General features: G+C 42.8%; 12 protein-coding genes and 1 pseudogene across 30 annotated transcripts; 4 read left to right on the top strand and 9 right to left on the bottom strand.

Moving 5' to 3' along the window:
• Positions 1-15,746: 15,746 nt before the first annotated feature.
• LOC101268909 (Rem2A) lies at positions 15,747-24,618 on the bottom strand. Of its 3 annotated transcripts, XM_021601280.3 has the most exons (6): positions 24,415-24,612; positions 24,247-24,300; positions 23,219-23,534; positions 22,959-23,032; positions 18,173-18,350; positions 15,747-16,470 (listed from the first exon to the last, which is right to left on the bottom strand). In XM_021601280.3, exons 2-6 carry the CDS (start codon positions 24,298-24,300, stop codon positions 16,178-16,180), a joined length of 915 nt encoding a protein of 304 aa, XP_021456955.3. In that variant the 5' UTR covers positions 24,415-24,612; the 3' UTR covers positions 15,747-16,177.
• A 1,197-nt stretch (positions 24,619-25,815) lies between these two features.
• Positions 25,816-32,126, bottom strand: LOC110524567 (uncharacterized). The gene is made up of 5 exons (XM_090236023.1): positions 31,892-32,126; positions 29,239-30,049; positions 28,789-29,073; positions 27,637-27,855; positions 25,816-27,528 (listed from the first exon to the last, which is right to left on the bottom strand). Exons 2-5 carry the CDS (start codon positions 29,833-29,835, stop codon positions 27,382-27,384), a joined length of 1,248 nt encoding a protein of 415 aa, XP_090092149.1. The 5' UTR covers positions 29,836-30,049; positions 31,892-32,126; the 3' UTR covers positions 25,816-27,381.
• A 12,649-nt stretch (positions 32,127-44,775) lies between these two features.
• On the bottom strand, positions 44,776-81,433 carry LOC110524568 (capping protein, Arp2/3 and myosin-I linker protein 3). Of its 2 annotated transcripts, XM_090236025.1 has the most exons (40): positions 80,822-81,433; positions 78,821-78,915; positions 73,764-73,814; positions 73,604-73,663; positions 73,152-73,273; positions 72,929-73,023; positions 71,645-71,715; positions 71,447-71,520; positions 71,210-71,285; positions 71,019-71,107; positions 70,782-70,876; positions 70,616-70,702; positions 69,897-70,006; positions 69,710-69,787; positions 69,466-69,542; positions 68,850-68,954; positions 68,566-68,635; positions 68,261-68,342; positions 68,005-68,101; positions 67,779-67,833; positions 65,925-66,097; positions 64,743-64,811; positions 64,148-64,241; positions 63,805-63,903; positions 63,542-63,661; positions 63,158-63,271; positions 62,861-63,036; positions 62,614-62,701; positions 62,233-62,352; positions 62,035-62,101; positions 59,695-59,891; positions 56,986-57,065; positions 55,860-56,033; positions 50,450-50,645; positions 46,680-47,409; positions 46,475-46,569; positions 46,220-46,343; positions 46,062-46,133; positions 45,832-45,939; positions 44,776-45,548 (listed from the first exon to the last, which is right to left on the bottom strand). In XM_090236025.1, exons 1-40 carry the CDS (start codon positions 80,877-80,879, stop codon positions 45,508-45,510), a joined length of 4,584 nt encoding a protein of 1,527 aa, XP_090092151.1. In that variant the 5' UTR covers positions 80,880-81,433; the 3' UTR covers positions 44,776-45,507. The 2 variants fall into 2 exon arrangements, with proteins under 2 accessions (XP_090092151.1, XP_090092150.1); XM_090236024.1 differs by lacking the exons at positions 64,148-64,241; positions 65,925-66,097; positions 67,779-67,833; ... (17 more) ...; positions 78,821-78,915; positions 80,822-81,433 and having other exon boundaries at positions 64,743-64,814.
• Positions 81,434-89,502: 8,069 nt separating this feature from the next.
• On the top strand, positions 89,503-90,242 carry LOC149983583 (uncharacterized; annotated as a pseudogene).
• A 2,848-nt stretch (positions 90,243-93,090) lies between these two features.
• On the top strand, positions 93,091-103,737 carry LOC110524571 (uncharacterized). 2 transcript variants are annotated; one of them, XM_021604362.3, is made up of 15 exons: positions 93,139-93,314; positions 93,442-93,533; positions 93,996-94,112; positions 94,332-94,454; positions 96,299-96,373; positions 96,675-96,749; positions 97,502-97,561; positions 97,693-97,890; positions 98,581-99,465; positions 100,316-100,402; positions 100,845-100,981; positions 101,204-101,360; positions 101,731-101,838; positions 102,274-102,402; positions 102,982-103,737. In XM_021604362.3, exons 2-15 carry the CDS (start codon positions 93,467-93,469, stop codon positions 103,098-103,100), a joined length of 2,337 nt encoding a protein of 778 aa, XP_021460037.3. In that variant the 5' UTR covers positions 93,139-93,314; positions 93,442-93,466; the 3' UTR covers positions 103,101-103,737. The 2 variants fall into 2 exon arrangements, with proteins under 2 accessions (XP_021460038.3, XP_021460037.3); XM_021604363.3 differs by lacking the exon at positions 96,299-96,373 and having other exon boundaries at positions 93,091-93,314.
• On the bottom strand, positions 103,146-139,999 carry LOC110524570 (nucleoprotein TPR). 8 transcript variants are annotated; one of them, XM_090236032.1, is made up of 49 exons: positions 139,778-139,999; positions 138,729-138,833; positions 138,462-138,535; positions 136,845-136,941; positions 136,657-136,760; positions 136,363-136,527; positions 136,016-136,189; positions 135,709-135,796; positions 135,452-135,592; positions 135,082-135,188; positions 134,679-134,876; positions 131,165-131,272; positions 130,783-131,009; positions 130,361-130,524; positions 130,015-130,148; positions 129,564-129,712; positions 129,150-129,312; positions 128,867-129,001; positions 128,594-128,734; positions 128,234-128,408; positions 123,205-123,371; positions 122,712-122,864; positions 122,364-122,480; positions 121,896-122,099; positions 121,475-121,662; positions 121,235-121,382; positions 120,889-121,026; positions 120,528-120,659; positions 120,174-120,304; positions 119,701-119,911; positions 119,218-119,364; positions 118,840-119,038; positions 113,268-113,464; positions 113,105-113,175; positions 112,780-112,979; positions 112,240-112,518; positions 111,812-112,056; positions 111,512-111,727; positions 110,417-110,560; positions 109,759-109,852; positions 109,291-109,430; positions 109,112-109,177; positions 108,434-108,522; positions 108,226-108,335; positions 107,885-107,983; positions 105,349-105,505; positions 105,099-105,217; positions 103,805-103,888; positions 103,146-103,480 (listed from the first exon to the last, which is right to left on the bottom strand). In XM_090236032.1, exons 1-49 carry the CDS (start codon positions 139,926-139,928, stop codon positions 103,428-103,430), a joined length of 7,098 nt encoding a protein of 2,365 aa, XP_090092158.1. In that variant the 5' UTR covers positions 139,929-139,999; the 3' UTR covers positions 103,146-103,427. The 8 variants fall into 8 exon arrangements, with proteins under 8 accessions (XP_090092158.1, XP_090092157.1, XP_090092154.1 ...); XM_090236031.1 differs by having other exon boundaries at positions 108,434-108,525; XM_090236028.1 differs by having other exon boundaries at positions 109,094-109,177.
• An 11,337-nt stretch (positions 140,000-151,336) lies between these two features.
• LOC110524572 (SERPINE1 mRNA-binding protein 1) lies at positions 151,337-160,923 on the bottom strand. 2 transcript variants are annotated; one of them, XM_021604366.3, is made up of 9 exons: positions 160,552-160,923; positions 158,956-159,151; positions 155,615-155,758; positions 155,200-155,268; positions 154,917-154,991; positions 154,573-154,744; positions 154,424-154,483; positions 153,178-153,423; positions 151,337-153,023 (listed from the first exon to the last, which is right to left on the bottom strand). In XM_021604366.3, exons 1-9 carry the CDS (start codon positions 160,805-160,807, stop codon positions 152,964-152,966), a joined length of 1,278 nt encoding a protein of 425 aa, XP_021460041.1. In that variant the 5' UTR covers positions 160,808-160,923; the 3' UTR covers positions 151,337-152,963. The 2 variants fall into 2 exon arrangements, with proteins under 2 accessions (XP_021460041.1, XP_021460040.1); XM_021604365.3 differs by having other exon boundaries at positions 155,200-155,271.
• Positions 160,924-168,082: 7,159 nt separating this feature from the next.
• On the bottom strand, positions 168,083-242,411 carry LOC110524573 (discoidin domain-containing receptor 2). Of its 4 annotated transcripts, none has more exons than XM_036978423.2 (17): positions 241,883-242,411; positions 220,314-220,457; positions 190,884-190,986; positions 185,692-185,923; positions 185,348-185,495; positions 185,121-185,223; positions 183,897-184,080; positions 183,171-183,411; positions 182,968-183,039; positions 182,689-182,801; positions 182,249-182,417; positions 181,833-182,071; positions 180,969-181,096; positions 180,566-180,763; positions 180,216-180,450; positions 171,097-171,246; positions 168,083-170,997 (listed from the first exon to the last, which is right to left on the bottom strand). In XM_036978423.2, exons 2-17 carry the CDS (start codon positions 220,393-220,395, stop codon positions 170,866-170,868), a joined length of 2,529 nt encoding a protein of 842 aa, XP_036834318.1. In that variant the 5' UTR covers positions 220,396-220,457; positions 241,883-242,411; the 3' UTR covers positions 168,083-170,865. The 4 variants fall into 4 exon arrangements, with proteins under 4 accessions (XP_036834318.1, XP_036834317.1, XP_036834316.1 ...); XM_036978422.2 differs by having other exon boundaries at positions 182,689-182,825; positions 241,883-242,324; XM_036978421.2 differs by having other exon boundaries at positions 182,249-182,468; positions 241,883-242,170.
• A 2,196-nt stretch (positions 242,412-244,607) lies between these two features.
• LOC110524574 (UDP-N-acetylhexosamine pyrophosphorylase) lies at positions 244,608-285,030 on the bottom strand. Of its 4 annotated transcripts, none has more exons than XM_021604371.3 (11): positions 284,801-285,030; positions 279,747-280,084; positions 273,951-274,155; positions 265,724-265,899; positions 265,472-265,644; positions 252,087-252,280; positions 247,859-247,999; positions 247,130-247,318; positions 246,899-246,940; positions 245,751-245,817; positions 244,608-245,389 (listed from the first exon to the last, which is right to left on the bottom strand). In XM_021604371.3, exons 2-11 carry the CDS (start codon positions 280,027-280,029, stop codon positions 245,297-245,299), a joined length of 1,563 nt encoding a protein of 520 aa, XP_021460046.3. In that variant the 5' UTR covers positions 280,030-280,084; positions 284,801-285,030; the 3' UTR covers positions 244,608-245,296. The 4 variants fall into 4 exon arrangements, with proteins under 4 accessions (XP_021460046.3, XP_021460047.3, XP_090092160.1 ...); XM_021604372.3 differs by lacking the exon at positions 284,801-285,030 and adding an exon at positions 281,356-281,776; XM_090236034.1 differs by lacking the exon at positions 246,899-246,940 and having other exon boundaries at positions 284,801-285,028.
• On the top strand, positions 281,607-301,311 carry LOC110524576 (serine/threonine-protein kinase Kist). The gene is made up of 8 exons (XM_021604374.3): positions 281,607-285,101; positions 288,982-289,301; positions 289,514-289,711; positions 291,376-291,470; positions 291,696-291,772; positions 292,644-292,742; positions 297,194-297,282; positions 297,418-301,311. The coding sequence occupies exons 1-8, from the start codon at positions 284,792-284,794 to the stop codon at positions 297,562-297,564; spliced, it is 1,335 nt and encodes a 444-aa protein (XP_021460049.1). The 5' UTR covers positions 281,607-284,791; the 3' UTR covers positions 297,565-301,311.
• A 9,094-nt stretch (positions 301,312-310,405) lies between these two features.
• On the bottom strand, positions 310,406-476,974 carry LOC110524577 (carboxyl-terminal PDZ ligand of neuronal nitric oxide synthase protein). Its single transcript, XM_036978424.2, has 12 exons — positions 476,184-476,974; positions 475,868-475,939; positions 416,447-416,539; positions 408,103-408,161; positions 379,252-379,360; positions 367,235-367,379; positions 366,277-366,467; positions 350,870-351,031; positions 338,917-339,082; positions 334,150-334,344; positions 318,003-318,348; positions 310,406-317,163 (listed from the first exon to the last, which is right to left on the bottom strand). Exons 1-12 carry the CDS (start codon positions 476,286-476,288, stop codon positions 316,524-316,526), a joined length of 2,283 nt encoding a protein of 760 aa, XP_036834319.2. The 5' UTR covers positions 476,289-476,974; the 3' UTR covers positions 310,406-316,523.
• A 27,579-nt stretch (positions 476,975-504,553) lies between these two features.
• On the top strand, positions 504,554-518,800 carry rgs4 (regulator of G protein signaling 4). Its single transcript, XM_021604376.3, has 5 exons — positions 504,554-504,719; positions 505,084-505,182; positions 512,146-512,207; positions 516,885-517,048; positions 517,522-518,800. Exons 1-5 carry the CDS (start codon positions 504,676-504,678, stop codon positions 517,759-517,761), a joined length of 609 nt encoding a protein of 202 aa, XP_021460051.1. The 5' UTR covers positions 504,554-504,675; the 3' UTR covers positions 517,762-518,800.
• A 37,399-nt stretch (positions 518,801-556,199) lies between these two features.
• LOC110524579 (regulator of G protein signaling 5) lies at positions 556,200-567,320 on the bottom strand. The gene is made up of 5 exons (XM_021604378.3): positions 566,821-567,320; positions 564,231-564,344; positions 563,011-563,072; positions 558,209-558,375; positions 556,200-558,100 (listed from the first exon to the last, which is right to left on the bottom strand). The coding sequence occupies exons 1-5, from the start codon at positions 566,862-566,864 to the stop codon at positions 557,939-557,941; spliced, it is 549 nt and encodes a 182-aa protein (XP_021460053.3). The 5' UTR covers positions 566,865-567,320; the 3' UTR covers positions 556,200-557,938.
• Positions 567,321-576,716: the final 9,396 nt, after the last annotated feature.

The following is a 576,716-nucleotide window of genomic DNA, read 5'->3' on the forward strand; positions in this document are numbered from 1 at the left end:
GTTATTTTGTTGGGGGGGGGGGGGGGGGGGGGGTCTTGTTTCTAATAGTAAATTAAGTACAGAGGAGATTCAGCAACACTTGGAGGACAATGGAATTAAATACAAAAATTGCCAAAAGTATGGCCAAAAGTAGAACCAACGCGGCATTGACCCTTCCCTCATATACATTAAGGAAATACTTCCTACCCATATTTGACTATGGCAATATAATGTATTGTAGTCACGTCTGAAATTATTGGCACCCTTAATAAAGATAGAAAATAAGACTATAAAATAGATAATACAAGTACTGATTTATATACAAATACAAGATACACTTGGGTCCTTTACCAGGCAATTTTCACTGTTCCAGTGGTTTTAATTGTTACCATAGTAGTGGTAAGTGGTATATGACTCTTAATTTTCGGAGTTCTTTGCTTTTCCCCATGGTGATGGATGACAAATGGATTTTACATGTTGATAAGGGAATTTATAAGTTTAAAGGTAATGACTAAAGAATTCCACCCTGAAAAGTAATTATGACATTATGTAAGGTATATAAAGAATAATTAGACAAACGTAACTATTAGTAATTATTAGATTCTGTAACATGTATAATGAATTAGAATGATAAACTTCAGTCTAATAAGGTTTGGTCGAGACAAGTAGAAATGTGTGTGTGTGTGTGACTAAGAAAATAGCGAGAACAATTAAACTGTGTATGACCTGACCTGGCTAGAACTAAGACATTTGACACGTGTTACCTCATTTTTATATCCCAGTGAAACAGAAAGCCATGAAAGGCCACAATATCAAATCAAATGTATTTATATAGCCCTTCGTACATCAGCTGATATCTCAAAGTGCTGTACAGAAACCCAGCCTAAAACCCCAAACAGCAAGCAATGCAGGTGTAGAAGCACGGTGGCTAGGAAAAACTCCCTAGAAAGGCCAAAACCTAGGAAGAAACCTAGAGAGGAACCAGGCTATGTGGGGTGGCCAGTCCTCTTCTGGCTGTGCCGGGTGGAGATTATAACAGAACATGGCCAAGATGTTCAAATGTTCATAAATGACCAGCATGGTCGAATAATAATAAGGCAGAACAGTTTAAACTGGAGCAGCAGCACGGTCAGGTGGACTGGGGACAGCAAGGAGTCATCATGTCAGGTAGTCCTGGGGCATGGTCCTAGGGCTCAGGTCCTCCGAGAGAGAGAAAGGAAGAGAGAAGGAGAGAATTAGAGAACGCACACTTAGATTCACACAGGACACCGAATAGGACAGGAGAAGTACTCCAGATATAACAAACTGACCCTAGCCCCCCGACACAAACTACTGCAGCATAAATACTGGAGGCTGAGACAGGAGGGGTCAGGAGACACTGTGGCCCCATCCGAGGACACCCCCGGACAGGGCCAAACAGGAAGGATAGAACCCCACCCACTTTGCCAAAGCACAGCCCCCACACCACTAGAGGGATATCTTCAACCACCAACTTACCATCCTGAGACAAGGCTGAGTATAGCCCACAAAGTTCCAATACAATACAGTTCCTTAAAACTGAGATTAATTTAAAAAAGTAGAATGTTAATGCAGAGTACATTTTTGTTAATTGTATTTATAAGAATCATTAGGGTTGACAAATAATTTTGACACCTGTTTTTTTTTTTGCTTGTTAAATAAAGCTTTTCTCTGAGCAATTGTTACTATAAAATAATAGAATTTCCCCACAACAAAATTGCATACAAAACGACTATAGCTCTGTTTTTTTTGCTCATCTTTATCATGGGTGCCAATAATTTCAGATGTGACTGTGTGTATGCATGCCGCTACCTCCACATTATGTGTTCAATCTTGACGTAGTTTATCATGTGCTCTTTTATTGCTAATGCTAAGTGTCTCACCCACCATTGTGTCAAACACCAGAGTATAGGCTGGACCTCACTAAACCACAAAAAGTTTACAGCACTGGTATCTATCTGGCAATTCATCAGAAACTTCCGCCATACCGCCCTTCCGAAAAAATGTAGCATCTAGTTCAAGGAATTGGCTACTTTTCAAAATCTCATCTCCATGCACAGACATTGGAAAACCAGTGTTTTGTTTTTACGACCTATGGTCCTGGGGTTTGAGAAGTAAAAAATTATTCTTTAGTTGTTAATTTTCTTGAATTCTAAAGGTACAACCTAGATTCGAGCCAATGTCTTCAGAACTATAGAGGTGGTTTGGAAGTGTGGCTCAGGAGCAATACCTACCTAGACATTCACTTGGTTTATATAGAACAATGGCGCCGGAGTAGATGGCTACCGTTTTATGGCCTCCTAACCAATTGTGCTATGGTGTGTGTTTTTTTCACGTTATTTTGAACATAATGTTTCTGCCACTCTCTTATGACCAAAAAGAGCTTCTGGATATCAGGACAGCGATTACTCACCTCGTACTGGGCAAAGATTTTTCTTTAACGAGTCAGACGCAAAGGATTTATTTCAGACACCCGACAAGGCCCAAATCCCCGTCATTCGCATGAGAAAGAGACAGAGATATCCGCAACGTAGGTCGGGGTGCCTTGTAAGGATCCGACGGCGAATGGGTAATCTGCCTCTACCATCAGTCCTATTAGCCAACGTACAACCATTGGATAATGAAATAGACAAGCTACGATCATGAATATCCTACCAACAGGACATAAAAAACTGTAATATGTTATGTTCCACCGAGTCGTGGCTGAACTACGACATGGATAATATACAACTGCCGATATTTACGATGCATCGGCAAGATAGAACAGCTGCCTCCAGTAAGACAAGGGGTGGCGGTCTTTGTATATTTGAAGGACACACTATTTACCTAGATAGTTTTCATCTATATTTTTTGTAGCTGTCTATTTACCCCAACAAACCGATGCGGTCACTAAGACTGCACTCAATGAGCTGTATAAGGCCATAAGCAAACAAGAAAATGCTCATCCAGTGGCAGTGCTCCAAGTGCCCGGGGACTTAAATGCAGGGAAACTTAAATCCTTTTTTACCTAATTTCTACCAGCATGTTAAATGTGCAACCAGAAGAAAAAAAACTCCAGACCACCTTTACTCCACACACAGAGAAGTGTATAAAGCTCTTCCTCGCCCTCCATTTGGCCAATCTGACCATAATTCTATTCTCCTGATTCCTGCTTACAAGCAAAAACTAAAGCAGGAAGCACCAGTGACTCGTCAATAAATAAGTGGACAGATGACGCAGATGCTAAGCTACAGGACTGTTTTGCTAGCACAGACTGGAATATGTTCCTGGATTCTTCCGATGGCATTGAGGAGTACACCACATCCGTCACTGGCTTCATCAATAAGTGCATCGATGACGTCCCCCCACAGTGACTGTATGTACATACCCCAACCAGAAGCCATGGATTACAGGCAACATCTACACTGAGCTCAAGGGTAGAGCTGCAGCTTTCAAGTAGTGGGACGCTAACCCGGACCCTTATAAGAAATCCCGCAATGCCCTCAGACAAGCCACCAAACAAGCAAAACATCAATACAGGACTAAGATTGAATTGTACTATACCGGCTCCGACGCTCGTAGGATGTGTCAGGGCTTGCAAACTATTACAGACTAGAAAGAGAAGCACAGCCGTGAGCTACCCAGTGACACGAGCCAACCAGACGAGCTAAATTACTTCTATGCCTGCTTCAAGGCAAGCAACACTAAAGCATGCATGAGACCATCAGCTGTGCTGGACGACTGTGTGATCACAGTCTCCATAGCCAATGTGACTAAGACCTTTAAACAGGTCAACATTCACAAGGCCGTAGGGCAAGACAGATTACCAGGACGTGTACTCTGAGCATGCGCTGACCAACTGGCAAGTGACTTTACTGACATTTTCGACTGACATTGTCTCTGACTGAATATGGAATACCAACAGGTTTCAAGCAGACCACCATAGTCCCTGTGCCCAAGAACACTAAGGTAATCTGCCTAAATGACTACCGACCTGTAGCGTTCATGTCTGTAGCATGAAGTGCTTTGAAAGGCTGCTCATGGCTCACATCAACACCATTATCCCAGAAACCCTAGACCCCACTCCAATTTTCATTCCGCCCCAACAGATCCACAGATGATGCGATCTCTATTGCACTCCACACTGCCTTTTCCCACTTGGACAAAAGGAACACCTAACATGAGAATGCTATTCATTGACTACAGCACAGCTTTCAACACCATAGTGCCTTCAAAGCTCATCATCAAGCTAAGGACCCTGGGACTAAACACCTCCCTCTGCAATTGGATCCTGGACTTCTTGACGGGCTGCCCCCAGGTGGTAAGAGTAAGTAACAACACATCTGCCATGCTGATCCTCAACACGGGGGCCCCTCAGGGGTGTGAGCTCAGTCCCCTCCTGTATTCCCTCTTCACCCATGACTGCATGGCCAAGCATGACTCCAACACCATCATTAAATTTGCTGACGACACAACAGTGGCCTGATGCTGTGATGCTTCACAAAATAATTGAACCTTCCTATTCTCATAGCTTCTACAGATTGTAAATTAAAAATGAACATTTTTGCTAAAATAATTATTATATTATTGATTGATTGACTATGGCTTTTCAAACCACCCAGTATTGCTATCTGTAGCGTTAGTTCTAGGCAAATGTTGCAATTCTTCAGCCATTCTTGGACCTGTGACCAAAAATGAGCTACATATGGACAATACCAAAATAAATGATCTAATGACTCCTCACAGCAGAATCTGCAGAGCTGGGAAGATTGTATCCCCCATATATATAACATTCTATTAGTTGCAAGAATTTTGTATAGTAATTTATATTGAAAAATTCGAAGTCTTGAATCCGGCGTTGTTTTGCGTATCAATTCATAAACCATGTGCCATGGGATGGGTACATCGAAAATCTCTTCCCAACTATTTTGCAATTTATATGGCACAGCTGTCAGTTTTTTGGTCCTTACCCAGACTATTTGCATTGTCCCCTACCCCTCTTTTACACTGTGGCTAGACTCTGTTTATTATCTATGCATAGTTTAACTCTACCTACATGTACACTATCGTTCAAAAGTTTGGGGTCACTTAGAAATGTCCTTGTTTTTGAAAGACAATTGTCCATTAAATTGTCCATTAAAATAACATTACATTTATCAGAAATGCAGGGTAGACATTGTGAATGTTGTAAATGACTATTGTAGCTGGAAACGGCAGATTTTTTATGAAAAATCTACATAGGCGTACAGAGGCCCATTATTAACAACCATCACTCCTGTGTTCCAATGGCATGTTGTGTTAGCTAATCCAAGTTCTATTTAATTACATTTGAATTTATTTTTACTCCTTTTCCTCCTCAATTTTGTGGTATCCAAGTGGTAGGTATAGTCTTGTCTCACCGCTAAAACTCCCATACGAACTCGGGAGAGGCGAAGGTCGAGAGCCATGCGACCTCCGAAACACAACAAAACCAAGCTGCACTGCTTCTTGACACAATGCCCACTTAACCCGAAAGCCAGTCGCACAACAAACGCTGATGCTCCAGATACTCAACTAGTCTAAAGAAGGTCAGTTTATTGCTTATTTAATCAGAACAAGAGTTTTCAGCTGTGTTAACATAATTGCAAAAGGGTTTTCTAATGATCAATTAGCCTTTTAAAATGATAAACTTGGATTAGCTAACACAACGTGTCTTTGGAACACAGGAGTGATGGTTGCTGTTTTTTACTTAACACTTATTTTTCTTAAAACTGTATTGTTGGTTAAGAGCTTGTATGTAAGCATGTCACTGTAAGGTCTACTACACCTGTTGTATTCAGCGCATGTGACAAATAACATTTTATTTTATTTGAGATCACCTTCTTCCTCCTTTATTCTTTCTCTCAGATTCTTGAGAAACAGGAAGTTGTGTCATGCCCTGATAAGGATTAAATCGTCTGCTGTTCTTCATCATCATTTGACTCTGTTATGAAAAACAAGTTGTTGCCAAAGTTTCAGAACTTGACTGCTGTACATTAGGGTTACAAATTAAATCTAACTGTCATTAGTTGTTACCTATGTGGGGTGGTCCATTTGAGATAAAACATACATTTGGAAGTTGAAATAATTTTATATTATAAGATGTGAGTGAAATTTGACATTTATCTGAGTTGACTAAGGTTTATGACAACTGAGCAGTTATTTTCAGTTATGTGGGCAGTTGGACAATTACTTTTTTGTCAAGTGACTGCAAGACTTGCAGCATGCACAATGGTTTGATGATAAACTGTTTTTTGGGGGGGGGGTCTTGTTTCTCATATTAAATTAAGTAGAAGGGAGATTCAGCAACACTTGGAGGAAAATGGAATTAAATAAAAAAGAACCAACGCGGCCTTGACCCTTCCCTTATATTACATTGAGAAAAGACTTGTACAAGACACCTTCCTACCCATATTTGACTATGGCAATGCAATGTATTGTAGTCACATCCAAAATTATTGGCACCTTTGATAAAGGTAAGAAAAAAAATACTGTATAAAATAGATAATACAAATACTGATCTTTACACAAAACAAGATAAACTTGCCTGGTAGAGGACCCAAGTCTATCACTGTTTCAGTGGTTTTAATTGTTACCATAGTGTGCAATTGGTATATTTGTCTCTTTTCAGTTCTTTGCCTTTCCCCACGGTGATGGATGACAAATGGATTTTCCATGTTGATAAGGGAATTTATATGTTTAAAGGTAATGACTAAAGAATTCCACCCTGAAACGCAATTATGACATTATGTAACATATATAATGAATAATTAGGATTGATTGGGATTGAAAATTCTCGTGACACATGTGTTACCTCATTTTTAAACCCCAGTGAAACAAGAAGCCAGGAAAGGCCACAGTTCCTTAAACTGAGAATATATTTTTTAAATACGGTGGCAAGAAAAAGTATGTGAACCCTTTTGAATTACCTGAACTTCTGCATAAATTGGTCATACAATTTGATCTTCATCTACAGTAAGTCACAACAATAGACAAACACGGTCTGCTTAAACTAATAACACACAAACAATTATACGTTTTAATGTCTTTATTGAACACACCGTGTAAACATTCACAGTGCAGGGTGGGAAAAGTATGTGAACCCTTGGATTTAATAACTGGTTGACCCTCCTTTGGCAGCAATAACATCAACCAAACATTTTCAGCAGTTGTGATCAAACCTGCACAACGAACGGTCAGAAGGAATTTTGGACCATTCCGCTTTACAAAACTGTTTCAGTTCAGCAATATTCTTGGAATGTCTGGTGTGAACCTCTCTCTTGAGGTCATGCCACAGCATCTCAATTGGGTTGAGGTCAGGACTCTGACTGGGCCACTCCAGAAGGTGTATTTTCTTCTGTTTAAGCCATTCTGTTGTTGATGTACTTATGTGTTTTGGATTGTTGTCCTGTTGCATCACCCAACTTCTGTTGAGCTTCAATTGGCGGACAGATTGCCTTACATTCTCTTGCAAAGTGTCTTGCTTATCTTGGGAATACATTTTTCTGTCGATGATAGCAAGCTGTCCAGGCCCTGAGGTAGCAAAGCAGCTCCAAACCATGATGCTCCTTTCACCATACTCTACAGTTGGGATGAGGTTTTGATGTTGGTGTGCTGTGCCTTTTTTTCTCCAAACATAGTGTTGTGTTTCCAAACAACTCAACTTTAGTTTAATCTGTCCACAGAATATTTTGCCAGTAGCGCTGTCGAACATCCAGATGCTCTTTTGCGAACTTCAGACGTGCAGCAATGTTTTTTTGGACAGCAGTGGCTTCTTCCGTGGTGTCCTCCCATGAACACCATTCTTGCTTAGTGTTTTACGTATCGTAGACTCATCAAAATAGATATTAGCATCTTCCAGAGATTTCTGTAAGTCTTTAGCTGACACTCTAGAATTCTTCTTAACCTCATTGAGCATTCTGCTCTGTGCTCTTGCAGTCATCTTTGCAGGACGGCCACTCCTAGGGAGAGTAACAACAGTGTTGAACTTTCTCCATTTATAGACAATTTGTCTGATGAACATCAAGGCTTTTAGAGATACCTTTGTAACTGTTATAGAAATCCATATGATTTATATGTTTATGAAGGTAAGATAATGACTAAATGATTTATACTTTTAAAGTAATGGTAAAACAATAACTAACAGTATTCCACCCTGTCACTGTATAATGGAGTGAAATGTGTTTGAATCATAAGACAAGAATTCTTGAATGTATGTGAATAGAAAAAGAGGAACTGTCAGCAGACAAGGAACTGTTAGCAGATAAGGAACTGTGGCAGACAACTTGTGACCACTGTGAAACTGATAACAGGGAGAGAGGTCCCCCCACCTAGGGGGGGAGAGAAACCGTTAGTCTTGCAGTAGATTATGTAACATGTTATAGGATACAGTGCCTTGCGAAAGTATTCGGCCCCCTTGAACTTTGCGACCTTTTGCCACATTTCAGGCTTCAAACATAAAGATATAAAACTGTATTTTTTTGTGAAGAATCAACAACAAGTGGGACACAATCATGAAGTGGAACGACATTTATTGGATATTTCAAGCTTTTTTAACAAATCAAAAACTGAAAAATTGGGCATGCAAAATTATTCAGCCCCCTTAAGTTAATACTTTGTAGCGCCACCTTTTGCTGCGATTACAGCTGTAAGTCGCTTGGGGTATGTCTCTATCAGTTTTGCACATCGAGAGACTGAATTTTTTTCCCATTCCTCCTTGCAAAACAGCTCGAGCTCAGTGAGGTTGGATGGAGAGCATTTGTGAACAGCAGTTTTCAGTTCTTTCCACAGATTCTCGATTGGATTCAGGTCTGGACCTTGACTTGGCCATTCTAACACCTGGATATGTTTATTTTTGAACCATTCCATTGTAGATTTTGCTTTATGTTTTGGATCATTGTCTTGTTGGAAGACAAATCTCCGTTCCAGTCTCAGGTCTTTTGCAGACTCCATCAGGTTTTCTTCCAGAATGGTCCTGTATTTGGCTCCATCCATCTTCCCATCAATTTTAACCATCTTCCCTGTCCCTGCTGAAGAAAAGCAGGCCCAAACCATGATGCTGCCACCACCATGTTTGACAGTGGGGATGGTGTGTTCAGGGTCTTGCTTTTACGCCAAACATAACGTTTTGCATTGTTGCCAAAAAGTTCAATTTTGGTTTCATCTGACCAGAGCACCTTCTTCCACATGTTTGGTGTGTCTCCCAGGTGGCTTGTGGCAAACTTTAAATGACACTTTTTATGGATATCTTTAAGAAATGGCTTTCTTCTTGCCACTCTTCCATAAAGGCCAGATTTGTGCAATATACGACTGATTGTTGTCCTATGGACAGAGTCTCCCACCTCAGCTGTAGATCTCTGCAGTTCATCCAGAGTGATCATGGGCTTCTTGGCTGCATCTCTGATCAGTCTTCTCCTTGTATGAGCTGAAAGTTTAGAGGGACGGCCAGGTCTTGGTAGATTTGCAGTGGTCTGATACTCCTTCCATTTTAATATTATCATTTGCACAGTGCTCCTTGGGATGTTTAAAGCTTGGGAAATCTTTTTGTATCCAAATCCGGCTTTAAACTTCTTCACAACAGTATCTCGGACCTGCCTGGTGTGTTCCTTGTTCTTCATGATGCTCTCTGCGCTTTTAACGGACCTCTGAGACTATCACAGTGCAGGTGCATTTATACGGAGACTTGATTACACACAGGTGGATTGTATTTATCATCATTAGTCATTTAGGTCAACATTGGATCATTCAGAGATCCTCACTGAACTTCTGGAGAGAGTTTGCTGCACTGAAAGTAAAGGGGCTGAATAATTTTGCAAGCCCAATTTTTCAGTTTTTGATTTGTTAAAAAAGTTTGAAATATCCAATAAATGTCATTCCACTTCATGATTGTGTCCCACTTGTTGTTGATTCTTCACAAAAAAATACAGTTTTATATCTTTATGTTTGAAGCCTGAAATGTGGCAAAAGGTCGCAAAGTTCAAGGGAGCCGAATACTTTCGAAAGGCACTGTATGATAAGCAATGTATGTGTTGGAGAAAACTTGTAAACAGCATTGACAGTGTTAGAGAGGAGGGGCATTTATATGACCAAATGTGAGGTATAAAAGGCTATGTGCATGGTATGATATTTTAGCTCTCGTGAATAAACATTTTGGCTATTGTAGGCTGGGACTGTCTGTTTCATTCAACCAGTACTTTAATGAAGTTCAGTTTAAGAACATTGAGAACATAATTTTCTTAATGGGCTTCTGTACACCTATGTAGATATTCCATAAACAATCAGCTGCTTCCAGCTACAATAGTTATTTACAACATTAACAATGTCTACACTGTATTTCTGATCAATTTGATGCTATTTTGATGGACAAAAATGTGCTTTTCTTTCAAAAACAAGGACATTTCTAATTGATCTCAAACTTTTCAACAGTAGTGTACATACAGTGGGGAGAACAAGTATTTGATACACTGCTGATTTTGCAGGTTTTCCTACTTACAAAGCATGTAGAGGTCTGTAAACACCCCAACTTCTTCCATTTTCTAATAATTGCGCCAACAAGTTGTTGCCTTCTCGCCAAGCTGCTTGCCTATTGTCCTGTAGCCCATCCCAGCCTTGTGCAGGTCTACAATTTTATCCCTGATGTTCTTACACTACGTCATGGCCATTGTGGAGAGGCTGGAGTCTGTTCGATTGAGTGTGTGGACAGGTGTCTTTTATACAGGTAACGAGTTCAAACAGGTGCAGTTAATACAGGTAATGAGTGGAGAACAGGAGGGCTTCTTAAAGAAAAACTAAAACGTCTGTGAGAGCCGGAATTCTTACTGGTTGGTAGGTGATCAAATACTTATGTCATGCAATAAAATGCCAATTGATAACTTAAAAATCATACAATGTGATTTTCTGGATTTTTGTTTTAGATTCCGCCTCTCACGGTTGAAGTGTACCTATGATAAAAATTACAGACCTCTACATGCTTTGTAAGTAGGAAAACCTGCAAAATCGGCAGTGTATCAAATACTTGTTCTCCCCACTGTATTATCTCAATTACCTCAACTAACCTGTGCCACCGCACATTGACTGTACCGGTAGTCCCTGGATAGAGGCTCGCTACTGTTATTTAATTGCTGCTCTTTATTTATTTTTATTTACACTTATTTATTTATCTATGTTTTTACTTAACACTTATTTTTCTTAAAACTGTATTGTTGGTTAAGAGCTTGTATGTAAGCATGTCACTGTAAGGTCTACTACACCTGTTGTATTCAGCGCATGTGACAAATAACATTTTATTTTATTTGAGATCACCTTCTTCCTCCTTTATTCTTTCTCTCAGATTCTTGAGAAACAGGAAGTTGTGTCATGCCCTGATAAGGATTAAATCGTCTGCTGTTCTTCATCATAATTTGACTCTGTGATGAAAAACAAGTTGTTGCCAAAGTTTCAGAACTTGACTGCTGTACATTAGGGTTACAAATTAAATCTAACTGTCATTAGTTGTTGTTAGTCTTTGCCTAATTATTATTAAACCCAGGGTCTTACAAACCTTGGGGATTGGTCAAATCTTAAATAATTGTTAGTTATTATAATTGGGATTGAAAATTCTCGTGACACGTGTTGCCTCATTTTTATACCCCAGTGAAACAAGAAGCCAAGAAAGGCCACAGTTCCTTAAACTGAGAATAATTTTTTAAAATACGGTGGCAAGAAAAAGTATGTGAACCCTTTTGAATTACCTGAACTTCTGCATAAATTGGTCATACAATTTGATCTGATCTTCATCAGTAAGTCACAACAATAGACAAACACGGTCTGCTTAAACTAATAACACACAAACAATTATACGTTTTAATGTCTTTATTGAACAATGTCTTTACATTCACAGTGTAGGGTGGGAAAAGTATGAGAACCCTTGGATTTAATAACTGGTTGACCCTCCTTTGGCAGCAATAACATCAACCAAACGTTTTCAGCAGTTGTGATCAAACCTGCACAACGGTCAGGAGGAATTTTGGACCATTCCGCTTTACAAAACTGTTTCAGTTCAGCAATATTCTTGGAATGTCTGGTGTGAACCTCTCTCTTGAGGTCATGCCACAGCATCTCAATTGGGTTGAGGTCAGGACTCTGACTGGGCCACTCCAGAAGGTGTATTTTCTTCTGTTGACTCCTGACTCCAAATAGCTTTTGAAGAAATCATTAGCCTAGGGGTTCACATAATTTTTCCAACCTACATTGTGAATGTTTAAATTTTATGTTCAATATAGACAAGAAAAATACAATAATTTGTGTGTTATTAGTTTAAGCTGACTGCATTTGTCTATTGTTGCGACTTAGATGAATATCAGATCAAATGTTATGAGCAATTTATGCAGAAATCAAGATAATTCCAAAGGGTTCACATACTTTTTCTTGCCACTGTAGAATGTTAATGCAGAGTACATTTTATTAAATGTATTTATGATAATCATTAGGGGTGCCAACAATTTTGACACGTATCTTTTTGAAATTAGTTTTTTTAAACTTGTTAAATCCAATGTATTTCTCTGAGCAATTGTTTTACTATAAAATAATTTAATTCCCCACAACAAATTGTATACAAAAGGCCTACAGCTCAGTATTTTTTGCTAAACTTTATCAAGGAGGAAATAATTCCAGATGTGACTGTACAGTGCATTCGGAAAGTACTCAGACCCCTTCACTTTTTCCAATTTTTGTTACGTTACAGCCTTATTCGAAAATTGATTCAATATAAAAAATCATCAATCTACACACAATACCCCATAATGACAAAGAAAAAACAGGTTTGTAGAAGTTTTGCAAATGTATTAAAAATAAAAAACAGAAATACCTTATTTACATAAGTATTCAGACCCTTTGCTATGAGACTTGAAATTGAGCTCAGGTGCATCCTGTTTCCATTGATCATCCTTGAGATGTTTCTACAACTCGATTGGTTTCTACAACTCGATTAATTTGATTGGACATGATTTGAAAAGTCCGACACCTGTCTGTGTAAGGTCCCACAGTTGACAGTGAATGTCAGAGCAAAAACCAAGCCATGAGGATTGTGTCGAGGCACAGATCTGGGGAAAGGTACCAAAACATTTCTGCAGCATTGAAGGTCTCCAAGAACACTGTGGCCTCCATCATTTTTAAATGGAAGAAGTTTGGAATCACTAAGAATCTTCCTAGAACTGGCCGCCCGGCCAAACTGAGCAATTGGGGGAGAAGGGCCTTGGTCAAGGAGGTGACCAACAACCCGATGGTTTCTCTGACATAGCTCCAGAATTCCTCTGTGGAGATTGGAGAACCTTCCAGAAGGACAACCATCTCTGCAGCACTCCACCAATAGGCCTTTATGGAGGAGTGGCCAGACGGAAGCCACTCCTCAGTAAAAGGCACATGATAGACCGCTTGGAGTTTGCCAGAAGGCACATAAAGGACTCTCAGACCATGAGAAACAAGATCCTCTGATCTAATTGAACTCTTTGGCCTGAATGCCAAGTGTCACATTTGGAGGAAACCTGGCACCATCCTACAGTGAAGCATGGTGGTGGCAGCATCATGCTGTGGGGATATTTTTCAGTGACGGTGACTGGGAGACTAGTCAGGATCGAGGGAAAGATGAACGGAGCAAACTACAGAGAGATCCTTGATGAAAATCTGCTCCAGAGTGCTCAGGACCTCAGACTGGGGTGAAGGTTCACCTTCCAAAATGATAACAACTATAAGCACACAGCCAAGACAACATAGAAGCCATGGATTACAAGCAACATCTGCACTGAGCTAAAGGGTAGAGCTGCCGCTTTCAAGGAGCGGGACGCTAACCCGGACCTGTATAAGAAATCCCGCAATGCCCTCAGACGAACCACCAAACCAGCAAAGCATCAATACAGGACTAAGATTGAATTGTACTATACCGGCTCCGACACTCGTAGGATGTGGCAGGGCTTGCAAACTATTACAGACTAGAAAGAGAAGCACAGCCGTGATCTACCCAGTGACACGAGCCAACCAGACGAGCTAAATTACTTCTATGCCTGCTTCGAGGCAAGCAACACTGAAGCATGCATGAGAGCATCAGCTGTGCTGGACGACTGTGTGATCACGCTCTCTGTAGCCAATGTGACTAAGACCTTTAAACAGGTCAACATTCACAAGGCCGCAGGCCAGACAGATTACCAGGACGTGTACTCCGAGTATCCAATTTGCATTCCGCCACAACAGATCCACGGATGGTGCAATAGAAACCCTAGACCCACTCCAATGTGCATTCCACCCCAACAGATCCATGGATGATGCAATAGAAACCCTAGACCCACTCCAATGTGCATTCCACCCCAACAGATCCATGGATGATGCAATAGAAACCCTAGACCCACTCCAATTTGCATTCCACCCCAACAGATCCATGGATGATGCAATCTCTATTGCACTCCACACGGCCTTTTCCCACGGACAAAAGGAACACCTACATGAGAATGCTATTCATTGACTACAGCTCAGCCGACGATGCAGGCGGCTGCCGACTGACTGATCTACAAATCACCTTGCATCAACTACTCATTATTTGTCGATCCGTCAGTGAGTCACAATTTACCCATGATATATTACAGTTTTGATGCTCTCAAACACAACCATTAAGTGTGACACCCCATTCCCTCACTTTTTTCTGATCGGGGAGAGGACACTCTGGACTTCTTATTGTCCATTTTTTTTCAATGGTAAACGGCAGGTTAAGGTTAGGAAGGTTAGCTGAAATGCTAAAAAGTAATTTGTTAATTTGACAAAAGCTGGATCACCATCGTTATCCACCATCTTTGCTTCTGTTTGCCCTGAAAATCAGATGTGGGAACTCCGCTCAGGCATTTATTTTACCCCTGCTTCGTCTTGAGTAGAAAAGGTATTCTAAGACAAAACAGTATGCTGGTTCAGTGTGCTATCTGACCACAGGGGGGAGCCTGTTGCCTGTTTCAGGTATCCAGTATCTAGTATCCACCCCCATTGCTCCCAGCCAGGGGTTTGGAGCCAAGGGAATGAGTCACAAAGAAAATATGATTTCATGCCACCATTTAAAGGTGGTGATTTTTCCAACTCTGTTTCTTCCTGATTACAGAAGTGCTCTCCCATTCTCTTTGATGAAGTCCATGACAATGATATGAAGACCCATGATATACTCTGTTTCTATGCTTGCTCTTCAATAGTGTGGGTGTGAGTGGGATTGAATAGAGAGTGGAACTAAGGGTAGTACAGTGGTGCTGTGTGATACTGATATCTGACAAAGTGCCATCTGGCACTCCTCCTCCCCAAAATAAACACATTCTGAAATGTAATTAATTCTCCTTAAAGTGTACCCTAATTTTATAAGGGAAATGTTGAACACAAAATTCATATGGCACAAAGATTCTCCTTGTCTCCTTGACAACAGTAACCTGGCAATGATCACTCTACATACAATAAATCCTGGCTCCATTCTCCATCGCCTCAATCCTTCTATCTTATGCCTTTTCTAAATGTAGTCTTTCTCTGGCCCTTTCTCTACCCCCTCTCTGTATCCCCATGGATACAAGATTGTCTGGATACTAAAAAAAGCAAGTGAATCGTCAAAATCTGAATCACTGTGAAAACCATGTTATATCAGGGCTGCTACTGTGATTGCTCTCTTGCACTTGCAAAAAGCATAAAATTAAGTTTCTGGGCTTTGAAGTATCACACCACACAGAGATACATAACCAGATAAAAAAGAGTCACTTTCCTTTCTCATGACTTCTCAGAGTATTTTATTTGGCCCTCAATGAAATCACATGGGAATGGAGTTGGAGAATCAGTCAAACTACTGCAGTATGATGCTTAGGGTTGTATTTACAGGGGTTCAACAGCTAATTCTCTATTCTCTATGGTTCTCTACTACAACATTTCTACATGAATCAACCCAGATACGTCGATCGCTCCTTTAATGCCATTCTCTCTTCCTGGTCTTCTCTGCTTCATCCATGTGTCATCCCCATTACTGTATCCTCCTTTCATCACTCACTTTTACATTCACTTTTCTCTTCACCATAATTTACCTCTTTGAACCCCTCTCTCTATTTTGCAATTGCTTACATTCTATTTCCCTCTTGCTCGCTCTCTAGCCACCCCTCTCTCTTTCTATACATCCCTCATTCTATCCTTCCCTCATCCCTGATCACAGGGCTCCCAGGTCATGGCAGGAGCGGGACTTCTGTCTGAAGAACTTGCCCCCGTCTCGTTCCCTCTCGCGGGGGTAGCGAGGGACCAGGCTAGCGAGGAAACGCTTAGCCCGGTGGGTGATGTTCTCCAGGCCGCCAGCCATGACGTGCCCATAGGCCCCTGGGGGCACCGGACTGAGGCCTCTGGCTAACCTCACAGCAGACTCCAGGAGCTCCACTGTGCGGTGGTCCAGAGAGGTTGACATTTCCACATACAGACAGTCAAACAGAGTAGCACTGGTGAAGGCCTCTGAGAGAGAGAGAGAGAGAGAGCGAGAGAGAATAAGCACAGTTGTCAGTGGTAAACGCATTACCCATTTAGGATGAGGGCATTGCGGATGAGATTGGGTACACGGTGATGTGCTGTTGTCACAGGTTCATCCATATTAGTTACATGTTGAAGCACCTCTTATTCTCTTATTGTGCTGTGACTCAGCCCAGCTCCCCTCTGGTTGACCTCAGGAACACTACAATATAAACATCCCTGCCTCTCTGGATTTTTTTTGTCATTACAGACTACTATCCCTAGGACAAACACAAACACATAATTGAATGCATTTATTCAAAAGATGGAAAAAGCACATATTAAAGAGTGCAACACAGAAATCACGGGGAATGAGAAGCCAGATGATGAAAGATGATGAGAAGCAATTGCACAAATTTGTCTTAATTAAAATCTTATTTGTTAGAGAGATAAAATGATCCCTGACAGCAGAGGAAGAGAGAACCAGTATAGTTCATGTTTTTTCTTCTGTGCACGCTCGTTCAGCTATATTATAAAGCGAGAAGGAAGTGAGTTTTCACCCAGTTCCTGTAAAAGTAATTATGCAGAAAGCCTTGCTCTGCTCTCTGCCTCATAATAAGTCAAAGGCCACACGGATCTGAGGTTACACAACACTCATAACATGATCCCAAAAACAGCCAGGCCTGAGGAGCTGCAGTCTGGAGCAACACACATCACATAGACAGGTGGAGGTGAAAGAGAGTTTTGTGTTCATGTGTCTTATAGGTTGTGGTGACCATACAGCCAAGCTCAGGTGATATGTACATCTAGATGAATAGATGAATGCGTATTTTTATTTATTTTTTATTTTATATCACCTTTATTTAACCAGGTAAGCCAGTTGAGAACAAGTTCTGATTTACAACTGCGACCTGGCCAAGATAAAGCAAAGCAGTGCGACAAAAACAACACAGAGTTACACATGGGATAAACAAACATACAGTCAATAACACAATAGAAAAATCTGTATACAGTGTGTGCAGGAGGTAAGGAAATAAATAGGCCAATAGTGACGAAGTAATTACAATTTACACTGGAGTGATATATGTGCAGCGATCAGTAAGCTGCTCTGACAGCTGATGCTTAAAGTTAGTGAAGGAGATATAAGTCTCCAGCTTTAGTGATTTTTGCAATTCATTCCAGTCACTGGCAGCAGAGAACTGGAAGGAAAGGCATCCAAAGGAGGTGTTGGCTTTGGGGATGACCAGTGAAATATACCTGCTGGAGCGTGTGCTACGGGTGGGTGTTGCTATGGTGACCAGTGAGCTGAGATAAGGCGGAGCTTTACCAAGCAAAGATTTATAGATGACCTGGATCCAGTGGGTATGTTCTTAGTATCTCATGCAAAGTTCTCAGCACGCACAGTCCCTTCCTGCCATACTCCCACACTGCACTGCAGCTGAAATGCTGTGCCACTTTCTGTCTATATTCCTATATTTCTCCCGTCACCGCAGTACCCTGCAGAGATACAGCATAAAACTCAGCCTGTCGACACACTGGGTGGAGATGGCAGGCAGAGACAAGGCAATGAGAGAAGAGAGTATCTATAGGAATAGATCATCTGTAGGGAAAGGTATACACTATGGAATACTGCAGGTTAAGGTTGCAGCGACAAAGGGTAACCACTCTATCACTGTGCTGTAACAAAGAGAGGGCCAATCTGCCTCACCTTGAGCGCTGACCTCGCGCGAACGGACCAGGTCACTCTTGTTGCCCACGAGGATGATGGGAGTTTGTGGCTGCGTCTCCCTGAGGAGGAGGCGAAGTTGGGCGGTGCGGTGGAAACTACGCCTGTCCGTGACAGAGAACACCAGGACACACACCTCACACTGCAGAGCAGACAGGTCCTGAGAGAGAGAGGGAGGAAGAGAGATCACCACAACCATACCGCTTGACCTTCCATTTAGTCGTAGGAATTTTTATGAGAATAAACTTGTTTATATGTAATTATATGTCATTTATACCTGGCTCTAACATGGGTTCTGTGTCCTGATCTTGTCCACATTCTGATTATGCCCACATTTTCAGAAATGTGTATACTCATGGTATTAAAACGTGTCTCATATCCATCCACTGTGTCTGCATTGTGACCAGATTTCCTGGTCCCTCCCTTTAAGAAAATTATTTCACTGCTATATTTTCCAAACAATCTTTCATTATTTATTTTAAGACATATTGATGGCATATGTGAAGGGTGCCGCCTGTCAATGATTTTAGAGGGTGGGATAATGATGATTTAAATGTTTTCACTGTCCAGATCGGTCTACACTTGTACATCCAGACACAATGCGTCTGACTACCTCAAGAGGTGGTCAAGAAGATCTGATCACAATCAGATCACAGTGCCTGTTTAATTGTCTACACCTATCAAAAAATGTGAGCACAATCAGAATGTGGACAAGATCATGCCAAAGGACGCATGTTCAAACCAGGTAGAAACTCGGGCTGGGAATTGCCAGGGACCTCATGATACAAAATGATCACGATACTTAGGTGCCGATACTATACGTATTGCTGTTCTCAAGATTCTATAAGTATTGCGATTCGATACTGTAACGGCTGTTGGAAGGAGAGGACCAAGGTGCAGCGTGGTACGTGTTCATACTTTTATTTAAACTGAACACTGAATTAACAAAAATAACAAAGAGAACGAACGAAACGGAAACAGTTCTGTCAGGTGCAGACACAAAAACAGAAAACAACTACCCACAAAAACCCAGTGGGAAAAAGCTACCTAAGTATGATTCTCAATCAGAGACAACGATAGACAGCTGCCTCTGATTGAGAACCACAACTGCCAAACAACAAAGAAATACAAAACATAAAAAATGAACATAGAATGCCCACCCTAGTCACACCCTGGCCTAACCAAAATAGAGAATAAAAGCCTCTCTATGGCCAGGGCGTGACAGATACTGTGATTTTATTCTGATTCGATGTTCTAAACATATTGCTCACCATATGTCCGCTGCAGAGGGACAAAAGAGAGCCATGAGAAAATTAGTTTTGATCAGTCAAGGAAATTAAAGTGCTGAAAAGAAATTGGCTCCCTATTTAAAAAGAAGATGAGAACAACTCATCTTGATTTTTAGTGCAGGTACAGCCAACTAGCGCAAAAATAATATTGAGATATTGTCAAAACAATATATCGTTATAAAGAATATCCCGATATGTAAATAGCTCGGACCCCCCCATTACAATGGGTCTACATAAGTCACCAAGTGAAGAGGTAGAGCGAGGCAGCTCTTCCCTCCCTAAAAATCTTTCTTTATGTGGTTTGTGCCAACATTTTCCCACTGCTGTGCTGAGAGCCTTATAAATGACAGTCAGTAAGAACACGTAATTATAACTCTGGCATGATGAGTGCTCTATGACAGACAGAGTCATATCAAAGAGTGTGTGTACTTGTGTTTTTTCAACATTTCAAACAAACGATTGTTCTGGTGGTATGCAGTGAAAGCCTGCTGCCTGCAGCAGTCAAGAGTGAAAGTGAAGCCCTGTGCTCTTTCATTCTATGATTCCCTGCTGCCTAGAGACAAATTACCATACCACACCAACTGGGAACCACGTCAATTACTGATGACACACACAGAGAATACAATGAGACACACACACAAACACACACACTGGATACCCTTTGAGTGAATCCTTCATAAGTCACTGAAAACGCCTCAGGGACACTGTGTGAGCAAAGCTACATTTGATTTCTAAAATCGGAATTTAAGATTTCACTCTTGAGACTGCATCAAAAGATTAACTCAAACTCTTCTGAACAGATGAGACAGAGCAGCATCACCAAGATCAGTATCTCCTAAAAGACAACCAAAGAACATCAGTGATCCACTTACAGATGTAGGATCTTACTGTTTTTTTCAATCACTGCACATTGTATATTTCCAAAGTTCTTAAGTACAAAACTCTAAACGGATAGCACTTGTAATCCCCCTATCTTATAGAACCTTAGACTGTGCATTCATTGGGGTTTCACACATCTTTCACCCCTGAGTCATTCATGGAAAATCTAAGTTTTCTGTGAAATACCATGAGAACATTTTGCTTAGTCACCAATACTGTACATCAGATAATGATAGGCTCGATTTAGTCATTTTAACTACCATTTAATCCAATAGCAGGAAAGAATATTAGCGGGTAAATATCATTTTCCATACAGTATTTGACTAGAACTTGACATGCACAATTATTTTATCATTTGTATCCAATGGCATGTTGTGAGAATGTTGAGAAATATGTCAGTCTTACAGTTTCATTAACCTTATACAGTACATACAGTACCAGTCAAAAGTTTGAACACACCTACTCATTCACTATTATTATTCTACAAAGTAGAAAATAGTACAAATAAAGAAAAACCCTGGAATGAGTAGGTGTGTCCAAAATTTTGACTAGTACTGTACATAGGGCAAATCATCAGAAATAGGGTATTGTACATCAGTTCACTACTGTAAAAATGTAGCACAGTGTTGTATGCCATTTCTGCCCCATGCATCATTTTAGAAGATCACCTTTTCTACGTGACTTGTAAACTGATACAGAATCGCCTGTCTCTCTGTTTGAAATTCATTAGCTTACAGTGCATCAATGAAATTCATATCAATGAAAGTCAGATAATGATTTGAATGTTGTTATATACAAGTTACAACCCAGGTATTTCAGCAGTGCATTGTATACTGCACTATAATTCCAAATGGTAGCACATAGAGTGACTCTTTCCACTTTGTCCTATTGACGCAGAGTGGCTGATGGAGAATGATTATGTAGTATTTACAGCCACATCCATACATAAATTGATGTAAAATGTATAAGCTAAAATATAGAAATTGACAGTGTTCAGCAGTTAGCAAACTATATATGTTAACTAGGCACTACATGGTTCAGTAGTTATCAGTTTTGAGCAGTTTAATTAAGTGATAGATTATTGTATTGTTAAAAAATGCAGGAAAATCATATAAAAAGTAAAGTGAATATTGAAAAGCAGATACTTAGATTGAAAATGCATCTGAATTGAAGAGGGATTTGGTGCAGTGAACAAGTGACTGTGAATTTATTTGTTGTACTCAGTAAATTGAAATGTGCTTAAAGTTTTGAAACATGAGCCATTTATATGATCTGTTTTGATGTTCATGCTTAGAGTTATGAAAATGTACCACATACTTGTGAAAATTGCACCAAAGTGATAAAAAAAACACTGTAATTTGATCACCCTGTTATTGCAGGAACTCCGAACCTGTAGTGTAATCAAGGTTGAAAAAGGCTTCTAAAGTTTGTAATCATTTGCCCTAACAAAAATGTATCAACCCCTTCAAAAATGTCCATTAATTATAATCCACACAATAATTCACATTTAGCTGATTAAGGTAAACGAAAAGGAAAGATACAACTTCACAAACTCTTGTGATTCCAGACTGGAGACCTCCTACAGAGAGATAATTTTGCAATACCCAACCTCTAGCTGAGTCAGAAAAAGCAAAAGGAAAAAAGTGTCCCCAGTATGTCTGCTCAGTTCCCTCCCTCACCAGTGGTGGAAAAAGTACCCAATTGTCATACTTGAGTAAAAGTAAAGATACCTTAACAGAAAATTACTAAAGTAAAAGTGAAAGTCACTCAGTAAAATATTACTTGAGTAAAAGTCTAAAAGTATTTGGTTTTAAATATACATAAGTATCAAAAGTAAATGTCATTGCAAAAATGTACTTAAGTATCAAAAGTAAAAGTAAAGTATAAATAATTTAAAATTCCTTATATTAAGCAAACCAGATTGTTCATGTTTTTTATTTATTTATGGATAGCCATAGGCATATCCAACACTCAGACATCATTCAGAAACAAAGCATTTGTGTTAAGTGAGTCAGCCGGATCAGAAGCAGTAGAGATTACCAGGGATGTACTCTTGATAAGTGTCTGAATTTGACAATTTCTTACCTGCTAAGCATTCAAAATGTAATGAGTACTTGTGGGTGTCTGGGAAAATGTAAGGAGTAAAAAGTACATCATTTTCTTTTGGAATGTAGTGAAGTAAAGGTAAACATTTTCAAAAATATAAATAGTAAAGTAAAGTACAGATACCCCCAAAAAACTACTTAAGTAGTACTTTAAAGTACTTTTACTTAAATACTTTACACCACTGTCCCTCACACATCCATGAACACATGTGTTTGAAGCACGCTCAGGAGAAACAGAGGTAATCCAGTGGAAAATAACCTGATAATAGGCTTCCTTTCCAGCCAATCACAGACTCCCACAGGGGAATGTCATATTTCCACTGCCTGATCAAAGACAAGGAGATCGGGCAACACTTTATGACTAAACATGAGAAAAACTACACCAAAACCCCCACATTAAAAGTTAACCCATGATTTAAGACAGGGGAGGAGGGTAAAGGAGTGGAAAGAGAAGGCTGGGGTAGAGTGGGGCCACAGAGATGTAGTTTGGCTCACCTGCCTCCAGTTGTCGTAGATAAGGATGGTGCAGTCCTCGTCGTCCACGGTAACAGTACGTACATAGCCCTCTCCTGAGGGAGAGACATAAGCAGGCAAGTTTCAGGTGGGAGATGAGGGGAAGAAGGCTTTTAGCTTATGTTCATTTACAAGACATACACATTGCTGGGATGTTATGCATTGCACATGCTCTACCTGTTAGTATCATAGGCCTATTTTTGTTGAAACACTGTCCAACATCCAAACACCAATCAGTGTACCTTCAGAATCCACAGAAGCAGTTCTATCCAAATCTCCAGCCAAGGCGATAGCAAGGCTTGACTTGCCCACCCCATTTTGCCCCAGCAGGGCAATTCGAAAGGGCCCTTCAGAGGGGGGTCTCCCCTCTGCCGCTGAGGCGATGGTCTCATCCTTCGCCGGGCTGAAACTGATTGGAGGAGGAGAAGGTCCAGCCAACCCTGATGTCCAATCACAATCATCATGGACTGCTTCTTCTCGTCTGAGCTGGTGTTTGATTGGCACAGGGGTACTTCCTCTGCGTAAAGGTGGGGCACTGGACAGAGTCATACTGTCACACTAAAAGAGACAAATAAATAACTATACACATTACATTCACATAAAAACATGGACCAACAAGATTATGACTTTGTGTCCACATTTCCATCAACATTCCACACTCTGTAGCAGTTTTCCACACAGACAGAAATGGTCAATTGTCTAGAAAGCAGGGAAGGTGTTGTGGCGTCAGTGTGCATGCCTGTGCTTCCCAATGAACTACCTTAATCATCTGTCTCCAGGAAGACTTGACACCAATTGGACTGTAATAGGGAGTGTCACTCTCTACCTGACATGTTATCACTTTCAGTGTGATCCTGAAATAGAATGCTCTTACATTACTGTATCCCGCTTTGTATCTATGACCCCCATTGACACCTGCACTGTCCCTGCCTGTCTCCCCCTCTCTATCTCGCCATCTCCCTTTGTATTTTAATCTCTCTTTATCTGTCTGTCTCTCGCTTCACAGACACACACACATTAAGAGATGCCACTCAAGAACTAAATGGTATGCCCATGACAAATTTGATGTTAGTGAAATCTAAAGCTCAAAAATAAATAACTAATCAAAACCCTTCTATTATGTCACCAGCACCTCCCACGTTTTGTCACTCACAGATGACAGATGTCTTGTGAGGCAACCGTTAGACAAACTATGACATATTTGCATCGATATAAACAGTTAAAAAGCTACGTGCTGCCCGGCACATTGTGTTTAAACATCCCCGCCTACCTTAGCCAGTGTTTCCTCGATATTGATAATGTCTATGAGCGCATCTGTCTGCATCTGCAATGTGAAATACACCGGTCAGAAATCGACTACCTACTCCCGAGCGTTTTCCCGCCCTCCCACTCATCTCACTCCCGCGCGCTCTACCTCAAAGCCACATGATGATCTCACCTGGCACAAGACTCGCAGCACCAACAAAGTAAAAACGGTTCTCTCTCTCTCTTTTCCACTTTCTCTCTCTCTCTCTATTTCATGCGCGCTCAGAAACAAACATCACAGGCACAGACTCAGAGGCTACACAGACAACACACTTCTCTCTCCCCCACAGTGTGCTTTCGTACAGTAAGTTAGGTCCTCCTGCAGTGTGTCTTCTGCATTATGACTCACTTACATGACGTGTAAATAAATGATCGTCGCCAGCTTTTTATTTTCTTAGACAAAATTTATTTAGGCTATTGAATGTAAAGCTGCGTTGACTGGATTTTCCCTGTAGAGAAAATGTCATGTGGAGTCCATCTCTATAAAATGTTTGAATGCAGGAGCTACATGGGTCAGATAAAGCATAAATCATCATCTGTTGATAAGATGCTCATTTCACTCCACTAATTTATATTTTGGATGCTGCAGATACTTGGAATAATAGGTGTACATTTCGGCACTAGGGCGCAGCAGAGTACAGTTTTGTCTTCCAGCACCTCTACCATGTATTGCCCTTTAGAGTGTGTGTTTGTGTGTGTGCCCGCGCCTATATACGTGTTTGTGTCTTTGGGCATTCAAAGTACTGTACATGTGTTCATACACGTGTGCGTTTCTGCGGTCACTTTATCCCTTGGGCAGTAACCTCTAACATACTCTCTCGCTCGCTCTCTCTCTTTCTCTCTCACTCTATGTCTGCCTCTCTCCTATTAGGCCTTCTTAGGCTATCTAAATCTTAGCACTGGGTTTCCTGTTGTTGGTGTTTCTTGTCTCTCTCTATCACACTCTCTGTAAATATTATTTTACACTGGGGGGAAAAAGGGAGCAAATTTTCACCTCTGATATTTGCAAGCTGAGATTGTATGAATGTGAATTGATTTAAGCATCTCTGTAAAGTTTGTGTATTTCAGCATATGCCGTGTTGTAAGTGAATGTAAGTGTGAGTGGCTGTGTGTAGCAGCGTGAGTAGGGTGAGTGTTCATGTTACTCTGTGTACGTCCTCTGCACACAATGCTACAATGGACTCCGGCAGTGAGCAGTCAGGGCGCTATTATAGCCCTAATCCTGTCCCTATTATACAGGCCAGAGAGAGCGAGAGCCACAGAGAGGGAGGCAGGGCCGAGGGTGAGGTCATCCCAAACAGAGCTCTGCCGGGGTCACTGCCTCTCTATAGAGGGACACAGAATGACAGAGAGATGGAGGGAGAGAAAAATGGAAGAGGGGATGAGGTAAATAGAACAGGTCTACAGGAGATTGGAAAAGTGGGAGGGACAGAGAAGGGATAGAGAGAGATTACTAGGTGTTTAAAGTACATGTGAAACTGAGACAAAGAGAGAAATTCAGAAAAAGATTGGAAAATTAACAAAACTGCCAAGGTTGATAAAAATATTGTCTTTATTTCATAGGAAACCACACTACAGTAGGAGCATCAACCATGATTGCAATAATGATTGTAGTCATACTATTGAAAATAATCAAAAAAATAATTAAAATGTGGATTTATTCTGCTTGAAAATAAAAGTACACACTAAGCTTGTAGATTAAATTGTAATAAATTGTAAATTGTAATAATAATCGGTACATAAATAAACAATTAATAAATACTGTGAATAAATAAGTGAATAAATAAAACAGATAAATCAATTAATGAACCTACACCTAGCCAAAACAATTAGCTCTAATGTAGCTACCCTGGTAACATTTCATGAGCTGGTCTGTCTTTGAATGTCCACATTTTCTTGCATTTCACCCTACTTTTTAAGAATCCACAGTGTCCAGCTCTGTGGTGCTTGTTGCATTAAGGTTGTCGCTCTCTTACAAAAGTGTTTTCAGCACAACCTAGATTGTATTATAAAAGCTTGAAGACAAAACATAGTAACACAGTCCATTTAGCACTCTGTTGCCTTTTTGGGGGGGATGTTCTTTGTACAGACCAATTTGACGACAACAACTGCAGCAACCACAGTTTCTTGTTTCACATGTTAGAGCCAACTGATTGATTGTGGAAATCCTACAGTACAGGTTGACAGAAGAAGTCTCTTGGAGGTCTGTTCACGAATCACAGATAGCACACTGCAATTATTCTTCATAGTCATTATGACAAAAATTTATGTTATTTTCAACAAGCAAAGTATGGATATGTTTTAATTTGTCTTTTTTTATGTATCTACTTTATACATGAGTGTTTATGTCAATTTTTCATTTAGCACAACCACAGGAATTCTATTAGAAAAAGGATCCTTGTACATTATTTTTCTATGATTATTCATCTTAAAAATGTGATAGTGGGTAACAAGTCTTGGTGAGCAAAAACACCTTGGTAGGCAACTGTGAAATATTTGCTGGCGAGTACAACTGCATGCCATGGACACTTGAAGATCATACACCACTACACATCCAATACCACAGCACTACTCAGACCTTTGAGTTTCCAATGAGCCCAGTCAACCTACACCATCACAGTGTGCATGTCAGGGGCTGGATTCAACCCAACCATTGTTTGGATATCATATTTGGTTGATGAATGCTACGATGGAGTTTGTTCAGTTTGAGGATGACCTGTGACCTTCCATGCCCTGATTTGACCAGTGCAGGATGCATCCTGAAGATGTTTCATTGAGTCTTTGTGCTACTATGAACGTCACTGTGATATCAAAACTGAAGTCTTCACCATTAGTCCGGTTTATGAAGCAATCTAGGGCTCGATTCTAACCCTAAGTTAACAGTCAAGTGCCAGCTCAGCAGGTTGATTTCACAGTCATATATGGCCTAGTTCTAACCCCACTACCTGCCTGACAACCTCCACACACGCACACACACCCCCAACCCTCCCTCCCTTCCTCCCAAAGACTGATTTCCCAGTGCTGGCCTTATTTAGGCTGACCTGCTCATTTATCCCACTCTCATCCGTTAATTTTTATGTCCTCTCCTCTGGGTATGTCCTCAGAGGAAGTAGTCAGGTGGTGGTGAGGGGGGGTTGTTGGCGTGGGTAGGTGGAGCATCGTTTGTGCTGACAAGCTTTTCGTAGCGAGCCTTGTAGGCGTCCCTCTCCCTCAGCACCCGAGATAGCTCACACTGCAGCTGTTCTAACTGAGGAGAGAGACGGACAGGAGAGAGTTATTAGAGCTTTTATTTAGTAGTTGTTGGCAGTGGTGTGTTTTTGTTGTGTGTGTATGTGTGTGTGTGTGTGTATCCTACCTGTTGTGTGAGGACGTGTTTCTCAGACTCCAGTGCGTGGCGGTGCTGCAAGCGTTTGTAGCGACAGGACTGGGCATAGCCTCGATTCTTTAGCGTACGACGTTTCTGCTTGAGACGCACCACCTCATCCTTACTGACGCCACGCAGGTGTCTGTTCAGCTCCCGCACCGATAGGCTCACCAGCTGTTCGTCTGAGAAACGCTCATCTACCCCACCACACTGCACACAGACACAGGGAGAGATGGTTACTTCCGAACGTTGACATGAATTACGGTTATGCAGAATAGATAGGACCTAAAACATTTTGACTGACTTTCAATGTGTGTGTGTGTGTGTGTGTGTTTGTGTGTGTGTGTCTGAGTTGTGCATGTGTGGTTCTGTGCGTGATGTGAGTGTGCCTAGCTTTGTGTGTCAGGGGGCACATTTTGGTATCACATGTCCATAATCTGTCAGATAATCTGACTGATTGAAAGTGACAGTAATCAGGGTTATACACAGCAATAATAGCAGATATTATCATAAGCTCACACTGTGCTCCACATACTGCACAGAGATTCTCTCAGACACCTGGTTGAAGAATGCAGATATAGAACAGTACTGAACATTCCATAAACAATAGCATTACCAGCCCCACACATAGCTCCTTCAACCATAGAACAGCTAGAGGAAAATCAAAATCAAATCAATTCAAAGCCCTGGAGTTATTGATGTGGCCTAGTAAGTATTAGCTTTAACACAGTTCATATATCAATGTTGATGTAGTACAATTGCTTGTATCTATTAAAAGGAGAATTATTGCTCCCTTTATTACATTTACTCCAATATTCTGTACTTGCCTGCAGGACAAACAATGCATTTTTAAACAAGGAATGTCTACAGATAAACTCATTGTCATCTCAGAGTAGAGGCGTGTTTTCTATACTTATAGCAGGTACACGGCATGCACACTTAATCATGTTCTAATGTTCTAATCCCAATCCTTTACAGCATGATCCCTCTATCACATCTCCCTCCCCTCTCCCATATGCTCCTGCTCCATCCAGTACTGGCGCTGTTGTTGCTAGCCTGTTGCTAGCCTTCTCGTTTCTCTTATCTTGGTTATTCTACTATATTTTGTTTCATACTGTCATGCCCCCTGACCATATTAATTACTTGGAGGTGATGATGATGATGATGATGATGGCCATGCATGGGGTGGTGCGGGTGGTGATGATGATTATGATGTGGATGATGGTGATGAAGTCGGTCAGAGGGGCTCTGGGGTTGTGGGTAGGATGCTGAAGAGGGGTTGGTGTTGGGGAGCAATTGAGGGCCAGAGGAGAGGTAGAGGAGTGGACGATGACACATATCCGTCCCATTGGCGCAGGAAATGTCACCTCCACTGTCACTACCCGAATCCCCCAGGTTACTGCTGGAACTCTGGGAAAGCACTGGGAACTGAGAGCGAGAATACACAGTGGAGGATTGGAAAGAGGGAGAGAGAAAAAGAGAAATACAAACATTGATTATAGTCTATCTATGTCATTACGAACCCACTATCAAAAGTGAATAACAACATATCATTTACAGACATCCACAGACAATATTGGCAGTGTTACATACCTGTGAGTTAACAGCTGCTGCAGCTGAGTTCAGTAGAGCCTCCACAGCGTCCTCACAGCCCAGGAAGCTGCCGACCGACCCTCTTTCTCTGTCTCCCCGCTCTGGCCCGCCTCCCAGCAGGGACGCAGGTCCCCCCGCCTCCCCTCCAAACTGCTGCTGCAGCGCTGCGAGCCAGATCAGGTCCTCCAAAGAAGCAGGGTTAGGACCCTGGGCACCCCCATGGGAGGGGCTACCCTCCACGTTCCCCTGAGATCCAGAACTGATGCCAGAAGTGTAGCTGTTTGAGATGGACAGAGGGAAGGAGATGGAGGAGGAGGAGGAAGGGGAGAGGGAGGAAGAGGCTGAGGGAGGTGGGTGGGCATCGCTCAGTGTTGGAGAGGGGGGCAGGGAGTTGTATGGGCTAGAGCTGAGGCTGGTGTATGGACCAGGGGAACTGGAGGGGTCGTGGGGTAGGCTAGACTTGGGGAATGTGCAGGGGGGAGGGAGAGGAGGAGTGTCAGGCTTCACCTCAAACTTAAGGAGGTCAAAGTCATTGAGGTACTCCATCGCCAGTGGACTGGGGGGGAGGGAGGGCATGGGGAGAGAGGGAGATGACATGGCCACGGCTTTGGGAGCAGACTGAGTTTGTCCGTGTGTCAGGGTTGTGTGTTAATTCACCTCTCTGTTTTAGTGCAGCAGCAGTCCATACACAACAACAGGCTTGATGCCTCCCAACACTCAGACAGCCTTGGTGTCCAATAATGGACTGACTGGCGACTGTCCTCTGTGGAGAAAACAGCCTTCCTGTGTCCGTGTGTGTTTCTTCTTGGTCCTGTCAGAGAGAGAGAAAATGGCATAGGTGATCGTTCTCAAAGTTGGTGTAAAGTCATGAAAACAACATCTCTATGTGTTAGGTAGACAGGAACTGAGGTCAAGATAACATCTCTAATGAGGACAGAGAAGAGGAGAGAGAAGAGGACAGGATGTGGGAAACAACACAAGAACAACAATCTGGCCATAGACGGAAGAACCTCTTTACCAGACCTCTCTCTCTCTATGGCTTACAATTTGTCTGAGTATGTACAAGTAATGAACTAGATCCAAAACAATTAGTGCAACTTTCTAGAAAGTAGAGAAATCAGGACTCTCACCCTGTGCACCCAATCAAGTGAATTTACACTTGTGAGGTAGTGTTATTCTCCAGTGTGAGTATGTGTCCAACTGTCTGTTAGTATGTTGAAGTATTAAGTGACTAATCCTCATTCGATCCCCATTGCCCCCCATAGACACACACACACACATTTACACACATGTACACACACACAAATAAACTTGATTTGGATATTCCTACATCGACCTCAACTCACTAATAGCAAATACATTTGTATAGACATTTGTCAGCTTGCATTCTTGTCGTACTATATAATTCAGACTCCTATTATATACCGGTAGTAAGCATGCTGTTATGCAGCAAAGACTGATGTCTGATGTGGCATAATCAAACAAGAGAGATATGTATACCCATATTATACACCTAAATACTTTCGTCAACTTTTTTGATACAATCTGTGACATCATTTGACTGGAATGGTGTGATGTTGAAATAATTGACTATGGGGTGAATTTGGTCATCATCAAGTCCAACTAAACTTTTTTTGCTGTGTGACATTTCAAAGCTATCTGAATTTCAGGGACAAATCAGTAAACAATGCAGTAGGATAGAACTTCTACCCATCTCATAGCTTCAGTATTTTCTTAATGGGATGACATTAATTCATTTGATAACATAACAGGTCAAAGCACATTTCAGTAATTCAAAAAGCATTCACTTTTCATAATCTCCATAACAGAAGAGATTTCCAAGCCTAAATTTCAAAAACTGTTTCAAAGCTAAGGTTTTGACCTAATGAAGACCTGTAACTTTTCTCTGCTGTTTTATTTCTCATGGGTCATTTAATGAAGAAACACTTGTGCAGAGAAGATAATCTAACTGAATATTATATAAATATATATTAATGACAGAAAAACATAGACTTCAAAAACATTATCCAACATTTACTGAACATGTCAAAAGATAATAACCTCAAAGAAAATGCTCAATCTTTCTAGTATTCTTGTTTTTTGTTAGAACACTTTGAAACTTACACTTTGGGCTAATTACCACACAACAATTACATAAACAAACTGAAAATCGATCTGATCATGTACAAGAGCACATTTGGAAACATAGTACTATAGTTTTTCTTGAAAATAAAACATTTGAAATTGGAACAACAACCTCAACATTGGTAGTACAACATCCCAAACTATTTCTACAACAAATACTTAATCAGTATCAGCACCGACTATACTGATGATAATCATCATATTTACTGTAAAATTAATAATAATGACAACCCATGTCAGACAGATGGTTCTACTGGTTCCACACATTAATTGTAGCCCCTGATGTCCACTATGGACCATGACAGAGAGGAAAAACTGTGGGGTGCCACAGAGGCCTCAAGCTGGCTTCAGCCCAGAGTAGGGGGAGAGAGAACCAACAGAAAGACAGAGAGACATGGGGAAAGAGAGAGAAAAAAGTAGAATGACACTAGGAGAGACAAAGGCCTGAAAGAGAGAGGAATGAGAGGGACGGAGAAGAGGAGGTGTAGTTGAAAAAAAAAAATCTTACCGTAGGTCATAGATAGGATGATTGATTTAGATGTCCTCTCACCATTTCCCCCCACAAAAGTGACAATACTGACGGATTTACCGACACACGTTCACAGAGAGAGACAAAAAAGAGAGGGTGTGTGCACATGTGAGTGCATATGACACTCTGTCACTGAGTGTCACTGCCCCTTCTCTTTCTCTCCTCTCTGTAGCAAATCCCTGTCTCCCTCTTCATCACACTCCCCTCTTCTCTCTCACCCCAATATCCCTCTCTAGAGCCATGGCTCTCTGCAATCATGGTTCAAATCTCTCTCTCTCTCTCGCTCTCTCTCTCTCTCTCTCTCTCTCTCTCCTTCTCTCTCTCGCTCATTCTGTCCCCACGACTCCACTATCCCCCACATTTTTTGTCATTGCCAAAAATACTATTAACTCTGTTTAAAATGTAATATTTTTTGCATCAACATACAACCATGCACTTACACCCATCCCCCAAACAAACTCTCCACACACACATGCAAACCCATCAGTAGTCACATGTCAGATCATATTATAAACCATGTTAAGCGTGTGGTGGTAACACCACAAGCAGCGTGCTCATCCGGGCATGTCATGATGTCACCTTATCAATGCTTCATGACATATATTTGCATCCCATTTGCTGCTACAGTGAACTGCGACTGCTACACACATGTTTATGAAGATGGCCATGTTGACAGCTTATCAACAGTGATCTTGTAATAGAAAGACTAAGAGAGACTTCTTAGTGCTTTTACAAAGGTTGTATTGAAACTTGATTGATGGGTTTGTTGGCTCTCTACCTCCACACAGTGGACACTGATTCAGAGGCATTGGGTTTAATGCAGAAGACCAATTTCAGTTGAATGTATCCAGTTGGGCAACTGACTACAGTGCCTTCAGAAAATATTTACACAATATTTTTTTGTGTTAAAGCCTGAATGTAAAATTAAATTTTTTTGTCACTAGCCTGGACTCAATACCCCATAAAAAAATTAAAAGCTGAAATGTCTTGAGTCAATAAATATTCAACTCCTTTGTTATGGCAAGCCTTAATAAGGTAAGGAGTAAACATAATAAGTCACATAATAAGACTCACTCTGTGTGAAATAATAGTGTTTAACATGATTTTTGAATGACTATCTCATCTCTGTATCACACACATATCTGTAAGGTTCCTCAGTCGATCAGTGAATTTCAAACACAGATTCAACCACAATGACCAGGGAGGTTTTCCAATGCCTCGCAAAGAAGGGCACCTATTGTAGATGGGTAAAAAAAAAGCAGACATTGAATATCCTTATGAGTATGGTGAAGTTATTAATTACTAACTCAGTTGCCTGAGAGGGAGGAAACTGCTAAGGGATTTCACCATGATGCCAATGTTGACTTTAAAACAGTTACAGAGTTTAGTGGCTGTGATAGGAGAAAACTGAGGATGGATCAACAACATTGTAATTACTCCTAAATGACAGAGTGAAAAGAAGGATAAAAAATATTCCAAAACATGCATCTTGTTTGCAATAAGGCACTAAAGTAAAACTGCAAAAAATGTGGAAAAGAAATTAACTTTATGTCCTGAATACAAAGCGTGTTTGGGGCAAATCAAACAACACATCACTGAGTACCACTCTTCATATTTTCAAGCATAGTGGTGGCTGCATCATGTTATGGGAATGCTTGTCATCGGCATGGACTAGGGAGTTTTTTAGGATTAAAAGAAACGGATGGAGCTAAGCATGGGCAAAATCATAGAGGAAAACCTGGTTCGGTTTACTTTCCTACAGACACTGGGGGACATACTCACCTTTCAGCAGGACAATAACCTAAAACAAAAGGCCAACTATACACTAGAGTTGCTTACTAATGTCACGTCCTGACCTTAGTTCCTTTGTTATGTTTCTTGTTTAGGTTGGTCAGGGCGTGAGTTGGGGTGGGCATTCTATGTGTTGTTCTAGTTTTGGTTTTCTATTTGTTTGGCCTGTATGGTTCTCAATCAGAGGCAGCTGTCAATCGTTGTCTCTGATTGAGAATCATACTTAGGTAGCCTGTTTTTCCCACTTGATTTGTGGGTAGTTGTTTTCTGTTTTGTGTGTTTGCACCTTACAGGACTGTTTCGTTCACTCTCTTTGTTGTTTTGTTGTTCAGTGTACAGTTGATTTATTAAATATTAACATGGACACATACCACGCTGCGCATTCGTCCGATCTTGACTACTCTTCCTCAGAAGAGGACGAAAACCCTTACAACTAAATGACATTGAATGTTCCTGAGCAGCCTATTTACAGTTTTGACGTTAATCGTCTTGAAAATCTCTGTCTAGCAATCAACAACCAACTTGACAGAGCTTGAAGATGTCACGCCCTGACCTTAGAGATCCTTTTTATGTCTCTATTTTGGTTTGGTCAGGGCGTGAGTTGGGGTGGGAATTCTATGTTTTGTGTTCTATGTTTTCTATTTCTTTGTGGTTGGCCGGGTATGGTTCTCAATCAGGGACAGCTGTCTATCGTTGTCTCTGATTGGGAACCATACTTAGGTACCCTTTTTCCCACCTGTGTTTGTGGGAGGTTGTCTCTGTTTAGAGCACTTTGCTTTTGAGCGTCACAGATTGTTTTTGTAGTGTTTATAAATAAAGAAAATGTACGCTCACCACGCTGTACTTTGGTCCTCTCCTTTGAACAGCCGTGACAGAATCATTTTTTTATGAATAATGTGCAAATATTGTACAATCCAGGCATGCAACACTCTTAGACACTTATCCAGAAATACTCACAGCTGTAATCACTTTCAAATGGGATTCTAACATGTATTGACTCAGGGGTGTGAATATGTATATAAAATAGATATTTCTGTATTTAATTTTCAATACATTGGCAAAAATGTCTAACATGTTTTCACTTTGTCATTATGGGGTATTGTGGGTAGATGGGTGAGATAAAAAAATATATTTAATCAATTTTAAATTCAGGTTGTAACACAACAAAATGTGGAATAAGTCAAGGGGTATGAATACCTTCTGAAGGCCCTGTAAGTATCCCGCTTTCCCCTTTCCCACTTACCGCTACTGAAACACTATGAAGACCTATAAAAAACAAATGCGCAACAATGATGTAATGACAGAAATCAAGAAGATAAATGCATGATAATGTTTCGAAGCGCTACAGTGTCATTTAAGTGAGTCATTCTCATTCAAAATGTAACTTTCTTATTTTGTATCTGATATCTGAGGAAGGGACTAGAAAGCTATTTTGTGGGGCAACTGAATCAAGCGAAATAACACCAATTCACTTCAAATCATTATTTGACTTTACATATTAAATAATAAACTCAAAATTGCTACAGGCACTGGCAAGAGAAATTAAAATATCTGGCCATGGTTCATGTCTCTGTTCTTTGCCTGTCCCCCAAAATTCCAGACCCCATTTCCCCTCACACCCTGTTGTCTCTTGGAGTTAGCCTTTAGAAACAGTATAATCTCTGTTTTTTCACCCCTTTGAAATTCATCAAGCTGAGAAAAGCATAACAAGCACTTTTTAATGATCCCCAAAAGCTAAACTCGTTAATCCGGAGTCTCTTTGTGTCTTAATAACGTCTCGTTAAGGAATCAGTGAGTTAATATTGTCTGCCCAAATCTGATCTGGAGGGTAAACAAAACCAATAACATACCGAGACAGGCACGCACACACAGACAACCACACATACAAAAAAAGACGCACAGACATTTATTTTAATCTAGGCCATGTTATTTAACTCTGTCCAACACAAAACATTTAATTATGTTGTCTATTTATCAATCAGATATTCGACCTTGGGGTGTAAGAACAACACAGTCAAGCAGACAGAGGTACAGCCACCAGAGACCATCCTACTGTTTCTAGAACTGCAAAAACAATTACCCCCCTTTCCTCTACCTCTATATCACTATCTCCTGTCATGTTTCCGGGGTAAAGCTTAAAGTTTAAACCAACTGGGTCTACCGTGAGTCCAAGGGACAAAGAGAGAGAGAGGGAGATATAGAGGAACTTACCTCATACTTCATGCCAAATACATTACCACCCCTAGCGTACACAACAGCTCCAACATCCCTCCTCACCTCACCTCTCATCATTCAGGAGCCACATCTCAAACACTATTTTCATATAATCATCAACATAACTCAGACACCTCACATACTGTATGATACCACAAATCACAATCCCCAAAGCTCACTCTGTTTCAGTCCATATCCAACCTACATGTATCTTTCTCTCCTTTGTAATATCCCTTGTTCTGAGCACTTGCTCCTGAACAGTAATACTTGCATCACCTCTCTGAAATAATACTAGCAGCATTTTTTTAGAGACTACTGTGGCGTTAAAAAATGGATCAGTCTGTCTTCCTAGCTGTTATCCACACGTGTTACTGTAATAATCACTCTATTTGGCATATGCGTTTTTGATTAGTGTAATTTGTGTAATAACAGTTTCACAGCTCCTTGTGTCATGGGGTTGAGCAGAGGGCTTTAGCCTAGGGCAACGATTAGCCACAGAGCCAATGACGCCCAACCCCTCAGCACAGCGCTGACCATACAGTCACCCCGGTTTGTCTACCCTAATACCTTAAAACAGCTCCTGTCCTGGGTCAAAGTGTCAAAAGGATAGTAGAGAAAGAGGGGAATGGAGGAGAGGGACCTGAGCAATGTCCCTCTAAGCTGCGCGGGTGTGCGGCCGTGCACCTCCTCCAAGACTGCCACACAAAAGAAATGTCAGGACACACAGAGACGCATGAGATTGAACTTTACTGAGTTCGCCCTATTACTTTGCACTATACAAATCAACGCTTTTTCTGTGATCGAATGAACATTATATCAGGCTTTTTTCAATGCAACAAACCAAAACAAATCTAACTTTGCAAGATTGAGTCTGTGATTTTGTTGTAGGCAGAGCCAGAGAGCAATGGAGTAGAATTCTATTGTTTAGGGTAGCCCATGAGCCCCGAGTGAATGCGCTTTTCAGATCAGTCCAGATCAGCATGTGCACAGTTGTTGATATTCTTTGCTAGTTAGCGAGTTATTAGCCCTGTTATATATAAGTATAGGTCAACAATAGGGAGTTACTGCTTCCTACAGGAGCACAAAATGTGTAGACCACATTTATTTGAAAAGTCAGTCAGGTAAAAAGCTTATGTTAAGAGGTAGTGTTGTATTTTGAGACAGGCTTGAATATGCAAAGAAGCCAATAGGCAGAGGGGTAGCCAACCTTGTCTAATTCTCAATATGGTAATAATAATTACTTTTATTTAGTAAAGTGGTTTCTTGCATCATAAAACAAAGTACAGTGCAATTTACAGTCTAGGCCAATGATGTTACAGACCAAGTACAAAAAAATATATATTTAATGTCAAGTTCATCATAATGTAAAAAACGTTTTAAAAGTCTCATGCAATGTGGGCCTCCATTGAACACCACATACTGTGGGCTATAGCATAGAAATCGAAAGCTATACTATATATACAAAAGTATGTGGACACCCCTTCAAATTCGTGGATTTGCCTATTTCAGCCACAAATGTTGCTGACAAAAATGTAGCCATGCAATCTCCATAGACAAACACTGGCAGTAGAATGGCCTTACTGAAGAGCTCAGTGACTTTCAACGTGGCACCGTCATAGGATGCCACCTTTCCAACAAGTCAGTTTGTGAACTTTCTGTCCTGCTAGAGTTGCCGGTCAACTGTAAGTGCTGTTATTGTGAAGTGTAAACGAGACCGCCGAGTGCTGAAGCACATAGCACGTAAAAATCGTCTGTTCCCTGTTGCAACACTCACTACCGAGTTCCACACTGCCTCTGGAAGAAACATCAGCACAAGAACTGTCAGCACAAGAACTGTTCGTCGGGAGCTTCATGAAATGGGTTTCCATGGCCGAGCAGCTGCACACAAGCCTAAGATCACCATGCGCAATGAACCCTGACCTCAACCTCACTGAACACCTTTGGGATGAATTGGAACGCCGACTGCAAACCAGGCCTAATCGCCCAACATCAGTGCCCAACCTCACTAATGCTTTTTTGGCTGAATGGAAACAAGTCCCCACAGCAATGTTCCAGCATCTAGTGGCAAGCCTTCACAGAAGAGTGGAGGCTGTTATAGCAGCAAAGGGGGGACCAACTCCATATTAATGCCCATGAATTTGGAATGAGATGTTCGCAGGTGTCAACATACTTTTGATCATGTAGTGTATTTCAATGTGAAAATGTTATGGGATTTGCTCCATTGGTTTTGTTGGTAGGCCTGCATTATGCTCAAATAGCCACAATAGCCTATTGGCTTCTGTCTGAAACTGTAAGGGTATTCTCACAAATGTCAAATTTCCACTCAGTTTGCTCAGTGCTACAAAATATTAGAGGGAACATTGAACATGAGGGATTAAAAGTGCAACATGGCCTTTTTCTAACAGAGCAGGGCACTGACTGAGACAGATGGTGTGACGCTGTGGTCTGGAGGTTCCCTCTAACTCCCTCTGATCCCACAGATACATGTCCTTATCCTGGCTAACTCTGTTACAAGCAGCAGGCTTACACGTCTCACCTCATAAGGGGGCCCCCTCCCTCGCAGGATCTGTCTCCTTCACTCTCTATCTCACCTCCCATGCACCCAGTAAAGCCTGCCGTGCCCCTATTCTTCTGCTTTAGACATGAAAATGACTGATTTTGTCCATCCCTCTCCTACTATATATCCTGTGCCTATAACAATATTAAATAAAACGTTGTACTGTAAAAACACACAAGAAACACAAGTAACCGTCAGGTAAAGAGTCAGATGATGTTCTACTACAAATAATTCATGGTTTCACCCTTTAGTTTTTGCAATTTGTTCTCCTCTTATATTTATTTATTTCCCCAAATCGATCTCCATTATTCACTGTTGCAACAGTTGTTTATCGTTTATCTCCCTCCCTCCCTCCACCCACCCACCCTCCCTCCCTCCCTCCCTCCCTCCCTCCCTCCCTCCCTCCCTCCCTCCCTCCCTCCCTCCCTCTCTCTACCCCTCCCTCCACCCTCCTTCCTCCCCCCTCCCTCCCTCCATCCCCTGTGTGTCTGTGTCTGTCAATCTCCTTATTATTGTAAAAGGGATCTAATCCACCACTTCAACTGTTAAACCCTACTGTATCTAGCCCATTTAAGTCTCCCTCCTTCACTCCCCCACCCCTCCCTCCCCTTTCCTCACAGACATGGTGCATGTTTTGATATCATCTCTCAAAAACAGTAATTGTTTGGCATGAATTTATAAAACTACTATAGTGCAATATTACTGGTAGATTCCACATTTGATTAATCTATTTCACCCCACTTCATGGCCATGAGAGTTACCAATGAAAAAAAACTAGTATAAGTTCTAGTACTATGACTGAGCTGTCTGGCATTGGTTTGTATAGTATGTATATTGTTTGTCTTTGTGTGTGTCTGTGTATGTGTGTCCACTTGTTGAGTATTGTTGTGAGTGGGATTATCAGGCTAGTCAAGGGATTAGAGAGATGATTCTGCTTCTGTAACTGGTGTCAGATTAACAGATACCCGCACTTTAATAAACCATCTGTAATGTAGACAAAGGCTGTCAATGCACCCCCCCCCCCCCCCCCCCCCCCGAAGTGTCTACACCCCACACAGATCAATGGTACTAAGTTATTTACCACATTCCAATGTTAATCACGATCACGGTACGTTTTAATACGTGTTTCCATTAGATGTGTAGGCTCTTAACTTCACTCATTCTAAAACTTCCCTACAATTATTTCCCAAATATCCGTACCTGTTCCATGTCGGGTATTCCTCACAGACTGGGCTATTATGTGCTGCAACTCACCTTGGCCACTTTTTGCCAGGGCAACGACTCTTCATTTTAATTTGGATACTTGCATATAACAGCTGTACCACTAAATCACCATTAGTTCCACCTGAATAGATGAATGACTAAAAAAACAGACACACAAAGAAAAGACAAACAGACAGACAGACAGACAGACAGACAGACAGACAGACAGACAGACAGACAGACAGTTTCAACTGACCTGAGCCCTAGGACCATGGCCCAGGAATACCTGACATGATGACTCCTTGCTGTCCCCAGTCCACCTGACCGTGCTGCTGCTCCAGTTTCAACTGTTCTGCCTTATTATTATTCGACCATGCTGGTCATTTATGAACATTTGAACATCTTGGCCATGTTCTGTTATAATCTCCACCCGGCACAGCCAGAAGAGGACTGGCCACCCCACATAGCCTGGTTCCTCTCTAGGTTTCTTCCTAGGTTTTGGCCTTTCTAGGGAGTTTTTCCTAGCCACCGTGCTTCTACACCTGCATTGCTTGCTGTTTGGGGTTTTAGGCTGGGTTTCTGTACAGCACTTTGAGATATCAGCTGATGTACAAAGGGCTATATAAATAAATTTGATTTGATTTGATTTGATTTGCCAGACAGACAGACAGACAGACAGACAGACAGACAGACAGACAGACAGACAGACAGACAGAAACATGGAGTAGACAGAGATGAGGAGGAAGAAAAGGATGAAGGGATTAAGGTGGTCGATAAATTGGATCCTGTCCCAGACTGAGAGATGACACTAAATCTGTTAATTCTCTCCCCTCACTATTCCTCTTCCCTCCCTCCTCTATCTCTCCACCCTTCCCTTCATCATTCATATTTCCCTCCCATCACTCTTCCACTGGTCTATATTCATGCTACTCTGTAGAGCCTTTCAACACTCAAAATCAAATTTAATACGCACATTATTGTCTTGTAATGCAATGCTAGGGAGATAGTTTTGTTAATTATGTATAGCTATATTTCAATCTTTAAAATACCTTTAAGACAATCACATAATACTCTACAACACTCAACACACAGTTTTGACAAATCGATTGAGAAAAAGTTTTAAACGATAGAAAAGGTCATCTTAAATGCTTGGCACTACATGTGGGGTTGAAGGTAATATTGTATATACACAGAGGGACAGGAACTCAATAGTAATTGCAGAGAATTGTAATAGCAGTATTTAAAGGCTGATAATGATTGTGGTTACCAGTAGTCTTTTCAGCTGAGAAGGCATCAGCTCTGTGTGGAGTGAGTCAACACATGTGTGACCTGTCAGACTCCGACACAGCGGGGGCACGGGCGGCACTCAGACACACTATAATGTCTACTGTAAATTATTGATCACAATTAATCACACACATCAGTCACAGGCTGCCATTTCTCTTTACTATGGGTATATAGAACCCTATTATGAAAAAAACACATTGGTACAAAGTGTAATTTGCTAGAAGCCGAGTGATGGTACACAACTCGGCATGAGGAGGTGACACATTTTTTTCAGTTTCAGGTGGAGCATCTAACAATTGTGCTCATTGCAATTTTAATTGCTTTTTACTGGCAGTTTAAACATAATTAATACATGATAGAATTGGGGAGGGTTTTTCAAACCCAAGTCTTCTCTGCCATTGTTTGGATGTAATACCCAGCTACACTACCACCAAACACAAAGAATCCCTGAGGCCCTCTTGGAGTAACAACACAGTGGAAGTTACAGTGAGCCGTGGGCAGATCTAAAAGAGGCTGCTGTTTGGGCTCTGATGTAGCCCTAAAGGCAGTCATGCCTGTCATTAGGGTGACAGTTCCCATGACAACGGGGTGAACAGCTCACTCCTGACCTTTAGCAGACATGGTTATAATTACATTAAACTGCATCTCGTCATATAATCCCCGAGCTTTCATAAACTGTTCGCCAGGGAACCAATTTAAACCTTTTCATTGACATGTTTCTTATTATTATTGACTACCACTTATCGGTGACAGACACTACACTGTCAGAAATTATTAATGAGGAGCTTGAACCTGAACTAGGTTGCCTTTTTGTTCAAACCCAAAGCTCTTTAATAACAAGCCGTGCCGACACTGCAAAAAGTGAAATCTAAGCATACCTAAATATCTTATATCGAGTGATAATTCATTTAAAATGTGTTTTTTCTACTTTTTTTTTTACCACATACATTGTCTAACGTCTTTGCCAGATAATTTAGCTTATTTTAACCTTAAAAAAATATCCATACAAGTGAATAGGCACAGATAAAAAATAAATGAAGTTTCTCAACAGCACTGAGTTCATCTTCAGAGTCAGATAATTGAATTCCATCTTTCTATGGGCTGTCAAACAAACTCCAGAGTAGAGCACAAAAACAGAAGTTACTTATGAAACCAACTCAGACAGACTGTGTCATACTGAGAGTGCCTGGAGTTTCAGAAAACAACACCCACCACCACGGTGCTCATTAGACAGGATTGTGAGCGGGTGTTTTCTGAGCTAAACTGACCAAGACGCACCTCCAACAACAACACAACAACACATAAAACCTCACATAATCCCCCCCCCAAAATAAAACCAAATACTTATGAATTTCCCGCTGTGTAAACACATTGCAAATAGGCTTGCGATAACTCCTGATAAAGTTGGGTAACTGATATTCAGAGCGTAAATAGCCAAATTGATTAGTCACTGGAATCAGGACTAATAAAGTCAGTGTAATGGCCTGTTTTACAAACGGTGAGCCTACATCATGGATTGGCATTCATACATTTCCATTGCGGGTCTACATGGTAGGCTACACCCCAGCAAGCACGAGCTGACGTCTTTTGGACATCGTTTTTCGGTGTTTTACAAATGGAACGCTTACCAAATAGATGAGCATTCATAAAATGTAATTTCAGGCAACACCTCAGTAAGCACTGACCAAAGCCGAAGCCTTTTGGACGTCTTTTTTTGGTGCAGTTCCAGACTGGCCTTGATTTCCACATGCACAGACATAGTTTTTTTGTCCGGTCCAGACAAAATTGAACCAATTATAAAGGTTACACTTTAAAAAATCTTTAAATGACTTTCTTTCAACTTTCATTCATAACCAAAAATTTGCCTGATTTCAACATCTGGGAAACTACATATTTTCAACGTCTGTAAAATATGTATTTTGAAAATCCAGAAAATTAGTGTTTTCAACTTTAATTCAGAGACGAAAATGAACTTGATTTAAACTTCTGGAAATATATGTATATATATATGTATTTTCCAACGTCCTGAAAAGATGCCTTTTCAACGTCCTGGAAAATATGTATTTTAAACATATGTAAAATATATTTTCACCTTTCATTCAAAACCTAAATTGAACTTAACTTCAACGTCTGGAAAATACGTATTTTCAACGTTATTTTGCTAACTGGGACTGTTCTAGTTTTGCAGGGGGTGCATTTTTTGGTTTCGCCTATGGCGGCAGAACGACAAGGACCTGCCCTGCCCACCACAATATATGATTTGATGGTATACTCCTAGAACTATGGGAGAGCCTGAACCATTTAGAACATTCTAGCCCTACCTAGTCTCTTTTTTGTCTATGGTTGTGTGTGTACAGTAGAGGTACAGATAAAATATTATTCCCCTGCATATGTCAGTGTTTCTGAATACATATCTCTGTATTGGTGTCTATCTAATTTCTACAACATTCTGTGTGTCTGTCCCTTTGTCTATCCTGTTTTTTCACACAGATCCCTCCTCAAGCCATACAGAACAGGGGCTAAAATGGATTAAAGATGTTTAGATGCTGCACAGTGTGCACATTGCTCTGCTTTCATCCCTTTGATTTCCATGCTTCTCCCTTTGCTCTACCTACACATGCTCTCTCCCTTTCCCAGTACTCTGTATGATATGAGATTATCTTGCTTGGTAAAGATAAAATAATAATTATGGGTAGGATTGATACAGGCTTCTCCTGTTATGGATGATGTGTCTTCCCAACAACTGGAAGAGGGAAGTACAAACACACAACAGATACTCTCGAATAGACTCAACATGATCAAGTTATTGTTGGTATCAAACCTGTCCTGATAACCTGCCTTACCCTGGCTGTATTTAATTTGGAACTACAACATTTTTTGGTATAAGTTGTTAGTAATAGAAATGAAGGTAAATGTAGCCTAATACAATACTTCCCTTCGTATTGAGAGATGGTTGAACAGTGAGCCCAGACAGTCAAATTAAGTCAATATGTCCAAGACAGGATATTAAAGTAAGTGTTCATGTCTCTAATCACGATGATTAACTGCCAAGTGCACGAAAGCCAATGATAAAAGAGATCAATATAAGATCCAGTGTCTTTTCTCAGTCGGCTCCCCGCCTGCCCATTCATTCCAACCGCAATATAAGAAGTTAGGCAGGGTGGGAGATTTATGAGAAGCATCTTTTCAAGTTTTAGTGACATTTTATAGAAGCAGCTTATTCATTTCCATATGCATAGCTCGTTAGTGTGTCTCCTGGCATCACAGCGTACTTAGCACACCAGCCCGCCAAAGCCAATATTTGACTCATTCCACCATCTTTAGAAATAAGGCCATGACATGGTTGCTAATGGCAACCAGCAAGACTTCACAGCAGCTCATGTGTTTGGTATTCAATAGGCTGCATTTACACAGGCAGCTCAATTCTGAAATTTTTTCCACTTATTGGCCTTTTGACCAATCACATCAGATCGTTTCACAGCCGATCTTTTTCAGAGCTGTTCCGATTGGTCAAAAGACCAACTAGTGAAAAAAAGATCAGAATTGGGCTGCCTGTGTGAAGGCAGCCTATGAGTCTTTCTGTCACTGAGTGGTCCTCCTCTCATTCGTTGGGGTTGGTCGCCACCTGCTGTTAGAGAGAATTACAGGAGACCTACTGTAGATGCCACTCTGCTGGTTGAGATAATATAACCCAGTGTGGTATTACTGTGGTTAAGGCATAATGAATGCAGCTTGGAAGGTAGAAATAATTTACCTGTTCATTATCCTATTATGAACCAAACCATAAAAAATATAACATTTTCAAGGTGTCTTCCAGTACAGCATTTTTATTCATTCATACAGTATACTCATACATAATCTTTCAATTGAATTGTTCTATAAAATATATGACCTTTCAGTCCATGACAGCAGAACTAGATAGAAATAATCAAGTTTCATTTAATAATAAGCAACAACTCTTTTTTAAGTTTCAAACATGGCAATCAATGTTCACAGCAGTCAAAATGCATAACATTTGAATAAAGTAAAATTCCTTTCTTTAGTCCAGCTTAGCCACATATATATGAATAATACAAAATAAAGTGCAACTCTGAATGATGATAATAACAACGTTCCAATGTTTGGCCCCTTGGCAATATAGCATGACAGTGTTTTGGCAATTCTTTAAGTGCAGACAACAATGAATTTGATGTTCAAAAGTAGAAACTACCATTTTGAATAGCTGCAAAACAGTTCAGCAGGTTTTCATTGAGATGTCAGGAAAACAGACAGTGAAGGCAAGGTACAGACAGAGACAGACTAGTAATAGGCCGTGTGTGTTGCAATAATAATAATGCAGGAGGTAAGTGATGGTTGGCGATGTCCTTATCATTTAGCACTCTCAGCCATTTATCTTCCCCTCCGCCTCTATCTGGGTCCCCTCTCTCTCTAGAGTCTAGATTTTCCTTCCTATCTCCCTCCTCTTCACATGGGACAAAATGCTGCCCAGTTGTCATGGCAACCCTCTGGCTGGTCAGTCTGAAGCAGCTGAATTCCATCGCCATCACAACAGCTTGCTGTTACCAGACGCTAAGTTGACACTGTCTGGAATAGAACCGAACGAGAGACATGCCTGATTAATCTCATAAAACACGATTTGTTAAGATAATTAACAACAACGAAGTCATGTTTGAATTCTATTCCGACCGAAGGTGATTGAATGCGTTGCTTAGTTTTAGTCTGAAACAAAAACGCATGCACACACACACACGCACACACAAACTTAGCTGTATCCCAAGAAATGTAGCTGTTTTTATGCATAATGTATGAGAAGAAACACATACTCACATTTACTCACACACACACATACAGAGAGAAAGACAGATACCAGGATAGTCCAAGGATTTGTTTCTGTTCTGGGGTAGTCTAGGCTTTTTCACAGGGGGTTTGCGATTTGAGGGCTTCTCAAGATTATTAGGGCTATCCCTGTCAGTGCCTGGGGTAAATGAAAACAGGAAATACAAGGTAACAGTCATACAGGGTGTGATCATGAGACACATTAATTCACACACACACACACACTGACAGATAGATAGACAGGCTGATAGACAGGTGTACCTGTGTCACAAGACATAGCCTTTCTGTTCCTCTGGGGTTTCACGGGGGCTTGAGGCCTCACTGTTTCCTCACCTGCACACCATAGACCACAGTCAATTGTACACTGTCATACTCTTTGACTATAATGACAAAATTATATTGGCTTCATTTGTTAATACCTTGGCTGACAGCCCTGTAGGCCAATCCCAGCAATGGCTTTCTGAATGCAGATGGTGCAGGAGGCGGGATCGGCCTTTCATTGGCATACTCGTTTGGAGAAGAAACATAGGATGATGCCTTTGGCTGAAAATAAATGGGGCAAAAAATCAATACAATTATAAATTAATATCTAAACATAACCACACACATATCCACCAGTATACTAATGTATTCACATAAACAAGACAGCCAGAAGAATATGAAAAGACAGACACCTTTTCAGGAATGGGAGGAGGCTGTCCCTCTGCATCTCTGTCTCTCTCTTTCCTTTCCATTCTTCCACCATCCCTCTCTCCGCCTGCTTCCTCCTCTGCACCAGAAGATAAAGATGGAGCAATAATATCACACTCTACAATATTATAAATAATGAAACAGAAGCATTAATTAAATCAACACGTGTGTAAGAGAAGGGTGCAGTACCAGAGCTCTCCTGTAGATGTCGCTGTCTCAGTTTGGACAGATTGGGTTTGCTGCTCTGGGAAGGAGGGTCTGGTTTAGATGCACTCGTAGAAACCCGTCCAGGGGGAACCCCTCCTCCATTCCGCCACCCTTCCACCTGTCCTACAGCAGTGTCTGAGCGCAGGTGTCTGTCCGTCTGTGTGTCAGAGTACTTCTGTCTGTCCATGTTTTTCTGAGAGTCAGTTTCACTTTTAGGTGATGGAGTCCTGTCTGATGGGTAAGGGGGCAGAGGTCTCTGAGCCAGATGTCGTCCCTGGTCTTGTCTGTCAGTCTGTCTGCCTGACTGCCTGCTGTCTATCCACTGTCTGTCTATCTGTATGTCTTTTGGTCGACCCTCTGCCCACGTTCTGTCTGTCTGTTGTCTGCTCACTGTCCACTGTCTATCTTGATCAAACTGTCTGTCAACTGTCCACTGTCTTTCCATGTGTCTATCTGCATGCCTGCTCTCCGTCCAATATCTGTCCATCTGTCTATCTGCCGTTCTTCCCTCTGTCCATGTTTTGTCTGACAGTTTGTCCTCTGGCCAGTGCTGTTCAGCCTGTCTGTCAGCCGGTCTTATTAATGTCCTCTCTCTGACTGTGTGATTCCCCTCTGTCCACTGTCTGTCCACCCATCTGTCCTCTGTCCACTGTCTGTCCACCTGTCTGTCTATATCTGCAGGTTGCTCGTGCTCTGTTTCTAGCTCTGATTGCTGTAAAATAAAAAACACAGAGGAAAGATGGGAAGAGATATTATAATCATGAATTCATCAACCAGTACGAGTTCAAGTTTTAATGTCACATGAACAAGTACAGTGAAATGCCTTTCTTGCAAACTCAAAACCCAACAATGCAATAATCAATAAGACTGTAACAATGAAAAAAAAATCACGAAAAATAAGAATAGGAAATACACAATAAAATAAGTACAGTGCCTTGCGAAAGTATTCGGCCCCCTTGAACTTTGCGACCTTTTGCCACATTTCAGGCTTCAAACATAAAGATATAAAACTGTATTTTTTTGTGAAGAATCAACAACAAGTGGGACACAATCATGAAGTGGAACGACATTTATTGGATATTTCAAACTTTTTTAACAAATCAAAAACTGAAAAATTGGGCGTGCAAAATTATTCAGCCCCTTTACTTTCAGTGCAGCAAACTCTCTCCAGAAGTTCAGTGAGGATCTCTGAATGATCCAATGTTGACCTAAATGACTAATGATGATAAATACAATCCACCTGTGTGTAATCAAGTCTCCGTATAAATGCACCTGCACTGTGATAGTCTCAGAGGTCCGTTAAAAGCGCAGAGAGCATCATGAAGAACAAGGAACACACCAGGCAGGTCCGAGATACTGTTGTGAAGAAGTTTAAAGCCGGATTTGGATACAAAAAGATTTTCCAAGCTTTAAACATCCCAAGGAGCACTGTGCAAGCGACAATATTGAAATGGAAGGAGTATCAGACCACTGCAAATCTACCAAGACCTGGCCGTTCCTCTAAACTTTCAGCTCATACAAGGAGAAGACTGATCAGAGATGCAGCCAAGAGGCCCATGATCACTCTGGATGAACTGCAGAGATCTACAGCTGAGGATGGAGACTCTGTCCATAGGACAACAATCAGTCGTATATTGCACAAATCTGGCCTTTATGGAAGAGTGGCAAGAAGAAAGCCATTTCTTAAAGATATCCATAAAAAGTGTTGTTTAAAGTTTGCCACAAGCCACCTGGGAGACACACCAAACATGTGGAAGAAGGTGCTCTGGTCAGATGAAACCAAAATTGAACTTTTTGGCAACAATGCAAAACGTTATGTTTAGCGTAAAAGCAACACAGCTGAACACACCATCCCCACTGTCAAACATGGTGGTGGCAGCATCATGGTTTGGGCCTGCTTTTCTTCAGCAGGGACAGGGAAGATGGTTAAAATTGATGGGAAGATGGATGGAGCCAAATACAGGACCATTCTGGAAGAAAACCTGATGGAGTCTGCAAAAGACCTGAGACTGGGACGGAGATTTGTCTTCCAACAAGACAATGATCCAAAACATAAAGCAAAATCTACAATGGAATGGTTCAAAAATAAACATATCCAGGTGTTAGAATGGCCAAGTCAAAGTCCAGACCTGAATCCAATTGAGAATCTGTGGAAAGAACTGAAAACTGCTGTTCACAAATGCTCTCCATCCAACCTCACTGAGCTCGAGCTGTTTTGCAAGGAGGAATGGGAAAAAATGTCAGTCTCTCGATGTGCAAAACTGATAGAGACATACCCCAAGCGACTTACAGCTGTAATCCCAGCAAAAGGTGGCGCTACAAAGTATTAACTTAAGGGGGCTGAATAATTTTGCACACCCAATTTTTCAGTTTTTGATTTGTTAAAAAAGTTTGAAATATCCAATAAATGTCGTTCCACTTCATGATTGTGTCCCACTTGTTGTTGATTCTTCACAAAAAAATACAGTTTTATATCTTTATGTTTGAAGCCTGAAATGTGGCAAAAGGTCGCAAAGTTCAAGGGGGCCGAATACTTTCGCAAGGCACTGTATGTAAGTAAGCAAGCATACATGTGCAGGGATACTGGAGTGATGGAAGTAGATATGTATTGGGGGGGGGGTGTGGTGATCAGGCAACAGGATATAAGATAAACAGAGTAGCAGCAGCTTATATGTGAGTGTGTGTGCGGGTGTGTAGAGTCCGTATAACTGTATGTGCATATTATGTGTGAGAGAGCAAACGATGGAGTGAGTGTGTGTTGGATTGACAGTGTATATGGGTGTGTAGGGCCCTGTGAGTGTGCATAGAGGCAGTGTGTTAGTGTGTAGGGCCCTGTGAGTGTGTGTTGGATTGACAGTGTATATGGGTGTGTAGGGCCCTGTGAGTGTGTGTTGGATTGACAGTGTATATAGGTGTGTAGGGCCCTGTGAGTGTGCATAGAGGCAGTGTGATAGTGTGTAGGGCCCTGTGAGTGTGCATAGAGGCAGTGTGTTAGTGTGTAGGGCCCTGTGAGTGTGCATAGAGGCAGTGTGTTAGTGTGTAGGGCCATGCGAGTGTGCATAGAGGCAGTGTGTTAGTGTGTAGGGCCCTGTGAGTGTGCATAGAGGCAGTGTGTTAGTGTGTAGGGCCCTGTGAGTGTGTGTTGGATTGACAGTGTATATGGGTGTGTAGGGCCCTGTGAGTGTGTGTTGGATTGACAGTGTATATAGGTGTGTAGGGCCCTGTGAGTGTGCATAGAGGCAGTGTGATAGTGTGTAGGGCCCTGTGAGTGTGCATAGAGGCAGTGTGTTAGTGTGTAGGGCCCTGTGAGTGTGCATAGAGGCAGTGTGTTAGTGTGTAGGGCCATGTGAGTGTGCATAGAGGCAGTGTGTTAGTGTGTAGGGCCCTGTGAGTGTGCATAGAGGCAGTGTGTTAGTGTGTAGGGCCCTGTGAGTGTGTGTTGGATTGACAGTGTATATGGGTGTGTAGGGCCCTGTGAGTGTGTGTTGGATTGACAGTGTATATAGGTGTGTAGGGCCCTGTGAGTGTGCATAGAGGCAGTGCAAAAATGTAAATAAAAAGTCAATAAAGATACAAGGTTAACTCAGATAGTCAGTGTAGTTATTTTGTTATCTATTTATCAGTCATATTGCTTGGGGATAGAAGCTGTTCAAGAGCCTGTTGGTGTCAGACCTGATGCACCGGTACCTCTTGCCGTGCAGGAGCAATAGGGGGAGTGCTTTGTACCACAAGTGATACAGCATATACTGTACCTGGCTGAGTGAGTAGAAGGGGTGTCTGCTACCTGGCATGCCAGGCTGTGGTGGTATGCTTTGCACTGGCTGCAGGCTCAGGCCCACTGGCTCCTCCAATCTCTGGTCCTCCACATCACCCCCCTCACCAGGAGAGCCTGCCCTGGCAGCAGAAAGAGGGGGCTGCAGCAGTGTGTAGACATTCTCAGTGGCTGTCCTGAGAGAGAGAGAGAGAGAAGAGGACAGTCAGAGAAACAATGACAGAGTCAACCAAGAATTTGCTCTGTGGCCCCTGGATTGTATTTGATTTAGTGTGGACAACAAATGGGCCACTTTTTTCTTTCTAACCCAGCAGGCTATGTCATAATAATGTTGTAATATTGGCAGTGGTGGAAAAAGTACCTCATTTTCATACTTGAGTAAAAGTAAAGATAGCTTAATAGAAAATGAAAGTAAAGTAAAAGTGAAAGTCACCCAGTAAAATCCCACTTGAGTAAAAGTGAAAAAGTATTTGGTTTTAAATGTACTTAAGTATCAAAAGTAAAAGTATAAATCATTTCAAATTCCTTATATTAAGCAAACCAGACATCACGATTGTCTTGTGATGGCAATCACCATTCTGTTGCATCTCATAATCTGAGTGAAAGAAGGGCAACAGCTGTCATCTTCATCTGTGTATACACACTGGTGTCATCTGATGCCCTTACGGGGGGAAAAAAACGAATTTCACATGTGATCTTATGTTTTGTGTTATCACATTAACTTCACATGGTATTTGGTATTTTATTAGGGTCCCCATTAGCTGTTGTGAAAGCTGCAGCTACTCTTCCTGCGGCCCACACAGAACATTACATTTGAGATAATACAGAACATTAACAGACAAGAACATCTCAAGGACAGAACTACATCAAATTAAAAACGGCACACAGCCTATACATCAATCCATACACACAACATATCTAGGTCAAATAGGGGAAAGGAGTTGTGCCGTGAGGTGTTGCTTTATCTGTTTTTTGAAACCAGGTCTGCTGTTTATTTGACCAGTATGAGGAGTTCCACACAATAATGGCTCGATATATTACTGTATGATTTCTGACATTTGTTCTGGACCTGGGGACTATGAAAAGAGCCCTGGTGGCATGTCTGGTGGGGTAAGTGTTTGTGTCAGAGCTGTGTGAAAGTTGACTATGCAAACAATTTGGAATTTAACACATTATTTCTTATAAAAAGAAGAACTAATGCAGTTAGTTTCTCCTCAACTCTTAGCCAAGAGAGACTGGCATGCATAGTATTTATATTAGCCCTCTGATTACAATGAAGAGCAAGACATGCCACTCTGTTCTGGGCCAGCTGCAGCTTAACTAGGTATTTCTTAGCCGCACTTCACCACATGGCTGGACAGTAATCAAGATAAGAGCCTGCAGGACTTGCTTTGTGGAGTGCGGTGTCAAAAAAGCAGAACATACAGTGAGAAGAAAAAGTATGTGAACCCTTTAGAATTACCTGGATTTATGCATAAATTGGTCATAACATTTTATCTGATCTTCATCTAAATCACAACAATAGACAAACACAGTCGGCTTAAACTAATAACACACAAACAATTATAATTTTCCATGTCTTTATTGAACACACTGTGTAAACATTCAACGTGCAGGGTGGGAAAAGTATGTTAACCCTTGGATTTAATAACAGGTTGACCCTCTTTTGGCAGCAATAACCTCAACCAAATGTTTTCAGCAGTTGTGATCAGACCTGCACAACGGTCAGGAGGAATTTTGGACCATTCCTCTTTACAAAACTGTTTCAGTTCCACAATATTATTGGGATGTCTGGTGTGAACCAGGTCATGTCACAGCATCTCAATCGGGTTGAGGTCAGGACTCTGTTCAAGCCGTTCTGTTGTTGATTTACTTCTGTCTTTTGGGTCGTTACCCTGTTGCATCACCTAAATTCTGTTGAGCTTTAATTGGCGGACAGATAGCCTAAAATTCTCCTGCAAAATGTCTTGATAAACTTGGTAAATTATTTTTCCATCGATGATAGCAAGCTGTCCAGGCCCTGAGGCAGCCCCAAACCATAATGCTCCTTCCACCACACTTTACAGTGGGGATGAGGTTTTGATGTTGGTGTGCTGTGCCTTTTTTTCTCCACACATAGTGTTGTGTTCTCCTTCCAAACAACACAACTTTAGTTTCATCTGCTCATTTTGCCAGTTGCGCTGTGGAACAACATCCAGGTACTCTTTTGCAATCTTCAGACATGCAGCAATGTTTTTTTTTGGACAGCAGTGGCTTCTTCCGTGGTGTCCTCCCATGAACAACATTCTTGTTTAGTGTTTTACGTATTGTAGACTCAACAATAGATATTAGCATCTTCCAGAGATTTCTGTAAGTCTTTAGCTGACACTCTAGGATTCTTCTTAACCTCATTGAGCATTCTTCTCTGTGCTCTTGCAGTCATCTTGGCAGGACGGCCACTCCTAGGGAGAGTAGCAACAGTGCTGAAATTTCTCCATTTATAGACAATGTGTCTTACCGTGGACTGACTTTTAGAGATACTTTTGTAACCCTTTTCAGCTTAATGCAAAGCAACTATTCTTAATCTTAGGTCTTCTGAGATCTCTTTTGTTCAAGGCATGGTTCACATCAGGCAATGCTTTTTTTGTGAAAAGCAAACTCAAATTTTGTGAGTGTTTTTTGATGGGGCAGGGCAGCACTAACCAACATCTCCAATCTCGTCTCATTGATTTGACTCCAGGTTAGTTGACTCCCGACTCCAATTAGCTTTTGGAGAAGTCATTAGCCTAGGGGTTCACATACTTTTTCCAACCTACACTGTGAATGTTTAAATGTATTCAATATAGATAAGAAAAATACAATAATTTGTGTGTTATTAGTTTAAGCACACTGTTTGTCTATTGTTGTGAGTTAGACGAAGATCAGATCAGATTTTATGTTAAATGTATGCAGAAATCCAGGTAATTCCAAACGGTTCACATACTTTTTCTTGCCACTGTATATTACAGACAGACCTCTCCCCATCTTCACAACCATTGCATCTATATGACCATGACAGTTTACAATCTAAGGCAAAACCAAGTCTCCTCAACTCTCTTCAACAGCCACACCATTCATTACCAGATTCAGCTGAGGTCTAGAGCTTAAGGAGGGATTTGTACCAAATACAATGCTCTTAGTTTTATAGATGTTCAGGGTCTGTTTATTACTGGCCACCCATTCCAAAACTGACTGTAAGTCCTTGTTAAGTGTTTGTTACCTCATTAGCTGTGGTTGCTGACACTTATATGGTTGAGTCATCAGCATACATGGCCACACAGGCTTTGTTAAATGCCACTGGCATGTCATTGGTAAAAATAGAAAAAAGTAGAGGGCCGAGAGAACTGCCCTGCAGTACACCACACCCTACATGTGAAAATGGGTGTAGTGTTTCAATTTCCTGTGAAATCATGTGATTTTCAACATGTAAAATCATGTGTTTTTTCTGTAAGGGTGTGCTCTCCGGCAGCATGCCCATTCCTCATGTCAACACAGAGCTGCATCCCAGCACTGATTTAGACTAGTAGCACACAGGGCCCACAGAGCATGCACTTAATGCCCATCATTCTAACAGATGGACAGAGAGAGAAAGAGAGAGTGAAAGAGCGATACATTCATAAAGTGGTGGGTGACATGTAATAAAGTGACTGAAGATGATGCAACACTGAAATATAAAGTTGAAGTCGGAAGTTTACATACACCTTAACCAACTACATTTAAACTCAGTTTTTCACAATTCCTGACATTTAATCATAGTAATAATTCCCTGTCTTAGGTCAGTTAGGATTACCACTTTATTTTAAGAATGTGAAATGTCAGAATAATAGTAGAAATAATTATTTATTTAAGCTTTTATTTCTTTCATCACATTCCCAGTGGGTCAGAAGTTTACATACACTCAATTCATATTTGGTAGCATTGCCTTTAAATTGTTTAACTTGGGTGAAACGTTTCTGGTAGCCTTCCACAAGCTTCTCAGAATAAGTTGGGTGAATTTTGGCCCATTCCTCCTGACAGAGCTGGTGTAACTGAGTCAGGTTTGTAGGCCTCCTTGCTAGCACATACTTTTTCAGTTCTGCCCACAAATGTTCTATAGGATTGAGGTCAGGGCTTTGTGATGGCCACTCCAATACCTTGACTTCGTTGTCCTTAAGCCATTTTGCCACAACTTTTGAAGTATGCTTGGGGTCATTGTCCATTTGGAAGACCCATTTGCTCAAATGATGTCTTGAGATGTTGCTTCAATAGATCCACATAATTTTCCTCCCTCATGATGTCATCTATTTTGTGACGTGCACCAGTCCCTCCTGCAGCAAAGCACGACCACAACATGATGCTGCCATCCCGTGCTTCACGGTTGGGATGGTGTTCTTCGGCTTGCAAGCCTCCCCCTTATTCCTCCAAACATAAGGAGGGTCATTATGGCCAAACAGTTCCATTTTTGTTTCATCAGACCAGAGGACATTTCTCCAAAAAGTTTGATCTTAGTCCCCATGTGCAGCTGCAAACCGCAGTCTGGCTTCTTTATGGCGGTTTTGGAACAGTGGCTTCTTCCTTGCTGAGCGGCCTTTCAGGTTATGTCGATATAGGACTCGATTTACTGTGGATATAGATACTTTTGTACCCGTTTCCTCCAGCATCTTCACAAGGTCCTTTGCTGTTGTTCTGGGATTGATTTGCACTTTTTGCACCAAACTACATTAATTTCTAGGAGACAGAACACTTCTCCTTCCTGAGCGGGTATGATGGCTGTGTGGTCCCATGGTGTTTATACTTGATTACTATTGTTTGTACAGATGAACGTGGTACCTTCAGGCATTTGGAAATTTCTCCCAAGGATGAACCAGACTTTTGGAGCTCTAAAAAATGTTTTCTGGGGTCTTGGCTGATTTCTTTTGATTTTCCCATGATGTCAAGCAAGGAGGCACTGGGTTTGAAGGTAGGCCTTGAAATACATCCACAGGTACACCTCCAATTGACTCAAATGATGTCAGTTAGCCTATCTTCTAAAGCCATGACATCCTTTTCTGGAATTTTCCAAGCTGTTTAAAGGCACAGTCAACTTTGTGTATGTAAACTTCTGACCCACTGGAATTGCGATACAGTGAATTATAAGTGAAATAATCTTTCTGTAAACAATTGTTGGTAAAATTACTTGTGTCATGCACAGAGTAGATGTCCTAACCGACTTGCCAAAACTATAGTTTGTTAACAAGACATTTGTGGAGTGGTTGAGAAATGAGTTTTAATGACTCCAACCTAAGTGTAAATAAACTTCAGACTTCAACTGTATATCATACTGTGCAGATTGCACCTGCATATATCATACTACATGGGAGAGTGTGTATGCATGATAATGAGGATTCACAAACCCTGTGGGTGCCATGGCGACAGTGCGACACTCTTCCCCACATCCGTCTCTGCCAGAATCTGGCCCCTGATTGGAGAGCGTTGAGTTGCGGTTCCTACGGAAACCAAAGATGGCCAGCATATTGCGTCTCTTCTTTCGTCTGAGAGAGTGGGCTTTATGAAGAGAGGACAACTGACTGATGTAGGGAAAGAGAGGTGGCGAGGGTAAAGAGAGATGAGGGGAGGGAAACAGGAAAAAGAGAACGGGTAAAGACAAAAAGCAGATGTTATGAGAGACAAACTGACCATAGCTATGCTGTAAAAATACAGTATGTCTATATTTTTTAAGACACATTTCTGTTCAGTTTGTCCCTAGTCAGCACCTGCACTTTTTATTATTCTCTCTATCATCAGACCCCCCAAACACTCTTCGAAAAAAGGTGCCGTCTAGAATCTAAAAGGGTTCTTCAGCTGTCCCCATAGGATAAACATTTGAAGAAGCCTTTTTGGTTCCAGGTAGAACCCTTTTGGTTCCAGATAGAACCCTTTTTGGATTCCATGTAGAGCCCTTTCTATATATGGTTCAACATGAAACCCAAAAGGGTTCTGCCTGGAACCAAAAAAAGGTTTATCCTATGGGGACAGCCGAAAAAGAGCGCATGTTTCTCTGGGCTGCTGCCTCACTGAAACTTAATAACACTTCCCAGCAGCAAGGGATGTTGCTAGGATACCACTCCTGGCACACAATGCTTTATCCAGAGTGCATTACTTTAGAAATATGTTTAACAGTAAATGTAATAATACTAAAAGCATAAACTTAACAAGATGATCTGCTGTGTGGGTGTACTAGCATGGACCAGCATTACTCTGCCAGAATGTGACAGGCGGAGAGGATACTCTCAAACTATTACTAAAGGCAGAGCTCACCTACTGTAAAGTCCTTCTCCTGAAAGTAGTCAATGGACTGATGGAAAGTAGAGCCTATGCTAAATTACTTAGGTTGTAGTTTCTTTGGGGGATTCATGTAATTTAGATCATGCGTATGGTGTGCTGCTATTCACTCCAATTGCCTTTTGGTCATTGGGAGAGCGAGAGAGCGAGAGAGCGAGAGAGAGAGAGAGAGAGAGCGCGAGAGAGAGGGAGATCTACCTATCAGGGAGCACTCTCTTGGTGTAGAAATCTGGGAGTCCATGATCAATAGGGGTAACAGCTCCATTTTCAGGGCAATGCTGGGGACAGAGAAAAACACCCATATTTCAGCTTGACCATACAGATAGATGTAGGATCTTAATTTCACCAGTTTCTCACAGCAGACATTTTTTCTTGCAGCAACATAAAATGTGAATTATTAGGTGGATTATAATTAATGGACATTTTTTTAGGGGTGATACATTTTTTGTAGTTGAAAATCAAATCTGAAATTTAAAAGTGGACAAGCCTTTTTAAACATCAAAGTACTTTTTTGGGGGGTTATGGTTTCATTTTTAAAATGTTCTGTTGGTAATAATACAAATGGATTATACTACATAGCTTTGGAGAGATGACTTAACCCAATTGGAGTAATTCACTTAGTATAGACAACCCTGGACACAATCCAAATCACCCTGATAATAGAGCAGCATGCTGCCACTGCCAGGAGCTGGGAGGCCCCAGTATTTGGGAATATGCGGTGGGAATTAAACAGGAGTCATAAATTAAATTACAACTTTTTGTATTATCATTATGTTAATTACATGAATAATTGCTCTAATGCAGGTATTCCCAAACTGGAGTACATTTTGAACTTTTTCTTTCTTCACATTTTCAAACAGTCCATTTATATTTTCCAACCGAGGCTAAACATTTGGGAGAGTTTTTTTTCTCTCGCCTGAGTAGCCTTGTTTCACTGCCAAAAATAAAATAAAACCATCTCGTGTTCAGCGAAATAACAACACAATGTCATATACAGGTAGCCTAGTCAAATAATTAACATCCAATCACATTAACCTTTACTCTCTCATGGGAATTCCACTAACGGTCTGTATGTAGCCAAACATAGCTGCTGCTCATGTTGGTATCTGCGCAAAAGCCATGACAGGGAGACATAGTGGAGTGGTAACGCGTGTGCAAGCAGTTGCTCCCAATGCCACTTGGGTATACTGCAGAATCCACCGAGAGGCTCTTGCTGCCAAGGGAATGTCTGACAGCTTGAAAGACATTTTGGACACTAAAGTGAATATGGTTAACTTTGTTAAAGCATGGCCCCTGAACTCTTGGGTATTTTCTGCACTATGCAATGATATGGGAAGTGACCATGTAACGCTTTTACAACATACAGAAGTGCGCTGGTTATCAAGAGGCAAAGTATTGACAAGTTTTTTTCAAATTGAGACACGAGCTTAAAGTGTATTACTGACCATAAATTTGCACTCGTCTGACCGCTTGCATGATGACGAGTTTCTCACACAACTGGCCTATCTGGGTGATGTTTTTTTTGAATGATCTGAATCTAGGATTACAGGGACTCTCCGCAACTATATTAAATGTGCGGGACAAAATTGAGGCTATGATTAAGAAGTTGGAGCTCTTCTCTGTCTGCATTAACAAGGACAACACACAGGTCTTTCCATCATTATATGATTTTTTATGTGCAAATGAAGTCAAGCTTACGGACAATGTCAAATGTGATATAGCGAAGCACCTGAGTGAGTTATTACGCAGGTACTTCCCCAAAACGGATTACACAAACAACTGGATTCATTATCCCTTTCATGCCCTACCTCCAGTCCACAAGAGCGCCTCATCAAAATTGCAACAAGTGGTTATGTGAAAATGTAATTTAAAATCAGAAACCACTGTCAGATTTCTGGATAGGGCTGCGCTCAGAGTATACTGCCGTAGCAAATCGAGCTGTTAAGACACTGATGCCCTTTGCAACCACAAATCCATCTGAGAGTGGATTCTCGGCCCTCAGTTGCATAAACTTAATACAGGTACAGACTGTGTGTGGAAAATGATTTAAGACTGAGACTCTTTCCAATACAACCTAACATTGCAGAGTTATGTGCATCCTTTCAAGCACACCCTTCTCATTAACCTGTGGTGAGTTATTCACCAGGTTTCAATTAACAAATAAGGTTTTATATGTAAGATGGTTAAATAAAGATATAATGATAATTTTTTATATTATTATTTGTGCCCTGGTTCTATAAGAGCTCTTTGTCACTTCCCACGAGCCGGGTTGTGACGACAACTCACACTCATTCTTATGTTTAATAAAGTGTGCTGACCCTGGTGCTGGAGGGGGTACACAGCTGGAGGTTGGATGTTTGAAGGGGTACGGGACTATAAACAGTTTGGGAACCACTGCTCTAATGGAATAGAATAGAATATGTGCATGAGCACACACACACACACACACAAGCACATATGAACAGCACAGAGTTAGAAACCTGTATCAATCTGATATCAATCATATCTGGTTTATTTAATAAGAAAATGAAAATGGCCACAAGTTATAAATTATGCATGTATCATAAGGGAATATTATCTTTTTAGTTGTCATTATCTATGCTAATAACATCTCTATCCTGTGTTATTAATATGCAAGTTTCTCTATGTTACTCAGAGTTTTTAAAGTTCACATATCTTTAACTATGTGTTGCCAAATCACTATCTCCTTAAATGTATAATTGAATAGATAATATATCTACATCTTTACGCTTCTGCACACAAATGAGAAATCTAAGTGAATCTATAAGTTATTATAGATCCTGTATTTCCATATTCACAGGCAAGTATTACAAACATTCTGAGCAGTTCAGTAGCAACATTATATACTCCATATGGGGTGAGATGCTGAGGTCAGCTTCCTCTTACTGTGTCAGAGGGGGCATGTCCTGCTCGGTGCCTCCGTGGGGGCCTCGGCCTAACCCGCGTCACATGATGGAGAGGTGCACCTTGGGTAGGGAGCTCAGACAGCCCCTCCCAGGATGTAGAGCGAGAGAGGGCCGAGAAAGAAGAGAAAGAAGAGGACACAGAGGGGGGTGGGGAGGAGCTGGAGTCATCACACTGGCCTGAAAGAGAGAGAGAAAAAATAGGAAGACGAGATAAAAATGGAGAAGGAAGTGAAGGAAGTGGAGAGGGGCTAGAAGTTCCCATAGGAGTCACGTGGCGCTGTCAACAGTGCTTCAAATACATACTGTTAAAAACTACAACAATTAGCAACTGCACTCAAATTCAGTGTATTCGGAAAGTATTCAGACCAGTTCACTTTTTCCACATTTTGTTATGTTACAGCCTTACTCTAAAATGGATAAAAAATCCTTATATCTACACCCAATACCCCATAATGACAAAGCGAAAACAGGTTTTTAGAATGTCTGCAAATATATTACAAATAAAAAACAGAAATACCTTCTTTTACATAAGAATTCAGACCCTTTGACCCTTGATACTCAGAATTGAGCTCAGGTGCATCCTGTTTCCATTGATCATCCTTGAGATGTTTCTATCACTTGGAGTCCACCTGTGGTAAATTAAATTGATTGGACATGATTTGGAAAGGCACACACGTGTATATAAGGTTCCACAGTTGACAGTGCATATCAGAGCAAAAACCAAACCATGAAGTTGAAGGAATTGTCTGTATAGCTCTGAGACAGGATTGTGTTGAGGCACAGATCTGGGAAAGGTAACAGAACATTTCTGCAGAATTGAAGGTCTCCAAGAACACAGTGGGCTCCATCATTCTTAAATGGAAGAAGTTTGGAACCACCAAGACTCTTCCTAGAGCTGGCTGCCCGGCCAAACTGAGCAATCAGGCGGAGAAGGGCCTTGGTCAGGGAGGATGCCACTCCTGAGTTAACGGCACATGACAGCCTGCTTGGCACCTAAAAGAGTCTCAGACCTTGAGAAACAAGATTCTTTGGTCTGATGAAATCAAGATTGAACATTTTGGCCTGAATGCCAAGCGTCATGTCTGGAGGGAACCTGGCCCCATCTCTACGGTGAAGCATGGTGGTGGCAGCATCATGCTGTGGGAATGTTTTTCCATCGGCAGGGACTGGGAGATTAGTCAGGATTGAGGGAAAGATGAATGGAGCAAAGTATGAGATCCTTGATGAAAACCTGCTCCAGAGCGCTCAGGACCTCAGACTGGGGCGAAGGTTCACCTTCCAACAGGACAAGCACACAGCCAAGACAACACAGAAGCGGATTCGGGACTCCGAAGTCTCTGAATGTCCTTGAGTGGCCCAGCCAGAGCCCGGACTTTAACATCTCTGGAGAGACCTGAAAATAACGCTCCCCATCCAACCTGACAGAGCTTGAGAGGATCTTTTTATACATTTCAATACATTTGCCAGAATTTCTTAAAACCTGCTTTCCCTTTGTCATTACGGGATATTGTATGTAGATTGAGGGAAAGCATTTTTTAAATCAATTTTAGAATAAGGCTGTAACGTAAAACAATGTGGAATAAGTCAAGGCATCTGAATACTATCTTAATGCACTGTATGTTGATGCAGGAATGGGCTTAGGCTGGCATGTACACCAGCCAAAAATGGCTCTCTCAGAGAGAGAGAGAGGAAAGGAGAAAGGAGGAGAGGAAAGGAAAGAGGAGGAGAGGAAAGGAGAGAGGAGGAGAAGAAAGGAGAAGAAATGAGAGAGGAGGAGAGGAAATGAGAGAGGGGGAGAGGAAAGGAGAGAGGGGGAGAGGAAAGGAGAGAGGGGGAGAGGAAAGGAGAGAGAGGGAGAGGAAAGGGGAGAGAGGGAGAGGAAAGGGGAGAGAGGGAGAGGAAGGGAGAGAGGAGGAGAGGAAGGGAGAGAGGAGGAGAGGAAGGGAGAGAGGAGGAGAGGAAGGGAGAGAGGAGGAGAGGAAAGGTGAGAGGGGGAGAGGAAAGGAGAGAGAGTGAGAGGAAAGGAGAGAGAGTGAGAGGAAAGGAGAGAGAGGGAGAGGAAAGGGGAGAGAGGGAGAAGAAGGGAGAGAGGAGGAGAGGAAGGGAGAGAGGAGGAGAGGAAAGGTGAGAGGGGGAGAGGAAAGGTGAGAGGGGGAGAGGAAAGGAGAGAGGGGGAGAGGAAAGGAGAGAGGGAAGGAGAGGAAAGGAGAGAGGGAGAGCGGGAGAGCGGGAGAGGAAAACAGACAGTCACTAATGACCTCTAAAAGAGAGCAGGTAGGAAGAGAAGGATAGAGAGATAGTGGTACGGAGGCATACTCACTCAGCCTGGTAGAGACAGGTCGAATACGTCTAGTTCTAGAGCTACGCTTCTTAATGGCAATTGTGTCCTAGAGAAGGCAGAGAAAGACGTAGAAGCAAAAACAAACAAACACATCCCAAACAGACAATCACAAAACACATACGCTCACACATACCATACACACACCCTAAGCAGACAATCCCAACACACAATGCTCACTATACTGGTGCCCATCTCATCATCTGTGAGGTCCAGAGAGTCTCTGTGTCTGTGTGACCTCAGACCTGTTCCTCCGTCACACGTTACCTCCCAGCGCTTCACCTGGGACACCCGCCGCGTCTGGGACAGGGATCAGACAATACACTTCAATAAATGTATTATGAAGTTTGTTATGAATAATACTGCAACACTCATTAATGTGTTCTGACTGGTTTCATAAAGGTTTTATGAATGTTTCTATGAATGATACTGCAAAAGTGTAATGGTGTTATGAATGCCTGTATACCCCTTTCAAGTAAAGTTTTACCAATAATTGTAAGCAAAAGGTGACAAGCCCATACAGATAGACAGAGACACAGACAGATGGCAGCGTGTCTATACCAGAGTCTTGTGAGTGGCGTAGAGCTCCTGCAAGATCTGATCCACGATGGAGTTGGTGAGATAGGAGACCACTGAGAGCTTCACCTCCCTGAGAGAGGGGGAGAGAGACAAAACGTGTGGGGAGGAAAGGGAGAGGGAGGGCAGGGAGGAGGGAGAATAAGTTCACAGATACCCACACTGATTCAATTGAACAAAGAAGGCTGCATTGCTTATCTTCCTCCCTCAGCTCCCCCTCCCTCCCCCTTACTCCAGCGCTCGGTGAATGTCTTGTGCTGCTCTCTCCATCAAGGCTGTGCGGATGGCGGAGCGAGGGATGGAGACGCGCTCCGAGACAGACGAGAGCTGAGGACTTAATCTCTCCGCAGCAGAGGAGGACAGCGGGCACAACTCACGACAGAGAGACACCATGGAATCAACAATCACCTGTCAATCAAACAACCAATTAAACAAACAGATAAACAACTATGTCTATGTTTGAGAAATGGTGAAGGAGTAAGTAAACAGATGATGTTGAATGAGTGATGTACAGTATTGAGCAGTATACCTGTAGTTCCTTGTCAGCTGCTCTGGTCAGTTCCCCTGCCAGTTGGTCCAGTCTCTGTCTGACTGGCCCGTCTACTGACAGCACATGAGCTAGCTCACAGAGAGAGGGGTACAGCTGAGAGGGAGAGAGAGTTCTCATGGAACTTTTGTGTAATGTTTACTGTTAATTTCTTATAGTTTATTTCACTTTTGTTATTATATATTTTACTTGCTTTGGCAATGGAAACATATGTTTCCTATACCAATAAAGCCCCTTAAATTGAAATTGAATTGAGAGAGACAGTTGGGGGGGTCGTATGAATACACAAAGACATACAATTAACACTTTAAACTCACCTACACTCCAGATGTTAGAGAAATGATTCAGGCATGTACACACACTCACCGCACGGGAGTTTCTGGCCTCCTTCAGCACCTGTTTAGCAGCTTGAATCTCCTCCATCTCCCCTACTCCACGCAGCACACACACCTGCTGCTGCACACACACACTCAGACGCTCCATCACCTGGTAAACAGAGAACAGACAAGAAGGAGGAACGTCAGTAAAAGATACAGGTTTACAATACACACATATTGCTCTCGTGATGGCTCAACTCACTCTCTCTCAATCACACACACACATGAATTATATACATATGCTGTATCTACCTGTTCAGCAGTGCTGGTGACCAGGCCCTGGTGCAGCCGTAGAGCCTGTCTCTGAGAGAAGCGCTGAGTCTGGTTGTTCCGCAGCAGAGCACGCTGGATCTGATGATCCCAGATAAAAACCATTCACTCACACTGGCAATATGGTCATGTGTGGTAATCTCAATGAAGCAGTGTAATTTGAATTGGAAAATGCAGGAAAGAGTTGGTGATGGTAGATCCCCAGTAGAGAAAAGAAGCAGGGGAGGAAAGGACAAGGCAGATGAGATGAGAGGATGGTTAACAGAGGAATGGAGGGAGACATTGAGATGGGTGCAGATGAACTCGGGTAGCGTCAGGAGCCCACCTTGGTCAGTGCCTGCTCTGTCCTCTCAGAGGTACTACGGTACGCCTGGCTGATGTCACTGAGGGGGAGGGGCATGTACTGCAAGGTGAAGTTACTGAGAGAAAACCCACCGGCAGAGTTAAAAAGAAAGAGAAGGGGTTTGAGTTAGGAAGGAGACAGAAAGGAAGGAACTAGAAAGAGAGCTGCAGAAAAACAGTTAGAGACCCAAGCCTTAATATCCCCAGTGGACAGAACTCCCAGAATTCCCCCACATTATGCTGGACTATGGACTGTGATAGGATGAGTAATGCTTTGATTATTGCAGCCTAATTAAAGGGGAAATCGAAGCTCTCTGGCTGACCCTCACAAGTCCTTGTTTAGTCCTGTGATGTGTAAAGTAAGCTTGGTTTGCTTCCTGTGTACCGGAGTTTATATATTAGCCAGCTAATTCTGAAAATACTCAGAACAACAGTGAATGTAAATTAGACAGAACTTCAGGTACCACACCTGTGTGTGTGTGTGTGTGTGTGTGTGTGTGTGTGTGTGTGTGTGTGTGTGTGTGTGTGTGTGTGTGTGTGTGTGTGTGTGTGTGTGTTTAAAGCACAAACAGTCTCACTGTTCAAGGGCTCGAGCCACATCCAGGAATCCTGTAGCTGAGGTGTTGTTACGATCCCACGTCACACTCCTGTCAGGACAGTGGAGAAACAGTGTCAAACACAACCATCTAACCAAGTCACTACTGTCAGGACAGTGGAGAACCAGTGTCAAACACAACCATCTAACCAAGTCACTACTGTCAGGACAGGGGATAACCAGTGTCAAACACAACCATCTAACCAAGTCACTACTGTCAGGACAGTGGAGAACCAGTGTCAAACACAACCATCTAACCAAGTCACTACTGTCAGGACAGTGGAGAACCAGTGTCAAACACAACCATCTAACCAAGTCACTACTGTCAGGACAGTGGAGAACCAGTGTCAAACACAACCATCTAACCAAGTCACTACTGTCAGGACAGTGGAGAACCAGTGTCAAACACAACCATCTAACCAAGTCACTACTGTCAGGACAGTGGAGAACCAGTGTCAAACACAACCACAACCATCCAACCAAGTCACTACTGTCAGGACAGGGGATAACCAGTGTCAAACACAACCATCTAACCAAGTCACTACTGTCAGGACAGGGGATAACCAGTGTCAAACACAACCATCTAACCAAGTCACTACTGTCAGGACAGTGGAGAACCAGTGTCAAACACAACCATCTAACCAAGTCACTACTGTCAGGACAGTGGAGAAACAGTGTCAAACACAACCATCTAACCAAGTCACTACTGTCAGGACAGTGGAGAACCAGTGTCAAACACAACCATCTAACCAAGTCACTACTGTCAGGACAGTGGAGAAACAGTGTCAAACACAACCATCTAACCAAGTCACTGCTGTCAGGACAGTGAAGAACCAGTGTCAAACACAACCATCTAACCAAGTCACTACTGTCAGGACAGTGGAGAACCAGTGTCAAACACAACCATCTAACCAAGTCACTACTGTCAGGACAGTGGAGAACCAGTGTCAAACACAACCATCTAACCAAGTCACTGCTGTCAGGACAGTGAAGAACCCGTGTCAAACACAACCACAACCATCCAACCAAGTCACTCCTGTCAGGACAGGGGATAACCCGTGTCAAACACAACCACAACCATCCAACCAAGTCACTCCTGTCAGGACAGGGGATAACCAGTGTCAAACACAACCATACCTTCTATCTTTCCCTCCCTGTTTCTTGCCTGAGTGTGGTGTTGATCTGTAGGGCTTTGCTCAGCATCTTGGCTCCAATGTCCTCCAGGCTGTTCCCACTCAGGTCCACCTTTCGCAGACAGGTGTTGCTGCCCAGAGCGTTTACCAGCACTGTGCCCCGAGAACGCAGCCGCGAGTCAGCCAGTGAGAGGGACTGGAGGGCCTGGGGAGGGACAGGGGAGAGGGGAGAGAGAGGGTGAGGATGGAGAGAGATGGGATAGGGTGGAGAGCAGGGGAGAGGTAAAGCAGAAGAAAAGGGTAGGACAGAACAGAGGACAGAAAAATAAAGGAGAAGGAGATGACAGTGGAGAGAGATGGTTAAATACAGCTAGGAACAGGTGGCAGCAGTGCTGAGGAATTTAGCATTTGTAATAGAGTGATGTGTCAGTTTTGTACACAAAGGTAATAATTCAGAGGGCACAATATGTTACAGCCCACAGTAACAGGGCCATGGAGTGATATACAAATTAATAAAAAATAAAAAACTGAAATTCATTATTTACATAAGTTTTCAGACCCTTTGCTATGAGCCTAGAAATTGAGCTCAGGTGCATCCTGTTTACATTGATCATCCTTGAGATGTTTCTACAACTTCATTGGAGTCCACCTGTGGTAAATTCAATTGATTAGACATGATTTGGAAAGGCACACCTGTCTATACAAGGTTCCACAGTTGACAGTGCATGCCAGAGCAAAAACCAAGCCATGAGGTCGAAGGAATTGTCCATAGAGCTCCGAGACAGGATTACGTCACAGGCACAGATCTGGGAAAGGCTAATAAAAAAATGTCTGCAGCATTGAAGGTCCCCAAGAACACAGTGGCCTCCATCATTCTTAAATGGAAGAAGTTTGTAACCACCAAGACTCTTCCTAGAGCTGGCCGCCCGGCCAAACTTGAGCAATCGGGGGAGAAGGGCCTTGGTCAGGGGGGTAACTAAGAACCCGGTGGTCACTCTGACAGAGCTCTAGAGTTCCTCTGTAGAGATGGGAGAACCTTCCAGAAGGACAACCATCTTTACAGCACTCCACCAATCAGGCCATTATGGTAGAGAGAGGCCAGACGGAAGCCACTCCTCAGTAAAAGGCACATGATAGCCCGCTTGGAGTTCGCCAAAAGTGCTCCAGAGCACTCAGGACCTCAGACTCGGGCGAAGTTTCACCTACAAACAGGTCAACGACCCTAAGCACACAGTCAAGACAAAGCAGGAGTGGCTTCGGGACAAGTCTCTGAATGTTCTTGAGTGGCCCAGCCAGACCCCGGACTTGAACCCGATCCAACATCTCTGAAGAGACCTGAAAATAGCTGTGACGCTCCCCATCCAACCTGACAGAGCTTGAGAGGATCTACAGAGAAGAATGGGAGAACTCAGGTGTGCTAAGCTTGTAGTGTCATACCCAAGAAGCCTCAGGGCTGTAATCACTGCCAAATATGCTTAACAGAGTACTGAGTAAAGGGTCTGAATACTTAAGTAAATGTGATACCGAACAACAAAAAAATATAAATTAGAAAAAGAATTATAAAAAACAGTTTTGCTTTGTCATTATGGGGTAATGTGTGTAGATCGATGAGGAAACATTGTTTTTAAATACATTTTAGACTAAGGATGTATCCTAACCAAAGGTGGAAAAAGTCAAAGGGTCTGAATACTTTCTGAAAGCAAGGTACTCGAAGGGAAACACTATACTGTAGAAAATAACGAGTATTTATGTATGAGAGAATACCATGTACAATACAGTCTGTGTGTGTGGAGAATATCAGTATTTCACAATGAGTTACAATCAGTGAACATTCAAATGTGTATAATGTGTGAATGATGTGTGAATTGTGACGCATTCTCACTCACACATTCCTCCTCCTGTATGAGTTGGACCAGCTTGTGTAGGATTTCATCCAGCACCCTGTACATAGATCCATGGGGAGAGAGGCAGTTCAGGCTACACTCAGCAGGAGCTCTGGCACTAGTCATTTCCTGCTGCTATCGTAATCATCCAAGTCTGCCTGAGGAAAATCAAGCTCTGATGCAAACTGACGCACACACACACACACAGAGTGCCTCTGTAGTACTGCACCTGCTCTTGATGTTGAAGTTCTTGCCCAGATACAGGTGCTTTAGGGAGGTGTGTTTGGAGAGAGCTGGTAGAACTGAGAGAAGGTCTGCATCCAGCCCTGTAAACACAACTACATCAAGCACACACCATCCCCTCATACAAAACAAGCTCAAACAGACAACCCCCTCACACAAAACTAGCTTGAGTGGTGCAGGCTGCCACAGCGGTGCAGAGTATCACACTGTGCCATAGTGGTACAGTCAGTCATTCTGCTCACCGTTGTCTGAGATGTCCAGAGTGGCGATGGAGGAGAGCCTAGGGAACAGCTCCTGGATCACAGAAGCTCCTGCAGATTTCAGCTGAGGCAGGCAGGCAGGCAGGCAGACAGACAGACAGAGTGTGAGCATGTGTGAGAGGAGGACATTCAAAGCACAGGAGACCTTGACATAGTTTTCATCTATAGCTACTGCTCAGTAAGTCCTTATTGGAAACATAAGCAATGAATGCCAGAGAGATAGATATGGTCAATTATATAAAGGCCAGCAGGAATTGAATGTTGTGTACAGAGTGACAGACTTGTACCTCACAGCCACTAATGTCCAGGTGTAGGTCATTGATGTGAGGGTTTGTGGTCAGACCGATGAAGAGAGACCTAAAGAAAGAGAGAGGGAAAAATAAACATAAGGGGAAAAGGTGTTTACAACAAAGACCTTTTAGCTTCTTTCTCTTTCTGGAAATTCACACCTTTTAACATAGTGTCATTTGTCATGGTGACCAGTGTGTGTTGTGCAGCTAGCCTGGTCCCAGTCACTCCAGTGAGATGCAGGTGTGACAGAGAGAGACCAGGGGAGACTAGGGGAACTGACCTCAGGGCCTCAGGGGGCAGCTTCATAGAGGCCAGGCTGACATGGGTGAGACTGAAGGCCGAGCTGAAGAACTGACGGAACAACGGCAGGTTCTCCTTCACTTTCCTGGGAGAGGAGCGAGGTCAGAGTGAGATGAATGAGAGAGGAGAGGAAGAAGTAGAGATGGAGTGGGAGGGAAAGGTGATAGAAGGTGAGTGGTTAATTGTAGATTGTCTGGGTAAATAAGAGACTGGTATGAAGTGGAGAGCGTATTCCGATGGAATGAGACAGAGACAATGGAGCTGGTCAAAGAGGAGGGAGCAAGTGGGGTCAGATGATAAGTCTTATCTATGCAGACAGCTCTAGGAGTTTCAAACCACAGACACAACTACAGAAAGGAACACAATGTTCCAGTGATTCCCACAAAGCTTATTTTTGATTTCACATTGAAGGGAACGACAGAGATAAGACAGATAAGAGTGAAAAGAAAAAGAGAGAGCGAAAGATCAAGCCTGAGGATTTTAAGAATAAAAAGATCCCTTGCTAAAAATTTGCCTTCCATCTTCACGCCGAGCCTTAAAGCATTTTTCTGCCACATCACCCCAAAGAAATAGTTAATCTCAAGGATGTGACTAACCTGTGGGAGAAGGTATTTTTGGAGAGATTCAAGTAGGAGAGATCGGCACAACAACCCCTCAGCAGAGCCCCAAATAGCTATGTGAGAGAAGCGAGAGTTGTGTTGTGCAGTTTTAGTGGGAGAGAGAAAAAGACAGCGGTTGGGGATTATAGAGGAAGAAAAAGACAGAAGTTGCAGATAAACTCTTTAAAATGCTTAATTCTATAAGTGTGCAATCAAATTCTCAGAGACACTAGATTCTCACCAAGTCAACAGAACAGTCAGTGCCAGACAGGTCCAAATGGACCAGACAATTAGGCTGGGACAGGAACAGGCACAGATTCTAAAGAAAGAGAGAGAAAAGATGGTTAATTGAGAAACAAACTCATAAGGCAGTGCATTTACTATACTGTTGGTTTGTTTACAGAGTATGAGTGTATGTGTTTTCTGACCGAGGCATCCTCCCCAGACAGGAACCCAGGGTTCTTGCTCAGGTCCAGGTGCAGCAGAGAGTTAGAATACTCATCACTGGAGCACAGAGTCTGAGACAGAGACACCACACCTGAGACACACAGAGGGGGGAGGGGGAAGCCATGAGGGATGCATTCAGCTAGCAAATGTACACAACAACAAAAAAATCCAGTTTCAGAATATTTTTTGTTATGTGATTCTCATCCGTACCTGTGTGAAGTATAATTCTCAATTCAATATTCAGTATTCCAATTAGAAATATTTTAAAAGCGGGGGAGTAACACGGAGCATTCTGCCTGAAGGATGGTTAACGTGGGGGCATATCATGACTCTTGAAGCTTTGTAGAGTAGACAAAACATTACATTAACACACAGAGATGTTGGTGGGGGAATTACAGGAGGTACAGAGGTTTCTATCACCTCAGCTAGAAAAGTAGCATGCATGCATGGCTTAGTGGCATGTTCAATCAGCTATTGCTGCTTCATCAAACCCAAACACAGTTGGAGGTGTTCATGAACTGATTCTCCAGCTGACTGTTCCTGCTTGCTGAATTACTGCCTTGTATTAACATCTGGGGACACTGGGGTGTAGAGGAGGATGCTTATGCAACATGGAGTAGGACAGGGGGGTGTGGCCTTCTCTAGTAGAGAGATGGAGAGATTGAGCGATGGAAGGATGGAGAGGTGAAGCAGTCTAAACCTTTGGAGTTGAGGAAGGTCTTGGAGAGGTTGAGGAGACGCAGTCCTTTGCTGAGGCGACACACTTGCTGGATGAGGTTAGCCACACCTACACCAGAGGAGGAGAGATGTCACTAAAACAAACATAGTGTGGAAGTCAAACAGGAAGTTAGGCATCTGCTTGGTACCTTGGTTGTCCAGTGTGTTGTGGGCCAGATTCAGAGAGTGGATGACAGAAGCAGGATTCTCTGAGAGCGCAACTGACAGCTTCTGAGGAAAGTCACTGCAACATACACAATATACAGTACACACATTTGGACATAGACACAATGACACACACAAACACTTTTTAGTTTAAGGTTCTAACACACTTATTATAATTTTTTAAAGTATGGGTGAGAGGTGTGAAGCAAGGGAAAACTCACGATTTGAGACCAGCATTCTCCAGAGTGATCTCTTCCAGACTGGAGGACTTACTGAGGGTGTGCAGAACCTGCTCAGTGACCTCTAACCCCTGAAATTAGAAATGATCTAATTTCGTTGCACGCATAATAACTTCTGAATAATATCAATGACCGTTTAAAGCACAAGGGGAGACAGACAGAAGGATACTTACTATGCGTATGTCCTTACAGTATAGTTTGGTGAACCAGGTATTGTACGCCAGTGATGCCACAATAACTGCCAAGTCCCTGTCATAAACACACAACAATTAGTGCACTGAAACAGGTACATTTCATAATACCCTTAATATACATTTATCAACTGGATTTATTAAGGCTGCAGCAGCATCAACTTGACAGAGTCATACCCTCTTTCTTTCTGTCTTTCTTTCCCTCTCCCCTTCTCTCACCTGCTTTCCAGGTGGCTGAAGTCCACTAGATTAAACTCCCTGTTGTCTTGGGAGTGATAGATAGTGTCCACATCCTAGGAACAATATTACCCATGAGTCCACTTGCTATAGTATATGACCCCCTCAATTGAAAGTACAGTGTTGTATATAACTCTCCTGTGCACTCACACACAACCGGCCCACTCCCATTGCACTTACCCACTGCACTTCCTCCTTGCAGCTGATTCCATTATAGTCACACAGGGCAGCGTAGGTCTCCGAAAACCCTCCTGAGACAGAGAGGAAGAAAAATAGCGCATGGTAAGAGAAGTGTTTAAAGAGCACTTGGTTATTTCAGAGAGGGAAAGAGGCAAGAGGGGAAAAGAGAGACAACAAGCAGTGCAATTACTCTACAATGTCTGTGTAGAAATATAGTTATGAACCTAGCTATCTTAAGATGAATCTACTAACTGTGCGTTGCTCTGCATAAGAGTGTCTGCAAAATGACTAAAATGTCAACTGTAAATGTGCTATACACTGCATGTAGTGCAGTGGGTTTCTCTATCCATTTGTCTCAATCAAATTACTCAACAATTTCCTATGACTGTCTATCTATCACCTTCCCGAATCTGCTCATATGCACAGGTACGTGAAGAGACCTTTCAAGGGCCATGTGCTCAAAATGCCCGCACCCCTTCATAATTCATATCTCGAAATGTATAACATTGTTGACCATGGACCTATTTATTTCTGCAACAACACACTCAGTCATCATCACACATAAGCAAGATAAAACAGTGCCTCATGATTGACATCTGGAAAAGAGGGTGGGCTTTCAGCTGATCATTTAGCTAGCTCGATTTATTTGACTGATTGTGATTTATCTTCAATGCTCAAATCAAATAATAAGTTTATAATATAATATTCATAATCTCCTAACTCATATAATATGGCTAGCTAGCTAGTGGCTTGTGTGGATATTTTTGTATATGGTGGTTAGCTAGAGTCTAGACTACCTGTGTTGCTGCTGCCCTGACATACATGCATATCCTGACTGAAGGAGGGATGGAGTTCAGTCAGAGGGTGTTGATGCAGTCGCTCCTGTCTATGTCTTTCTGCCTCTCTCTGCTGAGCGTATCAGCCAACCAGACTGAATAGTGATGATGTAGGCTGAATCAAGTGTTAATCAAGTGTTATGCTACAGTGGCAGTACTGTTGATATTTTAACAAGGTAGCTAGCCACACACACATAACCGCACAGGTAGAGCCCTATCTGTGCACGTGCCTGCTTATGCTCTGTCTGTCTGTCTGTCTGTCTGTCTGTCTGTCTGTCTGTCTGTCTGTCTGTCTGTCTGTCTGTCTGTCTGTCTGTCTGTCTGTCTGTCTGTCTGTCTGTCTGTGTCTGCCTGCCTGTCTGTCTGTCTGCCTGTGTCTGTCTGTCTGCCTGTCTGCCTGTCTGCCTGTATGCCTGTTTATGCCTGCCTTCCTGCCTGTGTCTCTTACCACAGGGCCTCTGGGTTTCCATAGACGTCTCTGAGCTGGGGGAGTGCTTCCTGCTTCCCTCAGAAAGTTCACTGTCTGAATGACAGATGGAGGGACTGAAAGAGAGAGAGAGGACAAAAGGAGGTTTAAGTTAGAAGGGAAAAATTAGCTAACATTAATCATTTGTCTGGGTTTCAACACTGTCTGGTAAAGGAGTCTGTGCTGTCTGAAAATGGACACTTACGCAAACACAGAGTTGTTAAATATTCTGGACAGGGCAAAGTTAACATGGCTGACCACATGACTGAGGTGGTCACGTGACTGTAGCCACAAGGAATAAGTGGACTTGTCCGTGTCTATGACGACCTGCACAGAAACAACATAGTTTCAATGACTGTAGAGTGATACAGGCACCACAGTGATTTTGATGGGATAATGCGGAAATTTGAAATGGATAATTGACAGTTAACTGCAGGAGATATATGATTACAGTAGCTCTACTTACAGGAATGAAGATCCTCATATCTCCATTATGCAAAATAATGAGATTAACTGACTTCAAATAATTACTCAGATGTTGAGATGATTGACACTCCATAATAAATCTGTTTAGACAACTAATCAGTTGTAATGAAGAGGCCACAGGGACAATGCACTAACATGGCCATTCAAAACCCAAAAAATTATGTTATTCACCTGATGCTCTGGGTGACTGTTCATGGCTCGGATCTCCAAGAAGTTAAATGTCACCTCTATCTGCAATGAACGCCACATTTTGAACCTATTTGTTAACATGCTGATAATTATGTTGGTATGGTAAGTGGTAAATACTGTACATACAGATCATGTGGGCTACCTTTGTTGGAACCTTGGCGACCAGGAGATAGAGCCTCCATGTTGTGAGAACCTGAGACAGCCAGAGAAACAGGAACAAATTAAATCCATCCTGAGCAAAGGTTCACTGCACTCAAGACTCGCTAAGGGCATCAGATTCTCTGATGGGTTGCCATGGTAATGGAGAGTGAAATGTGGAGCCCTCTCTGTATTCATCTATTGATCTGGGTAGGAATATTTTTTTACACAACATCATGCTATGGATGGGCTGAGGTGTACACTGGGGAGGATTGCATTCGCAGGCTGTGCATTAAGATGCTCTATAGAAATGATTACGCAATAATAGTTGGGAAGTCATTAAAATAAATCACACACACCCACACACAGATGTCCTGTAAACGTACGCTCACACATGAAATCCCCTTGAGCTACAAACACAATCTCTATGCCCTAGTCTCATGCTCCTTCTGTCCATATGTTTTGGGGAGAATGAAGAAACTTTAGTAAATATTGTTCAAGCACAGTGTAACATTTTCATCAGATAAACATATCTATCAGATGCTCTCTCTCTTCCTCTCTCAGACTCTCGTCCTTCACTCCTGATCATTTCCCTTTCCTCTCTGATGCCCCTTTAAAACAGCTCTCTGAGAAGTAGCTGAGGAGGGATGGAGGAACATTTTCTCCTCTGCATTTCTCTTTGTGACCATCACTCTCATTTGTTCTCTCTCCAGTAACACTACTACACAGTATGCCCTCTTAATGAAAAGCAGTAATTAAATGATGGCTCCCCCTCTCTGTTGCATTTTGAGAGAGAGGTGCTTGACTCTACCCATCAGAGTCAAACACTTGCCAGCAGCCACAACACCCACACCCCCCCACAACATCAAACCCACACAACATCAAACCCACACACACACACACACGACATCAAACCCCCACAACATCATACCCCCAAACACCCACACCCCCCCACGACATCAAACCCACACACACACACAACATCAAACCCACACACACACACACGACATCAAACCCCCACAACATCATACCCCCAAACACCCACACCCCCCCACGACATCAAACCCACACACACACACAACATCAAACCTCCACAACACACCCCCCCACGACATCAAACCCACACACACACACAACATCAAACCTCCACAACACCAACCCCCCCCCCCCCCCCCCCCACAACACCCACCCACACAACATCAAACCCCCACAACACCAAACCCCCCACAACACCCACCCACACACACACACACACACACAACATCAACCCCCCCCCCCCCAAAACGAGGGGTGTGTCTGATGTTAGAGAGAAAAAGAGAGAGAAAGAGAGAAAAGAGAGCAAGAGTCTCCTGCATTTCCAACAAGTCACTTCAAAGACACTGTGTCTGAAGGAGTTGATTAAAACGTGTAGATAGTATCACATTAACGTGATGAGTTGGGGGAGGTATCCTGGGTGTGTGCGTACTGTACCATATGAGTTTATACAAGTAAATCATGCTGGAGAGAAGGGTGAGGAGACAGTCCCCCCAGGAGAGAAGGGTGGGGAGACAGTCCCCCCAGGAGAGAAGGGTGGGGAGACAGTTCCCCCAGGAGAGAAGGGTGGAGAGACAGTTCCCCCAGGAGAGAAGGGTGGGGAGACAGTTCCCCCAGGAGAGAAGGGTGGGGAGACAGTTCCCCCAGGAGAGTCCTTATCAAAGTCTTCCAGATCAAAGGGACATACCACACTTATCTTGGCATATCATTATGCATGTGTCTGTTTTTGGAGCAGAGATGCCTGTCTTTTCGTATTGGACTGATAAGGGGGAGAGGCGACTGTTATACACAAACAAGTACTGGAAGTATCCTGGTTAAATAATTCACAATCAAGGAAACCAAAGCCTCATTTACAGTACATTGACCATGACATGAAATAAAAACAATGGCCATAGCCCCATCCTAAACCTGAACCTGCTTTAAAACATTAAACCTAGCCTAATAGCAAGCAAGCATTTCACGCTTCCCGTTCCCTTGACACCTTAAATCCTAACCCTCTCCTCAGCCTCATCCTATGCCCCACAGAGACTACAATTACAGACTGTTCAGAGTTAAAAAGAAGGAACAGTTTAGCAGAGAGAGATTGGACAGCGGGGACTGAAGAGATAACATAGTCCCGACAGATAGACAGACATACCGAAGACCCTGAACATCAAAGGGTGCACATGCAAAACTCTCCCAACTCGCACCATAATGAATCATTAAGCAGTCATCAAGGGAACGACTCTCTGCCAAGGCCTAGCCTGCACTGCTGGGGGTTCAGCCCATTGCCTCATCAGGGAATTGAGGGGAAAGCTTGTGGTAGTTTTGGGGAGCACAAAAACATGAAAACATTTCAATGCAGTTTTATGTGGAGTTGTTACACTCTTAGAAAAAAGGGTTCCAAAGGGGTTCTGCGGCTGTCCCCATAGGAGAAACCCTTTTGGGTTCCAAGTATAACCATTTGGTTCTACATGGAACCCTAGTTCTACATGGAACCCAAAAGTGTTCTACCTGGAACCAAAAGCTTTTTTTTCAAAGGATTCTTCTATGGGGACAGCCGCTGAACCCTTTTAGGTTCTAGATAGCACCTTTCTTTCTAAAAGTGTTGAGTAGCTTTTGTTATTTGGTCAGTCGGTTTCTTATACTTCTCCCTACTTGCTGTACTCACACAGGTTGTGATCTATTCTAAAAGAGCTCACTGGCCCAGATTTAGTCCTGTGAGCTGACAAGGCTGCAGCTCCACAAATGGAGATTTCACATCTTTGCCCCACATACTCTCTGATGAAAGCACCCAGAATCAAAGGCAGTGGTACGCCGCCCGCGCCCAGCATTGCCTCCACCGCCAGGGTCTCAGAGAGACAGAGCCTCCCCAAGCTGCTGCTATTACAGACCTCTCTGTCCTACATTGTCCCAATTAGAGGTTGACCAATTTTTTCAACTGAATGAACACTTATTTTAAATTAATATAATACATCAATAAAATCAATTTAGCCTAAATAAATAATGAAACATGTTCAATTTGGTTTAAATAATGCAAAAACAAAGTAAAAGTGCAATATGTGCCATGTAAGAAAGCTAACGTTTAAGTTCCTTGCTCAGAACATATGAAAGCTGGTGGTTCCTTTTAACATGAGTCTTCAATATTCCCATGTAAGAAGATTTAGGTTGTAGTTATTATAGGAATTTATAGGACTATTTCTCTCTATACCATTTGTATTTCAGTAACCTTTGACTATTGGATGTTCTTATAGGCACTTTAGTATTGCCAGTGTAACAGTATAGCTTCCGTCCCTCTCCTCGCTCCTACCTGAACTCGAACCAGGAACACATCGACAACAGCCACCCTCGAAGCAGCGTTACCCATAAGGAGCAAGGGGAACAACTACTCCAAGTCTCAGAGCGAGTGACGTTTGAAACGCTATTAGCGCGCACCCCGCTAACTAGCTAGCCATTTCACATCGGTTACACCAGCCTAATCTCGGGAGTTGATAGGCTTGAAGTCATAAACACCTTTAAAGAAAGGTGTAAAAAAAATTACAGATTTCCGATTGTTATGAAAACTTGAAAATCGGCCCAAATTAATCGGCCATTCCGATTAATCAGTCGACCTCTAGTACCAATACAAAGCCCAGGCACAGCCAATGCTTGAAGCATTGCAAAGAGCTGCTGGCAAAACGCACAAAAGTGCTGTTTGAATAAATGCTTATGAGCCTGCTGGTGTCTACTATTGCTCAGTCAGACTGCTCTATCAAATCATAGACTTAATTATAACATAATAACACACAGTGATACGAGCCTTTGGTCATTAATATGGTCGAAACTATCATTTCAAAAACAAAACGTTTATTCTTTCAGTGAAATACGGAACCGTTCGGTATTTTATCTAACAGGTGGCATCCCTAAGTCTAAATATTACTGTTACATTGCACAACCTTCAATGTTATGTCATAATTACGTAAAATTCAGGCAAATTAGTTCGCAAAGAGCCAGGCGGCCCAAACTGTTGCATATACCATGACTCTACGTGCAATGAACGCAAGAGAAATGACACAATTTCACCTGGTTAATATTGCCTGCTAACCTGGATTTCTTTTAGCTAAATATGCAGGTTTAAAAATATATACTTCTGTGTATTGATTTTAAGAAAGGCATTGATGTTTATGGTTAGGTACATGTTAGAGCAACGACAGTCCTTTTTCGCGAATGCGCACCGCAACGATTATATGCAACGCAGGACACGCTAGATAAACTAGTAATATCATCAACCATGTGTAGTTATAACTAGTGATTATGATTGATTGATTGTTTTTTATAAGATAAGTTTAATGCTAGCTACCAACTTACCTTGGCTTCTTACTGCATTCGCGTAACAGGCAGGCTCCTCGTGAGGCAGGTGGTTAGAGCATTGGACTAGTTAACCGTAAGGTTGCACGATTGAATACCCAAGCTGACAAGGTAAAAATCTGTCGTTCTGCCCCTGAACAAGGCAGTTAACCCACTGTTCCTAGGCCGTCATTGAAAATAAGAATGTGTTCTTAAAACTGACTTGCCTAGTTAAATAAAGCTGTATTTTTTTTTTTACGGATTTCCGATTGTTATGAAAACTTTAAATCGGCCCTAATTAATCAGCCATTCCGATGAATCAGTCGACCTCTAGTCCCAATACAAAGCCCAGGCACAGCCAGGGATGGGGAAGCAGAAACCTATCAACTTAATATATTCATGGCATGTCGCCAATCTGGCCACAGCTTGCGCTCAGTATGTAATTGACCATAGCAATTAATTGCACTTCAATACTGCCTATGTTGCATCATTGTCTCTCATAGACCACCCATCAGGTTTCCATCCAATGTGTTATGTAGTATCCATCCACTGTATCAGACTTGTTTTTTGGCGTAGTGAGGGGTGGAATAGTACTGTGTGTGGATGGTCTGGAGAGCTGTTCTATATCAAAAGCTCAACAATCATCTGTGGGAATACCACCCACTCAGTCAGCACATCAATATAGCAACTGCTGTTTTTACCAGTTATTCAAACACTACTCACCAGTATCCTATCCTCTGATTTGCCATTTTTGGTTTCAAGCTTTATGCCACGTATAAACTTGGTTGAGGACTTGTCAATAATCTTCCTGATACTCTCTGTAAATAGAAAAACATCCAAGGTCAGATACACACAGCAAACATTTCACACACACAATCACACAAATCAACCAAGTATACAGCACATCAGAACAGTGAGAGAGACAAGCTTGACCTTCAAGTGGACAGCCCTATCGCCAACCGACTGAAGGCGGACCAACCTTTTCATTTAAAACTGACATACTGGCATTTTATAAACAGGGAGATAATCAGAGGCTGCACAGAAACACGGTCACTGTGTATTTTGTAGAATATGATGCTGCTTCTGGTATCTTAAACTATGCTATTAATTGAGAAAACCTGTGGGTCTCCAAAACCATTGCATTCTTCATTAAAAAGTGAAAGACAGCAATCTTTTCAATGGCAGGCACACAACAATTTCCCCATCAAACTAGGATATGTGAGAGAGGACAGAATGAAGCCATAAAATAGAGAGCATTTTAATAGAATATGGAAACCAGAGATGAAATGCAGTACTTGGTGAGAGTGGATGGAGACAAAACACTTCCTGTTTTTTCTCTCCGTTTTTTCTATTTCTTGTTGTATTTTTTCCATTATCACCTGTTAATTTCCTTGCATTATGCAAACTAAAAGAGCTTCCCTGACATAGAGAGGTACCATCAGAGAGACAGGGGCAAGGCCAGAGAGGAGGACAGGAGGAAAGAGTGACATGGTGAAAGGTATTAGATAATGGATAACAAACCAAGGCACTGAATATACTGTACTTCACCTGTGACTAATGCACTGTCAAATGAACGAATGCTGCTGATTCTTCTGACAGGATAGTTAGAGTAATGTTCTGATTATTAAGATGATGACCTGAACATCATGATGACTGTTTAAACAGAGGCGGTCTTTTGTCTCCATGCAGATGATGACCTTTAGCTGGCAGATGGGAGTGGCTGGCTGGCAGGTGAGTGGATTGAGAGGCAGGGATTCCACTGGAATAATTATCACAGTGTGGTAAATAGAGCCATTAGGAGTAATTAACTCAGAATCTCTCTGCTAATGTGAGCATGTGTGTGTGGTGTAGGTGAGTGAAAGTGTGATTAAGTCTTGATGGTGTAAGTTTGTGAGATGTCAATTCAATGGCAGCCTTGTCATCTGTATAGAACAGTGTTTCCCAACCTTGGTCCTTGAGTATCCCCAACAGTACACCTTTACGCTGTAGCCCTTGATAAACACACCTCATTCAACTCATTGTTGGCTTGATGATTAGTTGACAAGTTGAATCAGGTGTGCTTGTCCAGGGTTACAATACAAATGTGTACTGTTGGGGGTACTCGAGGAGCAGGGTTGGGAAACACTGGTATAAAATAATACTCTGAAAGAGCAGTGTAGGTTAGTGGCCATGTCTGTCTCATTCCATAAAGGAAAGGAAAGCAAAGAATACATACAAATTGTTGCCAAGAAAATGCATACTGCTCCCCCTCTATCTTTCACACACAAACTGCAGACAAAAAAGAGCAAGCTTACTGCCAACACGCTGAGACGGTAACAATTCCTATTCTTAAAAGCTGGCATGAATTTATGAATGCAGATAGCATTATGAGTGAGTAAATCCATGCGTGATGCACACACGATGATTTTCACAACGCCTCTTTTCCTATGGGCTAGAGATTTGACATGATCAGCCGGCTGGGCTTTTATCTTAAGTCCTGAGGAAGCAGGATGTCTTTGCTTTACACAACTTCCTAACTTTTTGATCAAATTAGTGCAATGCACGTGTAGCTTAAAATAAAATAAAAATGGCACAACGCTTGGTGGCAGATACGAAAGCAGTATTTTTCATAAACTTCCAAAGCCTCTGTCCAGTCGCAGACCACCACATACACGGCAATGGTCAAAGACAGAATCGGTGCATCATACATATGACAATAATGGTGATATGAATGGTGATTCCTACCTGTAACATCCCTGCTCACACTGACAAAACAAGAGGCAGTTATCTCTTTAGAAGCCATGTCTCTTCATGTATCACCACCCCTTTCTCTTTTTCAATAGTGACCGGAACGGATTGCTTGTCTCGCAGGCATTCCACCAAGCATCCGACTGCTGAAACCAACCCGCACTGTGAGAAGGAGTATAATAACGTGAGAGAGCGCTCGGCGGTGGAAGAAGGGAAGGTGGAGGGAGATCATTGAAATAATAGGAGACAGTGGGCTAGCATATTTGGTGGACTCCGATATTACTGGAAGCAACCGTGAAACTACTACTATTTGTCAATTGAATTGATCAATATATGATATTGGTCGAAATAGTGGCGACCCCCACACGTTTCAACACAATTCAAAGGCTATGGATGGAAAACTGGTGTGCAAAACATCACACTAGGCTACTTTTCTGTTTTCAGCCAGACTAGGTGCGAGTCAATTGGACTGGCCTACAGTCTGTGGGCAGCTATTGGTAGGTACACAGTATGATATTAATCCTGTTGGCTATTACAAGGTCGACAGGTAGCCTAGCGGTTAGAGAGGGTTGCCACTTCGAATCCCGGGCCTGACAGGAAAAATCTGTCGGTAATGAGCTGGCAACCAGAGGGTTGCTGGGTTCAAATCCTAGATGCTATTGTCGTTATGCCCTTGAACAATGCACTTAACCCCCCACTACAACGTCATATCTTCAACGTTATGTCCACTATAAAAATAAAAAAAAGGCTGGGCAGTTGATCCACAGCTATTCATTTGGTCTCCCATCGAGGGTTTTAACCAAGCCCTGCTTAGCTTTTATATTTGTCCCTTACTCAATGATTACTACCAATGTGCTATCTATCGTGAGAATGATTATTGAGCGATGTCTTAATAACGACATATATTCACTCTTGCTATCGAAGTCATTCCAAAGGGTAGGTTTAAGAGATCAAATTAAATGTAACAGTACTTTATAAGTCATATCATCAGTGATACTATTTAGGCCTATAAAGCATTTGCAAAGCAAGTCATCAGCAGCTAGTTTATATTTAACCCAGGATTCAACAACAAAATTACAGTACATAGTCCCAGGTTTCAAATTTGGGTTGATTTAAAATATAATCTTCAAGTGAATCATTCATATTTTGGATTCAAGTCTCCATTTCAACTAAAAATCTAAGTTAAAGAATAGGACTAAATCCAATCAAACTTTATTTAAAGTGCATTTAAAGTTTGATTAGATTAAGCTCCATTCTTTAACTTAGATTTTTGGTTGAGATAGACATGTGAATCCAACATATCAACTATTAATTTGTAGACAAATTTGGATATTGAATTGTGTTTGGTTTTCAACACAACCAAATATCAACATTTGAAGCAGATGCCGATGAATGTTCTGCTTGGATAGTTTGATCCGTGCCACTGATTTAGTCTGGCTTTAATTCCAGTTTGTCGTTAAACGGGTGTCCTGACTCTCTGTGGTCACTAAAGATCCAATGGCACTTATTTTAAGAGTAGGGGTGTTAACCCTGCTGTCCTGGCTAAATTCCCAATCTGGCCCTCATACAATCACAGTCACCTAATCATCCCCAATTTACGATTGTCTCATTCATCCCCCCTCCTCTCCCCTGTAACTATTCCCCAGGTTGTTGCTGTAACTGAGAATGTGTTCTCAGTCAACTTACCTGGTAAAATAAATCAAATAAAAATATGTTGGATTCAAGTCTCCATCTCAACCAAAAATAAATGTTTTGTATTAGTATTTCTTAGGGTCAACAATGACTTGTACCAATTACAGTGTCTTATGAAATGTTGACTGTTAGGTGAAATGTATATATTGTTTGTTGTGATTCTGTTACGATCTAAAAAATTAATAAAAAGTATTTAAAAAATGTTTTTGTTAAAGAATAGGACTAAAACAAATCAAACTTTAAATACACTTTAAATAAAGTTTGATTTGATTTTTTCCTATTCTTTAACTTTCATTCTTGAGTGAGATGGAAATGTGAATCAAACATACAGTTGAAGTCGGAAGTTTACATACACTTAGGTTGGAGTCATTAAAACTAGTTTTTCAACCAGTAGAAAGAGGAGGAAGGGAAGCGCTACTAAGGTACACAATAGTACATTTTGGTAGACAGAAGGTGCACTTTGGTAAAAGGGGTGAATTGGTCATCAAAAAGAAAGGAGGACCAAGGCACTCTTCATATAATTAATTAAAACGCCTTTATTTGTATGGCATGTTCAACAGAAACAAAGTTTTTAAAAACAACGCGTTTTGGCTGCATGGCCTTTGTCAGGGAGTAAAAAGAAGTAATACAATGTCCTCTTTTGAAATGCTTTTCCAATTAACCCAATTAGAAGAGGGAGTGGTTACACAATTGTTTGGACACAACTAGTAAGCAATACTATACACATTAAAAAGTGAAATACCTTAGCTATGTTATCAAAAAATTCAACTCCAAGCTAGAAGTATCAGAATGCTTAGAAAGGTAGTTATAACCTTAAATATGACTGGGAGAAGTGTCAAGAATAAGAGAGCAATACATTCCATAGTACACTAGAACACAGAAAAACATGAACAACAACAGTCTAAAAATAGCTGAGGGCAATTGAGCAAAATGTCCACTAGATGACAGCAAATGGACCTATCACGACCCTACAGGAAGGGTGAGAAATGCATATCTTCATTTAAACCAGGGAACTTAGTGGCCTGTAGTTTGTAAATCCATATCTTCATTTAAACCAGGGAACTTAGTGGCCTGTAGTTTGTAAATACATATCTTCATTTAAACCAGGGAACTTAGTGGCCTGTAGTTTGTAAATCCATATCTTCATTTAAACCAGGGAACTTAGTGGCCTGTAGTTTGTAAATCCATATCTTCATTTAAACCAGGGAACTTAGTGGCCTGTAGTTTGTAAATCCATATCTTCATTTAAACCAGGGTACTTAGTGGCCTGTAGTTTGTAAATCCATATCTTCATTTAAACCAGGGTACTTAGTGGCCTGTAGTTTGTAAATCCATATCTTCATTTAAACCAGGGTACTTAGTGGCCTGTAGTTTGTAAATCCATATCTTCATTTAAACCAGGGTACTTAGTGGCCTGTAGTTTGTAAATCCATATCTTCATTTAAACCAGGGTACTTAGTGGCCTGTAGTTTGTAAATCCATATCTTCATTTAAACCAGGGTACTTAGTGGCCTGTAGTTTGTAAATCCATATCTTCATTTAAACCAGGGTACTTAGTGGCCTGTAGTTTGTAAATCCATATCTTCATTTAAACCAGGGTACTTAGTGGCCTGTAGTTTGTAAATCCATATCTTAATTTAAACCAGGGTACTTAGTGGCCTGTAGTTTGTAAATCCCAAAACTTTCCCTTTGGTTAACTGTTTAAGACGGTCCCCTTTTCTAATAGAGGCCGGAATATGATCAATACCCATAGCTTGTAGGGAGGGCAGGGTTGCCATGGTGTAGGGACTTGTAGTGCCTTGCCATGGGGTAGTCTTCATTTCCTACCCGTATGGCGTACTTGTGTTCCTCTAAGCGGTCTTGAAGGCGTCTCTTTGTCCGTCCAATGTAGAACACCTTGCACTGTGGACACTCCAATCTATTGATGACATGAGTGGTTTTACAGTTAATTAAATGCTTGACGTAATACTTCATTTTAGAAGCTGTGTCAACAAAATACTTTTTCTGTGCAATATTTCTGCATTGGTTACATTTAAAAGAGCCCTTGGGTTTGTGGTCAAGCCAAGTTGTTCGAGAGTCACCCGGAAGATAACTGAGGACTAATTTGTCATTTAGGGTCGGACATCTCTTAAAGCTCATGACTGGTGGCTCAGGGAAGACTTGGCGTAGTAGCGTATCACTTTAGATGATTCCCCAATTATTTTAATGATTCTTTTAATGTTCTCTGTTTCAGTGCTGTATTTTGTTACAAAATACACTCTCTCCGATGTATCACAAGGCACTCCCCTTCGCAACAAGTTCTCTCTGTCAAGTATTCCAGCCCTTATACCTGCATCTTTCAGGACCTGAACGCTGAAGTCAGAAGTTTACAGACACTTAGGTTGGAGTCATTAAAACTCATTTTTCAACCACTCCACACATTTCATGTTAACAAACTATAGTTTTGGCGAGTCGGTTAGGACATTTACTTTGTGCATGACACAAGTCATTTTTCCAACAATTGTTTAGACAGATGATTTCACTTATAATTCATTGTATCACAATTCCATTGGATTTACATACACTAAGTTGACTGTGCCTTTAAACAGCTTGGAAAATCCCAGAAAAATATGTCATGGCTTTAGAAGCTTCTGATAGGCTAATTGACATAATTTGAGTCAATTGGAGGTGTACCTGTAGATGTATTTCAAGGCCTACCTTCAAACTCAGTGCCTCTTTGCTTGACATCATGGGAAAATCTAAAGAAATCAGCCAAGGCCTCAGAAAAAACATTGTAGACCTCTACAAGTCTGGTTCATCCTTGGGAGCAATTTCCAAACGCCTGAATGTACCACGTTCATGTGTACAAACAATAGCATGCAAGTATAAACACCATGGGACCACGCAGACGTCATACCGCTCAGGAAGGAGACTCGTTCTGTCTCCTAGAGATGAACGTGCCTTCAGCAAAGGACCTTGTGAAGATGCTGGAGGAAACAGGTACAAATGTATCTATATCCACAGTAAACCGAGTCCTATATCGACATAACCTGAAAGGCCGCTCAGCAAGGAAGAAGCCACTGCTCCAAAACCGCTATAAAAAAAGCAAGACTAAGGTTTGCAACTGCACATGGGGGCAAAGATCACACTTTTTGGAGAAATGTTCTCTGGTCTGATGAATCAAAAATATAACTCTTTGACCATGATGACAATTGTTGTGTTTGGAGGAAAAAGGGGGAGGCTTGCAAGCTGAAGAACACCCATCCCAACCATGAATCACGGGGGTGGCAGCATCATGTTGTGCGGGTGCTTTACTGCAGGAGGGACTGGTGCACGTCACAAAATAGATGGCATGAGGAAGGACAATTATGTGGATATATTTAAGCAACATCTCAAGACATCAGTCAGGAAGTTAAAGCTTGGTCGCAAATGGGTCTTCAAAATGGACAATGACCTCAAGCAAACTTCCATAGTTGTGGCAAAATGGCTTAAGAACAACAAAGTCAAGGTATTGGAGTGGCCATCACAAAGCCCTGACCTCAATCCTATAGAAAATTTGTGGGCAGAACCAAAAAAGCGTGTGTGTGCAAGGAGGCCTACAAACCTGATTCAGTTACACCAGCTCTGTCAGGAGGAATGGGCCAAAATTCACCCAGTTTATTGTGGGAAGCTTGTGGAAGGCTACCAGAAATGTTTGACCCAAGTTAAACAATGTAAAGGCAATGCTACCCAATACTAATTGAGTGTATGTAAACTTCTGACCCACTGGGAATGTGATGAAAGAAATAAAAGCTGAAATAAATAATTCTCTCTACTATTATTCTGACATTTCACATTCTTAAAATAAAGTGGTGATCCTAACTGACCTGAGACAGGGAATTTTTACTAGGATTAAATGTCAGGAATTGTGAAAAACTGAGTTTAAATGTATTTGGCTAAGGTGTATGTAAACCTCCGACTTCAACTGTATACATTGTTAATTTGTAGACACTGGAATTTTTGCCAACCAAACACAATTGAATAATTGTTTTGTAATACAGTAAATAGCCTTAAGTTAAGGCTATTTTACAAACTAATGTAAGAGTATTTATTCAACCTTGTAGAAGTGGAAGAAAAATGTTATTTGTAAAAAAAAATGTATGAAAACAAATTTATCTTGATTAGATTAGTATTCAACCCCCTGGTTCAATACATGTTAGAATAACCTTTGGCAGTGATTACAGCTGTCCGTCTTTCAGGTTAAGTCTCTAAGAGCTTTCCTTTCCTGGATTGTGCAACATTTGCCTATAATTTCTTTCAAAATGATTCAAGCTCTTTCAAATTGGTTGTTGACAAGTCAAAATTGTAACTCGGCCACTCCGGAACATTCACAGTCTTCTTGGTAAGCAACTCCAGCGTAGATTTGGCCTTGTGTTTATCCCTGCTTTCTTTTTGTTGGTGTGATTACAAGCATACCCATAACATGATGCAGCCACCACTATGCTTGAAAATATGGAGTGGTACTCAGGTAGCCTAGTGGTTAGAGCGTTAGGCCAGTAATCGAAAGGTATGCTAGATCGAATCCTCGAGCTGACAAGGTAAAAAATCTGTCGTTCTGCCCCTGAACAAGGCAGTTAACCCACTGTTCCTAGGCTGTCATTTTAAATTAGAATTTGTTCTTAACGGACTTGCCTAGTTAAATATATATATATATATTTAAACGTGTTGTATTGGATTTGTCCCTAACATAACACTTTGTATTCAGGACAAAAAAAGTAATGGCATTGACACATTTTTTTGCAGTATTACTTTAGTGTCTTGTTACAAACAGGATGCATGTTTTGGAATATTTGTATTCTGTACCATCTTCCTTCTTTACTCTGTCAATTAGGTTAGTATTATGGAGTAACTACAATGTTGTTGATCCATCCTTAGTTTTCTCCTATCACAGACATTTAACTCTGTAACTGTTTTAGTCACCATTTGCCTCATGGTGAAATCCCTGAGCGGTTTCCGTCCTCTCTGGCAACTGAGTTAGGAAGGACACCTGTATCTTTGTAGTGACTGGGTGTATTGATACACCATCCAAAGTGTAATTAATAATCACCTCCAAAGTGTAATTAATAATCACCATGCTCAAAGGGATATTCAATGTCTGCCACACGGAGTGAGTCCATGCAACGTATTATGTGACTTGTTAAGCAAATTTTTACTCCTGAACTTATTAAGGATTGGCATAACAAAGGGGTTGAAAGTTATTGACTCAAGACATTTCAGCTTTTCATTTTTAATTCATTTTGACATTATGGGGTATTGTGTGTAGGCCATTGACAAAAAAATCTACGTTTTATCCATTTTAAATTCAGCTGTAAGACAACAAAATGTGGAAAAAGTCAAGGGGGCTGTATACTTTCTGAAGGCACTGTAAATGTCTTCTTATGCAATCATAGAAAGCATGCTTGTTTAAGATATCATGCAAAGGTACTGTAGGAGGTCTGTGGCGATCTTCACAATTGCTGTAATAATCTGCTCAAGATCTTGAAAAGCATTGATCACTTGCTCTATGTACTTTTAATGTAATCTCAGCTGCAATCCAGGTCATTTGGTTGTGCTATTAGATGGTGTGATAACACATTAAGTTGTTTTATAAATACCAAAAATCTGACATTGTTTTTCCATTGGAATTTGGTTGTGCGTTGAGATGGATGAAAGCACAGTGATAACACATTGGGAATTCAACAAACTTCTGGCTTTGAGTTGGTGAATAAAGGTTGAACTCTTACTGATCAACATCTCAACCAAATATTACCAAATTTAAATTACGTGATGTGCCCAGTGGGCCGTCCCCTGCTCCATCCTCTCCAACCTGTATGTGTCTTTCGGAGGGGTTGAGATTAAGCAGAAGTCTAAATTTGGTTGGACTGACCTTGTGTACAATGTATCAATAAAGTTATCTCTCTCTCTCTTAGCTAAAAATCTTTAGATCCATCCATATACACTACAGATTGACAAAGCAAGATACAGGTAAGATGTCATTCCTAAGATAGCATGTTTAGGTGGGTTTATTTGAGTGCTATCTGGTCACTAAAGCCCCAGTGCATCTATCTACACTATCTACTCCTGTATTATTCAAGCCCTAAGCTCCATGGCCTTGACTGGAAGTTGATTGGAGTCTTGCTGTGAAGGAAAGGATCAGAAATGGCAGGAAAGGACATGCATTTACATTCATCCTACCCCCATTGGGATGATATCAAATCAAATGTATTTATATAGCCCTTCGTACATCAGCTGATATCTCAAAGTGCTGTACAGAAACCCAGCCTAAAACCCCAAACATCAAGCAATGCAGGTGTAGAAGCACGGTGGCTAGGAAAAACTCCATAGAAAGGCCAAAACCTAGGAAGAAACCTAGAGAGGAACCAGGCTATGTGGGGTGGCCAGTCCTCTTCTGGCTGTGTCGGGTGGAGATTATAACAGAACATGGCCAAGATGTTCAAATGTTCATAAATGACCAGCATGGTCGAATAATAATAAGGCAGAACAGTTGAAACTGGAGCAGCAGCACGGTCAGGTGGACTGGGGACAACAAGGAGTCATCCTGTCAGGTAGTCCTGAGGCATGGTCCTAGGGCTCAGGTCCTCCGAGAGAGAGAAAGAGAGAATTAGAGAGAGCACACTTAAATTCACACAGGACACCGAATAGGACAGGAGAAGTACTCCAGATATAACAAACTGACCCTAGCCCCCCGACACATAAACTACTGCAGCATAAATACTGGAGGCTGAGACTGTATCCATCTACAGTCTAATTAGAGACTGTTTCCCATTCCTCTGTGTTTATACAGTAATTTTGTTACTGTACTAATTCCTCCTGAATAGTAAATAAGTAGAGAAACATCTCCCCAAATAACTTGTGATCTCATTGATCAACGACACATTGTTTTGTTTCAGGTCTAACAGCGTTGATAGTCCAGACTGCAGGGTCTGAAGGTATAACACAGATTCACACATATACCCACACACATACTCATGCACATAGAAATATTACGTTTCCCTCTTTCTCTAGGGTCTCCCAATATCAGAGCGCTTGTGTATGTTTGAACCCCTAGATCAGCCATCTACTTAAGGGAGTCTATGTCCTTAAGATGCAATGTGAAAACAGGTGCTAACTGGTCCTGGACATCGCTGGTTCAGACACACACCTCACAAAGTTATCACCCCAAATGCCTTTTCTGTGGAGACAGTTACTACATCACTGTAGTTGCCAGGGACAACGGCGGTGGGTACTGGTGTCAGGCTGGCTCAACCAAGATCTTACTCAGTAACCCCACCCCCCACCTTCCCTGGCAGTGATCCCCAGCAGCCAACAGCACTTCCAAAGGGAGTGCTTCTCTCTCCAGTGCCCTGCTGTGCCTGAGAGCAACTCCACAGAGAGTAACTCCACAGACTGGACATTGTGGCAGCTCACTGACTTTGGAGTTAGGTCTGGGTGTCAGACACCAGAGGGCACTGTCAGGAAGGAGGTTCCTGGGGCATGCAGCCTCTCCTCTCTACTGTGGGCTGTACTGGTGTGAGAGCGGCAAGTGGGGGGATGCCAAGTGCCTACAGCAATGAAGATTATGCATAACATATCAAATTATCTGCACTAGATGTAGTGGTCTAGTGTCTTTTCTTGTCCTCTCTGTCTCACAGGTTCCATTAACATTCTGGGCCCTGCTCACCCTGTCACTGAGGGAGATGTGATGCCAGTACTAGTTCCGCACACCTAGCCAGACCACCATCTACAAAGATAGAGGTTGTTTCTGTGAAAGTCACAGAGATGACCATAGACAATGTGACCAGTGCAGACACAGGTGTGCTGACCACGACAAGAAAGTGCGGAGCCAAGAGAGCTGTCTGGCTGTGAGAATTAAGACCTAATGGTTGTGAGCGACTGCGGCCCAAATATTTTACTGCCTTCTTACTGCTTGAAATACAGATTAATATACAAAATACATAAAAATAAATAAAAAGTACAAACAACAATCTAATAAAGCAAATAAACAAAACAATTGCAATTCTGTATGAGCAGGTGTTCTATTAATGCCTTGAAGCAAGCATAGGGGACAAATCTATCCAGCTTAAGTGTGCCCTGGAGTTCAGTCCAAGTCTGTGGGGCACAGTAACTATGTACGATCTGCTATCTTAATTTGATCACTCTGTTGTTGCAGATACATCAATTGTAGTGCATTCAAGGTTTAAAACGGCTTCTAAAGTTAGTAATTTCCACTTAAAAATATGACTTGATTTGTTCTAACGAAAAATGTATCAACCCCTACAAAAATGTACATGAATTATAATCCAGATAATAATTCACATTTCCTCTTGCTGCAGGATGTTCCTGCTTTGAGAAGCACGGTCAAATTAAGAAAGTGTTTCTGTCTCAGTTCATTAATTACACTCAACAGCCAAAGAAAACAGCATGCAGGGAGTTGGGAGCAAATGTGTGGTAAATGTCACTAACCTGCCTGTTATTGTGTTCAAGGTCGCATATGTGGTGCACTAGCAGCTGTTTCTACTGCTAAAAAGGTCCACCCCCAGGAGAGGAGCCCCAGACCAACTAACAACAAATGTTCCCACAACTTTAGAGAATGTTCCATTCCTCCTAACAGAGTTGGTGTAACTGAGTCAGGTTTGTAGGCCTCCTTGCTCACGCACGCTTTTTCGGTTTTGCCCACAAATTTTCTATAGGATTGAGGTCAGGGCTTTGTGATGGTCACTCCAATACCTTGACTTTGTTGTCCTTAAGCCATTTTGCCACAACTTTGGAAGTTTGCTTGGGATCATTGTCCATTTGGAATTCCCATTTGCGTCCAAGCTTTAACTTCCTGACTGATGTCTTGAGATGTTGCTTCAATATATCCACATAATTGTCCTTCCTCATGGTACCATCTACTATGTGGAGTGCACCAGTCCCTCCTGCAGCAAAGCACCCCCACAACATGATGCTGCCACCCCCGTGCTTCACTGTTGGGATGGTGTTCTTCGGCTTGCAAGCCTCCCCCTTTTTCCTCCAAACATAACGATGGTCATTATGGCCAAACAGTTCCATTTGTGTTTCATCAGACCAGAGGACATTTCTCCAAAAAGTACAATCTTTGTCCCCATGTGCAGTTGCAAACCTTAGTCTGGCTTTTTGATGGCGGTTTTTGAGCAATGGCTTCTTCCTTGCTGAGCGGCCTTTCAGGTTATGTCGATACAGGACTTGTTTTACTGTGGATATAGATAATTTTGTACCTGTTTCCTCCAGCATATTCACAAGGTCCTTTGCTGTTTTTGTGGGATTGATTTGTACTTTTCGCACCAAAGTACATTCATCTCTAGGAGACAGAACGCGTCTCCTTCCTGAGCGGTATGACGACATTATGATCTTCCTGCTAGGTCACCATGTCTATGTCAATGTCTCATTTAACCTGTAGTGCTACCCTTGGGACCATCTGTTGACAATCTTGATGACTGATACACAGGAGAGTTCTTGCAACGTTTGCATGAAACGTGTCTAGAACATCAATATCTTATATTCTGAGAATATGTTCTGTGTATGTTTGGTGTGACGTTGATGGAATAATCTCCTAACCCTCAGAAAACTGGACACAGGAATATCTTTGCAAGTAAGGTTCCAATAAAACGTGTCTAGAACATTAATATTGAATATCCTGAGAACATGGTAACCACGTTCTGGGTAAGTTCTGTTTGACATTATTAAGGGAATGGCCTCTTGGAAACTGTCCTTGCACATCACTGGAACGTTTTTAAGAAAACATTAGGTAATGTTCTCTGAAGGTATGGGAACATTTGTTGTTAGCTGAGTTTGATGTGATAAGTAACTTGGCTATGCTACTTAAACATTTCAGTGACCGGTCAGCATTGAATCAACATCTGCATTGAATCAGGTAGGCCTAGGTTTTTAGCATTAAGAATAACATTGATCCCATTTGTCATTATGACACATTGTTTTCTTGGCAATGGGGCATGGATATGGTCTGACAGACTTGCCCTGCCTTTCAAAGGCAGTCTCACAGTCAAGTTCACTAAATCACACTTTTATTTATATGTGGCATGAGTAACAACCAGTGACCAGCCTGACCACATAGGCTAAACCACACCAATCATTCTTAGAATAAAAACAAACAGTCTTCTGAGTCCACCAGTCTATTAGTTTCTGGTAAAATATTACCATAATCATTGCATAATCACATAATCATGCAATATCCTAATCAAATTAAATAGGCTACTTCTTCCTGAAAAATACTGGCAAAATATATTTTGGATCTGAACACAAAATATTTATTCAAGCCTCCTTGGTTGAATTTTGAGATGTTATTTCCGAGAACAGAATTTTATTGAATTCAGAAAAATATATAATAACCCTACCCATTTCACATTGCCACCTTAGCCAATATTCATAGGAATGATCTGAAAAGACTAAATAAATAGCATAAGCCTGTCTTGAGTTAATTTAATACCCTTTTGCTGAACTTCTTTTTGGAATCTTGTTTTGAAAGAAAAGGGTACACCAGTCTGTGTGATGTCATCTGACTGGCACAGTAAACACGTGTTGGAGCAGGTCCAACTCTTACTCAAAATGTGCAGGGAGAAATGTGCAGTCTAGGGTTCCCTCCCTTCATTGCGTAGGAGTCTAGCCTGCGAATCACTTGTGGGTTTTAATTGGACCAGATTCTCCAAATTAACGGGAATCCCTGTCAGAGAAGAAACCGGCAGCCTGCCTCTCTCTCAGTCCTTATAAAAGCAGACACAGTGCAGGACTCAGCAGGATTTGAACGGAGGGTCACTCTTTCAAGGTACAGTGAGACCTTTCACTCTCAAGTCATTGTGCATGGGCTATATGATTTATAATGGAATATAAATTAATTGAGTTGTGATGTTCTTTGTTCTCTACTTTCTGTCTGTCTGAATGCTATTGCTCAGGTTGAAACAGAGGACACCTGTGAAGATGACTCCATCAGTTATTTCTGCTCTTCTTCTGCTGGCTTGTGCTCTCCCATTCAATTCTGCTCAGTGTGAGTATTTCTAATCACTAAATATGTAAATTACTTTGATTCGTTTTCTGATGTGTGGTGTTTCTGGGTTTTATTCTAAATTGTTCTAACCTCCGTTAGAGATGATAAGGATGCATGTTGTCACTATGTAAATTACCATGAGCGTACTGAATTTCTTTCTGTAAAAGTATAACAGACTGTATATGCTTTATATACACTGATTTATATTTACTCATTCACAAATGATTAACTAGGAGGGGAAAATAGTTTATTTCTGGCTTTGTAATGTAGGATTCCATCATTATCTTGTCAGTGTGACAAGTGACAAGTCCATGTGACAAAGCCTTATTGTTGGAATGATATTGATGCTGTTGTCATTGCTGGTGACTTGTGACTGTCTTTTTGTGGAAAGATCTCCATGACTGTGTGCTAGACTACTGAATGACACAAAATATTCTTTATGTTGTTGACCTTTCTGTATAGCAAGCTGTAGTGGGAGATGTGGAGGAGAGTATTACAGGGGTTACATGTGCCAGTGTGATTATGACTGTCTCACTCACGAGGAGTGCTGTAAGGACTACGAATCCCAGTGCACCACCAGTAAGGACTTTTCTTATCTATTTATTTGTGGTATCCGAGTGACATTACATTATGATAAACAAGATGTGGATCATAATAACCCATTAGAATGCTTGACATGTTTTTAGATGATATAGACGCACATGGGTGTACAGGTATTAAGCATGGGTTATAACATAACCAGGAGGGGACTGGTGTGATAATGGATGTACTGTATGTCTGACTGTGTCTGTGTACCAGGTGACTCGTGTAAAGGGCGGTGTGGCGAATCCTTTAAGAGAGGCAGGCAGTGTGACTGTGATCCGGACTGCGCTCGCTACAGCAAGTGCTGCCCAGATTACAAGAGCCAGTGTGGTATTGAAGGTTAGTAAAATGTCAAACACACCTAGCATGGTCTTCTGAAGTAAAATTCTACACTGAAACCATGCATGGTTTTTTTGCATGTACGGTACCTTCAGAAAGTATTCATACCCCTTGACTTATTCCATATTTTGTTGCATTACAGCCTGAATTCAAAATGGATTCAATAAATGTATTTTCTCACCCATCTACAAACAATAACCCACAATGACAAAGTGAAAACATGTTTTTAGAAATGTTTGCTAATTTATTGAAATAGAAATATAGAAATCTCTCATTTGCACAAGTATTCACACCCGAGTCAATACTTTGTAGAAGCACCTTTGGCAGTGATTACAGCTGTGAGTCTTTCTGGGTACATCTGTAAGATATTTCCACACCTGAATTGTGCAACATTTGCCCATTATTATTTTCAAAATTCTTCAAGCTCTGTCAAATTGGTTGTTGATCATTGCTAGACCTAAATTGTCAGGTCTTGCCCTCGAATTTTCAAGTAGATTTAAGTCAAACTGTAAATCGGCCACTCAGGAACAGTCACTATCTTCTTAGTAAGTGTACAGTAGATTTGGCCTTGTGGTTTAGGTTATTGTCCTGCTGAAAGGGGAATTCATCTCCCAGTGTCTGGTGGAAAGTAGACTGAACCAGGTTTTCCTCTAGAAATATGCCTGTGCTTAGCTCTATTCCGTTTATTTTTTTATCCTGAAAAACTCCCCAGTCCTGAACTATTACAAGCATACCCATAACATGATGCAGCCACCACTATGCTTGAAAATATGAAGAGTGGTACTCAGTAATGTGTTTAATTGGATTTGCCCGAAACATAACACTTGGTATTCAGGACAAAAAGTGAATTGCTTTGCAACATTGTTTGCAGTATTACTTTAGTGCCTTGTTGCAAACAGGATGCATGTTTTGGAATATTTGTATTCGGTTCAGGCTTCCTTCTTTTCACTCTGTCAATTAGGTTAGTATTATGGAGTAACTACAATGTTGTTGATCCATCCTTAGTTTTCCCCTATCACAGACATTCAACTCTGTAACTGTTTTAAAGTCACCATTGGCCTCATGGTGAAATCCCTGAGCGGTTTCCTTCCTCTCCGGCAACTGAGTTAGGAAGGACACCTGTATCTTTGTAGCGACTGGGTGTATTGATACACCATCTAAAGTGTCATTAATAACTTGACAATGCTCAAAGGGATATTCAATATCTGCTTTAAAAAATTGTTTTACTCATCTACCAATGGGTGTCCTTCTTTGTGAGGCATTGTAAAATCTCCCTGGTCTTTGGGGTTGAATCTGTGTTGGAAATTCACTGTTCCACTGAGGGACCTTACATATAATTGTATGTGTACAGATATGAGGTTGTCATTAAAAAATAATGTTAAATGCTATTAATGTGACTTGTTAAGCACATTTTTACCACTGAACGTATTTAGGCTTGCCATAACAAAGGGGTTGAATACTTATTGATGGAAGATATTTCATTTATTTATATTTTTTATTAATTTGTAAAAAAAATAAATATAATTATACTTTGAATTATGGGGTATTTTGTGTAGACCAGTCACAAAAAATCTAAATTGAATCCATTTTAAATTCAGACTGTAACACAACAAATTGTGGAAAAACTTTTCTGTATTGCATCCACAGGTAAAGATAGTATATAATTTAATGTATGAAATAACATTGTATAAATTATAGTATGACTTACAATGAAAAAGTGGTTCGAGTTAGTTGATTTAAAGATAGGCATGTTGGCACTATGCATGTAAATATGCATGTAAATGTTAAACTCATGCAGTAGCCTGCGTCAGTTCATTTTTTTTATCTTTTAATAATTACTACAGACACCAAACAACCAGGCAGCACAACACCACTGAAGACTAGCTCATGTAATAACGTAAATGATGAAACACCAAAAGGTATAGCTTTTATTTAAAGATAGGCATGCTGGCACTATTCATGCAGTATATTCATATCAATATCAATATGCATGTTAAAATGCAGAAGCCTGTCTGTTCATCTTAATTATTTTCTGTCTTAGTATTTACCACTACAAGCACAAAACCAGCCAGTACAACACCAAAGACTAGCTCATGCAATAACGTAATTGATAACAAACCAAAAGGTATATTTCATTAAGTATTAGATTTGAGAGATATTATAGGAAAGTTGGTTGCTTTTGGATACTCTGACTCATTTAGTACTTGGTTGACACACCAGAGCCAGAGCCTCCCCAGATCCAGCCAAATGAGGAGCCAGAGATGACTCCCAATCCACAGGAGGAACTAAATGAAGGTCAGTATCTTCAGAACAACCTTACTGAGGAGATGGATAACCAACACTTCAGCCCCAAATAAGACTGAAAATTGAATTTTCACAATTATTCACTCAGCCCAACATCTTCCAATGACAAAGTCAAAACATTCCCTGTAATAAGAGAGTAATATTGTCTAATGAAAAACACAGATCTTTTGAACTTTTCCTGACCAGTCAAAAATGGCAGAGTGTGTGATTCCAAGATGTTTTGTATTGGCTGCCTGTCCTGCTGCTGTGACATTCTCTCCAGCTGTGACTTGAGCCGGAGCCCGGAGGCCATGTCTCCTCAGAGGTAGCCAGGAGCTCTGTGTCCGGGCCAGCCCCAACGGCCAAGAGAAACATGGGGAAATAATGTCATTATGAGTGGGCCGTGTGGAGGAGGGCAACAGGCACAGTCTCAATCAAAGAGAGAAGTGAGGAATGGAGAGATGAGGCCAGGATGGATGAGGAGATGGAAGTGTTATATGTGGGTTGCAACCCAAAGGTCGATTCGGGATAAAACAGGGTGTTTTTGGATTGATGCACTCTGGCCAGCCCACTACAGACCCGTTGGCACTGTAGAAGTGTATTCCATCCTGGAATGTCATCAGTATCTGTGGTTTGATTCAAGACATGCCAGGATGAACTAGAAAAATAGGAAAATATCAGAGAGACAGAGTTGTGCAATTACACATGCCACCTATAACTCAGTTATGTTAATAAACAATTACATTCCTTTTCAAATTTGTCAGATGACCAGTTCATGCCATTGGTCACTCCAGAACCAGAACTCCAGGATGAACAGGGAGATGGTGAGATAAACTTTTTTCTCGTTTCTCAACATAGCTACAAATTCACTTTTTATTTAGCCTATGCTGAATTGCTAGTTAGAAGTTGTGTGAATGTGAATTTGACATTCATTTGCCCTTATTCCCTTCCACAGATGTAAAGGGTGAGACCTGGCCAGAACTCCCTGTTCCCTCTCCTGAGGCTGAGCAAGAGGCCATTTTAGAGGGGGACTACACACCCTTCCCTGAGGAATGGGATCCAGAGGCAACACCTGGCCAAGAGGGGACCCCACCAGCAGAGGCCAACCCCTACCTTGCCGAACCAGCCAAGGAGGTTCCCACTGAGACAGCAGGTAAGGGATTCAATGAAATTCAATCTTTATTGTCCCAGTACGGCAATTAATTATGCAGGAGTTTACAAAAATGCATATATACTGTTAGGATCTTATTTTTCAGAGTAAATAACTCACAGACACTAGAGAATCTTAACTTAAGTTTAATTCTGCCAAAGGGTCTTTACAGCTGTAATTCAGACATTCAAACAAACATTTCTCACCATCACAGATGTATATATCCCACTTAAGACACTCCTCCCTCTTATGGTTCCACAGGAAGAGGGTAACAGGATACTAAACCCTTATTACTCCCTTCAGGGGATCTGACCTCACCTCCTGACCTCAACCCCTCCTTCACCTAGTCTACAGATGTCCATCTGCCTCCTCTATAGCAAACCTTTGATCTCCTCCCGTCCATCCCAGGACAATCCACAGCCACTCTGTCTTTCTACAGATCTCACTCCTTAATATACTATGCGTCTGATCTATCATGTCTTTAATATCTCAATGTTCAAAATTTTGAATCCAATACACACCACAGCATTTGGGCACAGTGTGGGAGATGATAGCTGAGCCATATCACACATATCACTATTTCACTGTTCCTGGAAATTGCATTTGACAAGGTGTTTCACAATCTACTTTGAGTCATTTGGAGTCAAATCAAATCTGACACAGACATCAAATCTCATGTTTTTCTAACTCCAGACTCCAGTGTTCCTGAGGGACAGCCTGATTCCAGCAGCAGCCCGTCTGCATTAGACACAACTCCCCCTAGATCCTCCTCTGAGCCCACCCCTGCCTCCCCCCAGCCCTCCGACCAGGTCTTCCCGAGCTCAGAGCCCCAGCCTGGGCCTAGTCCTGCAGAGGACACCCTTGAACTCCTATCTGAAGGACAGGGTGAATTGGACCCTGAGGGTCAGGAGGCAGAATCTGAGAACACACTGCCAAAGGACTCTGAACCCACACCCTCAAACCTAGAGAATGCTGCCACCACACCAGCCTCCGACCCAACCTCTACCGGCCCCACACAGGGTACACCCTCAGGCCCAGAGGATCCGGAGGCTACCCCTGCATCTCTAGACAGCACCACCCCCTCCACCAAGCCTGACCAGGCACCCAGTGCCCCTGAAGGAGCTACCCCAAGCTCAGAGCAGGATAGCTCCAAGGAGAATGCCCCAACAACCACCCCTTCAGACCCACAGGATCCCAATGCGGTCTCTAAGGCACCAGCATCTGATAGTGGTCCCGAAGCTAAACCTGGCAGAGTGGACACCCCAGAAAGTTTTGATGACAGCAGTATCCCCCAGACTGGAGATCTGGCAACGCCACCCACCTCAGATCCTCAGGCCACATCCACAGACCCAACGGGACATGAAGAGGAAGGAGACAAGGCCGCACCAGAGGAGACCACTACAGACCCCATGAAGCTCACTCTCGTCCCCACCATCAAACCCACCCCCAACAAAACCACGGAGAAACCCAAGCCCAGCAAACCCACAGGGAAACCCAAGCCCAGTCCTACACGGTCCAGCACCCTCACTGATATCAACAAAGATCTGGGCACAGACAACCCCAGGGACTACCAAGCAGGTAAGGTTAACCATGTTGGATCTTGCTTTGTCTTACTTTAATACTATTGCAACGAAACAGTCAAAGTGGTAGAGCACCTATTACTGGGCAATGGTAGAGTCACCAGCCGTATTACTGGGCAATGGTAGAGTCACCAGCCGTATTACTGGGCAATGGTACAGTCACCAGCCTTATTACTGTACAATGGTAGAGTCACCAGCCTTATTACTAGGTCGATTTGCCAGCCTATCCTTTCCTTAATCTGTAGCATTGGATTGTATTACTTCTCTTGGATGAAATGAGCTTCCTCTTGCCAAGTGTAGCGGCACTATATTAACTGGTGACAGTCAAAGGTGACAGTTTTCCAATAGCCTAAGAAGACAGTCCAGCACTTTCTGTGGTTTGGAAAAAAGTACTCAGCTCCTTCACAGAGCAAAACAGAAAGAGGTCACATTAAAGCAGCAATCAGCAGTTGAAACAATAACAAAGTGTTTTCACGCCACTGTTTAAGTAAAAAGCTGAGGGATGGGCCTGGAGAAATATAGACTATGGATACAAGGACTGACCAACCCTGATATCAAAATTATAGTTTTAACCATGTTGAGGCTATTTAGTGTTTGTTTACATTTACTTTGTTTACAAAGATTGGAGTAAAACAAGCTTATATTTTGGGTTCTGATAAAATACGACAGCTGAACTCAGCTCATGAACTGTTATATTCTTCAGGAATCAATGGGTACATGTCATTCATTTATAAGTCAAAAAAATTACTGTAGCAACTGCTGATTGCCCCTTTAGCCAATTAACACTTCAAATGGTCCTGGTTCACTTGTTTTTCTTATTAGTCCTCATGTGCTTCCTTTTTCTCCAGATGAACACAATGACACCAACATCTGCAGCGGTCGTCCCGTCGGCGCGGTGACTACGCTGAGGAATGGGACCGTGGTGGTTTTCAGAGGTCAGTGCCAGACCATAACACTTGGTCTAGATACTGTAATTATATAGTCTATGTACCAGACACACCAGATGTTGGGTTTGCATTCCCAGACCGCACCCTGTCTGCCTTTGTGATGTTGTGACTGGACTGTCCTTCAGCTCTTATCCACATTTTGTAGATGTGACACTGTTTTTCAAACCCAAGAGAACCCCAAACATGTAAATGTTTCACATTCATTTACAAGGGTAAAGATGGTTAGCTACAGTAAGACAACCCCTGTATTATAGACTAGAAGATAGATACTAGAGGGTAGGCCATCATTGTAAATAATTTGTTCTTAACTGACTTGCCTAGTTAAATAAAGGTTAAATAAAAAAAATAGGATGAGGATGAAAAGTAATTGAGGACTCGATGCAGATGGACATACCATACCAGTGTTGCTTCCACTGTCCTCCTTCTTTAGGACACTATTTCTGGGTGTTGGACAGCAATAGGGTGCCTGGACCTGCCCGTGGGATCACAGACGTGTGGGGTGTCCCTTCTCCCATCGACACAGTCTTCACCCGCTGCAACTGCCAGGGCAAGACATACTTCTTCAAGGTACACCACCTATGTAACATTAAAACATAAGATACCCAAAGCAAATGGGATAATTTCCATTTTGTCATACAGTATTACTGACTTGAAGTGAAGGGTATCTGTTCAATAGGCCTAGAATGTAACTATCCCAAACATAGTGTTATAATACCTACTTTTATACTACATTAAGTGGAGTTGATAGAGAACAAAATTGTTTATCTATGTGCCTTCTCCCCTCCATAGGGTTCTAACTACTGGAGGTTCGAGAATGGCATGATGGAGCCCGGCTACCCCAAGCTAATCAGGACGGGCTTCGATGGGCTGCAAGGACAGATCACGGCTGCCTTGTCTGTGCCAGAGTACCGCAAGAGGAGAGAGTCGGTCTACTTCTTCAAGAGAGGTGACTGACTGCTGTACACTACTTACCCAGTGGAGGCTGCTGAGGGGAGGACGGCTTATGTCTGGAATGGAGCAAATTAAATGGCATCAAACACATGGAAACCATGTGTTTGTTGTATTTGATACCATTCCACTCCAGCCATTATGAGCCCATCCTCCCCAATTAAGGTGACACCAACCTCCTGTGACTTACACCATAATGTGATAATATTAACTCTGATATAAATACATTAGAATATTTTTTATTGCTAAAGCCAGTGATAATAGATTTACTCATAGGTTTCGGCTGTCTCTGGTAAAGCACAAAAAACAAGCATGCCCATGTCACCCTGAGCTACCACGTCTGATATCTGTATGATTGTCTGTTCCAGGAGGCTTGGTGCAGAAGTATTCCTACCAGTCTGGCATCAGCCCTACATGCGGCAGGAAGGTCCACTACTCTGTTTATACCGTACGCAACCGTGTTGCTAGGCAAGCAGGTAATGAGCTGCCCAACTTGACATTTCAGTCCTTTCACTGAACATTTTATTAGACTGAGGCAGGCAGTGCTGAGAACCTGGAAAACCACTCACGGACAGGTTTTATTTGATCTGAGATCCATTTAGTTCTCTATAAAGACTCAGATGCGGCTCGGAAGGAGGGTAAGAGAAAGAGGAAACGAGGTTCACCGAATGTAAGCAGGTTATTCAGAGAAAACTATCACAATAGTCAGGTTGTGTGGGTGCAGAATCAGATTGTAGTGGAACGTCGCAACAATGTTTTTATTAGAAGTAAACCGACAGATTTAAGAACTACATAATTTCCTCAAACTGGAGTTTGTACTCCAAGACACCTAGACAAATGTTCCAGTTCAAATATCACACTCCTCAAATTACATTTTGTCATTCTCTAAACTGAACGGTCTCTCCTCTCAGTGCCTCTGCTGGGACAGGAGATCAACATCCGTCTGACCTGGAGAGGCTTCCCGTCCACCGTGACCTCCGCCGTGTCCATCCCCACCCACAGGAAACCAGAGGGATACAACTACTACCTCTTCTCACGCTGTAAGTATTTAGCCAAGATACTATTTTTATTACCCAAATTCGAGCCTGTAGCCTGTCTTTGATGAAAAATGGTTTGGTGGAAAACCCTGCACCTGTCAGTCTGCTGTAAAAATCCAGTCCTAGACCTTACACAACGTAATGTCGGACACATCTGAGCCCCATGTGTCTAGGCAGGGTGGGTCAGAGAGGAGGGTGGAGTAGATGGGTCTGCTGGCACAGCTTGGTCCTGACCCTGTCCTAGGAGTTTGTGTCAACAGCAGCCCTTCCTTACTCCATAAGGAGGGAGGTGTTTGTCTAGTCATTGTCATTAAGATACACTAAATTGGGGCTCAGGGTCTGCTGTGGCCAATTAAGAGGCCTCCCACAGGTCATGGTTCATGGTTCATTGTTGGTGGTTCTGTCAGTATCATATTGCTACACAAACTTAAATTCTTGGACATATATGACGTGATTAACATTTTCCTTTGCCAGTTTTATATTTTGCATGGTTCAGTTCAAAACAAGGAAACTCTGCAAATGAGAGACCAAGTGAGCCCATATTTTCCTCAAATTAACCCACCCTCTTCCCGTGTCTTTCAGCCAAATACTACAACGTCAATATGGGAGATGAGCGACCTTTCATAGCAACTCCCCCGGTGAGCTCTGCTCCCCAGAAGAACTCCGCCAAAGACTTTTTCAACTGTCCAAAGGAAGTTTGAGGAGAAACAGCAGGGACATTCAAAAACAGATTCACTGACACACCATTTTCCTAATGGATCTCATACTTTATTAGCATCATTATTCATAAAACCAACACCACAATGTTTTAGCAAGGACTCCACGTAACAAATCAAAAAAAAAGAAGAAAAAGATGATTCATCATAACAATGAAATGATCAGTGATCACCATAACTACAGCAGATACATAATTTAGATTTATGGTAAACGCAGGTGTTCTCTTTGGAACCATGGTGACCAGTCTTGTAGCGGGAATGATGTCTTGTGGAGATGGAAATAATGTTGGGGCAGGAGCTCTGATCGGTTGTTTATCGGGCAAATCTCCTCCCAGTCCCAGTTACACCCCGTGATGGCAACGTCCCTGGTTCCCATCAAACGAGACATATTGGTATGAGACAAAGGTCTGCTTTATTAATGTAAAAACAAATCATTCTGATTCTGTACAGCGCCTGTATAATATATAATGCAAAGATGATGCTAATGTAACAAATCATTCTGATTCTGTACAGCGCCTGTATAATATATAATGCAAAGATGATGCTAATGTAACAAATAATTTTAGACGAAACATTTCTCTTCTGCATTTTTTGACTATTAAAATCGATTTAACATCAACAATGAATCTCGACTTGGTTTTATATGTTGTATTAAGAGCTGTGTACAATATAAATGTCTGTTCACTCACCTCTCCTCATGCGGTTCTCTGTCCAGCGTTGGAGCTGTCGGCTGTGTCCTGGTCTAGAGGGTTTGGGCTGAGTCCTACTAGTGTCTAAAGCAGAGAGACAAAGGGAGCAGTTACACACGGCTCATTCTAACACTACTACAGCCAAAACTGAAAGCAATACGGCCTACTAGTCAGAGACAATGGACCATTTAATTAAACATTCCAAGGAGGTCAGAGCCAAGCTCCTATAAAACCAGTATAAATACTCAAATTTGAGAGGAATCTCACAACTAGAATGTAGACCAAATACAATTCCAACAACCAGTATGAATGGAGGGGTATTGGTAAGGGTATAGAGTAGGCCTGTTGGCTTGGGTAGGGCACACTAAGGTATTGAGGGTTAGCTAGTGGAGGTTAGAGGTTAGAGTACTGCAGACCTGTTCAGTAGGCTACCACAAAGGGAATCTGAACGCTGTTCGCTAGAAGAGTCCGCTGTTTCAGCCTATTGCATTTCTTTGCAGTGCATACATAATTTCAGATTTTCAAAATGTATAAAATCTCAACTCTAGTGCAAAGGCATTTTAGAAGCCTCTATAGCCAATACTGAACACTTGTCCATTTTTCATCGAGCAGTCTTCTAAACCCCCGACTCCATTTAAGGCCAAGATGTTGAGATGTATTTTTTATTATTATTTTGTAATGCTTTTTGTGACGTGGATCATAATTACTGTTAATCAGGTTACATGATCCTCGTAATGTTACGTGGAAAATACAACTAATGGGATGCAGATTTAAACGTATATCACACGCACAAATGCGACCAGTTATTTTTTGTATACGCATTTAATTTCTTTCACTAGCAAACACGAGTGAACTGCTGGCACTTTAGAGCCCACTGAATGTCCATCTTATGTTAGCTTGAAACAATTAGTGTTGACCTTTCCACAACACACGGAGTCGAAAAGGGATTTGTCCATGCGTTTACGTACAGCTGACAGTCGGCAAACTCAGCATCACAACAGCAGACAAGGGGTAGCTATGTCCAATAATGATGTATTAATCTCCATGTCCATTTACACAAACTCCGTACATGTCTGTGTTGCAGCTCGAGAAATCGGGATGTTAGATTTACTCTGGATTTATTTTTTTTGTATAAAAATAAAATAAAAAAACAGTAAAAAACAGGCCCTATTAATTTCTGCTTACTTTTAACGCGGATCTCATACCTGCATACATCGACAGAGAATTGCATAGTTGGCACGCAAAATGTGTGCATGTTGGCGGGTCTGGTACTGTAGAGAGTTGGGGTCAGTACCTGCAGAGCTGGAGGAGAGTTCCTGGCTGGTAGAAGGCAGGCCGCAGTCATCTGAGGCCTGGGTAGGTTCCTCTATCTCCCCCGCCCGAGACATTACAGGTTCCAGAGACACCTCCACACTGGACACAACACACAGGTCATTCACTATGGAAATCACAGTATTATTACTGTTGCGGTTCAAGTTCAGTCAGCTATACAATTTGAAGCTTTACTTTTGATGAATTTCATAGAGTAAGCAAAGTGGTCTCACAGGTCTCCCCCCGGCGCCATGAAGACATCATCCCTCTCGTCCCCAGGACTTGGTCCTTCGCCTACCACCAAGCCTGGGGTTGAGGTGGTTACCATGGGAACAGACTGAGAGGTGTGTTCCGTGCCGTCAGATGGCGGGACCTCTGCAAATATGGACACTGGTGGGAGGGGGAGAGAATTAGCAGACGCTTATCCAGAGTTTGTTGAAATGTCTGTTACTTGAACACAAACATTTATTTGGGATGCAATCTGAGGTGCAGTTAACTCTAATGAACCGAGTCGATTGACGCACTGGTTGCATATAAAAAAATCCCCATCAGTCTGTCAGTTTAAGCTAGAGATCTGTTTTTTTGCATTGGATGCTTCAATGGACTCCATCCACCAGTGTCGCACTTCCGCATCTGCAGTGAAAGGTGGCTAGAGCGGTGTTTGTTAGACCAAGAGGCATCCCGAAAAGTCCACTCACATTAACGTCTATAGCGTCTGGACCATTTGGGCCACAAACGAATGGGACTCCACTCTACGACCCCCACAAGTGTAACAGGTCTCATCTGAAGGTTAACCAATACCGGTTTTAAGAAACAAATCGAAGTATAAAGTAGTTTTGTGCCTACCCCAGAAAAGGGGTTACATACAGTACCAGTCAAAAGTTTGGACGCCTACTCATTCCAGGGCTTTTCTTTATTTGTACTATTTTCTACATTGTAGAATATTAGTGAAGACCTCAACTATGAAGTAACACATGGATTAAATTAGTACCTCAAAAAAGTGTTCGAGTAAATATATTTGAGATTCATCAGTAGCCACCCTTTGCCTTGATGACAACTTTGCACACTTTTGGCATTCTCTCAACCCGCTTCATGAGGTAGTCTGGAATGTATTTCAATTTATACGTGGAATTTAACCCCAAAGGATTTGACAAATGTGATTGGTTTACCATATAACACTGGCCTACGTCTCGACTTATGCTACGCAGAACATCAAATCTCAACGACTGGAAAAGTGTTCAGCGTCACCACATCCTTATGATATACACTACTGTTTAAAAGTTTGGGGCCACTTAGACGCTCCAGATACTCAACTAGTCTAAAGAAGGCAAGTTTTTTTGCTTTTTTAAATCAGCACAACTGTTTTCAGATGTGCTAACATAATTGCAAAAGGGTTTTCTAATGATCAATTAGCCTTTTAAAATGAATAACCTTGGCATAGCTAACACAACGTGCCATTGGAACACAGGAGTGATGGTTGCTGATAATGGGCCTCTGTACACCTATGTAGATATTCCATAAAAACTCTGCAGTTTCCAGCTACAATAGTCTACAATTTATAACATTAACAATGTCTACACTGTATTTCTGATCAATTTTATGTTATTTTAAAATGGACAAAAATAAGTGCTTTTCTTTCAAAAACAAGGACATATCTAAGCGACACCAAACTTTTGAACGGCAGTGTATATATATTCATTGACCACAAGAGACAGGTTGGAATGTGACAAACACTTGACAAATCAACGTCTTACTTTCTAAATTAGTGCAGCTTGAATTCGTTGATTAAATACAGGACATTGTAAACAATAACGGAAGAATTGTGTCATACAAGTATGCTCAATACAAAATAACCAACTCATTGCAGCTCTGCCACAAAAATGGAAAAGGCAATTACTTAAAGGAGAAGGAAATTAAGTTTGTCATCCACCAATAAAAAAAATCATAAATGGCTTAAAATAACTAATATAAATCATAAAATATATCAGTTTCACTAAGGGTCAAGAGGGTTGACAATTATGCTGCATAAAATTCAAGATAGTTGGGAACAGATTTTCCATGTCCATACCATCGGGTTTATGAACTGACATACAATTGAGCATCAATTCATTATTTTCAATTAAAGCCATTATCTAAAATTCTCACTACAAAAACAATGCTCAGTATACGGGGTATTCAACAGTTAGACCGGTGCAGACTGCCATGCGGAAACAGAACAGAGCAGCTCTTTCGGTACTGTCCATCGGTGGCTTGTTTTTGGAGTCAAGTCCAGGAATGCTTATTATGATATAATATCTGGGTGTGGTTGGACCTGCAAACTGTATTGCTGGGGGACTTTAAGGACCAGTCAGTCAACAGGAACATTGTGCACTTAGGTTAAAAAAATAATAATAATAGAAAAAGCAGAAATGTTGCAGATGGGGGCAGATCAAGTCTCTATTGTGACACCATGGGAGAATGGAGGGATGCATTGCAAGAGAAAAATTGTAGAATTATGATTTATTGGGAAAAATGGGTTTATCTGTGTCTATCTGAAGGGTGGAATAAGTATATTGACAAATTCACAGTGTAAATGTCTGAGGTCCTCCAATCATGGGTGAGGGTCGGGATTATTGCATGTTTTGCTTCTCGTTATTTATGTTTTGTTAAAATTAAAAATTAAAAAAATTCAGGACACGATTGTTTGGTTGAAGGACAAAAGGGCCAAAATGCAGTACTGTCCCGCACAATCCAGGAACATGTGGTCACCCTAGTGTGTGTGTACCGTACCTGGGGCAGCCACCTGCAGGGGTGTGGTGGGAACACTGAGGCCCCCAGACTCATCCTCATGACCAGGCAGGAACAAAGGACTATCATACATCCCAAGACCTACAACATACACACACACACACACACACTTGACTTCACCAAAGAGAGATTGACATGGCAAAAGTAAGATCTCTCCTAATCAAATATCTCTAAAAGGTATCTGAGAAAAACAGTGAGAGGAGCATATAACTAACATGTTGATCTCAGTGGTGTGTATGAGGAAAGAGAGAGTGGGTGTGTCTCAATGGTAGGGTATGGAGAAATAGAAAAGAGATGAGGTGTGCCTAAGTACAGTCCAGTACCTCCTTGTGATGCCAGATGTCCCAGGTCAGAGTGGGAGGTGGTGGTCTGGGGCATCAGGTCTTCTGGGGTGCCGAACCTGAACCGGGGTACACCAGCCACCTGGGGAGAACTGGATCATAGAGAGCGAGAAGAGGTTAGAAGTACTATGGGGTTCCTATGGGGACTTTACTAGTGGTGTTTAGCGGCTGATGTGTGTGTGTTTCTCACTGGATAGCTTCTGCAAAGCTGTCAGAGCGGTGTGGCGCCACCAGAGTAGGAGTACTGGGAACCATCCTGTCATCATCGTCAAAAACGTGCTGCTGTAAGAAGGCAGAGGGAGGAAAGAATATTATACTAGATCCTGAGTGGAATTTATTTTTTGGGTCCGATACAGTTTTTTTGGGGGGGGGACAAAACTCACCGATACATCTGCCGATATATTGTTTTACAGCGGGTAAATGAAAGTAATATTTTTACACATCGAATTTTCCTAAATGGCCATACAAAAGAAGAACTGTCCAAGAAGTATTCTTCAAAATGGTGATTTATTACATTGTGACAATGACACATGAGAATGGCCACATTTCAGATTTCCTTATTCCCCCATTTTATTTATTAAATATCGGTACAATTATCGTCCGATACCGATATAGCGCTAAAAGGACAACATCAAACACTGACAACAGAACACATGAGTTGCAGTTTAAAAGGGATAGCGCGAAATGTTCTACATAACCAGATAAACTCGTGTATACCATTTTATATGTCTGAGGGGCAGTTTAAAGGAAGTTGAAGGACGTTTTCACGAGCCATTGCTAACTAGTGTTAGCCAATGCCTGGAAGTCTATGGGAACAGGTAGCATGCTACCTGTTCCCATAGTGACTTACTCCAATATTGTGACTTACTCCGCCGCTGGCCATCCCAGGGGTGAGCTGAGGGACTCTGCCTACCGACTGGCGAAGCATGGGGCGCTGTAAGGCACACACACAACTCGGTACTACACAGATAACCATACCACAAAAACAGCAGTACAATTGTCTTACAGTGTAACTGGCTATATTGAGTCATAAGCACAAACCTGTACCTGAGCAGGGGGTCCCCGTTCCTGGTTGATGTTGAGGCGGGGGGGCAGCGGATGGGGTGCTCTCCGTGGAGACTGGTGCATTCTGGGAGCAGAGCTGGTTGGGTCACTTGAGAAGGCTTCCATACTGCTGCTGCCCTCGACTGACAGAACAGGAGACGACAACTGTGGTTTAGTTTGGCAGAGTTCCTACATCAAAATCCAACACAAACGTAATCTCTCCATACAGACAGACACAGTTACATCATTGTCTGTTGAACTAACAGATACCCCAATAATATTGTAAAATAGGCTCATGTCTATCAGTTTCCGACATGTTGAATCTACTGGCTTGGTTAATCTACCAACAGAGCGACTAAAATGTATCTCTCAATCCAGACAGACACCAACATATTACATCTCTCTGTCACTCAAGTGTCAGATGTCTAACCGACTGTGGAAACAAGTGTGTGACAGTTTCCATCGTCTTACAGCTGTGTGTCTGGGAGTCAGCCGGGCGCTGGGTGGAGTCAGATGCTCCTAGACTCTCCTCTGTCTCCGTGCCTGGGTCTGTCCCATCAGGACCCTGGGAGGGAGGGAGGGAGGCACACACAGTGGGAGAGAGAGAAGACGAGGAAAGAGGGCGGAAGGAGATGTTACAGGATGCTTCCCACGCACTACCTACTGCCCTGCAGTGTTGTGATCATGCTGATCATGATTAATTTCCCTTGTACAGGCATTCCCTTAGAGGTCTAGTAACTTTAAAGCTAGCTAGACGGAGAGGGTGTGCCCCGCTTTCTTCTGCATCCACACCCTGACCACAAAGCCCCCACCCACCCACCCACCCTTCTCCCCTGCCAACCTTCCAGGACCTTCAGTTCCCACACACACCGTCACTCTAGATCACAACACAGACATGAGGTAGCAGAGTGTAGCAAGAGCACTGGTGAGGCACCAATTCGTCACACAGAAAACACAACACAACTTTGGTTACAACATTGCCTGGCTGTAACATCCGAGAGACATGACAGTTGGAAAGAATTAGGGAGTGGGTGCAAGACAGGAAATGAGAGAGAGTGGAATTACAAAACACATGCTGGAAATTACATCGTTAAGTTAGTAACCGCGCATGTGTGTGTGTGGATCTTACCTCTGTGTCGTCGCCTTCATATGCCTCATTGCCATCTCTGCTCCCTTCATTGCTCTCCTCCCCCTCATCCCCCATCCCTCCATCATCTTCATCCTCCTCCTCCTCCTCCTCCTCGTCATCCTCCTCCTCCTCCTCATCATAGTCCTAAAGAGAGGATGTAAAAGGTCTCAATGAACAGTCAAGTTGAATTTCAACATTGAGTATGGGCTGCATATCAACATTTTCATCCCATCAAATAGAGTTCCAGATTTCTAAGTGCCATATACTCTCAGATCATTTTAGGCAAGATTTTTGCTAGGATTTGAGGGAGTTCAATTGACCATTCACTAAGCCCCGTCCCCAAATGTTGGGCAACCAATTACAGAGAGCAAACACCTCAGGCAAGCTCACATTTGAAATGCATGAAAGCCATTGAGGGCATAACAAAAACTGAGTTTTCATCCAAAAACAAATTGTTTAAATGGCTAAACAATTTAACAGTACACCAGGGGTACTTGCTACTGTGATTCTGGAAATGCAGAGCCTGTTGGGAGTATTTTTAGAATACAGAATTATACTTGTGTTATTGTTTGCTAGCTCAGCCGGTAAAGAAGCCTTCACTTTATTGACCACTCAACATTGCTGACGCTAGCTAGCTAAGCTAGCCAGATAATATAACTAGGCTTTTTTCTAAATGTATGTTAGCTAGCTAAGTTATCCATGCTATGAATAGAAATGTCATCTGCTGTCGACATCTGGATAGGATTTGAGAGTGCTTGATAACAACTGACTGCATGCCGACAGTGCATTCAGAGCCATCCAGTGGCTAGCAACACAACAACTTTCATTTTACCAGGTTCCTGTGAAGCAATTGTAATGACAATCCACCATGACACACACGAGAGTCTCCTGATTAGCATGGGGTAGTCAGTTTAATTTCATTGTGTATTAGAAACACACTATGAGATCACTGTGAGGGGATTTCGCCAGTGGTTAGAAGAGGAAATTGGGCTTCCTGGGAAAATGTAACAGTAACCAAGGCTTAGCGAAGGATCAATTAGTGTCTAGCAACTAAAATATTCCAAATCGACAACAGTCGATTCCCTTTGTCCGTACCGGTTCCTCTTCCTCATCCTCCTCCACCTCCTCCTGCTGATCGTCCTCGCTCTCAGAGTCGGTCACTATGACGATGACATCGTGCTGGGGGGGTTCTTCGTTGGCGTCGTACGAAAATGAGATGAACGCGGTCTCAGACAGGAGCAGCTCTACAGGGACAGACTGAGACGCTGCACCCTCTTCAGCCTCCTCTAGTACTGGGTACTCCTCCACCACCTGCTGACACACACACGATTAGACACACAAACCAGACTGAAAGACCATATCAGCCTCTCGAGAGAATGGGTAGTAAACACATACCTGGCTGGTCTCTGGGGCTTCCTGGCTCTCTCCAGGCACCAGTCCCTCTGCACTGCCCTCAGCCAGCACCTCCTCCTGGGCCTCTGGCTCCTCTGGGTCGACTCTCTGGATGATGCGTAGCTTCTTGGGGATGGGGGGTTCAGAGGGGTCCTCCTGGGGGGTGTCTGTGTCAGCCACCATAGAGCTGTCCTGCTCCTCCTCACGAGGTCTCTTGGACATGGAAGATGTTCCTGGGGTGGCTGACACTGGAGAATTGAAAAATACACAACTCTAGCTTAACTTGGTAGATACGCTGTTCATTGAATTTAGAGGACCAGTGGTAATGCAGTGAGAACTTCACTCATTGTCAACCCTTAAGCTTAGTTAGACAACACTACTATACCCCAAATCTATAGAAACTCCTGGTTAGATTTAATCAAGACGCTCACCTGTCCCAAACACGGCTGTTGACGTCGACGGCCTCTCCATTTGCGAACTGGGTGCCGCTTCCATTACTGGGGCCGGGGGCTGCTCCTGATTGGCTGGTTCAGTGTGGGGCAGGCTCTGTTGCTGTGTTGGCTGGACGAAGGCTGTGGTCTGGGTCTGGGTCTGCTGGACCACCAACATTGGGTTGGTGGTCTGAACGTTGGGGCTGGTTGACCGTACTGAACCGCTGGCACTGCCGTAAACAGTCACATGCTCAGGCGGGCCCTCGGATGACTGCATGGCTGGAGGGGTCACAGGTGACAGGGTCAATACTGTTCAGAGATGGAAATACCATGTCTGCGGTCTGATTCTCGATCCTTCCGTCTGAAATGTGCTCGTTCTCCCCCCCATTGATCTCATCTGATTCAAGTAATAAAGTGCACTTCAACTACCAAAACATTTCACAAACAGCCATCCTGCGCTTTAAAAAAGACCAATACTCAAATATTAATTATATAACATTCACATCACACCAACAGTGATATTGGTTCCACAGAACTCACCTTCCTGGTTCTCCACCTGTGTGGTTGGCATGACGGTGGCAGTAGGGGTGGGGGTGGGCACGGTGGCGGGGGTGATCATGGGCCTGATGCTTGCCCGGGGGGTGGGCTTGTTCCCGGGGATGGCAGGGGGCTTGCTGGGGCCTTGAGCACCCAGAGGGGTAGGCTTGATGTTGGCAGTAGGGGGCTCAGAGGTACTGGTGCTATGGGGAAGGGGAAATACAGATGAAAATGTCATTGCACAAGTTACCCAAGTGTAGTGAGTGTGTTTGCGGGGGAGAGAGAGAGAGAGAGAGAGAGAGTGTGTGTGTGTGTGTGAATACTTTACCTGCCCCGGTCTGCAGCTTGGGTGGTCTTCAGTGGTCCTCGCTGCTCTGTGGTCCTCTGCTGTTCCTGAGCCTATAGGTAGGAGAGGAAAAATTAAAAGCAATGCAGGCTAGTCAGGTAAAAAGCACAAGTGCTCTATTGAAATCTATGCCTCCATCGCTCACCTTGCTGGGACCCTGTTCAGGAGGCTCATCCCTCTGCTCTCCGTGTCTCTCCTGCTGTTCCCTCAGGTCCCGCAGCTCCCTCTCCTGGCGGCTCAGACGGCCCTCGTATTGGGACTTCAGAGCACTGACTCTGACCTCCAGCTCCTCCCTCTGCTGTTTCAGCTCCTCATTTTCCTTCTGCAGCTGGTCCTTGGAGCCTGGGGAGGAGGATGGGATAGGGTCAAAAGGTCCCCCCCTTTTTTGCTAACATCTCATGACAGAAAATATCAGAGATCAGCATTCACATACCGTTGCAGACAAATAGATTTGCACCCTTGCACTTTTCTTAAAGCTGCAATATGTAACTTTTTGCGTGACCCGACCAAATTCACAGAAATGTGAGTGCACACTATTTCTATGCGTCTTGTTCTTAAGTTTGACTTTTGTACACCAGATTCAAAAAAATTGAGAAAAAAAGGTGATATTTCACTGCAGTTTAGATGTGACAATGATTCTCTACACTATACATTGCTTGTTTTGTCAAACTGAAATTAGGCAAACTATTCGATACCGGTACCCCTTGTACACTGCTCAAAAAAATAAAGGGAACACTTAAACACAATGTAACTCCAAGTCAATCACACTTCTGTGAAATCAAACTGTCCACTTAGGAAGCAACACTGACACATTTCACATGCTGTTGTGCAAATGGAATAGACAACAGGTGGAAATTATAGGCATTTAGCAAGACACCCGCAATAAAGGCCGCTCAGGCAGTGCAGCTCATCCAGGATGGCACATGAATGTGAGATGTGGCAAGAAGGTTTGCTGTGTCTGTCAGCATAGTGTCCAGAGCATGGAGGCGCTACCAGGAGACAGGCCAGTACATCAGGAGACGTGGAGGAGGCCGTAGGAGGGCAACAACCCAGCATCAGGACCACTACCTCCGCCTTTCTGCAAGGAGGAGCACTGCCAGAGCCCTGCAAAATGACCTCCAGCAGGCCACAAATGTGCATGTGTCTACTCAAACGGTCAGAAACAGACTCCATGAGGGTGGTATGAGGGCCCGACGTCCACAGGTGGGGGTTGTGCTTACAGCCCAACACTGTGCAGGACGTTTGGCATTTGCCAGAGAACACCAAGACAAATTCGCCACTGGCGCCCTGTGCTCTTCACAGATGAAAGCAGGTTCACACTGAGCACGTGACAGACATAACAGTCTGGAGACGCCGTGGAGAACGTTCTGCTGCCTGCAACATCCTCCAGCATGACCAGTTTGGCAGTGGGTCAGTCGTGGTGTGGGGTGGCATTTCTTTGGGGGGGCTGCACAGCCCTCCATGTGTTCGCCAGAGGTAGCCTGACTGCCATTAGGTACCGAGGTAAGATCCTCAGACCCCTTGTGAGACCATATGCTGGTGCGGTTGGCCCTGTGTTCCTCCTAATGCAAGACAATGCTAGACCTCATGTGGCTGGAGTGTGTCAGCAGTTCCTGCAAGAGGAAGGCATTGATGCTATGGACTGGCCCCCTCGTTCCCAGACCTGAATCCAATTGAGCACATCTGGGACATCATGTCTCGCTCCATCCACCAACACCACACCAGCACCACAGACTGTCCAGGAGTTGGCGGATGCTTTAGTCCAGGTCTGGGAGGAGATCCCTCAGGAGACCATCCGCCACCTCATCAGGAGCATGCCCAGGCGTTGTAGGGAGGTCATACAGGCACGTGGAGGCCACACACACTACTGCGCCTCATTTTGACTTGTTTTAAGGACTTTACATCAAAGTTGGATCAGCCTGTAGTGTGGTTTTCCACTTTAATTTTGAGTGTGACTCCAAATCCAGACCGCCATGGGTTGATACATTTGATTTCCATTGATAATGTGTGTGATTTTGTTGTCAGCACATTCAACTATGTAAAGAAAAAAGTATTTAATAAGAATATTTCATTCATTCAGATGTAGGATGTGTTATTTTAGTGTTCCCTTTATTTTTTTGAGCAGTGTACACAGCGGATGCCAACCTAATGACCGAAGGCTCGAATTTCTGTGTGTTATTATGTTATAATTAAGTCTATGATTTGATAGAGCAGTCTGACTGAGCGATGGTAGACAGCAGCAGGCTCGTAAGCACTCATTCAAACAGCACATTCGTGCGTTTGCCAGCAGCTCTACTGTTTATGAATTCAAACCTATCAACTCCCGAGATTAGGCTGGTGTAACGATGCGGTGTGAAATGGCTAGCTAGTTAGTTGGGTACGCGCTAATAGCGTTTCAAACGTTACTCGCTCTGAGACTTGGAGTAGTTGTTCTCCTTGCTCTGCATGGGTAACGCTGCTTCGAGGGTGGCTGTTGTCGATGTGTTCCTGGTTCAAGCCCAGGTAGGAGCGAGGAGAGGGCCGGAAGCTATACTGTTACACTGGCAATACTAAAGTGCCCATAAGAACATCCAATAGTCAAAGGTATATGAAATACAAATGGTAGAGAGAAATAGTCCTATACTTCCTATAATAACAACATCCTAAAAACTTTTTACCTGGGAATAATGAAGACTCATGTTAAAAGGAACCACCAGCTTTCATATGTTCTCATGTTCTGAGCAAGGAACTTAAACGTTAGCTTTCTTACATGGCACATATTGCACGTTTACTTTCTTCTCCAACACTTTGTTTTTGCATTATTTAAACCAAATTGAACATGTTTCATTATTTATTTGAGGCTAAATTGATTTTATTGATGTATTATATTAAGTTAAAATAAGTGTTCATTCAGTATTGTTGTAATTGTCATTATTACAAATACGTTTTAAATTTTTTTTTTTTTTTTAAATCGACCCATTAAATCGGTATCGGCTTTTTTTGTCCTCCAATAATCAATCAATAATTTGTCCTGAAAAATCATAAAAATCGGTCGACCTCTAGTGGCCATGTACGCCACCAACTCAATCATCCCTGGCAGAGTGGTGCGAGGAAAATAACCTCTCCCTCAACAAAACTAAAGGAGCTGATCGTGGACTTCAGGAAACCGCAGAGAACATGCCCCCATCCACATCGACGGGGCCACAATGGAGAAGGTGAAAAGCTTCAAGTTCCTCTGCGTACACATCATTGATCATCTGAAATGGTCCACCCACACAGACCGTGTGGTGAAGGAGCAACTGTGCCTCTTCAACCTCGGAAGGCTGAAGAAATTCAGCTTGGCCCCTAAGACCACCCCAAACTATTACAGATGCACCATTGAGAGCATCCTGTCGGACTGTATCAACGCCTGGTATGGCAACTGTACCGCCTGCAACCGCAGGGCTCTCCAGAGATTAGTGTGGTCTGCCAAAACACATTACCGTGGGCACAGTGCCTGCCCTCCAGGACACCTACATCATCAGATGTCACAGGAAGGCCAAATAGATCATCAAGGACATAAACCTCCCGAGCCACGGCCTGTTCATCCAGCTATCATCCAGAAGGCGAGTTCAGTTCAGGTGCATCAAAGCTGGGACCAAGAGACTGAAAAACAGCTTCCATCAGACTGTTAACTAGCCATCACTAGCTGGCCTCCACTTAGTACACTGCCCTTAGTCATGGTCGCTAGCCAGCTACCACCCAGTTACTCAACCCTGCACCTTAGAGGCTGCTGCCCCATGCACATAGACATGGAACACTGGTCACTTGAATAATGTTTACATACCGTTTCTCTAATTTCATTTGAATATACTGTATTCTAGCCAATGCCACTCCGACATTTTTCATTCTAATATTTATATATTTCTTAATTCCATTCTTTAGATTGTGTATTGTTAGATACTACTGCACTGTAGCATTTTGCTACACCCGCAATATCATCTGCTAAATATATGTATGCGACCAATAAAATGTTATTTGATTTGACGCACAACCTTTGACAAAGACCACGTTTTTGGACACTGGGTTGAACATTGCACTCCAAAACATCTTGATATTCTGCTGATTCCATGTCTTGCACACGTTCAAGGTCCCCAGTACCATAAGCAGCAAAGCAACCACAGCATTATCAAACCTCCTCATGTTTGGTTGTAGGGAGGGGGTTATTATCTTTGAACGCTTCATTTGGTCATTGGTAAACATAGGAAGGCCCGACTGCTGCAGGAGACAAGGAAGCCTGATTCAACTTCTCAAAAACCCACCCAAACAAGCCTAAATCCTGGGGGAAATGTTCTGTGGACCAATATATCAAACTTACAGCTCTTTTGTAATACAGACCACTGCTGTGGGGATATCAATCACCTCTGGTGAGCCATCGGGGACACCGGCCCCCCATGTTAGGGTCCTGTTAACTCAGGCTAGCTTGGCATGCTAGCCTGCGACGGAGGCTCTTCACAGTGAAGAGGGCACAGTGTAGACAGGAGCCAGGGGAGGCTAAAACTTCCTGGAAATGTTGCAGCCCGAGGAAAGCGGAGCACACCGAGTGGGTGTCTTTGGCAGATGTCTTGTTTCCACAGGAGCAGATTCATGTCGGGAGCTTTTCCTCGTTTGGGGTGGGAGATGCTTTTGTCGCCATAGCTTGGATACTATGTTTTTAGCTGTCAGAAAAAAAAACTAGCTCGGTAGGCTAGTCCGATAACCCACTAATCACTAGCTATCTCTGAAGGCAGCATTCGGTGTGATGGCCGGATACCGTTTCCGAAACAGGTCAGAAAATATAGCTCGGGGTGTAGCTGGTAAACTTTTCTTGTTGAAGTAAAACTACCAAAGCTAGCTACCGGTGGCTAGCTTGCTAACGACTAGTCACTGTTTGGATACAGCTAACTTGGTCGTAAATGAGTTACCCGTGTCACAGCTGTACCCATTCCTCCCTCAAATAATTTCCCTCTAACTATGGTGAAGGAAAATTGTCACTACCGCTCAGTCCTGAGTTGTAAGCTTACGTCTGTAAACAGTTTAGCTAGTTCTGGAAAACGCAGTCGTCGTGTCGAGGTAAGCTTTCTGATGAAAAGCGAGAAGAGGTGTTTGAATAACTCAGGTACTGGGTTGGACTTTTTGTAGGGTAGGAGGGACACCCTTCCCAGACTCACACGTCGTCTCGACATCCAGCCAATAATGGCTGGCGTAGTGTAATAAAGGCTGCTGACGAATACGCTGGGGGAATATCCCGTAGGTGAAATACCGAAACTAATACTTGAAAGAAAACAGCAGTTGATGTAGGGCACCTCTCAAAACTGTAAGAATTATAGCAGTTTGCTTCTGAAGAGTGGGCCAAATTGCTAGTGGAAAGGTGCAGCAGGCTCATTTGTCTGCAGTAATCTTGCCCAAAGGCTGTGCAACCAAGTACTAGCTCCAGGGTGCCAATTACTTAAAAAATAAAGACAACTGGAATGGACTAAATAAAAACTCTAAACTTCATTTCACAAAAATAAAATTGGTTATGCAATGCTGAAAATACAATAACAAGGTGTGGAGACCAAAAATGTTTTCAATTTCAACTTATTTTAGAAGAAAAATGGAATCATTTAAGAAAAGTGCAAGTGTGGCAAAATATTTGGCCGCAACTGTATACTTCGATGCAAACCTCAGCCACATTCAAGCTTGAGCCACAGTCAGGTTTGTCTGGCCTGGCCTCTTACCCATAAGCTGGTTGATCCTCTGCTTGGCCCCAACAAAGGCCTTCCTGGTCTTCTCCTCCTTCTCAGCCATCTGCTGTCTGAGGGTGTCCTCCTGGGAGGCCTTCTCCTGCAGCTCCTGTCTCAGCCTGGTCAACTCTGTCTGCAGCCTGGAGGCCTGCTCCTGCGACCCGCGCACCTCCGCCTCACGCTCACCCACCACCTGAGGGGAACACACCAAGGTCTGTGTTGGGAATATGGTTTCATACAACCAGGTACCTTTACCACCCTTTCTGAGCCAGTGTTTATCTTAACCCTCTGCCCAATAGGCATTTACAATTTTGGTGAAAGTCATCCTGGATGTTGCCTGGGAAAAAAGTATAGGGGAAACACTGCTCTGACCTTGTTGAGGTTGTCCACCTGTCCCTCCAGGTCTTTGTTCCGGGTCTCAGCCTGTCCCAGGGAGTCCTTCAGACCCTGGAGCTCCTGGGCTGAGGCCTGCTGGGCCTCCTGCTCCTGGGCTGGGGTGGACGTTGCCTCAAACACCATCTGGAGAGGAGATCAGTCCAACGCTGAATACATTACGGCAGGATTCACACACTGAGAATGTCTATTTAAATCAAGGACATCAGGTTAGACATTGAGTGTTCAACTTGATCCCACCTGGACCAACACATTTGTTATTCAGTGACAACATGAGTAAGGGTATTATTAGTTTAATGAGAAAACAGTTGAGATGAATCTTGTTCTTGAATCTTGGGAGTCTGAGTGAATTCAAGGCTGGGTTTCATGAAACAGCTTAGTTACAAATCAATATATACACATTTTTTTTAAACTTTGCCCTGTGCAAAACCAGAACGGGTACCAGGTGTTTCACCAACTGACCTTGTCATGCTCCACCTTGAGCTCCTCATACTGTGTCTTGTAGCGGCGTCCGATCTTCTTGACCTGAGTGATGGTGCGGAACTTCTCCTGGATGTCCAGGTTCTTGGCCTCCATACTCCTCCTCAGAGCATCCCTGTCAGAGCTCACCTTCCCCAGACCCTCACGCAGCATCTGCACCTGGCTCTGGAGGGACGTCACCAAGCCGCCACTCCTACAGGGAGATCATACATTAATATAAAACATCCCAAAATACTTTTTATAGTACAATCAGCAGATTCTCACTTTGTATGTCTTGCGTTGTTTGCCAATTCATTGTGTAGCATGGTGTTTATACAAAACAGGTTCCTCATTGAATTCAGCTTCCTTACCGTCCTTGGTACCATGTAATAACAGAAAAGTCCAACTGAGCGGTATTCAGTTTTGGATTCCAGGCTATATATTCTGTTCATATTACAGCCTAGGCTAACTCTCACCTGGCCACCTCAGCCTTGAGTCTGCCCGTCTCCTCAGTGAGCTGCTGGATGCGTTTGAGGTGAGCCTCCTTCTCAGAGTGGAGACGCTTGTACTCCTCTGGGTCTGTGTCCTTCTGCTGGCTCACCAGGTGCTAAAGGGACACACAGGAGTTAAACAGAACACATTACGTTTCAAATCCAAAGTCAATAAACAGGCTTTCGGACCTTAGACAAACTGAGTCACAAGGGATCGTACTTTGTGAATGTTTTTATTGTTTTATTTAGGGTGGGGGTATTTGTTTTCTGTCATTGAGTAATATCTCATGGGTATGTTATAATATGATTGGGACAAATTGTGTAAGGAATAACACTAACCTGTGTTCTGGCCTTCCAGCGTTTGATGTCCTCTTCCAGAATCCTCTTCTCTGCTTGCAGCATGCCGCTCTTCTCACTCAGTTCAGCGTTGGACTCCTGCATGGGCATTATGTCCGACTCCAGCTTACGCACCTGACAGACAGGGAGAGAGATATGAAGAAAATGTCAATCAAAACAGAAACATTTAAAATAAAAAAATAATAAAAAGTTGGCCTCTTGCCTAAAACAGCCCCCCCCTCCCGCCAAAAACAGGGACCAAATTCACACAAGGTTTCCAGAGAAAAATTACTTAAGATAGGGTTTTGTTATTATAACCAAAGGTTGGTGCTTTGACACTGAGAAAGTAAACCTGCTGTCTTACTTTAGCCTGTGTCTGCTGGAGCTCCTGCTCCATCCTCTCCTTCTCCTCCCTCAGCATCTTGTTGGTCTCCATCAGGACACTCATGGTCTCAGTCTTCTTCATCAGCTCATCGTGCTTAGCCAGGGTCTTAGCTGTCACCTGGGTTCAGGGGTTAAAGATCATAAGCAGCACTGAGCTATTATCATCTTAAACTGCTCTCTCACCCATACCCTCTTCATTTATGAACAAACCTGTTTTTCCACTCTCAATTGAACGGGCATTTTAGTCTAGGAAAAGGCTTAACCTGGGTCCAGGTAACTACCCTATGAAGCCATAAATCATTGGCTGTCCATAGTGTCCAGCTCACCTGCATTCGCTCTCTCTCAGCACTAAGGCTCTCCTGTAGTTCTCTCAGCTCTCTCTCCAGGTGCTCCACTCTCAGCCTATGGCGAAGACTCTCTCCTTGGGCCACCTCGAATCGAGACTCCGCTATCTCCTTCTCTCGGCGCACAAACCTGCAGCGTGACAGGGAGGGGACAGAGGCTATGATGAGGAAAAAAGGGTGTTGTAGGAGTGAAGTAATTACGTGGGGGGGGGGGGGCATTACCTGAGTATCTCAAGGACCTGGTCCTGAGACTTGCCTTCCTCCGTGAGGGAGATGTTCAGAGGGCTCTCGTTGGCCTGGCGCTGCAGGGTGGCGGCCATCTTGCAGCTCATGGTCTGAATCTGTTCATGGAGGAGGCTGTTCTGCCTCTGCAGCTCTTCAGAACGAGACACCACCTTAGACATCTCCTCCTAACAGAGAGAGTTCATGCACATTACAGCCTTGTGGTGCACACCAACTATGTAAACTGTACAACCCTTGCAAAAGTGAGTGGCAGTTTACAATCTCTAGCTTCCAACAAGTATAAAAATATATTTTACACTATCACCATCTACACTTCTAACCATTTGCCACCAACACCATATCTATTATTCATAATATAAGCATCTCCTTTGATTGCAATCAATCAACTGCAAATACATACCTTGAGGATCCTCTCCTGTTCCTCCCAGGAGACTTTGGCCTCCAGCAGCTGAGCAGATGCTCTCTGGGCCCTCTCCTCCAGCTGCTGTCTGAGTGTGGCTGCCTGCAGGGCCTGGGCTTTGGCTGCCTGGAGGGACTCCACGTCTGCAGCGTGGAGCATCATCTCACGCTCATACTTATCTTGTGCCTCTGACGCCAGCTTGGCCTGGGAGGGGGGAGAAGACCAGCATTATAGACAAGCTTTAGCTGACCTTCTAGCTGGAATGCAATACATAATGTAGTTTATATGGATGTATGAACCAGTATCACAGTTTACATGGTTAGCGACAATCAAGCTAGGCAATGCTCTATACCAAGCATGCGGAAAACAAGGTAACAAATAGCTTTGTCAGATATGCCATATGAAAAGTTGGGACACCACTGCAACAAGATAAGGGCCAATTAGCCACGGCCCACTTCTCCCTCTCACCTGCTCCTGGCTGTCCAGCATGGCCTGCTGTTCCTGGGCTGCTGCCACCACCGCCATCTGTAGAGCCTCCTGGTGGTCCGCCTGCACACTGCTCAGACTCCTCCTCAGCACAGCCACCTGACACACACAGGGATAAGGAAAACAGGAATTTAAATATTAAATGTGTGGAACAATGGGGACCCCGGCATTGCGTGAACCCAGCACTTACGTGCGCAATGGATGTGGTTAAATAATACAGAACGCATCAGCTACCATTTGAGCTATACAGTGTGGAAATGTTTCCTTAATAGTCATAATAAAGCACTGTAAGAGAATAGATGTTTAGCAATGGTCCTCTCTGCATCATACCTGCTGCTCCACAGAGGCCAGGGCTTTCATCTTCTCCTCCTGCAGGCCCTGCTTCTCCTTCTCTGCCTCCAGGAGCTTTTTCTCCAACTGACGGTGCTGCTCCTGGGCTTCCTTCACACGCTCCTCAATGGCAGACCGAGCCTGCTCTGTCACCTAGAGAGACAAGGGAGAGAGTGCCAGAGGGATTTAGGACTGTACCGTTTACGTTAGGGGTCTGAATAAGGCTATGAGGGATATGGTTTGAGGACTAAAGTTGGAAGGTCATGTTTTAGTTTTTTTTTACGTCTCTGCATACATTATGAAGAAGGCAAAGTTTCGTGAGCCAATACTAACAAGCATTAGCGCAATAACTGGAAGTCTACTGGTACGCTAGCATACAGTACAATGGTATCCATGAGTATCCTACTTAGGGGCCAGGGTAGTATCCTACTAAGGGCTTAGGGGCCAGGGTAGTATCCTACTAAGGGCTTAGGGGCCAGGGTGGAGTCCTGACCTGCATTTCCTTGTCCAGGGACTCCTCTAGGCTCTGGGCCATGGCTCTGTACAGCTCCATGCTGGAGGTGGCTGTCCTCAGCTGCTCTGTCAGCTCCTCTGCCCGTGTCTCTGCCTGCTTCAGGCGGCCATGCAGATCCTCAGAGTCCCCTTCTGAAACCTGGAAACCTTGAGGGGTGGGGAGTTAAGAAGTGAGGGGGAAAGATAAGATGAGCTGTTTTACTATAAAAATGTAAATAAGAATGTTCTTAAATGCCTTGCCTAGTTAAAAAAAAAAAGGTTACACACAGACACCCACACCAAAACGTAATTTTGTTGGCATGTACGCATGTCCCCATTACCAGTAAAACATAATCAAAACCTATTTCTTTCACTTGTTGTTTCGTTATTCATTTGTTCAGTCGTTTCATTCTCAACCAGGATTTCTATGGAATGCCGTTTGGGTCTTTACATGTCAAAAAAAGACCTTGTTGACTAATCAGGACCTGTCACAATTTAACGCATTCATTAATGTTTTACGTAGTTATTACACAATCACTCGTATTTCAAAAGTCACAACGATTCATCGATATGTATGCTATGATGTTGTCTCGCGCATCTACCTATTTAAAAAAAAAGCTAGCTAGCTCATGGATGCAAACAATGTTCTTCCCCAAAAACGACAATCTGTTTCAGTAGCTATCCTAGCTAACTAGCTAGGTGTCATTTAAAATAACCCTAATTTATAAGACAGTTCTTATTTGATTAATGGTGGTCCGACTCCTCTATGTGAAGCTAGCCACAATAGGGATTAGCCACAACAGGGGAGTTTGCGGTTAGCCTTCAAAATAAAAGTATGTCATTGACAGTGATGCAAATGAATACAGATAGTAGAATTATGACATAACTGAACAGATCATGCTACACAAGTGTCTCAGGTAGTGCAGCTCATCCAGGATGGCACATCAATGCGAGATGTGGCAAGAAGGTTTGCTGTGTCTGTCAGCGTGGTGTCCAGAGCATGGAGGCCCTACAAGGAGACGGGCCAGTACATCAGGAGACGTGGAGGAGGCCGTAGGAGGGCAACAACCCAGAAGCAGGACCGCCATCTCCACCTGTGTGCAAGGAGGAGCACTGCCAGAGCCCTGCAAAATGACCTCCAGCAGGCCACAAATGTGCATGTGTCTGCTCAAACGGTCAGAAACAGACTCCATGAGGGTGGTATGAGGGCCCGACGTCCACAGGTGGGGGTTGTGCTTACAGCCCAACACCGTGCAGGATGTTTTTAATTTGCCAGAGAACACCAAGATTGGCAAATTCGCCACTGGCGCCCTGTGCTCTTCACAGATGAAAGCAGGTTCACACTGAGCACATGTGACAGACGTGACAGTCTGGAGACGCCGTGGAGAACATTCTGCTGCCTGCAACATCCTCCAGCATGTCCGGTTTGGCGGTGGGTCAGTTGTGGTTTGGGGTGGCATTTCTTTGGGGGGCCGCACAGCCCGCCATGTGCTCGCCAGAGGTAGACTGCCATTAGGTACCGAGGTAAGATCCTCAGACCCCTTGTGAGATCATATGCTGGTGCGGTTGGCCCTGTGTTCCTCCTAATGCAAGACAATGCTAGACCTCATGTGGCTGGAGTGTGTCAGCAGTTCTTGCAAGAGGAAGGCATTGATGCTATGGACTGGCCCGCCCGTTCCCCAGACCTGAATCCAATTGAGCACATCTGGGACATCATGTCTCGCTCCATCCACCAACGCCACGTTGCACCACAGACTGTCCAGGAGTTGGCGGATGCTTTAGTCCAGATCTGGGAGGAGATCCCTCAGGAGACCATCCGCCACCTCATCAGGAGCATGCCCAGGCGTTGTTGGGAGGTCATACAGGCACGTGGAGGCCACACACACTACTGAGCCTCATTTTGACTTGTTTTAAGGACATTACATCAAAGTTGGATCAGCCTGTAGTGTGGTTTTCCACTTTCATTTTGAGTGTGACTCCAAATCCAGACCTCCATGGGTTGATAAATTTGATTTCCATTGATAAGTGTGATTTTGTTGTCAGCACATTCAACTATGTAAAGAAAAAAGTATTTAATAAGAATATTTCATTCATTCAGATCTAGGATGTGTTATTTTAGTGTTCCCTTTATTTTTTTGACCAGTGTATATTCAACCTTATGTTCCCTGTACTCATATATATATATATATATATATATCTGTTTATTATACCTGTTGATACAGGGCTCATGTGAAACTATTCTAAATGAACATTTTCTTTCACAGTGACACTGACTCCGAATGGGAGCCCCTAGTGCCAAGGTGTCCATCCCCCACTGAATCTGGTTCATCCAGCTCCTGCCACAAGTGGGGTTCATCTGCCCAAATGTATTTCTGCAGGCATGGATGTGCTATGGCACCTGGCATCAGCAGCATAATATTGTGTAGAGGACAGAGGGTCTTCCAAATATTGAAAGTATTATTTTGTAAATGTGTATATATATTTTTTTCATGTTTTTTCTCCAATTTTTGGGGGTGTGTTAGAATACCATTTTGGTATTTTGTATATAGTTATTCCATTCAAAATGTATAACTTCACCCAATTTGGCCACTTGGGTTCATTTGGGCTACTTGTGTGGGACACCTGGGTGACTTCATGATAAATGTCATGTAGCACACTCATTTCGGAAGTTATCATTCTGAAACTTTGCACAAGTACTGTTGCCCTCTTATGTTTTTCACTGAAATAGTCCCCATCGTCCTATCTGAATGTTTGTTTTGTCTTGTTCATTTTAAAGATACAACAATAAAAAATTTAAAAATTATGTTTTTTTCATTGTATTATCTAAACCAGATCTATTGTGTTATTCTCCTACATTCAATTCACATTTACACAACTTCAGAGTGTTTTCTTTCAAATGGTACCAAGAATATGCATATCCTTGGTTCTGTGCCTAAGCTCCAGGCAGTTAGATTTGGGTATGTCTATGTCTTCAAGCGGAAATTGAAAAAAGTAGGGGGGCTCTGAGGTTAACGGACTTGCCTTATAATTTTTTAAATAAATATAAATAAATAAATATAAATATATATATATATATATATATATATATATATATATATATATATATATATATATATATATATATATATATATATATATATATATATATATATATATATATATATATATATATATATATATATATATATATATATGCGCACTGTACAGCCTTACCTATGGATTGTGGATCAATGACATGGGGTACCAGTCTACTCAGTGATACACAGAACATTAGCATCATAGCTCTTATTGCGGGACTCTGAAACCACTGTGAATTGAGCCACATTTCTTGTTAACCTGTCTATTGAACACTATTCCTGAGGAAAAACAATACTGTGTGGACGTTTTGGAGTCTGATAACTCTGAGGACGACGTTGGGAAAAAAATATTGGGTATTGAGTAGACTGATACCCAATTTCATTGATCCCCAATCCTTAGGTAAAGCTGTACAGTGCAATATGAATGTCAACACACAATAGGAAGACTGGGGAGGTGACTTCACATTCCAACCTTGTTTAACATTATCTAGTCTAAATATGGCATGATTCCACCAATTGTAACCGTCTGCATCACTTTCAAAGAGGTACTTTTATTTTGAAGGTAACCAGCAAATTATACTATTGTGCCTAATCCTTATTGTGGCTAGCTTCACAAACATAACTTGGTCTGGTCAAGCCTCACTAGCCAGATGAAGCTAGTTGGCTGCTTATAATGTTTGGGCTTTGGGCAACAGGGTTAAGTAGCTGGCTTGCTATTTATTTTCATGAACCGAAGTTAAATTTCAATAGGCGAACAACAATACTAGGATTCAAGGATACAATACAAGGATTCCTAAATCATTGCTAAGAATAACGAAAATGACTGCAGTTTCAACTGGTCATTGTTTTTCCAGGCTGGTTGTACCAAGCTAAAGCTAGCCAGTCCAGAAGTTGCGGTCAAACAAATAATGAATCATTACAAACGCTGTATTCTTAAAAAAATAGTTTGTAGCCGGTGTTTGCAGACTTTTTTTGTATAGCTTTGACAGTGTTACTGATAGCAGTGGTGGGGCTTGGCTTGCACATGCAATTTCAGAACACACATTCTATAATAGATAGAACTGTTTGACGTGTCAAACGAAAATCATATTTAAAAACACATCAAATAGTGTTATTTGCGTCTTTGACACGCAAAGACCCAAACAGCATTCCATAGTATGTTGTGAAGCTAATAGCAATGAAGCTATTACTGTCGTGAAAGCCAACATTACCCACGACAGAGAACGGTTGATTGTCAAGGGCAATGAATTCCATTACCTTGGCGTTAAATGGATTTCGCCTTTGAGCTGTCTCGCTGAAATTTTCTTACTCTTTCAAATGACTGCTCAACTTGTTGACTGCTCGATCCACACAGCAGACATTGTGGGCTAGGTTGGGAATGCTGCGTTGCACGTGTAGCGCAAAATTTTACATGGTGCCATTACGTCATGTACCTACGGTATATAGGTATTCGCGTCAGCATTGACATCGTTTTTCACATCTGCGTTAAACTAGACATCGGGCCAATACCGATTTTGGCATTTTTAGCTAATATCATCCGATTCAGAAATGTTCACCGATATATCGTGCATCCCCCTACTTATTTGATACATTCATGAGTGTTAGACAAAGCAAGGAAATTTAACTTCAAAACATGTTTAATTGGAATGTGCAGCTGTTGTTGATAAGTGATGAATATGCTAGCTTCTGACATGACTGCAAGTCTGACATTTAGCTGGGAAATTTGAAAAATATCAGAGGCTATTTAAAGACAGGATGGCAAACTGGGATTTAAACACTCTTAAAAATAGTAATTGTGTAAGTGGCTGTATTGAAGAAAACTCAGTACTATCCACATTAGAGCCATTCCAACATTCAGGCTACAAGAACTTCTATGGGTGGTTCCGAAACATTCTATGATGTCTCAGAAGGCAGTCAACCTGATGTGATTCTGTACGTTGTATGTACTCTTACCTCTGATGCCCATGGGAGTGGGCGGGGAGCTCAGGGACAGACGACCACCCTCTCCACTGCCCTGCTGCAGCCTGAGAGAGCTCACCTCCAGCTGGGCAGCACTCAGCTGATCCCTGGTCTTCTGGAGCAGGGCCGTCTGGGTCTCCAGCTGCCTCTTGGCATCCATCAGCTGCAACTGGATGGGGAAAGGCGAGGAAGGGTTGATTTTGTGTATGGTATGTGACAAAATACTTGAATTCTGCCTTTTTGAAGCAAGTCTTGGGGAAAAAAGTATAAGTGTTATATTAAAGGAGAAAGAGGGATAGAATCGGTAGAGGTGGGGTTGTAGTTGGACTTGGGATGATCGTTGGTTAGACTTACATCTTGGTTTCTGCTCAGCAGGTGGCGTTGCTCCACCTCGTGCTCCAGTCTCTTCTGCAGCTGGCCGATCTCCCTCTCCTGCTTCTCTATCTGGGCGTTCAGACGCTGCCTGGTGTCTGTCTCGGAGCGCTCCAACGTGGCCTGAATGAGCACACAGGGAGAACAGTTAAAACATGACACGAACGCAGAGAGAACAGTGCCAACCAATTTATGAGTGGTTAGTGTGCGATGTATCAATTGTTTTGAGATTGGTGTGTGTGTGTCTGTAGGTACCTCTATGGTCTTGAGATTGGTGAGCAGCATGTTCTGTCCTCGTTGTTGGGTCTGCATGGTCTCCTTCTCCTGGGTCAGTCTGGACTCCACTAGCTTCAGCATCTCTCTCTCCTTCCTGAGGCTCTCAGCACGACCCTGGAGGAGGAAAACACTCAGCTCAACTGTGGCTTAGAAACTAGATGTAATACATGTATAGAAAGACCACTAACACACACATTACGAGAGTGAGACCAAGTATTGTCTTTTTTTCTAATACAATGAACAAAATACTTGGAACACACACCTCTGCCATGTTTAGTTTCTCCTGGGCAACCCTCAGGTCCTGGGTCATGGTGTGAACAGTCTGCTCACACGTCTGGGCTGCAGCAGCCATCTTCTGTCCCTTCTCCATCAGAGAGGCAATCTCCTTCCTGTAGCCCTTAACATTATCCTGAAGCATCTCATACCTGGGGGGGGGGGGGGGGGGGTGTCACCAGGTAGGATCAGTAAGTTATCGAGCAAACTTTGCAAAAAAATTGTTGTTCCCACATTGAGAAAGACAAAATGTCCAAAACACTTTGGTAAGTGTAACTTACCCACAAATTCCAAGGATTTTTGAAAAACCAGGGAATTTGGGCAAAGTTCACAGAATTTTACAACCCTAATCATGTGCCATTGTGTTGAATAGTGACCTGAAAGTGATGTGCAATTCTCTTACCTCTTGGAGGTAAACTCCAGTTGGGTGGATATCTTGGCATTCTGGAATCTCTGGTCAGACAACTGCTTCTGTAGCTTCTCACTCTGCTCCATCAGGGCCTTGTCACTCTCAGACCTCTCCCTCTTATAGGAAGAGAACACTTCCTGCAACTAATAAACATACCAAACAAGATGTTCCTTTGGATAAGAGTAATGCAACAATTTTGTATAAAACTAATTGAAGGATATTGTTTGTGATCTACCATAACATGGCGGTTTGGTGGAACAAAAAGGACAGAATGTTTGATGTATCAAGCAATGCTGCATATACATGTACACTGATATGCAGACCTCCATTCTCAATGTTAAATGGTAGACATCCACAGAATTCCTGTAGTTAGTAGGTGTATACTGCCCTCTAGTGACTGACTAAGAAAACGTGTAAAACAGCACAGAAGATTGTGGGAGTTCACCTGTCGGAGGGCTGCCTTGGCCTCTACCACCTCGGTTGACTCGGTTGCCATAGTAATGATTCCAGTGGGTGTGGTGGGGGTGGCGGCTGGGGAGCGGCGGGGGGTGCTAGAGAACTCCTCAGCAGCTGCTGCATCTGAGACAAGAGGTCAATATGTAATTAATATATACACATCCCAAAGTTATCCACTGGGGCTGGGACAAAAATTACTTCTTAAAGAACCAAAAGCCTGCACACGGTATATGCTGCTCCAGTACTTTATTCATGCACCCACATATACATTTCTGCTACACTAGCTTCATCAGGCCCTGAAGAAGGAAATGTTTGTGAATTAATCTGAACCCGACCTTGCTGAGGGAAGCTGACTCCGGTGGCCTGGGCCAGCAGCACTCTGTACATATCTCTCTGCCTAACGATGGACTCAGCCAGCTGCATCTGGTGGCCCCGCTGCTCTCGCAGAGCCTCCAGCTCTACCTGGGCCTTCTCCAGACTGCGCTCCAGCTCACTGCACCTGGGGGGGGGGGGGTGGAATGACCTTTACTTATCCACAGACAAACATTTTACTGACACGGGGGAACCTAAGGGGAAGGTGGAGCAGGAGCTACTATCATATTGCTTATGCCAATCCAACAATGTCAGATCCACAAATGTATCTAGTGGGTTGTTTCTGGATAGAGAAAAGGACAGTCGGACACTTATCTTGGGGGCTTGGGTTGAAAGCAAAACATAAATGATCTGCAAAAAATATGGACAATTAAGTATATCACACTTGGTGCCAGTGGTCTCTTCCTCCTCCCTCTCCTGTGCCTCGCTGAGCTCTCGGAGGGCCACCAGGAGGCGCTGGTTCTGCTGCTGGAGCTCCTCCACCCCACGAAACGTCACCAGGTGCTGCGTGATGACCTCTGACGTGCTGCTGATGTCAGCAGAGCTCACCTCCTCGTCGTGGGCTACATGGTTACCACGCGCCTCCTCCAGCTCAATGAGTAGGACACGGATCTGGTGGGGGAGGGGGTGAAAAAGTTATGTCCCAAACCTGTATTCTTGAAACCATCACTTTTTGATCGACATTGTTATTGATTTTCCACACCTAATTCTACGACAATAGCGAGGCTTGCGGGGTTATAAGACAGGATGTTCTGTTTAGGCCCTACCTGCTGCCCCATGTCTGCAAGCTGCACATCAGACCTCTGGTTGTCTCTCTCCAGGACAGAAGAGCGCTTGTTGGCCTCGTCAGTCACCTTCTGCAGACGGTGAACCTCCTGAAACACAGTAACTAGTTATAATTCCACTGAATGGGTTCATAGAAAAGTGCAGTGCAGTTCACGAATACCAACCAAGGCAAGCGGTACCGGAGCATCAAGTCTGACACCAACAGGCTCCTGAAGAGCTTCCATCCCCAAGCCATAAGACTACTAAATAGCTAAAAAAAAAATGTCCACATACACTATCTGCATTGCCCATTCCATTTTATATGCATATTCTACACCCACTTGATTTGCTCATGCACACACAATCATATACGCTGCTGCTACTCCATTTATCATATATCCCGTTACCTTACACCTATACATACAGTTGAAATCGGAAGTTTACATACACCTTAACCAAATACATTTAAACTCAGTTTCACAATTCCTGACATTTAATCAGATTAAAAATTCCCTGTTTTAGGTCAGTTAAGATCACCACTTTATTTTAAGAATGTGAAATGTCAGAATAATATTAGCCTCAAATAAATAATGAAACGTGTTCAATTTGGTTTAAATAATGCAAAAACAGTGTTGGAGAAGAAAGTAAACGTGCAATATGTGCCATGTAAGAAAGCTAACGTTTCAGTTCCTTGCTCAGAACATGAGAACATATGAAAGCTGGTGGTTCCTTTTAACATGAGTCTTCAATATTCCCAGGTAAGAAGTTTTAGGTTGTAGTTATTATAGGACTATTTCTCTCTATACCATTTGTATTTCATATACCTTTGACTATTGGATGTTCTTATTAGGCACTTTAGTATTGCCAGTGTAACAGTATAGCTTCCGGCCCTCTCCTCGCTCCTCCCTGGGCTCGAACCAGGAACACAACGACAACAGCCACCATCGAAGCAGCGTAACCCATGCAGAGCAAGGGGAACAACCACCCAAAGGCTCAGAGCGAGTGATGCTTGAAACACTATTAGCGTGCACTAACTAGCTAGCCATTTTACTTTGGTTACACCAGCCTCATCTCGGGTGTTGATGGGCTTGAAGTCATAAACAGCGCAATGCTTGACGCACAACGAAGAGCTGCTGGCAAAACGCCCGAAAGTGCTGTTTGAATGAATGTTTACACGCCTGCTTCTGCCTACCACCGCTCAGTCAGATACTTGTATGCTCAGTCAGATTATATGCAATGCAGGACATGCTTGATAATATCGAGTAATATCAACAACCATGTGTAGTTAACTAGTGATTATGATTGATTGCTTGTTTTTTATAAGATACGTTTAATTAGCTAGCAACTTACCTCGGCTTACTGCATTCGCGTAACAGCCAGTCTCCTTGTGGAGTGCAACGAGAGAGGCAGGTCGTTATTGCGTTGGACTAGTTAACTGTAAGGTTGCAAGATAGATCCCCCGAGCTGACAAGAAGAAAATTGGTCGTTCTGCCCCTGAACGAGGCTGTTAACCCACCGTTCCTAGGCCGTCATCGAAAATAAAAATGTGTTCTTAACTGACTTTCCTAGTTAAATAAATATTAAATAAAATGTGTAAAAAATACCGATTTCCGATTGTTATGAAAACTTGAAATCGGCCCTAATTAATCGGTCGACCTCTACTTTATATACAGTAACAGTCAAAAGGTTGGACACGCCTACTTATTCAAGGTTTTTTCTTAAAATGTTGAATATTTTCTAATAGTGAATACATCAACACTATGAAATAACATATGGAATTATGTAGTAACCAAAAAAAGTGTATATTACTTTATATATTTCAACAAAGTAGCCACCCTTTGCCTTGTTGACAGCTTTGCACACTTTTGGCAACCTCTCAACCAGCATCATGAGGTAGTAAGCAAAGAAAAATGACAGCCCATCAGTACTTTAAGACATTAAGTCAATACGGAAAATGAAGAACTTTGAACGTTTCAAGTGCAGTCCCAAAAACCATCAAGCGCTTTGATGAAATTGGATCTCATGAGGTCCACCAGAGGAAAGGAAGACCCAGAGTTACCTCCGCTGAAGAGGATAAGTTATTTAGAGTTACCAGCCTCAAATATTGCAGCCCAAATAAATGCTTCAGAGTTCAAGTAACATCAACTGTTCAGAAGAGACTGTGTGAATCGGGCCTTCATGGTCTAAATGCTGCAAAGAAACTACAAGTTTATTTTATTTAACTAAGCAAGTCAGTTAAGAACAAATTCTTATTCACAATGACGGCCTACACTGGCCAAACCCAGATGACGCTGGGCCAATTGTGCGCCGCCCTATGGGACTTCCAATCATGGCCAGTAGTGATATAGCCTGGAGTCGAACCAGGGTTCGAACTACTTAAGGACACCAATAAGAAGAAGAGAATTGCTTGGGTCAAGAAACACGAGCAATGGACTGGTGCAAATCTGTCTTTTGGTCTGCTGATTCCAAATTTGAGATTTTTGGTTCCAATCGCCATGTCTTCGTGAGACGCAGAGTAAGTGAACGGATGATCTCCACATGTATGGTTCCCACCGTGAAGCATGGAGGAAGCGTGATGGTGCTTTGCTGGTGACACTGTCAGTGATTAATTTAGAATTCAAGGCACACAACAAGCATGGCTACCACAGCATTCTGCAGCGACATGTCATCCCATCTGGTTTGCGCTTAGCCTTGGTTGGTATTCGTGTTTTAAGAGGACAATGACCCAAAACACACCTCCAGGCTGTGTAAGGGTTATTTGACCAAGAAGCAGAGTGATGGAGTGCTACATCAGATGACCTGCCCTCCACAATCACCTGACCTCAACCCAATCAAGATTGTTTGGGATGAGTTGGACCGCAGTGAAGGAAAAGCAGCCATCAAATGCTCAGCATGTGTGAAGTCCTTCAACACGGTTGGAAAAGCATTCCAGGTAAAGCTGGTTGAGAGAATGCCAAGTGTGCAAAGCTGTCATCAAGGCAAAGAGTGGCTACTTTGAAGAATCTAAAAAATATTTAGATTTATTTAACACTTTTTTGGTTACTACATGATTCCATGTGTTATTTCATAGTTTATTTCTTCACTATTATTCTATAATGTAGAAAATAATAAAGATAAACCCTTGAATGAGTAGGTGTCCAAACTTTTGACAGGCACTGTATTTTAATTACTTTCTCATGTTCTTATTTTTCGTACTACTTTACTTTTGTTTGATTTTGAAAGAGCAAGCAAGAAAAGGCATTTCACTGTACTAGTGCAGGTGACAAAAAAACTAAAATACATTGCATTGCAGTGCAGTTCACCAATACCATCTCAAATACATTATTTTCACTTACCCTAGACATTCTGGATGATACAGTTTAGTGCAGTTCAAAACCATCCCAAGCCATTGCATTTATCATGAGTTCACTGGATTGGTTTCTAATTATCCTTACATATCCTCAGATGTTTGACTAACAAAAGTCTCTTGGTCCTCTGTATGGCAATAATAAAATACACAAACTAAAACCCACACACCTTAACTGCCTGTTCCAGCTTGGATGAAAGGCTGGCCACAGATTTCTGCATACGCTCATGCTCATCCCTCTGGCGTTTAAGGATGGGACCCTTAGCCTCCACCTCCTGCACTATGTCATCCAAGTACTTATTCACCCGCTTGTTCTCCACACGCTCCAGCTGCAGTGCCTCCTGGGTCTCCACATACGCTGTGTACAACTGGAGAGAAGAGGTCGCTCAAACAGTTATACAGTCCCACCCTCAAACATCAGTACTATGAGCGTAATGTGTTTTAATATAACCGTTTTCTTTGCAAAGTAAATCTCTGTAGATGAATTCTGTAAATGTTAAGTAAATATGTGACGTGAAAATGTGTGACATAGAAGAGTCCTCTGTCACCAAAGCAGTGCAACTGTGGCGTTACCTCAGTCAGCTTCATGCCAGGTTTGACTATCTTGGCAACGGCGACTGCGGTCGGGGACATGGTGGTAATCGTTTCCTCTGAAAGCACTGAGGCTGCACCGGCAGAGCCTGGACACACACAACCATGCACAGGGTCAAAGTTCATCCTCCATCTCAAACTGAGTTCTTCAGAGCATGACCAAAGAAGCCACATCAACCTAACACAAATCAGTCAGTGGACAGTTTATATTAGCCATCGAATGCTCATTCAAATAACATCAAACTTACTGGTAAAGAGGTTAATTCTGAGAGACATCGTCCAAAAATGAAGCAATTTCACAGTCCAGTCAACTGTTCAGTAGAATCAGGCAAGATTGTGTCTAAGACCTGACCTCTGAGCTTGGTGTCGGACAGCAGTTCGTTGGCGTTCTCCAGTTCTTTTTCCAAATTGATTATCCTCTCCTTCAGTGCAGCAGCCTCATTGTCCCGACAGTCATCCATCTCCTGCAACCTCACCTCTAGGGCCTTGTTCGCTGTAGAGAGGAAAGGAGAGGATAATGGTAGCCCACTTGTGACAAGCAAACCAAGTGCCCATGTCTGAAGGTTTTGCATTGAGATGGTGTCTGTGTGGTTTCTCTCTCACTCTCACCCTCTCCAGCATCTTTCAGCAGCTTGTGCAGCTCCTCTACAGCCCCACTCAATTCTTCACTCTTGGACTCAGAGTCTGCAGCAGCTCCCTGGGAAGACAAGGTAAATGGTTGTTGGGAAAGAAACAATGTATTCAATGCTCCACATCATCCACCACAAAAATGTTGCATGCACCTGTTAACTAAAATGTTCCCCAAAAGCTTACTTACAAAAAAAAACCATCAAGGTAGCAATGATGACCACCATTATTAGGGAGCTATGGACTATCCACTGGAATCCAAAACAAATCCAAGACTTGTTCTACATACCTTGTACAAGTTGGAGAGCTTTATGTTGGCATTCAGCTCATTTCTAAACTTCTCCTCCATGCTAGCCTGCTGCTCCTTATCCTCTTTCAGTTTGTTGATTATGTCTTCAGCCTGCTTCTGAAGGCCTTCATTTGAAGTCTTCAAACTGATCACTTGGTCCTGGACTCTGTTCAACTACAAAAAAAAACAACAGACAACTATAATGTTGACAGAGTACTGGGGGAGAAGCCAGTCAGGTAATAGTTTGTTTTTGATATGTGAATGACTCCATACTCAATAGATGAATATGATAACCAGAATGTACAGCTATAAAAAAATATATTTATTTTAAACTGTCGTGTTCTTACCTCATCCTCTTTGTTCTCCAAGCTGCACTTCAGCTCCAGGATCTGGTTGCCCTTCTGGCGTGAAAGAGCCAGCAGCTCCTCACTTTTAGCCTTGAGCTCTGCGTTCAGCCAGGCAGTCTGGCCTCGCAACAGCTCCTTTTCCTGCTCCATACGCTTCTCACGGTACTGAGGGAACCGGCACAACAGCATGGATTACACATGATATATACATGTATTAGATCATTTCAACACCTTCCTTGAGAGGTGGGTCCTATTCAAGTGGCCACGAGCTACAGAGCATTGAAATAGGCTCACCTTGATGTTGACCTCTGAGGATTCAAGCTCATCCAACTTGAGCTGCAGCCCCATCTTTGAGGCATTGACTTCCGCCACTTTGTCATTGAGGCGCTGCAGGTCCTCTGATTAAAAAAATAAATCCAATAATACATTAGATCAAGTGTGTGTCTGTGTGTTTGCATCTCTCCACATAGATTCATCCATACCACTCAGATAGGCCACTTCCTGGGATCTCCTCTCCAATGTACGCACAAGCTCCCGCTTCTCTGCCTCCAGTTCATTTTTGGCTTTACAGAGCTGGGCCTAGAATAAAGATGTTAAAGTCAATGTCAAGCTCAAAAAAGGCTGGGTGATAGGGCCTAAAAAATTATCAATGGTTTTAATGTTCTCTAAATAAGCTTTGTTGTAAAATTAAAAGGTCAAACACAGCATTTCAAAACAGTCAGCAATAAATCTAATGAATTCCAGGCTTTTGAAATTATACATTTTTAAAAATATATATTTTTTACCTTTATTTAACTAGGCAAGTCAGTTTTAAGAACAAATTCTTATTTTCAATGACAGCCTAGGAACAGTGGGTTAACTGCCTTGTTCAGGGGTAGAATAACAGATTTTTAGCTTGTCAGCTCTGGGATTCAATCTTGCAACCTTACAGTTACAGGTCTAACGCTCTAACCACTAGGCTACCTGCCGCCCCATATATGCCTTCCACAACCACAAGACCGAGTAATAATGTAATTATTTTATGAAAATAGTCCAGCCTGCCTTTTCTTTGCAATAATCACTCTTCTGCCTTTCAAGTCTATGAAAATACCCTTTGTTGCAAATGTAACCAGAACCATGAATAATGCACATTCAGTAATAATGACTAACTTCTTGCAGCAAACATAGAAAATTAACACAGGTCTCATAAACAATCCCTTAAGCACAAGACCACATGCAAGTGAGTAGCCAGCTAATCTTTATAGTTCAAGTTTAGCCAACTTGGATCCATTTGCTAGCTAACAAGGCAGAAAAGTTTCATTGTTATGAATACACCCTTCTGTCTATCTCTAACTGTTTGAACAGCATGTTAGCCTGTCCACTTTGTTTAGATATTCAAATCAAGTGGCCTACCTTATTTCTCAGAATGAGAACAAGTTGCCAATTCCATATACAATTATGTGTTATGCTTATTTCACATTAAAAAAAAACAGACTAGACAGCTAGTCGTCTTTGGTTGAAATGCCGCAATGCCATGCGTAACAGAAAAATAACATTAATTTCCAAAGGGTATCATTAGAAAGCTTAAATTCTCTATTACAGTAAAATAATGTCTCAATGTGTTTCGGTGTCAATATGACTAATTATGTTGTATCAAACTGCAAATAGCAAGTTGAAAATGCTTGTCAGAGAGGAAGAAGTTCTCTCTTATCTTTGTTGTTGTGAGTGGCAGGGTCTTGGTCAGGGTGTGTGCAAACAGTGAGAAAGAGACTAACAGAGGTTTCACTCTCACCAAAATAAGCCCAATGTTATTCTATGGATATAAGCTTGCCGCCTTAACAACGACTCCCATTGTTAGGGCGGAGGCATGCGCATCTCGTCATTACATTCAGATCTCTGGTGTAAATGGAAGGTACACACAGCACAGAAGGAGCTTAGGAGACTTGACCAAAAATACATAAGAACATGTGGAGATAAACACTTATAAAAAAACAAAAAGTAGAAGTTGATTCATGTGATAGAGGTATTTGGAATATCGGGCAAAACAAATTTGAATGAATGTTATATATTACCTAGCCCTACACAAAGCGTTAGAGGTGACAAGACCATGAGGTTCTCACCTGTTCAGATGTCAACTTCTCTTGGTTGATTTCATACTCTTTATTCTTTTCTAGTACACTCTTGAGTTCTTCATCTATAGAAAAAATTGCAATTTCATAAAATGGTGGATCGTCATCCCCAATGATGAGATGTACTTGACCCAAGGTCAAACTTGGGTCATGGTCAGTAAATTACAAAGAATCACATACCGGGGTTTACATACTGTACATGTACTGCAGTGGTAAGTAAATAGCCTTTGAGTGGATCAAGAAGCTAGTTCCACTTACCGATCTTGGTGAACTCCTCTCGGAGTTTGTGGTGCTGTTCAGTCTGGGTCACAAACTGTTCCTGACTCTGTTCAAGACGTTGCACTTTCTCAAAGAACTGTTGTTCTACAAGAGTGACAACACATGTTAACGTTGCTGCTATTGTCTCGAAGGCGTAATGATAAATCAGGTAGTTTAATAAAAAGTTATCTGGGAGTATAGAGAAGTTCTTAAACGAACTAGTCATCCACCACGTTGCCAACGTCAGCCAGTAAACTACACAATTTAGACATGGCTGATTAACAATGTTGACAAGCTACCCTAGCTAGCTAACGATTTTTTAATCCATCATATCACTATGCCTTGTGAGATAAACAGTTGTCGATGCAGCCGGGAAAGGCCATCCACGTTCTGCGATAACGAACGTTCAATGTAAAATATTTGTTTAACTAAACCTCATTGTTCAATCTGTGATAAGATTATTATTTTTTTGTAACTAAACCAAGATAGACCACTGCCCGTCGTTTCAAATGGGAACAAATGTGTAATGGTGGGTAGAACAAGCCTGGAGGTGGGCGGAGCCATACAAGAGCAAGCGAGATCCTATTGGCGCTTACTAACACGCATATTTCCGTTAGGGAACGCCTACTCTAAAGTGCAAGTGCGCAAAAACTACTCTTACTAAACAACACAATTTAAAAAGAACACGTTGGCAAAGAGAAAAGTCTACAAAACTTAGTCCACTGTGTTCGTAACATATTATAGTTTTAGGAACAGAACATTGTATGGAGATCAAATGTTTAATCAATGAGCAAATTAGCACAATCTCGGCTAAAATCCATCTCGTTCCATCTTCTCCCACTGCAGGCAACAGGGCTTCCTCTCACTACCATATTTGGTAGTGAGTGGAAACGCCACGCGGATATTTCAAATGTATACATCCGGTGAAAAAACAACGCGACAGATGTATCTGTGATTCTGTCTTTAGCTAGCTACGTAGCCTAGATAACGTTAGCTAGCGAGCTGGTATTGTACACATCATTACAATGACTTATTCGGATATAACTTACCGCTATCGACTCTAAATTGCTCCTGGTGTGACTTGAGGGAATCTATTTCATATTGCAGATCAGAAAATAACTTTTCTAGTTTATTTTGAACAGCTTTTGGTAGCTTCGCTATCTCAGCGCGCTCCAACGCTTGAAGTAGCACTGTAGCCATATTTCAGCCACACCAATTCTGCTCTGAGCAGGCGCATTGATGACTTGTTCGCTCACAACGTGGTGTATGATGGGAAAAGTAATGTTTACTATTTTTTTGTGACTGGGAATGTAACTTTAAAGTCCTGATTGAAAGTGCACTTCAGTCCAGCAAAAGGTCTTATCTGAGTCTTTGAAACCAGCGCTGAATGTTTTCATCTCAGGGTTTAATAACTTTTATTCTCATTAAAAAACAGTTATTATATTACCGGTACAATCGCTAAGTCCAATACAATATAAATCTCCTGTTACAATTCCCCCAGTTTACAGTGACTTTAAGCAAGGAGTTGCTCTTTTTTTATTTCACCTTTATTTAACAAAGGTAAGCAAGTCAAGTTCTCATTTATAATTGCGACCTGGCCAAGATAAAGCAAAGCAGTTCGACACATACAACAACACAGAGTTACACATGGAGTAAAACAAACATACAGTCAATAATACAGTACAAAAATAAGTATATACAATGTGAGCAAGTGAGGTGAGATAATGGAGGTAAAGGCAAAAAAAGGCCATTGTGGCGATGGTGGACACCAAGGAACTTGAAACTCTTGACATGCTCCACTACAGCCCTGTCGATGTTCCTGTAGTCCACGATAATCTCCTTTGTTTTGCTCACATTGAGGGAGAGGTTGTTGTCCTGGCACCACACTACCAGGTCTCCGACCTCCTCCCTATAGGCTGTCTCATTGTTGTTGATGATCAGGCCTACCACTGTTGTGTTCGTCCGGCAAACTTAATGATGGTGTTGGAGTCGTGCTTGGCCACGCAGTCATCGGTAAACAGGGAGTACAGGAGGGGAATGGTATCCAACACGTGTTTGATACCATTCCAGTGACTCGATTCCAGCCATTATTTATCTCTTTTGTGAAAATGTGTCAATTTCAAGATATGAATTCATAGTGCAATTTACATAACTCCCATGGTTTATTTAAGAAATACCTAGGTGTCTGGTTAGACTGTAAACTCTCCTTCCAGACTCACATTAAGCATCTCCAATCCAAAATTAAATTTAAAATCGGCTTCCTATTTTGCAACAAAGCATCCTTCACTTATGCTGCCAAACATACCCTCATAAAACTGACTATCCTACCGATCCTTGACTTCGACGATGTCATTTACAAAATAGCCTTCAACACTCTACACAGCAAATTGGATGCAGTCTATCACAGTGCCATCCGTTTGGTCACCAAAGCCCCATATACTACCCACCACTGCGACCTGTATGCTCTCGTTGGCTGGCCCTCGCTTCATATTCGTCGCCAAACCCACTGGCTCCAGGTCATCTATAAGTCTTTGCTAGGTATAGCAGCACCCACCCGTAGCACGCGCTCCAGCAAGTATATTTCACTGGTCACCCCCAAAGCCAATTCCTCCTTTGGTCGCCTTTCCTTCCAGTTCTATGCTGCCAATGACTGGAACGAATTGAAAAATCACTGAAGTTGGAGACTCATATCTCCCTCACTAACTTTAAGCACCAGATGTCAGAGCAGCTCACAGATCACTGCACCTGTACATAGCCCATTTGTAAATAGCCCATCCAATTACCTCATCCCCATGCTGTTATTTATTTTGCTCCTTTGCACCCGAGTATCTCTACTTCCATATCTATCAATCAAGTGTTTAATTGCTAAATTGTAATTATTTAGCCACTATGGCCTATTTATTGCCTTACCTCTCATATCTTACCTTATTTGCACACACTGTATATACTTTTTCTATTGTGTTATTGACTGTATGTTTGTTTATTCCATGATTAACTCTGTGTTGTTGTTTGTGTCGCACTGGTTTGCTTTATCTTGGCCAGGTCGCAGTTGTAAATGAGAACTTGTTCTCAACTAGCCTACCTGATTAAATAAAGGTGAAATAAATAAAATCACCAACAAACTATCATGGTCCAAACACACCAAGACAGTCATGAAGAAGGCACGACAAATCCTATTCCCCCTCAGGAGACTAAAAAGATTTGTCATGGGTCCCCAGATCCTCAAAAAGTTCTATAGCCGCACCATCGAGAGCATCCTGACCGGTTGCATCACCGCCTGGTATGGCAACTGCTCGGCATCCGACCGTAAGGCGCTACAGGGGGTGGTGCGAACGGCCCAATACATCACTGGGGCCAATCTTCCTGCCATCTAGGACCTATATACTGGGAGGTGTCAGAGGAAGGACCAAAAAATTGTCAAAGACACCAGTCACCCAAGTCTGCTACCGCACAGCAAGCGGTACCGGAGTGCCAAATCTTGGTCCAAAAGGCTCCGGAACAGCTTCTACTCCCAAGCTATAAGACTACTTAACAATCAAATAGCCACCCGGACTATTTACATTGACACTGCTGATACCCGCTGTTTATTATCTATGCATAGTCACTTTACCTCAACTTGCATGCACTACCTCGACTAACCTAAAATATTCACTCAATGCACTCTGGGTTTTAATAAAGTGCAGGACAAGTCATTCCACCAGAATGTGCTATCGGACAGCTAATAGATTGCTTTTTAATAAGAGGAGACATAATCATTGCAATCAGAACATAATATTAACATGTAAATATTATTGGTAACATAATAAATAGCAGAAGAATAACTTCAGATTAAATAATGCTGTAATTGAACATTGAAAAGGCTACAGCCCCTTTAAGTGCTAGCATTGATTTAGTTCCCCTTGTGATTTTCACCAAATATACAAAAGTATATGGACACCCCTTCAAATGAGTGGATTCAGCTATTTCTGCCACACCCGTTGCTGACAGGTGAATAAAATCTAGCACACTGCCATGCAATCTCTATAGGACAAGCAATGGCAGTAGAATGGCCTTACTGAAGAGCTCAGTGACTTTCAAAGTGGCACCGTCATAGGATGCCACCTTTCTAAAAAGTCAGTTCAAATTTCTGCCCTGGTCAACTGTCAGTGCTGTTATTGTGAAGTGGAAATGTCTAGGAGCAACAATGGCTCAGCCACGTACTGGTAGGCCACACAAGCTCACAGAATGGGACCGCAGAGTGCTAAAAAGTCTGTACTCGGTTGTAAAACTCACTACCAAGTTCCAAACTGCCTCTGGAAGCAACGTCAGCACAACAACTGACCTCAACCCCATTGAACACCTTTGGGATTAATTGGAACGCAGACTGCGAGCCAACATCAGTGCCCAACCTCAATAATGTCCTTGTGGCTGGAAGCAATGTTACAACATCTAGTGGAAAGCCTTCCCAGAAGAGTGGAGGCTGTTATAGCTGCAAAGGGGGGGACCAATGCCCATGATTTTGGAATTCGATATTCGACATGCAGGTGCCCATATACTTTTGGCAATGTAGTGTATATCCTCATCATTGACAAGTAATTACAGCTTTCAGGCTTTAACAACAGTATCTTCAACTCATGGCACAGCAGAGAGATCATATTTATTCATGACCTATACTCAAACAATGTTCTTTATGTCTTTTACACATATCTAAGCTACATTTGGTATCCCGCAAAAATTACTATTATTGTTTCTTGCAAGTTGAACTCTATATTTAGAGAGACATTACCTCCAGATGCGTCAATGAGCGGTCCAGCTGATAAACGTTTCCCCAATTCACAGACTCAAAGGGTTTTATCTACTATTTTTGAGTCAATTCATACTTGGGATAGACACAATATAGATAATGTAGTAAGAATCTTGGAGGGACCTTGAGATGGATTGACAAGGAGGAATGGGCAGCATGTACATTTCTACTCATGCAACACCACATTCTGCTGTTCCAGTACAACATTTTACACAGACAACATAGAACCCCATACGTTCTTAATAAGTTTGACCCTCAAAGACCCCCAAAATGTTTAAAATGCAAAACAGGAAGTGGCACATACAGTTGAAGTGGGAAGTTTACATACACCTTAGTCAAATACATTTAAACTCAGTTTTTCACAATTCCTGACATTTAATCATAGTAAAAATTCCCTGTTTTAGGTCAGTTGAACACCTTTCTAAAAAGTCAGTTCACCACTTGATTTTAAGAATGTGAAATGTCAGAAAATAATAGAGAATTATTTATTTCAGCTTTATTTATTTAATCACATTCCCAGTGGGTCAGAAGTTTACATACACTCAATTAGTATTTGGTAGCATTGCCTTTAAATTGTTTAACTTGGGTCAAACGTTTCAGGTAGCGTTCCACAAGCTTCCCACAATAAGTTGGGTGAATTTTGGCCAATTTCTCCTGACAGAGCTGGTGTAACTGAGTCAGGTTTGTAGGCCTCCTTGCTCGCACATGCCTTTTCAGTTCTGCTTGCATATTTTCTATAAGATTGAGGTCAGGGCTTTGTGATGGCCACTCCAATACCTTGACTTTGTTGACCTTAAGACATTTTACCACAACTTTGGAAGTATGCTTGGGGTCATTGTCCATTTGGGAGAACCATTTGTGTCTAAGCTTTAACTTCCTGACTGATATACCCACATAATTTCCCCTTCCTCATGATGCCATCTATTTTGTGAAGTGCACCAGTCCGTACGGCAGCAAAGCACCCCACAACATGATGCTGCCACACCCGTGCTTCACGGTTGGGATGGTGTTCTTCGGCTTGCAAGCCTCCCCCTTTTTCCTCCAAACACAACAATGGTCATTATGGCCAAACAGTCCTATTTTTGTTTCATCAGACCAGAGGACATTTCTCCAAAAAGTACAATCTTTGTCCCCATGTGCAGTTGCAAACCGAACTTTTGATGGCAGTTTTGGAGCAGTGGCTTCTTCCTTGCTGAGCGGCCTTTCAGGTTATGTCGATACAGGACTCGTTTTACTGTGGATATAGATGCTTTTGTATCCGTTTCCTCCAGCATCTTCACAAGGTCCTTTGCTGTTGTTCTGGGAGTGATTTGCACTTTTCACACCAAAATATGTTCATCTCTAGGAGACAGAACGCGTCTCCTTCCAGAGCGGTATGACGGCTGCTATTGTTTGTACAGATGAACGTGGTACCTTCAGGCATTTGGAAATTGCTCCCAAGGATGAACCAGACTTGTGGAGGTCTACAATTTCATTTCTAAGGTATTGGCTGATTTCTTTTAATTTCCCCACGATGTCAAGCAAAAAGGTACTGAGTTTGAAGGTAGGCCTTGAAATACATCCACAGGTACACCTCCAATTGACTCAAATTATGTCAAATAGCCAATCATTAGCTTCTAAAGCCATTACATAAGTTTCTGGAATTTTCCAAGCTGTTTAAAAGGCAGTCAACTTCGTGTATGTAAACTTTTGCCCCACTGTAATTGTGATAATGAATTATAAGTGATATAATCTGTCTGAAAACAATTGTTGGAAAAATTACTTGTGTCAAAGTAGATTGTGCATGACCTACTTGCCAGAACTATAGTTTGTCAACAAGAAATTTGTGGAGTTTTAATAACTCCAACCTAAGTGTATGTAAACTTCCAGCTTCAACTGTACAGTTCCAGTCAAAAGTTTGGACACACTCATTCAAGGCTTTTTATTTTTTTATTATTTCCTACTTTGTAAAATAAAAGTGATGACATCAAACTATGAACTAAGTCATATGGAATCATGTCGTAACCAAAAAAGGGTTCAATCTAAATATATTATTATATTTTTTTTTACCTCTTTTTTTCTCCCCAATTTCATGGTATCCAATTGTTGTAGTAGCTACTAACTCCCGTACGGGCTCGGGAGAGACGAAGGCTGAATGTCATGCGTCCTCCGATACACAACCCAACCAGCCGTACTGCTTCTTAACACAGCGCGCATCCAACTCGGAAGCTAGCCGCACCAATGTGTCGGAGGCTACACCGTGGACCTGGCAACCTTGGCTAGCGCGCACTGCGCCCGGCCCGCCACAGGAGTCGCTGGTGCTCGATGAGACAAGGAGATCCCTACCGACCAATCCCTCCCTAACCCGGACGACGCTAGGCCAATTGTGCGTCGCCCCACGGACCTCCCGGTCGCGGCCGGTTACGACAGGGACTCTGATGGCACAGCTGGCGCTGCAGTACTGCGCCCTTAACCACTGCGCCACCCGGGAGGCCTTCTCTAAATATATTTTAATTTTTTATTTTTCAAAGTTGCCACCCTTTGCCTTGATGACAGCTTTGAACATGCTTGCCATTCTCTCAACCAGCTTCATGAGGTAGTCACCTGGAATGCTTTTCCACCCGTCCTGAAGGAGTTCCCATATATGCGGAGCACCTGTTGGCTGCTTTCCCTTCACTCTGCGGTCCAACTCATCCCAAACCATCTCAATTTGGTTGAGGTCGGTGATTGTGGAGGGCAGGTCATCTGATGCAGCACTCCATCCCTCTCCTTCTTGGTCAAATAGCCCTTACACAGCCTGGAGGTGTGTTTTGGGTCATTATCCTATTATAAAACAAATGATAGTCCCACCAAGCGCAAACCAGATGGGATGGCGTATCGCTGCAGAATGCTATATTAGCCATGCTGGTTAAGTGTGCCTTGAATTCTAAATAATTCACAGACAGTGTTACCAGCAAAGCACCCCCACCTCTATGCTACACTGTGGGCAGCACACCAAAATTCGCAAATTTTACTCATCAGACCAAAGGACAGATTTCCACCGGTCTAAATGTCCATTGCTCGTGTTTGTTGACCCAAGCAAGTCTCTTCTTCTTATTGGTGTCCTTTAGTAGTGGTTTCTTTGCAGCAATTCAACCATGAAGGCCTGATTCACGTAGTCTCCTCTGAACAGTTGATGTTGAGATGTGTCTGTTACTTGAACTCTGTGAAGCATTTATTTGGGCTGCAATCTGAGGTGCCGATTTCCGAGGCTGGTAACTCTAATGAACTTATCCTCTGCAGCAGAGGTAACTCTGGGTCTTCCTTTCCTGTGGCGGTCATCATGAGAGCCAGTTTCATCATAGCGCTTGATGGTATTTGTGACCGCACTTGAAGAAACTTTAAAAGTTCTTGAAATTTTCCATATTGACTCCCCTGCATGTCTTAAAGTAATGATGGACTGTTGTTTCTCTTTGCTTATTTGAGCTGTTCTTGCCATGATATGGACTTGGTATTTTACCAAATAGGGCTAATCTTCTGTATACCACCTCTACCTTGTCACAAAATACCTGATTGGCTCAAAGGCATTAAGGAAAGAAATTCCACAAGTGAATGTTTAACGAGGCACACCTGTTAATTGAAATGCATTCCAGGTGACTACCTCTGCCCTTTGGTCTGATGAGTCCAATGAATGCTCTTCAGGAGGTTTTCATCAAGGATCTCTCTGTACTTTGCTCCGTTATTCTTTCCCTTCATCCAAACTAGTCTCTCAGTGCCTCCCACAGCATGATGCTGCCACCACCATGATGCTGCCACCACCATGCTTCACCGTAGGGATGTTATTGGCCAGTTAATGGGCTGTGTTTGGTTTCCTCCAGACTTGGCATTCATGCCAAATAGTTCAATCTTGGTTTCATCAGGCCAGACAATCTTGTTTCTCAAAGCCTGAGAGTCATTTAAGTGCATTTTGGCAAACTCCAAGCAGGCTGTCATGTGCCTTTTACTGAGGAGTGGCTTCCATCTAACCACTCTACCATAAAGGCCTAATTGGTGGAGTGCTGCAGAGATGGTTGTCCTTCTGGAAGATTTTCCCATCTTCACAGAGGATATTCTGGAGCGCTGTCAGAGTGAGGCCCTTCTCCCCCAATAGCTCAGTTTGTCTGGGCGGCCACCTCTAGGAAAAGTATTGGTGGTTCCAAACTTCTTCCATTTAAGAGTGATGGAGGCCACTGTGTTCTTGGGGACCTTCAATGTTGCAGAAACATTTTGGTACCCTTACCCAGTTCTGTGCCTCAACATAATCCTGTTTCGGAGCTCTATGGACAATTCCTTACACCTCATGGCTTGGTTTTTACTTGGACATGCACTGTCAATCAATCACATTTATTTATAAAGCCCTTCTTACATCAGCTGATGGCACAAAGTGCGGTACAGAAACCCAGCCTAAAACCCCAAACAGCAAGCAATGCAGGAGTAGAAGCAAGGTGGCTAGGAAAAAATACCTAGAAAGGCCAGAACCTAGGAAGAAACCTAGAGAGGAACCAGGCTGAGGGGTGGCCAGTCCTCTTCTGGCTGTGTCGGGTGGTGATTATAACAGAACATGGCCAAGATGTTCAAAGATGACCAGCAGGGTCAAATAATAATAATAATAATAATAATCACAGTGGTTGTCAAGGGTGCAACAGGTCAGCACCTCAGGAGTAAATGTCAGTCAACTGTAGGACATCATATAAACAGGTGTGTGCCTTTCCAAATGATGTCCAATCAATTGAATTTACCACAGGTGGACTCCAATCAGGTTGTAGAAACATCAAGGATGATCAATGGAAACAGGATGCACCCGAGCTCAATTTCAAATATCATAGCAAAGGGTCTGAATAAATCAGCAATCATTTATTTTAACCTGTTTTCACTTTGTCAGTATGGGATATTGTGTGTAGATTGATGATGTAGATCCATTTTAGAATAAGGCTGTAATGTAACAAAATGTGGGAAAAGTGAAGGGGTCTGAATACTTTCCGAATGCATTGTACACGGTTTCTAGGGTTGCCCAACCAGATTCTGGTCATTAATCAAGAAACAAGGTTCTGAACCCTTTTAGACTGATTCTTTTAGAAAATGGAAACTTTTATTAGCAAGAACATGAATGCTATTTAATTGGATTAAGGACAAGCCACTAACGATTTCAGTGGTATGAGATTTTGCCTATGGAAAGACTTAGCGCTGTTGGATGAAAGGAAATGAAAACATTAATACGGAAGTGTGGCAGCCATAAAAGTAAGGACAGGAAGGGGAAACTGTGTTTTTTTGCCGATGTGGAAGCTTATTGCATGGTGTGAGCAGAAAATGTGAGCAGAAAGTTCGGCAACGATGTGGAAACTTCATTTGTATTATTTTCTTCTGTTTTTGTTATTATTATTATTATAGGTTACTTAGAACATTGTTTGACTATAGGCCTATGGTATATGATTATCATTGTTTGACTATAGGCCTATGGTATATGATTATCATTGTTTGACTATAGGCCTATGGTATATGATTATCATTGTTTGACTATAGGCCTATGGTATATGATTATCATTGTTTGACTATAGGCCTATGGTATATGATTATCATTGTTTGACTATAGGCCTATGGTATATGATTATCATTGTTTGACTATAGGCCTATGGTATATGATTATCATTGTTTGACTATAGGCCTATGGTATATGATTATCATTGTTTGACTATAGGCCTATGGTATATGATTATCATTGTTTCTTTCTATGTTGATGTAAAAAATATATTCATGACGGATTCACCACTTGAACAAAGGCTTTTGTCTGATATCTATCAATAATATACATATACGGTAGCGACCCATCATACAGGGCTACAAAAATATATACAGTACCCATCTAAAGTTTGGACACCTACTCATTCCAGGGTTTTTCTAAATTTGTACTATTTTCTACATTGTAGAATAATAGTTAAGACATCAAAATAATGAAATAACATGGAATCATACAGTAACCAAATGTTAAATCAAAATAGATTTTATATTTGAGATTCTTCAAAGTAGCCACCCTTTGCCTTCATGACAGCTTTGCATTATCTCAACCAGCTTAATAAGGTGGAATGCATTTCAATTAACAAGTGTGCCTTGTTAAACTGTGGAATTTCGTAATGTGTTTGAGCCAGTCAGTTGTGTTGTGACAAGGTAGGGGTGGTATTCAGAAGGTAGGCCCATTTGGTAAAAGACCAAGTCCATATTATGGCAAGAACAGCTCAAATAAGCAATTTGTTTCTTCAATGCAGTCACAAAACCTTCAAGCCCTATGATGAAACAGTCCCTCATGAGGACCGCCAAAGGAAAGGAAGACCCAGGTGGTTACCTCTACTGCAGAGGAGAAGTTCATTAGTTATAAGCCTCGGAAATCAGCACCTCACATTGCAGCCCAAATAAATGCTTCACAGTTCAAGTAACAGACAAATCTCAACATCAACTGTTCAGATGAGACTGCGTGAATGAGGCCTTCATGGTCGAATTACTGCGAAGAAACCACTACCAAAAGACACCAATAAGAGACTCGCGTGGGCCAAGAAACACAAGCAATGTACATTAGACCGGTAGAAATCTGTCCTTTGGTCTGATGAGTCCAAATTTGAGATTTTTGGTTCTAACCACCATGTCTTTGTGAGATGCAGAGTAGATGAACGGATGATCTCCACATTCGTGGTTCCCACCGTGAAGCATGGAGGTGATGGGGTGCTTTGCTGGTGACATTCAGTGATTTAGAATTCAAGGCACACTTAATCAGCATGGCTACCACAGCGATACGCCATCCCATCTGGTTTGCACTTAAGAGGGACAATCACTTGTTTATCAACAGGACAATGACCCAACACACCTACAGGCTGTATAAGGACTATTTTAACAGTGAGTGCACGTCAGATGACCTGGCCTCCACAATCACCTGACTTCAACCCAAATGAGATGGTTTGGGATGAGTTGGACCGCAGAATGAAGGAAAAGCAGCCAACAAGTGCTCAGCATAGTGCTCAGTGGGATCTCCTTCCAGGCTGTTGGAAAATAATTTCAGGTGAAGCTGGTTGAGAGAATGCCAAGAGTGTGCAAAGCTGTCATCAAGGCAAAGGGTGGCTATTGATGAATCTCAAATATATTTACTCGAACACTTTTTTGGGTACTAAATTAATCCATGTGTTATTTTATTGTTGAAGTCTTCAAAATTATTCTAAAATGTAGAAAATAGACCCTTAAATGAGTAGGTGTGACCAAAATTGGACTGGTATTTTTATGTAACCATTGCTTAACTAGGCAAGTCAGTTAATAACATTCTTATTTACAATGATGGCCTAGGAACAGTGGGTTAACTGCCTTGTACAGTGGCAGAACAACAGATTTGTATCTTGTCAGTTGGGGGATTCGATCTAGCAACCTTTCAGTTACTGGCCTCAACACTAACCACTAGGCTACCTGCTGTCCCGGTACTGTAGATCTGGAAAAGAAACATCTTAGCTTTCAATTCATACAGCCAAATTACACGGTTAGGGAGCTAAAACCTCTGCTATCAGAATTAAGTGAATCGGCCCCATGTTTAATTTCTTAATTCCACTATACTCAGGAACCAGTGCACCATTAAACTAGCCTGGCTGACGCAACCCACGTGGTACACAGTGAGTCAGGACTTCCAGTTAGGTTTTAGGACTTCATTTTGTATCAGCCAAACTACCATAACACAGCAGTGGGACATACATTTTCAGATTTCACCATGTCGGTGGCAAGCAACCAACTCACAAACTAGCTTCTTGTGTGTGATTCTGTATCGATACATGTGTCGGAATTTAAGTCAACAACGCAAAAATGAATCGACCTTCTTTATTTACCGACAGAGGTCTATAATAGCAGGGTTAGAGTTCACACAGATCTGTAGAGCACTTTGCTGATCCACACACACAACTGTATTTCTTTCAGAGCAATTACGCAGTAGTGCCGCAGTAGGGAACCAGAGGTAAAATCAAAATGGAGGATATTCAACTACCACAGGAAATACTGCAGGAGCAGGTTCACAATTGTATCAGTATACTGGGTCCCGTTCAGCAGGGTGCGATGTACAGTGTTGCAGATAGAAATGCCACAAGTAGAGCTGACATGACTCCTTACTCTACATTTCAGAAGAGCACATCTGTTCTAATTAAGTATATTTATATTTTTAACATTGCATGACACGGTGCCCTGCTGAACACTGCCCTGGAGTGGAGTGTTTAAACAGTGCAAGGCCTGAAGGCTTCCAAATGACCAAGGCCACAGCTCAATAGTCTAAAATTGGCTTCCTCTTCTTTCCTTGGACCTGAACTAATATGTTCAGGTGTGTTTCCAGATCAGTATAGAGGAAACAAGGAGAGGAAGCCACTGTACACCATTGAGACACAGCCCAAGAGTGTGTAAATTAAACAGTACAATGGGACCTATCGATACAGCTCACTAGTCTAAAATTGGCTTCCTCTTCTTTACTTGGACCTGAACTAATATGTTAACTGTGTTTCCAGATCAGTATAGAGGAAACAAAGAGAGGAAGCCATGGTACACCATTGAGACACAGCCCAAGAGGGTGTACATTGTACTGAAACAGTACAATGTTCACTTTTAGGAGTCACACGATCCAATGTCAGTGATACATTTTAAATAATTGAAGTATTCCTTCCCCCTGCAAGTGATCTATTGAGTCATTTGGAAACTTTTCTATACAAAATACCTTTTAATACATAAGTGAATTAGGCTCTACTCTAACAATTTGGGTGTAGGTACAATCACTAGATCAACGATCAAGGCATGTCCTTATCTGCACCATCAGAAATACAATCTCTTACCATGAAAAAGAGCTCTTACCATGAAAAAAAAGTGTACTTTTACAGGCCTACATCAGAGGTCTAGGCCTTACTTTAAAAAAAATATATAATACATAAAACCCCAGAACTAAAGCAGCCCTTAAAATCTCACTGAGTGATGATGCAGAAACTTCTTCAGAAATACCCAGTATGGTAAGAGCTAGTTGGCTTGGGTTCCATCCCTCCACAGCTATGGGACACCACAAGCTAAAATGATAACTCTTCTCATACCTTATATTTGGAAATGCATATTTTCAAGCAGCAATACAAAAAAACTATTCATGAAGAACGCATAATCTCTGAAAAAAATACCGTATGAAAACGTCCCTGCTACCTTGTTTCTAAGTACAAAACCTCCGGAAGTAGCAACAAGTCCTTTTCTTTTTTCTTTGTTTTTTTTCTTTTCCGTATTCCCCCCCCCTTTTTTCCAAAATGGGTAAAATTCAGTCCTCAGATGCGAGTGTCATGAGCGATGACGGTCATCTCCATCATACCATTTTTGCTGAAGGATTCAGAAACATGCGAGCCTTGTAGAGTGGCCTAGGGGTCTGCTTGGGGGGACTGCTAAGGGCTCCTGGGGGCCTATGGGGCAGCCGCTCCATTTTAGGCCAGGGCCGGGAAGGCCTCTGGATCATCCACATTGGGCACAATCACCCCGCTCGGCTGAGAGGAGGGTTAGAGGGTTGGGAAAACAAGAGGAAATGAGATCGATCAGACATATACAGTGAAATGACCTTGTACTTAATCCAAATTCCTTTTAATCTCAAATCCTTTCCACAGCAGCTGTAACAGACTAGTAGTAATTAGTATTCTTTACCTTGTCAGTGCGTCCTCCACGGGTCGGCCTGGTGGGGGCTCCACCATCACGCTCACGGGGCTCCCTGGGCTCACGCTCACGAAACTCTCCACGGAACTCTCCTCTGCCCTCTCCACGCCCTCGGCTCCCCCTGCCGCCACGGGGCCCACCACGACCACGGCTGGGGCGTCCAAGGTCTCCAAAGTTTATCTCCAGCTGGGCTGTGATGTCATTGGCCGGCTTCCGGAAGTGGTGATCGTCCTCAGCCTGAGAGATCGAGGGAAGAAAGAGAACATCATCAATGACAGAACACACATCTGAGCAACATTGTCATCTTATGGCACAGACAGACCAATAGGATTGTTAAGCGTCTGCTGGTTTAAAAGTACTTAGTTGCAAACCAATTCAACATATAGAAATAGGCAAAAATGACAGCCTTCAGTTGCCCACCGGTGGGTAGTCCCTAAAACCACCTAGCCGACAGCAAGCGAACAAACGGCCCCTTACTGTGCACACTGACAATTGTTCTGGCGAGTTCTGCATTAAAGGGATAGTGTAAGATTTTGACAATCAATCTTCTTTATACTTAACCAGACTCGGATGAACTCATGGATACACTTGTAAAGTCACCGCGTGTAAAGTTTCAAATTGAGCGAACAAATGCTAACAATGAAGATGCCAAGGCCCAGCATGACTCGATCACCATTTATGATATTGTTTGGATGGATGACCATCTGTGGGCTATCACAGGGTTCAAGCACACCTTATCTGTGGCTTTCTCTGAGGCTGGATGTTCCCACAAAACCCTGGGAGAAACTGTTGGAGGTGTGAAGACAGATTAAAATAATGTTGCTGTGTCAAATAAATCATCAAATTTGGATTGTTTCAAGAGTTCATAAAGAGCCGAGAATCATTTTTACATGTTTTATTGTACTGTAAGTGGTATAGATTTATTGTTACAGGGAAACTGTTATTTTGTTGCCAGACGGCAGTCAGTTCAGACGGAGTGAAGCAGATGTGCGCTCATATCATTTAGATAAGAGTTGATGATTAGATCCAAGCATGTTAGCTGTTTCTGTGAACTTCAAGTCATTGTGCTAACGCTAGTTAGCAATAGCTTACAAAACAACCAACTTCCTTCCAAATGCTATCTATGAGTTCAGGGGGGTAGACAGAAAAAGAGCCAGAATTGCCAAAATATCACACTCTGCCTTTAATTTTCATGGGGAGAGAGAGTGCGTGCGCTTCTGTCAGATGTGATACTCACCTTAGGGGCAACTGCCTCAGCCTCCACCGCAGCTTCAATAAGAGCATCAGCCTTCTTCTCCTTTATTGGAGAGGGACGAAAACATAGTAGGTCATGTAAAATAAAAAATGGAGGCTAAGTCAGTATTGTGGTTTTGACAGTCTACTCACGTCCTTGGACTTGTGCAGCACGTATCCTTTCTTCCACTGGCTGTCGGCTCCCTCGTTGGCCTTGCGGATGTTGAACTCCACCTTGGTTTTCTCCTTGTCCTGCTGGGCCTTCCATTCATCCAGAGTCATCTCCTTGGGTTCCACTTCCTTAGGTTCACCAACCTCGTTCTCCCTACAACACACAGCAGAAAACAGAACTGTCAGAACACACAACTGGCAGGAAAATATGAGAAATAGGGTGGAGAACCCATCCAGACCGTGCTTTTAAATTCCTGAGAGGGAGTGAACGAATGCACACTAGGCAGAAGAGGGAGAAATGGTTTAAGGCTCAGCCCTCAACTCACTTGTTCTCAGAGTCAGCAGGCCGAGGCTCCTCTCCCTCGGGGGTCTCCTCGGTCACGTTCGATTGGTCGTGCTCGCTGTGGAGAAAAAATAACAAGTTTCTCTCTCATACATTGAGTATGTTGACAGGTGACCAGGACAGTATAGAGACCAGGGGTCTTGGCTCAACACATCAAATTAGTTTACACACAACTGAACAAGGTAACTCAACAACACTTGGTTTGCAGACAGCCTTTGAGAAAGTCGAGAGAAAAAGTGTTGTGCTAGGTCGGCTGTGCTGCTCACCCCATCTCATCCTTGACGGTGCCCCAGTTGTGAGATCCACTTCCTCCACGTTTCTCCTCACCTTTCTGGCTGCTGAAACAACATGGGCTTTAGCGCACAGCTTCACATCAATAGTCTCTCCAGCAAAAAACGTAGTTTATCACATTTTTTAAAAACTAGTTCTTATACTTCAAACAAGTAGTTCTTATGCACCAGTTCTCCAGACAAAGATGAAGCCTAGTGCTGGACTACAAATTCATCTCAATGGATAATGACCCTAAAAATTCTTTTTTTGCCCCTCAATCTGGACAAAAAAAATCTAGTTAGGATAGAGATTCTCCATTGAGCATGCCATTTAGATCCGGAGTAGGAAATCGGCCTAATAATGAGATACGACTAATAATACACAATTCACAACATGACACAGAAGACGTACGATCGATCACTGCCGCTGTGTCTGTCGAATTCACGCTTTCCTCTGGCGTCAAAGCCGTCGCTCCTGCCCATGCCCCGGCCCCTGCCGCCACGGATACCGCCTCGGCTGCCTCCACGTCCTCTCATCTGCCTATCACCAATGGGCCTGGACAGACAAGGAAACCAACCAATCAACAGGCTGCTACAGTTGATGTGTATTCAGTGAGGTGAAACATTGTACATAGAAATGTAACGAATAGAGCAGACATCCTCAGGAACAGACCCCAGTACATAAAGGAAGAAATAACAAACATTAAGTGTTAGAATGAAGACCCCAAAACACAATGTGTGAAAAATAACCAATACTGTGAACTACACTGAAACAGTGTTATGCCATAGTCATACAGATCTTACCTTTCCTTAGGCACTGTTTGAATACTTTCAAAATGCACTCTTAATTCCATCCTTCCTTAGAGTAGAGTCCTGCAGGGATCTGTTTTTTTGGAGCAGCATCCGCCCCGGCCACATAAATTCTGAGCCCCACCCAATATCAGGAAAGAGTTCTCTCTGCAACCCGACTCACCCAGATCGATAGATGGATAGAATTGTTCCGTGAGCCGATCCGTTACCCCGCCATATAACATCAATATATTTAACTGTTTGTGCTCCATGTGTAACTCTGTGTTGTCTGCTCATACTGCTATGCTTTATCTTGGCCAGGTCGCAGTTGCAAATGATAACTTGTTCTCAACTAGCCTACCTGGTTAAATAAAGGTGAAATAAAAAAAAACAACAAAAAAAAAACTCCAGAGTAGTAGGCATAATTATTTTTAATCCCCTTCCCTGCATTAATTCATTTGTCTGCATGTCTATTCAACATTTGGATAAACAGAAACCATACCATGAATTAAGAAAAATATATTTTCATTTTCACAATGCAACAAGTCACTTAAAATACTGAAAGAGCCTTCTAATTAGCCTTCTTAACTGTGATGAAACCCAATAGCTGTCCTAAAACAATACCTTTAGATTAAATATTGTTTAGATGATCAAATAGTTTAGGCCTAATTAAACCATTCCCAGAACCGACTATAGGTTGCAAAAATAGGCTACATTTACTTAGTAGGCTTATCAAACTTAACAGCCGCATTGGTTTACACGTTATATAGCCTATTCTCACGTGAGGAGAGGGAACATGATCCCTGCATGTGGACAAATTAGAATTTTTTGGCACCACACAAATAAGGGACAGTTCCCAGCTCCACACACACTCAAAGCTTGCATGGCTGAAAGCCTTGTCTCAACCCAATAAGCTCCTGGGTTAAAAAAAAGAAGTGTATTATCTTGATTTAAAATGTTTTCAGCCGACAATGTAATTGTTCTGAACCACGACCCGACCCACGTGTTGACAGAATGTTCATTTCACCCACAAGTTGATATTTTTGCGGCTCACCGATAAGGTAGCCATGGGTATCCGACCCGATGCAGGATTCTACCTTAAGAGAAATCACCGTTGAATTGTGAGTATATAACCCCCCGGCTATTCATGATAGATCAGCAACTCTTTATACAACAGAAAAGGCGTATTTGAAATGTATCATAACAGGGTTTTATATGTTTACCGCCACTCTTTACATACACACCCTGCTGTGTGGTTACAGTTTAATATAAGTGGCAAGGCAAAGGTGAAAAACCATCAGTGAAAGTGGCATGACTTTGTAACTTAACAGTAGTGGTGGTGGCGTGGAACCCATAATTAAGGTATGTTTGAGTTACCTCTGACAGCCTGAGGGGGAAAATTCCTGTCAAATAGAGAAGGGGGTCACTTTTGTTTACAATAAACGACTGGTAAGTTTAAATTTTTTAAGCGAGAACAATAGTGTCTTACAGAAGGCCAGTGTGGGTTCTGTCATTTGTATCAGTCATCACTAGAACCGCTAAAGCAGTAATTTGGACTGCCCATGAATTTAAATAAAATTATTACTCTGCCATCATGTCCCCTCCGTACTTGACATTTCCTAAAAGGTTCTACAACACACTGTCGCTAGAATCTTAATATCGCAAACATAACTGGAGTTATAACCAGATTTAGGAGGGTATGTCATTTAAGTTTGTGGGTTTTTCCCCGTTGCCCCTACTTCTCCCGAGCATTGAAGGTGCTGTGCCCAGTTGGGAGAAGAGTGGATGAGCGCAGGGAAGCGAACAATGCATAATTATGTAATCACCAATTGTCAGTGAAAAACAGGGCAGGCCATTCTACTGTATTTATCTACTATTTATAATCTCTAAATGATATGTCCCCTATATTAGTCCACCAAATCACGCAGTCTTATCAGTCCACTCTGGCCTACTTGGAGTACACAGTGAAAGCGTGCGTAATGGACCAAGACGAATGGATGCACATGCTGCGTTAGCGTTGCTACAAAATCTGAATGAAAATGACTCCGACGGCAGGGAAGAAATTAATCATGACATCTCTGATGATTATTATTCTGGGCCTCAACCTGAACCTACACCCTCGAGGCTTAAGCGTAAAAAAGTCTGAACGGTGCACCCTGAGAAGGTGCCCGAGCCACCACCAAATGAAACTGAGACAGGAGAGGACAGCACCGTTTAGATAAAATAAGACTGACAATCTTAGAACAAAATGTCATCAGAAAGCAGACCCTACACAACAAGCAAAAAACAATATCAGCAACGTCTTGTTGTTTATATGACACCATGTAAGCGCTAGCTAACAATTTAGGACTGCTGTCATACTGAGAAAGTTAACATGCTATTATTGCTTTGTGACAATATTCAATATTTATCAATATTTATCAAGCACAAGTATGTTTAGGCTACTGATTATTTAGATTTAGATGTTATTAAAACAAGTTGTTACCTCGTCCCAACTCATAGGCCTTCCGTTTCATAGTTGTAACATAAGACTACGAATAAAATGGATCGAACACTTAAATTTGTGTTGCGTTTTTACATAGAGCCTAAAACACTAAACTAATGAAAATGATATTGTGTTATAAAAAAAACGTATTCTAATGTTACCTAAGACCTGCATAAACCAAATTATTACTTTTTGATAGCATATATGAAATGTATTAATTACAATGTTAGAATGTGGCAGTCAGAATTACTGCTCATTAGCTTGAGGGGGGTCCTCCTCGAGGCCCAGCGGTTTTAGTGTTAAGGACTAATATCAGTTTGTGAAAACAGATGGGTTACTGCTAGGCTGCAACAAAGGTCTGCACCCACAGGGATCTGAGTCGTATTATTGTGGGGGTTAGTACCTCTTCCTTTCACTCCTTTTCAAAACACCCACGTTTGGTGCCAACTGAACACAGCCTTGCTCTACCCAGAACTCACTTCTCCACAGAGAACTCTCCTCCCTCGGCTGGCTTATCTTCTCCGCCGGGGGGCCTCTCGAAACGGCGTGGCGGCCGCCTGTCTGTCCGGGGGGGTCTGTCTGTAGGGGGGCGGCCCTCGCCCTGGCCCTCACGGGGTGGACCCCCAGCCGGGCCCTGACCCTCACGTCTGGGACCCATTCTCCTGGGACCAGGTCCTGGAGTAGGACAGGACAGAGGAGAGTTAGTAATTGATCCCCCAATAAAACAAGTACAATACTCATTTCCTCCAAAGATTCTTTAGCTAAAATAACTCGAACAGGAATTTAATGGAGACTAACTACAGTTAGAACTTTTCTCAAGACCCAACTCCAAAAGAGAGCAGGACTGATGTGCTGAACTGGAGTGTAAGGGCACACTATTAAAATACGGAGAATAAAAAAAAATATTATAAAACAGAGGTTGAGCTTTGTATTATCCACCATGCCAGTACACAGCAGATGAAAACATGCTCTGAGACTGGTCTGACAAGTCCCTCCCACTGTTGACCAAAATAGACTCCCACACCATGCACCACCAGCAGCTGAACGCACGTTGGTGCATGCACCTGTCTCTTCTCTTGGGGTTCCATTTTTTTTTTTTACTTTTGACTGCCGTAACTGGGCTGCTAACAAAATACAGGGGCCTCCTATTTTACACTAACCATGACAATGTATAGGCGAGTAACACTAGTTTACTCACGCAGACGTAAACGACAATTTAATTGTTTGGTCAATATATATCGCCTTCTCTAACCTTGTTCGTTTACCGAATAGCAGAAAAAGCATACTCGTGAAGCTTCTTTATTTGACACTAACACAAAACGCCCATATTCACATTCACAACCGCGCTACGCAAGATGACATCATTCCCTGCCTTGTCGAGAACAATGTGCGCCACTTACCGAGTGACAGTTAGGTGACTGCCGCTGTTGCACAGTCCAAACCTGGGCCACGAGGTTGGTCACGACACGGGTTAATGCAACCAGGTAGCGAAAGACTAGTGAGCTACCTAGCTAGCCAATTCGTAGGTTAACTAGTTAGAAAACAATCCTCAATTTTAACCTAGCACGATTGCTTCACATGTGAAAGTTGGCTTACACCCCGGTGTGAATACACCGTTAGCTAGGTAAACAATTTATGTTGCAAAAAAAATGTATTCGCCAATCGTGCATTTAACAAGTATGCACAAATCAAACACTGGTCAACAGGTAGTTGGTAGCAAGCTAGCAAATGACTTTGGCTAGCTAACGTTGGCTAATTAACTTGCGGCTAACAATCCTGGCTAAACAAGGCCAGAGGCGTTTTAATATTGGCAGCAAAACAAGTTCGCCTGCAAGTTCGTTTTCAGGGGGCACAATAATGTACCACACCTAGTTACACTGTCGTGACTTTTTTGTGCAACGACTGTGATAAGCGTTTCAACTTTAGTTGACAAAGGGAATCATGTCGACCTCATGGAGGCTTTGAAAGCATTGCTAGCTAAGTTAGCTAGCTAACTTAAAGTTAATACTTAACTATCCAGGGCGAACTGCGATTTTGCAGATCAAGAGGACAACTATTGCGGGAAACAGTCTTACCATCTTTCTTCAGAGTCACCGGTGCCAGAGGCTCATCTTTCTTATCTGCAGGGACGACCTTCCTGTCTTTCTGGGACTCCTTTTTCTGGAGCTTGGCAGCTTGCGCCGCGGTCTTAGCGGCACCAGGGACAGGAGCCTCCTTCTTCTTGTTCTCCGCCTCCTTCAACAGCTCGAACGGGTCCGACTCGTCGTCAAATAGTTGGTCGAATCGGTTAGCTATGGCGCAGCCGAAACCTTCTTGCATATGTCCGGGCATGATGGCGCCCCTTCAGCAGGATTTTCCTCCGATTCTACGAGGCTTGGTGCGAACACTTCGCTAGATGTTGCCACAAGATGGCTGGGGAAAGAACCTTCTTCTCTTCCGGCGTGATAGACATCCGGGACAAAAACTTTGGCGCCGGGTGGGGCGTGTAGTTCTTTGATGAGGGAGAGTGTCGGAAAAACATAAGGGGCGGCTCCCTCAAATAAACTACCATACCCACAACGAGGGACGAGTTAATCATTTAGTTTTTCTCCAGTTGACAAACATGAATGCTCATGCTGTCTGTTGTAGTTTTCAATTTGCATTCAAGCATTTACTTTGTATGAGGCTTGTATGGGAGATCTTCCCCACCCTTTCTATACTCTAAATCCACTGTATTTACACACACACACACACACACACACACACACACACACACACACACACACACACACACACACACACACACACACACACACACACACACACCTAATAGCCATATTCATTCTCAAACATTTTGCAACATTGTTGCTCCATAGAATGCCTCCACAGTTCTTTGCAATGTCAATTAGGCCTAGGCCTGACCAAGTCTGACTTACAAATCTAAAACACTGTTCTGGTAGTGACCTGAGACATCTATGCACAACTCAGAACAGTCAATATTTTGCGATCTTTTAAGTATCAGTATATGCTGGTTCGCTAAACTTGCAATAAGATCTGCTAACCATGTGTATATGACCAATACACTTTGATTTGATTTATAGGCCCTAGGGGCTATTGATAATTTCATTGGATATGGGTAGGAATACTGATCAGCAACTTAATGTGAGTGACACAGAAAGTGTGAGGGTCAGCTGGTATACGGACTCCTTTAGATGGGATGCTGCTAGCTAAAAGAGAACCAGGAGTCATGGTCAAACAGGAAAGGTCTGGAAAGATCATTTAAGGGCAGCAGATGGCAGCAATAGAGGAGTCAGAGGAGAAGAGCCAGCCAGCCACTGCCTAACAGATTTGTGTCTTATTATGTCTCTATCTTATTACAAAGAGGATTAATCAGGGTTCGAATTACTATTTGTAGCCTATGGAGGGTATAAACATTTTATTTGTGTGGAGTGGCCTCTGAAGTGCTGAGATTTGGGCCTATATTTATCAAGTGTCTCAGAGTGCTGATCTAGGATCAGGTCATGTCCATAATAATCTGCTTCATTATAAAAGGCAACATTTATCCTAAATCACCACTCCTACTCTAAGACACTTGGTTAATATGGACGCAGACCTAAATAGGTGTATTTTTCCTGCTAGGAGTGCATAAGGCTGATAACCTGATAACTCCTAAAAAATTAAGGTGAGAAATAATTATGTACAACGTTTCTACAGACAAGCTGTCTTCAACAGGGTATAATGACAAACACTGTGAGATGACTCATTTATATAGTGATAACCTCATAACTCGTACCTGATTGTCTGTCAACATTATTATGTACATTGAGAGACATAGTCTAGCCATGTCTATAGTGCAGGAATCAACCAGACTCTGAGAAATGGTACATATTTGACACCACAGATGAAAGGGGTTCGTTCCAGAGAGGGAAGCTCCATTTTACATCCCATTTTTCCTGTCTGCCTAGCGCCCACCCTAGCCATGACTGGTTCTGTTAAAGGTTTGACCTATCCCAGGATGCTGTCCTCTCTGAAATAAGAATATGATGAATCATGGTTTTGAGCCCTGATAGCAATTGCTCATGATCTCCACCGCTCTACAGACGGGACAGTAGTGACTGTCTTTGTCATTGAGCTGCCAGGACATCACATCAGACTGCGCAGAGGGAATGCTCCTCCGAGGCTGGATCAAAGCCATTTACTACCTCTCCAAGTCATTTCTGGCGGGATATCAATGTTTGTCTGGATTTCTATAGCTCTCTATATCATTTTATAGCGGCGATTTATCTGCTTGCTTCAGCCTATTGTTGCTGGTGAGAGAGAGAAGTGTTTGTTTGGTGGAAAGTGTATGCACATTAATTACGCACAACACGATTCACATGAACAATGACATCTGCAGTTACGAAGGCGATGATCGAATCTTACGCTCTCATGGTCTTCGTCATGGGGTCGTTTTTCGTGTATTTCTGCGGCATGGTTTGGGCATTCTGCAACCCAAAACTCAGCGGTGTCGAGGAGGAGATGCTGACAGAGGCTCCGACAGAGGACGACAGCTGCTGGGTGTGCGCCCAGCCACCCCCGGAGCAGATACACTACCACACATGTGCGCACCCCGGCGGGACACCACAGAGGACAGGGGACTGGCTCACACAGACCACATATGTGAACTTTATGGGGGATAGTAGACCTACTGCTGACAGCCTCCTAACAATGGACCGCACAGGATTTGCATGTGGAGACAACAGTCAATCGTGGCGCAATTTGGATTGATTGACACTTTGCATTTATTTAGACAGTGATGCCACGTCATGTGAATATTTCTGTTTTTGTGTAGCCTATGTTGTGAGTAAGCTATGTGCATATTTGCTTTTATTTCAATGTCTGGTGAAACCTTTTTATTGATTGTTATCACAGCACTAAAAAAACAAGCAAGCCAGAGAAACAATTATGTGAAGTGGATCATGCTTTTACAGTAGTAGGCCCTATATGCTGGTTAAAATGAACAAAATCAATACAGTTAGCGTAGGTCTACCACTTTGAATCCACAAAGTCATTCAGGGCATCAGTGGGGCAGACATCATTAATAAAAGTCATATGGTTTATTGGAATGTTATTACATTATTTGATACATTAAATAATACACATACTTTAAAATGTGTTTGTGACAATACATGCAATACAAATACAATACATTAGTAGCAGCAGCAATGAGTGACATGGTGGCAATCAAATTAGAACATAATACCAGCACTCATTGTCTTTGAGGCCTCCCAATGTAGAAAAATAAGGCAAACAGTATTCATCACTTCCATCAATGACATAGTGTCAATCAGATTCGTTTTTTTATCGCCTCAGTCATCTGCAGCACATGATAGGAGTGTCTGTCCATTAGATAGGAGTTCTCTCTTGTCCAGTGTTCCTTCATTCAGGCTACTGTGGAGTTGCTCTCATACCCTTCTATTCCTACTTCAGTTTCCTGTGCACTTTGTCTTCCAGTTGCAGTAGTTTATCATACAAGGCATCTGACATGTCCTGTCAATATCCGTCTGAGAAGGGAACAGAGAGGCGATCAGACACAGCAGGGGACTGATGCTAAACAACTAGCTGATACTGATAGTATGGTCTGGCAAATGGCTTTCTGGAGTGGATTTGACAAGGATAGAAACGCAAGTCATGACACCCAACAGATAGAACAATTACTTAATATTTATTCATTTGTACGGATGCAATGTTAATCTACAGTTACAATCCACCACTTCAAAATTATCTAACGAGTAATATAATCAGGCAAATTAATATCAATACTTGCCAAGCTGATATGACTGAAATTGAGATCTTGCTTGGTTGGTAGATTGGTACTCAAAAATAGTTAGACTGGTACTGTATTTAAAAAACAACAATAGAAATATGTGATGTTAATGTCGCAGATTCAGATAACCTGAGGTTGTTGTGAAAATGGCTTACAACTTTTAATGTGTACAGTATCACACACTTGAATTGACTTGGGTTTGTATAGCTATAGCCTAGCTAGTTAGTTTGGATTAACTGGATATCTGTTGTTTGTACAGCTATAGCCTAACCAGGTATCCAGTCAATCCAAGCTAACTGGCTAGGCTATAGCTATACAAACCACAGATATCCAGTCATGGGTATCTGTGGTTTGTATAGCCTACCTTGTGAGGGTGTGTGTAGTTGTTTCCCGGGCTTGAGGTTAGACTTTGGTTTTTAGCACAAGGATCCAGAATCAGGTGTTTGCATAAACAGCCAGAACTGCACAATTAAAATAGGTATAGATGAATCAAACCCTTAAATCACAGCATTAAAATACAAACAGAGATGAGCGCTAATATTGTGTGCGATATAAATACAGAAAGGTCATCTGTATCAATAGTTCACTGTGAGAGGTAGAAGTGCTATTGGTGCTTGTACACACCAGTGAGGGCATGTTATGTGTGGTCAATTCCAGAGCCTCTGATACATTTTGTGTGTGTGTGTGTTTGTGTGTGTACATACCAGAGCCTCCGCTCCATTTTTACAGAGTCAAGGTGAATATGTTGGTAAAGATTCTAATCTATCAAAATAAGCCAGAGAGATCAGACTCATCATCATGATGAAAGCAATACAGTGCATTCGGAAGTATTCAGACCCCCTCCCCTTTTCCACATTTTGTTACCTTAGAGCCTTATTCTTATTCTAAAATGGATGACATATTTTTCCCATCATCAATCTACACACAATACCCCATAATGACAAAGAGAAATCAGGCTTTTAGACATTTTGCAAATGTATATATATATATATATAAAAAAAACAGAAATACCTTATTTACATAACTATTCAGAACCTTTGCTATGAGACTCAAAATTAAGCTCAGGTGCATCCTTTTTCCATTGATCATCCTTGAGATGTTTCTACAACTTGATTGGAGTCCACCTGTGGTAAATTCAATTGATTAGATATGATTTGGAAATGCACACACCTGTCTATATAAGGTCCCTCAGTTGACAGTGCATGTCAGAGCAAAAACCAAGCCATCGAGCTCCGAGACAGGATTGTGTTGAACCACAGATCTGTGGAAGGGTACCAAAAACTTGCTGCAGCACTGAAGGTCCCCAAGAACACAGTGGCCTCCATCATTCTTAAATGGAAGAAGTTTAGAACCACCAAGACTGTTCCTAGAGCTGGCCACCAGGCCAAACTGAGCAATCGGGGGAGAAGGGCCTTGGTCAGGGAGGTGACCAAGAACCCGATGGTCACTCTGACAGAGCTCCAGAATATCCTCTGTGGAGATGGGAGAACCTTCCAAAAGGACAACCATCTCTGCAGCACTCCACCAATCAGGCCTTTATGGTAGAGTGGCCAGAAGTAAGCCACTCCTCAGTAAAAGACACATGACAGCCCACTTGGAGTTTGCCAAAAGGCACCTAAAGGACTCTCAGACCATGAGAAACAAGATTGTCTGGTCTGATGAAACCAAGATTGAACTCTTTGGCCTGAATGCCAAGTGTCACATCTGGAGGAAACCTGGCACCATCCCTACAGTGAAGCATGGTGGTGGCAGCATCACGCTGTGGGGATGTTTTAAAGTGGCAGGGACAGGAAGACTAGTCAGGAGCGAGGGAAAGATGAACAGAGCAAAGTACAGAGAGATCCTTGAGCTCCAGAGAGCTCAGGACCTCAGACTGGGGCAAAGGTTCACCTTCCAACAGGACAACGACCCTAAGCACACAGCCAAGACAACACAGCAGTGGCATTGGGACAAGTTTCTGAATGTCCTTGAGTGGCTCAGCCAGAGCCCAGACTTGAACCTGATCGAAAATCTTTGGTGAGACCTGAAAATAGCTGTGTAGCGACTCTCCCCATCCAACCTGACAGAGATTGAGAGGATCTGCAGAGAAGAATTGGAGAAGCTCCCCAAATACAGGTGTGCCTGTAATCGCTGCCAACGGTGCTTCAACAAAGTACTGAGTGAAGGGTCTGAATACTTATGTAAATGTGATATTTCAGTTGAAATGTTTTATACATTTGCAAAAATGTATAAATAAACCGTTTTTGCTTTGTCATTATGGGGTATTGTGTGTGGATTGATGAAGGAAAAATATATATTTTTAGCAATTTAAGAATAAGTCTGTAATGTAACAAAATGTGGAAAAAGTTAAGGTCTGAATACTTTCCAAATGCACCATATATCTTGGAAACTGAAAGCATCTTGGAAACTGAAAGCATCTTGGAAACTGAATACATCTTGAAAACTTGAGCGTTGACATGCACAGTTTTGTGGAACAAATGATTTGAGTAAAATTCCCCTTTAACAAATACTATTATCACGCACGTACACACACACACACCAGTCAGAGAATGTGCATGAGCAGGTTCCAGAGGAGGGTGGGGAAAGAGTGCAGGATGCTTTAAGTCAGGTTGGTCATCAATACAGAAGTGATAAGCGACACCACCACAGTCAACTGGGCTCTCCAATACAGAGCCCTGAGGTCAGAAGAACCCGGAGGTAAGCAGAATAGTAGAGGTGACTCTGGAATCAGCAGTGAGCAAAAAAAAAAAATATCCAGGGAAGAGGAGGACAGAACTACTGTCATAGAAACTGTGGTGTTAATTTTTTATGAAGAGTGTTGCTATGAAAAGGCAGTTGGTGAAGGGCAGATGGATCCAGTGTCCTCAATGTCTTTACAAAAACGACTATCTCAGGTGATGTATAAAACGTTCATGAAATAAGATTACATGACCCAAACAGATGTCTTTATGATTATCTATCTATACACTACATGACCAAAAGAATGTGAACACCTGCTCGTTGAACATCTCATTACAAAATCATGGGCATTAACATGGAGTTGGTCCTCGTTTGCCTCTACTCTTTTGGGAAGGTGTGCTGTAAACCTGCAGGAAGGTTTCAGGAAGGTTTCGCTCCAGGAAAAGGGTTGGTTTCACTAGCTACCACAGCCGCAGCCATAGCCACAAAGTCAATGTTGTATATATAAAATCAGCTTTTTGGTCTTAATTTAAGGTCAGGGTTAGGCACAAGGTTAAGGATACGGTTAGGTTTAAAATCACACTTTAAAGAAAATAAATTGTAGAAATAGGCGGGGGGGCTCTGGTAACTAGTGACGACGCTAATCTATTTACAGTAACAGCGCTGTCCACTAGTCTAGCGGAGAAAGAGAAAGTTGCAATAAACGTGTTTCCTTCACCGATACAGTAAAAAAACCAAGACGTGTATATTTACGTGTTCGCTCCGGTAACTAACACGTCCTTGGTAATTATCGCTTGTTTAAATCAATAGAATTATATATAAATACAGCAACAATTTGTCCACAAACTGTAGAGTACGACGACGTTGAAATCAGACTACTGCCCCTTGCTAACACCGCATCCTATGGTATGATTGGGCGACATTCTAGCCCCAGCCAATAGCGTTTAGACTACTGTCAGCCCAGATATAGGAAAATAAGAGTATATAGAGTAGAAAATCCTGTCTTTGTCTGGTTGAGTAGAAAATCCTGTCGAAGTCTGTCACATAGTCATATCCTGAACTCTGTGATTCACATAAACCTATATTCATTGGTCACATGAATGTAGTATTTATTGTAAATCAAAACAACAGACAATGCCTAATTTAGGTGATTTGTTTAATTTCGTCTGTAACAAATTATCTCCATGACAAATCAGACAAAATTCAATGTTTTAATTGATTAAAAAAACAAACATTTGAGTACAAAGATCTTATAAAACTCAACCACTATTTAATTTCCTTGTGCACTGACACACTAATAACCTCTATACAACTTCATTACTATACAATAAGTATGCCCTCATTTGCTTTATAGATGGAAATGTGTAATAATACAATAATAAAGCATTCAAACAAGCTGAAACATTGAGATGCTGTGAACGGGTCCCATTTTGGTCTTAAGGATATATATCAATGCATGCCTCATCCATATTACTGACTATCAAACCATTACTATGGACTACAATATATGTACAAATATACTTCCCACAGGGCAATATATCATCAGTTCGTGGTCAGGAGAGAACCTGAAAATGATAAATGAAATACAGAAATAAAACATTAACTGACTTTTTAAATATTTCCTGTATATAGTACGCTTACTAACTTGATCGTGTAGTTCATAATTCCTATTCTTATTTCTCGTGTTTTTTTTCTATTATACATTGTTATTGAAAGCCCCTTGTTGGGTTTTGAGTTTGCAAGAAAAGCATTTCACTGTGCTTGTGCATGTGACATTAAAACTTGAATAGTGTTTGATTTGGGTCTCAGCCTATAACTGAACAACCTATAAAGATGGCCCATAATGACACCAGAATGTGAATAATAAGGTCCAGGGGCGAAGGTTGCTGAGAAGAAGGAGAAGGCCCCTGAGTAAAGTTGCATCTGTGTGTGATTGTAGGAAGCAGGACATCAAAACTAAGCCTGTAGACCATGAAGACAGGAGACAGGTTGATAACATATTGAAGTCATTTAGGGTTCAAACCTAAAGCTAATGGTGAAAGAATTGCATAATCATAATAGCTACTATAGTAACGGTCTTGTTGTACAACAACTGTCCTTGTGTGCAGTTGAGATTGTCTGAAATCATTCTGACTGATTATCATCCTCACCTTAACTCTATTCAGAAACCCTCTAATCACCGTTCAGCTCTCACTCTCTTTCAACAGAGATACATCATAAACAGTTGTCCTGTTCAGAACAACTGTGCATTTTAACAAGTTCAATACAACACAATGATAGCTTAGAACATTTGTTGTATCAAGGTAGCAAACACACTAACCATTTAAAAAATATTTCTTTCTAGAAGCATCGTTTCCTACAATTCCCTTTCCAAAGACCCATCAGAACTTAGTTAGCACATCCTCTCCCCTCCAGTCTGGATCCTGATTAGCACCATAATCTGCTCAGTGTGGACTGAACATGAACCATGCAGTTTATTTATAATCTGCTCAGTGTGGACTGAACATGAACCATGCAGTTTATTTATAATCTGCTCAGTATGGACTGAACATGGACCAGCACTAATGCAGTTTATTTATAATCTGCTCAGTATGGACTGAACATGGACCAGCACTAATGCAGTTTATTTATAATCTGCTCAGTATGGACTGAACATGGACCATCAGTAATGCAGTTTATTTATAATCTGCTCAGTATGGACTGAACATGGACCAGCACTAATGCAGTTTATTTATAATCTGCTCAGTATGGACTGAACATGGACCAGCACTAATGCAGTTTATTTATAATCTGCTCAGTATGGACTGAACATGGACCAGCACTAATGCAGTTTATTTATAATCTGCTCAGTATGGACTGAACATGGACCATAAGTAATGCAGCTGATCTACGATCTGATTTGGACAGTTATTTGGTCACAAATATGAATGAGAACCAACATTTGTACACCCCACATTCCACAAAGCCTACTGTCATTTTCTGAAACTACTCTCGACTGAGATGTTTAACGAAATACAAAACTGAATCTAGAAAATTGCACAACGTACAACTTTGTACAAATTTTCCCATGCAAAAAGAAGCTGATCAGTACCCAAATATATAAACAGAAAGCAAACTGAAACATAAACAATACATAAATATCAATACAAAATATTACTATTTGAGATTTAACAAGATCTATTGAAGTACATACACACCAATGTCTTTGAGCACTCTTGGTCAAATATCACTGGCAGACAATGTGGCAAAGTGTACTGCCAGAGAGTACTATAGCTGAGATATGGTCGAATGATGGTTATTGCCTGTTATGAATTTGTTCATCACTTGTAACTCTTTACTCAAAGCCAACAGATTAGATATGTTATATCTATATGACACATTGTCAACAGATTCAAAATGGATGATAGTAAGTCAGGATCATGTAAAGAGTCATATAATGCATTGACTACATTACCATTATCCCTGTTAGCTCTAAACAAAGTGTACAAAGAAACGATCAGTGACTGAGATGAATAACCTTGCAAAATAAAAATTAATGTATCAAAATTCTCCAAACTGAACACTGATGGTTTGCTTAATGAAGACATCTGATTTACATTCAAGTAGTATTCTTAAAGAAAACACAATTGAATTCATAGACGTGGCATTACATTACACTGCACTAAACAAGGTGGAAACGTCATACTTATTTCTAGCACCATTTGGAATAAATGACACATTTTCAAAAGGGCAGAACTTTCATTGCTAGATTTCACTTTTACTTCTCTAGCTGAGACAACGGACAGCCATTTGTAATTTTTCTGTGCATCAAAAGTTGAATTGAGTTGACCCTTTGACTTATAGACCGATGCTTAATGTGTTGTTGATGCGTTTCATCCGTCTGTCTGTCTGTGTGTGTGTGTGTGCTGGCCCAGGGGTTCGGGCCCTAAGCTTGGCTTTCCAGCAGCACTCGGTGAATCTCCTGGAAGGAAGGCCTCTCCTTGGTGTTCCTTCTCCAACAACACAGCATGATCTCATACAAAGAGTCAGGACACAGCACTGGCTGGGGCAGGTAGATCTACAACATATAGACAAGACAATCAGGTACAATACAGTAGAACATAGGCAGGTACATCTGCAGCAAAAGAGAGTGAGTCAGTTTGAGTGTGTCTCTCACCTGTCGTTTCTGGTCCCTGAAGAACTCCCCAGTGTTCTCTATGACCTGTTCATCAGTCAGCTGAGAGTAAGGCTGCTCCTTACAGAAGGTCAGGGTCTCCCACAGCGTCACCCCAAACGCCCACACGTCACTGGCTGTGGTGAACTTACCCTGGGAGTGAAGAGGCAGAACAACAGACATTAGGCTACAGAAGTTATTGAGTTTAGATGATTTGTAGGGGCTTAAAAAGGGGATAGTTCCTGTTAACCAAAGCCCTCATTCAAAGGCCCATTACAGTACACATACACTGAGTATACCATAGATTAGGAACACCCCCCCCCCCCCCCCCCCTCCCCTATGCCCTCAGAAACGCCTCAATTTGTCAGAGCATGGACTCTACAATGTGTCAAAAGCATTCTACAGGGATGCTGGCCCATGTTGACTCCAATGCTTCCCACAGTTGTATCAAGTTGGCTGGATGTCCTTTGGGTGGTGGACTATTCTTGATACACACAGGAAACTGTTAAGTGTGAAAAACCCAGAAGCGTTGCAGTTCTTGACACAAACCGGTGCACCTGACACCGACTACCATACCCCGTTCAAAAGCACTCAAATCTTTTGTCTTGCCCATTCACCTTCTGAATGTCACACATACACAATCCATGTCTCAATTGTCTCAAGGCTTAAAATGTCTTCTTCAACCTGTCTCCTCCCTTCATCTACACTGATTGAAGTGGAAAAAACATTATGAACAGACTATGTTTGATCCCACACTTGGGACTCTGACTCTATTGGTTACACAGACTTTTGACCTCCCATCCTATTCTAACCACCTCTTGTCGGGTTAGTATTCATGTTACCTGATGAAATTGCTGTACAATATGAATCTTGTTGCCATCTAATGCACATTCAAAAGTCATAAATCAGCACTGCAGAGCTCTTCCTGTCCTATGCCGTGCCTTGATTCATGTATGGAAATGTGCATGTACACCGTGTGTCAGGTGCGTGAATGAGGACCCAAAAGCGAATTAACAAACAGAGTTTCTTTAATGATGAACACACGTGGGCTCAGATGGACAGGTAGATTCCGACAGGACAGGACAAGGTTGCAGCAAACACGATGATAGTCTGGTTCAGGCATGAGACACACAAACAAGAATCCGACAAAGACAGGAGCAGAAACAGAGAGAGATATAGGGACCTAATCAGAGGGAAAAAGGGAACAGGTGGGAAAAGGGGTGAATGAGGTAGTCAGAGAAGACAAGGAACAGCTGGGGGAAAGAGGGACAGAAACGGTAACCTAGTACGACCAGCAGAGGGAGACAGGGTGAAAGGAAAGGACAGAAACAAGACACAACATGACAATACATGACAGTACCCCCCCACTCACCGAGCGCCTCCTGGCGCACTCGAGGAGGAAACCTGGCGGCAACGGAGGAAATCCTCGATCAACGCACGGTCCAGCACGTCCCGAGAGGGAACCCAACTCCTCTCCTCAGGACCGTACCCCTCCCAATCTACGAGGTACTGGTGACCACGGCCCCGACAAGGATGGGGGGGGGGGGGGGGGAAGACGAGCGGGGGCGCGAAGAACGGGCTTGATACAGGAGACATGGAAGACCGGGTGGACGCGACGAAGGTATCGCGGAAGAAGAAGTCGAACTGCGACAGGATTAATTACCCGAGAAATACGGAACGGACCAATGAACCGCGGGGTCAACTTGCGAGAAGCCGTCTTAAGGGGAAGGTTCTGAGTGGAGAGCCAAACTCTCTGACCGCGACAATATCTAGGACTCTTAGTTCTACGCTTATTAGCAGCCCTCACAGTCTGCGTCCTATAACGGCAAAGTGCAGACCTGACCCTCTTCCAGGTGCGCTCGCAACGTTGGACAAAAGCCTGAGCGGAGGGGACGCTGGACTCGGCGAACTGAGATGAGAACAGCGGAGGCTGGTACCCGAGGCTACTCTGAAAAGGAGATAGCCCGGTCGCAGATGAAGGAAGCGAGTTGTGGGCGTATTCTGCCCAGGGGAGCTGTTCTGACCAAGACGCAGGGTTTCGAAAAGAAAGACTGCGTAAGATGCGACCAATAGTCTGATTGGCCCGTTCTGCTTGACCGTTAGACTGGGGGTGAAAGCCGGAAGAGAGACTGACGGAAGCCCCAATCAAACGGCAAAACTCCCTCCAAAATTGAGACGTGAATTGCGGACCTCTGTCCGAAACGACGTCTGACGGAAGGCCATGAATTCTGAAAACATTCTCGATGATGATTTGTGCCGTCTCTTTAGCAGAAGGAAGCTTAGCAAGGGGAATGAAATGAGCCGCCTTAGAGAACCTATCGACAACCGTAAGAATAACAGTCTTCCCCGCTGACGAAGGCAGTCCGGTGACAAAATCTAAGGCGATGTGAGACCACGGTCGAGAGGGAATGGGAAGCGGCCTGAGACGGCCGGCAGGAGGGGAGTTACCGGACTTAGTCTGCGCGCAGACCGAACAAGCAGCCACGAAACGACGCGTGTCATGCTCCCGGGTGGGCCACCAAAAACGCTGGCGAATGGAAGCAAGCGTACCCCGAACGCCAGGGTGGCCGGCTAACTTGGCAGAGTGAGCCCACTGAAGAACGGCCAGACGAGTAGGAACGGGAACGAAAAGAAGGTTCCTAGGACAAGCGCGCGGCGACGGAGTGTGAGTGAGCGCTTGCTTTACCTGCCTCTCAATTCCCCAGACAGTCAACCCGACAACACGCCCCTCAGGGAGAATCCCCTCGGGGTCAGTGGAGGCTACTGAAGAACTGAAGAGACGAGATAAAGCATCAGGCTTGGTGTTCTTAGAGCCCGGACGATAAGAAATCACGAACTCGAAACGAGCGAAAAACAGCGCCCAACGCGCCTGACGCGCATTAAGTCGTTTGGCAGAACGGATGTACTCAAGGTTCCTATGGTCAGTCCAAACGACAAAAGGAACGGTCGCCCCCTCCAACCACTGTCGCCATTCGCCTAGGGCTAACCGGATGGCGAGCAGTTCGCGGTTTCCCACATCATAGTTACGTTCCGACGGCGACAGGCGATGAGAAAAATACGCGCATGGGTGGACCTTGTCGTCAGAGAGGGAGCGCTGAGAAAGAATGGCTCCCACGCCCACCTCTGACGCGTCAACCTCGACAACGAACTGTCTAGAGACGTCAGGTGTAACAAGGATAGGAGCGGATGTAAAACGATTCTTGAGGAGATCAAAAGCTCCCTGGGCGGAAACGGACCACTTAAAGCACGTCTTGACAGAAGTAAGGGCTGTGAGAGGAGCTGCCACCTGACCGAAATTACGGATGAAACGACGATAGAAGTTCGCGAAGCCGAGAAAGCGCTGCAGCTCGACGCGTGACTTAGGGACGGGCCAATCAATGACAGCTTGGACCTTAGCGGGATCCATCTTAATGCCTTCAGCGGAAATAACAGAACCGAGAAATGTGACGGAGGAGGCATGAAAAGTGCACTTCTCAGCCTTCACAAAAAGACAATTCTCTAAAAGGCGCTGGAGGGCACGTCGAACGTGCTGAACATGAATCTGGAGTGACGGTGAAAAAATCAGGATATCGTCAAGGTAAACGAAAACAAAGATGTTCAGCATGTCTCTCAGGACATCATTGACTAATGCCTGAAAGACAGCTGGAGCGTTAGCGAGGCCGAAAGGAAGAACCCGGTATTCAAAGTGCCCTAACGGAGTGTTAAACGCCGTCTTCCACTCGTCCCCCTCCCTGATGCGCACGAGATGGTAAGCGTTACGAAGGTCCAACTTAGTGAAAAACCTGGCTCCCTGCAGGATCTCGAAGGCTGAAGACATAAGAGGAAGCGGATAACGATTCTTCACTGTTATGTCATTCAGCCCTCGATAATCTATGCAGGGGCGCAGGGACCCGTCCTTCTTCTTAACAAAAAAAAACCCCGCTCCGGCGGGAGAGGAGGAGGGGACTATGGTACCGGCGGCAAGAGCTACAGACAAATAATCTTCGAGAGCCTTACGTTCGGGAGCCGACAGAGAGTATAGTCTACCCCGGGGGGGAGTGGTTCCCGGAAGGAGATCAATACTACAATCATACGACCGGTGTGGAGGAAGAGAGGTGGCCCTGGACCGACTGAACACCGTGCGCAGATCGTGATATTCCTCCGGCACCCCTGTCAAATCACCAGGCTCCTCCTGTGAAGAAGAGACAGAGGAAACAGGAGGGATAGCAGACATTAAACATTTCACATGACAAGAGACGTTCCAGGAGAGGATAGAATTACTAGACCAATTAATGGAAGGATTATGACAAACTAGCCAGGGATGGCCCAAAACAACAGGTGTAAAAGGTGAACGAAAAATTAAAAAAGAAATGGTTTCGCTATGATTACCAGAAACAGTGAGGGTTAAAGGTAGCGTCTCACGCTGAATCCTGGGGAGAGGACTACCATCCAGGGCGAACAAGGCCGTGGACTCCCTTAACTGTCTGAGAGGAATGTCATGTTCCCGAGCCCAGGTCTCGTCCATAAAACAGCCCTCCGCCCCAGAGTCTATTAAGGCACTGCAGGAAGCTGACGAACCGGTCCAGCGTAGATGGACCGACAAGGTAGTGCAGGATCTTGAAGGAGAGACAGGAGTAGTAGCGCTCACCAGTAGCCCTCCGCTTACTGATGAGCTCTGGCTTTTACTGGACATGAAGTGACAAAATGACCAGCAGAACCGCAATAGAGACAGAGGCGGTTGGTGATTCTCCGTTCCCTCTCCTTAGTCGAGATGCGGATACCTCCCAGCTGCATAGGCTCAGCACCCGAGCCGGCAGAGGAAGATGGTAGTGATGCGGAGAGGGGGGCAACGGAGAACGCGAGCTCCTTTCCACGAGCTCGGTGACGAAGATCAACCCGTCGCTCAATGCGAATAGCGAGTTCAATCAAGGAATCCACGCTGGAAGGAACCTCCCGGGAGAGAATCTCATCCTTTACCTCTGCGCGGAGACCCTCCAGAAAACGAGCGAGCAAAGCCGGCTCGTTCCAGCCACTGGAGGCAGCAAGAGTGCGAAACTCAATAGAGTAGTCTGTTATGGATCGATTACCTTGACATAGGGAAGACAGGGCCCTGGAAGCCTCCTCCCCAAAAACAGATCGATCAAAAACCCGTATCATCTCCTCCTTAAAGTCCTGATGCTGGTTAGTACACTCAGCCCTTGCCTCCCAGATTGCCGTGCCCCACTCACGAGCCCGTCCAGTAAGGAGAGATATGACGTAGGCGACACGAGCAGTGCTCCTGGAGTAAGTGTTGGGCTGGAGAGAAAACACAATATCACACTGGGTGAGGAACGAGCGGCATTCAGTGGGCTCCCCAGAGTAACACGGCGGGTTATTGATTCTGGGCTCCGGAGATTCGAAAGCCCTGGAAGTGGCCGGTGGATCGAGGCGGAGATGGTGAACCTGTTCTGTGAGGTTGGAGACTTGGGTGGCCAGGGTCTCAACGGCATGTCGAGCAGCAGACAATTCCTGCTCGTGTCTGCCTAGCATCGCCCTCTGGATCTCGACGGCTGAGTGGAGAGGATCCGAAGTCGCTGGGTCCATTCTTGGTCGGATTCTTCTGTCAGGTGCGTGAATGAGGACCCAAAAGCGAATTAACAAACAGAGTTTCTTTAATGATGAACACACGTGGGCTCAGATGGACAGGTAGATTCCGACAGGACAGGACAAGGTTGCAGCAAACACGATGATAGTCTGGTTCAGGCATGAGACACACAAACAAGAATCCGACAAAGACAGGAGCAGAAACAGAGAGAGATATAGGGACCTAATCAGAGGGAAAAAGGGAACAGGTGGGAAAAGGGGTGAATGAGGTAGTCAGAGAAGACAAGGAACAGCTGGGGGAAAGAGGGACAGAAACGGTAACCTAGTACGACCAGCAGAGGGAGACAGGGTGAAAGGAAAGGACAGAAACAAGACACAACATGACAATACATGACACCGTGGCCCATCTACTGTTGCTAGCCTCAATTCTGACTTGTGGTCTGATATCTGCTTCACTTATTTCTGCTCTCGTAAAAGCCTGGGTTTTCTGCACGTTAACACTAGAAGTTTATTACCTAAAATGTATCATTTGAAAGTGTGGGTTCACAGCTCCAATCAAGATGTGTTGATCATTACGGAGACGTGGTTAAGGAAGAATGTTTTGAATACTGATGTTAACCTTTCTGGTTCAAACCTTTTCCGGCAAGACAGATCTTCCAAAGGTGGGGGAGTGGCAATCTTAACCAAGGATCACCTTCAGTGCTCGGTTGTCTCCACCAAGTCTGTCCCCAAACAATTTGATATGCTGGTTTTAAGCATTAAACTTTCAAATAGCTCTTTGTTGACTGTTGCTGGGTGCTTTCGTCCTCCATCAGCACCAGCCTGTACACTACCTGCCCTAAGCTCTCTCCTGGCCCCTTACACTAAGTCTGAATTTGTCCTGCTAGGTGACCTAAACTGGGACATGCTTAAACCACCTGACCAAGTCCTAAAGCAATGGGACTCCCTAAATCTTTCTTTAATGAGCAAGCGTTCCTTCATGACCTGGCCTCTGTAAATGGGTATAGAATCAGCTTGATCCCCTCTGTTTAAGACACTTGGACCTTCTTTTTAAAAATATTTTCAGCAGTATTATTAACAAACACACCCCCATAAAGAAAATGAGAATTAAAAACAGGTTCAGCCCCTGGTTCGACCGGGATCTTGCAGAGTTACTCCACCTCAAGAATTGCATTTGGCGAAAGGCTCGGCACACACATACTCAGGCTGACTGGCTATCGTTCAGGCAAATGAGAAATAAGTGCACTCAGGCTATCCGGAAGGCCAAAGTTAGTTACTTTAAAGGAGCAGTTCTCTCTCTGTGGGTCTAACCCCAAGAAGTTCTGGAAAACGGTTAAAGACCTGGAGAATAAACCCTCCTCCTCACAGCTGCCCATGTCCCTTAATGTTGATGATGTGGTTGTTACTGACAATAAGCATAAGGCTGAGCTCTTTAATCACCACTGACCACATTAAGTCAGGATTACTATTTGACTCAGCCATGCCTCCTTGCAGGTCCAACATTTCCTCATCTCCCACCCCTTCTAACGCGACTAGCCCCGATGCTGCTCCCTCTTTTTCCCCTGCCCCGCTACAAACTTTTTCCCCACAGGCGGTCACTGAGTCCGATATGCTAAAGGAGCTCCTTAAACTTGACCCCAAAAAAACATCTGGGTCAGATGGTTTAGACCCTTTCTTCTTTAAGGTTGGTGCCCCTGTCATCACCAAGCCTGTCTCTCCTCTCTGGGGAGGTTCCCATTGCTTGGAAGGCAGCCACGTTTCATCCTTTATTTAAAAGGGGGAGATCAAGCTGATCCTACCTGTTATATGCCTAATTCTATTTGCCCGGTTATCAAGTGTTGGAAAAACTTGTCAATAATCAACTAACTCGCTTTCTTGATGTCTATAGTATTCTCTCGGGTATGCAATCTGGTTTCCGCTCAGGTGATGGATGTGTCACTGCAACCTTAAAGGTCCTCAATGATGTCACCATTTCCCTTGAATCTAAGCAATGTTGTGCTGCTATTTTTATTGACTTGGCCAAAGATTTTGATACGGTAGACCATTCCATTCTTGTGGGCCGGCTATGGAGTATTGGGGTCTCCGAGGGGTCTTTGGCCTGGTTTGCTAACTACCTCTCTCAAAGAGTGCAGTGTATAAAGTCAGAACATCTGCTGTCTCAGCCAGTGGCTGTCACCAAGGGAGTACCACAAGGCTCGATCCTAGGCCCTAAGCTCTTCTCAATTTACATCAACAACATAGCTCAGGCACTAGGGAGCTCTCTCATCCATTTATATGCAGATGATACAGTCTTATACTCAGCTGACCCTTCCCCGGATTTTGTGTTAAATGCACTACAACAAAGCTTTCTTAGTGTCCAACAAGTGTTGGACACTAGTGTTCTCTGCCATTGACCTTGTTCTGAACACCTCTAAAACAAAGGTCATGTGGTTTGGTAAGAAGAATGCCCCTCTCCCCACCGGTGTGATTACTACCTCTGAGGGTTTAGAGCTTGAGGTAGTCACTTCACACAAGTACTTGGGAGTATGGCTAGACAGTGCACTGTCCCTCTGTCAGCACATATCAAAGCTGCTGGCTAAAGTTAAATCTAGACTTGATTTCCTCTATCGTAATCGCTCCTCTTTCACCCCAGCTGCCAAACTAATCCTGATTCAGATGACCATCCTAACCATGCTAGATTACGGAGACGTAATTTATAAATCGGCAGGTAAGGGTGCTCTCGTGAGGCTAGATGTTCTTTACCATTCGGCCATCAGATTTGCCACCAATGCTCCTTATAGGACACCTCACTGCACTCTATACTCCTCTGTAAACTGGTCATCTCTGTATACCCGTCTCTGTAGACTCACTGGTCAATGTTTATTTATAAAACCCTCTTAGATAGGGGGAGGCCTGAGATATTTACTGCAGCCCTCATCCTTCACATACAACACCCGTTCTGCCAGTCGCATCCCTGGGTCGCTCCTCTTTTCAGTTCGCTGCAGCTAGCGACTGGAACGAGCTGCAACAAACACTCAAACTCGACAGTTTTATCTCAATCTCTTCATTCAAAGACTCAATCATGGACACTCTTACTGACAGTTGTGGCTGCTTTGCGTGATGTATTGTTGTCTCTACCTTCTTCCCCTTGTGCTGTTGTCTGTGCCAAATAATGCTTGTACCATGTTTTGTGCTGCTACCATGTTGTGTTGCTGCCATGTTGTTGTCATGTTGCTACCATGTTGTTGTCATGTTGCTACCATACTGTGATGTCATGTGTTGCTGCCATGCTATGTTCTTGTCTTTAGGTCTCTTTTCTGTAGTGTTGTGTTGTCTCTTGTCGTGATGTGTGTTTTGTCCTATATTTTTTTAAATGTTTAATCTCAGCCCCCGTCCCTGCAGGAATCTTTTTGCTTTTTGCTAGGCCGTCATTGTAAATAAGAATTTGTTCTTAAATGACTTTTCTAGTTAAATAAAGGTAAAAAAAAAAAAAAAAGTGAACTAAGGTATCCATATTCCATATAAGACCACCAGGGGGCCACCACGTCTCACCAGCTTCTCCCTCCCTCCCTCAGTCCTACCAGCAGTATGCTCTCCCAGGACATCCATCGTATGGGCAGCACGGCCCGACCCTGGATGCGGTAGTAGTCTCCACTGTACAGGTTCCTGCTCATGCCAAAGTCAGCAATCTTGATGGTGTAGTTCTTCCCCACCAGACAGTTCCTCGTAGCCAGGTCTCTGTGGACAAAGTTAAGCGAGGAGAGGTACCTCATCCCTGAGGCAATCTGAGTGGCCATGTAGCGCAGGTCACTGTAGCTGGAGCAGAGGAGAGGCAGAGATGGAGAGAGAGAGAGTCAGCACCAGGAGAGGTGAAGAGATATACAGGATTACACACACACCCCTGCCCCAGCCTCCATCCCCTTTTCCCTACCCGACAGTGGTAACGTTGCTGATGAGTGCTATCTGTCCCTCAGGTTCATGGCGGGACAGGAACTGGTTGAGGTCACCGTTCTCCATGTACTCTGTGATCATGCAGAGGGGGTCGCTGCAGATACACACGGCCAGCAGACGGATGATGTTGGGGTCCTTCAGACGTGACATGATCTTAATCTCCTTCAGGAAGTCATTCCTGATTATAACACATAGGTCAGCGGTTAGAGGTCATTAGGGAGAATGAGAGCTTTGAATGATAAATAGGAATTAATCCCAAAACACACACATAAAATATGTGCTGGAAAAATCACTCAAAACATGTCTACGTTGTCAATACATTTGGGAGCAGCAGAGGCAGACATTCACTGTGTTCTCTAATCAGGAGTGTGCTTCCCCCTCACCTGGCGTTTTTGTTAGCATCTGCTCTGAGCATCTTAACAGCAACCAGTACTGGCTGGTTGTCACTGATGTTGAAGGAGAAATCCTCATCTATAAACTCCTTCATGCCCTCTGCCTCACACAAGTGGACCTGTAGGGAGACGGAACATGGAGACTCTGATCAACGCACTACATCTAGTGGTCACTAACGATGGTTCTAAAGAGCCTGGAGACTCTGATCAACACAAGACATCTAGTGGTCACTAACGATGGTTCTGACGATGGTTCTGAAGAGCCTGGAGACTCTGATCAACACACGACATCTAGTGGTCACTAACGATGGTTCTGACGATGGTTCTGAAGAGCCTGGAGACTCTGATCAACACACGGCATCTAGTGGTCACTAACGATGGTTCTGAAGAGCCTGGAGACTCTGATCAACACACGTCATCTAGTGGTCACTAACGATGGTTCTGAAGAGCCTGGAGACTCTGATCAACACACGACATCTAGTCGTCACTAATGATGGTTCTAACGATGGTTCTGAAGAGCCTGGAGACTCTGATCAACACACGACATCTAGTGGTCACTAACGATGGTTCTGAAGAGCCTGGAGACTCTGATCAACACACGACATCTAGTGTTCACTAATGACGGTTCTAACGATGGTTCTGAAGAGCCTGGAGACTCTGATTAACACACGACATCTAGTGTTCACTAATGATGGTTCTAAAGAGCCACAAAGGTTGTGCAAGCTTTTTCTTCAGCCTAAATCACCAGAATAATCTAATTAATGACCCTGATCAATATTGTGCATAAGAAATGAGTTGAATTAATGTAAATCAAACATGGCATTGATTACTATGTAATGTCCAGAGAGCACAAACCTCTCCAAACTGTCCCTCGCCCAGCTTCTCTTTGAAGGTGAGCAGTTTCCTGGGGAACTCTTCCACTGCCACGTCCTTCCCTGACAGCAGGTCCATGGTTAAAGCAGGGACCGCGTACGTGTTGCCCCCGGTTACGCCCTGCAGGTTGACGATGTCTGCCTCGGCATAGTGAGGGACTCCGTCCTGGGCAACTGTTGCAATGGGAGCCTTGGAGGCTGTCACTGCTGTGCTGGTCAAAACTGATGCCAGAGAAAAAAGTTGAAGGTAGATTCAGCAATATGACATCATCATACACAATGGGGTGACTTCATGCTTCCAGAATGAGCAGACATGATCATTTTTCAACCTCCTTAATTCAACTCTCTCATGTCTTTTCTGGTCATTTAAACTCTGCCTTATGTGTCTGGTCTACTCACCGGCATCCTTGGAGGTGTGGGAGAACTCAGGTAGCATGCGTATGAGTCGTGAGGGTTCCTGGTAGTCAGGGCCCAGGGGGAAGATACGCTCGTAGGTGGAGCTAGACTCCTGCTCGCTGGGTGCTGACGATGATGTCGGGTTGTTGTGGCTGTAGGCGAACGTCTCGCTCTGTAGTGACAGACTAGCAGTTAGTTCATCGTCCAGCATCCGCCGCGAGGCCTAGAATAAAGGATGCTGGGGTAAAGAGACACATCTGACCAGCCTTGATTGATCAACACGTGGTAGTATTTATTTACCCAACTTTTAATCATATTTTACATTTCCGGATTGTAACAAACAGTCACAATAACTAACGTTCACAATTCAGAGAAATGGAGCATCAAAATGCTTTTTTGACTCAGGAAAAACTCATTTGTATGTATGTGTGACCAGGTGGCACCTTCTCCAGCATCTTCTGCCAGACCTGCCTCCAGAGGATGATGACAATGATGGCGACAAGGATAAGAATGATGGCCACCAGGCAGACAATCAGAATTCTGGTGTTGCTGTCATCTATTTTGTGGGTGGGGTCATCCCCTGGGGAGGGGATAGAGGAAGACATAATTTGATTGGATTACATAATTAAAGCAGGAAATGCTTTGCATGAAATGCATTGCTCACGGGTGGGAGTATGTGTTACAGCTTGTGTTTGTGTGATGCATGTGGAGTGGGCACTGACCTGGTTGAGTGCTAGTGGGGGGGCTGCTGCCGGTCTTGGGGGGTGCCAGGGTAGTGTTGTACATGGCTGTGTCTGGAAGAGCAGAGACAGATGTGAATCACAACAAAGAACAGATAATAGTTTACAGATTCATATTGAAAGGGGTGTTCTCTATACATGAGCTGGAGGTGATCTGAGGTGTGTGTACCGGTACACATGTTTACCTGACTGGAAGGTGATTTCGCTAAACATCATCCAGGCTTCAGCAAAGTAGAACTGGCACTTGATTGCACTGGCCATATGATTGGCCAGAGAGATGGTGACGAAGCGGGCGCTGAGATTGACGTCATCCACCACGGGACTAAAGGAAAGGGGCGTGGCCTCCCAGTCAGCCTCAGAACGGAAGTAACACACCACCTGGCGGAATGCCTTGACATGCTTCATGAACATGTTGTTACAGTGCACCTAGAAACAGAGAAAGAGAGAGACAGAAAGAGAGAGGGGAGAGCAAGAGGGGTATTTGTTGTTACAGTGAAACAGGTTATTACAGTCAACCTGCAGGAAAAACGTTTTAGGGCGATGGAAATAGGGTCAAGCTGAAAGATTTGGAAATGCAATGCCTGTTATTTGGGAGGTGGTGAACACTTGAAATACCAGCTGGAGTAGCAAGAAATGGGACTGCCGAGTGGCGCAGCGGTCTAAGGCACTGCATCTCAATGCTAGAGGTGTCACTACAGACCCTGGTTCGATTCCAGTCTGTACCACAACAGGCACAATTGGCCCAGTGTCGTCCGGTTTAGGGTTTGGCTGGGGTAGGCTGTCATTTTAAATACGAATTTGTTCTTAACTGACTTACCTAGTTAAATAAATAAATTTAAATAAAAATAAAAATTAATTTAAATAAAAAAAAAAAGAGGTTGTCTGCCTCCCACCAATCCTTTCACACACACCTTCATGGTGGTGAAATTGCGAGTGCGGTCAAACTCGAACATGATCTCCACGTATCCATTGGGAAAGCTCTCATTAGTCCATCCCACATAGTCGTAACCAGGCCACACATTGTAGACGTGGCTGTGGGTGAAGTCATCTAATCCACACATTCCATCAGTCAGCTGGCCTAGCCCCTCCGTCATACTGGGGATGGAGAAGGAAAAGGAGAGAGGAGATGAAGATAGAGCTCAGTGTTGGAGTATTTTGAGGTAGTCAAAATACAAAGTAAAAATCTCTAGAAAACTTTGTTTCTGTGGTGAACAAGAGAGTCTGTGGCTGAACTATCCTTTTAAGGAGACCTGGCGACATGTAAACAACTACTTGACAACCTTGCTTGGCACACAATAATGACTAGTTTCATGTTTAATTACAAATATTTATTTACAATGCTAAATATTTATTTTGTGAGGAGCAAGGTGGAGAGAAACTATTTCACTATGTGTTTGTTCAACCTCCCTCCACCCACCACTAGGTGGTAGCATCATATTATCCACCACCCTCAATATCTCATCTTGGCTGTGGTATCAAAACAGCCATTTTCTCTTCTTGGATTACTTTAACAGACTCAAACTCAGAGAGCGAGAGGAGAAAGAAAGAGAGAGGGAGAGTGACTTCCTGACTACTATAGCAGAGACAAACTGATGGCAGTGTCATGGAGGATATTGTTCAGCACACAGTGACTCAAACACTAACACAGAACGGAAGGATACCCAAATAGTCATTTATGCTCCCAAGAAGTCAGGTTTAATTCCAAAGACACTTAATCAAACTCTCCCACGCGTTCATGGATCAGAAGCCATCCGTGGGTGTAATTGTTTGTGTGTGTGTGCTCCTAACACTCCATTGCATAACTGCACAGAGAAAAATGACGTATGTGTGTGTGTGTGTGTGCGTGGCATAACCACAGTGATCCATGCCACGGTCTACATCCTGCCAGAACTATGGCAACCAGGCAACAACAGGGCCAGTGTGGAACCAAGGCTCAGAGGTTGGTGAAGGAAAGACAAAAGGAGGAGGAGGAATAACAGAGAATGAGGTTGGATGAACCGAGAGAGGAGGGATATATTGAGAGGCGGAATGAGAAGGAGGAAAAAAACAAGGACAAGGAGAGAAAGGAAAAGAGAAAAGAGGAGCAGCAAGATGACGAGGGAGGACGAGAAGGAAAAGGAGTTATGCACACCTACCTGTAGATGACGGCTCCATCATACACAGAGTCATTGAGGTGGACAGGCTGGCCCTCCAGACTCATCTGTTCTCCTGCTGGGGCGTTGTAGGACACCAGACCATCTGACATAGAGAGAGACTGCATTAGCCCACTGAGCTAAAGCCTAGGCAGCGAGTTTGCCCAACTCTGTCTACCTATGGCTCAGAGCTCCTCCTCATATCCCTTTCTCCTCTCCATCTGTCTTACCAAGCCACTCACAGCCGTAGAGCTCTACCCTCATGCAGACGTTCATGGAGTGGTCTGAGACGGGCATGAACCTCACGAATCGGGCGATGATCGGAGGCTCCAGGTCCTTCAGCACAATGTCATATGCATTCCTGTTTCCCTCTATCACCTACAGCCATGAATCAATCAACCAATTAGCGTAAATAATAAGAAATAAATCACACATTCCAGTTCCCCTTAACCACCGGAGAGTGACGTCACAAATCACCAAAATTACCATTATCAATGTATTAACATTTTTATATCCCTGTCCTCCTTGTCAATCATTAATCATGTAAATCAATAATCAAAAACGGACTGATTACCTGTTTGCCCTGTCTGTTCCTCCAGGAAATCCAGCGGCTGCTGTCACGGCTATATTTAATCTTGTACATCTGGGCGAACTCGTTGCCGATGCCCCCTGCGTGGCGGCCCTGGGTGCCCACCAGGGTGATGAAGTGGAGGGAACGCAGGTCTATCTGGAGGAACTCCTTTAGACTGTCTGGTTCAACCGTTATCTCTGGACACCACGCACCATCACCCTCCTCAAAGTCTAACCTGAGGGTGGGAGATAAAGGGGTGGAGAGGATGGGACAGAAAGGAAGGGGTGAAGAGGGTGGGAGAGAGAGGAGGGGGTGGAGAGGGGAGGAGAGAGGGCAGGAGAGGGAGAGAACATGAATAAAAAGGAGAGTAGAGAGAAAGGGAGGCGGTGAACACAGATAGAGAGAAAGGGAGGAGGGAACAGAGAGAGAGAGATGGAGGGAAAGGGAAGAGAAAAGGGAGAGAGAGGTCAGTGGAAATTGTGGTGGGTGGATGTCAGTTCATACAGTCTGTTAAACAAACACATTTGTCGTAAATTAATGTGAAAGTGTTCATGTAGGGTTGAGCTGGCAGGGGAGAGGGGAGGCTAGCCAGAATAAAACTATGCTGTCCAGAACAGAACCTAGATTACATCAGTCTAAAAATGAGAGCAGGCCACCCATTCTCCAACAAGCACACATGTATATGCAATCACTCTCTCTCTGTTTCTTATTTTTCTCTCTCGCTCTTTCCAGGCTTAACCATGTGTTGTTTACACACAGGGAGCAGAAACTGATACCCAGTAAACTGAAAACACACACACACACAATCTTGAAAACTGTTTGTGAGTGTATATGAATGTGCATGAGTGTTTGTGTGTGTAGTTGTGGGGGAGCCTGCATGTGTCCAGTCCACAATCGAAATTGAGAGGTATTTATAGATGTATATGTGTGTTTGTGTGTGTCATTGGCGGCCGGTGCCACTTAAGATGAGGGAGGATGATAATTGTTGTTATGAGCATGGCCTTATTTCTATTACAGCATAATGGATGACTGTCATTCATATTCCATTCACCCAGATCAATGTAACATCAATAGGTTTAGGCTATTACATGATACTCTAATTTCCCCTATACACATTGTCGTGTCTCTGGCATCATTAAAGTGAAGACTGTTATTTTATCAAATCAATTCTCTGTAATTATTATTACGTGATTAAACTAATCATGTAAATCGAATTAACTACGAAGTTGGGGCACCAAGGAAAATCTTCAGATTAAAATATATAATTTTCCTAATATAATTCTTCAGATATTTTAATATCTGAACAATTAGTCTTCTAATTAATAAATAATTATTTACCTCACGTTAGTCTCATTCCAAACATTGTAAATGGTTGGTTATCTGCACAAACCCAGCCTTTACTATGAATCATCCATACACCAATTGTCTTAATCATTTATTTACTAACTAAGTAAATAATCACAGAAATGCATAAACAAACAAACAGTAGATATGGTTACAAGGAAATGATAGGGGAGGTTGCCTAGTGGGCTAAGCCGATATGACGGCTTGGTGAACAAACGGAAGTGGGTGTGGACTGAGAAGGGCGGGAAAGACAAAAATGAAATGCTAATCCTCTGCACACGAACGCTCACTCATTCGGGAATAATTGCAATCAATATATATTTACGCTCAGTGTGTCATCGTGATCTCTGTTGGAATTGTCCGTCTTTCTTCAGAGTACCATTCAGAAATGTTCTCATAGTATAGATGTTTCGTCAGTTGTCGGTCTTCGCATCCCAGGTTGACATCATTTCTGCAGACTAGTAATTAGTATCTAAGATTTGCTCTTATTCTGTCAGGATCGATAGTCTCAGAGTTGAACCATTTCCTGCGTGTAGCCAATGCTTCACGTGGTATGGTTAGGAATTCAACAACCATTACAACCTTAGCTTAAACTGAGATTTTTGTGGTCTCTACTCAAACCTTTGCCCCCTCAGCTGACTGAGGTATGCACGGTCTGAAGAGGATTTCTTCAGTAGGGGGTTTTATTCATAACAGTAGAAAAGTGCTGTTCTATGACACCAGATCATGTCTGTGCTCACGGGGCAGGCCAATGACTTAGTTAAACTTTAAAGGGAATACAATTATCTTTCATTGAAGGTTTAAAAATCACCTTACATCATTTCACAAATAGTTTCAGCTTTCCTCTTTCATTTTATACAAGAATTAGATGCAAACCATAATTGAGAAAAGTACATATACAGAGATATAGTCATGTCACAGCTTTTTTCCATCTACGTAACATTGCAAAAATCAGAAACTTTCTGTCCAAAAATTATGCAGAAAAATGTATCCATGCTTTTGTCACTTCTAGGTTAGACTACTGCAATGCTCTACTTTCCGGCTACCCGGATAAAGCACTAAATAAACTTCAGTTAGTGCTAAATACGGCTGCTAGAATCCTGACTAGAACCAAAAAAATTGATCATATTACTCCAGTGCTAGCCTCTCTACACTGGCTTCCTGTCAAAGCAAGGGCTGATTTCAAGGTTTTACTGCTAACCTACAAAGCATTACATGGGCTTGCTCCTACCTATCTCTCTGATTTGGTCCTGCCGTACATACCTACATGTACGCTACGGTCACAAGACGCAGGCCTCCTAATTGTCCCTAGAATGTCTAAGCAAACAGCTGGAGGCAGGGCTTTCTCCTATAGAGCTCAATTTTTATGGAACGGTCTGCCGACCCATGTCAGAGACGCAAACTCGGTCTCAACCTTTAAGTCTTTACTGAAGACTCATCTCTTCAGTGGGTCATATGATTGAGTGTAGTCTGGCCCAGGAGTGGGAAGGTGAACGGAAAGGCTCTGGAGCAACGAACCGCCCTTGCTGTCTCTGCCTGGCCGGTTCCCCTCTTTCCACTGGGATTCTCTGCCTCTAACCCTATTACAGTGGCTGAGTCACTGGCTTACTGGGGCTCTCTCATGCCGTCCCTGGAGGGGGTGCGTCACCTGAGTGGGTTGATTCACTGATGTGGTCATCCTGTCTGGGTTGGCGCCCCCCAAATCAAAAACTGAAAAATTGGGCGTGCAAAATTATTCAGCCCCTTTACTTTCAGTGCAGCAAACTCTCTCCAGAAGTTCAGTGAGGATCTCTGAATGATCCAATGTTGACCTAAATGACTAATGATGATAAATACAATCCACCTGTGTGTAATCAAGTCTCTGTATAAATGCACCTGCACTGTGATAGTCTCAGAGGTCCGTTAAAAGCGCAGAGAGCATCATGAAGAACAAGGAACACACCAGGCAGGTCCGAGATACTGTTGTGAAGAAGTTTACAGCCGGATCTGGATACAAAAAGATTTTCCAAGCTTTAAACATCCCAAGGAGCACTGTGCAAGCGATAATATTGAAATGGAAGGAGTATCAGACCACTGCAAATCTACCAAGACCTGGCCGTCCCTCTAAACTTTCAGCTCATACAAGGAGAAGACTGATCAGAGATGCAGCCAAGAGGCCCATGATCACTCTGGATGAACTGCAGAGATCTACAGCTGAGGTGGGAGACTCTGTCCATAGGACAACAATCAGTCGTATATTGCACAAATCTGGCCTTTATGGAAGAGTGGCAAGAAGAAAGCCATTTCTTAAAGATATCCTTAAAAAGTGTTGTTTAAAGTTTGCCACAAGCCACCTGGGAGACACACCAAACATGTGGAAGAAGGTGCTCTGGTCAGATGAAACCAAAATTGAACTTTTTGGCAACAATGCAAAACGTTATGTTTGGCGTAAAAGCAACACAGCTGAACACACCATCCCCACTGTCAAACATGGTGGTGGCAGCATCATGGTTTGGGCCTGCTTTTCTTCAGCAGGGACAGGGAAGATGGTTAAAATTTATGGGAAGATGGATGGAGCCAAATACAGGACCATTCTGGAAGAAAACCTGATGGAGTCTGCAAAAGACCTGAGACTGGGACAGAGATTTGTCTTCCAACAAGACAATGATCCAAAACATAAAGCAAAATCTACAATGGAATGGTTCAAAAATAAACATATCCAGGTGTTAGAATGGCCAAGTCAAAGTCCAGACCTGAATCCAATCGAGAATCTGTGGAAAGAACTGAAAACTGCTGTTCACAAATGCTCTCCATCCAACCTCACTGAGCTCGAGCTGTTTTGCAAGAAGGAATGGAAAAAATGTCAGTCTCTCGATGTGCAAAACTGATAGACATACCCCAAGCGACTTACAGCTGTAATCGCAGCAAAAGGTGGCGCTACAAAGTATTAACTTAAGGGGGCTGAATAATTTTGCACGCCCAATTCTTCAGTTTTTGATTTGTTAAAAAAGTTTGAAATATCCAATAAATGTCGTTCCACTTCATGATTGTGTCCCACTTGTTGTTGATTCTTCACAAAAAAATACAGTTTTATATCTTTATGTTTGAAGCCTGAAATGTGGCAAAAGGTCACAAAGTTCAAGGGGGCCGAATACTTTCGCAAGGCACTGTACCTCTCTTTTTGAGCCAGGTGTTTGAGTAGGCTAAACTAGCTAGCTGCATATGCTAGCTAAATTAAAGTTAAAAAAAATACAACCAAATATAGTTAGCTCTATCTCTCTCTCTTGCTTCTCCTTAATTTAGGAATAAAATAATTTGTTCAAAACTGTTCAACTATTGTCTTCCTCTCTCTTTGAGTCAACTACTCACCACATTTTATGCACTGCACTGCAGTGCTAGCTAGCTTTAGTTGATGCTTTCAGCAATAGATTAATTATCTGATCTTTTGATTGGATGGACAGCATGTCAGTTCATGCAGCAAGAGCTCTGATAGGTTGGAGGACGTCCTCTGGAAGTTTACATAATTACTGTGCAAGTCGATAGAAAGGGGTGAGAACCATGAGCCTCGTAGGTTTTATATTGAGGTCAATGTACCTAGAGGAAGACAGAAGCTAGCTGTCCACCGGCTACACCATGGTGTTACCCTACAGAGTGCTGTTGAGGATACTGTAGACCTTCAATGCAAAACAGTGTGTTTTAATCAGTTATTTGGTGATGTGAATATATTTAGCATAGTCTTATCTAAAAAGGATAACTTTAATGTTTCACTATTTTATTTGTATGAAATTCACTGAGGAGGATGGTACTCCCCTTCCTCCTCTGAGGAGCCTCCACTGTGGGTGTGTGTCCGCGCACATGTGTGTATACAGTACCTGCCGTATCTAGCAGCTGTAGACTCAGACCACTGACTGGAGGCAGAGATGTCTTCATCCTGAATTTGTCCTCCGGACATCCCCAGAGGGTACCGACACACACCTACAACACAACTCAGCTTTTAGTACAAGCATGCATGTGCGCACCCATGCAAATCCACACATATATGCAAAGCATATACAGTTGAAGTCGGAAGTTTACATACACCTTAGCCAAACACATTTAAACTCTGTTTTTCACAAACCCTGACATTTAATCCTAGTAATAATTCCATTTTAGGTCAGTTAGGATCAGCACTTTATTTTAAGAATGTGGAATGTCAGAATAATAGTAGAGAGAAAGAGTTATTTCAGCTTTTATTTCTTTCATCACATTCCCAGTGGGTTCAGAAGCTTACACTCAATTAGTATTTGGTAGCATTGTCTTTAAATTGTTTAACTTGGGTTTCAGGTAGCCTTCCACAAGCTTCCCACAATAGGTTGGGTGAATTTTGGCACATTCCTCCTGACAGAGCTGGTGTAACTGAGTCAGGTTTGTAGGCCTCCTTGCTTGCATATGCTTTTTTAGTTCTGCCCACACATTTTCTATAGGATTGAGGTCAGGGCTTTGTGATGGCCACTCCAATACCTTGACTTTGTTGTCCTTAAGCCATTTTGCCAAAACTTTGGAAGTATGCTTGGGGTCATTGTCCATTTGAAAGACCCATTTGTGACCAAGATTTAACTTCCCGACTGATGTCTTGAGATGTTGCTTCAATCTATCCACATATTTTTCCTTTCCTATTGATGCCATCTATTTTGTGAAGAGCACCAGTCCCTCCTGCAGCAAAGCACCGCCACAACTTGATGCTGCCACCCCCGTCCTTCATGGTTGGGATGGTGTTCTTCGGCTTGCAAGACTCCCCCCTTTTCCTCCAAACATAACGATGGTCATTACGGCCAAACAGTTCTATTTTTGCTTCATCAGACCAGAGGACATTTCTCCAAAAAGTACAATGTTTGTCCCCATGTGCAGTTGATAACCAGTCTGGCTTTTTTATGGCGGTTTTGGAGTAGTAGCTTCTTCCTTGCTGAGCGGCCTTTTAGGTTATGTCGATATAGGACTTGTTTTACTATGGACATAGATACTTTTGTACCCGTTTCCTCCAGCATCTTTACAAGGTCCTTTGCTATTGTTCTTTTCGCACCAAAGTACATTCATCTCTAGGAGACAGAACGCGTCGCCTTCCTGAGCTGTATGACAGCTGCGTGGTCCCATGGTGTTTATACTTGCGTATTATTGTTTGTACAGATGAACGTGGTACCTTCAGGCGCTTGGCAATTGCTCCCAAGGATGAACCAGACATGTGGAGGTCTTCAATTTTTTTTCTGAGGTCTTGGCTGATTTCTTTTGATTTTCCTTTTGATGTCAAGCAAAGATGCACTGAGTTTGAAGGTAGGCCTTGAAATACATCCACAGGTACACCTCCAATTGACTCAAATGATGTCAATCAGAAGCTTATAAAGCCATGTCATTGTTTTCTGGAATTTTCCAAGCTGTTTAAAGGCAAGGCACAGACAACTTATTGTATGTAAACCTCTGACCCACTGGAATTGTGATCAAGTGAATTATACGCAAAATAATTTGTCTGTAAACAATTGTTGGAAAAATTCCTTGTGTCATGCACAAAGTAGATGTCCTAACCTACTTGCCAAAACTATAGATTGTTAACAAGAAACTTGTGGAGTGGTTGAAAAATGAATTTCAATGACTCCAACCTAAGTGTATGTAAACTTCCGACTTCATCTGTAAGCCAGGAATCAACTACTATATTCAGCTGCGGGGCAATTTCTTTGGTCGGGGTGCCAGAACATAATTACAAATAATTTGTTGACTGCAAATTGACCACAAGAAGCCCAAACAGATATAATATTTGATTAAAACATATTAATTTCAAACCTTGCTTACATTTGTATATGATCACGTCTCTATTATGCATGGAAATACTTGGGAACAGATTCCCCAAATGAAAATCACTTGGAGCTAATTTCCTGGTGTTTTTACAGTTTATGTCCAACAATGAAAATGTAACCCCTCCAAAAAACGTTCTTTGGGGAGCCAAATAAAACCACACACAACCAAATTCGGCCCACGAGCCGCAGGTTGGGATCCCTAATATAGGCAATAGCTCAAGAAATATTCAGGTCTGGACCACCTCCGCTACACCAAGTTGTGTGGTAGTAACTTTTACAGGCTGACTACACTGCTCGCATTGCGTGCGCGAGCGTTGCAAAATAAATGTAGAAATCTATATTATTCAATTATTGCACCCACACTGCTCGGGCTCGCCAACGAGCGTCTGCGTTGCCAAGGGCTAAAAGAGAAGTCAGTTCTATTTGTGACGCAGATCACGCTGCAAGTCCTGCCTCTCCCATCTCCTCATTGGTTTATAGAAGCAGGTACCCACGTGCCATCTACTCATTGGTTATACCCACGTGGGTGACTGAAAGACGAACGAGGTCGTGGCGGTAATGCACCTAATTTATGAATGTTGCCAATCGCAATATAAAGTCAAAAAAAGAAAAGGCCTAGGAGGAGAGATGACTAGAAATGATTCGGATGACCATTTTATGTGTGGAATAATTGTCGGAGTAGAGGACCTTGTGTATTTCAACTCAATGTTTATATCCCAGGACAAATTATCTAGTGACAGCAAGCTAGCTAAATTGGACAAATTAGCTAGCAACTGCAAGCTAGCTAGCTAAATTGCAATAAATGTTTAATGCTTTTCGATCTGTCCCCAAATTAATGTAATTGGTTAAGAGTTTGTTTTTGATATTTTAACCTGCGTGTCGTGATCGCGTTTGGTGTGGGGGGGACATAAATACATATATGCACAATGGCGCACGGGCGCTGCCGGTTTGGGTTCTGTGTTACTGGTGGGAGTGCTGAGCTCTCAGACAAACCCATAGTCTGTATTGACCAGGCTTATCTGTCTAATCACAGACATACACCCGCCTACTACTTTCTTCTACAATAAAAAAACGTTTATGTTTTGTCTTGCCTTTTCACCGTCTGAATGGTACACATACACAGTCTCTGTCTCAATTGTCTGAAGGTTTTATAAACATTTTTTAACCTGTCTCCTCCACTGTCTCCCCATATACACTGATTCAAGTGGATTTAACAAGTGGCATCAGTAAGGGATCATAGCTTTCACCTGGTCAGTCTGTCATGAAAAGATCAGGGGTTCTTAATGTTTTGTATACTCAGTGTAGATGGTATCTATTCAATTTTACAAGCCTGAAATAGAATATCCTTTACTTTTGTTGCTGTTTCTAAGAGTAAAAATAAAAGGTGATTTTCCATCAATATAATCCCAGCAGGGCTGAGTGTATATGGAGTATTTATTGAGGTTTATGGTTTAGAATCACTGCTTCAACTGTCTTCTCTACTCAGTAGAAAACTGATGTTAACAATTAACTTGAATACAACCCAACCAATGTCTTAGATGATTTATGCAGAACATTTCAGCAAACTGTATAGATGTCCTGTTTGAGTGTGAGTGTGTGGGTGTACAGTGTGAGTGTACAGTGTGAGTGTGTGGGTGTACAGTGTGAGTGTACAGTGTGTGCGCACAGGGTTGACTGGTCAGTAGGAGAGGCAGAGGAAATGCAAGGGGACACTTGGTGAGAGAGATAGAGTGTTTCTGTAGTGTACAGTATGATGGATGGTCACAGGGAGTAGAGGAGGTGGTGCAGGCCAGGGGGAATCTCCCTTCAGCATGGCCCCTCAGCTCAGCTCTGTCTGAGACACAGGAAAGTCTTTGTGAAACTGCCAGAAACAGCACACAGAACACACAACGCTCAAGGCCCTTTCTGTCCTCCCTCGCTTTTTATCCTTCCTTTCTGTCCTCCCTCTCTCTTACAAATATTTGCTTAAAAGTCAAGATATTGGGAAACCTTGCAGAGTTCATCCTGGCAGTGATGGTGAGATTCAATTCAGAAAGAGATCAGTCCCAAAACAAAAAATTATTCCTGATGTGAGACTGCCTTTTTTCTCCTCTGCAGATCCCTGATCCTGCCTTCCATCCTCCCCCTTTCTTTATCTTCCCCTGACCTCCTCCATCCCTCCCCTCCCTCATGCCCCAACAAACATCAGCCATAATCATCACACACTTCTCATATTTCCAGTCTATTAGTGGTAATCTTGGTAATATAATTGCAATCAAATGTGATAACATCTGCAATTGTATTTGGAAACATTTAATTGGCTCTCCAGGCAGTTCAGATACTCGATCCTGGCCCCCCAGGTTTGGGAAACCCTTCCATAAGTGATTTTACTGCAGTTTACTCACATCTGGTAAAATAATGTTTCAAATAAAACCACACTGCAGATTATAGTATATTTGATAATTTTTCACAGATCTGGTCTCTTTTGCGTGTTGAAAATATTTCCCTAATGAGTGGTGGAGGTTGGGCTAGTTGACCATGGTATTTCACCACTGGTCTGAGTGAACGAAGAGAAACATGAGTCTATTCACATACAGGTGTCTACTGCAAACAGAGGCAGGGAGAAAGAGAACCAGAGAGAGAAAGAGAGAAATAGGGGAAGACGTGTCCTGAATTTGCAGGCATTGATAGTTTATTGATTTCAGACTAAGAGTAACTGAAAAATCACATTATTTACATGTCTTATTACTTAATACTGCGTGAATGAAGCTCATGATATTATTGTCACAGCAGGACACAAATACAACAGAATGAAACTCTGAACAACAACATTATCTGCGATTCACTTGGTGAAAATAAGTAAACTGATCCATAATAAATATAATGTTCCATCAACTACAGCCAGACAGATCCAAATGCTCAGCCCACAGACAAAGGAGTAGAAGGCAGAGAAAGTGTTTGATATTTCCTGGGATGTAGTTGGTGAAAATAAGAGTCATTACCAGTGGCTAAGTCAGACTCCATCCTAAACTAAGGTACACTTCAACTGTGAGAGACGGAATCTAAAACAAAAATCCAGAAAATCACATTGTATGATTTTTAAGTAATTAATTTGCATTTTATTGCATGACATAAGTATTTGATCACCTACCTCCCAGTAAGAATTCCGGCTCTCACAGACCTGTTTTTCTTTAAGAAGCCCCCCTGTTCTCCACTCATTACCTGTATTGACTGCACCTGTTTGAACTCGTTACCTGTATAAAAGACACCTGTCCACACACTCAATCAAACAGACTCCAACCTCTCCACAATGGCCAAGACCAGAGGGTGTTAGGACATCAGGGATAAAATTGTAGACCTGCACAAGGCTGGGATGGGCTACAGGACAATAGGCAAGCAGCTTGGTGAAAAGGCAACAACTGTTGGCACAATTATTAGAAAATGGAAGAAGTTCAAGATGACGGTCAATCAGCCTCGGTCTGGGGCTCCATGCAAGATCTCACCTTGTGGGGCATCAATGATCATGAGGAAGGTGAGGGATCAGCCCAGAACTACACGGCAGGACCTGGTCAATGACCTGAAGAGAGCTGGGACCACAGTCTCAAAGAAAACTATTAGTAACACACTACGCCGTCATGGATTAAAATCCTGCAGTGCACGCAAGGTCCCCCTGCTTAAGCCAGCGCATGTCCAGGCCCATCTGAAGTTTGCTCTGGATGATCCAGAGGAGGAATGGGAGAAGGTCATGTGGTCTGATGAGACAAAAATATAGCTTTTTGGTCTAAACTCCACTCGCCGTGTTTGGAGGAAAAATAAGGATGAGTACAACCCCAAGAACACCATCCCAACCGTGAAGCATGGAGGTGGAAACATCATTCTTTGGGGATGCTTTTCTGCAAAGGGGACAGGACGACTGCACCGTATTGAGGGGAGGATGGATGGGGCCATGTATCGCGAGATCTTGGCCAACAACCTCCTTCCCTCAGTAAGAGCATTGATAATGGGTCGTGGCTGGGTCTTCCAGCATGACAACGACCCGAAACACACAGCCAGGGCAACTAAGGAGTGGCTCCGTAAGAAGCATCTCAAGGTCCTGGAGTGGCCTAGCCAGTCTCCAGACCTGAACCCAATAGAAAATGTTTGGAGGGAGCTGAAAGTCCATATTGCCCAGCTGCAGCCCTGAAGCCTGAAGGATCTGGAGAAGGTCTGTATGGAGGAGTGGGCCAAAATCCTTGCTGCAGTGTGTGCAAACCTGGTCAAGAACTACAGGAAACGTATGATCTCTGTAATTGCAAACAAAGGTTTCTATAACAAATATTAAGTTCTGCTTTTCTGATGTATCAAATACTTATGTCATGTAATAAAATGCAAATTAATGACTTAAAAACCATACAATACACAGCTGAAGTGTACCTATGATAAAAATTACAGACCTCTACATGCTTTGTAAGTAGGAAAACTTGCAAAATCGGCAGTGTATCAAATACTTGTTCTCCTCACTCAATATATAGAGGGGGGGAGAGAGAGAGAGAGAGAGGAGAGGAGAGGAGAGAGAGAGGACCCCTGTAATGTCACCATTGGCTAATACACTCTTACAGGTCACATGCACGCACACAGCATACACACACCGATCCAGCTCCAAGTGGCTTCTTTCCCTCTCTCACCACTTATTTTTTTTCTATGTGCCCTGGCCAGTGAAAGGCAGGCTTGTTCCATCGTGTTTGCTGTCTAACCACAGGCTCCAGGCTCTGATATTATAGTAAATTTAGTTTGTGACCGTCTCGTGTAAACTCTCATAACCTTTCTATTGTATTAATATGAGAGCAATATCGCAGAGGCTCAAGATAGGCTAAAACAACTGGATGACCTGACCTTGGTGGGAGTTGAAGATGTATGTGTGTATGTGTGTGTGTGTGTGTGTGTGTGCGCGCATGTGTGTGCATGCAGATGATCCAGCTATCCCACTGGAGTCTGTGGTTAATGCATTCCAGACATTCTGACAGCAGGAATGTACATGGAAAGGGGCTTGCCATGTGTATTTGCTGGGATTGTTGTTCACCACTTAGAAGTGGTGGAGTGCAGAGTACCAATGGATCGGAACATGGCCAAAGTTACTTTAAATTCATTCAACAAAATGTTCTAAATCCAAAATATGCCCCATTGTGGGACAATCATTTTGAAGACAAGTGAGGGAGAAATCATCATTATTTCAAATGCTCTAGACTAGACAAAGACTTCCTAAACGCAAGAGAATGGATGAGGGAATTGTGTGTCTGTCCAATAAGCTATATCTTTATGTCCTTTGTCACTCAACAAATTTGCTATGAGTCTTGTTGACTCCAGTACAGGTCTTACTGTGTCTAACTACCATTCTGTTGCATGGATGAAGAAAAATAAATATCAGAATGCCGAAAATTTGCATGGCTGCATTTAGTAGCACTGAGAGGCAAGGTGAAGCCAACTTTCCCCTTTTTAAAATCCTTGAACAGTGCTGTTATACCATCTCTGTCTTTCCTATTTCCACTCTGAGTGGGCGACAAGCTTTTTGCTGTAGACTGGGAGCAATATAGAGACTCTGGAATAAGGCTTTAGTAGAGATAGATGGAGGAGAAATAGAGAGGGACTATGAGGCTGGAGTAGAGATGGAGCAAGAGAGAAAAACTGTATAACGCTGGACTATACATCGAGTAATAGAGATAGGTGAAAGCTTGACACTGTCAAGATGATCCACTCTGCTGTATATCTGGTAAACCAGATCAGAGACGTATATCAACTGTCATAACGAGATGTAGAGAGGCCTAAAAACAACCACAGCACCCACCACTGCCCTGTCCCTTTGGAGAGAACACCCTCTTCTTAAAACCTACTCTCTCGCTCAGCCTGCCATTATAGCAACATGCTAGTCTTAAAGATCAGCCACATTGTAGGCTGTAAAATACACACATGAATGGAGAGAAGGGCGTGTCAAGTGTGTGTGTCACTCCACTGAAAAATATGTTAAAGTTGTTATGTATGATCATGAAAGTCCACGAAAACGAATTGTCATTTTGCTGCACCAAGCTACAGATAAATACAAGTTTACAGCATATGAAACATAGCCTCTGTTTACTTTTAGGCGCCCCAGACGAGTTAGTGAAAAATGTTCTGGTGTGTTTGTAGTTTGCCTTGAGCAGGATGTAATTAAACAGCAATGTTAATGTGGAGGACTGACTGTACAATTATCTCCCTCAGAGTATAGACTGCCACGCCACAGCTGTAAAAGACCTCAAAGCACACACGCACGTGCAGACGCGCAAGATCTCGTGTGCACACACACACACTCCTAGGTCATTGCTTGGCCCTGTGCCCTGCTCTTTTATACAATTCTAAACTTATATTTAATGAAAGCAGCTCTATGATGTTGTGACACATACTACAGTCCAAGGTCATTGCATTTCTCAGGACTTGATGATGGCTGTTGCCAAGGTGTTAGTGCTCCATCTCTGCACGCCAAATGTTGCCACTGGGTTTCCTAGTAAAATATAATTGGTCGTCTCATTGACATCACACTTTCCCTCAGTGAACCACCCCTAGAGTGGGAACAGAACAGTGAAGAGACCCATGGACAACAGAACAGTGAAGAGACCCATGAACAACAGAACAGTGAAGAGACCCATGAACAACAGAACAGTGGAGACCCATGGACAACAGATCAGTGGAGAGACCCATGGACAACAGAACAGTGGAGACCCATGGACAACAGAACAGTGAAGAGACCCATGGACAACAGAACAGTGAAGAGACCCATGGACAACAGAACAGTGGAGAGACCCATGGACAACAGAACAGTGGAGACCCATGGACAACAGCACAGTGGAGACCCATGGACAACAGAACAGTGGGAGAGACCCATGGACAACAGAACAGTGGAGACCCATGGACAACAGAACAGTGGAGAACCATGGACAACAGATCAGTGGAGAGACCCATGGACAACAGAACAGTGGAGACCCATGGACAACAGAACAGTGAAGAGACCCATGGACAACAGAACAGTGGAGACCCATGGACAACAGAACAGTGGAGACCCATGGACAACAGAACAGTGGAGAGACCCATGGACAACAGAACAGTGGAGACCCATGGACAACAGCACAGTGGAGACCCATGGACAACAGAACAGTGGGAGAGACCCATGGACAACAGAACAGTGGAGACCCATGGACAACAGAACAGTGTAGACCCATGGACAACAGAACAGTGAAGACCCATGGACAACAGAACAGTGGAGACCCATGGACAACAGAACAGTGGAGAGACCCATGGACAACAGAACAGTGGAGACCCATGGACAACAGCACAGTGGAGACCCATGGACAACAGAACAGTGAAGACCCATGGACAACAGAACAGTGGAGACCCATGGACAACAGAACAGTGGAGAGACCCATGGACAACAGAACAGTGAAGAGACCCATGGACAACAGAACAGTGGAGACCCATGGACAACAGAACAGTGAAGAGACCCATGGACAACAGAACAGTGAAGAGACCCATGGACAACAGAACAGTGGAGAGACCCATGGACAACAGAACAGTGGAGACCCATGGACAACAGAACAGTGAAGAGACCCATGGACAACAGAACAGTGGAGAACCATGGACAACAGATCAGTGGAGAGACCCATGGACAACAGAACAGTGGAGACCCATGGGCAACAGAACAGTGGAGACCCATGGACAACAGAACAGTGGAGAGACCCATGGACAACAGAACAGTGGAGACCCATGGACAACAGCACAGTGGAGACCCATGGACAACAGAACAGTGAAGACCCATGGACAACAGAACAGTGGAGACCCATGGACAACAGAACAGTGGAGAGACCCATGGACAACAGAACAGTGAAGAGACCCATGGACAACAGAACAGTGGAGACCCATGGACAACAGAACAGTGAAGAGACCCATGGACAACAGAACAGTGAAGAGACCCATGGACAACAGAACAGTGGAGAGACCCATGGACAACAGAACAGTGGAGACCCATGGACAACAGAACAGTGAAGAGACCCATGGACAACAGAACAGTGGAGAACCATGGACAACAGATCAGTGGAGAGACCCATGGACAACAGAACAGTGGAGACCCATGGACAACAGAACAGTGAAGACCCATGGACAACAGAACAGTGGAGACCCATGGACAACAGAACAGTGGAGACCCATGGACAACAGAACAGTGGAGAGACCCATGGACAACAGAACAGTGGAGACCCATGGACAACAGCACAGTGGAGACCCATGGACAACAGAACAGTGAAGACCCATGGACAACAGAACAGTGGGAGAGACCCATGGACAACAGAACAGTGGAGACCCATGGACAACAGAACAGTGAAGAGACCCATGGACAACAGAACAGTGGAGACCCATGGACAACAGAACAGTGGAGACCCATGGACAACAGAACAGTGAAGACCCATGGACAACAGAACAGTGGAGACTCATGGACAACAGAACAGTGGAGACCCATGGACAACAGAACAGTGGAGAGACCCATGGACAACAGAACAGTGAAGACCCATGGACAACAGAACAGTGGGAGAGACCCATGGACAACAGAACAGTGGAGACCCATGGACAACAGAACAGTGAAGAGACCCATGGACAACAGAACAGTGGAGACCCATGGACAACAGAACAGTGGAGACCCATGGACAACAGAACAGTGAAGACCCATGGACAACAGAACAGTGGAGACCCATGGACAACAGAACAGTGGAGACCCATGGACAACAGAACAGTGGAGAGACCCATGGACAACAGAACAGTGGAGACCCATGGACAACAGCACAGTGGAGACCCATGGACAACAGAACAGTGGAGAGACCCATGGACAACAGAACAGTGAAGAGACCCATGGACAACAGAACAGTGAAGAGACCCATGGACAACAGAACAGTGAAGAGACCCATGGACAACAGAACAGTGAAGAGACCCATGGACACCACAACAGTGAAGAGACCCATGGACACCACAACAGTGAAGAGACCCATGGACAACACAACAGTGAAGAGACCCATGGACAACACAACAGTGAAGAGACTCATGGACAACACAACAGTGAAGAGACTCATGGACAACACAACAGTGAAGAGACCCATGGACAACAGAACAGTGGAGACCCATGGACAACAGATCAGTGGAGAGACCCATGGACAACAGATCAGTGGAGAGACCCATGGACAACAGAACAGTGGAGACCCATGGACAACAGAACAGTGAAGAGACCCATGGACAACAGAACAGTGAAGAGACCCATGGACAACAGAACAGTGGAGAGACCCATGGACAACAGAACAGTGGAGAGACCCATGGACAACAGAACAGTGGGAGAGACCCATGGACAACAGAACAGTGGAGACCCATGGACAACAGAACAGTGGAGACCCATGGACAACAGAACAGTGAAGAGACCGATGGACAACAGAACAGTGGAGACCGATGGACAACAGAACAGTGGAGACCCATGGACAACAGATCAGTGGAGACCCATGGACAACAGAACAGTGGAGACCCATGGACAACAGAACAGTGGAGACCCATGGACAACAGAACCGTGAAGACCCATGGACAACAGAACAGTGGAGACCCATGGACAACAGAACAGTGGAGAGACCCATGGACAACAGAACAGTGAAGAGACCCATGGACAACAGAACAGTGAAGAGACCCATGGACAACAGAACAGTGAAGAGACCCATGGACAACAGAACAGTGGAGAGACCCATGGACAACAGAACAGTGGAGAGACCCATGGACAACAGAACAGTGAAGACCCATGGACAACAGAACAGTGGAGACCCATGGACAACAGAACAGTGGAGAGACCCATGGACAACAGAACAGTGAAGAGACCCATGGACAACAGAACAGTGGAGACCCATGGACAACAGAACAGTGAAGAGACCCATGGACAACAGAACAGTGAAGAGACCCATGGACAACAGAACAGTGGAGAGACCCATGGACAACAGATCAGTGGAGAGACCCATGGACAACAGAACAGTGGAGACCCATGGACAACAGAACAGTGAAGACCCATGGACAACAGAACAGTGGAGACCCATGGACAACAGAACAGTGGAGACCCATGGACAACAGAACAGTGGAGAGACCCATGGACAACAGAACAGTGGAGACCCATGGACAACAGCACAGTGGAGACCCATGGACAACAGAACAGTGAAGACCCATGGACAACAGAACAGTGGGAGAGACCCATGGACAACAGAACAGTGGAGACCCATGGACAACAGAACAGTGAAGAGACCCATGGACAACAGAACAGTGGAGACCCATGGACAACAGAACAGTGGAGACCCATGGACAACAGAACAGTGAAGACCCATGGACAACAGAACAGTGGAGACTCATGGACAACAGAACAGTGGAGACCCATGGACAACAGAACAGTGGAGAGACCCATGGACAACAGAACAGTGAAGACCCATGGACAACAGAACAGTGGGAGAGACCCATGGACAACAGAACAGTGGAGACCCATGGACAACAGAACAGTGAAGAGACCCATGGACAACAGAACAGTGGAGACCCATGGACAACAGAACAGTGGAGACCCATGGACAACAGAACAGTGAAGACCCATGGACAACAGAACAGTGGAGACCCATGGACAACAGAACAGTGGAGACCCATGGACAACAGAACAGTGGAGAGACCCATGGACAACAGAACAGTGGAGACCCATGGACAACAGCACAGTGGAGACCCATGGACAACAGAACAGTGGAGAGACCCATGGACAACAGAACAGTGAAGAGACCCATGGACAACAGAACAGTGAAGAGACCCATGGACAACAGAACAGTGAAGAGACCCATGGACAACAGAACAGTGAAGAGACCCATGGACACCACAACAGTGAAGAGACCCATGGACACCACAACAGTGAAGAGACCCATGGACAACACAACAGTGAAGAGACCCATGGACAACACAACAGTGAAGAGACTCATGGACAACACAACAGTGAAGAGACTCATGGACAACACAACAGTGAAGAGACCCATGGACAACAGAACAGTGGAGACCCATGGACAACAGATCAGTGGAGAGACCCATGGACAACAGATCAGTGGAGAGACCCATGGACAACAGAACAGTGGAGACCCATGGACAACAGAACAGTGAAGAGACCCATGGACAACAGAACAGTGAAGAGACCCATGGACAACAGAACAGTGGAGAGACCCATGGACAACAGAACAGTGGAGAGACCCATGGACAACAGAACAGTGGGAGAGACCCATGGACAACAGAACAGTGGAGACCCATGGACAACAGAACAGTGGAGACCCATGGACAACAGAACAGTGAAGAGACCGATGGACAACAGAACAGTGGAGACCGATGGACAACAGAACAGTGGAGACCCATGGACAACAGATCAGTGGAGACCCATGGACAACAGAACAGTGGAGACCCATGGACAACAGAACAGTGGAGACCCATGGACAACAGAACCGTGAAGACCCATGGACAACAGAACAGTGGAGACCCATGGACAACAGAACAGTGGAGAGACCCATGGACAACAGAACAGTGAAGAGACCCATGGACAACAGAACAGTGAAGAGACCCATGGACAACAGAACAGTGAAGAGACCCATGGACAACAGAACAGTGGAGAGACCCATGGACAACAGAACAGTGGAGAGACCCATGGACAACAGAACAGTGAAGACCCATGGACAACAGAACAGTGGGAGAGACCCATGGACAACAGAACAGTGGAGAACCATGGACAACAGATCAGTGGAGAGACCCATGGACAACAGAACAGTGGAGACCCATGGACAACAGAACAGTGAAGACCCATGGACAACAGAACAGTGGAGACCCATGGACAACAGAACAGTGGAGACCCATGGACAACAGAACAGTGGAGAGACCCATGGACAACAGAACAGTGGAGACCCATGGACAACAGCACAGTGGAGACCCATGGACAACAGAACAGTGGGAGAGACCCATGGACAACAGCACAGTGGAGACCCATGGACAACAGAACAGTGGGAGAGACCCATGGACAACAGAACAGTGGAGACCCATGGACAACAGAACAGTGAAGAGACCCATGGACAACAGAACAGTGGAGACCCATGGACAAAAGAACAGTGGAGACCCATGGACAACAGAACAGTGGAGACCCATGGACAACAGAACAGTGAAGAGACCCATGGACAACAGAACAGTGAAGAGACCCATGGACAACAGAACAGTGAAGAGACCCATGGACAACAGAACAGTGAAGAGACCCATGGACAACAGAACAGTGAAGAGACCCATGGACACCACAACAGTGAAGAGTCCCATGGACACCACAACAGTGAAGAGACCCATGGACAACACAACAGTGAAGAGACCCATGGACAACACAACAGTGAAGAGACCCATGGACAACTTAACAGTGAAGAGACCCATGGACAACACAACAGTGAAGAGACCCATGGACAACAGAACAGTGGAGACCCATGGACAACAGATCAGTGGAGAGACCCATGGACAACAGAACAGTGGAGACCCATGGACAACAGAACAGTGAAGAGACCCATGGACAACAGAACAGTGGAGACCCATGGACAACAGAACAGTGGAGACCCATGGACAACAGAACAGTGAAGACCCATGGACAACAGAACAGTGGAGACCCATGGACAACAGAACAGTGGAGACCCATGGACAACAGAACAGTGAAGAGACCCATGGACAACAGAACAGTGAAGAGACCCATGGACAACAGAACAGTGAAGAGACCCATGGACACCACAACAGTGAAGAGACCCATGGACACCACAACAGTGAAGAGACCCATGGACAACACAACAGTGAAGAGACCCATGGACAACACAACAGTGAAGAGACCCATGGACAACACAACAGTGAAGAGACCCATGGACAACACAACAGTGAAGAGACCCATGGACAACAGAACAGTGGAGACCCATGGACAACAGATCAGTGGAGAGACCCATGGACAACAGATCAGAGGAGAGACCCATGGACAACAGAACAGTGGAGACCCATGGACAACAGAACAGTGAAGAGACCCATGGACAACAGAACAGTGAAGAGACCCATGGACAACAGAACAGTGAAGAGACCCATGGACAACAGAACAGTGGAGAGACCCATGGACAACAGAACAGTGGAGAGACCCATGGACAACAGAACAGTGGAGAGACCCATGGACAACAGAACAGTGGGAGAGACCCATGGACAACAGAACAGTGGAGACCCATGGACAACAGAACAGTGAAGAGACCCATGGACAACAGAACAGTGAAGAGACCCATGGACAACAGAACAGTGGAGACCCATGGACAACAGAACAGTGGAGACCCATGGACAACAGATCAGTGGAGAGACCCATGGACAACAGAACAGTGGAGACCCATGGACAACAGAACAGTGGAGACCCATGGACAAAAGAACAGTGGAGACCCATGGACATCAGAACAGTGGAGAGACCCATGGACAACAGAACAGTGAAGAGACCCATGGACAACAGCACAGTGGAGACCCATGGACAACAGAACAGTGGAGAGACCCATGGACAACAGAACAGTGAAGAGACCCATGAACAACAGAACAGTGGAGACCCATGGACAACAGAACAGTGAAGAGACCCATGGACAACAGAACAGTGGAGAACCATGGACAACAGAACAGTGGAGAGACCCATGGACAACAGAACAGTGGAGACCCATGGACAACAGAACAGTGGAGACCCATGGACAACAGAACAGTGGAGACTCATGGACAACAGAACAGTGGAGACCCATGGACAACAGAACAGTGGAGAGACCCATGGACAACAGAACAGTGGAGACCCATGGACAACAGCACAGTGGAGACCCATGGACAACAGAACAGTGGGAGAGACCCATGGACAACAGAACAGTGGAGACCCATGGACAACAGAACAGTGAAGACCCATGGACTACAGAACAGTGGAGAGACCCATGGACAACAGAACAGTGGAGACCCATGGACAACAGCACAGTGGAGACCCATGGACAACAGCACAGTGGAGACACATGGACAACAGAACAGTGGAGAGACCCATGGACAACAGAACAGTGGAGACTCATGGACAACAGAACAGTGGAGACCCATGGACAACAGAACAGTGGAGAGACCCATGGACAACAGAACAGTGGAGACCCATGGACAACAGCACAGTGGAGACCCATGGACAACAGAACAGTGGGAGAGACCCATGGACAACAGAACAGTGGAGACCCATGGACAACAGAACAGTGAAGACCCATGGACTACAGAACAGTGGAGAGACCCATGGACAACAGAACAGTGGAGACCCATGGACAACAGCACAGTGGAGACCCATGGACAACAGCACAGTGGAGACACATGGACAACAGAACAGTGGAGAGACCCATGGACAACAGAACAGTGAAGACCCATGGACAACAGAACAGTGGAGACCCATGGACAACAGAACAGTGGAGAGACCCATGGACAACAGAACAGTGGAGAGACCCATGGACAACAGAACAGTGAAGAGACCCATGGACAACAGAACAGTGAAGAGACCCATGGACAACAGAACAGTGAAGAGACCCATGGACAACAGAACAGTGAAGAGACCCATGGACAACAGAACAGTGGAGAGACCCATGGACAACAGAACAGTGGAGAGACCCATGGACAACAGAACAGTGGAGAGACCCATGGACAACAGAACAGTGAAGAGACCCATGGACAACAGAACAGTGAAGAGACCCATGGACAACAGAACAGTGAAGAGACCCATGGACAACAGAACAGTGAAGAGACCCATGGACAACAGAACAGTGAAGAGACCCATGGACAATAGCACAGTGGAGACCCATGGACAACAGAACAGTGGAGAGACCCATGGACAACAGAACAGTGAAGAGACCCATGGACAACAGAACAGTGGAGACCCATGGACAACAGAACAGTGAAGAGACCCATGGACAACAGAACAGTGGAGAACCATGGACAACAGATCAGTGGAGAGACCCATGGACAACAGAACAGTGGAGACCCATGGACAACAGAACAGTGGAGACCCATGGACAACAGAACAGTGGAGACCCATGGACAACAGAACAGTGGAGAGACCCATGGACAACAGAACAGTGGAGACCCATGGACAACAGCACAGTGGAGACCCATGGACAACAGAACAGTGGAGACCCATGGACAACAGAACAGTGGAGACCCATGGACAACAGAACAGTGAAGACCCATGGACAACAGCACAGTGGAGACCCATGGACAACAGAACAGTGGAGAGACCCATGGACAACAGAACAGTGGAGACCCATGGACAACAGCACAGTGGAGACCCATGGACAACAGCACAGTGGAGACCCATGGACAACAGAACAGTGGAGAGACCCATGGACAACAGAACAGTGAAGACCCATGGACAACAGAACAGTGGAGACCCATGGACAACAGAACAGTGGAGAGACCCATGGACAACAGAACAGTGGAGAGACCCATGGACAACAGAACAGTGAAGAGACCCATGGACAACAGAACAGTGAAGAGACCCATGGACAACAGAACAGTGAAGAGACCCATGGACAACAGAACAGTGAAGAGACCCATGGACAACAGAACAGTGAAGAGACCCATGGACAACAGAACAGTGAAGAGACCCATGGACAACAGAACAGTGAAGAGACCCATGGACAACAGAACAGTGAAGAGACCCATGGACAACAGAACAGTGAAGAGACCCATGGACAACAGAACAGTGGAGACCCATGGACAACAGCACAGTGGAGACCCATGGACAACAGAACAGTGGGAGAGACCCATGGACAACAGAACAGTGGAGACCCATGGACAAGAGAACAGTGAAGAGACCCATGGACAACAGAACAGTGGAGACCCATGGACAACAGAACAGTGGAGACCCATGGACAACAGAACAGTGAAGACCCATGGACAACAGAACAGTGGAGACCCATGGACAACAGAACAGTGGAGACCCATGGACAACAGAACAGTGGAGAGACCCATGGACAACAGAACAGTGGAGACCCATGGACAACAGCACAGTGGAGACCCATGGACAACAGAACAGTGGAGAGACCCATGGACAACAGAACAGTGAAGACCCATGGACAACAGAACAGTGGAGACCCATGGACAACAGAACAGTGGAGAGACCCATGGACAACAGAACAGTGGAGAGACCCATGGACAACAGAACAGTGAAGAGACCCATGGACAACAGAACAGTGGAGAGACTCATGGACAACAGAACAGTGAAGAGACCCATGGACAACAGAACAGTGAAGAGACCCATGGACAACAGAACAGTGAAGAGACCCATGGACAACAGAACAGTGAAGAGACCCATGGACAACAGAACAGTGGAGAGACCCATGGACAACAGAACAGTGGAGAGACCCATGGACAACAGAACAGTGAAGACCCATGGACAACAGAACAGTGAAGACCCATGGACAACAGAACAGTGGAGAGACCCATGGACAACAGAACAGTGGAGACCCATGGACAACAGAACAGTGAAGAGACCCATGGACAACAGAACAGTGAAGAGACCCATGGGCAACAGAATAGTGGAGAGACCCATGGACAACAGAACAGTGGAGACCAATGGACAACAGAACAGTGGGAGAGACCCATGGACAACAGAACAGTGGAGACCCATGGACAACAGAACAGTGGAGAGACCCATGGACAACAGAACAGTGGAGACCCATGGACAACAGCACAGTGGAGACCCATGGACAACAGAACAGTGAAGAGAGCCATGGACAACAGAACAGTGGAGACCCATGGACAACAGAACAGTGAAGAGACCCATGGACAACAGAACAGTGAAGAGACCCATGGACAACAGAACAGTGAAGAGACCCATGGACAACAGAATAGTGGAGAGACCCATGGACAACAGAACAGTGGAGAGACCCATGGACAACAGAACAGTGGAGAGACCCATGGACAACAGAACAGTGGAGACCCATGGACAACAGAACAGTGGAGACCAATGGACAACAGAACAGTGGAGACCCATGGACAACAGAACAGTGGAGACCCATGGACAACAGAACAGTGAAGAGACCCATGAACAACAGAACAGTGTAGAGACCCATGAACAACAGAACAGTGGAGACCCATGGACAACAGATCAGTGGAGAGACCCATGGACAACAAAACAGTGGAGACCCATGGACAACAGAACAGTGAAGAGACCCATGAACAACAGAACAGTGGAGACCCATGGACAACAGATCAGTGGAGAGACCCATGGACAACAGAACAGTGAAGATACCCATGGACAACAGAACAGTGAAGATGCCCATGGACAAGAGAACAGTGAAGAGACCCATGGACAACATAACAGTGAAGAGACCCATGGACAACAGAACAGTGGAGACCCATGGACAACAGATCAGTGGAGAGACCCATGGACAACAGAACAGTGGAGACCCATGGACAACAGAACAGTGAAGACCCATGGACAACAGAACAGTGGAGAGACCCATGGACAACAGAACAGTGGAGACACATGGACAACATAACAGTGGAGACCCATGGAAAACATAACAGTGGAGACCCATGGACAACAGAACAGTGGAGAGACCCATGGACAACAGAACAGTGGAGAGACCCATGGACAACAGAACAGTGGAGAGACCCATGGACAACAGAACAGTGGAGAGACCCATGGACAACAGAACAGTGAAGAGACCCATGGACAACAGAACAGTGAAGAGACCCATGGACAACAGAACAGTGGAGAGACAGATGGACAACAGAACAGTGGAGACCCATGGACAACAGCACAGTGGAGACCCATGGACAACAGAACAGTGAAGACCCATGGACAACAGAACAGTGGGAGAGACCCATGGACAACAGAACAGTGGAGACCCATGGACAACAGAACAGTGAAGAGACCCATGGACAACAGAACAGTGAAGAGACCCATGGACAACAGAACAGTGAAGAGACCCATGGACAACAGAACAGTGGAGAGACCCATGGACAACAGAACAGTGGAGACCCATGGACAACAGAACAGTGGAGAGACCCATGGACAACAGAACAGTGAAGAGACCCATGGACAACAGAACAGTGAAGAGACCCATGGACAACAGAACAGTGAAGAGACCCATGGACAACAGAACAGTGAAGAGAACCATGGACAACAGAACAGTGAAGAGACCCATGGACAACAGAACAGTGAAGAGACCCATGGACAACAGATCAGTGGAGAGACCCATGGACAACAAAACAGTGGAGAGACCCATGGACAACAGAACAGTGAAGACCCATGGACAACAGAACAGTGGGAGAGACCCATGGACAACAGAACAGTGGAGACCCATGGACAACAGAACAGTGAAGAGACCCATGGACAACAGAACAGTGGAGAACCATGGACAACAGATCAGTGGAGAGACCCATGGACAACAGAACAGTGGAGACCCATGGACAACAGAACAGTGAAGACCCATGGACAACAGAACAGTTGAGACCCATGGACAACAGAACAGTGGAGACCCATGGACAACAGAACAGTGAAGAGACCCATGGACAACAGAACAGTGGAGAACCATGGACAACAGATCAGTGGAGAGACCCATGAACAACAGAACAGTGGAGACCCATGGACAACAGAACAGTGAAGAGAGCCATGGACATCAGAACAGTGGAGACCCATGGACAACAGAACAGTGAAGAGACCCATGGACAACAGAACAGTGAAGAGACCCATGGACAACAGAACAGTGAAGAGACCCATGGACAACAGAACAGTGAAGAGACCCATGGACATCAGAACAGTGGAGACCCATGGACAACAGAATAGTGGAGAGACCCATGGACAACAGAACAGTGGAGAGACCCATGGACAACAGATCAGTGGAGAGACCCATGGACAACACAACAGTGGAGACCCATGGACAACAGAACAGTGAAGAGACCCATGAACAACAGAACAGTGGAGACCCATGGACAACAGATCAGTGGAGAGACCCATGGACAACAGAACAGTGAAGATACCCATGGACAACAGAACAGTGAAGAGACGCATGGACAACAGAACAGTGAAGAGACCCATGGACAACAGAACAGTGGAGACCCATGGACAACAGATCAGTGGAGAGACCCATGGACAACAGAACAGTGGAGACCCATGGACAACAGAACAGTGAAGACCCATGGACAACAGAACAGTGGAGAGACCCATGGACAACAGAACAGTGGAGACCCATGGACAACATAACAGTGGAGACCCATGGAAAACATAACAGTGGAGACCCATGGACAACAGAACAGTGGATAGACCCATGGACAGCAGAACAGTGGAGACCCATGGACAACAGAACAGTGGAGAGACCCATGAACAGCAGAACAGTGGAGACCCATGGACAACATAACAGTAGAGAGAACCATGGACAACAGAACAGTGGAGACCCATGGACAACAGAACAGTGGAGAGACCCATGGACAGCAGAACAGTGGAGACCCATGGACAACAGAACAGTGGAGAGACCCATGGACAGCAGAACAGTGGAGAGACCCATGGACAGCAGGACAGTGGAGACCCATGGACAACAGAACAGTGGAGAGACCCATGGACAGCAGAACAGTGGAGAGACCCATGGACAACAAAACAGTGGAGAGACCCATGGACAACAGAACAGTGGAGAACCATGGACAACAGATCAGTGGAGAGACCCATGGACAACAGAACAGTGGAGACCCATGGACAACAGAACAGTGAAGACCCATGGACAACAGAACAGTTGAGACCCATGGACAACAGAACAGTGGAGACCCATGGACAACAGAACAGTGAAGAGACCCATGGACAACAGAACAGTGGAGAACCATGGACAACAGATCAGTGGAGAGACCCATGGACAACAGAACAGTGGAGACCCATGGACAACAGAACAGTGAAGAGAGCCATGGACATCAGAACAGTGGAGACCCATGGACAACAGAACAGTGAAGAGACCCATGGACAACAGAACAGTGAAGAGACCCATGGACAACAGAACAGTGAAGAGACCCATGGACAACAGAACAGTGAAGAGACCCATGGACATCAGAACAGTGGAGACCCATGGACAACAGAATAGTGGAGAGACCCATGGACAACAGAACAGTGGAGAGACCCATGGACAACAGATCAGTGGAGAGACCCATGGACAACACAACAGTGGAGACCCATGGACAACAGAACAGTGAAGAGACCCATGAACAACAGAACAGTGGAGACCCATGGACAACAGATCAGTGGAGAGACCCATGGACAACAGAACAGTGGAGACCCATGGACAACAGAACAGTGAAGACCCATGGACAACAGAACAGTGGGAGAGACCCATGGACAACAGAACAGTGGAGACCCATGGACAACAGAACAGTGAAGAGACCCATGGACAACAGAACAGTGGAGAACCATGGACAACAGATCAGTGGAGAGACCCATGGACAACAGAACAGTGGAGACCCATGGACAACAGAACAGTGAAGACCCATGGACAACAGAACAGTTGAGACCCATGGACAACAGAACAGTGGAGACCCATGGACAACAGAACAGTGAAGAGACCCATGGACAACAGAACAGTGGAGAACCATGGACAACAGATCAGTGGAGAGACCCATGGACAACAGAACAGTGGAGACCCATGGACAACAGAACAGTGAAGAGAGCCATGGACATCAGAACAGTGGAGACCCATGGACAACAGAACAGTGAAGAGACCCATGGACAACAGAACAGTGAAGAGACCCATGGACAACAGAACAGTGAAGAGACCCATGGACAACAGAACAGTGAAGAGACCCATGGACATCAGAACAGTGGAGACCCATGGACAACAGAATAGTGGAGAGACCCATGGACAACAGAACAGTGGAGAGACCCATGGACAACAGATCAGTGGAGAGACCCATGGACAACACAACAGTGGAGACCCATGGACAACAGAACAGTGAAGAGACCCATGAACAACAGAACAGTGGAGACCCATGGACAACAGATCAGTGGAGAGACCCATGGACAACAGAACAGTGAAGATACCCATGGACAACAGAACAGTGAAGAGACCCATGGACAACAGAACAGTGAAGAGACCCATGGACAACAGAACAGTGGAGACCCATGGACAACAGATCAGTGGAGAGACCCATGGACAACAGAACAGTGGAGACCCATGGACAACAGAACAGTGAAGACCCATGGACAACAGAACAGTGGAGAGACCCATGGACAACAGAACAGTGGAGACCCATGGACAACATAACAGTGGAGACCCATGGAAAACATAACAGTGGAGACCCATGGACAACAGAACAGTGGATAGACCCATGGACAGCAGAACAGTGGAGACCCATGGACAACAGAACAGTGGAGAGACCCATGAACAGCAGAACAGTGGAGACCCATGGACAACATAACAGTAGAGAGAACCATGGACAACAGAACAGTGGAGACCCATGGACAACAGAACAGTGGAGAGACCCATGGACAGCAGAACAGTGGAGACCCATGGACAACAGAACAGTGGAGAGACCCATGGACAGCAGAACAGTGGAGAGACCCATGGACAGCAGGACAGTGGAGACCCATGGACAACAGAACAGTGAAGAGAGCCATGGACATCAGAACAGTGGAGACCCATGGACAACAGAACAGTGAAGAGACCCATGGACAACAGAACAGTGAAGAGACCCATGGACAACAGAACAGTGAAGAGACCCATGGACAACAGAACAGTGAAGAGACCCATGGACATCAGAACAGTGGAGACCCATGGACAACAGAATAGTGGAGAGACCCATGGACAACAGAACAGTGGAGAGACCCATGGACAACAGATCAGTGGAGAGACCCATGGACAACACAACAGTGGAGACCCATGGACAACAGAACAGTGAAGAGACCCATGAACAACAGAACAGTGGAGACCCATGGACAACAGATCAGTGGAGAGACCCATGGACAACAGAACAGTGAAGATACCCATGGACAACAGAACAGTGAAGAGACCCATGGACAACAGAACAGTGAAGAGACCCATGGACAACAGAACAGTGGAGACCCATGGACAACAGATCAGTGGAGAGACCCATGGACAACAGAACAGTGGAGACCCATGGACAACAGAACAGTGAAGACCCATGGACAACAGAACAGTGGAGAGACCCATGGACAACAGAACAGTGGAGACCCATGGACAACATAACAGTGGAGACCCATGGAAAACATAACAGTGGAGACCCATGGACAACAGAACAGTGGATAGACCCATGGACAGCAGAACAGTGGAGACCCATGGACAACAGAACAGTGGAGAGACCCATGAACAGCAGAACAGTGGAGACCCATGGACAACATAACAGTAGAGAGAACCATGGACAACAGAACAGTGGAGACCCATGGACAACAGAACAGTGGAGAGACCCATGGACAGCAGAACAGTGGAGACCCATGGACAACAGAACAGTGGAGAGACCCATGGACAGCAGAACAGTGGAGAGACCCATGGACAGCAGGACAGTGGAGACCCATGGACAACAGAACAGTGGAGAGACCCATGGACAGCAGAACAGTGGAGAGACCCATGGACAACAAAACAGTGGAGAGACCCATGGACAACAGAACAGTGGAGAACCATGGACAACAGATCAGTGGAGAGACCCATGGACAACAGAACAGTGGAGACCCATGGACAACAGAACAGTGGAGACCCATGGACAACAGAACAGTGAAGACCCATGGACAACAGAACAGTTGAGACCCATGGACAACAGAACAGTGGAGACCCATGGACAACAGAACAGTGAAGAGACCCATGGACAACAGAACAGTGGAGAACCATGGACAACAGATCAGTGGAGAGACCCATGGACAACAGAACAGTGGAGACCCATGGACAACAGAACAGTGAAGAGAGCCATGGACATCAGAACAGTGGAGACCCATGGACAACAGAACAGTGAAGAGACCCATGGACAACAGAACAGTGAAGAGACCCATGGACAACAGAACAGTGAAGAGACCCATGGACAACAGAACAGTGAAGAGACCCATGGACATCAGAACAGTGGAGACCCATGGACAACAGAATAGTGGAGAGACCCATGGACAACAGAACAGTGGAGAGACCCATGGACAACAGATCAGTGGAGAGACCCATGGACAACACAACAGTGGAGACCCATGGACAACAGAACAGTGAAGAGACCCATGAACAACAGAACAGTGGAGACCCATGGACAACAGATCAGTGGAGAGACCCATGGACAACAGAACAGTGAAGATACCCATGGACAACAGAACAGTGAAGAGACCCATGGACAACAGAACAGTGAAGAGACCCATGGACAACAGAACAGTGGAGACCCATGGACAACAGATCAGTGGAGAGACCCATGGACAACAGAACAGTGGAGACCCATGGACAACAGAACAGTGAAGACCCATGGACAACAGAACAGTGGAGAGACCCATGGACAACAGAACAGTGGAGACCCATGGACAACATAACAGTGGAGACCCATGGAAAACATAACAGTGGAGACCCATGGACAACAGAACAGTGGATAGACCCATGGACAGCAGAACAGTGGAGACCCATGGACAACAGAACAGTGGAGAGACCCATGAACAGCAGAACAGTGGAGACCCATGGACAACAGAACAGTAGAGAGAACCATGGACAACATAACAGTGGAGACCCATGGACAACAGAACAGTGGAGAGACCCATGGACAGCAGAACAGTGGAGACCCATGGACAACAGAACAGTGGAGAGACCCATGGACAGCAGAACAGTGGAGAGACCCATGGACAGCAGGACAGTGGAGACCCATGGACAACAGAACAGTGGAGAGACCCATGGACAGCAGAACAGTGGAGAGACCCATGGACAACAAAACAGTGGAGAGACCCATGGACGGCAGAACAGTGGAGAGACCCATGGACAACAGAACAGTGGAGAGACCCATGGACAGCAGAACAGTGGAGAGACCCATGGACAACAAAACAGTGGAGAGACCCATGGACGGCAGAACAGTGGAGAGACCCATGGACGGCAGAACAGTGGAGAGACCCATGGACAACAGATCAGTGGAGAGACCCATGGACAACAGAACAGTGGAGACCCATGGACAACAGAACAGTGAAGACCCATGGACAACAGAACAGTTGAGACCCATGGACAACAGAACAGTGGAGACCCATGGACAACAGAACAGTGAAGAGACCCATGGACAACAGAACAGTGGAGAACCATGGACAACAGATCAGTGGAGAGACCCATGGACAACAGAACAGTGGAGACCCATGGACAACAGAACAGTGAAGAGAGCCATGGACATCAGAACAGTGGAGACCCATGGACAACAGAACAGTGAAGAGACCCATGGACAACAGAACAGTGAAGAGACCCATGGACAACAGAACAGTGAAGAGACCCATGGACAACAGAACAGTGAAGAGACCCATGGACATCAGAACAGTGGAGACCCATGGACAACAGAATAGTGGAGAGACCCATGGACAACAGAACAGTGGAGAGACCCATGGACAACAGATCAGTGGAGAGACCCATGGACAACACAACAGTGGAGACCCATGGACAACAGAACAGTGAAGAGACCCATGAACAACAGAACAGTGGAGACCCATGGACAACAGATCAGTGGAGAGACCCATGGACAACAGAACAGTGAAGATACCCATGGACAACAGAACAGTGAAGAGACCCATGGACAACAGAACAGTGAAGAGACCCATGGACAACAGAACAGTGGAGACCCATGGACAACAGATCAGTGGAGAGACCCATGGACAACAGAACAGTGGAGACCCATGGACAACAGAACAGTGAAGACCCATGGACAACAGAACAGTGGAGAGACCCATGGACAACAGAACAGTGGAGACCCATGGACAACATAACAGTGGAGACCCATGGAAAACATAACAGTGGAGACCCATGGAAAACAGAACAGTGGATAGACCCATGGACAGCAGAACAGTGGAGACCCATGGACAACAGAACAGTGGAGAGACCCATGAACAGCAGAACAGTGGAGACCCATGGACAACAGAACAGTAGAGAGAACCATGGACAACATAACAGTGGAGACCCATGGACAACAGAACAGTGGAGAGACCCATGGACAGCAGAACAGTGGAGACCCATGGACAACACAACAGTGGAGACCCATGGACAACAGAACAGTGAAGAGACCCATGAACAACAGAACAGTGGAGACCCATGGACAACAGATCAGTGGAGAGACCCATGGACAACAGAACAGTGAAGATACCCATGGACAACAGAACAGTGAAGAGACCCATGGACAACAGAACAGTGAAGAGACCCATGGACAACAGAACAGTGGAGACCCATGGACAACAGATCAGTGGAGAGACCCATGGACAACAGAACAGTGGAGACCCATGGACAACAGAACAGTGAAGACCCATGGACAACAGAACAGTGGAGAGACCCATGGACAACAGAACAGTGGAGACCCATGGACAACATAACAGTGGAGACCCATGGAAAACATAACAGTGGAGACCCATGGACAACAGAACAGTGGATAGACCCATGGACAGCAGAACAGTGGAGACCCATGGACAACAGAACAGTGGAGAGACCCATGAACAGCAGAACAGTGGAGACCCATGGACAACAGAACAGTAGAGAGAACCATGGACAACATAACAGTGGAGACCCATGGACAACAGAACAGTGGAGAGACCCATGGACAGCAGAACAGTGGAGACCCATGGACAACAGAACAGTGGAGAGACCCATGGACAGCAGAACAGTGGAGAGACCCATGGACAGCAGGACAGTGGAGACCCATGGACAACAGAACAGTGGAGAGACCCATGGACAGCAGAACAGTGGAGAGACCCATGGACAACAAAACAGTGGAGAGACCCATGGACGGCAGAACAGTGGAGAGACCCATGGACAACAGAACAGTGGAGAGACCCATGGACAGCAGAACAGTGGAGAGACCCATGGACAACAAAACAGTGGAGAGACCCATGGACGGCAGAACAGTGGAGAGACCCATGGACGGCAGAACAGTGGAGAGACCCATGGACGGCAGAACAGTGGAGAGACCCATGGACGGCAGAACAGTGGAGAGACCCATGGAAAGCAGAACAGTGGAGAGACCCATGGACAACAAAACAGTGGAGAGATCCATGGACGGCAGAACAGTGGAGACCCATGGACAGCAGAACAGTGGAGAGACCCATGGACAACAGAACAGTGGAGACCCATGGACAGCAGAACAGTGGAGACTAATGGACAACAGAAAAGTGGAGACCCATGGACAACAGAACAGTGGAGAGACCCATGGACAACAGAACAGTGGAGACCCATGGACAGCAGAACAGTGGAGACCAATGGACAACAGAAAAGTGGAGACCCATGGACAACAGAACAGTGGAGAGACCCATGGACGGCAGAACAGTGGAGAGACCCATGGAAAGCAGAACAGTGGAGAGACCCATGGACAACAAAACAGTGGAGAGACCCATGGACGGCAGAACAGTGGAGACCCATGGACAGCAGAACAGTGGAGAGACCCATGGACAGCAGAACAGTGGAGATACCCATGGACAACAGAACAGTGGAGACCCATGGACAGCAGAACAGTGGAGACCAATGGACAACAGAAAAGTGGAGACCCATGGACAACAGAACAGTGGAGAGACCCATGGACAGCAGAACAGTGGAGACCCATGGACAACAGAACAGTCCCACTCACATCAAAGAGACAGCAGTAGCAGTTAAGGCCTCCAAATGGAAACTGATAAGAGAATTATGTTCTCCAGGTACATAACCCAATTTAATTATATTACTCTCAGTCTGCAAACCAGAATGTGTAAGATCCTGGTCGAATGAAACAGACGGAGGCCCAGCTAAATAGTCAAAAAGGTTTATTCACGGAACGTTCTAAAGTCAAGAATACAAAACATTTATTTTATACTGACTTCCCACGCCCACACACAAACATACACACAAACATACGTACACACATACACACAGACATACACACAAACATGTCCTGCTACGCACACACTGTCTGTCTCACTACCCATCCGACAGAGATAGTGACCTTGTCCTTGACGTACTCCCCTCTCTCTCCCAAATCTCTAGTCAGGTCGGCACCAAGCTCAGACAGTCTGTGTTTAAAATACCATAAAGACATATTGTTTTACCCTAATTCTGACTAGGACTGCACATTTATTGATTATGATTTTATACATTCTAATCAATTCCATACAATAATATGGTTCAGGGCGGAATATTCTATTCATTCAATTAACAGACAATTCTCACCTATCAGAAACACACACACACACACTCTCCATACCATTCCCATGCCAACACTCACCTGGGTTAACCTGTGAGGTGACGTCTCCTAACAGGTAGAGCAGGATGATCAGCGGAAAGTGGCCCCCCCACAGGCACTTCATCCCAAACACACACACACACACACACACACACACACACTTTCACACACAGCGGGTCTTCAAACCTGAAATCAATGAGAAAACAACCGTCAGAATATGTCATACAAGTTTAAGTATTTGGACTGTGGTGAAATGAAACAGAAGTTTTAGGGTCTGTATTTGGATCCATGTGGTATATTCAGGCAGTTGGTGCAGTTTCATGTCTTTCCTCCAGGGAACCAGATCATCTGAGAGGTTCAAGGGAAAGCTGCAGCTTTTACTGGAGGAATGTTTTTCATTTGCTCAATAAAGACAATAATTGCTGTCTGAAAGTGGAATTTCCATTCATTCATTATCTTACCACGAGTGAAGAGTGAAAGCATATTAAAATGGCGGGGATAATTTAACATTACAGTAGCCAGCTCTGAGTAATAAAACTGTACATAAAACTATATCCATACATCTAAATGTAAATACTTTAACATTCTTTAGTAGTTCTCCATCCCCTGGCTGTGTGTGTGTGTGTGTGTGTGTGAAACATTCTTTAGTAGTTCTCCATCCCCTGGCTGTGTGTGTGTGTGTGTGAAACATTCTTTAGTAGTTCTCCATCCCCTGGCTGTGTGTGTAACATTCTTTAGTAGTTCTCCATCCCCTGGCTGTGTGTTGTAACATTCTTTAGTAGTTCTCCATCCCCTGGCTGTGTGTGTGTGTGTGTAACATTCTTTAGTAGTTCTCCATCCCCTGGCTGTGTGTGTGTGTGTTGTAACATTCTTTAGTAGTTCTCCATCCCCTGGCTGTGTGTGTGTGTGTGTAACATTCTTTAGTAGTTCTCCATCCCCTGGCTGTGTGTGTGTGTGTGTAACATTCTTTAGTAGTTCTCCATCCCCTGGCTGTGTGTGTGTGTGTAACATTCTTTAGTAGTTCTCCATCCCCTGGCTGTGTGTGAAACATTCTTTAGTAGTTCTCCATCCCCTGGCTGTGTGTGTGTGTGTGTAACATTCTTTAGTAGTTCTCCATCCCCTGGCTGTGTGTGTGTGTGTGTAACATTCTTTAGTAGTTCTCCATCCCCTGGCTGTGTGTGTGTGTGTGAAACATTCTTTAGTAGTTCTCCATCCCCTGGCTGTGTGTGTGTGTGTGAAACATTCTTTAGTAGTTCTCCATCCCCTGGCTGTGTGTGTGTAACATTCTTTAGTAGTTCTCCATCCCCTGGCTGTGTGTGTGTGTGTGTGTGTGTGTAACATTCTTTAGTAGTTCTCCATCCCCTGGCTGTGTGTGAAACATTCTTTAGTAGTTCTCCATCCCCTGGCTGTGTGTGTGTGTGTGTGAAACATTATTTAGAAGTTCTCCATCCCCTGGCTGTGTGTGTAACATTCTTTAGTAGTTCTCCATCCCCTGGCTGTGTGTGTGTGTGAAACATTCTTTAGTAGTTCTCCATCCCCTGGCTGTGTGTGTGTGTGTGTGTGTGTGTGTGAAACATTCTTTAGTAGTTCTCCATCCCCTGGCTGTGTGTGTGTGTAACATTCTTTAGTAGTTCTCCATCCCCTGGCTGTGTGTGTGTGTGTGTGAAACATTCTTTAGTAGTTCTCCATCCCCTGGCTGTGTGTGAAACATTCTTTAGTAGTTCTCCATCCCCTGGCTGTGTGTGTAACATTCTTTAGTAGTTCTCCATCCCCTGGCTGTGTGTGTAACATTCTTTAGTAGTTCTCCATCCCCTGGCTGTGTGTGTGTGTGTGTGTAACATTCTTTAGTAGTTCTCCATCCCCTGGCTGTGTGTGTAACATTCTTTAGTAATTCTCCATCCCCTGGCTGTGTGTGTGTGTGTAACATTCTTTAGTAGTTCTCCATCCCCTGGCTGTGTGTGTAACATTCTTTAGTAGTTATCCATCCCCTGGCTGTGTGTGTGTGTGTGTAACATTCTTTAGTAGTTCTCCATCCCCTGGCTGTGTGTGAAACATTCTTTAGTAGTTCTCCATCCCCTGGCTGTGTGTGTGTGTGTGAAACATTCTTTAGTAGTTCTCCATCCCCTGGCTGTGTGTGTAACATTCTTTAGTAGTTCTCCATTCCCTGGCTGTGTGTGTAACATTGTTTAGTAGTTCTCCATCCCCTGGCTGTGTGTGTGTGTGAAACATTCTTTAGTAGTTCTCCATCCCCTGGCTGTGTGTGTAACATTCTTTAGTAGTTCTCCATCCCCTGGCTGTGTGTGTGTGTGTGTGAAACATTCTTTAGTAGTTCTCCATCCCCTGGCTGTGTGTGTGTGTGTGTAACATTCTTTAGTAGTTCTCCATCCCCTGGCTGTGTGTGAAACATTCTTTAGTAGTTCTCCATCCCCTGGCTGTGTGTGTGTGAAACATCCTTTAGTAGTTCTCCATCCCCTGGCTGTGTGTGTGTGTGAAACATTCTTTAGTAGTTCTCCATCCCCTGGCTGTGTGTGTAACATTCTTTAGTAGTTCTCCATCCCCTGGCTGTGTGTGAAACATTCTTTAGTAGTTCTCCATCCCCTGGCTGTGTGTGTGTGAAACATCCTTTAGTAGTTCTCCATCCCCTGGCTGTGTGTGTGTGTGAAACATTCTTTAGTAGTTCTCCATCCCCTGGCTGTGTGTGTAACATTCTTTAGTAGTTCTCCATCCCCTGGCTGTGTGTGTGTGTGTGTTGTAACATTCTTTAGTAGTTCTCCATCCCCTGGCTGTGTGTGTGTGTGTGAAACATTCTTTAGTAGTTCTCCATCCCCTGGCTGTGTGTGTGTGTGTGAAACATTCTTTAGTAGTTCTCCATCCCCTGGCTGTGTGTGTGTGTGTGTGAAACATTCTTTAGTAGTTCTCCATCCCCTGGCTGTGTGTGTGTGTGTGTGTGTGTGTGTGTAACATTCTTTAGTAGTTCTCCATCCCCTGGCTGTGTGTGTGTGTGTGTGTGTGTGTGTGTGTGTGTGTGTGTGTGTGTGTGTGTGTGTGTGTGTGTGTGTGTGTGCTAGAGAGGACTTCAGACAGGACGAGGCAGGAATCAATTAAGGCAGCATTTCAGAGAGGGAGACAGAGAGAAACAGAGAAAGACAGAGGGACAGACAGACACAGAGTGAGCGAGAGAGAAAGAAAGAGAGACAGATCGAGGGACAGAGAGAGAGAGAGGGAGAGAGAGAGACACACAGAGAGAGGTCCAGCACGCCTCCTCTCTTCAACAGACCCAAACAGCCAATGGTCTAATCTTCTCTTACCTTAGAGGAAATGTTGATGTCCACTCACAGCGATCTTTTAGTGATTTACTCTGGTCTCATGTGGTTGTCTGACCTACCACTATTAATGATCCAGTAAAAGGTGTGGGGGGAGAGAGTTGGGGTTGCACATGTAAATGCTTTACTGTCATTCTAACTGATTATTACATAATTACAAACAGTCTACGGATGTGGCAATCTCACTGTGTTAATAGCTTCTTATGTAACAAACACTATTTAAAGAAGGAGAACGACTGGAGCAGAATCATTAGTGGTTGTTCTATCTTTGTTAATATAAAAGTGAACATTTCTCTAGTAAGATTGTAATCTTTGGACAGCAATAGTTGGAAGTACCATGTAACAATGTGGAAATGCAATGTCAATACACTGCACCTATGCAACTACCATGGAAATTCATAGGGTTTCGGAACCTTAGGTAAAGTGGCAGTGTGGTTTTGAAGAGAAAGGCAGAGGGGTGAAGAGTGTACTATGGACTGTATAGAGTTAAGCTGGAGAGATCAGAAAGCCAAAGGGGAGGTTCCCTGGTCGTCATCCTAGGCCAAAGGGGCACGTGTGTGTGTGTGTGTTTGTTTGTGTGTGGGACATTTCCGGCTGTTCATCCCTGGCCAAACAACTTTCTATTGGCAGTGCGAGGCTGCGTAGGAGTGGCTTATAGATCAACATGTCAGGGTCAAGCAGCACAGCACTCCTCACAACCACACACACACACATACGCACACATGCACAGGCACACACACACACACAGTCTTGTATAACTGACCTTGTGGGGACACTCAATTCAGTCCCATTCAAAATCCGATTTTCACTACTTCCCTTACTCCAAACCTTACCCTAAACCTTACCCTAAATCTAGCTCCTATCCCTAACACTAATTCTAACCAGAACCCTAAACCCTCTAGAAATAGCATTATAACTTGTGGAGACTAACAAAATGTCCCCAGTTCTTAAAATGTTTTGTTTGTTTACTATACTTGTTGGGACTTCTGGTCTCCACAAGTATAGTTAAACATGACCACCCACCCACCCCCACACACACACTAAACCTCGCTGTGCCCTCTGCAGTAAACATTTACACATACTAACCATCCTCCACACACTCACATAGCTCTACACCCAGAGACCACACTTTCACACTCACACACCCTAGGAACCTCACAATAACCAGGCCACTGCCATATATCAGTGTTAAAACCTGGAGTTTCATACAATATAACAGAGTTGTATTCTGGCTGTGGGATACATATTCAGATCTGCTGCCCAATACCACTGCCAAGAATGAACTCTGATGACACCCGATGTTACAGAACGACTTCTTTATCTATATACAGTTCCTGTAAATCAATAGACATTTATGATATCTTAAATTCCAGAATATAAGGAATCCTGCTTTCATGCAAGTCGTCAGACATTCGGCATACGATTTTTAAACCATCCTTACTTTCACAAATACAATAACATCACTGTAATTGTGTTTTTGTAATCAGCTAATCACAGAACAAAACAGCTGTAAAACTGTACAAACTCTCAACAGCTCCCCTTCACCAACACCCATCAACCTCTGAATGGCCTCATTGTGCATTCACCATCATCAACAAAATCATCTAGTTAGTTTCTCCTTCAGAAGTGCTCCATTTCCTGTTATATCAGATTACAGCCATATCACACTAAGACACTGGCCTCCTTATAAGGGTAAATATATAGGTGTTAATGCTGGGCTTAAACAGTTAATGAAACACAAACAGCTGGTGGCTTGTGTCATGTGTTGGGGAGGGAGAGTCAGAGAGGTATTTACCATGTGGCCAGAGAGAACAGCTCTCATGTATAAAAGTGGACATAGAGTTAGCATGAAAAAAACCCAACAGATTTTCCATTTACCAAGGCCATGTTCTGTGACTTTCAACACCGCACTGTCATAAGATTCCACCTTTCCAACAAGTCAGTTGGTCAAATGTCTGCCCTGCTAGAGCTGCCCCGGTCAACTGTTACTGCTGTTAAGTGCTGTTATTGTGAAGTGGAAACATCTAGGAGCAATAACGGATTGGCAGCAAAGTGGTAGGCCACACAAGCTCACTGAACGAGACCAACAAGTGCTGAAGGGCGTAGCACGTAAAAATGGTCTGTCATCGGATGCGACACTCACTACTGAGTTCCAAACTGCCTCTGGAAGCAACGTCAGCACAAGAACTGTTCTTCAGGAGCTTCATGAAATGGGTTTCCATGGCCGAGCAGCCGTACACAAGTCTAGGATAAAAATGTGCAAAGCCAAGCGTCGGCTGGTGTGGTGTAAAGCTTGCCGCCATTGGACTCTGGAGCAGTGGAAACACGTTCTCTGGAGTGGTGAATCACGCCTCACCATCTGGCAGGACAAATCGGACAAATCTGGGTTTGGTGGATGCCAGGAAAACGCTACCTGCCTGAATGCATAGTGCCAACTGTAAAATTTGGTAGAGGGGGAATAATGGTCTGATAGTGGGACTAAGCGCAAACCAGATGGGATGGCGTATCGCTGCAGAATGCTGTGGTAGCCATACTGGTTAAGTGTGCCTTGAATTCTAAAGAAAGCACTGACAGTGTCACCAGCAAAGCACCCCCACACCATCACACCTCCTTCTCCATGCTTTACAGTGGGAAATACACATTCAGAGATCATCCGTTCACCAACAGCGTGTCTTTCGGTTGGTACCAAAAGGACACATTTTCACCGGTCTAATGTCCATTGCTTGAGTTTCTTGGCACAATCAAGTCTCTTCTTATTATTGGTGCCCTTTAGTAGTGATTTCTTTTCAGCATTTAGACCATGACGGCCTGATTCACACAGTCTCCCCTGAACAGTTGATGTGGAGATGTGTCTGTTTCTTGAACTCTGTGAAGCATTTATTTGGGCTGCAATTTCTGAGGCTGCTAACTCGAATGAACGTATCCTCTACAGTAGAGGTAACTCTGGGTCTTCCATTCATGTGGCAGTCCTCATGAGAGCCAGTTTCATCATAGCACTTGATGGTTTTTGTGATTGCACAAGAAGAAACGTTCAAAGTTCTTGAAATTCTCCATATTGACTGACCCTTCATGTCTTAAATTAATTATGGACTGCAGTTTCTCTTTGCTTATTTGACCTGTTCTTGCCATAATATGGACTTGGTATTTTACCAAATAGGGATATATTCTGTATACCACCCCTACCTTGCAACAACACAACTAATTGTCTCAAACAAATCCACAAATTAACTTAAGGCACACCTCTTAATTGAAATGCATTCCAGGTGACTCCACCCACTCACGAAGCTGGTTGAGAGAATACCAAGAGTGTGCAAAGCTGTCATCAAGTCAAAGGGTGGCTACTTTGAAGAATCTCAAATATAAAATATATTTTGATTTGTGTAACACGTCTTGTTACATGATTCCATATGTGTTATTTCATAGTTTTGATGTCTTCACTATTATTCTACAATGTAGAATACTAGTAAAAATAAAGAAAATCCTTGAATGAGTAGGTGTTCTAAAACTTTTGACCGGTAGTGTAAGTACAGTGGTGGAAAAAATACTCAACTGTCATACTTCAAATTCCTTAAATAAAGCCAACCAGATGGCACGATTGAATTATTTTTAAAAAATGTACCGACTACCAAGGGCACACCAATACTCAAACATAATTTACAAACACATTATTTGTGTTTAGTCAGTTCAGAGGCAGCAGTAATGACAACACGTTATATTGATGTGTGTGTGAATTTGACCAGATTGCTGTTCTGCTTGACCATTCCAAAAGTACTTTTGGGTGTCAGGAAAAATGGATGCGAGTAAAAAGTACATATTTTCTTTAGGAATGTAGTAGAGTAAAAGTTACAAAAAAGTCAAAAATACAAATAGTAAAGTACAGATACGCAGAAAAATGAATTAAGTAGTACTTCAAAAGTACTTTTACTTAGTAAGAGCTGTATTCTCCATCCAGGTAGGTATCTGCATGGAGCGTAGGGCTGTTGTCTCATAACAAGGCTTTGCTATGGTAACATCAGAGCAGGCTCTGACACACAGGACACAGGGTTATGGGCTGTCTCACATTCACCATTATGGAAAACTTCTGCTCATTCTCATTTCATAGCAGCATGGAACACTTATCCACTCACCAGTATCGTTTTAAACTCAAATTCCTTTTTCATGTGAAAAGTTACGATAGTTATCAAGTCCAAATGTAAATGTTTTTGCAATGTCTGTAAAAGTTTGCTGACATGTTAGGAGCTGAGATCAAGCTTTCAGTAATGATCAGTGAGTAACTCCTCTTGACAATGTTTTATTCTGATGCAGCAAACTATTGAGAGTAGTGTTTATACAGTCCAATGGTTGAGCTACTGTTCAGTTTCACTCACCTCTCACTGACAGGCTGTCAGGACTGGAGAGAGAGGGAGGTAGACAGGGAGGGGGGAGAGAAGAAAAAACGAGAGCACAGGTGCATAAGCCCAACCACTCACCTCACTGATTAAAATACTTCCTGACTAAAATGAGACTATTGATCAGACTATTCACCCCCAGCTCTTCAGGGTCCAACTAACTCTATCATTCTGCAGCTATACTAGAGGCCCTATAGACAGCAGAGAGATTTGTTGGATCTTCTGATCTGGAGGTAAATTCAGGGGAGTAGAGGGAGACAGGGGAGGAACAGGAAGAGAGGCGGAGGTAGCTGGACAGAACGGGGTACATGAGGAGGCACAGGGGGAGTTAGGGGCCCTCCTAGGCTAAAGGTGAGGGGCCGGAGTGGGGCAGAGTGGACAGACAGGACCTGTGTCTTGCCATACACTGTCCCTCACATTCCTCCTCACACAGCCTGCTCAAGTAGGCTTGCTGCTAGGGGTCTACTGTCGTGTGTTAGTACACAGCCCGCTCTATGGGGCTGCTGGGGCCAACTATAGGGCTAATTTTACCCAGGAATGGGTTTCATACACTCCTATAGCTCCTGCAGGAATCAACCTAGACTTACTAAGTAGGGTCTCCCCAAAACCAGCTCTCAAAGCCTATATTACTCACTGGGCTCTGGTTGGAGTTGAATGTACCATACTGTGCCTAGTGTGCACATATGCAACCTAAGTTATACAGTTGACTTCTGATACATGCAATGGGCTTGACAGTGTGCACTAAACTGGAGCATGCAGGGAATAGAAGTCATGGGTAGAGGATAGGGTATAGGGTTAGAGGCTGGGGATTGATATTTAACAAAGCAAAGTGAACGGTTGTGCTTTGGTCCACTGCTGTCTGTCCCTCATTACTGCTGTCAAATAAACTGACATCATGAGACAGGGGCAAACTAAATGCTTGATCCTATTTCTGTACTAAATCCTGAAGGGGAATTCAACCTTATGGTCCACCCTACCATATATGTATTAATAACAGATGAAGCTGGGAGTCTCAGAGCATGTCTGTCTGACAAAGTCAAACAGTCAACAGAAAACTCAGATCAAAGTCATCTTTAGAATAACAAACTAATGTCAGACAGCAAAGCACTTCTCAATGCTTTCACGGAGGCCACAAAGGAAAACAATCAGGCTTGAACCGGTCGGAGAGAAGTCAAACAAAGGGGGGAGGGCCATATCTGATACCTCGAGAGTCTGAGGTGTGGAGGTCAAATCACTGATGGGGTTATCAGAGAGAAAGAGTGAGACAGAGAGAGAGATTAAAAACAATTGAGAGACCACAGTTCTTTTTTATGAACTGCCAAATAAAATCCAAACGGGATCCTAAAAAATAAGTACAGATATAATAATTGTCTAAAATGGTTTAACCATTGAAGAGAAAAAGAACACAATATTTATTGACCTCTTAACTATTTTGAAAAAAAATGTCAACACTACATGTGCATTTTTTATGATTTTACTGTGTTACAGTTCATAAGGAAATGACTCAATTGAAGTACATTTATTAGGTCCTAATCTATGGATTTCACATGACTAGACAGGAGCGCAGCCATGGTTGGGCCTGGGAAGGCATAGGGCCCACCCACTGGGGAGCCAGGCCCAGCCAATCAGAAAGAGTTTTTCCCCACAAAAAGGCTTAATTGCAGACAGAAATACTCCTCAGTTTCATCAGCTATCCAGGATGCTGGTCTCAGACAATCCCGCAGTTGGAAGAAGCCGGATGTGGAGGTCCTGGGCTGTCATGGTTACAGGTGGTCTGTGGTTGTAAGGCCAAATTCTCTAAAACAAATTTGGAGGCGGCTTATGGTAGAGAAATTAACACTCAATTCTCTGACAACAGCTCTGGTGGACATTCCTGCAGTCAGCATGCCAATTGCACACTCCGTCAAAACTTGAGACATCTGTGCCATTGTGTTGTGTGACAAACTGCACATTTTAGAGTGGCCTTTTATTGTCCCCAGCACAAGCTGTACCTGTGTAATGATCATGAGGTCTAAATCAGCTTCTTGGTAAATCACACCTGTCAAGTGAATGGATTATCTTGGCAAAGTAGAAATGCTCACTAACAGGGATATAAACACTTTCATGCACAACATTTGAGGGAAATAAGCTTTTTGTGCATATGAAACATTTCTGGGATCTTTTATTTCAGCTCATGAAATATTGGACCAACACTTTACATGTTGCGTTTATATTTTTGTTCAGTATAGTTCTATCTGCCCACAGTTCCCTGTCTTGTGCTCCCAGAGTAATACATTATGTAACTGTCAAAAGGAAAGACTCATAAACTAAAGTTTTCCTTGTATATTTTTCTACCACAGAAGAGTCTACTCTCCCTGTATAAAATATGGATGTATTCCCCTTCAATGGACTCTTTGTTGAAGTGACACATCTGGATAATTAAAGGGACGTGAGACGTGGCAGTGTGTGTGTGTGTGTGTGTGGACTGTGTGTGTAGGCTGGTGGATAATTCCTACTGATGAATAGGCTGATGTGACTGAGAAGTCACACACAGCTGGTCAAAGCACTGCATAAGTATTCCTGTTAAAAACAAATATTTAGACCAATCATGGGAATTAGCAGTAGAATACACAATGGTACAATTTGGTAAGTTGTTTAAGGTTTGGACATTACAATGTGTGTAAAACAAAAATGGCTGTGAAACACCACAGGAACCCTCAATCCCACATCCCCATACAGCTTAACTTCCCATCCACTTCTTCCCAGCTTCACCTCATCCCACCTGCCAGGAAGACAGTGAGACCTCTCCTAGATGTCCCACCAGTCCCAACCACTCCCCAGTACTGGAAGTCCTCAGCCTCCGCCAGCCACCCCCTTTGCCCACCATTATCAGGTTCCCCTTCCTCCCACCCCTCCTCCCCGGACCTAACCCCACCGCTCCCCTGCCACCAGAACCCGACCAGTCAGAAATATTAACTTATCTCACAGGTTCACAGTGGTAAAACCTATGGGATAGAAATATTACTTTGCTTCAAAGCTTTCATGAATGCTTTTACTTTTCATGAATTTTTTATTTTGAAGATTGGATCAGAAATGTTCTCACTATCATCATGCTCTGTCACTCCCTCTTGCTTTTATTTAACTCCAAATGTATGTTCATGTAAAGTGAAGTTAGTGGGTTGAAGTTGTACAGAGCAGCAACTTAGTATGCTGTTCCTAAATATGAAGACCAGAACGTTGCTTCTGGTGCTGGGAAAAAGAACGTTCTGCAAAACTATTGGTTCCCCCCAGGCTCAGAACAGGAAGTGGCCAAGGACAGATACTCCCGTCAGAAAACCACAGACTGGGCTTTGTGGGGCTGGAATTGGGAAATGGTTATTCAGCTACAGATATCATGAACTGGCTGCACTGGACAGAAACTTTTATGTTGACTGTGTGGAGACAGACACATATCAAGACGTGAGCACTGTCAGTGAACTGAAACGGTCTGCTACTACTGATCAAACCGTGCACACTGTATTTAGTACAAGGTGGGACTGAAAAGAGAGGGGATGTGGGTTTTATGCTGTTTGCACAGGGGTTTTGGATGTGCAGAAACAAATCATCTTCTCCTGGAAAGACTTCCTCTCCTTCCCTCGTCCTCTCACGGTCATACAGAGGGCTGATGGTCCTTGCACCATGGGGGAACCGGTAGAGTCAACACACAGAGGTGCCCTGCTCTGGTCCCCTCCTCTGCTCGTCTGCCTTGGTCCCCTGGCCCTCTGACCTGGCCCTCTGACCTGGCTCTACTGTCAGCAGCACTCACATGCTATGCCATGAGCAAGAGGAGTAGTGGAGAGAGGAGAAGGGTAGAGAGAACGACTGGAGAGAGGAGAGTGGCTGTGGAACAAGCCCAGGCTCAGAGTAAAAGTGAACTGCGATGTGAATAACATTTGCTCCAGACTTTTCATGGGGTGATCAGCTCAATAACGGCAAAGGACGACAGCAAAATGGAAGCAAAGTGAAAAATGTTTATGCAACTAAGATCATTTGATGGTGTAGGAACAACTGTTGAATATACTTGTAAGTCTATGCACAGTATTCTGTGCATGGAGGAGAGCTTAATGACAGTAAAGGAAGAGGAATGGAGAGGTTTGATTTACTGTGGAACCAACTGGGCTCTACAGCACAACCTGAGACCATTGAGTAAAGTCTGCAATGTGTGTAATTCTGTCTCTGTGTGTGTGTATGTGTGTGTGTGTGCGCGCGTGCATGCTTGCCTGTGTGTGTAGGGTCTGCCTTCCCTCAGCCCGACTGTGTAGTGCGCCAGGCAGGGTAGTTATCTTTTATAGTGGCCAATTACAGTGAAGTAAAGCTGTACAGACCAATGATAGCAGCATGAAATCACCAGTCAGCCTTGATTAAAGGGGCATCCCTACAACTTACCCATAACCTGCTCTGAAATACACTACCTGTCACTATACACAGCCTGCTTTGAAACACAGTCAACCACTAGGATGTGAGGTCCTGAATGTGCCTAGTTACACATGAACGAGGAGAAGGCTGAATTAATAAATACAGAATAATATAAACTGTGACCCCTTATTGTTTCTCCTTCCGCACCCCCCTCTTCCTCTTGTATTCAGGTTGTGTAAACCAATTTTTTTTTTATACAGAATCTAACCTTTCCTAACCTATCATATGATGTGGCTTCAGGAAGTGATTGTGCATATCGGAGCTGAGATCTTTACCTCTTTCCCTGTACATTAATATACCATAGAGCTTGACTGAAAGATATCTGCCTCTGAAACAGACTGTTAGACAGAGAAGAGAAAAAGCAGAGAGATTATCTGAAAGCTATAATTTACTCCCAACTTCAGTTAGTGTTGAGATCTGGTAGTGATTAATGGGCTAAGAGGGTGACACCCACACACACACACACACACACGACCGGGGGCAAACTACCTGCTCTCCAGGATACCTACAGCACCCGACGTCACAGGAAGGCCAAAAATATCATCAAGGACAACAACCACCCGAGCCAATGCCTGTTCACACCGCTATCATCCAGAAGGCGAGGTCAGTACAGGTGCATCAAAGCTGGGAAAGAGAGACTGAAAAACAGCTTATATCTCAAGGCCATCAAACTGTTAAAAAGCCATCACTAGCCGGCTTCCCCCAAGTTACGTAACCCTGCACCTTGGACGCTGCTGCCCTATATAAATAGACTTGAAATCACTAGCCACTTTAATAAATGGAACACTAGTCACTTCAATAATGTTTACATATCTTGCAGTACCCATCTCAAATGTATATACTGTATCCTATACTATTCTACTGTATCTTATTCTATGCCGCTGACATTGCATGTCCATATATTTGTATATTCTTAATTCCATTCCTTTACTAGATTTGTGTGTATTGGGTATATGTTGTGTAATTGTTATTTCTTACTTGTTAGATATTACTGCACTGTCGGAGCATTATGCTACAACCGCAATAACATCTGCTAAACATGTGTATGTGACCAATAAAATTTGATTTGACACACACACGCAGGCCACACAAGCACACACATGCGTGTACACTGCACACACGCACATGCAAACATACAATTATATCCACAAACTATTCTTCTCTGGAAAACATAAAAATCAAAACATTTGATTAATTCAAGGGTATGAAAGTACAAGCTATGGCTGGTAAGAGCAATGCAACCTGGGCAGACAGGCGGGGCAAATTAACAGAAAGTAAAACAATGCAGAGAGCATTTTATTGGCCATGCGTTCATTAGCTGGAGCTGTGTATGTGTGTGTATGCAGCCATACGCTAGACAAGCTACCATGACCAGCCACATCAGCTTCTGATTACAGCCTCTCTAGTTTCCCCTTAAGCCCATAACATAACATGCCATAGCAGAGATTTCATTTTGATGGGAATGCATGAAATCCTAATCAAATGTAGTTGTTTTTTTATCCAAAACCAGAGCCAGGTGTAGGCATATAAAAAAATAGGCTGTAAAGTTTCAGACTGTGACACAAGCGTGCCACGCATGCACGCCACACACACGAGAGGTGGGAGGGAGAGGAAACACTGGAGAGCACAAGACTCCATTATGTGCATTTATGTGTAATGCTAATGTGTGACACATGGCAGGGAGGGGGAGAAGGGAAGATTATATACAATGATGGCTGGTCCATGTGCTACCTAGGATGAATTCCAAATCAACAACACAATTGTAGGGTTCTGTGTGACACACACTCAAACACTATACACTCTCATTTGGTGTCACTCCCAGCCCTGATACTAGTGACCCTCTCCCTGACTGTCTGGCTGGTAAGACTATCTGGACTGTATTCAGCGTTAATGATACCCAGCTGGGCTTAACGAGACCTGAGAGAGAGAGCGAGAGACTGAGGGGAAGCGTCAGAGAGGAAAAGAGAGAAAGTAGAGAGAGAAAGACAAAGCAAGAAAGAGAGAAAGAGAGAGAGGTTTTAAACTGAACAGTATTGGATGGAGTTTTTAGAGTTAAATGAAGCCCTGTGGAAACTCAACGGTCAGGTCCAATAAGTTATTTTCCATTTCCCCCCATAACAGCAGCAGTCAGTCTGCCGGACCATGGTGCTTAAATCCTCTCAGAGCCCCAGACCCACTCTCACTCTGCCTTTCCCCATCCATCTCAATTCTTTACTACTCAACTAAATCTGTTCATGTCAATATTACCACTTAAAGTACAACTTCTTCTACTTCAATAAATTACCCAACTACTGCTGCTTCAATAAATTACCCAACTACTGCTGCTTCAATAAATTACCCAACTACTGCTGCTTCAATAAATTACCCAACTACTGCTTGCTTCAATAAATTACCCAACTACTGCTGCTTCAATAAATTACCCAACTACTGCTGCTTCAATAAATTACCCAACTACTGCTGCTTCAATAAATTACCCAACTACTGCTTGCTTCAATAAATTACCCAACTACTGCTGCTTCAATACATTACCCAACTACTGCTGCTTCAATAAATTACCCAACTACTGCTGCTTCAATAAATTACCCAACTACTGCTGCTTCAATAAATTACCCAACTACTGCTTGCTTCAATAAATTACCCAACTACTGCTTGCTTCAATAAATTACCCAACTACTGCTGCTTCAATAAATTACCCAACTACTGCTGCTTCAATAAATTACCCAACTACTGCTGCTTCAATAAATTACCCAACTACTGCTGCTTCAATAAATTACACAACTACTGCTGCTTCAATAAATTACCCAACTACTGCTGCTTCAATAAATTACCCAACTACTGCTGCTTCAATAAATTACCCAACTACTGCTGCTTCAATAAATTACCCAACTACTGCTGCTTCAATAAATTACCCAACTACTGCTGCTTCAATAAATTACCCAACTACTGCTGCTTCAATAAATTACACAACTACTGCTGCTTCAATAAATTACACAACTACTGCTGCTTCAATAAATTACCCAACTACTGCTGCTTCAATACATTACCCAACTACTGCTGCTTCAATAAATTACCCAACTACTGCTGCTTCAATAAATTACCCAACTACTGCTGCTTCAATAAATTACACAACTACTGCTGCTTCAATAAATTACACAACTACTGCTTGCAAATGTAACACTACTACTGCTACTACAAATATCTCCATGGTCACACTTTATTTGGATCGTCCCATACAGATGGTCATACTATACAAACAAACTCTCCGTTGATAAGCAACTGGTTTAGAATTAGGGTTAACGTAAAGATTAAGTTTACAGTTAGTGTAAGGGTTAAGTTTAAGGTTAGGATAAAGGTTCATGTTAGGGCTAGGGTTAGTGGAGTTAGTTGAAATGTTGTTGACATTTATTGAACGTCTACTGAACATCTACAAACATCTCCTTGGGACTATCCAAATAATGTGTTACTGCTCCACTTCTACTTCTAAAAACACCACCATAAGTACTGTTCTATTACTACGCAATGTCTGAGTGGTTTCAAGCTATCAAGACATTTCTCCCAAGACACTCCAGTACACTCAGAGACAGTTTGGATCATTATGTTTCCTTGAATATCGTACTGCTTATTCATGATACTCAACAAAATGTTCCATTCTAAAGTAGTAGTCGAGAGAGAGAGAGAGAGAGAGAGAGAGAGGGAGAGGGAGAGAGAGAGCGAGTCGAGATATTTCTCTCTAACGTTTTCCTGTTGTTTTCAGGTTCTTGCCAATCCATCCATCTGTGTGAGGCGTTAAGAGACCAGCTCCGTCTCATCGGTCTTCCCTCTGTTTTTCTCTTTCCTCTCTCTCCATCCACTCAAGGCATTTTCCCACTCAAAGCAAAGTCATTATGTTTTATTCATCTCTTTCTTCACTATGTTCTCATCATGTGGACCTCAAAACTGAACCAGCAAGAGACAAACAACTTCAGCCTAGTTTGCTAAGCATTGATCACGAACCAGTTTAGACCTTTGGGTGGTTGTGATATTCATGTACACTGGTACTTAGAGTAGGACAAGACTGAGTGTGACTGTGCATACTAACCAGTAGTTCACCCTGTCTTTAAATATAACACTTTATTTGTATAGTCCATCTGTAAACGCTCTACAGACTATCAGTAACATTTTAACCAACTATCTACCAACCCTAACCTTAAGCCTTACCCTATCCTCCGCCGAGTCCCCAACAACCGGATGTTCCGGTTCTCAGGGGAAATGGAAATAGAGCCTGTGACACTACTTCTGCTTTTGGACATTAACAAGGGGCTCGTTTGAGTGGTAAGGTGAAAACAAACCGACTGTAGACGAAAGTCGAGGAGTGAAGTCGGGTGTGGTGCATCTGTGACAGCCAAGAGTCGGACACTGATGTGGTTTCCAACAGCAAGGCCCAGTACAACATGGCGGTGTTGACATTGTTTTCAAGTTTGTCTTTGTAATGTAAAGATAAACATGTCTCCAACCCCCATATCACACACTCATGAAGTGAAAATATATGTGTGTACATTGTACAATAAATTGGTGTGAGAGACCATCAAACATCACATTAATTTGATCATATCCATGTATACACGAATTGGGGAAAGTTGGTTCCTTTTTCAGTCACATTTTGGGTCACGTTTGCATGGGTCAAACAAAATCACCTCCAACAATGCAGGCGATGGCAGCAGGATAAGGTTGGTGAAGAGTCATGGCCTTTGATCTGCAGTCAAAACGTCATGGCCTTTGATCACATGATTTATGTAAAGCTCATGCAGTTGACATGTAGGCGCACGCCGGACAATTTTGAAAAAAAAATAAAAAAATTCTTCCCAATTTTATGGTATCCAATTGGTAGTAGTTACAGTCTTGTCTCATCGCTGCAACTCCCGTACATACTCGGGAGAGGCGAAGGTCGAGAGCCATGCATCCTCCAAAACACAACCCAACCAAGCTGCACTGCTTCTTGACACAATGCCCATCCAACGATGCCCATCCAACCCTGAAGCCAGCCGCACCAATGTGTCGGAGGAAACACCGTACACCTGGCGATCGTGTCAGCGTGCACTGCGCCCGGCCCGCCACAAGAGTCGCTAGTGCGCGATGAGACTAGGATATCCCTGCCGGACGACGCTGGGCCAACTGTGCGCCGCCCCATGGGCCTCCAGGTTGCGGCCAGTTGTGACAGAGCCTGGACTTGAACCCAGAATCTCTAGTGGCACAGCTAGCACTGCGATGCAGTGCCTTAGACCTCTGCGCCACTCGGGAGGCCCTATAATGGACAATTTTTATCTCCATAATGCAACACACTTTGAAAAGGCGGTGACCACTGACTTGACAAAAGTGATCCGCTCGAACTCACCCAAGGCGACACTCAACTCCTCCTCCACATTTACTGGATTGGTTGAATAGTGCAGAAGAGAACCTCCCAGACATTTTTTTCCTAATTATTTGTAAGACCAGTATGTAGGGGATCTATACTGAACACAAATATAAACTCCCCAGTGGGTTGGCCTGGCTCCCAAGTGAGTGGGCCTATTCCCTCCCAGCCCCCCCATGACCTATTCCCTCCAAGCCCCCCCCCCATGGCCTATTCCCTCCCAGCCCCCCCATGACCTATTCCCTCCCAGCCCCCCCCCCATGGCCTATTCCCTCCCAGCCCCCCCCATGGCCTATTCCCTTCCAGGCCCCCCCCCCCCCCCCATGACCTATTCCATCCCAGGCCCACCCGCGAAATCCATAGATTAGGGCCTAAGGGCCTAATGAATTTATTTAAAATGACTGTTTTCCTTCTATGAACTGTAACTCAGTCAAATCTTTGAAATTGTTGCATTTATATTTATGCTCAGTATAGTTTCAGTTGTTTATTTTACCCCTGCTAGGTTAGGTTACCTATACCCTAACCCTAGTTTACCTATACCCTAACCCTACTTTACCTATACCCTAACCCTAGTTTACCTATACCCTAACCCTACTTTACCTATACCCTAACCCTACTTTACCTATACCCTAACCCTACTTTACCTATACCCTAACCCTAGTTTACCTATACCCTAACCCTAGTTTACCTATACCCTAACCCTAGTTTACCTATACCCTAACCCTAGTTTACCTATACCCTAACCCTAGTTTAGCGATACCCTAACCCTAGTTTACCTATACCCTAACCCTAACCCTAGTTTACCCATACCCTAACCCTAACACAAGCCCCTAACCCTAAACCTTATTCAAAGGGTGTTTTCACACATGGTCCCTTTCGGCCAATTTTAGTGAACTACGTGTGGTTTGCTTAATTTTTTTGTGCAGTGTGAACACTCAAAAGGAACTACGGACTAGAGGTCGACCGATTAATCGGAATGGCCGATTAATTAGAGCCGATTTCAAGTTTTCATAACAATCGGCAACCGGCATTTTTGGACACCGATATTGGCCGATTACATTTCACTCCACGAGGAGACTGCGTGGCAAGCTGACTACCTGTTATGCGAGTGCAACAAGGAGCCAAGGTAAGGTGCTAGCTAGCATTAAACTTATCTTATAAAAAACAATCAATATTAACATAATCACTAGTTAACTACCCATGGTTGATGATATTACTAGTTTATCTAGCTTGTCCTGAGTTGCATATAATGAATGCGGTGCCTGTTAATTTATCATTGAATCATAGCCTACTTCGCCAAACGGGTGATTTGACAAGCGCATTCAAGAAAAAAGCACTGTTGTTGCACCAATGTGTACCTAATCATAAACATCAATGCCTTTCTTAAAATCCTACACAACTATATATTTTTAAACCTGCATATTTTGTTAATATTGCCTGCTAACATGAATTTATTTTAACTAGGAAAATTGTGTCTTGCATTCTGTGTAAGCAGAGTCAGGGTATATGCAGCAGTCTGAGCCTCCTGGCTAGTTGCGAACTGTGTGAAGACCATTTCTTCCTAACAAAGACCGTAATTAATTTTCCAGAATTGTACATAATTATGACATAACATTGAAGGTTGTGCAATGTGACAGCAATATTTAGACTGATGGATGCCACCTGTTAGATAAAATACAGAACGGTTCCGTATTTCACTGAAAGAATAAACGTTTTGTTTTCAAAATGATAGGTCATTAATATGGTCAAATCTGGAAACTACGGCTTGTATTTCTGTGTGTTATTATATTATAATTAAGTCTATGATTTGATAGAGCAGTCTGACTGAGCGGTGGTAGGCAGCAGCAGGCTCGTAAGCATTCATTCAAACAGCACTTTCGTGCATTTGCCAGCAGCTCTTCGCTGTGCTTCAAGCATTGCGCTGTTTATGACTTAAAGCCTATCAACTCCCGAGATTAGGCTGGCAATATTAAAGTACCTATTAGAACATCCAATGCCCATATGAATAACCCCCATGATGTAACTGGAATGAGATAGATGTTCTTCTTCTTTGTTTTTGTTTTATTATTTCACTGCCATACTGTGTTTGTTCTTGTCTAGCCATCTCAAGAGGACCACAATGGAAATAAGTCCCAGACTATGTGTGTTATCCTCGATGATTTTATTAATGTGCATGTATGGCTTTTAAATTTTATGTGTGCTTGTTTTTTTTTTAATTGTCAAATTAATAAACTAAACTAAAAGGTATATGAAATACAAATGGTATAGAGAGAAATAGTCCTATAATAATATAATAACTACAACCTAAATCTTCTTACCTGGGAATATTGAAGACTCAAGTTAAAGGGAACCACCAGCTTTCATATGTTCTCATGTTCTGAGTACATTTGCTTTTTAAATTTTTTTTTTTTTTAAAAGAGGACTGAGATCAGTTATTTTAAAGAGGAAAATATGTGAAAACACCCTTTAAGCCTAACCCTAACTTTAGCAAGCAGTTTGTTATCAACAGATAGTTTGTTGATAGTATGACCATCTGTAGAGCACCTACAGATGAACTTTCCGGACTATCCAAATAAAATGTGACCCACAATAATACATAGAATACTTTTTCTATGGAATATCCAAACTATCCAAATAAAGTTTGACCCATAAGAGTACATCAAAATGGTACACTATGGAATATGCTGCCAGCGAGGGGCCTGATCTGTATGGGCTCAGTCAGACATGGACCTACGGCAGGCAGGCAAGTACATCTAAGCACTGGGTGCCTCTGCTGTGTTTCGAAAGGAGTTGAAATTACACCCTGACCCTGCTGGTTCAGTAGTGTGTCATTACATCTCTACCTCTGTATCTGGACAGACTCTGAGGCCCCAGGGGGAAGGAGGGAGAGAGGGAGGCAGGGATGGAGAGATAAAGAGAGCGAGGGAGGAGTTGCTAATTGAAATGATATGTCTATTCCTCTGATAACTTAAAGCACATGTTGAGAGCTGGAAGAGAGATGTCAAGGCTGGCTATTACCATCAGTGAGGTCATGAACCTGGCTCAACACACTCTCACATACCCACTCACACCCTGCCAGGAATGGCTAAGGGGTCACACCACATGCCTCACCACCTTGACCTCCTCAGAACAACTGTCCTTTATGACACTGTGGTCATCTACACTAACCTGGTTCAGATGGCTCAGCCCGGCTGGAGTAAGGTGTCGGCAACACCAGACCAGTGACTATTAGATCCTGCATGAGTCATGACTATGTATATATTGATATTTATTTGGGATAAAACTGCCTGCTAAGTGATTGTGTTACGTCCCCACATCAAAATGGCTGAATTTAGCCTCTGTTTGGATTGGATCTGTCACCCACATACCACCTACGTAATACCTATATCCTGCCTGCATGACACAAGAGGACAAGGATAGACACACAAAGATGCATGGTATGTATGATAATACCGAGACAAAATAACGTATCAAGCCAGGAACTCAAGTGGTCTACAGTTGCTCAGCTTTTCCATAACACAGTAAACAAATGTCCAGAAAAACAAAGCACAACAAATTCTCTCTGGGGTTTGAACTCGATGCACGAAAGTGAAAAAGCCTCAAGCTATTTCTGCATTAGTTCCACTGCTGCTTCTCCAGACAATAAAACAAGACTTACAATATTCCTCTATCAATGGGGAAGCACAACATATTTTTGCAGTCAACATTTATAAAGAGATTTTCGTTTTAAATCAAACTAGACACAGTTAATACAGTATGAGTGTAAATGGCCTCTGTGTATAGCAGCTGGATTGCAGCGGTGCTTTGAGTGGATCTGAGATAGGCTGCATCTCATCTCTCTGCTATCCTCTATTCTAGTCTGCCATGTAAACAGTAGCTCTCTCTCACTCAAGAAAAACCGGGATATTGGGTTCAAAACTAGACTATAAACACGCTGAGACACCTAGACTAGTGTGAGGTACTGACACAATTCTAAGAAAGAAAAAGTATCACTATAGCTTCCAGTGGAACCCAAACCCTTCACCCTTGAAACACATTTAAAAAATTGTTATTTTTGAGAAAAAGTTTGAAACGTACTTTTAAAGAGTTTTGCCCTTTCAAACCATTTGTTCAGAGGAAGCGGTGGAGTATTCCAGTGAGTGTCCGTGTCCCCAGTTCTGTCAGAATCCAAGCCTTTTCGATCTTTTCTTCCTCGCTCCGCTCAGTTCCCTCTCATACTCACTGGGCTGATGCAAGACACCCTTGAAAAAAATAATAAAACGGAGCTTGGAGCGGAGGCAGAGAAAGAGGGGAATCACATTCTGAGAATTCTTGGGGGCATGCCAAAGTCCCAGAATTTCACATGCTACAAATAAGGTTTCAATTAAGTCAGAGCCCAGTACCCAATCAGAATGCCTTTTTCTCCTGGAGGAGAAAGTTATTTTGATAGCCTGAGGGAGCGATGAAACCACTTTAATTCACGGCAGCAATAATTCAGAAAGCAAAAAAACGTCAATTCAACGTTGCATTTTCTTGTTGTGTGGAAGAAATTACATTTGATACTGTTGACAAATACAGTGCCTTCAGAAATGGTTCATACCCCTTGAATAATTCCACATTTTGTTGTGTTAAAGCCTGAATTCAAAATGGCTTAAATATGGTCTCACCCATCTACACACAATACCTCATAATGACAAAGTGAAAACATGTTTTTGGAAATGTTTGCACATTTTTTGAAAATTAAATACAGAAATATCTCGTTAACGTAAGTACTCATACCCCTGAGTCAATACTTTGTTGAAGGACCTTTGGCAACAATTAGAGCTGTGAGTCTTTCTGGGATTGTCTCTATGAGCTTTTCAACCCTGGATTGTGCAACATTTGACCATTATTCTATTCAAAATCCTTCAAGCTCTGTCAAAGTGGTTGTTGATCATGGCTAGACAACCATTTTAAGGTCTTGCCATAGATTTTCAGTCAAAACTGTAACTCGGCCACTCAGGAACATTCACTGTCTGTCTTCTTGGTAAGCAACTCCAGTGTAGATTTTGCCTTGTGTTTTAGTGTGAATTAATCTCCCAGTGTCTGGTGAAAAGCTTACTGAACCAGGTTTTCTAGGATCCTGGCTATGCTTAACTACATTCTTTCTTTTTTTATCCTGAAAAACGTTCTAGTGCTGAACGATTACAATCATACCCATAACACAAACAAGCCACCACTATGCTTGAAAATATGGAGAGTGGTACTTAGTAATGTGTTTTATTGGATTTGCCCAAAACATAACACTTTGTATTCAGGACAAAAAATGAATTGCTTTGCCAATTTTTTTGCAGTATTAATTTAGTGCCTTGTTGCAAACAGGATGCACAGGCTTTCTTCTTTTCACGCTGTCAACTAGATTAGTATTGCGGAGTAACTACAATGTTGTTCATCCATCCTCAGTTCTCTCTTATCACAGCCATTAAATTCTAACTGTTGGCCTCATATTGAAATCCCTGAGCAGTTTCCTTCCTCTCCTGCAACTGAGTTAGAAAGGACAACTGTATCTTTGTAGTGACTGGGTGTATCGATACACTATCCAAAGTGTAATTAATAACTTGTTTTACAAAAACATTTTTGACCGATTTACCAATAGGTGACCTTCTTTGCGAGGCATAGGAAAATCTCCCTGGTCTTTGTGGATCAATCGGTGTTGAAATTCACTGCTCGACTGAGGGACCTTACAGATAATTGTATGTGTAGGGTACATAGATGAGGTAGTCATTAAAGTAAAAAACGCTATTATTGCACACAGTGAGTAAATGCAACATGAGACTTGTTAAGCAAACTCATTCATTTATTTAGACTTGCAATAACAAAGGGCTTGAATACTTATTGACTCAAGACATTTCAGCTTTTCATTATTATGGGGTACTGTGTGTAGGCCAGTGAGTACACACTGCAAGTACACAGATACTTACAATTCATGAAGCACTTTTATACATTGATAACACTAGGACCACAGAATGAGCTCACCTTAGTGATGAGTAAGGACAGTCACCACCTGATGACAATATCACCGCCAGTGTTCCATAGCTGATGTGGACTAAAACACCAGACTCAGGAAATAAAAGGGATAATGAGGATTAAGGTGGTAAGGATCAACGTATCAAATAATGATAAGGGGGTGGAATTACCCTTTAAATGCACCCCTTCCTTCATGATGGAAAATCATGGTGTGGCTTAGTGAGGAAAGCATGCTCTACAGTAGTCCAGTTAAGGACAGTCCAGTGTGCTAAAACTCTATCGATGCACATGGTCATGTTTCATATCTGCCTGAAGAAATATAACATTCTACAAAATACATCAAGGTAATTTACCTCAGTAAATTCAGCATTTACACTTTACATTGAGGTATCCTTTATAAGTGTTACGTAAGCATATCCCTCGGTCACTGCAATACCTTCTGTCAGAGATAGAAGCGGGAGTGAGAGCAAATGAAAGGGAAATGAGAAGAAAAAAGGAGAAAGTCAGCAATAGAAAGTGAGAGGATTGTTTGTGTGTGAGAGAGAGACAGACAGAGGGAGAGAGACAGTTAGCAGCCAGAGTAGATTTCCTGAGTGGCTGCAGCAGTAAGTGTAGCATGCTCACTATGGCCCATCTTAAAACACAAACCATGTGCTGCTTGTTGGAAACTCTGATTCAACACACCAGGACTTCTAATGCAAAAGACACACCCATCACACAAAGGACCGACAAATCTACACACAGGGTGCGCACGTGCAGACAACTACGCACACACACCATGCTAACCTTATGTTTAATCAAAGAAGACCCATACCTCTTCAAATTGGATATTTCTTTAATAAAGAAAATGGAAAACAATTCTTATGTGAACAGCGTCATTTGGAAGCCAATCAGGCAGAAGACTAGCAGTAGTGTGCTATGCAACCCAGTTATCATTAAAAACTCTTTCCATGAACCAACATTACATGTTAATAATAAATCAATCATTTATATTAGGTTCATCTGACTACAATTGCTATACCTATCTCTATTTGTATCGGTATGTACAAATCACTTGGTAAAATGCATAGGTGGTAATTTCCATCTACAAGACAGATAAAAAATATTGGACTTAAGCAAAATAAATAGCTTGATCTTCAGACTGCTTCATCCAGCCCCACAAGGCTTCTGTCCTTCATCCTGTGCTGCGGCCACATGCTCCTCAGAAGAAAAAAAAACATTTGGAAAACATTCCAACTGGGGGTTGGATCTCATGGTACTGAGTTATAGTACGAGTTTCCCACTTATAATTCCAATTAAGAAGCTTTTTTTGTTTTGTTTTGGGATGTTGGAAATGCATTGTGTTTAAATTATTTAGGAAAGCAAATGAACGCAGCATTATTGCACGGAAACAAACATCACAGTTTCTTCCAGTTGTAGGGAGGAGGAGAGGGAGTGGAATAGGTCTTTGGCTCATCTCTGGTTTTTGCTCACTCGCTCTCTCTCCCTCCCTCCATTTTCCATCCCTCACAAGCCATTCTTCACCAGTTCGTGGGCTCCACTTTCATCGATGACCAGGGTAGGGCGGAACTCTCGCCCACTCACCAGCTCCTCCAAACCCTGCAACACAACAGGAAGTGACATCAGGCTATTATATCAACAACACTGGTAAAACTGAATTAAGTAACTATAACAGGAATCACTTTTTAATATTTATTTATATTTGAACTGAATTAAGTAACTATAACAGGAATCACTTTTTAATATTTATTTATATTTGAACTGAATTAAGTAACTATAACAGGAATCACTTTTTAATATTTATTTCTATTTGAACTGAATTAAGTAACTATAACAGGAATCACTTTTTAATATTTATTTATATTTGAACTGAATTAAGTAACTATAACAGGAATCACTTTTTAATATTTATTTCTATTTGAACAGGTCCTATTTGAACTGTTAAGTCCCTCCCCCTTACCTCTCCGCCATAGGACACCAGTGGGGAGATCTCACATTTGATTGGCAGGTCTGTTCCATCCTTCAGACTGTGGGGAAAAGAAGAGGAGGAAGGAATGAGAGAAGGAAAGGTTGAGTGCTTTTGTCTTGTGTATGGAGTAAGAAAAGAGGCAGCTGGATGTGTGATTCTCTGCTCCAGCTGTTCTTAGATGATTAGATGTTTGGAGCAAAGCATTAAAGCGTTCACATCAAAGAGACTCCTAGACCTTTTTCCTGGACCCAGATAAACCCTATTCCTGGGCTAAAAAGCACTTTCAGAGATTCCATTTAGTCCAGGAGTAGGCTTCATCTGGGTCCAGGAAGACTAAGTAGGCAGTTTGAAGTGGAAGTGAATGAAGTCTATATTGATTGGGAGAGAGCATATATCATACAGAAAGAGCCATTACACCTTATTGCAATCTAATGACACCACTAAGTAGCATTTATGAACATTTATGAATGTAATAAATATTTTTAAAAGGCTGTTGAATACACTACTTTAAATCATAATCTTTGAACAATGATTTAAATGTATTTAGTGTTGCCGTCACAATCACAGGTAACTGGCCAACATCAGATCTGAAATGGCCCCTCAAAATCAATTGCAAAGCATGCCCAGTGCCCATTACCCATGACCCAGCATGCTCCACATTCCATGGGTTAGTAGCTACTGTCCCAGTTAGCACTAGGGCCTGCACCAATATCTTATGCATCCTTCCTTCCTTCCTTCCCGCCCTCCTTCCTTCCTTGAGATAATCACTGCTCTAGGATGGTTTGATTGGTGAAAGCAACAGGATGATAAACTGGCCTACACTTACCTAATCACATGCAGACCAAGTCAGTGGGCAGGTCAGGTACCCTGTGACCTCACTATGACTTTTGACCAGGGCCCTAGTACAGCTAAACCCCAGGCTGTATCTCAACACACTTGTCCCTTCCTCTCCTTCCCTTCACCCACACTGATAATAAACTGACCAGGTGAAAGTAGGACAGGAGACAGAGGAAGCCAGTATACAGAATTGAGACACAGCCCAGGTGTGTGTGTGACAGTGGGTTACAGTGAGCAACTGTGTGAAAGCCAAAGCCCCGTCACCATGCAGTAACTCAGTCAGTAGCACAGAAAATAGTTACTTCTGGTTGACATCAGCTGTGCCACATCCTGCAGGTCCATCTCTGGAAACATTTAAACATTACACAGGACACACAGGGTTAAGGGGAACCGTGAGAGGGATACTGTGAGAAAAAGTGGGATTGTGGAAAAGGTGTGACAGGGAGACTATATGGTGATGAAAGTGACAAAAGGTGGAGAGATAAATAGAATGTATATTCACCGTGAGTGTGTTTGGTGTGTGTGTCTCTCACCTGGGTATAGCAGGCACACGTGTCCCGTTCTCGTCTATAAAGTGTCCTGCAGCATTGAGGACCCAGCGGTGATGCAGGGACATGAGGGCGTGTTTCACCGTGGTGGGCGTGTCTTTACCGTCCTGGCTGTCGGCGTTCTTCAGGGCAGAAAACTCGTCTTCACGAAGAACCTCATACACCACAAAGGCCCTGAGACACACAAAACACAGTGTGAAAATGCATCTTTTGCGCTACCGTTTCCAAGGTAACCCACCCTTGAACAACAAAACATATTTATCATCTTTATCAAAACAACCTGAGAATAGCAGAGTTCTAAAATAGAGCCACATAGAATTGCATCCTCATTGCAATGAGGAATCCTTTGACTCCATGTAAAGTTCTAAAAGCAGCAACATGACACAGAGGTGATGTCATGAATCAACCGCTGAGAAAGAGACTGGAGCAGCTCGTAAAACCTACATCTTACAGGCCCCAGCAGCCGGAGGAGGAGGGCTGGGCTGGCTCTGGGACAGTGGCTATGGAGCTGGGGTTTGGGCTAGGTGTCTGAGGTCCTGGAACCTGCCAAGGAGATGGGGGATGGAAGCTGGGGCTCCAGAGATCTGGGTGTCAGGACCTGGGTTTTAGTAATGGATGCCTGGCTGTGTCTCCCCCTTCCCTCTCCACAGGTTAAGGGGAAATGCAGCCAGCTCCACACATGCTAAAGTCAGCTGGAAAAATCACTGCACTTACTTGGCAAACTGGAATATGTCAAAGACAAATTTTTCCATTTTAATCCCGTTGGGTTTGTCGGGTTTGATTAGCCGTCCCTGCGTGTCCACATACAGGATTTTCTTCTGGGCCACGTGATGCTGCAGCTGAGGCTCAAACGTCCTGAGAGAGAGTTTCAAGTTTCAATGTCACATGCACAAGTAATGGCTTTTTTTGCGAGCTCTAACGCCAACAGTGCAGTAATTAATAACAATGTAATACAAAAAACAACAAGGTAGAACAAAAACACATGAGAAATAAAAACAAGAACAAGTAAGCGCACGCACACACACACACACACATATATTAAAAGTTAGTTCCTGTACCATATTTACAATGTGCAGGGATACTGGATTGATAAAAGGTAGATCGTATTCATACCCCTTAAATTATTCCACATTTTGTCATGTTAAAGCCTGAATATGAAATGGATTACATTTTTACCCATCTACACACCCCATAACGACAAAGTGAAAACAGGTTTTTTGACAATTTGGAAAATTTATTGAAAATGAAATACAGAAATATCAAATTTACAAAAGTATTCACACCCCTGAGTCTATACATGTTAGAATACATGTTAGAATCACCGGCACCGATTACAGCAGTTTGTCTTTCTGGGTAAGTTGCTAAGAGCTTTGGATACCTGGATTGTACAATATTTAGCCATTCTTTTCCAAATTCTTCAAGCTCTGTCAAATTGGTTGTTTATCATTAATACACAACCATTTTCAAGTCTTGCCATAGATTTTAAAGACGATTTAAGTCAAAACTGTAGGTTGGCCACTTAGGAACATTCACGGTCTTCTTGGTAAGCAACTCCATTTTAGATTTGGCCTTGTGTTTTAGGTTATTGTCCTGTTGAAAGGTGAATTTATCTCCCAGTGTCTGGTGGAAAGCAGAATAATCCAGGTTTTTGCCTGTGCTTAGCTCCACTCCATTTATTTGTTATCATGAAAAACTCCCCAGTCCTTAATGATTACAAGCATACCCATAACATGATGCAACCACCACTATGCTTGAAAATATGGAGAGTGGTAGTGTGTTGTATTGGATTTGCACAAAACACAACATATTAAGGACAGAAATGTAATTGCTTTAACCCTATTTAGTGCCTTGATGAATGTTTTGGAATATTTTTATTCTGTATACAGAATAGGCTCCCTTCTATTCACTCTGTCAACTAGGTTAGTATTGTGCAGTAACTACAATGTTGTTGATCCATCCATCAAGCACTTGCGGTGGTATTATCACTCGAGGGAAGAGAGAGAGATGCAGCACTGGAAATATCCCTGGAGGATTTGAACAAGGATGACGGTATGGGAACTTTGATCAGAGCACTGGATTCTGTATTTCTTAAAGAAGAGAAAGACCGTGCCTACGAGGCATATTCAAACTTTGACAGTGTTACGAGAGATATTTCGGTTGCAATGACGGACTACATCACTGATTTCGAACAGAGGTACAATATGATGCGCAAGTACGACATGGTTCTCCCGGATGCAGTGTTAGCTTTCAAGTTGGCTAGATACTGCCTGTCTAGATGGTAGGGAGAAACAGTTGGCTTTGCATCCATGAAGTCGCCACTAAAAATACTTTTTGATTATTTTTACAATTTTTTAAGTTAAACTGGAACCTTATCGTTGTGTCATTTCGAGTTAACAGGAATTACAGAAAGAGCCCAGGCCAGATGAATAGAAGTCAGAATTGAGGTAAGTAACTGCCGATTTGATGTTCAAAAGTTATTGTCGGTTGTAGGAAATTATAGCAGATACATTCCCTGCAAAATAAAGTAAAAAATAAACAAAATAATCACAAAATAGCAAAATTGGATCGAGCTTCGAGCTTGCAAAACCACGGCCAACCACGGCGGAGAGAGAGAAAGGGGGTAAGAGAAAGACGGGGATGCAGAGAGCGAGAGAGAGCGAGAACAACAAAGACCCCACTGAGAGTACACAGTGGCTGACCACTGACTGACCCAAAAATAAGAAAATCCTTGACTGTACAGACTCTGTGGGCATAGAGTTGCTAATGAGAGAGGCAGACCTGGTTCTCAAGAGAAGACAGGTGCCCACTGTCCACAAAATGAGGTGGAAACTGATCTGCACTTGCTAATCTCCTGCCAAATATATGACCATATTAGAGACCCACAAAGAATTTGAAAACAAATCCAACATTGATAAACTCCCATATCCAGGGCATACAATTAACACCTGCCAAATGCGGGTAGATTTAGGTATTGCAGGTAAGAATGTCTATATTACCAGCCACGTTGGCGGTTGGTCAAGTTGCAGGGCTCTACAGTGCGAGCCCCACATTGAATACAAATAGTAAAAAGTCAAGTATGAGTACATGCTGGGGTTAGAAAAAGGCTGCAGTAGCTGTTTTCAAAGTATTTCTGCTGTTTTGGTTCATAGCTGCTAAATTGCAAAAAGAAATAGAAATCCTAGACTGAACAAAAACGTAAATGCAAAAGTGTTAGTCCCATGTTTCATGAGCTGAAATAAAATATCCCAGAAATGTTCCATACGCACAAAAAAACATTTCTCTCAACTTGTGCACAAATGTGTTTACTTCCCTGTTAGTGAGCATTTCTCATTTGCCGAGATAATCCATCCATCTGACAGGTGGCATATCAAGAAGCTGATTAAAAAGCAAAATCATTCCACAGGTGCAGCTTGTGCTGGGGACAGTAAAAGGCCATCGTAGATTGTTTGGTCGACCGAGATTTCTTTAGTCGAGCAGTAGCAAAAGAATGAAATACAAATATCGTGGTGTACAAGACAGCTGTCTGATTCACATCTGTTTGAGTGGACTAATACATTGTGGAGGCCCTGGGGATGGTACAGTTCATCACTGTAAGACATGTGCTACTGAAATTGTATATGGTTATATTACATAAGAACAATGGTAAAACAAAAGCGCTTTCTCCCGTGTTAGATAGTGATAGCCGTCTACGGTTCGGAAACACATCAGTGCATTGTTGAATTGGCGCCTTTTCCTAGACAATGTTGCTATGTGCATAATAGCAAAGTTAACCAGCACATTGGTCTTGAGAACAATAGAGCGTAGGCAGAAGCAGAATGTGGAGATGAGAAAACTGCCATAGCCTTTTCTACAAAAAGTAAGGAGAGAGGAAATCACAACTTAATTAGGTCTATAATCAATAGCCTAACTGTTAAATGTGCCTGGCTTTATAAATCAATATACTGTATCTACAGAAATAAGACAGATCCTGCTTCTGTTGCCTGTTTGAGTTTTTAATAGCCTACTCATTCCATGAGCATCAAGCCTCACAACGACATGTCAAGTAAACATTTTCACAAATTTGTCTGTTTTAAATTTTTTCTTTGCTGTAATGAAGGCTTTACACTTTTTGTCCCTCAGAATAGCCTCCCTGGTATTATTTATGTAGTGTTGTTTACACGGTTTCAAATTGTCAGAAAAATATTATAATAATAATGCTCCTTTTTCTTGATCTACTTATTGTTATTACTATTATTATGGCACAATCAAATCAATTGCTGTCGGACTCCCGCTAACCATTTGTGTGTTAATTATTTAATCAAACAGTGTGCTTAAAGCATCAGACAAGCTCCGTGAATATGGTTGATTTGATTAAAACACATCAAATGTAAAAATATACACGTTTTAAAATTTTGACCAATTGATTGGTCAAAAGAACAGACGACTCCTGGTCAACTAAGATTTTTTTTAGCCGAGGACAGCCCTACTTTTGTTTAATGATTATTTCACTTGCTTTGGCAATGTAAACATATGTTTCCCATGTCAAATCAAGCCCATTTGAATTGAACTGAAAGGGGGGGATGCAGAGAGAGAGTGAGATCAGGAAATTTGAAACACGCACTTGGTTTTAACTGTTAAAAGTGAAGAGGAAAAAAAAAAAAAAACTTCCAAACTAAACTTCAGCTTTTTCTCCTTTCATTTACTTCACCTTAGATTCTGGATATTCATTAAAGTCACTGCAATGTTTCCAGGGATATATCAGCTGACAGACACTGTTCATTAGAAACCAGCTAGGTCCAAAGCCACTACTAAGCTCTCAGGTTATGAGACTCCCACTAGGCAGGTAATGATCTCAAATACCTGCTTAATGAGGGATACATTCACCATGTAATTACTCACTTACTGTATGGAGGTGTGTGTGGCTGTGTGTTTGCATAAATGTTTGTGTGTGTTTGAGACTCACTGGACGATGTCTCTGAGGAAGGCTAGGGTGAAGAAGTGATTGGCCACGTTTCCTGCATTGAACATCAGCCGTCCGTCCGCGCTGCGCTTCTCAGCCGTAGCCAAGGTGATCTCGCTGTACTCTACCACCTGGTAACGTCCGTCGACCTTACAGACCACGCCCACCGCCTCCGTTGGATTGGTCTTCTCCACCACCTGGAAGTGATGCCACAGGAAGGGATTTAACCTGGGTAAAAACGTCTCAGAAATGTAGATATGGATGGGATTCTTAAAAATAGCATTTGACTCTACATTTGTCTGAATCAGAAATCCAGCCCTTAGCCCATCTGGTTGGTATTCAAAATGACAGAGCTGGGCTTGATGAGGGGGCTAGTATTGGGGCAAGAATCCACATCAACTGTAATGTTTGTCAGTTAATGACACGAGGGTGGGTCCCTGCATTCCTCTGATCCAAGCAAAACCGCCACACCACAGCTCTTAATCTGACACACAACAGGAATGGGTTTACTACAGCTCTCAACTTGGAGTTAAATACACTATATATACACACAAAAGTATGTGGACATCAATGCTCCCTCTAAACTGTGTGGTGCACGGTGCGAGACTGCTGTGCAGAAATACAGTATCCGCCCACGGAGAAGCACGAGATTGAACTTCACTCAACTTTCTAGAGTTTTTCCTGTTCGTTAACAATATCAACATTTCCCTTTACTGTGGCAATTGTGATAGCATCAATGCAATATTAGCTACTTTCAAAGCAACATATGAACACAAAATTAACTATCCAAGACTTATTAGTATGCAAAACAAATTACACAAGACTTAGTTGTCGGCAGAACACATCAGAGTAGGTTTCTATTGCATTGACACGCATGCCTCAGCCCTACTCCACACAGACCGGTGCGGCATAACCAATAAGAGCTGCAGTAGGTTTATATGCAAATAGACCATTGCCATATATGGATCTGTGCCATTTACTTTGAACTGGACTGTGTATACAGCATGATCAGTAGATGAGTAGATGCGCTTGTTTTGAGATCAAAGCGAGAGCTGCATGAAACAACCATGTGTGCACATTCTGTTAATATCCTTTGCTAGTTAGTGAGGAGTGGGGAGTGATTTATTCCTACAAGAGCACAAAACATGTACATTTCTAGAAATCTTTGAAAAGCAAGTCAGGTAAAGATTTGTTTTAGTCTTAAAGGGAGAATTTTGTATTTTGAGACAGGCTTGAATAAGCAAAGTAGCCAATAGACAGAGGTTAGCATAATTTGTCTGATTCTCTGTAATAATAGTATGCGAATAATAATGCATTTCACTTTGTAATGTGTTTTCTTGAATCAAACAACACAGAACATTTTCAGTCACCTCCTTGACTGAAAGACAAGGGGATACACAGGTTAATGTCAAGCCCTGCATTTTTTTTTTAAAGTCTCATGGAATGTAGGCCTACACAAACACTACACTTTGGCCTCGATTGTAAGCTGAACTACAAAACAGCCATTTCCACGTTAAAATGTTATGGGATGCATTTTCTCCCTTGTTTTTGATGGTAGGCCACTCTGGTAGGCTTATATTATGATTAAATAGCCACAGTAGCCTACTTGGACACAGTTAAAACTAACCTAAAGCAGGTACAGCCTCAGTGTTCACAGTAAGCGCACGCTGGAAGTTGCACAGAATATTCACAACTTTCAAGTTTGCGCTCAGCGAACATGAAATTTGCTCAGAACCCCCAAAAATTAGAGGGAACATAAGTGTACACCCCTTCAAATTTGTGGATTAGGCTATTTCAGCCACATCTGTTGCTGACGGGTGTATAAAATCGAGAAAACAGCCATGCAATCTCCATAGCCAAACAAGGCAGTAGAATGGCCTTAATGAAGAGCTCAATGTATTTCAAAGTGTCAGTCATAGAACACCGCCTTTTCAACAAGTCAGATTGTCAAATTTCTGCCCTGCTAAATCTGCCCCGGTCAACTCTAAGTGCTGTTATTGTGAAGAGGAAACTTCTAGGAGCAGTTCTCGGCTCAGCAGCGAAGTGGTAGGCCACACAAGCGCACAGAATGGGACTGCCGAGCGATGAAGCATGTAAAACTCGTCTGTCGATTGCAACACTCACTACCGAGTTCCAAACTGCCTCTGGAAGCAACGTCCGTGCAAGGGCTGTTCGTTAGGAGCTTCAGGAAATTGGTTTCCATGGCCGAGGAGCCGCACGAAAGCCTAAGATCAACATGTGCAATGCCAAGCATCGGATGGAGAGGTGTGAAGCTCGCCGCCATTGGACTATAGAGCGGTGGAAACGGAATCGCTGGAGTGATGAATCAAGCTTCACCACCTGGCAGTCTGGGTTTGGCAGATTCCAGGAGAACGCTACCTGCCCCAATGCATAGTGCCAACTGTAAAGTTTGGTGGAGAAGGAATAATGGTCGGGGGCTGTTTTTCATGGTTCGGGCTAGGCCTCTTAGTCCCAGTGAGGGGAAATCTTAACGCAATGGCATACCATGGCATTCTAGACGATTCTGTGCTTTGTGGCAAGAGTTTGGGGAAGGTCCTTTACTGTTTCAGCATGACAATGACCCTGCGCTCAAAGTGAGGTCCATTCAGAAATGGTTTGTCGACATCGGTGTGGAAGACCTTGACTGGCCTGCACAGAGCCCGGACCTCAACCCTATCGAACACATTTGGGATTAATTGGAATGCCGACTGCGAGCCAGGCCTAATCGCCCAACATCAGTGCCCCACTTCACTAATGCTCGTGGCTGAATGGAAGCCAGTCCCCACAGCAATGTTCCAACATCTAGCGGAAAGCCTTCCCAGAAGAGTGGAGGCGGTTATAGCAGCAAAGGGGGGACCAAATCCATATGAAATGCTCACAACTTTGGAATGAGATGTTTGATGAGCAGTTGTCGACATACCTTTGGCCATGTAGTGCATTTAATTTATTTTTAGGGACATTCTCATGGTCTGTCAAGTGACTGAGAAGAACCCAAGCCAATAACGCAGAACTAAAGCCTGAAATGTCAATTTAACAATCTGCTGAAGGTCTTGCAGAACATTGGTGTGTGTGTGTGTGTGTGTGTGTGTGTTAACTGCTAACTGTTTGTTCCTACAGGAGCAGGCCTGTCAGTAATAACTAACTAAAGGAGATAGGAAGGAGTTTAGGGGGAATACAGAGGGTGAGGGAGGAGTGTCCACTCATGTGAAGAAAGCACACTAATGAAGAGTAATAGCAGCGTCTAGTGTCAAACTGGGACCAGCCAGCCAAAATATTTCTGAGTGTATGCACGCGTGTTCCTGTCCTGAGACAGTGATGAGAGGATGTTAGACGTCACAAAGCTGCCATCAGGAGGAAATGGATGATAGAACAGCTAGCGCCCCATCTCTGCTCGTATTTCCCACGCCTCACCCAAGTCCGAGTCTTACTACTTCTATTCTCTTCACATTACTCATGAACTGGCCTCACGGTGTATGTGTGTGTGCGCGCGTGCATGGTGGGGATGCTGTACTGCTGAATTTGAGCCAGATCTCTCCAACATCAAGGTAAAATAAATACAAAAATACAAAAAGAAAAGTAGTTTAATAGTTAGACTGCCACGCTAGTTAAACAAGTCGTAAAAACGGTTGCTTTCCTGAGAAAAAAGAAGGAGTTACGTTTTGTATTTAACTTGAAAATTAAAAGAGAGCCGCACACTCTAGGAGCTCAGGTGCAAAAATGTAATTACCAACATTTCGACAGCCAAGCTGTCTCCATCAGGGTATAATCAAACACTGCGGGATGACTCGTTTATGTAGTGTCAAAAGACACAGGTGTCTGTAATCATGGCCAAGAGTGGCCTAATATCATTGGTTAATTATCAAATATTAAAATGGCATACAAAGAACAGCATAGAAACAACAAATGGATAGCATACGATCATAAATTCATTTGACAACAAAAGCTTACAAACAATTACAATGGCAAAGTCACAATAAATCACAATAATGGCTTCAGATCAAAGTCTACGTTGAGACGGAAGGGAGCAAGGGTCTAATAAATTACCAAGGTCACCCCCTCTCCTAGGGAGGGTGACGTGTTCGATGCCAATATAACGCAGAGACGAAATTGAGTGGCCTGCCTCCAAGAACGGGGCTGCAACTGGGTAAGTAAAGTTTTTGCACCTAATGGTGCTACGATGCTCTGAGATACGTACATTTAATTCGTTTTGTTTTACCCACATCATTTTTACCACAAGGACAAGTTATAAGATAAATAACTGCCTTAGTGGAGCACGTAATAACACCTTCGATTGGGATCAATTTTCCTGTTTGTGGGTGTTTGAAGGATCTACATTTAGAAGTGCCATTGCATTGAGCACAGCCATTACATTTGTAATTTCCATCCAGTAGGGGCGCAAATAGACGTTGTTCAGGAATATCTTGGGGTGGTAAATCAGAGTGTACCAATTGGTCTCTGAGATTTCTGCCCCGCGAGAATACGACCAAGGGAAGGTCCGAAAACACATTACTGAGACTATCATCGGATTTTAGAATGTGCCAATGTTTGTGAACGATTCCCTTAATTTGTTCAGAGCACTTTGAATAGCAGGTAGTTAGAACACAATAATGTGTATTTTTGAGAGACTGACCTTGAAAAAGGTCATGTCTCGTTTTGCTTTGAATTTTGTCAATGCCCCTCTCCTTGGACTTTCTTTGCGTCTCAGACATATTTCTGTCGAAATCGGATTGTTTTTTGCAAATTATTTTGATTCGACAGAAATAGCTGTAGGGCAAACTATTTTTCAAGGGAAGTGGGTGACAACTATCAGCCCTCAACAAACTGTTACGATCAGTAGGCTTCCTGTAAAGATCAGTGTATAGAACATTATCTTCACACAAGATCAGAATCAAGAAAACTGATTTGACATGTATCAGATTGCATAGTAAATCTCAAATTATCAGAACAGGAGTTAAGAATAGCATGGAACGCCTGGAGCTGTTTTGCATCACCCCTCCATAGAACAAAAATATCATCAATATACCGTTTCCAAATAATGATGTTAGGCAAGAAAACATTTGAGAGGATTGAAAACCCACATACAAATTAGCATAGTTAGGAGCCATGGGGGATCCCATAGCAGTACCCTTCTTCTGAATAAAGAAATAATTTAGAAACATGAAATAGTTGTGTGAGTACGACTTCAACCAATGTTATAATGCAGGCACTGGAAGGTAGTTCATTAGGGTCACGTTGCAGAAGAAAATGTTCCATAGCTTCAATACCGCCCTCGTGTGGAATATTTGTGTATAATGACTCAACATCAAAAGTAACTAACAAGGTATTCTCAGGGAGAGGATCAAGAGATTCAATGATAGAGATCATACTGCTGGTGTTCTTTTCAAAGGAAGGGAGCTGTTCTGCAAGTGGTCTAATAACAAAGTCAACAAAAGTAGATAGAGGGGTCGTTACTGCATCAACGCCCGCTACAATAGGGCACTCTGGAGGTTTTGTAACATTCTTGTGTAATTTCGGCAAAGTATAGAAAGTGGCAATTTTAGGGTGTTGAATAGCCAAAAATCATGTTCTTTTTTGGTTATCTGACCAGAACTTAAATACCCATCTAGGACAGTAAAGATAGTATTCTGAAATTGGGAAGTAGGGTCACTTCTGAGTTTCTTGTAAAAAAGGTGTTGTCAAGCAGCTGTCTATGACACTCATGTACATAAACAGTCCTATCCATGAGTACAACCGACCCACCTTTATCAGCAGGACATATTGGATTGTAAATCAAGCAAAGCTGGTTTTTCATCCTTGGGTAGATTATGGAAAGATTTGGACCCCTGTTTATTCTTAAGGAGATGTCCAACATCTTTTTCCACAAGTCTGCAATATGTCTCGATAGAGTGATTGCGATCGGCTGGAGGTATAAAATAACTCTTGCTTCTAAAAGGAGTCGAAGTATGTGCAGGAGAGCAACCTACTGGTTCAATTGAAGTGTCAGAATTAGGGGAGCTAAAGTATTCCCTTAAACCAAGGGTTCTAAAAAACGTAAACATGTCTACCGTATCATCAAAATCATTGCATTGGGTTGTAGGCACAAAATATAACCCTTTATTAAGCAAAGAGCTGTTGCTGACGGGTGTATAAAATCGAGAAAACAGCCATGCAATCTCCATAGCCAAACAAGGCAGTAGAATGGCCTTAATGAAGAGCTCAATGTATTTCAAAGTGTCAGTCATAGAACACCGCCTTTCCAACAAGTCAGATTGTCAAATTTCTGCCCTGCTAAATCTGCCCCGGTCAACTCTAAGTGCTGTTATTGTGAAGAGGAAACTTCTAGGAGCAGTTCTCGGCTCAGCAGCGAAGTGGTAGGCCACACAAGCGCACAGAATGGGACTGCCGAGCGATGAAGCATGTAAAACTCGTCTGTCGATTGCAACACTCACTACCGAGTTCCAAACTGCCTCTGGAAGCAACGTCCGTGCAAGGGCTGTTCGTTAGGAGCTTCAGGAAATTGGTTTCCATGGCCGAGGAGCCGCACGAAAGCCTAAGATCAACATGTGCAATGCCAAGCATCGGATGGAGAGGTGTGAAGCTCGCCGCCATTGGACTATAGAGCGGTGGAAACGGAATCGCTGGAGTGATGAATCAAGCTTCACCACCTGGTAGTCTGGGTTTGGCAGATTCCAGGAGAACGCTACCTGCCCCAATGCATAGTGCCAACTGTCAACCCTATCGAACACATTTGGGATTAATTGGAATGCCGACTGCGAGCCAGGCCTAATCGCCCAACATCAGTGCCCCACTTCACTAATGCTCGTGGCTGAATGGAAGCCAGTCCCCACAGCAATGTTCCAACATCTAGCGGAAAGCCTTCCCAGAAGAGTGGAGGCGGTTATAGCAGCAAAGGGGGGACCAAATCCATATGAAATGCTCACAACTTTGGAATGAGATGTTTGATGAGCAGTTGTCGACATACCTTTGGCCATGTAGTGCATTTAATTTATTTTTAGGGACATTCTCATGGTCTGTCAAGTGACTGAGAAGAACCCAAGCCAATAACGCAGAACTAAAGCCTAAAATGTAAATTTAACAATCTGCTGAAGGTCTTGCAGAACATTGGTGTGTGTGTGTGTGTGTGTGTTAACTGCTAACTGTTTGTTCCTACAGGAGCAGGCCTGTCAGTAATAACTAACTAAAGGAGATAGGAAGGAGTTTAGGTGGAATACAGAGGGTGAGGGAGGAGTGTCCACTCATGTGAAGAAAGCACACTAATGAAGAGTAATAGCAGCGTCTAGTGTCAAACTGGGACCAGCCAGCCAAAATATTTCTGAGTGTATGCACGCGTGTTCCTGTCCTGAGACAGTGATGAGAGGATGTTAGACGTCACAAAGCTGCCATCAGGAGGAAATGGATGATAGAACAGCTAGCGCCCCATCTCTGCTCGTATTTCCCACGCCTCACCCAAGTCCGAGTCTTACTACTTCTATTCTCTTCACATTACTCATGAACTGGCCTCACGGTGTATGTGTGTGTGCGCGCGTGCATGGTGGGGATGCTGTACTGCTGAATTTGAGCCAGATCTCTCCAACATCAAGGTAAAATAAATACAAAAATACAAAAAGAAAAGTAGTTTAATAGTTAGACTGCCACGCTAGTTAAACAAGTCGTAAAAACGGTTGCTTTCCTGAGAAAAAAGAAGGAGTTACGTTTTGTATTTAACTTGAAAATTAAAAGAGAGCCGCACACTCTAGGAGCTCAGGTGCAAAAATGTAATTACCAACATTTCGACAGCCAAGCTGTCTCCATCAGGGTATAATCAAACACTGCGGGATGACTCGTTTATGTAGTGTCAAAAGACACAGGTGTCTGTAATCATGGCCAAGAGTGGCCTAATATCATTGGTTAATTATCAAATATTAAAATGGCATACAAAGAACAGCATAGAAACAACAAATGGATAGCATACGATCATAAATTCATTTGACAACAAAAGCTTACAAACAATTACAATGGCAAAGTCACAATAAATCACAATAATGGCTTCAGATCAAAGTCTACGTTGAGACGGAAGGGAGCAAGGGTCTAATAAATTACCAAGGTCACCCCCTCTCCTAGGGAGGGTGACGTGTTCGATGCCAATATAACGCAGAGACGAAATTGAGTGGCCTGCCTCCAAGAACGGGGCTGCAACTGGGTAAGTAAAGTTTTTGCACCTAATGGTGCTACGATGCTCTGAGATACGTACATTTAATTCGTTTTGTTTTACCCACATCATTTTTACCACAAGGACAAGTTATAAGATAAATAACTGCCTTAGTGGAGCACGTAATAACACCTTCGATTGGGATCAATTTTCCTGTTTGTGGGTGTTTGAAGGATCTACATTTAGAAGTGCCATTGCATTGAGCACAGCCATTACATTTGTAATTTCCATCCAGTAGGGGCGCAAATAGACGTTGTTCAGGAATATCTTGGGGTGGTAAATCAGAGTGTACCAATTGGTCTCTGAGATTTCTGCCCCGCGAGAATACGACCAAGGGAAGGTCCGAAAACACATTACTGAGACTATCATCGGATTTTAGAATGTGCCAATGTTTGTGAACGATTCCCTTAATTTGTTCAGAGCACTTTGAATAGCAGGTAGTTAGAACACAATAATGTGTATTTTTGAGAGACTGACCTTGAAAAAGGTCATGTCTCGTTTTGCTTTGAATTTTGTCAATGCCCCTCTCCTTGGACTTTCTTTGCGTCTCAGACATATTTCTGTCGAAATCGGATTGTTTTTTGCAAATTATTTTGATTCGACAGAAATAGCTGTAGGGCAAACTATTTTTCAAGGGAAGTGGGTGACAACTATCAGCCCTCAACAAACTGTTACGATCAGTAGGCTTCCTGTAAAGATCAGTGTATAGAACATTATCTTCACACAAGATCAGAATCAAGAAAACTGATTTGACATGTATCAGATTGCATAGTAAATCTCAAATTATCAGAACAGGAGTTAAGAATAGCATGGAACGCCTGGAGCTGTTTTGCATCACCCCTCCATAGAACAAAAATATCATCAATATACCGTTTCCAAATAATGATGTTAGGCAAGAAAACATTTGAGAGGATTGAAAACCCACATACAAATTAGCATAGTTAGGAGCCATGGGGGATCCCATAGCAGTACCCTTCTTCTGAATAAAGAAATAATTTAGAAACATGAAATAGTTGTGTGAGTACGACTTCAACCAATGTTATAATGCAGGCACTGGAAGGTAGTTCATTAGGGTCACGTTGCAGAAGAAAATGTTCCATAGCTTCAATACCGCCCTCGTGTGGAATATTTGTGTATAATGACTCAACATCAAAAGTAACTAACAAGGTATTCTCAGGGAGAGGATCAAGAGATTCAATGATAGAGATCATACTGCTGGTGTTCTTTTCAAAGGAAGGGAGCTGTTCTGCAAGTGGTCTAATAACAAAGTCAACAAAAGTAGATAGAGGGGTCGTTACTGCATCAACGCCCGCTACAATAGGGCACTCTGGAGGTTTTGTAACATTCTTGTGTAATTTCGGCAAAGTATAGAAAGTGGCAATTTTAGGGTGTTGAATAGCCAAAAATCATGTTCTTTTTTGGTTATCTGACCAGAACTTAAATACCCATCTAGGACAGTAAAGATAGTATTCTGAAATTGGGAAGTAGGGTCACTTCTGAGTTTCTTGTAAAAAAGGTGTTGTCAAGCAGCTGTCTATGACACTCATGTACATAAACAGTCCTATCCATGAGTACAACCGACCCACCTTTATCAGCAGGACATATTGGATTGTAAATCAAGCAAAGCTGGTTTTTCATCCTTGGGTAGATTATGGAAAGATTTGGACCCCTGTTTATTCTTAAGGAGATGTCCAACATCTTTTTCCACAAGTCTGCAATATGTCTCGATAGAGTGATTGCGATCGGCTGGAGGTATAAAATAACTCTTGCTTCTAAAAGGAGTCGAAGTATGTGCAGGAGAGCAACCTACTGGTTCAATTGAAGTGTCAGAATTAGGGGAGCTAAAGTATTCCCTTAAACCAAGGGTTCTAAAAAACGTAAACATGTCTACCGTATCATCAAAATCATTGCATTGGGTTGTAGGCACAAAATATAACCCTTTATTAAGCAAAGAGACATGGGCAGGGCTCAATATCTTGCTTGATAAATTAAAGACACTCAGTCCCGTGGGTTCTGGGACCGTGTGAACCGTCTCCTCTGCCTCCGATAGTCGTTTCTTCTTACCCCGTCGGGTGTGGCATCTCGTCGATGCGCGTGCCTGCGGCCACCTCCGCCCTTCCGTCCGTTCAGTCTCTCGTTGAATAAAACAACCACTGGAAGCCGATGAGGCGCTGGTTGTAGAGCGTTGATCAGACGGGGGTGGATCGAAGTAAGCGGCATCCCTCCTGCGTCTGCCATGGAGAGGGGGAGCAGGACCTCCCTTGTCAGGGTTTCTCCAGAAGTAGACTATCCTCGGCCTTGTCTTTTTTGTCTTGGTTGATTTTCTTCGTAGACTTTGATCTGAAGCCATTATTGTGATTGTGACTTTGCCATTGTAATTGTTTGTAAGCTTTTGTAGTCAAATGAATTTATGATCATATGCTATCCATTTGTTGTTTGTATGCCATTTTAATATTTGATAATTAACCAATGATATTAGGCCACTCTTGGCCATGATTACAGACACCTGTGTCTTTTGACACTACATAAACGAGTCATCCCGCAGTGTTTGATTATACCCTGATGGAGACAGCTTGGCTGTCGAAATGTTGGTAATTACATTTTTGCATCTGAGCTCCTAGAGTGTGCGGCTCTCTCTCATTTTGAAGTTTTCTACTCTGCTAGCCAGCACCTCGCCTAAATAGGTGTGCGTTTATTTTTCTTCTAGAAAGTTTCGTATTTAACCACTGTTCCCTGTACATTTTTCTTCCCTCTCAAAAATAGTACACTGTGCCCAAACTCATTGTCTAGAAAAAACATCATATATCAGAGGCGAGTTCAACAAGGCTTCTGTTTGCGGCGAACACGTTGCCAGAGTAACAATTTCAGTTGAACATTTCAAATACCTCATTTTTTGTACGGATTACTGTAGCTTTGTAGCAACAATATTCAAACTGGGAATGACTTAATTATTCCTACTAAATTCATTCTACTAAATGATTGAGGGGTTGGGTTAAATGCGGAAGACACATTTCAGTTGAATGCATTCAGTTGTGCTGGCAACTGACTAGGTATTCGCATTCACTTTCCCTAAAATTTGTAGAAAGTTTACAGTGGCCACTATTTTTAGAGGCAGTTTAGATCCGAAATAGACACCTGCGTTCGCTGCACACTAGCTTCTCAGACTGTTAGCTAACACAAAACAAATGGAATATGTTAACGTTCGTGAACTAGTTCCTTTGTTGAACGCACCTAAGAGGCTTGTGATACTATAGGCTGAGTGGGCCAAGCCTTGTCTGTGTTGGAGGGCTATGTGGTTCCCTCACTGTCCATAATGAGGCAGTAAAACCAGGCCACTCACTTCATATAGTTGCAGCAGTTATTTACACTGAACAAAATATAAAACACAACATGTAAAGTGTTGGTCCCATGTTCCATGAGCTGAAATAAAAATCTCAGAAATGTTCCATACACACAAAAAGCTTATCTAAAATTGTACACAAATTGTTTTACATCCCTGTTAGTGAGCATTTCTGCTTTGCCAAGATAATCCATCCACCTGAAAGGTATGGCATATTAAAAAGCATGACCATTACATAGGTGCACCTTGTGCGTGGGACAGTAAAAGGCCATTTTATAACGTGTAGTTTTGTCACCCAACACAATGCCACATTCTACTAAAGTTGAGGGAGTGTGTAATTGGCATGCTGACTGCAGGAATGTTCACCAGAGCTGTTACCAGAGAATTTAATGTCAGTTTTTCCACCATAAGCTGCCTCCAATGTCGTTTTAGAGAATTTGTCAGTACGTCCAACAGGCCTCACAACTGCAGAACACGTAACCAGGCCAGCCCGGGACCTCCACATCCTGCAGGATCATCTGAGGGGGGGGGGGGTGGGGTGGTGCAGAGGAGTATTTTTGTCTGTAATAAAGCTAATTTGTGGGGAAAAAACTATTCTGATTGGCTGGGCCTGGCTGTCAAGTGGGTGGGCCTTTGCCCTTCAGGGCCACACATGGCTGCACACCTGCCCAGTCATTTGAAATCCCTAGACTTGGGCCTAATGAATTTATTTAAATTGACTGATAACCTTATATGAACTGTAACTCAGTAACATTTTTTAATTGTTGCGCTTATATTTTGTTCAGTATAGGTTTGTGTCCTATATAATCTCAGCCATCAAACTAGAGAGAAATACTTGAAGTAGCAATGAATGCGCATCCCTGGATGTGTTTTAAATGGAATAGTCCATCATATAGTTCCTTACATTGTCTGACTAAAAACTCCACTGTTCAGACCTGAGCTCTCTGCTACTGAAATCCTGAATGATAGCAGACTACACCCCCACCTAGTGGTGAATTAGAAGTGCAGGTCTTTATAGAGGAAGTCGTGCCAGGGCAGTTTTCACTGTTTCAATAAGGGGATTCGGTTAAACTGGCCCAGGTTGCACTGGGCTATGGTCCATCATGTGACCAAGCAAAAGACTGGGGGAGGTGTATCCCACTTAAATGGTACAGTAATCTGAGCTGCTCTGTAATATTGTCAACAAGGTAGCCTGATGCATCGTACAGAAACATTCAACATTTATTTTCCATAAAATATACGTTTGAATTTCTAACTAGTTTTCATTGGGAAGGCAGGCAAAGCATTTTAATCACAAGCAATCACTTTTGCATGTGAAAGTACAGAATCCTACTCATCACTCCACATGCTTAACCTAAGTCACTTTTGTTTGAGTCTACTTCACCATCGGCCAGGGGGGCGCCCGGCTCACACCCAGGAGCAGCCCGTTTCCAAAACAAATGCATTTTTACTAGTTGCAAACTCCGCCTTAATCACAACACACCGTCACTGAACACATAGAACAAAGACTACTTCCTGGTCTGGTATTGTATAACAGGAGATGAATAAGAAGGAAGAAATGAAAATGAATTTAGACCAATCCTTGATCTCCTGGTTGTTCAAAAGTGACCAACCACATTGCTTTCAGTTCAAAGCCTTTGTGAACATTGGCTTAGAGGGAGCAGGGAACAGGAGAGGAAACCAATTTAGGATATACTGAGAAAAGGAAGGAAGTCATTTAAGAGTATTGGATCAGATTTGGTGAGTCACCTTTGGCCCCCAGTTGAGAGAGAGACACAGAAGAGGGCAGAGAGAGACAGCTAGAGAGAGAAAAAAAAAAAAAAAAAACTTCCAGTGAGAAAGAGACGGAGGGCTACTAACCTTAGCCCCACAGTCTCCTCCTTTCTGGACACAGAAGCCAACAAAGGCAGGGTCTGCTACTTTAACCAGGATGTTGTCCACACAGTAGACATGGATGAACTTGACCCCCCTCCGATCCATGTCCTCCACGATCCCCTGGGTACCCAGAGCTCTGTAAAGACCCCCGTTACCATCTGAAACACACACACGAGACCTCTGTTATCATCTAAAATACACAGACATACACGCACTGACACACGTTAGGTTATGTACCTGGGGCCATGGCCAGCTTGTTTTTGCTCTCCAGGATGATCTTGCCATTGTAGTCCATGGCAGGCAGCATGCCCTGCTGGAAGAATATCACGTTGTCTTTGCACAACCCAAAGTAGCTGTGGCGCGAAAAAAACGCTTTAGTTGACTCCATGGTCCTTCCGCTCGTCATGATGTACCTAGGGGGAAATCAGGAGGCACAATTCAGTTCATGATTAATTCATTCACTGGTCATTATGCACAGGGAGAATGGGGTGATACATTGGGTTTGATTCAAGACTAATACAACTCTAAAGACAGTGCTTCAATTGTTTTTTTTTATCAAAAGTTTGACTTTTCACTGTATCAGTGACATAAGTCCCATAAAATAACTTTGCCAGTAAGTTATTCATAATCCACATTGCCAGATTAGGCTAACATTTTCATGACTTTTAACATCTGAATGCTCTGATCTGACAAAAGCTAAAAATACATGGTTGCAATGTGGTTAAAAACCCACAAAAATAGAATGAATAGAAAGGGTATCTCAATTCAAGTCAATGATGGAATAATGGTTGGACTGGCAGACATCTTGAGTGTACCCACACCTAGGTTGAAGGTGAAAGGTTAAGACAATGGGATTCTAATAACGCATAACGCTTTGCAAAAATGGGACCAGCTATGCTAGTTAAAAACAGCGCGGGTAGTTAACAATGCCGCTGATCCCAGATTTGTGAGGACGTTATCGTAACCGGTATATTTTTGACCTAGACCCACGCCAGGAAGTAAAAGCAGGATGTGTACCCTTCAATCTGTATTGTGATTGGTTGAATCAACTCAACTGACATTACTAAAACTACATTACATGAGCCACATCAATTAGCATCATTTGAATTAACATTCTACATTACCATGGCAATCCAGCATCAGTTGATAGACGATTCCAAAAAAGCATGCATATGATTGTATCACAATACAAGGCAGCCATAGCGACTGTACCCATGAGTTTACCAGTCAAATTGGCAGGGTAACACGGAACCCAAACCGGTTGCGCTATCGTGCATAACTTTATTTTGCCCCCCCTATGAAACAGATGTGAAATGGCTAGTGTAAGGAAGTGCTATTTCTTATGCAGGTGACCAGCCTACTGCTATTACATTGCTATAACTGAGACAACGTATTTTCACAGTAAAACATGTTAGGTCCCATACAGGATAGCTCCCACACCCACACACACAGCACACACACATTACACACACTAACTGCCGAGGACACACAGATAAGACATTGGGAGGAAGAGACAGCCTTGACTTGCAGAAACCAGCGCACACACCTAATCTCCTTTCTAGCCGAACATTGTGTGACTGAGGACAGCGCACACACCTAATCTCCTTCTTAGCTGAACATTGTGTGACAAGGAACGGGACGACAAGACTCAGAGGGATGACGGACGGCCCAACAGGACCAACCAGAAGACCAGAACTTCTAGACTCAACCTACTTTCTGTACTGTATATAACATACATGCACTCTGTTATCTGGGCTTCTTTTCTGCTGGTTCCTTAAGAACCGAATGAAATGGGCCCGTATACGTTGTACCAGATATCTTTACTCATAATTAAACTGTCACTTGTCATACAATAGACCACCTTGTCTGAATCGATCCTTGACCGGCTCACCCTCCTACATATCCCATTATCAACACTAGCTAGTTAGCGGTGGTGCGCGCTAATAGTGTTTCAATCGGTGACGTCACTTGCTCTGAGACCTTGAAGTAGTGGTTCCCCTTGCTCTGCAAGGGCCGTGGCTTTTGTGGAGCGATGGGTAACGATGCTTCGTGGGTGACTGTTGTTGATGTGTGCAGAGGCGCCCGGGTATGGGCGAGGGGACGGTCTAAAGTTATACTGTTACACCCACACCAAACGCGATCACGACAGGCAGGTTAAAATATCCAAACAAACTCTGAACCAATGACATTAATTTTGGGACAGGTCGAAAAGCATTAAACATGTATGGCTAGTTAGCTTACACTTGCTAGCTAAGGTTCATTTGTCCTATTTTGCTAGCTTGCTGTTGCTAGCTAATTTGTCCTGGGATATAAACATTTAGTTGTTATTTTACCTGAAATGCACAAGAACCTCTACTCCCGACAATTAATCGACACATAAAACGGCCAACCTAATCGTTTCTAGTCATCTCTCCTCCTTCCAGGCCTTTTCATAGTTTAACTTATATGGTGATCGTGTAACGGATGTGAGACGTCTAGCTTAGTGGGCGCTAAATAGCGTTTCAATCAGTGACGTCACTTGCTCTGAGACCTTGAAGTAGTAGTTCCCCTTGCTCTGCAAGGGCCGCGGCTTTTGTGGAGCGACGCTTCGTAGGCGTCAGTTGTTGATGTGTGCAGAAGGTCCCTGGTTCGCGCCCGGGTATGGGCGAGGGGACGGTTTAAATTTGTACTGTTACATTGGTGCCGTGACCCGGATTACTGGTTGCTGCGGAAAAAAAGGAGGAAGGTCAAAAGGGGGGTGAGTGTAACGGATGTGAAACGGCTAGCTTAGTTAGCGTGGGCGCTAAATAGCGTTTCAATCAGTGACGTCACGCTCTGAGACCTTGAAGTAGTAGTTCCCCTTGCTCTGCAAGGGCCGCGGCTTTTGTGGCGCGATGGGTAACGATGCTTCGAGGGTGACTGTTGATGTGTGCAGAAGGTCCCTAGTTCGCGCCCGGGTATGGGCGAGGGGACGGTCTAAATTTGTACTGTTACATTGATGCTGTTGACCCGGATTACTGGTTGCTGCGGAAAAAAGGAGGAAGGTCAAAAGGGGGTTGAGTGTAACGGATGTGAGACGTCTAGCTTAGTGGGCGCTAAATAGCGTTTCAATCAGTGACGTCACTTGCTCTGAGACCTTGAAGTAGTAGTTCCCCTTGCTCTGCAAGGGCCGCGGCTTTTGTGGAGCGACGCTTCGTAGGCGTCAGTTGTTGATGTGTGCAGAAGGTCCCTGGTTCGCGCCCGGGTATGGGCGAGGGGACGGTTTAAATTTGTACTGTTACATTGGTGCCGTGACCCGGATTACTGGTTGCTGCGGAAAAAAAGGAGGAAGGTCAAAAGGGGGGTGAGTGTAACGGATGTGAAACGGCTAGCTTAGTTAGCGTGGGCGCTAAATAGCGTTTCAATCAGTGACGTCACGCTCTGAGACCTTGAAGTAGTAGTTCCCCTTGCTCTGCAAGGGCCGCGGCTTTTGTGGCGCGATGGGTAACGATGCTTCGAGGGTGACTGTTGATGTGTGCAGAAGGTCCCTAGTTCGCGCCCGGGTATGGGCGAGGGGACGGTCTAAATTTGTACTGTTACATTGATGCTGTTGACCCGGATTACTGGTTGCTGCGGAAAAAAGGAGGAAGGTCAAAAGGGGGTTGAGTGTAACGGATGTGAGACGTCTAGCTTAGTGGGCGCTAAATAGCGTTTCAATCAGTGACGTCACTTGCTCTGAGACCTTGAAGTAGTAGTTCCCCTTGCTCTGCAAGGGCCGCGGCTTTTGTGGAGCGATGGGTAACGACGCTTCGTAGGCGTCAGTTGTTGATGTGTGCAGAAGGTCCCTGGTTCGCGCCCGGGTATGGGCGAGGGGACGGTTTAAATTTGTACTGTTACAATCGCATCTAAACTTTAATTGAATTACCAAAACAGTTCGTCTTTCAATTTTTTTTATTTTTTTTTTTACCTTTAACAAGTCAGTTAAGAACAAATTCTAATTTTCAATGATGGCAGTCATTCTGCCCCTGCCTGTTCAGGGGCAGAACGACAGATTTGTACCTTGCCAGCTCTGGGATTTGAACTTGCAACCTTCCGGTTACTAGTCCAGCACTCTTACCACTAGGCTACCCTGCAGCAGGTATCATATGGGTACCTGCTTCTATAAACCAATGAGGAGATGGGAGAGGCAGGACTTGCAGCGCGATCTGCGTCAGAAATAGGAATGAGTTCTATTTTAGCCCTTGGCAAGCAGACGCTCGTTGGCACGCGCGAGCAGTGTGGGTGCAATAATTGAATAACATGGATTTCTACATTTAATTTGCGATGCTCGCGCACGCAACGTGTCTGGTCAGTATGTTAGAGCATTCAAGCCTGTTCTATTGATGGTTTGCGTCACAATATTGTTTTAAAACAGTTCGTTTCAGGACTGAGCACTCTACTCAATGCACCCACAATGGTCTAAAGTGCAATACTGTGGCTTGAAAACACAGACATTTAAGAAAAAAAATCATTAGTAGGAAAACCTTGTCATCATTTTATGTCGCCAGATTGACTTTAGATGCAGTACAACTTTAGCTAGCTAAGATTAAGGGGAGGCCTCCAGATTTTAGCTAGCTAACGTTAGCATTTGTAGCTATTTTGTACAAACTTTGCTAGCTAATGACATAATTGCCATTTGTCTAAAAGTTTGACATGATGGGAAAGTTGATTCCTACTAAATGTGTCTACTTCACTAATGTCATCGTATTCCCAAGCCCCTATAGTGTAATTTAGACCAAACAGTCCTTAGCCCCCAAGCATCAACATGGCAATGACGTGATGGAGGTGCAACCCATGAATTCATTTTATTTCTATGAACATTAACTGAAATGTCTGTTTATTTCTGGTTTTTAAATAACCAATTTTAAATAACCAATTACCAATTAACAACGTGCTAACTACAATTAACTACAATGACCAGAATCCATTGCTCCCTACTCGGTTCTTGGGGCAAGCCTGTGGGGCCGGTAGAGAGCGATAGAGAAACACTGCTTAGGCATCTTTACCTGACAACTTGATTGAATATTTTATTTAAGTAAATAAGATGGTTATAGCCTAATAAGCTACAGTAATGAGCAGTCACTCACCATCAATTGTTTTATTCTGTGTTGCAGCATTGAACCCACAATGCATTTATTATTGTTTTTTTTCTTCTAAAACTCAATCAAAACCAAACCCAAAAAGCACTAATCCCTCAGCACTAATGAACAACAGTTGATGTTCATCCTCCTCAGTGTATTTCATTAACAAAAAAAACAGTTAAAGTTATACTAAATATAAATCACGTCACCAAATAATTTATTACAACTATTTTGCCATGAAGATCTACAGCTAGCTTCCGTCCTCCTCTGGGTAAATTGATTTCAATACAAAACCTAGGAGGCTCATTGTTCTCACCCTCATTCCAAAGACTTACACTAATTATGACAACTTCCGGAGGACGTCCTCCAACCTATCAGCGCTCTTGCAGCATGAACTGACATGTTGTCCACCCAATCAAAGGATGAGAGAATAAATCTAGTACTGAAAGCATAAGCTACAGCTAGCTAGCACTACAATGCATACAATGTGGTGAGTAGTTGACTCAAAGAGAGCGAAAGACCATAGTTGAACAGTTTTGAAAAAATATTTATTCCAAAATGGAGACGCAAGAGATTATTTTTTAAACTTTCAGTTTCACTTATTTAGCTAGCAAATGCAGCTAGCTAGTTTAGCCTACTTAAAAAGATGGATGCCATGTTAGCAAGCTGGCTATGACTATCTAACAACACTGGAACTCCTCCAATTCAAGGTAGGATTTTGGTTTTAAGAATTTATTGCCACTGGGGCCCACCAGTATAAACTGCTTAATGACCAAAAACTTACCTTGACACTAACGTTACTGCATGATTTTAGCGGGTTTACTAACGCGATAGTTCTATTAGCTATGTTGACTATAACATTACTTTAGCTAATATTGTGACAATGATGTTGGCTGTATGTAACGGTTATGATATGGTTTACCTTTGCAAGGTTTTTCACCTGGTCACATACAGCTGATGTATTGTGCATTGAAGTACACAAACAAAGAAAAAAAGTGAGGAGGAGAGCTCGAGAAGGTATACAATGTGGCTGCTATGAAAGTGAACTGTGTTTAAGCATGATCGGATATGTATTCATTCCGCCAACTCTTGTTGAAAAACGTTTCTTAAAAGAGAAGCAAACAGAACAAAAACGGGGATAAACATAGCTGAATTTGTCCAATAGAAACTCTCATTTGCAACTGTTGGACTAATGATTACACCCTATATCAGCTAGATGCAGGCAAGAGCGTGCAAGCCGGCATTGTATGTGCCACTGTCTCACCTCAAAAACATTTCTCGAACTGTGTGCACATACGTTGGTAACTTTCATTCATAGGCTAGGTTGTAGAAACTTCATGATGGGTATAGGGAACATTCGAGTATCATGTAGTAGCCTAATCATATCAATGTTACATTGAACTGGGTGAATGGAATATGAATGACATGACAATATGCTGTAATAGAAATAATGCCATGCTGATGAGAAAAGAGGAGAAAAAAAGGCCTCATCTTAAACGACACTGACCATCCATGACTAGACAAAACCAGAAGTACTTCCTTATGACTGGAATGAATGTCACCTGGCATCTCATGGTGAGCTATTAGTCCTGACCCCTGACCTTAATTACAGACAGAGCCCAGCCCAACCCTGGACGCCAGCAAGACGTCTCCTTTCGTCAACCCACTTCTGAATCGTCTTAATGACTTCCTTCATCTACTCCACAGGGAATTATAATCCTGCTCCTTTCCGGGATCAAACCACTTCCTTGATAGATTCAGGTGAGCGCCTTCAGAAAGTATTCATACCCCTTATCTTTTTCCACATTTTGTTGTTTCAGCACGAATTTAAAATTGATTCAATTTAGATTTTGTCACTGGCCTACACACACACACAATACCCCATAATGTCAAAGTAGAATTATGGTTTTTGAAATGTTTACAAATTAATAAAAAAATGTAAAGATGAGAGGTTTTTCCAATGCCTCGCAAAGGCACCTATTGGTAGATGGGTAAAAAAATTAAGATCACCATGCTCAAAGGGATATTGAATGTTTGGTTAAGTTATTAATTAATTAATTAGTTATTAATTACACTTGGGATGGTGTATCAATACACCCAGTCACTACAAAGATACAGGTGTCCTTCTTAACTCAGTTGTAGGAGAGTAAGGAAACTGCTCAGGGATTTTACAATGAGGCCAATGGTGACTTTTAAAACAGTTACAGAGTTGAATGGCTGTGATAAGAGAGAACTGAGGATGGATCAACAACATTGTAGTTACTCCGCAATACTAACCTAGTTGACAGAGTGAAATGAGGAAATCCTGTACAGAATTGGGGCGGCAGGGTAGCCACGTACCCGTGATACCTGCTGCAGAGTAGCCTAGTGGTTAAAGTGTTGGACTAGTAACCGAAAGGTTGCAAGTTCAAATCCCCGAGATGACAAGGTACAAATCTGTCGTTCTTCCCCTGAATAGGCAGTTAACCCACTGTTCCTAGGGCGTCATTGAAAATAAGAATTTGTTCTTAACTGACTAGCCTAGTTAAATAAAAAGGTAAAAAATTAAATAAAAAAAATATTCCAAAACAGGCATCCTGTTTGCAGCAAGGCACTAAATACTGCAAAACAGGCAAAAATCCTCACAAAAAACCTGGTCCAGTCTGCTTTCCACCAAATTCACCTTTAAGCAGGACAATAACCTAAAGCCAAATCTACACTGGAGTTGCTTACCACTGGAGTTGGCCAATTTACAGTTTTGACTTAAATCTGCTCAAAAATGTATGGCAAGACCTGAGAATGGTTGTCTTGCAATGATCCACCACCAATTTGGCAGAGCTTGAAGAATTTTGAAAATAATAAATTAGCAAATGTTGCACAATCCAGGTGTGGAAAGCTCTTAGAGACTTACCCAGAAAGACTCAGAGCTGTAATCACTGCCGAAGGGAATTCTAACATGTATCGAATCAGGGGGTTGAATACTTAGCTAATCAAGATAAATTAGTATTTTACAAATATTCGAAATTTCAGTCCACTTTGACCGAGTATTTTGTGTACACAGGTGACAAAAAAATGACAATTAAATCAATTTAATCCCACTGTGTAACAACAAAATGTGGAAAAAGACAATTGGTGTGAATACTTTTTGAAGGCTCCTTATCTAGGTCTATTAAATAAATCAGACAGATGAAACTGGAGAACAGAGGAGGAACATAACTTATTTTTGATACAATAACATTGTATGGCTTGTTTGTGATTTCACAAATGGGGCTAAAACAAAAATGGGCTCCTCAGGACTGGATTGAGAAATAGTGCTTTGTGGTCAGTTTGCTGTGGTGCTGTATGTTCTATACAGTATATCCCCCATAGTGTATCATTATGCCCTTATCTGCCAGTCCCACTCTCACCAGGGGATGCAGCACTTGGCTCCATGTCTCTGTTCTGCCAGCTGTTGCAGCCTCAGTATCCTCTCTGCCTGGATCTGGAACAGGGTCTTGTGGGAAGGCAGGCCCACGTCGTACATGCCTTTAGGGTAGGAAACCCCCAGCCTGGTCCCCTGGCCGCCCGCTAGCAGGAGAACAGCCACGCTGCTCTGGGAGATACACCGCATACCTGGGAGAGACAATAGAACAACAGTTAATGTACAAAACTATCATTTATTTTACATCATGTAAAGATAATAACAAATTCAAATTTCAGAATCTCAATGCGCTTCAAAGGACAAAAAAAACAGATTTAGAAAAACCACATGAGATGGACTGTTATTACAAAGTTCATGGCTTGAATGTTGATCTGAGAGAGAAAGTCCAGAGGTAGGCAGGAAGCGCTGTCTCAAAGGTGTCCCACTCTGTCTTTTCCATAGTAGAACTCAGTCAGTTTAAGTTTGAGCTAAGCCACTGCAGCCCATGTACTTTGTAGTAGGTACAGTTGAAGTCTGAAGTTTACATACACATTAGCCAAATACTCAATACTCAGTTTTTCAAAATTCCTGACATTTAATCAGAGTAAGAATTCCCTGTCTTAGGTCAGTCTGGATCAGGATCACCACTTTATTTTAAGAACGTGAAATGTCAGAATAATAGTAGAGAGAATTATTTATTTCAGCTTTTATTTTTTTCATCACATTCCCAGTGGGTCAGAAATGTACATACACTCAATTAGTATTTGGTAGCATTGCCTTTAAATTGTTTTACTTGGGTCAAATGTTTAGAGTAGCCCTCCACAAGCTTCCCACAATAAGTTGGGTGAATTTTAGCCCATTCCTCCTGACAGAGCTGGTGTAACTGAGTCAGGTTTGTAGGCCTCCTTGCTCACACATGCTTTTTCAGCTCTGCACACACATTTTCTATAGGATTGAGGTCAGGGCTTTGTGATGGCCTCACCAATATCTTGACTTTGTTGTGCTTAAGCCATTTTGCCACAATTTTGGAAGTATGCTTGGGGTCATTGTCCATTTGGAACAATGATGTCTTGAGATGTTGCTTCAATATATCCACATAATTTTCCTTCCTCATGATGTTCTATTTTGTGAAGTGCACCAGTCCCTCCTGCAGCAAAGCACCCCAACAACATGATGCTGCTACCCCCGTGCTTCATGGTTGGGATGGTGTACTTCAGCTTGTAAGCCTCCCCCTTTATCCTCTAAACATAACGATGGTCATTATGGCCAAACAGTTCTATTTTTGTTTAATCAGACCAGAGGACATTTCTCAAAAAAGTATGATCTTAGTCCCCATGTGCAGTTGCAAACCGTAGTCTGGCTTTTTTAATGGAGGTTTTGGAGCAGTGGCTTCTTCCTTGCAGAGCGGCCTTTCAGGTTATGTCGATAGGACTCGTTTTATTGTGGATATAGATACTTTTGTACCTGTTTCCTCCAGCATCTTCACAAGGTCCTTTGCTGTTGTTCTGAGATTGATTGGCACTTTTCACACCAAAGTACGTTCATCTCTAGGAGACAGAACTCGTCTCCTTCCTGAGCGGTATGACGGCTGCGCGGTCCCATGGTGTTCATAATTGCGTACTATTGTTTGTACAGATGAACGTGGTACCTTCAGGCATTTGGAAATTGCTCCCAAGGATAAACCAGACTTGTGGAGGTCCACAATTTTTTCCCCTGAGGTCTTGGCTGATTTTATTTCATTTTCCTATGATGTCAAGCAAAGAGTCATTGAGTTTGAAGGTAGGCCTTGATATGCATCCACAGGTACATCTCAAATTGACTCAAATGATATCAATTAGCCTATCAGAAGCTTCTAAAGCCATGCCATCATTTTCTGGAATTTTCCAAGCTGTTTAAAAAGGCACAGTCAACTTAGTGCATGTAAACTTCTGACCCACTGGAATTGTGATAGTGAATTATAAGTGAAATAATCTGTCTGTAAACAATTGTTGGAAAAATTATGTGTCATGCACAAAGTAGATGTCCTAACCGACTAGCCAAAACTAGTTTGTTAACAAGAAATGTGTGGAGTTGTCGAAAAACGAGTTTTAATGACTCCAACCTAAGTGTATGTAAACTTCCGACTTCAACTGTAGCTAGCTAGCTACTCCTTCACGACAAACAAAATTAAGCACCCACTTGGATGATGCTACGGCAGTTACATGGTGCCAGAAATCACTCCACATTTCAATAATAATTAAAGAGCAGCCTTGTAATTATGCCCTCCCCACGATCCACATCACACCTCTACCACAGAACAACGAGACAGATATTTCACTGGATATATAAATATGAAGCACCCGCTTGATGTTTCCACTCACGAGCAAATACGGTAGTGAAATGAAGCCCACTGACGGGCAGTGATTAGAAGATGCAATGAGATGGATTTTGGCCTACATTGTGCAAATTTTCTCATCGATGAAAATTTGATCTCAGAGTTTTCTGTTCCCAAAACTAGAATATGTTATGAACAGAGTGGCCTATGTTTTATAGCCTTTACCAAATAATTTAAAAATTGCGTTGTTTAGAAGGAGTGCAAAGTCGAATCGAGTTATTGCACACGCGCATTTCACAGAGTAAGCATTCCCTAACGTAAATATGCAGATGTATGCTAGAACGGGCCAATAGGATCTCACTAGGGAGTGCTTGGCTCTGCCCACCTCCTTGCTTGTTCTGCCCCGTGACTCATCTGTTCCCGCTGGAAATGACCGACCACAACCTATCTTTGCCTCATTTGTTACTAGAAATGTGTTAATTTGCCAGTAGAAATGTATTCAACCTGTATTCAACCTGTATTGCCTTGGAAACCAAACAAACAGACCTGCTAGTTTAGCTAACCAAAAAAAAGCTTACCATTTGGAAAATGGAACTCAACAATTTAATAATGGTTTTCAATTCGACTTTTGCTTTCAAAAGCAGCTCGGACATAGAACATGTAAGAATGAACTATGGCCATTGAATTCTACCGTGCAAATACATGGTGCGTTACATGGAACTAATGCACACTCTAGAATGGTTCCTACTGGTGCAGTCATGACGCAAGTGGCACTATGGTGTCAATTCCTCCCACATTTAGTTTGACCAGCTGTTTTCAGCAACTGATATTTGTTTTATTCAGGTTTGCTAGTAACAAATTAATTATTTAGCTTCTAATAATGCAAGCTCCTCGTAATGAACAGTTTTGAGTGTCCTGATGAGAAGGCAAACTTTTCTAGCTATGCAGGGGCAAAAATTGGGCATTATCAGCTCATAGTTATGGATGTATCCAAATTAATATCAATAAAAAACAGCAACTTTTCTGTTATTCTGGCTGTCGTGATTGTGTTAGCTGTAGCTAGCAAGCAAGGGATAAGAACTTTACCAGCGAGTATGGCAACGGAACATAAAGAATGAACGACTGGGTAGCGTCTCTAGCAACCAAAAGATAAGAAAGTAGGAATTTGCTTATAAAAATGTATAGATTTACAAAAAAAAAGTATTTATACCGGTAAATGTGTGCTTTCATTTTGTTTTATTTGGCAATTGTGGTATAAGCGGGATAAATGCCTACATTCTGTACATTACCTTGGAAAAAATGAACTCCGAAAAGGCATAAGGTAATGTACAGAACGTCGCCATTTATCCCTTACATATTAAATATTCATTCTTAAAAAAACACAAGTTAAAAAAAATGCCATAAATTAAAAACATTCACAAAAATGTACAGGAGCCCTCTGCTTAGGCTCCTGCTAGGGAACCATGGCAACTATAGAACTATGAAATATGGTACAAAAAATAGGCCTGTAGCTTATTCAAGCAATATAACTCAAACTAAACGTACTTGTGATGGTTGCCAAAACTCAAGAACACTATGGAATTTTTATGGCTAAAGTATAATCTACCTTGGCAAGGAGTTTTGATAATCATTGCAGGCGAAACAGCAAGATAAACTCAGAATAACCCATAGTTCAATTACAGTCAGTCAATCTCTATCTAAACATACCAGGTCAACAACACCCTTATTATACAGCTCTACTTTATCTTACAATAAACTGTTGCTATGGGAGTCAGTGATTAGCCCACATATACGCACACACCACGTACACACTCAAGGGTCCTAAGTGTAACGGATGTGAAACGCTAGCTTAGCTAGCGGTGGTGCGCGCTAAATAGTGTTTCAATCGGTGATGTCACTTGCTCTGAGACCTTGAAGTAGTGGTGAGAGTTGACTGGGAGGTGCTATTGTAGGCTTTGGCTATCCTGACTCATACATACATCTGGGATGCATGTATCCTTAGCTTGCTGCTGTAGATGCTGGATGACCTCATGAGTGAGGGCACAGTGAGCAGCAGCCCATTTACGTCCCAAGCAGAACCAGAAGCTCTCGCTTTTCTCCTCCTTCATCCCCCAGGCTGGACATCCCTGGCTACAGGTCAGGCCTGATAAACATTTAGAGGTTTTACTCCAAGGAAGTAGTCTATTTCACAAGGCTACGCCAGTTAAATTTCTCAAACAAACTCCATATTTCGTAGATCATGAAGAATGAGAAACTGGACAAGGGAATGGTGTGACTGAATTGATGTTCTCAATAATTCCACAGGGCTGACGTCACTGGTTCAAATGTCAGTCGTGAATCTAATAGCAGTGACGCCCAAAGCAAGTAGCTCAGGGATGTGCGTTTCAACAATACTGTGTAACTCTGGTAGGGCAACATTCGAAACGTAGCGCCTACTTGGTATTGTGTACCGGGGCTTGAGGTGCTCAACCAGTCGACGAATGCCAACATCATCCACGACAGAGAACGATTATCTTGGAGTTAATGGATTTCGCCTTTGAGTTGTCTCGCTGAAAATATTCTTACTCTTTCAAATGACTGCTCGACTTGAACTTGTTTAGTTGTTCGAAATGAGCCTAGTATTTTTCTGCTTTTGTTCTGTGTAGCACTGTATTTTGTGGTGTCATTACATCATCTAACTACGTTATATAGGTATGCACGTCAGCTTTGACATCGATTTTGCACATCAGCTTGTTTTGCTAATATTGGCCGATTCCGTATGCTTACCGATATATCGTGAATATGCTTTATCTTGAAGCCGATATATCGTGCATCTAGTCGTTAGATGGCACTGACGGTGCTTTGTGAAATAAAATCTAGGACCCCACTTAGCCATTTCAACATCACAAGCCATCATGGTTTACCCCCTTTAGCCTAAGGGTTGCCAGGTCACATAACTGTTGCCACAGTCTTGTTTAACCTCAGGATTGGCATTATCTGATCCCAGTAAATCCTCCATGCTGCTGCCTGTCACTGTGCTGTTTGAAGTGGTTTACCAGAGACATGTTAGATGGGTTAGTTTCAGTAGCCCTGCAGCAATGATCATCCCACCACCTGGGAGTGTTGCATAAGGTTTGACCTCAGTTTATGCCCTTGTGTAACTGAGAAGACACACACACACTATATAAATCATATTGCACACCATAAAACTTGATACGATTTCCCCGTCTGCCTGTTTCACTTCCTGGTAGCATATAAAATAATTGAGGTTGTTGTAAATCGGTGGAACTCAATCCCTTGAATGAAATAAGCTCCTGTTTATAAAGCTAAATAGAAACTGCTTCAGGCTTTGCTAAAGCAATGCATCATTATGACTGAGTCACAAAAGTGTCAACTCCAAGCTAAATTAAGATTGGAGTTTTCATGTATTTGACATGCAGTACTTGATCCTGGTCTTGTCCCAACAACTCCCCCCCCAAAAAATGTGAACCCCTGTACCAGCCAACTCACCCTTCTCTTCCCAGTCCTTGAGGCAGTCTCTGTCCCTGGTCACGCTGCCCAACACCTCCCTGGGCACTGGCTCCATGCGGGCATCCATCTTCTCCTGCTTGCTGCTGTGCGACACCTCCATGGCGCTGCGGAAGAACTTGTTGATCTCCTGGAAGTCCATAGCTTCTAAGTCAGAGGTCATCTCAGCTTGCTGCTCGGGGGTCAGCTCGTCCCAGAACTGCACAAGGTGAGACTGGCCGGCTTCAGCTAGCCTTTGGGCCAGTCTGCTTCTGGTGCTCTCCATGACAATGATCACACTGCTGGGTTAGGGCTAAAATAATATCCTCTAGGGAATCTACCTACCACACCCAGAACAGAATAGGAAAGTGTTGTGAGTGTCAGGAATATGTAACTAGCCTCCACAGTCATGACGGTTGACCACATTACTGGGCACAACTCCTCTGACAACTACCACACCCAAAGCAATGGAAACGTATTGTGAGATTCAGTCACACCAGATATAAAAACACTTGTACAGCGTCATTTCAATACACTTGTTCTAAATAATAACATAGATGTTGGTAGCTCTCTGGTTCAACAATGGCCATATTTATGACTACAAAGATTGTACAATGTATTATCTGAATTTTAGTCATACAACAATTTGTCTTGCTGCTTTTTGTTCTATGTTGCTATGTCTGTATGCTAAGTCTTGCTTGTCCTATGTTGCTCTGTCTGTATGCTAAGTCTTGCTTGTCCTATGTTGCTCTGTCTGTATGCTATGACTTGCTTGTCCTATGTTGCTATTCTCTATATTGTAATTGTTTTTAATAACCTGCCCAGGGACTGAGGTTGAAAATGAGCAGCTGGCTAAAACCGGCACTTTTACTGAAACGTTGATTCATGTGCACTGTCCCTGTAAAAATAAAATAAACTCAAACACGTATATCATTGATCTCTGTGGTACCATAATGACACAGGTGTGCCTGTCATGTTTCTTCAAGCAAATCATTAGCTAGGTGACTTCATTAGGTACATATATATGAGGACATTCCAGTAGGGGACTTGTTACAAACTAGATTACATGGCCATCTGACCATTTTCCCAGAAACCGAGCAGTCAAGTTGCCACCCCAATTCTGTCGTAAATGTGTTTTATCTTGAAGCCTAGTCTACTGCAATAAGCAGGCCAGAACCATATCCTCGGGACACCAAGTGGTGTTTACTTATGTTGACACTAAACAGAACATTTCCCGTTAGACAATCCAAGAGATAGGAAGTGTTCTAAAATGCAATAAATACACAAGTCTCTCTTTGATACACCAAATCTATTTCCAGGCAGGATATTTCTGTTACCTAACTAATGTAATACTTCACATTTAACACTATCATATAGAACAATAATTCCGCGGTTATGTTAACTAATAAAAACGGATATTAGCTAGCAACCTAACTAAATGATGACTATCATCATCATACCATTTGTGGTCCTAAACGGCAAGCTAGTGGGCGAATGATGATAATTGAAACCTCGTATTCTACAAACCTGGTTTATATATTTGTGGGGCTAACTATATTATTCGATGTAAATGTAGCTAAGATTATATAAATTTGAGTTAATATAAGCTTACCTTCAACGCTGTGTCTATGAATCAATTTGACCGGACAGCGTCGAACAGCAGATTATTGTATTGGCCACCGTGCCCCCCGCCCCCTCGAGTACACCTCCTACATCGCTTTGACGTGGCACACTAGTCGAATGGGAACGCCCTGCTTACTCTTACATTTTGCCTTTACAGTATTGAAGAAAAAGTCAGCAAACTGAGAAAGATCAGAAAGATTAGATTAACGATAAAGATGAACCATGAACAGACTATGGGAAGTAAAATAGTTATGAGACCATCCAACGAGAAAAATTGCCGTCGTTATAATTATTTGTCATTTTTTAACTGTAGACTGATCCCCTATCTGTAGGGGATAACAACTATCCATCCAATCAGGTACGAGAAGAAGTAGAAACGTGACGTTTGACTTTAATTATGGAGAAGTCTAAATGAGATCCTTGGGACGTAACAACTCTTGATACCCGGTTGAAGTTCACATTTAAAAGTTTAAACCAACTTCTTATTTCGAAAACATCCCATGTGCATCGATATGAGTCAGAAACATTTATTCTACGGTCAAAATTGACTACAAAGTGTAAATAGGATAATTTTGGTCATAAAGTCAGTCTTGTCCAAAACTGAGTTTTGTGAGACTTCTGGTCATGACAGCATTACAATTGGCGAATTCCTTTGCCCAGGTGTTGCTGACGCCTGTCAGATCTTACAACGCATGGAAAGGTATTTTAAGTATCAGCTAACCACATCATATGTTATAGCAATCTGTCAGTCGATGATGTGAATATTACACGTTCAAAACAACTGGGAACTCGAAACTCTAAAATCTCTAACTTCAGTGCGTTCAAGACAACTGGAAAATCGGATTGAACAAGTCATCCAACTCGGAATTCCAAGTCGAACAATTGGGCATCTTTCGAGAACTCTGACTTTCCGACCTGACGATCAGTTGTTTCTAAATTCCATAATTTTACTTTATAGATTAGTGTGTCTTGTTGTATATTGTTAGATATTACTGCACTGTTGGAGCTAGGAACACAAACATTCGCTACACCCGCCATAACATCTGCTAAACATGTGTATGCAACCAATAACATTTGATTTAATTTGTCTCTAAAGCACCAATAACGGATTAGCTGACAACATCACAAACACTTGCAGCACACAAGTAATCGGGCGTGTTCCTCTGCCCAGGTGTGGCTGACGCCTGTTAGATTTTTACAATGTATGGATAGGTATTTTATGTATCAGCAAGTCACACCTGTTAGATAGTGACACAGTCAATGATGTGGGAGCAACCATTGGTTGATGCATGCAGCGTCTGAGCAGTGGAACGTGACCATTATCAGTTCGGAATGCAGCTGCATGTGACCCAATCATAATGTCCATGGTAAATTTGGGTTTACTTTGAATATCCCTATGGGGTTGGTCAGGAACCATTGGTAAATTAGACAATATGTTAAAATTCCAATAGCTCCACATTTCAATTGCTTAACTTCAAACCAACTTTAAATTGTATAAATTCATATACAAATATTGAACGCATTAAATTAGAAAAATAAAAGGTGTGTAAAATGAAAATATTGTCTAATTTATATTGTGCAATTTATTGACAGTCCCTAACTAGCCCCGAAGCTAGGCTATCCAAAGGCAAACCAACTTTTCCACAGTTGCATACCAGCCGGCAGAAGCTACACTAAGCAAAAATATAAACACAACATACAACAATTTAATGCGGTCTGGCCAGAAAAAGCATGACATGCCATACTCCCTTTATCCAGACAGCATCAGAGGGGCGCTGTTTCACTCGCTCGGGTGCGTCTTTCTGTCGGCTCGTGTCTTGGTCCAATAAATTATCAATATTTTATTTGGACTGGTAAAGAGGTACGGTGGGCCAGGCCACGTCTAAGATGTTGGTTGCTTTTATAGGAGACCAGAATTCATATACTTCATGTAACGCCTACAAGAGGACAGCATGGACTTTCAAAAACCATGTGATCAAAGGTAATTTAGTTGACTGTACATTTCTAGTTACAAGCTACAGCCGTTACCTGCATTATGGGAGGCTCCATTGTCAACCAATCATTAGGGAGTTTTTGTTTGACTCACGTGAATGTGATGGAAGACCTGACTGAAACAGGAACCAACTTTGCCGCAATTCATGTAACAGTGGATATGTACAATTGAATATGGTATGAGGCTCTCTCACCGATTGATAGTACAATGTACACACATACGCTAAGTGTAGGAAACATTAGGAATAACTTCCTAATATTGAGTTGCACCACCTTTTACACTCTGAACAGCCTCAATTCGTCAGGCCATGGACTACAAGGTGTTGAAAGCATTCCACAGGGTTGCTGGCCCATGTTGATTCCAATGCTTACAACAGTTGTGTCAAGTTGGCTGGATGTCCTTTGGGTGGTCAACCGTTCTTGATACGTGGGAAACTGTTGAGCATGAAAAACCCAGCAGCATTGCAGTTCTCGACACACTCAAACAGGTGTGCCTGGCACCTACTACCATACTCCATTCAAAGACGCTTACATACTTTGTCTTGCCCATTCACTCTCTGAATGGCATACATGCACAATCCATGTCTCAATTATCTCAAGGCTTAAAAATGATTCTTTAAACTATATCCTCCCCTTCATCTACACTGATTGAAGTGGATTTAACTGTTGATTTCAATAAGGATTATAATTTTCACCTGGTCAGTCTGCCGTTAGAGTTGGTGTTCCTAATGTTTTGTACACAGTGTATATTTAGTTTGTGAGTGTGTGATATGGGGGTTGGAGACATGTTTATTTTTACATTACAAAGACAAACTTGTATAAACAATGTCAACACCGCCATGTTGCACTGAGCCTTGCAGTTGAAAAACCACATCAGTGTCTGACTCCACTCTTCGACTTTTGTCTACAGCAGTTTGCTTTCGCGTGACTACTCAAACGAGCTCAAGGTTAGGGGGTAGGGACGTCCCAATAATACTAACCATTTAATGACGGCTGCTGCTTCCGGGAAGATGGCCGGCTAAACAATGACAAAATATACCATTCTACAAATCAAGAAGGGATCATTTTTCGCTTTTGTAAACTACTTGGATTAACCAAAGTGTTCGGAATAAATGCTTGCATTTAGGTAGTTTATTTGGTGACCGTGTGCATGCATGTTAAATTACTGTTTGAGTTAGCTAAATTAGTTAGCACATGCGAAGTAGCTAACATGTCAGCTATTGGTAGCTAAAGTTGAAACCCGCAACTGACGTATTATTGAGTTCCATGATCGAGAAATGGAGAGGAGACACGTTTACATTGCTGGCTAGTGTCGAAACGTGCGATATTTTTTTATCGGTGTGTCTCGCTGGTCGATTGCCATGTTCCCGCAGCTGCATACAACTGTCTAAAACTTAACTAGCTAGCTAATTTTCCTTGATTCACTCATTTCAATGGCTCACTGTAGTTCATCGGATCCAAGTGGGAAGATACCCCGTCCAGATAGTAGCGCAGTATTGATGGCAGGATCTCCCGGAACCGTTGATCAGGCAATGAAGCCGGTGTTGTTTGAAATATTTGGAGAAATTTGGAACGTCCAGGCCCGACTCGGGCAAGGCGTCTCGGCCTCGGTATACCGGGTGAGCTCGGGAAGGACGAGTACGGCCGCCGTTAAGGAGTTCCTGGCGGACGCTCAGGGCGGAGATTACGGGTACCACAAGGAGAGGTCCGTGCTGGAAGACATCCAAGGACACAAAAACATCGGTACGGAACTTTTTATTGTAATATGGTTGTAACGTTACTGTGCACAATCTATGGAATCACCGAGCTCGTCTTCTAGTGTTCCTGGTCATCGATGAGGTAATCTGAGAATCAAATTATGAATTGCATTACAAAGGGTTTAGCCTCGTACTTGAAATCTGTGTTTTTATCAAGCTAATTGCCTGTCCGCCTTTACAACCAGTCACAAATCTCAATCTAGTCTCTGATCTGTCATAGTGAACTGTTTTTCTGGCAACGCTGGTTTTTAAAGCCTTCATTGGCATGTCGTAAAGCCCTTCTTAGCCACGTCAAACGAACACCTGATGATGATGACCCTGACTGACGCATCGTAATAACCAGAGAACGACCGATATGGATTTTTTTAGCTGATATTTTAGGCTGATATTCAGTATACATAATGCATAGATTTGAAAACCAAACAATACATTTGTTTTTACCAATCTACCTACATAACAACATAAAGGTAATACTTTATTTTGAATGGTAAATCTCTTGATAAAGTGGGTTAATTAAGATGGTATAGGTGTAACCGATGTGAAATGGCTAGCTAGTTAGCGGTGGTGCGCGCTAGCGGCGTTTCAATCGGTGACGTCACTTGCTCTGAGACCTTGAAGTAGTGGTTCCCCTTGCTCTGCAAGGGCCTCTTGTGGAGCGATGGGTAACGATGCTTCGAGGGTGATTGTTGACGTGTGCAGAGCGTCCCTGGTTCGCGCCCAGCTCAGGGCGAGGGGGTGGACGTAAAGTCTATACTGTTACATAGGCATACTCACAATACAGGTGAATGCATATTCAATAGGAGTATGTGCATGCTTTAATATAATACACCAATAAAAGTCAATTTAGCCTCAAATAAATAATGAAACATGTTCAATTTGGTTTAAATAATGCAAAAACAAAGTTTTGGAGAAGTAAAAGTGCAATATGTGCCATGTAAAAAAGCTAACGTTTGAGTTCCTTGCTCAGAACATGAGAACATATGAAAGCTGGTGGTTCCTTTTAACATGAGACTTCAATATTCCAAGATAAGAGGTTTTAGGTTGTAGTTAATATAGTATTTATAGGACTATTTCTCCCTATAACATTTGCATTTCATATACAGTGCCTTGCGAAAGTATTCGGCCCCCTTGAACTTTGCGACCTTTTGCCACATTTCAGGCTTCAAACATAAAGATATAAAACTGTATTTTTTGTGAAGAATCAACAACAAGTGGGACACAATCATGAAGTGGAACAACATTTATTGGATATTTCAAACTTTTTTAACAAATCAAAAACTGAAAAATTGGGCGTGCAAAATGATTCAGCCCCCTTAAGTTAATGCTTTGTAGCGCCACCTTTTGCTGCGATTACAGCTGTAAGTCGCTTGGGGTATGTCTCTATCAGTTTTGCACATCGAGAGACTGAAATGTTTTCCCATTCCTCCTTGCAAAACAGCTCGAGCTCAGTGAGGTTGGATGGAGAGCATTTGTGAACAGCAGTTTTCAGTTCTTTCCACAGATTCTCGATTGGATTCAGGTCTGGACTTTGACTTGGCCATTCTAACACCTGGATATGTTTATTTTTGAACCATTCCATTGTAGATTTTGCTTTATGTTTTGGATCATTGTCTTGTTGGAAGACAAATCTCCGTCCTAGTCTCAGGTCTTTTGCAGACTCCATCAGGTTTTCTTCCAGAATGGTCCTGTATTTGGCTCCATCCATCTTCCCATCAATTTTAACCATCTTCCCTGTCCCTGCTGAAGAAAAGCAGGCCCAAAACATGATGCTGCCACCACCATGTTTGACAGTGGGGATGGTGTGTTCAGCTGTGTTGCTTTTACGCCAAACATAACGTTTTGCATTGTTGCCAAAAAGTTCAATTTTGGTTTCATCTGACCAGAGCACCTTCTTCCACATGTTTGGTGTGCCTCCCAGGTGGCTTGTGGCAAACTTTAAACGACACTTTTTATGGATATCTTTAAGAAATGGCTTTCTTCTTGCCACTCTTCCATAAAGGCCAGATTTGTGCAATATACGACTGATTGTTGTCCTATGGACAGAGTCTCCCACCTCAGCTGTAGATCTCTGCAGTTCATCCAGAGTGATCATGGGCCTCTTGGCTGCATCTCTGATCAGTCTTCTCCTTGTATGAGCTGAAAGTTTAGAGGGACGGCCAGGTCTTGGTAGATTTGCAGTGGTCTGATACTCCTTCCATTTCAATATTATCGCTTGCACAGTGCTCCTTGGGATGTTTAAAGCTTGGGAAATCTTTTTGTATCCAAATCCGGCTTTAAACTTCTTCACAACAGTATCTCGGACCTGCCTGGTGTGTTCCTTGTTCTTCATGATGCTCTCTGCGCTTTTAACGGACCTCTGAGACTATCACAGTGCAGGTGCATTTATACGGAGACTTGATTACACACAGGTGGATTGTATTTATCATCATTAGTCATTTAGGTCAACATTGGATCATTCAGAGATCCTCACTGAACTTCTGGAGAGAGTTTGCTGCACTGAAAGTAAAGGGGCTGAATAATTTCGCACGCCCAATTTTTCAGTTTTTGATTTGTTAAAAAAGTTTGAAATATCCAATAAATGTCGTTCCACTTCATGATTGTGTCCCACTTGTTGTTGATTCTTCACAAAAAAATACAGTTTTATATCTTTATGTTTGAAGCCTGAAATGTGGCAAAAGGCCGCAAAGTTCAAGGGGGCCGAATACTTTCGCAAGGCACTGTACCTTTGACTATTGGATGTTCTTATAGGCACTTCAGTATTGCCAGTGTAACAGTATATCTTCTGTCCCTCTCCTCGCCCCTACCTGGGCTCGAACCAGGAACACATTGACAACAGCCACACTCGAAGCAGTAGTAACGACCCATGCAGAGCAAGGGGAACAACTACTCCAAGTTTCAGAGCGAGTGACGTTTGAAACACTATTAGCGCGCACCCCGCTAACTAGCTAGCCATTTCACATCGGTTACACCAGCCATTAGGCTGATAGTCTTGAAGTCATAAACAGCGCTGTGGTTGCGAAGAGCTGCATGCAAAACACACTAAAGTGCTGTTTGAATGAATGCTTACGAGCCTGCTGCTGCCTACCATCGCTCAGTCAGACTGCTCTATCAAATATCAAATCATAGACTTAATTATAATATAATAACACACAGAAATACCAGCATTTGGTCATTAATATGGTCGAATCCGGAAACTATCATTTCGAAAACAAAACGTTTATTATTTCAGTGAAATACGGAACCATTCGTTATTTTATATAATGGGTGGTATCGCTAAGTCTAAATATTCTTGTTATATTGTACAACCTTCAATGTTATGTCATAATTGCGTAAAATTCTGGCAAATTAGTTTGCAATGAGCCAGGCTGCTCAAACTGTTGCATATACCCTCACTCTGCGTGCAATGAACGCAAGAGAAGTGACACAATTTCACCTGCTTAATATTGCTTGCTAACCTGGATTTCTTTTAGCTAAATATGCAGGTTTAAAAATATATACTTCAGTGTATTGATTTTAAGAAAGACATTGGTGTTTATGATTAGGTACAGTCGTGCAACGATTGTGCTTTTTTCGCAAATGCGCTTTTGTTCAATCATCCCCCAGCGTTGCTTCGATTATATGCAACGCAAGACACGCTAGGTAAACTAGTAATATCATCAACCATGTGTAGTTAACTAGTGATTATGATTGATTGATTGATTGTTTTTTTACAAGGTAAGTTTAATGCTAGCTAGCAACTTACCTTGGCTTCTACTGCATTCGCCTAACAGGCAGTCTCCTTGTGGAGTGCAATGAGAGGCAGTTGGTTAGAGCGTTGGACTAATCTGTGTTTATGCTGACTGTTCCATTCCTGTATGTCTCCATAGTAACGCTATATGGGGTGTTCACCAACCACAGCCATGTGGGTGTGGCCACACGCTGCCTGCTGCTAGAGCTGCTGGATGTTAGTGTGTCTGAGCTGCTGGTTAGTACCCAGGGCCAGGTGGGCAGTGGTGGTGCCCAGCAGCAGGGCCACTCCATGTGGCTGGTGCAGCACTGCGCAAGAGACATCCTGGAGGCCCTGGCCTTCCTCCACCGAGAGGGCTACGTCCACGCAGATCTCAAGCCCCGCAACGTGCTCTGGAGCGCAGACGACGAGTGCTTCAAACTCATCGACTTTGGACTCAGCTTCAAGGAGGGTAACCAGGTGAAGTGGAGTTGAGAACAGGGATTGGTGTGGGCTACATACCTCTAAGGGAGGGTTTTCAAGTTGGTTTTAGCATCTTTGTACGTTGATCAGTTATGCATAAAATTAGTTGACATACAACAAGGAAACAATTATATGGACCAGGCTAAACTTTGGTGTGTGTGGTTTTCTGCCCGTACAATAGTGTCCGTTCTTTCCTTGTGTGCTCCAAGGATGTGAAGTACATCCAGACGGATGGGTACCGTGCGCCGGAGGCTGAGCTTCAGAACTCGCTGGCCCAGGCAGGGCTGGAGGCGGAGGGTAACTCTGGCTGCTCGGCCACTGTGGACCTCTGGAGCCTGGGTATCATCCTGCTGGAGATGTACTCCGGCATCAAACTCAAAGACATTGTCAGGTCACCCAAGTGGAAGGTACGTCCACAGCACGGCACTCCGTCTCTGGGCCTGCATTGCCACTATACTGACTGTGTAGGCTTTTGTTCCACCCCAGCACAAACACACCTATTTAAATGACTGTTCTTTACCACATTATTGTCATATACAATGCAGTGGACTCTGATCCACCTGTAGCTAATAGATCAATATGTTCTTCACATACAGTGCTTTCAGAAAGTATTCAGACCCCTTCACTTTTCCACATTTTCTTACATTACAGCCTTATTCTAAAATTGATTTAAATAGTTTTCACCCCATCAATCTACAAACGTAACCCATAATGACAAAGCAAAAACAGGCACATTTATTAAAAAGGAAAACTGAAATATCACATTTACATTAGTATTCAGACTCTTTGGCAGCGATTACTGCCTTGAGTCTTGGGTATGATTCTACAAGCTTGGCACACCTGTATTTGGGGTGTTTCTCCCATTCTTCTCTGCAGATCTCTCAAGCTCTGTCAGGTTGGATGGGGAGCGTCAATGCACAGCTATTTTCAGGTCTCTCTAGAGATGTTCAATCGGGTTCAAGTCCGGGCTCTGGCTGGGCCACGCAAAGACAAAGCCACTCCTGTGTTGTCTTGGCTGTGTGCTTAGGGTCGTTGTCCTGTTGGAAGGTGAACATTCAACCCAGCCTGAGGTCCTGAGCACTCTGGAGCAGGGTTTCATCAAGGATCTCTCTCTACTTTGCTCCTTTCATCTTTCTCTCAATCCTGACTAGTCTCCCAGCCCTTGAAAAACACCCCCACAGCATGATGCTGCCACTCATGCTTCACCATAGATTTGGTATGTGCCTTTTACTGAGGAGTGGCTTCCATCTGACCACTTTACAATTAAAGCCTGATTGGTGGAGTGCTGAGGAGATGGTTGTCATTCTGGGAGGTTCTCTCATCTCCACAGAGGAACTCTGGAGCTCTTTCAGATTGACCATTGGGTTCTTGGCCACCTCCCTGACCAAGGCCCTTCTCCCCCGATTGCTCAGTTTGACTGGGCGGCCAGCTCTAGGAAGAGTCCTGGTGGTTTCAAACTTCTTCCATTTAAGAATGATGGAGACCACTGTTCTTGGGGACCTTCAATGCTGCAGACATTTTTTGGTACCCTTCCCCTAATTTGTGCCCCAACACTATTCTGTTTGAGCTTTACGGACAATTCCTTCAACCTCATGGCTCGGTTTTTGTTCTGACATGCACTGTCAACTGTGGGGCCTTATATAGATTGGTGTGAGCGTTTCCATATCATGTCCAATCAATTGAATTTACCACAGGTGGACTCCCAAGTTGGAGAAACAGCTCAAGGATGATCAATGGAAACAGGATGTACCTGAGCTCAATTTCAAGTCTCATAGTAAAGGGTCTGAATAATTATGTAAATAAGTTATTTCTGTTAATTTTTTGTAAAAATGTCTAAACCTGTTTTTCCTTCGTCATTATGGGTTATTGTGTGTAGATTGATGAGGAACATTATCTAATCCATTTTAGAATAAAGCTGTAAGGTAACAAAATGTGGAAAAAGTGAATGGGTCTGCACTTTCTGAATGCACTGTACACAGATAAATCATTTAGATAATATACATTTATTAGACAGATATGGGTGTGTTGTCCAACCTGCTGTTATGTTGCCTACTGTTCTTTGCTCCTGCAGGACAACAGTGCAGCGATAGTCGACCATATCTTTGCCAGTAACAGTGTGGTGTGTCCTGCTATCCCTGTCTATCACCTCAGAGACCTGATCAAGAGGTAACAACATTCATTCATTCATTAATTCATTCATTCATTCATTCATATGCATTTTGTTTTAGTTTGTGCATAAATGCAGACATTTGATCCATTGTGGCAAATTGACTTTGCTCCCTTAAACATAAGTTGTCATTTTCAAAATTGTAAACTTATTGAAATGCATGTGATGATTTTCCTGAGAGAGGGGTTCCTAACGTTGACATTATTGTTTGTGTGCACCTGCAGCATGCTTCACAATGACCCCAAGCACAGAGGCACAGCTGAGACGGCCCTGCTTAGCCCTTTCTTCAGTATTCCCTTTGGTAAGTCAGAAACACCAATACAAAGTCCACAGCAGACATTTTGTTGTGTTACAAACTGGATTTTAAATGGATTTAATTGTTTTTCTTTGTCATTGATCTACACAAACTAGTCCATAATGTCAACGTGAGAAAAAAAATCTACAAATGCTTACAAATATAACTAAAATATAGTCGTTGCATAAGTATTCACCCCATTTTGTTTAGGCAAGGCTAAATTAGTTCAGGAGTCAAATTTGGCTTAACAAATCACATAAATGAAATAATAGTGGTTGACAGAATTTTTGAATGACGATCCCTTCCTCTGTCCACATACATACAACATTTGTAAGGTCCCTCAGTCAAGTATTGCATTTAAAGCACAGATTCATCAACAAAGACCCGGGAGCTTTTCGAAAGTCAGGGCAGTGATTAGTTTTGTTTTTCATAAAAATACAAACATTTTTCTAACACGTTTTAAAAAATGTTTTATTTCACCTTTATTTAACCAGGTAGGCTAGTTGAGAACAAGTTCTCATTTGCAACTGCGACCTGGCTTTGACTTTGACATGTATTAGAATTTTGTGTGGATATTTGACAAAAAAAAGTACAAATTAATTTTAATCCCACTTTGTAACCCAATAAAATAAGAAATCCAAGGGGGGTGGTTATGATAGGCACTGTACCTCATGCTCAGCCAGCTCATATGATAGCTTGCATTATAGCATAATCTTATCTCTCTCTGCACCTGATCCCAACCCTTTTTTTCCTCTATGCTTGTACTCTACCTCTTTATGATATGCATATAGAATTTTCATAGTAGGGAGGTTGGGTGGAGCTGTATAAACCATAGAGAAGGCTTCTTAAACCTATTGATTGAAGAAATGTGTGACAGCTCCTCACATAGAAGACTTGGTTCTGCTGCCCTCGCCTGTTCTGCGCCTGCTCAACCTGATTGACGACAGCCACCTACACAATGAGGAGGAGTATGAAGGTAGGGAACAGCCTTCTTCAACCTTCTCCACTGACGATACATTTTAAGAACACATTTCTCCTACAGTTGGTCATTTTGAAGATCGGCAAAAAAATTTTTTTTATTTTTTTTATTTCACCTTTATTTAACCAGGTAGGCTAGTTGAGAACAAGTTCTCATTTGCAACTGCGACCTGGCCAAGATAAAGCATAGCAGTGTGAACAGACAACACAGAGTTACACATGGAGTAAACAATTAACAAGTCAATAACACAGTAGAAAAAAAGGAGAGTCTATATACATTGTGTGCAAAAGGTATGAGGAGGTAGGCGAATAATTACAATTTTGCAGATTAACACTGGAGTGATAAATGATCAGATGGTCATGTACAGGTAGAGATACTGGTGTGCAAAAGAGCAGAAAAGTAAATAAATAAAAACAGTATGGGGATGAGGTAGGTAAAAATGGGTGGGCTATTTACCGATAGACTATGTACAGCTGCAGCGATCGGTTAGCTGCTCAGATAGCAGATGTTTGAAGTTGGTGAGGGAGATAAAAGTCTCCAACTTCAGCGAACTTTGCAATTCGTTCCAGTCACAGGCAGCAGAGAACTGGAACGAAAGGCGGCCAAATGAGGTGTTGGCTTTAGGGATGATCAATGAGATACACCTGCTGGAGCGCGTGTTACAGGTGGGTGTTGCCATCGTGACCAGTGAACTGAGATAAGGCGGAGCTTTACCTAGCATGGACTTGTAGATGACCTGGAGCCAGTGGGTCTGGCGACGAATATGTAGCGAGGGCCAGCCGACTAGAGCATACAGGTCGCAGTGGTGGGTGGTATAAGGTGCTTTAGTGACAAAACGGATGGCACTGTGATAAACTGCATCCAGTTTGCTGAGTAGAGTGTTGGAGGCAATTTTGTAGATGACATCGCCAAAGTCGAGGATCGGTAGGATAGTCAGTTTTACTAGGGTAAGTTTGGCGGCGTGAGTGAAGGAGGCTTTGTTGCGGAATAGAAAGCCGACTCTAGATTTGATTTTCGATTGGAGATGTTTGATATGAGTCTGGAAGGAGAGTTTACAGTCTAGCCAGACACCTAGGTACTTATAGATGTCCACATATTCAAGGTCGGAACCATCCAGGGCTGGTGATGCTAGTCAGGCGTGCGGGTGCAGGCAGCGAACGGTTGAAAAGCATGCATTTGGTTTTACTAGCATTTAAGAGCAGTTGGAGGCCAAGGAAGAAGTGTTGTATGGCATTGAAGCTCGTTTGGAGGTTAGATAGCACAGTGTCCGGGCCGGAAGTATGTAGAATGGTGTCGTCTGCGTAGAGGTGGATCAGGGAATCGCCCGCAGCAAGAGCAACATCATTGATATATACAGAGAAAAGAGTCGGCCCGAGAATTGAACCCTGTGGCACCCCCATAGAGACTGCCAGAGGACCGGACAGCATGCCCTCCGATTTGACACACTGAACTCTGTCTGCAAAGTAGTTGGTGAACCAGGCAAGGCAGTCATCAGAAAAACCGAGGCTACTGAGTCTGCCGATAAGAATATGGTGATTGACAGAGTCGAAAGCCTTGGCAAGGTCGATGAAGACGGCTGCACAGTACTGTCTTTTATCGATGACGGTTATGATATCGTTTAGTACCTTGAGCGTGGCTGAGGTGCACCCGTGACCGGCTCGGAAACCAGATTGCACAGCGGAGAAGGTACGGTGGGATTCGAGATGGTCAGTGACCTGTTTGTTGACTTGGATTTCGAAGACCTTAGATATGCAGAGCAGGATGGATATAGGTCTGTAACAGTTTGGGTCCAGGGTGTCTCCCCCTTTGAAGAGGGGGATGACTGCGGCAGCTTTCCAATCCTTGGGGATCTCAGACGATATGAAAGAGAGGTTGAACAGGCTGGTAATGGGGGTTGCGACAATGGCGGCGGATAGTTTCAGAAATAGGGGGTCCAGATTGTCAAGCCCAGCTGATTTGTACGGGTCCAGGTTTTGCAGCTCTTTCAGAACATCTGCTATCTGGATTTGGGTAAAGGAGAACCTGGCGATGGAAATACACTCGGGCTCGTGGTACCACAAGTCAGTGCCACGAGTCATCGGTGAACTAAACCATATGATGAGGCTATATATAGACTCAGTGATATGACGTTGCTACGAGCAGCAGCAAGACTATGCACTAACAGAGTATCTGTACATGTGGGACCAAAACAGCTGACAAGTTTGTCTGCGCTCTTAGTTGTTGCGGAAGTCTGCACAATTCTGCTGTGCACTTTATGTGTCGCTGACTCTAGCTTTTAAAGGGACACTGCAATATTCTGTCAATTAAGACATTTTTCTACTTACCCAGAGTCAGGTTAACTTGTGGATAAAATGTTTGTCTCTGCATGCAGTATGAAGGAAGTTAGAGGCAGTTTTGCGAGTGTACCGGTAGACTTCCAGTCAGTTAACACTAGTTAGCATTGGCTTGCAAAACTACACTGCCTACAGAAAGTATTCATACCCCTTGACTTATTCCACATTTTGTTGCGTTACAGCCTGAATTCAAAATTTATGAAATAGATTTTTTTTTTTTCTCTCTCACCCATCTACCCCATAATGACAAAGTGAAAACATGTTTTTAGAAATGTTGGCTAATTTATTTAAAATGAAATGCATAAATATCTAATTTACATAAGTATTCATATCCCTGAGTCAATACATGTTAGAATCACCTTTGGCAACGATTACAGTTGTAAGTCTCTAAGAGCATTGCACACCTGGATTGTACAATATTTGCAGTTTTTTATTTTATTCTTCAAGCTCTGTCAAGTTGGTTGTTGATCATTGCTAGACAGCCATTTTCAAGTTTTGCCATAGATCTTCAAGGTGATTTACATTCAAACTGTAATTAGGCCACTCGTGAACATTCAAGGTCGTCTTGGTAAGTGTAACCGATGTGAAATGGCTAGCTAGTTAAGGGTGGTGCGCGCTAATAGTGTTTCAATCGGTGACGTCACTTGCTCTGAGACCTTGAAGTAGTGGTTCCCCTTGCTCTGCAAGGGCCGCGGGCTTTTGTGGAGCGATGGGTAACGATGCTTCATGGGTGTCAGTTGTCTATGTGTGCAGAGGGCCCCTGGTTCGGGCCCGGGTAGGGGCGAGGGGACGGACTAAAGTTAAACTCTTACATAAGCAACTTGTGTAAATATGGCCTTGTGTTTTAGGTTATTGTCCTGCTGAAAGGTACATTTGTCTGCCCGTGTCTGGTGGAAAGCAGACTGAACCAGGTTTTCCTCTAGGATTCTGTCTGTGCTTAACTCTATTCCGTTTCTTTTTATCCTAAATAAAAACTCCCTTGCCGATGACGAGCATACCCATAACATGTTGCAGCCACCACCATGCTTGAAAACATGAGTGGTACTCTGTGATGTGTTATGTTGGATTTGTCCCAAACACAACACTTTGTATTCAGGAAATAAAGTTAATTTCTTTGCCATTTTTCTTTGCAGTTTCACTTTAGCTGCCGCCTTTCAGGACAGGCTGCCGCCTTTTCACTCTGTAATTTAGGTTAGTGTTGTGGAGTAACTACAATGTTGTTGAACCATCCTCAGTGTTCTCCTATTACAGCCATTAAACACCCTCTAACTGTTTTAAAGTCACCATTGTCCTCATGGTGAAATCCCTGAGCGGTTTATTTCCTCTCCGACAACAGAGTTAAAAAGGACACCTGTATCTTTGTAGTGACTGTGGGTATTGCTACACCATCTAAAGTGTAATTAATAACTTCACTATGCTCAAAGGGATATTCAATGTCTGCTTTTTATTTTTACCCATCTACCAATAGGTGCCTTTCTTTGAGAGGTATTAGAAAACCTCTCTGGTCTTTGTGGTTGAATCTATTTGATATTCACTGCTTGACTTCGGGACCTTTCAGATAATTGTATGTGTGGGATACAGAGATGGGGTAGTCATTAAAAAATTATGTTAAACACGTTGATTGCAGACAGTGAGTCTATGCAACTTTATTATGTGACCTGTTAAGCACATTTTTACTTCTGAACATATTTAGGCTTGCCATAACAAAGGGGTTGAATACTTATTGACTCAACCTGAAATGTTGATTTTTAATGACTTAACAATATCATTCCACTTTGACATTGTGTGTAGGCCAGAGACGAAGTCAAACTGGAATACATTTTAAATAGAGGCTGTCACACAGCAACATTTGGAAAAAGTCAACGGGTGTGAATCATTTCTGAAGGCACTGTACATCTAACTTCCTTCATACTGTGAGCAAAAACATTTTTATCTGCTTCTGGGTAAGTAGAAAAATATAATAATTGCCAGAATCGTGCAGTATCCTTTTAAAACATATGATCAGATGCTACATTGTGAATAAAAAAAACACATGGAAATGACACCATTTTTTTTGTGTCAAAAATGCCTCTGAAAATGTGACTTTCGATCAAAATGATACTGTTGTGTTGTCAGACATCTTGGAGGACATGAAGGAGGAGTGCCAGAAGTACGGCTCTGTGGTCTCTCTTCTCATTCCCAAGGAGAACCCAGGCAAAGGACAGGTAAGACACACACTATCCCCATAACCAGGGGTCTATTGTCATTTAAATACTTCCATACAAATTAGAGATTTGTACATATTGTAGATCTGCATTTTTACTGCCTTGTCTTAATCTGTGTGTGTGTGTTTCCCCCAGGTGTTTGTAGAATATGCTAACGCAGGCGACTCCAAAGAGGCCCAGAGACTGCTGACAGGACGGACCTTTGACAGGAAGTTTGTCGTTGCCACATTCTACCCCCTGAGTGCTTACAAGAGAGGCTACTTGTACCAGACCGTGCAGTGAACACACACACGCGCACTGAGAGCTCACACACCGTTAGTTGAAGCGCCTAGGCCCCATTCAGTCAGTCTCTGTCATGGTGTGTATACTTACAGTTGAAGTTGGAAGTTTACATACACTTAGGTTGGAGTCATTAAAACTCATTTTTCAACCACTCCACACATTTCTTGTTAACAAACTATAGTTTTGGCAAGTCAGTTAGGACATCTACTTTGTGCATGACACAAGTAATTTTTCCAACAATTGTTTACAGAGATTATTTCACTTATAATTCACTGTGTCACAATTCCATTGGGTCAGAAGTTTACATGCACTAAGTTGACTGTGCCTTGAAACAGCTTGGAAAATTCCAGAAAGCTTCTGATAGGCTAATTGACATAATTTGAGTCCATTGGATGTGTAGCTGTGGATGTATTTCAAGGCCTACCTTCAAAATCAGTGCCTCTTTGCTTGACATCATGGGAAAATCTAAAGAAATCAGCCAAGACCTCAGAAAAAACATTGTAGACCTCCACAACTCTGGTTCATCCTTGGGAGCAATTTCCAAACGCCTGAAGATACCACGTTCACCTGTACAAACAATAGTACGCAAGTATAAACACCATGGGACCAGCTGTCATACCGCTCAGGAAGGAGATGTGTTCTGTCTCCTAGAGATGAATGTACTTTGGTTCGAAAAGTGCAAATCAATCCCAGAACAACAGCAAAGGACCCTGTGAAGATGCTGGAAGAAACTGGTACAAATGTATCTATATCCACAGTGAAACGAGTCCTATATCGACATAACCTGAAAGGCCGCTCTGCAAGGAAGAAGCCACTGCTCCAAAACCGCCATAAAAAAGCCAGACTACCATTTGCAACTGCACATGGGGACAAAGATAGTACTTTATGGAGAAATGTCCTCTGATCCACTGGGAATGTGATGAAATAAAAGCTGAAATCATTCTCTTTACTATTAATCTGACATTTTACATTCTTAAAATAAAGTGGTGATCCTAACTGACCTAAGACAGGGAATTTTTACTCTGATTAAATGTCAGGAATTGTGAAAAACTGAGTTTAAATGTATTTGGCTAAGGTGTATGTAAACTTCCAACTTCAACTGTATATCAGATCACCACTCTGCTTTCTGCAGCCTCTAGGGCCAGGGTTAACTTAATATGCCCTGTAGCTTTAATTACTGTATGTAGCTACAGTATGGATTATACAAATCTGTCCTTTCACAAATTTCCATATCCTCCTATTGGGATGTATACTGCTGGAGTCTGCTTTTAACATTGATCCAGATTGGTCATATGTTTATCAGAGGGAGATGGCTTGACTCTCAGTAGATGGATAAATCCATACTTTCCCACTCCACACTGGGCTGATGTCAAACCCCGAACAAGAGAATGACTTTATGTCCACCTACCTTTTTATAGAGCACAAAGAGTACAGTACCAAGTGCCCTATGGGTTTCTCTCGTAAACCTAGCAGGCTGTTTAGCTTGGGGCCCTAGTTTTTTTTTCATACTACTTGAATATGTTATCTTTAAGTAATTGAAACCGTTCCTACTGATTGATCTTGGGCCTCTTGTTGAAGGCTGAGCCACAATTTCATCTTATCCAAAGTTACCTTCCTATGACTTATTTTGTTTATGAGATGCTGTTTGTTTTGAGACTTGAATTCTGAAGGTACAACTCAAACATCAGTAGAATCACGTTCTGAGACTAAAAGTCCAACAATTCAACTGTGGCACTTTTCTATGGTACATAAAAAAATATATATACTTTTTTTGTAATTTCTACCATATGTTTTTATATAATAATTTCTACCATATATAGTGTTATTCAATTTTGTCCAAATTGCCACATATACTATGTTTACTCCTAATTGGTTGGGCTGATGTGAATGGAAGTTAAGTTTTCGATACGTTATGAAAGGGATGGGTCATTCCCTAGCTCTGTACAGTACATAGCAACAAGCCTACTGTACGCTCAGAAACCATGAATAGGGTTTTCACAGTTGAATATTTCAGTTGGAGAGCATTACAGCTGTGTCAGTGTTGTAGCCGACTATTCCAGTTTTGTCTGTCTGAGTTTTATAGTCTGCATGACAAATCGATGTGTGAGAACAGCTAGTTTAGGCGTGACTATGGTGAGATTATAGGCTACAAAATTCTTGAATTATTCTATGTCGTGTGTTGAAGATGTTGAAATGAACAACAAATTGTTGCATGCACTGAACTGAAATGTTAGAGGCAGTATTTATTCTGCATTTTTGACTCTCCCCCTTGTTTGTCTGCTGCTCTTATTCAGTCCAATGACCCTGTGAATCTTAGGCGGGGCACAGGGGCTTCTGAATCAGTAGGCCGGCATTGAAACTAGAACGGTTTCAGGCAGGGGGCTAGTGGCATCCTGCCCATCTATATAAATACTGCAGCACCCCTTAGCAGTCATGCTGGAGAAAGGCTTCGTCTTCCTCTCCTATACTATACCTACAGTAGCTGATCTTCCAAAGCTCCGTCCTGCCTGTCCAACCTTTCCAGATGCTTTTATAAGTTGTTTGAAAAGGAGACCATATTAACATGAGCAACAATAACTACTATTTAAAGCACATTATTGTTGATACACTGCGATTTACTCCATTTGTAACTCACACTTCCATTCAACTGGCATCATGCGACAAGTGTGGATGCTGATTGAGACATCGTTGACGACGTCCTGCCTATGTGAAGTACTGACTCTAGGACCTCTGGGTGATGTACCACCAATATGTGAGGTGATCCATCCACTGCCGTAGCTACAATACCTTCTATGTGTTTATAATCTAGAGTCTACCACTATAATGTTCCCATTTAGTATATTTGTTGATGTTTTGGCACACTGCTCCTTCAGTGTGTTATTCAAAATAGATCTCAATGATTCCTTTCCAATCCCCACAACCATTGAGCATGATGGCATTTCTTCATGGACAAATGTTCATGAAGGTTAGAGATTTAAGGTTAGAGATTAGTGTGTGTGTTTACATGTATATTAATTTATAGGTTTGTATGTGGGGAGGCTTCCTGCATCCTCCCAGTTTGTTGATAGGCATTATGTTTCATTCAGGTTTATTAGTTAGTGGAGTTATGCTGTTACAGAACTGCTGTTGTCAGAGATTGCACAAATTGGCGATTTCCTGAACTGAATTGAATCAACCCTGCTTTACAGCACTGATCAAATGAAAGAAAAATCTAAGTCAGCAATGATGTAGACCAATCCCCCGTTGCCATATGGTATTAAAAAAAACCAAAGATGACAGGATTGAAATGAGGTGTTTTATTGTCAATGTTTTGTCTGCTAGGCAATATTGAAGGAGTCTCCAAAGACTACAGCACTGATACCAATGTGTTATATAAATCATTTCCCTTCCCCACTCAAAAGACAATCATGATAGTTTTTTAGCAACATGTCTCCTTTGGGTTTTGTGAAAGCCCGCCTCATTGAGCAGCTGTCAGCCCCCCTGTTACAAAGAACAACTGTCTCCAACAGAATTAAAACTGACTTGAATGTGAATCACTCACACTATCTGATCTGTGTGATCAGGATTACCGAAGGCACATATTATGAGTATAAAACAAGTGTGTGTATGTATGATGGAACAACCGTGTGTGAGAGTCCATGCATTGCCACACAGAAAGAACCCTGTGATTGTAAGTCTGTGATTATATATGTTCGTATTGTTTGCATATCTCAAAATAAAGAAAGGTACTTGACTATGTGTCAACAATATATGTTAGTCCTATATGTCTCTTTTTATGGGCTGGACCAGCTAAATCAATATAGAGTAAAACTACACATGATGTAATAGCATAGTACTGCCACTAGGGATCAGCACAGCTATACTTTACAACAAACTGCTACCACTAATAGATTTTTTTTACTACTTCTGCCACTTTCTTTAATTTAACTAGACCTATTCTTATTTACAATGACGGCCTACCCCGGCCAAACCCTAATCCGGGCGATGCTGGGCCAATTGTACGCCACCCTATGGGGACTCCCAATCAATACCGATTGTGATCCAGCCTGGAATCTAACCAGGGTCTGTAGTGACGCCTCTAGCACTGAGATGCAGTGCCTTAGACTGCTGCGCCACTCGGGAGCCCATTGATCCCCACAGTTGTCTTGCTGCTGGGTAGAACAGACCTCACATCCACACAAATTAATAATCTAACCAGGCCTATTGATCTCTGTTATACTCTGATCGATTGCCCTGCCATGCTGTTTTTACCAAGAAGCAAACAAATAATTGCTTTTCACAACTCTTTTGGGGTGGCAGGAGCTGTGCTGACAGAGAATTATTAAAGGAATAGAAGTCAAGAGAACTCTCTCCCATAGTGGGAAAGCCTGGAGCTCAGGCTAACTTGTCATAGTTAAGTACAAAGCCAGTCAGTATCAAGTGGTTAACACTATGATGCCTTGAATACATATGAACCCATGAAAGATGTAGTGTTGTATCAAGACCAATTTTATTTACAATTGTAGGTATTAAAATACATAGTAGGCCTACATTAGAACTTGGATAGACCTCTCAAACAAGTAAAAACAAACCCAATGAATACAGTGTGAGGAGTCAAGCTATAAGAGCAGACCTCTTGTAGCACTCTGCATTCCACAGCCCCCAACAGCATTGTCCTGCTGCTTCCTGTTACTGTGAATAGTGGGACTTTCAGCCCATTTATGGGCTCTCTGTTTACAGCCTGCCCCATAAAGAGGGCCTTGTCTGACCTGGGCTCAGCCACACTGGGCCCCTGGAGGACAGACCAACGCATGGATGACGGAAGTAAGAGACTTACCCATATTCTCTTTCTCTCGTACAAGTTTGAAGGGTCAAACTTTGGGTCAAACAAAATCCTCTGTCTGCAGTGATTCATGGCTCTCAGCCTGGAGTTGGTCATTGGTCTGCTGATGAAAAGAGGGGTAGAACTAGAACAAGGAATAGTCTGTCCTAGAGGGCCTGTCAGACAGGGATGTAATTAATCACTGTCTGTCGCAGGCATGTTCCCTGGAGAGAGGGGAAGCGAGGGAGATAGAGAAATAAGCTGAGAGCAGGGGAGTGAGGGACCCGCAGGGACCTAGTCCAGAGAGGATCAGCATAGCACCCTCATCATATCTGAGAGGATGGAGGATAGAGTGGGACTACAAACTGACAGACACACACACACACACACACACACACACACACACACACACACACACACACACACACACACACACACACACACACACACACACACACACACACCCTTGCTGAGACGAACATCCATTGAGTGTAATAATAAAATATAGTAAGTTAAATACAAGTAAGTGCTTTACATCATAAAATAAGAGGGTTGTACTAACAAAGAAACAAAAACCATAGGAAGGTTAAATGAAAAATGTAAAGTGTGTCTTCAGCAGGGATTTATAAAGAGTCACTGAATCTGCAAGCTTGATCTCCTCTGGCAGACCATACCAAAGTCCAGGGGCCCTAATGGAAAATACTGGTCTCCTTTGTTTTCAAACTAGATTTTGGAATGGTTGACAGTGCCCTGCCAGAGGATCTCAGGCTGCGTCCTGGTTCATAGGGAGGTTAAAGATCAAGATATAGGATGGGGCTAAATCAAGCCTAGCCTTAAACGTGATTAATACAATTTTAAAATCTATTCTAAAAGTGACTGGTAGCCAGGGTAGCTAAAATAGGTGTGATATAGTTACATTGTCCTGTGCCTGTTAAAAGCCTAGCTGCAGCATTTTGAACTAACTGTAGATGATGGAGGGCTCCTGAGTGGCACAGCTCTCAGTGCTAGAAGCGTCACTACAGACCTTGTTTGATTCCAGGCTGTATCACAACCGGCCGTGATTGGGAGTCCCATAGGCGGTGCACATTTAGCCCAGCGTCGTTTGGGTTAGGGTTTGGCCGTCATTGTAAATAAGAATCTGTTCTTAACTGACTTGCCTAGTTAAATAAAGGTTAAACAAAAAATAAATGGAGTTATTTCTGACTGAGACAGATATACAAACAGTTACAATCTAGTTGTGAGGAAATAAAAGCATGCGTATGTTTCTCCAGATCAGAACTGAAATAAAAGACTTGACCTTAGCAACAGTATACAGTAAAAGCAGGACTGGACAACATTTTGTTCATGCAGCTCGAGATTTAGGTCAGGTTCAAAGAAGACACCAAGATTTCTGGCCTTAGGCTTTACCTTTGTGGACAAATGACCAGCCAGCCACACCAACGTGTCGGAGGAAACACCGTACACCTGGTGACCGTGTCAGCGTGCATGCACCCAGACCCCCACAGGAGTCGCTAGAGCGCGATGGGACAAGGATATCCCTGCCGGCCAAACCCTCCCCTAACCCAGATGACGCTGGGCCAATTGTGCGTCGCCCCATTGATCTCCCAGTCGCAGCCGGCTGTACTCTGAGTTCTATCAAGGTGGGGACCAGATATGACCTCAGATTGTCAGACATCCAACAGTTAGCAAGTCACTTATGAAGGGTAGCTACGCTAGATTGGTCACTGGGTCTGATTGGTAAATAGAGCTGCGTGTCATTAGCATAGTGAAAGTAAATGTTCTGATTGGGGAAGTTCCAAAGTTCTTCCCCAATCAGAACATTTACTTTCACTATGCTAATGACACGCAGCTCTCTAATCAGTTCCAAAACTTGGTTCACATTTTGGTTTTTGCCCTAGCACTACACAGCTGATTCAAATGATCAACTAATCATCAAGGTTTGATCATTTGAATCAGCTGAAACTTTTTTGGGGTTGGGGACCCTTTTTGTGATAGCAAATTGATCAGGGACCCCCCCTCTTAGTCAGAACACAACTCGAGTGAGATAAAAAGAGTTACAGGCAGTTTTACTATGATGTCTGCAGTGCATGGCTGGATGAACCAAGTCTCAGGTCCAGGGAAAGAACATTTAAAAGGCCCACCTCTTGGCATTGGAAAGAAAATGTTGCAGTTTTGAAGCTAATATCCTGGAATTCTACACATTTTGCCATGAGGGAGAGATCACTTTTCAGTTTTCAAGCCCCAGTGCAGTCAAGGTGAATCCAGGTGAAAGCTATGATCCCTTATTGATGTCACTTCTATCAGTGTAGATGAAGGGGGGAGACAGGTTAAAGAATGACTTTTAAGCCTTGAGACAATTAAGACATGGATTGTGTATGTGTGCCATTCAGAGGGTGAATGGGCAAGACTAAAGATTGAAGTGCCTTTTAACATTGTATGGTAGTAGGTGCCAGGTGCACCGGTTTGAGTGTGTCAAGAACTGCAAAGCTGCTGGGTTTTTCACTCAACAGTTTCCCGTGTGTATCAAGAATGGGCCAGCATCTCCGTGGAACGCGTTAGACACCTTGTAGTCCATGCCCTGATGAATTGAGGCTGTTCTGAGGGCAAAAGTTGGTGCAACTTTAACAATATTAGGGGGATGTTCCTAATGTTTTATACACTCAGTGTATATTTCCACACTGAAGTTGGCATAATACTGACAAATTCTGAAAATTATGATAATGCCTTTTTAGTGTAAGAGCTGTTTGAAAAGCCCGCTTGAAATTTCAGCCTGTTTGGGTGGGAAGGAGTTTTGGCCTGCCTGGTGAGTTCCAAACTCTGCCAATAACAGCTACTTTTTCCCTCCCCACTCATACCACTCCCAGACAGTCCTAACAAAATTCTTGCTCATGAAATTGCTATTTTGCTAATAATATATCTTTGTATCTTTTTTGACCATTTTAATTTAAAACAATCACGGTAAGGTACTTCATTGTTACCTAGAAATGATTTTATATTGAGATGAAAATGGCTGCATTTGACCTTTACAGCTTAAATTACAGTGCATTTATGTAAAAAATAGTAATAATAGGAATAGTATTGAGTTTAAAAATGTATAATTGGTGGAATGCTGTGGAATTAAAAATATGTATATATTTTGAGATCTGGCAGCCGACTCCCGTAGTACTTCCACGGACGGCACTTTGAGAACCCTTGCCATAGTGAATAGGCCCTGGGGACGATACTGAACCACCCATGCTCACTGAGAAATGTCTGCCACAAAGATATGACCTGAACCACCCATGCTCACTGAGAAATGTCTGCCACAAAGATATGACCTGAACCACCCATGCTCACTGAGAAATGTCTGCCACAAAGATATGACCTGAACCACCCATGCTCACTGAGAAATGTCTGCCACAAAGATATGACCTGAACCACCCATGCTCACTGAGAAATGTCTGCCACAAAGATATGACCTGAACCACCCATGCTCACTGAGAAATGTCTGCCACAAAGATATGACCTCAACCACCCATGCTCACTGAGAAATGTCTGCCACAAAGATATGACCTGAACCACCCATGCTCACTGAGAAATGTCTGCCACAAAGATATGACCTGAACCACCCATGCTCACTGAGAAATGTCTGCCACAAAGATATGACCTGAACCACCCATGCTCACTGAGAAATGTCTGCCACAAAGATATGACCTGAACCACCCATGCTCACTGAGAAATGTCTGCCACAAAGATATGACCTGAACCACCTAGTGGGAAGCGTCACTGAGAACCAAAATAACTAGAATAGAGCATTGCCCAATAATGTCGCTACCATGGTGTTGTCATGTTGTGTTGCTACCATGCTGTGTTGTCATGTGTTGCTGCCTTGCTATATTGTTGTCTTAGGTCTCTCTTTATGTAGTGTTGTGTTGTCTCTTGTTGTGATATGTGTTTTGTCCTATATTGATATTGTATTTATTTATTTATTTTAATCCCAGGCCCCCGTCTCCGCAGGAGGCCTTTTGGTTGGCCGTCATTGTAAATACGAATTTGTTCTTAACTGACTTGCTTAGTTAAATAAAGGTTAAATAAAAATTTAAAATTTTATTCACCGGCTTCGGCAGCCAATAGAAGGTCATTACTGTCTTTCAATAAAGCCGTTTCCATGCTGTGAACTGAGTGGAAGAACGACTGGAATTTTTCAAATAAGTTGTTCATACTCAAACGAGCCAACAATTGCTTGAAAACAACGTTTCTAAAATCTTGGATAAAAAAGGAAGCTTAGGATAGGTCTAGAATTATTCAGTGAGGAGGGGACTAGAAAGAGATTTTTAAGGAGGTTGGACCAGAGCAGTTTTCAAATAGGCTGGAACAGAGCCAGAGGTCAGGGAACTATTTACTATAGACATAATGTTGGGGATGACAGTAGGCATAACATCTTTTAGTAGTCTAGTGTAGTGTGTATTGGAGTTCAGACTATCCTATCAGAGTGAGAGGAAGGGAGTGAGAGAGAAAGAGGGAGATACAGACAGAAGAAGAGAAAGGATACTCACTAGTGTCTCAGGCAAACTTGTCACCTGTTTTTCTACCTATGTTTAGTGCCATTTAACCTGTGAAGTCTACCTGTCTGCCTGGGCCTGTGTCTGTCTAAATCAAATCAAATCAAATCAAATGTATTTATATAGCCCTTCGTACATCAGTTGATATCTCAAAGTGCTGTACAGAAACCCGGCCTAAAACCCCAAACAGCAAGCAATGCAGGTGTAGAAGCACGGTCTAGTTTGTGTATGAGACCAGGAGCTCCTTTAGACTTTTGACTAGCAGACTTTCTAATCAAATGAGATGCATTCACTCACTCTGATTATTGAGTTCTTCCGACTGACTCCCCACTCTTCCACTGGCTCTATTAAAAGTGTGTGTTTACTCTTGTGTTTTGGCCTGTGGGCTTTTACCTCCTCAACAAACAGAGTCTGCCAGTCTGTTTTAGGAGAGCTAGGAAGGAGTGTAAACAGCCAGCTTGTCATGTGAAAATTCATGACTGTGTGTGTGTAGACACATTGTGTGGTCCTGGTCCAGACCCAATTACTCACACACACACACACACACACACACACACACACACACACACACACACACACACACACACACACACACACACACACACCAGTACCAGAACCAGCTGTTGAATTATGAATGGACTGATGGGACAGAGCTCTATCACAATACTGAAACAGCAGACAGGTCACATTAGGACATAGAGGATGATACTCACACACTGTCACACCCTGGCCATAGTTTGCTTTGTATGTTTCTATGTTTTGTTTGGTCAGGGTGTGATCTGAGTGGGCATTCTATGTTGGATGTCTTGTTTGTCTGTTTCTGTGTTTGGGCCTGATATGGTTCTCAATCAGAGGCAGGTGTTAGTCATTGTCTCTGATTGGGAACCATATTTAGGTAGCCTGTTTTGTGTTGGGTTTTTGTGGGTGATTGTTCCTGTATTTGTGTTTGCACCAGATAGGGCTGTGTTTTTTTTCTTTCTTTCTCCCACATTTCTTGGTTTTGTTAGTCTATTCATGTATAGTTTCTTTATTAAAGAACCATGAATAGTAACCACGCTGGGTTTTGGTCCGCCTCTCCTTCGACACAAGAAAACCGTTACACACACTCAGGCCAGGATTCAATCAAAGGCACATTATAGGCCAGTGCACTGCACTGCAGGCAATTTCCCTGACGTCCGCAGAGATCACATACAAGGTAAACACTGCAGAAGTCGGATGAAGTGTAAAGTACTTTTTAAAGTCAAGTACCATGCACGTGTCTACAACACACATTTGATTGAATCCCCGCGCCAGTCAATACAGTATCTTTGTCAGGACAGTGTTAAATGGGCAGCGCAGTGAAAAACGTGATTATGATATGTCCTCACTATGAGGTCGAAATAACTCTCTGAAAAGTATGATTATAGCAGAGTTTAATTGTGCCCTATTGTTATTTCGTATCAGTGTAACATTCTGTCCTTCAGTTCATAAGGACATCACACTGTGTCACTTGGCTAAGCAGGACTTTTCTAATCCTTCTCATGTTTTTTTGAAGAGGACAACTGATATTTATTGATAAAGAAAATGCAGTGGCTGCCTGCCTGCTGCTGGCTCAAATTAAAGAATAGATTAAATATACAATAAAACAGATGATTAACTTCAGTCAGTGGAATTACCTCCCTCTCACTACAGAAGATGTGTTACAATCAAAAAGCAGATAATACATTAACTTTCATCCTTCTCAGAGGAAGTTATCAAAAAACAAATGTGTTCTCTTCCTCTTCTCTTAGTCTGGTTGATAGATAGGATAGCTAGGTAAACCGGTTTATTCTTTGGTTCACTTCATTATTCCCTTTGAAGGACATAAAATACAATAAAGTCAACAAAGAGAAGATGAACACAGAGGCTTTGAGATGGTTACACCAAATGTATTACGTATTAAGACCTAGATTCCCTTACAGAGAAAAACACTTGAATAAATAAGTGTTTCAATTAGTAATGACGTCTGTATGTCTTGATCTGATTAACTGTTTACATACGTGGGCCTGGATTCAATCAGATCAAGTGTAAAACAGCATTGACCGACATACGCAGGGCAGATGTGTAACTGCGGTATGAGCTGATATATCGGTGAGTGGCTGTTGGTGTGTCACAAACCACTCCCTTCCTTATTAGCTTCTCCCTACTGCGTTAGAAGTTCAAAACAGAGCAAGAAAGTGTAGGCTCTATCCATGTTAGAAATAATGACTCTCAAACATCAAACCATTGATGTTAGGTTAATGCAATGTTTTCATGTTCATTTGGAAGGGGGATTTATGCCTATCAGTCTAATTCGGCTGCATTAACTTCTATGCAGCTACATAGAATTTGTTGGATTATAGTCGGGTGTGGTTTAGTTGCATCTAGTGTATTGTCCGCGATAAGGCAATTTTGTATTATTATTTAACTAGGCAAGTCAGTTAAGAACAAAATCTTATTTATAATCACAGCCTACCCCAGCCAATTGTGCACCACCCTATGGGACTCCCAATCACAGCCAGATGTGATACAGCCTGGATTTGAACCAAGGACTGTAGTGACACCTCTTGTGCTGAAATGCAGTGTTTTAGACTGCTGCACCACTTGGGAGCCCAATGCAATGAGCCACTTGTGGATTTGACAGCTCTAGCCAATGGTTGGAACCGGTTCAGGGAACAGAACCGAAAACTGGAAAATAATGACATTATTTGAAGAACCGAACCCAAACCGAAAACGAAAGTGATCTATACTGTTTCGGAACAGAACAGTATTTTGAACCAGTTAATGTTATATTACGTCCCAGGAATTTTTTTCAGACCCACAAAAATCCCAACAAAGCGCTCTGTCACTGAGAAACTTATTCCAGCATCTGCCTACCAGCTGGAAATCTTTGCCAGTGGGTGTGCGTGTGTGTGTAGACTAATTGCCCCTCTATTTTGCTTCTCGTACTGTAGCCTACTGATGACATTACAAGCGTAATACTGAAATTAGGGAGAGATGTTAAATTAGAGAAGAATGGATACTTTATTTTGCTGGTGGGAAGAGTGGAATGGACCAATTTTATGTTGTTGATTCTAATCAAAACGAAACGGTTGGAGTTTCACCTCCGACAACACCAAAATAACGCTATGCAGATGTCAATCTGATTGAATCTAGTGCCAAGATCTGCATAAAGTGACTGTAAATAAATCACTTAATCTAATTGACATATTAATTAGTGTTGTTACACAGGTCGCACATGGCTGCCAGAGGATGTTAGACCCTCACACATGCATGCACGTATGCACACAGACACACACGCTGGTGCTGCATTCCATTTTTGAGATACACCACCGGATCCTATCAGAAAAGGTATGCAGCATTTGAAGGCAATAGAAAAATGACACAAATGCAATTTATGACACTTTGTGCAAGAGAGGATGTATGCAAATCCATGGACATCAAATGAGGTCTGACAATATTGTAATGGCTATTGGTGGAAGAAGGTGAGGACCAAGGTGCAGCGTGGTACGTGTTCATCTTTTATTAATGGAACTGAACACTGATTAACAAAGAGAACAACCAAAACAGTTCTGTCTGGTGCAGACACAAAAACAGAAAGCAACTACCCACAAAACTCAGGTGGGAAAAGGCTACCTAAGTATGGTTCTCAATCAGAGACAACGATAGACAGCTGCCTCTGATTGAGAACCACACCCGGCCAAACAACAAAGAAATCCAAAACATAGAAAATGAACATAGAATGCCCACCCTAGTCACAACCTGGCCTAACCAAAATAGAGAATAAAAACCTCTCTATGGCCAGGGCGTGACAAATATACATAATTTATTGTAGCCTCTTTATTTTGCTTCTCCATAGAACTTTCAGAGAACAGGGACAGGAGATAGATATTAGGTTCAAGCCAGGGTCCTGATTAGATTTGGTAGTATAGCTTTCACCAGTTCCTCCGCATACAAGAAACATGTGCCAAACAGTACAGCACAGAAAGGGTATACAAGAAAATAAGCCACATTTTGCAATATGTGGGAACCATGGTGTGTGTGAATGGAATGTATTTTTTAGCCCAATAAATCTCCTCTAGCAAAATGCATTAAAAAGGCAGAGCCATAAAAAGACAAAGACAAATGACTGCTCCCTTGAAAACAATCTTAAGATTTGATCAAAGTATTTGGGACTCATTTCAGGAAACTAGGTGTATGTTGTGCATCACTACTTCACAGAAGACGCATTTGAACGTAACCTTTTTTTTAACAAAATGTGTTTTTTGGCATAAATGCCTTCAGGAACATGTCAACTTTCACGTGCCTTAATAATACATTTGTATGCCATCTGTAAATACGAATACAGTTGTTCAATTATGAACAGCCATGATTGGCTGAGATAATGAGATAATGGATGGGCTGGACATGCCAAGAGATGAGTTTGGATTGGTCTGCCATGTAGCACACTTCTGTCTATAACATGAGCTGGTCAGTATGTGTAGGCAATCATTTCTAACGCTGCTTTTTTGAAAGATATCACATAGTAGAATTGCAAAAGTGTTGCTCTCCACTTTCCGGAGGACTGAGTTTTGAAATCAGTGGAATGCCCGATGGAATTAGAATATGATAGCTAAGGATATGGAGAAAATTCAGCCGTTTGATTGTAAATATGCAGAGGGAGTCAAAAACAGAACACACAGAAGGCTGTTGTGTAAAACACCTGTCTCTTGATTACATCTTCAAACTAAGGGAAACCATGGCATCAGTGGCAGAGAGGGAGAAGAGTCCATCCATGTATACGGACGGGTAAGATAGTCTAGTTAGTTACATTTTCAGATTTGATCAGAAAGTCATTTTAATTTCAAGTTAGCTAGCTAACGTTAGCTGACTGGCTCGTTAGCTAACGTTACGTGTATTATCTGTGTGGTAATATTATTAGTATCTCAGAGCCATTTGCATTGCTAGTTATAGCCTATTGTTAGCTAGCTAACATTGAACCTGGTTGGTTAGCTACTTGCAGATTCATGAAGGGTAGTAACGTTATGAGTTGGAATTATAGTTCATTGTTTAGCTAGCTAGCTAGATGTATAAACAAAATACTTTACAATCCAAGTAACCATTTCACAACACCTTCTGTTTCCTGTGCATGTGACAAATAAACGTTTATTTTATATAGTATATATTTACCAGAGACGGTAAAGTGAAGAACATGACCTGCACAAATGTCAAATTAGGCTATAACGTATCCAAGTTCTAAAATGCTCTGGTAGAGTGCTGCTTTTATTTCCTCACACTCACAATCGTAAGCTATTTTTCTGTAATTGGCTTGCTATTAACTTGGAAATAATGATATTGTCGTGAGTTTATTTTCCTGTAATAATGAAGACAAATGAGCTAAAGCGAAGACGTTGTCATCTTTATGATATGGTCATTACTTGAACTGGCTAGCCAGCTAACTTAACATTAGCTAGCTAGCGAACAAGCTAATAAACAAAACAAAACATTATTTAAAAAGTTGCTTTTAGTTCCCTGGTTTGCTAGATTGACATATACTAAATTCATTTTTAAACAGGTGGGTTAATTGGTGTTAAAATACACTAGTTATGCTATTTTGGACCACCAGGCTGCTGATGTCATGCAGCCTGTATTTTTCTGTTTATACTTTTTCATAACAACAATGAGGATATGAACAATGCTGAAGGGCTCTCCAATAGGTTAACCAAAACATTCAAGGGCCATTTTCTCAAAAGTGAGGTTACAAGTTTATCAAGTTTCAAAGCAGAATTACTTTCCCATTGCTCCTTAACTGTAGTGTAAGATATACCATTTTCTAGCTCTGTCTTTACTTTTATCCAATGTAAAAACATAAGACAGACTCGAGCCAGTCGGTCACATTTGCCATGTAATTTCTGCCTCTGCTCTTAATCGTCATTCTGCATGAAGGGAAACATAACATGGGTGATTGCAAAGAAAAATCAAATTATATTTGATGGACGTCTCTAAACTTTCCAGTGTCCTAAATTCAGCAGAACAGGCTGTCACAGTGGCACTTTTGAATGTGACACAAGTTGCCATGGTTATGTGTGAGGGTAAGAAGTAATACAATAGGAGACAGATGTAGGATCTTAATCTGAGCCAGTTTGATACAGCAGGAAAATATTCCTGCAGCAACAGGAAATGTGAAATATTATGTGGATTATAATTACAGTTGCAATATTTTTGGGGGGTACCATACCAAATTCACATAGAAATGTGAGTTACAGATCTGTCATTCTCATTGAAAGCAATCTAGGAAGTGGTAGATCTGTTCAATATGCGTTATTTCTATGCTTCCCATTCTTAAGTTTAGTTTTTAAGTCTTTTACTTTCATTTTGGTAGACCAGCTTCAAACAGCGGAAAATAATCTATTTTTGGTTATTGAAAATGGTACAATAATTCTCTACACTGTACTTGCTTGTTGTTACGTCCGTCGTTCGAATGAGACCAAGGTGCAGCGTGGTAGGCGTACATTTTAAATTTATTAAATGAACACCAACAAAAAAACAAGAAAGATAAACGACACGTTAAGTAATGTAGCGCTCACACAGCAACTAACAAAAAAAAGGTCCCTCAACAAAAATGGCTGCCTAAGTATGATTCCCAATCAGAGACAATGATAGACAGCTGCCTCTGATTGGGAACCATACTCGGCCAAAAACAAAGAAATAGACAACATAGAATGCCCACCCCAGATCACACCCTGACCTAACCAAATAGAGAAATAAAGGTCAGGGCGTGACACTTGTTTTGTCACATAAACTGAAATTTGAATTTTGCAACCAGGAAATGGTGAAGCGATTTCTGCATAGTGCATCTTTAATGTACATTTTTGTAGGGGTTGCTATATTTTTGGTTAGGGCAAATCAAGGCTGACATTTTAAAGTGGAAATTACAAATGTTAGAAGCATTTTTAAACCTCGAAAACATTACAAGTTTGTATTTCCTGCCATGCAGCAACATTTTTCAGCAATAAAAAAAGTGATCAAATTAAGATACTACATATGTATGGCCCGATATAGACAGGAAAGCTTCTGGAAAGAGAGAAGAGCGCTAAGTTCTCTCCGTTTCGTCCATAAGTTACAGGCACAAGGAGTCATATTTCATTTTTTAAAACTTTATATTTTCCAGTAGCAAGAGTAACTATTTCCCCAATGTTAAAAAACAGAGAATCATAAAACAATAAAATCTAAATAAATCAAAAACAACCATTTAAATCACAGATTTGTTGTAACACATGGTGACCCAAATGTATTACAAATAATGAATAGAAAAACTGTTCCAGTGAAAGGTCTTCATCAGAACGGTCCATATCTCTCAAAATACACCACAAAGCTTCTTTCTCTCTCTTACAGTCACACACATCCACATCATTGTTGCTCATTATAGCTTTCCTTCATTCAACAGCGGAGTAGTGAAATTATATTGACCATCTTGTAGAATACAAAACTTAAAACAATAACTACAATTATGAATAAATCAATCATAACAAATCAAATGCACAGTATGTGATATCATTCCATTTCAATCAAATATCTTTACAACTAGCTAAATAGAAACATTTTCTACGATATTTATGACTAAATTGTATTTCAAAATAAATCACTTTCATTCATTTCTTAATAAGATGTGAAACGATTTTCATATACAGAGACGTTATAAAGGTGTAGTAAAAATATTTCCACAAATGTACAGTATTTTCCTTCACATTTCAAGATCTGATATAACTTAAGTGGTCAGCATAGTATTGATACAGATAAGCTATGTGTTGATGCTGTAAAATGTAGCTTTATAAGCAACTGTCCTCTTTAGTGTTCTCATTTAGAAATAACAATATAACGCCAACACCCGTCTAGACTCTACAAACAATGATTGATTCATTTAAAAATATATCAATTATTGCTTTAGTTTACATCATGATTAGGTTGCCTTATCAAACAGATGATCTAATAACACATTGACATACATATAGCCTTTCCAACATCCAATCACACAAATCCATGTTTTTAGTCACAGACGTTTTCAGCCAGGTCCCATGACCCACGGTTTGGAAAACACTCGGTTGATACAATAGGCTAAGAACAATCTGGATGTAAATACTCCCAATGGTATCAAACTTCATGTTGTTGCCTGCAGTCTCCCCCCCCCCCCCCCCCCCCTCTCTCTCTCTCTCTCTCTCTCTCTCTCTCCAGTCTCAGTGTCTGGCTACTACATTCCAGAAATACTGGGTCCAGACTAATATTCTGTGTGCTGACTGACGGAAGCACAGATCCACATACACCCCACCCAGGATAACTAAGCATTGTCTATTAGAGTAGTAGTTCCCCTGACACACTGATCTACGGTCAGTTTTGTGAAACACTGGTTAAAGTCTCATTAATCTCAATCTGTGATAGGAGCATAAAAGGGCTGTGATAGTGGATTCTATCTGTTTGTTCATCTCAGGAAGGAGTGGATGAGAGGGGAAGAGAAGGGGTAGATGAGTACAGTGGTGAGGAGCCTGTAAGTGAGAATAGCAGCCCCAGACAAAACCTCCTTTCTCTGGGAGAGACCTGCCTTACATTCCCCTCATTCTGTCCTACTATGTGTGTTTGTGATATATTTTTTCCAACTTTTTTTGTTGCAGAATGACCATTACTTCTAATCAAATTACAAAATAAAGATGACACATAAAAAGGAAATAAAACAACAGGACTGTGAGTGGCACTACTAAAACAATGACCGTCGATCAACAAACATAAACCAGACACATACACAGGCGAAACAAACCCAATCGCACGTCTCCCACAATACATGTCTCCACTTGAAGGGTGAGAATGAGGATCACAACAGTGGGCGTATAAAAACAGAGAAAGAGCTTGTGGTGTTGAATCATATTAATCAGTGTTTATGTCGTGTTCACTGGCGTACCAGACACCCCCGTAATCCACGCAAGACCTTGCGAGGTGGCCCCGCAAAACTGTGTTATGCTACTGGTTATGTTCACTTTTGTTTTCATATTTAGCGCTGACGGTTTGACATTTTCTGAGGGGCAACAATTATAAAAGATCATAAAAAATACATTCTGTCTCAGCATGAAAGGGTACTATGACATTCCAAATTATTTATTTGAAATCTAGATATCTAGAATCCTTGGGTATAAATCTTCCTTCAGCATTATCTTCTAAGATTAACACTATAAAACATGACTTAAAACAAGGTTATAAAACAATGTTTGGCAGACCAGGAGGTTTTGGTTCTCTTGAAAAGATTCTAAGCCACTGTGGTCTGTCCCTTCATGATGCTAAAATAGATACTCCTTCCCGGTCTGTCTTGTTCTCTCTACCTCTCTCACACATACCCTTCCTTAATACACTCCTCTACCACTATATCCAACTCCCACTCACATACAAACACACAACATCACAATCTATATCCCTGTGCCCTAACCCAAGTCTAGGGTCTAGTCAAAAACATCCTCTCTCCCTCTTATTTTCTCGCACACACAATTTCTGTCTTCTCTCCCTCTGCCAAGTCCTCACCACATCACTGTCTGTGTGTATGTATCCATGTATGTGTGTATGTTTGTATGTATGTGGTGTGTGTGTGTTTATGTGTGTCTCTACTCAAAAGAGAGCAGGTCGGGGTGTTGTTCAAGCTCCTCTGTGTCTGTAACTGATGATCCTCTCATACAGAGGGAGCCATTCTCCATCAGCCCATCCTCACTCACACTCAGACTGATCCTGTATGGAGCCTTCAGAGGGGTGGAGGCCAGCCTCGTGTCCACTCCCGGTGCCTTCTGCCTGGGCTCTGACGTCTTCGACCTGTGGGGGTCCGGGTGGTCCTTATGGATGAGGTCTGGGACAGAGAGCTGGAGCTGAATCTGGGTCTTCTCTGGCTCTCTCCTCTCTTCCGTCTCATCCCCTTCCACTCCATCCATCTTACTACTTCCATTTCTCTCCATCTCCACCACCTCATCCTCCTCTTTCCTCTCGCTGTCCAGAGGGCCAGTCAGTCCGGTGAATCCATCTCTCCCTCCATCATTCTCTCCATCCCTCTCTCCCTGGGGTGGGGTATGCTCCTTGCTAATGAGGGGGGTCTTGTCAGGGGAGGAGAGGGAGTGATCAGGGGTCTCAGGGGGAGTGGTGACGACAGGGTCAGATGAGATCATCATGTCCTGGGTGGTCTTCAGGGCGCGAGGAAGACGCTTCTTACCGGGGGGAGGAGGGTCCAGACGAGGGAAGGAGTCCAGAGAGGTATGACTGGAGGGATAGAGAAGAGAACTGTGTCAATCTTTGTGTGTTTCTGTGTCTGTTTAGTAGACAGGGGAGAGAGAAGATGCACATACTGTACATCCGTTTTAGCTTTGCAGTTTAGCTATGAACAAAGCCTAATACGTTGCCTGAACCTGAAATGAATGACTCATTTGTTCAATCCCCCCCCCCCCCCCCCCCCTCCTCATGCTGTGAGATTGTGTGTGTTTGTTGACTGTGTGTTTATATTATCAGTGGAATATTTCTCTATCTGTCCCCCATAAATGAGCATATTGCCATGGTGATGACTTATCATTGCCATAGTAATAAGAAGTAAGTCACAGCAAAGAATACCAGTCATTTATGACTAGTCTGTCTGTACGTGACTTACCACTCACTGTCGCTGACACACACACACACACACACACACACACACACACACACAATCCATATTTCTCAACACATCAGTGTCCAAACACACATCACGGTTTTACCAATTATATGATGAGGATGTGAGTTCGGCAGCGAGTTCAGTCAAGAGACAGACAGATCAATGATCAGCTACAGTATGTAGACAGACAGCTCATTCTGTCTCTTTAGACAGAGGGAGACCCAGGGCTGCGTGTGTGTGTATGTGTATGGTTTAATCTCTGTCTTCAGTCTAACTAACCCTCCTCTTACTCTGATGAATCATTTAAACATCTTAGACTCTGTGGTTATGATTTTAATATGGAGTGAAAAGTTGCTTTTTGAAATAACTAGCTACAGTTTGACTCAGAATAAAACCAATATTGGAGTGATTCTCCAGAGCACAGTGTCTAAAAGTGTCTGTGTGTATCCCTTCTTACCTATTGGCAGTAGTCCCCAGGGTCATCTCCTCCATATTGCTCCAGACTGCTCCTACGTTCTTGTTGACCTCTGTGACCCCGATGTCTCCTAGAAGACTGGGCTCCTTCCTCCGCAGCAGGTCATTGACCTTTGCCCCCACCACCTTTCCCAGGTTTAGGGCGTTCTTCAGCCTCTGCGGACCTCCAGCGACAGTGGTGGAGGAGGGGGCCTCGGCAGGGCTGCTACCCAGGGCAGGGTTAGCAGTGACCAGGGAGCGACGAGCCGAGGCCTGGGTCAACCTGGAGGCCTGGAGCCCCTGGCCTGGAGCTCTGGAGGCGTTGGAGTTCTCAAACATACTCTGGTCAACTGGAGGGAGAGAGGGAGGGAGAGGGATCGTGTAAGATAAAAGTGAGGCATTTCTAGTTAAATGCAAGGTTTCAGATACATAGAACATTACAGGCACCAATGGAATGGAACAGATATAAATGGAATGTATAGACGACATTAAATCTCATGACCTGGAGCAAAAGAACACTCCTGACATTCCAATACTTACTGCATCTTTTATGCTACATTGCAGAATGTTGCAAAATCAAAAACATGTTTAAGTATGGCTTAGTATTAGAATGAGCAAATGGGGTGCCACAAGGCACAGTGTTACAACCACTCCATATGGATGCAACACATTACACAACCATCAACAAGTCACAATGCAAGCAAGGGGCATGACACATGCACATAGCCACATCCACCAATCACAATGAAGCAGAAAAAGGGACCACAATGCATTACAGGATGGGTAAATGCACAAAGAAGCGGGTTGTTGTCAGTCCACAGTACAATAATAGATTTTCTTACCTCGTGGAGAAAATAATTTCTCAGAAGGCATTAGTAAGACACAACAAGTGCTTAGAATGAATAAAAATTGTATTTGTAAAGCGGGTTCCAAACATTGCGTACAAAGTGTTATATAAATACATTTTAAGTTCTAAGTTAAATCATTTAGCAGATGGTCTTATGCAGAGTGCTTTCTAATAACCTCCAGTACATATGCTAGAGAAAATGTAGAGTTCAGAATACTGAGCACATTCCAATGGAACACAATTTACTGCCTGATTCTTTCTCGCTGATCAGACAATCGCTCCGGAGCCCTAACGGGCTCATCATAGGGACAAATAGGGACTTCACGGCTAAAAAAACGGGTTGGATTGTAACTCTAAACACCACATCTCATCTCTCGACAGATATATGGAAAGAAACAGTGAGAGCAGTGAGACAGCACAGCACAGGTGCCCTTGACTTCACTTTGTGTTGCGGCTGCAATTCAGATGATTTCAAAGACACTGGCAGCTCCAGAGATCTTAGAATATATTAGTGTGTCTTTGGAGAGTGAGCTAATATGAATCAGCAGTGAACGAAGGGTGTTTGAAGGAGGAAGAGAGAGGGAGAGCAGAGATCCAGGTGGTTATTCACACAAACACTGATATCTCTTTTCACTGTTAGAGGCTTGCCAGGGGGATGGATGCTCTGTAGCCTGACTAAAGAAAAGTGCTGTTAGAAAAATTATATTTGATAAAAAAACAAACATGAGCTGGCGCACACCCAGAAAATAGTTTGTGTGGAGGTGCTGACTAACGGCGAATAAACTATAAACTATTAAAATAAAACAGTTGCACACATACAGTGCCTTGCGAAAGTATTCGGCCCCCTTGAACTTTGCGACCTTTTGCCACATTTCAGGCTTCAAACATAAAGATATAAAACTGTATTTTTTTGTGAAGAATCAACAACAAGTGGGACACAATCATGAAGTGGAACGACATTTATTGGATATTTCAAACTTTTTTAACAAATCAAAAACTGAAAAATTGGGCATGCAAAATTATTCAGCCCCTTTACTTTCAGTGCAGCAAACTCTCTCCAGAAGTTCAGTGAGGATCTCTGAATGATCCAATGTTGACCTAAATGACTAATGAGGTTAAAAAGTGTCATTTAAAGTTTGCCACAAGCCACCTGGGAGACACACCAAACATGTGGAAAAAGGTGCTCTGGTCAGATGAAACCAAAATTGAACTTTTTGGCAACAATGCAAAACGTTATGTTTGGCGTAAAAGCAACACAGCTGAACACACCATCCCCACTGTCAAACATGGTGGTGGCAGCATCATGGTTTGGGCCTGCTTTTCTTCAGCAGGGACAGGGAAGATGATTAAAATTGATGGGAAGATGGATGGAGCCAAATACAGGACCATTCTGGAAGAAAACCTGATGGAGTCTGCAAAAGACCTGAGACTGGGACGGAGATTTGTCTTCCAACAAGACAATGATCCAAAACATAAAGCAAAATCTACAATGGAATGGTTCAAAAATAAACATATCCAGGTGTTAGAATGGCCAAGTCAAAGTCCAGACCTGAATCCAATCGAGAATCTGTGGAAAGAACTGAAAACTGCTGTTCACAAATGCTCTCCATCCAACCTCACTGAGCTCGAGCTGTTTTGCAAGGAGGAATGGGAAAAAATGTCAGTCTCTCGATGTGCAAAACTGATAGAGACATACCCCAAGCGACTTACAGCTGTAATCACAGCAAAAGGTGGCGCTACAAAGTATTAACTTAAGGGGGCTGAATAATTTTGCACGCCCAATTTTTCAGTTTTTGATTTGTTAAAAAAGTTTGAAATATCCAATAAATGTCGTTCCACTTCATGATTGTGTCCCACTTGTTGTTGATTCTTCACAAAAAAATACAGTTTTATTTCTTTATGTTTGAAGCCTGAAATGTGGCAAAAGGTCGCAAAGTTCAAGGGGGCCGAATACTTTCGCAAGGCACTGTATAATCTCCCAGCAATTTAATGGTATTTACCAACGTTTCGGCATCACTTCGGCAAAAATGATATATATATATTTTTTTTTACCCCTTTTTCTCCCCAATTTCGTGGTGTCCAATTGTTGTGGTAGCTACTATATTGTCTCATCGCTACAACTCCCGTACGGGCTCGGGTGAGACGAAGGTTGAAAGTCATGCGTCCTCCGATACACAACCCAACCTAGCCGCACTGCTTCTTAACACAGCGCGCATCCAACCCGGAAGCCAGCCGCACCAATGTGTCGGAGGAAACACCGTGCACCTGGCAACCTTGGTTAGCGTGCACTGCGCCCAGCCCGCCACAGGAGTCGCTGGTGCGCGATGAGACAAGGACATCCCTACCGACCAAGCCCTCCCTAACCCGGACAACGCTAGGCCAATTGTGCGTCGCTCCATGGACCTCCCGGTCGGTTACGACAGAGCCTGGGCGCGAACCCAGAGTCTCTTATGGCACAGCTGGCGCTGCAGTACAGCGCCCTTAACCACTGCGCCACCCGGGAGGCGGCAAAAATGATATTTAACAGAAAATCAATCTGTTTATCTCTGTGTGTCTGTGCGCGTGTGTTTGTGTGACAGCTCTCAGCCACTCTTTATGCTAGAAAAGCAGTTCCCACACTTTTCTTAGCTACAATCCCTATCAGAAGGCTGCATAATGATAGAACGAGGATAGTGTTTTAAGTATGGGCCGGCATGATAATAAATAGCACAAACATAGTCAGCTCCATTACACATTAACTCCCCGTGTGAAGACGCTGGAGCTTGTTTGTCTACACCCGAGGCTGAGACTGGCCCTGTACTATAATACATACTGGTGTCCCTCTCCTGTCTCTACCCCCCTCTCTCTTGTTTCCCCCCTCTCTCTTCTTTTCCCTCTCTCAACCCCCCTCCCTCCTGAGGGGTATGTACTACTGGGGTGAATCTGGGGGGAATATATATATATATATATTTTTTTTTACAGCCTACCCTTAGGGATTGTTGCCATGTTAATTCTTAATTAACACAAAAGTTTTGTTTTTTCTGCTCAAGTGCAGAGGTGTCACGTGTGCTCCCTCTCCGGCCTCTAGGTCACCAGGCTGCTCTTTATGGCGCACACCTGTCACCAGCGTTACAATCACCTGAACTCCATCACCTCCTTGATTACCTGCCCTTTACATGTCACTCCCTTTGGTTTCTTCCCCAGTCGTCATTGTTCCTGTTTCATGTTGGTACGCTGTTCGTGTTTCTTGTTTTGTTCATTTATTTCTGAAATGTATTCACTCCATGAACTTGCTTCCCGACTCTCAGCGTACATCGTTACAAGAGGAGAATAAACATATAGGAATGAAGTACAGAAAACATAAAAGAAAGATAATTAAATGAAAAAAAAAGACAATTAAATGAAAGAGACAGAATTCTAGAAAGGCAATCAACTGTTATGATAGTACGGTACAGTGTGGCACAGCAATTTAAGTAGAGGAGTACGGAAAGAGAGAAAGTAAGAAAGGAGACGTTTATTGAGCAAAAGCAAGGTCAGGGACAGAATGAGATGCAGGGTAAGTGCATTTTCACTCCCACACATATACAGTACAGTATACTGGGTTTCTCTTTATACAACAGGCCAGCGAAGGACCTGATGGAATGAAACGTTTTGTACCAGAGAAAAAAGACCCAGGTTAACAGAACAGAGGGAGAAAGGTCACACTATTGAGATGCTCCCACAGCCCAATGAAGCCTTAGTCACAGGAATAGGAAACAAAGTTTAGCCACAACTTTGGAACTTAGAATCATAAGGTCCAGTCTTGTTGGGAGATACTGGAATGCAATGTAACGTTCCAATTGGTTTATTTATAATTTAAAGTTTTATCTCAAGTGTTATTAAAAGTTTTATCTCCTGTCACATAATTGGCTGTATTACTAACATATACCCTTAGAGAGAATGTCCATGACGATAACAACTTCTACAGAGTCAGTCAGAGCCTTATATCAGTCTTACAGGCTGCTGTTTCTTTATGGACTCAACTTTACTCTTCATCTGAAGAAAAACTTTAGACTTTGTTCTCAGCTGTGAGTAACCCACTTCTGTCACAGTGACTACACACACACACACACACACACACACACACACACACACACACACACACACACACAGTGGTGAGACTTGGGCTGTTAGTCAAACAACAGCAGCCTTCCTCACAGAGATGTTATCATAGTTTGAGAAAGGAGGAGAGTAGGAGACAATCACAGGCTGATCACCTGTTACGCGAGTGCAGCAAGGGACCAAGGTAAGTAGCTATCTACCATTAAACTTATCTTATAAAAAACAGTCAATCTTCACATAATCACTAGTTAACTACACATGTTTGGGGATATTACTAGGTTAACTAGCTTGTCCTGCATTGCATATAATCAATGCGGTGCCTGTTAATTTATCATCGAATCACAGCCTACTTCGCCAAATGGGTGATGATTTAACAAAAGCGCGAAAAAAAGCACAATCGTTGCATGAATGTCCCTAATCATAAACATCAATGTCTTTCTTAAAATCAATACACAGAATTATATTTTTTGGGATCTGCATATTTAGTTAAAAGAAATTCATGTTAGCAGGCAATATTAAGTAGGGAAATTGTGTCACTCTCTTGCGTTCAGTGTAAGCAGAGTCAGGGTATACGCAACAGTTTGGGCCGTTGCAAACTAATTTGCCAGAACTTTACATAATTATGACATAACATTGAAGGATGTGCAATGTAACAGAAATATTTAAACTTAGGGTTGCCACTTGTTCGATAAAATACAGAACGGTTCCGTATTTCACTGAAAGAATAAACGTTTTGTTTTCGAAATGATAGTTTCCGTATTTGACCATATTAATGACCAAAGGCTCGTATTTCTGTGTTTATTATATTATAATTAAGTCTATGATTTAATATTTGATAGAGCAGTCTGACAGAGCGGTGGTAGGCAGCAACAGGCTCGTAAGCATTCATTCAAACTTTACTGCGTTTGCCAGCAGCTCTTAGCAATGCTTGAAACACAGAGCTGTTTATGACTTCAAGCCTATCAACTCCTGAGATTAGGCTGTGTGTGTTGTTAGTGCCTGTTAGAACATCCAATAGTCAAAGGTATATGAAATACAAATGGTATAGATAGAAATAGTTGATGCGTCAGATTCCTATAATAACTACAACCTAAAACTTCTTAACTGGGTATATTGAAGAACTGGGAATATTGAACCACCAGCTTTCATATGTTCTGAGCAAGGAACTTAAACGTTAGCTTTTTTACATGGCACATATTGCACTTTTACTTTCTTCTCCAACACTGTGTTTTTGCATTATTTAAACCAAATTGAGCATGATTCATTATTTATTTGAGACTAAATATATTTTATTTATGTATTATATTAAGTTAAACTAAAAGTGTTCATTGTTCATTCAGTATTGTTGTAATTGTCATTATTACAAATATATATATATATATATAAAAATTGGGAATTAATCGGTATCGGCTTTTTTTGGTCCTCGGTATCGGCATTGAAAATCATAATTGGTCGAACCTCTACAACGTACCTTCAGGGCTGAGTGGAGGAGAGTAGGAGACAACGTACCACAGGAATGAGTAGAGGAGAGTAGGAGACAACGTACCACAGGGCTGAGTGGAGGAGAGTAGGAGACAACGTACCACAGGGCTGAGTGGAGGAGAGTAGGAGACAACGTACCACAGGGCTGAGTGAAGGAGAGTAGGAGACAATGTACCACAGGGCTGAGCGAAGGAGAGTAGGAGACAACGTACCACAGGGCTGAGTGGAGGAGAGTAGGAGACAACGTACCACAGGAATGAGTAGAGGAGAGTAGGAGACAACGTACCACAGGGCTGAGTGGAGGAGAGTAGGAGACAACGTACCACAGGAAAGAGTAGAGGAGAGTAGGAGACAACGTACCACAGGACTGAGTGGAGGAGAGTAGGAGACAACGTACCACAGGGCTGAGTGGAGGAGAGTAGGAGACAACGTACCACAGGGCTGAGTGAAGGAGAGTAGGAGACAACGTACCACAGGGCTGAGTGGAGGAGAGTAGGAGACAACGTACCACAGGGCTGAGTGAAGGAGAGTAGGAGAACGTACCACAGGGCTGAGTGGAGGAGAGTAGGAGACAACGTACCACAGGGCTGAGTGAAGGAGAGTAGGAGACAACGTACCACAGGGCTGAGTGAAGGAGAGTAGGAGACAACGCACCACAGGGCTGAGTGAAGGAGAGTAGGAGACAACGTACCACAGGGCTGAGTGAAGGAGAGTAGGAGACAACGTACCACATGGCTGAGTGGAGGAGAGTAGGAGACAACGTACCACAGGGCTGAGTGAAGGAGAGTAGGAGACAATGTACCACAGGGCTGAGTGGAGGAGAGTAGGAGACAACTTACCACAGGGCTGAGTGAAGGAGAGTAGGAGACAACGTACCACAGGGCTAAGTGTATCAGCGTTCTGACAAAGGGAGAGCAGAGAACCTAGCCAAGACCTAACGCTCAACACTTACCGTATAACACCTAGCCAAGCGCACCACGACAAGACCCTTTAATGTGTGTGTGTGTGTGTGTGTGGTGAGAGAAACAGCATTAGGGACTAGTAGACCAACTAGTCTTAAGTGGCCGTGTGGCTATTTAGCTTGTTAGAAAGAGCATCTGTGTGATGACAGATTATCTTGTAATCTACATGAGTGAGGCTTGTCCAAAGAGGGCTAAAAGCATCACAGTGTTTTTTTTTTGAGTCAGATGAACTCATGGATATCATTTTTATATCTCTGCATGCAGTTTGAAGAAAGTTGAAGGTACACTATGTACAAAAGTATGTGGATACCCCTTGAAATTAGTGGATTTGGCTATTTCAGCCACACCTGTTGCTGACAGGTGTATAAAATCTAGCACACAACAATGCGATCTCCATAAACAAACATTATTAGTAGAATGACCTTACTGAAGAGCTCAATGACTTTCAACATGGCCCCGTCATAGGATGCCACCTTTCCAACAAGTCAGTTTGTCAAATTTTTGCCCTGCTAGAGCTGCCCAGCTCAACTGTAAGTGCTTTTATTATTAAGTCGAAACGTCTAGGAGCAACAACGGCTCAGCCGCAAAGTGGTAGGCAACAAAAGCTCACAGAACGGGACCGCCGAGTGCTGAAGCACCGAGTCTGTCCTCAGTTGCAAAACTCACTACCAAGTTGTAAACTGCCACTGGAAGCAACGTCAACACAATAACTGTTCGTCGAGAGCTTCATGAAATGGGTTTTCATGGCTGAGCAACTGCACAAAATCCTAAGATCACCATGCGCAATGCCAAGTGCCGGCTGGAGTGCTGTAAACCTCGCCGCCATTGGACTCTGGAGTGTTTTCTGGAGTGATGAATCATGCTTCACCATCTGGCAGTCTGACAGATTAATCTGGGTTTGGCAGATGCCAGGAGAACGCTACCTGCCCCAATGCATAGTGCCAACCGTAAAGTTTTTGTTGGACGAGGAATAATGGTCTGGAGCTGTTTTTCATGGTTCGGGGCTAAGCCCCTTAGTTCCAGTGAAGGGAAAGCTTAACGCTACAGCATACAATTACATTCTGGACGATTCCGTGCTTACAACTTTGTGCCAACAGTTTGGGAAGGCCCTTTCCTGTTTCAGCATGACAATACCCCGTGCACAAAGCGAGGTCCATATAGAAATGGTTTGTCAAGATCGTGTGGAAGAACTTGACTTGCCTGCACAGAGCCCCAACCTCAAAGCCATTAAACACCTTTAGGATGAATTGGAACGCAGACTGTGAGCCAGGCCTAATCGCCCAACATCAGTGGCAGGCCTCACTAATGCTCTTGTGGTTGAATGGAAGCAAGTCCCCGCAGAAATGTTACTTTTGATCATGTAGTGTAGTTGCTGTCTACAGGAGGAGCTAGCAGCTGCTCCCCTAGACTTCCAGTCATGCGCTAACACTAGAAAACCAATGGCTCCAGAAACTACCTTCAAATTGCATGCAGAGACAAACATGGTATTCATGAGTTCATCTGACTCTTGCCAAAATGTCAAACTGTCCCTCTAAGTCACTGAACGAGACTGAATGCTGGGTAGTAAATTAAATTTAACACGCTCATTTGTGGCGATGAATTAATTTAATTGACTGTTCCAAAGTAAAGTAGTGTCTGCACTAACCGGAGATGAAAATGAAGCACTTCAAATAAAACAGGCTAATTATTTTAGATAAGTTATGTCTAACCCAGAGAGCTAGACTTCCTGTTCCCCTGACCCACAGTACAGTAGCCCAGCCACACACTATGCACACCCAGAGCACAGCTATTGTAGGCCAAACATATATAATTCACACACCCTCGTTTTTTAATATGAATAATTGAAATTAGTGGGTGTTGGGGATGAATAATTTAAGTGCTGTACACTATAGAGCTAGAGGGATACGAGGGGGTCTGTTCATTCTGTAACCTCCCGTTGAGTTGTACACTGTCCTGCTTCCTGTCTCTTGTGGCTTGGACAGGGAGGTCAGAGGTATAAGGTTAGACCTACAGCTACAGCGGCCGATGGGATTATGAGTTCCCCCCCACAGTAAAGTGCTTCTCAATGAGGGGCCAGTGTGTTACTGTGTGTGTTACCCCCCCCCCCCCCCCCCCCCCCCTCTCCCTGTCTTTCTCCCTCCCCAACCCTCTCTCTCGGCCTCTGTCTCTCTACCCAGAATTAGCTCAGTCCATAGGCTGTCTCTCCGTGTGTCTGGATGTATGTGTGTTGTGTTGCATCTCATTGATTCCCACTTGCACAGCCATTTTAAATATTACACTGAGGTTAACTCAAAGGTCTGATCAAGTCCTTCACAAGTTCACCAATAACATCCAATACATACTGTTGTGGTTAGCAGAGATCAACTAGAATGTGTTGGAGATGACAGGAGCGAGTAGAATCAGTGGTTCCCAGAGCATGACAAGCGCCCCCCCCATTTATGGACATGTCTGCACCCAAACAACAGCAGAAAAACCTCAGGAACAATAATTAATATTCTAACCTCCAGATTAATGAACATATCAAATCCTGTTACAGCAACACACTCTCAACAAAGAAACTCTCCTCGAACCCTGTTACAGCAACACACTCTCAACAAAGAAACTCTCCTCGAACCCTGTTACAGCAACACACTCTCAACAAAGAAACTCTCCTCGAACCCTGTTGCAGCAACACACTCTCAACAAAGAAACTCTCCTCGAACCCTGTTACAGCAACACACTCTCAGCAAAGAAACTCTCCTCGAACCCTGTTACAGCAACACACTCTCAACAAAGAAACTCTCCTCGAACCCTGTTACAGCAACACACTCTCAACAAAGAAACTCTCCTTGAACCCTGTTACAGCAACACACTCTCAACAAAGAAACTCTCCTTGAACCCTGTTTCAGCAACACACTCTCAACAAAGAAACTCTCCTCAAACCCTGTTACAGCAACACACTCTCAACAAAGAAACTCTCCTCAAACCCTGTTACAGCAACACACTCTCAACAAAGAAACTCTCCTCAAACCCTGTTACAGCAACACACTCTCAACAAAGAAACTCTCCTCAAACCCTGTTACAGCAACACACTCTCAACAAAGAAACTCTCCTCAAACCCTGTTACAGCAACACACTCTCAACAAAGAAACTCTCCTCAAACCCTGTTACAGCAACACACTCTCAACAAAGAAACTCTCCTCAAACCCTGTTACAGCAACACACTCTCAACAAAGAAACTCTCCTCAAACCCTGTTACAGCAACACACTCTCAACAAAGAAACTCTCCTCAAACCCTGTTACAGCAACACACTCTCAACAAAGAAACTCTCCTCAAACCCTGTTACAGCAACACACTCTCAACAAAGAAACTCTCCTCAAACCCTGTTACAGCAACACACTCTCAACAAAGAAACTCTCCTCAAACCCTGTTACAGCAACACACTCTCAACAAAGAAACTCTCCTCAAACCCTGTTACAGCAACACACTCTCAACAAAGAAACTCTCCTCAAACCCTGTTACAGCAACACACTCTCAACAAAGAAACTCTCCTCAAACCCTGTTACAGCAACACACTCTCAACAAAGAAACTCTCCTCAAACCCTGTTACAGCAACACACTCTCAACAAAGAAACTCTCCTCAAACCCCGCTACAGCAACTCCACTGATATTCCACAAATCCCCGCAGCCCACTGGAGGTCGGGCCCCCCCTCCACAGATAGCATTCAAACACGTCATAAGCATGACAAAAAATGTTTAGAACTACAGGAAAAAATATATAATAATCTCAGTTGTATTGCAAAATGTGTAGAATAGCATGAGATTAGCTATAACATTTCTCTCTACCACATGGCAATACATATACAGTGAGGGAAAAAAGTATTTGATCCCCTGTTGATTTTTCACGTTTGCCCACTGACAAAGAAATGATCAGTCTATAATTTGAATGGTAGGTTTATTTGAACAGTGAGACACAGAATAACAACAAAAAATCCAGAAAAACGCATGTTAAAAATGTTATAAATTGATTTGCATTTTATTGAGGGAAATAAGTACTTTACCCTCTCTTAATCAGAAAGATTTCTGGCTCCCAGGTGTCTTTTATACAGGTAACGAGCTGAGATTAGGAGCACACTCGTAAAGGCAGTGCTCCTAATCTCAGTTTGTTACCTGTATAAAAGACACCTGTCCACAGAAGCAATCAATCAATCAGATTCCAAACTCTCCACCGTGGCCAAGACCAAAGAGCTCTCCAAGGATGTCAGGGACAAGATTGTAGACCTGCACAAGGCTGGAATAGGCTACAAGACCATCGCCAAGCAGCTTGGTGAGAAGGTGACAACATTTGGTGTGATTATTCGCAAATGGAAGAAATATAAAAGAACTGTCAATCTCCCTCGGCCTGGGGCTCCATGCAAGATCTCACCTCGTAGAGTTGCAATGGTCATGAGAACGGTGAGGAATCAGCCCAGAACTACACGGGAGGATCTTGTCAATGATCTCAAGGCAGCTTGGACCATAGTCACCAAGAAAACAATTGGTTACACACTACGCCGTGAAGGACTGAAATCCTGCAGCGCCCGCAAGGTCCCCGTGCTCAAGAAAGCACATATACATGCCCATCTGAAGTTTGACAATGAACATCTGAATGATTCAGAGGACAACTGGGACAACAGAGGACAACAGCTTTTGGCAACAACTCAACTCGCCGTGTTTGGAGGAGGAGGAATGCTGCCTATGACCCCAAGAACACCATCCCCACCGTTAAACATGGAGGTGGAAACATTATGCTTTGGGGGTGTTTTTCTGCTAAGGGGACAGGACAACTTCACCGCATCAAAGGGACGATGGACGGGGCCATGTACCGTCAAATCTTGGGTGAGAACCTCCTTCCCTCAGCCAGGGCATTGAAAATGGGTCGCAGATGGGTATTCCAGCATGACAATGACCCAAAACACACGGCCAAGGCAACAAAGGAGTGGCTCAAGAAGAAGCACATTAAGGTCCTGGAGTGGCCTAGCCAGTCTCCAGACCTTAATCCCATAGAAAATCTGTGGAGGGAGCTTTTTTTTAAACCTTTATTTAACTAGGCAAGTCAGTTAAGAACAAATTCTTAATTACAATGACGGCCTACCCTGGCCAAACCCTAACCCGGGCCAATTGTGCACCACCCTATCGGACACCGAATCACGCCCGGTTGTGATACAGCCTGGAATCGAACCCCTTCCAACAATGAAAGGCTGCACTGCTTTCAGACCCTAGTCTTTGAGCTGACGAGGGAGGACGGCTTATGTACCCTATCACCACAGATAGAGGTGAATAGCTTTTTGTTTTCATGCGTAGGCTCACACACACGCATGTGCGTAAACAAGCACAAATAAACACAAACCCCACACAAACAGACCCACCAGATAACCTCTTTATATGCAGACAAAATGGTTGGGATAAAGCATGCACTGATATTTTCACTCGATTTCAATTATGATGTGAGAAGACGCAGGGAGCTCAGAAGAACATGGTAAACATCTCCTCTGTAAACAGTAAACACCAACAGCAGCAAAATATCAGAACTGAAGAACAAAATCCTGTTAGTCTCATCTTTCTCTCCATCCCTCTCCTCTGTCTCTCCTTCTCTGTCGATCTGTCTCTCTCTCACTCCCTCATCTTTCTCTCAGCGTGGGTTCTTGTTTCTTTTGAGGCTGCAGTGACAGCCTCAGCCTGTTACCTCTGCTACGCTTCTCTGGAAGGTCTTCAATGCTGCCACATAGTGTGTGTGTGTGTGTGTGTGTGTGTGTGTGTGTGTGTGTGTGTGTGTGAGAGAGAGAGTGGCAATGTAAACATTTGTTTTCCATGCTAATAAAGTCCCTTTGAATTTAATTAAGATGGAATCTCTTTCATCATTCCAGAAATAACAAGTTAGTGTCTCTAAACTCCTACACACAGTTAGGACAGATGGGATGGACACCCCATCCGCCTGCCAATAAAACTTCACAGCTGTGTGTGTGTGAGTGTGTGTGTCTATGTGGGTCTATGTGCATGCGTGTGTGCGCTGTCTGGTCAATTCCACAGCAGCTTTCCCATTCTCCCTGGGTGATCCACACTCCATTAACCACAGAGCTGTGAATCTGGGAGCGTGGCTTTAATTAACATTGCCACTAGGCCACTGGGTGTGACAATGACAGTGACGTTGATGACTGTGGTGCTGTTATGTTGGCTGGGTGTGCATGGACAGAGAGACAGGTCTGAACATTTTAAAGTCCGCTCGGTGTCACTGTGACCTCTGGGATCTGCCACCACCCCTGCAGCATCATGTGGCGTTTCCCAGGACCCTGTTATCTCTGCTGTCACTAGGAGAAACCATCATATGTCAGAGGGGTAGGTAGTCAGCAGAACTGTCAATATATACTTTTCTAACCGACTGACTTTGCAAGACTTTCCACAGTGGCAGAGCTGTGTGTGTGTGTGTTTGATAGGGCGTGTGAGTGTGTGTGGCATTTTACACAGTGTATGTACAACTTTAGAAGAGCATCTGTCTAAATATTAAACAAATAATCATTATCAACTCCAGTGATGTGTGTTGTCTGTGTGTGCCTTTGTGTGTTAGTCAGGGTGAGTGATGAGTCTTTATTGGTAGATTAAGTGTTGGGGTGTGACTAGGTTCAAGACTGGGGATCATTGATTCAGGTCTGGAGCCAAACGCTCCTATTAATCATCAACACGTCCTTCAGCAGGAGAGGAGTGCAAAGGAGAGGAGATTGGAGAGGAGAAGAGATGAGGAAAGGAGATGAGCAGAGAGGAAAGGAAAGGAGAAGATAGGAGAGGGGAGCTGGTGTGGATAAGAGGAGAGGAAGAGAGGAAAAGAGGAGGATAAAACGAGTATACATGGGGAGTGTTTATCCCAGAGGGTTGTGTGTGGGTGACTGGAGAGGAGAGAGGAAGAGAGGTGAGGGAGAGGCCAGAGGCTGTTGTGTGGGTGACTGAGGACACTAGAGATTGAGGAAGGTGAACAGCTGGACCCTAGCCTCTAGACCTGGAGGCCTTCTGAGACCATCACCATGCTTCACCAACTAACTACTGGATGAGTACAACCTAGAAACCTTCCTCGCTAATCCACTCAAGGAGATCACAAAAGGGGTTGATTGGAGGTGGTATAACTATTCCCACACACATGAACGCACACACACACACACACACACACACACACACACACCGCACTCTGGGTCAGGTGGGTTATACATACAGGAGAACAGAGACTTCAGAGATCAAAGTTTGATCAAAGGTTGAATTATTTTAAATAACTGTAAACTTCAATTCTCTGCTCTCTACTCTACTGAATCTGATGCAAGAGATGAGCTGAGGATAACTGACTGATGTAAACTGACTTGACCCGCTTTGGGCATTTTACTGTATATGATTACTTCTGTAACCTCTATACTACCCACACACAGTGTTGTCCTATGACCATGCGGTGAATAGGGTTTGATAGGAGGAACATTTGGCAGGTGTTCTTAGTCACTGTTAGTGCACAAGATCTTAAAGGGGAACAGTTTCTGGCGGGCGTTCTAGTCACTGATACGACACAAAGTCCTATAAATGAATTACATTCCTAGAGGTCTGAATAATCCAAGGTTTACATAAATTTGTGCACAAGGTCTTAAAGGGGAACAGTCCACATATGATTCCAAAAAATGGGTTATTCAGAAACAAAAAGAGTTGGAATAATACGTTCTCAACCAACATAATACATATTATAGAGCACCACAATGGCCATGTAGAAAATGTAATGTTCAGATGCAGATATCATCATAATCTTACTAAAAATAGTCTTTGCTTACGAATTGTGGAGAGGGAGAAGAGGCTCCCTCTGTAACAGACACCAACAGTCCTGTACACTTTAGAACACGTGTCAAACTCGTTCCATGGAGGGCCGAGTGTCTGAAGGTGTTCGCTCCTCCCTTGTACTTGATTGATCAATAAGGTCACTGATTAGTTAGGAACTCCCATCACCTGGTTGTCTAGGTCTAAACTGAACACAAATAGAAAGGAAATAATAAACCAGTACACACTCGGCCCTCCATGGAATGACTTTGACACCCATGTTTTAGGGCCTGCACAGTGCCTATACCATTACACTGTGTAGACAGACAGTTTGAGTCATAACCTGTAGACTGGGGTACACACACAGAAGTGCAGTAAAGGAATCTGTTCCGATAATTCTGACAAAAATGTCTGTGAGCAGAGGGAGAGGAGCAGTGGTGGTCAGGTTATTATGGCTGTTCAGATGTTTTCACCTGGTGGGGTGTGTGTGTGTCAATCTGGGTTGAGCAGGGTGGTATGTGCTGGTGTGTGTTTATGAGTGCATGTGTGAATGTGTGTGTGTTGTCGTGCTACACTGCTATCTCATCCCCCAGGCAGTCTGGTGGTCCCTGTCTGTTAAGCACATTTAGTAGACGGAGGGTCTCCTCATCAGACCCCCAGCTGTATATGATATCCCTCTCCTCTCTCTCCTCCCTCTCTTCTCTCTCATGTCTCTCATCCCTCTCATCCCTCTCATCACTATCATCACTATCGTCAGTGTTGGACTCATACTCAGACGCAATGCCAGACTCCCGGAACCTCAGCAGCTCCAGACTGTCAAGCACCTCGTCGCGGGTTGATGACATCACCAAACCTGACCTGTCCTGACCTTTGACCCCATTCTGACCCCTCCGCTGTGGAGGAGTAGGAGGGCGAGGTTCAGGTGTTGGGGGTCCGGGCAGGAAGCGGAAACATTCTAGCTTGAGGAGACACTGATCCCTACCTAGGTGGTTGCCTAGGGGCAGGGAGGAGGAGGAGAGTGGGGCGGCCGTCCCATCCTGGCCCATGCCCATGTTGATGCCCAGCGCTGGCAGGGTGAGGTTGACATGGTCCTGGGGTCGCGGGGTCGTAGGGTCACACAAAACTGGGGGGACGGTGGAACGGAAAGTGATCTCCAACAGACTATCCTGGGAACCCACTGAAGGAGTGAAGGAGGGAAAGAGAAAATAAAAATGTCATTAAAGATAAGCATCCTTCCACACATTGAGCTTACATTCATCTGTTTTACATGGCTAATGCTAACAGGAGCCTCATTCTCATCTACTCCTGGATGTATGAGCAGATTGGGCAACCTGGTCTCAGAGCATTTAGTATTATTCTGTATGTAAAACCGAGCACACCATTTAGTATGATATGTTACATTTAGTATGGTATGTATTACTTTGTAATGTCCACCCATTTCCTATGATATGTTATGCATTTCACATCGTATTATATGTTAAGAAATTGCTAATGTTCGAATTTTCAAAAAGTATGATATGTTACGAATTCTAGTTAGGTGGCTAAAGTTAGCTAAGCTAAGGGTAAGGGTTTAGGTTAGGGTTAAGTCTAGGAGTTAGGTTAAAGAGTTAAGGTTAGAGTTAGGGGAAGGGTTAGCTAAAAGGGTTAAGGTTAGGAAAAGGGGTTAGCTAACATGCTAAGTAGTTGCAAAGTAGAAAAAAGTGGTATGTAGTTGAAAAGTTGCTAATTAGCTAAAATGCTAAAGTTGTCCATGATAAGATTCGAAATCGCGAACCTGTGGGTTACTACACGCTCGTGTTATACACCTACCCATCTGTGTTATATGTTATGTTTCATATGATATGTATTCATTTGTGGATGTCCATTACCCATTTCGTCTGATATATTTTGAATTACAATTCATATTTTTTATTACGAATTTGCAAACGTACAATGTGTTATGAATTTCTAAAATGTATGATATGTTACGAATTCTAGGTAAGTGGCTAGGTGGCTAATGATAGCTAGCTGGCTAATGTTAGCTAGACTAGGGGTTAGGGTTTAGGTTAGGGTTAAGTTTAGGAGTTAGGTTAAAGGGTTACAGTTAGGGTTAAGGTTAGGGTTAGGCCAAAGTATTAGCTAACATGCTAAGTAGTTAGAAAGTAGCAAAAAGTAGTAAGTATTTGAAAAGTTGCTAATTTGCTCAAATGCTAAAGTTGTACGTGATGAAATTCGATCTTGCAAACTATGTGTTGCTAGACGTTCGTGTTATTGGTCCATCCATCCGCGTTGTTAAGATTCGTGTGGTATGTATTCATTTTCCCACCCATCCACCCACCCCGACCAAACGTCTTACTTTTGTCTTATGTAACCATACCAAACGCATTATACAGTATCATACTAATTTGAGTGTTCCAGATGTACGTTTATTATGTTACGTCCAGTCTACGAGACCATGCTGGACTGGGGCATGGTAGGGATTGAGAAACGGTGTCAAACACTATATTAGGAGGAGGTGAGGTGCGGAGTGTGAGCTCAGGAGGAGAGGAGAGGGCTGAGTTGGCTGAGGTGTAGAGCAGGTTGGTCCTTTGAGGTGTAACATGATAAATTATGTATAATGATGCAGCTGAGAAAGGGGTGGTAAAGTAACAGGTTACATGATAACATGCTGGTTGGTCTGTTGGAGTCTATGCTTGGCCAGAGAGCTTAAAGAGGTGTGAAATGGTCTGTGATGAGAGAGAAATGGGAAGAGAGAGTCACCAGGAAGAAAATAAATATGAAAGAGGGGAGGAGTCGATAAACAGGGTTTGATAAGATAAGGAGATGGAGGGAGGAGAGAGAAAAAACGTCTCTATTTCCGTCTGCCGTTAACTTCTTATGGCTGCAGGGGCAGTATTGAGTAGCTTGGATGAAAGGTGCACAGAGGTGCCCAGAGTAAACGGCCTGCTCCTCAGTCATAGTGGCTAATATATGCATATTATTATTAGAATTGGATAGAAAACACTCTGAAGTTTCTAAAACTGTTTGAATTATGTCTGTGAGTATAACAGAACTCATATGGCAGGCAAAAACCTGAGAAGAAATCAAACCAGGAAGTGAGAAATCTGAGGTTGGTCGATTTTCAACTCATCGCCTATGAAAACACAGTAGGATATGGATCAGTTTGCACTTCCTACGGCTTCCACTAGATGTCAACAGTCTGTAGAACCTTGAATGAAGCTTCTTCTGTGATGTGGAGCCGGATGGGAGCTGTTTGAGTCAGTGGTCTGGCAGAGAGCCAGGTCCTGGTCACGCGCATACCACATGATATCTTCCTGCGTTCCGTTCCTCCTCAAGACACAAAGGAATTCTCCGGTTGGAACTTTATTGAAGATTTATGATAAAAACATCCTAATGATTGATTCTGTACTTAGTTTGAAATGTTTCTTCGACCTGTAATATAACTTTTTGAAGTTTTTGTCCAAAGAAAATGTCGACCAGCACCAGCGTTTGGATAGGTTTACCAAACGCGCTAACAAAAGTAGCTAATTGGACATAAATAACGGACATTATCGAACAAATCAAGCATTTATTGTGGACCTGGTTCCTGGGAGTGCATTCTGATGAAGATCATCAAAGGTAAGGGAATATTTATCATGTAATTTCTGGTTTATGTTGACTCCAAAATGGCGGATAATTTTATTATATTTCTGAGCGCCGTCTCAGATTATTGCATGGTTTGCTTTTTCCGTAAAGTTAAAAAAAAAAAAATCTGACACAGCGGTTGCATTAAGGAGAGGTATATCTATAATTCCATGTGTATAACTTGTATTATCATCTCCATTTATGATGAGTATTTCTGTTGAATCGATGTGGCTATGCAAAATCACTGGATGTTTTTGGAACTAGTGAACTTAACGCGCCAATGTAAACTCAGATTTTTTTATATAAATTTGAACCTTATCAAACAAAACATCCATGTATTGTGTAACATCAAGTCCTATGAGTGCCATCTGATGAAGATCATCAAAGTTTAGTGATTAATTTTATCTCTATTTGTGCTTTTTGTGACTCTCTTTGGCTGGAAAAATGGCTGTGTTTTTCTGTGGCTTGGTGGTGACCTAACATAATCGTTTGTGGTGCTTTCGCTGAAAAGCATATTTGAAATCGGACACTGTGGTGGGATTAACAACAATATTACCTTTAAAACGGTATAAGATACATGTATGTTTGAGGAATTGTAATTATGAGATTTCTGTTGTTTTGAATTTGGCGCCCTGCACTTTCACTGGCGGTTCATCTCATCCCGTTAACGGGATTGCAGCCCAAAGAGGTTGCTAGTGTCAAACACACGTTAGTTTGCAATTTTGTCATGTACAAACTGGCACACTGGCATTTTCCAGCCCTAACACCAGGTTCGGCAATTTACCTGTTTTATATCAGCTCGCTTGCGCTCAGATGGGCGGGGTTTAAATATTTGACGTGTGTTCTTAAAAACATGATCCAAAGTGCTAAGTTCAGGAGGCGCTGATGGGGATATTTAAGACGAGTAGCCCAATGTGATTTTGGTACCTGTATACTTCGTACTTAGAAACATAAAAACAAATGTTTTTTCCCCATTTAGTTTTATTTGATTAAAAACCAAAGCATAGCATCCCCTTCTATCAACGTAGTCAAGGGTTTGACTCCTGACAAAGCTTGGAAATATACTGAACAAAAATATAAATGCAGCATGTAAAGTGTTGGTCCCATGTTTCATGAGCTGAAAAATAAAAGATCCCAGAAATGTTTCAGATACCAGAAAGCTTATTTCTCACAAATTTTGTGCACAAATTTGTTTACATCCTTGTTGGTCAGCATTTATCCTTTGCTTAGATAATCCATCCACCTAACAGATGTGGCATATCAAGAAGCTGACTAAACATCATGATCATTACAGAGGTGCACCTTGTGCTCCGGACAATAAAAGGCCACTCTAAAATGTGCAGTTTGCCACAGTTTGCCACCTGCCTCCCAAGTGGGTGTCCCTATACCCTCCCAGGCCCCCCCACAAGGCTTCGCCCCTGCCCAATCATGTGAGATCCATAGATTAGGGCCTAATGTTTCGAATATGATTCCAATTATTTGTTTTCTTTTTAGGCCTTATTAATAATGAATTGAATCTTGCTTATTGACAATGTTTGGCATGTCCATGCTCAGCCATAATGTAATTTACAGTAGGCCTAGCCCCTATATCAGTGGGAATGCTATTGAAACCAGACAATTACTTAGAACAATGTGGACTGCAAATGGGTTCAAGTTAATGTTTTAAGCAAAGATAGGTTTACATTTTGTTATTTTGTTTCTGTAAGCCATTTAACAAACTATAACATACTAACATTGGAGTTGGAGTTGATTCCAAAGGCAATACATAAACGACCGTAAATACACAACTTGAAGCAACCACATATTTTGCCATGGAGCACGTTCTGATTGGCCAGTGAGAGGCCAAGTCTCGACACACCCACAACTTGTTTATTCATCAAAACCCAGCCCTTTCGCACCAACGCCAGCAAGTGCGCCAATAATTGTGATAGTGAAAATAGCAAAAATATTTCTGACACACCCCTGCACTTATAGCCCTACTGCCTGTGCTTAGATTAACCATTGCATTAGGTTTGCTAATATAGAGCCCCAAGACTGTCTCCATGCTTGTGTGTGTGTGTGTGTGTGTGTGTGTGTGTGTGTGTGTGTGTGTGTGTGTGTTTGTGTGTGTGTGTGTGTGTGGTAATGCATCCATGAGTGTACTCACTAGAGCAGGGTCCTGACATTTTGACCTCCAGCTCCTGGATCTGTTTGACCAGTAGGGAGATGTGCTGCAGCAGGTCCTTGTTCTGGAGCAGCAGCTGGTGCACTCTGGCCTGGGCCTCCAGTCTGGCTGTAGCCTCCGCACTCAGTTGGTCCTTCAACAGGTGCACCTAGAGGGAGAGAACACACACATACTGTACGTCTGAGATAAGGACACATTTGGGAGAGAGAGAACACACACGTTCCAATTGGTTTATTTATAATTTAAAGTTTTATCTCAAGTGTTATTAAAAGTTGTATCTCCTGTCACATAATTGGCTGTATTACTAACATATACCCTTAGACAGAATGTCCATGACGATAACAACTTCTACAGAGTCAGTCAGAGCCTTATATCAGTCTTACAGGCTGCTGTTTCTTTATGGACTCAACTTTACTCTTCATCTGAAGAAAAACTTTAGACTTTGTTCTCAGCTGTGAGTAACCCACTTCTGTCACAGTGACTACACACACACACACACACACACACACACACACACACACACACACACACACACACACACACACTGCAGTATGTGCATACACCTGAGAGAGAGAGTACCAACACTCCTGAGATATGCATTTACATAAACAAACACTCAACAGCGACTTCATGCTATTGAGAGTGTCAGTGTGTCTGTCTCACCAAAACCCATAACATGAAGTACAAGACGTGGACTGTCAGACTCCAAGCTCAAGCTCATGCAAACTTAATGCCATGTATGGTCTGTAGCAGGATTAGACCAAAAGAAGAAGAAAGACAGTTTCCATTAAAGGAGCAGCCTGCAGTGGCATTAGTCACTAAATCATTTAAACCAGAGAAGAAGATACCCTATTTCTTCTCTATCCCAGGTTTCAACACCAGGCTCAGGACACAGACAACCCTGGGGATTAATCATGTCTTCTCAGAAACAAGTGGAGAGACACTGATGATGGCCAGAGCAGTAGCTGAGTGATTCCTTCAATATCAAGGGACATGCATGTGCATTAGTCTACAGCGTATTACTAGCCAGAGCTGAGATTCAACCTCTTTTATAAAGCTTCATTCCAATGGGAGGCAGAGTGGCATTGGCTGTAGGGCTGGCACAATTACTCGTGTAACTGCCAATTAAGGATAAAGAAAAATGGTGTGTGTGTGGATCGCGGTTAAGTGCGTTTCCGGTGTAACATGGACTCTATACAACGTGATGAAACTATGTTGCTCCTTGTTAAAACACGCAAGGTGTTCTAGCAAACAAGTCTTTGGTTGCATAGGCAACCCTGCAGCAGCAGCACATGCAGTCAGAAAATGTGAGTCTTTAAAAAAATTTTTACAAAATAATTGCTAATTAAACGATTATAATGGTGACTGGGGTCATTTGGCTGACCAATAACCGTCATCCAAAATAGTCACAGACCTAATTGGATGTGCTGTATATTTCACCACATAAGTTGACCGAGAACAGATTCTCATTTACAGCAACAACCTGGGGAACAGTTACGGAGGAGAGGAATGCGCCAATTGGAAGCTGGGAATGATTAGGTGGCAATGATGGTATGAGGGCCAGATAGGAAATTTAGCCAGGACACCGGGGTTAACACCCCTACTCTTACAATTAGTGTCATGGGATCTTGAGTGACATCCCATCCAATCCAAAAAGACAGCACCCTACACAGGGCAATGTCCCCTATCACTGCTGGGGAATTGGGATCTTTTTTTAGACCAGATAAAAGAGTGCCTCCTACTGGCCCTCCAACACCACCTCCAGCAGCATCTGGTCTCCCATCCAGGGACCAGCCACACCCAATCCTGCTTAGCTCCACGGGCAAGCCTGCAGTGGGATGCAGGGTGGTATGCCGCTGGCATATATTCTGACAAGAGAAGCAATGAAGACTCAGCAAAGAAAAAGGCTCATCGATTTGTGAATGGTTGACAATGAGTGCTACTGTGGTATTTCTAACTTGACATTGAGCGAGCGCTTCTACTTAAAACTTTGTGATGGTTTCTATAGGAACACTTCTGCTGTGGTTTTCTGACTTCAAGGAGCATTATGAATACAAAGGGCTATTTCTGGCTTGGCATACAGCCCATGTCTCTAAAGCACTGCATTCATTTCTCACTTCAAGGAAAATGGAGCATGAATTGAGTCATGAGTCATGCTGTACATTTCAATGAAACATGGTGAAGCCCCAAAATTGCCCTCGCTAGAAGCCTGTGTTTCAGACATAAGGAAGTGGATGGCTGCAAACTTTCTACTTTTAAACTCGGACAAAACAGAGATGCTTGTTCTAGGTCCCAAGAAACAAAGAGATCTTCTGTTGAATCTGACAATTAATCTTGATAGTTGTACAGTCGTCTCAAATAAAACTGTGAATGACCTAAGCGTTACTCTGGACCCTGATCTCTCTTTTGACAAACATATAAGACTGTTTCAAGGACAGCTTTTTTCCATCTAAGTAACATTGCAGAAATCAGAAACTTTCCGTCCAAAAATGATGCAGAAAAATGTATCCATGCTTTTGTCACTTCTAGGTTAGACTACTGCAATGCTCTGCTTTCAGGATAAAGCACTAAATAAACGTCAGTTAGGATTCTAGCATCCGTATTTAGCACTGACTAGAACCAAAACATTTGATCATATTACTCCAGTGCTAGCCTCCCTACACTGGCTTCCTGTTTAGGCAAGGGCTGATTTCAAGGTTTTACTGCTAACCTACAAAGCATTACATGGGCTTGCTCCTACCTATCTTTCCGATTTGGTCCTGCCGTACATACCTACACATACGCTACGGTCACAAGACGCAGGCCTCCTAATTTGCCCTAGAATTTCTAAGCAAACAGCTGGAGGCAGGGCTTTCTCCTATAGAGCTCCATTTTTATGGAATGGTCTGCCTACCCATGTGAGAGACGCAGACTCGGTCTCAACCTTTAAGTCTTTACTGAAGACTCATCTCTTCAGTGGGTCATTTGATTGAGTGTAGTCTGGCCCAGGAGTGTGAAGGTGGGCCAGACTACACTGTGGCACAACCGCAATTCAATGGCTCAGACACGAGACACATGTGGTAGGGACTCCAGACAATCAAGAGTTATAAAGGGAAAGCCAGCCATGTCGTGGACACTGACACCTTGCTCCCAAACAACTTAAACACCTTTTCGCCCATTTCGAGGAAAACAACACAGAGCTGGCAACATAGGCCCCCGTCGCTCACATGGACTGTGTGCTCCTGATCTCCGTGGCAGACGTGAGTAAGACATTCAAGAGTGCTAAGGATCATATCACCTCCACTTTATCAGACACCCTATACCGACTACAATTTGCATACCGTCCCAACAGCTCGACGGACGACGCAATCGCAATTGCACTGCACATTGCCCTTTCTCACAAATATGAGAAAAATACCTACGTGACAATGCTGTTCATCGACTACAGCTCAGCCTTCAACACCATAGTGCCCTCCAAGCTTATTACTAAGCTCAGGGTCCTGGGTCTGAACCCTTCCCTGTGCAACTGGGTCCTAAACTCCTGATGAAGGTAGGCAACAACACCTCCGCCACACTGATCCTCAACGTGGGGGCCCCACAGGGGTGCATGCTCAGCCCCCCTCCTGTACTCCCTGTTCAACCATGACTGCGCGGCAACGCACTTCTCCAACTCAATCATCAAGTTTGCTGATGGCACAACAGTGGTAGACCTGAGTACAGTGGTAGACCTGAGCCATCAGGGAGGAGGTGAGAGCCCTGGCAGAGTGATGCCAGGGAAATAACCTCAATGTCAACAAAACAAAGGAGCTGATCGTGGACTACAGTAGACAGCAGAGAGAGCACACCCCCATCCACATCAACAGAACCGCAGTGGAGAGGGCCAAAAGCATCAAGTTCCTGAAATGGTCCCTTCACGCTGATAGCGTGGTGATGAAGGCGCAACAATACATTTGGCTTGGCTCCTACGACCCTCATGAACTTCTACAGATGCAGCATCGAGAGCATTCTGTCAGGATGTATCACCGCCTGGTACTGCACCTGCCCCGCACGCAACTGCAGGGCTCTTCAGAGGGTGGTGCGTTCAGCCCAAAGCATTATTGAGGGCATACTGCCTGCTCTCCAGGACATCTACAGCACCCGGTGTCACAGGACTGCCAAGATGTTCATCAAGGACCTCAGCCACCCGAGCCACGGCCTGTACACCCCATTATCATCTAGAAAGTGGAGACAGTACAGGTGCATCAAGAGTAGTGCTACAGAGGGTAGTGCGTACGACCCAGTACGTCACTGGGGCCAAGCTTCCTGCAATCCAGGACCTATATATTAGGCGGTGTCAAAGAAAGGCCCAAAAAATTGTCAAAGACCCCAGTTACCCAAGTCAGAGACTGTTCTCTCTGCTACAGCACGGCAAGCAGAATCGGAGCAACAAGTCTAGATCCAAAAGGCTCCTTAACAGCTTCTACCTCCAAGCCATAAGACTGCTGAACAATTCATCAAATGCCCACCCAGACTATTTACATTGACTGACCCCCCCCCCCCCCTTTATTTTTACACTGCTGCAACTCGCTGTTTATTATCTATGCATAGTCACTTTACCCCTACCTACATCTACAAATTACCTTGACTAATCTGTACCTCTGCACATTGACTCGGTATGTGATTTTATTGTGTTACTTTAACAAAAACATTTTTTTTACTTTAGTTTATTTAGTAAATAAACTATTTATTGGACTGCCTTGTTGGTTAAAGGCTTGCAAGTAAGGAAAGGAAAGTAAGTATTCTGCACGTGACAAATAAAAGTTGATTAGATTTTTGATTTATCTCCAGGCCATCAGACTGTTAAACAGTCATCACTAGTCGGCCTCCGCCCAGTACCCTGCCCTGAACCTTAGACACAGTCACTAGCCGGCTACCAGTCACTTTAATAATGTTTACATACTGTTTTAACTACCTTGTACGTATATACTGTATTCTATTCATGACTCATCCTAGATAACTACTGCTTCTGTACACACCTTTTCTGTTCATATACAGTATTTATTGTCTGGACTCTGACATGATCGTTCTGATATTGTCATTATTTTTTTAGTTTAGGATTATGTGTGTATTGTTATTGTATTGCTAGATATTGCTGCACTGTTGGAAACATAAGCATTTCACTGCCATAACACCTGCAAAATATCTGTGTACGCAACCAATAAATGTTGATGTAAGAACTGTAAAGACAAACAGTTGATGGTGATGGAATGGGAAAAACACCTGAAGGACTTTGTGTCTAATAAGAAGCCTCTAAACCATACAGACACAAGATGGAGCCACTCTTCAACCCCACACCCTCCCCTCTTCCCCTTACTGTACACTCCCCTTCGCCCCCTTCACTCTCCTCTCTCCCCCTAGCTCTTCTCATCCTCTCCCCTCTTCCCCATTCCACCCCTGGAAGGTAAAGAGGGTTAAAGACAGATCAGATTCCATCATCACTCCACAGCGACAAATTGGCAGTGATCTAGCCTACATTAGTGCAGGCCATCACCCTCAGAGTTCATCTGTAAATCCAGTCAGTCTAACTATGCGGTCAGGGTAATATACCGCAGTACGACACCTCAAGCACCGCCAGGACACAGCATGCGATATGGGGGCTGAGGTACGTGACTCTGAGGAGAAGACATGCTGTACTGATCAAAGTGTGAAAGATAAACTGAGTTTAGTCCGAAAGGTCTTGGGAGAAGGAAGGTGTCACATTTGTCTAAGACGTGACTTCTGAAGTTCTGTGAGACGCGCTACAAAAACGCTGCTCTGTGGTGATGGGGAACGCAGCCTGAATAATAACACAGAGCACAGAAAGACTAAATTTGTCTCTGTATGAGAGAGACAGAGAGAAAGAGAAAGAAAGAAAGAAAAAGTTAAAGAATTTGTTCTTAACTGACTTGCCTAGTTAAATAAAGGTTAAATAATAATTTAAAAAATAAAGTAATATAGATGGCTCAATAATGACCGACTCTAATGAACTGTAACAGGCTGAAACATAGTTTTAGGGGGGTCCCTCTCAATCAACGACTTAGTGTTGAGGTGATGTTCCTACAAGAACCAGAGGATGTACAACTCTATTACCACCCAGTTCAGGATAATCCTCATGTAGCTTACGCAGCCAGGCAGAGAGAGACAGAGTGTGTGTGTGTGTGTGTGTGTGTGTGTGTGTGTGTGTGTGTGTGTGTGAGAGAGATAGCTTCCAGTAGTGTATGAATTTTAAACTGAACAAAAATATACAGTTGAAGCTGGAAGTTCAAATACACTTTAGCCAAATACATTTAAATTCAGTTTCACAATTCCTGACATTTAATCCTAGTAAAAATTCCCTGTCTCAGGTCAGTCAGGATCACCACCTTATTTTATGAATGTGAAATGTCAGAATAATAGTAGAGAGAATTATTTATTTCAGCTTTTATTTCTTTCATCACATTCCCAGTGGGTCAGAAGTTTACAAACACTCAATTAGTTTTTGGTAGCATTGCCTTTAAATTGTTTGACTTGGGTCAAATGTTTAGAGTAGCCCTCCACAAGCTTCCCACAATAAGTTGGGTGAATTTTGGCCCATTCCTCCTGACAGAGCTGGTGTAACTGAGTCAGGTTTATAGGCTTCCTTGCTCACACACGCTCTGCCCACAAATGTTCTATAGGATTGAGGTCAGGGCTTTGTGATGGCCACTCCAATACCTTGACTTTGTTGTCCTTAAGCCATCTTGCCACAACTTTGGAAGTATGCTTGGGGTCATTGTTCATTTGGAAGACCCATTTGTGACCAAGCTTTAACTTGGTGTTGCTTCAATACATCCACACAATTCTTCCCCTCATGATGCCATCTATTTTGTGAAGTGCACCAGTCCTTCCTGCAGCAAAGCATCCCCACAACATGATGCTGCCACCCGTTCTTCATGGTTGGGATGGTGTACTTCACCCTTTTTCCTCCAAACATAACAATGGTCATTATGGCCAAACAGTTCTATTTTTGTTTCATCAGACCGTACATTTTGGAGAAATATCCTCTGATCTTTGTCCCCATGTGCAGTTGCAAACTGTAATCTGGCTTTTTTATGACGGTTTTGGTGCAGTGGCTTCTTCCTTGCTGAGCGGCCTTTCAGGTTGTGTCGATGTAGGGCTTATTTTACTGTGGATATAGATAATTTTGTTTACCTGTTTCCTCCAGCAAGGTGGAAGGTCCTTTGCTGTTGTTCTGGGATTGATTTGCACTTTTCTCAACAAAGCACATTCATCTCTAGGAGACAGAACGCGTCTCCTTCCTGAGCGGTATGACGGCTGCGTGGTCTCATGGTGTTTATACTTGCGTACTATTGTTTGTACAGGTGAACGTGGTACATTCAGGCGTTTGGAAATTGCTCCCAAGGATGAACCAGACTTGTGTGGGTCTACAATATTTTATCTGAAGTCTTGGCTGATTTCTTTTGATTTTCCCATGATGTCAAGCAAAGAGGCACTAATTTTGAAGGTAGGCCTTGAAATACATCCACAGGTACACCTCCAATTGACTCAAATTATGTCAATTAGCCTATCAGAAGCTTCTAAAGCCATGACATAATATTCTGGAATTTTCCAAGCTGTTTAAAGGCACAGTCAATTTAGTTTATGTAAACTTCTGACCCACTGGAATTTGGATACAGTGAATTAAATATTAAGTGAAATAATCTGTTTGTAAACAATTGTTGGACAAATGACTTGTGTCATGCACAAAGTAATGTCCTAACCAACTTGCCAAAATTATAGTTTGTTAACAAGAAATGTGTGGAGTGGTTGAAAAACTAGTTTTAAGCACACCAACCTAAGTGTTTTTGAATTTTACTGAGTTACAGTTCATATAAGGGAATCAGTCAATTGAAATAAATAAATTAGGCCCTAATCTATGGATTACACGACTGGGAATACAGATATGCATCTGTTGGTCACAGATATCTTAAAAAAAGTAGGGCCTTGCATTATCATACTGAAACATGAGGTGATGGTGGCGGATGAATGGCACGACAATGGGCTTCAGGATCTCGTCACAGTATCTCTGTGCATTCAAATTACCATCGATAACATGCAATTGTGTTCGTTGTCCGTCGTTTATGCCTGCCTATACCATAACCCCACTGCCACCATGGGGAACTCTATTCACAACGCTGGCATTAGTAAATGGCTCACCCACACGACACCATACATGTGGTCTGCATTAATTAACATTAAATGCTCTGGCGACACCTCTGGTGGACATTCCTGCAGTCAGCATGCCATTTGAACGCTCCCTCAAAACTTGACACATCTGTGGCATCCTGTTGTGTGACAAAACTGCACATTTTAGAGGGGCCATTTATTGTTGTCAGCACAAGGTGCTCCTGTGTAATTATCATGCTGGTTTATCAGCTTCTTGATAGGTCACACCTGTCATGTGGAAGGATTTTATAGGCAAAGGAGAAATGACAACCAACAGGGATGTAAACAAATTTGTGAACAAAATCTGCAAGAAATAAGTGTTTTGTGCGTATGGAACATTTCTGGGATCTTTTATTTCCTCTCATAACATATGGGACCAACACTTTACACTTTGCCTTTACATTTTCATTCAGTGTGTAGATTAAATCTCATTAGCCACCAAAACTAAAAAGGTTCTGCTCTGCAGTGTGAGAGTCTCATCAAACACAAGTATTCACACTTCACTGATTATGTTAATGATTCTTCTCTCCTCCACTCCCGCTCTCATCCTTTCCTCTTTTTCTCTCTTTTCAACTCTCAATGATTGTGAGCTTTCATGGAGCAGCTAACTTCAAACTTCTCAGCTATTGTCAGCACTTTGGTTAGAAGTCCTTTCAGTCTCAGAGATTTGGCACTGTCCCAACCTAACTGGGCCGATCGTTATCCAGTCCTGGCCCTCCCTCTGAGGCTAAATGGAAGTGATATACTTGACCCACCTTGACACCTGATTGGCGGAGATAAAATATAATATTTTCTTCCTTACTGTCTGTTGCACAAAGTCAGTCGTGACATCATCACCCTCTCAGGGCGATCAACTGACTGGACTGGCAGACAGGGGTTAGAGGGGTGCTTTCAATCAGGTCCAGCTACCCGGGCACCCTGTCTCACACACACGCAAGAAAGTACAAACACACACACACGCAAGAAAGCACAAACACAGCCACGCACACGCACATACACAGGCCTTCAGAACTAGACTTCCACAAGGCAGTCACGTCTTCCTCTGCTTCACTTATTTTCCAAATGTTGTGTTTTATAATCAGCTTATTATTGTCTTCTTTTTAACCTCAGAGTGGGTTTTTAATTCCCCTTACTCATCAAGTGCCAGTTGAAACTAGCTATGGGCAAAGTCTTAATGCCGCAGGCAGCAGCAGAACTGATGGGTTTATCCATGCCTGTGCAGTGAGCTGGGGTTTGGACAGAGATAAGCAGGATAAGAGCCAAGACTCCTAAGCTCCGTTGGCTGCATCTAATGCGCTGATGGCCCACAAGTGTAAAGACTTACACTTTCAACAGCAAGACAATACAAACAGCAATTAGCCAATAACAACAGGAGGAGGCCGGACTAATCTTTACTTAATAGGCCTACATTGGCTGGAAGGGAGGAGATGAATGGAGGGAGGAAGAGGAGGTTAGAATGTAAATATTGAGGTTGGTTATTCCCCTGTCCCCATCTAGCGTTGAGCTTGAGCTGTGTGAAGTGTGTGTTTGGGTTATTCCCATGTCCATGTCTGGAATTTGTAGAAGGAAAATTCTCTCTTTCAACACCAAAAACACTGTGTCTGTGGTTTGATCTGACGAGGCAGGGCTTTCCTCGGGGAACAACGGCCAAACACGCTGCTGGAGAGATAAATAAACGAACATCACAACATCACAGCCTCAGATGTATGGAACGCCGTTTGGGTCTTTGCGTGTCAAAAAAGATACACCTCAAATAACACTATTAGACACGTCATAAGCTTTTAATTTGACAAGTCAAATAACACAGTTCCATTATAGAATGTTGTGTGCCGAATTTGCAAGCCCAGCACCACCATTACAATCACTGTCAAAGCTGGACATTACCATGTTGGTAATAAGGCATTATTTGTTCGACCGAATGTGAAAACGTCTGTGAGCATTTGAAATTAGATCAGGATCAAACGAGCAGGATCAAAAATGTTTGCAAATATATCTTTGATACAGATGTTATCAGCAACTTTTGGAGTAACTAGCTAGCTTTAGCTTGGTACCTAGCTAGCGCTAATGCAACCAGCCTGAAAACCATGAACAGTAGAAACTGCAGTCATTTTCAATATTCTTAGCAATGATTTAGGAACCCAGGTGTTGGGTTCTGAGAATAGGAAATATACTTATTCATGTCACTGATGGAGTGCTGGGGTTTAGAGGGTCTACACCAGAAGTTACTGGTTATTGGAGGAAGGTATATAGTGTGTGCAACTAAGCTTGGAATGTGTTGAGTGCAGGGAAGCGATTACGTGGGGCAGGCATTGATAAGGGGAGAGAGCCATGGATTGGTGATGGGGGGGGTTGAGGTCGGGTCAGGTCACCTTAAGGGAGAAATATACATTTATGGCCCATATGACTAGTTTCCTGCCTAGCAGTAAAGAACGACGTTTGTACAGATGGGTAGGAGGAGACTCAGCCTATGAGGAAGGGTTAAATATCAGTGTTTGTGTGAAAATATTTTTGTCTGAATGCAGCTGTATTGACCCTCTAGGCAGAATAAACTTGGTTTAAGCTTTCACAATGTCTGTTGAGTGTTTTACTCTGAGAACCTAACACATGTGAGTAAGTATTAGCTAGGTAGCCACTTGTTGTTCTCCTATTGAAATAACTAGCTTTTTCCCCAAAGTCCTCCTCAGGAGTTTTCAGGCTCCAAAACATCCACGTTGTATTGTTTTTCCTCTGGAATAGTGTTCAATACACATAGTAGGTTGACTGGTACAATAAATGTGCCTCAATTCACAGTGGTTTCTGAGTCCTGCAATAAGAGCTACGATGCTAATGTTCTCTGGGTGTCAATGAGTAGACTGATACCCCATGTCATTGATCCACAATCCATAGGTAAGGCTGTACAGTGAAATAAGTATGCCCCCAATGCAATTCTAAAGTCTAATACATCCAGTGTGATTTCAGATTTTTGTCAAATTAATACATTATTGTCTTGTGTGTGTGTGTTCAAGCAGTTTGAGTTAAATAAAGGGAGCTCAGTTGTGAAATTGCGGCCATTGGACTCCAGGGTTGTTGCTAACTCGCTGACAGTGTGTGGGTTTTGTGTTGTGTAAGTGTGCGTGTGTTCATGGAGTTGCGTGTAAATAGAGGGAAAATAGGGGGAGCTTCGCCAACTGGCTGACAGTGTGAACCTGTGTGTGTGTGTGTGTCTGTGTGAGTGAGTGAGTGAGTGAGTGAGTGAGAGTTAATTCCGCACAGATGGAGTGTGAGGGAGTGTATGACCTAAGCGTCCTGACTAGGTCACTGAAAACAATTCTTACTTTATACAATAGTAACCCAACTGTAACCTTTCTATTCTCCTGTATCTACAGTGATACACTGCAAAGGTGACAGTGGTTCAACATGCATGTTGTATTAATCGTGTTTTGTCAATACTGATGTACAGTACATACATTAATCCTCTTTTCTGCTGTGAATAATTGGTCATATGTGTAGTGTGTGTGTGTGTTTGTGTAGAAGAGCTGGTGTTAAGGTCACACAAGGTAAGGTTGACATGATTCATAAAGGTTAATATTAGTAAAGTTAAACAAGATGGTAGCTAGCAGGGAACCACACACAAACACACAGTACACCGGGGACAAGGTTAAAACACCATTTGTTATGGTAATGACCATATCACTGTAGTTCAAACAACAAGACCCACCACAGTACTACAAACACCATCTGTTAACATACACAAACGTGTGTGTCTCAGTCCTACCTGTGCCACGGCTACATGTGTCTGTTGCTGTTGTTGCTGTAGTTGTTGCTGTAGCAGTTGGATCTGGTGGTGGACTGACAGGGGGGTGGTGGGAGGCAGAGTACCCGATGACGCCAGCAGCATCCTGGGGGACGCAAGCAGCAGAGAGGCCTCCTCTGGAACCTGCCATGGAGGAGAGGAGAGGGTTAATGGTGGATTGATAGATTGAGAGAGGGAGACATCAATACAAGGAGAAAGAGGATGGAAGACAAAGAAAGAGACATATTGATGTTCATATTCAGAATGTGTCCTTTGGCAGTGCGAGTGTACATTTCCCCTGGTGATAAGCAGAGCTTGAGGTAAAACAGAGGCATGGCTGAACAGGCCCTAAGAGAAAAGGAAAACTCATGCTCACTCACGCATCCACCCAGACAACCCAATATGTCACTACTGGAATAGCATTCACACAATAATGAATTGAAAAGATGAACAATAGCAGCTTGTATCTGTCAAAGGACTGGAGGACTATATTGTTTTTCCTTGAAGAGCAAATTCAATCTGTCAGTGTGTCAGAGAGAGATAGTTGCATTTGTGTATGTGTGTGTCAGACAAACATAATTGCATTGACTGAGAAGATGCTTTGCTGAGAAGAATTCATAAGATATACTTTATTAGTATAGATAGACGCAAGATAGAAATGTGTCTTCTGCTTTCATCCAACCCCCCCTGATACAAAGACACACATTAGGTTGGAGCACAGGCAAGTCACAGAGCAGCGCCCAATGAGCAATTTTTTTAGGGTGTTAAGCTCCTTGCTCAAGCGAACATCAGCGGTTGGTTGCAACTGAGATATTGATGCCAGCAACCCTCCGGTTGCCAGCTCACTCCCCGCCAGCACTGGGATTCGATCCGGCAATCGCTGGGGTTCAGAGAGAGATTGATTGATAGAGATTGATTAGTGTGGGAAATAAAGAAAGACAACTCAAGGTTTGTACCCCCACTGGGCCAGTGGATGAGTGATGGTGTGTCGCTGTCTGATCTACAGCTTAATGGGAAAATTACCAGACAGGCTGTTTACGCTCATGACTTAATGATGAACAGTGAAACTAGTACGCTGTGTGTGTGTGTGTGTGTATGTGTGTGTGTGTAGATACATGTGTATGTCTGTTTGTGTGTGTGTGTGTATGTGCGTGTAGTGATTTCATCAAGTGAAGTACACATCTTTGTACTGTTTATAATAATAACAAATTATGGTTTCTTTCAGACAGACATTGTCAAAGCGACACTACAACATGATTCACAATACACAGCTTGGTGGAAAATATCTCCTTTAAAGAGACCAGGTCTCCCATATCTGTAACCATGGTGACTAAAACAGTCGTTTCAGAGAGTGGTAGACCTGCCATCTCATCAGAATAATTGCAGTAGTTTGAAGATGAAAAGAATACCTTGGCTGTCAGCTCCAAGACAGACTAGTTTATGTATTTTATCTGCTAAGTACCTTTGCATAGAGAACTGTCAGTGGTATAATGGGAGTAGGAGTAAAGAGGAAAGTGAAGAGGTTAATATAATACATGTGTAATGGTTAGGGGCGCTGGGAAGTAGAGAGAGAGAGAAAACGGCTGTATTGGTCGGAAGAACTACACTGAGACATTACGTTGGTAGAGAATATGAAGGGGAGATGGAGAGAGGGAGAAAGAGAGAGAGAGAGTGATAGGGAGAGAGAGAGATTGAAAGAGAGAGTGAGACAGAAGAGAGAAAAAGAGGGAGAATGGTAAGGAGAGAGACAGAGAGAGAATGGTAGAGAGACAGACACTTCCTGTCAGTTCCCATAAAGGTGTCCATCCATCCCTCTCAGTCAAGCAGAGCTTTGTGACGAGTCATGTACACATATAGTACGATGAGTAGTTGAAAAGCTACACTAACAAAGACACAGTAGAGGTTATTCAATACCCTTGTTGTCAGATATAGCGCCTTTACTCTTTCCTATGAAGAAACAGTCAGTAGATTTGTACTGTATATTTGAAGAAAGCAGATGGGTAGCGAGTGAATTGTTGTTATTCATCGGGATTTCAGGGTGTGTTGACTTGGGGAGAAATGTATTTCGCCTTGGGGAGAAATACATGAAACCTGTGGTTTTTGAACAATGGCCCTCTGGCCTCTGTTGGTTAATAGTGAAATACCAACACATTCAGTCAAAGCACTCTGAACCACACACACTGAGGGCAGCAGAGAGACCAATGTGTTGAATACAACCCAGCTTCATTTTGCCTGAGGCTGTACTATGCACCACAGGCACCAAGAGACAGACAGACACGCACGTACAGACACATTCACCAAGCAGTTCTAACAAGACAACACACTAACAGGCATACTGAATAAAGATTAGATTCTCAAACAGTGTCTGATCCACAGCCTTCCAAGTGTGTTTAACTCAACAGACAGCGAAAACAACAATCCGTATGCAGTGAATGCCAAATGTGTTTACAGCAATCTGGTCCCAATTTGGATGGAAACAGCATTTGCATTTTTTTATTCAGACAAGTAAACAAACGAGGAGAAGAAAATGGGGTCTGAAGTTCGTGTTCTGAGCCGATTTACAACTACAAAACACTTCCCAAATATTTTTTTACATGACAAATGTCTCTAAGTTCACACTTCAATGTCAAAACAATATCAAGGCAATATCTACTAAGAATTCAACATGCTGTAGATGCTACCCACTCTCTCCCTGCTCCCTTCCACCCTATCTGCAGCACATGTAGGGCACTTCTGCCCCATCAAAGGGGAGATCAGATGTCCTGATACGAGACAGTCATGCCCTTCACAGTAGACATTGAAGCAAACTACATGTTCCCTTCCACTCCCTCCTTTCAGAGAACACTGAAGTGCACTCATCTCCTTCCCTTCAGAGGTCGAACTACATGTTCCCTTCCACTCCCTCCTTTCAGAGAACACTGAAGTGCACTCATCTCCTTCCCTTCAGAGGTCAAACTACATGTTCCCTTCCACTCCCTCCTTTCAGAGAACACTGAAGTGCACTCATCTCCTTCCCTTCAGAGGTCAAACTACATGTTCCCTTCCACTCCCTCCTTTCAGAGAACACTGAAGTGCACTCATCTCCTTCCCTTCAGAGGTCGAACTGCATGTTCCATTGCTCCCGAGTGGTACAGCAGTCTAAGGCACTGCATCTCAGTGCTAGAGGTGTCACTACAGACCCTGATTCGATCCCGGGCAATATCACAACCGGTCGTGATAGGGAGTCCCATACGGTGGTACACATTTGGCCCAACGTCGCGACGGTTTGGCCGGGGTAGGCCGTCATTGTAAATAATAATTGGTGCTTAACTGACTTGCCTAGTTAAATAAAGGTTAAAAAAAAAAAAAAAAAAAAAATGTTCCATTCCAAGTCTCCCTCCCTGACTATGGATGTCCTGAGAGCCCTTAAGTGCTATGGCCCTCTGTCTTTCAGTTCACACACACGCACCCGTCAAGGGTCTGGGGCTAGTGTTGTAACAGCAGCTGTGAATAAGGCAGTGTGTGTGTGTGTATGTGTGTGTGTGTGTGTGTGTTTACTCCACCCAGTCCCCTCAGATGTCCTTTGTAGCCGCAGTAATCTGCCCATCCATCTCTCTGCCACCCCATCCACTCAGCAACACAGCCCAACGAAGGGAGGGAGGAGAAGAACGAGAGATGAAGCAATGGACCCCTGAGACAGAGAAGGAAGACTGGCTCCCTGGTCCCTTAGCAGTGATTACACTAGCTGCTCTCTGCTATCTACCATGGATCCACCCACATAACTGTGAGAGAGCTGTGTGAGAGAGAGTGTGTGTGTGAATGCATATGGCAGAGTAGCAGGGGCTAGGGGGTAATGGAGTGGGGCTAGGTAGGATTGGATAAGGGGTTGGGTGAGGGATGCCAGTGGTGTGTGTGTGTGTGTGTGTGATAGGGGATAAGAGAAGCTCATCCACACAGAGCGCTAGGAGCTACAGGCTATTTTGGAACAGGGAGGAACGGGGGAGGAAGTTAACAACAAAGGACCTCTGAAGTGTCACTCCCTCCTGTATCCTGGCAACCATCCAGGACAGGAAGAAACCTCTGGATACAGGAAATATTTTCCAACATGCAAAATAACCATGCCTTGTACCAGTTTAGGCACACTCAGCTCCAGCCATCTATCTCTCTCCCCACAAGTTTGTGACCGACTAGTTTTAAACCTGGTCGCCTGAATGTGTTAGCCTACCGAACTAAAGACTAGTGAAACACGAACCATCAGCACTGTTGCCAACTAACTACAGTTGCTCTCTGGAGGCACAATCTAGACAGGATTGGAAATATCTGTGTGCGCGCGCGTGTAGGGTTGTTGTGATGGAGAGCACCAAGCTGAGAGCCCTGCACGTGGATTGAGAAGGCAGGAGCACAGATTATGTAATACAGCCGAGATGACAGGCAGAGCAGCCCCCCCACCCACACACACACACACACATTTGCTTCACTATCCTTGTGGGGACACAAAAATGTATTGCCATTCAAAATCTAACCCTAACCCCTAATTCTAACCCTAACCCCCTAATTCTAACCCTAACCCCTAATTCTAACCCTAACCCCTAATTCTAACCATAAACCTAACCCTTAAGCCTAAAGTAGCCTTTTTCCTTGTGGGGGCCTGCGAAATGTCCCCACTTGTTTGAATTGTCCTCATTTACTACCCACAAGGATAGAAAAACCAAACCACACACACAATGAAACTCAAACAGTCACTGCCATAATAGGACTATCCTAAGTGCATCGTATTATAGAATTACTGCAGTATCTTTAATCATTTCGTCTGAGTGTACCAAACATTAAGAACACCTTCCTAATATTGAGTTGCACCCCCCTTTTGCCACCAGAACAGCCTCAATTTGTCAGGGCATGGACTCCATAAGGTATCGAAGCATTCCACAGGGATGCTGGCCCATGTTGACTCCAATGCTTCCCACAGTTGTGTCAAAATGGCTGGATGTCATTTGGGTGATGGACCATTCTTGATACACTCTTGAAATGGTCGAGGGTGAAAAACTCAGCATATACAGTGGTGTGATATTCAGGTTTTTATCTGTATTCTGTCCTCATAAATAAAGAACCGTGTCTATCTGTGTCTGTGACATTACTATTGATGACTGATATTAATGGCCTGTTCAGTACGACTAAGCACAGACAGGTCAATGCCTCTAGACCTGGGGTAATGGAGGAAGGGGAGAGTTGTGTGTGTGTGTGCCCGTGCGTGCAGCAGAGGAGTGTATATTCTTAATCTTAATACTAAGGGGTCTCTTCCCTCAGAACTGTCTATGCCTGTGGCCATGTTTATATACGGTAGCTGATACAGTGAGCCTCCAAGGACAGTGTTTCAATGAGCAGGCTCTAGTGTTACTATAGTAAATCTATGCGGCGCAACAGGGAGAGAGAGTTTGTCAGTGAAGAGCTGATCCAATCAGTGAAGACATTATTCATGACAGATGATTTCTATGACAGGATTTGGCAAATGCCAACTATTTGGAGAGGTGAGGCTAAAACAGCATTTTACCGGTTAGCAGCACATTTAAACTTTTGCTACACATATACAGTTTATGTTTCAGTGTTGTGTTTGTGTAGTTAATGGATATCAGGCTAAGTGGTTGTTTTTCTGAAGTTGTTCAGGTTAGACACTGGTGAAAAACACACGACCATCATTTATTCACACATACACACACCACTGAACACTTAACACCTCACCTTCCTGATTCTTCAGTTATGAGGTGAAAACAATAATAGTCTTTGAAAAGTTGGCACTTTGAATTATTTACTGATACAGCGAAGAGAGAGAGCGAAACAGAGAGAGAGTGAGTGAGTAAGAGACTTCACTTGCTTTGGCAATGTTAACATATGTTTCCCATGCCAATAAAGCCCCTTGATTTGAGAGAGAGCATGTTAGAGAGTGAGAGTGAATGTTAGAGAGCGAGAGAGAGAGAGAATGTTAGAGAGCGAGAGCGAGAAAGAGAGAGAGAGAGAGAGAGAGAGAAAGAGAGAGAGAGAGAGAGAAAGAGAGAGAGACAGCAAGCAGTAGCATCCCAATCTCCTGCTGTAGATAGTTTCCGAGGCCATCTGTTGAGCAGTGTAAGCAGTATGCGCCACTAAAACACACTTTTGCTTTCAAACACACCTGCAGGCATCCAAACAGGAGAGGGGAGGATAAGAGTTGAGTAGAAACAGACTGCACGCCTCGAAGCTGTTTGTTCTACAACTCACATCTAGATCACAGCAGAGCAAAGCAGAACAGAGTTCAGGGACACCAGTAGTATAATCTAAACAACCCAACAAAACTGAGTCCAATAGTTCTCAAACTGGACCATGTTGTTTCTCTCTGTCACCCACGCACATTCAACATTTAGATAATAAAGCATTTGACCTTTCCATTGTGTTGATTGGTTTATTTCCAGTTTTGAAGTATACGTTTTCTCAAGATGATTGATGAGAAAAGTTTCATCCAACCCATTGGGTATCTCTCTGCACCCTCATATGCCATGTGTTGAAATACGCAGGCAGACGGATTAAAAGTACATTTTACGGTGCATTCGGGAAAGTATTCAGACCCATTTACTTTTTCCACATTTTGTTCCGTTAAAGCCGTATACTAAAATGTATTTAATTGTTTTTTTTGCTCATCAAACTCAAATCAAATCGTATTTGTCACATGCGCCAAATACAGTGAAATGATTACTTACAAGCCCTTAACCAACAATGCTTTAAGAAGTTAAGAAAAAAAAGATAAAACATTAAAAATAAAAGTAACAAATTATTAAACAGCAGCAGTAAAATTGTCATGCCCTGATCTGTTTCACCTGTTCCTGTGATTGTCTCCACCCCCTCCAGATGTCGCTTATTTATCCCTGTGTTTCCTTTCTCTCTGTGCCAGTTCATCTTGTGTGTTAGACAAGTCAACCAGCTTTCCCGCCTGCCTGATCATCCTGCCTGCCCTGACCTTGATTCTGCCTGCCCTTCGGTACCTTTTGGACTCTGAACTGGTTTTGACCCTTTTGCCTGTCCACGACCATTCTCTTGCCTTACCCTATTGGATTAATAAATATTGTAAGACCTCAACCACCTGTCTCCTGTGTCTGCATCTGGGTTTCGCCTTGTGTCATGATAAAAATAACAATAGGGAGGCTATATACAGGGGGTACCGGTACAGAGTCAATGTCTGGGGGCACCGGTTAGTAGAGGTAATTGAGGTGATATGTACATGTAGGTAGAGTTAAAGTGACTATGCATAGATAATAAACAGAGAGCAGCAGCGTAAAAGAGGGGTCTGGGTATCCCTTTGATTAGCTGTTCAGAAGTCTTATGGCTTGGGGGTAGATGCTGTTTAGAAACCTCTTGGGCCTAGACTTGGTTCTCCGGTACCGCTTGCGTGTGGTAGCAGAGAGAACGGTCCATGACTAGGGTGGCTGGAGTTTTTTAGGGCCTTCTTCTGACACCACCTGGTATAGAGGTCCTGGATGGCAGAAAGCTTGGCCCCGATGATGTACTGGGCCGTACTCACTACCCTTTGTAGTGCCTTGTGGTCAGAGGCTGAGAAGTTGCCATACAAGGCAGTGATGCAACCAGTGCTCTCGATGGTGCAGCTGTAGAACCTTTTGATGATCTGAGGACCCATGCCATATCTTTTCAGTCTCCTGAGGGGGAATAGGCTTTGCCGTGCCCTCTTCATAACTATCTTAGTGTGTTTGGACCACGATAGTTTGTTGGTGATGTGGACACCAAGGAACTTGACACTCAACCTGCTCCACTACAGCCCCGTCGATGAGAATGGGGGCGTGCTCGGTCCTCCTTTTCCTGTAGTCCACAATCATCTCCTTTGCCTTGATCATGTTGAGGGAGAGGTTGTTGTCCTGGCACCACACATCTCATCATTCTTGGTGATCAGGCCTACCACTTTTGTGTCATTGGCAAACTTGATGATGTTGTTGGAGTCATGCCTGGCCATGCAGTCATGAGTGAACAGGGAGTACAGTAGAGGACTGAGCACACACACCTGAGGGGCCCCCATGTTGAGGACCAGCATGGGGGTTGTGTTGTTACCTAACCTTACCACCTGGGGGCAGCCCGGATCCAGTTGCAGAGGGAGGAGTTTAGTCCCTGGGTCCTTAGCTTAGTGATGAGCTTTGAGGGCACTATGTTGTTGAACGCTGAGCTGTAGTCAATGAATAGCATGCTCACATAGGTGTTAATTTTGTCCAGGTGGGAAAGGGCAGTGTGGAGTGCGATTGAGATTGCGTGATCTGTTGGGGTGGAATGCAAATTGGAGTGGGTCTAAGGTTTCTGGGATAATGGTGTTGATGTGAGCCACGACCAGCCTTTCAAAGTACTTCATGGCTACAGACATGAGGGCTACGGGTTGGTAGTCATTTAGGCAGGTTACCTTAGTGTTATTGGGCACAGGGACTATGGTGGTCTGCTTGAAACCTGTTAATATTACATACTCAGCCAGGGACAGGTTGAAAATGTCAGTGAAGACACTTGCCAGTTGGTCAGCAAATGCTCAGAGTACACGTCCTGGTAATCAGTCTGTCCCTGCAGCCTTGTGAATGTTGACCGGTCTTACTCACAGAGAGCGTGATCACACAGTCATCCGGAACAGCTGATGCTCTAATGCATGCTTCAGTGTTGCCTCGAAATGAGAATAGAAGTAATTTAGCTCGTTTGGTAGGCTCGTGTCACTGGGCAGCTTGCGGATGTGCTTCCCTTTGTAGTCTGTAATAGTTTGCAAGCCCTGACACATCCGACGAGTGTTGGAGCCGGTGTAGTACAATTAAATATTAGTCCTGTATTGATGCTTTGCCTGTTTGATGGTTCGTCAGAGGGCATAGCAGGATTTCTTATAAGCTCCCGCTCCTTGAAAGCGGCAGCTCTACCCTTTAGCTCAGTGCGGATGTTGCCTGTAATCCATGGCTTTTGGTTGCGGTATGTACGTATCACTGTCACTGTGGGGATGATGTCATCGATGCACTTATTGATGAAGCCAGTGACTGATGTGGTGTACTCCTCAATGCCATTGGAAGAATCCCAGAAACATATTCCAGTCTGTGCTAGCAAAACAGTCCTGTAGCTTAGCATCTGCTTTATCTGACCACTTTCTTATTGACTGAGTCACTGGTGCTTTCTGCTTTAGTTTTTGCTTGTAAGGAGGAATCAGGAGGATAGAATTGTGGTTATGGTCTCTGTGTGTGGAGTAAAGGTGGTCTAGAGTTTTTTTCCCTCTGGTTGCACATTTAACATGCTGGTAGAAATGAGGTAAAACGAATGAGTTTCCCGGCATTAAAGTCCCCGGCCAATAGGAGCGCCGCCTCTGGATGAGCATTTTCCTGTTTGCTTAAGGCCGTATACAGCTCATTGGGTGCGGTCTTAGTGCCAGGATTGGTTTGGGGTGGTATATAGACAGCTACGAGGAATACAGATGAACATTCTCTTCATAAATAGTGTGGTCTACAGCTTATCATGAGATACTCTACCTCAGGCGAGCAAAACCTTGAGGCTTCCTTAGATTTCATGCTGTTGTTTACAAATATACACAGACCGCCACCCCTTGTCTTACCAGAGGCCGCTGTTCTATCCTGCCGAAAAAAATTAAAACCTGCCAGCTGTACGTTATTCATGTCATTGTTCAGCCACGACTTGGTGAAACATAAGATATTACAGTTTTTAATGTCCCATTGGTAGGATATAGGTGATCGTAGTTTGTCTATTTTATTATCGTTTGACTGTACGTTGCCTAATAAAACCAATGGTAAAGGTAGATTGCCCTCTCGGCGACAGATCCTTACAAGGCCCCTGGACCTTCGTCCTCGATACCGCCATCTCTTTTACATCACTTTTACAAGGCACCTCCATCTCTCATCTCGTCTGAAGTAAATCCTTCCCTTCTGACCCGTTGAAGAGAAAGTATTCTTCAGTACGGGGTGAGTAATCGCTGTCCTTATATCTAGAAGCTCTTTTCGGTCATAAGTCACGGTGGCAGAAACATTATGTACAAAATAAGTTACAAATAACGCGAAAAAACATACACAATAGCACAATGGACTATTGAGTCATTGTTAGTTTTGCACTTAAGACATGACTCTGCCATTGTGCTGTAGCATTTGTGAATTTTGTCTCTTGTGTAATACATTCAATACATTAGTTTATACTGGATTAACAGTATGACCTCCATCTTGTGCCAATATCAGTTATTTTTAAGTCTTGGTTCCAGTAGTTTACAAGAGATTGTCTGTTAGAAAGGCGCTCTGCAAGGTTTTGTATATCTTACCTATCATATGAATATCCTTTTTTGACTCAAATGTAGGTTTCCATTTCACAGAACCTACGGACTGTGCCTTTAGTCCACAACACTAGCCTTGGTGTCTTTCAAGTTGTTCACATGATGTCTTTGGATTGATTTGTGGCTGCGACCAAGGAGCGGTTGGAAGTAAAAGGCTTCGTCAAATGAATGAGACCTGACAGGAGAAAATAGACCTTAAGCTCTTTGGCTCATTTCCTTTCATGAGCTTCCAGAAAACCCACAGTGGATGAAGTACACCCCCTTCCCCCACCCACACACACCTCTACTACCAATGTCACACACTCCCGTCCCAATCCATCTCTGTGTAATCCATCATGTGCGCACACACACACACACACACACACACACACACACACATAAAGGGGGTGAGCAAAGGCCTTTCCTAACCCTCTATTGCTGTAGCGATTTCACACCGTGTTGTTTCCAATCTGATCCATTTTGAACACGCCGCTGACATAACTCTATCTTTAACCATTTGATGCGTACGATTACATATTTGTAATCATTGTTGAGTGGTCCCTGCTGTGTACCATCGCAAATACAGTACCAGTCAAAAGTTTGGACACACCTACTCATTCAAGGGTTTTTATTTTTTACTATTTTCTACACTGTGGAATAATAGTGAAGACATCAACACTATGAAATAACACCTATGGAATCATGTAGTAACCTCCACAATCACTCAACCTCAACCCAATTGAGATGGTTTGGGATGAGTTGGAGCGCAGAGTGAAGGAAAAGCAGCATATTTGAAATCTTTGATGTATTTGTTACAGTGTGTACAAGTACCGGAGCACATGACTTGACAAGTCGTTTACAGTTCTTGACAAATCACAAAGCAAATAAAATGTTATCATCACCTCAAATACAAGCCTACTGCCTAGCCTAACTGTAGCGTGAAAGCTAAACAGGGTTGCCAGATATGGTTGAAACCATTTCAGAGGGGTTTTGGGGGGATTTCAAGTCCATGGAGGATAGAAATGGGGGAAGGTATCTTAGGGTCATACGATGCAGGAAATATTACTATGATGGGGGATTTAACAATAAATGGGGGGCAAACACAGGAGAAGTTGATAAGCTAAATAAAAATACAACTCATGGAAAGGGGGTCTGAGCTGGCAACCCTGAGGTACCATAGTTACAATCTGATGCTGCGTTCAAATCAACTGGGAACTCAGAAATCTACAACTTCCGATTTCAGTATGTTCACGACAACTGGAAACTCTGGAGAAAAAAAAGAGCTCAGACTGGGAAAAATTGTTTTGAAAGGTCATACAACTCAGTCTCTTTCTAGAGCTCCGACTTTCCAACCTAAAGATCACTGACATCATGATTTGACCTCGTATTCTTTTCAGAGTTCCCAGTTGTATTGAAAGCACCATAAGTCAGTCGAGTGAACCATCCCTTCACCTCATTTTGTTATAACATCTTTGGTCTGACAGCCAAAACGCATTGTATTATGTCAACAAACATGGCGCCACACATAGCTGGCAAATAACTTAGCATTAGCTCATCATAATCAGTACAACCTCCAATTTTTTTTTAATATGTGTCCATTACGAGCTAAACAAGAAATTGGAATGCATGATTTGGCACCAGCACTTGAAAAACCTGAATAAAACAGTAAATGCTCCATATATACAGTCGTGGCCAAAAGTTGAGAATGACACAAATATTAGTTTGCTGCTTCATTGTCTTTAGATATTTTGTCAGGTGTTACTATGGAATACTGAAGTATAATTACAAGCATTTCATATGTGTCAAAGGCTTTTATTGACAATTACATGAAGTTGATGTAAAGAGTCAATATTTGCAGTGTTGACCCTTCTTTTTCAAGACCTCTGCAATCCACCCTGGCATGCTGTCAATTAACTTCTGGGCCACATCCTGACTGATGGCAGCCCATTCTTGCAAAATCAATGCTTGGAGTATGTCAGAATTTGTGGGTTTTTGTTTGTACACCCGCCTCTTGAGGATTGACCACACGTTCTCAATGGGATTAAGGTCTGGGGAGTTTCCTGGCCATGGACTCAAAATATTGATGCTTTGTTCCCCGAGCCACTTAGTTATCACTTTTGCCTTATGACAAGGTGCTCCATCATGCTGAAAAAAGGCATTGTTTGTCACCAAACTGTTCCTGGATGGTTGGGAGAAGATGCTCGGAGGACGTGTTGGTACCATTCTTTATTCAAGGCTGTGTTCATGTGAGTGAGCCCACACCCTTGGCTGAGTAGCAACCCCACACATGAATGGTCTCAGGATGCTTTTTTCCGGATGACCCAAACAATGGGAAACGGGATTCATCAGGCAAAATGACTTTACCCCACTCTTCAGCAGTCCAATCCCTGTACCTTTTGCAGAATATCAGTCTCTCCCTGATGTTTTTCCTGGAGAGAAGAGGCTTCTTTGCTGCCCTTCTTGACACCAGGCCATCCTCCAAAGGTCTTCACCTCACTGTGCGTGCAGATGCACTCACACCTGCCTGCTGCCATGCCTGAGCAAGCTCTGTACTGGTGGTGCCTCTATCCCGCAGCTGAATCAACTTCAGGAGACGTCCTGGCGCATGCTGGACTTTCTTGGGCGCCCTGAAGCCTTCTTCACAACAATTGAACCGCTCTCCTTGAAGTTCTTGATGATCCGATAAATGGTTGATTTAGGTGCAATCTTACTGGCAGCAATATCCTTGCCTGTAAATACCCTTTTTGTGCAAAGCAATGATGACGGCACGTGTTTCCTTGCAGGTAACCATGGTTGACAGAGGAAAAACAATGATTCCAAGCACCACCCAACTTTTGAAGCTTGCAGTCTGTTATTTGAACTCAATCCGCATGACAGAGTGATCTCCAGCCTTGTCCTCGTCAACACACACACCTGTGTTAACGAGAGAATCACTGACATGATGTCAGCTGGTCCTTTTGTGGCAGGGCTGAAATGCAATGAAAATGTGTTTTGGGGATTCAGATCATTTGCACGGCAAAGAGGGACTTTGCAATTCATTGCAGTTCATCTGATCACTCTTCATAACATTCTGGAGTATATGCAAATTGCCATCATACAAACTGAGGCAGCACTTTGTGAAAATTAACATTTGTGTCATTCTCAAAACTTTTGGCCACGACTGTACACTATATATACAAAAGTATGTGGACACCACTTAAAATAAATTTGATTTGGCTATTTCAGCCATGCCCATTGCTGACAGGTGTATCAAATCAAGCACACAGCCATGCAATCTCCATAGCCAAACATTGGCAGTAGAATGGCCTTACAGAAGGGCTCAGTGACTTTACAACAAGTCAGTTCATCAAATTTCTGCCCTGCTAAAGCTGCCCCGGTCAACTGTAAGTTCTGTTATTGTGAAGTGTAAACATCTAGGAGCAACAACGGCTCAGCCGCGGAGTGGTAGGCCACACAAGCTCACAGAACGGGAAGTACGTAGCGTGTAAAAATCCTCTGTCCTCGGTTGGCACACTCACTACCGAGTTCCAAACTGCCTCTGTAAGCAACCTCAGCACAATAACTGTTCTTCGGGAGCTTCAAGAAATGGGTTTCCATGGCCGAGCAGTCACACACAAGCCTAAAATCACCATGCGCAATGCCAAGAGTTGCTAGAGTTGCTAGAGTTGGGTAAAGCTCAACTAGAGTTGGGTAAAGCTCGCCGCCATAGGACTCTGGAGCTGTGGAAACGCGTTCCCTGGAGTGATGAATCATGCACCATATGGCAGTCCGACGGACTAATATTGGTTTGGCAGATGCCAGGAAAACGCTACCTTCCCCAATGCATGGTGCCAACCGATTATGATTTTTCAACGCTAATACCAATAATGATTATTGGAGGACCAAAAAAAGCTGATGCTGATTAATCGGACGATTTGTATACATATATTTGTAATAATGACAATTACAACAATACTGAATGAACAATGAACACTAACTTAAAATAATAAGTAAAATAATAAAATCAATTTAGTCTCAAATAAATAATGAATCATGTTCAATTTGGTTTAAATAATTCAAAAACAGTGTTGGAGAAGAAAGTAAAAGTACAATATGTGCCATGTAAAAAAGCTAACGTTTAAGTTCCTTGCTCAGAACATATGAAAGCTGGTGGTTCCTTTTACATGAGTCTTCAATATTCCCAGTTAAGAAGTTTTAGGTTGTAGTTAATATAGTATTTATAGGACTATTTCTCTCTATACCATTTGTATTTCATAGACCTTTGACTATTGGATGTTCTTATAGGCACTATAGTATTGCCAGCCTAATCTCGGGAGTTGATAGGCTTGAAGTCATAAACAGTGCTGTGCTTCAAGCATTGCGAAAAGCTGCTGACAAACGGAGGAAAGTGCGGTTTGAACGAATACTTACGAGCCTGTTGCTGCCTACCACCGCTCAGTCAGACTGCTCTATCAAATATCAAATCATAGACTTAATTATAATAAACACACAGAAATACAAGCCTTAGGTCATTAATATGGTCAAATCCGGAAACTATCATTTCAAAAAACAAAACGTTTATTCTTTCAGTGAAATACGGAACTGCTCTGTATTTTATCAAACGGGTGGCAACCCTAAGTCTAAATATTGCTGTTACATTGCACAACCTTCAATGTTATATCATAATTATGTAAAATTCTGGCAAATTAATTACGGTCTTTGTTAGGAAGAAATGGAGAGAAGTGTTAACTAATGTGTGTGTGGGTTCTCCCTGACTCACAAAAACAGTGTCACAGTACATATCAACCTATACATAGGCCACACAACATTGTTTTCCGCCTCCTCAAGCCATCTTTAGAGAAGCCACAATATATAGTATTCTCTGGTCCAAGAAATCTATAGATTGACCAATTGTATTATATTCCCTGGTGTAAGCAATCAATACAGTAGATAGACCAATGATATTGTATTAACTGGTCTAACAAGCAATTACTGTGTTCTCTCATTCCAGCACTTTGTTAGAATACTCTATTTATGGAACTTTCATCTTGCTTTGCTTGCACCACACTCCTCTCTTTCCCCCTCAAACACGCCCCAACCTCACCCCCCAAAACACATACACACACCCCCATACCTTCTTGTCGTTGTCAATATTGTTGAAGTGTGTGTGGTCAGTCTTGGCGGTAGCATCCACTCCGTCCAGGTCAGTGACGCCGCGGTTAAACTCCTCAACAGTACTGTCCGGTAATGGTAAGGGAGCCTCCTCCGCATCGATGTCTGTCTCCACAGCAACCGCCGACTTCTCCGCTCCTGTTAACTCCCGGGCTGAGTGAACGAACACACCAACACATTGTCAGAAGGAGGGCCAATGGCGTAACAGACTTCGTTGCTAGAAAAAAAGTTGCTACACCACAAGAGGTGGAGAAACATAAAAACATGAGAGGAGGGGAGAGGACTCAGAGGTATTTTGTTGAAAGTTGCTACACCAAAAGATGAGGAAGGATGACAAAAAAAAGAGGGGGCAGGAGGGGAGGAGCTTCATTAAGGTGTTCTCCAGTGGTTCTCTTGTTCTCTCAGCTCTGACAATTAACACTCCAGATAAGCCCATTGGCTGTGCTCAGAGGCTCCTGAGGCTTACACTAGTGGGACAGACAGAGAGAGCTGGGATCAGCTCTCATGTGCGTGTGTGTGTCAAATCAAATTGTATTAGTCACATGCTTCGTAAACAACAGGTGTAGAATTACAGTGAAATGCTGACTTACAGGCTCTTCCCAACAATGCAGAGAGAAACATCGAAAAATAATAGAAAGATAATAACACAAGGAATAAATGTGATGAGTCAAAAGATTTGGTGCAAAGGGGGGTCAATGCAGATGTGTGTGTGTGGGTGTGTTTGTGTGTATGTGTGAGCGTGGGTGCTGTGGGCTCATCTGCCTATAAAAGGACGCAGCAGTCACTAGAGCCAGTCCTCCCACCACTGTTCTGTTCTACAGGCACAGTCTCTCTCTATAGACTGACTCATCTGTGATGCTATCCTCTCAAATGGTCTCTTACACTCAATCAGGAGTGTGTTTGTGTGTGTGTATATTCACCTGAGAGCGTGGACTCCTCGTTGCAGGTCTTGTCATTGTTTGCGTCCTCCTGTCCATCTGCGTTCTGGTGTGTGTGTTGCAAGCTGAGTTTATGACACACCTCGAACGCCTGGCCCACCGTCCGCACGATACGCATGGCCTGGGACTGGAGAGGATAGACGAAGGAGAGGGAGGAGAGGGAGGAGGGGATGGAGGAAAGAGACAGAGGGAGAGAGAGAGAGTGGTTATTCAATGTTCTTTGAGCTACTGTGGATGACTTCTCTCTGTCCTTCAATTAAATATACTGTTCTCGGACCAGAGAAAGAGATAGGGAGAGTAAAGGGGAGAGACAGGCAGAAGAAATCAATAGCATTCCTATTCTTATAAAATAGTTGGAGGACGACTGGGAGGTAATAAGAGGTTGTCAAAGAGTAGCCAAGAACACTTCATCACACCACAATCAGAATGACTGGACAGGATGAGTGTGTGTGTGTGTGTGTGTGTGTGTGTGTGTGTGTGTGTGTGTGTGTGTGTGTGTGTGTGTGTGACAGGTAAAAGGAAATACTCATAGCCTGTTATACATTAAAAAGTATTAGTAAGTTCAAAGTATGTGAGGATCTTAAAACATCTAAGGTTAAAAAGATCATGCATTCAGTATTAGTTGATAGAGATTGATAACATTCATATAATTGTGTTAAAGTAAAAATCCATCAAGCGTACAAAGGGTACGAATTGTGAGAGGAATGTGTAAACGTTATATTGATTACTTTATTTTGTGGTGCCTAATGGAAGGAAAGAATGTTTAAATCTGTGATCTACTAAATGGTCTTAATCTATGAGTCTAAGATCGATTGCTCTGGTCTCCACCCAAGTTCCCGGGGAAATCGCGGTCTTTTCTCATTGCACTAAAAGTTCTCATTGAGAAAACAAGATCGTATCACTCTCATGATTATTTCTCCCCTTTTTCCGGGTACGTTATTGATGAACAAAAAGAGTCATTAAAATGTAATAACTCGCTAGCATGTCAAGAGTGTTTAAGGTGTGTCTTAGTAACATCTTGAGGAAGTTAGAGTTAAGTTTGCAGAGAGCAATATGAGCCCTTTTTTTATATATTTTTTTATTTCAGTTCTCATTTACAATTGCGACCTGGCCAAGATAAAGCAAAGCAGTTCGACACATACAACGACACAGAGTTACACATGGAGTAAAACAAACATACAGTCAATAATACAGTATAAACAAGTCTATATACGATGTGAGCAAATGAGGCGAGATAAGGGAGGTAAAGGCAAAAAAAGGCCATGGTGGCAAAGTAAATACAATATAGCAAGTAAAACACTGGAATGGTACATTTGCAGTGGAAGAATGTGCAAAGTAGAAATAAAAATAATGGGGTGCAAAGGAGCAAAATAAATAAATAAATAAAATAAATACAGTAGGGAAAGAGGTAGTTGTTTGGGCTAAATTATAGGTGGCTATGTACAGGTGCAGTAATCTGTGAGCTGCTCTGACAGTTGGTGCTTAAAGCTAGTGAGGGAGATAAGTGTTTCCAGTTTCAGAGATTTTTGTAGTTCGTTCCAGTCATTGGCAGCAGAGAACTGGAAGGAGAGGCGGCCAAAGAAAGAATAGATTTTGGGGGTGACCAGAGAGATATACCTGCTGGAGCGCGTGCTACAGGTGGGTGATGCTATGGTGACCAGCGAGCTGAGATAAGGGGGGGACTTTACCTAGCAGGGTCTTGTAGATGACATGGAGCCAGTGGGTTTGGCGACGAGTATGAAGCGAGGGCCAGCCTATGAGAGCGTACAGGTCGCAATGGTGGGTAGTATATGGGGCTTTGTTGACAAAACGGATTGCACTGTGATAGACTGCATCCAATTTGTTGAGTAGGGTATTGGAAGCTATTTTGTAAATGACATCCCCGAAGTCGAGGATCGGTAGGATGATCATTTTTACAAGGGTATGTTTGGCAGCATGAGTGAAGGATGCTTTGTTGCGAAATAGGAAGTCAATTCTAGATTTAACTTTGGATTGGAGATGTGGGTCTGGAAGGAGAGTTTACAGTCTAACCAGACACCTAGGTATTTGTAGTTGTCCACGTATTCTAAGTCAGAGCCGTCCAGAGTAGTGATGTTGGACAGGCGGGTAGGTGCAGGCAGCGATCGGTTGAAGAGCATACATTTAGTTTTACTTGCGTTTAAGAGCAATTGGAGGCCATGGAAGGAGAGTTGTATGGCATTGAAGCTTGCCTGGAGGGTTGTTAACACAGTGTCCAAAGAAGGGCCAGAAGTATACAGAATGGTGTCGTCTGCGTAGAGGTGGATCAGAGACTCACCAGCAGCAAGAGCGACATCATTGATGTATACAGAGAAGAGTCGGTCCAAGAATTTAACCCTGTGGCATCCCCATAGAGACTGCCAGAGGTCCGGACAGCAGACTCTCCGATTTGACACACTGAACTCTATCAGAGAAGTAGTTGGTGAACCAGGCGAGGCAATCATTTGAGAAACCAAGGCTGTCGAGTCTGCCGATGAGTATGTGGTGATTGACAGAGTCGAAAGAGTCAGAGTCGAAAGCCTTGGCCAGATCAATGAATACAGCTGCCCTGCTCGGTTGCAGCGAAGAATAGCATCGTACTGAGAGTAGCTGCCATTTTATGTCGATTGTGAATAAACATGTGCGTTGTTAATAAGATATTTTGCGGTGTTATTTGTATAATGGTTTTTCAAACACTTTATTGCCTGTTGATAAATTGAGTTATGGTTTACTGAGTTAAAGCTTTGTGCTTGACAGTTATATTGAAATTAGTATCTGTTTCAGTGAATTACAGTGTATACTGTTGTGACTTGAATAAGCCTTGTACCCTAAAAACTATCTATTTCCTGTAGATCTGTTGTTCTGTAAAACGTGTTACTTTTGTAAAATATTTGCACTAAAAGTTCTCATTGAGAAAACAAGATCGTATCACTCTCGTGATTATTTCTCCCCTTTTTCAGGGGCGTAACATGTGCGTACATGTGTGGTGCATGTGCGTCTGTGGTTCCGTGTGGCTCAGTTGGTAGAGCATGGTGCTTGCAATGCCACGGTTCGATTCCCACGGGGAACCAGTATGAAAATGCATGCACTCACTACCGTAAGTCGCTCTGGATAAGAGCGTCTACTAAATTACATAAATGAACATGATGGATTAGGCCAGGGTTGTCAAACTCATATTGCACCGGGGGCCGCACCTGGTCTTCAAAGAGGTCCGGAGGACCGCGCTGAAAATGTGTTACATTTCCTCACCGTCAAAATGTGCAAATAATAGTCCTCTATCCATAGTCTAGCTTTGTTTTCAGTGGTTATAAGTGAGCTGTACAAAGTCAAGAAACTGTATAATTTTTACACAGTTTTGATTCTTTTTTTTGTCATTTTAAAGTATATTGCGTCCACCCCTGTATGTTTGAGACCCTTAGATTAGACAGAGATGGATTGTGACAAGAGTGTGTGACATTGGTAGCATTGCAGTCTGAACGATTGGCTCTCTATTCGGCCGAGCAGAGAGAGGCAGAGGACATTTCCATTCACACACTGCCTTGCGCTCGCACACACTCCCCACACACACAATTTCATTCACACAGCCTTTTCCTTGCACCAGGATTACATTCACAACCGTGTATAATCAATAGTAGGTACAGCACTAGCATTGTTAGCCTTGTTAGAGTCTATACACAGAAAAAAGATGAGATTAAAGAACCATTTACTAAAAAAGGTTATATACGGTGCATTCGGCAAGTACTCAGACGCCTTGTCTTTTTCCACATTTTGTTACATTACCGCCTTATTCAAAAATGTATTCAATTGTTTTTTCCCCCTCATCAATCTACACACAATACCCCATAATGACAAAGCAAAACAGGTTGAAATTTTTGCAAATGTATTAAAAATAAAAATATAAAATGTGCATAAGTATTCAGACATTTTACTCAGTAATTTGTTGAAGCACCTTTGGCAGCGATTACAGCCTCAAGTCTATGACCCTACAAGCTTGGCACACCTGTATTTGGGGAGTTTCCATTTTTCTCTGCAGATCCTCTCAAACTCTGTCAGGTTGGATTAGGAGCGTCGCTGCACAGCTATTTTCAGGTCTCTTCAGAGATGTTTGATCGGGTTCAAGTCTGGGCTCTGGCTGGGCCACTCAAGGTCATTGAGACTTGCCCCGAAGCCACTCCTGCGTTGTCTTGGATTTGTGTTTAGGTTCGTTGTCCTGTTGGAAGGTGAACCATCGCCCCAGTCTGAGGTCCTGATCGCACTGGAGCAGGTTTTCATCAAGGATCTCTCTGTACTTTGCTCCATTCATCTTACCCTCAATCCTGACTAGTCTCCCAGTCCCTGCTGCTGAAAAACGTCCCCACAGCATGATGTTGCATTTAGGTGCCTTTTGGCAAACTCCAAGCAGGCTGTCATGTGCCTTTAACTGAGGAGTGGCTTCCGTCTGGCCACTCTACCATAGACGCCTTATAGGTGGAGTGCTGCAGAGATGGTTGTCCTTCTGGAAGGTTCTCCCATCCACACAGAGAAACTCTGTAGCTCTGTCAAAGTGGCCATCGGGTTCTTGGTCACCTCCCTGACCAAGGCCCTTCTCCCCCGAGTGCTCAGTTTGGCCGGGCGGACAGCTCTATGAAGAGTCTTGGTGGTTCCAAACTTCTTCCATTTAAGAATGATGGAGGCCACTTTATTCTTTGGGAGCTTCAAAACCACACACATTTTTTGGTACCCTTCCCCAGATCTGTGCCTCGACACAATCCTGTCGCGGAGCTCTACGGACAATTCCTTCGACCTCATGGCTTGGATTTTGCTCTGACATGCACTGTCAACTGTGGGACCTTATAAAGACAGGTGTGTGCCTTTCCAAATCATATCTAATCAATTGGATTTACCACAGATGGAGTCCAATAAAGTTGTAGAAACATCTCAAGGATGATCAATGGAAACAGGATGCACCTGAGCTAAATTTCTAGTCTCATAGCAAAGAGTCTGAATACTGTAAATAAGGTATTTCTGTTTTTTATTTTTAATACATTTGCAAAAATTTCTAAAAACATGTTTTTACTTTGTCATTATGGGATATTGTGTATTGATAATGGAAAACAATAATTTAATCAATTTTAGAATAAGGCTGTAACGTAAGAAAATGAAAATGTATATATACAGTTGAAGTCGGAAGTTTACATACACTTAGGTTGGAGTCATTAAAACTAATTTTTCAACCACTCCACAAATTTCTTGTTAACAAACTATAGTTTTGGCAAGTCAGTTAGGAAATCTACTTTGTGCATGACACAAAGTTATTTCACTTATAATTCACTGTATCACAATTCCAGTGGGTGAGAAGTTTACATTTACTAAGTTGACTGTGCATTTAAACAGCTTGGAAAAGTCCAGAAAAATATGTCATGGCTTTAGAAGCTCCGGATAGGCTAATTGACATCATTTGTCAAAGGTATACAATATTTTTTTTAATGGTTAGAAGGAATACAACCAAAAGTAGGGATGAATATGCAAACCAAAACTTTTTACAGAAAATACTATTTGAAGCTATGTGATGCACCTGTGGATGGATTTCAAGGCCTACCTTCAAACTCAGTGCCTCTTTGCTTGACATCATGGGAAAATCAAAAGAAATCAGCCAAGACCTTAGAAAATAAATGGTAGACCTCCACAAGTCTGGTTCACCCTTGGGAGCAATTTCCAAATGCCTGAAGGTACCATGTTCGTCTGTACAAACAATAGTACGCAAGTATAAACACCACGGGACCATGCAGTCGTCATACCGCTCAGGAAGGAGACGCGTTCTGTCTCCTAGAGATGAACGTAATTTGGTGCGAAAAGTGCAAATCAATCCCAGAACAACAGCAAAAGTACAAAAGTATCTATATCCACAGTAAAACAAGTCCTATATCGACATAACCGGAAAGGCTGCTCAGCAAGGAAAAAGCCACTGCACCAAAACCTCAATAAAACAGCCAGATTACGGTTTGCAACTGCACATGGGGACAAAGAACGTACTTTTTGGATTGATGTCCTCTGGTCTGATGAAACAAAAATATAACAATTTGGCCATAATGACCATTGTTATGTTTGGAAGAAAAAGGGGTAGGCTTGCAAGCCAAAGAACACCATCCCAACCATGAAGAACAGGGGTGGCAGCATCAAGTTGTGGGGGTGCTTTGCTGCAGGAGGGACTGGTGCACTTCACAAAATAGATGGCATCATGAGGGAAAAAATTATGTGGATACATTGAAGCAACATCTCAAGACATCAGTCAGGAAGTTAAATCTTCGTCGCAAATGGGCCTTCCAAATGGACAATGACCCCAAGCATACTTCAAAAGTTGTGGCAAAATGGCTTAAGAACAACAAAGTCAAGGTATTGGAGTGGTCATCACAAAGTCCTGACCTCAATCCTATAGAACATTTTTGGGCAGAACTGAAAAAGCGCGTGCGAGCAAGGAGGCCTACAAACCTGACTCATTTACACCAGCTCTGACAGGAGGAATGGGCCAAAATTCACCCAACGTTTTGTCGGAAGCTTGTGGAGGGCTACTCTAAACGTTTGACCCAAGTAAAACTATTTAAAGGCAATGCTACCAAATACTAATTGAGTGTATGTAAACTTCTGACCCACAGGGAATGTGATGAAAAAAATAAAAGCTGAAATAAATTATTCTCTCTTACTATTATTCTGACATTTCACATTCTTAAAATGACGTGGTGATCCTGACTGACCTAAGAAAGGGAATTTGTACTCTGATTAAATGTCAGGAATTGTGAAAAACTGAGTTTAAATGTATTTCACTAGGGTGTATGTAAACTTCCGCCAACCAACAGTCGGTGTGGCAGGTAGCCTAGTGGTTAGAGTGTTGAATTAGTAACCAGAAGGTTGTAAGATCAAATCCCTGAGTTGACAAGGTAAAACAAAAAGGTTATTTTCCCCTTGAACAAGGCAGTTAACCCAATGTTCCTCAGCCGTCTTTGAAAATAACAATTTGTTCTTAACCTACTTGTCTAGTTAAATAAACATTAAAAATATATATAATAGTTATGTTTTTTTTATGTATAGTTTTTCACAATTCCTGACATTTAGCTTCTTCCTAAATCAAGCATTCACTTGGCAACAGCAGAGAATCCCGTTCTGGATTAAGAGACTTGCTGCCTAATATTTGTTTTGTACAAGCAGCAAACTGAGTAGCATTTTTGAGTTACTTCTACACTTGTATCTATTAGATAAGAAACTGTACAAAATGTTTGCAATGTGCTTAACATTTAGTTAGCATTCTCTATGGGATTTTACATGTATTTGTTAGCATTACTAACCTTTGGATTACAGAGTATCAGTGGGGTTTGAAAACAGAGCCAGTACCGGTATTACAGAATATCCCGGAGAGAATGGAGCAGAAGACACATTTTTGTTGTTCTCTATAACTAATGGACAAAGATGTATTGTATTGAAGTCAGCCAGAGTTGATGTGGGCCACCAGTGCATATTTACAAACTATGCTTGCATATAATGACAATACAGTCCAAAAACCTATGCTGGTATTATTAGTCCATTATTTAATTGTTTATGAAATTATATTCTTAGCTAAAAATGCCATAATAAATGGCAACATTCAGTGTTCTACATGGAACCATTTTGGTTCAGTGAAGAACTTTAAGGGTTACCATATGTGAAGCAAGCGACAGAACCCTTTTTGGTTCTATAAGGATTTTATTTTTTGGAAGAGTGTAGCCCAGATTAAGGACCAGCAGCACTAACATTGTTAGCACCATTTGCCTTGTTAGTCATTAGCCCATATTAAGTACCAGCAGTACTACCATCGTTAGCATTGTTAGAGTTGTAAACCCAGATAAAGGACCAGCAGTAGAACAGCCCCCTAAAGTTAGTGTGTCATAATGACTCTCTCAGTCTCTCTAACTGCCAAGCCTTTGTTCTGGGTCAAGGTGTTTTCCCTCCAATTCAGCCTGCCAATTAACAGCCATTATGGCTCAACAGTTTCTCAGACAGTCATTAAAACAGACGGGGCTGGGGTGCAACTGTGACTGCTCTGAACAATGGCAGGGGGAATGAATAAGAGGATGTCTTTGAAGATGAATTATCAGATTCATTAATTAAAAAAATGTAGCCAGATTGGTGAGTATTTGCATGGTCAAATAATGTTAGCCACCTGCTGGCTCTGTATCCTGGGTGATGGACGCCCAAAGCTATGCCAGGGCCCGTGTCTGAGACTGGCAGAGAGTGGCAACTGGCAATGGATAGGAAGGACACACACAAGTCAGTCTCCCATTAGTCCAGGCCTCTGGTCTCTAATGGGTTCTCCCTGCAGGTCTCCCCCTCGTTTAACTGTCTGTGATGGAGACAGCCTCGTTAATTACACTGCTTTAAACTGTCCACAGGAGGACAGCTTGAGAGGAGGGAGGGATGAATTTATTTGTATTTATTAAAATGTATTTAAAAAGGGAAATCCCATTGAGACCAAGGCCTCTTTTACAAGGGAGCCCTGCAACACAATCATACAAATTCCCAATATTTACAATTCCAATGCAATAAAGCATTTATGAAAAGTAACTTACAAAAGTTATGAAGTCATGAAAAACAAACATTCCTTAATAAAATAAGTAATCAACCAGCTGTCTGAACTGCCCTAGCGGCACCAAAACATCCAACTTTAGAGAGTCCAGGAGAGGGAGGAATGGAGAGAGAGACAATAACAGAAAAGGGGATAGGGATCAGTGTTGCCAACTCATTTTCAGGGGAAGTTGCTAGGGGCCTGTCAATTTGTTGCTAAAAGTAGCTAAATTACATTGTGATGTCATTGCGTGATGCCGTCATTACGTAGAATACACAATAACGTTACTCAAATTGACTGGCCATCTCGGTGAAAAATATGATTTGACATTTGTTTGTTTATTATCACATATTTTTATTTGTAAAAGTAATATAAACACAACACATTTTACATGATCCGATGTTTTTATTTTTAAACACAAGACATTGAATTATTGAACATTTACACATTACCCATTATTGAACAATTACATTTTATTTATTTTCTTTTTGACTAGTAAACCTACACATTCTGAACAATTATAGTTTGAAGCAGAGTATTGGTAGTTAGTTAACATGCTACCTAACTGATCAACAATAGGTACAAGCTAATAACAAGGTATATATGCTATCTTATTGACTAGGCAGCTCTCTCCAGGTTGTTGTGCTGCTTGGCTGGCTAGCTGCTCAATGGTTTCCTCCAGATATTGCCACTGTTCTCGTTGACACTGCAGTGCACACTGCCACCATCAGCTATGTGTCTCCGCCAGTTCCAGAAAGTCCACTCCTTGCATACGTACTGTAAATATGATGAATCATAGATTGGCAAGGAAATCCTCTTCATCTTCACTGTCCAACTGCATTGTCACGGAGCTGGAAACAGCAGTAGAGGATGGAGTGGCCTTAAAGCTGTACGCTGCTGTGGTGCCAAACTGCTGCAAAACTTCACTTGGTAGTTTATGCTGGTAACAGGTATCACCAGACAGCTTACTTCCATACTGCACCAGGAGTATGGATTTGAGAGTGTGCAGTGACATTCAATTTCTTAACCACACTCATTTGGCTGAACAGCCGTTCAACCTCCGCATTTGAGTGTGGCAAGGAGAGGGCAGCGAGTGCAGCTTTGCACAGTTGTTCAAATGGACTTGACCCGGAAGAGTCCGTGTAGTCACACACTTCACTCCAAAACTCGACTGTATTTTCAGTGAATCCCACCTAAACAGAAAAGGTACCCAAGGTATAGAGATGGACGGAGATGTCCATCAATGGAATCCTTCAGGACATCAATTGTTGCCATAGAGTTGACTACTCTGCTGCAAATTGATGTTAAGAAGTGTACCAGATTGTCAAAAAGCTTGACAGCATCCGTTTGCTCTCCCTCAAATGATTTCACTGCAACTTGTAAGTCGGACAGGATTGATTTCAAGAATGTCAGGTAGACATAGTTGGTCTTGCCCATGTACATGGTGTGGAGCACATCCGCCATGTATCAATGCTCACTGGCCTTTGTCAACTCAAAGTGGAGCTTCAATTCTTTCCACTGGCTCAATATACGAGTTACCGCAGGCTCAATCGATAGCCAACGTGTGGCACACACTTTGGTAATCCGCAGGAGTTTCTGGCCACAATTAATGGTGGCATACACTGCTTTGTACGCCTCGTGCCGTTTTGGGGAAATCAAAAACCAGTTGTAGATTTTCCTGATTAAGTACTCAACGCTCCTAGGGATGGTTTCTTTGGATGCTGGACTGACAGTCAATTGTAAAAAATAGCACACACAGCAGATGAGTACCAAATTGGGCAATGCACATTCTTCCTTTAAAATCTTGTGCACCCCGGTCATCACGGACGCATTATCAGTGCCAATACCCTGAAGATTCTCTTTTTTAAGGTTACACTTCTGAAGAAACTCAACTACCGCCTTTGCTATTGATCTGGCATTACGCCGCTCCAATTCAACCAGCCCGAGAAATATGGACACAATGGTTCTTTTTTTAGCACTGAAATACCGAATCACCACACCCAGGTATTTCCAGACACTGACATCAATGGACTCATCCAAAAGGAGACTGAACTTCTCATCCCCCACATCTGATGTTACACTTTTCAGAAAATAAGGAGCCAGTACTCCCCTAATCATTTCTATGCACTTGGTGCATTTGGAAGTTTGTTGCTGCCACAGAATCTGAAAAGGCAGCTTTGCAAGCCATACCTACATGGTTGCATGCTAGCAGCGAACAATGCTCCGCAATGGCCATTGCCATAGTAGCTTCTGCACTTTTGCAGTTCTCCACTTTCTTAACCAACTGTGGTAATGTAGACTGCGTTGTGGGGTTGTACAGTTTTGATTTATTTATATGCTTTGCTGTTGCACAATGTTTTTTGATGTCATACATTTTTGCAAGCATATCTGATTTGAAGTACGCACAGTATGCCCGACAATCATCCCCAATTACTGGCTTCAGCCACAATTTTAATTCAGGTACAGACTCCCACTCTTTTCTGTACAATTTTGATTGAGACATGTTAATTGATGTTGTAAGTTCTGTTCAAGATCAAACAGTCGTGACCAACTACATTCATTGGGTTTATCTCGTTGAACGCATACTACTGCTGCTGCAGTCAGCCAACAATGATTTGCAATTTGCTGAAATTGCTGCTGGCCTGCTGTTGCCTGTGCACGAGCTTAGCACAGGCAACAGCATGGAAATGCGTGCATTTGAATCTGAGTCACTTTTCAAAAGTTGCTAAATGTTCCAAATACATTTTTTTTAAAGTGTCTACATTTGTTGCTAGGTGCTGTTTGAAATACGAAGTTGCCAGGGTTGTCTGAAAAGTTGCTAAATCTAGCAACAAAATTGCTAAGTTGGCATCACTGATAGGGATAGAGAGAGAGAGATATCTTAATGGGCTAACTGGACCAAACGTGGAGAGGTGTGTCTGTGTGCAATGGTAATGGAAATTCTGTAAGGATTTACAGGTTCCCAATCTCAATGTTCTACCATGCTGTTTGACTTGTGGTGTCTGGCCTTTTTCACTGTTGATCTGTGAATTCCTTTAAGAAACAAATAACTTGAAACCAAAAGTACTCCCTATTCTCTCTGTCTCTAATACGAGCAGGTCTTGTAGAGGTAGAATACAGTACAGCCATGGGCCTATAACACTTCATCACTGTTAATATCAGTGTAAAAGCTGTGAGTGTGTGTTGTGTGTGTGTGTGCGCACATGCTTGGCATAGTTGATAGGGGGGGGCAACGAGTGAAAGTGTGTGAGAGCGAATGTGTGTGTGTGTGAGAGGGTAAGATAGAGTGAGTGTAAATGTGTGAATTCCTTTGCTACATTTAGCACACATTACTGGACTTGGCTTAGTAATGTCAATGGGACTGTGGATAACCTTACCCCGCAAGAGAGGCGAGAGAGAGCAAAAGAGAAAGTGTGTTTAGGTTTCTCACCTTCTTCTTGGACTTGAAGACGTTACAACGGAAGATGTTACTCTGTCCGTCTCTGGCGATGTAGCTGAAGATCTTCAGGTCCTGGGAGTCATGAGACACATAGAAGATCCTACAGGACAGAAACAGAGGAAATGGATACACAACCAAAAGTAACCATAGAGGAGGGACACAGGGCTGAACAATAACTCAATCTGTTTGTGTAACTCAACCTCTCACGCAAACATCTGATTAACGCCAATGGATGACAGCTGACTAATTCAAAACAGAACTACTATGCCAAAAATAAGTGTACTATATTGTTTCGTATTGAGACTATAGGCCGTTTACATCATGGCATTTATTTGTTTTATTCAACAAAGCTAGCCCAGTCAAATAATGCCTTTCTCTGCTTAGAGGTTCCTATTAAACTCTGTGTAACATTGACCCGTAACGCTGTCGTGTAAGCTACAATTCAAGCGGAAAATTGTTCTAATTGCTCTTTAAATGCTAGACGTCAATAAGCTCCGAGGTAGGAGACATCACACACACACACACACACACATTATTACACAAGAACACACACACACACTCACACAAACACCCCTAAAAGACAAATCAGAGGTCAGCTACTGCGGTGAGAGAAAATAAACACAACCTTTAATTAAGAACTGTGTGTGTGTGTCACGCCAGGGGCCTAGCTGACGTCCAATGACCTCTTGGTGGCTGCAGTGCGTTATGTCCCTGCCTACTCTACACTATGAGGTTCTTCACACTTACCCTCCCCTACACATACACGGCAGGGTGACCTAGTGGTTAGGGGGCGGCAGGGTAGCCTAGTGGTTAGAGTGTTGGACTAGTAACCGGAACGTTGAAGATTGAATCCCTGAGCTGACAAGGTAAAAATATGTTGTTCTGCAGTTAACCCACTGTGCCTGGGCCGTTATTGAAAGTAAGAATTTGTCTGGTTAAATAAAAATACACTGAGTGTACAAAACATTACTAGAGGTCGAACGATTAATCGTAATGGCCGATTAATTAGGGCCGAGTTCAAGTTTTCATATCAATCGGAAATTGGTATTTTTGGGCGCCGATTTTCCGTTTTTTTAGTTTTATTTTTTACATGTATTTTTATACCTTTTATTTAACTAGGCAAGTCAGTTAAGAACACATTCTTATTTTTAATGACAGCCTAGGAACGGTGGGTTAACTGCCTTGTTCAGGGGCAGAACGACAGATTTTCACCTTGTCAGCTCAGGGGTTCCAATCTTGCAACCGCACAGTTAACTAGTCCAACGCTCTAACCATTGCACTCCACGAGTAGCCTGCCTATTACGCGAATGCAGTAGAAGCCAAGGTAAATTGCTAGCTAGCATTAAACTTATCTTATAAAAAACAATCAATCATAATCACTAGTTATAACTACTAATCCAGTTTAGCAGGCAATATTAACCAGGTGAAATTATGTCATTTCTCTTGCCTTCATTGCACGCAGAGTCAGGGTAGATGCAACAGTTTGGGCCGCCTAGCTCATTGTGAACTAATTTGCCAGAATTTTACGTAATTATGACATACATTGAAGGTTGTGCAATGTAACAAGAATATTAAGACTTAGGGATGCCACCCGTTAGATAAAATACCGAACGGTTCCATATTTCACTGAAATAATAAACGTTTTGTTTTCGAAATGATAGTTTCCGGATTCAATCATATTAATGACCAAAGGCTCGTATTTCTGTGTGTTATAATGTTATAATTAAGTCTGATTTGATAGAGCAGTGACTGAGCAGCAGCAGGCCCGTAATCATTCATTTAAAAAGCAGCTCTTCGCAAACACAGAGCTGTTTATGACTTCAAGCCTATCAGCCTAATGGCTGGTGTAACCAATGTGAAATGGCTAGCTAGTTAGCTGGGTGTGTGCTAATACTGTTTCAAACGTCACTCGCTTTTAGATTTGGAGTAGTTATTCCCCTTGCGCTGCAAGGGCCGCAGCTTTTGTGGAGCGATGGGTAACGATGCTTTGAGTGTGGCTGTTGTCGATGTGTTCCTGGTTCGAGCCCAGGTAGGGGCGAGGAGAGGGACGGAAGCTATACTGTTACACTGGCAATAATATAGTGCCAATAAAAACATCCAATAGTCAAAAGTATATGAAATACAAATGGTATAGAGAGAAATAGTCCTATAAATACTATATTAACTGCAACCTAAAACCTCTTACCTTGGAATATTGAAGTCTCATGTTAAAAGGAACCACCAACTTTCACATGTTCTCATGTTCTGAGCAAGGAACTTAAACGTTAGCTTTTTTACATGGCACATATTTTACATGGCACATATTACTTTCTTCTCCAACACTTTGTTTTTGCATTATTTAAACCAAATTGAACATGTTTCATTATTTATTTGAGGCTAAATTGATTTTATTGATGTTTTATATTAAGTTAAAATAACTGTTAATTCAGTATTGTTGTAATTGTCATTATTACAGATAAAATAAAAAATAAAAATCGGCCGATTAATCGGTATCGGCTTTTTTGGTCCTCCAATAATCGGTATCGTCGTTGAAAAATCATAATCGGTCGACCTCTATTAGGAACACCTTCCTAATATTGACTTGCACCCCATTCTGCCCTCAGAACAGCCTCAATTCATCGGGGCATGGATTCTACAAGGTGTTGAAAGCGTTCCACAGAGATGTCGACCCCCATCCTTCCCACAGTTGTGTCAAGTAGGCTGGATGTCCTTTGGGTGGTGGACCATTGTTGTGTTTGAAAAACCCAGCAGCGCTGCAGTCCTTGACAAACTCAAACCGGTGCACCGGGCACCTAATACAATTCCTCGTTCAAAGGCACTTAAATCTTTTGTCATGCCCATTCACTCTCTGAATGGCACACATACACAATTAATGTCTTAACTTTCTCAAGGCTTACAAATCTTTCTTTAACCTGTCTCCTCCCCTTCATCTACACTGACTGTGGTGGATTTAGAAAGTGACATCAATAAGGGATCATAGCTTTCACCTGGATTCACCTGGTCAGTCTATGTCAGGGAAAGAGCAGGTGTTCCTAATGTTTTGTACACTCAGTGTATTACTGCAATTTAAAACTTGCAAACTTGTCACTTCCCGACCGCTCTCTCCGGAGGTAGACCACAAAACTCTCCTGACAGTTGCTAAGCAGGACAGTGTAAACAGAATTGTCTTGTTGAGCCAACACTCTTTCAGTACATGTTTTTTTTAAATAGCAGAGTAATGTTTTTGAAACAGTTGAAATGTACATACATTTTCCTTATTTTTGAGACTTGGTTTATTGAGTTTTTTACCTGAAACTGTAGAAACAGCCTGTAACATTCTGAAATTGTCGCCGTAGCTTTAAATCTTGACAGTGATTTTTTGTTTTTGCTTCACTGCACTGAGCCACTGATGTCCAGGCAAGATGCAACTCCCCTGGGAATGATCCAACATTTTCAGTCGCAATTTGCTTTATATAACGACTTCCATCATTGTCTTGCATCAGATAGCGTCTCGATTTCTGCTTTGTATCTCGCAAAGAGTAATGGGATAGACCAAAAGTAGTCCTGCTACAATAGGCTGCCATAACATTCAAAAATATTACCTTTTTATTTCTATTTAACCTTTATTTTAACAGGGAAGACATATTGAGACCTAGGTCTCATTTCCAAATAAACCCTTGTATAATACAATATACACTGAACAAAAATATAAATGTAACATGCAACAACTTCAATGATTTTACTGAGTAACAGTTCATATGAGGAAATCAGTCAATTTAAATAAATTCATTAGGCCCTTATCTATGGATTTCACATGACTGGGAATACATATATGCATCTATTTGTCACAGATACTTTAAAAACAGGTAGAGAGAGGCCACTCAGTACCTGGTGTGACCACCATTTGCCTCATGCAGTGTGAAATCCTGTTTCTGAGCTCTACAGACAATTCCTTCCACCTCATCGCTTGGTTTTTGCTCTGACATGCACTGGCAACTGTGGGACCTTATATAGACAGGTGTGTGCCTTTCCAAATAATTTCCAATCAATTGAATTTACCTCAGGTGGACTCCAGTCAAGTTGTAGAAATTTCTCAAGGATGATTAATGGAAACAGGATGCACCTGAGCTTAATTTCGAGTCTCATACTTATGTCTGAATACTTATGTAAATAAGGTATAAAAAATAAATACAAATACAATTATTTCGCTTTGTCATAATGGGTTATTGTGTGTAGATTGATGAGGAAAACAATGAATTGAATCAATTTTAGAACGTAACAAAATGTGGAAAAAGTCAAGGGGTCTGAATACTTTCACTCTATGGTGTCATTTCATGGGCTGTGAATAATACGGAGTGATGCTGGCCTTTTACTCCAAACATTCCATTGGCGCCCGAATCACATCATATGCTCTTACTGCATTGCAGAAAACCTGCTAACCAAACAACAATGCAGGGCATGCTCACTGAATTAATGGGCAACTACACCATTGAAAAAAAAAAGTTTAAGATTTTTCCCAGACCTCAAAAGTCATCCCCTGATGTAGTGTAAGAATTGTTGTGAACACATAAAATCTAATTGTTGTTTTTCTACTAAAAAAGTGTACAAAAAATGGGTAAACCAGACAACAATGGGGGAAATCCGAAACCTGGAAACGGAATTAGGAAGAAAACAGAAGTAGGCAAAACATTGTAATTGATTTTAAAAGGCCCAACGTTTTTTCTGTGCATGACTACACTTTAGAGTGTGTGTCATCCTGCAACACAGCATTTTGGCTATTTTGGCTATATTGACTATGCACCCAAGAGGGAAAGAGGTTGGGCCATCCTAGAAATGTTTTAGTGAAATATAATATATAACATTTAGCAGACTTCCACAGTCATGCGTGAATACATTTTTACGTAAGGGTGGTTCCGGGAATCAAACCCAATATCCTGGCATTGCAATGCTCTACCAAGATGAAGGACAGGGTTATGAATGATTTGTGAAGCCTCAACTTAATATGATTTATAAGGCCTTTATTAAGGGGTGCTTATGCAACCCTTTATAAAGCACAGGTTTATGTCATATTTGACATACTGGGTTATGTCACATTTGACATGGTGGGTGGTTATATGTCACACAGTTATGCCACATTTATGAACCCTTTATAAAGCATGACATACGTTATAGATAATTTGTAACACATAGATAGTGCTTACTGGCTAGCTAGTGGCTACTGTGATATGTATGGTCAATTTGAGCAGTGGACCAAGAATGTTGTGTTGCTAGCCACAATAAAAAGTAAGGCAAGGATGTAATGTGAAAAGTAGAAATCTCCTCAGACTCTCCTTCATCTCTCGTAGTGGGAATAGGGCCTATGCCTCGCCATGCCCATGGTGATGTAGGTAGATGGTGTGGTGATTAGCACAGAGAGTGTGACAAAGACAGAGAGGATACACACACACACACATTTTGAATTGTTTAACAATTTTCTGGTTACTACATGATTCCTTTTGTGTTATTTCATAGTTTTGATGTCTTCAATATTATTCTACAATGTAGAAAATAGTAAAGATAAAGATAAAACCCTTGAATGAGTAGGTGTGTCCAAACTTTTGACCAGTTCTGTATATTTCCACACTATGAGGTTGGATTAATACTGTGCAATTGTGAAAAGGATGATAATGCCCTTTTATTGTAAGAGCAATTTGAAAGAAATTCATGAAATTTCAGCCTGTTTTGGTGGGATGGAGTTTTGGCTTGCCTTGCGACATCACCAGGTAGGTTATAAGTTAATAGACCAATAACAAAGAGAGTTTCAAACCACTCTGCCTGCCAATAACAGCTCATTTTTAGGTTACATATGCATCCCATTAGGCTCATCCAATTAGGCCCCTCAGACCACTCCCAGACAGCTAGTGAAATTCTTGCTTGAGAAATTCCTCTTTGCTAAAGAGCAATTTGTTTCTTTCTGACCATATTAATTTACAAACAATCACAGCAACGTACTTAATTGTTACCCAGAATTGATTTGATATTAAGATTTAAACAGCTGCATTGGACCTTTAAAGATAAAATTGTTCATTATCTGTCTTCTTCAGTTGATCTGATACACATCGATCTCCCACCAAGACACTGGCTTTCATGTAGAGGTGGAGAGGAGAGGGTGGAAAAAGTGCCTGCCCAGAAGCTTTAAGGAAGGTGGGCTAAGACTAAGATTTTATCTGCTGCCAGAAAATGTGAGCTCGCTGTTCTGAGAAATCTCCGGGATCAATTTAAACGACAGACAGATACATGTACATCAACACCAAACAACAGATATATCAACACTGTGCCAAACTCTGCCTCAAAAACCTCTACAGTCTACACACCAATACCAACAGCAGCAGATGGATCTAAATTTAACACCTGTCACCAGACAAAGGAACACTAGATTTGTCTATATAAAGCATAGAAAGACACCAGCCTTACTGTGTGTGTGTGTGTGTGTGTGTGTGTGTGTGTGTGTGTGTGTGTGTGTGTGTATATATGTGTGTGTGTATGTGTGTGTGTTAGATAGGGATGCACTGGAGCCTGACAGGTAAATTAAAACTTGTGTCTCAGTGGGGGGTGTGTCAACAAGAGAGACGGAGGGAGAGATGGTGGGAGGGAAGAGGAGATGGACGGAGAGAGAACATTGGATAGGGTACTCCCCTGTCCACCTAATGAAAGCAGTCATTGTCTTCAACCCCCCCACCCCCCCCCCTACACACCTTAAAAGCATTTAGTAATTAGTTCAAGGCCCTTTTAACTTTTGAAACCTTCTTTGCTCGACCCAGTGCTTTGTAGAGGATGAAAAAAACAAAATTTGCTGAGGCAACATCACTTTTAATACACATACGCACACACGCACGCAGCCACCCACCCACATGCGCAAATACAAACACACACACACACCACTTTTAATACCGTGATAGCCCAGTAGGAGACAGGTTGATATAATGTCACAGTAATTTATGTGATGCGTTTTAGCTTGGCTTTGTTTACTCTGATTAATATCTGCTATGAAATGTGCTGCCGATATATCAGATGCTAAGAGGCCACAGCATTCTGTCATCACACACACACACCCCCACGCATGCTCTGAGAGAAAGAAAGGAGAGAGAGCGAAAGAGAGAGTAAGAAAAATACAGTAAGTTAGTGACGACATTTGATCAAGAGTAGCAGCAGCGTAAAAAGAGGGGTTGGGGGGACACACACTTTGCATATATGATAAACAGAGAGTAGCAGCAGCGTAAAAAGAGGGGTTGGGACACACACACACACGCAATGCAAATAGTCCGGGTAGCCATTTGATTACCTGTTCAGGAGTCTTATGGTTTGGGGGTAAAAACTGTTGAGAAGCCTTTTTGTCCTAGACTTGGCACTCCGGTACTGCTTGTCATGCGGTAGTAGAGAGAACAGTCTCTGACTGGGGTGGCTGGGGTCTTTGACAATTTTTAGGGCCTTCCTCTGACAATGCCTGGTGTAGATGTCCTGGATGGCGGGCAGCTTAGCCCCAGTGATGTACTGGGCCGTACGCACTACCCTCTTTAGTGCCTTGCGGTCAGAGGCTGAGCAATTGCCATACCAGGCAGTGATGCAACTAGTCAGGATGCTCTCGATGTTGCAGCTGTAGAACCATTTGAGGATCGCAGGACCCAGGACCAATACCGTTATATAGTCAAATATGGTACACCGCCCAGTCCTATGTTATAAGATATTATTCCTCAGAGGAAAAGACCTGTAGCCTCGTTACTTTTATAGCCTTGTTACTGTATATAGCCTGTCTTTTTACTGTTGTTTTATTTCTTTACCTACCTATTGTTCACCTAATACCTTTTTTGCACTATTGGTTAGAGCCTGTAAGTAAGCATTTCACTGTAAGGTGAAATACCTGTTGTATTCGGCGCATGTGACAAATAAACTTTGATTTGATTTATTGATGCATGGACCGGTTTGGGTTTTAACTTTACCTTCTATAACGGTATTTTAAAGTTTGGTTTGTTAAATGTGATATGCCGTGTGTAACGTCCATTTTGATAGTTTACACCTACTTGAGTCATCCCTCTCCGTTCTCTCCATGCCGCTTTCCACAAAGACCTAGCCCCACCCCCGTCACTCAAGGAGTGAATTTGTTGTTGCTTGACCACTAGACACTTCTGTTCAGTCTGCAGGGTCAATGCAGCACATGCAACAATGACAACAATGTTGTTTCCACTTTGCTTGTAAATATAAATTCACAAATGTTCTATAAATATACTGTTAGTTTGTGTTTCTTACATTGTTAACAGCTAGTTTGTCTTTTCTTCAAGTTCTTTAAATCGTGTTAGCCACTAATGCTAATCTCTATTTAGCTGGCTAGTTGACATTTTCATTCGTTGTGATGTCAAACACTGTATCCAAAGCGCCCACTATTACTTATCATTTAACTATAGAATTAAAATAAACATTCTATTTCCATGATTCCAACAGTTCATCCAAGTGTTTTGATCTAAATCGCAATTGTGATGTTTGATTAAAAATAAGGCCTACATGGTAGTGTGAAAATTATCTTAAATGAGAGCAGAAAATGCAGGAAATAATTTTTGATTGAAGTTGAATTGAACAATAAAACAATCTGAATGGAGAAAGCCCTGAATTAAATCATTTAGAATGTTAGTGTTGCCACCCTAGGGTGGCGCACTACTCATGAAGTAAAACGTAAAACTTGTATTACTCAATAACATCAAATACAGTCAAATACCATCATGCCGTAAATAAATAGAAAAATACAGTGATGTATTTTGGCTATTTCGCCTAGCCTTACAACAACATCATAAAAGATGAGTGTGAACTAAAGTTGAAGACTGTTGTTTTAGCTTTGTTTCCGTCTCTTTTGTCCCCTGTGAAGATAAGAGGTGAAAGTACATAAATATGTGGAGTACATCTGGCCATGGAGTCCAAGTGTCAGCCCAAAATCTGACTCCATACGCTGTCAGCGTAAGCGTCAACTATATATTATCGATTGATGGTACGTTGGCTAATAGGACCGATGGTAAAGGTAGATTACCCTCACGGACAAGGCAACCGGACCGCCGTCAAAGATACCCCTGTCTTTTCCTCCTGCGAATGACGATGATGTGGGCCTTGTCGGGTGTCTGGAGTAAATCCTTCCCGTCCGACTCGTTGAAGAAGAAGCAGAATTCCTCCAGTACGGGGTGAGTAATCGCTGCCCTAATATCAAGAAGCTCTTTTCGGTCATAAGACAGTGGCAGAAACTAAATGTACAAAATCAGTTACAAATAGCGCCCAAAAACATACACAATAGCACGATTGGTTACGGCCATCTCCATCGGCGCTATTATTGAGCATAGAACCGGCGTATTAGGATTGAATTATAGTCCTGTATTGACGCTTTGCCTGATTGATGGCTCATCTGAGGTTATAGCGGGATTTCTTATAAGCGTCCGGATTAGTTTACCACTCCTTGAAAGCGGTAGCTCTAGCCTTTAGCTCATTGCGGCTGTCGCCTGTAATTCATGGCTTCTGGTAGGGGTATGTACGTACGTACGGTCACTGTGGGGACGACGTCGTCAATGCACTTATAATGAAGCCGGTGACTGATGTTGTAAACTCCTCAAATTATAGGATGAATCCCGGAACATATTCCCAATCTGTGCTAGCAAAACAGTCCTGTAGCTTAGCATCTGCTTCATCAGACCACTTCTGTATTGAGCGCGTCACTGGTACTTCCTGTTAAGAGTTTTGGCTTGTAAGCAGGAAGCAGGAGGATAGAGTTATGGTCTGATTTGACAAAGGGAGGCCGTGGGAGAGCCTTGTATGCATTTCTGTGTGTGGATTAAAGGTGATCTAGAATTGGCACCTGTAGTTGTACAGGTGACATGTTGGTAAAAATGAGGTAAAACAAATGTCAGTTTCCCTGCATTAAAATCATCGGCCACAAGACACGCTGCCTCTGAATGTGCATTTTCTTGTTTGCTTATGGCCCTATGCAGTTTGTTTATTGTGGTCTTAGTGCCAGCATTGGTTTGTGATGGTAAATAGACCGCTACGAAAAATATAGGTGAAAACGCTCTTGGTAAATAGAATACTTCTTGACAAGCTGCAGACCATACTACCTCAGGGGAGCAAAAATTTGAGACTTCCTTAATATTAGAGATCGTGCACAAGCTGTTGTTAAGAGACACACCCCTCCCCCGTCGTTTTACCAGAGTCTACAGTCCGGTCTTGACGATGCATAGAAAAACCAGCAAGTTGTATATTCATGTCCTTGTTCAGTCAAGACTCTGAGAAACATAGGATATTACAGTTATTCAAGTCCCGTTGATAGGCTAGTCTCGAAGAGAGCTCCTCCAGTTTGTTCTTCAGTGATAGCACGTTTGCCAATAGAACAGAGGGCAATGGCGGTCTATTTGCTCGCTGATGTAGTCTTGTCAGGGTGCCGGCTCGCCTGCGTGTCTTTCGCAGACGCTTTCCCCCTTGAGTCCCGGGTATTAGGGCCTGGTCCGAAGTAAGCAGAACATCCAGAGCTGCCATCTCATTGAAGTAGACATTTTTAATCCAAATCGAGGTTAGTGATCACTGTTTAATGTCCAGAAGCTGTTTTTGGTCATAAGAAATGATGGCAGAGACATTAGGTACAAAAAGTTAAGTTAAGATAAGCGTAAAAAACACAAAATAGCTGAATTGGTCAGGAGCCCATAAGACGGCTGCTATCCACTGCAGCGTCATCTCAGCAGCCACTTCTTTTGAACTTTAGTAGCTACTTAGAATTTGTATTCTCCCTGTTAATTAGTGATAGCTAGTCATAGTGATGCACAAACTAGGCCTATTTGAAAGATCTCCTGTCTGCATTTACATGCCAGATTCAGTAGCTTGAAAATCCCCCTCAGATTTTTGCCCAAAGTTTAGAAAAAACAAACATAATGCATGGTGGTTTTAATTAAATGTTAGTTAGTATTGAAGTCAAAGATTATAGTTTCAGTTTTCAAACAGTTTTGTTAATTATTTTACTACGGTTTACAAAGTTTTTTTCATGATTAGTTTTCATTATAGTTTTCTATAATAACCTTTGTGTGTGAGTGCGTTAGTTCTGGGCGTTTATGGATAAAAATCTGGGGTCCTCCCTCAGAATTTTTTGTGCATCTAAAGCTAATTTCCTGCATTTCTACTAGGGCTGTTCCTGACTGAAAACAAATATTGGTCAGGGTAGACTTTTCTTTCGACCAATTGATTGGAGGGAGGACCCCCGATTTCTGTCCATATATACTATGTGTGTTTTAATAAAATCACACCCTATGTGTTTTAATAAAATCAACTACATGTACTGAACTTGTCGGATGCTGTTTGATTAAATAATTAAGACACAAATGACTCAAGAGGGAGCCAGAGATCAGAGATCAAGACCAGACCCTGAAGTTGTGGGTAATAGACTAAACCAACGGTAAGCAACCTTCTCCATTTGGAGTGCCAATTTATCTTACCATTTCTACCAATCTGCGTGCCAGTTATGATTTTCATATGCACATTTCTGGAACAGTTTCATTTAATTTATAATAGTCTTTGCATCTCAAAATCATTGGTTAATCTACATTCTATCTAAATGAAAATTATACAAATATAAAAGGAACATTTTATTGCCATTGTCAACTATGTACAAATTGCATACATTAAGCCAACACATAAAAACATTGCCGCCTGCAGGTATAAAATAAATATCCTATGAATCACATTGGCTACAACAAACTTGAAACATTGTATAAAATATTATGAGCCAGTGAGCTTGGGACAGACACAGCTGCAGGCTATTTGTGCAAGGGATAAGATAAGAAGTAATCAGGTATTTGATGACGTTTCCACTGGATCAGAACATTACATTTTTCCCTTTCATACCAAGTGGTTATTAAAAGGGAGAAAGCTTGAAATATTGTTCAAATACTTTGAGGAACTATTGTCATTCTTAATTGATTCTAGAAACAGACTTTGTTTGCGCCATAGCTCATTAGTGGTGGTGAGTTAAAACAATCAGAAATGCTATCAGACATCCCGAAAAGGCCACATTAGTAGGCCTACATTTGCATGCAGGCCAAGTAGACTAGTCCTACTGTATGGACCTCACTTTGTGCACGTGGGCATTGTCATCAAATCAAATATTAATGGTCAAATACAGGTGTTCAGCAGATGTTATTGCGGGTGTTGCGAAATGCTTGTGTTTCTAGCTGACAGTGCAGTAATATCTAACAAGTAATATTTAACAACTTCAAAACATATACCCAGTACACACAAAGTAAAGGAATGAAATTAAGAATATATAAATATATGGACGAGCAATGTCAGAGCGGCGTAGAATAGTATAGAATACAGAATATACATTTGAGATGAGTAATGCAAGATATGTAAACATTATTAAAGTGACTAGAGTTCCAATTATTAAAGTGGCTAGTGATTTAAAGTCTATGTATATAGGTAGCAGCCTCTATGTGCAATTGATGGCTATTTAACAGTCTGATGGCCTTGAGATTGAAAAACAGCTTCGGTCTCTCGGTCCCAGCTTTGATGCACCTGTACTGATCTTGCCTTCTGGGTGATAGCGGGGTGGGGTGAACAGGTAGTGGCTCGGGTGATTGTTGTCCTTGACAATCTTTTTGGCCTTCTGTGATATTGGGTGCTGTAGGTGTCCTGGAGGGCAAGGGCAGGCAGTTTGCCCCCGGTGATGCGTTGGGCAGACCGCACCACCCTCTGGACATTCCTGCGGTTGCCGGCGGTGCAGTAGCCGTATCAAGAGGTGATAAAGCCCGATAGGATGCTCTCAATTGTGCATCTGTAAAAGTTTGTGAGGGTTAAATTTAATTCATCCTCCTGAGGTTGAAGAGGCGCTATTGCGCCATTTCAGTTTGTCAGGAATGTGTATGCTGAGGAACTTGAAGCTTTCCACCTTCTCCACGGTGGTCCCGTTGGTGCTTTGTTTTGTTGACGTTGAATGAGAGGTTATTGTCTGGCACCATACTCCCAGAGCCATCACCTCCTCCCTGTAAGCGGTCTCGTCATTGTTGGGAATCAAGCCTTCTACTGTTGTGTCATCTGCAAACTTGATGATTGAGTTGGAGGTGTGCTTAGCCACACAGTCATGGGTGAACAGGGATTACAGGAGGGGGCTGGGCACGCCCCCTTGTGGGGCCCCAGTGTTAAGGATCAGCGAAGTGGAGGTGTTGTTTTCTACCTTCACCACCTGGGTTGGCCCATCAAGAAGTCCAGGACTCAGTTGCACAGGGTGGGGTTCAGATCCAGGGCCTCTAGCTTAATGATGAGCTTGGAGGGTACAATGGTGTTGAATGTTGAGATATAGACAATGAACAGCATTCTTACATAGGTATTCCTCTTGTCCAGATGGGATAGGGCAGTGTGCAGTGTAATGGCGATTGCATTGTCTGTGGATCTACTGGGGCGGTAGGCAAATTGAAGTGGGTCTAGAGTGACAGGTAAGGTAGAGGTGATAAGGTAGAGGTGATATCCTTGACTAGTCTCTCCAAGCACTTCATGATGACAAAAGTGAGCGCTACGGGGCGGGGCGATAGTCATTTAGTTCAGTTACCTTTGCTTTCTTGGGTACAGGAACAATGGTGGCCATCTTGAAGCATTTTGGGACAGCAGGCTGGGATATGGAGAGATTGAATATGTCCGTAAACACACCAGCTAGCTGATCTGCGCATGCTTTGAGGACGCGGCTAGGGATGCCGTCTGGGCCGGCAGCCTTGCGAGGTTTAACACGCTTAAATGTTATAGTCACGCCACAGAGAAGGAGATCCCACAGTCCTTGGTCGCGGGCAGCATCATTGGCACTGTGTTGTCTTCAAAGCGGGCAAAGAAGGTGTTTAGCTTATCATGAAGCAAGACGGTGTCCACAACATGGCTGATTTTCCTTTTTTAGTCTGTGCTTGTCTGTAGACCCTGCCACATACGTCTCGTGTCTGAGCCGTTGAATTGCGACTCCACTTTGTCTCTATACTGACGTTTTGCCTTTTTGATTGCCTTGCGGAGGGAATAACTACACTGTTTGTATTCTGCCATATTCCCAGTCACCTTGCCATTTTTTAAATGCGGTGGTTCGCAATTTCAGTTTTGCGCGAATGCTGCCATCTATCCATGGTTTCTGGTTAGGGTACAACATCTCCTATGCACTTTACTGATAAACTCAGTAACCGTATCAGTTTATACGTCAATGTTATTCTCTGAGGCTACCCGGAACTTATCCCAGTCCGCGTGATCAAAACAATCTTGATGTGTGGATTCCGATTGGTCAGACCTGTGTTGGATTGTCCTTAGCACAGGTACTTCCTGTTTGAGTTTCTGCCTATAGGAAGGGAGGAGCAAATGGAGTCATGGTCAGATTTGCCAAAAGGACGGCCGGGGAGGGCCTTTTATGCATCCCCGAAGTTGGAGTAACAGTGGTCCAGTGTTTTAGCAGCGCGAGTACTACAGTTGATATGTTGGTAGAATTTAGGTAGCCTGTCCTCAAATTTGCTTTGTTAAAATCCCCAGATATAATAAACGCAGCCTAAGGATATGTGGTTTCCAGTTTGCATAAAGTCCAGTGTTCCTTGAGGGCCGTCGTGGTATCGGCTTAAGGGGGGATATACACGGTCGTGACTATCTCAGAAGAAAATTCTCTTAGAAGATAATATGGTTGGCATTTGATTGTGAGGTATTCTAGGTTGGGTGAACAAAAGGACTTGAGTTCCAGTATGGTATCACAATTACACCATGAGTCGTATACGCAATACGCTTCAGCACTCGGCGGTACTGTTCTGTTAGCATGTGTGGCCTACCACTTTGCGGCTGAGCCAATGTTGCTCCTAGATGTTTCCACTTCACAATAACAGCACTTAAAGTTGACCAGGGCAGCTCTGGCAGGGCAGAAATGTGATGAACTGACTTGTTGGAAAGGTGGCATCCTATTATGGTGCCACGTTGAAAGTCACAAGCTCTTCAGTAAGGCCATTCTACTGCCAATGTTTGTCTATGGATATCGCATGGCTGTGTGCTCAATTTTATACACTTGTCAGCAATGGGTGTGGCTAAAATAGCCGAATCCACTAATTTGAAGGGGTGTCCACACACACTATTTATACAAAAGTATCTGTATCCATTCATCATCACCTATAGTGTCTCCCAGGTCTTCCTAACATTTTTCTTTGGCATGTTTTGTCATTGGGAAAAGCCTCTATCAACCCTTGATACAGTTTAGAAATCAACTTTAGAGGTTTGTCAGACTCCCTTAAAATAGTTTATATCTTGTTTGCTGCATAGAGAGAATAAAGTGTCCTATCTGCAAAAGTTCACCTCTACGCCGTCACAGACTTGTCTTCCCTGGTTGCCTGACCCGGTTGAGACCCCTGTCACCATCTGATCCTGCTCAGATGAGGCATGACAAAGAATGACCTTGGTGTACATTTATACATGATATTATCCAAGAATAGAATCAATGTTTCAATAATTGAAATTCCCATTATTCCCATATCCCAGACTGTAGCCTACCCATCAACTCAAGATGGAACTTTGTATCTATTCACTGATTGTTATCAGTGGTGTAAAGTACTTAAGTTCCCGAGTGGCACAGCGGTCTAAGGCACTACATCTCAGTCCTCGAGGTGTCACTACAGACCCTAGTTTGATTCCAGGCTGTATTACAACCGGCTATGATTGGGAGTCCCATAGGGTGGAGCACAATTGGCCCAGTGTTGTCTGGGTTTGGCTGGGGTAGGCCGTCATTGTAAATAAGAATTTGTTCTGACTTGTCTGGTAAAAATACTTGAAAGTACTACTTAAATAGTTTTTGGGGTTTATTTATATTTTTGACAACTTTTTGTTTTACTTCACTACATTCCTAAAGAAAATGATGTGATTTTTACTCCATACATTTTCCCTGACACCCAAAAGTACTTGTTACATTTTGAATGCTTAGCAGAACAGGAAAATGGTCTAATTCACACACTTATCAGGAAAACATCTCTGGTCATCCCTACTAACCACTAGCCTACCCTGCCGCCCCAGTGTTGGACTAGTAACCGGAAGGTTGCAAGTTCAAATCCCTAAGCTGACAAGGTACAAATCTGTCGTTCTGCCCCTGAACAGGCAGTTAACCCACTGTTCCTAGACCGTCATTGAAAATAAGAATTTGTACTTAACTGACTTGCCTAGTTAAATAAAGGTAAAAATATACATATAATAAAACGCGAAAGCAGTAAGCCAAGGTAAGTTGGCTAGCATTACACTTATCTTATAAAAAACAATCAATCATAATCACTAGTTAACTACACATGGTTGATGATATTACTAGATATTATCTATCATGTCCTGCTGTATAATCTGACTGAGCATACAAGTATCTAAGTATCTGACTGAGCGGTGGTAAACATTCATTCAAACAACACTTTTGTGCGTTTTGCCAGCAGCTCTTCGTTGTGCTTCAAGCATTGCGCTGTTTATGACTTCAAGCCTATCAACTCCCGAGATGAGGCTGGTGTAACCGAAGTGACATGGCTGGCTAGTTAGAGTGCGCTAATAGTGTTTCAAACGTGACTCGCTCTGAGCCTTGGGGTGGTTGTTTCCCTTGCTCTGCATGGGTAACGCTGTTTCGAGGGTGGCTGTTGTCATTGTGTTCCTGGTTCGAGCCCAGGGAGGAGCGAGGAGAGGGACGGAAGTTACACTGTTACACTGGCAATACTAAAGTGCCTATAAGAACATCCAATAGTCAAAGGTATATGAAATACAAATGGTAAAGAGGGAAATAGTTCTATAATAACTACAACCTAAAACTTCTTACCTGGGAATATTGAAGACTCATGTTAAAAGGAACCACCAGCTTTCATATGTTCTCATGTTCTGAGCAAGGAACTTAAACGTTAGCTTTCTTACATATTGCACTTTTACTTTCTTCTCCAACACTTTGTTTTTGCATTAATTCAACCAAATTTAACATGTTTCATTATTTATTTGAGGCTACATTTATTGTATTGATGTATTATATTAGGTTAAAATAAGTGTTCATTCAGTATTGTTGTAATTGTCATTATTACAAATACAATTTTTAAAAAAATGTCAGATTAATCGGTATCTGCTTTTTTGGTCCTCCAATAATCGGTATCGGCGTTGAAAAATCATAATCGGTTGACCTCGAGTTCAAGTCCAGGCTCTGGCTCGGCCACTCAAGGAAATTCAGACCTGTCCCGAAGCCACTCCTGTGTTGTCTTGGCTGTGTGCTTAGTGTTGTTCTCCTGTTGGAATGTGAACCTTGGCCCCAGTCTGAGGTCCTGAGCACTCTGGAGTAGATGTTCCTCAAGGATCTTGCTCTATTTTGCTCTGTTCATCTTTCCCTCCAGCCTGACTAGTCTCCCAGTCCCTGCCACTGAAAAACATCCCTGCAGCATGATGCTGCCACAACGCCTCACAGTAGGGATGGTGCCAGGTTTCCTCCGGACGTGATGCTTGGTATTCAGGACAAAGAGTTCAATCTTGGGTTCATCAGACAAGAGAATCTTGTTTCTCATGGTCTGAGAGTATTTAGCTGCCTTTTGGCAAACTCCAATCAGGCTGTCATGTGCTATTTACTGAGGAGTGGCTTCCGTCTGGCCACTCTACCATAAAGGCCTGATTGGTGGAGTGCTGCAGAGATAGTTTTCTTTCTGGAAGGTTCTCCCATCTCCACAAAGAAACTCTGGAGCTCATTCAGAGTGACCATCGGGTTCTTGGTCACCTCCCTGACCAAGGCCGTTCTCCCCTGAGTGCTCAGTTTGGCCGGGCGGCCAGCTCTATGAAGAGTCTTGGTGGTTCCAAATTTCTTCCAATTAAGAATGATGGAGGCCACTGTGTTCTTGGGGACCTTCAACGCTGCAGACATTTTTTGGTACTCTTCCCCAGATCTGTGCCTCAACACAATCCTGTCTTGGAGCTCTAGGGACAATTCCTTCGTCCTTATGGCTTGGTTTTTGCTCTGACATGCACTGTCAACTGTGGGACCTTAAATAGACAGGTGTGTGCCTTTACAAATTATGTCCAATCAATTTAAATTACCACAGGTGGACTCAAGGATGATCAACGGAAACAGCATGCACCTGAATTCAATTTCGCATCCCATAGCAAAGGGTACTTATGTATTTCTGTTTTTAATTTTTAATACATTAGTAAGAATTTCAAAAAACCTGGTTTTGCTTTGTCATTATGGGGTATTGTGTGTAGATTGATGAGTGGGGGGAAAGTATTTAATCCATTTTAGAATAAGGCTGTAATGTAAAATGTGGAAAAAGTCGAGGGGTCTGAATACTTTTCGAATGCACTAGGTAATAGGCTTCGTGGCCACTGTGGAAAAAATAAGCTAATTCTCTCATCTTTTAATGGTCAGATACTTCAGTTGTAACTGGTTCTGTTACGCTCAGATTTTACAGTTGATTGACAACTTCAGCATCATTACAAACTTAGACTCCTCTTTTTTTAAACAATAGCCTATTTAGAAACCAAAATGTCTCCGGTGATGCTGCATTCATTGTCTTCCGTCAACTACACAGGCTGTTTTACCTATTTCTTGGTCAACTCATATCAACATCACATGTACAGTATGTCATACAGCAAACACTCTTACTGTAGTGAGTGCATACATTTCATACTTTTCTTTCGCCATACTGGTCCCCTGTGGGAACCCACAACCCTGGCGTTGCAAGTGCCATACTCTACCAACTGAGCCTCACGGGACCATTAGTGGTGGTGTTGCCTAAATACATACAACAGAATAGGCCTAATTAAGAGAACAGTAAAGAATAAAAAAAATTAAAAAATGCTGGGCAGAGCATGGCCAGAGCTCGTCGCTGAGCGGTACCAGAGCGAAGTTGGAGCAGGGGAGAAGGCTAACTCTCCTAAATTCTTTGAATCTGCTCCACACTCCAGACAATTGATGCACGCTCTGCTCCTCGCTCAAAACCAGCTCCACTCCGCTCATATCCTCTGTAGTACACATAACAATGTACAGACCAGAGGTGGCCAGTCTTATCATATCCTATTACATAGCTCTTCCTTTATCTATCCTTACATCTACTGATATCAGATGAAGGTCACATGGTCTCTAGAGATCCCGCAAAGCACCACGACTTACAGTAAATTGTGTGTGTGTTTCTGTTGGTGAATGTGTGGAGCTCCATTTTCCCCTGCTGCTCAACCACTTCTCTCTCTCTCTCTCTCTCTCTCTCTCTCTCGTAAAAGAGTCAGATAAAAAGTAAAGGGCCCGTGTGTCAGACATGACATCCTCTAGTCCCAAACCCCCAGACAGCTTCTGTAGATGAGACTGGCTGGCTGTAGAGTAGTCAGTGCTTTGAGAGCAACCCCAAGGTCATCCATGGAGCTCTGCTGATGCAGAGGGGGGAGGGAGAGAGGGAATCCAACTACACTAAACAACTAACTGGCTATTCCATTCGGTATAACAGAGATACCATAAACTATGTTAGGTAAGTGAAACCGGGCTGTTATGTTTATGGACTAGTGGCCCTTTTACAGTTTATCAGTTATAGTGATTTTTCGATATAATCACAGCCATATTTCACAGCTCTCTTTTACTGCTCCAAATGATACTCTAGTGCAGAAAGAGAGAGTTTATGAAACACATGGTACTCTCATCTAAACAACAATACTTTTTTAAACTAACCGAGGATCAATATGCTGTATGATTAGATGATATGACTGGCCCGTGTCTGCCAATAGCTACACCTGATTGACGATGTTACTAGAGTCCTCTGTTAACCTCACTAGGGTAGGGGGCACTATTTTCACCTCCGGATGAAAATCGTGCCCAAAGTAAACTGCCTGTTACTCAGGCCCAGAAGCTAGGATATGCATATAATTTGGATTTGGATAGAAAACACTATAAAGTTTCCAAAACTGTCTAGAATAATGTATGTGGGTATAACAGAACTGATATGGCAGGCGAAAACCTGAGAAAAATCCATCCAGGAAGTGGGATTTTTTTATGTTTGTAATTTACATTGACTGCCTTTACAGTATCCAATGACTTAGGACTCATATTGTACTTCCTATGGCTTCCACTAGATGTCAACAGTCTTTAGAAATAGTTTCAGGCTTGTATTCTGAAAAATGAGAGAGTAAGACCATTCTGAATGAGTGGACCCTGCAGTGTCCCAGAGCTGTTTACTGCGCACGACAGAGAGCACGTCTTTCTTGTTTTTCAGAATTTTTTTTATATTGATGAAGCTATTGTCCTGTTGAAATATTGTTCATTATTGTCTGCCTGTTTTGACCGCCTTGGAGCCATTGGATTACTGAACAAAACGCACCAACAAAATTGAGGTTTTTGGATATAAAGAGGGACTTTATCGAGCAAAACAAACATTTATTGGGTAACTGGGAGTCTTGTGAGTGCAACCATATGAAGATCATCCAAGGTAAGTAAATCATTTTATCGCTATTTCTGACTTTTGTTACACCTCTGCTTGGCTGGTAACTGTTTGTAATGTTTTGTGTGCTGGTCTCTGTCCTCAGATAATCTAATGGTAAGCCTTTTTTAAATCTGACACAACGGTTAGATTAACAAGAAGTTAATCTTTAAACTGATGTGCAACACTTGTATGTTTTTTTAATTTGTATTATGAGTATTTCTGTTTTTGAATTTGGCGCTCTGCAATTTCACTGGATGTTGGCCAGGTGGGACCACACCCCCTAGAGAGGTTAACACCCTCTGACATCATTTGTGGTCTCTGGGGGTGAAAGTCTGGACATTTTACCCTGATACTGTACTGTAAGGCTCTGAGCTGGGATAAGAGAGAGAGTGTATGTAAATGTAGCAGACAGAGTTTGTTTATATACTGTTAACAAGATTAAACGGTGAGATTATCTTGATTAAATAATCACGGTGGAATTAATAGCACTGGAGCATGCTGTACGCACACTATTTACGAGTATTTATACACACACATCTCATTTCAGCAAAGTTCTTTGTGAAAGGTTTCAGTTTATTTACCTTTATTGATTTACTCTGACCTAATAATGTATGAATATGAATGAACATGTGGAATGTTCACTTGTTTGCAAACATGCTTACTACTGTAAACAGCATACCAAGTTACTCTTCACACACTGTTTTTTCAGCAGACTAGGTCAGTGTGAGAATAATCAAAGCTTTAATGAGATGTTCCATCTACACTGCCCTTCCCACCGTTATCAGGGTGTGTTCACGCCACTTCTACAATAACAAAACCATATGCGTGTGTGTACACACTCATCAGTGTAATTGCTGAGGACGTATTGCCAGATATACCCATTGGGAGAGGTACATGAGGACGCTTTCACACAGTGGACCAGATCCTAATGGACACACACACACGGTCGGTCAGTCAAAAGGCTATGAAGGGGCTAATGCTTTTTCTGCTATTTGTTGAGAGAGCAAGAGAGAGAGAGAGAGAGAGAGAGAGAGAGAGAGAGAGAGAATGAATGAGAGCTATGAAGACCAGCCGTCTATATTTGGCAGACGCTTTTAAATGTTTTGAAGAGAATGAAGTCCAGGAGCTCAGGATCAAATAGAAATAGATGTCAGAGGAGTGACAGATGATGATGGCTATTTCCTGGAAGGCATAGAGACTTCCAGAACACTCACATCTGTTCTAGAAGTATATATCCTGCCCCTGTCGACTGTGTGTACAAATTGCGTGTGTTTCTCTGTGTGTACATGAGTCTATCCTTGCCCACGTGTGAGTGAGTACAGCAGAGTAGCTGGTCAGTAGAGCTGAGTTTGATACACTATATGTACAAAAGTATGTGAACACCCCTTCAAATTAGTGGATTCGGCTATTTCAGGCACACCCGTTGTTGACAGTTATATCAAATCTAGCACACAGCCATGCAATTTCCATAGACAAACATTGGCAATAGAATGGTCTTACTGAAGAGTTCGGTGACATTCAATGTGGCACCGTCATAGGATGCCAAGTTTCCAACTAGTCAGTTCATAAAATTTCTGCCCTGCCAGAACTGCCCCGGTCAACTGTAAGTGCTGTTATTGTGAAGTGAAAACAGGCAAAGTGATAGGCCACACAAGCTCACAGAAAGTCACACATGGTTTGCTCTTTAGTTCCAGTGAAGGGCAATCTTAACGCTACAGCATTCTAGACAATTCTGTTCTTCCAACTTTGTGGCAACAGTTTGGGAAAGGCCCTTTCCTGTTTCAGCACGACAATGCACTTGTGCACAAAGCAAGATTCATACAGAAATGGTTTGTCAAGATCGTTGTGGAAGAACTTGACTGGCCTGCGCAGAGCCCTGACCTCAACCCCACTGAACACCTTTGGGATGAATTGGAACGTCGACTCTGAGCCAGGCCTAATTGCCCAACATCAGTGCCCAACCTCACTAATGCTATTGTGGCTGAATAGAAGCAAGTCCCCGCAGCAATGTCCCAACATCTAGTGGAAAGCCTTCCCAGAAGATTGGAGGCTGTTATAGAATAGAAGGGGGGAACAACTCCATATTAATGCCCATGATTTTGGAAATAGGTGTTTGACAAGCAGGTTTCCACATACTTTTGTATATGTGACCCACCACCTGGATTTGATCCTATATAGAACATTTTGAAATTGTGTTTTTTACATGGGATAAAAGTAGAGAGAGAGCTAGAAAATTGTATATAATACGCTGCAGTTGAGGAACCGTGGGAAAGTAATTCTGCTTTGAAAGTTGATAAACTTGTAACCCAACTTTTGAGAAAATGTCCATTAATTATTTTGTCTACACCAGGGATCAGATTCAGCCACGGGATGATTGTTTCTTGAGGGGATGGTCGGTGGGCCAGAACATAATTACAAATAACTTGTAGACCGCAAATTGACCGCAAGAAGCCCAAACAGATATGTTCAACTAAAACAATAATTTCAAAGTTTGCTTACATTTGTATATGATCACGTGTCTCTATTATGTCTGAGAATACTTGGGAACAGATTTCTTAAATTAATGTCACTTGGAGCTGATGTCCTGGTGTTTTTATAGTCGTATGTCCAACAATGAAAATTCCACCAAAACCCACCAATTTGGCCCACCAATTAGCCAGTTGGGAAACCCTGGTCTACACCCATTCAGCATCGTTCACACCCTCTTCAGCCTTAGCCCCACCCATCTCTTTAAGGATTCACATGTGAGGCCATGTCCTAAACAGAGTGAGTAAGGTAGTGTAGTAAACAGCCAAAGATTTCAAGACTAAAATTAGGAGCAATACACTTTATCTAGTCCTTGGTCTACATCCTACGCGGACACATTTTTTTTTATACTACAAAATCACAAGGAAGCCTACTCTGCTGACACTGACAAACAGATCAATAAAAACAATGTTGTCTGATCCATATAATTGGTCAATGAAAAGGGGAGACACATACAATATGACGTCCATCTAACCTGGAGGAGAAAATTATTGTCCAAAAACAAACAAAAGTGACCCAATGACAAAGACAGCGAATATACACCAGGGATATGGCCAATGTTTTCCTCTGGTGCCAACAATACTACTGCTGACTACTGTTTGCTCAACTAAGTTAAGACAGATTTAAGTATTTTCATTGTCATCTCTTTACAGCAATAGCCATTTGATTTCCGAACAGTTTTTCCGCAATTGTATTTTTACATATTGCGATTTGCCTGGCTGGGTCTCTGCTTTTCACTGACAGTTGCAACAATCATCTGTTTGGTATTTGCAACGCGCGCTGTCATAATTGATTATATTCATTTCCTTATAGACAGGAGTAAGCTAATTAGGCTATATAATGTTTGCAATCTAATTCAGTTTACTGTAGGGAAAGCTTAGCTTCCCCTAGCCTTATGGACACGCCGGCTATGCCTTTTAATATGGCATAAACACAACCAGTCATGATGTTTTCAACTGATTGTCAAACAATCACTTCACCAAGACACTCGTGTAGGCTACCAGCGCACAGCTACCTGCGCACATTCGTCCCCTCACAAAATCATTTTAGCACTAAACCCCAACAGTGCACTTCACACCTGTAATTTGATGAATGGAAAGAGACATATGCTACAAACACCTACGTGTATTGCAATGACATTCTGCGATTGTCATTAGACCTACACTTGTAGCCTGAATTGATGCATCCACTTGTTGTCCACACGTGCCTCAGTCTCAGCCACTCATTTCCGCCTTGTCCGCCAGAGTCTCAGCCACTCCCCGTCTTGACAAAATGTGTTCTCCTCAAACAACAACGTAATTTGGAGCGTATAGCACCTGGTTTCTAGTGAATTCTCAATTTTTTTAATGCGGATAACATACATGAATGTTAAATAATATAGTTGTAGCCTAAAGTTTTTTGGCCATGTTGTATTAATTGTTGTTTGTATTAAAGGCTCACGTTTTACTGGTACGGCGTAGCCCCACATTCTATTTTGCCGGGACGCCGTAATGGACCGTACCGCTTTACTTTCTGTCCTAATCTGATTTTGGTGCAGGTCATGTTGTTCTTCACATTACCGTCTCTGGTAAATACACACTATATCAAATAAAATCTGACTGCCTCTGCTAGGAAGCTTAAACTAGGCCATGGTTGGTTCTTCCAGCAGGACAATTATCCAAAGTACATCTCAAAATCAACACAAAAATGGTTCACTGACCACAGAATCAAGGTTTTGCCATGGCCATCCAAGTCCCCTGACCTAAACCCCATAGAAAACCATTGGAATGAGCTGAGGAGGAGAGTCCAGTCATGTGTTCTCCAACCTCATTACACATTATAAGAGAAGACTCAGAGCTGTTATCTTAGCAAAGGGAGGTTGCACTAAGTATTGACTGAAGGGGTGCCAATAATTGTGGCACACATACAGCTGAGAAAATTATTTGTTTTCTCCTTTCAATTATTTTACTTTAATAAAAGGTAAGATTTATTAACACAGCACGTTTTGCTCATATTTACCAAGGGTGCCAATATTTGTGGAGGGCACTGTACTGTTTAGCTTTTGTCTTTAACAAAAGACTCCACTATGCAAGCAACCATTTCAATAGAATGTTTGTGATGTCAATGTGACAACTGTTGATATACGTAGCTGGTAAATTCGCTCTGGCTATCTACTCTGATTTCAGAGCACTCTCATCTGAGTGTGCCAGAGTGCAGAATAACTGAGCTTTCATAATTACGAACTCTCAACACCCGTTGAATATGGCCAATATCAGTAAACGTCGGCAAAAAGCGTAATTAAAGGCAGCAGCACAGTTGCAGTCACCAACGATCTGGATAACATAAAAACAGCCCAACCAGCTCTGCTAGGGCGAGTAAAATGGTCAGTGACCTGTTCTCTCATTTGTGTCTGGAAGTAAATAGCAAGCTAGCCAACGTTGGCCAGTTAGCTTGGGTGCTTGACTGCTGTTGTTAGGACAGAACAATCGGATCTACCCTACTCCTCGGCCAGAGCATCCAGTGTGTGCTCTGAACGCTCCAAGAGCGAAACGCTCTAAACATACGAACAGACAATCTGACACTATTCTGAGTTTATGGGCGGGGCTATAGCTTAAGAGGGTGTGAATGATGCTGAATGGGTGTAGACAAAGAAGAGCTCTCAAAATATTCAAAGGCCATTTTCTCAAAAGTAAGGTTACAAGTTTATCAACTTTCAAAGCAGAATTACTTTCCCATTGTTCCTCAACTGTAGTGCATAATTTACCATTTTCTAGTGCTGAGCCTCTACTTTTATCTAATGTGAAAAACACAATTTCAAATTTTGCTACAACGAGCCGGTCGGTCACAAATGCCTCTTCTGTGAAGTAGTGACGTGCGACATACACCTAGCTTCCTGAAACAGGTCACATACTACTAATCACCATCTTGATTTTGCATGCTTGCTGTGTGTGTGTGTGTGTGAGTGACCCGCCTCTCATCAGCGTAATTGCTGAGGAAGTATTGGCAGGTATCCCCATAGGGAGAGGTACACGAGGAAACACACACTGGGCCAGATCCTATCCCACATACAAACGCATACACCAAACTTTGACAAGGGATTTGAGACACCCTTCCTAACAACAGGAGAACAAACAAGTTCCATGTTCTAAAAAGAGCTTGCAGCTTCAATCTTCCTGACAGAATAACAAATCCCACTGTGCTCTCCTCTGTAGCCCTGAGGCAGGCTGCGCTAGCTGCTACTAAATACATCTCTGATGAGGCCAGGGAGCCCCCTCTGTTGACAGCAGGTGTATACAGTATGTGTGTATATACACTGAGTATACAAACATTAAGAACACCTGCTCTTTCCATGACTTAGACTGACCAGATGAATCCAGGTGGAAGCTATGATCCCTTATTGATGTCACTTGTTAAATCCACTTCAATCAGTGTAGATGAAGGGGAGGAGACAGGTGAAAAAATAATTTTAAGCCTTGAGACAATTGAGACATGGAATGTGTATGTGTGCCATTCAGAGGGTGAATAGGCAAGACAGAAAATGTAAGTGCCTTTGAACAGGGTATGGTAGTAGGTGCCATCCGCACCGGTTTGTGTTAAGAACTGCATCGCTGCTGGGCTTTTCATACTCAACAGCCAGCCAACTATAACACAACTGTGGGAAGCAATGGAGTCAACATGGGCCAGCATCCCTGTGGAACGCTTTCGACACCTTGTAGAGTCCATGCCCCGATCAATTTAGGCTGTTCTGAGGGCAAAAGGGGGGAGTGCAACTCAATACTAGGTGTTCTTAATGTTGAATACTCATTAATGAATACTCAGTGTATATGTGTTTGTGTGTGTGAAGGCAGGGCTGAATCACGGGGTTCTAACTAGATAGTCTGTCTGTTGTCCTCTCCTGTCATAACACAGTCTCACGGAAGAGACACCAGCATTACTCTACTGATTTACAGTACTGGAATACAAATGTTCCTTGCTAGCTTTGTCATTCACCCTCCATTGGTTTTACAGTGTGTGCATGCGAGCGAGCGTGCATGTGTGTGTGTGTGTGTATAAATGATTAATGCTTCAGACACTGCACTGTATTTATCTAATTTCTCATAAAATCTGTCTGAGGCTCCAAATCCCTCCACTACAGTGTGTGTGTGAGCACGTGCGTGTGTGTATGTGTGTTCAGGGGCCTGAACCTGCTGCCTCAAATGTTGAGCCCCCTCTCTGCACTTCTGTCACATACACATGTGTGTGCACACGCACACATCAACCTCCAGCCAGCAACGGCCTGGTCCATTTCCTCAGAGGTAATCTTGTGATTTGGACTAATACCACAGCTTCTTATTATCCCAGCTGAAAGAAACACACACCCACACCCTGCTGCCAAGATGCTGCTGGCTGCCGCAGCGTACGGAGGAACTTCCTACAAGGTTGCGAGAAATTCTCTTCTTTGAGTTAAAGGGGCAGGGCTGGCATTATGGGCAGGCCTTAGGGGCCCTGGCCCGCCATATCGTACCTCCATGCCCTCCAACAATACTGAACAAAAATATAATTGCAACATGCAACAATTCAAAGATTTCACTGAGTTACAGTTCATATAAAGAAATATAAAGAAATTAATTAGGTCATAATCTATGGATTTCACATGACTGGGAATACAGATATGCATCTGTTGCTCATACACATTGACTACAGTTCAGCGTTCAACACCATAGTGCCCTCAAAGCTCATCACTAAGCTAAGGACCCTGGAACTAACCTCTGCAACTGGACAAGCCTGTACCCTTGCACACTGACTCGGTACCGGTGCCCCTTGTATATAGCTTCGCTATTGTTATTCTTATTGTGTTACTTTTTATTATTACTTTTTATTTGAGCCTACTTGGCAAATACTTTCTTCTTCTTGAACTGCACTGTTGGCTAAGGGCTTGTAAGTAAGCATTTCACGGTAAAGTACACTTGTTGTATTCGGCGCATGTGGCAAATAAAGTTTGATTTGATTTGGATCCTGAACTTCCTGACGGGCCGCCCCCAGGTGGTAAGGGTAGGTAACAACACATCCGCCACGCTGATCCTAAACACGGTGGTCCCTCAGGGGTGTGTGCTCAGTCCCCTCCTGTACTCCCTGTTCACTCATGACTGCATGGCCAGGCACAACTCCAACACCATCACAATCGTGGTAGGCCTGATCACCAACAACGATGACACAGCCTACAGGGAGAAGGTCATAGACCTGGCCGTGTGGTGCCAGGACAACAACCTCTCCCTCAACATTAAACTTTTAATTAGATCATACATAATATTTTATACACAGATTCAGTCATTAAAATCAATAACGGATTCACTGGACAATATCCATCACCAAAGTCCTGTGTGTGTGTGTGTGTGTGTGTGTGTGGGTGTGATGAATCATTAAAATCAATAAAGCGTCTACAGATGCATACTCTCCATCACTAAACCACCATAGTCAGCCAATTAACCCAGCAGCGTTTAACTGCTCATTCTGGTCACTGGGCACTGGGCCATTCATTACCATCAACCATATCTAAACCAGCCTAACACACATAGACACACTTACACACACAATATATATATATATATAATTGTATACTGTGCAACACAGCTAGGCTTTTAAACTTTTAGTATAACACAAGGAATTAGCTGTGGGCAATCGTTTGTGAAATGAAAACTCTTCCCCCTCCATGCTCATGTCTTGGACTGGTCTGAACCACCCAGAAGAGCTGCAGGGTGTGTGTGTCATTTTGTGTGTGTTTGTGTACCAGGGTCAGAGTGGGCCGACCCAGCCCATCTGGATCCAATGAGATGCTAATCCACTTGGTGTGTCACTATGGAAACCATTCAGGTCCCGCCCTGACCTGTCCTGCTCTCTGATGGGCCACATCAACTGCTGTAAAATGGTGGTGAAGTGTTACCTGTAAATGGGATCCTGCATCACCATCATCTTACTCTCATCCCACGTCCACTCCTTCTTCTGTGGAAAGACAGAATAAATTGTTCAGTGAGGAGTGTGCCGCAGACAGTCAGCCAGAGGTTTGTGTGTGTAAGGAGAGTGTGAGCGATGCTAAGATGGAGTGAGAGGAGGTCAGGACCTCTGTGTAGTACGTTCACGCCAGACACTTTAAAATGAGGCTGACCCCGCTGGCTACTGCCATTCACCACTGTGTCTCTGATTGCCACAGTAATGAACTATGACCTAGGGTGGGCTGGATGTTGAGCCCAAGGACTGGAGATATTGATTCAATAGAGCCAATCGATCCACAATCCACACACTGAATAAAGCAATTATTTCGCCCATTCTCTCTTACCTTATTTTGCTCCCTTTCTTCCCATCTTTCTCACTCAGTCTTGCTTTGGCTGCTCTTTTTCACTTGCTCTCTCTTTTTCTCACATGCACTCTTTCTCTCATTTTCCCTAGCTTTGTCTCCCTCTCTGTCTTCTCTCTTTGTCTCTCTTTTTCTCGTTCTCTCTCCCGTTCCCTATCCCTCATTCATTCTCATTATCTCTCTTTCTTTCTACACTGGGCTTTGTCCAAGTTTACTGAGAGAATATAAATGTCAACAGGAGAGCGATTGGAATTATTCCTCCTATTGATTTTTCGTTTCACCATTTCCACTCAAACATCTCTCTTTTCATACCTCCTTTCATCTCTCCATTCGGTGAGATGTAAATGAGGCGGTTTCTGGACGCGTTGACATTTCAGTCTTGGCCAGAGAGCAGGCTGAGAGACAAAGCAGACAGAGCCATAGAGTCCCATTCAAAATCACAACACCTTTCATTCTGTGCTGTGTTCAGTTCACTCCAGCTGTTTAGAACAATTCAACCAGAGATTCTGGATCTGGCAGAGGCATCTACTATCTATTGAAGGGGACTGACCAGGGTACAAGGCGCGTGTCTCTTTCTTTTACTTGGGTTATCAAGATAAATTATCATTCACAGTCTTGCGATCACTACGTCTATTCTCCTCCTTCTCCTCTCTCTATTCCCTTTGTCTTCCTCCCCATATAATTTTCTCCTCTCTCTATTCCCTTCTTCCAGTGGTGGAATAAGTACTACATTTTCATACTTGAATAAAAGTAAAGATACCTTAATAGAAAATTACTCAAATAAAAGTCATCCATTAAAATACTACTTGAGTAAAAGTCTAAAATGATCTTTAAATGTAATTAAAAACATGCTCCAATTAGTAAGTATTTTGTAAACCTCCCGCTTTGGGCTGGATGTGTCAATATGGAGCACCATTATATATATTTTTTACAGACAGACAGAGGCACACTCCAACACTCAGACGTAATTCATTTACAAACGTAGTATTTGTGTTTATTGAGTCCACCAGATAAGAGACAGTAGGGATGATAACACGTTATTATTCATAAGTGCATAAATTGGACCATAATTATGTCCTTCCTAAGCATTCAGAATGTAACAAGTACTTTTTGGTGTTAGGGAAAATGTATCAGAGTAAAGTGAACATATTTTCTTTAGGGATGTAGAGGAGTACACGTGAAAGTTGTCCAAAATAGAATTAGTGAAGAAACATTCAGATACCCCAAAAAACTATTTAAGTAGTACTTTAAAGTATTTTTACTTAAGTACTTTACACCACTGCCTTCTTCCTCCTTTCTCTGTTCTCTCCATCCATAGGATCCCATAGAGTTCCACAAAAAGGGGCCTTGGTCTGTGTGCACTCTAAAGGGCCTTGGTCTGTGTGGACTCTAAAGGGCCTTGGTCTGTGTGGACTCTAAAGGGAAATCCCGTCTGCACTGGAATCACTGTGATATAAGACTGTCTGGCAGTTGGTGTTCATGTATTGTTTTTTCTCCATACCTCATTCTAGGTCTCATTCTCCCACTCTACTGACTGCATAAATAAAGGTTCATTCACAGATCTGTGTTGGTTGGGATGTGTGGATGAGGCTTTATGAGCGATTGACCAACGGACAGCAGATATAGACAGCTGCATAATAGGCTGACGGATCCTTGCGGATATGGACGCATCCATTGGCATTCAGAGTGTTAAAAAGTGGACATGCACGCAAGAATGAACTCACGCATGCGCGCACAAACACGCATTCACTGCCCTTCAGAGTGGTCAAATGAAAACGACCACTAAGAACAACTCAATTAAGGCCTGACTGTAATCAGTGTGGAGGGAGGGAGGGAGGGAGGGAGGGAGGGAGGGAGGGAGAGAGGGAGGGAGGGAGGGAGGGAGGGAGGGAGGGAGGGAGGGAGGGAGGGAGGGAGGGAGGAAGCTAATGCAGCTAGGGGATATTTATATCAGGCCACATACCTTCTCTCTGTAGCCTCCCTTCGCCCTCCGCACCAGTGTTAAAGGTTGTTAAGGCATGTTAAAGGGTCCTATACAGGCTAAATGCATTACAGATTCCTATAGAGCTTAAGTGTAGCCTTCAGCCTTCAGTCACTGCCTTGAGCCATGTCTAGTGCATTAGTACTGTCCTCTCTTTACAAAAAAATGAATAGAGAGAGGAGAGAAAGTAGATCTCCATACAGGACTCCAGACAATGGAGGGTTGAGGAAGGAAGAAGACATCTGCTGAATACCAGTGGCCTTTATATACCTTTAGGCTTGTTTGCATACCAGAGGTTATAAGTGTACTTCTAGCTTTAATAGGGACTGATGTTAATACTGTAGTTAAACTGAGAGACAGGTGAGAGGTCACTCAAGGTAAACCCAGTTGAACTACTGTCAAGGTTTATTATAAACCCAAATCACTGTAAAACTGTCATGTACTGTCATGTTGTGTCTTGTCTCTGTCCTTTCCCTTCACCCTGTCTCCCTCTGCTGGTCGTTGTTAGGTTACCTTTTCTCCCCCGCTTTCCCCCAGCTGTTCCTTGTCTCCTCTAACTACCCATTCACCCCGTTTCCCACCTGTTCCCTTTTTCCCTCTGATTAGGTCCCTATATCTCTCTCTGTTTCTGTTCCTGTCCTTGTCGGATTCTTGTTTGTTGTGTTTCATGCCTGAGCCAGACTATCGCCATGTTTGCTGTAACCTTGTCCTGTCCTGTCGGAATCTGCCGGTCTATCTGAGCCTACCTATGTTTGGTTATTAAAGAAGCTCTGTTTAAGTTAGTTCGCTCTTGGGTCCTCATTCACTCCCCGTAACAGAAGAATCCGACCAAGAATGGACCCAGCGACTTCGGATCCTCTCCACTCAGCCGTCGGGATCCAGGGAGCGATGCTAGGCAGACACGAGCAGGAAGTGTCTGCTGCTCGACATGCCGTTGAGACCCTGGCCACCCAAGTCTCCAACCTCACAGAACAGGTTCACCATCTCCGCCTCGATCCACCGGCCACTTCCAGGGCTTTCGAATCTCCGGAGCCCAGAATCAATAACCCGCCGTGTTACTCTGGGGAGCCCACTGAATGCCGCTCGTTCCTCACCCAGTGTGATATTGTGTTTTCTCTCCAGCCCAACACTTACTCCAGGAGCACTGCTCGTGTCGCCTACGTCATATCTCTCCTTATTGGACGGGCTCGTGAGTGGGGCACGGCAATCTGGGAGGCAAGGGCTGAGTGTACTAACCAGTATCAGGACTTTAAGGAGGAGATGATACGGGTTTTTGATCGATCTGTTTTTGGGGAGGAGGCTTCCAGGGCCCTGTCTTCCCTATGTCAAGGCAATCGATCCATAACAGACTACTCTATTGAGTTTCGCACTCTTGCTGTCTCCAGTGGCTGGAACGAGCCGGCCTTGCTCGCTCGTCTTCTGGAGGGTTTCCGCGCAGAGGTAAAGGATGAGATTCTCTCCCGGGAGGTTCCTTCCAGCGTGGATTCCTTGATTGAACTCGCTATTCGCATTGAGCGACGGGTTGATCTTCGTCACCGAGCTCGTGGAAAGGAGCTCGCGCTCTCCGTCGCCTCCCTCTCCGCATCACTACCATCTTCCTCTGCCGGCTCGGGTGCTGAGCCCATGCAGCTGGGAGGTATCCGCATCTCGACTAAGGAGAGGGAACGGAGAATCACCAACCGCCTCTGTCTCTATTGCGGTTCCGCTGGTCATTTTGTCACTTCATGTCCAGTAAAAGGCCAGAGCTCGTCAGTAAGCGGAGGGCTACTGGTGAGCGCTACTACTCCTGTCTCTCCTTCAAGATCCTGCACTACCTTGTCGGTCCATCTACGCTGGACCGGTTCGTCAGCTTCCTGCAGTGCCTTAATAGACTCTGGGGCAGAGGGCTGTTTTATGGACGAGACCTGGGCTCGGGAACATGACATTCCTCTCAGACAGTTAAAGGAGCCCACGGCCTTGTTCGCCCTGGATGGTAGTCCTCTCCCCAGGATTCAGCGTGAGACGCTACCTTTAACCCTCACTGTTTCTGGTAATCATAGTGAAACCATTTCTTTTTTAATTTTTCGTTCACCTTTTACACCTGTTGTTTTGGGCCATCCCTGGCTAGTTTGTCATAATCCTTCCATTAATTGGTCTAGTAATTCTATCCTCTCCTGGAACGTCTCTTGTCATGTGAAATGTTTAATGTCTGCTATCCCTCCTGTTTCCTCTGTCTCTTCTTCACAGGAGGAGCCTGGTGATTTGACAGGGGTGCCGGAGGAATATCACGATCTGCGCACGGTGTTCAGTCGGTCCAGGGCCACCTCTCTTCCTCCACACCGGTCGTATGATTGTAGTATTGATCTCCTTCCGGGAACCACCCCCCCCCCCCGGGGTAGACTATACTCTCTGTCGGCTCCCGAACGTAAGGCTCTCGAAGATTATTTGTCTGTAGCTCTTGACGCCGGTACCATAGTCCCCTCCTCCTCTCCCGCCGGAGCGGGGTTTTTTTTTGTCAAGAAGAAGGACGGGTCTCTGCGCCCCTGCATAGATTATCGAGGGCTGAATGACATAACAGTGAAGAATCGTTATCCGCTTCCTCTTATGTCTTCAGCCTTCGAGATCCTGCAGGGAGCCAGGTTTTTCACTAAGTTGGACCTTCGTAACGCTTACCATCTCGTGCGCATCAGGGAGGGGGACGAGTGGAAGACGGCGTTTAACACTCCGTTAGGGCACTTTGAATACCGGGTTCTTCCTTTCGGCCTCGCTAACGCTCCAGCTGTCTTTCAGGCATTAGTCAATGATGTCCTGAGAGACATGCTGAACATCTTTGTTTTCGTTTACCTTGACGATATCCTGATTTTTTCACCGTCACTCCAGATTCATGTTCAGCACGTTCGACGTGTCCTCCAGCGCCTTTTAGAGAATTGTCTTTTTGTGAAGGCTGAGAAGTGCACTTTTCATGCCTCCTCCGTCACATTTCTCGGTTCTGTTATTTCCGCTGAAGGCATTAAGATGGATCCCGCTAAGGTCCAAGCTGTCATTGATTGGCCCGTCCCTAAGTCACGCGTCGAGCTGCAGCGCTTTCTCGGCTTCGCGAACTTCTATCGTCGTTTCATCCGTAATTTCGGTCAGGTGGCAGCTCCTCTCACAGCCCTTACTTCTGTCAAGACGTGCTTTAAGTGGTCCGTTTCCGCCCAGGGAGCTTTTGATCTCCTCAAGAATCGTTTTACATCCGCTCCTATCCTTGTTACACCTGACGTCTCTAGACAGTTCGTTGTCGAGGTTGACGCGTCAGAGGTGGGCGTGGGAGCCATCCTTTCTCAGCGCTCCCTCTCTGACGACAAGGTCCACCCATGCGCGTATTTTTCTCATCGCCTGTCGCCGTCGGAACGTAACTATGATGTGGGTAACCGCGAACTGCTCGCCATCCGGTTAGCCCTAGGCGAATGGCGACAGTGGTTGGAGGGGGCGACCGTTCCTTTTGTCGTTTGGACTGACCATAGGAACCTTGAGTACATCCGTTCTGCCAAACGACTTAATGCGCGTCAGGCGCGTTGGGCGCTGTTTTTCGCTCGTTTCGAGTTCGTGATTTCTTATCGTCCGGGCTCTAAGAACACCAAGCCTGATGCTTTGTCTCGTCTCTTCAGTTCTTCAGTAGCCTCCACTGACCCCGAGGGGATTCTCCCTGAGGGGCGTGTTGTCGGGTTGACTGTCTGGGGAATTGAGAGGCAGGTAAAACAAGCGCTCACTCACACTCCGTCGCCGCGCGCTTGTCCTAGGAACCTTCTTTTCGTTCCCGTTCCTACTCGTCTGGCCGTTCTTCAGTGGGCTCACTCTGCCAAGTTAGCCGGCCACCCTGGCGTTCGGGGTACGCTTGCTTCCATTCGCCAGCGTTTTTGGTGGCCCACCCGGGAGCATGACACGCGTCGTTTCGTGGCTGCTTGTTCGGTCTGCGCGCAGACTAAGTCCGGTAACTCTCCTCCTGCCGGCCGTCTCAGGCCGCTTCCTATTCCCTCTCGACCGTGGTCTCACATCGCCTTAGATTTTGTCACCGGACTGCCTTCGTCAGCGGGGAAGACTGTTATTCTTACGGTTGTCGATAGGTTCTCTAAGGCGGCTCATTTCATTCCCCTTGCTAAGCTTCCTTCTGCTAAAGAGACGGCACAAATCATCATCGAGAATGTTTTCAGAATTCATGGCCTTCCGTCAGACGTCGTTTCGGACAGAGGTCCGCAATTCACGTCTCAATTTTGGAGGGAGTTTTGCCGTTTGATTGGGGCTTCCGTCAGTCTCTCTTCCGGCTTTCACCCCCAGTCTAACGGTCAAGCAGAACGGGCCAATCAGACTATTGGTCGCATCTTACGCAGTCTTTCTTTTCGTAACCCTGCGTCTTGGTCAGAACAGCTCCCCTGGGCAGAATACGCCCACAACTCGCTTCCTTCGTCTGCGACCGGGCTATCTCCTTTTCAGAGTAGCCTCGGGTACCAGCCTCCGCTGTTCTCATCTCAGTTCGCCGAGTCCAGCGTCCCCTCCGCTCAGGCTTTTGTCCAACGTTGCGAGCGCACCTGGAAGAGGGTCAGGTCTGCACTTTGCCGTTATAGGACGCAGACTGTGAGGGCTGCTAATAAGCGTAGAACTAAGAGTCCTAGATATTGTCGCGGTCAGAGAGTTTGGCTCTCCACTCAGAACCTTCCCCTTAAGACGGCTTCTCGCAAGTTGACCCCGCGGTTCATTGGTCCGTTCCGTATTTCTCGGGTCATTAATCCTGTCGCAGTTCGACTTCTTCTTCCGCGATACCTTCGTCGCGTCCACCCGGTCTTCCATGTCTCCTGCATCAAGCCCGTCCTTCGCGCCCCCGCTCGTCTCCCCCCCCCCCCCCCCCCCATCCTTGTCGAGGGCGCACCCATCTACAGGGTCCGTAGAATTTTGGACATGCGTCCTCGGGGCCGTGGTCACCAGTACCTCGTAGATTGGGAGGGGTACGGTCCTGAGGAGAGGAGTTGGGTTCCCTCTCGGGACGTGCTGGACCGTGCGCTGATCGAGGATTTCCTCCGTTGCCGCCAGGTTTCCTCCTCGAGTGCGCCAGGAGGCGCTCGGTGAGTGGGGGGGTACTGTCATGTACTGTCATGTTGTGTCTTGTCTCTGTCCTTTCCCTTCACCCTGTCTCCCTCTGCTGGTCGTTGTTAGGTTACCTTTTCTCCCCCGCTTTCCCCCAGCTGTTCCTTGTCTCCTCTAACTACCCATTCACCCCGTTTCCCACCTGTTCCCTTTTTCCCTCTGATTAGGTCCCTATATCTCTCTCTGTTTCTGTTCCTGTCCTTGTCGGATTCTTGTTTGTTGTGTTTCATGCCTGAGCCAGACTATCGTCATGTTTGCTGTAACCTTGTCCTGTCCTGTCGGAATCTGCCGGTCTATCTGAGCCTACCTATGTTTGGTTATTAAAGAAGCGCTGTTTAAGTTAGTTCGCTCTTGGGTCCTCATTCACTCCCCGTAACAAAAACTGCGATAAAGAAAGCTTTATATAAATGACATGGAGAGCAAAACAGGGAGTATATTTAGCATAGCATAGAATGGATTTGCTCTCATCCTACACTCTACCCTGTCTGGAATGTTATCAGGGCACAGATTCACTCCTCTCTGCCACTTTACCCTGCCTGAAGCGTTATTTAGCAGGGCACAGATTCACTGAACTCTACCCTGTCTGGAGCAATATTTAGCAGGGCACAGATTCACTCATCACTCCCTCTCACTGCTGGTGACAGTTTATGAATCCCACTCACTCCTCCACTCACAACCCCAGGATATGACACTTCTCAGCAATGGCTGAGTGCGCAGTTTGACTGACTGGGGTTGGTTAGAAACAACACAACACATCCACTCTACGCCCTGCCCCTAAGCTCTGGACAGTTCAAATGGAAAGAAACTGGTTGAGAGATAATAACAGGTTATAAAAGAAAAATAAATACTCACTTTTAACTTTTTTCTGAGTGCCACCTTCACTCCATCCACTGAGACAATGATGTTGACCTTCTTCTTCTTGATGTTCTTCACTTTGAATTCATACTGTGGAAAGAATGATTGATTAACATTAGAAAGTAGATATTAAGACATTGAATTTGTATTGAGGAAAGAAAGATTTCTTAATATTAGTTAGCATATAAAGTGAAAATTAAATGAAACATTGCCCCCAAAATAAATGAAAGTATAGCTGCAAGCAGCAATGAAATGGGGTGCTGGAAGAGTTAAACATCCTCCCTCATGTAAGCCCCATGTAACAATTCAAAACACTTCATATGCAAGTTTCATGTTGATAAAGTGTAGAGAAGTGAAGTTATTAGGCTTTAATTGAGGATACAATATTTTATTTGAGATAGTTGTCATTTCCTCTTCAATCTTTCAACATATTGCTTAGCTTCTCTCAAACGTACTAGAGACAGACGTGATAACATACATTTTAAGTTTCAAGTCAATCGGATGTACGGTTCCTGACTGTTTGAGGTTGTGGACAGGTGTCTTTTATACTGATAACAAGTTCAAACAGGTGCCATTAATACAGGTAACGAGTGGAGGACAGAGGAGCCTCTTAAAGAAGAGGCTCCTCTGGTCAGTGAGAGCCAGAAATCTTGCTTGTTTGTAGGTGACCAAATACTTATTTTCCACCATAATTTGCAAATAAATTCATAAAAAATCCTACAATGTGATTTTCTGGATTTTTATTTCTCAATTTGTCTGTCATAGTTGAAGTGTACATATGATGAAAATTACAGGCCTCTCTCATCTTTTTAAGTGGGAGAACTTGCACAATTGGTGGCTGACTAAATACTTTTTTGCCCCACTGTATATTGAGCAGAAATATGTGCTAATTGGTTAGGATTGATAGAGGAGTCATTAGTATTTTATATTCATTTGAATTTCATTTATCCAGGGAAAGAGTGTGTGTGTGTGTGTGTGTGTGTGTGTGTGTGTGTGTGTGTGTGTGTGTGTGTGTGTGAATGTGTCTTTCCATTTAGCAAAAATATTTAACTGAAAGGTATTTTCTATGGCTGAGATCTCAAAGGTATTAGCTACTAGGGTAGCCACTTACAGGAATTAGCTGGCAGGGTAGCTAGAGGTTTTAAAGCTGTGGCTAGCTTCCCTACATCTGTAGAGTCGATTAGCCTTATAACTGCTGGTGTCTGATAAATCAGGGTTAAGCATAGGAAAGCTTCTGCTCTTCAAAAACATCACACACCATACCTTCACTGCCATAGGGATTTACATTTGCACAACTTGACTGGGAATAACAACTCTGCCATAACCAAATATGGGCCTAGCAGCCGCATGAATCAATGTGAACCTGCTGCCTCCATGTCTTTATATCGCTTTAATGTTCCTCTGGTCGGAAGCCTGCTCTGTGGTTGGTGACTGACTAGGCTGGGTGTGTGTGTGTGGTGTCTGTGTGTCCTCTCCTGTCTGCTCTGTAGCCACCTGCACCTGGTCCAGACAGACACAGCTAGGTGTGTGTGTGTGTGTGTGTGTGTGTGTGTGTCTGTGTGTGTGTGTGTGTGTGTGTGTGTGTGTGTGTGTGTGTGTGTGTGTGTGTGTGTGTGTGTCCGAATGCCTGTGGTGTGTGTGTGTGGCCAGACTGGCCACCTATCTCTTGTGTTCGCCTTGGACTGATGCCCTGATGTCTGATGCAGACAGGCCACCTGTCTCTTGTGTTGGCCCTGGACTGATGCCCTGATGCCTGATACAGACAGGCCACCTGTCTTTTGTGTTGGTCCTGGACTGATGCCTGATGTAGACAGGCCACCTGTCTTTTGTGTTGGTCCTGGACTGATGCCGGATGCGTGTGTGTCCGAATGCCTGTGGTGTGTGTGTGTGGCCAGACTGGCCACCTATCTCTTGTGTTCGCCTTGGACTGATGCCCTGATGTCTGATGCAGACAGGCCACCTGTCTCTTGTGTTGGCCCTGGACTGATGCCCTGATGCCTGATGTAGACAGGCCACCTGTCTTTTGTGTTGGTCCTGGACTGATGCCTGATGCAGACAGGCCACCTGTCTTTTGTGTTGGTCCTGGACTGATGCCTGATGCAGACAGGCCACCTGTCTTTTGTGTTGGTCCTGGACTGATGCCTGATGCAGACAGACCACCTGTCTTTTGTGTTGGTCCTGGACTGATGCCCTGATGCAGACAGGCCACCTGTCTTTTGTGTTGGTCCTGGACTGATGCCCTGATGCAGACAGGCCACCTGTATTTTGTGTTGGTCCTGGACTGATGCCCTGATGCAGACAGGCCACCTGTCTTTTGTGTTGGTCCTGGACTGATGCCCTGATGCAGACAGGCCACCTGTCTTTTGTGTTGGTCCTGGACTGATGCCCTGATGTCTGATGCCACCTGTCTTTTGTGTTGGTCCTGGACTGATGCCCTGATGCAGACAGGCCACCTGTCTTTTGTGTTGGTCCTGGACTGATGCCTGATGCAGACAGGCCACCTGTCTTTTGTGTTGGTCCTGGACTGATGCCCTGATGCAGACAGGCCACCTGTCTTTTGTGTTGGTCCTGGACTGATGCCTGATGCAGACAGGCCACCTGTCTTTTGTGTTGGTCCTGGACTGATGCCCTGATGCAGACAGGCCACAAGTACCATGTGCATTTTACGTTCAGCGTAGAAAACCCCAAATCTCAGTCTCTAGGCACATTCAAGTATTCAGTACAATCCACACCAGCTGATCCATACTGGCAAGGTTTTAAAAGTCCATTAAAAGTGTATCTGTGTCTGGGTGAGGTGTCTGCCCAGGCTGGTCACTAGAAATAGACAGCAATTTGGGATGTTTGAAAAGGTCCTGAGAACGTCGATATACTGAATGGAGCTGGTGCGTGCTGCTTAGAACACTACAGTTCACTATGAATACTGAAGATACCTAGTGCATCGTTTTTAATGACTTTGTTTTAAACCTTCCCCAAACCATAGCCGTAACCTTAACCTCTCAGAATGAGTGCCTAAACTATTAACATTTGAGTTGTTTATGTTTTAACCTTGTAACCATGTGGAATTAACCCTGTAACCACACAAAATCAAATCTTCAAAAATAATCATCCTTAATACGTCGAATTTCGAAGGGAAACAATGAGATCATGTGGGTCTACCTGGCCTGTTCAGTGCAGGGCAATTCCCTGGTAACATAATTACATATTTTATTTAATTCAGCAGTCAGGATTTTGAGCATAGCTCCATTCTCTGGAGGAGAGTATTCATTCCAGGAGAGTATTACCAGTATCTTTGATATTAGACAGTCTGCTATGAGGCCTGCCAGGAATCTCATCCCTTGCTAACCCTGTGGAGGAATAATCTGCTGACCACTACCTGTTACCAGGTCAGTGGATAACACAGACAGCTGGGATAGATAGACAGACAGGCAGAGAGACAGACAGACAGGCAGGCAGACAGATAGACAGACAGACAGACAGACAGACAGACAGACAGACAGACAGACAGACAGACAGACAGACAGACAGACAGACAGTGGCTGTCTGTGCGACATGTGTGTGTGTGCATACCGTAAGTGTTCATTGTGAGTGACCTCTTTACAGATTACAGCATCTATCTAATGCCTCTCAATGAACGGCTGGCACATACAGTATATGCATCTATGTGGCGTAATGTGACAATCTTTAAATAGGCCTGTCTATCCCTCATAATCCTGCTCCATCTCACAGTAAATCACATCAACTAGTCTGGTCTGGCAGGCTCGTAAAGAGGTGCCACAGCACATTCACTTTCAATTTCCAATCTACATCTAATACTGATGATAGGATGTTCAACAACACATGAAACGACCAAATAAACGGACCTCATTACGACAGTCAACACCACAATGGCTCCCTGCTAAAAAAGGCACAGGCCATACAATTTTTGTGCTGCCATTTTGAAAATTAGATCTTGTAAAGAAGACAGGGGTTAGAAAACGAATCCTTACGTAACAATAAAGACTTGTCATGTAAAGACTGTATTGTGTGTGTCTCAGCATGTGATCTATTTAACATTTAGCCTCCATATTGCCAGATAAGCAGGTAATTATTTCCTGAAGGTCGGCCACCAGCCGTTTGCTCTGTAATCCATCATAGCAATAACAATACCATCAGACAAACATAATGGCATCTTCAATCTCAAAGGCTATTTTCACACACATACAAATACCCCTTAATCTGATCCACCAATGAGACCGGGCCATCCATCGATGACTGTCACAATAATAAACCTTTTCAGCGAGTTTGGATGCAGCATTTTCGTCTCGCGCACGTACGTACACATGCAGGCACACACATCATCAGACAGTAAACCACTGCAAAATGTCTTCCAGAAGCACTCAGCCAGCTAGATGTCTAGTAGTGTTGATACTAAAACATAAAAAATGGTTTGGTACTAGAATTTTTGTTACTTTCGGTACTTCTGTCAAATGTTTCTCACGGATCAAGTATGTCTATCAGTGCAGCCGATGTCCCCCTTACAGCCTGCACTTAGCCTGCACTGGGAGTCTGAGCTGCATCATGTTAGCTCACCACTCATGCTGCACAGAAGTGAACACACTTTAATGGTCACTTTATCCCTACCAATATGAACATATCTACCTCAATTACCTCATACCCCTGCACATTGACTTGGTACTGGTATCCTGTGCATATATGCAAGTTATTATTACTCATTGTGTATTTATTCCTTGTGATTTTATTTATCTATTTATTCCTTGTGTTATTATTATTATTATTGTTATTTATTTTTCTACTATTTCGCTTTTTTTCTGTGATTTCAATGTGATTTGATTTGATAATGCGACACGACATGTAGAAATGTTTAAACCGTTCATTACTGATCGCAAAACAATGTCCATGCAGGCTAGAACACTTTACAATGGAATAAGATACCGGTAGCATCCAGCTTTGTGGGCTAACTTCTGCTTGCTAGCTCACAGCTGAAGCTAACATCAATTCACTACCCAAGTACTTTGTTTGTGATAATATGCTAACCATAATGCAAAATATATTGATTTCAAGGCTGATTGCCACCAAAACAAAGTACTTGGCTATTCATTCACATAATCGATCTCTCTCATGTCTCTTCCAAAGATGATCTATTGCCTCAGCGAACTGACTGTGTGTGAATGGGGTTCTGCCCCCCCCCCCCCCCCCCCCCTTCCTCGTTAATGATGTCATGAATGAAGCTACTTCTATGCAAATGTTGTTGATCAGTACAATAAAATATTCCCCAAATGGAAGGAAAACAGATTGTTTGTAATCTGTAGCCCCATGAAATCTGCCAAAACAAGCTCAATAACTCAATGCAGGCAAACACTCCAATTGAATATTCATTCACCTGTATTTTGAAAAAGGCTACATTTTGATTTACCCAGCTTATCAGTAGAGATGTATCATTCAAATAAATGATTAGCATTATGTTGTTATGTAGTTAGATTGGTAAAAACAACGTCAAATTGATTCTATAACTTATTAAAATGTTGACGTAAAAAATGTCAAATGCAATGATAGAGAACTAAAAAGATGCCCAAAGACTGAAGAGAGCAGTAGCTGAGATAATCTGTCTGGATCAAGTGTCATTCATTTTGGTATCGAGTATCACGATGGTATCGAGTAGGAGATAACACATTTTGGCCTTTACTTCTGAAGCACATAGGAACACATTGAATAACACATTCATAAATGGCAAAAAGAACAGTCAACAAATATGTCATAAGAAACAAGGTTTTGAAGTGTCTGTACTAAATCTAGGAGGAATAAAAAAACTAATTGTTTCACACTTATTTAACCCCTTTTTTTACAGTAGGCACAAAACAAGCTTTTTTAAAACTGGTGCCAGTTACCTTCAGACGGGTCCTGTGACACTTGTGTGTGTGTGTGAGTCATAGGGCAAAAAAGAGAGCACCATCGTGTCGTGAGAATCTCCCTTTTCCACAGTGGAGTCCCATTAGTTTGCAGCCCAAACGGTTTGGATGCTACCAAACAGAAGGTCGCACATCGACGGTACCGACTTCAGACGAGTCTCCTGACTGTGGGGGTTGTAGAGCAAAACGGAGAACACCCTCGTGTTCATGAGTCTCCCCTTCCCATGGGGTCATAACAGTTTTGTAGGTCAAACCGTTCGGACGCTACAGACGTTTTCATAAGACAACCGATTTTTGGGATCTGACAAACACCGCTCTCTAGCTCTGCCAACTTTCACCGCAGGTGCAGAAGTACGACACTGGTGGAGGTGGTGGATTGAGACGCATCCAATGCAAAAAAACAAACATCTCTAGCTTGAACTGACATTTTGATGGGGATTTGACGGTGAGTGAGTCGACTTTATGGGGTTAAACACAACCTAGTGCCCACATTACAGGAGGCCTTTGTAGCCCCTAGCCCCCACGCACTTGTGGAGATCTGAGTAGATTAGATAAGTAATAAGGTAATAGCTTCATCTTACCCTCCAGCCATGTTCCTATCATTCAAGATCTCCACAAGTGGCTCGGGGCTTGGAGTGTTATAAGACAAGTCACGGGGGACCATTAGATCCCAAATCACTTTAATTGATATTGCTATAATCAGGTTTGCGTTTTGTCGATTGAAGTGATCGGCCATAGGCCATCAATTAAAACTTAGAGATGCCCTGTGTCAATGGCTAGCGGAGCCATGAGAGGACAGCGAGGGGTTTCCATAGCGACTCGTTAGAATATCAAGATTTCTTCCAGAAGCATTCATCTAGAGAGAGTCATTACCATGTCATCATTAGACCCCTCTCTCTGTTATTCTCTCTCTCTCTCAGTTATTTTTCATGTTCTTACTCTTGCCCTCTGCCTTTCTATCAAGCTCTCTCTCTCATATCTCACTAAGGATCTATAACATTGGTCAATGGAGAGAGAGAGAAATAGAGTGAGAAAGAGAGGGACATAGAGTGATATCTCTCTCATCCCACTAGAAACATGTCATATTCACTCTGCTAGAACAGCACACATTCACCAAGCCTCCCCCAATGAAAAATAAAATCTATGGGAATATAGTATACAAACGCAATGGCCTGTGGCTGATTCAATACCCAGTAAGCAGTTCTCATTCAGCGATGTCACAGTTGTACAACCACAACAAAGCAATGTGTGAATTAAAGCTAGGAGCAGTTAGAGAGTGTGAGAGAGTACAGTCTGTAACAGTGCATCACCAGAGGTGGAGGCAGAAGATATTGAATGCTATCTATCTATAAAAGGCCTCCATCTTCTCATCTAGTCTTTGAAAAAGACAGTGGTTTCATCTAGATGTGAAACAATGGGGAGTGTTTGGGTTGCTACAGCAGCCAGTAGAAAGGAGATATCTCATTCCCCTCATCCTATTAGGAGCATTAGAAAGCTATCCCACAGCAGTAATCACACCACAGATACTGTAGCTGTCTGTCTGTTACAACACAGATACTGTAGCTGTCTGTCTGTTACACCACAGATACTGTAGCTGTCTGTCTGTTATAACACAGATACTGTAGTTGTCTGTTACACAACATATACCGTAGCTGTCTGTCTGTTACACCGCATATACTGTAGCTGTCTGTCTGTTACACTGCAGATACCGTAGCTCTCTGTCTGTAACACCGTAGATACCGTAGCTGCCTGTCTGTTACACCGCAGATACCATAGCTGTCTGTTACACCGCAGATACCGTAGCTGTCTGTCTGTTACACCGCAGATACCATACCTGTCTGTCTGTTACACCACAGATACCGTAGCTGTCTGTCTGTTACACCACAGATACTGTAGCTGTCTGTGGAATACAGTGCCAAACTATATTCCAGCTGTACATCACAGGGAAGAGAGGAATGTACTGACAGGTAGAGCAGAATAAACACACTATCGGGAATACAACGTACACCAGGGATCATCAACTAGATTTAGCCGCGGGTCGATTTATTCTTTATAATTTGTAGACTGCAAATTGACTGCAAGAAGCCCAAACAGATATATTTGACTAAAACATAATCATTCCAAACCTTGCTGACATTTGTATACGATCACATATCTCTATTTAGCGTTTTTACCGGTATTTTCACAATATTTTACACCCCCCCCAGAAAACTTGGGGGGCTAAGTAAAATCACCAAAGGAACCCTGCTGTACACCTTTTCATTTCTCTATCTCTCTCTTTCTTGAATTTCATATATTTTATCAGACAGTATGAAAAGATGTGAGAGAGTGGGATGCAGGGAGATATAGAGAGAGAAAGAAAGAAAGAGTGAAAGTACAATGAAGAGAGGAAGGGAAAGAGAGGGAAAGGAGAGAGGGTAACGAAGAAAAGGTGCTAACAGTTTCCTGTCTTGTCTCCAGCCTCGCTTTGTAGTCTATTCCATTACTGAGGTGAAGCCGGGCTCCCCCTCTCGCTCTTTTCTTTTCGCTTCTCTTTCTATTGACCATGGGAGAGGGAACGTGATTGAATACAGTTATCTAGTCTGGTTGGAGTAGAACAGGGATCTGTGTCACAACACAAGACAAACCCAATTTGGAAGCCATTTTGCAATAGAGTATTTCCAGGGCCAATCTATGAGCAATAATGAAAGTGAAGGAGTTCTGGGATTTACAGTTAAAGTCAGAAGCCTACATACACCTTAGTCAAATACATTTAAACTCAGTTTTTCACAATTCCTGACATTAAATCCGTTTTACTGTGGATATAGATACTTTTGTACCTCTTTCCTCTAGCATCTTCACAAGATCCTGTGCTGTTGTTCTGGGATTGATTTGCACTTTTCACACCAAAATACGTTAATCTCTAAAAGACATATACGTTAATCTCTAAGAGACAGAACGCGTCGCCTTCCTGAGCGGTATGACAGCTGTGTGGTTCCATGGTGTTTATACTATTGTTTGTACAGATGAACGTGGTACCTTCAGGCGTTTGGAAATTGCTCCCAAGGATGAACCAGACTTGTGGAGGTCAACAATTTTTTCTGAGGTCTTGAATGATTTCTTTTGATTTTACCATGATGTCAAGCAACGAGGCACAGAGTTTGAAGGTAGGCCTTGAAATACATCCACAGGTACACCTCCAATTGACTCAAATGATGTCAATAAGCCTATCAGAAGCTTCTAAAGCCATGACATAACCTTCTGGAATTTTCCAAGCTGTTTAAAGGCACAGTCAACTTAGTGTATGTAAACTTCTGACCCACTGGAATTGTGATACAGTGATAAGTGAAATAATCTGTCTGTATACAATTGTTGGAGAAATTGCTTGTGTCATGCACAAAGTAGATGTCCTAACCGACTTGCCAATACTATAGTTTGTTAACAAGACATTTGTGGAGTGGTTGAAAAAATGAGTTTTAATGACTTCAACCTAAGTGTATGTAAACTTCAACTGTAGTTTAAAGAGACTCTCTCCCTCTCTGGCTTGCCCTGTCTCTCTCTCTCTCGCAATATCTCTCTTTCGCTCTCTCCCTCTTTCTCTCACAGATGGAGCAGTTTACAGAATATGTTCTTAACGTGGGTGGCCTTATTTATTTAATGTCTCACTTCTGGCGGGCGGGGGGGGTAGTCCTCTCATCCTACAGCTAATGAAGGCCTTTGAACCCCATATCTACTGCTTTATTACCCAGACTAATGACAGGGCTAGTCAGCAGAACACAGAAATGCAGAAACAGAGAATATGTCAGACGAGGGAGTTTTGGTAGCCAAGTGAGTCAGAGGCTCATCAACTTACGAGTCTATGAGTGTGTCTAAAATGAATGCTTGGGGTGGACAATTTGGTTATAAAAAATGCAAAAAGCATCAGTCATCACATCAGTCTGAGGGAAAACTAGAGGGGTCATGATCTGATTTAGAGTGATCAAAATCAGAACATTTTTGTCAGTTATATTTTTGTCAGTTAGAACAAAAAACTGATGAATCATTGTATGAAACTCATTGCTGTTACAAAGATACTTTACACATGCAATTCTCTCTTCTTCCTCAACTTATCTGATCATCACACAGATTCAATCCCTTGATAATGAACACATCACGCACGCACGCACGCACGCACACACGCACACACGCACACACGCACACACACACACACACACACACACACACACTTACACAATTACACAGTGAAAACTCTCCAGTGTTGACAAGGTGAGATAGCTTCAGTGGAATGTAATTACAGTGAACAGAGGAGTAGGAGTCTATTATGATACGATAACCACACAGTCATATACATGCAAGAGTCTTATTGGTTCACGCTCCTTTAAATAACAACAACTGCATGAAGAAACATTCATTCTAAAGGGGCTTGAGACTCCCAGCTGAAAGGCTTTGGTTAAAAGACCCCATTCTAAGTACAGTAGCATCTATTCTACATTCATTTGTGTGTGTTTGTGCGCGTGTGAAATAAGAAATCATTGTGCGTGTAGCAGTCGGGAGCCGGAAGTCTGGGCGTGTGCATCAATAAGACAGACAGGAGGAGGATACGAGATTGTTTTAGCCTCCATTCTCACAGCTAGGGAACAGCAGCGAGGACAAGTTCACTGTGGCATAAAGCCTCTAAATCTCATCAGCAGTGATGACTTCTACACCACCTGTATCTCCCCTCTCCTTGCCTCTCTGATGGTGATGGTAATAGCTTCAGAACGTGTCCACTGTATCCAAACAATACCGCCCGACCCCTCATACAGGCTAGTCCTTATCCCTGTGTGTGTCTCTCTCTCTTTCTCTCTCTCTCTCTCGTTCTCTCTCTGTTAATCTACAGTATCTCTGTCTGTCCCCCTCCGTCATAAAGCCAGGAGACCTGAGTGTAGTCCATATTTCTGCTCTCTAATATAGCCAACAGTAAAAGCATTAGAAACAGAATGTAGAAATCAGAATGATGACCACAGCATTCCCATTCCATCTAGAATCATGGAAATTGCCTTTTTATTAGCTTGGCAAACCATCAGCCCACTATATCACCATCACAAACACACACGTACAGGAAAACCCAGAGTGTGCTTAGATGAAGGACGAGACAGGAGAGGATATGTTTACCCTAACCATGGTTTATCCACCCTGAGGGAGTTCTCTCTGTAAAACAGAAACTGCCTGAGTCAACCACACAATGGAGAGGAACAGCTCTGAGAGGACTACAGGGAACTATCTCTGGCCCTGCCATCACTGTAAAACACAAACACAGTGAGGTACATCCTTGTGTTTTCACAGTGTGCCTGTCCTTGTTGTTAAAGAGACACCAGTGGCCTGGTCTCTCCTGCGATCTTATCAACCACTGCTGTGCTATAAAACACAAACAGTGCTGTGCTGCATTGATGACTGTTTTCACAGAGGGGTTATGCAGCAGGCCAGGCACCATTGTGTCTATTGTTTAAAGGACACGCACACACGGTGGCCCAGCCGCTCTGGGTTGCTACCTAATCACCCTGGTCGTTTTTCAGCGGGAGAGGGGAGAGAGGGGAAGGAAAGTGGTTTGGAGACAGAGGAGATCGAGAGGGGTGCAAGAGGGGAGCGAGAGGGGAGCCAGTGGGGCGCGAGAGGCATTTCATAGTCATAATGTAGGCCAGATGACACAGGAACTGTCGGCTAAAAGGGTCTTCTCAGGAGCAGCACAACTATTATGGTCTTAACCTCACACTGAAGGGTTATTGGGAAGGCAATTCCAGCTGCCAAGAGCCTCTGTGGATTGGAGTGGACTGGGATGTGGCTGCTGTTATAGGATGGTTGACTTAATTTACTCTGGCTCTGAGGAGTATTTGTGAGGAATATTGTGGGGAATCTTCCATTCAAAGTAGCAGACCGAAAGCTGGAGAAAGTTACGAGTTTTAATTGTCAGTTTTCTGTTTGTATCGGTACTCCTGTCCACATTTTCTTTAGAGAACTGTTCCCTGACTGAGAAGTTATTTATTTCTCTCTGACGTTTCTCCACTGGACCATTTTCCTTGAGGTGTAAGCTTTTAAACCTCTCCACAATGCATGGCTGGGTTCACAACTCTCCACCCGGTCCAATGGATCCTGAAGAGTTTCTGAGCAGACAGATTGAGTGGTTTGGGTAACTGTCCTGTCAATAGTTAAGACTTTTCAATTTCAGTTAAATACAAGCAGATAACCCCACTGTCAAAATCATTCTGACTGAGTGTTGACTGAGTGCTAACAGCACACTGTCGAACTGTTTAACACTGAGAGGGGCTGAGAGCTGAGACTTCTCTACAATAGGCAACTATTTACCTCCCAAAACTTTCCTCGACTCAACTTCTAAATGTCTGACTGAGTGAGCACCCTTCTGACGGGTCTGTGTCATAGCTTTAATGGAATCTTCCACTTGACAGAACTCAATAAAAGAAAAAAAACTTTTTAGAAAATATCCAAATGCAGAATACATTTGAATATTACGATTCAGTGAGCAGTTAGTCGCTTGTCTGCCAACAGGGCTAAAAAGTAAAGTTGGTGAACTTAAAACAACCTATTTTTTTCTCTCATTCCTTTCTGTTAAGATTTAAAATGACAAGTTATCAAGCCTGTTCACACGGTTGGTTAACTGTGGAGACTCCTTTGGTGTCCAGAGAGTTAAGTAAATCAGCCTTTAATTTCCTTGCACCTTACGTGTGGAATGATCTACAATACACTTTAAAATTGGAGGAATTAGCGGCTCTAGGGCATTTCAGAGATTGTTAGGGGACCTTTTTACTGAAGAATGTGTCTGTTTTTTATGATTGTGTTTTGCTTTTCATGTATCGTTGTGTATAATTACATGTATTTTAATGTGTATATGAATGTGTAGTTTAATGCGTTTATTGTATTGTGATGTGTATAGGTGTGCTATACAGGGCTCATCTGGTCTCAGCATTGACTCCTTGTCAAAATAAAGGTTAAATAAACTCTCTCCCTAAAATGCATCTTTGGCCGGTTCATAAACATTTCAGTGGGCTCAATTCAACACCCAACACTAGCAGTACTGCAATCCATTCTCTCCGTTGGTCTGCCTGGCCCCATCAGACGCCATGCGTCACACCCCATACGTCACCACAGGGTGAAATCTGGTTGACACTGCTCCGAGAGAAGGGTGGTAATTGGCAGACTAAGAAAGAGGTGGAGAGTGAGAGACGAAGAGAGGAGGTGTTTTATTGGAGAGAGGCTCTTCATGCATTGTGTCTGTAAAGAAAAGATCCCTTCAACTGATTAAAAGAGAGCGAGACGGAAAGAGTGAGAGATAATGTCTGTCCATTTGCCAGGTCCTAGTTGTTGTTAAATGACGGGCTGTTAGATATCACATCTGGGACACGACACACGTCTTTATTGCTAATGCTACTCTGAGATTTCCTTCATTTTGAATAGCAGGCCTGGTTTGTCAATCACTCTCTTCCAGTATTTATGCAGTCTAATTTAAAAACAGAAGGAAACAGAACTAAAGACAAGGTAGGTGTTGCTGTAATGTAGGCTAAATATGATGAAATCTCTCTTGCAAAACAGTTGTAGCAAAAGCCATTTACAAAGCAATTTACATTCACCAACTGTTCCTCAGTGATTCATATCATCCTGTGTGATATTTCATTAGTTGAACGCATATAATGTGCTTCTCTTCCATTATTTCTCTCGCTGTTGTCCCTTGAACAATTCCGCTCTGTGCAAATTAGAAATTCCTTAAAAGTGACGGACGGCATAATTATTGAACCTCTCCTCAGAGAGAGGAAACTAATCTATATTTCAGTCATTCCGCTGTAGCTTTCAGGGTTGAAGAACCCTCCCTGTCTCATACAACCCAAAGTCTATGAATTAATTCTCTCACAACTGATGATGTTAGCCAGTGCTTGACTTGGACTGAAAGAGGTGCTGGTACTCATTTTGGGTGCAGCTACTGTTTACATTTATGTGCAGGAGCTCCACAATACTTTCGAGCTAATATTCTATAAGAGGAACAGGAGCTCAAAAAGTGAGCAATCATCCAAGCTGTCCCGCTTCTCCTCCAAATCTGTCTCTGCTCTCCCCCGTGGAGCTGAGTGCTCAGCAGCCATAGGCTCAAAGTGGGAGGCGTGGAAACCAGAATGTGGGGCTAGTTTGGGCCGTGTTTACTCAGCACATAACTGGAGAGAGCCCGAGTCTGAATGACACGTTGCTTTGATCAAAAGTCTGAGAGAGCTGGAAGAGCTAAGAAAGCTCCCTCAGAGGAGCTAGCGCCGCGGGCAGGTTAGCTACAGTAGCAGGAATCAGCATTCTAGAACTGGAACATTGACTGACTCATCAGAGTTCTACTGCAGGCCTGCTGACCAGTTTGAAGTTGAGGAAAATATTTTTCAGCGCCTACTCTGACACTGACTAGTACAAAGTAAATGACACATATCTCAATATGAACAGATTGGGGAATTTCAAAGTGTTTCAACTTTCTCAACTTTCAAGAGATTACTTTTTCTGAGAAGGGATGCCCAGATAGAGGATGACCAAAGCAAGATGGCAACTTCAAACAGCCTTCTATGTGTTTTGTAGCCAAAGCCTGTTCTCTCGCATGGCCAGAGCAGTTATGCCCTCAAAGTGTGTAGGCCTATCTCTGCTTGGTACCTTATCACAGTGCCCTAAACCTTTCGGCCTGTTACACTAGGCAGCTAAAGGAAGTATTCAGAACTACTGGACACCTACTGGACACCCCTTTTCAACTATTCGTAACCCTAATATAATCGCAAGCGACAAGAAAAACTAGACACGCACCTCTGACAGCCCTGTAACGGTGGTCCTGAGACAGGCAGGCTGACAATGTAGAAATCCCTGTAATTGGAGAGCCTTCAAAGCTCAGCCTCTTTACGAAAAATGCATCAAAGCTGACAGCATTCACTGGACTCCTCCCTGTATGCAAGGCATTGAACAGTCAACGTTCTCTCTCTCTCTGACTCCCACGCCTGGGAGATACTGATGGTTTTATCTGACATGTTTCCACAAAAGCTTTTAATTGACAACCAATTCCATACAGTACAAGGTCAGTTTCCCTTTCCTGTGGGGAGCTTTAGAAACAGATACTGTCTGTCTGTGCAGACCAGGACAAATGTTTCTAACTCTTTCTAAACTCTCAATTTTCTTCCTCTACCTCCAGCTGTTACCCTACTCTGATTGAGATGACCTTGGTAACACGCCCGCTGTTTCCATTGTCATTTTCGTAAGATTCCAGAACCTATTGGAATCTCTGATCTGTATTTGCATATTATGAAGAATAGTAGGGAATTGCAGGGGCGACAGGCGAGGAGGAAGTTCCCCTGTGTGACTGAAGAATCTGGCAGCTGTGATTGAAAAAGTATGGAAACTCTGAACAGGAAAGCGTAGGGTAGATGTGCATCTTTGTGTGCTATAGCCCCGGAGTAATCCAAATTTAACAACTACAGAGGGCCAGCACAAAAAAATATGTCTATTTCTTGTGTGTGTGTTCATGTCTAGCAGACATTGGCAACAAACACTCTGTAGAACTTCAACTGAGGAAAGAGAGATGTGTGTGTCTTATAGGGAGTAATGATGTCTCTGTCTGTCTGATAAGATAGGACACAGGCGAGATAGAAATCTGCCAGCATGACAGATAGACAAGCTTACAGAGTTACCAGTCATTCAGTCCCCACTTCTACAGGTTTTTAGTCAGGTCTCTAGAACCTAATACAACTGTATTAATATTAAAGGTCGACCGATTATAATTTTTCAACGCCTATACCGATGCGATTATTGGAGGACCAAAACAGCTGATATCGATTAATCGGCCATTTTTTTTTATTTTTTATTTGTAATAATGACAATTACAACAATACTGAATGAACACTTTTATAATAACTTAATATAAAACCTCAATAAAATCAATTTAGCCTGAAATATATAATGAAACATGTTCAATTTGGTTTAAATAATTCAAAAAAAGTGTTGGAGAAGAAAGTAAAAGTGCAATATGTGCCATGTAAAAAAGTTAACGTTTAAGTTCCTTGCTCAGAACATGAGAACATATGAAACCTGGTGGTTCCTTTTAACATGAGTCTTCAATATTCCCAGGTAAGAAGTTTTAGGTTGTAGTTATTATAGGAATTATAGGACCATTTCTCGCTATACCATTTGTATTTCATATACCTTTGACTATTGGATGTTCTTATAGGCACTTTAGTATTGCTAGTGTAACAGTATAGCTTCTGTCCCTCTCCTCGCCCCTACCTGGGCTCGAACCAGGAACACATCGACAACAGCCACCCTCGAAGCATCGTTACCCATCGCTCCACAAAAGCCGCGGCCCTTGCAGAGCAAGGGGAACAACTACTTCAAGGTCTCAGAGCGAGTGACGTCACTGATTGAAACGCTATTAGCGCGCACCATGCTAACTAGCTAGCCATTTCACATCGGTTACACCAGCCTAATCTCGGAAGTTGATAGGCTTGAAGTCATGAACAGCTCAATGCTTGAAGCAGAGCGAAGGGCTGCTGGCAAACGCACGAAAGTGCTGTTTGAATTAATGCTTACTGCTGCTGCTGCTGCCTACCACCACTCAGTCAGACTGCTCCATCAAATATCAAATCATAGACTTAATTATAACATAATAACACACAGAAATACGAGACAGAGATCATCAATATGGTAAAATCCGGCAACTATCATTTCGAAAACAAAACATTTATTATTTCAGTGAAATACAGAACCGTTCGTATTTTATCTAACGGGTGGCATCCATAAGTCTAAATATTCCTGTTACATTGCACAACCTTCAATGTTATGTCATAATTACGTAAAATTATTGTAAATTAGTTCGAAATGAGCCAGGCAGCCGAACTGTTGCATATACCCTGACTGCGTGCAATGAACGCAAGAGAAGTGACAATTTCCCTAGTTTAATATTGCCTGCTAAACTGGATTTCTTTGAACTAAATATGTAGGTTTAAAAATATATACTTATATGTATTGATTTTAAGAAAAGCATTGATGTTTATGGTTAGGTACATTCATGCTTTTTTCGCAAATGCGCTTTTGTTAAATCATCCCCCGTTTGGCGAAATTAGCAGTCTTTGTTAGGAACAAATAGTCTTCACACAGTTTGCAACGAGCCACGCGGCCCAAACTGCTGCATATACCCTGACTCTGTTGCACAGAACGCAAGAGAAGTGACACAATTTCCCTAGTTAAAATAAATGTATGTTAGCAGGCAATATGAGCTAAATATGCAGGTTTTAAAAAAATATACTTGTGTATTGATTTTAAGAAAGGCGTTAATGTTTATGGTTAGGTACACATTGGTGCAACGACAGTGCTTTTTTCGCGAATGCGCTTGTTAAATCATCCGTTTGGCGGCGTAGGCTATGATTCAATGATAAATTAACTGGCACCGCATCGATTACAGTGGGGCTAAAAGTATTTAGTCAGCCACCAATTGTGCAAGTTCTCTCACTTAAAAAGATGAGAGAGGCCTGTAATTTTCATCATAGGCACACTTCAACTATGACAGACAAAATGAGAAATTATCAGTGGTCTTGAATGTCTTCCATTTCCTAATAATTGCTCCCACAGTTGATTTCTTCAAACCAAGCTGGTTACCTATTGCAGATTCAGTCTTCCCAGCCTGGTGCAGGTCTACAATTTTGTTTCTGGTGTCCTTTGACAGCTCTTTGGTCTTGGCCATAGTGGAGTTTGGAGTGTGACTGTTTGAGGTTGTGGACAGGTGTCTTTTATACTGATAACAAGTTCAAACCGGTGCCATTAATACAGGTAACGAGTGGAGGACAGAGGAGCCTCTTAAAGAAGAAGTTACAGGTCTGTGAGAGCCAGAAATCTTGCTTGTTTGTAGGTGACCAAATACATATTTTCCACCATAATTTGCAAATAAATTCATAAAAAATCCTACAATGTGATTTTCTGGATTTTTTTCCTCATTTTGTCTGTCATAGTTGAAGTGTACCTATGATGAAAATTACAGACCTCTCTCATCTTTTTAAGTGGGAGAACTTGCACAATTGGTGGCTGACTAAATTATTTTTTGCCCCACTGTATATGCAACGCAGGACAAGCTAGATAAACTAGTAATATCATCAACCATGTGTAGTTAACTAGTAATTATGTTAAGATTGATTGTTTTTTATAAGATATGTTTAATGCTAGCTAGCACCTTACCTTGGCTCCTTGCTGCACTCGCATAACAGGTAGTCAGCCTGCCACACAGTCTCCTCATGGAGTGCAATGTAATCGGCCATGATCGATGTCCAGAAATGCAGTTTACCGATTGTTATGATAACTTGAAATCGGCCCTAATTAATCGGCCATTCCGATTAATCAATCGACCACTAATTAATATTGGTCTGGATGGTAGAAACTGATATTTTCAGTCATGGCCACTGTAGTATACTTTTTTCTAAAGGAAGTATAGACTGTCATATTTCAACCTATCTGCTAGCTCGATTGCAGTGGTGGGAAGGTGGTTGAACACTTACATAAAAAGAGCTATATACAGTACATGCAAATCATTATCAGGATTTTCATTCATTCTCACAATAATGGATGACGCATCACAATTAACTTGATCAATCACTTCTCTCTGCACATGCCCCTGCAGAGAGAACTAGCTGTAGTCCATCTGTATTCTTGCATAGAGCTCAGTGACATAAAACCATGCACACGCACGCACACACACAGTTCATCTGCATTCCTGGGTACAGCTCTGTGACAGAGCAGCTGGCAGGAACAGATCCTCTACACTGTCCATGTTTGTTTCTGTTATCCCTGTCAGACAATGTGCCGCTGCACACACACACATAAGGTACACACACACACAGGCACAAGCACATATGAGCTTGCATACACTTTCCTACAGAATTTTAAAACTTTAAATACACATGCCATACCTTTGTGCTACCTAGCTATCAACTGACAGTCAAATTATGCAGTTCTGCCCAACTTTGTGAGATAAAACTTAGTAACTCCCTTCCTTCCTACTTTTCACATTAGTTCTGAGTTCCATTAGTGAGTACCTGCTTTGCAGTGGCACCCCATCTCATGGCTGGTCCTCAGCCCTGGGGCTTCTGATGATAAATTAACTTAGTTAATAACCAGTCATAAAATATTATTTGTGCGACATTATTAAGAGGACATTACTTCTGGTTGATGGACCCATTAGCAGTGAACAGTAACACATCTTACTTAGATATTGTTAACTGTAAATGCACCCAGTACTGATGCACGTTTAATGGAGTCATTTCTCAAAAACAGGAATTAAAAAGTTTAATTCATCATAAACTAATATGGACATCAATTTCAGCATATTATTTCAGGTAGCCTGTATAGCTACTGAAATGATTAACTAGGCTATATCATGCCAGGACTCCACACAAAACCTAACTGTACGTAAAGGGATTTAAATTGGGTAGAATGTGTGAGGACTTTCAAGAAATTACATCATGACTTAAAGCTGCAATATGTCATTTTTTGGCCAACCTGACCAAATCCACATAGAAATGTGAGTTATAAGGCCTCCCAAGTGGCACAGCGGTCTAAGCACTGCATCGCAGTGTTGCAGCGTCACTACAGCCTGGGGTTTGTTTGTTTGTGTCACAACCAGCCGTGACTGGGAATACCATTGGGCGGCGCACAATTGGTCCAGCGCCGTCCGGGTTAGGCAGGACAGGCTTTCCTTTGCTCATTGCACTCTAGCGACTCTTTGTGGCAGGCCGGGCGTCTGCAGGCTGGTTAAGCGAGCAGGTGTATTAAATCGCAGTTTGGCGGGTCATGTTTCGGGGGACGCATGACTCGACCTTTGCCTCTCCCGAGCCCATTGGGGAGTTGCAACGATGAGACTAGATCGTTAGGAGATGCTGTAGCAATGCTCAACTGGTGTCGCTCATTCAGCCGACAGAAACTTTCAACCGGTTCTCCCCATTAAGCAGTGAGTCGGAGTCAGAGGCCGAGCCTTCTCTGGTCTCTACTCCTCCCGTTACGGGGTCTGAGAACTCTTGTCATTGGCGACTACATTACCTGCAGTATTAGACTTCGAACGAATCATCCAGCGATCTTACACTGTTTACCAGGGGGCAGGGCTACCGACGTTAAGGCTAATCTGAAGATGGTGCAGTTTAAAGCTAAATCTGGCAAGTGTAGAGAGTATAGGGATATTGTTATCCACGTCGGCACCAACGATGTTAGGATGAAACAGTCAGAGGTCACATAGCTTCAGCGTGTAAATCAGCAAGAAAGATGTGTTGGCATCGAGTAATTGTCTCTGGCCCCCTCCCAGTTAGGGGGAGTGATGCGCTCTACAGCAGTCTCACAACTCAATCGCTGGTTGAAAACAGTTTTCTGCCCCTCCCAAAATATTTTATGTTTTCGTCTTTTGAGCTTCTAGTCGTGAAATCTATGCAGTTTACTCAATCCCTTTTTATAGCTACTGTTTATAGGCCTCCTGGGCCATATACAGCGTTCCTCACTGAGTTCCCTGAATTTCTATCGGACCTTGTAGTCATGGCAGATAATATTCACATTTTTGGTGACTTTAATATTCACATAGAAAAGTCCACAGACCCACTCCAACATTCTTTCGGAGCCATCATCAACTCGGTGGGTTTAGTCCAACATGTCTCCAGACCTACTCACTGCCACAGTCATATTCTGGACCTAGTTTTGTCCCGTGGAATAAATGATGTCTTAATGTTTTTCCTCATAATCCTGGACCATCGAACCACCATTTTATTATGTTTGCAATCGCAACAAATAATCTGCTCAGACACCAACCAAGGATCATCAAAAGTCGTGCTATAAATTCTCGGACAACACAAAGATTCCTAGATGCCCTTCCAGACTCCCTCCGCCTACCCAATGACGTCAGAGTACAAAAATCAGTTGAAGAACTCAATTTAACCATCCGCAATACCCTAGATACAGTCGCACCCCTAAATTTGCTTACCGCCCCAATAGGTCCACAGACGACGCAATCCCATCTGGACAAGAGGAATACCTATGTGAGAATGCTGTTCATCGACTACAGCTCAGCATTTAACACCATAGTACCCTCCAAACTCATCATCAAGCTCGAGATCCTGGGTCTCGACTCCGCCCTGTGCAACTGTGTACTGGACTTCCTGATGGGCCGCCCCCAGGTAGTGAGGGTAGGTAACAACATCTTCACCCCGCTGATCCTCAACACTGGGGCTCCACAAGGGTGCGTTATGAGCCCTCCCCTGTACTCCCTGTTCACCCACGACTGTGTGGCCATGCACGCCTCCAACTCAATCATCAAGTTTGCAGACAACACTACAGTGGTAGGCTTGAGGTGAGGTGAGGGCCCTCGGAGTGTGGTGTCAGGAAAATAACCTCACACTCAACGTCAACAAAACAAAGGAGATGATCGTGGACTTCAGGAAACAGCAGAGGGAGCACCCCCCTATCCACATTGACGGGACAGTAGTGGAGAGGGTAGAAAGTTTTAAGTTCCTCGGCGTACACATCACAGATAAACTGAATTGGTCCATCCACACAGACAGTGTGGTGAAGAAGGCGCAGCAGCGCCTCTTCAACCTCAGGAGGCTGAAGAAATGTGTCTTGTCACCCAAAGCACTCACAAACTTTTCAGATGCACAATTGAGAGCATCCTGTCGGGCTGTATCACTGCCTGGTAAGGCAACTGCTCCACCCACAACCATAAGGCTCTCCAGAGGGTAGGGAGGTCTGTACAACACATCACCGGGGGCAAACTACTTGCCCTCCAGGACACCTACACCACCCGATGTCACAGGAAGGCCATAAAGATCATCAAGGACAACAACCACCCAAGCCACTGCCTGTTCACCCCGCTATCATCCAGAAGGCGAGGTCAGTACAGGTGCATCAAAGCAGGGACCAAGAGACTGAAAAACAGCTTCTATGTGAAGGCCATCAGACTGTTAAACAGCCACTACTAACATTGAGTGGCTTCTGCCAACATACGGACTCAACTCCACTTTAATAATGGAAAAATGAATGTAAAAAATGTATCACTAGCCACTTTAAACAATGCCACTTAATATAATGTTTACATACCCTACATTACTCATCTCATATGTATATACTGTACTCTATACCATCTACTGCATCTTGCCATCTTCATGTAATACAAGGACCACAGGAGGAGGCAGGAGGTCATACACATGGGGTCCAAAAGGGCAACAGTACAGGCAGGGAATAGGCGCTGTTAGTGAGGCGGGCAAAAACTATCATACACAGGAGGAGTAACTCAAGGGAAAACCAGCGCCCCGAAAGACATGTGTCACAAAACAAACAATACCTCACAGTGATGGGGTGCAAAGAACTGAACTAAATAGTGTGTGATAATGACATACAGGTGTGTGAACAGGTGATTAGAATTCAGGTGATTGGGATCTGGAGAGTGAGCTGTGTTCAGGGGATCTAGTTGTTTGAGACTGTGAGCTAGAAAGTGGGCTGGAAAGTGAGCTACGTTCAGGGGATCTACGTGTTTGAGGGTTCTAGTTGGAAGCAGACGTTACAGGTACAATGATTCTCTACACTTTAGTTGCTTGTTTTTTCACATAAACTGAAAGTAGGAATTTTTGCAACCAGGAAATGGTGGAGCTATTTCTGCATAATGCATCTTTAAAGAATTGTTCTCTGTACACAAGAAACAGGACCCCTTCTCTCATGCAAATATTCAAACCTCACCTGTCACTTCCCCAGGTCCATTCTCCTGGTGTGGAAAGACAAATTATCCAACCATATTCACTGTCCAGTCAAACACAATCACATACCATTGTAATTTCCAATGAAAACAGCGTATGTTCTTCTAGCTAACCGCCCCTCTGGCTTGATAAACGTGCGAGGCAAACTAGTTTTGATTGATTTCAGAGCCAAAGTAATTATATTCTGCAAACCACTCAATGGCCCTGAAGATCCATAATTTGTCTCTGAAATAACAAGGCATCTATCTTAACACATTAGAGCCAAGGAGAAAGTGTGAGCCTCTATTACCAAACACCACTGTGTTATAACTCTGATCAAGAGGCCCACAGCATCCAGACCCTCTCACGCATGCACACACACCTCCAAACTCCAATCCCTGACAGGATAGATCAGATTCTGCTCGTCTCTTCATATCACCACTCCTCCTATTGGATTTAATTTAGCCCCATGTAGAGATCACCGCCAGCTGATTGTCTCAGAAGACAGCCTCTTTCAGCCATTGCAGTGACTGGAGAGATGCATTAAACACCCCAGGGAACAAGGCACATAGCCCTTATGGGATATCTTTAGGCTAACTGAAAATAAAATATGGGGCACACATCTCGAGAATAACATAGACTACTCAACATACACCACACTGATATCATGTCTGGGTGCATATATGCAGCACACATACTCATTCCACATATAGCAACTCTACTTCACTTCACCCTACCTACATGTACAAATTACCTCGACTTACCTCCGCATATTGACTCGCTTCCGGTACCCCCTGTATGAAGCCTCGTTGTTATTTTATTGTGTTACAATTTATTTCTATTTTTTTACTTTTGTTTATTTTGCAAACATTTTCTTAACTCTATTTCTTGAACTGAATTGTTGGTTAAGGGCTTATAAGTAAGCATTTCACGGTAATGTCAACTAAATGTGCTGTATTCAGCTCCTGTGACAAGTACAATTTTATTTTATTTGCTTTGATACACCCCCCCCCCCCCCCCCCCTCAGTTTTTCACAATTCCTGACATTTAATCCCAGCAAAAATCCCTGTCTTAGGTCAGTTAGGATCACCACGTCATTTTAAGAATGTGAAATGTCAGAATAATAGTAGAGAGAATGATTTATTTCAGCTATTATTTATTTCATCACATTCCCAGTGGGTCAGAAGATTACATACACTCAATTAGTATTTGGTAGCATTGCCTTTAAATTGTTTAACTTGGGTCAAACGTTTCTGGTAGCCTTCCACAAGCTTCCCACAAAAAGTTGGGTGAATTTTGTCCCATTCCTCCTGACAGAGCTGGTGTAACGGAGTCAGGTTTGTAGGCCTCCTTGCTCACACACACCTTTTCAGTTCTGCCCACAAATGTTCTATAGTACTGAGTTCAGGGCTTTGCGATGGCCACTCCAATACCTTGACTTGGTTGTCCTTAAGCTATTTTTGGGATAGGGGACAGCATTTTTACTTTTGGATGAATAGCGTGTCCAGAGTATGCTAATATACACATATTAGTATTAGTATTGGGTAGAAAACACTCTGAAGTTTCTAAAACTGTTTGAATGATGTATGTGAGTATAACAGAACTCATATGGCAGGCAAAAACCTGAGAAAAATCCAACCAGGAAGTGGGACATCTGAGGTTTGTAGTTTTTCAAACTTGGCATACCAAATATCAAAGCTTGGCATACACATTAAGATATGGATAAAGTTGCACTTCCTACGGCTTCCACTAGATGTCAACCGTCTTTATAAACTTGAATGAGGATTCTACTATAAAGGAGGGGCTCATTAGACTTCTTTGAGTCAGTGGTATGCCAGAGTGCCTTGATCTCATGATGCGCGCTCCCGACAGAGTTACCTCTCGTTCCAGTGCTTTTCTGAAGACAAAGGAATTCTCCGGTTGGAACATTATTGATGTTTTATGTTAAAAACATCCGAAAGATTGATTCCATACACCGTTTGACATGTTTCTAAAGGACTGCAACGGAACTTTTAGAGTTTTTGTCTGGATGAAGTGCCTGCGCCTCATAAAGATGGATTACTGGGCTGAACACGCTAACAACAAGTGGCTATTTGGACATAAATGACAGACTTTATGGAATTTTATGGAACAAATCAGTCATTTATTGTCGACCTGGGATTCCTGGGAGTGCCTTCTGATTAAGATCATCAAAGGGAAGTGAATATTTATGGTGTTGTTTCTAACTAAGTTGACTACAAAATGGCAGATATGCCTCTGGCTGTTTTGGGCTCTGAGCGTCGTTCTCAGATTATGCTTTTTCCGTAAAGTTTTTTTTAAATCTGACACAGCGGTTGCATTAAGGAGAAGTCTATATTTAATTATGTGAATAACACTTATCTTTTATCAATGTTTATTATGAGAATTTCTGCAAAATCACGGGATGTTTTGGAATCAAAACATTACTGCATGTAAGGTGCCAATGTAAACAGAGATTTTTGGATATAAATATGCACATTATTGAACAAAACATACATGTATTGTGTAACATGATGTCCTATGAGTCTCATCTGAAAAAGATCATCAAAGGTTACTGATTAATTTGATCTATATTTCTGCGCATGTGATTTGATTATCCTAAAATGTATTACATTGTTTTTTCCCCCTCATCAATCGACACACAATGCCCCATAATGACAAAAACAGGTTTTTAGACATTTTTCCAAATGTATTAAAAATAAAAAACAGAAACATTACATTTACCTAAGTATTCAGACCCTTTACTGAGTACTTTGTTGAAGCACCTTTGGCAGCGATTACAGCAAAAAGCTTGGCACCCCTGTATTTGGGGAGTTTCGCCCATTCTTCTCTGTAGATCCTCTCAAGCTGTCAGGTTGGATGGGGAGCGACCCTGCGCAGCTATTTTCAGGTGTCTCCAGAGATGTTAGATCGGGTTCAAGTCCGGGCTCTGACTGGGCAACTCAAGGACATTCAGAGACTTGTCCCGAAGCCACTCCTGCTTAGTCTTGGCTGTGTGCTTAGGGTCGCCTTTCCAAATCATGTCCAATCAATTGAATTTACCACAGGTTTACTCCAATCAAGTTGTAGTAACATCTCAAGCATGATCAATGGAAAAAGGATACACCTGAGCTCAAGTCTCATAGCAAGGGGTCTGAAAAGGGGTCTGAATACTTATTTAAATAAGGTATTTCTGTTTTACATTTTTTAGGAATTTGTCATTATGGGGCATTGTGTGTAAATTGATGATGGATTTTAAAAAAAATCCATTTTAGAATAAGGCTGTAACAAAACAAAATGTTGAATAAGTCAAGGGGTCTGAATACTTTCCAAATGCACTGTATGTTTCATTCTTCTAATCTACCTCTCCTTGGGTGAGAGATGTTAATGTTCTGCTCTGTAGTTCCACTAGTTCTGTTCTTCTAGTTCTGCACCCTTGTTTCACAGTTCGTCAACAATTGAAAGAGAGAAAGCAAGAGGTATGGAGATGAATGGAGTGTGTGAGTGTGTGTGTGTGTGTGTGTGTGTGTGAGAGAGAAAAAAGATAATTACTTGACACATTGGAAATAATTAACAAAAAAACAGAAAGTACACAGTGGCAGAATACCTGACCCAAACTTAAGGAAAGCTTTGACTATGTACAGACTCAGTGAGCATAGCCTTGCTATTGAGAAAGGCCGCCGTAGGCAGACATGGCTCTCAAGAGAAGACAGGCTATGTGCTCACTGCCCACAAAATGAGGTGGAAACTGAGCTGCCTCCTGCCCAATGTATGACCATATTAGAGAGACATATTTCCCTCAGATTACACAAATCCACAAAGAATTCGAAAACAATCCAATTGTGATATCTACTTGATGAAATTCCACAGTGTGCCATCAAAGCAGCAAGATTTGTGACCTGTTGCCACAAGCAAAGGGCAACCAGTGAAGAACAAACACCATTGTAAATAGAACCCATATGTATGCTTATTTATTTTCCCTTGTGTACTTTTAACCATTTGTACATTGCTACAACACTATATATATATATATGACATTTGTAATGTCTTTATTGTTTTGAAACTGAGTGTAATATTTACTGTTAATTTGTATTGATTATTTCACTTTTGTATATCTACCTCACTTGCTTTGGCAATGTTAACACATGTTTCCCATGCCAATAAAGCCCCTTGAATTGAATTGAGAGAGGGAGAGAGAGAGCTCTTTCGTAGCACTGTCTGTGCATTCGTCACTGATTCACTCTGACGTACCATCACCTCAGGATGAGTCTGGCTATGGGCTTTATCAACACCTTCAAACACTGACATCCCAGATCACATAGTGACTGAGCCAGCTCTCAGTCCGTCAGATATGCTTCTGTTAACTGCAGCCATTGTGTGCTATGACCACAGAGCTGGGTTTAAACAGCCAGTGTTTTGCTGGGCACAAAGCATGATTAAACACTGTAATCATCATACAATTATAACACTCTAAATGGGTTGATGGTGAATTATTTGGAGTGCTTGACTAGACATGTTATAGCCCAGCCCTGCCATTACCCAGGCCATCAGTGATAACACTTAAGACAGAGATCACACTGGGTCAAATCTCAGCTGAGACATATCGGCTGGCAGACCACAACGGACGCAATATCAAATGAGCTGACTGTGTTACACAACAACAACAACACTGGTCACAATGCTGTCATTATACACTTCATAACAGAGGGAAATGCTGGACAAAAGGATATTGACGATGAAGATTAATAGGCTATAAGTTGTGTTTACATAGGGGCAATTCTATGGTAACAGAGCGATGCTGAGACTAAAATTTGTCACAAACAAAACCAATGATTGCAAAATCAAACAAACCACTCAACTCTATGCACAAGGACTACTTTTAAGAATTTCCACAGAAAACTTTACAACACATTTACTTGAAGAACAGTTCAGATGCAAAGTTTGGTTACAGAATGATGCCACAAACAGCAAACTGTCATTCTTTTAGCAAACTTTCTTCAAGTAAATGTTTTTATTTTTTATGAAATTCTTCGAAGTAGTCATTGTGCATACAATGGTATGGTTTGCAATAATTGGTAAAGTAAGTCTCAGCATCACTCTGTTACTGTGGAATTGTCCATTTGCTTTTAACTAAGTGTCAGCCAGATCCTAATTCAACCCATGTTGAACAAATGTGCATCCACTTCATAGTTATGACTGTATACCGAAACTATATATTGGGGGTCTTTGGCTGAACTTGGTAGCTTGTCATGTAGTTCTAGCTGTATCAATGGCCTGGGGATTCTGAAAGCATTGATTCTGAGTCTGTGTAATAGGATGAAAGCAGGCATTCTACTGAGGCCCTAATTCTGAAGAGACATGATAGATTACACTTCTATCTGAGCTAGTAACTTCCCTCCACTGACTGGCTCTGCTGTGAAATAATTATCCAGTAGTAATCCTCTGAAAGGAGAGGTTCAAAGACCTGGCAGGCACGCAGGAGCAGAGGAAGCCAGACCAAAAATACTAGATTAATTGATCTTTAATATAGAGGCCCAAGAAACACGGTTTCAAACTGGCTGAGATAGTTTTGGGTAGCTGTTGGTCGTCTGTAGAGATTTAGGATCCGCTTACCCAAAACTATTATGGAGCGTTAACTCAAAACTGACCATACATCAGTGTGTAGAGGCAACATCAGTCTACTGCCCAAGCTCTAAACAGAATTGTCTGTGAGGCAGGCAAAAGTACACTACAAGTATGTGGACACCTGCTCTTCAAACATCTCATTCCAAAATCATGGGCATTCTTATGGAGTTGGTCCCCCTTTAGATGCTATTACAGCCTCCACTCTTCTGGGAAGACATTCCACTAGCTGTTGGAACATTGCTGCGGGGACTTGCTTCCATTCCATTAGTAAAGTCGAAACGCAGTCTGCGTTTCAATTAATCCCAAAGGTGTTCGATGGGGTTGAGGTCAGGGCTCCATGCAGGCCAATCAAGTTCTTCCACATCTCAACTAACCTTTTTTCTATCGACCTCGCTTTGTGCACGGGGGCAATGTCATGCTGAAACAGGAAAGGGCCTTCCCCACAAAGTTGGAAGCACAGAATCGTCTAGAATGTAATTGCATGCCGTAGTGTTAAGATTTCCCTTCACTGGAACTCAGGGGCTTAGCCCGAACCATGAATAAAAGCTCCAGACCATTATTCAACCTCCACCGAACTTTATAGTTGGCACTATATATTTGGGCAGGTAGCTTTCTCCTGGCATCCGCCAAACCTAGATTTGTCCGTCGGACATCCAAATGGCGAAGAGTTATTCATCACTCCAGAGAACGCTTTCCACTGCTTCAGAGCCCAATGGCGGCGAGCTTTACACTACATGCTTGGCAGTGCGCATGGTGATCTTAGGCTTGTGTGCGGCTGCTCGGCAATGGAAACCCATTTCATGAAGCTCCTGACAAACAGTTCTTGTGCCGACGTTGCTTCCAGAGACAGTTTGGAAATTGGTAGTGAGTGTTGCAACCAAGGACAGACTTCAGCACTCGGCGGTCCTGTTCTGTGAGGTTGTGTGGCCTACCACTTCGCGGCTAAGCCGTTGTTGCTCTTAGACATTTACACTTCACAATAACAGCAGTTACAGTTGACCGGGGAAGCTCTAGCAGGGCAGAAATTTGACAAACTGACTTGCTGGAAAGGTGGCATCCTATGACGGTGCCACGTTGAAAGTTACTGAGCTCTTCAGTACGGACCATTATACTGCCAATGTTTATCTATGGAGATTGCATTGCTGTGTGCTCGACTTTATCTACCTGTCAGCAACGGGTGTGGCTGAAATAGCCAAGACACTCATTTGAAGGGGTGTCCACATGCTTTGTATACTGGTGTATATTGTGGGCCAGCCAGGTAAACATATTAAAACCAGTTAACACTGAGAAGCATTGGAGTATCTATGAGCAATGAGCAATGGTTCACTCTGGAGAGAAGAGAACAAGTTCATTCAACTGTATAGTGTAGTGTAATAGTGTATCGAATATGGCTGCCAGCCCACTTCCCTCCTGATTCTTATTCCTCGGACATATCCAATCAGAGAGAAGGTCGTGCCTCTGGTTAGTGGAGAGGTGATTGGCATTCTCAGCGTCACCAGTGAAAGTGTGAATAATTATGTATATAAACAGTGTTATCGGAGCGGATAGCGTATGACAAGCAGAGAGAGATGAGGGAATGAATCATGCTATGGAGTGCCATGGAGCCACCGGTCACAGGCTCATCCTATTCTATTAGAGAACAATCACAATCTAATGGGAAGGCCATATTACTAGCGGAGCAATACGATAGGCTTCTGCCTCCATACACCCAACACCACAAGGATTGAATGCACCCACATACACCCTCCCTCTTTCAAAAACCACTATAATTGAGGGCAGTGCTTTACTCCTGCTGTCCACTACTCTACTGCTACTGCCAACCCATGATCCATTACTGCATGAACAATGGGGAAGGGGAGTAGGGAATGAAAAAGGGAAGGGACATAAAGGATTAAGGGGGAGGGCACTTTGACATTTAACTAAAAATGTTTTATGTATTTTGGTATTGGTGCCAGTTTCACACCATTGTGTGAGCTGCCTCGTTAAACCCTTCCTACTTTGGATTAGAGGAATAATGGTCCTTGACTAACGGAACACTGTGTGTATGGTAGAAGTGGACACTTAGAGGTTAAATAGTTGACAATGTTTTAGAGCAGGTATTCCCAAACTGGGGTTGCGCAAATGCCGTCCGGGGTATGCCAAATAAAAATGTGATTCACATTTCAAAAAATATATATTGATGTTTTTTTTGTTTGTTTTTTACATATTTTTTCTTCAGATCTTCAAGCAGCCCATTTATATTTTCCAACGGGGCTATACATTTGGGTGAGGTTTCTTTCTCGCCCGATTAACCTCGTTTCACAGCCAAAAATAAAATTAAACCATCTAGTGTTCAGCAAAATAACAACACAATGTCAAATACAGGTAGCCTAGTCAAATAATTAACAACCAATCACATAAACCGTTACTCTCTCGCGGGAATTCCACTAACTGCCTCGTATGTAGCCAAACGTAGCTCCTGCTCATGTTGGTATCTGTACTGATGGCGCAAAAGCCATGACAGGGAGACATAGCGGAGTGGTAACGCACGTGCAAGCAGTTGCTCCCGACGCCCTTGGGTACACTGCAGCATCCACCGAGAGGCTCTTGCTGCCAAGGGAATGCCTGACAACTTGAAACACGTTTTGGATACTACAGTGAAAATGGTTAACTTTGTTAAAGCAAGGCCCCTGAACTCTCGTGTATTTTCTGCACTATGCAATGATATGGGAAGTGACCATGTAACGCTTTTACAACATACAGAAGAAGTGCGCTGGTTATCAAGAGTCAAAGTATTGACACGTATGTTTTTTAATTGAGAGACGAGCTTAATGTTTTCTTAATTTTCACTTGTCTGACCGTTTGCATGAGGACGAGTTTCTCACACGACTGGCCTATCTGAGTGATGTTTTTTCTCGCCTGAATGATCTGAATCTAGGATTACAGGGACTCTCTTCAACTATATTCAATGTGCGGGACAAAACTGAGGCTATAATTAAGAAGTTGGAGCTCTTCTCTGTCTGCATTAACAAGGATGGTCTTTCCATCATATGATTTTTGTGTGTGCAAATGAACTCAAGCTTACGGACAACGTCAAATGTGATATAGCGAAGCACCTGAGTGAGCTGGGTGCACAATTACGCAGGTACTTTCCCGAAACGGAAGAGACAAACAATTGGACTCGTTATCCCTTTCATGACCTGCCTCCAGTCCACTTACCAAATTCTGAACTATAGAGCCTCATCGAAATTGCAACAAGCGGTTCTGTGAAAAATGAATGTAATCAGAAGCCACTGCCAGATTTGTGGATAGGGCTGCGCTCAGAGTATCCTGCCTTGTCAAATTGCGCTGTTAAGACACTTTGCAACCACGTACCTATGTGAGAGTGGATTCTCAGCCCTCACTAACATGAAAACTAAATACAGGGTACAGACTGTGTGGGAAATGATTTAAGACTGAGACTCTCCAATACAACCCAACATTGCAGAGTTATGTGCATCGTTTCAAGCACACCCTTCTCATTAACCTGTGGAGAGTTATTCAGAATTTGATGAACAAATAAGGTTTTACATAAAAGAAGGTTAACCTCTCTGCGCACCGAACCCGTTAGCGGGATTAAATTCGACAACATACGGTGATCGCTACATATGTAACGGCATTCCTCCTCCTCTTCTGAGGAGGAGAAGCGAGAAGGATCGGAGGACCAATGCGCAGCGTGGTAAGTGTACATAACGTTTATTTAAAGACATGAACTGAACACTACAAAACAATAAACGTGAAACGAACAAAACCGAAACAGTACCGTGTGGCAACAAACACACACACGAAAAACAAACACCCACAACTCAAAAGTGAATCCCAGGCTACCTAAGTATGATTCTCAATCAGAGACAACTAACGACACCTGCCTCTGATTGAGAACCATACTAGGCTGAACTCAAAACCCCAACATAGAAAAATACACATAGACTGCCCACCCCAACTCACGCCCTGACCATACTAAATAAAGACAAAACAAAGGAAATAAAGGTCAGAACATGACAACATAAATAGTCATATTAAACATTCATGAAAATACAAGTGTCTCACATGATACGAAAGCCTAGAATCCAACTGCGTTGTCAGATTTAAAAAGGGTTTACTGCGAAAGAATACAATGTGATTATCTGAGGACAGAGCCCCATAAAAAAAACTATTTTAACCAGCACAGGCGTAACAAAATAACAAATTGCAATAAAATAAACTATTTACCTTTGACGATCTTCCTCTGTTTGCCATCCCAATGCTCATTGTTACACAATGAATGGTCTTTTGTTTGATAAAATACATTTTTATAGCCTAACACGAAACATTTTGTGAAGCGCTTGTGTCGTGAATTCCGTCTCACTCAATTTTCGATGACACATTCAATGTAAATACACACACTTAAACGTTACTTTTTCAGTCATGTTAGGTTTCATTGCAATCAACTGGTTTGTTTGTAACACAACCAAACTTGATGGGTCATTTCGCGGGACGTATTGACTGAAAGAAACCGATTTGAAGACAACAAGTAATGACATCATTGTGCACCAATGATATGACCGCTGTTTCGTTGATTGACTGTATTTTAACCCAATGACCACTGATCGTCTTGAAATCTAGCTGGGTAGATAGCCAATGAGCTGAGGTAAACGGCAATATGTAATGGTTATGTGTTGGAAGACCAACCCATGTAGTAAACTCTGGCGTAAAGAGGGTCATTCACCGTTGAAGATTCATACTGGAAGGAGCGCATGTTACGCACAGCATTTTTTTGGTAAAGCGCATCTTCAGCTGTTTATATATCAATCAGTATGGCGACTAAATCAGGGAAAGCTAAATCTAAGTCTAGATATACAGATGTACACACAATTTTAGAAGGAATTGATCGGGAAAGTGAGATAGAGATTGTTGGAGGACAATTCATTTAGCTAGCATAGCTTTGATTCCCAAATTGAGGATTATTTTTTGAACGGAGAGGACATCGTTTTGGACTGGTAAGTTCTTCTCATGCTAATGCCGTTGTTTGAAATTAATAATATAAAATATTATTTGTGATTTTAAAATTTTTTAGTACCAAAATATAAAAATTCACGTTGGCTAAAAAAGTTCACGTTGGCTATACATTGTGGGTGGGGGTATGTTTGTATGTATGTTTATGACCCATAGCCTATGTTTGTGTGTGTATATATACATATTGTGGATTAGAGGGAGCATGGCCGAGATGCGTGTGTCTGCCGCTCCACCCCAGGTCTATAATAATATATTCAACCTTATGTTCTCTGTACTCTATATATATCTGTTTATTATACCTGTTGATACAGGGCTCAAATGTGAAACTATTCTAACTGAACATTTTCTTTCACAGTGACACTGACTCCGAATGGGAGCCCCCAGTGCCAAGGTGTCCATCCCCCACTGAAGCTGGTTCATCCAGCTCCTGCCACAAGTGGTGTTCATCCGCCCACATTTATTTCTGCAGGCATGGATGTGGCTCAGGGCCAAAAGGGCACAGCTTGGAGGCGTCGCTGTGTTCTTTGCAAAATGAAGTCCCCCATCACCTGCACCACATACTTGGTGACCCCCTGCTTTACAGCAGAAAGAGACTGATATGGCACCTGGCAGCAGCACAATATTAGAGGACTGAGGGTCTTCCAAATATTGAAAGTGTTATTTTGTAAATGTATATATATATTCTTTTCATGTTTTTTCTCCATTTTTTGGGGGGGGGGGGGGTGTGTTAGAATACCATTTTGGTATTTTGTATATAGTTATTCCATTCAAAATGTATAACTTCACCCAATTTGGCCACTTGGGTTCATTTGGGCTACTTGTGTGGGACACCTGGGTGACATCATGATACATGTCATGTAGCACACTCATTTTGGAAGTTATCATTCTGAAACTTTGCACAAGTACTGTTGCCCTCTTATGTTTTTCACTGAAATAGTCCCCATCATCCTATCTGAATGTTTGTTTTGCCTTGTTCATTTTAAAGCTCATGATACAACAATAAAAATGAAAAAACGTATGTTTTTTGTCATTGTATTATCTAAACCAGATCTATTGTGTTATATTCTCCTACATTCAATTCACATTTACACAAACTTCAGAGTGTTTTCTTTAAAATGAAACCAAGAATATGCATATCCTTGGTTCTGGGCCAGAGCTACAGGCAGTTAGATTTGGGTATGTCTTCAGGCGGAAATTGAAAAAATTAGGGGGGTAGCTGTAAGAGGTTTTAACTTCTTGCGACTAGCAATCCCGTATCCGGGAGCGTAATCATAGCCTCAAGCGCATTACCATAATGCAACTTTTCCTATTCATGAAAATCGCAAATTAAATGAAATAAATATATTCAAACACAAGCTTAGCCTTTTGTTAACAACACTGTCATCTCAGATTTTCTAAATATGCGTTACAGCCAACGCTAGACAAGCATTTGTGTAAGTTTATCATGGCATAATGCTATGCTAGGCTCTGCTGGCAGCAGGCAACATTTTCACGAAAATAAGAAAAGCAACCAAATTAAATCATTTACCCCTAAAAACCCGGGGCAGGTCGATTAGAAAGGCCTGCTCGCTAAAGTGTTTTAGGGAGTGTTTGACAGTGATGAGGGGTGGTCGTTTGACCGTGGACCCATTACGGACGCAGGCAATGAGGAATTGATCGCTGAGATCCTGGTTGAAGACAGCAGAGGTGTATTTAGAGGGCAAGTTGGTCAGGATGATATCAAAGAGGGTGCCCATGGTTACGGATATAGGGTTGTACCTGGTAGGTTCCTTGATAATTTGTCTGAGATTGAGGTCATCTAACTTAGATTGTAGGACGACCTAACAGTACGAACTCTGAAGATAGATGGGGGGCAATCAATTCACATATGGTGTCCATGGCACAGCTGGGGGCTGAGGGGGTCTATAACAAGCAGCAAAGGTAAGAAACGTGTTTCTGGAAAGGTGGATTTTTAAATGTAGCAGCTCAAATTTTTGAGGCACAGACCTGGATAGTATGACAGACCTCTGCAGGCTGTTTCTAAAGTAGAATGCAACTCCGCCCCCTTTGGCAGTTCTATCATGTCGGAAAATGTTGTAGTTGGGGATAGACATTTCAGTATTTTTGGTGGCCTTTCTAAGCCAGGATTCAGACACGGCTAGGACATCAGGGTTGGCGGAGTGTGCTAAAGCAGTGAATAAAACAAACTTGACCTTCCTTCCCGGCCGCTAGACATTCATGTCATACAGACAAGCTGCTAGCCCTGTTTGACCCGGCTATGACGAGGCTCTGGGAACTAACTCTCTCTCTCTCTCTCGCTCTCTCTCTCTCTCGCTCTCTCTCTCTCTCTCTCTTGCTCTGTATCTCTCACGTATTGTTTTGTGTCACTGTTTTCCTCTCTTACTGTAGGGAAGAATGTATGCCAAGCAAAAACCATTAATTGCAAAGTTTAAGAAACCATATACCTACAGTGCATTCGGAAAGTATTCAGACCCCTTGATGTTTTCCACATTTTGTTACGTTACAGCCTTATTCTAAAATGTATTACATTGTTTCCCCCCCTCATCAATCTACACACAATACCCCATAATGACAAAGCAAAAACTGTTTTTTTTAAACATTTTTGCAAATGTATAAAAAATAAAAACAATGGAAATATCACATTTACATAAGTATTCAGACCCTTTACTCAGTACTTTGTTGAAGCACCTTTGGCAGCGATTACATTCTCAAGTCTTCTTGGGTATGACTCTACAAGCTTGGCACACCTGTATTTGGGGAGTTTCTCCCATTCTTCTCTGCAGATCTTCTCAAGCTCTGTCAGGTTGGTTGGGGAGCGTCGCTGCACAGCTATTTTCAGGTGAGATGTTTGATCGGGTTCAAGTCCGAGCTCTGGCTGGGCCACTCAAGGACATTCAGAGACTTGCCCCGAGAGACTTGTCCCTAAGCTATGTGCTTAGGGTTGTTGTCCTGTTGGAAGGTGAACCTTCGCCCTAGTCAGAAGTCCTGAGCGCTCTGGAGCAGGTTTTCATCAAGGATCTCTCTGTACTTTGCTCTGTTCACTGTTCATCTTTCCTTCGATCCTGACAAGTCTCCTAGTCCCTGCTGCTGAAAAACATCCCCACAGCATGATGCTGCCACCACCATGCTTCACCGTAGGGATGGTGCCAGGTTTCCTCCAGATGTGACCCTTGCTATTCAGGCAAAATAGTTTAATCTTGGTTTCATCAGACCAGAGTGTCTTGTTTCTCATGGTCCGAGAGTCCTTTAGGTACCTTTTGGCAAACTCCAAGCGGGCTGTCATATGCCTTTTACTGAGGAGTGGCATCTGTCTGGCCACTCTACCATAAAGGCCTGATTGGTGGAGTGCTGCAGAGATGGTTGTCCTTCTGGATTGTTTGTATCCTGTATATTTGACTGTGATATGGGGTTGTCTCCCCTATCTTAAGATGAATGCACGTACTGTAAGTCGCTCTGGATAAGAGCATCTTCTAAATGACTAAAACGTGAAATGTAAATGTTTTACATATCTCATATTACTGTATTTAATTATAATTTATATTGATGTCACAAATGTATAATTGGTAAATTTGATAAAAAGTATAGTTTGTTTCATTTGACTGTGTCAAACCTAGGAGTACTACTTATTTATCAGAGAGTTAGGTGGATATTTAGCATTTTGCAAAATACCATGATTTTTTGCCTCGGAAATTAAACCATCAAGTGATACATTTTAAACAAATAGACAAAACAAATACAAATAGAACAAATAGCCATCATTGTACTGTAACGTCTGCTTCCAGCTCTCACTCTCAGACACATAGATCCCCTGAACGCAGCTCACTCTTCAGATCCCAATCACCTGTCTTCTGATCACCTGTTCACACTAGAGGTCGACCGATTATGATTTTTCAACGCTGATACCGATACCGATTAACGTTTGAGTTCCTTGCTCAGAACATGAGAACATATGAAAGTTGGTGGTTCCTTTTAACATGAGACTTCAATATTCCAAGGTAAGAGGTTTTAGGTTGTAGTTAATATAGTATTTATAGGACTATTTCTCTCTATACCATTTGTATTTCATATACCTTTGACTATTGGATGTTCTTATAGGCACTATAGTATTGCCAGTGTAACAGTATATCTTCTGTCCCTCTCCTCGCCCTTACCTGGGCTCAAACCAGGAACACATCGACAACAGCCACACTCGAAGCATCGTTACCCATCGCTCCACAAAAGCCACAAGGGGAATAACTACTCCAAGTCTCAGAGCGTGTGACGTTTGAAACGCTATTAGCGCACACCCAGCTAACTAGCTAGCCATTTCACATCGGCCATTAGGCTGATAGTCTTGAAGTCATAAACAGCGCTGTGCTTACGAAGAGCTGCTGGCAAGCGCACGAAAGTGCTGTTTGAATTAATGCTTACGAGCCTGCTGCTGCCTACCATCGCTCAGTCAGACTGTTCTATCAAATCATAGACTTAATTATAACATAATAACACACAGAAATACGAGCCTTTGGTCATTAATATGGTCGAAACTATCATTTCAAAAACAAAACGTTTATTATTTCAGTGAAATACGGAACCGTTCGGTATTTTATCTAACGGGTGGCATCCCTAAGTTTAAATATTCTTGTTACATTGCACAACCTTCAATGTTAAGTCATAATTACGTAAAATTCTGGCAAATTAGTTTGCAATGAGCCAGGCTGCCCAAACTGTTGCATATACCCTGACTCTGCGTGCAATGAACGCAAGAGAAATGACATGATTCACCTGGTTAATATTGCCTGCTAACCTGGATTTCTTTTAGCTAAATATGCATGTTTAAAAATATATACTTATGTGAATTGATTTTAAGAAAGGTATTGGTGTTTGGTTAGGTACAGTCGTCCAACGATTGTGCTTTTTTACGCAAATGCGCTTTTGTTAAATCATCCCCCAGTGTTGCATCGATTATGTGCAGCACAGGACATGCTAGATAAACAAGTAATATCATCACCAATGTGTAGTTATAACTAGTGATTATGATTGATTGATTGTTTTTTATAAGATAAGTTTAATGCTAGCTAGCAACTTACCTTGGCTTCTACTGCATTTGCGTAACAGGCAGGCTCCTCGTGGAGTGCAATGAGAGGCAGGTGGTTAGAGCGTTGGACTAGTTAACTGTAAGGTTGCAAGATTGGATCCCCCAAGCTGACAATGTGAAAATCTGTCGTTCTGCCCCTGAACAAGGCAGTTAACCCACTGTTCTTAGGTTGTCATTGAAAATAAGATTGTGTTCTTAACTGACTTGCCTAGTTAAATAAAGTTTTTTTTTTTTTATGTAATAAAAAAAAAAAAGCGGCGCCCAAAAATACCGATTTCCGATCGTTATGAAAACTTGAAATCGGCACTAATCAATCAGCCATTCCGATTAACAAACCTCCAAACAAGCTTCAATGCCATTCAACATTCCTTCCGTGGCCTCCAACTGCTTTTAAATGGTAGTAAAAATAAATGCATGCTCTTCAACCTCTTGCTGCCCACACCCGCCCGCCCGACTAGCATCACTACTCTGGACGGTTATGATTTAGAATATGTCCTGAATCCAATCGAGAATCTGTGGAAAGAACTGAAAACTGCTGTTCACAAATGCTCTCCATCCAACCTCACTGAGCTCGAGCTGTTTTGCAAGGAGGAATGGGAAAACATTTCAGTCTCTCGATGTGCAAAACTGATAGAGACATACCCCAAGCGACTTACAGCTGTAATCGCAGCAAAAGGTGGCGCTACAAAGTATTAACTTAAGGGGGCTGAATAATTTTGCACGCCCACTTTTTCAGTTTTTGATATGTTAAAAAAGTTTGAAATATCCAATAAATGTCGTTCCACTTCATGATTGTGTCCCACTTCTTGTTGATTCTTCACAAAAAAATACAGTTTTATATCTTTATGTTTGAAGCCTGAAATGTGGCAAAAGGTCGCAAAGTTCAAGGGGGGCGAATACTTTCACAAGGCACTGTATATTTCACTGGTCATCCCCAAAGCCAACACTTATTTGGCCGCCTTTCCTTACAGTTCTCTGCTGCCAATGACTGGAACGAATTGCAAAAATCACTGAAGCTGGAGACTTATATCTTCCTCAGCTGTCAGAGCAGCTTACCGATCACTGTGCCTGTACACAGCCAATCTGTAAATAGCACACCCAACTACCTCATCCCCATATTGTTATTTATCTTCTTGCTCTTTTGCACCCCAGTATCTCTACTTGCACATCATCATCTGCACGTCTATCACTCAATTATAATTATTTCACCTCTATAGTATATTTATTGCCTTACCTCCCTACTCTTCTACATTCGCACACACTATACATAGATTTTGCTATTGTGTTATTGACTGTACGTTTGTTTATGTGTAACTCTGTGTTGTTGTTTTTGGCACACTGCTTTGCTTTATCTTGGCCAGGTCACAGTTGTAAATGAGAACTTGTACTCAACTGGCCTAGCTGGTTAAATAAAGGTGAAATAAAAATAACAAAAAATGTGGACTTTATATGGCGGTTGGCAACCAACTTTAAGATGCATTACCACAACCGACTGGAGTGTGGACCTCAGTTCATCTTTCAATCACCCACATGGGTATGTGCTTCTAAAAACCAGCGTCACAAATAGAACCAAGTTCTATTTTAGCAATTGGCTATGCAGACTCTTGCTGACGCGCGCGAGCAGTGTGGGTGCAATGATTGAATAACATGTATGTGTACATTTATTTTGCAATGCCTGAGCACGCGTGTTCGGTCTGGTCAGAATGTTAGGCTGAAGGAACAGGGTTTGAAACAGCTGTTATTCCGTTGTTTGTGTTTCTGTGGTTTCCTCATTTTGTTTCTATCCCTCCATGAAAGTTTCAGTGGTGTCTTATACAGCCTTGATCAAGCCCCATTACTTTCTCTCCCGTACACGACAAGCCAATCAAAAACTGTCCTAAACACAATCAAAGCAGATCAGAGGAAGATGTAAAAAGACACACACACACACACAGCCCCTATTCCACGGCCTTCTGATTGATCATGTGTTAGAATATGTACTGTGAGGACTGGTGTTTAATGCTGCTAGCAGGCGGCCCCATTTCCACACAATAACTGCCATGTAATGATACAGAGGCCTACACATGCCAGCATGTACACAGTCAAATGTTTTAGTGTTTAAACTTAAAAAGATAAGTCAGGCCTACTCCACTGACTTCAAATGTTATGAATGAATGACCCTTTCTGTGAGCTGAGTCTGACAGCCTGCAAACATGCTTGGTTCATACATGCCAATTACGTTGTAAACCTGTTTGTGAAAGTAAAGATACATCACCTGGTGAAGAAAAACATGTTATTTATCCCAAAAACTGGGTCAATATGAATCCTTTATGGAAGAACATTTCCACAGGGAGACATAGTTGCCTCTGCCTTAAGTCTAACTTTTTTAATAACTATTTTAGAGACTGTTTATTGGGGTGCTTTAATGAAATCATTGAACATTGTTATGTTTTACACTGTTGTTCATTAGCCTATAAATCGGGAAATAGAAAATCCGTGCTGTGCTTTCCTGCCTAAGCCTGCTATTATGGCTATTACATCCCTCTCAGACCATAATGTGGGCTAATAACTGGTGCCCAACAGAGAGCAATATATAGAGGCTGTAAACACAGAACGGGATCAGTTAATTACATATGTCCAATCACCACATTAAAGAAATTGATATTCAGCTATTTGTGTGTCCAATACGAGGCAAAACATAATTTCCTGGAATTAAAATGCTCTGCCGTCTGAGTTAGACATAGTGGCATCGTTTGTGACTGGCCTGGCCTGCATGGCTGGCTGCTCAGATCTGTTTTACATCTCCTATAACTCCACTGCTCCGCGACTGACCTCTACTTAGGACATTTGCATATAAGAAAAACCCAAAGAGCGTGTTGGGTGCTCTGCTAGTTATGGATCAAATGCATCAGCATCATCCCAGCTGCAGCAGAAAAGACCAGTCTATAAATCAGCTGGAAGTGGACATACACTCTGAGAGTTCTCAATGTTTTTATAATGCAGATCTGGCAGTCAAGCATCAACCTGACAGAAGGCCTCTCACTGCCTCACTCTCTGCCAAGTCGCCCTGACTCCACTCTGAACGTCAATCATGTAGAAACACCTGCAGCGACCCGGGAGAGAGGAGAGAGAGAGATGGGGGAGAGGTGAGTGTGTATATGTGAGAGAGCGAGAGAGAGAGATGGAGAAGGGGTGTTGAGCTGAGAGAGGAGAGGGGAAAGAGAAAGGGGGAGAGAGAGAGAGAGAGGGGAGGGGAGAGAGGTGTATGTGTGAGAGAGGGGGAGATAGCGAGCAAGCGAGAGAGAGCTGAGGTAGGACCCAGGTGATGAATAGGCTCTATGCAAATTGACTCAGCTAAACTAGAACAAATGAGGCCTGCTCCCGCCTCTCGGTAAATGTGAGACAATCAGCCATGTGTAGCTGGATCATTTCTTTTTTTTGACACACGGCACAATAGATGACCTGTCAGTCAGGGTGAAAAACGACAGTAAGTAAAAGTCTGGCCCTGGGTCCTGCTCCACCACTTACAGAGACGGGGAGAGAAGGAGGGATAGTGAGTGAGGGAGGGACTGAGAGGTGAATAAATATAAAGACCAAGAGAAAGTAGGGGCACTGAGGCTGTGGAAGTAGTATATCAGTAGTGTGGGGTCAGCTGCAGAATAAAAGGAACATGCTGTCACTTAGGGAGTATGAGACTATTAACCCTGGATAGCTGAAAGTACGTGTTGAACATTAGTGCAAATGATGGAAAGGAGAGGAGGAGAGGAAGAGCCATTAGAAGTGTTGAGATGCAGCCGAACAGGAGTTGACAGATGAGAGGAGAGCCAAGGTCAGGGGGAGAGATGGACATGACTATATTAACATTATCCCTTGTGTGTGTGTGTGTGTGCATGACTGTGAGTGTGTTAATGTAAGCCATCCATTCTGGGATAAAACACTGACCCACTGAGAATAGATACGCAGCTCTCCCTCTCTCTCTCTCTGGAGGAGGCTATTGGTACAGGACTATGACAGTAATTCACCAGTGTTAAATCAGCATAGTAGATCACAGCTCTCCAGACCTCCCCTTGAGATGTCCATGGTGTTGCTGTGTGTGTGAGTGTGTGTGTGTGTACGTGTATGTGCAAGCCTGTGTAGGGCAGCCAGTTCAATGTGCCTCCATTCATTCTCAGAGCCTAGCAGCCAGGATGAAAGGTACAGTCAGGGGGATTTCTCAACTGACATTTTGCTGGGGAGAAAGCCATTCCCTCTCCAATAAAGTAACCACCTTTTCTACATAACTAAATGAAATACGATCAGAGGTGTAAGGATGCCTGCAGCATCTGGGCCCTGTGACAAGATTAAGAGTGTCGCTGGGCTCCAAGGCTGTGTGTGTGTGTGTGTGTGTGTGTGTGTGTGTGTGTGTGTGTGTGTGTGTGTGTGTGTGTGGACATGTGTAACTATACTTGTGGGGACCAGAAGCTCCCTCAAGAATAGTAAACAAACAAAAATTGGACCAACTGGGGACATTTCGTTGGTCCCCACAAGTTCAAATGCTATTTCTAGGGGGTTTTAGGGTTAAGGTTAGAATTAGTGTTACGGTTAGGCATAAGGTTAGGATTAGGGAAAGGGTACGTATTAGGGTTAGGGGTTAAGCAAAATAGGAATTTGAATGGGACTGAATTGTATGTCCCCACAAGGTTAGCTGCGCAAGACTGTGTGTGTGTGTGTGTGTGTGTGTGTGTGTGTGTGTGTGTGTGTGTGTGTGTGTGTGTGTGTGTGTGTGTGTGTGTGTGGAGGGATGGATGGATGGAAGCTATGGCTCAACCCATTTAGTCAACTGGTCGATTGTATGGTTGATAGGCTGTTGGTCGACCAATATTATTTTTTGTCAAGCAGTAGGAAATATATATACACTACCATTCAAAAGTTTGGGGTCACTTAGAAATGCCCAGTTCTTGAAAGAAAATCTATTTTTTTGTCCATTAAAATAACATCAAATTGATCCAAAATACAGTGTAGACATTGTAAATGTTGTAAATGACAATTGTAGCTGGAAATGGCTGATTTTTAATGGAATATATACATAGGAGTACAGAGGCCCATTATCAGCAACCATCACTCCTGTGTCCCAATGGTACCTTGTGTTAGCTAATCCAAGTCATTCATTTTAAAAGGCTAATTGATCATTAGAAAACCCTTTTGCAATTATGATAGCACAGCTGAAAACTGTTGAAGAGGTGACTCCGGGATGCTGGCACTCTAGGCAGAGTTCCTCTGTCCTTTGTCTGCGTTATTTTGCCCATCTTAATATTTCCTTTTTATTGGCCAGTCTGAGATATTAATTTTTCTTTGCAACTATGCCTAGATGGCCAGCATCCCGGAGTCGCCTCTTCACTGTTGACGTTGAGACTGGTGTTTTGCGGGTACTATTTAATGAAGCTGCCAGTTGAGGACTTGTGAGGCATCTGTTTCTCAAAACAGAACATTTGTACCTTTTTATTAATTAATTTTTTGGCTACAGTGCATTACTAACCTCTCTGTGGCTCCTGGAGCAGCGGATCACTACGGGTTTGGCTAATCTAAAAAGCAGTCTGAAATTAGAGAGGCATCTCCATTAGTTACTGTAGAACCTGACAAAAGGCAGCCTGCTTCTAAGATAAACAGTGAATCAGAAAAAGTTTAAACTTAGGGCTGGGCAATATGTTGAATTAATTAGATTCATTATAATGCCTATTTTGATTAACGTGGTTTTTAAAACGTTTTTATAAGCTGCTTGTTCATGTTGTCTTTTTGGTCTAGTCTCCTACGCTCCTTCCCATTTATACCACAGATATGTACAGTGTATTTGGAAAAGTACTCAGACCCCTTTCCCTTTTTCCACAATTTGTTACATTACAGCCTTATTCTAAAATTGATAAAATCATTTTTGCCCTCATCAATCTACACAAAATACCTCAAAATGACAAAGCGAAAACAGGGGGTTAGACGTTTTTGCAAATTCATAAAAAAAACTTTAAACCTGAAATACCTTATTTAGATAAGTATTCAAACCCTTTGCTATGAGACTCAACATTTTGCTCAGGCGCATCCTGTTTCCATTGATCATCCTTATGATGTTTCTACAACTTGATTGGAGTCCACCTGCGGTAAATTCAATTGATTGGACATTGATTGGCACACATCTATCTATATAAGGTCTCACAGTTGACAGTGCATGTCTGAGCAAAAAACAAGCCATGAGGTCGATGGAATTGTCCTCAGAGCTCCGAGACAGGATTGTGTCGAGGCACAGATCTGGGGAAGGGTACCAAAAATGTCCTGCAGCATTGAAGGTCCCCAAGAACACAGTGGCCTCCATAATTCTTAAATGGAAGAAGTTTGAAACCACCAAGACTCTTCCTAGAGCTGGCCGCCCGGCCAAACTGAGCAATCGGAGGAGAAGGGCCTTGGTCAGGGAGGTGGCCAAGAACCCGATGGTCACTCTGAATGAGCTCCAGAGTTCCTCTGTGGAGATGGGAGAACCTTCCAGAAGGACAACCATCTCTCCAGCACTCCACCAACCAGGCCTTTATGCTAGAGTGGCCAGATGGAAGCCACTCCTCAGTAAAACGCACATGACAGCCCGCTTGGAGTTTGCCAAAGGGAACCTAAAGGACTCTCAGACCATGAGAAACAAGATTCTCTGGTCTGATGAAAACAAGATTGAACTCTTTGGCCTGAATGCCAAGTGTCACGCCTGGAGGAAACCTTGCACCATCCCTACGGTGAAGCACGGTGGTGGCAGCATCATGCTGTGGTTATGTTTTTCAGCAGCAGGGACTGGGAGACTAGTCAGGATCAAGGAAAAGATGAAAGGAGCAAAGTACAGAGAAATCCTTGATGAAAACCTGCTCAGGACCTAAAATTGTGGCAACGGTTCACCTTCCAACAGGACAACGCCACTAAGCACACAGCCAAGACAACCCAGGAGTCGCTTCGGGAATGTCCTTGAGTGGCACAGCCAGAATCCAGACTTGAACCTGATCGAACATCTCTGGAGAGACCTGAAAATAGCTTTGCAGCGACTCTCCCCATCCAGCCTGACAGAGCTTGAGACGATCTGCAGAGAAGAATGGGAGAAACCCCCCCAAATACAGGAGTGCCAAACTTGTAGCGTTATACCCAAGAAGACTCAAGGCTGTAATCACTGCCAAATGTGCTTCAACAAAGTACTGAGTAAAGGGTCTGAATACTTATGTTAACGTGATATTTCCATTTAAAAAATGTTATAAATTTGCAAAAATGCTTTGTCATTATGGGGTATTGTGTGTAGATTGCTGAGGAAAAAAACAATTTCATCCATTTTAGAATAAGGCTGTAATGTAACAAAATATGGAATAACTCAAGGGGGGTCTGAATACTTTCCGAACGCACTGCATATAATGACGAGATGATCATGTCTCTGCCCTAACAATGGGAGTTGTTGTCCCAAAGGCGGGAAGACAGGCGACAAGCTTAGGTCCAAAATAAGCCTATTGAAATGCATTGGCTTTATTTTGGACAGATTTTGGCGAGAGTGAAGCCACTCGCTATTTGCGTTTGATCACTGGTCCAACAGAATCAGTCATATGAACAACGAAACAAAATGAGCCATTCATTTACTGTAATAGAGGAGAAGTTAACCTTTCTAATGAAACCCTTTATGGCTCAACTGCTCAAATTGTGCACAGAGCAAACACTCCTAAAATGGGAGTATCAATTGATAAACATTGATTCTGGGAAAATTCTTGCTCAGTTTGTTGCATGCGGCATTGCGGTACCACGTCACACTAGTAGCATTTAGCCAAATACTATTATGCTAGCTAGTCTGTGTTTTATAAATGTGCAATAAGAATAAAACACAATTATATAAGGAATGGGCAACTCGTTCTCATTCTGAGAAATAAGGAAGGTGTCTTGATCTCAACATCTGAACAAAGTGGGCAGGCTAACATGTTGTTCAAACAGTTGGAGACATAAAGAAGGGTGTGTTTATAGCAATTCTACTGTTTTGCCTTGTTAGCTAGCAAATAGATCGAAGTAGGCTAAACTTGAAATATAAGGATTCCTATAAAGATTAGCTGGCTACTCACTAGCAAGTGGGCTTGTGCTTTAGATATTGTTTATGTGTTTTCGATAATGACAGCTAGAAGAAGTTAGTCATTATTAGTGAATGTGCATTATGTATGGTTCTGGTTACATTTGGAACAAAAAGGGTATTTTCATAGACAGACTTGAAAGCCAGATCATTGATTCATTAGCTTATGCTGACTGTTGACTATGCTGACACTGAAATGCAGTGTATTTGACCATCAATTGTACAACAAAGCTTATTTAGAGAAAACATAAAACATTTTATGATTTTTTAGGCCATATCGCCCAGCTTAAGTTTCCCTCCTGATGAGGGGTGGGGTGGGGGGTGGGGAGGGAATTACTCGCTCAATGGAGGAGGGACGGAGGGAAAGAGATAGAGAGAGGGAGACTGTCAGGGAGAAATGCTGAGGAAGCGAAAGAGATTAAGGGAGAAAAAGAGAGTGTAGGAGGAAGGTTGGGAGGGGGGAGGGGGTCTGGTTTGATTTAGAGCTGTCAGTCTCTCTGGGAAACAAGTACAGGGGTCCGACTATGTCTTGGCTCTGTTTCCACACTCTGGGCCAGTGCTGCTGAGGACACATTGCTGCTGCCGATAGTGAGAGTACACACACACACACACACACACACACAAACTCGGTGTGTGAGAGGCTCTTTGGGGAGAATAGAGAGAGGGCAGGCACAGCATGCCCACTGACAGAAAGACTGTCCAGAGAGAACAGATGGGAGAGGAACCCTCAGCTGAGCCTTTTGCATATCTAATTGCTCTACACCAATGACTGTATAGCCCCACAGCCCCTCTGTGTGAGTTAAGTGTCTGGTACAACACTAGGCTAGCTAGCGATCACTCATCCCCACAGCAATACTCCCTAAGGCCCAACAGTTTAGCCACACTGATGAAAGTTTCCAGTAAAGCTACTGAGCTATTCATACACAGCACTGGTGGTCGGTGCCGTTTAAGATTAGGGAGGACGATCATTTTTTATGAACATGGCCTTATTATTGATTACACCATATTGGATGACTGTCATTCATATTCCATTCACCCAGCTCAATGTAACATGAATAGGTTTAGGCTACTACATGATACTTCAATTTGCCCTAAACCCTTCATGACCCAAATTAAAGTTTGTAACGTAGGTGCACAGGTCGTAAACAGTTCATTTAGACCCGCTGTTTATTTGAAACAGGCCTTTATTTGCTGAATGTGTGCCATTGCCCGGCTAGCTAAGGCTAGCTTGTTCAAACATAAATTGGCATCCTGTAGTACTAACTCAAAAAAGTTCTGGGACACTGTAAAGTCCATGGAGAATAAGAGCACCTCCTCCCAGCTGCCCACTGCTCTGAGGCTAGGAAACACTGTCACCACCGATAAATCCACTATAATTGAGAATTTCAATAAGCATTTCTCTACGGCTGGCCATGCTTTCCACCTGACTGACCCTACCCCGGTCAACTGCCCGGCACCCTCCACAGCAAACTGCCAAAGCCCCCACCATTTCTCCTTTACCCAAATCCAGATAGCTGATGTTCTGAAAGAGCTGCAAAATCAGGACCCCTACAAATCAGCTGGGCTAGACAATCTGGACCCTCTATTTCTAAAATGATCTGCCGAAATTGTTGCAACCCCTATTACTAGCCTGTTCAACCTCTCTTTCGTATCGTCTGAGATTCCCAAAGATTGGAAAGCTGCCGCGGTCATCCCCCTCTTCAGAGGGGGTGATACTCTAGACCCAAACTGCTACAGACTTATATATATCCTACCCTGTCTTTCTAAGGTCTTCGAAAGCCAAGTTAACAAACAGATTACCTACCATTTCGAATCCCACCATACCTTAAAAGCTATGCAATCTGGTTTCAGAGCTGGTCATGGGTGCACCTCAGCCACGCTCAAGGTCCTAAACGACATCATAACAGCCATCGATAAGAGACATTACTGTGCAGAAGTATTCATTGACCTGGCCAAGGCTTTCGACTCTGTCAATCACCACATTCTTATTGGCAGACTCGACAGCCTTGGTTTCTCAAATGATTGCCTCGCCTGGTTTACCAACTACTCCTCTGATAAAGTTCAGTGTGTCAAATCGGAGGGCCTGTTGTCCGGACCTCTGGCAGTCTCTATGGGGTTGCCACAGGGTTCAATCCTCGGGCCGACTCGCTTCTCTGTAAACATCAATGATGTTGCTCTTGCTGCCGGTGATTCTCTGGTACACCTCTACGCAGACGACACCATTCTGTATACTTCTGTCCCCTCTTTGGACACTGTGTTAGCTAACCTCCAGACGAGCTTCAATGACATACAACTCTCCTTCCGTGGCCTCCAACTGCTCTTAAACGCAAGTAAAACTAAATGCATGCTATTCAACCGACCACTGCCCGCACCTGCTCGCCCGTCCAGCATCACTACTCTGGACGACTCTGACTTAGAATACGTGGACAACTACAAATACCTAGGTGTCTGGTTAGACTGTAAACTCTCCTTCCAGACTCACATTAAGCATCTCCAATCCAAAATTAAATCTAGATTTGGCTTCCTATATCGCAACAAAGCATCCTTCACTCATGCTGTCAAACATACCCTTGTAAAACTCACCATCCTACCGATCCTCGACTTCGGCGATGTCATCTGTAAAATAGCCTCCAACACTCTACTCAACAAACTGGAATCTAGTCTATCACAGTGCCATCCGTTTTGTCACCAAAGCCCCATACACTACCCACCATTGCGACCTGTACGCTCTCGTTGGTTGGCCCTCGCTTCATACTCCTCGCCAAACCCACTGGCTACAGGTTATCTACAAGTCTCTGCTAGGTAAAGCCCCGCTTTAGCTCACTGGTCACCATAGCAGCACCCACTCGTAGCACGCGCTCCAGCTGGTATATCTCACTGGTCACCCCCAAAGCCAATTCCTCCTTTGGTCGTTTTTCCTTTAGGTTCTCTGATGCCAATGACTGGAACGAACTGCAAAAATCTCTGAAGCTGGAGACTCATATCTCACTCACTAGCTTTACGCACCAGCTGTCAGAGCAGCTCACAGATCACTACACCTGTACATAGCCCATCTGTAACAGCCCATATATCTACCTACCTCCTCCCCATACAGTATTTATTTATTTATCTTGCTCCTTTGCACCCCAGTATCTCTACTTGCACATTCATCTTCTGCACATCTACCATTCCAGTGTTTAATTGCTATATTGTAATTACTTTGCCACTAGGGCCTATTTATTGCCTTAACTCCCTTACCTTAACTCATTTGCACTCGGTGTATATAGACGTTTTGTTTATTCCATGTGTAACTCTGTGTTGTTGCATTTGTCGAATTGCTATGCTTTATCTTGGCCAGGTCGCAGTTGCAAATGAGAACTTGTTCTCAACTAGCCTACTTGGTTAAATAAAGGTGAAATAAAATTTTTAAAAATAAAATATTAAAAGGGTCAGGCGACTATTTGAGACTCTGCATTTAATTAAAATTTTACAGGAGCTACTATAATTAACACACTAGTAATAGGGATGTGACACATGTTAGATTTTTCTTCATGTTTAAACAGTCATTTTTTTACTGTTTAAAAGTACAAAAAAGATCATAAAATGACGTGAATTCTCAATTCAGATATGAACCTTCGTATGACCGCTAGATTGAACTGTAATGCAGTTCAATCTACCACCGTCCTGGCTACCTTCCAGACGCTGCTCACCGTACTCCTGTTCCCCACCCACTCAGCAATGATCTTATTAATATTGTTTTAGGTTCTCTTATGTGTGCCTCTCCTCCATGTTCTCAGTTGTCAGTACATGGGACTTCATGTCCCACTTCTCATCAATGTGATGGCTCATTGCAGTGATGTATGACAGCGTGTTCATAGACGTCCAACAATCTGTTGTTAACGCCACATATGGTGGCGTTGAATCATTGTACAATTTTTCCATCGGGGCCGTCACGGTTTTATGACATAGCATCTTGTAGTCTGGTTCTAGATATGCCATTAGGGTATTGAAGCTGCATATCAACTGCAATAATTTCTGTAATCAGTGCTGTAATTTTCTCACTCCGTCCTTATCGCACTGCTGCCTGCAACGGTTTGGGGCTCACGGTGCCTCCCTTTCAGCATTGCACCCACTGTAGCTCAATTCTACCTTGCAAAGTTTGCATTTCATCACCAACTCAAAGTATTGCCATACGGCCTCCCGGGTGGCGCAGTGGTTAAGGGCGCTGTACTGCAGCGCCAGCTGTGCCACCAGAGATTCTGGGTTCGCGCCCAGCCTCTGTCGTAACTGGCCGCGACCGGGAGGTCTGTGGGGCGACGCACAATTGGCCTTCACTGCAGTCACTTCCCTGTTTCACTCTCTGCCATTTTTCCCAACTGTTAACGACGATGAAGTGTGGAGTGCTTTATTTCCGTGGCAAATGATTTACTTACAGCATTGTTCTATGATAGGTTGGAGGATGTCCACCGGAAGTCATCATAGTCATCATGTGTAAGTCTATGGAAGGGAGTGAGAACCATGAGCCTCCTAGGTTTTGTATTGAAGTCAATGTACCTAGAGAAGACAGAACATAGCTGTCCTCCAGCTACACCATGGTGCTACCCAATAATGTGCTGTTGAGGTTTATGTAGACCATTGCAAAACAGTGTGTTTTAATCAGTTATTTGGTGATGTATATACTATACTATTTAGTATAGTTTTATCTAAAAAGGATAACTTTTTTAATGTTTCACTATTTAGATTTTTATAAAATTCACTGAGTAGAATGCCCTCCCCTTCTGAGGAGCCTCCACAGATACACAGCTACTGTCAGCCAACGCAGTCTCCCTGCAGGGAAGCCAGTCATCCTTACACAGGTAAGAAGGCTACAGTACGGGTATGTGGTGTGTTAGTAGTGTGTTATTGTTGGGCTGGCACACCCAGCAGTTTTCGAGGACCAGTGTGGTATGTACAGTGCATTCGGAAAGTGTTCAGACCCCTTGACTTTTTCCACATTTTGTTACTTGACAGCCTTATTCTAAAAAAGTTTAAATTGTTGTTTTTCCTCATCAAATATTCCATGTGGCCATTTGATTAATTGTTCAGCAGTCTTATGGCTCGAGGGAGCCTTTTGGACCTCAAATAAGTTACAAACAATGCTAAAACAAACACACAAAACAGCACAATTGGTTAGGAGCCCGTAAAACGGCGCCATTGAAACGAGAATTGTCCCAAAGCCACACCTGTGCTGTCTTGGCTGTGGCCCTGTTGGAAGATGAACCTTCTTCCCTGTCTGATGTCCTGAGCACTCTGGAGTAATGTCACGACTATCGTGGGTTGAAGAAGGAGACCAAGGTGCAGCGTGGTAGTCATTCATGATATTTATTAAACTGAACACCGCAAAAAAATAACAAAGTAGAAAAACGAAAGCGCACAGTTCTGTCAGGCAACTAAACAGCTAACAGAAAATAGCTAGCCACAAAACACAGGTGGGAAAAAGGCTGCCTAAGTATGATTCCCAATCAGAGACAACGATAGACAGCTGTCCCTGATTGAGAACCATACCCGGCCAAAACATAGAAATAAAGAAACTAGAATGCCCACCCTAGTCACACCCTGGCCTAACCAAAATAGAGAAAAAAGGCTTCTCTATGGCTAGGGCGTGACAAGTAAGCTTTTCATCAAGGATCTCTCTGTACTTTGCTCAATTCATTTTCCCTCGATCCTGACTAGTTTCCCAGTCCCTGCCACTGAAAAACATTCCCACAGCAGGATGCTGCCACCACCATGCTTCACTGTAGAGATGGGGGTTTCCTTCTGACATAATACTTGGCATTCAGGCCAAAGAGTTCAATCTTGGTTTCATCAGACCAGAGAATCTTGTTTCTCATGGTCTGAGTCCTTCAGGTACCTTTTGGAAAACTCCAAGCGAGCTGTAATTTTACTGAGGAGTGGCTTCCGTCTGGCGACTATACCACAATGGCCTGATTGGTGGAGTGCTGCAGAGATTGTTCTCCATCTGGAAAGTTCTCCCCATCTCCACAGAGGAACTCTGGAGCTCATTCAGAGTGATAATCGTGTTCTTGGTCACCTCACTTACCAAGGCCCTTCTCCCCTGATTGCTCAGTTTGGCAGGACCGCCAGCTCTAAGAAGAATCTTGGTAATTCCAAACTTCTTTCATTTAAGAATGATGGAGGACACCGTGTTCTTGGGGACCTTCAATGCTGCAGACATTTTTTGGTACCCTTCCTCAGACCTGTGACTCAACACAATTGTGTCTTGGAGCTCTACAGACAATTCCATGAACCTCACGGCTTGGTTTTTGCGCTGACAGGACTGTCAACTGTGGGAGGTTAAATAGACAGATGTGTTCCTTTCTAAATCATGTCCAATCAACTGAATTTACCACAGGTGGACTCCAATCCAGTTGGAGAAACGTCTCAAGGATGAGACGCCTGAGCTCAATTTCGAGTGTCATAGCAAAGGGTCTGAAAACTTATGTAAATAAGGTATTTCTGTTTTTTTATTTTTAATACATTTGCAATAAAAAAAACTGTTTTCGATTTGTCATTATGGGGTATTGTGTGTAGATTGATGAGGGGACAAAAATAATTTAAACCATTTTAGAATAAGGCTGTAAAGTAACAAAATGTGGAAAAGTCAAGGGGTTGAACATTTTTCGGATACATTGTAGATCCCTGATGCAAATCAAATCAAAATGTATTTGTCACATACACATGGTTAGCAGATGTTAATGAGAGTGTAGCGAAATGCTTGTGCTTCTAGTTCCGACAATGCAGTAATATCCACCGAGTAATCTAACCTAACAATTTCACAACAATTACCTTATACACACAAGTGTAAAGGAATGAATAAGAATATGTACATAAAAAATATATGAATGAGTGATGGTATAGAACGGCATAGGCAAGATGCAGTGGATGGTATAGAGTACAGTATATACATATGAGATGAGTAATGTAGGGTATGTAAACATTATAAAAAGTGGCATTGTTTAAAGTGGCTAGTGATAAATTACATCAAGATGGCAAGATTCAGTAGACGGTATAGAGTACAGTATATACATATGAGATGAGTAATGTAGGGTATGTAAACATATAAACGTGGCATTGTTTAAAGTGGCAAGTGATACATTACAGCAAGATGGCAAGATGCAGTAGATGGTATAGAGTACAGCATATACATATGAGATGAGTAAAGTAGGGTATGTAAACATTATATGAAGTGGTATTGTTTAAAGTTGCTAGTAATACATTTATTGCATCAATATTTCCATTATTAAAATGGCTGGAGTTGAGTCGGCATGTTGGCAACAGCCATTCAATGAGAGTTTAACAGTCTGATGACCTTGAGATAGAAGCTGTTTTTAAGTGTCTCGGTCCCTGCTTTGATGCACCTGTACTGACCTCGCCTTCTGGCTGATAGCGGGGTGAACAGGCAGTGGCTCGGGTGGTTGTTGTCCTTGATTATCTTTTTGGCCTTCCTGCGACATCGGGTGGTGTAGGTGTCGTGGAGGGCAGGTAGTTTGCCTCCGGGAATGCGTTGTGCAGACCTCACTACCCTCTGGAGAGCCTTACGGTTGTTGCCGTACCAGGCGGTGATACAGCCCGACAGGATGCTCTCGTTTATGCATCTGTAAAAGTTTGTGAGTGCTTTTGGTGACAAGACAAATTTCTTCAGCCTCCTGAGGTTGAAGAGGCGCAACTGCTGCTGTCTGTGTGGTTGGACCATTTCAGTTTGTCCGTGATGTGTACGCCGAGGAACTTAAAACTTTCTACCCTCTCCACTACTGTCCCGTCGATGTGGTAAGGGGGGGTGCTCCCTCTGCTGTTTCCTGAAGTCCACGATAATCTCCTTTGTTTTGTTGACGTTGAGTGTGAGGTTATTTTCCTGACACCACACTCCGATGGCCCTCACCTCCTCACTGTAGGCCGTCTAGTCGTTGTTGGTAATCAAGGCTACCACTTTAGTGTCGTCTGCAAACTTGATGATTGAGTTGGAGGAGTGCATGGCCACGCAGTCGTGGGTGAACAGGGAGTACAGGAGAGGTCTCAGAACGCACCCTTGTGGGGGCCCAGTGTTGAGGATCAGCGGGGTGGAGATGTTGTTACCTACAATCACAACCTGGGGGCGGCCCGTCAGGAAGTCCAGGACCCAGCTGCACAGGGCGGAGTCGAGAAAAAGGGTCTCGAGCTTGATGACGAGTTTGGAGGGTACTACGGTGTTAAATGCTGAGCTGTAGTCGATGAAGAGCATTCTCACATAGGTAATACTCTCATCCAGATGGGTTAGGGCAGTGTGCAGTGTGATTGCGATTGCGTTGTCTGTGGACCTATTGGGGCAGTAAGCAAATTGGAGTGGGTCTAGGGTATCAGGTAGAGTGGAGATGATATGGTCCTTGACTAGTCTCTCAAAGCACTTCATGATGACGGAAGTGAGTGCTACGGGGCGGTAGTCATTTAGCTCAGTTACCTTAGCTTTCTTGGGAACAGAAACAATGGTGAACCTCTTGAAGCATGTGGGGACAGCAGACTGGGATAAGGATTGATTGAATATGTCTGTAAACACAGCCAGCTGGTCTGTGCATGCTCTGAGGATGTTAAAAAAGTTTGAAATATCCAATAAATGTCGTTCCACTTCATGATTGTGTCCCACTTGTTGTTGATTCTTCACAAAAAAATACAGTTTTATATCTTTATGTTTGAAGCCTGAAATGTGGCAAAAGGTCGCAAAGTTCAAGGGGGCCGAATACTTTCGCAAGGCACTGTAAACGTAAGCCATGGAGAACCATAAAAGTGTTGCTACTGATCTCAACAACATTGGTGCCCAGAATTTAGCAGGCGATATTGACAAAGATCAGTGAGAAAAAGTTGTGATGGACTACTTTCTGCACACGGTCAGTGTGAACCAGAGTGACTTGACACAACAACGAGGCAAACAAAAAAGCAATTTTCCCACACAACATCTCTCCTTCTCACTATCACGCATTAGTTTCGCTTCCCCACCCGCCATTTGTTTAAAGACCCGACGGAGCTCATTGCCTCGTTGAATTATGCAGAAACGGGCAGCGTGGGGGTCATGTAATTGATTCTGTTGGAAAGGGGAGATACTGTGCTTTACAATGGTATTGACATTACAGTTGATCTGGAAGTATTACGTTTTTGGGCCGCTAAAATAAGGTAAATTGTACGGACCAAGGCGATGTACAAAAGTGAGCGAGTTTACATTAGCTACATTTTCAGATATTATACGTTTCTAATTTTGTCAGAAAGTCATGTTCTTTGCAGGTTAAAGCGTTCTGTTAGCCAGCTAGTGAACGTTAGCTTGCTGGCTCACTAGCTAACGTTACGTGTATGATCTGTGTAGTAATATTATTTGTATCTCAGAAATCCATTTGCATTGCTAGTTATAGCCTAATGTTAGCTAGGTTTAGCTACCTGAAGATTCATACCACAACATTTCATGTGGCTAGCTATGACAATCAGTTTGTATTACTAGTAGTTCATTGCTTAGCTAGCTAGTTAGCCAAAGACTCCACTTTGCCAGATGATTTCATTTTTATTTAACTAGGCAAGTCAGTTAAGAACAAATTCTTATTTACAATGAAGTCTTCCCGGGGAACAGTGGGTTAACTGCCTTGTTCAGGGGTAGAACAACAGATTTTTAGCTTGTCAGCTCAGGGATTTGATCTAGCAACCTTTCGGTTACTGGCCCAGGCGACCGGCCGCCCCACTAGGTGACCAGCAGCCCCATAACCCATCAAGTTAGCCAGGAGTGTCTGGGGTTGATTACGGCCATCTATTGTAGTATTTCATGAACATGTGTACTTGTCTAGACAATAGTGAACCATCCACTCAGCTATGTGGCTGGGGGGTGGTTATAGCATTTCTTACACATGACCCATCAATTTAGACAAGTGTGTCTGGTTGGGGTGTGCCGACATGACCATACTCGTATTCATAATCGTATCCGTAAATTGACAGTTGATATTTGGATCGGATGATACTCATGATCAGTGGTGTGTTTTCATGGACGCCAAGGGAAGCTAGCCATCCCTCAATACAAAAAAAGTATAAAAGAATAGCCAATCAGCACTGAGATAAACTGAGTGAGCTCAACTGTTAACAGTTTTGACGCACCCAAAAGAAATCAATAAACTTTGATTTTATTTGATATAGTGTGGTTATGAAGGTAATGTGAAGAACATCATGACCTGTACAAAAGTCAGATTAGGATATAGGCCAAGGACTAGATAAAGGGTATTTTTACCTGGAGATTTGTCTTATTGTAGGCTACTACTTTAACCTCTTTTAGTCTTGAAAACTTTGGTTGTTTACTACAATATCTAACTCCCTCTGTTTTGCAGATGGCCACATATGTGAATCCTTAAAGAGATGGGTGGGGCTAAGGCTTAAGAGGGTGTGAACGGTGCTGAATAGGTGTAGACGAAGAGCTCTCCAGTAGGTGTACCAAAACATTTAAGGAACATTTTCTCAAAAGGCGGGTTACAAGTGCAGTGTATGATATACCATTTTGTAGCTCTGAGTCTCTACTTTTATCCAATGTAAAAAACACAATTTAAATGTTACTACATTAGACCCAATCGAGGCAGTCGGTCACATATGGATAAACTGATGATGATGTTTCAAAGGGCATCAGAGCATCATCTAGACAGCCGAATTAGAAGCTAGTCATAGTCAATTGATGTATTCTGGAGCAGTGGAGCTCTCTTCTCATCCTTGGTCTGTCTCTAATCATTTCCTTCTGCTGGTCTATCAGAGCACCATCAATTAACCCAGCTAAAGCAGATTAATGAGAAATGAATCCCTTTAAGACACTGCAAAGGTCTCTTCTCCTCTGAAGAGCTGCAGCTCCAGTACTGAGGCTATACAGGGAGGCTAAGTTAAGATGTAGAGCCTGATTCTCTTCCCCTTCTACTATTTATCTCCCAGCACAGATTTCTCATAATGCTCCGGTGTAAATCATTCATATAAAATTTCATTTAATACTCAGTGAAGAATGGATTATTTGAAATATGGGCTCTCTGCAAAAGTGTGTGTGTGGATGACTCGTATGTGTGTGTGCGTCAGTGGCACAGCACAGTTTTGCGGGGCTCCCCACAAGGTCCGAGCAAGGCCCCCTCATAATATGTATTCAAATGTTGAGGTTTCAAACAATTAAGTATATGTTATCAAAATGCATACTGCAACTAGCTCATTGCAAAGTGGTGTGTGACACACTGATGAAGCCTGCCTTCCGTTGAATATGTTTGCTGTTTGAGATGCTGTGGCAGCAGCTCTTGCGCTGTCTAACAGTTTTCCATTAAACGGCTCTGTATATGTATGCTGTATGCATGATAAATAAGATAGGCCTACATAACGAATATACTGTACATACGTGCCCATTTAATTCCACTAAATTATGAAAATGAATTTATAGACCAATAAGCATGACCAATCAAATGTATTTCCATTGACTGGTATTTCATCAATCAATAGGCTAAAAAGCATTATTTCCCAATAGGATTTTTTCTTATTCCGGACAATTGGCATTTCCTGGCTGTTCTATTTTTTTTATTGGTTACCAGGTATGGCAGTTCTGATAGGTGACACACACACTATCAACAAGTTGCTTAGCAACCGCAATGACACATGACTCAGGGAAAAAAGCTGATGAACACTAATTTGCTGCTAGACTAGCGAGATAAGTTAACAGTGAGACAAACCAACACAGTTATTTTACAACAAGCCTACATATTGACCTTTAAACTAATACCATACTGTTCAATACGAACAAAGTACACTATTTTTTATTAGGAGTACACTGTACTTACAGGAATAATTACACAGTAATAAGTACACCACAATGTAAAAATGTGACTTGAAAGTTTAAAGTCAATACGAACAGTCTGTCCAGAGCTTGCATACCAGGCCCAGATGCCTGTTTCCGTCCTTTGTGTTGACCAGGCCCGTTTTAACTATTTTCACACAGTAAGAGGTAGATCCTTTTCTGCTGCCAACAACAACAGCTGCTGATTTGCCCCAGCAGGGGTCCGCACTATGGGCAGGGGGTCTCGGCTTTCAAACAATTAATAGGATCATTTGCACCTTGCGTGTATGTGTGTGCGTGTGTGTGTGTATGTGTGTGTGAGTTGACTAGACAAGAGAACATCTGAGGAACAATGTCTAAAAATAACAAACAATGATACAAAGCCCAGTTGTGTGGTGGGAGTATGGAAGAACTCTCTCATCTCTCTGATATTCCACATATTTGAAAAACACAGATAAAAAACTTTCTTGAGATAAAACTCAAACTGCACACACACTTACAAGAACTTGTAAGCCAGGGCCATGAGCAAATATTGACCCTATAACCTTTGCTTGTACTGGTTAAACAGTAATGACATCGCCTACCTTCACCAAACAGCCAGAATGATCAGGATATTCAACAGGACATAAAACAAGTAAATGGTCACAAGACAAGAAACACAGGATGGTGGTGAATATTGAGATCAACATTTTAAGATGAACATAGGCTAACGATCAGACAATATAAGACCAATGAAGAGCACGAGACCGCGAAACGTTTCTATAAAGCATTTCCACCCCATTGCCTCACTTCAAAAAGCGCCATCCCTGATCACCGTCCGACCGCATGGACCACATGAGAACAAGAAAAAACGGCCCGTACAATTTTCAGGAGCCTATAAACCCGAGTAATATATTTTGCTTAACGAGCCCGATGTAGTTCTGCAAAGCAGAGTCATTTGTCGATTGATTTGTCACACTTTCTAGTGGCGTGGTAAATTACGCTGGAGCCGGTACGCAGCCAGGCCACCCAGATAGAAACACTTTTATAAGCGCATCTGTGCTTAGTTCTTTCACGTTCTTCTTGTCATCAAATCCAGACAGATTTATCGCATGGCCTAGCCTACCTACATGGGCATTATGGCATTGTTTCTCAATGGAACATCAGTAGCCGAGATCGGTGACTAGTTTGTTTGGATGAAGGGCATAACTAACCCGTATTCTTCTCATAGCAGCCACGATCTCCACTCTGCTGTTCGGCCGCGCCACGTCCAGACTGCCGATGTACTTGGTTAGGAACAAAACAGAAAGCAATTATATAAATGTTGCCATATTTGTTTTTACTACTGCGATATTCAAACAACAATATTAACACCATTAACGTGGGAAACGTAGGAGGGGGATTAGCCCAGGATATAGCCTAGGCTGATACTTAGCAAACCTTATTAAGCAAAATCAAACATTGGTTTGTCAAAAGTTAATGATAGTTCAGCAAATAATATCAATACAATAACATATACAAACAACTCACCTTGGCTTCGAAGTTGATCCCATGTTGGAATGCTTCCTCGTTATGCAATGGAATTCTCAAATCATGGCCATCGTCAACAAGATTGTACTTTGTTTTCGCTGGCATGACTGCCGACTTTCCGTTTTCGCAACACACGGAAAGGAATTTAACGTTACTTGTTAATCCAAAACGCCGCCAGACAAAATTCAGGAGTCCCAAATTTCTTAATTCCAGTGGTCCATCGTAGCAACTGGACTCATCCCACACCTGAGTGTCACACTAGTATATCCAGTGGGCTAGGTGTAACGAACGTTAACTTTGCTTGCTCACGCAAGTAGGCTTGCTTCCCGTTCTGATAAAAAACAATCGTCGCTCTCTTGCGAATCAACTCACTTCCAAAAATAAGTAGCCCAAGGTTACTTCCAACAACGTAAAAGCACTTATAACCAAAAACACTATACACAATAGTCCAAATTTGTGCTTTTCTGGTCTTGCCGAATTTCCCCTGCCGAACTTCACTACAGCGCCATGACCAGCCTCTTCACTCTCTCCCACGGATTCTCAAGGCAGATCGGGATTGGAGGAATCTGGGAATTCCACCTGTTTTCATTGGAACAGAGTTACATCATGGAATAGTAGGAGGGAGAAACGCTCGAACAGCCCCAGGAAAGCCGTGAATGTCAACCAGCAGTTTAACGTGAAGGAATTGTTGCTCTTTCGGTCCAACTTTCCTAAAACCTATGTAGTTACATGGTAGTGATTAATGAGTTACGTAGGCATGTAGGCGGCTACAGTGTAGACCTACTTGCAGTGTAGGTGCACACTTTGGGGCGGCAGGGTAGCCTAGTGGTTATAGCTAGTAAAATAAAGGTTTAACAAATAATAAAAACTGTAGGCCTACGTATAACTGTTATAACACCTGTTTGAAGTTTGTATAAAATTAAAACACATTGTTATGCTTATGCATTGCATTACTAAACCAACTCAAACTAAGTGTTTGTAAATTCTCCCTCACCCAACAATGTTTTAGATCAGGTATCTTTATTAGACGTTAAATTATGATTATGTAGAATAGTGGTGTTGTTTAGGCAGATATAAGATAGCGTGATAGCAATGGATAAACAGCTGCTTGAGATTTAGAAAGAGCAAGACTACCTACTAGTGGTCACCTAAGCTAATGACTGTAATAAGGCACTTATTATGCAATGCAGGCAATATTCTGTATATCATGCTCTGTACATGAAGTGCATGAATGCTGCTTGGTGTTGTATAATGCAGAGTCCACCTGTGTCACCTGCACTGCAACTTACAGTAAGAAGCAGTGCTCTCAGATGTGTGGGGAATTGGAGCAGCACTAATTCACATTCTCAACACTTCACTGGCAGAGGCTAAAAGCTGTCACTGTACTGACTAACTTGTCTGAGGCTGCATCTCAATAGTCTTAAGTGGCTTCATCTCCTCATCTCATTAATCATCAGCATGTTGTCCCAAGCAGTGAAATAGATAATTGCAGTAAAGGCGTACATCTAAAGTCTAAAGTCGATTCCTCTCCTGGGTGAAAATCATATGGATAATTTAGGGATGCCTTGGGCCATCTGTTATCACCTATCCTGTGCTTTCAGGTCAGTGTGGATGAAGGAAAGGAGAGGAAGCAACTTTAGACTATTCGAAGCAGCCCAAGTCTCACTAGCCCTCTCTTGAAATAACATCATGGATAATCTCCCTTTAGTCTTTGGTCTCCATTTCCATCTGTGTGTGCTCAATACTGTGCTGGCTTTGAAAGCATACTATGCTCCCAACATCAAGTGGATTTTGGACATCAGTCATTATGCTTCCTGATTCTTTAGAAGAGGGATCTCTGATTCTACCTTCACTGACCATTTCTGCGATTAGGCTACTGCTGCTGATTATCAGCAACAATTATTCCTACCTCAGGTGGTTCTACATTTTCTAGTGCATCTAAAATGGCTATGAAGTAATAACCTTGTGATCATTTACAGTATTGAATGTGCTGTGATACACGTAGTGTTTTAATTAGTGTGTTTAGCTGTGCAGGCTGAGGATGTCTTCGGTGGCAGTGGGTCAGAACAGAAGAGAGGCATGCTGGTCCGTTAATAGCCCCTGCTGCTGCTATGAGCTCCATTCCACACACACGCACACATACACACACAGCTAGACCAGGAGTATTTTAATCTGAATTAATCATGGCATTTCTTTAAGAATGTGGGGCAAGTGACACAAGCAGGGGATGGACCACTCCCCAGAGACAAGCAGAGAGAGATAGAAGAGGAGGAGAGAGAAAGAGAAAATAATAATAAAATGATTGTGCCATTTCCCAATCTCATGTTCACAAAAAACAGACAGAGTTTAGAATAATGTTACATTTCATTTGCTGCTTTCCAAATCCCAAGGACATTGTACATGGGAAAGATGAGAGAGAGACAGAAAGAGAGAGAGAGAGAGAAACACAGAAAGAGAAGTGGCAAAACTGGTTTCAATGAGGGGAAGCTGGAGATTTACTGAGTTAACTGGGTGGATGAAGAGAGCGTAAAACATCCAATATCATCCAATATAGTCAGTCAAAAGGCAAAATTGTCAAAAAATCTTTTAACAGATGGTTATTGCCGTGGCCCGGTATGCAGGAAGAACATAAACTGTTATGCAGTTAGAAGAAAAACAGAGACTCATCCACACCACATTACTCTCTGGTCCTGCAGATGATTAACCTGGGGTGCTTTTACGCAGTCACTTCCTTGTTTGCATGCAGTACATCACTTGGAGAGCTGGAAGTGCCTTTGTGTGCAATAATATAACGCTTTTGAATATAGATGCAGAAAGGATGAGCAATGACGTGTCTTTCACATTGTTAATTAACCCCAAAGATGAGCGACCATTCAAGCACATATTCCATCCTGCTATCTGAGAAACATAGACACTCTTTTACTCTCTCTGTCTCTCGCTCTTCTTTTCGCTCTCTCTCTCTTGTCTCCTTACTCTGATGTAATGAATGAGAAGCTCCTGTTCAAGGTTCACATTGTGGGTGTAATATTACTTGCTCCCATAGGGGCACAACAACTGCAGAGATTAACACAAGTCAGCACTCAGTACAGAGACAGACTGATGACATGATGACAAATGGAAGGTATCATTACGGCATTAGTCTAAATTCTCTCTCTCTCTCGCTCTCTCTCTCAATATTTTTTAACGCACCATTTAAGCTACTCTGCCTTTCTCATCTGCTCACTTGGATCTACACACAGAGAAAGAGGGGTCCACATGGTATGAATAGATGTTTTCAGTTATGCCTGCATGTACAGCACTACAAGATGGAGTCTCTCCACAGGAGATCTAAGGCCGTGATCATTGTAATGTATTTTTTGTAATTCTGTGTGGGCATCATTCTAAACTCTGTCTTTTCCTCCAACTGCAACCTACTCTACTCTAAAATTCACATAATTAGTCTACCCAGAGGTGTGAAAGAAAAGAGAAAGAAAGAGAGGCTGGGAGAAAGAGGAGGGAGAAAGAAGAAGAGGGGGACTGGCGAAAGAAAGGGATGCTCTGATTGACGATGATTTGCCTTCGATCTGCACACTCTTTAGCTCACACAATAGACAGCCATCTACTCAAGCACTCAAGCACTAATGCCTCTCTATCTAGCTCTCTCTCTCGTCCTCTCTCTCTCTCATATATATATATATATATATATATATATATAGGCATAGGAAACATGTTTACATTGCCAAAGCAGGTGAAATAGATCATAACCAAAACTGAAATAAACAATAAACATTAGCAGTAAACATTAGAATCACAAAAGTTCCAAAGGTTCCAAAGTTCAAATGTCATATTATGTATATATACAGTGTTGTAATGATGTGCAAATAGTTAAAGTACAAAAGGGAAAATAAATAAACATTAATATGGGTTGTATTTACAAAGGTGTTTGTTCTTCAGTGGTTGCCCTTTTCTTGAGGCAACAGGTCACAAATGTTGATGCTGTGATTGCACACTGTGGTATTTCACCCAATAGATATGAGAGTTTATTGGATTTGTTTTTTCGAATTCTTTGTGGGTCTGTGTAATCTGAGGGAAGTATGTGTCTCTAATATGGTCATATATTTGGCAGGAGGTTAGGAAGTGCAGCTCAGTTTCCTCATTTTGTGGGCTATGTGCACATAGCCTGTCTTCTCTTGAGAGCCAGGTCTGCAACTTGTCAGGGAAGTCAGGAACCAATATACTCAGTCAGTTAGGAAAGCTAAGACTAGCTTTTTCAAACAGAAATTTGCTTCCTGTAGCACTAATTCCAAGAAGTTTTGAGACACTGTAAATCCATGGAGAATAAGAGCACCACCTCCCAGTTTCCCACTGCACTGAGGATAGGAAACACTGTCACCACCGATAAATCTACGATAATCGATCATTTCAAAAAGCATTTTTCTATGGCTGGCCATGCTTCCCACCTGGCTACCCCTACCCCGACCAACATCTCAGCACCCCACCCCCTGCAGCAACTTGCCCAAGCCCCCACCCCCGCTTCTCCTTCACCCAAATCCAGACAGCTGATGTTCTGAAAGAGCTGCAAAATCTGGATCCCTACAAATCAGCTGGGCTAGACAATCTGGACCCTCTCTTTCTAAATTTATCCGCCGAAATTGTTGCAACCCCTATTACTAGCCCATTCAGACTCTCTTTCATATCGTATGAGATTCCCAAAGATTGGAAAGCTGGCACGGTCATCCCCCTGTTCAAAGGGGGATACACTCTAGACCCAAACTGTTATAGACCTATATCCATCCTGCCTTGCTTTTCTAAAATCTTTGAAAGCCAAATTAACAAACAGATCACTACTATTTCGACTAATATCTCCCTCACTAACTTTAAGCATCAGCTGTCAGAGCAGCTTACCGATCATTGCACATGTACATAGCCCATCTGTAAATAGCCCACCCAACTACCTTATATGTAGTGAGGGCCAGCCAACGAGAGCATACAGGTCGCAGTGGTGGATAGTATTTAGGGCTGTGGTGACCAAACTGATGGCACTGTGATAGACTACATCCAATTTGCTGAGTAGAGTGTTGGAGGCTATTTTGTCAATGACATCGCCGAAGTCAAGGATCAGTAGGATAGTCAGTTTTACGAGGGTATGTTTGGCAGCATAAGTGAAGGAGGCCTTGTTGTGAAATTGGAAGCCGATTCTAGATTTAATTTTGGATTGGAGATGCTTAATGTGGGTCTGGAAGGAGAGTTTACAGTCTAACCAGACACCTAGGTATTTGTAGATGTCCACATATTCTAAGTCAGAACCGTCCAGAGTTGTGATGCTAGTCGGGTGGGAGGGTGCGGGCAGCAATCTGTTGAAGAGCATTGCATTTAAGAGCAGTTGGAGGCAACGGAATAACTTTGACATTGTATGTTGCAGGCTTTATGGGTAAAATAAGGAGTAGAGAAATATAAAGCACTACAAAACGTGTAATTCCATGGTACTTGACAAGATATAAAAGCACCACATTCTTTGTTTTAGGCTAACCACAGGGTGTCACTAGATATCTTAATAATTTAATTGAAATGTAACTTTCAATTACCTGTCCAGTTCTTTCAGAACAGTGCAGATGAAGGAAAGAAGACGAGGAGAACCATTACGTGAACCATTATGGACCTCTGACGTTACCATTCAGTTTAATGTCAAAAACAATTTGTTAAATAACATATTTATAACAGCAATAACAGCATTACAAGTCTAATTCATGAAAATAATACATTTGATTTGAATTCAATCCTTACACAAATCTTTACCAATCTTTAATTGCATATGAACATTCAGAAACTAAAGTTAAATCAACAGCATTGGCCTACATAAAACATAATACAAAATGTAAGCCCAGACAAGTAATGTCTAACCACAGTATACAATTTAACAGAATTCTTATATTGTATACTGATTAGTGACGAACTAACTCCTCAATCGTACTTTAAACTCCCTTATCTAATTTTTCTAGTCCCCAAACCCCGACAAATACATGGGTATTTCTATAAACTAGGGTACCAGTAAGGATTTCCTATACTGGACAACATGTTACAGCTGTTGATAAGTCATTGATAATAATCTGCACATTTGTTTTATGTCATTACATTAAGATATAAGGGGGATCATAGCTACTGGATATTCATTAAAATGTGTTTGTTTTCCATGTTGCACCTGCAATTTTAAACAATACAAGGGGCTTGAAGTAGCCTACTTGAACTCAGAAATTCAAATACTGGAATAGGCCTTTTTTTTAAATCCGACATTTCCTAATTTTGGTTCTTGATATGTCCTTGCAATTATTGTAGACAATTTATAAGTTCTCCTGCTCCCTTATAATGATCTGTTTTCATTTTTGATCCGTTTTTGTGAGAGATTTGGGCACCTAAATTTGTTGCCCGCTTGTCACGCCCTGACCATAGAGAGCCTTTTTATTCTCTATTTTGGTTAGGTTGGGGTGTGACTAGGGTGGGTAATCTAGGTTTATTTCTATGTTGGGCTGTTATGGTTCCCAATCAGAGGCAGCTGTTTAGCGTTGCCTCTGATTGGGGATCATATTTAGGCAGCTATTTCCCCACTGGTTGTTTGTGGGATCTTGTTTATGTGTAGTTGCCTGTGAGCACTCCATAGCTTCACGTTTCTTTTTTAAAATTTGTATTGTTTTGTGCGTTTCATGAAATGAAAGATGTGGAACCCATATCACACTGCGCCTTGGTCCGAATGTTATTTTGAAGATTGTGACACTGCTGCTTCAATTAAGGGGTGTTGCCGTTCTCTGCTGTGGTAAAACCACATGTGGGTATTATGAGGAAGACATCTAACGTTGGCTTCATCCTGCCTTTCCATACAAATCATTCCATGAAAAATGAAACCTGGTTTTTGATCACTTTCTCATTAAACAATGTTACTGCTATTCATGGCTTTAAAAGGTCTATGTGTGCCTGTGTCGGCTACGTAGGCTACAGAAAAATTGCCATTCATGCATCCAAGCAATATATTTAGTCTGGCAATGTCCACATTATTCTTACATATTTTAGAATGTAATACTATTTTGAAAATCAAAAGCACATCCATTGCTGCATCCACTCCACCAATCAGGCTTTTATGGTAGAGTGGCCAGACGGAAGCCACTCCTCAGTAAAAGGCACATGACAGCCCACTTGGGATTTTCCCAAAGGCAAATAAAGGACACAGACCATGAGAAACAAGAGAAGGGAAAAAAAGTATTTAATCCATTTTTGAATAAGGCTGTAACGTAACAAAATGTGGAAAACGTCAAGGGGTCTGAATACTTTCCGAATGCACTGTAGGTGGACTTATGGGCCAATTTGCATATATTCACTTGTATTCCTCTAAGTACATTCGTGGAACTGCATAAAAATACTTTTATTTGTTTCAAACGATTTTTAAATGTTGATCCCAAAGTCACACATTGACCCCATTACTTATAGAAAGACCCACATCTCTTTAAAACATGTTTTGCTTTACGTTTTTACTTGATCTCATAATATAAGAGTATCTTCATGAAGTCAAGCAAATCCGACACTATCCTTGTCACAACTCCTACCGAAGGTGGCTCCTCTTCCTGTTCGGGCGGTGCTCAGCGGTCGTCCTCACCGGTCTACTAGCTGCCACCGATCCCTTTTCCCTTTTCTGTTGGTTTTGTCTTATGAGTTACACCTGTTTCTTGTTTACGTTTAGTTAGGCTATTTAAGCTGGTCGGCCCGCCTGCTATTTGTGCGGGCTTATTCTTCCCACTTTGCTTGTGTGTGGTAGTGTATTGGTAGCGTGTTTCGTTTTGGGGTTTTCCCTCTGGACTTGTTAGGTCCTGGTTTTGGGTATCGTGTTTGTTGCGCCCGTGACTTTTGGCGCGCACGATTTTCCCCGTGCCTAATAAAGCACTACTCAGTACTTTCTGTCTCCTGCGCCTGACTCCGCACCCACTACGCTTAAGTGCCCACTACCTGTAGATCCCACTACCTGTAGATCCCAAGTCTCCTAAATCGTTCCACGAGTGGCAAGGACAATCAAAAACATCATCACCAAATTCTTCACAATAACTGCAAAAACTAGTATTTGGAATTGTATTGGCTCCAAAAGGAGATCGCACTGGTAATTATTCTCCCAAGCTTAGCTGTACTGGTTGCATCATGTGGACAGATTGCACTGACTAAATAAACAAATTGGCCTGCCATTTTAGCGTCTGTTTTTTCGTCCTGCCACATATGCCAAACTTGCCAAATGGTATCATGAAAGAGGACCACAATGGAAATAAGTTGTGTACTTTGTGTTTATCCTTGATGAGGGCATCATTTTGTATGTGTACCTTGTTTAAAATGATCAAATATACTGTAACTTTCATTTTCCACAGCCCCTTCTTACAGTAGCTTTCCAGCTGTTGCTTTAGGTAAGATTCCTTCACCTTCCCAAAATCACAGCCTGTGTTGATTTACATTTTAGCTGATGCTCTTATCCAGAGCGACTTAATACATTTTCGTACTGGTTCCCCATGGGAATCGAACCTCAAACACTGGCTTTACAAGCACCATGCTCTACCAACAGCCACACAGGATGGTGGTATAAGCAATATTTCAGACACAATATGATCATAGTGGTCTTTGTACCTCTGGAGGAAATAGATGTTGTCCTCTGTGTGTGAGAGATCCAGCTCAGTCTCTCCTTAGCTCAGCCACCTCCTGCCACATTCGCTCCAGGCGTTCTTCAACCCAAATCACTTCAGCCCTCTCCTGGGCTCTGATCAGCTCCTTTACCTCAAAGCCCCTTCTTTCAATGGAGCAGATCAGCTCAGCAAAGATCCTCTTACAGTCCTCTACTGCTACATTGGCAGAGGGTTTCAGTGGCATCATAGCTTTTTTTGAACCTCTCAATCTACCCCAGTTTATTTTATGTTGGATTGTTTCCTGTTTCAATTTCAACTGATTGTTTCTCTGTCCTTTCTGCTGCAGCTGAGACTGTATCATGACCTTTATGTTCATCTAACAAACACATAACAGCTACACTGCTGATTGGTATGGCAAGTAAATCTCCAGCAGTTTATCATGATGAGAGCAGATCTGCTGCTGTAGTTGTGTGGAGGCTTTGACCAGCTCTTTCTTCTTAAAGGCAGGAGATTCAAAGTGAGGCTGGAGATGAGACTCGCAGTAAGGCCAGACACACCAGACAGGATTTTCTCCTTTTTTGCAGATGTCACACTCCACGTCTACTGGTCTAGCGTTTTTTAGTTTCTCTGCTACTTCAGCCAGCATTGTACTTCTGTTCCGAAAAGGCCTTGGGATGAAGGTCTGTCTGCACTGGGGGCATTTGTAGACTCCCCTCTGATCATCTTGATCCCACCAGCATTGTGTTTCTGTTCAAAACAGGCCTTGGGAAGAAGGTCTGTCTGCACTGGGGGCATTTGTAGACTCTCCTCTGATCATCTTGATCCCACCAGCCCCCAATATAGTCCATACAGTATCTGTGTCCACAGGCAGTTGCCACTGGATCCTTCAGTCGATCCAGACAGATCGAAAAACCGAATTGTCCCTATCAACAGAAATATTAGCAGCTGCTATTTTCTTGCCAATAGATAGGTATACAGACTTGGACTATTAAAATTGGTTGAAAGTCTAGAAGTAGTTAAACGTTAAGAATGACGTTGTTGCCATCAGACAGGGGAAGACCAGTGACAAAGTCCAGAGAGATATGGGACCAGGGACGATGACCGGTAGTGGCTGAAGAAGGCCAGAAGGAGCTTGCCGTGGAGTCTTGTTCTGAGCACACACTGTGCACGCGGCGATGAAGACATCAGGAACCATTGTGGGCCACCAGAAACATTGTCTGTGGAAGGCTAGGGTACAGCGGGAACCTGGATGACAGGTCAGCCTGGAGGAATGAGCCCATTCCAGGACCCGGGAGCATACTGAATTAGTGACAAACAACCTCCTTCAGGTTCAGGCTGGGAACGTTGTGCCTTGCAAACCAGGGTCTCAATCCCCCAACCCACTGAGGCTGCAAGGCATGAGGTAGGGAGGATGGCTTCAGAGACTGAGGGTGTGGCGGAGGAACTGCAGAGGCGGGAGAGGACATCAGGCTCCCCATTTTGGACCCTGGGCGGTAGGAAATTGTGAAGTTGAATATTGTAAACAAGAGAGCCCACCGGGCCTGCCTGGAGTTAAGACGCTTGGCTGTACGGAGATATTCAAAAAAATGTATGGTCGGTCCAGACCAAGAATGGCTGTTCTGCTCCTTCCAGCCAATGCCTCCACTCTTCCAACAAAATCTTGACCGCCAGGAGTTTCCGGTTGCCTACGTCCTAGTTCCTCTCTGCGGGATTGAGACGATGGGACAGGAAGGCATGGCATGAAGCTTTTGGTTCTGGGCAGATCGCTGGGACAGGATGGCCCCCACTCCAACGTCAGAAGCATCACCCTCATCACCCACAAATTGAGGAGACGGGTCCGGATGGACGAGGATGGGTGCTGTGGTGAACCGATGGTTCAGGTCCACAAGGTCTCTGTTGACAGCTGGAGACCATGTGAACGGTACTTTGGAAGAGGTGAGTGCAGAGAGGGGGGCCGCCAGGGTACTGTAGCCCCGAATGAAACGGCGGTAGAAGTTAGCAAAACCTAGGAAACGTTGTAACTGCACCCTGGACGTAGGTTAAGGCCAATCTACCACAGCTTTCACTTTTCCAGGATCCATTTGGACATTTCCCTCAGCGATGACATACCCCAGAAAGGAGATTGTCGAGAGGTGGAACTCACACTTCTCGGCTTTCACGAGCAATTGGTTCTCCAGGAGGCACTGAAGGACCTGTCTGACATGAAGAACATGTTCTTGGGCAGACCGGGAAAAAAAACAGAATGTCGTCAAGGTAGATGAACACAAAACGGTTTAGCATGTCCCAGAGCACATCGTTTACCAGAGCCTGGAAGACAGAGTTGGTGAGTCCAAACGGCATGACCTGGTACTCATAATGTCTGCTGGCTGTGTTGAATACTGTCTTCCACTCATCTCCTTCGCATATCCAAACCAGGTGGTAGACATTCCAAAGGTCCAGCTTGGAAAAAATGGTGGCCCCCTGGAGAGGTTCAAAAGCCGAGGAGCGGAGTGGTAGTGGGTAACAATTTTTAATCGTAATGTCATTCAGACCCCGGTAGTCAATGCAGGGACGAAGGGTCTTGTCCTTCTTCTCCGGCAGGAGATGCAGACGGACGGACGCCTCCAGTAGCCAGAGACTCCTCTATGTATTCCTCCATGGCCTTGGTCTCCGGCCCGGAGAGAGAATATAGACGACCATGGGGTGGTGTGGTGCACGGGAAGAGATCAATGGCACAATCATAAGGAAGGTGTGGGGGAAGAGAAGTAGCACGTGCCTTACTGAAAACTTCCAGGAAGTCATGGTATTTAGTGGGAATGGCAGAGACATCCAAAGCCTTGCTAATGCCCTGAGGAGGACGTTTCGGGGACGGCTGTGCTGCTTTAAGACAGTGGGAATGGCAAAATGGGCTCTAACCCAGGATGGAGCTCATGGTCCAGTCAATAACATGGTTGTGTTTTTGGAGCCAGGAAAATCCCAAGACAACAGGAACATGGGAAGATACTGTATGGTCTCACTGTGGTTTCCTGAAACCTGTATATGAACTGGCACTGTACTATGGGTGACTCCTCCAATTGAGTGGCCGTCCAGTGCCCTTGCATCCATGGGGACAGAGGGGTTGAGTGGGAATACTAAGTTCAGAAACAATAGTAGCATCCATGAAACTTTCATCAGCCCCAGAGTCAATGAGCATTCAGATAGATTGGTCTCCCCACAGCAAAAGCACAAAAAAAGTGCAGGTGTTGGGAATTAGGAAACTCCCAGTCTGGCTCACCAGAGTACTTGTACCCACCAGAAACAAGGGTTTCCTAACAGGGCAGGTAGCTATATAATGTCCTGCCCCTCCACAGTACAGAAAACAGTTTGAACTCAGCCTACATGAGCATTCCTCAACCGATAACCAATAGCTCTTCCCAGTTGCATAGGCTCAGGAGTATCCAACTCACCCATCGTTGATGATTCTCGGGGTACCTCGGGTGTTTTCGGCTTTCCTCGGAAATACGTACGTTGGGGATTTCCGGATTCCTTAGGACGAGTGCCATCATTAGACAAACGAGTGTTTGAGGAGGCCCAACCTCCTCCCACACCGGCGTTGTCATAGGCGGCCATCAATCCTAATAAGGGAATTGAGGTCCAGTGGTATTTCCCAAGCTGCGAGCTTGTCCTTTATCCCCTCTGACAGTTCATGGAGGAAGGTGTCGAACAGAGCCTCCGGATTACAGGAACTCACGGTGGCCAATGTGCGAAAATCTACTGTGTAGTCTGCCACACTATGGGAGTTCAGATGTACCTGCAATACTTTGAGCGGTCTCCCTCCCGGGCACCGGAGAATCAAAAAACCTTCCTCACTTCTGCCATGAATTCCTCCAAGCTCTTGCACACAGCAGATTGCTGCTCCCACACAGCTGTTGTATAGATGGACCAAGGCGCAGCGTATGTTGAGTTCCACATAATATTTAATAGTGAAACTTTGCAAAACAACAAACCGTGACAACAGAGGTACTACATACACTTACTCAAAACATAAACAATATCCTATAACCCACAGGTGGAAAAAATTCTACCTAAGTATGATCCCCAATTAGAGACAACAATAGCTAGCTGCCTCTAATTGGGAATCATACCAAAACCCCAACATAGAAAAAACAACCTAGAACCCCACATAGAAAATATAAACTCGACTAACCCCCCCTAGTCACGCCCTGACCTACTCTACCATAGAAAATAAAGGATTTCTATGGTCAGGACGTGAGAGTTGCCCAGGAGAGTGCCCTTCCAGACATTAGCGTGATTAAATACGCTATGCTTGAACGGTCCGACAGGAATGAAGAGGGTTGGAGTTTGAATATGAGAGAGCATTGGGAAAGGAATGCCCCGCAGGTACCATAATTGCCTGCATAACGTTTCGGAGGAGGTAAGCGGGGCTCTTGGGGAACCAATCCACCACTAGTAGGAAGGTTACTGGGTGGTTGGGAGGTCTCAGACATAACGTGCTGCCTATGAGCTAATTCACTGATTTGCTCCATTATCGCCTTGAACCCTTGGTCATGGCATTCCGTCAGGGAATGAAGCCCTTCCAAAAGGTCCTGAAGTACCTCCTCATGCCTCCCAATGGTGGCTCCCTGCAGGGAGACAACGTGACGGAGCTGGTCCAAGTCTGCTGGGTCTGTCATGGCCAGTTCATACTATAAGGGCACAAGGCGAGACCCAAATGCAGACACAGGAGGCAGATGGTAGAGCTCCGATATGTATTAAAACAAAAGGAGTAGGCAAAGGCAGGTAAGGGACAGGCGAGAGTTCATAAACCAGGTCAGAGTCCAAACAGTACCAGACGATAGGCAATCTCAAAGTCAGGCCAGGCAGGGGTCAGAAACCAGATCCGAGTCCAAAACAGTGCAAGAGGATAGGCTGGCTGGTAATCAGAACAGGCAGAGTGACAGGCAGGTGGGTACGGAGTCAGGACAGGCAAAGGTTGAAACCAGGAAGACTAGAAACAAACAGAGACTGGGAGAAATAGGAGCAGGGAAAAACACTGGTAGACTTGGCAAACAATACGAAATGGCACAGAAAGACAGGAAACACATGGATATATACACCGGGGATAATAAGCGACACCTGGAGGGGATATATACACCGGGGATAATAAGCGACACCTGGAGGGGGTGGAGACAATCACAAGGACAGGTGAACAAGATCAGGTTGTGACACACAAGACAGAACTCGACAGGTTTGAATATTCTCCCAGTGCAGACATCAAACTCCAATTCCAAAGGTCCAGTGTAATAGTGAGCAGGTGGAGCAGCTTGGAGTCCTGTCTTCTTCAATTCCTCCACCAATTCAGCAGGCATTGTGTTTCTGTTCAAAACAGGCCTTGGGAAGAAGGTCTGTCTGCACTGGGGGCATTTGTAGACTCCCCTCTGATCATCCTGATCCTAGCAGTCCTCAATACAGTCCATACAGTACCTGTGTCCACAAGGAATTGCCACCGGATCCTTCAATATGTCCAGACAGATCGAATGACAGAATTGGTCCCTAGCAACAGAAATATTAGCAGCTGCTATTTTCTTGTCAACAGGCAGGTCTACAGACTTGCAATGAGTTCCAATAATTAAAAAAAAAGTAAAGAGTACAGACCATCCGATTAAATGCATCAAGTGTAGAGGCAATGTTGTGTTGAGTTGTAAAATGGAGGTGAGTGAGTCTGAGTTAAGTTTAGTTTTCTCTGAAACCTTCGTTCAGATAAAGAGTGGCTTATGGAACCTGTTTAACAGGTTGTATGTATGAAGATTGTAGATCAAAATATGCCATGTAATAGAAAGCTATTATAAGGAGTGGTTTGTAGAATGGACTTAGAATGGCTGCAAATCAAAACTGTAAGTTTCACTTAAAAGGTTTTCTCAAGATACAGTTCATGATTACGTTCACAATGCGTTCAGTCAAATAAATGCATGTAGGGTGCTATAAAGGAGTGCTTTAAAGGGTTATACACAAAGCATAGCTTGATGAATGCAAACGCATTTGCAGATAAAGGTTTGAGTTCTCGCGAGATAAGCAACAAAGTGATTCATTAACACCCTCAGGTGGTGTGGTTGTTTCATGTGGCTTTTTTTCATGTGGTGAGTCATGGAACTGGAGAGACTTTCTTCATGAAGTCTCTGACATGGCTGGAGAAAATGTGACTTGATATCTTTGGCATGATAATATATGCTGCAATGTCTCATTGATGGATATAAAGTGTCTGCAGGTGGAAGATTCATAGATGTGGAAGGTGTGGAAAAGAAGGTCATGGTGAATGTGAGGAACAAACTGTGAATTGTTGGAAATCATGTTACTACATCTTTGGAGAGCCCGTCGAGGGTGAAAGAGAATGAAGTTGCCAAAGTCAGAGCCGTCCAGTGCATTTCATACACAGAGGCGGTTAATAGGGTTGAGGGAACGAATGGTCCCCCTGAGGACTTCATTGTGTTGGATAGGCCTTCACTGCAGGCTGCAGAGTTGATCCCCCACCAGCAGTAGCCAGAGATATTACGTGTAAAGAAGGTGGACTTTGTGATTTAAAGTGCGCAAAGCGTTTAGTTGACTCTTTGCATGTAGGGTGCTATAAAGGGTTATATACTCTTAGACCATTGTCTGAAAGCATAGCTTGATGAATGCAAATGCATTTGCAGGTAAATGTCTGAGTCCTCGGGGGGCTAAGGAACAAGGTGATTAATTAACACCCTTGTGTGGAGTGGTTGTGTCCATGTGGCGAGTCATGGAACTGGAGAGACTTCATGACATCCCTGACATGGTTTGAATAAATATGTCTTTGACATTGTATGTTGCATCCTTTATGGGTAGAAGAAAGAGTAGAGAAATAAAAATCACTAAAACATTTGAAATCCACTGATTCCACATTACTTGAGAGTAATAGAAGCAGCAGATTCTATGTGTTTTAGCCTAACCACAGGGTGTCACTAGAGCTCATCAGAATTTTGTTCAGTATATCTTTGGTCTGTCCAGTTCTCTCAGGTCAGTGCAGGTGAAAGAAGACAAGCAGAGAAATGGGACACACTTGGGAACCATTATGGACTTCTGACGTTACCATTCAGTTTAATGTTGATTTTTTAAAACAATAACAGCCTCAACAGCAATAATCATCTATATTCTGCATAACAATATCATCAAGAAAATAATACATTTAATTTCACTACAGTCTTAACCCCCCTAGAATCGATTGATTCGCCCGCATGTCAATCTAATTAGCATACTACAAAATTCCCCATCAAAATTTGTCTGGTTAAGCTAGAGATATGTTTTTTTTGTTGCTGGGCTGCTGCATCTGTGGTGGAAGGTTACAAAGCTACAGCAGTGTTTGTCAGACCAGGAGACATCCCGAAAATGTGTCTTCTCACAAAAACATCTGCAGTGTTCGAACGGTTTGGGATAGAAACGAATATGAACCCACCATCGAAAGCTGAGACTCTCACGAACACATACATCGTGGTTGTTAAATGCATCAAGTGTAGAGGAAATGTTGTGTTGACATGTAGACTGGGTGTGAGTTAAGTTTAGTTTACTCTGAAACCTTCATTCAGATAAGGAGTGGTTTATGGAACCTGTTTAGCAGGTTGTATGGATAACAAATGTGGATCAAAGTACACATAATTGAAAGGTCTGGTGGGGAGTGGCTGCTAGAAACAACATAGCTAACTCATATGTACAATCAAATTGTGCAAAACTCCTCCTACTTCCCTTCTACCCTGGAGGGGAGCCTGCCACCCTTTTAGTCACCACACACCTCATTCAACTAAATCAACCAGATCACAGATAACCCTAAATGCCCCCACCTGCAGTCATTAGTCCTCTTTCAACCAAACCAGAAAGGACCACTACAGACAGGTTATTGAATGTGTATTACATGAGTGTGGAGTGGCGGCCAAGGTATTTTGTTCATATTGCTATGTAGATTTATATTGTTTGATTGTTGTGCATATAAGTGCACTTCCCTTATTTGCTAGTTGCGTAACACTGTACCATTTGGAATATTTTAGTTTGGATATGTTTGCCCTTTACTTACCATGTGCCTCTGTTTTATTTTAACGTCATGTTTCTGTTTACCTAGACATCAACATCTTTCAGCTGTGACATTTGAAGGCTACAAAACACTAACAAAGCTGTTCTAAAAAAAGTTGAAAGGTTACCCACTCCTTGTGTTCTTACAGACATACCCATTGCGTTACCTCGCACCCATCCCTACCCAGACTTTAAGCTATTTTTCAAGAACTGAATATACTGATTACATACACCATATGTCACTCCACATGTTAAATGTCAATGTACTGTAATTTGAAATTGGACATTAAACCCCCCCCCCCCCCCCCAAAAAAAAAGTAAGCCCCATCTTTCCCATTCCAACCTGAGTTGAACAGTGGCTTCAGCCTCTGTCCTTACCCTGAAAAGAAAAAAAGGGGAAAAAAAGAGGGAAATAAAATTCTAGACCACCTTTACTCCACACACAGAGACGCGTACAAAGCTCTCCCTCACCCTCCATTTGGCAAATCTGACAATAATTATATTCTCCTGATTCTTGCTTACAAGCAAAAATGTAAGTAGGAAGCACCAGTGACTCATTCTATAAAAAAGTGGTCAGATGAAGCAGATGCTAAACTACAGGACTGTTTTGCGAGCGCAGACTGGAATATGTTCCAGGATTATTCTGATTATTCCGGCATTGATGAGTACACCACATCAGTCACTGACTTTATCAAAAAGAGCATCGAGGACATCGTCCACACAGTGACTGTACATACATACCCCAACCAGAAGCCATAGATTTACAGGCAACATTCGTACTGAGCTAAAGAGTAGAGCTGCCGCTGTCAAGGAGCGGGACTCTAACCCGGAAGCTTATAAGAAATCCCGCTATGCCCTCTGACGAACCATCAAACAGTCAAAGCATCAGTACAGGACTAAGATCGAATTGTACTACACCAACTCCGATGCTCGTCGGATGTGGCAGGGCTTGCAAACTATTAACTTCTTTGGGAACAAGGGCAGTATTGAGTAGCTTGGATGAATAAGAGTAAACTACCTGCTACTCAGGCCCAAAAGCATATGCAAATATGCTAGAATATGCATATTATTAGTATGTTTGGATAGAAAACACTCTGAAGTTTCTAAAACTGTTTGAATGATGTCTGCGATTATAACAGAACTCATATGGCAGGCAAAAACCTGAGACAAAATCCAACCAGGAAGTGGGAAATCTGAGGTATGTAGTTTTTCAAGTCTTTGCCTATCCAATATACAGTGTCTATGGGGTCCTATTGTACTTCCTAACGCTTCCAATAGATGTCAACAGTCTTTAGAACCTTGTTTCAGGCTTCTACTGTGAAGGGGGAGAAAATAAGAGCTGTTTGAGTCAGAGGTCTGGCAGAATGCTATGAGCTCAGTCAGGCATGCGACCGTGAGAGCTAGCTGCATTCCTTTTCATTTCTAAAGACAAAGGAATTGTCCGGTTGAAACATTATTGAAGATTTATGTTAAAAACATCCTATAGATTGATTCTATACATCGTTTGACATGTTTCTATGAACTGTAATATAACTTTTTAAACTTTTTGTCTGAACTAATTGCTTGCACACTGTGCACTTGGATTACTGGGCTAAACACGCAAACAAAAAAGAGGAATTTGGACATAAATTATGGACTTTATCGAACAACAACAACCATTTATTGTGGAACTGGGATTCCTGGGAGTGCATTTCGATGAAGATCATCAGAGGTAAGTGAATATTTATAACGGTATTTCTGAGTTTTGTGACACCTCTCCTTCTTTGGAAAATGGCTGTATGTTTTTCTGTGACTTGGCACTGACCTAACATAATCGCAAGGTGTGCTTTCACCGTAAAGCCTTTTTGAAATCAGACACTGTGGCTGGATTAACGAGAAGTTTCTTTAAAATGGTGTATAATACCTGTATGTTTGAGGAATTTTAATTATGAGATTTCTGTTTTTGAATTTGGCGCCCTGCAGAAGTTAAGGGAAGTACAGCCACGAGCTGCCCAGTGACACGAGCCCACCAGACGTGCTAAATAACTTCTATGCTCGCTTCAAGGCTAGTAACAATGAAACATGCATGAGAGCATCAGCTGTTCTGGACGACTGTTTGATCACGCTCTCCGCAGCCGATGTGAGCAAGACCTCTAAACAGGTCAACATTCACAAGGCTGCAGGGTCAGACAGATTACCAGGACGTGTACTCTGAGCATGCACTGACCAACTGGCAAGTGTCTCCATCGACATTTTCAACTGCTCCCTGTCTGAGTCTGTAATACCAACATGTTTCAAGCAGACCACCATAGTCCCTGTGCCCAAGAACACTAAGGTAACCTGCCTTAATGACTACCAACCCTTAGCACTCACGTCTGTAGCCATGAAATGCTTTGAAAGGCTGGTCATGCCTCACATCAACACCATTATCTCAGAAACACTAGACCCACTCCAATTTGCATACTGCACCAACAGATCCACAGGTGACACAATCTCTATGCACTCCACACTAACCTTTCACACCTGGACAAAAGGAATACCTACAGTATGTGAGAATGCTATTCATTGACTGCAGTTCAGCGTTCAACACTATAGTGCCCTCAAAGTTCATCACTACGCTAAGGACCCTGGGACTAAACACCTCCCTCTGAAACTGGATCCTGAACTTCCTGACGGGCCGCCCTAGGTGGTAAGGGTAGGTAACAACACATCCACCAAGCTGATCCATAACACAGGGGACCCTCAGGGTGCCTGTTCAGTCCCCTCTAGTACTCCCTGTTCACTCATGACTGCACGGTCATGCACAACTCCAAACCATCATTAAGTTTGCTGATGACACAACAGTGGTAGGCCTGTTCACCGACAACGATGAGACACCTTATAGGGAGGCGGTCAGAGACCTGACCATGTGGTACAAGGACAACAACCTCTCCCTCAACGTGATCAAGACCAAGGAGATGATTGTGGACTACAGGAAAAGGAAGACCGAGGGCACCCCCATTCTCATCAACTGGGCTGAGGTGGAGCAGGTTGAGAGCTTCAAGTTCCTTGGTAACCACATCACCAACAAACTAACATGGTCCAAGCACACCAAGACATTTGTGAAGAGAGCACGAAAAAGATTATTCCCCCTCAGGAGACTGAAAAGATTTGTCATGGGTCCTCAAATCCTCAAAAGGTTTGACAGCTGCACCATCAAGAGCATCCTGATTGGTTGCATCACTGCCTGGTATGGCAACTGCTCGGTCTCTGACCGCAAGGCACTACAGAGGGTAGTGCGTACGGCCCAGTACATCACAGGGGCCAAGCTTCCTGCCATCCAGGACCTCTATACAGGCGGTGTCAGAGGAAGGCCCTAAAAATTGTCAAAGACTCCAGCCACTTTAGTCACTGTTCTCTCTGCTACTGCACGGCAAATGGTACCAGAGCACCAAGTCTAGGTCCAAGAGGCTTCTAAACATCTTCTACCCCCAAGCCATAAACCTCCTGAACAGTTATTTAAATGGCTACCCAGACTATTTGCATTATCCCCCCTTCTACGCTGCTGCTGCTCTTTGTTATTATCTCTGCATAGTCACTTTAATACCTCAAGATGTGCGAGATGGCGCCGATAGAAATAGCCGCTTCGCTTCAAATTCTTAGGAAACTGTGCAGTATTTTTTTTTTTTTATGTATTATTTCTTACATTGTTAGCCCAGAAGAACTTAAGTGTTATTAAATACAGCCGGGAAGAACTATTGGATATAAGAGAGACATCAATTTACCAGCACAACCAGCACTACAATCAGGAATATGATTTTCCCAAAGCACATTTGAAATGATTCCAGAGGTCGACCCAAAACAACGCCGTGTTTGGAGAGGGTGCCGGAGCGGTCTTCTAGTGAGGCTTTGGATGCACACCACCCACCGCTTCCGAGTATATGTCAAAATTAGGGCAAGAGTTGCTTTCCAAAGAGATATCTGGGATTGTAACATACTCTGTTTCACGGAGACATGGCTAGCTGCGGACATGCTGTCGGAGTCTATACAGCAAACAGGATTTTCAGTGCATCGCACAGACAGGAACAAACATCTCTTTGGTAAGAAGAAGGGCGGGGGTGTATCTTTCATGATGAATGACTCCTGGTGCAATTGTAACAACATACAATAACTCAAGTCCTTTTGTTCACCTGACCTGTAGAATTCCTCACAATCAAATGCCGTCCGTATTATCTCCCACGAGAACTCTCCTTGGTTATCGTCACAGCTGTGTATCACCCCGCAAGCAGATACCAAGACAGCCATCAAGAAACTTCACTGGACTTTATGCAAACTGGAAACCATATATTCTGAGGCTGCATGTACTGTAGTTGGGGATTTTAACAAAGCTAATCTGAGAACAAGGCTACCTAAATTCTACTGCAGTACACGAGCGAGTAACACACTCGACCACTGCTACTGTAACTTCTGCGATGCATACAAGGCCCTCCTCCGCCCTCCTTTTGGCAAATCTGACAATGACTCCATTTTGTTGCTCCTATAGGCAGAAACTAAAACAGGAAACGCCCGTGCTTAGGTCTATCCATCTCTGGTCTGACCAATTGGATTCTACGCTTCAAAATGAAAGGTAGTTCTAACCTTAAATATGACTGGGAGAGGTATCAAGAATAAGAAAGCAATATATTCCATAGTACACTAGAATACAGCAAACAAGAACAACAACAGTCTAAACATAGCTGAGGGCAATTGAGCAAAATGTCCACTAGATGACAGCAAATTACAGTTAATTGCATTTAATCATGGCAAGGCGACTGGAAACATGGCCAAATATATACAGTGTAGTTATTCCCTCCGTAAGGCAATCAAACAAACAAAGTATCAGTATAGAGTCAATGTGGAGTCGCAATTCAACGGCTCAAACACAAGACGTATGTGTCAGGGTCTACAGACAATCACGGATTACAAAAATAAAATCAGCCCCATCGTGGACATCGTCGCCTTGCTCCCAGACAAATTAAATAACTGCGCGTTTTGAGGACAATACGGTGCCACTGACACGGCCTGCTACCAAAGACTGTGGGCTCTCCTTCTACGTGGCCGATTGGAGTAAGACATTTAAACGTGTTAACTCTCGCAAGGCTGCCGGCCCAGACTGCATCCCTAGCCACGTCCTCAGAGCATGCACATATTCAGTCAATCCCTATCCCATTCTGCAAGATGGCCACCATTGTTCCTGTTCCCAAGAAATCTGAGGTAACTGAACTAAATGACTATTGCCCCGTAGCACTCAGTTCTGTCATCATTAATTGCTTTGAGAGACTAGTCAAGGACCATATCACCTCCACCTTACCTGTCCCCCTAGACCCACTCCAAATTGCTTACTGCCCCAATAGGTCCACAGACGATGCGATCGCCATCACACTGCACACTGCCCTATCCCATCTGGACAAGAGGAATACCTATGTAGAATGCTGTTCACTGACTACAGCTTAGCATACAACACCATAGTACCCTCCAAACTCATCATTATGCTTGAGACCCTGGGACTCCATCTACGTAACATTGCAAAAATCAGAAACTTTCTGTCCAAAAATGATGCAGAAAAATGTGTCCATGCTTTTGTCATTTCTAGGTTAGACTACTGAAATGCTCTACCATCCGGCTAACCAGATAAAGAATTAAATAAACTTCAGTTAGTGCTAAACACGGCTGCTAGAATCTTGACAAGAATCCCAAAAATGGATCATATTACTCCAGTGCTAGCCTCTGTACACTGGCTTCCTGTTAAGGCAAGGGCTGAATTCAAGGTTTTACTGCTGACCTACAAAGCATTATATGGGCATGCTCCTACCTATCTGTCCGATTTGGTCATGCCGTACATACCTACATGTACGCTATGGTCACAAGACGCATGCCTCCTTACTATCCTTAGAATTTTGAAGCAAACAGCTGGAGGCAGGGCTTTCTTCTATAGAGCTCCATTTTTATGGAGCAACGGACCACCCATGCTGTCTCTGCCTGGCCGGTTCCCCTCTCTCCACTGGGATTCTCTGCCTCTAACCCTATTACAGGGGCTGAGTCACTGGCTTATTGGTGCTCTTCCATGCCATCCCTAGGAGGGGTGCGTCACTTGAGTGGGTTGAGTCAATGTTGTGATCTTCCTGTCCACGTTGGCGCCCCCCCTTGAGTTGTGCCATGGCGGAGATCTTTGTGGGCTATACTCGGCCTTGTCTCAGGATGGGAAGTTGGTGTTTGAAGATATCCCTCTAGTGGTGTGGGGGCTGTGCTTTGGTTAAGTGGGTGGGGTTATATCCTGCCTGTTTGGCCCTGTCCGAGCGTATCGTCGGATGGGGCCATAGTGTCTCCCGACCCCTCCTGTCTCAGCCTCCAGTATTTATGCTGCAGTAGTTTGTGTCGGGCGCTAGGGTCATTCTGTTATATCTGGAGTACTTCTCCTGTCCTTTCCGGTGTTCTGTGTGAATTTAAGTGTGCTCTCTCTAATTCTCTCTCTCTCTTTCTCTCTTTCTTTCTTTCTCTGAGGACCTGAGCCCTAGGACCATGCCTCAGGACTACCTGGCACGATGACTCCTTGCTGTCCCCAGTCCACCTGGCCGTGCTGCTGCTCCAGTTTCAACTGTTTTGCCTGCGGCTATGGAACGCTGACTTGTTCACCGGACGTGCTACCTGTCCCAGACATGCTTTTTTCAACTCTCTAGAGACATCACGAGCGGTAGAGATACTCTGAATGATTGGCTATGAAAATCCAACGGACATTTACTCCTGAGGTGCTGACCTGTTGCACCCTCGACCACTGTGATTATTATTATTTGACCCTGCTGGTCATCTATGAACATTTGAACATCTTGGCCATGTTCTGTTATAATCTCCACCTGGCACAGCCAGAAGAGGACTGGCCACCCCTCATAGCCTGGTTCCTCACTATGTTTCTTCCTAGGTTCTGACCTTTCTAGGGAGTTTTTCCTAGCCACCATGCTTCTACACCTGCATTGCTTGCCGTTTAGGGTTTTAGGCTGGGTTTCTGTACAGCACTTTGACATCAATGGATGTAAGAAGGGCTATATAAATTAATTTTATTGATTGATGGTCTCGACCCCGCCCTGTGCAACTGGGTCCAGGACTTCCTGACAGGCTGCTCCCAGGTGGTGAAGGTAGGAAACAACTACACTCTGGATCCTCAACACTGAGCCCCCACAAGGGTAAGTTCTCAGCCCTTTCCTGTACTCCTTGTTCCCCCACGCCTGCATGGCCATGCACGCCTCCAACTCAATCATCAAGTTTGCAGACGACAGTACAGTGGAAGGTTTGATTACCAACAATGATGAGACAGCCTACAGGGAGGAGGTGAGTGCCCTCGGAGTGTGGTGTCAGGAAAATAACCTCTCACTCAATGTCAGCAAAACAAAATAAATGATATTGGACTTCACTTTTTTTGCTCTGGTAAATTGAGCCAATGGCAAGTTGAAGTGTTTTCTTCCCAGGTGTAATACAAGGCATTATTGCTGGGATTTGAGGTAACAGGACCTGGTCCGTTAAAAGTGTTAAGGCTGTTTTAAAAGATGCTTAACATTATTTGAAGACAAAAAGGCAATTCTGATTGTTAAATTGTGTTTTGGAAATTAAGATAGTTTAAAAAAGTAGTGGTAATATTTCATTCAGAACAGACATTTGTAAGTGGCTTACAGTGTTCAGCAGATCAACTTACAACTCACACCAAGTTGTGCCAAGAGACCATTTTTTGGGGCAAGCTATGTTTTAAAAACTTGTTAACATGAATTCTGAATTATTCCACAGATACACAACAACCTAAAATATTTGTAGATAATTTTGTTAAAAATAATATTATATTCCCCTTGATGGAGTGATGCTGAATGTAAAAAATTGGTCAACTTACCTCACTCTCCCCTACAGGACAGAGACACCATGTCAAACTATTCCTGGAGGAGATTTCATGCAACACAAGCACCCCAGTGGCTCTCGTACAGAAGATGTTCATTTTCCATCCATTGAGGAAAGGCCTTAATGGTTATATATGATTCACGTCAGTAAGTTCATTTATGTTGTTAATAGTATATAATAGTTTAATTTATATTCAACATTTTATGTAAATGTTTAACTATCAACGAGGACTGTTCTGATGTTTCTGTTGAAAGCAAATAAAATCAAATGAACTCTGAAATGTAGTTAATGAAAAGCTATGACGAATGTGGTTAAAAATAGGGACCAATCTTGGTGGCTAAATTTATAGTGTCCAAAAAATCTGGTGTGTTCTACTCTTAAAAGTGATTATCCATCTGTCATTGGGAGCTGTAGCCCAGGAGTAATCCAACTTGAATAGAACGTCCATCTACTAAGAGGGACTGGAGGAGTGACTGAAGCCTAATAAAACCTATTATCACACACCTCAATGATAGAGAGTGGCTTCAGACTTCTAAAAGATTCAGCCTGGATAGATTCTGGCCAGGTGTTTGTCCATACAATGTATTGTTTACAGACTCCAGCCCCAGCCCACCTCCATAGCCCTACACACCGCCGGCCCCATCCTCAGCCTCCATCCCACCTTCGCCAGCATCCAACCCACCTTCCCCAGCCCCACCCCACCATGCCTCAGATGAAAGAGGAGAAGCCGGTCACTCAGCGGCATCTGGTCTGATATCCATCTCTTGCCCTGTGCTGTGCTGCACGTAGCCTCACAGCTGTTGATAACACATCCACCAATGACTGACAAGATGACTAAACAATGTGCACATGTGCCCCCTCCCCAACCCAGACTAGCTACCTGTCTACGGGTCAGTTGATTAAGCGAAGAAAGGCTTGCTTGTTAGTTTTGTCAGAACATTTGAGTTCCAAGTGTGTAACGTCAGGACAACAGTCTAATCAGGGGTTTCGTTCTTTCTCATTCTTTCATGTTTTGAAAATGTAATGACGAAGTTAGTTAGTCAGTCAGTCCGTCAGTTGAAAATAATATCAGTCAAATAAACTACAGTATGTAGGATGCAGAACAGGGTAGCATGAATATTTTGATGTGTCAGTTGTGATTATGAGTTATAGTCTGGACACAGAAAAGCAGGCATCTCTGTCTCCTCTGCTTCTCTTAATCACACTGATTGATCATGCACAGACAAATCCAATCAAATCCAATAAAATGTTATTTGTCACGTGTCGTAAAAAACAGGTCTGGACTGATAATGAAATGCTTACTTACAGGCTTACTTACAAGCCTTTCCAACAAAGCACAGAGAATTGTACATACTTTTGTATGTAGTGTACTTTGTATCCCTTGTTTACCCAAGTGTTTCCTTTATTTTGGCAGTTACCAGTATGCCTACAGTTGGGAAGGCTACAGCATAGAAACAATTTCTTATTGCCCTGCACCTGGCTTTATAAGTCTTGCTTTATACTAAAGAGCCTTACTTTTCTGGGAAATGACTGATTACCTGTGTTAGTGTGTGTATGTGCGAGAGCGACTTATGTTATTATCACTGTGTCCTCTCAGTCTGTCAGTAGGTGTGAATATCTTTGTGAACTCTTCAGAGAGATAACACAGGGTTAATATCCTCAAAATCATGTAGATCTCAGTTTTATTGCCCAGGGATGATACTGAAAGACCATACTTTGACACACACACACACACACACACAGTGACCTTATACAATCCAGAAGAATTTTGTCTTTCATCGTTGGCCCAGGTCTAGATCAATTATGCAGTAATTGTTGGAGAGTCTATGAGGTCATAGGAGATTGCTCTGTGGATGACTCATGTCTTGTGTCCACTGTGCTTTGCCCTGTAGCCTTTCAACAGGGCAAGTCATTTACACCATGATGTCAATGACTGATTTTCTGTATACATGTACACTGCACTGTCCAGTGTGAATATGTCTGATTTTGTGTTACATTGGAAGACAAGCACATACATGCACACACATGCTTCAGGCAGGCTAGTGTTCTGTTAATGACCATTTTGTGAAAGCAAGTGTAACCAGCATCACATTGTCCCTTAACAGATTTGCTTTCTTACTCACAAGCCCACACTGGGCCTTGATCTTGTGGCTTTTGTCTTTCAAACACACATGACTGGCACTCTTGAAACACATTAGCCAGCTGCACCACCAAGAAGTTAGAAATTTGATGGCTCGGGTCGGGGTACTTCAACCTGAGGAGTGAATTTAACTAACTCACCTTGGTTACTTTTAATTCAAATCAAGTTTATTCATAAAGCCCTTCTTACATCTGCTGATATCTCAAAGTTTTCTGATTGATGCCATCAGAAAATAATTTACAGCAATCAGCCACATAACAGTTTCACTGCATAACATTTCCTCCACACGCTGCTATGCTCTGGGCAGCCATCCAGAGTTGAAATACCTATGCCGGCTAAACAGGTATACAGAGATACAGTATGTGTGTGTGTTTCTGCTACCCTGCATGCAGTGGTAGAAAAAATACCCAATTGTCATACTTGAGTAAAAGTAAAGAATAGAAAATGACTCAAGTAAAAGTGAGTCATCCACTAAAATAATACTTGAGTCAAAGTCTAAAAGTATCAAAAGTAAATGTAAGTGCTAAAATATACTTAAGTATCAAAGTAAAAATACAAATAATTTCAAATTCGTTATATTAAGCAAATCAGATGGAGCCATATTATTGTTTTTTTTATTTACAGAAAGCCAGGGACACACTCTAACACTGACACATAATTTACAAACAAAGCATGTGAGTTTAGTGAGTCCGCCAGATCAGATGCAGTATGGCTGACCAGGGATGTTGTCTTGATATGTGTGTGAATTGGACCATTTTCCTGTCCTGCTAAGCATTCAAAATGTAACGAGTACGGTTGAGTGTCAGGGAAAATGTATGGAGTAAAAAGTAAATAATTTTCCTTAGAAATGTAGTGAAGTAAAAGTCAAAGTTGTTAAAAATATACCACCAAAAACTACTTAAGTACTACTTAATTAAGGTATTTAAGCACACCACTGCCTGCATGTAGATCAAAGGAGGCTGAGTTTGGGCCGTTGATGAAAGGAGAGGCTGAGGGAATGTTCTGGGGATGTGGAGTTTGAAATGAGGGGAGTTGATGATGATGTCAATGCCATGTCAATGGACCTTTTTGTAACAGAGGTGGTTTGGTGAACCACGCTCGCATAAGGATTATCCTAGCCTGAGACCTGAAGATTTGTGCTATCTCTCTGAACTATTACCTAGACTTTAGCTCAGCAGGCTAACACAGTCTAGTGGTGTGCAAACGACACAGGTTCAATCCGAGCCATTCATACCTTGTCCTCATGCATCATGTGCATGCACAAATGTGTAAGTCAATACATGTCAACACCATCCACAAGCCACTGATCCAAAACATTGAGAAGAGCACACGATAATCCAAGGTGGCAAAAGCAATATTGGACAAATCATATTGGCAAATAAAGAAAGTATTTGTCCATCTTTGGCTTCTTTACAAGAACATAATTACCCTAAATCGTTCCAAAGAGGGAGGGCAATGGAAATAACCTTCTCTTCAATGAAAAACACATAACAGTTTCACTGCATTACATTTCCTCCACACGCTGCTATGCCCACTTCAGTGGGTAACAGGCAGTCACTGACAAATACCTGCTCATATTATTTCCCCCCTTTGAGAGAATTGATTGAGCATACTTAGCCCAGTGAGGGCTGTGATTGGCTCTCCGTCTGTGTGTGAGCACTATGGCTGTATAAAACCCCAACTGTGGGAGATTTCACCAAGACACAGCATACCACTGAAACACTGTGAGGACTAACAGTCATACTATTACAGACTTCTCCTCTTAACTCCAAACCACTGCAAATAATTTTCCTAGATTTGGATTGAGCAAACATACAACATGTGTAAGGGATTAGCAACACTGCCAGCAACCTGCTTAAAAAGGTAAGATGGTTATTCTAGTTTGTTAGCATGTTGTTGTAGATCACTATCAACGTGTATGGAACATGTATTGAGTTGTATGGAAGAGGATAAATGCAACAGTAACAGTTGGAAAATGCTTGGTTTAAAATTTGATGCAACAAAAGTAATGCAACATGTCATGTGAGATTCTAACAATTGAAAGGTGTCATGTCTGTGCTGCAATGGGATATTTTCAGACAGTAATGTATGTTGAATACGAGCCTTGTGTGCCAGGCATCTTGGTTCTGTTATACAGTAAGTGCACTACATATAACAGGACACACGACTGTGAGATGTTTTAATACATTCTGTAGCCAAACACTACCCACTCTCTCTCCTCCCGCAGTGCCAAAGACATCAAACACAAGATTGGCTTTCTGCTCCAAAAGCCTGAGTTTCCAACAGACCAGAAACAGGTCAAAGAGAAGACAACCGCTGTCAAGAGGTGAGTGTACAGGAGATCAGTGACACTTTGAATGTATTGATTTATTTATAATTTATTTATAAAAGGACATCTCTTTGAGATTAAGGATCTATTTTATCAGGGAGACCTGTTAAATGTGAGCAGCAAATAAACACTTGATACTCATTATCATACAGACGGAACAAAAATATAAACAACATGTAAAGTGTTGGTCCCATGTTTCGTGAGCTGAAATAAAAGATCCCAGAAATGTTCCTAAAGCACAAAAAGCTGATTTCCCTCAAATGTTTGTTAAGATAATCCATCTACCTGACAGGTGTGGCATATCAGGAAGCTGATTAAACAAAACGATCAATACACAGGTGCACCTTGTGATAGGGATAAAAAAAAGGCCACTCTTAAATGTGCACACAGATGTCTGAAGTTGAGGGAACATGCAATTGTGATGATGAGTGCAGGAATGTCCACCAGAACTGTTGCCAGAGAATTTTACGTTAATTTCTCTACCATAAGTCATTTTGGAGAATTTGGCAGTAAGACAAACCGGCCTCACAACCACAGGCAACGTGTAACCACACCAGCCCAGGACCTCCACATCTGGCTCATTCACCTGCAAGATCGTCTGAGACCAGCCACCCGGACAGCTGATGAAACTGAGGAGTATTTCTGTCTGTAATAAAGCACTTTTGTGGGGAAAAACTATTTCTGATTCGCTAGGCCTGAATCCCCAGTGGGTGTGCCTATACCTTCCCACCCATGTCTGTGCCCCTGCCCAGTCATGTGAAAACCATAGATTAGGGCCAAATTAATTTATTGCAATTGACTAATTTCCTTATATGAACTGTAACTCAGTAAAATCATTGAAATTGTTGCAAGTTGTGTTTATATGTCATAGATAAAATAGCCTTCAGACTCTATTAAATTAATTTATCACGCCATGGGGAATAATGCTCTCAAGGCAATATCCATTGTAACGTGGGTAAATAGGTTTTAATGCAGTTCTACACCTAGTTTTGATTTACATTTGGTTAAGTTGTCAACTCACGTGAATTCAACATGAAATAAACAAAACATGTCACCATGTCTATGTATTTAGGTGAAAGGTTGGGTGAAAAAAGACAAAATTCCCTTACCTTAATGATGTTTTGCAAATCCAATCAGCTTTCAACGTTGATTCAACATCATCACATTTATATTTTGTTGTTGAAATGACGTGGAAACAAAGTTGATTCGACCAGTTTTTGCATCTCTTTAGCATCTGTTGTCCCTAAACTAGTTAGCACAGACAATATCCAGCCTGACTTTTGATTTCATTAGCACTAAATCCAATCAATGCCCTCATGATGAGAATAAATGAACACAACCCCTTAATTGCAACCTCACAGTTTGCATTAATATTGACCAACTTTGATTATCTGATTGTAGCCAATGTAGGTGAACTCATTTTACTTTGAGATCAAAAATGTAAATGGTACTTTCAGTAAAGAAAAATCCTTTAATATAACACATTCTGTCATTGCATTTGCCTAGTCGCATACAGTTCAGCAGAAGCATTTTTAGGATTTACACATGTAGTGGGAAGATCTTAGGCCTACAAGACAGGAGACATTATCAAAATATTTTTTAATACTACACAAATGATCAAAATGAGTGGCACTCTGACACTGTCCAACAGATAAATATAAACGCATCTTAGGCTAAGTTCATTGTTGAAAATAGGATCCTACGATTATAAGATGAATTTAGCCTTAAGATGATTTTGAGATACCAGACCTTGACCTGGCCCAGGACCAATAAAAAGAAGGGAAACACACAGATTGTACAATATATAACTATTATACAGTGCATTTGGAAAGTATTCAGACCGCTTGACCTTTGCCACATTTTGAGACGTTACAGCCTTATTCTAAAATTGATAAAATTGTTTGTTTTTTCTCATAAATCTACACACAATACCCCATGATGACAAAACTAAATGTTGCAAATGCATAAAAAAATTTAACGGAAATATCAGATTAACATAAAGTATTCAGAGACTTTACTCAATACTTTGTTGAAGCACATTTGGCACACGCTACAAGGTTGGCATACCTGTATTTGGGGAGTTTCTCCCATTATTCTCTGCAGATCTTCTCAAGCTCTGTCAGGTTGGATGGGAGCGTCGCTGCACTGTTTTTCAGCTCTCTCCAGAGATGTTTGATCGAGTTCAAGACCGGGCTCTTGCTGGGCCACTCAAGGGCATTCAGGGACTCGTCCCGAAACCACTCTTAAGTTGTCTTGGCTGTGTGCTTAGGGTCGTTGTCCTGTTGGAAGGTGAACCTTCACCCCAAATCAAATCAAATCAAATGTTATTTGTGAAATGCGCTGAGTACAACAGGTGTCGACCTTACAGTGAATGCTTACTTGCAAGCCCTTAACCAACAATGCATTTTAAAGAAAAATAAGTAAAATAATAGATAAGTAGAAAAAAAAGAAAAAAAGAATAATTTTACATTTTTTATTTATTTTTTATTTCACCTTTATTTAACCAGGTAAGCTAGTTGAGAACAAGTTCTCATTTACAACTGCGACCTGCAAAGCAGTGCGACAGAAACAACAACACAGAGTTACACATGGAATAAACAAGCGTACAGTACACAATAGAAAGAAAAGAAAGTCTATATACAGTGTGTACAAATGGCATGAGGAGGTAAGGCAATAAATAGACCATAGTAGCAAAGTAATTACAATTTAGCAGATTAACACTGGAGTGATAGATGAGCAGATGATGGTGTATAAGTAGTGATACTGGTGTGCAAAAGAGCAGCAAAGTAAATAAAAACAATATGGGGATGAGGTAGGTAGATTGGATGGACTATGTACAGCTGTAGCGATCGGTTAGCTGCTCAGATAGCTGATGTTTAAAGTTAGTGAGGGAAATGCAAGTCTCCAAATTAAAGGGCAGCAGCCCGTTTCCAGCTTGCACATTTGGTTCCTTGAAAGTTGTGGGAACTTATGTTTTTGATTTCCCAATGGTTCTGGGAACGAAGCCATAAGTTTCCTGACCGTTAAAATGTAAAGTTTTTTTAACGTTCTGAGAACAGAATGGAACATTTCAGCTGTTTTGGGAATGTGCATTTTTAGGTTACAGGGAAGCTCTGAAGGTAATTTAATAACATTATGAGAACATGGTGCCAGCGTAGCCTAGGGGTTAGAGCATTGGACTAGTAACTGAAAGGTTGCTAGATCGAATCCCTGAGCTGACAAGGTACATATCTGTCGTTCTGCTCCTGAACAAGGCAGTTAACCCACTGTTCCCAGGATGTCATTGAAAATAAAGCTCTTTATCCATGGAATTAGTTCACTACGCCACCAGGATGGAGCTAGCATGCCATGTTTTTTTTTTACTCATACAAGGCTGTTAATTTTTGTCTTTTCAAGCAGACCCTATTTCAAAGGAAACAAGCATTCATTAAGATCAGGTGTGGCCAATTAGTGGGCACGACCAACACACCTAAACACATTTAACAAGATAGAAGATAGGTTGTTTTTTTGATGCTGAGTATGTTTTTAAATAACATTCTTATAACATTCTGTGAATGTTACTGATGTTTTTTTGTGGTTTTATGTTCCGAGAAGAGTATTTAAATTGAACCATGAGGAAACCTGCAGAAAACTTTATGCTGAAGTACTGGAATTCCCACAGAAGTCTGTTGTTTTTCCACCTTCTCTGAACGTTCTGAGAACATGACTTTAAAAAGAACCATGACGACACCTGTAGAAAACATTATTCTGAAGTACTGATATCCACACAGAAGAACGTTGCTTCTTAACGTTCTCTGAACGTTCTGAGAACATTACTTTAAATAGGACCATGGGGAAACCTGTAGTAAATGTTATGGGAAGGTTGTATGCAAAATAACCATAGGACAACCCCGCTCTGAGAACATATGGTTCTCAAAATGTTATGTGCTAACTGCTATAGATAATATTTTTATGTCCGCAACGCAACAATCTATTCGATATTTGGCATTTTTTCTTCCCAAATTCATTGTGATTAGACAGGAGTAATTATACACTGCTCAAAAAATAAAGGGAACACTTAAACAACTCAATGTAACTCCAAGTCAATCACACTTCTGTGAAATCAAACTGTCCACTTAGGAAGCAACACTGATTGACAATACATTTCACATGTTGTTGTGCAAATGGAATAGACAACAGGTGGAAATTATAGACATTTAGCAAGACACCCCCAATAAAGGAGTGGTTCTGCAGGTGGTGACCACAGACCACTTCTCAGTTCCTATGCTTCCTGGCTGATGTTTTGGTCACTTTTGAATGCTGGCGGTGCTTTCACTCTAGTGGTAGCATGAGACGGAGTCTACAACCCACACAAGTGGCTCAGGTAGTGCATCTCATCCAGGATGGCACATCAATGCGAGCTGTGGCAATAAGGTTTGCTGTGTCTGTCAGCGTAGTGTCCAGAGCATGGAGGCACTACCAGGAGACAGGCCAGTACATCAGGAGACGTGGAGGAGGCCTTAGGAGGGCAACAACCCAGCAGCAGGACCGCTACCTCCGCCTTTGTGCAAGGAGGAGCACTGCCAGAGCCCTGCAAAATGACCTGCAGCAGGCCACAAATGTGCATGTGTCTGTTCAAACGGTCAGAAACAGACTCCATGAGGGTGGTATGAGGGCCCGACGTCCACAGGTGGGGGTTGTGCTTACAGCCCAACACCGTACAGGACGTTTGGCATTTGCCAGAGAACACCAAGATTGGCAAATTCGCCACCGGCACCCTGTGCTCTTCACAGATGAAAGCAGGTTCACACTGAGCACATGTGACAGACGTGACAGAGTCTGGAGACGCCGTGGAGAACGTTCTGCTGCCTGCAACATCCCCCAGCATGACTGGTTTTGCGGTGGGTCAGTCATGGTGTGGGGTGGCATTTCTTTGGGGGGGCCGCACAGCCCTCCATGTGCTCGCCAGAGGTAGCCTGACTGCCATTAGGTACCGAGATGAGATCCTCAGACCCCTTGTGAGACCATATGCTGGTGCGGTTGGCCCTGGGTTCCTCCTAATGCAAGACAATGTTAGACCTCATGTGGCTGGAGTGTGTCAGCAGTTCCTGCAAGAGGAAGGCATTGATGCTATGGACTGGCCCGCCCGTTCCCCAGACCTGAATCCAATTGAGCACATCTGGGACATCATGTGTCGCTCCATCCACCAACGCCACGTTGCACCACAGACTGTCCAGGAGTTGGCGGATGCTTTAGTCCAGGTCTGGGAGGAGATCCCTCAGGAGACCATCCGCCACCTCATCAGGAGCATGCCCAGGCATTGTAGGGAGGTCATACAGGCACGTGGAGGCCACACACACTACTGAGCATCAATTTGACTTGTTTTAAGGACATTACATCAAAGTTGGATCAGCCTGTAGTGTGGTTTTCCACTTTAATTTTGAGTGTGACTCCAAATCCAGACCTCCATGGGTTGATACATTTGATTTCCATTGGTAATTGTGTGATTTTCTTGTCAGCACATTCAACTATGTAAATAAAAAAGTATTTAATAAGAATATTTCATTCATTCAGATATAGGATGTGTTATTTTAGTGTTCCCTTTATTTTTTTGAGCAGTGTATAATTTTGGAAACATTATTTACATTTATAAGGGGGCGCATAATAAGGAGTCCTCCTGCTCAGTATTATTCCGTTTCTCCAAACAAACATTTCTAAGTTGCTCTAAACTTTACATTTAGATGGTTAAGGGTTAAGGTTTTGGATAGGGTTAAAACATTAAGTTCATGGACTCATTCCGAATGGTTAAGGTAAGGGTCCAGAGTCATGGGATTACGCCCATCCAACACTCTGTTCACAACCTGGCAAAACCCTAGCCTACTTGATGGTAATAGCGTTCACTGTTGCCCCTAGTTGCCGGTTTTGAAGGCATTTTCCGACGTCCTCAGAACATGGATAGAATTTCGAAGTCTCTCTTGACGCGATCTGCCTGATAATGTTATAAAATGGTTGGTAAAGTATTAGCTCAAAGAGTTGTATAATATTATAAAATGTTGGTTACTCATTAGCTCAAAGAGGTGTATAATTAAGCAAAAAGGCCAGAGGGGGTGTGGTATATGGCCAATATACCACAGCTAAGGGCTGTTCTTACGCACGACGCAGCGCGGAGTACCTGGATACAGCCCTTAGACGTGGCTTATTTGCCATATACCACAAACCCCCGAGGTGCATTATTGCTATTATAAACTGGTTACCAACGTAATTAAGGCAGTAAAAATACATATTTAGTCATACCCGTGGTATATGGTCTATTATAAACTAGGTTGTTTGAGCACTGAATGCTGATTGGCTGACAGCAATGGCATATCAGATCGTACACCACAGGTATGACAAAAAAACATGTAGTTATACTGCTCTAATTAACCAGTTTATAATAGCAATAAGGCACCTCAGGGTTTGTGGTATATAGCCAATATAACACGGCTAAGGGTTGTGTCTAAGCACTCCGTGATGCGTTGTGCGCAAGAACAGCACTTAGCCATGGTATATTGGCCATATACTACACCCCCTCATGCCTTATTGCTTAAATATACCACAGCTTTCAGCCAATTAGCATTCAGTGCTCGAACCACACAGTTTATGATGTTATAAAATGGTTGGTTACTCATTAGCTCAAATAGGTGAGTAATGTAAATAAGTGGTTGGTTACTCAATAGCTTGAAGAGGTGCATCTGGTGTGGCTGATGCTCATGGAAAATACAGTAGTCAAATACAGTATGTCCTGTTGTAAAGAACATTATGTAAGATGGTAGATATGACATCTACTGGTAGGCTATCATTAAAATACAGGTCATCAGCAATATGAAGGTTAAGAACTGTGAGATATCACACAAGAGATGAACTGAAATATGAATAGTATTATTGTTTCTCCCAGTAATACAGGTGTACAGTATAATAATTATGTTATTTCTCTGGTTTTAGAGTTTCACCTGCTGATGTGGAGAAATGGAAGCTGTCCTTCAACAACCTGATGAATTGTGAAAGTGAGTTTCTTACAAATCAATGCGACATCTTTATAATACTGTAGGATTGGGGAGTCGATCTTGCTCAAATGTTATGATGGTTTACTGAATTGAAAAGATGTATTGATTTTGAATTTAATTGAAGCTCTCTACTGCGTCTTGTGTTGAATTCCTGAATCTCTGTCAAAACTCTACCATGACCTATTACCAAGCCAGACCACGGAACAACATTTCTTCAAAACTTGAGTGACATTTGTATCTCCCTCACCCCCTCTCCTCCTGTCTCTCCGACCCCAATTAAATTAAATTAAATTAAATTCAATGGGCTTTATCACTCTCTGGGTTTCTGTTTAAAGACTGATGTCATGATGCCTGTGTGGGCTGTAGGGTACTTGTGGGTTTAGCTGTGTGTAGTTGGGAACTTCAGCCAGCTCTCAGGATACGTTTTCATGCTCTGGACGTGTGCTATGTGTCTAGAGGGTACGCTGGGTAGCCCCTAGACGCCTGCTGCTCTGCTCCCTCCCTGTGTGTGTGTGATGCACAGGATAAACCATAACTCTCAGTCCCCGTGGTTATATCCACGCGGCGGGAGGGTTTAGGGTAATTAAAAATTGTGTGGATGAAGGGCGGGCGGGTGGTGGTCAAGTTGAATAAATGGAAAACAATGCATACACAAAATCCATAAATGTACATTCTTGTGAAATTCATATCTTATAGGCTACATGTTTTAATGATGTTATCTGGCATTAGTGCCTAACTGTACACATGTCAAATACACACCAATCGACAAATGCTTTTGGGAACTTGGGATGAAAAAGTTAACGACGATCCACTGAGGCAAAAATAAAAATGTTGGATTTTTATTAAATAAGAGGAATGCTGTGAAATGGAGAGTTGACTTGAAAATAAAGAGAAGGGAGGGACTGAACAGCAATGCTTGGGAAATGTTGATGTAAAGAGGATGATAGCAATGCCGACTATGCTATGTGTGATGATTGTATGGCGCTATACAAGACGGGGACTTCAATATGGCACATCAAGGGAACTGTAGTCTCAGATGGGTTAAATGGAATAGTAGCCAAACTGAAATCTGGACATCTGACTGTAGGTCTATAACCTCTCACATAGCCTGATATAATATTAGGCTAATTTACGCAGGATTAAGCATTTCTTGCTCTAAAATTATACACCAAATGTACATGAAGCTAAATATACTTTGATTGAAAACAAATACAGGTGGCTGTGTACCTCTATCTACTCTAAAATGTGATTAAACATTATTAAACTAATTATGTGTATTTCATTCAAGAAGATCGAAGTACATATTCCCATGATAAAACTGATAGGGATTAAATGTTGTAATGCAGATGCAGCATGGATGTTTCATGCATAAAAAGTGAAGAATTATCATTCACGATTGACAGTGATGGCCTAATTTATATTAAGGTAGTCCTATTGTGGTGTTTTAAAAACAGACCTTTTGTCTTTGAGCCACTATGTGTTGGCATACACAATTGTGCAAGTTGGATGATGCCTTGTATGTAGGCCTATATTTCAAAATGATATTACACAATAGGCTACATGTCGAAACCAACTTTCATTGAGAAATTTGGACATCATTTTTTACAAAATTATCTCTGGTAGCCAACCTAAAAATAATAACACTACACCACTGATCTTGAGAGAAGTAATGCTGACCATCTGTAAAGGTGCTATCTTTATCAGCATCATAAAAGCTGATAGTATTTCAAAACATAAAATATGCTTCCAAGGCGAACTGAAATCTTATCATAAACAATTTGAGTGGTTTTCACAGCTTTTAATTTCCTTAAAACCGGTCAAACGGATGTAATTTGCACATTTTGCATGGAAAATCTTTATTGCATTTTCTTCCCGGTCCCTAAACACCTTTGCTTTGAAAAGATGAAAGAGAATTTACCATGTCAACTAGATTGAAGCATTAATTCCATCGATTTATGACATTATTCTGTTGAGCAAGTGTTTATTTAGTCTTCTAGGATAACAAGTATTGTCAGAAGAGAAGATGCATGTAGACAAGTTGACTAACAAATAACCAACCAAAATGTTGGAAATTATAAGCAGAAAAAATTCTGTGCCCCCTTTCAATAAATCATTCTGCCATCTCTGACTCTACAACACATTTTCTATATTTGCGGGTTAGTGTCGGGTGCGGGACTTTTCACTTTATCACATACAGTTGAAGTCGGAAGTTTACATACACTTAGGTTGGAGTCATTAAAACTTGTTTTTCAACCACTCCACACATTTCATGTTAACAAACTATAGTTTTGGCAAGTCGGTTAGGACATCTACTTTGTGCATGACACAAGTCATTTTTTCAACAATTGTTGACAGACAGATTATTTGACTTATAATTCATTGTATCACAATTCCAGTGGGTCAGACGACGTTTACATACCTAAGTTGACTGTGCCTTTTAAACAGCTTGGAAAATTCCAGAAAATTATGTCATTGCTTTAGAAGCTTCTGATAGGCTAATTGACATCATCTGAGTCAATTGGAGGTGTACCTGTGGATGTATTTCAAGGCCTACCTTCAAACTCAGTGACTCTTTGCTTGACATCATGGGAAAATCAAAAGAAATCAGTTAAGACCTCAGAAAAAATATATAGACCTCCACAAGTCTGGTTCAATTTCCAAGCGCCTGAATGTACCTCGTACATCTGAACAAACAATAGTATGCAAGCATAAACTCCATGAGACCATGCAGCCGTCATAGCGCTCAGGAAGGAGATGCGTTCTGTCTCCTAGAGATGAACGTACTTTGGTGCGAAAAGTGTAAATCAATCCCAGAACAACAGCAAAGGACCTTGTGAAAATGCTGGAGGAAAACATGTACAAAAGTATCTATATCCACAGTAAAACGAGTCCTATATCGACATAACCAGAAAGGCCGCTCAGCAAGGAAAAAGCCACTCCTCCAAAACTGCCATAAAAAAGCTAGATTACCTTTTGAAAATGCACATGAGGACAAAGATCGTACTTTTTGGAGAAATGCCCTCTGGTCTGATGAAACAAAAATGAAACTGTTTGCCCATAATGACCATCGTTTGGTTTGGAGGATAATGGGGCAAGCCGAAGAACACCATCCCAACCCTGAAGCACGGGGGTGGCAGCATCATGTTGTGGGGGTGCTTTGCTGCAGGAGGGACTGGTGCACTTCACAAAATCGATGGCTTCATGAGGAAGGGAAATTATGTGGATATATTGAAGCAAGACATCAGTCAGGAAGTTAAAGCTTGGTCTCAAATGGGTCTTCCAAATGGACAATGACCCCATGCATACTTCCAAAGTTGTGGCAAAATGGCTTAAGGACAACAAAGTCAAGGTATTGGAGTGGCCATCACAAAGCCCTGACCTCAATCCTATAGAACATTTGTGGGCAGAACTGAAAAAGTGTGTGCGAGCAACGAGGCCTACACACCTGACTCAGTTTCACCAGCTCTGTCAGGAGGAATGGGCCAAAAATCACCCAACTTATTGTGGGAAGCTTGTGGAAGGCTACCCGAAATGTTTGACCCAAGTTAAACAATTTAAAGGCAATGCGACCCAATACTAAATGAGTGTATGTAAACTTCTGACCCACTGGGAATGTGATGAAAGAAATAAAAGTTGAAATATATCATTCTCTCTACTATTATTCTGATATTTCACATTCTTAAAATAAAGTGGATTCTAACTGACCTAAGACAGGGAATTTTTATTTGGATTAAACATCAGGAATTGTGAAAAACTGAGTTTAAATGTATTCGGCCATGGTGTAGTGAAACTTCCGACTTCTACTGTATATTCTGGTGGTTGGGTTATTAGCCGTTGCTGGTGAACAAACAGTGTGTGTGTATGGGGACACCCGTGGGGACACCATATATAATTTGTATATGTCCAGCACCCATTTCGTATTATATGTTACTCACTACAATTCGTGTTATATGTTAACAATTTTCAAAATGTACAATATGTTACGAATTTGCAAAATGTATGATATGTTATGAATTCCAACTAGATTGCTAGCGTTAGTTAGTTGGCTAACGTTAGCTAGGCTAGAGGTTAGGGTTAGAGGTTAGGGTTAAGTTCAGGAGTTAGATTAAAGGTTAGGGTTAGGGCAAGGGTTAGCTAACATGATAAGTAGTTGAAAAGTAGCTAAAAGTAGTAAGTAGTTGAAAAGTTGCTAATTAGCTAAAATGATCCGTGATGAGATTTGAACTCACAACCTTTGGGTTGCTAGATGTTTGCCTGAAATGGCTACCCATCCACCCCAACCAACCACCATACTTTTGTTTTTGCCTCAATAACCATCTGTCTTATGTAACCATACCAAACATATTGTAGTTTTCTACTTTTACTATGTTACGTCTAGTCTGAGACCAGGCTGGGACTCAGAGCAGGAACAATGCCTCCTGAGAACCATCCAGGCCTTGACCTCCACCACTGCCTCCCTACAGAGGGATGCTCTCTCTCTCTCTCTCAAAACACCCCCACCCCCTACCTTCTAATAGAGAAAAGCAGTTTGGATAGTTTAATAGTGTGTGGTTTCATATCGAACACTCAACCCAGCACCCTGGAAATTTCTCTGGATGTTACACATGCTAAATAAGAGGATCTGAGACTGACCTAACCTAACCTCTTTCTCTGATTGTTTGTCTGTCTGTCTATCAGGCGGTCGTACAGTGTTCACTGCGTTCCTGAAGTCAGAGCTCAGCCAGGAGAACTTGGAATTCTGGAACGCTTGCGAGGAATACAAAAAGTCTTCCCCAAACAAGATGGCGGCCAAAGCTAAAGAGATCTACGAACAGTACATTGAGGCAGACTCTCCAAATGAGGTCAAATGGGAATAATGATTGGCATGTTTATGGCTTTTTTAAATGATTATATTTCATTATTTAACCAGACAAGACAGAATAAATTCTTATTTACAATGACGGCCTGAACATATGCAAATATTATGTTAACAAGAGCAACACAACCTATACCAACTGAGAGCCACTCTCAAAAGATGGTTTAAACTATAATTTTTATAGTTTTTTTTATATATCATTTTGATATCTATGAATTTGAGAGTGGTTACATTTCTCCATCCCCACCCATCCCTCAACAAAGCACGCTTTGTTATTGTTTCAACTGAGGATTTCCCCTTCAATGAGTCCCCCCTTTCGAAAAACACCTGTAGTTTTTCCTTCGGGATTGTCCTTTTGGATTTTTATAGCACTTTTGGTGGCACATTTTGTTGATACAGTACCCATGTTTTATTGCTTTACTTATACAGTGTATATCTCTTTTTCCCTCTCCCTATCAGGTGAACCTGGACTCAGCAACGCGAGAGGAGACCAGACAGAACCTGTCTATTGCCGGCTTATCCTGTTTCAATGACGCCCAGCAGAAGATCTTCAATTTGATGGAGAAAGACTCATACAGAAGGTTCCTCCACTCCAAACTGATCCAGGATCTGTCCCTGTTGAGCACCACCACCCCACTCTGTGCACTGAAGAAGATAGGAGGAAAAATAGTCTGTTCTGAGAACAGATGTGGTGCATAGATGGCGATGGAGAGAGAAACAAGGACGGATTGAAGAATGTGTAACATTTTGTCAATCTGTGAGGGAAAGAGCAGGTAGTCTTGAAGAGAAAACATTATTATGAGTGGGTGGGGTTTTATTTTTTCTGTCCATTGTTCCAGATAACCATTTCAACACGCATCACAAATAGATTATTTTTGAGACGAGGGGACGATTGGAGAGGGAGAGAACTGTCAAGAGTTATTTTTCAGGAGAAATATGCTCCTGAAAGGATGTTCCATTCTCTGATTTTCATTGTTGTGCGAGGGTCTGTTTTCTTTACACTGAACATCTTCCAGATCTCTAAAAATATTCAAATGGTTCAAACAAGCATTTAGGTATTTCACCCTGGTTAGTTCCCTGTGTCCCCTCTGTCTGGTTTTAATCAAGGGCTCCATGCTAAGTCATGCTTAAACACCAATAATGAAAATGCACTTCTTCAAACTGAGTGTTAAATTAGATGATAGTTTCCGAATGGATTGGTGTTAAAAAACTTCTTTCACCTGACTGTTGTTTGTTTGACTCTGTTTTTCTGTCTTTACTTTACCTGTGGCCAGTTCATGCACTGTTAAGGTGTAACTCACTGGCCTTCTGTTAACCTGACAACAAAGTCATGACTAGGTGATGTTTTGATTCACAACACAGGGAGAAACAATATGGAATTACTACTCTATCCACCCCTAACACACACAGAGACACACACACACTCCCATTTGAGCAATTCAGCGACTTGCTTCAGCTGATCCTTTCCTGATGTGCTTATGAAGAAAACATATTGATACTTTATCATTATATGGTTATTGGTAATGCTATTGATATCATTATATGGTTATTGGTAATGATATTGATATCATTATATGGTTCTGTACGTTTTGTTAAAACATTACTCCTACTCGCCTCCAATGATGATGGCTACATATTTATTATACAATGTAATAATCATCTTCATATTTATTTTCTTGTTGTTTTCTTGACACGTTTATTCATCATTTATTTGTGAATAAAACAATGCATCAACAGAGATGGTTACTTGTTTTCATACATTTATCCCAATGAACGAAAGGCCAATATTGTAAAATGTACCAGTTTCGAAAACATACATATCCTAATTTCAGCACACTAGCTCTACGTATTCTATTTAAGGCAATATGCAGTTTCCTACGACCATGTAGTCCAATCATTCCTTTGCCCTGAATAAACTGAATACATCACCACAAAAAAATGCAGATTTAATTAGTTCATTTGTTGATAAACAGAGAAACGGGATGACAGAGAGTTACACAGACACTAGATTAAACTACTTGAAACTATGGACTGCTCTCAGTATAAATATTGATTTTACCTCCCACGGTATAGGTCACAGTGCCAGTGACAGAAGATATGCTCCAGTACACACTATTCCAACTAGTTTATTACCACAGACTGCAGCTTTAATGTGGAAAAGACAGTATTTACATACATACAACTTGGCATAAGAGTTGGGCAAAAATAGAAGAAGCAACTGTAGAGAAGACTACGTTCACTCACTCTTTGCTTCTCCCATACGTAGTCTTGACCCGTCCTATAACAAGCCATATTTAGAAAGATAAGGTCTTACGTCAGTGGCCTGATGCAGATCACGTTGATTTAAAGGTTGTTTGTGTGGCTCTGAAAGCACGAGTGGACATATTACATTTTTTAAATTTTAATGTTACCTTTCGCACAGCTCTCATGGGTGCCAACAACAGTCAGGGTAATTTGTTTGGCCATTAAAGCTTGTTTATTTAGAACCACACTGAAGATACACTACAAGACTAAAAGTATATGGACACCCCTTCATATTAGTGGATTCGGCTGTTTCAGCCACACCTGTTGCTGACAGGTGTATAAAATGGAGCACACAGCCATGCAATCTCCATAATCTTGCTTGATTGGTTGTTAGGCTATAGCTGGCCAAAATTAGGCTACATGAAAATTGCAATACTGTTAATATCTGTTAGTGTGGGTTTTCAGTAAATTAATGTCAATCACAAAGGTGCATTTCATCTGCATTTGCATTTCCTGCTGTACAGGAATATTCTCAACAACAAAAGTGTGATCAAATCTGTACCCACTTTTAATCCAATGTTACATAAGTATTCTCTTGGTGAGTCTAAATTCTAACTTTAATTGACAGAATAAGGGAAAATATGTTCAAATATTAGTATAGCCAAGATAGTGTGATCACGCTGCCAACCTGGTTGTAGCAGAAGAATGAGTCTGTACAGATTTAGATAGCTAACTGGTGAGAATGGATCTGGATAGATTAAGCAGAGGAAAATGGGTCTGGGCTGATATTTAGAGGTACATTATAAAATCGGTAGCCTGAGGTGGTTGTTGGATGACGCAGGAGAAGGCCTGTCACCAATATACTGTCTAACAGAGCTTTTACAAGGGACAACACAGGCGGCCTCGACATGACCCGTGTACAATACATATGTCAGATACTTTCAAATACTTAGAGATATTTAAGGTAGTTTGATTTAGCTGGAGTATGCTCTTTTGGAACTATTCCATTGGTAATTACTGTAAATCCCAGTCAGCTCAAGTATTTGACCCAGGTCTGACTCCAAGAAACATAAAAAGGTTTAAGCTTAGACTTTTACTGAACAATCTGATAGATGTTTGGTATTGACTCTGAGCTCTTTACTGAAAATAAGAGTGAGCCTTCATGGCATCTAGCTGATGAAAAGCGGAGGCCTGCCATATACGCTATACACAGAGAGCTGCAGATATTGAGCATGTGTGTGTAAAAGACCTTATCTTTCAAACAGTCCGTGAAGAACATAATCACACACACACACAGGGCCGGAGTAATGCAGTGGCTTACCGGGTATGAAGCACATAGGCCCAAAAAGAATAGTAAAATAAAACGTGTGGAAGTTTATACAGCATACAGTAGATTATATTATATATACAGTATACACTACCAGTCAAAAGTTTTAGAACACCTACTCATTTAAATGTTTTTCTTTATGCCAAGAGTGTGCAAAGCTGTCAAGGCAAAGGGTGGCTACTTTGAAGAATCAAAAATCCAAAATATATTTTTATTTGTTAAACACTTTTTTGGTTACTACATGATTCCATATGTGTTATTTCATAGTTTGATGTCTTCACTATTATTCTACAGTGTAAAAAATAGTAAACAAAGAAAAACCCTTGAATGAGTAGGTGTGTCCAAACTTTAGACTGGTACTGTATACATACAGTTGAAGTCAGAAGTTTACATTTTTATTTGATTTATTTCACCTTTATTTAACCAGGTAGGCTAGTTGAAAACAAGTTCTCATTTGCAACTGCAACCTGGCCAAGATAAAGCAAAGCAGTGTGACACAGACAACAACACAGTTACACATGGAGTAAACAATAAACAAGCCAATAACACAATAACAAATCAATGACAGTAGAAAAAAGAAAGTATATATACAGTGTGTGTTGAAGATATCCCTCTAGTGGTGTGGGGGCTGTGCTTTGGCAAAGTGGGTGGGGTTATATCCTTCCTGTTTGGCCCTGTCCGGGGATGTCCTCGGATGGGGCCACAGTGTCTCCTGACCCCTCCTGTCTCAGCCTCCAGTATTTATGCTGCAGTAGTTTGTGTCGGGGGGCAAGGGTCAGTTTGTTATATCGGGAGTACTTCTCCTGTCCTAATCGGTGTCCTGTGTGAATCTAAGTGTGCGTTCTCTAATTCTCTCCTTCTCTCTTTCTTTCTCTCTCTCGGAGGACCTGAGCCCTAGGACCATGCCCCAGGACTACCTGCTGTCCCCAGTCCACCTGGCCGTGCTGCTGCTCCAGTTTCAACTGACCTGAGCCCTAGGACCATGCCCCAGGACTACCTGACATGATGACTCCTTGCAGTTGCCAGTCCACCTGACCGTGCTGCTGCTCCAGTTTCAACTGTTTTGCCTTATTATTATTCAACCATGCTGGTCATTTATGAACATTTGAACATCTTGGCCATGTTCTGTTATAATCTCCACCCGGCACAGCCTTGAAGAGGACTGGCCACCCCACATAGCCTGGTTCCTCTCTAGGTTTCTTCCTAGGTTTTGGCCTTTCTAGGGAGTTTTTCCTAGCCACCGTGCTTCTACACCTGCATTGCTTGCTGTTTGGGGTTTTAGGCTGGGTTTCTGTACAGCACTTTGAGATATCAGCTGATGTACGAAGGGCTATATAAATACATTTGATTTGATTTGATTTTGATTTGTGTAAAAGGCATGAGGAGGTAGGCAATAAATAGGCCATAGGGGCAAATAGTTACAATTTAGCAGATTAACACTGGAGTGATAAATGAGCAGATGACGATGTGCAAGTAGAGATACTGGTGTGCAAAAGAGCAGAAAAGTAAATAAATAAAAACAGTATGGGGATGAGGTAGATAGATTGGGTGGGCTATTTACAGATGGACTATGTAGAGCTGCAGCGATCGGTTAGCTGCTCAGATAGTTGATGTTTAAAGTTGGTGAGGGAAATAAGTCTCCAACTTCAGCGATATTTGCAATTCTTTCCAGTCACTGGCAGCAGAGAACTGGAAGGAAAGCCGGCCAAATGAGGTGTTGGCTTTGGGAATGATCAGTGAGATACACCTGCTGGAACGTGTGCTATGGGTGGGTGTTGTTATCGAGACCAGTGAACTGAGATAAGGCGGAGCTTTACCTAGCATAGACTTATAGATGACCTGGGTCTGGCGATGAATATGTAGCGAGGGCCAGCCGACTAGAGCATACAGGTCGCAGTGGTGGGTGGTATAAGGTGATTTAGTAACAAAACGAATGGCACTGTGATAGACTGCATCCAGTTTGCTGAGTAGAGTGTTGGAAGTTATTTTGTAGAGGACATTACCAAAGTCGAGGATCGGTAGGATAGTCAGTTTTACTAGGGTAAGTTTGGCGGCGTGAGTGAAGGAGGCTTTGTTGCGAAATAGAAAGCCTATTCTAGATTAGATTTTTAATTGGAGATGTTTACTATGAGTCTGGAAGGAGAGTTTACAGTCTAGCCAGACACCTAGGTACTTATAGATGTCCACATATTCAAGGTCGGAACCATCCAGGGCTGGTGATGCTAGTCAGGCGTGCGGGTGCAGGCAGCGAACGGTTGAAAAGCATGCATTTGGTTTTACTAGCGTTTAAGAGCAGTTGGAGGCCAAGGAAGGAGTGTTGTGTATGGCATTTAAGCTCGTTTGGAGGTTAGATAGCACAGTGTCCGGGCCGGAAGTATGTAGAATGGTGTCGTCTGCGTAGAGGTGGATCAGGGAATCACCCGCAGCAAGAGCAACATCATTGATATATACAGAGAGAAGAGCTGGCCCGATAATTGAACACTGTGGCACCCCCATAGAGACAGCTAGAAGTCCAAACAACATGCCCACCTGATTTGACACACTGAACTCTGCAAAGAAGTTGGTGAACCAGGCGAGGCAGTCGTTAGAAAAACGAAAGCTATTGAGTCTGCTGATAAGAATACGGTGATTAAAAGCATACATACATCTTAGCCAAATACATTTAAACTCAGTTTTTCACAATTTCTGACATTTAATGCTAGTAACAATTCCCTGTCTTAGGTCAGTTTGGATCACCACCTTTTTAAGAATGTGAAATGTCAGAATAATAGTAGAGAGAATGATTTATTTCAGCTTTTATTGATTTCATCAAATTCCGAGTGGATCAGAAGTTTACATACACTCAATTAGTATTTGTTAGCATTGCCTTTAAATTGTTTAACTTGGGTCAAACGTTTCGGGTAACCTTCTACAAGCTTCCCCTAATAAGTTGGGTGAATTTTGACCCATTCCTCCTGACAGAGCTGGTGTAACTGAGTCAGGTTTGTGGGCCTCATTGCTCGCACATGCGTTTTCAATTCTGCCCACAAATGTTCTATAGGTTTGAGGTCAGGTCTTTGTGATGGCCTCTCCAATCCCTTGACTTTGTTGTCCTTAAGCCATTTTGCCACAATTTTGGAAGTAATCATGGGGTCATTGTCTATTTGGAAGACCCATTTGTGACCAAGCTTTAACTTCCTGGCTGATGCTTTAAGATGTTGCTTCAATATATCCACATAATTTTTCCTTTCTCATGAAGCCATCAATTTTGTGAATTGCACCAGTCCCTCCTGCAGCAAAGCACCCCCACAACATGATGCTTCCACCCCCGGCATTCACGATTGGGATGGTGCTCTTCGGCTTGCAAGACCCTTTTTCCTCTATCATAACGATGGTCATTATGGACAAACAGTTCCATTTTTGTTTCATCAGAGGACATTTCTCCAAAAAGTACGATCTTTGTCCTCATGTGCAGTTCCAAACCTTAGTCTAGCTTTTTTATGGCGTTTTTGGAGCAGTGGCTTCTTCCTTGCTGAGCGGCCTTTCAGGTTATGTCAATATAGGACTTGATTTACTGTGGATATAGAAACTTTTGTACCTATGTCCTCCAGCATCTTCACAGGGTCCTTTGATGTTGTTCTGGGATAGATTTGCACTTTTCGCACCAAAGTACATTCATCTCAGAATGCATCTCCTTCCTGAGAGGAATGATGGCTGCATGGACCCATGGTGTTTATACTTGCCTACTATTGTTTGTACAGATGAATGTGGTACCTTCAGGCATTTGGAAATTTCTCCCAAGGATGAACCAGACTTGTGGAGGTCTACATTTACTTTCTGAGGTCTTGGCTGATTTCTTTTGATTTTCCCATTATGTCAAGCAAAGAAACACTGGGTTTGAAGGTAAGCCTTGAAATACATCCACAGGTACACCTCCAATTGACTCAAATGATGTCAATTAGCCAATCAGAAGCTTCTAAAGCCATGACATCATTTTATGGAATTTTCCAAGCTGTTTAAAGGCACAGTCAACTTAGTGTATGTAAACTTCTGACCCACTGGAAATGTGATACAGTGAATTATAAGAGAAATAATCTGTCTGTAAACAATTGTTGGAAAAATTACTTGTGTCATGCACAAAGTAGATGTCCTAACCGACTTGCCAAAACTATAGTTTGTTAACAAGACATTTGTGGAGTGGTTGAAAAAATAGTTTTAATGACTCCAACCTAAGTGTATGTAAACTTTGGACTTCAACAGGACATATATATATATATATATATACAGTGCCTTGCAAAAGTATTCGGCCCCCTTGAACTTTGCAACCTTTTGCCACATTTCAGGCTTCAAACATAAAGATATAAAACTGTATTTTTTTGTGAAGAATCAACAACAAGTGGGACACAATCATGAAGTGGAACGACATTTATTGGATATTTCAAACTTTTTTAACAAATCAAAAACTGAAAAATTGGGCGTGCAAAATTATTCAGCCCCTTTACTTTCAGTGCAGCAAACTCTCTCCAGAAGTTCAGTGAGGATCTCTGAATGATCCAATGTTGACCTAAATGACTAATGATGATTAATACAATCCACCTGTGTGTAATCAAGTCTCCGTATAAATGCACCTGCACTGTGATAGTCTCAGAGGTCCGTTAAAAGCGCAGAGAGCATCATGAAGAACAAGGAACACACCAGGCAGGTCCGAGATACTGTTGTGAAGAAGTTTAAAGCCGGATTTGGATACAAAAAGATTTCCCAAGCTTTAAACATCCCAAGGAGCACTGTGCAAGATAATATTGAAATGGAAGGGGTATCAGACCACTGCAAATCTACCAAGACCTGGCCGTCCCTCTAAACTTTCAGCTCATACAAGGAGAAGACTGATCAGAGATGCAGCCAAGAGGCCCATGATCACTCTGGATGAACTGCAGAGATCTACAGCTGAGGTGGGAGACTCTGTCCATAGGACAACAATCAGTCGTATATTGCACAAATCTGGCCTTTATGGAAGAGTGGCAAGAAGAAAGCCATTTCTTAAAGATATCCATAAAAAGTGTTGTTTAAAGTTTGCCACAAGCCACCTGGGAGACACACCAAACATGTGGAAGAAGGTGCTCTGGTCAGATGAAACCAAAATTGAACTTTTTGGTAACAATGCAAAACGTTATGTTTGGCGTAAAAGCAACACAGCTGAACACACCATCCCCACTGTCAAACATGGTGGTGGCAGCATCATGGTTTGGGCCTGCTTTTCTTCAGCAGGGACAGGGGAAGATGGTTAAAATTGATGGGAAGATGGATGGAGCCAAATACAGGACCATTCTGGAAGAAAACCTGATGGAGTCTGCAAAAGACCTGAGACTGGGACGGAGATTTGTCTTCCAACAAGACAATGATCCAAAACATAAAGCAAAATCTACAATGGAATGGTTCAAAAATAAACATATCCAGGTGTTAGAATGGCCAAGTCAAAGTCCAGACCTGAATCCAATCGAGAATCTGTGGAAAGAACTGAAAACTGCTGTTCACAAATGCTCTCCATCCAACCTCACTGAGCTCGAGCTGTTTTGCAAGGAGGAATCGGAAAAAATGTCAGTCTCTCGATGTGCAAAACTGATAGAGACATACCCCAAGCGACTTACAGCTGTAATCGCAGCAAAAGGTGGCGCTACAAAGTATTAACTTAAGGGGGCTGAATAATTTTGCACGCCCAATTTTTCAGTTTTTGATTTGTTAAAAAAGTTTCAAATATCCAATAAATGTTGTTCCACTTCATGATTGTGTCCCACTTGTTGTTGATTCTTCACAAAAAAATACAGTTTTATATCTTTATGTTTGAAGCCTGAAATGTGGCAAAAGGTCGCAAAGTTCAAGGGGGCCGAATACTTTCGCAAGGCACTGTATATACATTGAGTGCACAAAACATTAAGGATTACTTTCTCTTACCATGACATAGACTGACTAGTTGACTCCAGGGGAAAGCTATGATCCCTTATTTATGTCACTTCTTAATTCATTAGAGTCAACATGGGCCAGCATCCCTGTGGAATGCTTTCGACACCTTGTAGAGTCCATGCCCTGAGAAAATTATTTTCTGAGTGCAAAAGGGGGATGGTGTGGGGGGGGGGTCTGTCTGTGTATTGCTTCATTGGCATCGGTAATTGTTTGTTTGAATTCAAGACCAGAATGATCTCAGATGGTCAGTGTCTGAGTAGCCACTCATTTCGACCATTTGTGTGGTTTTAAAAAATATTCAGCTGTCTTCTGCATGAAATGCATTTCTAAAATGCCATGTTTTTTCTGGCCTTGTTAAATAAGGTTCCCCATATGTGGAAATCCTAATAACAACTCTGCTCAACTGTAGCCTATGCCACATGGCAAATGTTATTATAGCTCTATTTTAAGGTATTTTTCATTCAACTGTAAATTTACCACGCATCGAATTGCATCTTGGTACACATATTTGTTTACAGATAATTACGGTGTGCCAGGAAGTGGGGGAGCAATAAATAATTCAAAACCCCGGGACCTATGATTTCTCATACTCACACAGACAGTAAGTGACTGTCTCTGGAACAGCAGTGAAGTAATCAGTTAAGTGTAGAATTGTGTAACACTGTTCCCTTACCACGAGGCCACACAATGTGTTTCAGACATTCCAGATAGCAAAACGTATGTTTCTTAGAGCTTGGGGAGAGCATGGTTGTCCTATGGTTATTTTTCATACAACCTTCCCAGAACTTTCTGGGAAAGGTGCAGGATAGTTTGGTTTTAGAACACTTTAAGGAACTTAACAAAAAAACAGATTTCATTACAGAATGTTTCCTAAAGATTCACACATGGTTATATTTAATTTCATTTTAGGTAATTTTTTTGCCATGTTCTCCAAATGGTTTGACATTGGGAATGTTCTGAAAAAGTTCACAGAACTTTAAGAAACAACATTCTTCTACAAACAACAACATACCGACGCACACAAACATCCACAACATCACCCCTGTCCAGACCCACATGCTCACACCCCCTTCTCCTGCCCCCACATCAATCTCCGCCACATGGCATCAAACTGCACCATTTTGTTTCTCTCCGTAGCCCACGCACTTTCAACATTTAGATAATAAAGAATTTCAGGATTGGTTGATTTTCTGTTTTTAAGTATATGTTTTTTTAAAATGATTGAAAAGTATCGTCCAACACGTCAGGTATCTCATTGCAACCTCACATGCCATGTCTTGAAATATGCAAACAAACGGATTAAAAGTAAATTGACATTATTGTAACGATTGTCGTTGGTGGAATTAGGCCAAGATGCAGTGTGGGGTAGGTCAATCACATTCTTTAATGATAACCCGAAAAACAAGAAAGAGAGACCCAACAAACTGTACAGCCTTGTAGGGCTCAACAGAAACAATACAAGGACAAGATCCCACAACACAGGAGGGAAAAAGGCTACCTAAGTATGATTCCCAATCAGAGACAACGATAGACAGCTGCCTCTGATTGGGAACCACACTCGGCCAAACACAAATAAATACAACACATAGAATGCCCACCCACATCACACCCTAAACAAACCAAATAGAGACATGAAAAGGCTCTCTAAAGTCAGTGCTGTGCAATTATACATTAGGTGGGAATTTCATTACTTCAGCATGTTTCCCACAGGTTTCCTCAGAGCCCCACATTTATGAACTCCACCTGTATACCTGTTTGGATGTTATTTTTACATTAACGTGTCACATATCAGTTTGCAAGCAAAGTTAAAAAACAAATCTGTGACTTAATAATTCCGCAAACAAACATTTGTCGTGTCTTTGGCTATGCCGGATGAAGTGATATGACATGCTATTCTATAAAATCCTTTCTCCGTAATTAATATTACCTGATTGAGATAATCATGTAAATGTAATTAACTAGAGTAATAATATTTATAAAGCTGTTATCATCCGAATAAACTCTTAAATACCTAGTAATATTTTGCATCAATAGCAGTCAATATTAATCGTCATCTTAATTCAGTCTCATCTGAAAGTTTTAAATTCTTGGTTATCTTCACGAACCCTGGCTAACAAGTTGAAACAGCAATACAAAATTGGGTTTAATTACTTATTTACTAAATACCTAACTAATCACACAGAATTATGTATACAAAGAATGAATCGTACCTTGATTACAAATTACGTCATAAAGGAAAAAGTCCCAAGCGGAGGGAGCAGATATGACAGCTGGTTACACAAAAGAAAAGGGTCTGGGTTTGAGTGAAAGAGCGGGAAGACTGAGGGACAAAGGGAAAAGGTGTGCTATCTTAAATACAGTATCTTATGCATTCTAAAATACCTCCCTTTTGGAAAAGGAAAATACAATAAATATTTACTCTGAGCTGCGCTTTGGTAGGTTGGTGGTAGATGGAAGGCCGTGTTGCCAAACCGAGTCCTTTGTCCTTTGAAGAATGTCTCTGGTGGTGCACATGTAGCCTATAGCCTGTTTTAGAGAAATGTCATCATTGAATACTGTAAAAGCTTTCATTGTCTGCTTATACGCCCCCTTTATTTATCCTACGGTTCTGAATTGGTGTGCAGGGAGAACACTGTAAGAACGGCCCATGTTCTGAATTATGTTGCTGTACATTTCAAAAGTGCTGAACAAATAGTTATATCGACTACATCCGTCCTAGCTCGCTCATTAATGTCGTAATCGAAATAATGGATTGCCTCTTATCCAATCATCATCCTCTAATGCCATAGTTTGTACATCTCAATTGTCAGTAAAAATCACATTTTTTTAAGCAAGTCAGTCATATCAGCTAAATTTTTTAAAAAGGCAGTAAATGAGGCTGAATGAACTGTTTCGCTGCCAGACAAAGCTTCGCTGATAGCCAGGTATAACAGTGGTAAGGTGTTGGGACTGCTGTTGGGACTCTGCTGTTGGGACAGCTTTATGTAGGCCTTAACAGTTTGTGGACACAGTTTGTCACCATTATAGTCCAATTAATGTATTGTTTAGTATTGTGTTGTGCTGTGTAGTGGCTTTGCTGGCATGCATAAAAACATACATATATTTCTTTTCACCATGATTTACATGCTAAAACTGTCGCTTGACTTATGCAATGTTCCCAGAACATTCAGAAAATGTATGGTTCTGCTTTCTGTCAGTTCTTGGCAATATTCCTAGAATGTTCTAAAAAATGTAATTCCACACATTAACATCAATAAGCTCAGTGCCCACTTATTGGTTACACTTGATCTTAATGAGTCCTTGTTTCCTTTAAAATACGGTCTGTTTGAATAGTCTAAAATGAACAGCTTTGTATGTGTAAAAAAAACATGGCATGCTAGCTCCATCCTCGTGGTGCTGTGGACTAATTCCATGGATAGCGAGCGCAAATTATAGGTTTGAATCTCACTGATGCCGTGTCACAATCAAAAATAAATGTGCTTGCATGATTAATGCCTAAGCAAATTTTCAGTTGTCATATCTGTGCTTTGAATTTAAAAACGTTAACCTAAAATAAGCTAGAAGTGTTATTAAAAGTCTTGTTGAAACATTCAGTCAAACTTTCAAGGAAGTTATTTAAAAACCTCCAAATAATATTTACATTTCTTTTTTAGTGTTAATAAAACTTTCACTAATAATCATAACAAAAGATTTCAATAATATTCTCAGATTGTTACTTAATTACCTTAAAATAATCTATAATTTCCCTTCTCAGAGTGTTAATAAAATCTTCCAGGAAAACTGTCAAGGAGCTTGAGGAAAATGCTATCAGAACCTCCCTGCTGTAACGCTGGAAGAGTGATGGGTATGGAGTCAGGCGCAGAGAGCAGAGGATTCGGGAAACGCTTTATTCTCCGTACAGTAACAGCGCACAAACGGGTGACCCCGAAACACAGGCGTAAAACACTCCAACAATGTACTAACTGGTGCATACGCTGTACAGCGGCAATCCCAACAAAAAACAGGAACACTCCTTGACAAAACAGCAAACAAGCCCGCACAAACACAGGCGGGCTAATTGAACTTAAATAACCCCAACCCCCAAAAAAACAACAAGGAACAGGTGAAACCAATTAGACTGAACAAAACGGAAAGGGGAAAGGGATCGGTAGCGCCACCCAAACGGGAAGGGGAGCCACCTTCGGTGATATTCGTGACACCTGCAACATAAAAAGAAACAGTCCCAGAACAGTCTAGAAGGTTCGCTTCTGTTGTTAGAATGTTAACAAAAAGTTATGTTTTACCAGTCAGGAAACATACTGTAGGGCTTCGTTCCCATAACCAATCTGAAACCAAAAATAGACGTTGCCACAATTTCCAAGGAACCAAACATGCTAGCTGGGTTGAGGCAAACTGTAGAAATGTGTTGCCCTGCTCCTCATTTTGCTATTAATAATTTTGGGTTTATGTTGACAAATCAACTGTAAATTTCGGTGTTCCTCAAGGTTCCGTTTTAGGACCACTATTGTTTTCACTATATATTTTACCTCTTGGGGATGTCATTCGAAAACATAATGTTAACTTTCACTGCTATGCGGATGACACACAGCTGTACATTTCAATGAAACATGGTGAAGCCCCAAAATTGCCCTCGCTAGAAGCATGTGTTTCAGACATAAGGAAGTGGATGGCTGCAAACTTTCTACTTTTAAACTCAGACAAAACAGAGATGCTTGTTCTAGTTCCCAAGAAACAAAGAGATCTTCTGTTGAATATGACAATTAATCTTAATGGTTGTACAGTCGTCTCAAATAAAACTGTGAAGGACCTCGGCGTCACTCTGGACCCCGATCTTTCTGTGAAAGAACATATCAAGACCATTTCAAGGACAGCTTTTTTCCATTTACGTAACATTGCAAAAATCAGAAACTTTCTGTCCAAAAATGATGCAGAAAAATGTATCCATGCTTTTGTAACTTCTAGGTTAGACTACTGCAATGCTCTACTTTCCGGCTACCCGGATAAAGCACTAAATAAACTTCAGTTAGTGCTAAATACGGCTGCTAGAATCCTGACTAGAACCAACATTTTTTATCATATTACTCCAGTGCTAGCCTCCCTACACTGGCTTCCTGTCAAGGCAAGGGCTGATTTCAAGGTTTTACTGCTAACCTACAAAGCATTACATGGGCTTGCTCCTACCTATCTCTCTGATTTGGTCCTGCAGTCCTAATTGTCCCTAGAATTTCTAAGCAAACAGCTGGAGGCAGGGCTTTCTCCTATAGAGCTAATTTTTTATGGAATGGTCTGCCTACCCATGTAAGAGACGCAAATTCCATCTCAACCTTTAAGTCTTTACTGAACACTCATCTCTTCAGTGGGGCATATGATTGAGTGTAGTCTGGCCCGGGAGTGGGAGGGTGAATGGAAAGGCTCTGGAGCAAAGAACCGCCCTTGCTGTCTCTGCCTGGCCGGTTCCCCTCTTTCCACTGGGATTCTCTGCCTCTATCCCTATTACAGGGGCTGAGTCACTGGCTTACTGGGGCTCTTTCACACCATCCCTAGGGGGGGTGCGTCACTTGAATGGGTTGAGTCACTGATGTGATCTTCCTGTCTGGGTTGGCGCCCCCCCTTGGGTTGTGCCGTGGCGGAGATCTTTGTGGACTATACTCGGCCTTGTCTCAGGATGGTAAGTTGGTGGTTGAAAATATCCCTCTAGTGGTGTGGGGGCTGTGCTTTGGCAAAATGGGTGGGGTTATATCCTGCCTGTTTGGCCCTGTCCGGGGGTGTCCTCGGATGGGGCCATAGTGTCTCCTGACCCCTCCTGTCTCAGCCTCCAGTATTTATGCTGCAGTAGTTTGTGTCGGGGGGCTAGTTGTTTGGTATATCTGGAGTACTTCTCCTGTCCTATTCGGTGTCCTGTGTGAATCTAAGTGTGCGCTCTCTAATTCTCTCTTTCTCTCTTTCTTTCTCTCTCTCTCTCGGAGGACCTGAGCCCTAGGACCATGCCCCAGGACTACCTGCTGTCCCCAGTCCACCTGGCCGTGCTGCTGCTCCAGTTTCAACTGACCTGAGCCCTAGGACCATGCCCCAGGACTACCTGACATGATGACTCCTTGCTGTCCCCAGTCTACCTGACCGTGCTGCTGCTCCAGTTTCAACTGTTTTGCCTTATTATTATTCGACCATGCTGGTCATTTATGAACATTTGAACATCTTGGCCATGTTCTGTTATAATCTCCACCCGGCACAGCCAGAAGAGGACTGGCCACCCCACATAGCCTGGTTCCTCTCTAGGTTTCTTCCTAGGTTTTGGCCTTTCTAGGGAGTTTTTCCTAGCCACCATGCTTCTACACCTGCATTGCTTGCTGTCTGGGGTTTTAGGCTGGGTTTCTGTACAGCACTTTGAGATATCAGCTGATGTACGAAGGGCTATATAAATACATTTGATTTGATTTGATTTGATGTTATTATTTTAGTTTGCAATATTAAGAATTTTGTTCTCGACTTCAGAAGTTTTGCCTAATATTAATTGCACAAAAGAGAACTTACTCATGAGAGGATTGCACCATATATTAATACTGTTACTCTATTAAGAGTCTGATGGCCTTTGAGATAGAAGCTGTTTTTAAGTCTCTCAGTCCCCGCTTTAATGCACCTGTACTGACCTTGCCTTCTGGATGATAGCGATGTGAACAGGCAGTGGCTCGCGTGGTTGTTGTCCTTGATGATCTTTTTGGCCTTCCTGTGACATCGGGTGGTGTAGGTGACCTGAATGGCAGGTAGTTTGCCCCTGGTGATGCGTTGTGCAGACCTCACTCCCCTCTGGAGAGCCTTACGGTTATGGGCGGAGCAGCTGCCGTACCAGGCGGTGATACAGCCTGACAGGATGCTCTCGATTGTGCATCTGTAAAAGTTTGTGAGTGTTTTTGGTGACAAGGCAAATTTCTTCAGCCTCCTGAGGTTGAAGAGGCGCTGCTGCGCCTTCTTCACCACGCTGTCTGTGTGGGTGGACCATTTCAGTTTGTCAGTGATGTGTACGTGGAGGAACTTAAAACTTTCCAACCTCTCCACTACTGTCCCGTCAATGTGGATAGGGGGCTGCTCCCTCTGCTGTTTCTTGAAGTCCACCATCATCTCCTTTGTTTTGTTGACATTGAGTGTGAGGTTATTTTCCTGACACCACACTCCGAGGGCCCTCACCTCATACCTGTAGGCCATCTCGTTGTTGTAATCAAGCCTACCAGTGTAGTGTCGTCTGCAAACTTGATGATTGAGTTCGAGGCGTGCATAGCGACGCAGCCGTGGGTGAACAGGGAGTACAGGAGAGCGCTGAGAACGCACCCTTGTGGGGACCCAGTATTAAGGATCAGCGGGGTGGAGATGTTGTTACCTACCCTCACCACCTGGGGGCGGCACGTCAGGAATTCCAGGACCCAGTTGCACAGGGCGGGGTCGAGACCCAGGTTCTCGAGCTTAATAACGAGTTTGGAGGGAACTATGGTGTTAAATGCTGAGCTGTAATCGATGTCCATCTGGACAAGAGGTGTTCCTCAGATGGGTTAGGGCAGTGTGCAGTGTGATTGTGATTGCGTCGTCTGTGGACCTATTGGGGAAGTAAGCAAATTGGAGTGGGTCTAGGGTGTCAGGTAGGGTGGAGGTGATATGGTCCTTGACTAGTCTCTTAAAGCACTTCATGATGACGGAAGTGAGTGGCTACAGGGCGGTAGTCATTTAGCTCAGTTACCTTAGCTTTCTTGGGAACAGGAACAATGGTGGCCCTCTTGAAGCATGTGGGAACAGCAGACTGGATTAAGGATTGATTGAATATGTCCGTAAACACACCAGCTAGCTGGTCTGTGCATGCTCTGAGGACACGGCCGGGGATGCCGTCTGGACCTGCAGCCTTGCGAGGGTTAACACGTTGAAATGTTTTGCTCACGTTGGCTGCAGTGAAGGGTTTGCCCGCAGGTTTTGGTGGCGGGCTGTGATAGTGGCACTGTATTGTCCTCAAAGCGAGCAAAGAAGTTGTTTCGTCTGTCTGGGAGCAAGACATCGCGGTCGTGGTTCGCAACGGGGCTGGTTTTTCTTTTGTAGTCCGTGATTGACTGCAAACTACAGAAAGCTTTTGGTTGAGGTTATTGCTGCCAAACGAGGGTCAACCAGTTATTAAATCCAAGGGTTCACATACTTTTCCCACCCTGCTCTGTGAATGTTTACACAGTGTGTTCAGAGAAATACATGAAAATGTATAATTGTTTGTGGGTTATTAGTTTAAGCAGACAGTGTTTGTCTATTGTTGTGACCTAGATGAAGATCAGATCAAATTTTATGACCAATTTATGCAGCAATCCAGGTATTTCTAAAGGGTTCACATACATTTTCTTGCCACTGTATCTGGATCAGTGAATGCCGACCTGATAGACAAGGAAACACAGACACAAACACAGGTAGAACCCTTACAACAACAACAAAAAACATGTCAAATTTGCAGTTTAACTGGTGAAAGAACTATTTCCATGTGCTGAGCTTAAATTTCACATGAAATCGTATTTTCACATATATTCAATTTAGAGCTTACATGTTAGCACCACCCCTTCATAGGTGAGGATGAAAATATGTTTTCACCTCATATGTGAATTGCAGTTTCAAAACTTCCATGTGAAATTTGAGGTTTCACATTTTCAAAACTTCCACGTGACAATCGGATATGCAGTTTCACATGAAAATCTTACTTTCACATGTGGAATTGCAAGTTCACATGTGAAAAATAATAAAATGTCAAAATGTACAGTCTTATATGTGAAAGTGAGTTTTTCACATGTGAACTTGCAATTCCACATGTGAAAGTGAAAATCTAATTTGCAGTTTCACCTGTAAGAAATCTGTAAACAAAGTAAATATAAACTAACACTGCATAGCTTAAAACATGGATGAAACAAAAAAAATATTTGATGGAGGCTTAGTCCTTGCATCCATAGTGTAGTCTTTGCATTTCTGCAGCCCCATCCCTCAGCTTTCTACCGAAACTGTGGTGGGGAGCCTACTTTGTTAATGTTTCAATGAAGGATTGCCGCAACAAACACCTTTAAACAGCCATCACTAACATTGAGTGGCTGCTGCCAAAATACTGACTCAACTCTAGCCACTTTAATAATGGAAAAATGTATGTAATAAATGTATCACTAAGCACTTTAAACAATGGCACTTTATATAATGTTTACATATCCTACATTACTCATCTCATATGAATACACTGTACGCTATCTACTGCATCTTGCCATCTTGATGCAATTAAATGTATCACTAGCCATTAGCCACTTTAAACAATGCCACTTTAAATAATGTTTTCATACCTTACATTACTCATCTCATATGTATATACTGTACTCTATACCATCTACTGCATCTTGCCTATGCCGTTTGGCCATCACTCATTCATATATTTTTATGTACATATTCGTATTCATTCCTTTACACTTGTGTGTATAAGGTAGTTGTTGTGAAATTGTTAAGTTAGATATTACTGCATGGTCGGAACTAGAACAACAAGCATTTCGCTACACTCACATTAACATCTGCTAACCAAGTGTATGTGACAAATAAAATTGGATTTGATTTGGATCAGACCTGAACAACGGTCAGGAGAAATTTTGTACCCTTTTGTACTCTTTACAAATCTGTTTCAGTTCAGCAATATTCTTGGGATGTCTGGTGTGAACTGCTCTCGATGTCATGCTACAGCATCTCGATCGTGTTGAGGTCAGGACGAAGGTGTATTTTCTTCTGTTGAAGCCCTTCTGTTGTTGATTTACTTCTGTGTTTAGGGTTGTTGTTCTGTTGCATCACCCAACATCTGTTGAGCTTCAATTGGCGGACAGATAGCCTTACGTTCTCCTGCAAAATGTCTTGATAAACTTGGGAATTCATTTTTCTGTCGATGATAGCAAGCTGTCCAGGCCCTGAGGCAGCAAACCAGTCAGGAAAGCCAAGACCAGCTTCTTCAGGCAGAAATTTGCATGCTGTAGCTCTAACTCCAAAAAGTTATGGGACACTGTAAAGTCCATGGAGAACAAGAGCATCTTCTCCCAGCTGCCCACTGCACTGAGGCTAGGTAACACGGTCACCACCGATAAATCCATGATTAGCGAAAACTTCAACAAGCATTTCTCAACAGCTGGCCATGCCTTCCTCCTGGCTACTCCAACCTCGGCCAACAGCTCAGCCCCCCCCGCAGCTACTCGCCCAAGCCTCTCCAGGTTCTCCTTTACCCAAATCCAGATAGCAGATGTTCTGAAAGAGCTGCAAAACCTGGACCCGTACAAATCAGCTGGGCTTGACAATCTGGACCCTCTATTTCTGAAACTATCTGCCGCCATTGTCGCAACCCCTATTACCAGCCTGTTCAACCTCTCTTTCATATCGTCTGAGATCCCCAAGGATTGGAAAGCTGCCGCAGTCATCCCCCTCTTCAAAGGGGGAGACACCCTGGACCCAAACTGTTACAGACCTATATCCATCATGCACTGCCTATCTAAGGTCTTCAAAAGCCAAGTCAACAAACAGGTCACTGACCATCTCGAATCCCACCGTACCTTCTCCGCTGTGCAATCTGGTTTCCAAGCAGGTCACGGGTGCACCTCAGCCACGCTCAAGGTACTAGACGATATCATAACCGCCATCGATAAAAGACAGTACTGGGCAGCCGTCTTCATCGACCTGGCCAAGGCTTTCGACTCTGTCAATCACCATATTCTTATCGGCAGACTCAGTAGCCTCGGGTTTTTCTAATGACTGCCTTGCCTGGTTCACCAACTACCTTGCAGACAGAGTTCAGTGTGTCAAATCGGAGGGCATGTTGTCCGGTCCTCTGGCGGTCTCTATGGGGGTGCCACAGGGTTCAATTCTCGGGCCGACTCTTTTCTCTGTATATATCAATGATGTTGCTCTTGCTGCGGGCGATTCCCTGATCCACCTCTACGCAGGCGACACCATTCTATATACTTCCGGCCCTTCCTTGGACACTGTGCTATCTAACCTCCAAACAAGCTTCAACGCCATACAACACTCCTTCCGTGATCTCCAACTGCGCTTAAACGCTACTAAAACCAAATGCATGCTTTTCAACCATTCGCTGCCTGCACCCGCACGCCCGACTAGCATCACCACCCTGGATGATTCCGACCTAGAATATGTGGACATCCATAAGTACCTAGGTGTCTGGCTAGACTGTAAACTCTCCTTCCAGACTCATATCAAACATCTCCAATCTAAAATCAAATCTAGAGTCGGCTTTCTATTCCGCAACAAAGCCTCCTTCACTCACGCCTCCAAACTTACCCTAGTAAAATGACTATCCTACCGATCCTCGACTTCGGCGAAGTCATCTACAAAATAACTTCCAATACTCTACTCAGCAAACTGGATGCAGTTTATCACAGTGCCATCCGTTTTGTTACTAAAGCACCTTATACCACCCACCACTGCGACCTGTATGCTCTAGTCGGCTGGCCCTCGCTACATATTCGTCGCCAGACCCACCGGCTCCAGGTCATCTACAAGTCCATGCTAGGTAAAGCTCCGCATTATCTCAGTTCACTGGTCACGATGGCAACACCCACCCGTAGCACCCGCTCCAGCAGGTGTATCTCACTGATCATCCCTAAAGCCAACACCTAATTTGGCCGCCTTTTCTTTCCAGTTCTCTGCTGCCTGTGACTGGAACGAATTGCAAAAATCGCTGAAGTTGGAGACTTTTATCTCCCTCACCAACTTCAAACATCTGCTATCTGAGCAGCTAACCGATCGCTGCAGCTGTACATAGTCTATCGGTAAATAGCCCACCCAATTTACCTACCTCATCCCCATACTGTTTATATTTATTTACTTTTCTGCTCTTTTGCACACCAGTATCTCTACCTGTACATGACCATCTGATCATTTATCAATTCCAGTGTTAATCTGCCAAATTGTAATTATTCACCTACCTCCTCATGCCTTTTGCACACAATGTATATAGACTCTCTTTTTTTTCTACTGTGTTATTGACTTGTTAATTGTTTACTCCATGTGTAACTCTGTGTTGTCTGTTCACACTGCTATGCTTTATCTTGGCCAGGTCGCAGTTGTAAATGAGAACTTGTTCTCAACTAGCCTACCTGGTTAAATAAAGGTGAAATAAAAAAATGTAAAAAGCCCCAAACCAAGAATTAGAGTATGCTATAGCTAAGGAGATGAAGATAATTCTGGCATTTGATTGCAAATATGCAGACAGAGTCAAAAAGAGAACACAGAAGGCTCTGGATCTTCAAACTCAGGGCAGCCATGGAATTCGTAGCAGAGAGGGAGAAGCGTCCATCCATGTACGGGTAAGAGAGTCTAGCTAGCTACATTTTCTGATAATGCACATTTCTAATTTAGTTAGAAAGTCGTTTTCATTTCAAGGTAAAGTGTACTGTTAGCTAGCTAACGTTACCTGTATGATCTGTGTATCTCAGAGCCATTATTATTTGTATCTCAGAGCCATTTGCATTGCTAGTTATAGCCTAATGTTAGCTAGCTAACATTGACCCTGTTTTTTTAGCTGCCTCCATTTTCATGCAGGGTAGTAAAATTATGAGTTGGGATTATGGTTAATTGTTTATCTAACTACCTATGTGTCTAATCAAAAGACTCCTCTATGCAAGTAACTATTTCAATAGAACTTTCAATAGACGTAGCTGGTAATTTGCTCTGGCTATCTACTCCGAATTCAGAGCACTCTCGTCCGAGTGTGCCAGAGCGCAGAATAACTGACAAATTTATGAACGCTCAACACCCGTTGAATATGGCCGGTGTCAGTAAATGTTGGCAAAAAAAAGCGTAATTATATTGTTGCCAGCATCACCCTACTTTTCAGGCAGTGTCCAGTGTGCGCTCCGTGAACAAAACGCTCTGAATTTACCAACAGCCAATCTAACAACGCCCAGAGCACACTCTGGCACTCCACATTAAATGTACGAAGACACCCGTAGTATAAACTAGCCTTCAGTCTTGAAATCTTTGGTTGTTTAGTATATATCCTCACATGTTAATCCTTAAAGAGATGGATGGGGCTCTAGCTTAAAAGGGTGTGAACGATGCTGAATGGGTGTAGACAAAGAACAGCTCTCCAGTCTGTACCAAAACATTCAAGGGCCAAAGTTGATCCACTTTCAAAGCAGAATTACTTTCCCATTTTTCCTCAACTGTAGTGTATTATATACTATTTTCTAGCTCTGTGTTTCTAGTTTTATCCAATATAAAAATCACAAATTCAAATTTTGCTACAAAAGACCGAATCGAGCCGGTTGGTCAAGTATTAGCTAAAGTACCAGTCAAAAGTTTGGAAAACATACTCATTCAAGTGTTTTTCATTATTATTATTTTTTACTATTTTCTACATTGTAGAATAATAGTGAAGACATCAAACTATGAAATAACACATATGGAATCATGCAGTAACCAAAAAAAGTGTTAATCAAATCAAAATAGATTTTTGATTTTAGATTCTTCAACGTAGCCACCCTTTTCTTGATGACAGCTTTGTCACACTCTTGGCATTCTCTCAACCATCTTCACCTGGAATAATTTTCCAACAGTCTTGAAGGAGTTCCCACATTTGCTGAGCACTTGTTAGCTGCTTTTACTTCACTTTGCGGTCCAACTCATCCCAAACCATCTCAATAGGGTTGAGGTTGGGTGATTGTGGAGGCCAGATCATCTGATGCAGCACTCCATCACTCTCCTTCTTGGTCAAATAGCCCTTACACAGCCTGGAGGTGTGTTGGGTCATTGTCCTGTTGAAAAACAAATGATAGTCCCATTAAGCCCAAACGGCGTATTGCTGCAGAATCCTGTGGTAGCCATGTCGGTTAAGTGTGCCTTAAATTCTAAATAAATTACAGACAGTGTCACCAGCAAAGCACCCCCACACCATCACACCTCCTCCTCTATGCTTCATGATGGCAACCACACAGGTGGAGATCAGCCGTTCAACTACTCTGCGTCTTACAAAGACACGGTGGTTGGAACCAAAAATCTCAAATTTTGACTTATCAGAGCAGGACAGATTTTCACCGGTCTAATATTTATTGCTCGTGTTTCTTGGACCAAGCAAGTTTCTTCTTATTATTGGTGCCCTTTAGTAGTGGTTTCTTTGCAGCAATTCGACCATGAAGGCCTGATTCACGCAGTCTTCTCTAAACAGATCCTCAACCTAAATAAGATGACGCGGAAGAGGATGGCTGATGTTTTAAAAGCCCGCAACCAATTGTGCTGTTTTGTTAGATTTTTTGCATTGATTGTAACTTATTTTGTAACTTATTTTGTACATAATGTTGCTGCTACAGTCTCTTATGACAGAAAATAACTTACGGACATCAGACCTGGGATTACTCACCACGAACTGGAAGAAGCTTTTTCCTTTAACGACTCCAATGAGAAAGATACTGCTCTCCCGGGAACAGGCCCAGATCCCCGTCATTTGCGTGAAGAAAAGACGGAGGAAAAGAGGACGCAGATCGGGCTGCCTTTAGAAAATCCATAGGCGAGTGAGTAAACTCCCATTGCCTTCAATTCTACTTGCTAACATGCTAACATGCAATCATTGGAAAATCGAATAAAATGACCTACGATTACGATTATCCTACCAATGGGACATTAAGAATCTTTAATATCATTAATATCTTATGTTTCAACGAGTCGTGGCTGAACAGAGAAGCTACAGTTGAAGTCTGAAGTTTACATACACCTTAGCCAAATACATTTAAACTCAGTTTTAGTAGAGAGAAAGTAGAGAGTAGATAGTAGAGAGAATTATTTATTTCAGGTGTATTTCTTTCATCACATTCCCAGTGGGTCAGAAGTTTACATACACTCAATCAGTATTTGGTAGCATTGTCTTTAAATTGTTTTAATTGGGTCAAATGAATTGGGTAGCCTTCCACAAGCTTCCCCCAATAAATTAGGTGCATTTTGGCCCATTCCTCCTGACAGAGCTGGTGAAACAGGTCAGGTGTCAGGTGTGTAGGCCTCGTTGCTCGCACACACTTTTTCAGTTCTACCCCAAATTTTGCTTTGCGATGGCCACTCCAAATACTTGACTCTGTTGTCCTTAAGCCATTTTGCCACAACTTTGGAAGTATGCTTGGGGTCATTGTCCATTTGGAAGACCCATTTGCAACCAAGCTTTAACTTCCTGACTGATGTCTTGATATATTGCTTCAATATATCCACATCATTTTCCTCCTTCATGATGCAATCTATTTTGTGAAGTGCACCAGTCCCTCCTGCAGCAAAGCACCCCCACAACTTGATGCTGCCACCCCCGTGCTTCACTGTTGGGATGGTTTTCTTCGGCTTGCAAGCGTCCCCCTTTTCCTCCAATCATAATGATGGTCGGTCATTATTGCCAAACAGTTCTATTCTTGGTTCATCAGACCAGAGGACATTTCTCCAAAAAATACGATCTTTGTGCCCCCATGTGCAGTTGCAAACCGTAGTCTGGCTTTTTTTATGGCAGTTTGGGAGCAGTGACTTCTTCCTTGCTGAGCGGCCTTTCAGGTTATGTCAATACAGGACTCGTTTTACTGTGGATATAGATACTTTTGTAACTGTTTCCTCCAGTATCTTCACAAGGTCCTTTGCTGTTGTTTTGGTATTGATTTACACTTTTCGCACCAAAGTACGTTCATCTCTAGGAGACGGTATGACGGCTGCGTGGTCCCATGGTGTTTACACATGCAAATTATTGTTTGTACAGATGAACCTTCAGGCTTTTGGAAATTGCTCCCAAGGATGAACCCGACTTGTGGAGGTCTACATTTTTTTCTGAGGTCTTGGCTGATTTCTTTTGATTTTTCCATTATGTCAAGCAAAGAGGCACTGAGGTTGAAGGTAAGCCTTGAAATACATCCACAGGTACACCTCCAATTGACTCAGATTATGTTAATTAGCCTATCAGAAGCTTCTAAATCCATGACATAATTTTCTGGAATTTTCCAAGCTGTTTAAAGGCACAGTCAACTTAGGTATGTAAACTTCTGACCCACTGGAATTGTGAATTACAGTGAATTATAAGTGAAATAATCTGTCCGTAAACAATTGTTAGAAAAATTACTTGTGTCATGCACAAAGTAGATGTCCTAACCGACTGTCAAAACTATAGTTTGTTAACAAGACATTTGTTAAGTGGTTGAAAAATGAGTTTTAATTACTCCAACCTAAGTGTCTGTAAACTTCTGTCTTCAACTGGTAAGACGGTTGTAAGGTGGTTGTGTGAGTATTTTTGTCAATAGCAGCTGGTGCACTATGTCTAATATTAAAGAAGTCTCTAGGTATTGCTCACCTGAGGTAGAGTACCTTATGATAAGCTACAGACCAACACTATATTCCAAGAGGGTTCTCATCTATATTATTCATAGCCGTCTACTTAGCACAACACAGACCAATGCTGGCACTAAGACCACACTCAACCAACTATATAAGGCCATAAGCAAACAAAAAAATGCTCACCAGGTGTGCTCCAGGTGGCCGGGGACTTTAATGCAGGCTAATTTAAATCAGATTTACCTAATTTTTACCAGCATGTTTACATATGCAACCAGAGGAAAAAAACTCTAGACCACCTTTACTCCACACACAGAGATGCATACACAGCTCTCTCCCACCCTCTATGTGGCAAATCTGACCATCATTATATCCTCCTGATTCCTGTTTACAAGCAAAAACTAAAGTAGGAAGTACCAGTGACTCGCTCAACACGGAAGTGGTCAGATGACGAGGATGCAACGCTACAGGACTGTTTTGCTAGCACAGGTTGGAATATGTTGTGGGATTCATCAAATAGCATTGAGGAGTACACCACCTCGCTTCATCAATAAGTGCATTGACGACGTCATCCCCACAGTGACCATACGTACATTTTCCAACCAGAAACCATGGATTACAAGCTAAATCTGCAGAGCTAAAGACTAGAGCTACCACTTTCAAGAAGCGGGACACTAACCTGGACGCCTATAAGAAATCCCTCTATGCCCTCAGACGATCCATCAAAAAAGCAAAGCATCTATACAGGATTAAGATTGAATCCTTCTGCACCGGCTCTGATGCTCGTCAGACGGGGCAGGGCTTGAAAACTATTACGAACTGCAAAGGGAAACCCTGATGCGAGCTGCCCAGTGATGCGAGCCCACCAGACGAGCGAAATGCCTTTTATGCTCACTTCGAGGCAAGCAACACCGAAGCATGCACGAGAGCCCCAGTTGTTCTGGATGACTGTGTGATGACGCTCTCGGTAGCCGATGTGGGCAAGATCTTTAAACAGGTCAACATTCACAAATCTGCAAGGCCAGATGGATTACCAGGGCATGTACTCAAAGCATGAGTGGAACAATTGGCAAGTGTCTTCACTGACATTTTCAACCTCTCCCTGACTGAGTCTGTAATACCTACATGTTTCAAGCAGACCACCATAGTCCTTGTGCCCAAGGAAGAGAAGATAACATGCCTCAATGATTACAGCCCCGTAGCACTCACGTCGGTAGCCATGAAGTGCTTTGAAAGGTTGGTCATGGCTCACATCAACAGCATCCTCCCTGATACCCTAGACCCACTCCAATTTGCATACCGCCCCAACAGAAACACAGATGAGGCAATCTCAATTGCACTCCACACTTCCCTTTCCCACCTGGACAAAAGGAACAGATATGTTGGAATGCTGTTCATTGACTACAGCTCAGCGTTCAACACCATAGTGCCCACAAAGCTCATCACTAAGCTAAGGACCCTGGGACTAAACACCTCCCTCTGCAACTGGATCCTATACTTCCTGGCAGGCTGCCCCCAGGGGGTAAGGGTAGGCAACAACACTTTTGCCACACTGATCCTCAAGGCTGGGTGTGTGTACTTAGTCCCCTCCTGTACTCCCTGCTCACCCATGACTGTGTGGCCAAACACAACTCCAACACCATCATTAAGTTTGCTGACGACACAACAGTGTTAGGCCTGATCACCGACAACGATGTTAGGGAGGTCAGAGAACTGGAAGTATGGTGCCAGGACAACAACCTCTCTCTGAATGTAAGCAAGACAAAGGAGCTGATCGTGGACTACAGGAAAGGCGGACCGAACAGGTCCTCATTAACATCAACGGGGATGTAGTGCTGCGGGTCGAGAGTTTCAAGTTCCTTGGTGTCCACATCACCAATGATCTATCATGGTTCAAACACACCAAGACAGTCGTGAAGAGGGCATGATAAAACCTTTTCCCCGTCAGGAGACTGAAAAGATTTGGCATGGGTCCCCAGATCCTCAAAAAGTTCTAGAGCTGCACCATTGAGAGCATCCTGACCGGTTGCATCACCGCCTGGTATGACAACTGCTCGGCATCTGAATAAAAGGCACTACAGAGGGTAGTGCGTATGGCCCAGTACATCGCTGGGGTCAGGCTTCCTGCAATCCAGGACCTATATAATAGGCGGTGTCAGAGGAAATCCCATAAAATTGTCAGACTCCAGTCACCCAAGTCATAGACTGTTTTCTCTGCTTCCATACTGCAAGCGGTACCGGAGCTCCAAGTCTAGGACCAAAAGGCTCTTTAACAGCTTTTACCCCAAAGCCATAAGACTGCTGAACAATTAATCAAATGGCCACCGGACTATTACATTAACCCCCTCCCCTCCAATTGTTTTCTACACTGCTGCTATTCGCTGTTTATTGTCTATGCATAGTCACTTCACCCCTACCTACATCTACAAATTACCTCTAAGCTGTACCCTCACACACTGACTCGGTACCCCCTGTGTATGGCTTCGTTATTGTTATGTTATTGTGTTACTTTCGATTAGTTTTTACTTTAGTTTATTTGGTAAATATTTTCTTAACTCTTCTTGAATTGCACTGTTGGTTAATGGCTTGTAAGTAAGTAACAAATAAAGAGTATTTGATTTGATTTATTGAGAAGTGCCTGCAACTTGAACTCTGTGAGGCATTTATTTTGGCTGCAATTTCTGAGGCTGCTAACTCTAATGAACTTATCCTCTGATGCAGAGGTAACTTTGCGTCTTCCTTTCCTGTGGGCGTCCTCATTAGAGCCAGTTTCATCATAGCGCTTGATGGTTTTTGCGACTGCACTTGAAGAAACTTTCAGTTCTTCAAGTTCTTGAAATTTTGTCGTAAAGTAATGATGGATTGTCGTTTCTCTTTGCTTATTTGAGCTGTCCTTGCCATATAATATGGACTTTTACCAAATAGGGCTATCTTCTGTATACCACCCATACCTTGTCACAACACAACTGATTGGCTCAAACACACTAAGAAGACACACCTGTTAATTGAAATGCATTCCAGATGACTACCTCATGATTGTTGTTGAGCTGTCATCAAGGCAAAGGGTGGCTACTTTGAATAATCTCAAATATGAAATATGTTTTGATTTGTTTGGCACATTTTTGATTACTACATGATTCCATATCTGTTATTTCATAGTTTTGATGTCTTGATGGGGCCTAAACCTATCGCTGTTTCAATGAACTGGGTGAATGGAATATGAATGAGAGTATATGCTGTATATGCTGTAATAGAAATAAGGCCATGGTGTTGAAAAAATCACTCTGACATCAATGCAAATGTAATTGAAAATCTAATCAAACACTTAATCAGAGCCCATGAGTTCATGTTGCGCAACCTTTCTATAGGCTATGCCTGCAGGGGTACGCGCAGTGCCATCGGGGGTACGTCAAATAAAAATGGGATTCACATTTTCAAACAGTCCGTTTAGATTTTCCAATGGGGCTATACATTTGGGTGATGTTTTTTTCTCGCCTGAGTAGCCTCGTTTCACTGCCAAAAATGAAATTAAAACATGTAGTGTTGAGCAAAATAACAACACAATGTCAAATACAGGTACAGTAGCCTAGTCAAATAAGTAACATCCAATCACATTAACCATTACTCTCTCGTGGGAATTCCACTAACGGTCCGTATGTAGCCAAACGTAGCTGCTGCTCATTCTATTTGCTCGAAAATGGTTAAAAAAATATATTTCGAAAATAGGGCCCTCGTCCATAGAGACACATACCAGCTGTACTGGTAGTACTGCTACTACCAGCAGTACTACACCTGCACCTGTTGATGACACAAGTTGTTCTGCTTCCACAAGCACATCCAATGCTATCATCAGTAATTCTACATTTGTTGCTAGCCCAGCTAGCAAGGACACTGACAATTGTGAATCTGATGCAGCTGAAGAGCTACTGCCCCCTTACCCAGGGAAGCACGGAACAACAGACAGGGATGTTGGACCATCGAAGAGGCGCAAATATGATTAGAACTACAACTCTATGAAATCTTCACTCTTGCGCAGACATTTAGAAACAAAACATGACAACTCGGAAAATAAGCCAAGGGAGTTTTCTGAGTGAGAATTAAGACAACTTTCGAGTAGTAAGACATGTATAAAAGCAACAGATACCATTAATAAGAAGGGTCTAGAATCGTCTTATATGGTGAACTAATGAGTGGCTAGGACAGGCAAGCCCCATACTATTGTGGAGGGCATAATTCTTCCTGCTGCCACGGATAAGGCTGAGACAATGCTGGGGGAAAAGGCCAAAAAAACTACATCAAACAACACTGTTTCACGACGCATCAGGGACATGGCAGGAGATGTTTTAAAACAATTATTGCTTCGCATACAAGCCTGTGATTTCCATGTGTTACAGCTGGTTGAGTCAAAAGATGTGGCGGTTCTGGCACAGCTCCTGGTATATGTTTGTTACGTTTATGCGGGGTCAATTAAGGAAGACATCCTCTTCTGGAAACCACTGGTAACCAGGACAACAGGAGAGGATATTTTTAAAGAACTGGACAGCTTTGTGACATCAAATGAACTTTGATGGTCAAGATGTGTTGGTATCTGTACTGATGGCGCAAAAGCCATGACAGGGAGACATAGCGGAGTGGTAACCAACCAGCAGTTGCTCCTGACGCCACTTGGGTACACTGCAGGATCCACCAAGAGGCTCTTGCTGCCAGGGGAATGCCTGACAAATGAAAATACGTTTTGGACACTACAGTGAAAATGGTTAACTTAGTTAAAGCAAGGACCCTGAACTATCGTGTATTTTCTGCATTATGCAATGATATGGGCAGCGACCATGTAACGCTTTCCAACATATAGAAGTGCGCTGTTTATCAAGAGGCGAAGTATTGACATGTTATTTTGAAATGAGAGATGAGCTTAAAGCTTTCTTTATTGACCATAATTTTCACTTGTCTGACCGCTTGCATGATGCCGAGTTTCTCACACGACTGGCCTATCTGGGTGTTTTTTTCTCGCTTGAATGATCTGAATCTAGGATTACAGGGACTCTCCGCAACTATATTCAATGTGCGGGACAAAATTGAGGCTATGATTAAGAAGTTGGGGCTCTGCTCTGTCTGCAATAGGATCGGTGTACCGCTAGCGTGCCACTACGACAACATCCGGTGAAATTGCAGAGTGCAAAATTCAAAATACAAAAATCGTAATATTAAACATTCATGAAAATACAAGTGTCTTACATCATTTAAAAGCTTAACTTCTTGTTAATCCAACCGTGTTCACAGATAAAAAAAAAGCCACATCAAAATACTTTTTCAAAACCAGCAGAGGCGTCACAAAATCCCAAATAGCGATAAAATAAATCACTTACCTTTGAAGATCTTCCTCTGTTTGCAATCCCAAGGGTCCCAGCTAAACAATGAATGGTCATTTGTTCGATAAAGTCCCCCTTTATATCCAAAAATGTCAGTTTAGTTTGCGCCATTGATTTCAGTAATCCACTCGTTCAACATGCATTCAAACGAATCCAAAAAGTTTCCAGTAAAGTTTGTCCAAACAAGTCAAACGATGTTTCTAATTAATCCTCAGGTACTCTAAATATCTAAATAAATTATACAATTTAAGACGGAGAATAGTATGTTCAATAGGGAAGATAAATAACGAAGAGGGCGCACCTCATTCACGCACACAACAAGACAACTTTTCTAATGAGGGACAACTTGGAAAAACTACAACTACACATTTGTTTTTCAAAACACAAGCCTGAAACGCTTTCTAAAAACTGTTGACAGCTAGTGGAAGCCATAGGAACTACAATCTGGGTCCTATCTATTTGTTTTTTCAATAGGTTAGCATTGAAATGGCCTGTGACCTCAAAAACACATTTTCCTGATGGATTTTCCTCGGGTTTCACCTGTCATATCAGTTCTGTTATACTCACAGACATTATTTTGGCACACCTGTATTTGGAGAGTTTCTCCCATTATTCTCTGCAGATCCTCTCAAGCTCTGTCAGGTTGGATGGGGAGCATCGCTGCACAGCTATTCTCAGGCATCTCCAGAGATTTTTGATAGAGTTCAAGTCCAGGCTCTGGCTGGGCCACTCAAGGACATTCAGAGACTTGTCCCGAAGCCACTCCTGCAGCATTGTTTTGGTTGTGTGCTTAAGGGTGTTGTCCTATTTGAAGGTGAACCTTCGCCCCGTCTGAAGTCCTGAGCTCTCTGGAACAGGTTTTTATCAAGGATCTCTCTATACTTTGCCCCATTCATCTTTCCCACGATCCTGACTAGTTTCCCAGTCCCTGCCACTGATAAACATCCCCACAGCATGATGCTGCCACCACCATGCTTCACCGTAGGGATGGTGCCAGGCATCCTCCAGACGTGATGCTTGGCATTCAGGCCAAAGAGTTCAATCTTGGTTTCATCAGACCAGAGAATCTAGTTTCTCATGGTCCGAGAGTCCATTAGGTGCCTTTTGGCAAACTCCAAGCGGGTTGTCATGTGCCTTTTAATGAGGAATGGCTTCCGTTTGGCCACTCTACCATAAAGGCCTGATTGGTGGAGTGCTGCAGAGATGGTTGTCCTTCTGGAAGTTTCTCCCATCTCCACAGAGGACCTCTGGAGCTTTGTCAGCGTGACCATCGGGTTCTAAGTCACCTCCCTGACCAAGGTCTTTCTCCCTTGACTGCTCAGTTTGGCTGGGCTGCCAGCTCTAGGAAGAGTCTTGGTGGTTCAAAACTTCTTCCATTTAAGAATGATGGAGGCCACTGTCTTCTTGGGGACCTTCAATGCTGCAGACATTTTTTATTACCCTTTCCCAGATCTGTGCCTTGACACAATCCTGTCTCGGAGCTCTTCAGACAATTCTTTCAACCTCATGGCTTGGTTTTTGCTCTGACATGCACTGTAAACTGTGGGACCTTATATAGACAGGGGTGTGCCTTTCCAAATCATGACCGATCAATTGAATTTACCACAGGTGGGCTCCGATCAAGAAACATCTCAAGGATGATCAATGTAAACAAGATATATCTGAGCTCAATTTTGAGTCTCATAGCAAATGATCTGAATATTTCAGTATTTTATTTTTAATACATTTGCAAAAAATCCTAAATACCTGTTTTCGCTTTGTCATTAGGGGCTATTGTCTGTAGATTGATGTGGGATTAAAAAAAATCATTTTTAGAATAAGACTGTAACATAACAAAATGTGGAAAAGGTCATGGGGTCTGAATACTTTCTGAATGCACTGTAAGTACATAGATGACGTGCTGTATTTTTTCCCATGCCCCTGTTCCGAGACGGTGCTTTATAATTGTCCATTCTAAATCAAAACTAATTTCACACGTATATTGTTTAGCATCTGTAAAGGCAACATAAAATTGGGCCTCCAGACTGATGCAGCGGTCTGCTGAGGCGTCACAACAGATCCGGGTTCGATCCCGGGCTGTGTTGCAGCCGGCCGCGACCTGGAGACCCTTGAGGCGGTGCACAATTGGTCCAGCATTGTCCAGGTTAGGGGAGGGTTTGGCTTGCTGGGATGTCCTTATCCCATCGTGCTCTAGCAACTCCTGTGATGGGCCGGGCGCAAGCTCGCTGACACGGTCGCTAGTTGGATGATGTTTCCTCTGACACAATGGTGCGGTTGGCTGCCGGTTAAGCGAGCAGTGTCAAGAAGCAGTCTGGCTTGGCTGGGTAGTGTTTCGGAGGATGCATGGCTCTCGACCTTTGCCTTTCCAGAGTCCGTACGGGAGTTGTAGTGATGGGACAAGACTGTAACTACCAATTGTGGAGAAAAGACCATATGAAGTTAAGAATATTCTGATGGGTGACAATATTAGCCTATCACTTGGGAATAATGTATTATCACTTGTGAATGATGCCCAGCTTGTGCAGTAAGGCAAGAAACAACACATGCCTTTTTTTATGTGAGTGGTGTATTTATTTGGGATCTATCACATCCCACAACTGTCCCAGAGTATATTTGGAATATTTATTTATGGCGGATAGTAGATTGACATAAGTTAGTGCTTTTGCTGTTCATTAGGCATATTAATCTTGTTGGCTGATGATAAATTCTTCAATATGCGCCTCGGAATTCGATAAAAGGGACACGCGCAGTTGCGTTCCGCGATGTGTCTGTCATCATTCACTTGTAGCCTACTTCTTAACGGAAATGCCTGTGAGAAGGACCTGATCACGTGATGGGTATTGGCTAATAAGAATTGAGATATCTGAGAATGCCATGTGAGCTGTGTTTGAATACTCATACTAACTGCACTAACCATACTATTTGTGATGTAAATGTAGTATGTAGTATGCTATTGGTCATAGTATGGATATAGTTAGTATGCCAAAAGCTCCCGTATGCCATACTAAAATCGCCAAAATACGAAGTATACAAGCGTTGTACATTATTTCCGTGCATTTAGGGCCCATAATACAATTCTTCTGAAAATGGGCGTGGCTTCACAACGTTTTCAGATTTCAAGAAAATGGTGGAAAATATATACAGTGGGGCAAAAAAGTATTTAGTCAGCCACCAATTGTGCAAGTTCTCCCACTTAAAAATATGAGAGAGGCCTGTAATTTTAATCATAGGTACACTTCAACTATGACAGACAAAATGAGAAAAAAAAATCCAGAAAATCACATTGTAGGATTTTTTATGAATTTCTTCAAATTATGGTGGAAAATAAGTATTTGGTCAATAACAAAAGTTTATCTCAATACTTTGTTATACACCCTTTGTTGGCAATGACAGAGGTCAAACATTTTCTGTAAGTCTTCACAAGGTTTTCACACACTGTTGCTGGTATTTTGGCCCATTCCTCCATGCAGATCTCCTCTAGAGCAGTGATGTTTTTGGGGCTGTTGCTGGGCAACACGGACTTTCAACTCCCTCCAAAGATTTTCTATGGGGTTGAGATCTGGAGACTGGCTAGGCCACTACAGGACCTTGACATGCTTCTTATGAAGCTACTCCTTTGTTGCCCGGGCGGTGTGTTTGGGATCATTGTCATGCTGAAAGACCCAGCCACATTTCATCTTAAATGCCCTTGCTGATGGAAGGTGGGTTTCACTCAAAATCTCACAATACATGGCCCCATTCATTCTTTTCTTTACACGGATCAGTCGCCCTGGTCCCTTTGCAGAAAAACAGCCCCAAAGCATGATGTTTCCACCCCCATGCTTCACAGTAGGTATGGTGTTCTTTGGATGCAACTCAGCATTCTTTGTCCTCCAAACACGACGAGTTGAGTTTTTACCAAAAAGTTATATTTTGGTTTCATCTGACCATATGACATTCTCCCAATCTTCTTCTGGATCATCCAAATGCTCTCTAGCAAACTTCAGACGGACCTGGACATGTACTGTCTTAAGCAGGGGGACATGTCTGTCACTGCAGGATTTGAGTCCCTGGCAGCATAGTGTGTTACTGATGGTAGGCTTTGTTACTTTGGTCCCAGATCTCTGCAGGTCATTCACTAGGTCCCCCCGTGTGATTCTGGGATTTTTGCTCACCGTTCTTGTGATCATTTTGACCCCACGGGGCGAGATCTTGCGTGGAGCCCCAGATCGAGGGAGATTATCAGTGGATTTGTTTGTCTTCCATTTCCTAATAATTGCTCCCACAGTTGATTTCTTCAATCCAAGCTGCTTACCTATTGCAGATTCAGTCTTCCCAGCCAGGTGCAGGTCTACAATTTTGTTTCTGGTGTCCTTTGACAGCTCTTTGGTCTTGGCCATAGTGGAGTTTGGAGTGTGACTGTTTGAGGTTGTGGACAGGTGTCTTTTATACTGATAACAAGTTCAAACAGGTGCCATTAATACAGGTAACGAGTGGAGGACAGAGGAGCCTCTTAAAGAAGAAGTTACAGGTCTGTGAGAGCCAGAAATCTTGCTTGTTTGTAGGTGACCAAATACTTATTTTCCACCATAATTTGCAAATAAATTAAACTTGCACTATTGGTGGCTGACTAAATACTTTTTTGCCCCACTGTATATGCAGTCGGACAAGAGTGGATACAATTTCATTGCTTTAACTAATTATGACAAATGTTAAGAAAATATTGAGCAATGTAATAAAGTAATGACTTTTCAAATAAGTTAAGTTGGCTGCCAATTTGTTAGCAAAGCAACATTATCCTTACCAACCGCAGCATATCATTACAGCAGACTTTCCCCCCATTTTTCTCTCTTTCTATCTCTCTCTCCCGCTATTCTCTCTTTCTCTTTATCTCCCTTGGTTCTCTCTTCCTCTCTCTCTGTTCTCTCCCTCTGTTTCCTCCTCTCTCTGTGTCTCTGTAGCTGCAGGCAGGACAGAAGCCATGCATGTCTGGTCTTTACAGAGTAACAGAGAGGACCTGGTGTTAGTAATGTCATCACACTGAGTCCCCCAGGCTGCAGCTCTGCATCTCTGGAGTTCTGGGGGCCTGCAGCTCTGGAGCCTTGCTCTGGGAGAGCAACTGCAGGTCCATTCAACCAACATTTAAAATTGCACCTTATATTTTCGACTTTTCTAACCCACAACAGTAAGTTGAGACCCCGACTGCTTTTTAAAATTTATATATAAAAATAATTGGGTGGGGACGGGACAATTTTACCGGCTCCTTCACCCGTGCGTGGCTTTAAGAAGGATGTTCAAGTGTGCTGTTTGTTCTGTCTATTATTCATTGCTTTTTTACCATCAGTCTTTAAATCAAAAATATTTTCCGAGAATTCATGAGAATGTTCTGGAGTTATTGCCACAGAGTTATTGGGTATGAATGACCTCAGTGTGTGTGTGTCTGTGTGTGTGTGTGCCTGCATATGTTACAGACTATGTCAGTGAAAGGGACAGAACATTCCAGTCTTTAAAGTGGAGCCAAGTGAGTAAGAAGCTCACAATGCTCTCAGAAAGCTATTGTAAACATCAATCATATTGGTCACACTTTATTTTAATAGTTCATCTGTAGATGAACAGATGGTCATACTATCAACCAACTATCTGTTGATAAGCAACTGCTTGCTGAGTTTATGGTTAGGGTTAAGTTTAGGGTTAGGATAAGGGTTAAGGTTAGCGTTAGTAGAAAGTTAGTTGAAATGTTACTGATAGTCTATGGAGCATCGACAGATGGGCTATCCAAATAAAGTGTTAACATTATATAGAGCTTTAGGATCACCATCCATCAGTGGGATCTAAACTTAGAGACCCTAGGAAGTGTAACAGTATAACTTTAGACCGTCCCCTCGCCCATACCTGGGCGCGAACCACACGCGAACCACACGAACCACACATCAACAACAGTCACCCACGAAGCATCGTTACCCATCCCTCCACAAAAGCCACGGCCCTTGCAGAGCAAGGGGAACTACTACTTCAAGGTCTCAGAGCAAGTGACGTCACCGATTGAAACGTTATTTAGCGCGCACCACCGCTAACTAAGCTAGCCGTTTCACATCCGTTACACTCACCCCCCTTTTGACCTCCTCCTTTTCTGCAGCAACCAGTGATCCGGGTCACGGCACCAATGTAACAGTATAACTTTAGACCGTCGCCTCGCCCATACCCGGGCGCGAACCAGGGACCCTCTGCACACATCAACAACAGTCACCCACAAAGCGTCGTTACCCATCGCTCCACAAAAGCCACGGCCCTTGCAGAGCAAGGGGAACTACTACTTCAAGGTCTCAGAGCAAGTGACGTCACCGATTGAAACGCTATTTAGCGCACACCACCGCTAACTAAGCTAGCCGTTTCACATCCGTTACAGAAGCACAGTTTAGTTTTCTTCCCAAGTCTTATTGGCGATGTTCCTTGACAGATGAGTAAATTCAGCTGAGAAGCTTCTACACTGTATGCTGTAGAATGAGAAAGCTTTCGCTTCTAGAGAATAAGAGACTAGGAGCAGTTGAAAAGTTCAAATGAGTAGAGAAGGTGAAGCTCTTTTTTTTATGTTTGTAAACACATAATTTCTAAGAGCAGGCTTGATGTTTCGGTAATCCTAGCCCTCTTTGTAATCCACAATCTCTTCTTGTTGCATGGTATAACAATATAACATATTACCATAAGAAGCATTGAGGTGCTATCTGCCCATCTACACAGTGTGTGGGTTGTCATCTCCGGGCTAGCATTGCGTGTACTCTCTGGTTATATATTTGGACATAAGGCTAATGGCCTGCATGGTTCATGGAATGGTAGTGGTGTTGCTTGGCCAGGCAGTATAAAGAGATGTCAGCTATTTCTTAACATTATAAAGTAATGTTGTCTGGTCTGGCTTTTAATAGTATTTGCACTCCTTATAAACAATGGGTTGGTTTGCTCATGAAATGTACTACTATCTACTAAGTATCTACTAAATGTACTAAATCTACTAAGATGTCTGACTGATATTCTTGATATTTTCCAATGACACAGCTTTGGGTAGATGTATACATGTAAAAGATGTAAATACATGTAAAAGAGAAGAGAGAAATCCAACGAGATGTTTATCAGGTTCACCGATGCCCCCAAGGGGCCATCACAACCCTTCTGTGATTCTAGGAACTGTGACCGTAATAAGGAGTGAGTACATGTTAGGACTTGACACTGTTTGTGTTGTCTGTATCTCCCAGAGTGCATCTGCTTCCTTTCTGTTTCCCCTCGCTACTCCAACATTTTCATTCGCTCGCCAGCAAACGATACACTCCTCCGGGGTCCGACTGACGCACTTTGTTCTGAAGAAGAAAAACACCCTCACTTGCCGTGTGGGAAAAAGAGAAGTCCAGAGTAAGGACGTTAGCTAACTCAGCCTCAAAAAGCTGCGTGTTTTGTTGTTGGAAAATTTCCTAGTGGGTGTTTATTTTCAATGAGCTTTATCATGCTCAAGCTTTTAAATGGTTATTTGGGTTTTTTATTCCTTTTGTATATGTATGTATCTGTTTAATAAATATCCCTTATGTCATCACACAAAGACACATAGTTACTTATCATGAAACACTTGGTGTTTATAAGATGTGCATGTGTAATCCTTGAGTATGCCTTCTCTTGGGTACTACGTTGAGAGATGTTTTCAGTTCATGATAAACTTGTGATCACAAAAATGGGAAAAAATCCTCCGATATTGGATAATAAAAACAGAGTGACAATAGATAGTCAGATGTTTTCTCTTTTATGACAATGAAAAGACAGACCTCTCCTAGATTCTCCTGGACCCTGGTGCTCTCTTGGCCACAACTCCCATTAATTCCAATGGGGTAGTCATGAATAACTTAATCAACACAAATACTACTAAATACTGGTAGATACTGTATTTACATAGAAAATAAATACATCTTCAGGAATTTAATGTATTGATGCCTTTTATGTGGGTGACTACAAATAATACATGCACAGACTGTATGAGTCAGATATTAACTTAGCACCACATAAGTCCTTACTGATGTTTTCATCAAGTGTTTTCACTAAAGGCATGACACCTTGGGCAATAGCAGTAGATTGGCCAATCTATGCAACTGGATACCCTTATCAATGCCACTTTAGAAACATGTTTTTTGTGTTGGTATTGTTACTAAACTTTAAATTACTATATGATGTCAAGTGATTACAAAGTATGTGATCTAACATTTTGTCACTTTAGCTTCAAGTGAAAATAAATGGGAAAATCAGTTAATTAAAATGACCACAATTGTCAACTCCTGACCTGCAGTGTTGCAGAAAGTCAAATAATGCTGTATTGGGCAACAATAAGGACTTATTAAGGTATTGAGTATTTGTGTAATAGTACTTCAATGATATGGCTATGACAGCTGCACTTCTTAAATACATAAAAACACAGAAGAGCATTATAAAAACACACTGTAAGGTAGTGATATATTATTGCTACATGGGACTGAGAGAACCTTTGCATAACCAAAGACCTCCACTCTCAAAACCATATACTTCTCTGACTATAAAAGGTGTGAAGGCTAGTTATTATAGTGAATGGTTAGTGACAAACAGAAATGCCGAAAGCTGTATTGAAATACCGGATGAGATTAGTTAGTCAATAATTGAGTGCATATCTTTCTCTTCGGTTAAGTTAGTAAAGTGCCTAAACGTTAAAATGTTGTTGTATTGCGTGTTTCCTTTCCTCATCTCCTTTGCTTCATGACCATCTGTAGGTGAAATGAATGGCTGAAATGACCTAAAATTGAATAATTTATGCCTACTTAGTTCAAATGGGTAAAAAATAATTATCTGGAGAAAATACTGAGTTATTTTCTTTTCTGAGATCCACCCCTACTTGGTTTTCCCATTTTAGCAACTTACAATGCAGTGGCCCGTGAACCACTGAACAAACTGCCTACCACTGATCCCAAGGATGGCCTGAGAGCACGTTGGAGCCAACTCACAGCTACTCAAGACACTTGGTCTCTATGTCTGTTGTTTTTAAACTGTTTATCACTTGGCTGTGTGAACGCTAGGTTGGCCAAGTCCCTCACCCGTTCTCCCCTATTTAGAACACTTGATGGGTACTGGATGTGCCACTAAGAGTCTCAAGACAGAGGTCAGATTGTTCTCTCCAGAAACTCTGAAAGCCACTTCAGTTTTTTTTCTGGGAAAGCTATGATGTACAAATATGGTGTGTCTATTTGTCTGTCTAGGATCTTCCTTTTTATTTAGACTATGGGACAAAATGATTGCGGGAGATTTTGTCTGCAATATTTGTGACCTTTGGTAAATCTTCCCAAGAGATTGTGATTTTCCAATGTATTTCTTTAAATCACTGTTTAATTGATTGGTGGTTTGTTTGTCTCTCATTTAACAAATACTGTCATAATGCATGTTCCACACTCTTTACTTTTTGAATTGACATGTGACATTTTGATTGGCTGCAGGTAGATAAGACAAATATAGAAGTCATTTGAAATATAGATTTAAGTTGGTATAGAATGAGAAATCTTTATGATTGCCCTTAGTTATCAAAACTGCAGTCTCGCTTGTGTCAATTGCATCAAATTATTTAAAAAAGGCCTAATTCCATCCACTTCAAATGACATCCAATTGGTTTGGAATTGACCCTTATTCTGTGATCATCTCTTTATTTGACCAGCTCCTGGTACTGCTCAGATCTCAGGAAGCGGCCAAAGGAGTCCTTCTCCATCAGAGCATAAATTCTCTTCTGGGCCAGGTCAAAGGTCCCCGGGGAAAGATCAACCAGGTTCCTCAGGGTCACATCCTTGGTGTAATGATCAATGTTCACCTGGAGGGAGGAAGAGAGCGAGAAAGAGACACAGAAAGGCAGGCAAAGGTAAGTCTGGGCTTCCACAACAAATACAACCACAGATTTGATGGCCACATTTTCTGTCACCTCTCTGGGTCCCTCGGTCTGGATGAAGTCCTCATAGATCTTCCTTGCCTTCACAGCCATCTTCATGGGAGACTTGATCTTCTTGAAGTCCTCGCAGGCCACCCAGAACTCAATGTTCTCCTCACTGAATTCAGAGCGCAGGAAGCTACGGAACATGGCCAGGCCACCTTGGAGATGAAGAGATAGAGAAAGAGAGAGAGAACAAGTGGTCCCATATTTTCCTGCCACACAGAGAGCATTGCACCAATCTTCTAACATCTCCCATGAGACCTGAATTCCAGAGACAAACTGCCACTGTGCCTCTGTTTTAAACTGTTAGATGATGTGATAGGACTAGCTCCGATAGCTTATGTGGTTGGTACAGTAGCACAGTGTTTACAACAGCAGAGTTTGGGTTGGATTCTTACATGGCCCGCTAATCCTCAATATATGTTGCTGTGAGTCAATTTGTATAAAAGTGTTTGCTGAATTGAGAACATTATACTGGGCATGACTATATATAAATAAATAACCAGCATCCTGATTCAGCCACTTCACTTTATTTATTTCCATCAAATGTGATTGTTTGATGGTTAGTTCTTGGAGCTCCTCATTTGTGTCAAATGGTCTTTAGTGTACACTTGTGGGTGCCAGGCAGAATTCCCACATTGAATGTGAAAAGAAACTGTACATGTATCATTGCCACACAGGAAGCACTTCATGTCTAAATTAAAATGTAGAGGAAGTGCATGGCGGCCATAAACATTTTCAAGAGAAGTTTTGGAGAACAAACAAATTATTTTTTTAAACTCAAACTGCAAAACAAACATTAGGAAATTATTTGTTTTGTTAACCACACCCTCCAATGTCACAAACTAACATTTATACAATTTAGCAAATGAAGGAACACTCAGGTAGTGGTTCAAAGGTCCTATGTTCATTTAGATTTTGGCGCCAGAGGGGCAACGGGGAAACTGAGGAACCAATAAGTGGAAACCTGTTTGAGAAAGAAATTTAGCTAGCGGATGTGAGGAAATCAATTATTTGGCACATTTTACATGACTTGGTGGTTACGTTTTTCTCTAGCTAGCTAGTTAAATAACTAAGCTAACCTAAATGCTAGCTAGCTAACATTTTCTGATATCCCTAGAGGGCTAGAGTTTGAAGTGTAGCTAGCTAGCTAGGTTGCCTGAATGCAAGGTAGTAGCTTAGTCTTGAGTCAAGGAGGAGGTAGCTACCTAGATATTTCGCGCAGGTGTGTTCATGGGCTTCCAGCAGGACGCCAATATTATGAATGAGTGTGAATTGTGAATTAAATGAAGTTCCTTTATGAATGAGTTCTGATTTTGATTGTTTGCTTAACACTAATATGTGATTAAAGATTTTGAACTAGGCCTATGCCTTTTGCATTTAACACCAGTTACAGTATGTGGCTTATTTGTCATTTCGACTGTCCCAGGGAGGGGCAGAGAGAATTTAAATTCCTGGTTTTGGCTTCTTTGGCAGACTGATCTTGGTAGTTGTAAGGGGAGGCTTATGTAAGCCTGGTATACCCCAACCTGAGTCTTTATGGAATAGACAGGTTGCCTGCAAGGCATTTCTTTTCATTTAAGTAAATGTACATTTTATTATTTTGTAAATATTTCAGATTGTGGGTCTAGACCACAATCGTCACCTGAACGTAAAAGCATAGCTTCTGCAACAGAACAGTCTGCCTCCTGCAAGATTTCTGCCCCTACAACTACTAGTTCCCTATTTTACAATATTGCTTTTATTACAGGATTTGGGTTTTCCATTTATATTTTGAGGTTGAACTTTAGCACGTTTAGCACGTAGGGTGCACCGATTGGTGTCCCCTCGTCAGTCAGTATGTGTTATACCTGTGCTGGTTGCCATCTCGTTAGTAGGAAGGTGTTTCACCTGTGTTGGCCCAGGTGCTATTTAGGAGTGGCTGGCCGAGTGCTCCAGTTGCGCATGAGAGATGTTGGGGAGAGCTGCACTTTATGTCAGCTGTGATGCGATTTCGAGCACACCTTATTTAAGTTTGAAAGAAGCCAGAGTTTTGGTGTTTCCCATGTTTGTTTTGCTCCATATTGTTTTCACTCTCTATCCTAACTTGTTGTGGGTTTTTCTTTCAGTTGGTCATTCCGGAGGCCATCCAAGTGGGCATCCATGGTGGGTGTCTTTCAGAACCCCTTACTAGGTGCTTTGCCAACTTTCAGGGGGCACCCACATGGGTGCCTTTCAGAACCCCTTTTGAATGCCTTTCTCTTTGTCAATAATTTTTTTTGTTAGGTCCCTTTGTGAGCGACATTTTGAGTTTGTCTTGGTGGAACATAACACTTTAGAGTAAGTGATGTGGCTGTATGACTGTTTGCAGTAATACAGTAGAGCATTTGGTTGAGAATAAATATAGAACATTGAACAACACCTATTTAAACCCCATGAGGGAAACTAGGGGGAATCCATATTAACTGTAATATTAATGTCAAAGTTCTTCATTAGATAATCAGAGCACAGCAGTTTCCAGTTCCCGGGTTATTAATCACTTTCATTTTGAGCTGAGCTCTATCTGGGGATGTTACAATAACATCCCTAACCTCTCATCGTTTCATAGCTACTCTACAAGCTATGAGTTTTGCTGGAGAGGAGACTGATGGGTCTGCTCAGAGGAGTTGCACCACTGGGTGAATCTGATGGTTGTGTGTGTGTGTGTGTGTGTGTGTGTGTGTGTGTGTGTGTGTGTGTGTGTGTGTGTGTGTGTGTGTAGGCTACTACCATGCACTAACATCAAAGCATGTGGTACCATTACAACCCACTAAATCATGTACATATGTATGTAAGCACTGTACATATCTGATCCCAGATGAATATATGATTTACACATGTACAGTGCATTCGGAAAGTATTCAGACCCACTTTTTCCACATTTTGTTACATCACAGCCTTACTCTAAAATTGATTAAATAAATGTTTTTCCTCATTAATCTACACACAATACCCCATAATGACAAAGTGAAAACAGGTTTTTAGGAAGTTTTACAAATGTTAATGTAATATATATATATTTATTATTTACATAAGCATTCAGACCCTTAGCTTTGAGACTCAAAATTGAGCTCAGGTGCATCCTGTTTCCATTGATCATCCTTGAGATGTTTCTACAACTTAATTGGAGTCTACCTGTGGTAAATGCAATTGATTGGACATGATTTGGAAAGGCACACACCGGTCTATATAAGGTCCCACAGTCGACAGTGCATGTCAGAGCAAAAACCAAGCCGAGGTCGAAGGAAGCCTCCGTAGAGCTCCGAGACAGGATTGTGTCAAGGCACAGTGGCCTCCATAATTTGTAAATGGAAGAAGTTTGGAACCAACAAAACTCTTCCTAGAGCTGGCTGCCCGGCCAAACAGAGCAATTGGGTTGAAGGGCCTTGGTCAGGGAGGTGACTTAGAACCTGATGGTCACTCTGACAGAGCTCCAGAGGTCCTCTGTGGAGATGGGAGAAACTTCCAGAAGGAAGTTAATCTCTGCAGCACTCCACCAATCAGGCCTTTATGGTAGTGTGGCCAAATGGAAGGCACTCCTCAGTAAAAGGCACATGACATCCCACTTGGAGTTTGCCAAAGAGCACCTAATGGACTCTCAGACCATGTGAAACAAGATTGTCTGGTCTGATGAAACCAATATTGAGTTCTTTGGTCTGAATGCCAAGCATCACTTCTGGAGGATACCTGGCACCATCCCTATGGTGAAGCATGGTGGTGGCTACATCATGCTGTGGGGATATTTTTGAGTGGGGGGGACTGGGAGACTTGTCAGGATTGAGGGAAAGATGGAAGTACAGAGAGATCCTTGATGAAAACCTGCTCCAGAGAGCTCAGGAGCTCAGACTGTGGTGAAGGTTCACCTTCCAACAGGACAACAACCCTAAGCACACTGCCAAGACAATGCAGGAGTGACCTGGATGTCCTTGAGTTGCCCAGCCAGAGCCCGGACTTGAACCCAATCAAGACCTGAAAATAGCTGTACACTGCTTGTAGTGTTATAACCAAGAAGACCCAAGGCTGTAATTGCTGCCAAAGGTGCTTCAACAAAGTACTGAGTAAAGGGTCTATTTTTATACATTTTCCAAATATTCTAAAAACCTGTTTTTTGGGTTGCCATTATGGGGTATTGTGTGTAGATTTATGAGGGGGAAAAATAACTATTTTTTCTTAATCAATTTTAAAATAAGTTTAATGTAACAAAATGTGGAAAAAGTCAATGGGTCAGAATAGTTATGTATGTTATTAGTAAGGAGAGATTCCTGGCATTCACACACACACACACACACACACACACACACACACACACACACACACACACACACACACACACACACACACACACACACACACACACACACACACACACACACACACACACACACACACACACACACACACACCCTGGAGGAATGCACCACACTGGAACATTTAGACCAGGCCTTTGAGGAAGGCATATTTTCCAGCAGTTTAATTTTAGACGCAGGTTTAATTTATTACACAATATAGACGTTATGCCCACAGATGGATTATGAAACGTTACTTCTCTGGATAACAAGAGTGAATACCATCAAAGTTACTGTAATCAATACCATCAAAGTTACTGTAATATTATACTAGTCTGTCTGCTCTGTATTTGGCATGACTCGTAAAGTTTTTAATATGATGGGGTGAAGAAATATATAGTTTTACACAAGACCTCATGGCTTTTCGTAAGGACTTATTTGTTGTGTGTGTGTTTGTGTGCGCATGCCTGTAGATCTGAGCATACTCACAACTGTTGGTCAGCACATGGTCCAGGGACTCACGCCACTGAGAAGCCTCCTCAGGAATGGGCCTGTACAACACACAAACACAATACAACACCCACATATTATAGTCAATCACCGTAAACTTGATTTAACATGAGACAAGCAAATGAGCACGGTCAGTCCTTACTAACCAAAGAAGGAGAAGAACTTATCTACTGGAAAGCCCAAACAACATTAGCCTTTGATTGGACCATATTTCCTGCCTATTCATCTTCATCAGCCCATTATCAGAAGGCCATGTTGTTAACAGCTGGATTCAGAGAATCCCACCCGGAGTGTTTTAACCCCAGGGTCAGAAGTTTGTCACTCACAGCCTCTTCATACTGCTCCATGTAAGGTCATTGAGGTCCTTGATTGCCCTCCCTCTAACACACACACACTAGTCAGAGAGAGAGCCCTTCAGCATCTCATCTTTATTGATGGCTGTTCTACTGAGCTAGTGGGGGAAATAGCTTGCAAACATCCATTATGTCAGAGGTTACGCAATTAAGTGGAAGACACAGCCGCAGTATGCAATGCTTTTATGGTCAATTTGGAGATGATTTAACATGTAAACATCACAGTGACACTTCACAGGATGTTCTCTCCACATTCTCTCTCCACTGCATTCTCTTTCTCCTCTTCCTTCAACACTCACTTTCTGTAATCATACATACAACTGATTATTTCCCTGTAGAAGGTAGTGCATGATAAACTGTAGAGACTGAACACATATAGTACAGTATATACATTTTTGTGATAAGCAACCATTATCTTGGTCTGGTCAGTTCTAGTGCCTGGGATGGAGATGTCTCAACCTTTGAACTCTTCATTTGATACAGTACATGCAATGGTCTCTGTCCATGCACGGCTATCAATTATGAGGCTAACGTGCATACTGACAGGCTCTCCCTCTCTTTCTAAGTCAGATCTGGAGATGAAAGCCAAGCAGTAAATCATGGAAGCAATTTACAATTGTCTATTTGACACTGTTTGAAGTAGAGTAAGGCCTAAACGTTTCACTCCTTTGAGGAGCACTTGAAGTAAAATCATCACTTGAAAATGGACTGAATCTGAGTCAGGGATAACTGATAACTGGGATAACTGACAGACCATGTTGCAATAAGGTGTGTTCACGCACTCATGCGAGAGAGAATGCGTTCCTGTTAATCTTTGTGTGTGCGAGGACGGTCCGTGCTACTCACTTCTGAAGCTTCTCTGGCTTCTTCTCTTGTTTCTCTGGGTATGGGATGATCAGGTCAATGCCATTCTCAGGCTTCTGGAGGAGAACCCCCAACTTAGACTTGATCTCTTTAGCCCTAAGAAAGGAAAGTCATGTGGAAATAAGGCCATTTAGGAGGATGCTGTAATGTTTTAAATGGCACACATTCATGAGTTAGAACAGTATAACAACACTAGTAATGACTTTGGCTAATGCAGATTGTATTCAGAAAAAACAAGTGAGACACAGATAGCTATAACTAATCAATAAAGTTCAATATAATACAAGTTGAACAGCAATCAGCAACAGAGCAAAATACATACCCAACCTCAAAAAGGAGGGACTAATCATAAACTAGGCCTTCACATTCATTTATTTGGATCTTAAATGTACCCTGTCAGACCCAGGATAATACAAACACATCCTCAGATGAATCAGACCCATTAGTAGAGGTCCTGTGATGTAGCCTTTGCTTTCAATGGCACAGTGTCAGGAGTTAGATTACACTATAATGTAATCATAACATGTAAAAGGGCTAAAAGGTTACGTCATTTTTATAATATAACTTTCATTTTAATCTTCAATCAGCTTATTATGTTAACTATTAATAATAATAATCAAAATACTCACTTCTAAGCCATCTCAAACTTAAAGAGAGTGTCCACAATATTTTGTGGACACAATAACACACTAACAATTTTACTTGCCATTTGCAAAAAGGCAATAATCAAAATGTTTTTTTTTTTTACAAAGAGGACATTTAAGTGATTAAACCAAAAATACTTTGAATAGAATACCCACCTTTATCATTATCTACTGCTCCCATTACTCAGGTTAGAAAAACAGCAGAGACAACTAAACAAAACAAAGTCTGATCAATAATGTATGACGTGGTGAGCCTCACGTAGTTGATTCCTCTTTGTTACTTTCATCGATCCATGTAGTCAGCGATCAATAGATGGGCTCAACTAAAACCACAGCCACACATGCAGACACACGTGCAGCCTCTTGTTAGCAAGACAGACCTTGTTGTTCCTGACCGGGGCTGACACCCAACTACATCTACACTCTTAGAAAAAAAGTGTTCCAAAAGGGTTCTTTGGCTGTCCCCATAGGAGGAACCCTTTTTAGTTCCAGATATAACCCTTTTTGGTTCCAGGTAGAATATTTTGGGTTCCACGTAGAACCCTCTGGTGAAAGGGTTCTACATGGAACCAAAAAGGGTTCTTCAAAGGGCTCTCCTATGGGGACTGCCAAAGAACCCTTTTAGGTTCTAGATAGCACCATTTTTTCTAAGAGTATAGATTCCAGGTAGGGTTGCAAAATTCCAGGAACTTTCAATCAATTCCCTGGTTTTCCAGAAATCCTGGTTGGAGGATTCCAGATATCCTGCTTATTCCCTCCTATCTCCGGGATCTTTCAACTGCAATTTCTGGAAAACCCAGGAATTTATTGAAAGTTCCAGTAATTTTCAACCCTAACTACGACAGACCACACATTTCCATGGGTTTCTACAGAATATTCATTCTAACCAGAGCTGTAATTAAGAGATTGCCCAGGAGTTCAGGGCATTGACGTTTTAAATCAGGATAGCCCACATGAAGAAGAAAATAATGTGTTACGATTTTTAGACGTGTTAGTAGCATTGGTCTAGGTAACTTTTTTTTAGGACATCTCCAAGTAACGATGTGTAATTAAAAAATAAATCCCCCATGAAAAGGATAATATACTGCATCTTAAATTTTTGGTTTTTGATCAACTGGTAACTGTTCTAATTGCTTGACTGATGAGCGGCTTTCAGGGAATGCCTGTTTGAAAAACAGCCCTGTGTTATTGCCATAAGTTATTTATGAACTTCCTACTATTTCAGAAAAATAGTTATCCAGATAATAGTCTGATTTAGGAAATCCATAACTCAATATAGAAGTATTCATCATATGCATGAATACTATATTAAATCAACCCATTTAACTGGAACAGGGCAGTATATCATACTGATTCCGCTTTCCCATTTGGCTGCTTATGCTGTTTTATAAATTCATGACCAGAGGATGACAAAGAGCAGATAGTGAACCTCTGTTTTGCTTTTCAGCTTGGCTAAATATTCCTGTCTTGCATGTGGATGCAATTGACCTGCAGCTGAGTTGGTGCTGCAAATGGGAATACAGTCAGCATAATGCTATCCTTCAGGTATTAAGATCATGAAACAATACCTTTATATCTGCAACTGGAAACTTTTTGGACAGTTAAAAATGTTTGATCAAGTATTTAAATCAACTTTAAACTTTCCACTTGTCTTAAAATGAAGAGCAAACGATATTCATAATAATCTAGATTACTATACACCATATTTCAATAATTTAAACCATACTAAAAACATCTCAGCATTTTTACAAAATGATAAAAAACTATAAATACAGAAATCAGATTTTGAATATAGGTCAAACATTTTCTGACTAAGAAATCAACTCATAAAAGTTTTGAATGTAGTTTCTCTGGGCTTATTCCAGGCAAAAATAGGAAAGATGACCCTTTCAGAGAAACAGAAGAGCATACTGCTTTTGGTATCTCACCTTATCCGACATGTTTGGGGCAACGCAGCTAATCCTTTACACATTTTATGAAGTTTTCCTTTTTGATGTTTTGTTGAGTGAGTCCACCACCGTAAGATTCAGAGTCCCTTTTCTTTTTGACTTTGTCCTTCAGCACTCTTGGGGAGTTTATATACAGAGAGCCTATTGGCTTTGGGACAAGAGCATTAGCCAATGAAACGGATGTCTGCGACTGCAGGCAGAGGAGTCAGGGTCGACTGCATGAGAAGTGGTCTGCTAGAACTGGAAGTAGAGGTTAATCCCTAACCACAGATTTGTGATCAGATTCTTACATTTACAAAGATAAAGAATTTGCACTGAACTCAGCCACTGATCAAGTGGTGAAAGATACATTTGTTAAGTAATTTATTAGATAAATACATGCTAGCAGATACCCATAGACTTCCATTCATTGTGCTAACTCTATTAAAATTGGCTCGAGGAATTACCTCTAACTTCCTTCATACTGGACACAGAGACATGAAAAGTATATCCACGAGTTCATCTGACTCATTGCCAAAATCTGAAAGTATCCCTTTTATTAACATGCAAATCAAGATCACTTTAGTAAAACTTTATTTAAAAGGTCCTTAATAACAAAAAGGCATTTATAAATTGTGTTCACCATTTATTAATAATTACTCCCACATTTATAAACCATTTACTAATCATTAGTAAAGTATTTTTGCAGTCCCTAATCTAAAGTGAACTCTATCTATACTTTATAAATACAGAAAGATGAAAGATGGGCATGCCATTGCTAGACATTCCTGTGGTACCTGGTAAAACAATTATCACACAAAACAGGATGTTTAAGGAAATATAAATATATGTGTGAATAATTAACATACTAATATTTACAAATGTTGGCGTAATGATTTAATAAATGGTGAGCAAACTGTCAATGCCTTATACATGATTTATTATGGACCTTTAAATAAAGTGTTCTAGTTCCTTTTGATTATCTTTCTCAGTTAGAAAAAACAGTTGTGAATTCAAGTTTGAGTATAGACTGCAGACTGCAGTCCCAGGACTAGCCCAAACTCCAGTGGAGCTGGAGAAACATGTTTTCAGATAAACATGAACTATTTGCGCAATGTATGCTAGGCCTTTTCAACCATCACACAAAGCAAACATCATTAGCTATAAATAGGAAACGTTTAGTCACAGATATCCCATCTACAGCCATTTAAGAAAACAAGGTGAAAGACCAAACCTTCTAATCCATATGGGAGTTAGAGACAGTGATTTTTTGTTCATATACAATTATTACAAGAGTGAAGAGGCAACTCCAGGATGCTGGCCTTCTAGGCAGAGTTCCTCTGTCCAGTGGGTGTTATTTTGGCCATCTTAATCTTTTCATTTTAGTGGCCAGTCTGAGATATGGCTTTATCTTTGCAACTCTGCCTAGAAGGCCAGCATCCCGGAGTCGCCTCTTCACTGTTGACGTTGAGACTGGTGTTTTGCGGGTACTATTTAATAAAGCTGCCAGTTGAGGACTTGTGAGGCGTCTCAAACTAGACACTAGTTTTAAGCCCAGGCCCTGTCCCCGCAGGAGACCTTTTGGTAGGCCGTCATTGTAAATAAGTATTTGTTCTTAACTGACTTGCCTAGTTAAATAAAGGTTAAATAAAATAAAACAATGTAAATTGTGACAACTTCTCACACAGTAACCATGGTTGACATCAGCATGGTTGGTTGGATCATGGTGCTGGCATTTTAGAGGTTAAATTGCCACAAGTCCAACATATATTCAATAAATGTTAACCATTAGTTGCTTTGAACAAATTACCATAATGCAGTAAATCAGTCCCTTGGTACCATTTATGCTTCATCTGCATGTTTACAGTTCATTGAAAGTAAACAATCCCTCCAAATCTGATGTGAGGAATCCTCTGAGAAGAACATGGGGGAAAAAATACAACAAATGTCAAAAACAAATGATGAACAAGCTTGGAAAATTGCAATTACACACTCATGATACTCAAAGAACAAGTAAACATGACATACAGTCTGATCCTTCTACTGTCTGAAGAACATTCTGTGTACAAAGAAAAAAAGAGAACCCTTCATTTGGCTCAGAGATGCTGGAGAGCATCTCTGAATAGGATCCAAGACAGGAACTAAAACAATACCATTCTCTGGTCGATGGAACATGATTTACAGCCGGTAGCCATGCTATAGAGACTAGGCTGCTTGGCAGGGAGGGATATTTGGAGAGCGCACAGAAAACAGAGGCCAGTTTCCTGAATAGGAGAAGGTGCCGTTCCTGTCCCAGACAAACCAGGACCACACCAGTTACATAAACAAGGGCCTTAACATTGTTCTATTGAAATATCAAACTTTCTTGATAACGTTTTCCCCTTAGTTACAAAAACAAATAATTAATATTTTGTATTTTGACCAGATTCGTTGAGACTTGCTAACTTGTCTTTGCTCCTTGCGTGCTGTGTTGTCTATAGAACATGTAGGCTATGGATCTAATTTATAGACCCCCAGACATCAACAGTGACATATTGGACTATTGACAGATCATTTGTTTGTAGAAATGGAAACTGAAGACATGGATATTGGTTCAGTATGGTTGATAACAGAATGTCATCTGGCATGTTTTCAAGTGGACCATAAAGGGGCACCAAGCAGCTCGTCTTATCTTGATGACATGGTAAACAATACATTTTCCCCGCCTCAGTGGAACAGCAGCACTGTGTCAGGCAGATGGGGGTTGAGAAAAAAAGCAAAATAACTTTCTGTTAGTGGCAGCTCCATCAAAAGCTAACATGTTTGGAAAGTGTTTGTGTGCTCTAGGCAGCAGCATCAGTGGTAACGGATCAGAGACCATGTAAGCATACAAAACCACAAAAGCTTTGTTTTGATTACAGACTTTACTGGAAGCCCAAACTGCCAAAGATGATCGTTATAATGCAGTTCAAATAAACATGGACCAGTTGGCAGCCGGGCAGTTTGTTTGTTCCATGGACATATGCTCTATGCTCAGCTTAGGGATGTAATGACCCAAAGAAAGGTCTGCCAAGGGAAAACACTGCCGTGCAACCCCAATGGCTGGGATGTCATTGTTTTAGTTGTCATTTCACATACAGTTTGTGCTTATATTTAGAGCAATTAGACAGGAATCTAAAAAATGGTCCAGATGCGTTAACTATTTGGTCGTAATGAATAAGTGGTACTACAAATGTTGTATTTACATATTAACTATGTACTACATGGTAGTTTTAGTTAAACTAGCAAATACATGGTTTTGTAATGTAAAGCGAGGCCATGTATTTCAACCCTCACATTACGCTCTATCACCAAGATGAATATTCAATAACTGTAATGTTGGCACCAGGGGATCTGAACTTCGGTTACATCATGTGAATGAGGGCATATGTTTTATTACCGCGTTATTGATTTCAGTTTGGATGAAATCTGACTTTAATCTTGGTACAATATTTGGAATGCCATTCCAATCACACGTCAGAGAGTAGGCAGAACCCCTGCGTGGAAATTGCATAGTACAATAGAACTATTTCTAAAATCACCTCACTTCTAAGGGATCTGAAGAAAGAACAAGTTGTCCAGTTATAATTTCTAAGACCCTTTTCCAAAAATGGAAGACTCGTTCAAATCTCCCATCTCCACTTAACATGACTAATCATGTTGTTATTTGGTCGTTTAAGTGCAATAAGCCATGGTATTTGCCATAATCACTGGTTTCCTGGGAAATCAGAATATATCAGGCTTCCTGGTGCCAGAGTGTTTGACGAAACAGGAAGGCGAGTGTAATCTCACATTGACATTTCTCCAAAAATACTACAGAGCACCAATCCTGCTGTAATCTCTGTGCTTTGTTATGACTCCTTGAGTGCCTTAGCGCGGCTCTCAGACTGCCCCTCTGACGTTTTACTTCCTCCTTGGCAAAGGTCAACAGCAAGAGAGGCTGATAAAGCAGATTACCATAGAACAAGCATCATCATGGAGCCTGTATGAATGAAACAAATGGAATGGAGACTAGGCTTGATCAATGAAACCAAATGGGATGCCAAGGAAAGGATTTAACTGGTAATTTATGAACATTTGAACATCTTGGCCATGTTCTGTTAAAATCTCCACCCGGCACAGCCAGAAGAGGACGGGCCACCCCACATAGCCTGGTTCCTCTCTAGGTTTCGTCCTAGGTTTTGGCCTTTCTAGGGAGTTTTTCCTAACCACCGTGCTTCTACACCTGCATTGCTTGCTGTTTGGGGTTTTAGGCTGGGTTTCTGTACAGCACTTTGAGATATCAGCTGATGTATGAAGGGCTATATATAAATAAATTTGATTTGATTTAACCCAACTCCTCTGAATCACGTTGTTATTTCCAATGCTATCTCCACCAGTGGCGTAGCACAGTTTAGCAAGGAAACCCGCAATTTCCAAGCAGAGAGAAAAATGTGCGGTTTTATAGCTAATCTCATGCTATTTTAGTCATTTTGCAATGAGGGCGAGTGAAGATGTTGTTGGTTTAGAGTTATTTTCCTGCTATTCTACACATTTTGCCATGAGTCTAAGAGAAAATGCGCAGTTTGAAAATACCGGACTGAGAACCCTCGCTGCGGACCCGGACTGGGAACCCTCGCTGCGTGCCCCGGACTGGGAACCCTCGCTGTGTGCCCCGGACTGGGAACCCTCGCTGCGTGCCCCGGACTGGGTACCCTCGCTGCGTGCCCCGGACTGGGAACCCTCGCTGCGGGCCCCGGACTGGGAACCCTCGCTGCGGGCCCCGGACTGGGAACCCTCGCTGCGGGCCCCGGACTGGGAACCCTCGTTGCGGGCCCCGGACTGGGAACTATCGCTGCGGGCCCCGGACTGGGAACCATCGCTGTGGGCCCCGGACTGGGGACTCTCGCTGGGGACTCCGGACTGGAGAGCGTCGATGGAGGCTTCATGCCATGACTCCTCACTGGAGGCTTCGTGCCATGGATCATCACTGGAGTGATGGAGTGAGGACGCACTGGGCTGTGCAGACGCACCGGAGACACAGTGCGCAGAGCCGGCGTAGGATATCCTGGGCTGAAGAGACGCGAGGAGACACGAGGAGTGCCTCCCCCAAATAATTTTTTGGGGCTGCCTCTCGGGCTTCCGTGCTAGCCGTGTTCCCTCGTAACGCTGGGCCCTTTTACTCGCTGCCTCCGCCTTCCTAGCTGCTTCCACCTGTTCCCATGGAAGACGATCCCTTCTGGCCAGGATCTCCTCCCATGTCCAGGATCCTTTGCCGTCCAGGATGTCCTCCCATGTCCAGTCCTCCTGAAGTCGCTGCTCCCCCTTACCACGCCGCTTGGTTCGTTTGTGGTGGGAAGTTCTGTCACAGCCGTCGTCGGAATGAGACCAAGGTGTGGTGAGCGTTCATTTTCTTTTATTTGTTAATGTCGCCAACAAAAACAAGAAATAACAAACACGACCGTGAAGCTTACAAAGGCTATAGTGCCCCTAACAAAGACAACTTCCCACAAAGACAAAAGGGAAAAAGGCTGCCTATGTATGATTCCCAATCAGAGACAACGATACACAGCTGTCCCTGGTTGAGAACCATACCCGGCCAAAACATAGAAATACAAAAACATAGAAAACAGAACATAGAATGCCCACCCAAATCACACCCTGACCAAACCAAATAGAGACATAAAAAGGCTCTCTAAGGTCAGGGCGTGACACTGAAAAAGATGAAGATGATCATGATCATGTGAGCTACACCAGTGATCTCAACACTTTTAAACTGTTCCAAACTGGACTGGACTTGACCCAGGACAGGCAGGCCTGGATGGATTCCTACAGAGGTGTCATGTTTCTCCAGAATGCTATCACAGGCCAGAAGAGAGAGGAAATTAAATGGCTTTTCCCACAGCACCATTAATTGCTTAGATAAAGGAGGTTTATTTGCAAAGGCTTTTCCGGAGAACCCGCCTGCTTAAAATGATTTGCTTTTAAATTACAATGCCTCTCTCTCTTTCCCATTATGCAAGTGTACCCGAAGCTAAATACAGGCCAGGAGATAAATAGATATGTGAGTTATCATTCCTCTCCTTAGAGAAATAAATGAATCCTCATTGAGAGAAAAATTTGTTTCCACCACAAATGAAAGGACGGTGTCAGTCTAAAGGGTTTTAAGTGGCTCTATAAGATCATTTTTATAGAGATGTACAGTGCCTTCGGGAAAGTACTTAGAGCCCTTGACTTTTTCCACATTTTGTTACGTTACAGCCTTATTATAAAATGGATGAAGTTATTTTTTCCCCTCATCAATCGACACACAATAGCCAATAATGACAAAGTGAAAACAGGTTTTAGAAATGTTTACAAATGAAATCTGAAATACCTTATTTACATAAGTATTCACACCCTTTTGCTATGAGTCTCGAAATTGAGCTCAGGTGCATCCTGTTTCCATTGATCATCATTGAGTTCTTTCAACAACTTCCTCTCCTCAGTAAAAGGCAGGTCAGCCCGCTTGGAGTTTGCCAAAAGGCACCTAAAGGACTAAGACCATGAGAAACAATATTCTCTTGTCTGATGAAACCAATATTGAACTCTCTGGCCTGAATGCCAAGCATAACATCTGGAGGAAACCTGGCACCATCCCTACGATGAAGCATGGTGGTAGCATGGTGGTAACACTTTGTTGCTTTTATGAATTTTGTCTTGCTGCTTTTTGTTTTATGTTGCTCTGTCTGTATGCTATGTCTTGCTTGTCCTATGTTGCTCTGTCTGTATGCTATGTCTTGCTTGTCCTATGTTGCTATGTATTGCTTGTTCTATGCTGCTATGGTCTATATTGTAATTGTTTTTAATAACCTGCCCAGGGACTGCGGTTGAAAATTAGCCGGCTGGCTAAAACCGGCACTTTTACTGAAATGTTGATAAATGTGCACTGTCCCTGTAAAAATAAAAAATAAACTCAAACTCAAACTCAGCAACATCATTCTGTGTGTGTAACGGCTGTCTTGGGTGGAAGAAGGCGAGGACCAATGCGCAGCGTTGTACGTGTTCATCTTTTTAATAAAGTAAACTGAACACTGAATAACAAAACAACAAAGAAACAACCGGAACAGTTCTGTCTGGTGTAGACACACTAAGACTGAAAACAACCACCCACAAAACACAAAACACAATGGAAAACAGGCTACCTAAATATGGTTCTCAATCAGGGACAACGATTGACAGCTGCCTCTGATTGAGAACCATACCAGGCCAAACACAGAAATAGACAAACTAACATAGACAACCCACCCAACTCACGCCCCACGCCCTGGCAGCTCCTGGCTGACTGACGGCTCTGGCAGCTCTTGGCTGACTGACGGCTCTGGCAGCTGAGGACAGACTGGTGGCTCTGGCAGCTCAGGACAGACTGGCGGCTCTGGCAGATCAGGACAGACGGGAGACTCTGGCAGCCCAGGACAGACGGGAGACTCTGGCAGCCCAGGACAGACGGGAGACTCTGGCAGCCCAGGACAGACGGGAGACTCTGGCAGCCCAGGACAGACGGGAGACTCTGGCAGCCCAGGACAAACGGGAGACTCTGGCAGCCCAGGACAAACGGGAGACTCTGGCAGCTCAGGACAGACGGGAGACTCTGGCAGCGCTGGGCAGGAGGAAGGCTCTGGCAGCGCTGGACAGGCGGGAGCACCTGTAGGAAGGAGACTGAGAGACAGCTTGGTGCGGGGGGCTGCCACCGGAGGGCTGGTGCGTGGAGGCGGCACCGGATAGACCGGACCGTGGAGGCGCACCGGAGGTCTCGAGCACCGAGCCTGCCCAACCCTACCTGGCTGAATGCTCCCCGTAGCCAAGCCAGTGCAGCGAGGTGGAATAGCCTGCACTGGGCTGTGCTGGCGAACCGGGGACACCATGCGTAGGGCTGGTGCCATGTACACCGGCCCGAGGAGACGCACTGGAGATCAGATGCGCTGAGCAGGCTTCATGGCGCCTGGCTCGATGCCCACTCTTGCCCGGCCGATACGAGGTGCTGCAATGTACTGCACCGGGCTATGCACACGCACCGGGGACACCGTGCACCTCACTGCATAACACGGTACCTGCCTGGTCCCTCTCTCTCCACGGTAAGCACAGGGAGTTGATTCAGGTCTCCTACCTGACTTAGCCAAACTCCCCGTGTGTCCCCCCAATACATTTTTGGGGCTGCCTCCTGGGCTTCCAGCCATGCTGCCTCCTCATACCACCGCCTCTCGGCATTCGCTGCCTCCAGCTCAGCCTTGGGGCGGCGATATTCTCCAGCCTGTGCCCAGGGTCCCTTGCCGTCCAAAATCTCCTCCCATGTCCAGGAGTCTTGCGATTTCGGCCGCTGATGCTGCTGCTGCCCGTTACCACGCTGCTTGGTCCTTTGGTGGTGGGTGGTTCTGTAGCGGCTGTCTTGGGTGGAAGAAGGTGAGGACCAATGCGCAGCGTGGTACGTGTTCATCTTTTTTAATAAAGTAAACTGAACACTGAATAACAAAACAACAAAGAAACAACCGGAACAGTTCTGTCTGGTGTAGACACACAAAGACTGAAAACAACCACCCACAAAACACAATGGAAAACAGGCTACCTAAATATGGTTCTCAATCAGGGACAACGATTGACCACTGCCTCTGATTGAGAACCATACCAGGCCAAACACAGAAATAGAAAATCATAGACAAACTAACATAGACAACCCACCCAACTCACGCCCTGACCATACTAAAACAAAAGACAAAACAAAGGAACTAGGTTCAGAACGTGACAGTGGGGATGTTTTTCAGCAGCAGGGACTGGGAGACTAGTCAGTATAGAGGGAAAGATGAACGAAGCAAAGTACAGAGAGATCCTCGATGAAAACCTGCTCCAGAGCAGTCAAATCAAACTTGATTTGACGGTAAGTATAGAGCTTACCGTGAAATGCTTACTTACAAGCCCATAACCAATAGTGCAGTTCAAGAAGAGTTACAAATATTTACCAAATAAACTAAAGTAAAAAATGATAAAACAATAACACAATAACATAACAATAACGGGGCTATATACAGGGGTACCGGTACCGAGTCAGTGTGCGGGTGTACAGGTTAGTTGAGGTAATTTGTACATGTAGGTAGGGGGTGAGGGGACTATGCATAGATAATAAACAGTGAGTAGCAGCAGTGCACAAAACATATGGAGGGGTGGGGGGTGGGGTCAATGTAATAGTGGCCATTTGATTAATTGTTCAGCAGTCTTATGGCTTGGGGGTAGAAGCTGTTAAGGAGCCTTTTGGTCCTACTTGGCGCTCCGGTACCGCTTGCCGGACCTCAGACTGGGGCGAAGGTTCACCGTCCAACAGGACAACGACCCTAAGCACACAGCCAAGACAACGTAGGAGTGGCTTCGGGAAATGTCTCTGAATGTCCTTGAATGGCCAAGCCAGGGACTTGAACCTGATCGACCATCTCTGGAGGCCTGAAAATACCTGTGCAGCGATGCTCCCCATCCATCCTGACAAAGCTTAAGAGCATCTGTAGAGAAGAATGAGAGAAATTCAACAAAGTAATGAGTAAAGGGTCTGAATACTTTCAGGACCAGTCAAAGGTTTGGACACAATTTCTCATCGGATGGACTGTTGTTTCTCTTTGCTTATTTGGTTTTGCCATAATAGTACTTGGTCTTTTACCAAATAGGGCAATCTTCTGTATACCACCCCTACCTTGTCACAACACAACTGATTGGCTCAAACGTATTAAGGAAAGAAATTCCACAAATTTACATTTAACAAGGCATACCTTGCAAAGCATTCCAGGTGACTGCCCCATGAAGCAGGTTGAGAGAATGCCAAGAGTGCGCAAAGCTGTCATCAAGGCAAAGGATGGTTACTTTGAAGAATCTAAAATCTA

The sequence above is a fragment of the Oncorhynchus mykiss genome, chromosome 5, assembly GCF_057628025.1.
Source record: "Oncorhynchus mykiss isolate SJ-2025 chromosome 5, ASM5762802v1, whole genome shotgun sequence".
Classification (NCBI taxonomy): Eukaryota; Metazoa; Chordata; class Actinopteri; order Salmoniformes; family Salmonidae; genus Oncorhynchus; species Oncorhynchus mykiss.

What these genes read in the sequence shown, in the direction of transcription:
- LOC101268909 (XM_021601280.3), bottom strand. Translation starts at nt 24,300, where the DNA reads ATGCAGACAGATGCGCTCATAGACATTATCAATATCGAGGAAACACTG. An exon ending in TGCTTCTGTGGATTCTGAAG is followed by an intron (nt 23,033 to 23,218) that starts GTACACTGATTG and finishes TCTCTCCCTCAG; the next exon opens with GAGAGGGCTATGTACGTACT. An exon ending in GCGCGAGGTCAGCGCTCAAG is followed by an intron (nt 16,471 to 18,172) that starts GTGAGGCAGATT and finishes TCTCTCTCTCAG; the next exon opens with AGGCCTTCACCAGTGCTACT.
- LOC110524567 (XM_090236023.1), bottom strand. Translation starts at nt 29,835, where the DNA reads ATGTCATCTCCCTCTCTCCCCATGCCCTCCCTCCCCCCCAGTCCACTG. An exon ending in CAGCAGCTGTTAACTCACAG is followed by an intron (nt 29,074 to 29,238) that starts GTATGTAACACT and finishes TCTCGCTCTCAG; the next exon opens with TTCCCAGTGCTTTCCCAGAG. An exon ending in AACACGTCCTCACACAACAG is followed by an intron (nt 27,529 to 27,636) that starts GTAGGATACACA and finishes CTCTCTCCTCAG; the next exon opens with TTAGAACAGCTGCAGTGTGA.
- LOC110524568 (XM_090236025.1), bottom strand. Translation starts at nt 80,879, where the DNA reads ATGGCTTCTAAAGAGATAACTGCCTCTTGTTTTGTCAGTGTGAGCAGG. An exon ending in ACAGTCACCCAGAGCATCAG is followed by an intron (nt 73,274 to 73,603) that starts GTGAATAACATA and finishes GTTTCTGTGCAG; the next exon opens with GTCGTCATAGACACGGACAA. An exon ending in GACATGCCCCCTCTGACACA is followed by an intron (nt 57,066 to 59,694) that starts GTAAGAGGAAGC and finishes CTCTGTCCCCAG; the next exon opens with CATTGCCCTGAAAATGGAGC.
- LOC110524571 (XM_021604362.3), top strand. Translation starts at nt 93,467, where the DNA reads ATGACTCCATCAGTTATTTCTGCTCTTCTTCTGCTGGCTTGTGCTCTC. An exon ending in AAATGATGAAACACCAAAAG is followed by an intron (nt 96,374 to 96,674) that starts GTATAGCTTTTA and finishes TTGACACACCAG; the next exon opens with AGCCAGAGCCTCCCCAGATC. An exon ending in CTACTACCTCTTCTCACGCT is followed by an intron (nt 102,403 to 102,981) that starts GTAAGTATTTAG and finishes CGTGTCTTTCAG; the next exon opens with CCAAATACTACAACGTCAAT.
- LOC110524570 (XM_036978413.2), bottom strand. Translation starts at nt 139,928, where the DNA reads ATGGCTACAGTGCTACTTCAAGCGTTGGAGCGCGCTGAGATAGCGAAG. An exon ending in CACTCCCATGGGCATCAGAG is followed by an intron (nt 123,372 to 128,233) that starts GTAAGAGTACAT and finishes CCACCCCTCAAG; the next exon opens with GTTTCCAGGTTTCAGAAGGG. An exon ending in CAAGCTGCAGACCGGGGCAG is followed by an intron (nt 112,980 to 113,104) that starts GTAAAGTATTCA and finishes CCTTCCCCATAG; the next exon opens with CACCAGTACCTCTGAGCCCC.
- LOC110524572 (XM_021604365.3), bottom strand. Translation starts at nt 160,807, where the DNA reads ATGCCCGGACATATGCAAGAAGGTTTCGGCTGCGCCATAGCTAACCGA. An exon ending in CACAGCGGCAGTGATCGATC is followed by an intron (nt 155,272 to 155,614) that starts GTACGTCTTCTG and finishes ATGTTGTTTCAG; the next exon opens with CAGCCAGAAAGGTGAGGAGA. An exon ending in TGCTGCACAAGTCCAAGGAC is followed by an intron (nt 154,484 to 154,572) that starts GTGAGTAGACTG and finishes TCTCCAATAAAG; the next exon opens with GAGAAGAAGGCTGATGCTCT.
- LOC110524573 (XM_036978420.2), bottom strand. Translation starts at nt 220,395, where the DNA reads ATGAAGTGCCTGTGGGGGGGCCACTTTCCGCTGATCATCCTGCTCTAC. An exon ending in GATGGAGCCGTCATCTACAG is followed by an intron (nt 184,081 to 185,120) that starts GTAGGTGTGCAT and finishes CTCCATCCCCAG; the next exon opens with TATGACGGAGGGGCTAGGCC. An exon ending in CCACACCTCCAAGGATGCCG is followed by an intron (nt 182,072 to 182,248) that starts GTGAGTAGACCA and finishes CTCTGGCATCAG; the next exon opens with TTTTGACCAGCACAGCAGTG.
- LOC110524574 (XM_021604371.3), bottom strand. Translation starts at nt 280,029, where the DNA reads ATGGAGAGCACCAGAAGCAGACTGGCCCAAAGGCTAGCTGAAGCCGGC. An exon ending in CAAGCTGGCCATGGCCCCAG is followed by an intron (nt 265,645 to 265,723) that starts GTACATAACCTA and finishes TGTGTGTTTCAG; the next exon opens with ATGGTAACGGGGGTCTTTAC. An exon ending in GACATATTCCAGTTTGCCAA is followed by an intron (nt 247,319 to 247,858) that starts GTAAGTGCAGTG and finishes TGTGTGTCTCAG; the next exon opens with GGCCTTTGTGGTGTATGAGG.
- LOC110524576 (XM_021604374.3), top strand. Translation starts at nt 284,792, where the DNA reads ATGGCTCACTGTAGTTCATCGGATCCAAGTGGGAAGATACCCCGTCCA. An exon ending in GCTTCAAGGAGGGTAACCAG is followed by an intron (nt 289,302 to 289,513) that starts GTGAAGTGGAGT and finishes GTGTGCTCCAAG; the next exon opens with GATGTGAAGTACATCCAGAC. An exon ending in AGAACCCAGGCAAAGGACAG is followed by an intron (nt 297,283 to 297,417) that starts GTAAGACACACA and finishes TGTTTCCCCCAG; the next exon opens with GTGTTTGTAGAATATGCTAA.
- LOC110524577 (XM_036978424.2), bottom strand. Translation starts at nt 476,288, where the DNA reads ATGCCAGCGAAAACAAAGTACAATCTTGTTGACGATGGCCATGATTTG. An exon ending in GGATCAACTTCGAAGCCAAG is followed by an intron (nt 475,940 to 476,183) that starts GTGAGTTGTTTG and finishes TTCCTAACCAAG; the next exon opens with TACATCGGCAGTCTGGACGT. An exon ending in CTGGGGACTACTGCCAATAG is followed by an intron (nt 317,164 to 318,002) that starts GTAAGAAGGGAT and finishes CTATCCCTCCAG; the next exon opens with TCATACCTCTCTGGACTCCT.
- rgs4 (XM_021604376.3), top strand. Translation starts at nt 504,676, where the DNA reads ATGTGTAAGGGATTAGCAACACTGCCAGCAACCTGCTTAAAAAG. An exon ending in CCAGCAACCTGCTTAAAAAG is followed by an intron (nt 504,720 to 505,083) that starts GTAAGATGGTTA and finishes CTCCTCCCGCAG; the next exon opens with TGCCAAAGACATCAAACACA. An exon ending in AGGCAGACTCTCCAAATGAG is followed by an intron (nt 517,049 to 517,521) that starts GTCAAATGGGAA and finishes TCTCCCTATCAG; the next exon opens with GTGAACCTGGACTCAGCAAC.
- LOC110524579 (XM_021604378.3), bottom strand. Translation starts at nt 566,864, where the DNA reads ATGTGTAAAGGATTAGCTGCGTTGCCCCAAACATGTCGGATAAG. An exon ending in CCCCAAACATGTCGGATAAG is followed by an intron (nt 564,345 to 566,820) that starts GTGAGATACCAA and finishes TTCCTTTCTTAG; the next exon opens with GGCTAAAGAGATCAAGTCTA. An exon ending in AAGCCAGAGAAGCTTCAGAA is followed by an intron (nt 563,073 to 564,230) that starts GTGAGTAGCACG and finishes TGTGTTGTACAG; the next exon opens with GCCCATTCCTGAGGAGGCTT.